Raw genomic sequence first — 574856 nt, forward strand, 5'->3', positions numbered from 1 at the left:
GCCCCAGAGAAGAGATGAACAAATTGTGCTTCCCTTGATGAGGTGGGGGACCATGAGTACAAAATGGCGCATTTTCTATCAGATGTGGTCACTGTGTGGTTTGGTTTTCCTTAACTTTTTCTCTGTTACAAGGGAAGGCTTTCTGGGTGGAGAGATGGTTTGCCTGTAAATTACATGTACAAAAGCAAAAAAATCAATAAAACTTTAATTAAAATGTTTAAAAAGAAAGAAAAAATGACCTAACCAAGATGAAATCGAGATCAGGACCAAAGGAGCTCAGTGCAGAGAAGCTGCTTCATTATAACTTAGAAAATGAATGAACCAAAATATTTCAGCCCAAGATCCACTTCTAGGACATCCAATTCCCTTCAGACCATCAGTCATTCCAGACCCACTTCTGACAGTGCCCTCTGCCTTCCCAGAGAGATGAGAGAGAGCTTGGGTGGAGTCCCAGCTACAGAACAACATTGGTTGGTGCAGAGTTTTGGGCACAGAGCCTCCTCACTCCTCCTTGTCAGCTTTTCCAATCCACTCCTGAACAGAGGCAGCAACAACATGGAGAGGGAGAGAGGGAGAAGGAGAGGGAGAGAAAAAGGGAGAGGGAGAGAGGGAGAAGGAGAGGGAGAAGAAAAAGGAGAGGGAGAGAGAGAGAGAGAGAGAGAGAGAGAGAGAGAGAGAGAGAGAGAGAGAGAGAGAGAGAGAGAGAGAGAGAGAGAAAGAATGTGTATTCTAGCCAGTATGGCCTCCTGCCATGTTTATAGGCCTCTGAAGTACAGAAGGAGGGTTGGAGGAAAGCGAAACTGGGGAGGGGATGGAGGGTTGGGAACCCCCTCCCACCCACATCTCCCCAGCTGGCCAGATTCCCTGGCCTCACTCCAGTCCACCTCTCTGAAAAGTTTCCACATGAGCCTCCACCCTTGCCCACTACCTCCTCCTCTGCATCATCCCCAGAGGCTGATCTCATTTAGGAAACTGAGGCCTGGGGCTTCCTTCACACGTACAATCCCATCACAGCCCTGGAGTCAAGAATGAAATCTAGCTTCCAGCAAAACTATGGGCTCTGACTCAAGTCCCCTGAGGAAATGGGTGGCCAGGCCTGAGTGTTAAAAGGAAAACAAAATTCAAATCTGCTTTTCTACCTGCTGCCCTCTCTAGTCACTCAGTGACCTCAATAATTTAATAATTACCCCCTCCAGCATTTCTTGGGGTAGCCCTTCTGTTCACACTTCCCATCTCACTTACTGTTTTTCCTACCTCTTTATAGAATATGGATGCCCTCTTTCTTAGTTACAGGTCAAAGCAAGAAATGCATTTTCACAGGACCTTGTAAGCAATTTAGGAAAGGGTAAAAATATGAAAAACCAACAGTTCTAGAAATACCAAGTTATAGAGTTTAGGAATGCCACCCTAGGAGCCTGTCATCTAGTCAGATATGCCTCACAGAACATAGTGGCTGAATCCAGGAATGCCAAGTCTAACATCTTCAGGAAGCCATCATCTTGGCGCCAGAGAATGGTGCAGCATCTGTCTAGGATGACCCATTGAATGTTGAGGGAGCATCTCCTACCACCAACATCTATCTGCCATAACTCTGCCACACTAGCTTAGCTCCACCCTTTCTCCAAAGTAATGACCCCTTCCTCAAGTCGAGATTTTCAGTATAACATGGAATATACAGGTATAATGGTAGTTAGTATGGTATATCTTGTCTCTAAGGTGGATTAGGCATCCCCTGAAAGTTTCTGAAGTGGGAGAACAGAATTGTGAGACACTGGAGAGTAACAAAATCTGTTTGTAGTCTTGGGGTTCTCTTTTTCCTTCCTTTCAACCATGAAAGACACTAATGTCACTGTGTTTGGTGGTAGCCACTGATTGCCATTGCTACTGTGAAAAGAGCTAGAAGCCACCTTGATCTTAAAAGATGCTTCCTTTGTCACCATGCTGGGTAGCTGTCAGACTAGACTTTGGGATTAGGACTGTGGATAATGGCAACAATCATGGTCCACTGCTGCTGAAACATGAGACCTAGGTCAGCTCCAGACAAAGAGGAGGCAGATACACATAAAACAGGAGGCATTCCCCAATTGAAAAATAGTCAAAGAATATGAACAGTCAGGTTTTGGAAGAAGAAATCAAAGTTATCAATAGTCACTGGAAAAAAATGCTCTAAATCACTACTGACTTGAGAAATGCAAATTAAAACAACTCTCACACCTATCAGATTGGCAAATAGGACAAAAAAGTACAAATGTTGGAGAGGGTGTAGAAAATTGGGATACTACTGCACCATTGGTGGAGTTGTATACTAGTCCAACCACTTTGAAGAATAATAATTTGGAACTGCACTCAAAGGGCTATAAAAGTTTGCATACCTTTTGACCCAGCAATACCAATACTAGGTCTGTATCCCAAAGAGAGCAAAGGAAAAGGAAAAGGACTCATATGTAGAAAAATATTTATGACAGCTATTTTTGCAGTGGCAAAGAATTAACCATGGAGAGGCTGCCCATCAATTAGGGAATGGCTGAAAAAGTTGTAGATAGAATTATAATGGAATACTATTGTGCTACAAGAGATTATAAGGGGGATAGTTTCAGAAAAAACTGGGAAGACTTATATGAACTGATGCAAAGTGAAGTGAGCAAAATCAGGAAAACACTATACACACTAACAGCAATATCGTAAGAATGATTAACTATGAAGGACTTAGCTACTTTAATCTAAACAAGGATCCAGGACAATTCCAAAGACCCTGGATGAAAAATGCTATCCACCTCCATAGAGAGAACTGATGAACTCCAAGTGCAGATTAAATTATAATTTTCAATTTTTCTTCATCTTTAGTGTTTTATTTTGTTTGAATTGTCTTTTGCAACATGGATAATATAGAAATATGTTTTGCATGACTCCACATGTACAATCCATATCAAACTGCTTGCCTTCTCAAGGAAGGTAACAGGGCAAAAGAAAGAGAAAGAATTTGAAACTCAAATTAAAAATTGTTTAATTGTTTAAACAAAAAAAATATTGTTTAATAAATTTTACATATAATTGAGAAATATTTAATGAAATAAAAATAATTTTGAAAAAAAATGGAAAGGCCCCATGGTCCTTAGAGTGCGACAGTAAAGCAAATGGTAATGCATCTTTAATGTTATTTCCACTGATAAAACTATAGCCATTTCTGATATTGAAAAAAAAATCCCACCAGCCAATGAGATTGAGGGGGATGATAACATTTCCATCATCACCTCCTATTTCCTCTGCTTGTCTTTAATAATCCCTGACCTTCTAGAGGGTTCTTAAGCATGCAACATTTTCCTTAATCTTTCCCACAGTTTTCCGACAGTGTGAGACTATTCCCCTAAGTCCCTACAGACTAGGAAGGTAAGTGAGAAGAGTTTCAGGAGAAGGTAGAAGGAGGAGAGCTGCATGTAGGGAATGCTTTCATTTTGTTTCACTAGGCTTAATAATCTATCTTGTTGAATAGCAACATCTTGCTAATATGGGGAGTTTTTGACAGTGAGAGGGAATTCCAGATACAGAGTGGGGAAGAGCTATAGATTTCTTATTTTTAACATTAATGAGAAGTATTTCATATCATCTCTCAGCTAAATCTGAATCCAGTTAGTTAGCAAGCAGTTAACCTGCTCAGTGCTGCTGCTCAGAATTGCACAATGCAACAGTGGGAGTGGTTTTCCTACATATGTGCCAGAGACACTCTGATGAGTCCACTTGGCTGGTGGAGCGCCAGCTAATTGACAAGTCAGATATTACATTCCCTCACTGGATAAGTGATTTAATGACAAACTGTCATTCTGTAGGCTTAAAAAAGCCAACACACAACTACCACCACTGCAGTGTCCCAAGTGTTTCATGGTGTACACATAAAGTGGCGAATAGAGTCATGAGAACTATGTACCATCTGTTCCTCAAATGACTCAGGAAGGGCAATTTCATGACAAGCCTGTCTTCTGCCCTTTCATCCACTTCTCTCCTCTGCTCGCCAGTTCATCTTGGACCAGACCAACTTGAGCCACCTCATTTCTGGCTTGACTCAGCTTGGCCTGGGTCTAAGAGATCAACCCCACCCTCCAATTTCCCCTAAATTGGTTCAACTGGACAGAGGGAAAAAGAGCTATCAATTTCCTATTTTTAATAGGAATTTTAATAGGCTTCTCTTATAAATGCCAGAAGCACAGTTGTCTCCAAGCTCTCCAGGTGATGATTGCAGTGAGTATTTTACTCCCTTGTGGAACCCAGGTCATAATGTCCTTTTTCAGTCCTGAAGCCCCCCAAATCAATTTGGTTTGGTTTGGTTTCACCTACCTAAGCATTTTATAAGCTCCAGCTTCCTTACAGTCAATCAGCAAGCTTCACAAGTGAATATCAGGCTTGGGTGCTAAATCCATTGCTCTGCATAAGGACTAAGGTAACTAGTTATCTCCCTCTGGACTCAAGAGTGAATGAACCTTGAAGAACCTCACTCCAGACCATTGACTAGGACAATACTTTTCATCATTGTCATCACTGTTTTTGTTGGTCAGTCTTTTCAGTCATGTCTGACTCTTCATGACCCCATTGGGGTTTTCTTGGCAGAGTTACTGGAGTGGTTTGCCATTTCCTTCTCCAGCTCATTTTACAGATGAGGAAACTGAGACAAATAGGGTTAAGTGACTTGCCCAGGGTCACAGCTAGTATGCCTCTGGGGTCAGATTTGAACTCAGGAAGATGAGTGTTCCTGACCCCAGGCCTGGAGCTCTATTCACTGTGCCACCTAGCTGTCCACCAGAGCAATACTTATCCAAGATCAAATATAGTGAACTCATTCCCTAAACCTGTAAGAGAGAGATGAAGAAAATACTTGTTGAATTGAACTGGATATGGGACGGATGGAAGAGCATGAGAAAGGAGAGATTCTGGTCTCCAGGGCAGACGAGAAGGTAAATGATCACATTCCCTCTAGCTGGAATATTCAGGCCTAACCTTTGTCCAATCTCCCAACTATTCCCAGAAGGCAATTATGATCCCAGGATCGAGGGAAGGGAAGGAAGACAGAGAGCTAAGAACCTTTTCCCTGATTCCATGGGGCAAGGAACCAAGAGTGAAGAGGAGGTGATGCTGAAACTTCTGATTCAAGGAATTAATAACCACTTACAACAGAAGCTGCACAACCTGACACTGAAACCCTAGCCATGGTCAGGAAGATCCTATCACAGTAGCCTGAAGGGGCTAAGAAATGGAAATGTGGGTTCCCAACCATGCCAGCAAAAGGCTTCTCTATGATCTGTTCATGCCATCCTCTCCACCAATCATTGCCTGCTACTGGCTTCAAGTGACTGTGCCAATTCAACTCCTCCAAGAAATTCTCCCTGACTAGCCCCATTGAATTCTAATAGATTCTCTACTTCACTGGATCATGGACTCATAGACCTACAACTAGAAAGGACCTTAGGCCACCAAGTTCAACTCCTTCATTTCACAGAGGAGGAAACAGGTCCAAGTGGAGCAAAGTGACTTATAGTGAGCAGAAGTCCTTTGGCCCTTTGTATACAGTTTGGACAACTGTATGCACTTACTTGTATTCTATCGTGTCTCCTGGGGTCTGCCCATTCCCTTCTCTTGTTTTTTGCCCTAGGATCTAAAATGACCAGGCCCTACAATAATCTCTCTACAGGAAACAGATATTATTCTATTAGGATCCTATCTTCCTTCAAACTATTCATTCATTCATTCATTCAACAAGCAAATATTGAATATCTGTTATGTGTATGATATGTATCAATAACCTCGTGTCCCCAGCTAGACTACAACAATACCAACAATAGTAGTAATTATAATCAGTCAACAAACTGTATGGGCCAGGCACTGTCCTAGGTACTGGGGATACAAAGACGAAAACAAGCAGTCCCTGCTTTCAAGGGACTTACTAATAAACTCATGTGTATCTAAGACTCAAGTTTACAAAAAATCATATTTATATAGCCCTAAAAGCCGACAAGGGGAAATCAGGAGGTGCCATAGTGCATAGAGCGCCAGACATGGGGTCAGGAAGACTCATCTTTCCAAGTTCCAATCCAGCTTCAGACATTTACTAGTTGTGTGACCCTGGGCAAGTCACTTAACCCTGTTTGCCTCAGTTTCCTCATCTGTAACGAACTGGAGAAGGAGATGGCGAACCACTCCAATAGCTCTGCCAAGAAAACCCCAAATGGGGTCAGAAAGAGTCAGACAGCACTGAGAAATAACTAAACAGCATTAACAAAGACTTACAAACACATGTCTCACAACAACCCTTTAAGGTGGGTAGCCTAAGGGTTACGCCCATTCTGCAGATGTGGAAACCAAGGTTGAGAGACAGTAAGTGACAGCTAAAATTCCACCTTCTGCAAGTAGCCTCACCAGACATCACTTAATATGAGTCGTACCTTCCCTTTGTGATTATTTCCCATTTATCCATATATATCTTGCTTGTTTGTATTGTCTCACCTGTTAGACTGTGCTGTCCTTGAGAGCACAGGCTAATTTTTTGCCTTTATTTGTATCCCCAACACTTAACACAGGGCCTGGCACATGGTGGGCATTTAATAAGTGTGTGGTGACTTATCTGGGGTCACAAATGGGTGGTATTGGAAGAAGGACTCCCACCCAAGCCTTCTGATCCCAAGACCCAGCTCCTCCAAGACAGACAGCGACCAGGTCATAGGAACATACTTTATATAGTCAATAATTTTTGCCTCATTTTTTATTAGTTAATTCATTTATTTTTAGTTTTCAACATTCACTTCCATAAGTTTTAAATATTCTCCCCCTCCCTCCTCAAGACAACAAAGCAATCATATAGTCCTTTAGCAAACATTACTAATTCATGACCCATTTTACGGATGAGGAAACTGAAGCCCAAAGAAGTGATGTGGCTTTGTCAAATCCTATTGCAAGTTAGTATTAGAGTCAGGACCAAGACTTAGCTAGGAGTCCTGACTCTCCCCACCCCCTGCCCTGGACGTTTTCCATGACTGATTTTTGCACTGGAACCTATCACTGTACCTAGCGCCATGCTAGTCACATAAGGCACGCACTGCATAAATACTTGTTGAATTTCATTTAATCCTGCTAATGGAAATATGTGACTTTCCTTCTCTGAGTCTTCATAGCTTCATTCATCCCTGGTAGGCTGCCAGGCGTAGTAGAGTAAGGGTTAACAGCATGAAATAATATTTAGAAATCCTCTCTTTCCCCCTCTTCACCCCATAAAAAAAAGAAAAAAAAACGAAAAAACACCTGGTGAGTACAGCCATATCTAACCATGTCATGGTGTCCTGAAGCCATGCTTACATACATCACACATATGCACACACATGAACACCAATTTCTTGCTCACTGCAGGGACAACAAAGAGCAGACGTTACAAGAGGACAGGCCCATAGGGTTTGTACTTCTGCCTCTGTTACTCCCAGCTTGAGAGGAACTTGGACCAACTCTCTGGCTGGGACTTCCATGCCTCCTCCCCCACCCCCCAACCTCATTGGCTTCTTCTCCCCAGCCTGGGCCCCCGGAGTGTAGCAAACAGAACCCGTTTGCTCCTGAATTGTGTAATTGTTGGGAATAAATAACCCTGTTGAAGCCTTAGTCCCCCATCATCACCCCCCTTCTCCAGACTGACTGAGTGAGGGATTTGTGTCAAATTTGGAGGGAGTCTCCTGTGGTAGTTTCCAGCTGAGAGTAAGTAGGGTGTGGGGAAACTGAATACAGAAGCCTTGCTGGCCTCCAGGGAGTCTCCTGGCCCTGCTTCAGAGAATTCCCAGCTAAAGGGGTCCAGGAAAAGGACTCAGATTCAAGCCATCCTGGACCCCTGTTCTTCATCTAGCCAGGCTTTCATACTCTATACTCCAACACTTCAGTCCCACCCAGCCTTTTAAAGCATCCAACTTCACTCTACCACAACTCCAACCTTAACCATCCCAGTCTCAGCCTTTCACATAGCTCCCAGGCCTTTCTGTACCCCATCTCCAGTCCTTTTACCCCTCACTCAAAGCCTTCCTCCTCTGCCAGCCCTTGACCACTAACCAGCTGTAACCCTTCCAAACCAAGCTCTTTCTACCTCTTTCCTCAGCTCTTCATGCATCCAGTCCCAGTCCTTTGCCCTGAATGTGAACAAAATGAACATTTGATGTGTGATGTTTCACCCTCTGGAAGAAGACACCAGTCATTTATTTGTTGGTTCAACAAATCTTTGCTGAGCCCTGAGCTAGGTACTGAAGGAGATGACAAGAGAAGAGTAAGATCCCATCTCTGCCCTCAAAGATTCCACAGTCTGGCTGGGAAACAGCATCAAAACACAACTCATGTCACCAGCCTGGGTGTCCTACAGGCCAGGAGTATTAATACTAAAGGAAAATGGAAAGGGGGGAGATCCATGAAGGCTGACACTGTACCCCTTCTGGAAGATAAAACAGAGGCAGAAGGGCAGGGCTTATAGCCTTTATCCAGTCCAATCCACACCCTACCATCAAAGCAATCTTCTGAAAGAGCTTCTGACCATATCACTGTGCTATTCAGTAAAGTCCAGTGGCTCCTTATTCTTTCTCTCTACTCTACCCCACACCCTACTCTCTCTTCCCTACTGTTTCTTAATCCTAGTGCCTTCCCTCTCTTAATTATTTCCTATTTATCCTGTATAGATTTGTTTGCCTGTCGACTCTCCTCATTACATTGTAAACTGCTTGAGGGCAGGGACTGTCTTTTGCCGACACATAGTAGGCTCTTAATGAATGTTTATTGAATTGTATTGTTGGCTTTTAAAGCCCTTCACAGATGGTCCCCCTCTACTTTTCCATTCTTATGCTTTACCATCCTCCATGACCCACCTTCATGGGCCTCATTATTCCTCAAACATAACACTCCGCCTCTCAGCTCCCCACATTTCTCCTGCCTAACCCCATGCCTGGAATGGTCTCCCTCCTCACTCCTCCTCCTGGTTTCTATAGCTTCTTTCAAGTTTCAGCTAAAATCCCAGCTTTGGCAGGAAAACTTTCCCAGTTCCTTTCAACACTGGTGCCTTCCCTGAGATTACCTCTGATGTATCTTTTTTATCAAGATAATAGTTGTTTGCATGTCATCTTCCCTATTAGATTGTGAGTTCCTGGAGGGCAGCAACAATTTTTGCCTTTCTTTGTATCCTTTAGTACTTGGCTCAAGGTTTAGCACATAGTAGGCACTTAATAAATGATGATTTGAGTCACCAGCTCCTAAACTCTATGATTCTAGATGAGGAAGCATTTATATGGTTCTTACTGTGTGCCAGGCATTGTGCTAAGTACTTTACAAATCTCTCATTCGATTCTCACAATAAATCTGCAAATTAGCACCCCCACTTTACAATTAAGGAAAATGAGGCAAACAGAGATTAAGTGACTCAATCAGGGTCACAAAGCCAGCACCTGAGGCCACTTTCCTGACTCTAGACCCAGTTCTCCACCCACTGCCGACGTCTCCGAGTAGCCAAAGGCTCCTCCTGATATGGCCCCCTCTTAGATCCTCAGTTCCGTTATTGTTCAAATTCATATCTCTGAGTAAATATAATCAATATATGTCTTTATATTAGACTATGGCAGAAGACACATGACTTCAAAGCAAAGAATTAGCACAGACCTGCAATGTAATGACAGGTATCCAACACTTCTGGCATCTATTTCCCTGCTACAACCTCCAGCCTGTCTTCTGGGTTTGTTAATCCACCCTTCCAATTCCACTGTTGCCCCCAACATGGTAAGAAAAGGAAACACCAGTTCACTGGGGGACAGGAGCCAGGGCCTTAGGCTGAACTAGCTTCTTCTCTTTCTAACTCTCCACAAACATCAGTCTTGGGTGGGACACTATTGGAAATTACCATAGAGAGAAGAGCCCTATTGATCTTTCTCAAATAGCATCTGAAGGTTAGGACTTTCCCAGCTCTCATGACACTGAAGTCTAAGCCTTGGGGCTCATAGATTTAGAGCCAGAGATAATCTAGTCCACCAGCCTCATTTGACAGAGTAGAATGCTAAGAGCAGAGATGGTAGAAGACTTATTAACCAAAGTCTTCCAGGAAGGAAGTGGCAGAGCTGTTCTCCTTCAAGAACTGGAGGTGAAGCCTACCACTCTGATGCTCCTCCTAGCACCTGCATTGACAGGCATAGTCCAGAGGCGACTCTTGTTTTCTTCACATTTCCCCTATACCAACCTGCTTGATAAGACTCCTAGACCATTTTTACATGGCACCCACTGGAAGCATTCCTATCTAATCACAGGATGTACTAAGTAATGTTACCACACTGGGGAGCTCATGCACAAGCTTCTGAGGCATGTAGTACAAAGAGAATTTCCTTTAATTAGTGAGATTTTCTTGGCCATAAGCCTTGTGGGAATATTGGGTCCATGAATGAACACACATGCCTACACAGCTATACAAGGCTAGTCAAATAATCTAGTATTGAAAAATAGAGAGTACAATTTACAGAGTATGTGGATTCAAGTTTCTGACTACTTGTATGACCTTGGGCAGGTCTATTAACCTCTTTCTTCATACTTGATTATTTCCCTCCCCTAATACTTTATTTCCTCTCTCCCATCATAATTTGTTTTCCTCAGTTAGTTGACACAGTGGAGAGAGTGCTAAGGCTGGAGTCAGGTAGATCTGAGTTCAAATCCAAACTTACTTGCTGTGTAACCCTGATCAAGTCACTTAACCTCTGCTTCAATTTCCTCAACTGTAAAATGGGAATTATGATAATAGTGCCTACCTCCCACGGTTGTTGTGAGGATTAAATGGCACAGTGCCAAGCACATAGTAGGAACTTAATAAATGTTTGTTTCTTTCTCTCCTTCCTTCCTTCTTTTTATTCTTCCTCTGTACCCTCTTGCTTGGTTTTCTCTCCTCCTGATGATAGACCTTGGGGCAGATATTCCAGGGTTCATATGTTCGTAGCAGCTGGTGATCTCCCTGACAGGCCTAAGCCACACTAACATGCTTTGGGTATGCTTTGGGTATGCTTTGGAAAGCACTCTGTGGAACCCAGAGAAATCACCAGAGTAATTTTTGCTATTTAGGGGCTGAATCTATGTGTTGAATGCATGTGTTTTGGGGCAGGGGTAATGAGATAGGGAGAAGTTTTCTCAAGTTTCCAGGAAGCAAAACCCTAAGTTTTCCACTTGTATTTTTTGTAATTCCTAAAAAGAAAGTTATTTTGGCTTCAGTGCCTCATCTCACTAGCCCCCGCCCCCAACTCTGCTCCCCTGAGCCGAAACTTGGCTGATAATTAGCCTTTAATAAGGACCATGTGCCTGCTGACATGGAAAGAGGGAAAAACAACTGGAGAATTGTGGAATTAATGAAGCTATTGATACACTGGCCTGCCATGTGCCGCTGGGCTGGGGGGAAGCTCCAGTTACACGTGTTATCCAGATGGGGATGCTGAGTGACCTGGGACCCCTCAGGGGATCCCCCAATTTGCTCCTAGCCTGTCTCCTCATGGCATTAGCCAGAGCCCTACTCAAAATGAATTACTGACATCTACGTAATGACAGGGAAGATACCAAGAAAGCATGGCGTGGGAGATGAAAAAGCAGACACAAGACACTGTTCTCCAGCTGCCATCCCAGCACAATCGGAAAGATACAGGCAGACAGAGAAACGGACACACCCAGGCTATAGAAATTTCCCAGAAAATCTTTGCAATGCAAGCACAGTTTTACTCTAGAGCCTACCTGGGTCTCCAGAGCAAGGCCCTGGCCAGCTTAATTACTCATCAACAACTAATGACACTCCTTCTTTCTCCTAAAATGCCCCCAGCTAATGCCACCTCTGCATTCCATGAATGACAACAGGGCAATGGCTTGCTGTTAATTTCATCTTTTCATCCCTATTGGGCTTCTTTAATTTCACCCCTAACTGACTTGACAAAAGCAGTTTCAGAATCATGGAATCTCAAAGGTGAAAGAGATGTCAGGAACCATCTAGTCTAAAGAGCCAGTGTGGGGTGGTGGAGATAGAATGCTGAATTTGGAGACAGAGAAAACTGGGTTCAGATCCCTCTTCTGATACGTAATGGCTATATGACCTTGGGCATCTCCAAGACCTCAGTTTCCTCTTCTGAAAAAGGAGGGAGTTATATTTGATGAACTCTAAGGTGCCTCTCAGTTCCAAATTGATGATGTACAGTAATTCATTCCCACATAAAAGTTTCTTCTATAGTGTAACCCAACAAGGGGCCATTTAACGTTTTCTTAAAAACTTCTATCCCCTAAAAGCCACCACAACCAAAATGGTCCATTCTATTTTGGGTTGGTTCTAATTATTAGGAATGTTCTTTCATCAAGTCTAAACTTATATCTCTGAAACTTCCACTCAATGTCCCTAGTTCCATTTACTACAGCTGAGGAAAACAATTGTAACACCTTTGCCATATGACCATCCCTTCAAATACTTGAAGACAACTATCGTGTACACCATAAGTGTCTTCTCCATGCTAAATATCCCTAGTTTCCCCCTCTGATCCTCTTATGGCACAGCAGTGAAAAGAGCATTGAATTCAGAGTTCAGAAAACTAGGTTCAAATCCTGACCCCACTATTTCCTATTTGTGGGACCATGGCTAGGTCACTTAATTTCTCTGGGCTTTAATTTCCTCATTTGAATAGTGGGGGTAATGAAGGGAGCCCCATCCCCCTCTCACCTTTTGATCTACTGGACTTGCACTTGCTGGGGACCATCCCATGGAGCATGTGTAGAATTGAGCTTGTTTGTGCCCTGGGCCACTTTTGGAGAAACATCTGCTCTGGCTCAGCGCTGAGGGAATTGTGCCTTGGGAAGACACATCAGACCCATTATTGTTCCCAATGAAATTGCATTTTGGGATGACTCAGAAATCCCTAAATGATACCTTGGCTACCATGACAGAGAAGGGAGGCTCTGCCAAAGAGAATTAGCCCCTGAGCCAAGAGAAGCTTCCCACTCAGGAAATTTTGAGAGGAGTGACTCCATCCTCTCTCATTCTCTTTCTCTGTTTCTCCATCCCTGTCTGTATCTCTCTGTCTATCTCTGACTATGTCTGTGTTTGTATCTTTCTCTGTCTTTGTCTGTATGTATCTCTCTTCGTCTCTGTCTGTATCTCTATCTCTGACTATCTGTGTCTGTCTGTATCTCTCTCTTTCTCTCTGTCAAGGCTGCTAGGACACTTCAAACTCTCTCTTTGACTTTCAGTGAGAGGGAGAGGAGAATCCCTCCTTTCCCCTTTTCCCCCTACAGCAGTTGTTCATACATGGGATCAAAATCATATGTCTGTCTAGGTGAGTCTAAGACTAGATCTCAAGGCTCTGGGTATCTCTTCAGACTGATGTTTCTTTCACTAAGCATGGGTGAATGAACAGCAGTCCCAAGATGGATGTACCTAGCCTTGAGAGCAGATAATCTGTTCAGCAATCTAACAAAGTATTTCATGCTTTAAGTGTTACACACCTAAGAGAGTACAACAAGAATTATAAGTTACTGTTTCATGTTTACATGTTTGTCAGTGAATACTCATGAGTCTTTTGTGTTCTGGAATTTATTTTGTAGTAGAGAAATTAAATGGCTGTCCTATAGCTTATCTACATTGTACATTGAGTACCTTTCTAGATGACCCTCTGTTGATCCACCTTACCCAATACTTCACCAAAGAAGAATATTCTCTATTATGTACCCAACAACTGGTCTCTAAGCCTTTGCCTCTCCCTTAGGGGATAATTCACCACCCACCAAAGCAACCCATGCAATTTTTTAATAGTTCTGATTGTTAGGAAGTTTTTTCCTTCCCATCAAGACAAAAATCTACCTATTTGCAACTTCTATCCCATAGTTCCTGGTTCTCATTTTCAGAAACTGAAGAGATTGATGCAAAGGAAACTGAATAAGGTAAAGAGAATAGAACTTGTTCAAGGTAAACAAACAAAGAAATGAAAATTATTCAGTGAGGAAGATGAGAACAAGTCTGTAAGGTTTCCTGACACCCAGTTCTAAGTTTCAAGTGGTAAAAGAATGTCCCCAAAGCATTTCCTCAGAAAAATGGCTGAGAAATAGATGGTGGTTATTATAATTCCTTTCAGCACTGACAATCAAAACATTCTATTATTGAAAAAATATTTCACCACTGCACTTTCTCCTGGGCAAATCACTTAACCCTCTTTGCCTCAGTTTCCTCATCTGTAAATGAGCTGGAGAAGGAAACAGCAAACCACTCCAGTGTCTTTGCCAAGAAAACTCCAAATGGAGTCACAAAGAGTTAGACACAACTGAAAACAACCAAACAACAAAAATTGTAATTTCTACAATTATAAAGATTCTATCAGATCTGAGAGCCTGCTTACCTACTTCAAAAGCAGGAATAATCACTAAATTAGGCTTAGAAAGATGGCTGCACACCATAAAAATGAAAGTAACAATCACTCCTCAAAGGGAACAAAAAACTGAGACCAATAACCAGGTTGGCCATACATAGACTATTTCTTAACCCTTCTAAATCTCCTTTATAATTTTATTATGTCATTTAAGATTCTCCACCATCTGTATGCAACCTACTTTTCTAGTCTTCTTTCATATCATTCCCATCCTTACACACTACATTCTAGGCTAACGAGACTACATATGAGGTGTTTCCCAAATTCAGTATTTCAGCTCTCACCTTCATACCTTACATAAGTGCCAACCTGTCAAGGATAAATAGACTCAGCATCTCTGTCTTTCAGAATTCCTCTTTTCCTTTAAGACTGACTTCTGGTGCCATTGACTCTACAGAGCTTTCCCTGATCCCTACCCTTTCCCTCCAAATTACCTTGTTTTTCCTTATCTGGTACAGATTGCATCCACTTCATAGAATGTAAACTCCTTAAGGGAAGTGTCTTTGTATTACTAAAACCTAACACAGTCCCTTGCTTAGAGTGGGCACTGCTTGCATTAAATTGAAATAAATCAAAATTGCTCATCAAGCTGGTAAAACTTGGACAACTCCTAACCTAAGCCACCTGTCTTCTAGAGCCTGCACTCTCAAAAGCTATGACAGCAGAGGGCAAGCTCTGGCAGATTGTGCCACACTGGAATGCCATCTGATACCATCTAGGACTGGCAATAGATGGAGCTCCCTTGCAAAGAACCAGCCTATCTGAGTAGAGTAAGGCTCATCATCAATGGACTGGCCATAGCAACCCTTGAAACAACAACAAAAACACAAAAGGGTTGTTGGTCCTGTGTGCCACCATTCTGATTCTGCCATGATGATGTTGGAATGATGGAGAAAGGAGGCAGAGAATGTGAAGGATTACAGTTTTTAGGGCATGTGAGTTTTTTGTCTAGTGACTGAGGAATTGAGGAACTGAGGAATTGTATTAGCCTTTACATTCTCACTGTCATTAAGCATTTATTTATTTTCCTTGTTCTCAAAAGACTTTATTATCTATTGAGGCATATTAATACATACAGAAATCTACACAGTCCACTTTACATGCAGCAGAATGATCTTCACTTTACAGTGAGTGTCAACTACTTTATATAATAGACACACTGAGACCTGGGAAAGACTTTAACTTAGAAATATCAAGGTCATCCACTGCATCCTGGGCCATAGCCAGTTATTTTGACTTGTGTCTTGCCATTGGACTCTGATAAATCTGGAGAGAGTGAGGCTGAAGACTTTTGCAGCTCTGCCTCACTCAAATCCAATTGACTGGAAAGTCAAGACATCACCCTCATGATGTCATGGTCCTTTTCAAACAAATGAAGAACGAACAACAACCTGTCTACTATTTCTAGCCACATATACATATGGATCAGATTAGATAAAATAAGAATGTAGCCCAGATAGAAAGAAGATAATAACCTTACCCTCAGCATTTTTCTTTGCTCAGGGTAAATGTGGATGATGAGATGTCAAGGATGAAGGAAAGGAGAGAAAGACAGTGGATCCACACAAGCAATTCTATAGGGTTTCCTTAGCAGCCCCTCAAAATGGATTTCAGGGCACAGGATCCTCACAATGAAATTATGCAGGAGTGACAAGAACTCTCTAACCCTAAGTAAGATAGAATCTTGAGATAGAGAAGTGGTTTCCCTTAGCAGGAGAAACTAAATATGGAAATCAGACATGAGAGCATTTGACTTAGGCAGGTCTCTCATCATGTTCTCTGTAAATTTGTTTTCTCTTCATTACTTCTTCCTATTTGTTTTTAAAGATAATACTACTCATAATCTTCCACCATTTTTCTCTGTACAATTTCTTTCAATGACTTTATGTTCTAATCTTGTCTGGCTCTTGTCTGTCATATCTCTTCATCTGGAAAAGAGATCCAACCATTTATTTATTAAGTGCCTAACGTGAAATCTGTGCTAGTGGCTGGGTACACAAAGGCAAAACCAAAACCCTTCTTGCCCTAAGGGAGCTTACATTCTAATAGACATCCATTATTTCCTGCAAGAGGTGATTTTGATCTCCCTGTTGTAGCAGCTGTTTCATAACAGTTCAACTTAATGGCCCAGGGAATTATGTTTTTGGTTGATTTTGGATGCACCATAAATCTAACTCCTTCATTTGCCTCTCCAAAGAGAATTTACCAGTCATCTTTTCATTTAGTTGTCCCTTCCTTTTGCTTTCTAATTTCACTTATAGCAAAAATGACAAGATAGATATGATCCAGGTCCTCCAGTTGTTGGGCAAAGAGCTCACATTCAAAGTACCAACAGTTGGTAGATCTGTGAATGGTTGTGACCCTTCTGGAAAATAACTTGGAATGACACTGTATTAATAGTCCTTCAGTCAGCCAACATTTATTAAGCCTTCTATGTGTGCAGCATTGTTAAGCACTGGGGATGCAAGGAAAGACAAAGGACAGTCCTTGCTCTCAAAGAGCTTTCAGTGACTAAAACGCCCATACCCTCTGAACTAGAGATCCTACATATACTCCAAGGCATAGATCCCAAGGAGGTCAAAGCTAGAAAGCAAGATCCCCTACACTCCAAAATATTTCTAGTATAATACATTGACTATATTGTGCTAAATATACTATACTATTAAAAATATTTCTGTGCTAACAAAGAGTTGAAAACAAAGTAGATGTCCATTGATTGGGGAATAACTAAATTATTTATAGTATGTGAATATAATAGAATATTACTGAATTAGAAGACATGATGAATGTAAAGAATATAAAGAATTAAGTGAAGACATGGACTGACCCAAAGCAAAGTAAGCTAAATGAGAAATATATATATATTATATATATAATCAGCACAACAATGTAAATCAAAAGAATTTTTATATAGAACTGAACACTATGTAATGATCATAATCAAGCTTGACTAAGAAGAAGGGAGGAGAAAATTTACCTCCCTCCCTTCTTTGCGAAGATGGTGGTTATGCACATGGAATATTGTATATGTTATCATTACCATGCATATATATTTACATACCTAGATATTTTTCTCATTGCCCTCCAAAATTTACCTTGAGTATATTTGGTAAATATTTATTAATGCATATTAATCCCCTGAAAGAATATAAGGTTCTTGAAGGCAAGATTTTCATTTTTGTCTTTGTTTTCCCAGCATCTAGCAGACTGCCTGGAACGTAATAGGTGTTTAATAAATGCTTACTGATTGATTGATTACCAGACTTAGTTGATGTGTTTGTTAGTTTTGCTGAACTGATTTTTTTTCTCTTTCTCCTTTTTGTCCTTTATGAGAAGAACAGGCTATCTGGGTGAGGGGGGTGGGGAGGAAGGAATATACTTGAAAATGAAGGCAATGTAAAAATAAAAGATATCAATAAAATGACTTAAAAAGGAAAAAGCAAAGCACCAAAGCTCATGAGGAACAGTGGAACACCACGGCAGAGGTAAACCTCATGCATGCACATGTAACATGAGTGGAATGATTGTGTGGTACATTAAACCAGGGATTCCTTTTGAGCAGGAGGTGGAATAGATGACTCATAAGGTCCTTTCCAACTCTCTAATTCCATGATTCCATACAATTAGTGGCACACCTAACAAAATGGGAAAATCCCTAAAGGAAGATTTTGGTGAAAGAATGACTGGGTACAGGAAGAAGGAGGAGGAGGAGAAGGAGAAGAAGGAGGAGGAGAAGGAGAAGGAGAAAGAGGAGGAGAAGAAGGAAAAGAAGGAGGAAAGGAGGAGGAGAAGGAGGAGAAGGGAAAGGAGAATGAGAAGGAGGTGAAGGAGGAGAAGAGGAGGAGAAGGAGGAAGAGAAGGGGAAGGAGAAGAAGGAGGAGGAGGAGAAGGAGGAGATGAAGGAAGAGAGTAGGAGGAGAAGGAGGAGGAGAAAGGGAAAGAGAAGGAGGAGGAGGAGGAGACGAGGAGGAGGAAGCATTTATATAGTGCCTTAAGGTTAGTTTGCCATTTTACAAGTTTTACCTCTTTTGATCCTCACAACAATCCTGGGAGTTAGGTGATATTATTTTTCCTGTTTTACAGATGGAGAAACTGTGGCTGGGAGAGGTTAAATGACTTACCCAGGATTGCACATATAGTAAGCATCTAAGGCAGAATGTGAACTTGGATCTTCTGAATCCACCCACTACCCCTTATTCCACATTGCCTCTAGCAACATAAGCTGGCAGATCTCTAACTGCTCCAACTTCCTACTCAGCTGCTTCATTCTGTACCATGGGGCACTTGAAAATACCCGCTGAATGTTAATCGAGCAGTCAGGTCATGTCCAGATACACTGAGCTGGGACTGTCAGCCTGACCTGCAGACCTGTAGTAAAAGACACCTGAAACTCTCACTCTCCTACATATCCCTGGTTTCTTTAAAGTCCTCATTTGCATGTTTCCCCTCATTTGCATGTTGGTTTACATCTTCATTCACTTGTCCTTCAGTGCCCAGAAGCCCTAACCTTGCCTCCTTAGGTCTAGTTAGACAAAGTGTCCCAGCCTGGAAAAATCACTGCTTGGGATTTGCTGAAGCATAAATTCCCCCCATTTGTATCTGGCCCCCAAAACCATGTCATGTGAGCGGCACTGGGGAGGTTCCCCTTCAGTCTAGATGCACCACCCCATTCATTGTCATACTTTCTAACATTCCACCATTAACACTCTATTGTGTCTCCAACCCAGAGAAGCATTACTGAGGAGCACTTTTCTCCCACGGCCTCTCCTGCAAGGATGGCTTTATGTGAATTCATTGGTTCCCTGCCACATCACTTAGAGTCCTAAGGGATCAATCAATCAAATCAGCAAGCACTTATTTTCTTAAACTTTTTTCAGTTCTCTTGCATTTATTTTTTTCATCCCACATCTTCTCCTTCTCAATGGAAAAAGAAAAGAAAGACTTCATAACAGTCGGACTAAACAAATTCTCATATTGGCCACATCCAAAAGTATATATATCCTTCTGCATCCAGAGTCCACCACCTCTTGGTTGAGAGGTGAGCACCATTCTTCCCTGGTCCACAACTAGGATTCATTCATTAAGTACTGACCAGATGCCAGGCACCAGGATAAGTGCCAGATAGACAGAGAATGGTTAAAAAAAAAAAAAAAAGTACCTCAAGGAGCTCACATTTTAACAAGACAAAAGGCAAACTGTGACAATAATTAAGAACATCCAAGCTATCTACAAAATAGACAGGAGGTAATCTTAGAGGGGAAGGCTCTAGAAGTTGGGGAGAACAGGAAGGGCCCCTTGGAGAAAGGAGGATTTGAGTAGAGTCTTGAAAGAAGCCAAGAATTTGAAGAGGCAGAAGTGAGGAAGCTAAGTGGTCTATCTATCTAATGAAAGAGCATGGAGCCTGGAGTCATGAAGGCCTGAGTTCAAACCTTGCCTCAGACATCAGCTATGTGACCCAAGACAAGTCACTTAACTGCTATTTGCCTCAGTTTCCTGTTCTGTAAAATGAGCTGGAAAAGGAAATGGCAGACCACTCCAGTATCTTTGCCAAGAAAACCCCAAATCAGGTCACAAAGAGTCGGACATAACTAAAATGATTGTGGTGGTGGTGTTCCAGGCAGAGAGACCAGTAAAAGGCACAAAGCATCATGTCCTAGGAACAGCAAGGAGTCCAGTAAGTTCATAAAGTACATAGAGGAGAAGAAATGTAATAAGAAGGCTGAAGGGTAGGAAGGGGATATGTTGTTAAAAACTGTAAATTCCAAACAGAGGATTTTTGATCTGACTTTGAAGGGAATAGGGAGCCAATGGAGTTTATTGAGTCTTTAGAGATGATACAGACAGATTTATACTTTAAATAAATCAATCTGACAACTGAGCCAAAGCAAAGAGTGAGGTGAGACTTGGGGCTTGAAGGGCCCCCAAAGGGGCACTAGCTGAGAACTGAAGTTCTCCATTGGCCTACCTCCACCCTCAATCATGCAGGTCCAGACCTTCATCTCCACGGATGGAGAGGCCCATAGGGCTTTGGGACAGGGTGCTGTAAGTATCCCTATGTATATACAAGATGGGTAGGAGACAGTTTAAGGGGAGAGATGAGCAGATGGGGGATCAGAAAAAGTTTTGTGTGAAAGAGGATTTTGAACCGAGTCCTGAAGGGAACTTTGGGGTCAAAGACCCAGAGAGATAAGGACAGAATGCATTCCAGGTATGGGGGACAGTCAGTGCCAAGGTGGAAGATGGAATGTGATTTATGAGGAATGGTAAGAAAGCCAGGTTGTGTGGATCACAGTGTCCATGAAGAGGGTCAGTGTATAATGAGAAGAAAGAAGGACGCACACGCGCACACACACATATCAACATGTCCATACACTGGCTGGCACACCCAGGGAGGAACACACGTACCCACTCAAGGCCAGGTTCATGAGCAGACACACAGACGTGTGGAGGCTTTAGCTCTTGGTGTATAACCACATTGTTGCAGAGAACATAGCTGTTCACACACGCTGCCCAGGTACAGGGAGGAGGGGCTGTTTGAGTTGAGGCACTGGGCAAGCCGATCTTTTTGGCTGGTCACAGGGACCCAGACCCTGGGCCTGAATTACAGATAGAGTCCTGGACCATCTTAGCCCTCTTTATCCCATTCCCTTCCCCATTCCAGATAAGAACTAGGAGAAGGAACCCCAAAGATCTTTAGATACCTCTTGAGTGGGTGAGTGGGTGAAGGTGAATCAGAGTATCCCTGAAGGAAAGGTTCCTAGCTCTAATTCACGGTTAAGGGGAACTCAACCCAGAATCCAGATCCCAAGCCCCAAATACTTTCAGGAACCAAGTGAATGGAATCAGTGATGATGTTAGAGGGGCGCCCCTAAGGGTCCTCTCACCATTAGTCCCGCACACACCCTTCCCAAATCTGGCCTCAGCCAGGAAAGAGGGAAAATCTTTCTCAGTTCCAACTGGCAAGCCCTCACCTCCCCGGGGAAAAGAAACCCAATTCGAGAGTCAAGCTCTACACTGGCCCTTTAAGAAGAGTTGGTGAGGGGGGGGAGACCTAGCTTGAAATCTGAGAGGTGCTTGTTTGAACCCAGTCTGCCTAGCGGACCACTGGCCCCTCCTCCTTGCTCTGAGTGCTATTAAATATAGTAGTAGTCGGGAGGGAGCCCACTCCACATCTTGTCTCTCTTGAGCTCTCACTGGGAAATGCTCCGGGCATTGATCTGAGGCACCCAGCAAAGATGCTTCTTGTCCCGAGACCACCCCAGCAGCGACCGCGGAGAGGGCCGCTGCTCCAGCTTCTCCTCTCTCTGCTCCTATGGGAGCTACTGCCCAGCTCTGTTTCTGGAGGTAAGTTTTCAGGGGCTGCTCCGCTCCTCTCGAGGTCCCTCTAAAAGTAGCGCCGTTATTGTGGGGAGAGAGGGGGTAAGTTGAGGCTACAGGGACCAGAGGGAGGTACTGGGCCAGAGACAGGGGGAAAGAAAGGAAACATCTCTGATTTACCCATACTTTGCTCCCTGGACCCCAGGTCCCAAGCCAAAGTGAGCAGATGGAACCCAGGTCTCCTCTCGTGATGGGCATGGGTCTCAGGTGGGTGATTACCCCCTCACTACAAAGCCCAATCATATAACAGAACATCTGGACTTGGAGAGTGCCCACCTTGAGGGGTGGGGCACGGAGAGAACTGTCTGGAGCTCATCAGGTGCTGGAATCCATGGAGGGTGGGCTGGGCAGGGTGCCCTTGAGACCAGCCTCAACCCCAGGGCTCAGGGCCAGGACCACCAGGAAGGAATCACAGTCTACACAGCTCTGCTCCTGTCAGGGCATCTACCGCCACCCCTACCCCCCACCTCTACCCCACCCAAGCCGAGCCCTCCCCCACCCCCAGCCATGTGGAGTTTAGAAACGAGACTGCCAAGCCCCGGAACCAAACAGATGTGCCTCATTGCTGTCTCATATTGACAAGCTGGGTTCCAGCCCGCACTGAGGTCAGCTGGTTTATGAATGATTCTACTTGGTGCCTAGGACAAGGGTCTGAATGGCGATCTTTCCTGGGACTGTTCTGCCTACTGCTGGAGATGAAATAAGTTAAGGCTCTGCTTGTTCCTAGGACAGTGGTACTTGGTGTTGGATTATCCAGGTTGTTCAGGGTGTGGTTTGTCCAGCTTGCGGCTTATCCAGGCTGAGGATTGTCCCGCCTGTGGGTTATTCAGGCTTAGAGTGAATCATAACATGGTAGGGATTAGAGCTGGAAGAGACCTTGGAGCACATCTGGTCTAGTGCCTTCATTTTACAGGAGAGAAAACTGAGGCACAGAGAGCTGAAGTGCCCCAGGTCTGTGTTCGGTCCATTCAGCTTGTGATTTAGCTAGGCTGTGGTTTATCCCAGATTTGGGACAGTTTCCAATTTTGCCGCCCCCAGCTTGTCCTCGGGTCTCTCCACTCTAATGTCTGGACGTTGGGGGACTAAGGAAGCAGATTCTAAACCCCAGATCCTTAACCTCTTCTGTGTCATGGGCCCTTTGGGCAGTCTGGTGAAGCCTATTTTAGGTTTTAGATGCATAAAATAAAATGCAGAGGATTATAAAGGCAATCAACTATGGGATTATTAAAATATTTTTTAAAAATAAGCTTACAGACCTCAGGTTAAGAACTTCTGCCATTCTAAGGGAATTGTGAATTTACTGGAAATATTTGGAGAAGGATGTTGAAGTGTTGACGATGAAGATCCTGATTATCCAGGTTCCCCCTCCCTCCCATGCCACAGATAATGGGAAATGGCTGTCCCTTCTCCCCAAGAGAGGTGGCACTGGTGAATGGGTCTGGAGTCCATTGGGCTCAATGTTCCCAGGTGGTACAGGGGCTTCAGGACACTTCAGAGAGGATGTTGGGTGGGTGCTTCCACCAGCTATCCTCTGATTTTACTGGCCTGGTAGATGTCTGATCCTGGAAAGTTGGCCTCAGCAGTTGCCTAGCCTGACAGCAGTTCCTGGGTCCCACCCCCACTCCTCCCCTCCCTCAGTCTCCCAAGCCTCACTGCTCACTCCATGTGTCTGTGTGTCTGTATCTGTCTCTCCATCTCCTATGGCTATCTGCCTTTCACTGTCTCTGTCTGTCCCCTTCTATCTCTTTTTGCTTCTGTCTTTGTCCCTCTGTCTGAATTCCACCTTCTCTGGCTCCTCCTCTGCCTCTTGCTTTTTGTATATCTGTCTGTATCTGTGTCTCCCACTGCCTTGCCCTATGCCTACCCCTGTGTGATTCTTAACTGACCGCCTGCCTCCTTCCCCCAACATGCTTTCCTTAGAAAAGCCTCTCCAAAGTAGAAAGACAGCCTTAGTGACCTAGGAGACCACCCATCCAGCAACACACTGGGGGGTTCTAGCTTCCTAGTGCCCTCAGGCAGGACCCTGGACTCCCCACACACCAACCCACATAGCAACAAGGACTCACCTTGGAGGGTGCTGGCCAGCAACCCCTACTTGGAGATCTACCCCACCCCCAACCTCCAACCTCTGGCAGTGCGTTTTGTAATTCTCCATCTGTAATAGGAGGACTGCTGTGTATAGATAGAGAGGGGACCACACTCACCTTGGACCACAACAGTACCCAGGGTACCAGTGACCCTGCCAGCCTGACCCTCAGAGCCCAGTTCTGGTGTGATACAGGAGGCTTTGGGAAGACTCTCCTGACCCTCCCAAATCTCTCCTCATTCCACTCTTCCAACTTCACTTCTTTTGAGTATGGCCTTGGTCCCCTCAGGTAAAACATCAGTCCACACCGCCACTACCACCACTCAAGTACAACAGTGATACCTGATTATCATTGAGGTTTCTATCCAGGCTAGCTCTGATGGGTGGAGCTGGGGGGCAGGCTTGGATGGAGGACCTTAGACAGACCAGAGGGTACCAGTCCTGGGCAGCGAAGGGGTGTGAAAACCATGCCCCTCCCACTAGCCCCAGGGTAGGAAGAACCACACCCTTATACCCACTAATCAGATGGGGAAGCCTCAGCCCCTGAGAGCATGTGGGGAAAGGGGAGAAGCATCATGAGTTTCCTCCAGGGGAAATGAGTCAGGGTAGGGTACCCCATGAGTCAGGGTAGGAGAGCCTTGGGCTTCTGTCCCAGGGTTTGGGTTCTATTAAGAACCCCATGCTTGTCTCAGAAAATCAAATAGGGCCAAGAGGAAAGAAAATACTGTTGCCTGAAATTAACAGCTATGAGTTGGAAGCAGTTTCAAAAGGTCATTTCACCCAGGCCCCTGCTTTTGGTTTGATAGAAAAGAATACTAGGTTAAACAAGGGAGGGACTGAAACTCTACAATCTCCCTCTTATCAGTTCTGGTATTTGATCCCTCCATCAGTCAGATAGAGGGATATGACCATAACACCTCCTGCTTTGATTTAGACTTATTTGCTTTTATCAAAATACAGTTTTAATTTTGTTGATTTATTTTGTTTTTATATGACCTATATCACCCTAGGTATCCCTCCGTCCACCCTATCCCAAGCTACAATGCATCATAACAAAAAGAAAGAATGAAAAAAAGGGAAGGAGGAAGGAAAGAAAGAAAGAAAAAGGAAGGAAGGAAAAAAGAAAGAAAAAGGAAGGAAGGAAAAAAGAAAGAAAAAGGAAGGAAGGAAAAAAGAAAGAAGGAAGGAAGGAAGGAAGGAAGGAAGGAAGGAAGGAAGGAAGGAAGGAAGGAAGGAAGGAAGGAAGGAAGGAAAGTCAGTTGAGCAAAATTAGTCAGCAGTTGGAAAAAGTCTGACATTATTTGTAGTTTTCCACACCCATAGTCCCTCATCTTCATACACGTGCTCGCGCACACACACACACACACACACACACACACACACACACGGTTTTTAGATTCATTTTCAATCGATATTTTATCGAGCATCAGTCTGGTGCTCCATCTCTACTTCTCTCTCCGTCTCTGCCTCTCCTCCACTGTCTCTGTCACTGTCTCTGTATTTATCTTTGTATCTCTGTCTGGATCCACCTTCTCTGTCTCTTCTGACGTATCCCAGCACCCCACCTGCTGGGATCCCAGAAGGATTTCATTCTGACTCTGCTCTATCTTTCTATGGCTCTCTCCTCCTTTCTATCTGTTCCATGGTGGAATTGGGAAAACTCTCTTGTCCTGCAGCATCCTATGAGCCTTGGTCCTCCACCTCATCCCTCCCTTCTGGCCCTCTGATTGGAGGGCAGAGCCTCCATGTAAGGAGGGAGCTCATTCTCACCTGGCTGTCCTGCTCTGAGATGCCTCCACTTCTCCACCTACCCCTTCCTCCATACCTTCCCTCACCCTCCTTTTCTCCTTCTTTTTCTTTGCTGTCTTTCCTCATTCAACTGTAAGTTCCTTGAGGGAAGAACTTTTTAAAAAATTTTTATCAACAGCACTTGGCACAGTACCTGGAACATCATAGGTCTTTAATGCACATTTATTGACTAATATTGTTGACTTGGCCTGGCTTCATGCATTCCCCCTTTCCTACAATTCACTTCCTCCTCCTCTTAGAGCTCAATATCCTCCTCCTTGTAGGCTTAGTTCAAGCCTTAGCCCCTTCACAAAGCTTTCCCAATTCCTCCCTCAACTGAGCTGTATTTTCTCCTCCTCCACTTTGTTTAGAGACTTTCTCTGGTTTTTTCCTGTATCTCTGGGGCCATACTGCTCTGCTAGCCTATAGAATACTTCTGTACATGTGCAGACTCATGCAAAGGTCCTGATAGGAGTCTCCAAGTTGTGCTTGTCTCCCCATCCTCTGGTCCAAAGTAGGTATTTAATAAACGTCTGCCTGCTTGTTCCATCGGCAAGGAATGATTGAGCCCTTATCCTGGGCCAGGCACTGTGGTGGACCGTTATTCTAAGACCCATTCTCTACCATAGAATTTATAGCATAGTGAGGAGACAAAACTTGGAACGTGGAAAACTCAAGGCTGTGCAGACCAAAAACTGAGAAGTCCGAACACTTCCAGCTGTAGGAATTAGGAGGAAGAAAAGATCACTGTAGGCTGAGGAAGTCAGGGACAGCTTGCTAAAAAAAGAGGACTTTATTTAGATACACACACACACACACACTCACTCACACACTCACACTCTGAACAAAATGTACCCGGCATCCACCAGATACGATCATTATATAAACTTCAAGTCAATCACAAAGTCAGTCCTCAGTCTCAGCACTGTAACTAAGGCCAGGTGGGCAGAGCTTTTGCCCAGGGTATTAGAATTTGAAGTGTTTGTACTTCAGCAGGTAGAAACAACTAAGAAGCTGCCACACGGTAACTACCTCTATTTGGTGGCTAAGACCTGAGATGAGCTCCTCTCTGCCCCTTTCCCTGCTCACTCCTTCAGAGATTGATCCCAGTAACAATCAATCAACGAGCATTCCTGAAGTACCCTCCATGTTCCAGTCACTGTCTAGATGCTAGGTACAAAGACGAAAACAAAAGAGTCCTTGCCTTCAAGGTGGCATGGTGGAAAAAGCAATGGATTTGGAGTCAGAGGAGGCAGGTTCAAATATCACCTCTGCCATTCACTACCTCTGTGGTGGTTGAGTAAAGCACACCACCTCCTTAAGCCTCAGTTTCCTTATATGTAAAATGAGGGCATTGGGCTGGATGATTCGAAAGTTCTCCTGGCTCTAAATCTGTGATCCTTTGACCATTCTGCTAACATCATCCAATGGGGTCTCTCCTTCCTCCTAAAGGGTGGTCACCCTCCAAGAGGGTCTCTTCCACACTGGCCTTTGTGTCCATTGATCTCAGGTCTCTCCCCACATCCTCCCCTTTTCCCAGCTGAATTTCTCTTTCAACATCGATTTGGGGTGTCTTTCATCTTCCTTGTCCTACGGCCTGGGGACCAGTTTGGCTAGTTTGAGTTTAACTCTCCTCAGCTTGGTAATGTCTAGGTCAGATGCCTCAGCTGAACCATCACTGCTCTCCCTTCTCCCTGGGACGAGGGTCTCCCAGGATAGGGAATGTGGACAGAGGTCTCGGGCATCTACTGAATTTGCCACAGGTTGAGAGGAAGGGAGCTGAGCAAGGTCCTAACATATTAGAATCACATCTCTGGAGCTGGGATCTCAGAAGCCATCTAGTCTACCCCCCCTCATTTAATTACAACAATAATAGCTAACATTGATATCCCACTTACTATGTTCCAGGCACTGTGCTAAGCGCTTTCCTTTATTACCACATTTAATCCCCACAATGACTCAGAGAGATTAGCTACTATTATTATCCCCATTTTATAGATGAGGAAACAGACCTAAAAGAGTGAATTGACTTGCCCAAAGTCACAGAGCTAATAAGTTTCTGAGGGGGAGTCAGAACATTTGGGGAGATCTAGAGAGGAAAAGTGAAAGGATAGTTGCAAAGAGAAAAATTTTGAAAACTGTTGTAGGGGGTGGGATGGAAGATTCTGATTCTCTTTGAGCATTGCCGACCAGAGGACCCTCTTAGTCCTATGAAGATCCAGTCCCTACCCTAAGAGGTTGACAATAAGGCTGAGGGGATCTAAGAGATACAAAGACCCACGACTTGCTGGGATAGAGTGAGCACCAGTGGAGAAGTCGGGAAAACGGAGTTCAGGGTCCACATCTGTCACCTATAGTCCCAAGCCTTTGAGCAAGTCATTTCACTGCCCTTAGGTTAAATTTCCTAATCTGTAAAACGATATAATGATATCCATCATGCTGATCTCACAAGGCTGTTGAGTTGTAAAGACCAAATGAAAGGAGGTACTTTGGAAACTGTAAGCTCTAAGAATGTGGAGGATTCTTACTATTTAAGAGACCATGGTACAGACAGTGAGGACTGCTGGAAGTTAGGGGAGGGAGAAATCCCAGAGGATTTAGCGGAGAGTAAAAAGAGAAATGGATTTAGAGGATCTTTGTTACTGTTTAGTTGTTTCAATCATGACCAACTATTTGTGACCGCATTGGGGTTTTCTTGGCAAAGATACTGGAGTGGTTTGCCATTTTCTTCTCCAGCTCATTTTACAGGTGAGGAACTGAGGCAAAGAGGGTTCAGTGACTTGCTCAGGGTCATACAGTTAATAAGTGTCTGAGACCAGATTTGAACTCATGAAGATGAATCCTCTTCAATCCAGGCCCCATACTCTCTCTACTGAGCCATCTAAGTTGAAATTTAAGCTTTGCTCCTTGCTAACCATTAAATTACTCAAGCTCTCTGGCCTCAGTTTCCTCACCTATAAAATGAGGAGTTTGGACTAGATGAACACAAGGTCTCTTCTAGCTCCATATCCACTGGCCTGCAATCATAGGGTTGAGATAATGAAGGTAAACTTCCTGGACCTCGAAGGGTAGCAAGGACCTGAAGCAACAGAAAAGAAAGCAGGAGATCACGTCAGGCAGCAAAGATGCCGAGGCAGGAATGAACATGGCTTGGGCGGGTGCTAATAAGGAGAATAGCCTGGCTGGAGCAGAGGGTGTGTGCAGGGGCATAGTTGGCTATGAGCCTGGAAAGGTAGGCTGGCATCAGATTGTGGAAGGCTTTGAATGCCAAGCTAGGAATGGGAATTCAGTTTTCTTGGACCATCTTCATGCACCCCCTAACCCTATGGGTAGCCCAGAGCAAATGAAGAATTTCAGGAAGACTAATCTGGCATCAGAATGCAAAATGTATTGTGAGAGAATTTGGAGACTAATGGTGGGGGGAGATGTCGGAAAAGATAGAATCTTAGGATCTGTAGCTGGGAGGGACTTTAGACACATTTTGGTCCAATTATTTCATCTCACAGAGGAGGACGTTAAATCCCAGAGAAGCTTAGGGCTTTGCCCAGGATCACACAGCTGTTATCAAAACTGAGTGAGTTGGCTTGGCTTCTTAAAGGACTTTAGGGTTATCCCTTTCTCCATGGACCTGTCAGCATGTGGTTCCACCTCCTGACCTTTTCCTCCTTATAACCAGCCTAGACTCTCTGCAGCTGTTATCCTTCCCCTCTCCTCCTTTCCCCACCCCACCCATACCCTGCAGGTCAGAACAGGGCCTCCTTCCCTGCTTCAAAAAAGCCAGACTTATAAGGAACTCTCCAACAGCACCAGGCTACAAGCTCCCCTCCTCCTAAAAAAGCCTACACACTGGAAATAATTATAATTATAACTAGAATTTGTATAGCACTTTATGGTTTGCAAAACCCTTTACAAATATTATCTTATATTATTTTATTCTCAGAACAATTCTGAGATAGATGCTATTATCACCTCCATTTTACAGAGGGGGAAACCGAGGTAGGCAGAAGTTAAGTGACTTTTCCTGAATTGAACAGCACTAGCTGTGTGTCTGAGGTTGGATTTGAATTTAGGTCTTCCTGACTCCAAGAATGGATCTCTATCCACTGCATCACCTAGCTGCCTCTAAATGACCTGAACATGTCATCATCAAGTCAAACCACCGCCTCTGAAACCCCATTGAATCCATTCCAGAGCCACCATTCCACCCTGGTTCTGCTCCCTCACTCCATTTTGCTTTCACAGAATCTTAGGGTTGGAAGAAACCTCAGAAAACCCATTGAAAGTTATCCTTCAATTCTCCTTAGTCTGATAGAACTAGCTCCTTGTTAACCCATTGAAGTTTCTCAGCTTCATGCCCTTGGTTGAGGAATATGGAAAATTTTAACAGGGATAGCCAAACTACTGGAGAGCATGGTGTACTAGAAAGAGCAATGAATTTTGAGTAAGAAAACCTAAGTTTGTGTCTCAGTTCAGCCACTTACTAGCCTCAGTTTATCCATCTGTGAAATGAGTGAGTTGAACTAGATGATCTCTAGAATACCTTCCAATTTTTTTTCCAAATTTTTTAATATTTTTATTTAAAGTTCTGCGTTCCAAATTCTATCCCTCCCTGAGACAGTAAGCAATCAGATAAAGGTCATACATGTGTAATTATGTAAAACATTTCCATATTACTCATTTTGTATAAGAAGACTCAAATTAAAGAAAAAATTAAAGAAAGAAAGTGATGCTTTCTGTCTGTATTCAATCAATATCAGTTCTTTCTCTGGGTGTGGATAGTATACTTCATCATTAGTCTTTTGGAATCGTCTTGGATCATTTTATTTCTAAAAATACCTACACAGTTCTTCATCAAACAATAGAGCTGTTACAGAGTACATTCTCCTGGCTATGTTCACTTCACTATGCATCAATTCATGTAAGTCTTTCCAGATTTTTCTGAAATCATCCTATTTATTATTTCTTATAGCACAATAATGTTCAATTACAATCACATACACAATTTATTTAGCCATTCCCCAATTGAAGGGCATCCCTTTGATTTCCAGTTCTTAGCCACCACAAAAAGAACTGTTATAAATATTTTTGTACAAATAGGTCCTTTTCTCTTTTTTTGGATATCTTTGGGATATAGACCTAGCAGTAGTATTAGTGGGTCAAAGGGCATGCACAGTTTTATACCCCTTTGGGCATAGCTCCAAATTGCTCTTCAGAATGGTTGGATCAGTTCATAACTCTACCAACAATGTATTGGTGTCCCAGTTTTCCCACATCCCCTCCAACATCCAACATTTTCCTTTATTGTCATATTAGCCCCTCTGATAGGTATAAGGTGGAACCTCAGAGTTGTTTTAATTTGCATTTCTCCGATCAATAGTGATTTAAAGGATTTTTTTCATATGGCTATAGATAACTTTGATTTGTCTAAAAACTGCCTGTTCATATCCTTTGACCAGTTATCAATTGGGGAATGAGTTGTATTTTTATGAATTTGACTCAGTTATCTATATATTTGAGAAATGAGGTCTTGATACTTGTTACAAAAAATTTCCCAGTTTTCTACTTTCCTTATAATTTTGGTTGCATTGGTTTTGTTTTTGCAAAAAACTTTTTAATTTTATGTAATCAAAATTATCTACTTTAAATTTTGCAGTGCTCTCTATGTTCTCTTTGGTCCTAAATTCTTCCCTTATCCATAAATCTGACAGATTAACTATTCCATGCTCTCTTAATTTGCTTATGGTATCACCCTTTAGGAGTAAATCATATACCCATTTTGACCTTATATTAGTAGAGAGTGTGAGATGATGGTCTAGACCTAGTTTCTGCCATACTGTTTTCCAGTTTTCCTGGCAGTTTTTTCCAATGGGGTTTATCATAGGTTACTACGATCATCTACTACATTATATAATTTATACTCAACTTATTTCACTGAACCACCACCCTATTTCTTAACCAATAACAGATTCTTTTCATAATTTCTGCTTTATAATACAGTTTGAGATTTGCTATGGCTAGACCATCTTCTTTTGCATTTTTTTCTTCAATTTCCTTGATGTCCTTGAGCTTTTGTTCTTCCAAATGAAATTTGGTATTATTTTTTCTAGCTCCATAAAAATTTTTTAAATAATTTGATTGGTATGACACTGAATAAATGGATTTATTTAGGTAGAATTGTCATGTTGATTGTATTGGTTTGGCCCACCCATGAGCAATTAATTTTTTTCTAATTGTTTATAGCTGCCTTTGTGTGAAAAGCGTTTAGTTGTGCCATATAGTTCCTGGGTTTGTCTTGGAGGTAGACTCCCAAGTATTTTATCTTATCTACAGTTATTTTAAATGGAATTTCTCTTTCTGTCTCTTGCTGCTGCACATTGTTGTTAATGTATAGAAATGTTGATGATTTATGTGAGTTTATTTTGTATCCTGCTACTTTGCTAAAGTTGTTCATAAGTTCAAGTAGCTTTTTAGTTGATTCTCTAGGACTTTCTATTATCTCATCTGCCAAGCGTGATTCTAATTCCTTTAACTTCTTTTTCTTCTCTGATTGCTATAGCTAACATTTATAGTACAATATTAAATAATAGACATGATAATGGGCATCCTTGCTTCACTCCTAATTTTATTGGGATAGTTTATCTCCACTATAGATAATGCTTACTGATGGTTTTAGATGAATATTACTTATCATTTTAAGGTAAGTGCCATTTATTCCTATGCTCTCTAATGTTTTTAATAGGAATGGGTACTGTATTTTGTCAAAGGCTTTTTCTGTATCTATTAAGATAATCATGTGATTTCTATTGGTTTTATTATTTATATGGTCAATTATGCTGATAGTTTTCCTAATATTGAACTAGCCCTGCATTCCTAATATAAATCCTATCTGGTATATGATCTTTGTGATATACTGCTGTGTTCTCTTTGCTAGTATTCTATTCAAATTTCTTGCATCAATCTTCATTGGACAAATTGATCTGTAATTTTCTTTGTTTTGACTTTTTCTACTTTGGGTATTAACATCATATTTGTGGCATAAAAGGAATTTGGTAGGATGCTTCTTCACCTATTTTTTCTAATAGTTTATATGGTATTGGGATTAATTATTTTTTAAATATTTGGTAGTGTTCATTTGTGAATCCATCTGGTCCTGGGGATTTTTTCTTAGGAAGTTCATTGATGGCTTGTCCAATTTCTACTCCTAATATTGGTTTACTTAAGTATTTTATTTCTTCTTCTGTTAATCTGGGTAATTTATATTTTTGTAGATACCCATTCATTTCATTTAGATTGTCAAATTTATTGGCATATAATTGGACAAAATAGCTCCTAACAATTGTCTGAATTTCCTCTGCATTGGTGGTGAATTCATCCCTTTCATTTTTGGTACTAGTAATTTGGTTTTCTTCTTTCCCTTTTTTAAACCAAATTAACCAATGGTTTATCTATTTTATTGTTTGTTTTTTTTCATGAAATGACTTCTAGCTTTATTTATTATTAGTTCAATGGTTTTCTTCCTTTCAGTTTTATTAATCTCTCCTTTGATTTTCAGAATTTCCAATTTGGTGTGTAATTGGGAACTTTTAATTTGTTCCTTTTCTAGTTTGTTTTTAGTTGCATGCCCAATTTATTGATCTGTTTTTTCTCCATTTTATTGATGTAAGCAATTAGGGATATAAATTTTCCCTTAAGTACCACTTTGGCTGCATCCCATAAATGTTGGTATATTGTTTCATTATTGTCCTTTTCTGTAATTAAATTATCAATTATTTCTATGATTTGTTCTTTGACCCACTTGTTTTTTTAGGATTAGATTACTTAATTTTCAATTAATTTTTAATCTCTTTCTATCATCCATTCTTGAATGTAATTTTTACTGCATTATGATCTGAAAAGGATGCATTTATTATTTCTGCTTTTCTGTACTTGGTTGTGAAGTTTTATTTCCTAATATATGGTCATTTTTTGTGCAGGTGCCATATACTGCTGAGAAAAGGTATATTCCTTTCAATTCCCATTCAGTTTTCTCCAGAAAAATATAATATCTAACTTTTCCAGAATTTTATTCACCTCCTTTACTTCTTTCTTGTTTATTTTTAGGTTGGATTTATCTAGTTCTGAAAAGGGAAAGATGAGGTCCCCCACTAGCACAGTTTTATTATCTATTTCCTCCTGTAACTCATTCAACTTCTTCAAAAATTTAGATGCCATAGCATTTGGTGTATATTTGTTTAGTATTGATATGATTTCATTGTCATGGTACCTTTCCACAAGCTACAGTTTCCTTCTTTCTTTTAATTAGATCTATTTTTGCTTTTGTTTTGTCTGAGATCATGATTGCTTCCCTTGCTTTCTTTGCTTCAGTTGAAGCATAATAGATTCTGCTCTGACCCTTACCTTTATCCTGTGTGTATCTCTCTGCTTCAGATGTGTTTCTTGTAAACAACATATTGTAGGATTCTGGTTTTAAATCCATACTCCTATCTGATTCTACTTTATGGGTGATTTCATCCCATTCACATTTATAGTTATGATAATTGTGTGTAATTGTGTACTTCCTTCCATGCTAATTTTCACTTGTTTATTCCTCCTCTATCTTACCCCAACCCTTTCCCTCCACACAAGTGTTTTACTTCTGATCATCACCTTCTCCAATTAGGTGAAAAAAGGCCAAGATCTCCCATTGCATACAGGACCATCTCCAGTCATCCTGATGAATATCTGGTCACTGGATCCAGATGGCTCAGGAGGAGAAAGTGAGGCTTGTGACCTTGCACAGCCCTCCTTCACTCAAACAAAGTAAAGTGCAAGTCATATCAACATTTCTCTGATGCCATAATCTTCTTTGAAAACCAAGGACAAACACAACACTCCCTTTTATCAATCACTCCTCCCCCTTCTATTATCTGCATCCTTTTTTACTTCCTCATAGGGTAAGATAGATTTTTATATCCAACTGAGTATTTATGTTATTCCCCCTTTGAGCCAATTTTGATGAGAGTAAGGTTTAAGCTTTGCCCACCCCCCCCATATCCCCATCTATTATAATAGCTCTTTCATGCCTCTCTTAAGTCAGATAATTTACCCCATTCAGTCTCCCCCCTCCTTCTTTGTTTTAATTAATTAATTTGTTTTCAGTTTTCTACAATCACTTTCATATATCTTAGACTTTTCCCTCTCCCTCCCCCTCTCTCCCTTCCCTCCCTGAGATGACATGCAATCTTATGTAGGTTCTATAAATACATTCTTATCAAATACATTTTCACCTTAGTCATGTTACATAGAAGAATTAAAATGCCTGGGAGAAACCATGAAAACAAAACAAAACACAAGAGAAAATGGTCTATTTCATTCTGTGATCCAATTCCATAGTTCTTTCTCTGGATATGGAAATCATTTTGCCTCAAGAGTACACTAGAAATTTTTTTAGGTCTTTTCATTGCAGCGAAGGGCTAAGTCTACCAGAAAAATTCCTTGCACACTGTGGTCCCCCCTTCTTCTGCCACTGTAATTTTCTTTCTCACCCCTTTATTTTGTTTTTGGAGATATCATCCCATCAAAGCCACCTTATATTCATGCTCTCTGTCTACATATACTCCTTCTAGTTGCTCTTCTAGTAAAAAAAGTTAAAAGACCTACAAATATTATCTTGCCATATGGAAATATAAACAATTTAATCTTATTAAATTTCTTATGTTTTCTCTGTCTTGTTTCTTTTTTATCTTTGTACATTTCCTTTGGGTCTTGTATTTGGAAGTCAAATTTTTTACTGAACTCTGGTCTTTTAACTAGAAATACTTGAGGTTCCTCTGTCTCATTAAGCATCCATTTTTTACCCTGGAAAATTATGTTCAATTTTGCTGGGTAAGTGATTCTATTGTACCAACCCCTTTGCCTCTGGTATATCATATTCCAAGCCCTCCAGTTCTGTAATGTGGGAGCTGCCAAATCCAATGTAATCCTGACTGTAGCTTCATGATATTTGAATTGTTTCTTTTTGACTGCTTGCAATTTTTTCTCCTTGATCTGTGAGCTCTGAAATTTGGCTTGATGATGTTCCTGGAAGTTTTCATTTTGAGACCTCTTTCAGGCAATGATTGGTGGATTCTTTCAATTTCTATTTTGCCCTCTGGTCCTAATATATCAGGGAAGTTGTCTTTGATAATTTCTTGAAAGATGCTATCCAGACTTTCTTTTTTATTGTCGCTTTTGGGTAGTCCAATAATTCTTATATTATCTCTCTTGGATCTATTTTCTAGGTCAATTATTTTTCTAGTGAGAAATTTCACATTTTCTTCTATTTTTTTTACTTTTTTTATTTTGTCTTATCATAATCTAATTCTCATAGAGTCCTTAGTTTTCATTTGTTCAATTCTAACTTTTAAGGAATTATTTTCTTCAGTGAGCTTTCGTACTTCCTTTTCCATTTGGCCAATTCTATTTTTTAGGGGGTTATTTTCCTTAGTAAATTTTTGTATATTTTTTCCTCTGTTGTTGATTCTTTTTTCATGATTCTCTTGCATTACTCTCATTTCTTTTTCCCAATTTTTCTTCTGCTTCTCTAATTTGCTTTTTAAAGCTCTTCCAGGAATTCTTTTTGGGCCTGAGACCAAATTATATTTTTCTTTGAAGCCATGTAGCCATTTTGACATGATCATCCTCTTCTAAGTTTATGCTTTCATCCTCCCTACTACTATAATAACCTTCTATAATCAAACTCTTTTTTTGTTGTTTTTTTCCTCAGTTTTCTGCTTTTTTTTGTGACATGGTATTTTTATGTGAGAGTTGGGCTCTGGTTCTGCACTGTCCCAGCCTTTTTGTGCTGGGGTTCTCAGTCTTATTGCTAGCTTTCCCTGGGTTTAAGGGCTTAGCTGCTTGCTTTCTCTGCAGAGTAGACTTCCATTCTGGTTTGTACTGGGGGGAGGGGGGGTAGGTCTCCTTGTTGACCTCCCCTGGGTAGGGAGTTTAGCTGCTGGCCTGCTCTAGGATTGGCTGCAATGGAAACAGGGCACCTCTGCCAGCAGGCTCTGGAGGAATAATTTTGTTCCTAATCTGTCCAAGGGGTGGGACCCTGCTGCTAGATTGCTGTGGAAATAGGGTCTCTCTGCAGGTATGCTCCAGCATTATGGTGTCCCTGTTGGCCAGCCCTAGGGTAGGGCTTCACTACTGGTCAGCAATGGGTCAAGCATTCCCTGGCAGTTTGTGCTAGGGGTGGGGTCTCTGGGATGGGGCTGATCACTTGCCTAGGGGGCTGCTCAAGGGCGGGGTCTCACTGGTGGATTGTCCCAGGCATGGAGCCTTATTGCAGGCCCCCTGCTGTGAGGCTGGCTACTAATGCTGCTCTTGGATCTCATCTCTCCTCCCACCCCAGTGAGACAGACCTTTCCTACTGGACTGGTGAGCTGTTTCCCTGCTCCTAGATCAATTCTGAGGTGGTTTTTTCTAATTGTTTGGAAGGGAATTTGGGAGTTTTTCAGAGGGTTTCTTCCTTACTCCGCCATCTTGACATTGGAAGTCCCCTTCCAGCTTTTTAAAGGTTAATTATTCTGACAGATGTAGAAACATAGAACTCTACAGCTGGGAGTAATCATAGGAATCAGCTTAAGTCAGTTCAGCCTCCTCATTTCATAGGTGATATAACTAAGACCCAGAGGGAGAAAGTTACTTCCCCAAGATCACACAGTTAGTTGGTATCAGAACTGGGATTAGATTCTTGGGCCCCTAACTCCCAGTCCAGTGCTTTCTCAACATCTCTTGTGCCCCCATCTACATAGTGCAGGAAGCAAGAAAAGAAAACACTATTCTTGTCTTCAGGCAACTCCCAGTCTTACCACTGCAGAATTTAATCACTTGGAATAGTTAGGCAACAGCCCACAATAGTATAGAAGCATGTAGTAGAGTGAGGTATTGATTACCTAGGGCACTAGGAGGTCAGAAATACTGTGGATCTCCATCTTCCAATATTTGGGCAGGGACTGGAGATAAGGGGACAAATGAGTTGGCCCTTATTAGCAAGGTGATCCAGTCACCCTATCCTATATGTAGGAGAGTGGTAAGTCTATGGTGAGATAGCTTAGAATTTAATGCTTACCCCAATTCTAAGCAGTTCAATAGCTAAACTAGCAGTACTCCCCACTGCTCACCCTCTACCCTGGCCCCTTGGCCCTTTAGCCTGCCAAAGGTTGACAAGGAGGGGCTTTTTCAGCTCCAGTGTGGGGGAGGGGAAGCATCAGGTGGGGCAGGCAGTCTGGCTCAATGGAGGAGTCGAGGACAGGCTGAGATCACAGAGGAAGTATATATGCTTGGAGAACTGGGCGTACTGCCACAGGGTCGGAGGAGAGGTGGGAGGAAAAGGGAGAAAGAGGGAGGGAAGGAAAAACTGGAAATAGACATGTATACACAGAGAGAGAAAGAGAGAGAGAGACTTAGAAACCTTGGCTCTAGAGGTAGGGGAGAAAGAGACTTTGAAAGATTCTTTACCCAGTATTGTGAATATAAGAGAGGGATCACTCTCTGTCACCCAGAGTCAAGGCTACCCTCTGTCTGTGATCTCTTGGATCTGAGCCTGGAAAGACTTCAGGAGACTAGGGATGGGGACAGTCAGGGATCAAAGAAGTCTTTTGCCACCTCATGGGGCCTTTATACACAGTAGGCATTTAGTAAATGTGTGTTAAAATGAATAAACCATATAAGAAGCAATGCAATGCAATACATGGGATAGAATTCTGGCCTTGGAGTTAGGAGGACATGGGATCGAATCCTGCCTCAGTAGTTTACTTACCAGTGGGGACCTTGAGCTCTCAGTCTCCTCATCTGTAAAATTAAGAGGCTGGACTCCATAACTTCTGAGCTCTAAATCTATGATCTTCTGACCTCAGGCAAGGAACTTTCACTCTCTGATCCTTTGTTCCTACTCCTAAAAATGAGGAAGCCATATTAGTCAACATATGAGACCCATACAACTTTGACCTTTTATAGTTCTATGATATGGTCCCCTAGAGATGCATTCTTTCTCTCCCACATGTTTCAGGAACCAACCCAAAGACCCTCTTCTTCCAGAAGGTCTTCCCTGACCAACCCAGCCTACATTCTGTCTCCTTTCTTGGTCTTCTTCCAGCCCTTTACTGTCTACATCACATAATGTCTATACTGCATACTCACCTACTTAATCATATACTGTCTTGTATTTTTCTCTAATGTGTCATGTGTGGGTTTCTGTTCCCCTCCTCCAGTTATGCTATATCTTCTTCTCTCATTTCCCTCTTTCATTGGCCACTCCCAATAGCCAATATTTCAAAGGGACCTTCCAGAAATGATGAATGTCTTCTTGCCTTTGATTCTGACATCTTCAAGGATTCTCAAGTTGGAAACTTCAGGCAGACTAGAATAGAGAGTATAGCAGCCAGATGAGGAAGGTATGTTGGGGTTGACTTAGCAGCACATTTCAGAGCCCGTTGGATCAAACTATGCAGGCATTCCCCTATTCCACCCATAAATGAGACCATATGATCATAGGTTTAGAGTTAAGAGGGACCTTAGGACCAACGGTGCTTTAGCACCCATGCAAGATCCAGTTTGGGGAAATGAAACCCCTATATTCCCCTTACCTATTTCCACTTCACCATTGTCCCTCCCGCTGGTCCCTCCCCAGAATATGCTCTTTTCATGCAGGTCTCTCTCAATCTCATCCATCTCTCAAGGCCTGGCTCTTGTCCCAAGACTACTCCAGCCACTTAAGGTCAACAAAGCAAAACAATGTTGCCTCAATTAAAAGGCTAGGTTCTGGGTACAGATGATGAGAGGAGGGGGATGGGTTGGGATGGGGGGCATAATCCTCACTATCAGAGCCTTCTACCGCATCACAGTCAGCTGTGCGATGGGATATTTGTGAATGGCTTCCATTCCCCTCTCCCCACCCCCACTCCCTTGGCAGATTCCCAGATGTGAGAGCAGCCTGGGCCTTGTTCTCACCGAGGTCTGTTCTTCATCAGATTTCCTGCCTTTATCCACGGTTTAACCATTTCAGTGTGTGGGGTGTTTCAAATTCTCTACCTCCTTCCATATGCATCTTCCTTTCTGTGGGGCAATATTCACCAAGGAGAAACCTCTACCATCCAGGGATCAAATCTCCTCCAAGAAGAAGGAGGCAAAGGAAAAGGGATATGATCAAGAAGAGGGAGCCCCAAATTCTAGTCCATTTAATTCAACCAGAATTCACTCATCACACATCTATTGGGCCTTTTAGTTTGCAAAGCACTTTAAATGTCTCCCTCTGGCATACTGGAAAAAGAACTGGCTTTTTGGTCAAAAGACCTGGTTCATACCCTACTTCTGACACAGCACTAGCTGTGTGACCTCAGTCAAGTCATTTAACCTTTCCATAAAATGAAGGGATTGGCCTAAGTGATCTCTAAAGGCCTTTCCAGTTTTGATATTCTAATATTCTCCCCTTCTTGGACTCTGCAACCTCCCCTGAGGCCTAGTGTTGAGAGCCTGGAGGTTCCCCTTGGCAGAGTTGGGCCAGATCTACAGACAGAGAATTCTTTCTTTTGGGCTACTTTGAAAAATCCTAAAGGATTTATCTGTTGGGTGGTTAGTGATTCTGTTCTTCCGCCTTCTCCCCCGCCCCTGCTTGGAAAATACACCCCATGTGTCCAGGCCCAAATTCTGAGCTACTTTAAGAGTTTCCAGCTGATGAGAAAGCAAGGGAAGAAAGCCTTGAGCCGTGGGAATCACACAAGGCCCAGGCTAGCCCAAGTCAGTATTTATAGCTCCCACCCCCTCTTCCTGGCTAAGGTTGGGCCTTGGGGTCCTGATGACATTCCTAAATAGGGGAACCATGGCAGGGCTCTCTTCCTCTGCCAGCATCTGGGACTTCATTCCACCAGGATCTGTTTTCTTAGGGTCTCCATGCCTGGTGGGAACGGAAATTGCTCTCCTTCACTGTAGTCCCTGCCTTACCTCCCTTCCACTCTGACCACCCTCCCGAAGGGACAGGCAAACCCCAGACAAATATCTTTGACCCCTTTTCTGTCAAACAGTTCCCCAGGGACCAGCCCGGAAGGAGCAGGGAGGTATGGTGTATTTGAGTCCCAGAGAAAAGGATTAATCATAGCTCTGCTACTAACTAGGATGTTAGGGGCAAATCACCACTCTCTGGGCCTCAGTTTCCTTCCTTCAAGTGAGAAGATTTCACTCAATGAGCTCTGAGAATCTTTCCAACTCTAGCATGCTGCTATTGGTTTAATGCAGCCCACCAGTTAACTGTTCTAGGCTGGGGTTGCTAGGTTTGGGGCCTGAGGGAAAGTGAGAGAGATTCTTTGGAATGGGTTTTGGCGGGTAGGTGGGTGGGGTCCAGACTAGAGTCTGAGATGAGATGCCCCCCCTCTTAGTGGGCTAGGCTTGACTCCAGGAAGGCAGACTTCTGACTGAGCTGATTGTATTGGGGTTTAGGCCCCTGCAGCTTCCTTGTGCCCTCCCCAACTCCCCAGGTCCAACAGGTGAGTAACCGCTCCCCACCCATTCCCATTACAAAGGCACTTTTCTTCTCCCTCTTGGGGAGGTCCGGATCCTAGACTGTTTCCCCATACAAGGTAGAAACAGCTCTAGCCCCTGAAGTCATGCCTTCCCCAGGACAGGGAGAGAGTTTGTCTTTTTCTTTCCACTGGCTATCCTTTGACTTGGGCAGGGTGAGCTCAAACTCAGAATCCACTTGTTTCGGGGATGCTGGTCTATTTTTAGGGCAGTCATGGTGACTTTTCTCCTGGATTTCTTTAACCCTAAAGAAAGACTCCCTGTCACCCAGGAGGGAGAGTTCTGGCTGGATGACTCCAAACATCTGCCCAGGGGATGTAAGCAAATGGGCCCAGGATGCCTGGTGGGAGTACAAAGGAAGTCGTCTTCTGGGCTGGGACCCAGAGTATTTATTTGACAGCCTCTGCCTCCAGCCTGCAGGAGGTCAGAATGGAGAGCAAGACTCCATCTGTTATCCCTTCTCCCATCCTTCACAGACTGGCAAAGTCATTTGGTCCAGTCCCCTGCCTTCAGGATGATGATTGGCCAAACTCTCCACAGCAGAATTTCATCTTCCTGCATGGATAGTCCAAAGCTCCCTCAGTCACCTATTCCAAATAATCAATCTACCCTGAGAGTCAAGAAGTTAGTTGTTCCTTATGTCTGACCTCAATGTCTCTAACTGAATTTCACCTCCTTTGATCATTATTAATTCCTTACTATGTGCCCACCTTTGTAGGTGATAAAAGAAGAAGAAGAGCTAACATTTATAGAATTTGAGAGGTCACATAACATGGTAGCTAGAGACCTAGCCTCAAAGCCAGGATGAAGATATGGGTTCAAGTGCTGCCTCTGAAAGATTTTGGCTTTCTGACCCTGGGCAAATTGCTTAATCTCTCAGTGGCCTAGGCCACTCTCTAAGGAAGAGTTTCTTAACCTTTGTCAGTTTGATGAAGCCCCTACCAACTCCTCAAAATTGGAATTTTTTAAAAATTCCCAATTGAAGAATAAGTTAGATAGTGGATATAAGAATGTAATGTTTTTTCTCATCTAAATTCACCAACCCTCTGAAATCTATCTGCAGTCCCCTTGAGGGGAATGGACTTCTGAACCCCAAAGCTATACATTGCAGAGAAGGTGCTGATCTGCACTAATGGGGACAATTCCTGATGCTGCTGAAATCCTGCGTTCAGACCCTAATTCTTTGAGGTTTGCAAAGCACTTTGTAACTCTGATCCTCCCAACAACCCCTTCACAGGCTCATGAATGAAGAACTAGAAGGAACTTAGAGGCCATTTGATTTAAAGGTGAGGAAACTGAGGTCCTGAGAGAGAAAAAAGGCAATAAATAGCAGAGTTGGGATTAGAATGTGGCTCCAATAATTTCAAGTATGGGGCTCTTTCCACTGCACCATTCAACTGTAGATCGAAATGGATGGCCCCAGAGGTCTTTGGGGGTAGATAACTGAAGATATTATCATCCCAAATTTCAGCATAAGGACAGTTACATCTCTATCACCATAACTTCCCCTGCAAGAAGGGGAAAAGTCTCATTTACAACTCTCCAATGGATGGAAGCATGTGTCTGGTCAGATTTGGGTGGGTCCCTGGCTGAGCGCCCTTTCTTTGCCAGAAGGAAAGGATTAGCAAGAGCAGAGATCTGAGCCTTGGACACTCAGACACAGGTCTGACCTCAGAGAGATGGGAGAAGGGTATCTGCTACGTGCCCGGACTCCAGAACAGACCGATAACGGTATCGAACAACTCCATCAAGCAGTAGCCACCAGCAGCAGAAGGGCTGGGCTATGGGTTTGTGGGGCAACCACAAGCCAGGGAGAGGCCCCACCAGGGTGGGGTGTGGGGGGAGTCAAGGAGGGAGAGAAGTGGCTCCATGACACATTCCCCAGAATCCCACAGCCACCACCAGTGAGTGACTCAGATGCTTAAAAAAGGGATCGTTTATGTTCCGTGAGTCATCTGGGGAGGGGGGGGGGGGAAGGAGTCTAGGGGCTGGGGCTGGGCCCTAAATGTAGCAGTTTGAACTTTATTTTTGGCGGTATGTGTAGCTAAGCCACGGGCACTCAGCCCTAGGATAGCTCCGCGTGCCAGGACTCAGCTCTGAGGGAATCTTTAATGGATCCACAGCAGGGCTCAGGATCACTCAACAGATGACCTCATGTCTATGGAAGCACCTTGTAATCCATCAGGTTCTGTGCAAAGAACATAGGATGACAAATGTAGAGTTGAAAGAGAGCTGTGAGAGCACCTAGACCAGGGCTTTCTTCTGAAAGGGAGGAAACTGAGGCTGAGGGAGGAAAGGGGACTTTCAGGTAGTGAGAGGACAGGTGGGAAGTAAGAAGGCAGAGACCACGAACTCAAGTTCACAGCAGTGCAGGACAGCTAGAGACAGTCACATGGCAGAGGAGATAGAGCACTGGAAGACCTGAGTTAGACCTGGGGCAAGTCACTTAACTTCTGTCTCCCTTGATTTTCTCATCTGTAAAATGGGGATAATAGCACCTACCTCCCAGGGGTGTTGTGAACTAATTTGTATAAAGCACTCTGCTCACATTTAAGAGCTGTATGACAGCTATAGCATAGTGGTGGTCATTCAAGAGAAGTTTGGGAACAAGGGACTATCACCCCAAGTTCTAGACCTAACTCTGTCTCCTTCCAAGTTGCTGGACATCTCTGAGGGGGTGGGGGGGAGACTAACCCCTGGACTACAGCACGAGCATCTAGAATATTTGCCCAGCTCATTCCTTCCCTGAAAGGTAGCATGGATAAAGTGCTGGACCTGGCATCAAGAAGACCCAAGTCCAAATCTTCCCTCTGGCTTTTATTAGCTATGTGACCATTGGCAAGTCTAGGCAGCTCTAAGTCACACCCTCTCCTCTCAGTTTCCTCACCTGTAAAATGAAAGGGTTGGATTCGGTGGCTTACTAAGGTCTCTCCCAGCTCTAAATCTGTGGCCTAAGTCACAACCTCTCTGACCCTCCATTTTCTGATCTGTAAAGTAGGACTTTAATGCCCTTAGTATCTATCTTCTCCCATCCATCCCACCCCCAAGTCAGGAAGATAGTGGTATCTTCCTCCACCTCATGCTATGTGACCTTGTACAAGTCACTTACTCTTATACCCTAGACACCTCTCTAAGACTACATCTCAAAACAGCAGACAACCTGCATTGATAAATGGTATTCCTTACCACTGAATATTGCAGATCCCCCTCCCAAGTAATAATTACAGCTAGTGTTTTGCACAAACACTTTAAGGCTGGCAAAGTGATTCACATATGTTCTTTCATTTGCTCCTCACCACAACTCTGGGAAGTAGGTGCTATTATTATATCCACTTTACAAATATCTGAAGCTCAGAAAGTGATTTGTCCAGAGTCACACAGCTAGCAAATGCATGAGGTCAAATTTTAGCAAAGGGCTTTCCCAACCCCAATACACTGCTCAATCCACTGGGTCATCTAGATGCCAAGGCCCACTACCTACTTCATAGGATTGTTGTAAGACTGAGATAAAATGTACACAAAATCCTTTGCAAACTTTAAATAAAATTAGATCTTATTATTGTCACTCCACCCCCCAACCGTGCCTTGAAATGAGTCTGGCAGGGAAAAGGAAAGTGAGAATGAGGCATTCTGTGCTCTGAGTCAGGATTACTGTGTTTAGGTGCCCTCCCTTTGCCATCTCACCCCCATCCTCCCATCTCTACCTCCTTATTCCACTACATTAAGACTTTTAGCTTCTTGGAACCAGGACCTAACCAGGGATAGGGACTTGCAGGCAAAGCCAGGGTACCAAAGCCAAGGCTATTGCTTTCACCCTCACTCCCACAGAACCCAGAGGATGAAGAGCAGCCTCTAATCCCCTAGTCATCAATCACTGGAGATAAAGGGCCCTACCTTTCCTTGCCTACAGGTATTAGCTGAGTGCCAGATGGATGGAGTTTCACCAGTACATGCTACTTTTTTCTTTTTTTTTTTTTTTACATATTTTAAATGCCATTTTTTCCAATTACATGTAAAAATAATTTTTAATATTCATTTTTTAAAATTTTGAGTTCCCAGTTCTCTCCTCCCTTCCCTCCCCTCCCCACTCCCTGAGATGGAAAACAATTTGATATAGGCTCCACACATCAAGAACATTCTACTGCAGGGACCTGGTTGGCTTGTCTAGGAGTGAGGTACCTGGGTTCTGTTTAGAATTCAACCCTGTGACTAACATGCTTCCTGTCTCCACCTTAGTCCAACCTCCCACCATCCGCCAAGGAACAGGGGTTTCCTCCTCTCCCCCGATGACCCAGGAAGGATCTGAAAACATCTAGGAATGAACTGATGGAAGAGGCAGGCAGGGTTCCTGCTAGATTAGGAACATCCCACTGGGCTCACCACATGTAAAGATGTCACTGGGTTTGAGGTTCCTTTGTTGGTGCTGTTTCTCCTATATGGGTTCCTTTCTTTACTGGATCTGCTCTCCAAGACTAAAGTGCAGCTTCTAGGAAGGCCCCTACTGCCTCCCAGAAATCTCCCCCTCTGATCTACCTCCTATGCCTGAAACTCACCCATCACACCTTTGTGTTTTGATATTGCCCTCTCCTAAAACTTCTTAAAATGGAACCCACACCTCCCATTGGAAAGGGAATATATTCAGTTTCCTCCATCTTAAAGGGAATGAGGAAAGTAGACCCTTGCTCCCTAAAAAAAAGGACCCCAAGGAAATCAGGACCCTGGGATTTGGAAGAGGGAGCAATGGGCATAGACACAGGAGGTAAATAAATTTTATCAGTGTTACTATTTGGACTCTGACTTTGGTGAAGTGCTTTGAGATCATCTTCAGCTCTGAAGTCAAAGAATTATGAAAATTGCCTCCCTTTTTCTCTAGTCTATCATTCCCTCCTCCTTCCCTTTTTTAAGTCTGAATCATTCCTCCTATATCTGGAGTGTAGCTAGTTCTAAGACGGAGTATTAGGGAGGGGGAAATAGTTACAAAATCAGCATCCTGCCCCCTGGGGCAAAAAGAGAGGCCATCTTCCTCATGTTTTGCACATTCATTCCACATTGATGTAGTTGTGGAAGGAATTCAGGGGTTCCTCAAAAAGATAGCCTTCCCCATTCCTTCTCCAGGTTATCAGCTAATGCCCAAGGTTCCTAAAATCATTGAATTCTCTGAGTTGGAAAGGACTTCCTATCTAATGTAAGACATCTTCCCTATGGCTTCTTGATAAGTGTCATCCAGCCTCTGCCAAAGCCTTCTAGGGACAGGGAACCCACTAACAAGACAACCCATCCCATCTTTGGACAGCTCACATAGGGAAGGTCTTCTTACTCTCCCGAGTCAAGCTTATGATGACTTATACTCATTCTTTGTAGCTCTCCCTCCTGGGACCAAGCAAAAGGCATCCAGCCCCAATTCTGCCTACAGTGCCTCTGCTGTTTGGACTCAGCTATCCTGAACCACCACTGCCAGGTCTTCCCTTCTATCCTTATATGACAATAGTTTCCTTCCTCTGCACCCAGTCCAGCTTGTCAACATCCTTTCAAAAATGTGGTGTCCAGAGGTGGACACAATAATGCCTCATATGTGGTTGGACCAGGACAAAACGCAAAGGGATTATCACTTCCTTCCTTCTAAACACTAGATTTTATTAGTTGTTGGGCTTTTTTAAGCAACCATATCACACTGTTGACTCATAAAGGAATTAAGAGCTTTGCATTGCCCCCCCCACCCCCCACCCCCAGTCAGAGGAGAGGGGTAAGCTACAACTCCTCTGGGAGGAGGCTGCCCTGACCTGAAATGAACACTGATATAATCAATATCAAGTCCTTTCTTGAGAGCAAGTTTTCATATAAATAATTCTCATTTAGTGTTTTAAAGTTTGCAAAGTACTTTCCTCACTCAGACCTCTCAGGGAAGGAGTGAAAGCATTATTATTCCCATTTTACAGACAACAATACTGAGGCTCAGTGATTTGCCTTAGGTCACACAGCTAGTGTCAGAGCCAGGATTCTAAATCAGGACTCTTGACTCCAGCACCTGGATTCTTTTCATTCCTCCACACAAAAAGGGAGAAAACAACAGGACCTTGAGAACATGCAGGAGGTAAGAAGAAAAAGGCAAAGAACAGGAGACAAAATTCCTGGATGGCACTGCACTGTTCTGTGCTTGGTGGCCTGCTGAGATATCTGGGAGTCACTCTTTCCCATTTCTCTGCTCTTAAAGTTCTGCGGCATTGTCATAGAAGGGGAAATATACTGGCTGGCTCACCAAGTCCCAGCGGGAAACAGAGTTGCCTAGAGCAGGTTCAGAGACAGGGGCCAGCCAGGTTACACTTAGGTAGCAATGGAATCTGCTCACTCCATGACTATAAGAACATAGGGTCCTAGATTAAAAGGGGGCTGAAAAGAACTTTAGAAATCCTCTACTTCAACCTCCTCATTTTATACAGAAAGAAACTGAGACCAAGCAGGGAAACGATTGGTCCAAAGTCTCAAGGACATTAAGCACCTGAGCTGAGGTCTAGCTATCACTTCCCCTTCTGCCACACTGCCTCTCATGTTCCTATTTGCTAACCTTAATCTTGTCACAAAAATCCAAACAATACCTGGTGACTGACTAAAGCTGTAGCTCTTTTGCATATCTCTTATCCTAGAGATCACCTTTCCTTTCCCTTCCCAACCCATCGCTGGATCCCTCCTTCCAGCCTCTCTCTCTGAACCCTAACCCTTTCTCTCCCTCTCCCCTATATACTAAAAATAATATAATCACTCACATTTCTATATCAATTTATGGAACTTCTGCTTCTCTTTCCATCTGTCTTGCCTTCTGTCTGTGTCTCATTTCCTTTTTCCCATTCTTTCTCCTTTGTCTCCTATTTTCTGTCTAATTCTTGCCTCCTTCTCTCTGTCTGCTTCCCTCTTTCTTCCTCTCCTTTTCTCTCCCCCCAAAGCCTTCATTCAGTCCTAGTCAGAGCTTCCCTAGGGAATAGGAAGGGGAAGATTCATAGTATGGACTCTACCCCAACCCTTACATAGTCAAACATTCTCCCAGGCCCGAGGGAGTAGGGTCGGGGTGGGGTAGGGATAGAAGAGGAGGGGGCAGATGATCACTCACAGCCCTGAGAGAAGTTTCCCATCCCCTCTTCCTCACTCCACAATTCCACCCCCATCTGCTCCCTAGAAAGCAAGCTACACATCCTGTCCCACGGCTCCCAGAGCAACTTTTGGTGGGGCAAGAGAAAGAAGGGAGGGGGAGGGGACCTGGAAAATGTGCTCCCCCCCTCCATGGATCCCTGTAGATGGAGCGGAGGTTTTTGTAGACCAAACAGAAATAAGAGGCCCCACGTTCCTTTCTTCTAGAAATAACCTAATGGATCCAGGCTAAAAAGGGGCACATCCTTCCCCCAGGACCTTCCCTGACCCAAGGATTATAAGTATCCATCCGTTAGCCTCCTCTAGAGCCTGGCTTTCATCTGCCTCCTAGAGAACTGTGACTATTCTGGGTCAGTAAGTGAAAGAACTGTGAACACTCAAGTCTCTAGACTGTTCTTGTCATTGCCTCTGACTGCCTCCAAACAATTTCCTGGATTTTTCCTTACTCTTGATTGGCCAGGAAGAGTGAGCAAGGCCCTGAAGAGAATGTTAAAGATAGGATTTAATCCTAGACTAGGTTCTCTGTGGGGATTAGTGACTTTCTGTGCTGAGGATGATGGAGTGAGATCTAGTCCTTTTGTGGGTTTCAAAATCCCAGAACAGGCCCTCCCCAACCTCAGCTAGGAAGCTAGGTGGTACAGTGGATAGAGCACCAACACCTGAGTTCAAATTTAGCCTCAGACACTTACTAGCTGTGTGATCCTGAACAAGTCATTTAGCCTCTGTTTGTCTCAGTTTTCTCAGCTGTAAAATGGGGATGATAAAAGCACCTCCCAAAGCTGTTGTAAGGGTCAAATGAGGTAATTATTGTACAATGCTTATTAGCATATAGTAGGTGCTATGTAAATACTTATTCCTTGCCATTTCCCTCCTTTCCTATAGAATAAGGGTAAAAGATAGCTCAAGAGTAAGTGAGTCCACCAAAAGATTCTGTGAATCCAAAGCTGGTTAGACCTGGGAAAGGCCTTGAAGATTAACTGGCCCATCCCCTGCATTTTGTAGAGGAGGGGCCTGGAAGCCCAGAAGTTTCATGGCACAGTCACAAGCCATAGTGGCAGACTTGGTCCTTCAACCCAGATCGTGGGTTCAAAAATAAGGCTTCTTCTCACACACCACGACAGAGGAGGTTAAAGAGGTTCAAAGTAACAGGGGCCTGGGAAGGAGAGAGAATTGGAGGATACAGGGGCCTGAAATGAGAGGGTGGGGAGCCAGAAAAGGAGACGGAGAAAGACATGGGAGGGAAGCCAACTCAGCCTGGCTATAGCTAGACATTAGGATTAAGAAAATGGTCTGTATACTCATCCATTTCTAGGCTTTTGTAAATGTTTTCTTTTTCCTTGGCTTCATAGTAAAAGCTCACCTTGGAAAAAAGCCCAATCTGATCTCCATGGAATTAAGAAGGGGAAGATCTATTAGAACCTAGGACAGAAGAAGAGCAAACAGTTCCTGATGATCTGGTTGCAAGGAGGGGGAGGGAAGACTGCAATTTCTGTTCTGAAGTCAGGAAGACCTGAGTTCACAGCCTGCCACAGATATCCACTAGCTGAGTGACCTTGGATCTCAGTTTCCTCATCTGTAAAAATGAGAAGGTTAGAATACATGATCTCCCAGGCTCCTTCCAGCTCTCAATCTGTCATCCTATGACCCTGGGAGTTTGGAAGGCAGAAGTTTTAGGTAAAAAAAAAAAAAGCAAGTAAAGAAGGGAAACTGGGAGGGTAAGATTTCTGCCCAGTTGAATACGCTGGTCCTTCCCTGCCTGGATCTTCTCCACAGGGGAATGAGTATATTTGGAAGAGGTGACTCTCTGAGAAAAGCATAACCTTCATTCCTTTCTACTCTCATGCCAACATCCAAGTTCAAACCCTCATCCCTTCTGGCCTTGAATATTCCAATAGCTTCCTAACTGATCCTCCTGCCTCCATTCGCTCCCCTTGCCAATCCATTCTTCACACCAGAGACTGATCTTCCTACCAGGAAAGGCTGATCATATCACTCCCTTTCACAAAGACCTGCAATGATTCCCTTTTACCTCTAGGATAAAGTAGTAGTTCTTTAGCCTAGTATGCAGGGCCCTCCACAACTTGGCTCCAACTTCATTTTTTCCAGATTTATTTCATGGTCCTGCAGCCAAACTGGGCTACTCACTGTTTCCTAATCTCCTCCTGGACTTACTGGCCTCCAGTTATACAGATCATCCCCTATGCCTGTGACAAATTCCCCAGCAATCCTAAAGGCAGGGGCCTCTGCTTACCTATCTCCTTTCTCTCCTTCAGGATTTCTTGCATTCCCCACTCCATCACACTCTAAACTGCATCATAGTTATTTGTGTGCAGTGTCTGTCCCTCTCTCTTATAGACTGTAACAAAGTCAAGCACTGTGCCTTGCTCTAAATTGGTGAGATGACAGGAGGAAGCTCAGTCACCTGACAGCTTTCTGTTTTAACTACTTATTCCTACTAAGCAGTGCTATCTACCCAGAAGATGCTGCTTCCCTCCAAGTTTCTAGAGTCCCCTGGAAGGACACCCTCCTAAAGCTAAGAATTCCCACCTGTGAGGTTTCCCTTAATAGTCAGCCAGTCGATGCAACTACCCCAAAGCAATAGCATTTATCAAGCCACAAAGTAACTTCTCTTGTTACTATGTGTGTGCATGTGTGTGTGCGTTTGTCCTTCGTTGCCAAAGAAGACCATGCCATCAGAGAAATAATGACATGACTTGCACTTGACTTGTTTTGTTTTTGAGTGAGGGAGGGCTGTGCAGGTCACCAGCCTCATTTCTCCTCCAGAGCCATCTGAATCCAGTGACCAGATATTCCTCAGGATGACTGGAGATGACCCAGGATGAGGCAATTGGGGTTAAGTGACTTGTCCAAGGTCACACAGCTGGTGAGTGTCAAGTGTCTAAGGTGAAATTTGAACTCAGGTCCTCCTGACTCCTGTACTGGTGCTCTATCCACCACACCACCTAGCTGCCCCTTCTTGTTACTATAGCACAGTAATAAACATGGGGCTTACTCTCCCGCAGATACACACAGATTCTATGAGAAGACGAACATGAATTTAGAGTATAATGATAGTAGAGCACACAGGTAGGCCTAGGCAATATAGAGCTTAATACTGCAGTGCCTCAGTGTCCTTTTTCTCCTCATGGAGTACTTTTTTAAGCTCAACTCTAGACTGCCAGAGCTAGTTCTCCTTTGAATCCATTGTCAGCTCTCTTCTCTGCTGCCAGGGGTCAAGCTCCTTAACTGCTTCCACCCTTAAGTGACTGCCTTAGTCTAGTTCAGTGGCCTACCTTGTTCTAGTTCCTACCCCCATGTGTTGGAAAAGAAAATTCCCCTCCTTCAAAAGAGGAGCTTCAAAGAGCTGTGGAATACAGGAACTGGAAGGTAACCTGAGAAGTAAGTTAATTGGATCCCCTCATTTTACTGAGGAGGAAATTGAAACCAAGAAAGTGTAAAGCACTTACCCAAAGTTATACCAGAAATTTCAGAATCTGGATGAGAGTCATAAGAGCTGAATTCTGGCACTGACATTTTCTAGTTGTGTTACCATGAGCAAGTCATGGGACTTCTCAAGTCTATGAAATAGGATATGCCAGTGTCTGTACTATCTACTACACAGAAATGTTATGAAACAAAGAAAGTGCTATAGAAATAATGAAAAGGTTAAAAAATGGTTTTATATGTAAATAAGAAAAATAAAATATTATTTAAATTTAAAAAAGAATTTAATGGAAAGCACTTACCTAGGAATTGTAGACAATTCTACCATTAGAGATTTGCTACTTTGGCATAAGGCTATGTATACTGAACATACTGTTAAAATGCACATCTCTAGAAGGATAATAGGATCACCCAGTGGTTTCCATTAGCTATCAGAAAACCAGTTCCTGAGGAACTAGAGTACAAGAAGGGTAAGGTTTGATGTGACAGAGAGGTAAGGGGGGCCTGCATGAAGAGGCCACAAAGGAGCACCCTGTTTCTTGGGGGTAGCAAATAAGAGAGTTGACAGGGAGGACTGGGGAAAGGAAGAGGAGGAAGGATAGGGAGGACAATTTTGCTTACTTTATCCTTTTCCAAAAATCTGATTTTCCAGAATTGTCCTGACCTTAAGTCAGCCTTGGTCAGCTGCCTCTCTCCCTTCAGTCCTCCCACTGAGATAATATTTCTAACATGCTTAGCACAATGCCAGTGCACAGTAGGAGCTTAATCAATACTTATTCCCTTCCTTCCCCTTCCCCATTTCATAGCATTCACCTTCCTGGAGCTTCTTACTCTTCAGAGCATCACCTCCACAGAAATCCCTCCAAGTTTAGTCCCTTTCCAAGCTAGAGAGAACAAGGCTGCCAGGGAGTCACAGATTAAAATAAATCCATTCACAGGAATTTGGGGACAGTTTGCAGCTCTTCACAGAGGTGAGCATAACACTCTATAGTAAGTTTCCCTCTCTGTGCCTAGAGCTCATCTAATGAAATCTCATTTTAAAGAGGAGAAAATTGTAAGCTATGAAGAAGGAGTAACCAGTCCAAGGTCACTTGATGAGGAAAACACACATCTGAGCCTTGGCCTTCCAGTCCAGAGCTCTTTCAGTTATGACATGTTGCCTGTCCTCCTTTTGACAGTCCACATCAGCCCCAGCAAAGCCACAAGGAAAGGCACATTACCCAAAAAAGAAAGCCATTCACCAAAATATCACCAATGTACTATTTTGAAAAACATGTCAAATTGCATTTAGAATGTTTAACTTAGGCAGGTGTTCCCACCCAGTTACTGGACAGAAACACCTTCCCCAAAGGAAAACAGCTGCATTAATAAAACATCTGCCAAGTGGACATGGGCTTGTGAAAGCCATTATTATACAGGGATTTTCTCATTCCAATATCATTTGTGGTATCCATGTCAACAAAGAAAGGCAGGGGGTGTGGTAGTGGTCAGAGTGTTACTGAACCTGGAGTCAAGAAGGCCGAGTTTAGATCTCCCTCCTGGCACTTACTAGCTGTGGGGCCCAGGAAAAGTCATTTAACCTCCATGAACCTGACATAACAGTCTAAGACATCTGCTTCATTATACAAGGGGTGAGATCTGTCTTTGGAGAAACTTACCACAATACCTATGTATCTGTAGACTTACCACAATATCTATATATCTATAGTCACACATCCTGGATCTCCAAAGTAAAATTAGTATAAGGTGACTGGTAGGTACAGAAATATCCCCAGGTTACAGATCTGGGCATTAGAGTAGGGCATTCACCTCCAGACCAAACTGGAGAGTAAAGGATTTAAAGTAATGAGAAAAGTAGTGTCTTACTAATACAGAAGTACCTTGGACTGAGAGTCAGAAGACCTGGGTTCGTTCATTCATCCATTCACTTAAATAATTACGTATTAAGAATACCAGCTAGGTGGCACAGTGGCTAGAGCACCAGCCCTGGAGTCAGGAAGACCTGAGTTCAAATTCAGCCTCAGACACTTGTTTAGCTATGTGACCCTGGGCAAGTCATTTAATCCCATTGCCTCAATAAATGAATAAATACGTAAATAAATAAATAAACACCATTATGTATCAGGTACTGCGCCAGGTGATCGGTGTACAAAAACAAAGAAAACCCAAATAGTCCCTGACCTCACGAAGTTTATTCTATTGGGGGTAAACATGAAGAAATAAATTCGCAAAGTAAATAATAATAGACAGTGTTTACATATAGGCTTTATGGGTGATCAAATGCTTAGGTTATCTCATTTAATCTTCACAACAACCCTGGAAGATTGGCACAGCCATTTTACAAATGAGAAAACAGGCAGCAGAGATTGTGACTTGCCCAGGGACACACAGCTTGTGAATATCAGTAGAATATCAAATTTGAACTTGAATCTTCCCGACTCTATCCACTGTACCACAGAGCTGCCTCTCATAGCAAACATACAAAGTCATTTGTAGAGGGAGGGAATGGCAACAGCCACTGGATGGAGCAGGATGGGCCTCAAGAAGGAAGTGGTACCTAAAGAAAGCATAGGAGGTTAGGAGGGAGAGCATTCCAAGCATAGGGAAAAGCCTTCAAAGGGAGATGGTCCTAGAAGATGTGAGGTCATGTGAGGGGAACAGCAAATAGCCCAATTTGACTGGAACACAGAGCTCACAAAGGAAAATAATATGCCGAAAGCCTGGAGAGATGTTGTGCATCCTTCATTCTTGGAGAGGACCAATGACATCATGATGTCTTGACTTGCATGTGAATTGGATTTAAGTGAGACAGAGCTGTGCAAAGGCATCAGTCTCACTTTCTCCTCCTGCCTGGAAAGGTGGGCTGGAGTCAGGCTGGGAAGGTCTTTAAATGTCAGAGAGAGAAGGCAGAGGGACAACTGGGAACCATGGGGGCTTTCTCAAACAGAGGACTGATGTTTCAAGGTCAGATCTGGACCAGCGGGATTGGATGGAAGACAGGTCAGAAGGACAGAGACTGGTCCTGCCATGACCTCAGTCTTCCTCCAAACCATTCTTCATAAAAATTCTTCTTAAGGATGTCTATGAGTACTCAGTGGCCAAGAGTACTCAATTTCTCCCCCTCCATCCAGGACCTCTCTAAGTCTCTTTAACTTGATCCTAATCATTGACTGACTCATCTCCATCAACATCCTGCCTCACACAGAGAATATGGAAACCCCATTCACTAGGCTCCTGAGTAGCTAACAAACACTACTAAAATGGCAGACGTATTGACATCCACCTTAAACCTCCCATGCCCTGAATACAAAATAGTAGAGTTTCACCTGCAGGCCATGAACATTTTTGGGAAAAAATTTCAATAACTACATTTTAATGCCATTGGTTTCCTCTGTAACCCTATGTATTTTATTTTATGCATTAAGAACATTATTCTGAAAAGAGTCTACAGGCTTTACTAGACTGCCAAAGAGAGAACTAAAACTGCCATGATACCAAAAAAAAGTTAAAACCCCTAACTTAGAGTACCCAGATTAACCTCCTCATTTTGCAAAGAAAAATACTAATATATAACCTGAAGTCTGACGCAGATAGGACTTGTCTACTCAGTTCCCTCAATCCCCCCCAAACCAGGGCTCTTTTCACATAAGACACTGAGTCTCTTCAATTAATTAATGAACATTTCTTAAACAGCTACTTGAGGGCCAGGCACTGTGTTCTCCACCCAGAGTTATATCTTTCTTTTCTTTCCCTATAAGCATCAAATATTACATTTACCCAGGGATCTTTCCCTCCCTTCACCTCACTCTACCTCCAGCCCTCACCTATCTTGAAAAAGATTTTATCTTCTCATTCTTACTTAGTTGTTAATGACTGATAAGTCCACAACTGGGGACTGTCTAGAGCCTGGAATGGGACAGGAACGGAGGGTTAGAACTCTGGAGGTGGGTGATCAGCACTCCCTCCCCGCCCTGAAAATTGTGCTGTTGATCAAATGTGTCTTCCCTCCCCCCTTTCAATGGTCCTTACCTCTCAGCCTGATCCTACCTAAACCTGTCCCTAGGAAAAAATGGGTAAACTCATATGCACGAAGTTTCTGATAAACTTATCCACACCAAGCCAAGAACAACTTCCTATTTTCTCCTTCCCAGGAAGGAGATAATGTCTGTGGTGCAGAAAGAACGTTAGACCAGAAGTGCAAAGACATGGATCTGAGGCCCCGTTTAACCTTTCTGTGTGCCTTAGTTTCCGTTTTCTGGCCCTTATTTTCCCTAGCTATAAAACGAGGAGGGCAGACAGATGCTTTCTGAAGTCTTTTCCAGCCCTGCTATTGTGTGGTTCTGCCCCACCTCCAGCTGGCTCTGGCTCCGGCTCCAAGCAGGTCTGGATAGGCCCCTAAGCAGAAGTTGAGAGGGAGACCCCTCCAAGGTTCCTCATCCACAGTGAAAACAAAGACTAGGCTTTTATAACGATTTCACTGGCTCCATGGCCACCTCAGCCAGGCTGGCACTAGGCACACGGAGGAGGAGTCTGGATCTGGAGATGAGAATAACTGTGCCCCACCCAACACCCCCCAGGCCTGGCAAAGACTTGGGAGCCCTTCCCCTCAGCTGCTTCTCATTGCCTTAGGCAGCAGACTACTGTATGAACAACAGGGTGGGTGCCCTGCTGATGGGGAGGAGGCGACAGAAGAACGGAGAAAATGACAAATTCCTTCCCTGACTCCTTTGGAGGTCCATGGAAAGACCCCAGCAGCCTCTCTGCCCCAATCCCCTAGCCCACACCCGGAATCCAGAGCCCTAGAGGTTGGGCCTCTCCCAGGGCCACAGCACCTGTCAAAGAGCAGAGGCTTTATGTCCACCCCCTCTCCTGTCTCTGCATCTATGAGGGAGAACTCAGCCCAGGTGAAGGCACTCACAGACCCATAGGTTATTTCTTAGAACTGGAAGACCCTTAGATATCATCTTGTCTGCAGCCCCTCCTTTGACAGAAGAACAAAACTGAAGGCCAGAGAGAATTGTCCAGCCCAAGATCTCACAGCCAATGAGTGGTCAAGTTAGGCCACAAGCCTCCAGTGCCCTCCTGAGGGGTCAGGGAAAGTGCCTAGGTAGCAAGAGCCTCCTCTCCCCCTCCTTCCCCAGGCTGACTCAGGCAGCATGAAGAGCTTCCAAGCTAGAGGGGAGGCAAGAGCTGCTCAATGAGCCCCCAGCAAAAACAGATGTGTCTCTTCCTTCCCTCAGACAACCCCTATTCCCAGAGTCCAGCCCTGGGGACCAGAAGGGGAAAACACTGATGTTGCTCTCTCCTTCTCCCAGGTCCCCTTCCAACTCTGACAGTCTCCTCTCCATACTTTCTCCTCTTCTTCTCTCCCAGAGTCAGCCTGAGCCACTGTCATTTCTTCCCATTCATACACTAGTCACGGAACTCCCTACTCATGTATAGACACAATATGTTCTCATCCACATACCAATGCCCCCCCCATACACACACACTTAAGCACATCTGTAGTCACTGGCACATGTGCTCACAGGGGAACAGAAATTAAGTTTAACTCAATTCAACAAGCACTTAAGTACCTACTACATGACAGGCACCAAGAGAGGTAAAAAAAGAAAGAAAGAAAGAAAGAAAGAAAGAAAGAAAGAAAGAAAGAAGGAAGGAAGGAAGGAAGGAAGGAAGGAAGGAAGGAAGGAAGGAAGGAAGGAAGGAAGGAAGGAAAGGAAAGGAAGGAAGGAAAGAAAGAAAAAGAAAGGAAGGAAAGAAGGAAGGAAAGGAAAGGAAGGAAGGAAAGAAAGAAAAAGAAAGGAAGGAAAGAAGGAAGGAGGGAAGAGGAGAAGAAAGGAAGGGAGAGAAAGAAAAGAAAAAACACTCGTGATGTTTATATTCTCCTGAGAGGCACAAGTAGACATCTAACATGTCTCTACTCTGGAGGGGCTTGTTGTGAGTAGAAACGTGAGTCCTGACACAGCATGCATCCATTTGCAGTAGGAATCCTCTCCTGGAAGCTGCCCCACCTGTTGCAGGTTGGTCTTCAACTTCTGGGATTTGTGTTCTTTCTTAGAGTTTCCTGGGAGTGGTAAGAGGTTAGATGTTTGCCCAGGGTCATCCAGGAAGTGCATGTCAGAGGCTGGATCTGAACCCAGGGCCACCTTGTCACCACCCCAGGCTGCCCCTGGTCTATTCAAAGGAATTTCAAGAGAGGGAGAGCACTCCTAGCTAGAGTGATCAGGGAGGGCTTCCTGGCAGAGGTGCTACCTCAGCTGTGACTGCAGCTAAGGACACCACTGCCAGATCTAGGCACAGATCTTCCAAAGGCTCCTCCAGACCCTTTTCCTTTAGAAAAGTTCACAGCTATCGGGACTCTGGTCCCTTTCAAGCATGCTTCTTCACTCTAGGCACCATGTCTGATGAGCTCTTCAGGATTTCTCCCATTTTATAGGTAGGGAGCCTGAGATATAGCTCAAACAGGGATGGGCAGACATTCTCTACTTGTCACCAAGATAAATTGATACTCACCAAAGGAAACCCTAAAGGAGAGGAAGAATCCATGAAATGCCCCAAGAACTGGTGTGTGTTTCCAGAGAGACTCTCCCTAGTTCCCTGGAGCTAGCAGCACATGTCCCCAGACTCTAGGACCCAAAAAGGTCCAGCCCCGCCAGCACAGGGGAAGGGGACACAGCCCAGATGCTATCACTTGGCAACACCTGGAAATAGATGTACCGATTTCCACCTCTCTATGCCTTACACCCTTTGGGGTCCACCCCGCTGCCTCTTGTCCCTCAGGGTTCCTGCCTATAAGGCCCCTTCCAACTGTGTTCTGTGATCCCGTGAACTGGCCCCACCACCATCCTCTCCCAGATCTTGGCCTCTGCCAGTTTGGGTGAGAGAACCTCCCTTTGTGCCTTCCTCCGCTCTGATGAGGAAAATAGGGGAAGAAAAGGGATAGAAACAGAGAGGGGACATGGAGCCCCAGGGCGGGCCCGGAAATCCGCCTGACTCCCAAGAGAGAGAGAAAAATTAGAAGGGAAGAAAGCACACACTGGCACCCTCCCCAGCCACAGCAGCAGGCCCAACCTCTTCCTGCCCTGGGGAAGCAGAGGGGATTTTACAAAGGCTCTATTTAGCTTCCTTCTGTCCCCCACAACACTCCCTCCCTCAAGCCTACTGCCTGCCTCCCGCCTCCTCAGCCTCTCCAACTGCAGGCCAGACTCCTCTTTTCCATCCCCTCTCTGCCCGACCCCAAACCCGAGGTGGTTGGACTGTGGGCTCCAGGATTTCCTCCCAAACCCTCTTATTTGCCCTTGCTCCTCTTCCTCTTCCAGGCCTCACACCCACCTAGAGGGCTGGGATCCCTACCCTAGTCTCATCATTCAATCACCCCCTTGTGTACGCTTCAGGACACCCAAGCCACATGCCCAGGTAAACATCCAGGCACCTATGTCTGGCTGTGGTTTCTCTGTTCCATGCATAGGGAGCGGAGACTCATCGTCCTTTCTGAAAGTAGGCAGTCCTCTCTTGGTTGCAGGGCCCCTCCCTTGGAAGCAGAAGATCCTTGCTTCTTTGCTCTTGGGTGAATTCCCAGCACAGTAGCTGGATGGGAAGACCGTGCCCTCGAGAGATAACACTGGGGGCAGTAAGCCAGACACACATAACCTCACCCAGTCCTCATCTGGAGACTAACATGGGGGATTTCCCTTCCTTTCCCCTGTCCAGAATACCAGGCCTCAAGGCTAAGAGTATACAGGCTCAGGTCTTGGCTGAACCTTAAAGAGATATCCCAGATCAGGAGGGAGACAGCAGTCACAACCAACAACCCCAAGACACTGGAGCACATCATTATGAATGGCAATAGCTGTGAAATAGAGCGGGGAGGGGTATGAATGTCTTACCGACTGGTCAGGGAATTCTGCAGTAAAGGAAGTCTGGACTGGGCTGTGCCTTCTGCCCTCCCCAACTCCCAGAAGGGCCATAGGACAAGGCTCCCCCAGACCTTTCCCCTGGCCACAGGAGACATTTAGGTCACCCAGGCTCACTGAGCCTGCCCTCAGTGAAGCTTCCTTAACCAGTGAGCTGGAGCATCTCAAAGAATAGCTGCTTTCTCACAAGCATCCTCTGAAATTACCACCAAAGTGACCCTATCTATATCTTATATATGCTCTGTTTGTTTGCATGCTGTCTCCCTTATACTATGAGCTTCTTAAGGATAAGGACTAGTTTTGCGTTTTTTGGGGGCACATAGTAGGTACTTAATAAAAGCTTGTTGACTGACTTTTTCTTTGGCACATACTAGGTACTTAGTAAAAGCTTGTTGACTGACTAACTGACAAATGTCCAGGACTGAAGACAGTTCTAGCAAATTCCAACCTCAGCCAAGATCAACCAAGACTCTCAACAGTTCAGGGAAATGTTGGGCAGTACTCTTTACCTTGGTCACTCTCACCACTGACAAGAGGCTAGCTCTGAAATGTCTCCATCCATGGGGATGAGATGCTCTAAACTATCCACACCCAGCCCCTCTTGTGAATAAAGACAAGCATAAATTAATTTGTGAAATGGTTGAGGGCTTAATCTGTACTTGGAATCAGTAGCTCAGTAGATAAACTGAATTCATATACTTGACTGACCAGGATTAGAGGTCACCCTTTAGGAATGTCTATGGCCAAGGATAGGTCTCAGTATGTGACAGTTCTATCTGGCATTGGGGAAACCATCCTCTCTGTAAAAGTAATCATCCCAGTGAGAAGTCTAACATCTTCTGGCCTCATTGTACTAGGCTCTGATCCTTTCATACCAGGCCATAGATGGCACCTAATGGTGTATCTCTGGGTCAGCAGGTAAGGGCATTGTGTCTCGAGGTTTCAGACCTATCGGCAGGACCATGTGTCTGTAGGGAACCATGATCAGAACCTCCTTTTCCAGTAGGGACAGAAAGGATCAGAGATCAGAGGGACCTCAAAGATCGCATAGTCCAGGAGTTATTAACGTGATGTCAAGGGGTCTGTGAATTTAGATGAAGGGAAAATTGACATCATTCTGTTCACTCACTTCCAACTGAAATTGAGTGTTATCTTCAATGACTTCAAACCCTGATTCCAAGGAGCAGCCCATCAGCTCCACCAGACTTCCCAAGAGGAGTATAGCACAAAGAAGCTGGAGAATCCCCCTCCTCTTGTCCAGCTCCATTTGCTAAATATGGAAACTGAAGCACAGACAGGCCACATGCTCCGTTAGTGGCAAAGTTGGGCCCTGAGTTCAGGTGCCCTAACTCTAAGCTCTGGACTCCTTCCATTCCACCAGGTTGCATATGGACCATGTGTGATGGAGAGGTCCCAGGTGTGATGGAGAGGTCCCAGGAGTATCCCCCTACTCCCAAATATTCCTCACATCCAACAGTCAGGAGATTTACTACTCCACTATCAGAACTCTATTTCTTTAGGGTAAGATTTTTCCCCCTGCTAAAACAAACACCCCTGGTAATAAGAGTACAAATAGGCCCTCACTATAAATGAGATTACCAAGCCTTTCTGGAGTGACAGCTACTAAGAACTTCAGGTTTGGCTAGGAGAAAAGAAGAAGAAAAACTACTGAAAGTAGGGAAACAGTAGGGAGGAGAAGCCATTAGAGAAGAGATTTGGAGGAACCAAGGCTAAGACAAAGGATAAGTGACTTTCTCAGTGTCTCAGAGCTAGTCATCTGTGCCAGAGGTAGTGAGGAGGTTGCAATGGCGAGAGAGTTAGATGTGGAGTCAGGAAGGCCTGGGTTCTGATACTTACAAGCTATGAGATACTAGGCAATTCACTTAACCTCTCTGGGCCTCAGTTTCCTCATCTGTAAGTTGGGGGTGATGACAGCATCTCCCTCTCTCCCAGGGTTGTTGTGATGATCAAAGGAGATAATAATTGTAAAAGTGCTTTGCAAACCCCATGAGGTAAATAGCCGCAGGTGTTACCATCACCATTTCAGAGGTGAGAAAACTGAGGTTCAAAGAGGTTAAGTGATCCGAGTCAGGGTCACACAGCTAGTAAGAGCAGTGAGATTCAAAACCAACTCTTTCCACCTCTAAACCCCAACTCTTTCCCCTGAATCAGGCATCCTTCTCTAAGCCCTCCTAACCCCCCACCCTGTTCCTAGGCAGCGACTGCCCAGTGACTAGGGTTGTCAGAAATGCAGGGGTAGTTAAGTCCAGCACGGAGTGAAGGAAATTGAGGAGTCCATGTTCACTTGGATCATGGAAACATAAACGGTTAGAAAGTCATTCATGAACTGGCTGGTTGATAAAACAGAGAATCAACTCACATAATCCCCATCTGGAAGTTAATATGGGGGATTAGCCTTTCCTCCCTAGTTTAAGATGCCAGGCCTAGATACAAGGGCAAGGACCTTAGAAACCACATGACCCAACCCCTCCTTATTTTATAGTCCGGAAATGTAAGGCCCAGAAGGTGGCAGGGGTTTGAGTACAGAATAGTGGCAGAATCTGGACCACAGCCAGGGCCCCCTGGCTCCAAGCTTGGACCTCAGCCGAGGGCCCCTGGATTCTTCATACTGTGATCTTTTCCTTACACCAGCTGCTGTCCATGCTCGCACACACATCACATAGTGTAGCCATGTATGGGCCTGTGTGGGGTAACTGTGTGTACTCACCCACCCACCCTGACTGTTTATCTATGCTAGCAACTACAGCTATTATTCACTGTTAGAAGGGGAAGGAAAAAAAAGCCAACTCCAGCTTCCTGCTGGAAGGCCAAGGACAGTTGGAGAAAAACAGTGTGAAGGCTCCGCAAATCCCAGATCCGGGGAGGGAAGGAAACTTGGAGGTCATCTCATGTAGCCCCCTCATTTTATAGATGAAGGGAGAAGAAAGTCCCCACCCACACTTGGGAACTGAACCCAGGCCTTCTGATTCCATTGCTTTTCAATAGGGGTTGAGGGACAGAGACAGGGGTGAAGGCCAGGAAGGATGAAAGAACTGAGAGCCGAGAGCAGGGGTTCTTAACCTTCTCTGTGATGTGGCTCGGATCCTTTGGAATTCTGGTGAAGCCTCAGGACCCCTTCTCAGAAGAATGTTTTTAAATTCACAAAATAAGATACAGAGGATAAGAAAAGAAACCAGAGGTTAGTGAATATAAAGATATGAGTCTTTTTTCCCATCCAAGTATACAGACCCCCTGAAATCTCTCCAAGAACCTTGGAGAGTCTGTGTTAAGAAATTAAGAACCCCTGGCCTAGAGAGATCAGAGGGAAGGAAGGGGAGGGGGAAACCAGACAGAAAATCCAGTCTTTTTCAAAAACAGTAAGAGAAGGCCTTGCTTGGCTCAGAAGGGGCTGGATTCTATGCTGGACAAAGGCCACCAAAGCTGAGGGGTCTCTGGAGACGCATCTTCTGAATTAGAGACAGTTGGTTGCTGGCAACCCCCTCTGACCCCATGAAGTCACCCTGAATAGAACTCAGTCCTTACTTACAGGTTTTATTCCTGGCCCAGCGGGAGGTGGAAGACCTTTCTGTCTCCTCTTGGGCAGTAGCCCTGTCCAGAGATAGGGGGCTAGAGCAGATGACCTCTTAAGAATAAGAGATTCCAGGCATTCAGGCTCCGAAGGTGGGCTGGTCCTCTATGTCCACCCAGGATGGAATTCTTCCCATCTGGGTACAGAGACAAAGAGTCCTTGGACTTCACACGAGTCTTCTATGTGTCCCACTTGTCCCCTATTTGAACTCCCTGAAAAACCATTCCCACACCCAACATATCCAATCAAACCTCAAGCCAGACTCCCTGTGTGTGCTGCAAGTGCCAAAAAGAACCATGGAATGTAAGAACCAGAAGGCATCTCCAAGATAATCTGGTCTAATTTACCCTCATTTTACAGAGGGGGAAATTGAGGTCCAGAAAGTAATGGTAACGTATTAATTCACATTTACGTTGTGCTTTAAGGTTTACAAAGTGCCTTTCTCACAGCCTTCCTATGAGTAGCCTTATCACATCTTAAAGACCAGGAAACCACAACCCACAGACACGGAAAGTCACGAAGCAAGTAGACCAGAATCTGAGCCCTCTGATACTTTCCCAGGGCAGGGCTCTCTCCAAGAGACCACTTGTCTGTTCTGCTGGGAATGATGTCTCTGTGTGGGACCCAGAGTAGAAGAATGGAGGAGAGATGAAAGCTCTTGGGGTGAAGGAAGTGGGGAAAGGGGAAGTGAAAGGTTCCTCAGGCACTCCAGAGATCCCATACCTCCCAGGGACAGGGATCATAACTTGCTCTATCTCAGCAGTTGTGATGGAGACTGCATAGACAGACCCTACCTACTGGTTTAAAATCCAATTCAGTCTTGATTTTGATAATAGTGGTGATAAAAATAAATACTCTCTAACATTTATATAGAGTTCTAAGGTCTACAAAATACCTGACATGTTAACTCATCTGATATTCACAACAACCCTCTAAACTAGGTGCTATTATTATCTATACACTTTGAGGAAACTGAGTCTGAATGGAGTTAAGGGATTTGTCTAGGGTCACACAACTAGTAATTGTCTGAGGAGAAAGATCTGAAATCAAGTCTCTCTAACTCAAGTCCAGTGATCTAGGCACCAAACCAAGCTGCCCTGGGAACCCATTCCAGCCAGAAGCCTATAGACAGGGCCTGACAAAACAATTCTAGCACCCAGGAATGGGGGAAGACAAAGTCCCTAGAACACCTCTTCCCATGGTCAAAGGCCCTGGGAATTAATATGAGATAAGATAGTGGAAAGATAGGATGAGATTAGACAGAACTTCAAGCTGAGGATATTGTATTTGATCTTGTGAGCCACTGGGACCCAGGGAAGCGTTTTGAAACACCATGGTCTAAGTGGTCCCTTAAGAAGATCACTCTAGAAGATGGTTGTGTCAAGAATGAATTGAAGAATGGTGCCCTAGTAGGCAGTTAATTATTATAGTAGTCCGGATGAGAGGCAAGACTTGAACTAGGGTGGAGGCAACAGGGACGAATGGATGAATGAGTGAGTGAATGAATGAATGGATGGATGGATGGATTGATAGATGAATAAGAAATGTATTTCTTAAGCACTTACTCTGTGCCCAAAACTGTGCTAAACAGTGGGGAGCTAAATACAAAAACAAAGACAATAACTGTCCTCAAGAAACTTTCATTATAGTGGGGAAACAAGGAAAGGGCAAGTGGAGAGTTTTTATAGACATAGCCTGACAACTGATTGGATATGGGAACAGAAGAGGGAAGAGCCAAAAGTAATTCAGATTTTGACTCAATAAGTGGGGGACGATGGTGGTGCTGTGAACAGAAATAGGGCCGTTCATCTGGGTGGATGCCAGGGAGGGCAGCTAGTCAAGAGACCTTGCAGGAAAGACATCTGGACTGGGCTATGCCTGCTCCCCCACCCCTGCCCCCCAAACTCAGCTCCCAGAGAGAGCCTCAGGACAGTGCTGGCCCAGGTCCCCATTGTCCAAACCCCAAGGCATCAGACGCAGCTCCTGTCACCCAGCTATCTTGGCTCCTGCTTCCCTTTCCAGATCTATTTAACACCATTTGCCTTTTATACGCTCTTATGTTTTAAGCCAAAATGGAATCCTAGATGACCCCTGATTCATGTCCTGGCCTCCTTAGTTCTGTGACTTTACTCTGGCCTGGATGCCTGGAATGCATTCCTTCCTCATCTCCTTCAGCCTGGGATTTTTGATTTCCTCCCAAGCCCTGGAAGATCTGCTCTCCCTCTCGGAATAGATCTCCTGTGCACCCAGTTATCCACACATCCCTCCCGGCCTGGTGTCTTTCTCTTCTTTGCCTCATTAAACGGGCCATGGCCTGATTGCTTCTTTTAAGTAGGCCTGTTCAATGAATGGGCGTTACCTCACCCTAAGTGAGTACCTGCATGGACCTTGGCCTAAAGGGGCCAAGGTCTCCCAGTGCACCCTGGGTCATCTCCAGTCATCCTGAGGAATATCTGGTCACTGGATTCAGATGGCTCTGGAGGAGAAGTGAGGCTGGTGACCTGCACAGCCCTCCCTCACTCCAAACAAACTCAAGTGCAAGTCATGTCATCATTTTTCTGATGGCATGGTCTTCGTCAATGAAGGATGAACACAACAACCTCCATTAGAACGTTGAGGCAGGAACTCCTTTTACCTTTGCTTAGCATGGTGCCTAGCTTGATGAATACTTGTGGACTGACTAACTCAATCCTCCAGTTACATGCTCCAGTTCCCAGGGGGTCAGGGCTGTGCCTATGGTCTCCCTACTTGTCTTGGGATATTTCTTTAAGGGACAATCGAGGCCTGGTATGTATCCCCTCAACCTTGAGGCCTGATAGCCTAGGCAGGGGGAGAAAAGAGGATATGGGAGGTTTTATCAACCAACCAATTAATAAACTACCATCCCTATTTCCAAGCCTATCCTTCCATGGTAGGCATGAGGAGGTGGGGAGTGGGGGGTATTTTTCTTCTCTCTCACTATTTACCTTTCATGTATGTCCCTCTCTTTTATCTTTTTAACCTCTTGCTGTGTCTCCATGATCTTTTCCTCTCTTTTTTCTTGTCTCTTCATTTGTCTTTCCCAGGCCCATTCAGCCTCTTGGCCTAAATTTCAACCCCCACATCCCCATGCCCTCCAGTGCCTTCTCCTTGATAGCACTGGGTCTCTGTCTGATGGTGTTTTTCTGGGTCTCTTTCTGTATCTCCCTGTATATCTCAGGGCTGGTGTTTTTCACTGTCTGGCTCTTCTGTTATCTAAATTTCATTCTCTTTCCCCTTTTTGTGCCTCTCAGCTTTTGGGTCTCTGCTGAAGTTTCTATTTGTCTCTATGTGTGGCTCTCTCTCGTCTCTCTACATACATGTAGTGAGTTTTCATCTCTTTTTGTGGATGGCTACCTACATGGGTCTCTTACTCTCCCTGACCCACATGCATGAACCTCCCAGTCTGCCAGAAAGCCTAGCTTCCACTCATGCCCAGCGCCACCCCAAGCCGCACCCGGCTCCAGCTCTCCAGAGCTTTCTCCCTTATAAAGTAACGAGGCCACCACTGCCCAGGAATGCTTCTGTTGGGCTGCCAGGGGCCAGCCTGGCTGCAGTGGTGCAAAGAATGTGGCAGGGAGCAGACTGGCCTGGACACAATAGGGCCTGGAAGGCTAAGGGAGAGGCCTGAGAAACAGCAAAAAGGTTCCTGGAACAGGGGGTCAAAGAAGTGTCATGGGTTAATGGATGGGTGACAAACTTGTGGATTTCAGAGTGTCTTTTGACAAGTAACTTCCCTTTAGGTATCTCAGTTTGTCCAACCAAAAAATGGGCACAGGTACCTCAGTTTGTTCAACCAAAATATGGGCATAGGTATCTCAGTTTGCTAGTCAAAAAATGGGCAGAAGCACCCATTCGTCTAATCAAAAATGGACACGGAGACTCCCTCCTGCCTAAATTGGTTAAGTGCTTCCAGATCTGTGATTGGAGGCAAAGCACAAATTCTAAACGTATCTTGGTTTCACCTCAGGCCTCTCCCTCCCTGCCCACCCCTTGACTTGGGCTCTGGGGAATGGAGACAAGGGGGAGATAGAAGGCAAAGAAAGATCCAAGAAAGAGACCAACGTAGAGACCCAGATGGAGGAAAGGGAAAAATGAAACTTAATAGAGAGGGACACGGAAAGAGAAGGAAAAAATGAGAAGTACAAGCAGACACAGACAGAAAAGGACAACAGGACACAGAAAAAAGGAAAAAGACAGAGAGACAGGTTGAGAGATTGAGTGACAGGGAATGACAGACATGCACATAGAAAAGACAAGGGACGTGGGCAGATTCCAGGTCCTTGGAAACAGGAGACGGGAAAAGTGAGTGCCAGATTGCCAGGGGCCAGAGAGATGAACAGGCTTACTGTACTTTGGCAGGTGGACGAAAGGGAGACGGAGACATTCAGGCTGCAGAGGCATCAAGTGTCTGTCTCACAAGAGGCAAGCCTGGATGGGAGGAGGGATGGAACAAGGGCAGGGCAGGCATGGGGGCCCTTCTCTGGGGGCAGGGAGCAGCTGGGGCCTATATCCCTGGACACAGGTCCCAGGCACAGGCACCTTGGGACCAACCTGACCAATTCTGGGGCTAGGGCCCTATTGTGAGAGCCAGAGGTGTCCCCTGGGATTTTTGGAGACAAGGCCTAGGTGTTCTCCACCCTCCAGAAGCAGGCCCAGGGAAAGCTGGGGGAGAGTTAGGCCAACCACAATAATTAGAGATAACGGAAGGAGAGGATTCTTCTCCTGTGCCAGCACGAACTTCTGTGGCCTTGTGGGAGTCACTGTCTTCCTTTGGGAATACTTTTCCTCATTTAATTTAATCCAGCAAAGATTTACCATGTGCCAGGCACTGTCTTCAAGGGGCTGGCGTTCTATCCATCCCCCCAGGTGACGGCATTGGCCAGTAGAGTACTGGTGTTCCTTCCCATCTGAGGAGGGGCTGAGTGAGAAAACACTGATGCTTATGACATCTTCCCCTTAAAATATTAAGTAAATAATGTATGTGAAAAAACATTCATTACATATAGCATTTCGTCAGTGTGAGAATGGGCTTAATTCTTTGCTATACTACTCCAAAATTTCCCCATCCTCCTTTCTCCTAGGGATATTTCATTCCTTACATTCCTTGAGATTCATTTATGAGTTTCTTCAATGTATGATGCAGTGAAAAGAACACTGGGTGACACTGGGAGAATCACACAGCCTCTCTAGGCTTCCATTTCCTTCTATGTAGAATGAACAGTTTGGACTAGATGATCTCTGAGGTCCCCCTAGCTCTAAATGTGGCATCATATAAGAGACGGTCCATGCCTTCTGGGGTCTGGAGCTGACACCTCTGTGGAAGTGGGGCTTGAGAGGGGGAAATATGGAAAGATGGGGTGACCAGAGCATTTTCTCTAACAGCAGTTCCAACATCTGGGATTCTCAGCAGTTGATAGTCTGTGCTGTAGTCCCAGTCCCCAAACCTCTGGGCTGGCTTCTCTGGTCTCATGGCCCCCAGGCCAGCCTCTGACCACTCTAGCTCTCTGTTCTTGGGAGAGGGGCCAGAACCCCAGCTCAGTGAACATAGACTCCCTCTGTGCAGCCAGGGTCCCTGTTGCTCAGGAAGGGGGCGTGGGGGACAGGAAGGACTCCACCTCCACCCCTCAGAGGTGGGCCGCCAGGCCCCAGACAAGCAGGTCTTGTGTGGAGCTGGAAGCTGAAGCCAGGGCTACCCCTCAGCCCACCAGGGCTTTTTTCCACCTTAAACAAACCCCAGCTGCGAAAGAGGTGGGGACCAGACAGGAACATACAGCCCCTTTCATGAAACCTAGCATGGAGAGGGAGTAGGGGCAGGGAGGAGAGACATCCCAGCATTGGGGCTGGGTTTTCCTGAATCCAGTTCAACTGTAATTAACTAGCCATCTTCCTAGTACCCAGACCTCTCCCTCACTCATCCTTATACACACCCTGGTAGACACCCCCACCCAGATGGATCCCCACAAACTTATACCCCCTTGCACAAACACACTGACCCCCACAAACACACCTGCACCTTGGCATATACCCACATGCTCACTAATACCCACAGACTCCCTTCTCACATATAAATACGGGAACCACAAACATACAGCCTCCCTCTGATACCCACTCACACCAACACATGCCTATCCCTATGTATATACTCTCACAATGACACCCCAAACACATATGTCCCCTTGTTCAAACGCACACTGGCATCCACAAACATACCCATCCTTGTGCGTGCTTATAGGCAGAGACTTGGGCAGATGTGTCAAACATACCCACATGTAGTCACACACATTCATGTCTATCTACGTACACTCATGTTAACACATGGACACACACTCCTCACTAACCCACAGGAGCACACAAGCTCGAGTTTGTACCTTCACACATACACTTATAGACACACACACACACACACACACACACACACACACACACACACACAGAGTCTTCTGCTAGTCCAGAATCTCCAGTAGCATACCCTACTCCTAAGCCTCCCTTTCCCTTAGCCTCCTCAAGCAATACTGCCCCCCAACTTCTTCCTAGCAAATTGACTCACCCACGGCTGTCTCCCAAAAAACCTTATGCCATTAACCCTCTGGTTGCCAGCATCAAGCAGTCAGTCAACAAACATTTGTCAAGCACTTACTGTGTGTCAGGCACCATACTAAGTACCAACCCAGTGCTCAAGGAGCTCATATTTAAATGAGAGAGGCAACCTATACATAGATCAGTATATACAAGATAAATACAGAGTAAATGGAAGAGGGGAACATATATAATATGAACCATCTTCCTGATTGTGGAGAATAAAGAAGGTGAGACTTCATTTCCTCACTAGTGCACTGCCTTGTGAGGTAGTGAGCTCTGCAACACTGGGAATGTTTAGGCACCTATCAGATATATTGTAATGAGGGGAAGGTGCATGGCTCTTATATTAGGTGCAAAGTTGTCCCAGATGAGGGATATTAGGTCCTTCCAATTCAGAGTTTGATGATCTTAGAACCAGAGAATTAAATCTGGAGAGAAACTAGAAGTTGGAAGGTTGAGCTAGAGACCATCTAGTCCAGGGGTGGGGGACCTTCGGCTTCGAAGCCACAGGTGGAGGTCCTTAAGTGTGGTCCTTTGACTGAATCCAAACTTCACAGAACAAATCCTTTTATTAAGGGAATCTGGGAAGTTTGCATTCAGTCACAGGGCCTCACTCAAGGACTTAGAGAGTCATGTGTGGTCTCAAGGTCACAGATTCCCTACTCCCAATCTAGTCCAACCTTATTTTATAAGAAAGAAAAGGAAACTGAGATTCTGAGAGAAGTTCCTCAAGTTTACACAGTGAATTGGTGTTGATTGGGTTGATATGGATTGATTAGTTAATGAAGGTTAATTGGAACTCCCATCTCTCGACGCAATCTAGAGGATAACATCCCCTGATTTCCTCTTCTTCCCCCAAAACCAACAAAGCTTCATGCCACTGGAGATAGAATATCAGCCCTGCATTCTGGGATCCTGCAGTGTGGACACTCACTAGCTGTATGCCCCCAGATAAATTCCTTAAGCTTTCCCAGCCTCCATTTCCACATCTGTAAGATGAGAAGAATAATACTTATCCTACCTTACCTCAGTTATTCTTGGCCCCATAGTGGCCAAAGCTATTGAGGGCCAAATAAGGTCACGTATAGAAGTTTCATGCAAAGTTTGAAGCACTATATAAATGGTGATCATTATCGTGACTTCCCAGACTCAGGAGAGCTTACACCTTACAGAGAAGAGACACTGGTACCATGAGTGTCCTTGGGAATTTCTCTGGAAGGGAGAGAAGTGAGGGATTCAGGACCATCAGCAGCTACCCAGAGCAATCAAACAGGTACAGAAAGAGACTTCAGGTAGAAGTCAGGCACAGAACTGAGCCCTAGGTCTAGAGTTTCTCTTCAGCACCTCCACCTCCACCTCCAGCCCCAAGGATCCTCCACCTCCGTCCGGGCAAACTCACAAACCAGGCCTTTCTAGATATGACTAGACAAGTTCAGATTGTCCAATAAGTGGTGTTCGAAGTTCAGCAAGGCTCTCAGTGAAAATGAGGATCTGGACATTGTTTCATTACCACAGATGAGGAGTCTCAGAGGATTGCCCAGAACCCAGAATTTAAGTAACTGACCCAGGGTCAGTGTGTAACAGAGACACAGCTCTCTTGCTTTGAGGTCAACTCCTTATCCTCAGCACCTTGCTATACTGTCTAGCACATAGTAGGTATTCAGTAAGCATCTGTTGATTGATTTACTGTCTAATGAGCAAATTTTTGTAAATAGAACCTTGTTTCGAATAGTGGCTCAGTGGGGCCTTGGAGTCAAGGAGACCTTGGTGCAAATCCTGCCTCAGATACTTCCTGTGTGACCCTAGGCAAGCCATTTAACCTCTCTGTGCCTCAGTATCCTAAAATGGGAATGATAATGGTACCTATTTCACAGGGTTGTTACAAGGACTAAATGAAATAACATGTAAAGTGCTTCCCAAACCTTAATGTATTATGTCAATATTAGCTATTATTAGTGAGTTTTTTTAACTAGAAAGTCAATTATAAGTATTTTAATGAAATGCATTCATATTTTTTAATAAATGAAAAGCCTATGCATTAATAGCCGTGAAAATCTTCAGCCATACTAAAATGACTGCCATCTATTGCTAAGGGGCAAATGGTGATGTCATTTGGGTCAAACAGTTGACCTGAACATTTTAGGGTACACCAAGTCCAATATGAGTCAGCAGTGTAATATGGCAGCCAAAAAGCTCATGAGATCTTACAGGATTGGGAGGGTTTGGAGAGGCCATATTAGAAGCAAAGTACCAACTCGGAGAAAGGATAGATCCTCTATACACTGCCCTACTCAGACCATCCATAGAATGTGCTGTCATTCAAGACTGTGTTCAGTTAGAAGGAAGACATGTACTAGTTGGAGAATGTGCAGGGGAGGGCAACCAGTTCAGGCCTTTTGGAGACCCTATTCATGGAACTAAAGACTTTTAATCTGGGGAAGAGAAAACTCAAGGGGATGTAAAGGCTACATTCAAATATCCAATGAGTTGTCTCATGGAAAAGAGTTTTGATTCATTCTATTTGGCCCAAGTAGAAGGGGATGGAAGTTTCAAGTCGAGAAGTATTAAGTACCTACTATGTGCCAGTCATTGTGCTAAGTGCCAAGAATACAAAAAAAAGATAAAAACCAATCTTCAGCTCTGAAAAAGCTAATAATTGAATTGGGGGCCGGGGAACAACACACAAACAATTATGTACCAATGAGATATAGATAGGATACATGGGAGATAATTAACAGATAGAAGGTGCTAAAATTAAAGGGGATTGAGAAAGGCTCCTTGGAAGGGATGGGATCTTAGCTGAAGCTGAAGGAAGAAGCCCAGAAGCAGAGAGGAGGTGGGAGAGCACTGCAGGCATGGGAGTCAGTCAAAGACAATTCCCAGAGATACTCGAGGTCAGTATCACTACATTACAGAGTAAACTATGTTTCGGGGATTCTAGTTTGTTCCAAGGAAAAATATCCTAGCAATGAAAGTCTATCTTCCAAAGTAGAACAGGCTGCCTTCAGCAGCCAAGTGGGACCCTGCCCCCAGGGGAGCTCTTCCATTTGTCAGGTTTGGAAGGGAGGGAATTTTTTTTTTCGGTCCAGAGGGCTTTAGGTGGCATCTATGCTCTCTTTCTACCCTAAGATTCTGTAACTCGTAGCCCCGGATTGAAACTGGAAGGTTGTTTCTATTTGCTCTGGGTTGTAACTACTGGGCAAAACAGTCAGAGGGCCCTTGACGTGAGCTCCAGCAGAGAGATCTAGAGAGAGATCCTTTCTGGAAGGAGAAGCAGAGGACCATTTGGCCACAAGACATGTGAGCAAGAGAGGGGCCAAGGAGAAAGGGATTGGAGGAAGCGGGAGAGAAGACACTTTCCAGAGCCTCCCAGAGCCTGAATCGGTCCATTGAGAGCTCCCAGCCCAGCCTCTTTCCTGTGGGTGGGGGCAGAAGGGTGCTTACAGAGGACCAGGTTGTGCTCTGTCCCCCAGGGTGGGGTTGGGAGACGGGAGAATTAGGGGGCACTGGGAACAGGAGAGCGGAACCAGGGTCTCCACCCACCCCACCCCTTTCACTGAAAAACAGCAGTTTAGGAGACCTGGAGTTTGGCCTGGAGTTTGGAAATTGTGACAGGCTAACAGCCTGCCCGCCTGGCCTGCGCTCACCTTCCGACTCTTCTTCTCTGCCAGGCCACTGTCTCCTGTATCTCACTGAGTCTCTCTCAGTCTCTCTCAGTCTCTCTCAGTCTCTCTCTCTCTCTCTCTCTCTCTCTCTCTCTCTCTCTCTCTCTCTCTCTCTCTGTCCATCTCCTCCACTTTCTCTTTCTTCCTCTTTCTCTCTCTTTCTGTCTTCCTATCTGTCTCTCCCCCACTTTCTTTCTCCCTCTTCCTTTTCCTTTTTTCCTCCTCTCTTTTTGCCTCTCTCCCTCCCCCTCTCATTTTCTTATTCCTTTTCTGTATATGTCTCTCTCTCTCTCTCTCTATCCCTTTGCATCTGTCTCTATGTGTTTAGTTCCCTCTCAGTCTCCCTCTTATTCTCTTTCCTTCTATGTCTCTCTCTTCAAGCCCTCTGTCTCTATCTTTCAGGATATCACTCTATGTCTTTATCTCTCTTTCATTCTTTCTCTTTCTCTATATGCTTCTCCTCTCCCTTTCAGTGTGTATAGCTCTACCTCTGATTTACTCAGTATATCTGTGTATGCCTATGTCTCAGCCACCATCTCTCATTGTCTGTGTCTCTATAGCACTCTCGCTGATTCCCTCTCTCTCTCTCTCTCTCTCTCTCTCTCTCTCTCTCTCTCTCTCTCTCTCTCTCTCTCTCCCTTTTTTCTGCCTGTGATAAACTACAGGGACCTAGTCCCCTGTGCCATGAGTGCCTGGGTGGGTAGCATGTGGAGCATGGGTAAGCTGGGCCAAACTAGGTCTATGGACAGTTTGTCCACCTGTAGGCACAGATTACTATTATCCATTTTGCTCCAGGGAAGACCATGGGCATCATTGCCTCTTCAGGGCATAGGGGAAAGTGACCCCCCACACCAGACCTACCCATTAGGGTCTGACTAGCCCTGGAGAAAACCCATTGCCATTTCTGCTACCCCAGTATCAGGACTTTCCAAATTCAGCCATGTGTCTTTCCCCTCATACCCCAAGATGAAGGATCCCTGAAGGACAGAAAAAGAAAAGGAGGCAAGAAGAAACCACTAACACCTAGAATAAGAGCCAATCCTCTTCCTCCCACACACCCACAACTTTTCCCCATCCTCAGAAGCAGAGAACAATCGCAGCCCACCAACCAGTGGGAGAACCTCATTCAGCATTTACTGAATCACCCACTCTAGGCAAGACACTGTCCTAGGTTCTAGACTTTGATGTGGGTCTGTGCATCATTCGGTAGAAAGAATGTTTGATTTGGAGTCAAATGACCTGGTTTCGAATCCCAGTTACACTAGTTGTAACTTCTCTGGGCAGTAGTTCTTCATCTGTACTGGACAATAAGGGGGTTGGGCTCAAAGACCTTCAAGGTCTCTTCTGGTCCAAATCTTTGCTCCTATCATCATCAGGGTGGTCTCTCCCTCTGCTATACAGATCGTAACCAGCCACACTTTCTTATTCTATTAAATGCTTATTCATGTCTTTCCAAAGACCACTGGTGGACAATCCTCTCAAGATGCCAGAGGTCTTCCTTCCTCTTGGTCTTCAATATTTCATAAAAACCAGTGTAATCCTTGATTGATCTATCTTCTTCTGGTTCCATGACCAGCCCACCCTACATGTCCTCAGCATGTTCCTGGACCTGTGACAGTCAAAGTTTTAAGGCGAGGATGATCAGTCTGTTATCTTTAACCTCTCGAAGCTGAGACCATTAAGTGAAAAAAGTCAAAATATCTGTAACCTGCCTTTGGCCATGCCCACAAGAGGACAGAATATGTGAGGATCTGTTGCTAGGGGGCCTATCAAAAGTGTAGATCAAAGACTTGAAGCTGGAAGGGACCTCAAAGAGCATCTAGTCCAACCCTTCTATTTTACAGATAAGGAAGCTGAGACACAGGGAGGTTGTACCTTTCACAGGGTAGCTCAGGTAATAAATATCAAAGGAAGTGCTGAACCCCTTGACTCCAAAACCAGTGGTTTTGTATAAGGAATCTTATCTCCCCAAACTGGAATGTGAGCTCCCTAAAAGCAAGAAGCCTCTCTTTTCCCATTCGCCACCTCAGTGACTTCCTCAGAATGGGCCATATAGTAAGCTATCACAAAATGCCTCATGATTCATTTGTAAGAAGCCGTCCAAGGAGATTTTTCCAGCTATGATGAGCCCAATGTAAGACTCTCACCTTAAATCCATGGGGAGCTAAGGCATCCCCCTAGTTAGGAGTTCTTAACTTGGGGGTTTATAGGTTTGGTTTTTAAATATTTTGATAACTGTATTTTAATAGAATAGGTTTGCCTTTGTATCTTATCTTATACATTTAAGACATCCATCTGAGAAGGGGTCTTTAGGATTCTCCAGGCTGCTGAAGGGGTCCCTAACAAAAAAGGCTTTGGCAATACTCTCACCATTGCCCCCAAACCCTTGGCACTCACAGATCCCAGGATGTAGTGTGATGGCCCAGACACCTAACTCTTCTTTATCTTTAAAACAAGTTGGGGGGTGGGATGATCTCCAAAGTCCCTTCCTGTTCTCAGATGATCCGTCCCAGTGGAAAAACTCCGCTGGTTTAGAAAACCAGTTTTGCATACTCAAGGAAGGGATAAGAGGGAAGGGGCTTGTGCCAGGACTAGGTTCATTTCCAGGGCTTTCAGAAGCCTGCCTCGGGCTGGGGCCAGTTGTCTCCCCGGCCCCCACCTCCCTGCCCAGGAACCTTTCTTTCCCTTGTATGGCTACTGGCAGAGTGCCGGTCAGGTGAGGTTGGTCATCCAAAAACAGGAGACAGATGCCAAGTTCCAAAAGAAATCATGTCAAGAAAGCAGAGGCCTTGAATCTTAAGGTACAGGGAAACCAATCTGTCAATGTCATAAACTGAGTACCCAGGAAGGAGAAAACCTTGGTCCAGGCACCATGCCCTCAGGAAGCCCCTGGCCTGGAGAGGCATGAAGTCTCATCCTGCAGGCGGCTCCCAGTGTAGAAAAGTAAGGTGGGGCTGTGGGAAGGTCATTGGCCTTTAAGCCAGGAGACTTGAAATCGGGTCCCGATTCTGACGCATACTGTCCAAGTGACCTCGAGCAAGTCAGCACAAGGTTCAGTTTTTCCATCTACAACATGTCATTTATAAGAGGAGTCTGAATCAGATGGTCTCAGCCACCTCATCCTTGACTTCTCCAAAGCATAGCTCAGATGCCTCCTCCTATAAGAAGTCTTTCCTGATCCCACCTCGTTATTCATACTTCTCTTCCTCTTCAAGTGACTTTGTATTTACTTACTTGTATACATGTTGTATCCAGATATGCGTGTGCATGTGTGCGCACACACACACACATACGCACATATACCCACACCTACTAGACTATAAGCCCTTTGAAGGCAGTAAATATTTAACAAATGTCTTTATTGCCGGTGCTGAGCACAGTGCCTAGCACATAGTAGGTACGAAATAATCATAAGATTTAGAGGTAGAAAGGAAATTGGAGGAAAATAGTCCAAACTCCTCCACTTACAGATAAGCAAATGGAGTCTCGGAGAGGTTCATACAACTAGGGTCATACAACTGGGGTCATACAACTAGAGTCAGGGCCAGGATTTGAACCCACCATCTACTATGCCATGTTGAGAAATGACAGGGTGTGGGTAACCTTGGGCTCTGCTCGAATGAGTCACTAAGGAAAGATGCCATTGGCTGACTCAGAATCAGCAGTCCAGAAGAGAATGACTTAAAGAGAGGCAGGCAGAGAGGTCAGTGGAGGACATAGACCTGCTGGGGTGTTTTATGAACCAGGAGCGCCAGGCTAGTAAAGGTTGTTTGTTGCAGCCTTTGAGCCAAGGCCCAAGGCAGGCAACAAGGAAGGGAACCAAGGCTTTAGTCTTCACGGCCTTCTCAGGGCCGGGGTCACACAGGCTTTCCCTGGAAACTTTCTTGATTTTTTAACCCAGGCCAGGTAGTGAGTAGAGCTAAAGAGAGGAAGGAACCTTCGAGAAGTTTGTTTATTCCTGATCCCTGAGTCCTGGCAACACTAACCATAGCACCAAGGCCTCCATATTGGCATGTTCCAATCCCCATCCTAACCTTACCCCAGAGGTGTCCCCTAAACTCAACCTCAGACTGGCCATCTAATTGTGGCCACAGACTGGCTTCTAGGCCCAGACACAGATTCAACGTAGCATGTTCTCCCAACAATAAACCATTCAGCATTGACCTCCTTCTGGAGGAGACACTCCATCCCCTGCTTAAAGTTCTGATAAGAATTAGTTTGGAGCCACCAGAGGTGCTTCACTCAGCTATCTCCTCCACGAGGGCATTTAAAGTCAAACTGGCACTCAGAGCAATGCTTTGAACAAAAAGCCAAACCTCTCATTCATTCTCCTTCCTTGGATGACTACTTGTTAGGTACCCACCTTTCTCAAAGCTCTGTGCTAGGCACTGGAGATACAAAGTTTAAAAAAAAGGAGAGAGAGGAAAAGAAAACTAGCCAACCATTGCAACTTACCTTCTACCATTGGGATACAACATTTGCAGGAAAGAGTAGGTGTGTAGATCATTTGAGAAGGGAGGGAGCCCTACCATCTCTGAGAGTAAGGAAGGCCTTCCTTCTGGAGAGGGCATCAGAGCTGATCCCTAGAGAAGGCTGAAGATTCTAAGACAGAGATAAAGAGAGAGGGCATGGAAAGTCACTGAAAAGAGAAATAGAATGTTGAGTTTGGAGAATATGAGGAGGCTGGTTTAGCCAGAATGAAGACTATATGAATGGAAGTCATGTGAATGAGTCTGGAAAATGGATTTCAAGCTGAAGAACTTGTACTTAATCGTGGGGGCAATAGGGAGCCACTTAAGATTTTTGACTAGGGGAATGACATGATCAGACATATTCTTTAGGAATAACACTTTCCAGCTGGGTGAAATATGGCCTGGAGGAGGGCAAAAGGAAAGGTGGAGGAACTAATTAGGAAGCTTTTGAGATTTCCAAAGGAGAGGTGATGAGAGATGGTTCTAGAGTGGGGGTTCTGTGAGTAGAGAGAAGGGGAAAAATGCAAAAGATGTTGTGGGAGCAAAACTGACAAGATAAGGCAACTGATCATTGCACAAGGGGCATGAGGAGAGAGGGAGGAATTGATGATAATGCCAAGATCCATCAACAAACATTTATTAAACTACAAGCCCGAGATTTTGTGCTAGGAACAGACATATACACACAAAAGAAAGAGGAAGGAAGGAAGGAAGGAAGGAAGGAAGGAAGGAAGGAAGGAAGGAAGGAAGGAAGGAAGAGTTCTTGCCCTCAAGGAGCTTATGATCTAACGGAGGATGTAGATAAGCTATCTACCAAAAATATTCAGATTAAATGGAAGGTGGGAAGGCACTTAGAGCTGGGGGGAATAGGAAAAGCCCCCTGAAGAAGGCTGAATTTGAGCTGAGTCTTGAAGGAAGACAGAGAAACTAAGGTCGAAATAAGAGAATAGAACATTCCAGGCATGGGGCACAGTCAGTGGACATGCATGGAGATAGGAGATTGTATCATGTTCACGGAACAGTAAGTAAGTCAATGTAGTTAGATTGTAGAATTAAGTAGTAGAAAGGGGCCAAGTGATGGGAAGTCTTAAATGCCACACAGAGGACTTTTAGATCCTAGAGGTAGTAGGGAAACATTGAAGTTTATTGAGAAGTATATTAACATAGACAGATTTCTGCTTTAGGAAAATCACTTTACCTGCTGAGTGGTAGATGGATTGGAATAAGGAGAGACTTTAGGCAGGTTAACCAGTTAGAGAAAAGTGATGAGGACCTGAGCAAAGGTGGTAGCTGTGTGAGGGGAGGGAAGGAAGATATGAAGGTAGAAATGACAAAATCGTGTGACAAACTGGAGATGTGGGGTAAGTGTGAGTAAGGGGTCAAATATATCATTGAGCTGTGAGCCTGGGTGTTTGTTTGGGATGATGGCAATGCTTCAGCCAGTAACAGGGAAATTAGGCAGAGGGGAAGATTTGTAGGGAAAGGTGATGAGCTTGGTTTTGGACATGCTGAATTTAAGATGTCTGTGGGACATCCAGTTTGAGAGTTCCAAAAGGCAGCTGATGATGAGGCAGGAGTTCAGAGAGAGATTAGGACTAGATATACGGACTGGTGAGTCATCTAAATAGAGATTATATTTAAACCCATGATAGCTATGGAGATTACAAAATAAGATAGCATTGTGTTAGCATAGGGAAGAGGGGGAGAAATGGGGAGCAATAAGAGGAGAGAGAGAAAGAGACAGAAAGAAAGACATAAGACAGAACCTTAGGGTTCTATACACAGTGAGTGAGTATGACAGGGATGAAAATCCAGCAACAGATACTGAGAAGGAGCAGTCAGATACGTAGGAGGAGAACAAGGAGAGAATTGTGTCATGAAAATCTCAACAGAGAAAAGTATCAAGAAGGGGGTGATTGACAGTGTCACATTCTGCAAAGGGGCCCAAGAGGACAAGGACTGAGAAAGGAAACAAGAAAAGAACCAAAGATTTAGCAATGAAGAGATCGTTGGTAATTTTGGAGAAAACAGGTGCCTCCACCATTGGGGTTAAAAGCCAATGACAGGGGGTTCAGAAGGGAGCTGAGGTAAGGAAGCAGGTGGTAAACATGGCTCTTTCTAAGAGATGGTCTGTGAAAAGGAGGAAGGATCTAGGATGATAGTTTGAGGGGGTGAAAAGTTCCAATGCAGTTTTTTCAAGGATGGACTGGACCTGAACATGTTTATAGCCAGCAGAGAAGAGGCAACTGACAAAGAGAGATGGGAGTAAGAGGGAGCTGTGGAAGGAAATAATCAAAGGAGGAAACTTCTGAAGAAAATAGGATGGGATGGAATCGGGGTGGGAGTAGAGAAGTTGATGGTGACAAGAGGGTTTCCATTCACTCTTCCTTTGCTGTCGTTTCCATGGAAGAAACTGAAACAAAGGAAGGGACACTGGGGGATGATGGTATCTTTGAGGTGCAGACTAGGGGGAGAAGAGTTTGCTCCAGCTATATAGTCTCTGTGTTCTCAGTAACATAGGGGGCCATGTCCTTTAGTAAGAGGGAAGGGAACTGTAGTTATGTAAGCAATACAAGGAAAGAAGAGATTCAGCAGAGCTGCTATAGGGGAATAGAAGGAACTATATGCAGCAGGGAGAGCCCAGCTGACATTAGGGAACATGAATTTCTAGTGGACACTCTCAGCATGGTTGTGCATCCCACCATCCATCTGCAGTGCCACCTGAGTAGGAGCTGAGAAGGTGGAGAGTGGGGTTAACCCAGGGCTTTGTTTGGCAAGGTGGGAACCATGGCAGAGCAAGGAGGCAAAGGGTTCCTAATGGGGAGCAGTCTGAGGTTGGACTGACTAACTAGAAGGTCAGGACTGAAAAGCGAAGCCAGAGTAGGGGCAAGGGACAGGAAAAGAGGGAAAAGTGGCATACCTGAGGAGGAAGAATGAATTTGGAAATGAGGCAGAGGAAGAGATGGAAAGAGAAGAGACCGGCATCCAAAATCACAACAGACCAGATACAAGGTCCTGAGGCCATATTGAGTAGGTCTGACCATGTCACCTTCCTACTCAATAAACTCCAGTGGAATCATAATTACTTATAGGATCAAATATAAATTCCTTCGTTAATTCCTCCATTTAAGTTTTAAAGCTCTTCACAACCTAGATCTTGCCTTACTAACTGGTATTTTAACACATTCCTCCCGTCAATAGACTCTGTAGTCCAGGCATATCAGCCTACTTCATATTCCTCAAACACACTGGTCCATCTCTCACCTCCATGCCTTTGTCCTACATGACTGGAATGCTCTCATTCTGAACCTCCATTTTATAGGAATCCCTGACTTCCTTTGAAATTCATTTCAAGAGCTACCTTCTCCAAGGGGACCTCTCCCGGTCCCCCACAGCTACTACTGCCTTCCCTTCCATGGTTGTTGCTCAGTCATTTCAGTTGTGTTCAGCTCTCTGTGACCCCATCTGGGCTTTTCTTAGCAAAGATACTAGAGTGATTTTCCATTTCCTTCTTCAACTCATTTTACAGATGAGGAAACTGAGGCAAACACTTGCCCAAGGTCACACAGCTAGTAACTCTCCAAGGTTAGAACTCAGATCTTCCTGTCTCCAGCTCCAGAAGGGGCCACCTTGATCCTTCTAGCCACATTCTAAGTAGCTCCACATGTCAAGCTCTTTTTGTGGACAGGGCCTGGAGGAAGCAAAGACAAAGGTGGAAAAGGTCTCTGCCCTCAAGGAGTTTATAAGCTAATAGCTGGGATACGCAACAGATGCATAAATAAATATAATACGAGGTGGAATAAATAAGAAAGATAAAGAGAAAATATAGACAAAGAATACTAAGAAGAGGAAGGAGACATGGCTTTCATCTGTGGGTAACAGGGAAAATTTCTTGAAAGAGAGACAGGATGTTGAAGGTCAAGGTCAGAGATGATCTGGTGGCTGACTTGGGTTGGAACACAGCCTGTGTAAAGGAGAGGAATAGGAAATATGGTTGGGCAAAAAAAAAGCTCAGACAAACAGGGTAATTTTATAAGTACCTTATTAAATTTAATGTATATTTTAAAAATAAACTGCATAAGAGAAGCTCACATATATAATCTCCTTCCTTTCCTATATAATCTTCTTTTTTGTTCTTTGTATATTTAAATGTGCGTGTCCGTTAATGATTGCTAAGTTCATAGTATAACATGGGTTTGCTCTGGCTCCACTCTCTGAGGCCAAGTATGTGAATACCCTACTCCTTCTTTGGGACTCTTAGATGGTGGAAGATTCTCTTCCCGACTGGCATTGGCTTAAACCCCCAACAATTCTGTTCCTCCCTGTTTTAGGGGTCAGTAACTGGCACCCTAGTTCCATTCACTACTTAACCTGCTTTAACTTTGACAAAGGACTAGTTGTTGCAAAGGCATAATAGGAACAAAATTCCATCTTGGGGGCATAATGCCTCCAGTAACACCTCAGTTTCTGGGAAGAAGAAGGGGATTAGACTCAAGGCTTAACTTGATTCCTGCACAGCATTGGTCTCATCAAGTTCCAGTCCAAAGCCCCACTGAACTAGCCTTTTCCTGCAGGGTTGGGTGCCACATTTGGCCTGGAATACTGGGATCCAATATCCCCATGACTCCACCTCCAGGGTCATTGACTGAGCTCCCTGCACATGGAAAGAAAAGGACAAATGAAAGAAGACTAAAACCCTAAGCCTCATATTCCAGAGCTACATGGCTTAAGGGTGGGAGTGGGACAAGTGGAAGAGGTCTGTATATGAATGAGTCCTTCCCACTAGACTAGAATGCAAGGAAAAAGAATGCTTTAAAAAGTAATTTTATAAAGAAATGAATAGTTACAGCTAAGCAACTAATGGAAAAAGACTGCTCCCAACCACAAGGTAGGCCAACCTGAAAGTGCACATGCACACCAGTTCTCCATATCTCCAAGGAGCAGGTCCTCAGTGTCTTCCACATGGGTGCCTCCATCTAAGGTGATCTAGGCATTTGTCAAACACTTATTACATTATTTTTTTAATGCTCTTAAAAAGAAAATGTTGGATTCAGATTGTGGAAAGTCTTAAATGTCAAGATAAAGAGATTTATTTGATCCTATAGACAATAGGTTGCTGTTGAAGATTTTTGAGCAAGGGAGTACCACTCAGACTTTTAAATGGGGAAGATTATTTTAGCAGTTGAGTAAAGGGTAGATTGGATGAGGTTACAGAGACTAATGGAACAAAAATCAATTAAGAGACAAGAAAAAAGGTGACAAGAAACAAGTATGCAGTATGAATAGGGGAAAAGGAGAAAGATATGAGAGATATTAGAAAGATAAAATCAAATAGGACTTAACAAATGATTGTATTTGGATTATTAGGGAGGGGGAAGATTCACAGATGACTCTAATATTCCCAGTCAAAGTGCCTAGGAGAATGTCAGTGTCAACAGAAAAAGAGAAATTAGGAAGAAAAGGATTGAGAGAGAGGATTATGAGTTTGTTTTGGGATATGTTGACTGAGATGTTGGCAGGATGTCATCAGGTGTAGATATCCAGCAAGGAGCTACAAATGTAGAGATGCTAGGCTGAATTTGGTCATCATCTACAAAGAGTTAATAGTTCATGGAAAGTGAGATTGCCAAGGGAGAGACTATAGAGAAAGAGAAGAGGACCAGGAACAGTCTTAGGTGGAAGGGAGGGGGGAATGTTGAAGGACACCCACACTTAGAGGCAGGCAAAAGAAAGTAAAACAGCAAAGGAAAATGAAAAAAGTGAGAACCATAGCTTTAGAATTGCAAGGGACCTCAGAAGTCATGTAGTTGAGCACCCTTATTTTATAGAAAAGAGGGACGGATGATCAGAAAGGTTGAATGACTTGCTTAAAGCCACAGGGCCTAAGCCAGGATCTAAATTCAGTGTCATCCAATCATAAGATCATGGAATCAAAGATTTAGAGCAGGAAGGGACCTCACTCAACACATATCCAGACCACACTCAGTATTTCCTTTTGCCCAAAGAATAGATTGGTCCCAGGACTAAGGCTGCAGGTAGGGATCATGTGGCCCCAGCTGGAAGAATGTCCAGGCAGGAAGGAAGCCAGCCTAGCTGTAAGAACATCTTATCCTCATCATTATCAGAAATGCTTACCACAGTTTACTTCCTCCTTCAAGTATGAAAATCTCTACTTTAACCCCATCATTACAGTCAGTCACTAAATGGGGACCCAGAGTGAAATTTAGACAGGATCCTCACCCAGTCTTAATAGAGAGAGAGAGAAGAAAGAGAAACATACACAGCAACACAAGACTCCATATTCAAATCCTGCCATTTCCATGGGGCAGGTCCTTCCTCCACAGATGCTGGTGTCTCCATAAACAGTTGAATCAGTGACTGTGGTCAAAAAAGCATTTATCCCATGAACAGCCAGCCAAGATTATCCAATTCATCCCCCTTGTTTTTATAGATGAGGAAACTGAGGCCTAGAGAGGGGAAATGCTTTGCCCAGGATCATGCAGGTAGTGAGTACCAGATGTTGGATTTGAACCCAGGTTCTCCAACTGCATATCCAGCCTTCTTTCCATGGCACCACAACTGCCTCCTAGAACAGGAAGACTGAGATGACTCAGAGGCAACAGATCAGATTTTTTTAAAACAAAACACTGAGTGTTTAAGACCAAGAAATACTGGAATTGTAGATCAAAGGGATGCCAGACCCTAGGCAGAGGGCAGAGAAGAGAGAGAAAAAGAGACAGTGACAGAGAGAAAGACAGAGACAGACAGAAAGAGACATGAGTCATTGGGGAGAATTTTCTAGATGCTGTGAGGCCACTGTATGGCTTGAGTGACAAATGAGCAGGTGTCCAGGAGGCTCAGTGGTTAGAACACTGGACTTGGAATAAAGAAAACTAGAGTTCAGATACTTAGTGACTGGGAGATCCTGGCCAAGTCACTTAGCTCTCTTAAATTCAGTTTCTTCATCCATAAAATAGGCATGACAATGATGATACCTACCACACGGGGGTGTTGGGGGGATTAGATGAGGTGAAGTTACATAAAGGGCAGCTAGATGGTGCAGTGGGGAGAAAGTGGGGCCAAGACTCAGGAAAACTTGAGTTCAGATCTGGACTTGGAATAAACAAGGCCAGAGTCCAGATACTTGCTCACTGTGTGACCCTGGGCAAGTCATTTAACCCTATTTGTCTCAGTTTCCTCACTTGTGAAATAAGCTGAGAAGGAAATGGCAAAACGACTGCAGTGTCTTTGCCCAAAAAACCCCAAATAGGGTCTCAGAGAGCTGAACGTGAATAAACCAACTGAACAACAACGAAACATATATAAAACACTTTGTAAATCATAAAACACCAGAGAAAGGCTGCCTACTACTATTGATCTGTACAGTCTGATTTAGAAAGAGACAAGAAGGAAAAGCATACAGATCAGCATCGTCAGGTGGGCACACCATCCGTAAAGCGGCCCAGCTGGAGAGCCCTTGTATGCTCACAGCACACAGGGTTCAAGAGAGGATGGAATCCATCAGGGCAGACTTCCTGAAAGAGGTATCAACTTAAACCAGGGGGAGAAGCACAGACTGCTTGGCGGGATGAGGGGAATATGAGGGGAATATTAGGGGAAGACTCTGACCCCCTGGACCCAATCCACAGCCAAATCCTGGCTTCTCTCCCCATTCCAGAAGGCAGTTGAGACCTAAGCATTCTCCTTGGCGCAATCAAGAGAATAAAAAATATGTATGGGTCTGCTGACTCATCAGGGGATCCTTAAATCACTCAATAACGGGAAATCGTTTCACACAATGGAGGAAATTCTCTCCAGAACAGGGCATTAACTGCCTTCTAATAGACTCTCTCTGGGGTCTATTGTTCAGCTAATTCAGGCCAACTTTCTAACCAAACCAATGGTAAAGGTTCTGGAGAAGCCAGCTGCTGGCAATGGGACCTCCAAGGCCTGAGAGGAAGGAGATGAGCATGCGCCCTGCAGTCCTGCCTAAGCTCATTCAGATTCAGTCTCAAAATGGCGAGAGAATCAGTTGACCAAGTCTCATCCCTGCATGAACAGGAGTGCCCTTAACGTCATCCCTGAATGGTAGTCTTCCAGACAGCTTGAAGACCACCAGTGATGGAGAACTCATTACCTGTTGCAACAAAACATTCTGCTTTTGGAGATCATTACTGGTTAGGAAGTTATTGGGGGTTTTGCCCCCTCAATTGAGCAGTTGCCCAGTAGGGATGGGTAGAGCAAATGTCATTCTCCTTCTACATGACAATTTTACTAGTGTTTTCTCTTTCCCAAGCTAACATTCCCCTGTCCTAGTTCAAAGATGGATTCTGAGGGAGGACTCTTCTAATGTTCTAGGAGCCTAGCATTCTGAACTCCCCAGGATCCCCATGAAGCATCCAGCCTGACCCATAGCTAACCTTTCACCCTCTGCAGCTTCCTTCTTCGGAGAGAACCACTTGGAGATGCCCCTGGATGAAGCCCTGAGTGAGATTCACGTTAAGCTCCAAATCTTCACGGCCCAGTCAGATGCTTTTCTCCTCTTGTTAGCTGGCCCGAGTGACCACCTCCTGGTGGAACTACGCTCTGGCAGGCTGAAGGTCAGTATTCCCATTCTGTATTCCAGACCCACCTGAGAAGCCTGCCTGAGATATGAGCCTATGAGGGGGTGAGGGGAGCCCCAAACTGCCAGATCCAAGGAGTCAAGGTTGCTCCCTGGTGCTAGGGAAAGCACCAGAATGGGAGTGAGAAGAGTCTCTCTCTGTCTCTCTGCCTCAGTTTTCTCACTTGTAAAATGGGGATAATAACATCACCTATCCCCCAGGGATGCTACAGGGCTTGAATGAGGTGTCAGTAAAGCACATGGCAAACCTTAAATTGCTGGAGATGCTCACTATGACTATCATTAGGAAGCAGAGTGGAGCTAGGGAGCCCTATTCAGAGACAAGAAGACCTGGGTTCCAGCCCTGTCTCTGACCCACATTGATTGTATGACCCTAAGCAAGTCACCTAACCTCTCACTGACAGATCCAGAGATAAGAAGGCCTGAGTTCCAGACCTGTATCTGACCTATAATGACTGTGTGACCCTAGGTAGGTCACCTAACCTCTCATTGACAGATTCAGAGATGAAGGCCTGGGTTCTAGTCCTATCTCTGACCCATACAACTGGCTATGTGACCCTAGGAAGATCACCTAAACTACTGCTGACAGATCCAGAGACAAGAAGGCCTGAGTTCCAGTCCTGTCTCTGACCTGTACTGGCTGTGAGACCTTAGGTAGGTCACCTAAACTCTCATTTTCCCAGGGAACTCTATTAAGACTTCTAAGTTGCTGAACAAGTGTTGACCTGCATTGGTGGAAGGATGTTCTCTCCACCAATTAAAATCCCAGGTCAAAACTTCAAAAGATTTTGCCATTACCAGTCTGTAGAGGTGTTGTGACCTGAATCAGAGGAGAGGCTGTCCCTGCCAATAAAACCACAGTCCCTTGAAGGTTTGTGGTGTAACTCTTGCCCAGGCTCCCATTTGGGTAGGAAGCAAGACCTTGGGGGTCACCTGTGGGTCCTGACCCTGTTTCTCACTCTACCTTCTCCCTACTGCAGATCCAACTAGTCCAGAGAAATGAAGAGATCATTCTGCAGTCCCCTGAAGAATTGCCTCTCAATGACTTGGGGACCCATGATGTGGAGGTGATGGTGGCAGATGGCCAGGTCTCCCTGACAGTCGATGACCTCTTCAATTCCTCTACTACTGCTACTGAGGCCCCCCTAGAGGCCTCCTATGGCATTTTTGTGGGAGGGCCTGGGAGCTTGCATCTGTCCTACCTGAATAGGGCCAGCCGCCCACTTCGCGGCTGCCTCCAGGAGGCGTCCCTCAATGGCATGAACCTTCTGGCCCGGCTGACCGAAGGCATAAGGGATGGCTGTGCCGCAGAGTTCTCAGCCAGTGAAGACGAGGCTCTGGGCTTCACAGGACCCCGTGCCCTGGCTGCCTTCCCCACCTGGAGCACTCGAGACGAGGGCACTCTGGAGTTCACACTAACCACACGGGTCAAGCAAGCGCCACTGGCCTACCAGGCAGGGGGCCCACAGGGTGACTTCATCTATCTGGAGATCTCCGATGGACACTTGCGGGCCATAGTGGAGAAGGGCCATGGGGCCGTCATGCTGCACAACAGCGTCTCAGTGGCTGATGGGCAGCCTCACGAGGTCAGAGTCCACGTGGATGTGCATATGCTAGAGATATCTGTGGACCAGTACCCCACCCGCACCTCCAACCGCGGTGTGCACAGCTCCCTGGAACCTCAAGGAAGCCTGTTCCTTGGGGGTCTGGATGAAGAGGCCTCGCGGCGTCTGCGGGAGCACAGGCTGGGCCTGGCATCCGCAGTCTCCAACGTGTCTCTCACAGGCTGCCTGGAGGACCTGATCATCAACGGGGAGAGGCAGGGACTACAGAAGGCACTGATCACCAGAGACATCACTGCAGGCTGTGGAGTCCCTGAGGAAGAGTATGAAGACGATGCCTATGAAGTATACGAGTTGCCATCCACCTTGGCACCTGACGCCTGGACAGAACTGGAGATGCCCGAGCCCTGTCAGCTGGAGCCAGGTCTCCCGCCTCTTTTTACTAACTTCACCAAGCTGCTGACCCTGAGCCCCCTGGTGGTGGCCGAGGGGGGCACGGCCTGGCTGGAATGGAGGCATGTGCAGCCCACCCTGGATCTGAGTGAGGCGGGCATCCGGCAGTCCCAGGTACTGTTCGCTGTGACTCGGGAGGCCCAACATGGGGAGCTGGATTTCAGCATTCCTGGTGCCCAGTCCCGAAAGAAGTTCACCCTCCTGGATGTGGTCAGTCGGAAGATCCGATTCATCCATGATGGCTCTGAGTACCCTGAGGACCAGGTGGTCCTGGAAGTCACAGTGATGACCCAAAGCATGGTTCCCCAGTGCCTCCGCCAGGGTCAGACCTACATACTACCCATACAGGTAAACCCCCTGAATGACCCACCCCGGGTGGTCTTCCCACACGGAAGCCTGATGGTGATCCTGGAGCACACACAAAAGGCCCTTGGGCCTGAAATTTTCCAGGCCTATGACCCAGACACATCCTGTGAAAGCCTTACCTTCCAGCTCATTGGGACCCAGCACCTGGAAGGTGGCACAGTGGAACGTAACTCCCGGCCTGGTGAGCGGGTGGCTGAGTTCTCTTGCCAGGAACTGGAAGCAGGCAGCTTATCCTATATCCACAGAGGTGGCCCTTCCCAGGACCTCTTATTCCGGGTCACTGACAGTGTGGACACCAGCCCCGTCGCTGTGCTGCGTGTGGTAGCCATCCAGCCCACTGTGCAGATCCAGAACAACACGGGGCTGCTCGTGCCACAGGGTTCCTCTGCACTCATCTCAACAGCCAACCTGTCAGCCGAGACGAATGCAGTGAACCAAGATGTGAGCATCTTGTACCAGCTCACTGGGGTCCTGCTATATGGGGAGTTACAGAAGCAAGGGGCCACTGGAGCTTCCGGGGGGGACTGGAGGTCTGTCAGCTCCTTCTACCAGAGGGATGTTGAGCAGGGGCAGGTGCGCTACCTGAGCACAGATCCCCAGCACCACACCCAAGACACCACAGAGAAGATGATGTTTGAGGTGCAGGTGGGACAGAAGACCCTGGCCAATAACACCTTCCTGATCACCATCAAGAAAGCTGATATCCACATGCTAAAGCTCGTGCCCCTGCTGACCCATAATACCCGGCAGGAGGTGCTCACCACAGAGCAGCTGGAGGCCACTCTGGATGAGGAAGTGGACCCCAGTCCCACTTCCTTCCACTATGAGATTGTCCAGGCCCCCAGGAAGGGGAATCTGCGGCTGCACAGCATGCGGCTGACAGATAATCAAGGTTTCACTCAGGAAGATCTTCAGAAGGGCCACGTGACCTACCGAGCAACAGCCCGGGCCTCCGAGGAAGCTGAAGACTCATTTCTCTTCCGTGTCACAGCCCCCCCATATTCCTCCCCACTCTACACTTACCCCATCCGCATTGGTGGTGATCCAGATGCCCCAGTCCTCACCAACGTCCTCCTCTCTGTGCCTGAGGGGGGAAAAGGCACCATCTCCCAAGACCACCTGTTTGTCAGGAGCCTCAATAGCGCCAACTACCTATATGAGGTCATTGAAAAGCCACGCCATGGCAGTCTGGTGTGGCAGGGCACAGGGCAGGGCTCTGGGTCAGAATCCACACCAGTGACAACATTCACTAATGATGATCTGCTCCTAGGCCGGCTGGTCTATCAGCATGATAACTCAGAGACCACAGAAGATGATATCCCATTTGTGGCCGTGCGCCAAGGGGAAGGCAGTGGGGGCATGGCCTGGGAGGAAGTGCGAGGGGTCTTCCGTGTGGCCATCCAGTCAATGAATGACCACGCCCCAGTACAGACAGTCAGCCGTGTCTTCCATGTGGCTCGAGGTGGGCAGCGGCTGCTCACCACAGATGATGTGGCGTTCACTGATGCTGACTCGGGCTTCACTGATGCCCAGCTGGTGCTCACCCGAAAGGATTTGCTCTTTGGCAGTATTGTGGCTGCTGATGACCCCAGCCGGCCTGTCTACCGTTTTACCCAAGAAGATTTGAGGAAAAAGAGGATCCTGTTTGTCCACTCGGGTGCTGACCGAGGTTGGATCCAGCTCCAGGTGTCAGATGGTCAACACCAGTCCACCGCCCTGCTTGAGGTCCAGGCTTCTGAACCTTACCTCCGGATCACAAACAACTCTGGTCTGGTTGTCCCCCAGGGAGGCCAAGGAACCATTGACACATCCGTGCTAGGCCTTGACACCAATGTGGACATCCGCAGTAGTGAGGAGGTCCACTACCACATTACCACAGCCCCCCGCTGGGGGCAGCTGCTCCGAGCAGGCCAGCCCACCACCACTTTCTCCCAGAGGGATCTCCTTGAAGGTACTGTTCTCTATCAACACAATGGCAGTCGCAATCCCCAAGATACCCTGGGCTTTTCTGTGGAGGCTGGACAGGTGACTGCAGAGGACACACTGAAGGTGACTATCTCCCTGGACAGACCCCTGGCCCCACTTCAGATTGTGCATCAGGAGAAGATCTACGTCTTCCAGGGGGAGGCAGCTGAAATTAAAAGGGATTTCCTAGAGGTGAGGATCTTGCCTGTGACCCAAAATTCCCATGGCTGGGGGAAGCGGGGCTTCTCTCCCAAAATGGACATCCCCCAGGGGACATGCAAGCACCAGGGGTGGGGGACACTGCTTGAGTCCTGAGGATTCCAGAAGAAGTTCATTGGTGAGTGGGCTCTGTGGAGTAGGAACAGGAGTCTCTCCCACTCCTGGACTTCCAAATCTCCCATCAATCCCACTGCCTCTTAGAATTGCACCTCTCTCTCTCTCTCTCTCTCTCTCTCTCTCTCTCTCTCTCTCTCTCTCTCTCTCACACACACACACACACACACACACACACACACTTTCTCTCTGTCTCTATATCTCTCACTTTCTCTGTCTCTCACACACATACTCTCTCTGCCTTTCTCTCTCTCCCTCTCCCTCTCTCTGTCTTTCTCTCTCAGTCTATCTCTCTCTGTCTTTCTCTCTCTCCCTCTCTCTCTGTCTCTCTCTGTCCATCTCTCTCTGTCTCTCTCTTTCTCTCTCCCTCTCTCTCTGCCTCTGTCTCTGTCTCTCTCTCTCTCTCTCTCTCTCACACACACACACACACACACACACACACACACACACACACACACAGCTACCTCACCTGTTCATGCCTGTGGTTTGTAAACCAAGGACCCCGAGGGCTGAACAGCAATGAGGAAGGCTCTGAGACGACCCTCAGTCTCTGAGCAGAATCTCCCCACATACAGGAAACATGGTTTCAAGTTCTGAATTTGGTCCCAGCTCTCTGTGTGACCTTGGGCGAGTAATTTCCGGGCTTCAGTTTCCTCATTTGTAAAATGGGCAAGCTTGAAATGATGGACACAGTGGAACAGCTCAATCCTAATCCTCTTCTCATCCAGAGCCTTAGAGGAGAGGAGCAAAGTGTGGGACGGGAGGGATGACGGTCAGAGAATGGACACCAGATAGTAAGGAGGCAGCTCCCTTTCTCTGTTGTGGCAAGCCCAAAATTTACAAGCAAATCTGTCCAATGCCCTCTCAGGAGTGCTGGTAGTGGGTGAATGGGCACCTGCACCGTGCCTCCAAGCCTCCTTATCCCAAGAAAGAGTCTTTGGTGTAGAAAAAAGGTATAAGTTCATTTCCAGACATAGTGTGAGAAGAGGAAGGGCACCCCCTTGTGTCTTAAGATGGAACCCCCAAATGTGTTCACTAGACGAAGGAAGGAAGGAAGGAAGGAAGGAAGGAAGGAAGGAAGGAAGGAAGGAAGGAAGGAAGGAAGGAAGGAAGGAAGGAAGGAAGGAAGGAAGGAAGGAAGGAAGGAAGGAAGGGAGGGAAGGAGGGAGGGAAGGGAGGGAGGGAGGAAGGGAGAGGAAGAAGAAGGAAAGAAGAGGAAGGAAGGGAGGAAGGAAAGAAGGAAGGAAGGAAGAGGGAGGGAGGAAGGGGAGAGGAAAGAATAACAGTAGCTCCTTTTCCCTGCTATCAAAAATACTCCATGTTTCCTGCATGCCTCTCATTCACCAACCCTTCCTCACCCTCACCCCCACAGGTGACCCAGGAAGATGTACCTGCCACAGAGATTGTCTACAAGGTGACTGACCCTCCAAGAGCTGGTTACCTAGTGAGGGTCTCTCAGGGATCCTCAGCTCAGGAGCCCCCCAGCCTGGATCCTGTCCACACCTTCACTCAGGAGAATGTGAATGAGGGTCAGGTCCTGTATGTCCACTCACAGGCAGAGGGCTGGACTGACCACTTTGGCCTGGATGTGGCTTCCAGCATGGGGACCACACTAGAAGGAGTCCAGGTGGAGCTGCAGGTGCTGCCTGTCACCATCCCTCTGGAGACCCAGAACTTCACTGTGCCTGAGGGTGGTGCCCATACCCTGGCTCCTCCGGTGCTTAGGGTCACTGGCCCCTACTTCCCCACACTGTCTGGCCTAGAGTTCCTAGTTCTGGAGCAACCCCAGCATGGGAGCATCAAGAGAGGAGAGACACCCCAAGATGGAAACCTCAGCACCTTCACCTGGAGAGAGGTACCAACATCCCCAGCAAGGAAGTGAGACTCCTTCCCCAGCAGGAAAAGGCAGGGGACAGAGCCTCTCTGGTATTCCTGCAATACCCAGATGGCCCCAGAGAGGGAATTAAAGGGATTCCTAAAGAATCAATTAGTAAAGTAGTACTGAGGACCTACTGTGCACAGAACAGAAATGAAAAATTTCTCAGGGAGCTTACATCATAGCAGAGAGATAAAACAGCAATATAGGCAGCTATAATACAGTGTTATGTGATAAATGCCTTGAAGAGAAGTGGAAACCAAGTTGGGGTGGGGGGAGGCTCACTACTGATGGGACAATCCGAGAGGACTTCCTGGAAGAAGTGGAATCTGAGCTGGAATGTAAAGGGGAAAGAGAGAGTCCAGTCAAAATCTAGACACACAAGCTAAAGTGTGGGAGTAGGACAGCCCTGGACATGTTTGGAGAGTTGAAAGTTGCCAAACTGGGCTGGACCTTAGAGTGAAGAGGGGAGTGATGTGAGAGATGTCTGGAAAGGCTGAGAGTTACCAGACCCCCTGGGGCCTTGAATATCAAGCAAGAAGGGTTTGAACGCTAATCATCTGGAGCTCAGTCCCAGGCCAAGCTACACTGGTGGTCAGATGAGAAGACACATAGACATGCTCTCTCTTGTTGGGGTGGTTCCAGTCTGGCTGAGGAGAAAGGAATCACACCTAGAAGCATTACTAATAGGACAGGAAAGGCTATTCTAAGTGGGCATAGGGAATGAGCAGTCAGAGGAGGTCAGAGGAGGGAAAAGTCAATGTAGGTTGAGGTGGTCAGGGGAGACTTCCAGGAAGAGGTGGAGCTGAGCCTTGAAGGATGAACCTGACAGAAGGGAGAAGAGAGGAGAGGGAGAGGAGGCAAGGCTCAGTGGCTGGAAGGAGCCTGGTATGCATAAAGGATAGAGCAGCCCAGCCTGGATGGAACAGAAGATTGATGATGGGGGGGGGAAGGAAAATGAGTCTGGAGAGGTAGAATGAGGCCAGGTTGTATGGGGCCTTGAATGACAAGGTAACAAAATCTCACACATTATGCTGGCAAGAACTCCCTCTGAGAAAAGGGAGGGAAAGAAATGGTCATGAAGGAGTAAAAAGCTAGCTTATGAGAAGGTGATGAAGGAGTAAAAAGCTAACTCATGAGGAGGTGATGAAGGAGTAAAAGGCTAGCTCATGAGGGGGTGATGAAGGAGTAAAAAGCTAGCTCATGAGGAGGTGATGAGCAGCCATTCCCGGCTGGACTTGGGGCTGGATATAACCAGAGACGATGACTAGATTTCAGAAGTGGGCCAAGGATTTCCAAAGGAGCTAAAGTCATCCCTGACCAAATGCAGGATGTGGGAAAGGACCCACAGAAAGGGCCCTCACCAGAGCAGGCAGGCGAGGCTGGGCTCTGACCTCTGTCTGTGTGTCCATCTCTCTCCCTTCTCAAGGTGGAGCAGCATCTGATTCATTATGTACATGATGGCACCGAGACCCTGGTGGACAGTTTCATCCTCATGGCCAATGTCTCTGAGATTGACCGGCAAAGCCAGCCCGTGGCCTTTGGCATCACTGTCCTGCCCCTCAATGACCAAGTCCCAGCCCTCACTGTCAACACCGGTGTACAGGTAAGGCTTCCTCGGGGATCCCAGAAGAGCTGAGAAAGCTATGGTAGCCAGTGCTCAATGCTCTCTCAGAATCCTTTCCAGCTACCCACCCATGTGCCTGGAGGACAAGATCAAGGGCAGAATGGCAGCTTTAAGGCAGGAAGAATTCCTACTTACACTATGAAGTCAGTGACAGCTCTGTGAAGGACCATCCTAAACCAAGTAGCTAACAGTCATTCACAGAGTCAGTGACAGAGTCAACAGTGTGTCACCAATCCGAAGAATTCTGATAGAGACCAGAGCTGAGACTCCCAGCAGGGGGATAAAAAACCCACCCTCCTACACATGATTGATTCCTCTAGGGCGCAGCTGGGGTAGGGTCAGTAGTAACAGGTTCCTCTCACCTTTCATTTATTCATTTATTAAGCACCTACTTTGAGCAGAGGTCCCAGGTAAGATACAAAGCTTAGATCAGTAATGATCCCTGCCCTCCTGGTGTTCCCAGTCTAGTAGTGATGAGACACAGACACAGAGAACTGTAAGGCACACTATTGTGTGATAAGTCATTTCCACACTGATCTCTCATGGCTGAGGATTATCTGCCCTGCTATTGCTCCCCCAATATCTGTAGGGTCTTGCCATCCACTCTGCAATTTTCCCTGCCAAAACCTGAATCCTACCTGTCCTTTCCATATTCCACAAGCTGAACATGAACTTGACTCTTCCTTTATGTATCGTCTCTCTCCCAATTACCTTGAGTACAAGGATTGGTTCCAGTTTCTGTTTGTATTCCCTAGTCTTGGTGCTCAACACATAGTAAATGCCTTTACATTCATTCCATTAGAATGGTGTAAAACAAAGTCTTCCATGAGATCTGAAGAGTTATTTCATTGGGGGGAGAGGCAGGGGTGGGGGAGGATGAGAAATGGTTTAATGGTTTCATGGAAGAGGTGCTGTTTGAGTTAGGTTAAGGTAGGACTTTGTTCTAGGTAGGGACAACAGAATAAGCAAAGATAGGCAAGTACAGGGGGTATTCTGGGGCTGTAGTGAATAGTCCAGCTTGCCCAAAGGGAAAATAAGTAGAGGCTAGTAATATGGGATAGAGGGGGAAAGGTAGGGTCCTGGAGGATTGTGGGAGATAAAATAATGGGACTAAAGCCATGTGGGAATAAGATGAAGTAGGGACACGTCATCCCTGTTGTCTTTGTTGCTGGAGTTCTTCTAGCTGGGAGCTAAGTGGTACAATGGATAGAGTAAAGAGCTTAGAGTCAGGAGTCCTGAGTGTGAATGCTGCCTCAGATACTGATTCGCTGTATGACCTTGGGCAAGTCATTAACTATTCTTAGCCTCAGTTTATTCAGCTATAAAATGAGGATGATAATAGCACCTCCTTTGTGGGATTGTTCCAAGGATCAAATGAGATCATCTTTGTAAAGGGTAGTTATTATCAGCCTAAAGATGTTTCCCATAAAACTACAGAAGATAACCTTTCATCCCAATGTACCTTGTCCAGTTACAAAAGGTAGTTATCTTATCCCTCTGTGCCAGAATGCACAGAACATTCAATTATATAGATTTTCATAAACAACAGAAGAGCAATTTGTCCTGAGACTGTTTCTATCTAAACTCCATTGGAAAGATGAGCGGAACGAAGTAATAATGTTAAGAAGGGCAGCATTCTGTCCCGATGTCCAGCTCTTAACTTCCCAGCCCATTTTCCCATCTCTCCCAAGGAACAATCCTGAGATACTCAGGGCAGCCATCATCCTGGTCATTTTGCAGCTGAGAAAACAGGTCTGCAGAGAGGATGAGACCTGCAAGGACAACACCAGGATGGGAATTCAGGTCTCTGGAGAACCTGCCCAGTGAACTTCCCTACTTGGCTCCAAGAAAAATGAGTCATTTTCTTCCAAAGTTCCTTAGGAGTAGACTCAGTCAGGAAGCCTAGGCCAGTTTGGCACCCCGAATTGTTTTTTCCATGCCTGAAGTGGGGAGTCTCTGAGGAGTAGGGAGGAAAAAATGTCTGGATGATCACCTACTGTGGGGAGGAAGCCAATAAGTCCATCCAAAAGCATTTATTGAACACCTATATGTGCCAGGCACTGGGCCGGGTGCTAAGAGGTACAAGTGCAGAGAGAAGATGAGAGCGTGCTCTTGAGTTTCTGCAGCAGAAACTTCCTTCCCCTTTACCTAAGCCCAGGAGAGGAAGGAGAAATCAGGTGTGCTAGCTGAGGGCCACAATCACCCAGCACCATCGCCTCGGAAGAGCAGAGGACAGGTAATACCGGATTGTGGCCACGAGATGGCAGGCGCAGTACACACGGCAGAGAAGCCCTTAGAGTGAGAATTCTGCCCCTCCCCTTCCCACTTCCACCAATGATGGAGAAGTGGGGGAAGGGTAGGCAGCACGCCCCCCACCCCCACCCAGGGTCGCGATCACACAATCCATGGAGCCCCTCACTCCTTCAGATCTGTCAGTCTGGCTTTGCTGGCTTTCCTGAAACCCCTGCCCCGGAATGACGTATTCCAGATATTCTCATTTTATAGAGAAACTGACACCCGAGAAATTGAACAAGGTCATAGGACCCCAGGATATCGGAGTCAATTGTAAGGGACCCCCGGAGCCATCCAGTCCACCTGCTCGTTTTACAGACGAGAATACGGGAGCCCAGAGAAGTTCTGGAGGCTGGGGCAGCGGGTGGAGAGTCAGGAAGACCTGAGTTTGAATTTTACCTCTAACAGTTACTCGCTATGTGACCCAGGGCAAGTCACTTAACCTTTCTGTGCCTCAATTTTCTCATCTGTAAAATGGAAATAATAATAGCCTCTATACCTCATGGAGTTATTGTGAGCGTCAAATGAGAATATAAAATGCTTTACAAACCTAAAAGTGCTATATGAATGTTACATCATCGTTATTTTTATTCTACTACCACCACCACCACTGCTACTACCACTACCACTACTACCACCACCACCACTGCTACTACCACTACCACTGCTACCACCACCACCACTGCTACTACCACTACCACTGCTACCACCACCACCACTGCTACTACCACTACTACTCTAACTACTACCACCACCACTACCACTGCTACTATACTACTACCACCACCACCACCAATACTACTACTACTACTACTACTACCTCCACCACCACTACTACTACTATTAGAGGTAGGGAAGTGGATAGAGGGCCAAGCTTCAGAATCAGAAAGACTTGAGTTGAAATGCTCCCTCTGACATTTTGCTAGCTGTGTAACAGTAGTCCAGTCACTTAGCCTTTCTCTGCCTCCATTTCCCACCTGTAAAATTAAGGTGCGGACTCATTGCCTCTTAGGTCCTTTCAGCTCTAAATCTCTGCTAAGTGACTGTCCAGTTTCACATGAACACTGAGTGAGCATCAGAGGCAGGACTCGATCCCAGGTCTTTTAGCTCCACAGCAGGCTCTCTTTTCGCTGTATTACACCGACTGCCTCTGAATACAAAGCTCACTGGCACTCCTATTATTCTGAAGATTTAAGATGTGGCTTCAAATGCTGCCTTTGCCACTCACTATTTCTGTGACTTTGGATAACTTATTTCACTTTGATGAGCTTCAGTTCCTTCATCTGTAAAATGAGGAGGTTAGATTTCATAGCCTCTAAGGTTCTTTTTCAGTTCTGGTTCTATAGTTTGCTATGAACCCTGGGAGGAAGATTGTAGAGGTATTATTGGCTTTCTTCAATCAGTAAGTGCTTATTATGTGCCAGAATACAACAAGCTGAAGCTAAGCAAGGGAGGGAGGGAGGGAGGAAGGAAGGAAGGAAGGAAGGAAGGGAGGAAGGAAGGAAGGAAGGAAGGAAGGAAGGAAGGAAGGAAGGAAAGGAGGGAGGGAGGGAGGAAGGGAGGAAGGAAGGGAAGAAGGAATGCAAAACTCCCAGGCCAGCAAACTAACTAGTTCACCAGGACTGGTTTTCTTCATACCTCAGGTACCAAGAAACAAAACTGGCCTTGAGTGCAGAGGACATTTGGTCTTGGAGTCAGAAAGACCTAGCTTCAAAGCTCAGCTCAGACACCGATTAACTGTGTCACCCTGGGCAAGTCATTTCATCTCTCTGCTCCATACTCCGCTGTCCTTATCTGTAAAATGAAAGTGTAGAACTTGCTAGCCTCTAAGTCCCCTTCCAACTCTAAATCTAGACCTTGGGGCACAGAGGGTAGAGCACCAGACCTGAAGTCAGGGAGACCTGAATTTGAATGCTGCCACAGACACTTGGCTGTGTGTGTTCGTCCTTTGTTGCCGAAGAAGACCATGCCATCAGAGAAATGATGACATGACTTGCACTTGACTTGTTTTGAGTGAGAGAGGGGTGTGCAGGTCACCAGCCTCCCTTCTCCTCCAAAGCCATCTGAATCCAGTGACCAGATATTCGTCAGGATGACTGGAGATGACCCAGGATGAGGTAATTGGGGTTAAGTGACTTGCCCAAGGTCACGCAGCTAGTGAGTGTCAAGTGTCTGAGGTAAGATTTGAACTCAGGTCCTCCTGCCTCCTGCACTACTGTATGATCCTCAGCAAATCACTCTATCTCAGTTTGCCTCAGTTTAATTGAGATAAATAGCACCTACCTTCCAGGGCTATTGTGAGGATCAAATGAGAACCTATTTCTAAAACACCATTTCCACTGTGCCTATCTGCAGGCACAGTGCCTGGAACTTTGTAAGTGCTGTATGAAGGTTAATTGCTGTTATTATCATTATCATCCTAGGGTTTTTTCCTACTGTGCTATAACAGAACTTAGAGTTGACTAGGATTTTAAAGATCACCTAGACTAGGCACTTGTGAACTTGGATGGGAAAGAAATGACACTCTTTCACTCACCTCTCACTGAAATCCAGCATTTCCTCCAATTATGTAAAAGCCTGACTCTGAGAAGAGGACGGTAACCTTCCCTAAACTCCTGCCAAGGGACGAGGACACAAGTGAGCCAGAACTCCTGGCCAGCCTCTGGTTCCATTGGTAATGGCAAAATTTAGGCCAGACCGGTGCCCTCACAGCCACATGGTCAGGGAGCCACTCTGAAGGCTGACTCTTTGGAGGGAAGGAATCACCACAGAGACATGGAGGTTCAGATAGATTCCTGGCTGAGGCACGCGCACGCGCGCGCGCGCACACACACACACACACACACACACACACACACACACACACACACACACACACACACACACACACACACACACTTTCAGAGCACTTTCCCTCCCTCCCTCCCTCCCTCCCACTAACTCCACCCCTAAACTATCCCTAGGCCTGTGCTCATTACCCTTCTTTAGAGCTCCTTTCTCTTCCTAGGGGCCTGGTCAGGCCCCCTACCTCCTCCCCACCCGTACCCTATGTGCCTCCATCCCTGGGTTCCCTAGCCAATAGTTGTGCACATTCTAAGTCTGAGCCTTCCTGGGGAGTGAAAGGCTTTGGCTCTGGGAAGGAGATCTCAGCTGTCCACCAACAGGGAGAGGAGGGATGGGGGAAGAGAAAAAGGGGGGAAGGGGGTGAGGAGAAAGGCAATGGGCCTTCCCAAGTCCCCTAGGATCATCTTCCTCAGGTGTGCTCTGCCTATGGGTAAGACCATGTCTGGGGTCTCCTCCCAGGCTGGGGACACAGTGGCTAGGAAGGGCAAGCAGGAGGGGGGCTGACACACAAACCCAGTTCCTGGAGGACAGGTGTCAGTAACAAGGAGGAACTAGAGCTGGCAGCCACACTGGTCCCCAGGGAAGCTCCAGTGACTGACAGGCCCCGGCTTGGCGCCTGGGAGGAGGCGGGGAAGGGCCCCGGGGCAGGGAGCTCTCTCCCTTTTAGCTTTCACCTAAGTGTGGAGGGTTGGAGTCCCAGCTCTGCTGGGGATTCTCTCTTCTCTCTCTCTCTCTCTCTCTCTCTCTCTCTCTCTCTCTCTCTCTCTCTCTCTCTCTCTCTCTCTCTCTCTCTCTCTCTCTCTCTCCCTCTCACCCTCTCTCTCTCTCTCTCTCCCCCCCTCTCTTCCCCCCCCTCTCTCTCTCCCCCCTCTCCCCCCCCCTCTATATACTCTCTCTATTTCCATAATGCTATATTTCTCTTAGTTACCTGCCTCAGACAGCTGTTCAAAAAAAACTTTTAAAGTCTAAGTCATAGAATTTCACACTTGGGATGTACACTTAACAGCTCCTTCCTCCAGCAGCCAGTCTCAAATACAAGTAACTTGGACATCTTGAGGACCTTATTCTACTAGCCACAGGACCTTAGCTTAGCTCCACAACCTCAACTTCTTAATTTATAAAATGAGAAAATCTGGTTTAACAATTTCTAGTGTCCTTAAGCTATGATCCTTTAATATCATCACACAGCTAGTCATTTCTTCAAAAATCAATCAACAGGCATTTATTAAGCACCTACTGTGTGCTTAGACACTGAAGAAGGTAATGGTTATACAAAGGCTCAATAGTCTGTATCCCTAAAGAGCTTACATCAGCATCTGTACATGTCAGAAGATAGATAATATATTCAAAAGACATACAAAGTTATTCTTGGGGGAAGAACCATGCTTGGGGGGGAGGGGCCAAGAAATGCTAAGGGAGGCAGCTAATTAACACAGTAGAGAGAGTGTTGGACCTGAAGTCAGGAATATCAGAATTCCAATGCCTGGGGTCACACAACTTGACCCAGTTCTTTTGACCCTAAATGGAGCACTCTTTCTTCTGTATCACACAGAATGTGTGGACAGGATGGTCTTTTGCCTCTTTGTGTATCCCAGTGCTTAGCACACAGTTCCTGGCACAAATGCTGATTGATTGACTGACTGAGAGGGGTGGTATTATAAGGTTTGAGAGGCCTTGAATGTCAGGCTGCGGGGATTCAATTTCACTATTGGACAGCAGGAGTCATGGAAGGGCTTTGAACAGAGGAGCAACCAGACCAACGTTTTGGAAAGATAGTCAGGCAGATCTATATGCAGAAAAGAATGATTCGAGGCAATGTGAGGTCAAGCCCTGAGTATTGTGGTCAATGGGAAGTATAACAAGATCTATCCGAGGAGGAAAAAGTCCAGCTGGGCTGGAGTATGCAGGGAATGCTTCCTTGAGAAGGTGGTGCTTGAATCTGAAGATGGATAGAGAGCAGATGGGAGAGGAAGGGATGGCATGCTAAACAGGAAGCAGCATTGGCTTAAGTGAGGAAACTGAGGCTCAGAGGGGATGACTGACTCATCCGGGACCGTATGGGAGTAAGGGGCAAAGGCAGGATTCAGACCCAAGTCCTATGAGGCCAAATCCATGATTCTTACCACCGTGTCATGGGCCAGATCATGAAAGTTTTTGAATGATGAGCTGAAGCATTATTTTTTATTTATTAAATTAAATTATATTTAAATTTATATATTAAAATGTCTATTAAATTAAATAATAATTTATTATTATTTTATCAGTGGGGAGTCACTGCAAGTTTAGGGAGGCAGCAGGGGGAGGGGAGGGACATCGACCTATATAAAAAAGGCAGTGCTGATCCCCACATAAATAGAAGGATGGTAAGCAGCAACGACAAGGCTACTGCTGCTCTTAGCTAGGGTCCTAGATCTGCTAACTGCTGTGATGTGCTTACAGATGTGGAAGGAGCCACCGCCCAGATCACCCCTGATATCCTGAAAGGAGAGGATGCTGACTCCACACCTGAAGATTTGGTCTTCTCCATCCAGCCGCCAAGCAATGGGAAGATGGTGCTGAGGCTGTCACCAAGGACAGAGATCTGGCAGTTCACTCAGGCCCAGATCAATAATGGGCTGGTTCAGTTTGTCCATGAAGGTTAGTGGACATATAGACCAACAGAAAAACGGAGAGACAGACAGACAGATAGATAGGCAGACAGATAGACAAACAGGTAGACAGACAGATAGATAGGCAGACAAAGAGATGGATATAGACACAGATAGATACAAAAGCACATACTATGTACCTTACACTATGTTTACATACTGGGGATACGGATCAAACCAAACAAGACACCACCTGTCCTCAAGGAGCTTAAATGCTTTTTCTTCTTTCATCCTTCTTTCCTATCTCTCTTTATTTTTTCCCTTCCTTCTTTTCTTCCTGTCTTTCTTCCTTCCTTTCTTCCTTCTTTCACACAGGGTCTCCCTATCTGGTTCTAGTTAGTTGAAAGTACAACAGCCATCCGTAAACCCAATCCCTTATTGTTAGAGAAGCTTTGACCTGTTCTGTTTCTGACCTGAGCAGGTTTGCCCTTCCTGAAGCAGCTTGGTGGCCCCCACACCTGAGGACTCACCATATTGGTGCCAGACTTTAGTGTATGTACCTGATCACCTTTAGCCCAACTGCAGCTCAGAAATCCTGAGTTCAGTTAATCGACCAGCCTCAGGCTCCCCATAGCAGGGATTCCAGGTGTCCACAATCATCCCTGGCAAGGAGCCTGTATTTGAATAAGGGAATTTAGCACATACTCTGGAGCTGAAGGGCTGGGGAGAGTTATACACCTGGTGGTATAATGATTAGCCCCTCCTAATCCTGTCTACTCTCCCTCCCACCCCCATCTTCATGGCATAGATAGAGAAGACAGTTATCTCTACTTAAGGAAATGAAGTCTCAGGAAAGTGAAGCAACATGTCCAACAACCCAGAGTCAGAACTAGAACACAGGCTCCCTGCCCAGTACTCCTTCCATGAACCTTCCAAACTCCCCTACCCCAGCCCCACTTCAGCTCCAACTTTCCATCCAACAGGATCCTACTTAGGCCAGAGAGCGCACTGAGTTACCATCCCATAGCATCCAACATCTCACCTCTACCCCTCACAACCACAGGGCTCCCCCAACCCCGTCGTGTTCCATCTCTGAGACATAGTGAGAAGTCAAGGCCATATTCATGACACAGCCTTCTGACATTCTCCAGGGCCCCTGGATGGTGGATTCCACTTCAACCTCTCCGATGGAGAAAATGTCTCCCCAGGACATTTCTTCTCTGTGAAAGCTCTGAAATTAAGACAAATCACCGTAGAAAGCAACCAGGCCTTAACCATCTGTCCAGGTGGGTGTGTTTATTTACTCTTTGACTATTAGCCAGTCAGAATGGTGCTGCTGAGCCTGGCAAAATGATGGATTAGGTTTATGCTTACCCCTCCTGCCAGCTGCGGAGAACAAAGAAACTGCTCAACCTCAGCCAGTCACATTCAGAGCAGCCACAGTAGTAGCAGAGTCTACCCAAGGGCCCTGGTTATCCTTTAGTTTCTAGCTACTAAGCAGTCCCTGGGCAAGTTGTCAGTGTGAAACATTGGAATTTCACTGCATTTAGAGTCAGGCAACCTTGATTCAAGGTCAAGGTTCAAGTTCAAGGTTCAGAAGATAGTTAAGTGGCACAGTGGATAGAGCATTGGAATCAGGAAGACTCATCTTCTGGCCTCAGACACTTATTAGCTATGAGACCCTGGGTAAGTCATTTAACCCTATTTGCCTCAGTTTCCTCATCTGTAAAATAAGCTGGAGAAGGTAATAGCCAACCACTCCAGTATCTCAGCGAAGAAAACCCTAGATGGGGTAATGAAGAGTCAGACATGACAGAAATTAGTGAACACATTAATTCAAAAATTCCCTACTCCATCATTTACCACTTGTATAACCTTGGGTAAAATACTTCTCTCTGTTCTGTCATCTGTAAAATGAGGGGGTTGAACTAGATGATTTCTAAATTCCCTTCCAGCCCTAAATCTATGGTCCTATAACTACCCAGAAGCTGATGAGCTCCCAAATTGCTTTCTCACAGGAACCTATCAGACCATTACCAGTCGAAACCTGAAAGTAACCACCAATGAAGATACAGCCCCCCAACACCTGTTTTACCTCGTGGAGCGAGGCCCTCGGCTGGGGCGGCTGGCCCACGCTCGGCTAGGAAGCAGTGGGGATGCCTTGAAGAACTTCACACAGGCAGAGGTAAGCACAGAATTGGCTACTGGGCTCATCCCCACCCCCCAAAGTCTCAGTGCCAGAGATTTTCTGTCTTTGTCCAGGCCCAGAAATCCAACAGAAAAGAGCCTTGAATCTGTCACATCCACACATAGCCCTGGCCATATCTGCAATTCTGCACATTCTACGGAACACCTACTCCTCTACCCAACAAACATTTATTAAACACCTACTATTTGCAAAATGGGGCAGCTAGGTGGAAAAATGGATAGAGTGTCTAGTCTAGAGTCAGAAAGACTCATCTTCATGAGTTCAAATCTGGTCTGAAACACTGTGTGACCCTGGGCAAATCACTTACCCTGTCTACCTCAGTTTCTTCATCTATAAAATGGGCTGGAAAAGGAAATGGCAAAACACTCCAGTATCTTTGCCAAGAAAATCCCATATGGGGTCCCTAAGTTGGATACAACCAAAATAACTGAACATGTGCAAAACCATCCAAATGGAGCTTTCCAAATATCTTGCTATAATAGCAGCTCTTTCACTTTTCTGTAGCATTGTTGCTGACCATTCCTCTGACTCTGGCAGCCTCTTTTCTCCCCCAAGAGGCTGGTGCTGACCAAAAACTCACTCTCACGGTCACTCTAGATTACTGAGTCAAAGAACTCCCACACTTGGGGTAGCTAACAAGGCAACTCTGAAACTGGCACTGACAGGGAAATACCCATCTTCCTACAGAAAGTTGCATTGTGGGATAGTGATGCCTCAGCATTGTTTCCCTGCAAACCACATGGCCCTCTATGCAAGGATTCTCAACACACCCATCCTCCCAGGCACTCTGACTCACAACCTCAGTATCATCCTTTATTCCTCACCCACATGCACCCCACAGAGGCAAACTCTTGTGGAGTCTTGTCACTGAACATTTCAAATTTACTCCCCCTTCTCTCTACTTACTCTCCATCCAGGTCCACCCCCTCATTACCTCACTCGGACTACAGTAATAACCTACTGGTTGGGCTTCCTGACTTGGGTCTCTTGTCACTCTGACTTGCCACTCAGTTGGCATAGTGATTTTTCTAAAGCACAATCTCTCTGTCTCTGTCCCTCCCTCCCTCACTCCCTTTTACTCTCTCTTTCCCTCTCTCTCCCTCTCTCCCTCATTCTCATTCTCTGTCCCTTTCCTTCTCTCTCTCTTTATCCTTTTCTCTCTCTTTCTCTCTCTCTCTCTGTCTCCCTTCCTCTACCTCCCTCCCTCTTTCTGTCTTTGTTTTTTCCTCTTCTCTCTCTCCCTCTTTCTCTTTCAATCTCTCTCCCTCCTTCTCTTCTCTCTCTCTCCCTCTCTCTCTTTTTTGTTCTTTCCTTTCTTGTCTGAGAACCATTCCCCTTATAGAGAAGACACAAGCAAAACTGGAATTTAACTGTTTTCTGTGCTTGCTCTCTCTCTCTCTCTCTCTCTCTCTTTCTCTCTCTCTCTCTCTCTCTCTCTCTCTCACACACACACACACACACACACACACACACACACACACACACACACAAACTCAATGAATTCCAGTAATTTTCTGTTACCTCCAGTATCAAATATAAAGTTCTCCTTTGGGCATCTAAGGCTTTTTCTCTGCCTAATTCCTTCCCACCTTTCTTACATTTACTCTCCAATCCAGTGGCTCTGGCCTTCCTGCTGACTCTCCCATACTCTGTCTCTAGATTCTGTACCTTTCTGCTGTGTCCCCCCTGCCTGAGATATTCTCCTACCTCACCTTCACCCCTTAGCTTCCTTCAAGACTTAGCTCAAATCCTCCCTTCTCCAAGAGGCCTGTCCTGGTACCCCTCTCCCCAAACTCACTCCCAGGGTTCTCCCTTCTAAAGTTCCCTTCCATTTCCCCTGTATGCATTTTGCACATACCTAGTAACTGGCATCCTTTCTTTGTACCTCCAGCACTTAGCACCATGCTTAGCATATAGTAAATGTTTGATAAATTTTATTGACTGACTGATTTCCCCAAAATCTTGGGATTCAGGAACTCATATTTTGAATTACATGGTTTCCCTGGACCACATACCTGAGGGCCTCAGCCAATCCCTTTCCACAGCTGGGTGCAGGCCCCCACAATCTAACTATTATTACATAGCAGTGATGTGGTCAGACTTATGCTTAGAGTAGGTATCATGAAGCAAATCTATGCTCAAGGAAGAAAGTCACAAGGTGATGTATAATCAAAGGTCTGGGGACTCTAGGCACTGCTCCCTGGATGCTGTCGCTGGGGCTCAGGTGGTTGGTGGCTTAATGGTTGGGAAAGCCAATCACTCCTCCCCAAAAGCCAAGACATAAAGAGAATTGATGAATTATTCCCATTCATGCCTCAGAAAACATCCCCAAATTCCCTCAAGGCTGAGTGGGCACATCCACTACTTTCTGTGGAAGATACAACCAAAGTCCCAAACAAACCCACTCCAGGACTATACTGTTCTTCCAAGTGTCCAGGAAACCCTCCTGACCAATCCCTTCCCCATGATTCTCTTCAAAAGCTGCTAACTCCTTTATTTACCTACAGTGGTAAGAGACCTATCAAAGGCTATTTCCATTTTTTGTAAACCATAATTATCTTGGGAATGAGAGTTAACGTAAGCCCAGTCTATTATTTTGCCAGGCTCACAACCACTCTTCAGGCTGAGCTAATGTGCCCCTAATTAATAGTAAGCACTTAATAAATGCTTACTGAATATAGGCTGGCTAGCAGTCATCCATTAATGAAATACACCATTGGTCTTTTAAATGGAGGATGGAACAAGCATTTAGATAGCACCAGGCACTGTGCTGAGTACTTTTTCCCTATAAATATTATCTTGTTTGATATTCACCACAACACTGGGAAGGTAGGTGCTATTATTATTCCCATTTTACAATTGGGGAAGCTGAGATAAACAGAAGTTAAGTGACTTGCCCAGGGTCACACAGTCTGTGTTAGAGGCTGGGTTTAAACTTAGGTCTTCCTGACTTCAAACCCAGTGTTCTAGCCTCTGTACCACTACTTGCTGAAAGTCATCAAAATTCCAATTTACTGACTCAATGATTTTTTGAAAAGTCTCAGCATTATGAGAAAGTCCTTCAAGTTCATTGTAGCTTGAATTTCAGAACTTTAAGACTGGCAAAGCAGTTTTCCTAGCAAACAATCCTGTGAGGTAAGTAATGAAGAAATTATTGTCCCTATTTTACAGATGTGAAAATAGAGTCACATCATTTCTGTGTGTTGCTAGAAGCAGCTAAAACCTGCTTACCACTTAGGAAGTAAGAGATCCTGAATGTTGCTCTCTGCAGGACTTCAGGAAAGGTTATTATTGTCTTTTAAAGTGAGGAAAAGTTATTAGTAAATTCATTCCTTAGGCTTCTGTCCTTGAGTTCTCAGATAGCAGATAATCAGGAGATGAGAGTTAGTCACACATATTTGTGACATTTAAATTCATTATCTCTTGTGGAGAGGTTGTACTGTTAAATGAAATCACCCACCAAAACAAAGAGATTATTACAGAGGAGGCAGCAGGTAGTGCACTGGATAGAGTTTTGGACCTGGAATCATAAAGACTTGAGTTCAAATCCATCCTCAGATCCCAAATGGCTTCAAGAAGTTGGTCTCATTACTAAGTCTCTCTTTGCCTCAGTTTCCTCATCTGTAAAATGGGCATAATAGTAGCACTTACCTTCCGGGTTGTTGTGAAGGTCAAATGAGATAATAATTGTGAAGTGCTTAATCAAGCACAGTGCCTGGCACATAGTAAGTGTGCTATAAATATTAGCTATTACTACTGCTGCTGCTGCTGTTGCTAGTTCTCCTCCTCCTCCTCCTCCTCCTCCTCCTCCTCCTCTTCCTCCTCCTTCTACTGCTGCTACTACCATTAACTCCCAAGGTTGTTTTGAGGACATAGTAAGATATAGTTATAAATTGCTTTTTAAACCTGAAAGTGCTACATAAATGCCCACTAATATAATTTTTCCAGGTGACCCTTCAATTTAATGTATTGACTAGTTCCACGCTTCCTAGTTAATCCAAGGTCAGTTGTGATGCATGAATTGGGGCAGACATATCTGTAGTGGAGTGGAAAATGTGTTGAAACTGGCTTCCAATCCAGCCTCTGACACTTACTAGAGCCTGAACACTGAATAGACTCAGACAAGTCACTTAACCATCTCTAAGTCTCTGTTTTCTTCATCTGTAAAATGGGGGTCATGCTTGTAGTACCTGCCTCACAGGGCTCTTGTGAAGAATCAGCAAGAACACAAAATGTAAAGTGCTTTGTAAATATTACCACCTAGGGATAGATCAGTTATTACTAGAGCAGAGATTTTCAAGTCCATCTGGTCCCAGCCATCCATGAAGGGGATCCACACTGTTATCCACCCAATATATGACTATCCGGCCTCCTCAACTCCAAGGAAGGAAAACCTACCAGCCAGCCAGTCAGTCAGCATTTACTAAGTACCTACGTGCCAGGCATTGGGCCAAATACTGGGAATACAAAGAAAGGCAAAAGACAGTTCCTGCCCTCAGGAGCTCACACTCTAAAGGCAAAGACAACTCTGTGCAATTAAACATGCTGTTGTTCAGTTGTGTCCTACTCTTCATGACCCCATTTGAGATTTTCTTGGCAGAGATACTGGAGTGGTTTGCCATTTCCTCCTCCAGCTCATTTTCCAGATGAAGAAACTGAGGCAAATAGGGTGAAGTGACTTGCCCAGGGTCACACAGTTAGTAAGTGTCTGAGGCCAAATTTGAACTCAGGAGGAGGAGTCTTGCTGACTCCAGGTTGGCACTCTATCGACTGCAGCGCCATCTAGCCACCCTTACAGACAGGACAAATTGGAGAGAAATCAACAGAAGGAAGGCACTGACTGTAAGAAGGATTGAGAAAGGCTTCTCTGCGGAGTTTTATCTGGGAAATGAAAGAAGCCAAGAGGTGAAGAGGAGGAGGGAAAGAATTTCAGGTGTGGGGGATTTGCATTTTATTGCAAATGCCCAGGGTTGCAAGATGAAGCACCACCTCCAAAGGCAATCCATTCAATCAACTGATCAATATTTATTAAGTACCTACTATGTGCCAGACACTGTGCAAAGTACTGAAGATACAAAAAGTGGCCAAAAAAAATCCAGTCTCTGCCTTCCAGGAGCTTATAATCTAATGGGGGATTCATTATGCAAATGAATATATACAAAGCAAGATGGATATAGGATAAATATAAATAACTGACACAGAGGAGATAGTTCCAATTGCTAGCAACTTCTCAATCAATCCTCTATTGGCTTCTTTGTCATTTCCACCTACCCATGGCTCCTGCTTCTGCCTCTGAAGTCTAAAGTCAAAAAGGATAAATCTAATCCCCCTTCCAAATGAGCTATTTGTTAAAAAAAAAAAATGCTTAGCACAGTGCCAAGCACACAGTAGGTACTCTATAAATGCTTATTCCCTCCCTCTCTCCCTCTTCTCCTTGCTGACCTTTATAATACTTGACAGCTATCCCTTCCCTCCCCATAATCTTCTCTTCTCCAGGCTAACCAAGCCGAGCTTCCTTGTTTATTTTTTTTATTAGATCCTTTCCAAGCCTCCAGGGTCATCAACCACATCTCTGGTTTCTCCTCCTTTTCACCCTCCTCTTTCCTCCTCATGAAATTTTCAGCAGAGCTGCCTAAGTAACCATTGTTATCAACTTTGTCACCTGAGAAATGGAAGATTTCCCCAGAGTTCCTAGGACAGCGAGAAGAGGGACAGGAAAAGGAATTTTAGTGGCATCATTCCCACCTTCCCCAGAGGTTACCCAAATAACTTTCCCTCCTACTACACCTGCTCCTCCGAGCCCAGGGATTTATTTACAAGGAAAGATACAACCTGGAACAGCAGACTCTCCAGAGTATGAACTTCTATGATGTCATCTACCCCTTCCTAAACAGGACTGCCTCCTATTACCAACAAGGGATTGGCCTAACCTTAGCGGAAAAGCCAGCCCTCTACTGATGGGGAATGTCCACAAGAGTGGACAGCTACAATAATTAGTCTTCCCCTCATGTTGAAACAAAATTCATATTTTGGCAATATACTACTCTCCAGGACCCAGGAGAACAAACCTATTCCCTCTTCCACATGATAATCTTTCAAATATTGAAGACATAAGTGTCAAAATTATCCATACTGTGTTCTGTATTCTGCCAGAAACAATTTTGGTAAATTTAATATTAATCCAATAGCCAAACCATTTCTGGCTTAGATCAATGTCCAAAATAGATTTCCTATGCCCTCCAATATGTCTGTTCCAAAAAACTTTTAGGTAACATAGGAATCATGAAGAAGAAAATCACAATGCCTAAAAACAATTTAGGTTAACAATTCCAGTTGAGTAATAAGTCACCATCCCATTCTTTTCTTGACTACTCCCCTTAAGAAATCAATTGGACTCCTCCTACAGGGAGGAATATTCTTTGGAATAGAAGAGGGTTCTTCCCTTCAAAAGGGAATAGAAGGTATTTCCTATGAGAGAGTTTTAAGAGAATTCCTTCTGAGAATAAATAACTAGAGATAGCCTTTGGTTGGGTCAATGGGCAGTCCTTTCAGGGGTGGGAAAGACAATATTAAGTCAAAGAGTTATTCTTTGTTCTAAATTTGGGTTACCCCCTTTAACCTACTTCCTTATGCAAGACCTTTTAGTCCTCAACTTATCACCTTCCTTCCCAAAGAGTTTTCTCCACCAAAACCCAAGTCTAGAAAGGACTTTTTAGACCAGAGAAAAAATATTTATAAACAAGGAGTGATGTGCTTGCACACCAGTCACCTCCCTATCACAACCTTGCCTCACTCTCCCCAGTTTGCCTCTTCCCTAGGACATTGGACTCCATGGTCTCTAGTCCTCTCCCCATTTTGGTTGAGTCGCCTTCTTCCCCAGGGGCTCCTCCTTGTCAGTGACCTTCCTAAAATGTAGCGTCCACAACACTCCAGATGTTATCTGACCAGGGAGCTATTCCTAGACCTGCTGTCTTTCTTAATGTGGTCAAAGATTGTGTAAGGTTTCTTTAGCCAAGAGTCCAGGAGCTGGAAAGTTACTAGATCAGTCAATAAGCATTTATTAAGCATTTACTCTGTGCTTGGCACTGGGATGGTGTAAGATTAGAATGCTAACACTGATGTTTGCCCAGTAGCACATAAGTTGGCCTCCCTAACCCCTCCCAGGCTCCTCAAAGCCTCCTCCCTGGCCCTGCCTTCTCTAGACAGTATCAAGGGTTCTGGGCTTCCCTTCTCTCCACCAAACCCTTCAAAGTAGGATCTGACAAATTCATCTGCATGGAAGAGTCAATAATGGCACTTGTCACAGATCTCTGTCCTGGGCATGGGAGAGCTAAATGGAGAAAGGAACTCTGGGACACTCTCATTCTAATTAAACAGACATAGCTCATTCCCTTAGTCCAGAATCTGAACTAGGGACACACCCCCTGTCCTTGACTAGCTTAGTGTCTGAGGAGAAAACCATCCCAACTTTGGAAGCCTCTGGTCTGATGAGGGAACACAGAAACCCTAACCTCTTCATTTGCCAGTTTGAGGGGGGTCCCCACTTCCCTCCAGTTTCCAAAACCTCAAGTTCCACCCCCCCTGCCAATCAGAGATGCAAAGGGATTCTCCTTCTCTAGGTGAATGCAGGGGAGATATTTTATGAACATGAGATGCCTTCGGAACCCTTCTGGCTGGCCCAGGACACCCTGGGCCTAAGGGTGTCCTCACCTCCTGCTCGAGATGTCGCCATCAGCCTTTCCATTGCAGTGACCTTTGAAGTCTCCTGTGCCCAGCGTCCCAGTCGTCTCTGGAAGAATGAAGGTGAAAGCTGTTTGTGGGTTTGGGGAAACTGATGCCAGGTTGGCTAAGGTGAGGAAGTCTCAGGGAAAATGGTGTATTGCTTGATGAGGAGGCCCAGTAGCTCTTCTCAAAACCTGGAAAGTCAAAGAAACTAGAAGATTCATGCAGTAGGGCTATTGAGCAGTCTGTTGTGGAACTAAGTGAGGACTGACCACCATCCCATGATGCTCTCTGCCCTGTAGGCAAAAGCAAGGGTAGACAGTCTGTGACTACTAGAAACTTCCCTCTCCCCTCTTCTCATTCAAATATACAGTTCCAAAACCTGGTAGGGAAAGTTCTGCTCCCAAACCAAGCAGAAGTGACCAACTTCTAGTCCATCAGAAAGGCTCATGGAACACCCTACCCACTGGGGAGGAGAAAAGGCAGTCCCTCTCCTCAGAAAGCTCCCAGGCTATTAGGAAAGACCCCCTCCCTCATCTCAGGGAGCTCCTGGTCTGATGGATCCTACCCCTGAGTCAGCTTAAAAGAAGAGAACTCACAAAGATGGGAATCCTCAGGGAACCCATGATGTTTGGTCCTGCCCTCCTGGAATCTTCGGTGCAGTGAGGAGATCCAATCGCTATTCCCACTCTTAGGTAGCGCCCCCATTCTAGTAGGGGAAACGGTCCCTACCCTCCAAGTCGTGACACTGGCAGGGACTACCCTTCAGACAAGAAGTTACTCAGTCAATAACAATTAGGCTGCTACTCATCATGTGCCAGGCATTGTGCTGATCTCTGGGGATTCCAAAGCAAAAAAACAGCAGCCCCAGTCCTTGGGGAGAAACAACTTGCCAATAGTCAATAAGTATCTGCAGGAAATATGAAAATAAATACTAGATAATGAGGCAATTGGGGGGAGGGGACACTATCAGCTGGGGGAATGAGGAAAGGCTAGAACTGGACTCAGAATCTTCAGTTTGCCCTCCCCTGCTTGAATGAATTCTTTCATTCATTCATCACATATCTGGGACACACTTCCTTCTCCTTTCAGTCCTGGTCTGCAGCCTCTTCTTGTGCTCCCCCTCCTCCAGGGACCCAAAAAGTACTGGCTTACTCTGGGTTTTTCCTTTTTTTTCCCTAGGTCTCTGGGTCCCAGAGGGTCAGAGGGCAGAGATCACTCGAGCATCCCTGGATGCCTCCAACCTCCTGGCCAGCATCCCAGCCTCGGATCGGCCCTCCCACAACGTAGTCTTCTTACTGACAGAGTTGCCAGCCCATGGGGAGCTGTGGGTGGGCAGCAAACACCTGGATGGTGCCCAACCTTACTTCTTGCAGTCTGACCTGGCCAGGGGACAGTTGGCCTACATCCATAGGGGCTCAGGGACCCAGAGAGATGGTTTCCATTTCCAAGCCTCCATCCAGAAAGGGCAGCAAGACTCTGCTCAGCCACCCACAGCAGAGCATGGGCCTGTGATCTCTGAGACTTTCCAAATCACTGTGCGGGATGTCAATGAGAAACCACCCCAGCCCCAGGCTTCCAGACCTCTACAGATTATTCGGGGTACACATGCCTCCCTCTCCCGGGCTCAACTAAGTGCTGTGGATCCAGACTCTTCCCCTGAAGAGATTGAGTACCAAGTCAAGAGGGCACCCCACAATGGCTACCTCCTGCTGATGGGCAGCCAACCTTCCCCTGTGACTCGGTTCACCCAGGCAGACGTAGATGCTGGGAGACTGATCTTCACAGCCAATGGCAGCAGCACCCTGGGTATCTTCCAGCTGAGCATTTCTGATGGGGCAAGTCCCCCTGTGGACACCTCCCTGTCTGTGGATGTCCTGCCATCCTCCATTGAGGTACGGACCCGGTCACCACTGGAGATACCCCAGGGCTTGAATTGGGCCCCACTGACCCAGCAGCACCTTTTTGTGATTTCTGACCAAGAAGAGCCTGATGCTACATACTCCATCACTCATATGCCCCAACATGGACATGTGTTGGTCAACAGGCAGCCCAAGACCAGCTTTAGCCAGAAGCAAGTAGAGCAAGGGGAAGTGGCCTTTTCATTTACCAACTTCACCTCAGCCTCTGATCAGTTTCACCTCCTCTCACTTGCCCGTGGTGCCAATGCATCAGCAACAGTGAATGTGACTGTGCGGGCATTGGTGCGGATACAGGCTGGTGAACCATGGCCCCAGGGTACCACGCTTCGTCTGGATATGGGCATCCTGGATGCTGGGGAGCTGGCCAACCAGACACAGAGTGTGCCCCAGTTCCGGATCCTCCAGGGACCACGGAGAGGCCAAATAGTGCGGATCCCCAGGGACTGGGATCAAGAGCCTCAAGCCCAGCCAGTGGAACTTTTTACCCAGGAAGACCTCAAGGAGGGGCTGATTGGGCTGGAGCTGAGCAAGCCAGAGGGCAGGGAGCCACCAATGCTGCATGATGGCATCACCTTTGAGCTCTCGGCCAGAGGCGTGCCCCCAGCTGTGGCTTCTCTTGACTACATGTCAGAGCCTTACAACCCATCCCGGCCCTATGGCGTGACTCTACTCATTTCTCCTGGCTCCTCTGAAACTAAAGGGGGATCCCATGGAAAGGACAGCTCCTCCCGGACAGTAACAGGGCCGAAGGGGCCTGAGAGACCCACCCCCAACATCAGGGAGGCAGAAACGGCCCCCACCAGTGGGCAGGGCCAGGCAACGCCAACCAGTGCTGCACCTGCAGAAGGGGGCACCTTCCTTGGCTTCATCGAAGCGAACATGTTTAGCATCATTATTCCCATTTGTCTTATCCTGCTTCTGCTTGCCCTCATACTGCCTCTGCTCTTCTACCTCCGAAAGCGCAACAAGACAGGAAAGCACAATGTCCAAGGGCTCTCTGCCAAGCCTCGAAATGGCATGGCCAGTGACGCTGAGACCTTCCGCAAGACCGACCCCAGCCAGACCATCCCGCTGACCTCAGTGACTGGCAAAGGGCCTGAGGCCAGGGGCCAGCAGGACCCAGAGCTGCTGCAGTTCTGCCGGACACCCAACCCTGCCCTAAAGAATGGCCAGTACTGGGTCTGAAGCCCTGTCCTGCCAGGAACAGCTCTGACAGACAATTCTCTTCCCTCGTCAGGGTCCGAGGGTCCTACTTCTACCTCCCACTTCCATTTTCCTTACTTCCTTTTATCCATTCTAGCTCCTCTCATTCCATCTTCTCAGTGGGTTTCTCAGGGTTGGCACCAAGGTGGCCAACTCCATAGTATCACATCTGATGAGAAAGAGAAACCCAGCAAATTGTGGGAGAAAGATGAAAGGTCTAGAAGTGGAACAAAGACCCAAAAGGGTCAAGAATGAGGATCAAGGATCTTCCCTTTCCCCACACCACCATTCCTGGAGAACTCAGAAGGTTTAGTAATAAGAGGAGGTGGGGGCAAGGGTAGAAAAATCGAAATATGGAAATGAAGCCGGCCCCTCTGCTGGGGCCCCCAATTGAACAGTTAGGAGGCAGGATGGCCCTATGGGGAGAGCAATGGGAAGAGGGACTCTTGAGTCTTGAGTCTCCAGTTCCTGGCATGACTTTGGGTAAGTCATGTTCCCCTGTCAGGGGAAGGGCAAAGAGAGAAGGCTCTCCCTTACTAGAGAGTCTAGGCTAGGGTGGAGATTGGATAGATGGGGTTATACTTCAGGATTCCTCACCTCAAGACTCCACTCTCCCCACACCCTCCAATAGAGGTCCTCCCTTACTCTGCAATGGAGGAAACACCTTCCCAGTGTGACCCACTTTCGGGTTTCTGAGAAGGCGCTTCCCCCCAGGGCCCAAGAATGGTGGCAGCCAAGAGCCAAGGTCTTCCCCCTCATAGTGGGGCTAGTGGGAACAGGGAGAGAGAGGACAGACTAGAGAGCTCCTCTCCAGTAATGGCCACACAGTCAGTAAGATAATATATTCAGGGTTTGTGGGAAGGAAGGAAGGGAGTTCTCTGGGGGAGGGTATCCACATTTATTTAAGGGATATTGCACAAAAATCTATTTAACACATTAAAGCGGACCAGGTTGGGAGCTTACAAAAAAAAGCAGTCTGGGGAAGCTGGCCTTTGGGGCCAGCAAAAGCACCAGGATCCCAGCTCTAGGATCCAGGTCTGGAAGCAACTCTCAGAACATGAGAGCAGGGGTTTGGCTTGCCAGCTCTCTGGGGTCACAGTGCGGCCGAGCCAGATACTAGACCAGGTGCCATCCCAAGCACTAAGGTCCTGGGAAGATGGCATCAGAAAGGCCTGATTCTGCAGTGGACCAAAGGCCAAGTTCATGGAGGAACCCAGGCCTGGAAGCCACTGGCCAGCCTTGGCAGGGCTTGGGCTACCTCGTGTTCCCTGGGAGTGTGTGGGGATTTTCCAGGGCCTCTATAAATGGTGCTTCGGTGGTTCTCAACCTCTTGGTGTCCAAGCTGCCTTTATTTCTGCGAAGGGAAGCGGACAGGGGAAGGTGACAGGGATGCCCTTTCAATGCTGAACTCCTTTAATGAAGGGTGATTGAGCCCACCACAGGCCTGAGAGAATCATGAATTTAGAGCTAGAAAGGTGAACTTCTTCACTTTTATAACGTCCAAAGGAGAGACACTTGTCCAGTCACACACATAACAGACCAGGATGGGAACCCAGGTCCTCTGGCTCAAAAGTCAGTATTCTTCCTACTGCATTAGAGCCTCGACCTAGAAAATTATTATAATTATTACATCATAAAGCCCTCTACACATCCGACCCTCCACAGAAATCCTGCAAGGGAAGTGCTATCATTATCCTCATTTTAAAGATGAGGAAACTGAGGCCCTGGGTCATATAATTAGCATGCGCCTGAGATAGGGTTTGAAATAAGGTTTTCTTTTTCTTTTTTTTTAATTAATTTATTTTTTTTTAGTTTTCAACATTCACTTCCACAAGACTTTGAGGTCCAAATTTTCTCCCTGTCCCCCCCACCCCAAGACACCATGCATTCTGATTACCCTCACCCCCAATCTGCCCTCCCTTCTATCACACCTCTCCCTTGCCTTATCCACATCTTCTCTCTTTTCTTATAGGGCAGGACAGATTTCTATACCCCATTACCTGTATTTCTTATTTCCCAGTTGCATGCAAAAACAATTCTCAACATTCTTCCTAAAACTTTGAATTCCAACTTCTCTCCCTTCTTCCCTCCCCACCTATCCCCACTGAGAAGGCAAACAATTCAATATAGGCTATATATGTGCAGCTTTGCAAAAGACTTCCATAATAGTCATGTTGTGTAGGACTAACTATATTTCCCTCCATCCTATTCTGTCCCCTATTTGTTCTATTCTCTTTTGAACCTGTCCCTCCCCTAAAGTGTTCACTTTTAATTACCCCTTCCTCCCATTTGCTTTCCCTTCTATCATCCCCCCCACACCCCACTTGTCCCCTTCTCCCCTACTTTCCTGTAATGTAAGATAGATTTTCATACCAAATGGAGTGTGCATGTTATTCCCTCCTTAAGCCAAATGTGATGAGAGTAAGCTTCACTTTTTCCCTCTTACCTCCCCCCTTTCTCCCTCCATTGAAAAAGCTTTTTCTTGTCTCTTTTATGACAGATAATTTACCTCATTCCACAGAAGGTGGGATTTTCTCTGGGACCTGAAGGAAGTCAGGGAACCTACCAGGAGGCAAAGAGGAGGAGGGAGGGCCTTTCAGGCCAGGGAAAATGCTCAGAGGTGAAAGATGTACTGCCTTGTAGGACAAGTAGCCAGGAGATCAAACAGGAGGGGGTGGAGGGATAGGAGGGTGGCATGAGGTATAAAAAGAAGCACGCAGTGGATGATTGAACTCAGGTCATCGGACTCCTAACCCAGGACACTTCCCACTTCACCCACAGACTTAAAGTAGTCCTTGCCTGCAGACAAACCTGTAAGAGCAAACATCCATCAGGTCCTAAGTCCAAGGTTTTAACATTTGAGATTCAAGATAACTCTGTGAGGCAGATGGCACAGACATTATCCCCATTTCACAGACAAGGACACTGAAACCCATTGAGGACAATGGACTTACCCCTGGTCACACGGTTGATCAGTGAGAGAGCCGAGGCCTGATCCTGCCCTCTAATCTAGTCATGACTCCAGAGGAGGAACAGAAGGAAACTTCAATCTTCTCTGCCCAAAAGGGATATTATATAAAAATGCTAATTGACCTTCCAGGAGCATTTTAATGTTTACCAAGTACTTTTTGTACATGATCTCATTGGAGCCCCACCGTAGCTCTGAGGGAGGCACTGGAGGTCTTATAAGCCCATTTCACAGATGAGGAAATAGAGGCTCACAAGGATGAAACGGCTTACCCCATCCTCATGGCACAGCTGGTCAGAGGGCATGTTCAAACCCTGATCCACCCATAACTAGAGGCAATGACAGCCATCTTGACAAGGAAGACAGTGGAAGACCAAAATAGGTTCTTGGGGAAACCTGTGGAATCATCTTGCCTGTATGGAGGTTTTCAGGAATGACCTCACCCCATCCACCTGGGTTAGGACAAAGGTGAACCCAAGCACTAGATCAGCCCTGGTTAGGGCTCCCTGTTTTATAGATGGAGGAGTTGAGGCCCTGAGAAGCCTTTCCCCATCACCCTCTCCAATATCCAACTCCCAGCATGGACTGGAGAGATGAGACAGAGGGAGAAAGAAGAAATTGACTGGCAGTTTTATATGTACACACTGCTCATAGGCTGCCCCTCAACAACCCACAATCCTTAGACTAGAATCATGGAAAGTTGGCACCTTTGAGTCCAGTTAAATTAAACTGCTCATTTGACAGAGGGAGAAACTGAGGCCCAGAGAGAAATAACCTACCCAAGGTTGCACTAGCAGTGAATGGCATAGGAGGTATTAGGATTCTGGTTGGCTGATACTCAGTGTCTATTCCATCAATCTCCCAGCCTCTGTGAGTTCAAAGAGTGTTCAATTGATTCCAATATGCTAGACCTGTAATGAGAGGGTTGTCGCTGCTCAGGCCCGGAGGACCAAGAGTCTGTTTAGCAGAGTTTGGTGTCTGTCCCTCCCCTAGAAGCCTCTACACTCTTAGCATATTGTAGGGGCTTAATAAAGACTTGTTGATTGGTTGCTCAAGGTCAATCAACCTTTACTAGACTAGATGGGACTAGATGGTCCCCTAGGTTGATTCCAAGGGTCACTGCTGATGGGCTAAAGTTCATGCATAGGATGTTGGGGGAATAAGCCTAGGAGTCAAGGAGAGAATGTGTGGACAGTAGAAACAATACTCACCCTAGAATCTGGGTGCCAATCTCCCCCCAATCTGAGTCTTACCGTGTGTCCTAAGGCAAGTCATTTAGTGGCAGCTAGGTGGTACACTGGATAGAAGGCTGGGCTTAGAATCAGGAAGATCTTAGTTCAGATCCAACCACTGATACTAGTTGTACAACCATGGGCAAGTCACTTAACCTGTTAGCCTCAGTCTCCTCATCTGTGAAATGGGGGAGTATAATCATAGCACCTACTCCCCAGGGTTGTTGTCAGGATCAAGAGATAATAACTGTAAAGTGCCTGGCACGTTCAGCACTAGACAATGTTAGCTATTGTGACTAGCTATTATGTCATCTCCTTGGGCCACAGTTTCTTCAAGTGTTATATAAAAAGTTGAATTAGGTGGCTTCCAAGGCATCTTTTAGCTCTAAAGCAATGATCCTATGAGACCTGGATTTCAGTTCCTGATGTCACTTACCCTGTGGGACCTTGCAGCACATTTGTCAAGTACCTACTGTGCCAAGTACTGTGCTGGGCTCTGTGTGCAATTACAAAAGTGAGGCAGGTCCCACTCATAAGGCATTTACATTCTATAGCCATTCACCAAATATACCTTGGCCTCAGTTTCCTCCTATATGAAATGGGTGAAGCAAGCAGTCTCTCAGGTGTATTGTAGGTCTGGGGTTCTATGATCCTAGTCTAAGAACTTCTGGAATTATTTGGAGTTATCAGCCAGAGGGAGGGGAGAGAACAATCAGGAGTACCTGAACATTCATGTTAAACTACCTAGGCCTAGTCTTCCTCATCCTCCTTCTCCTTTCCAGTTCTGGCAAATGGATCATGGGCAGCTCCAAGATCTGGATCCAATGGAAAATCATGGAAACAAGTCCTCCTTCCCAGAAGCTCCCTCAGCTTCAGAACCATTCCCATCCCCTGGCTTCCTGGTACTATTCATGCTTCTAAACTGGCACATCCTATGACTTTCTGTGCTAGGCAGATTAGGCAGCCAGACTGACCTGAGGGGCTCTGAATGGCCCCTGGACCCACCTGCCCACCTCACCCATCTCCCAGCCTGAAGGTCTACAGTTAGAGGGATTGGCTGGCTGCATTATGTCAGAGGATACAAATTAACAATTAGAGCTATCCACAAACGCAGCGGGCCATCTCTGAAGGTCATAGGTTGGCCTTTGAGAAGGAGCTCTGTGACCCTTTGGTGGAGATATTATTATGTTACGGGTTAGACTTTTTTCAGATTAGACCAGAGATGTCAGGCCTGCAACCCACGAAACTGCCAAGTGTGGCCCAAACCATATTAAAATGTAATTGGGAAATCATTAACAAAATAAATAAAAATACAACAAAACATATACATTATTACATTTCAAAACTAAATCAAAATGTGGCCCACCTGGATCCTTGTACATGGACTAGTGACGCCCATTTCTATTTGAGTTTGAAAACCATTGGACTAGATGATTGCTGGGGTGCCTTAAAATATGGTGAAGAGGGGTGGGAGGGAGCGAGACTTTATCTCCAGACCTGGATCAGTCACAATCTGACCTTGGGGACCACTGTCCTTCTCTACCTAACTCCCCTAGGTTCTCTGTCTTCAGGGTCCAGACATATCCCCTGACAGCAGAAAGTTCCTATTCTAGGAATCAGACAAGGAAGAACAGTTTGAAGAGACCTTGGTGAGGACAATCAGGGCAATCAGTATCCAGTCAGGCTTCTAGCTCAGATTTCTTTCCTTGGAATGAGGTCATCAATAGACTTAGGCCAGAGCCTACATTCTGGGACAATGTGGATCTCCCAAATCTAAAAGTAAAACATTCTCCCCTCTCCCTTGGTGTCCTTGCTATTTCTCTCTCTTTCTTGTTCCCTTCCTCTCATAGAAATGAGTTCTTCCTTCCTGCCCATCATTCCTTCCTTGGCTCCATCCTGCCCACAGCCCTAGTCCCCACCCCTTCTGGTTCCTGACCTCTAGCCTCTAGCTTCCTCTGAACAGACTCCCTCAGGCAATGGAATGCCCTGGTATGAGCTCAGCCCCCCAGGGAGCCCACTCCCTGGAAGAAGCATCAACCACCCTGTGCTTCCCCTGCCAGCCCCTGTTGTGTCCAGCCTCTCCCTTCCCCAGCAGCAACACTGCTCTCACAGTGGCCACCCAAACCAGCCAGGCCCAGAACTTGAGGAGCCAGGGATTTGGTAGGAAGGAGGCCCAATGCCTGCTGGCACAGAAATCACCGACCTTGGGTGAGAGCTGGGTCAGTCCCCGCCTCCTGGGGAGAACAGCCAGTTTCAAGGAAGACAGTAAATGGAACCGGCAGAGGGAGATAGACCCGCCAAACAGGATGTCGAGTCATCTCCCTTTTCTTGAAGGATGCTGTTTCCAGCTCTGGGGCCTCAAACCCTGCTGGCCTGGCCTGGCACAAGCCTGCATGGACCACTTCCCCATAACCAAGAGAACCTTGGCTCTTTAGGGTCTCTCCTGCTCCAGTCAGACTCTGCTCACCTTCTAGGTCAGAGCCAAGAACACCAAGCAGGCAGGTTTCAGTGTAAGCCAACCGAGCATGTGAAAATTGAAGGCACTGATGAGGGAGGGAAAGAGTTACGGTGTCCATTGTGTGAAAGGGTTAGACTACTAGTAGAATTCCTTCAAAATACGCTTCAAAAAGGATATCTTTTCAGAACAGATTTATTGTGATTGGTCAGTCAGTCAACTGGCACAAAATAAAGTAAGGGGTGTCCCAAATCTCTTAGGGCACAACAATGCCCTAAGATTTTGGGGACACTCTGCGTACCTGTGTATCAGCAGCCACTCTTGGCTCCTGTCAGGCCTAGAGGCCTGTATTGGGCTACCCGAGTCTTTCTTACCTGTCCCAGGTCTTCGGTTGGCCAAACCGGATAAACGTATGAGAGAAAGGACGTTCCAGAGTCGAACAGGGGTTGAGCTTTATTACAGGGGTCTAGTTACAAATGCAGGGGAATCTTCCTTAGGAGGAAGAGGGGGAGATTTCCTAAGGAGGCTAAGCTTAAGGGATTGGAAGTAGAAGTACAAGCGGGGAGAGAGGGGGAGGGGAGAGAGGAGAGAAGAGGAGCGGAGCCTACTGTCCTCTTGGCTCCACACGTGCTAAGAGAGCTTTCAGGCTTCCTCAATCCTACTTAACCTTCAGCCACACAGTTTGCATCTCAATACCGTGCTGTTAGGTAACTAGGTGTGCTCCAATCCGGGATGACCTCAAGGGCAGGGAGACTCCACCCATCACGTATCTCCCGGGGAGAGGCGGAAATACCCGAGCTAGCCAAGCTAGCTCAGTCTGACCTTCTCGAACCCCCGCTGTTCATGGAGGGCCTCGTAAGACTCTAAGATTTAGAAGTCCCACTTTTACCCACCCGAGACCGTCCACATGGAATTGAGCTTCCAATCCCAACAGTCTCCCTCTCTTATACCCAGCTTGCTTCCATATATGCACATACACACTTGGAAATATGTGTGGCACAGGAGCAAAAGCCCTGGATTTGGAAGCTTAGGTTCAAATGAAAGCTCCGATACTCATTACAAGGGTGCCAAGTCACTGGTACTGTGGGGTTCAGTTTTTGTGTTCATCCTTCTTTGCCAAAGAAGACCATGCCATCCAGAGAAATGATGACATGACTTGCAAGTGCCTTTGTTTTGAGTGAGGGAGGGCTGTGCAGGTCACCAGCCTCACTTCTCCTCCAGAGCCATCTGAATCCAGTGACCAGATATTCATCAGGATGACTGGAGATGGCCCAGGATGCACTGGGAGACCTTGTCCCCTTTCATTGAATAGGCCTGTTTAAGAAGTAGCCAGGACATGGCCCCTTTAATTAGCCAAGAAAAAGAAAGACATCAGGCTGGGAGGGAAACAGCCTCATCTACTCTGTCAAACACAAGGGGAGCATGAAATGAAGTCTAAATTCCCTTCCTTGCGCAACATTCTAAGATTGTAATACATAGACTAATATATAAAACACCCAGACACATACATGTACACATTTAAACAGACATGCATGTATAAATGCATATTCAAGGTTCAGAACTTGGCTTCAGGAAGACTTGGATTCGAATCTTGCCTTGGACTAAATGTGTGACTCTAAGTCACTTAGGCTCTCTGAAACGCAGTTTTCCCATCTGCAAAGTGAAGGCAGCACCTAAGTGCGGAGACCCAATCTTTGAGGAAAACCCACACTCAAGGCTTGCCTCTGACATATAATGGCTATTATAGGACTTGACTTTTCCAGGCCCCAGATAACATTCCAAGATTCCAACAACTATAATAATCACGGACATTGAGATAACGTTTTAAAGTTTACAAAGCACTTTGCAAATATTATCTCATTGGATCCAATCAACAACCCTGTGAAGAAAGGGTTATAATTATCCCCATTTTACAGATGTGAAAACTGATTTTGTGAAATACCTTTTCCCAGGGCACACAGTTAGAAGTTACAGAGAAGGTACAGGTCTACATTGGCAGGAGAAGTTTCTTCCCTGGAAATTTTCTATACAAATGATATCGCAGGTCAGGTCCAAAAATTTCAGAAGACATCCTCCTTGGATGCCTCATTGAGATGGGGAGATAATCCTGCTATCCCAGCAGACCACAAGCTTTAGACAATTCTACCAAGCTGGAAAGGCTGCAAGGGCAGGCCCTGGGATGGACTTCATACTTTTTGCCTATGGACTGACTTAGAAAGGCTCTAACAGTCTAACAGTTCTGAAAGTTTTGCCAGCTCAGTGCAGGCAGCTCCCAAAGACCATCTCTGTGCTCAACTTCAGGTGCACGTCCAAGCATCAGGAAAGGGAGGGATCACCCTAGGGAATCGCAGTTCATTAGAGTATCAACATACGCACGCGCACACACATACACACACACACACACACACACACACACACAGATATTACAACTCAATTCAGCAAGCATTCCCCAAATACCGGCCTCATTTATCATCCTCTGTATCATCTCATAAAGCTGGATACTTCATCATGGCATGCATTGACCCAGAGTACTTGGAGGCTATGCCCAGAGTGAGTAGTGAAGGCCCACCAAGCCAAAAGACTTTGGAGTATGGGCCCAGAAATGGACAATAAGCCCATCATCCAGGCATTGACCAAATTAAGGATTATTTATTATAGGATTAGTCTCCAGAATTTGGCAGGTGGGTGGTAAATTTTGTTAGCTGTCATCACAATCTCTGGCCTAAGAGTCATATTTGGTGGGACTTGTCTGGGATTATCTATTGAAGCTTAACTAAGTCTTCTGTATAGACTCCATTGGCCTTGAATCATTTAAAAATTTTTCATCTCTCTAGAGACCCTAGAGTCCAGAAAATGACCTCAAGATGGAGACAGTGTAGAAATTATGAGAAATTCCCACTAGAATTCACTGTCCCTGCTCTCACTAAGCACTTACTTCTACTCTGATCTTGCCCTTAGACAGAAAGTCTGATTCTGCATTGAAGAACCCTTCATATCATCTCCAATATTCTGTATCTTAAAACAAAAAGGAAGGGGAGGTGAGAGGTCACTAATATGCCAGAGGAGGGTGGAAGGGTCATCACCTTCTGCCAAGTGAATAGAAATTACTCTGCTGAGTGTCCTGTTCCATGAGTCATCTCTTTAGGGCTAAAGGGAAACAAATAAAAGACACAAGTTCACTAGAGGAAGAATACACCTACATATTTGCAATGACTGGATCCAGATGGCATCCCTTGTAAGTACTAACAGAGACCAACTTGGGTCTAATATGTATTGTAGTAGTAGTGGTAGTGGTAGTGATGGTAGTGATAGTGGTAGTGGTGGGAGTGGGAGTGGGAGTGGTGGTAGTAGTAGTAAATTAACAACTGGCATTTATATGAGCACTTTAAAAATCTACAAGGCATTCAGCATACATTACCTCATTTAAGCCTCATAATGACTCTAGAAAGTAAGAATAATAATTGCTAATATTCATTGTGTTAAGTGCTTTACAAGTATTATCTCATTTGATCCACATAACAACCCTGAGAAATAAGTTCTATTATTATCCCCATTTTACAGATAAGCAAATTGAGGCAAACAGAAGTTTAATTTCTTACTCAGGGTCATACAGCTAGTAAGTATCTGAAACTGGATTTGAACTCAGGTCTTCCTGATTTCATACTGGATGCTCTCTCCACTGTACCACCTAGCTAATTTTATGGATTGGGAAATGGAGGTTCAGGAAAGTTAAGGCTAAGATGATGTTGTTAAAGTGCTACACTCAATATGCCAGCAAATTTGGAAAACTCAACAGTGGCCTCTAGACTGGAAAAGATGAGTTTATGTCCCAATTCTAAAGAAAGGCAATGTCAAGGAATGTCCAAATTACTGAATAATTGAGCTCTTTTCACATATCAGCAAGGTTGTGCTTAAGATTCTGCACGCCAGGCCTCAGCAGTATGTGAACTGAGAATTGCCAGAAGAGCAGACTGGTTTCAAAGAGGCAGAGGAACTAGAAAACAAACTGTCAACATTGGGTGGATTATGCAGAAAGCTAAGGAGTTCTAGAAAAATACCTTCTTCTGCTTCATTGACTTTACTAAAGCCTTTGACTAAGTGGATCATAACAAAATGTGGAAAATCTTCAAAGAAATAGGGATACCAGATCATCTTACTTGTCTCATGGGGAACCTGTATGCAGGCCAAGGAGCAACCGTTAGAATATGGAATAAGTGATTGGTTTAAGACTGAAAAAGGAGTGTGGCAAGTGTCTCCTTATTTATTTAACTTACATATGGAGTAGATCCTTCAAAATGCCAGTCTAGGGGAATCAAAAGTTGCAATTAAAGTTGCCAGGAGAAATGTCAACAATCTCAGATCTGTAGATGATACCACTCTGATGGCAGAAAGTGAAAAGGAATTAAGAGAATGAAAGAGGGGAGGGTAAAAGCTGACTTGAAGCTGAATACAAAAAAAAACTAAGAAGGCAACTACTGGCCCATCACTTCCTGCAAATAAAGGGAGAAGAAATGGAAGCAGTGTCAGATTTTATATTCTTGGGCTCAAAGATTGCGGCGGATGCGAGTGCAACCATGAAATTAAAAGATGCTTGCACATTGGAAGGAAAGCTATGGCAAATCTGGACAGCAGACTAAAAAGCAGAGACATAACCTTGCTGACAAAAGTCCATATAGTCAAGGTTATGGTCTTCCTAGTAGCAATGCATGGCTGTGAGAGCTGGACTATAGGGAAAGCTGAGCACCACAGCATCAAAGCTTGAGAAGATTTCTGAGAGTCCCTTGGACAGCAAAGAGATCAAATCAATCAATACTTAAAGAAATTAATTCAGACTGTTCACTGGAGCATCAGACACTGAAGCTGAAGGTTAAATACTTTGGCCACATGAGAAGACAGGACTCACTAGAAAAGACCCTGTCGTTTGGAAAAATTGAAGGCAAAAAGTAAAGGGGATGATAGGATAAGATGAATAGATATTGTCATGGATGAGCTTGGACATACTAGGGAGATAGCTGAGGATGGAAGGGACTGGTGTGCCAGGGTCTATGGGACCAGGAAGAGATTGGAATCCTACGGTTAAAAGATGAGTGCCCTGGGGTGAATGCAGACCACATGGAGAGTATCATTGGTCTGGGAAATACCAGTAAATTGAGATGAGGCAGCACAGAATAGTGCTCAGAAAGACAAATCCAACCTCTGCCAACTACTACCTGCATGACTCAGTCACTTAACCACTGTTTGCCCCAATTTCCTCACCTGTAAAGTGAAGGGATAGGATAGATAACCTATAAGGTGTTTTTTGGCTCTAAATCTCTGATCCTCTGCAAGAGCTCTAGAGTGTCCAGTCAGATGGAGATCACCAAGTGAGATGTTTGGGATGGAGGACAATGCCAGGACTGCCCTGGGTGATTTTTCTAACAATTTTTTGGTACTTCCCAGAGAAGGTGCTTGGAGAGAGGGGGACATGGAAAGCTGGAGGCAGCAGGAAGGAAACCAGAATGAAGGAGGGAATAATCAGGGGAAAGTTCTCCACTGGAGGAAATCTAGCTACAGGGACGTCAAAACGGAGGCCTCGGAGAGAGGTCAAAGTCAGGCTCACACAGCCCAAAGCATGCAGGAAATCCCACCAGACATACCCCACCCAGTCTCTGGAATGGGGCCCCAGGGAAAGCTGATCTGCCCCCAAGCAGCCACAGCCTCTTGGGATCCCGCTTTGTCTATTCCTGGCCCCTCCCCATCTGCAGTGGGCCCAGAAAAGGGAAGAGGGGAGGTGGCAGGCCAAGGTCACACCACTGTGCGTCACTGTCTCCCCCCATCCCCAGCAAACAAGCAGCAGCCGAGGGAGGAAGAGGCCCTATGGGATGGATCCATAGCCAGGGCTGGGGAGACCCACGGGAGTGACTTTCCCCAGCTCAGAACCAGAAGAAACAAGACAGGGGACCTGGTGGGGTGAGAGGGCTAGATCTCGGCTGGCTGTCAGGCAAAACTTCCCAATCATCCTGGGGATTCATCCCTGAGATTCTGCATTGCTTTTTCCTGCCCTTCCTGAGCACCTCGGTCTTGCACAGGCTGGGAGACAAAAGACCCATACAGACAAAAAGTATCTACAGTATCTCTTTTCAGGAAAGCAAAAAACCTGACAACTAAGGAGATGCCCACCTGAAAAACGGGAATGTCTTGCAGGAGTTGGAGCGAGGAGGCCAGAGTCACAGGATGAAAGAGTACATGGGGTGGGGGTAAGGTAACTTGCCCTGGGTATATCACTGAAGCTTGCTTAACCTCTGTTTCCTCATCTGTAAAATGGGAATAATAACACCTTCCTCAAAGGGTTATGAGGATCAGATGAGGTATTCATAAAATGCTTTACAAACCTTAAAATCCTATTATTATCATTATTTGTAGCTCCCAGAAAGCTTGGATTCTCATCCCTCTCATCTCATTGATCATCCTCAGTTCAAGTCACCCATCAGTTTTGGCCTGTTTTCCTATCATCCGCTGGAAGGGGATGAGAAAGTTACCCTCCTAGATGGACCAGAAAGCACACTTTCCCTTCTCCCCACAAGATAGGGATTGTTCCTCTGGTTCCCACAATCCCCACGATCCCCACTCCCAGTACCAGGCAAAGTAAGCTCCTCTCTAGTCTTCAAGAACCAAGTTGAACCCAGTTGCCAGCTTCTACAGAGACAGTCCTGGAGGAATAGAATGTTGCAGCTGGAGTACAGGAAGACCAGCTTTCAAATCTTGAGTGAGAACCTTATTAAGTGACCTTGGACAAGTCACTTTACCTCTGGGACTCAGTTTCCTCATTTGTAAAAGAGAATAATAATAGCCCCTACTTTTCAGGCTTGTTAAGGATCAAGTGAGAAAACGTGTTTTTTATTTAAATTAGTCCCTTTATTTAAGGGGCTATATAAATTCTGGCTGTTTATGTTCTCCAAGTCATTCATTTTTCTCACATCTTTGCTTACTAATTCTTCACCACACCAGAGGTCCATTCTGTCTTTTCTCGTTTTATTGGAGCCTGTTAGAAACAGCTATTCCCTTTGCTTCATAATAGAAGTAGAAACAGCTAGATGTCAAGGTGGAGACTTTGAGATAGACCTGAGTTCAAATTCCACATAAGACAATTACTAGCTATGGGAACCTGGACAAGTCACTTAACCTCTCTCAACTTCAGTTTCCTCATCTATTAAAAGAAGGGGGGGCATAAAATAACTAATAGCACCTTCTCACAGAAATGTTGTGAGGATCAAATGTTCAAAGTACTTTGTAAAAATCCTAAAACTAGCTGTTGTTACTGTTATTATTAAGTGAACACAATCACTTTACTCATGGCTTAAGGTGCTCGCCTGCTCCCCCAGGGATGTTTTAATTTCATTAGAGAATTCAGACTCAGAAAAGTTAGTGATGGAGCTAAGAGTGGAAACTGGAAAACCGCCAAGTCCCCAAGAAGTGGGACATTAGACTATAAATCAGGAGATCTCAGGGTGAGAGGAAGAGAGGGTGCTTGGGAAACCCCTAACCAGGCCTCAGTTCCTTGGAAACTCAGGGACATTCTAGAGCAAGAGATTCCATGGGAGTCAGTCCAATATCAGCTCCTGTGCAAGAAGGAACCTAGACTGTAGAAGAATGTTGTTGGGTCTTGTTAGGGAAGGTGGAGCCAATGGTGGGGACAAAGTTCAGAGAGAGGAGGGAGAGAGGAGGACAGGAGAGAGGAGGGAGGGAGGGAGAGTCGGAAATGAGACAGACAGGGAGATGGAAAAGAAAAAGACAGGAAGAACTGGAAAGGAGAAAAAGAGGAGAGGAAGGGAGGGGAAAAAAGGAAGGGAAGAGGCAAGGGGAGGAGAAGAAAGGGAAAGAGGAAGAGGAGAGGGAAAAGGGGGAGGGATAAAGAAACAGGCAGAATGAGTGGGGAAGAAGAGGAGGAGAAAATTCCTAAGAGCAATAATCAGGTGGTTCTAGGAGGGGTGGGGGGCAGTGTGACTCAGGTCCAAGGGCTCCCCTCTTTCTGAGTCAACACTAAATCCAGACCCTCCACCCCCACCCCAGGGGCAAAACAAGGGTGGATGGGGGAAAGAGGCCGAGAACTGCCAGGATAGTCTCTTAGGTGTGGCTTCTGGGGTGGGGAGCAGGAATAAAAGATCCCTGGGGGGCATCTTTCAAAGGAAACACGCCTTTCTCAACTCTTAGAACCAAAGCCCTCTTCCCACCTCGGGCAATTTGGGGACTTGGAGGGAGCCATAGCTAGCAGACTACTGAGGCATTCGTTTTAGAAAACTGGAGGAGGAGTGTATCCCTGTTTCTGACAAACTTTTTAACGTTGATTTTTCTAAAGGCTGGCATAGAAAAGGGACTGTTTGGCATTTTTTAACCTGGTCCCTTATTATCCATTACGCTTCCCAATTTTCTAACATATCAGTTCCCTCCAGGAACACAGTGAACCAATGACGCCCACCTCCTGGACATTCCTCACACATGACATCCTGGCTTTCTCCTGTTCCTCCTCTCTGCCTCTCCTTCAAGACCCACCTTCTAGCTGACGGCTTTCCCAGTTCTCCTTAATTTTTTAGCGCCTTCCCTCGGAGGCACTCCCAGTTTATCTGGTCTATATCTGGTTCCCCGTGGTCAGGGAGTGATTTTGCGTTTCCTTGGATCTCCAGGGATACATTATATGCTCAGTGCCCGGCATGCAGTAAGTGATTGATAAATGTTAGACTGAGCACCACTGGTGAAGGAGAGGGAAGTAGATAATGACTGGTGGACAGCTAGGTTGGGTCAGAGACAACCAGGCGCTTTAAAAAGCGCAGCAAGGGAGCCAGAGTTGCCACATCCATCCACACTGAGCCCCAAACTACAGTGAGGGGAAATGGAAGGTGAGGGAAAAGGCTTTTGATCTACGATCAGAAGACAAGCGTTTGCACCCTTTCACTGAATCTGTTCTTGTGTCCTTGGGCGTGTCACTGAGCTCCTTCATCTACAAAATGGAGCAAATACTGCCTGCTATATCTTACCTCACAGAGCAGTCAAAAAGACTGCTGGATTTGGAGCCGGAGTAACTCAGTTTGAATATGTTATTTATTGAGCATCCGACCTAGGACTAGTCTCGGTTTCCTCTTTGGGCGAATGAGGAGGTTTGGCTAGATAATCTTTAAAGTACCTTCAAGCACTAAATTCTGGAATGCTCCAATTAAGCTCCCTGATGGTGACCTAATCCGGTCTGGGCACGGTCCCGCCCCCTCACCTGGCCTCAGGGTGCAGTCTCCACCCCCAGCCCTTCCGAAATCTGTGGAAGCTCAGGATGGAGAGTAGGGGAGGATGAAGGAGAGGAGCCAGCATGCTGCTGTACCTCTGCCCCATTTGATTTCTAAGCAGGTAAACCAGACTCACCAGTGCAGTCAGAGTAATGGGACTGCCATGACCCCCCATACGCACACCCAGCCCTTCCCTCACACATAGCCAGTTGGAGGTGGAACCATCCAAAACAATGGTGTTTACGTCTTTTCTTTCCTTAAGTTTCCCGTTTCCTATTAAGTTTCAGGTTGTAGAGTCCAGAGGTCAAAACATTCAGTGCCCATCTCTGGAAGGAAGGGGGAAATTCGTGGAATATCCTTGGGTGAAAGAGACTGAAGGGCTCGTTTTTGCCTTAATTGTCCAAATGTGTCTTGTATTCTAATTTGAGATAATGGGGAAAAGCTTTAATTGCACATTTTTAAAAACCTTTTCGGAGGAGATAGAGATGACTCCTCAGCTAATGATCCTCATTACACTGGAAGGTCAGTAAAATATAGTATAATATTCCCATTTTACTGATTAGGAAAACAGTCTCATGGTCACACAGGTAGTGAGGGTCAGACACATCTTGACTCTGAATCTTGTGCTTTTTCCACTAGAAAATTTCCACTTGGGATAAAAACAGGGGGAGGGGGAAGGTAGTTGCCCCGTGGACTGGGAGAGGGCATATCCTATCTCCCCTGTCCTCAACATCTTCCTCTTATGCTTTCCTAGGGCCCTCCTTTCTCCATCACCCCTGTGAGTCTTGGGGACCCCTTAGAGAGGAAATCTGCCTCCCTCCCTTGGCACATGGGGCTTTGGTACTACCTGCAACAAAGCATCAGCAACCCCACCCTAATTACAGCTACCTATACCACAGGGGCTGCCTTACTTAGGATGACTTACAAATCTTTTAACTACTACCTAGTTTTGTTCTAACTGTTCTATTCACCTTGTCCTGACAGATTACTTCTGAATTTTGATATTCTCTTTTCCTTTGTAGATAAATCTTTAAAAATACCGTATTGTGGTTTGGAGGGGAGCACAGACGTATAACAATGAGAAACATCAGGGGCAGAAAAACAGAGGCACTCATTCAGTCACGGTGACAGAAAGAGGAGAAAAAAAGTCCACATCTCTGCATCTTGGCATTGGCTGTTCCCCATACCTGAAATACCTTCCTTCCTCATCTCTACCTCTTGGAAATCCCTGGTTCCCTGGGTGATAACAATGACTGGAGTCAGGAAGACCAAGGTTTATGAATTCAAATGCAGCGTCAGACACTTACTAGCTGTGTGATCCTGGGCAAGTCACTTGATCCTCTTTGTCTCAGTTTCCTCAGCTGTAAAATGAGCTAGAGAAGGAAAGAATAAACTACTCCAGTATCTTTGCCAAGAAAATTCCAAATGGGATCACAGAGAGTCAAACATGACTGAAAAGAATCAATAATAAGTTTCCTTAAAGACTTGATTTAAACCGTATGTTCCACATGAAGTCTTTCCTAATTCCTCTACTGATAGTGCACTCTCTCCCAAAGCTCTCATGTATTCATTTTTAATATATTATGTGTGTATACATACATATAATATGTGCATGTATACACACATATATAATGTATATATGTATATACACATATATAATATATAAACATACATTTATATATCCCAATGGGAGACATGTGTATATATATATATATATATATATATATATATATATATATATATATAAAGCTGTACATGTGGGTATGTATACACACACACTCATTAGATTGTTATGTAAGTTTCCAGGGGGCAGGAATTATTTCACTATTCTCTTTGCATTTGCAGCAGTTAGCACTATGATTGAGTCTAGAGAAGAAAAAATATTAATATTGATCTCTGTGATTTTGGAACAAGTCTGTCATTTATTAATTGATTAAATTAATTTACTAGTCAAACTGCATTTATTTAAATCTATTAATTTGAGCTAACCAATTTAATTTTAATTAGTTAAAATTAAATTTATAGATATACCATTCATCTACTATTCACACCATTTCTTAGAGACAGAGAGAAGTATAAATTGACATAGCTCCCCTGTGCCCTCTAATTTGTCTCCCTCCTCAAGACCATTTGAGGTAACATTTCTGGGAATCTTGAACAAGGAAAAGATCATAATGTGCTCAAATGCACTTTAGTGTTTTCATTCCTGAACAGAATAGTCACTACTCATTTACTTTCTGCACTCCTGATCAAATATCTCCTAGAGAAAAGAAAAGGATCTCCTCCCTTTGGTAAAAACCTTAATCTTTTCTCAATGGAAACAATTTTTTTCAGGGAATAGACAAAAAAGAAACTACCCTCCGATGGGTCAGTAACCCAAATAAGAGGTTTCCTCTATTCTCTTCCATTTCTCTCTGACATTAGCTCCTAACTTGCATCTCTACCCAAACCCTGCAGCCTTCTCAACCAGAAAGATCCTTCTGCCCCTACAGCCCCTTCTTCTGATTGGCCAGTTCTTTCCCAAGCTTCTTTCCCACCCACCCACCCCCCCACTTAATAGTAATTTATTTTTTCTCAATTACATGTAAAGATAGTTCTCAGCATTCACTTTTATAAGATTTTCAGTTCCAAATTTTTTTTCTCCCTCCCTCCTTGCAACAAGCAAGCATCCTACCATAGCTAGGATGACCTACTAGTACAGGTTCTTGGATCTGCTTTTCTTAAAGGGAAACAACTTTAAAGGGGTCAGCCATCTTACTTTAATTAAACACCTATATCATACATTTAGTTCAGGGGAAAAAGTCAGCACTCTGAACTTCAGAGAAAATACAAATTACAAGCAGAAATTACAGAAAGGGAAAACAGCATAAAGATCAACAGACTGGATTCCTAACTGTCTGACTATGAGCGATACATACATCACAGATCAACAGACAGATCCAACTGTCTGACATTACATTCATACACAGTTACCAAAGAGAGAAACACCAACATCCAGGATTTCAAAGCTGGCTATCCAGGGACTCATCTAGCTAAATCACAGGAACACTCTTCCAATGAGTGAACCCCAAAGCAAAATGCTAACCTCAGAATATATAGAGAGTCAGAAGGTATTTCAACCCACATGCTTCAGTGCCTAATTACCAAAGATGTGAAAGCCTTCAAGCAAGCAAGCCTCCCCTAAGCAAGCTTCCCTTGATGGGCTCCACATTACACCCCTCCCCAAGACAACAAGCAATCTGATAGAGGATATACATGTAGAGTCATATTAAACATATTTCCACATTAGTCATGTCCATAAACCTCATTTTAAGGCAGTCATGTGCATTGCTCCATTAATCTCTGGGCTCCTGATTTCTTTCTCTACTGTGCTTCATCAGAGGTACCTTCTCCCCCTCCCACTGCTTTTTAGCTTTCTTCTATTTTTTATTTTCCTTTTCCCTTCTTTTCATCTTCCCCAATTAGAATGCAAGTTCCTTGAGGGCAGAGACTATCTTTCTTTTTGCCCTTCTTTGTATCCCCTTTGCTTAGCACAGTGCCTGGCACGGAATAACTTGACTTGTTTTGTTCTAAGTTATGGTTATGGCCTTGAATCCATTTCCCTAAGAAAAATCTTTCTTCCCCAGCCTAACTCACCTTCAAACACAAAAACCTTCAAACAGTCTGGGAAGGGGTTTTTGACCATAAAGATATTATGTTGATATTTCTAGAGAAACTAAAAAGGAAATTTTTTATGTGCTTCTATAATTCTCAACTCTTCTCTGGAGACAAACTTGGTCATTATAATTATATGACATCCAGTTTAGCACTTTTTTCCTTACATTTACATGGTTGTAGAGAAGGTGTAGATTGTTTTTCTGGTTCTGCTCATTTCACTCAGCATCAGTTCATATACATTTTCTGATGCTTCTCTGAATTCTCCACATTAGTTGTTTGAGGTTCATACTTTCTAAATCTGTCAGTCTTGATCCTGGTGGCAACTATTTATCAACCCCAAGGCATTCTCCCCTTCTTCAGAGAGTTCAGTGTGTGGCTCACAGCTGTTCTCTTCTTCTTAACTCCATTTTACAAAGGAGAAAACTAAGACATACAGAGGTTAAATGACTTGCCCAGGGTCACACAAATAATAAGTGTCTGAGGCAGGATTCAAACTCAATCTTCCCCACCCCAAATCCAACATTACCTTACTCTTCAAAGTCTATGCTAATGGAGAACAAGTTATGGCAGCTTTTAGTAAGTCCAGAGAGGCTCATCACTAGTATACCAGATAAGAGGTATTGAACTTTTTGGCCATAGCAACTCATGAAACAAAGAAAAGACTTCTCGGTCTCATTTTCCTCATCTGCAAAATGGGGATAAGGATAACATTGACCTCACAGGAAGGATCAAAGGATATACTGTAGGGATGGCACTTTGCAAATCTTGTGCTATATAACTGCTAGTTATTACTGTTTAAGAACTAAAGTCCACTTCCATGCTATGATGAAGCATGGCATTTGAGTTGAGGTTTACCTTCATAGTAGAAACCCCTCTTCTATTCTGATTCTGTATAGAACATCATCCATGATGCTGTCAAGCATGTCTCCCTGGTTTATGCCTTTCTTGATGTATCTAGTACAAAATTTTCTCTACATCTTTCCTGGAATTTCTTCAAGGGAAATACTTTTTTAAGGAGAGAGTTCCTAAGGCTGTCCTTTGCTCAAAGGACAAATATAAATAATAATAATTAGTTTATAAATATGTATTCCTTTATATTTTTAGAAATATTAATTAATTTATAAATAATAATAGATAAAATAAAAATGAACTCAAAAATAAACTTAGCAGAATCATGTTCTCTGTACCTCTTAGTCAAGTGTAGTACTGGGAAAATGTGGCCTCCTGTAGGAAATCATTTATGAAAGTCTACCTCTTTCCTTCTCATGTTTTCATCAAGGATGCCTTTGCTAGATCATCATTCTCTTAAAGAGTTCATAGAGTTGAGAGAGGAGTTCTGTGGGTTAGGTGGGTGGTGGCATGTGCCTTTTAGTCACTCTTGGGGTGAATGAGTAACAGTATCATCTGCATCTTTTTTTTTTTTTTAAGATGGAGAGGATTTCTTCTTTAAAATGTCTTGAAAATCCAACCCTGAGAGCCCTTACTTCCTCCATTGATTTTTTTCAAGATATATCTAGGTCTAGTTCAATTGCCCTTCCTTATTTCCCTCTTGCAGATGACTTCTTCACTCCATGGACTGGGGTGGTACAATCCACATGTGGTAAGTGTACCATCACTAATGATGAGAGTAGATCATTATAGGAAGGCTGGCAAATCTGTTCAAGCAATCAAATCAGCTTCATCTATAAATACACTTGGGATGATCTGGCTTAGCTGGTTCTCATGCCAAACTTTCTGAAGGCTTGTTTTCCCCTCCATTGCTTCTCACTGTTTTGAGAGGCAGTTTTGTCATCTTTACAATGTTTTTCAAATGAGCTTGTACTCCATAATGCTCTTGCTCAGGACAACATGTTTATTTGGAGAGAAAATGTTTGCCTACTAAGTCTGACTCTGGGCTTTCTCATCCTTCTCATTATGGTGACTATTTTTTCTTTTCTAAAAACATGGCAATTCTTTACATTCCTTCTTTGCAGAGTCTTGGAAGAGGGAAGGGAACAAGAATCTATTAAGAATTTCCTAGGGACTGGGCCCTGTGCTAAGCATGTTGCAAGATCCTTACAACAACTCTGGGAGGTAGTAATAACAATAATAATATAATTAATAATATAATATAATAACAGTTCTAATTTTACAGTTGAGGAAACTGAGGCAGACAGAAGTTAAGTGATTTGTCCAGCATCACACAGCTAATAAGTGTCTGAGGCAGCATTTGAATTCAAATCTTCTTGACTCCAGGCCCAATGTACCAATATGGATATAAAATTTTACATACACTGTCAAATTCAGCTGATGCATTGGTTAGTTTTGCTGAACTATTTTTTCTCTCTTTTTAAATTATTTATTACAAGGGATGGATCCTTGGATGGGAAAGAGAAGAAGGATACATTTAGAAATGAAAAGTGATATAAAAATCTTTTAAATAATAACAAAGAAATGATGATAATTATTACTGATCACCCATTTTCCAGATGCCATGGTTTGTTTAAAAAGTTTCAGTTGGAGAAAATCTCTCTCCTGACTTTCTTACTGGTGTGGAAAACTGCATATACTATCACATTAGGGTGTTGTATTTGCTGATTTTGTGGCAAGTGATGGCTTGTTGGATAGAAAATAGGGAAGGATGCAGTTGGAAATTAAGATGATATAAAAATAAAAGATACCAACACAAAATAAAAATTAAAACAATAGGTTGGGTTGGAACTTGACTAACTGCACTCTCTGATATCAATCCATCTTTGTCTTTTGTTCTGATTTCATATTGATACTGAACTTTACTCTAGTCAATGATCTGATTGCATACTGCTAGCTGATTCAGAAAAAAATTCTTCTCCCTCTAGTCCATTAGATCATTCATTCAGAGTGGTGTTTGGTGGCTAAAACACTGGATCTGAAGTCAAGGGGACCTGAGTTCAAATCCAGCTTCAGATACTTAGTAGCTGTGTGACCCTGGGCAAGTCACTTGACCCACCAGCCTCAGTTTCCTTAACTGTAAAATGGTGACCATAATAGCATCTTTCTCCCTCCCAGGATTGTTGTGAGCACTGAGATAGATAATATTCACAGAGTACGTAGCACTGATCAACTGGTCCAACACTCTCATTTATAAAGGAAGAAACTCAGGCTCAGAGAGTGGCAGGGACTTTGCCCATGGTCACTCAGGTAGCAAATAGCAGAACAGGATTTGAACCCAAGTTCTCTGACTCTACTACATCATTTTGATTTTCACAGTTGCTTCCTCTTATTTAAATATTTAAATTTTAAATAAAATATTTAATCTTATTTCTTTTGGCGTGATGTCATCCAATGCCCACGTAGTGTCTAGCACCTTCCTACCCTCTCATATATGCAGGAACTTTGGCATCTCTTTCATTTCTAATCCTCAACCATATTTTCCAAGCTATTTTTTGCTATTACTTCTGTGTACCCACCTCCCCCATAGTGATCATTCACTATCAAGGACTACATTGACTTTTACAGATAAGGAAACTGAGATGAAATGACTTGCCTAGTGTTACATGAGCACTATGAGCTACAAACGATACTTGCATCCAGGACTTCTGACCCTGGAGCTCACACTATTGCACGACTCTCTTAGAACCATATCCCCTGTAGAGATCCTAGGTTTCCTAGGAAATGATGTTTCTTATTACTTTGGGGCACAGGATGAAATCAATTTCCCAATCTTGTCTTTACCAATAAAAGGAAGAAAGTAATTACATCCTTTTAATTTCCTAGGGGTGATAGGATGAATTAAAGTGAAGAATGTACAGGAAAGTGCTTTAGAAAAAAGTTTATACTTCCTACCTTTCTTTGCTGAGGTAGTGGACTATGGGTATGAAATATTGTATATACTTTCAGAAACAATGGTGTGTCTGTTGGTTTAGCGGAACTGATTTTTTTCTTCTTTATACTTTGCTACTGGGTTTGGCTTGTCGAATTGAGGACAGGGACATATTTGGAAATGAAGATCATGTGAAAAGAAAATATTATATGTCCCCAAAAGACTCAATCTGGGTGAAACTATTAAAGCTTATGAAAACATTTTAGGCTAACAACAAGAAAGAAATGATGATGATCATTACCCATTTTTCAGGTTCTATAGTTTAAAGTGACATAGAAAGTTGAGAAAATGTACCTTTCCCTTTCCTTTCTGTGCAGAGGTGATCAACATTCCTCTGGAAATCCGTTAAGACTGTCACATTAAGGTGATGTATTGGTTAGTTGTCCTGAACCGCTCTAGGTCATTAGAGCTTAAAACTGAGAGTTGGGAGATTACAGGTCGATAAGGACAAGGGGGAGGGAGGTTATACAAGTTTATTATTATTTAAACAGAAGAGGAGCCCAGAAGCTCAGAGATGGAAAGGACCTCGGTGGTCCAAAAAGATTTCCTTCCACAGTCTGCCTCCTGACAAGGGGTCATCCAGTTGATACTTGAAGACCCCGCCGGGAGGCGAACCCTATCATTTTCCTGTTCAACCTATTCCAATTTTCCATTTCTCCTCCTAAAAAGCTTAAAGAGGCCTCTTTGCAACTTCTAACCATTGTTTCTAAAGCCCCTTTGTGGGGAGGGGGGGAAAGTTACCGCCTCTCCCAGGTAATGACCTTCACAATACCAGCACGCGGCTCTCGCGTGCCCTTTAACTCTTTCCCGTCTCCAGACTGAAGTCTCCAGTTTCTTCGACAGATAGAGCCTCAGGGCTCTGGTTGCCCAGTCTGGAGGATTTTTCCAATTTGTCAACCTATTTCCTTAAATAAAGTGTCCAACTTTATGACTGAGCATCACAAAAGGAGGTTTCATTTTAAATTATTTGGGACATCACAGACCTCTCCTTCCCCATGCAATTATTCTGTGTATCCAAGATTCCTTACTTTTCTAGATAGCTCTAAGGTTTTTTTTCTCCTTTTCCCATAATTGGTTTAAAGGGGGGAGGGGAAGTAGGGATTCCCTACTCCTTCATAGAGGATTGAGGTCTGGAATGCGTTGGCCTGGGAATGGGGCAACAGGTGAATGGGAGCAGGGGGCGTGGTCTGAGTGGCGAGGAGGGCACGCCTGGCGGTTTGGGGAGCACTGAGTCAGCAGAGGGAAAAGTGCGGGTCCGGGCAGGGCGGGCCCCAAGTCCTCACATGCTCCGAAGCTGCTCGGGGAATGTTAATCAGAACCACGTTGTCCCTGCCCCCACTCCCGGCCTTGTTTTGGGTGGTTTCTCGCCAGTGTTTTCTCTTCTTTTTGTGTCTCAGGGCAGGACCCGGGAGATTCCTGGAAGGTTGGGGTTTTTGGTTTGTTTTTGGTGGAGAGGGCGAAAATCATTCCAAAGGCACGCCCCTGGGGTGCCGGCTGGGCGGAGACAGGAACCTGGAACCGAGGAAGGAAGACTTCCTGAGAGTCACCCTGGCACTCCGGACAGGTTTAGGCACAGCCCGATCCACTAGTCCGACTCCTGCTGGGAAGAGCTAAGGGAAGGGAGATGGGATTGGAGCCTTCTTTCCTGAGGACGTCTTCTCCCCTCAGCGGCTCAGGTGTCCCGTTGGAGCAGGCTTGTGTCCTGGGGTGCTTGGGGTCAGGCTCCGGAGAGGGACCTCAGATGAGCCCTGCGGTGTCAGCCTCAGAATCCTCTCTCCATCCCATCCTGTGTGATCTAAAGCAAGTTATAACCTCTATGGGCCTCAGTTTCCTCATCTGTAAAACAGAGACCCCTTCCCACTCTAAATCTAAGATACAGAATGGAGGGAAGCGTCTGTGATGTCACACCTGCGCCTAATAGGTGCATGACAGTAACTGTGCGCAAGTCACTGAGAAGTGGCGGACTGTTGTCACTAGAGAGCGGGGTGCGGGTGGTGGGGAGATGGAGAGGGCACGTCACTCCCCGAAAAGTGAATGTGGTTGTGGTTGTGCGCAGTGTCATAGAGCATTCGAATGCCAAGATCGAAGATCGTCTCAGATCGAGTCTGCCTAAGAGTGTCCCTGGCTCTGTGGGAACGTGGTCTTTGTCGATGTGTCAGTGTTTGGAGTGGGGGAGGCACGACAGCCTGGCGATTGGTTGACCCCACGGGGGAGGGGCAGGCTGGCTCCAGGGGCTCCTCCCTTAAACCAGTGAAGTCCTCCTCTCTATCCATCCTTGGCGCAGCACCATCTCTGGGGGTTGGGGCGGAGGGGAATACCAGGCCAGGGACCGGGAGTCAGTCTGGCCTTTCCCCATCCCCCGGAGCCACGTGGTGGGATGGGAGGGGTGTTCTAAAGGCCCACACTCAGCACCCTCCTTCAATTACACTCCGTAGCCCTTTCCCTGGTCCCTGTCCTCCCTCCCCGCCCCCAGCCAGGGCCGGGACAGAGAGAGAGAGGCCCATCATTGTTTTCCACTGAGAGCCAGAGAAAGACCGATGGGGCCAGCGCCCGCAGTCCCCAGGGCTCGGCACATCTGTCTCTGCCACGTGACGGGGCTCCGGAGCGGGCCAGGAGGATGACCTCATTGCCACTGGCCCGCCCCGCCCCCACCCCTGCTTCGCGCACGAAGAAGTGTGGTCCAGAAGGGAAGGGGAGTGGGGGAGGATCCCAAGCATTTGTTAAACACTAACGATGTGCCAGGAACTGTGCTGAGCATGGAGAGTGGTGGGCGGGTTTCTTGGAAAATCCCAAATGGTTTAATTTCGAAGTGGGGCCGCCGGGAATCACTCCAGCAGTTTCCTGGCTCCCTTTGGGAACCACTCCATTCACCCTCTCCCACTCTGGGTCCCACATTCCTCCAGAAATCCATCCCCTTATTTCAGGGACACGAGGAAGTTAAATGACTTACCCATGGCGACACAGGAAACTAGCCGCTGCTGAGCTGATATGTGAAAGGAAGTCCAATGACCCCCAAATCCTGAGATCCTTTTCTACTACAAATCGAGGCTCAGCTCCTGTGCCTGCCCTACCCCCACCCCACTCCCCACTCTGGGAAGCCTTTCCTCATTCCCCCTCCTCCGTCTGTCCTCAGATTTGCTGCTATTACACCGTACACTGTATATTACGCCCATCTGAGGACAGGTCATATCCCCTTTTCCCTGGGACCAGGAACGGTTTGGGTTTTTTCTAAATGTTTGCAACCCCAGCATGGAGCAAAGGAAGCTCTTCATTTTTTATTGGCTTCATAGAAAAGAAGCTCCATCCTTCCTGTGAGGGGCTGACGGAGAGCACAATGCCAGTTCCGCTTTATAATCTCCCTCCTTGCCCAGCTGTTCCCCATCCTTTCATACCACATCCCTGGCTGGAGTCCCCTCCTCTGTGCCTAGGTAAACTGAATTCATTCTGGATGAGCCGCCTCAAGCCCTAGCCTATCCAAGAAGCCAATCCATACTGACCTTCCTCTTCTTGGACCACTACTAAAGGGTAACTGGCAAATCACAACCATCCTGGGTCTCACCTTTGTCATCTATAAGCTCTGGCACCAGGCATTCCCACTCTCCCCTCCTTGCAAATCCAGCCAGAACTCATTTTGTGCAGGTAGCTGGGGATGGGACTAGGCCACTCGCACAAAAGTCCAGGACCACAGGTTTCTCTGACACGCTAAGAGGATCCATCGGCTCCCCTCTCAATCTCCCTTCTCCCTACATAGCTGACCCATTCTGCTACTCACTCCCCTCAGAAACCAAGGAGTCAGCCCTAGTGCCAGAGGAGGGCACATTTGTGGCCCCATCTCTCCACCTCCCTTCTCTTTTCTCCAGCTCCTATGCTCATCTATCAGCAGAGGGACTGAGGAGTAGGATAACGCTTAAGCAAAAAGTTTAACTCTGCTGTTTTAATTGTAAAAGTTCTTTTGAGGAAAAAAAAGAACAAACAAAAGGGAGAGGGAGTTACCTAAGGCCTAAAGGGGCACCACCATGCCGGGGCCCACTTCTGCCTGTGTGGCCACTGTCAGGCGGCACCCCTCCCCCCTTTACCCCCCCAAACCTACAGGGTGCGTGGGCAGCTCCCATTGGGATGTAAACAATGACCGGGCCTTCTCTGCCAGACCTCAGGGAGGCCGGGCTGGCATCACAGTATGTGTGAGAAGAGGGGATGGGCACCGGGAGGGCTCTGAGGGGAGCTGAGCTCCCTTGCCCTTCCTTCTGTCACACAGATTCTCTGCCATTCACAAGCAGGCCCAGCTGGCAGCTTCTCTCCATGCTTGAGATCGAAAGGGAACAAAAGGCACTCAAGGGGTCTTTTAAGGCCTTGTGGAATCTACGCTCTCTGAGTTCTGATCCCGTGGGTTATATGCTGGTGGGCACAAATATCAGGAAAGTTCAGTTCCAGAGTAAGAGCCAGGGTTATCTGTAGGTCCGGGGTACAGAGGACCACCAAGCATGTCGATCAGGGCTAGTGCCCAGGCAGTTCCCACAGGAGGCCTCAGTTTTGGGGGGTGGGAGTGGAGAAGGAAAAGGATGGGGTCAAACCAGGGAAAGACCTCACCTGGACATTAGGGGCCCCTGGCAAAACTCCAGCAAGGGGCCTGGTGTTAGGAGGGCCAGTGCCCCAGTGGCCAGTGGGAACGGGCCTAGAAGAAGGAAGAGTTCAAGATTGTGGGCAGCTATCATGGCCCCCAGTTTTGAAGGGGAGCCAATGGCCAGAATTCATGCCATAGACAGACAGCAGCTGTGGTTCGGGAGGAAGACAGGTGAAGATGCCTTAAGGTTTTCAGCAGAAAGAAGGGGATGCTTGGATTTGCCCCGTAACCCTATCCAGGGATGTCAAGGAATGACCCTGCTTCACAGGGTCCTGTCATTTTGTTCAGGCAAGGATTTAGGGCTGGGGAGTAGGCTCTCCTGAGTTCTCTCTCTAGGCCACCATGGCCTTAGGTCTCCAAAGGCTCCCTCCCCTATCTGCCTCTGCTCCCACTTCCAATGAAGAGGAAGCCGGGTCACTCAAAACTAGAAGTCAGATCCCTCACACCCTATTTTCAGTCCCTTTTTCAAAGCAGGGAGAGACAAACCCTGTTCTAATTGGGGATGGCAGTTGCTGGGAGTGCCTCCCAGAAAGGGACTGATTTCTTCTAAGTCCATGCCATGAAGTCAGACCACCCTTGGGCAGACATACACCTACGAAGGAGATGGGGAGAGGGACTGGTTAACCATACAGGAGGAGCAGGAGAAGCTGGGACTTGGCCATCCCTATCAAGAAGCCCCTAGAGGCTCTCTCTCTACCTGAGCAGACATCTGTGCTGCAGAGGACTGCATTGGGGAAGGGAGAGACTGGAGCAAAGGCTCAGCAGGAAAGGCAAAGGGGACAGGCTTAGAGGTTATCATACATGCGCAGGGTCTGCTCCAGTTGCTGGCTGACCCGCTGGTAAAAGAGAATCTGCTGCCGAAGATAGGACTGCATCATGTGCTTGAAGTCCAGCACCCGACGCTCATGGAAATGGTTCATTTCGGCCTGCAGGGCGAAGCCCACCACGCGGCAGCGCTTGCGGATCCCATCGGCCTCGTCCTGGTCCATCTTGCCCTCATCGCTCATGCGCTGGCTCTCTTTGACCTTGGCAAAGGCACCTGGATGGTATGAGAGCAGAGAGGGGAGGAGAAACTTTGAATCTGGCCTGTGTGCGTAATCAACTCTTATGTTCCCAAACAGATGGGGAACTCAAGGAGGATAGGCAGCAGGCCTTCTCCTCTGGCTGTTCCGAGGCACAGCAGAACACCGGGAGCTAGCACTCAGCATGCCTGGCTGAGCTCAGCAAATACATCATGAGAACACTAGCAAATCATTCTAGTGCTTCATGGTCACAGAATCATAGACTTTGAGCTGGAAGGGGCCTTAAAGGTCATTTATCTCTCAGAGACCTTCTCATCTTACATACCTGCCATCTGCATAATACACGGAATTGAGAATTTCCTAACCCACTGCCCTATGTGGCTTACTATTGCTTCATGTATGCGTGACTGACCTCTTCAACAAGAACACAAACTCCTTGAGGGCAGGGAGGTGCCTTGGATTTGGTTCCTTCATATTCATAATATAGCAAGGGGTCTGTAATAAATTGTCAACAAATATTTGTTGATTTATCAAAGGCTCTTAGTTTTTTGGAAAGAGGAAGATGTGGTGGATGGGGCCCTGGGCCAGGAGTCAGGGCACCTGGGTTCTAGCCCCATTCCAGCTTTTCTGCTAACTCACCATGTGATGCTGGACAAATCCTCTGAAGCTCTGTTTCCTAATCTGGCTAATGGAAGAATAACCACAACCTACCACCATGAAAATGAAGTGGCATCGTATTAACTCAGATCTTGTGACTTCGTGTCATTTGAATAAGTTGTGGCCTTTCTCCATAGAAAGTACAAAGGGAAGAGTGTTGGCTTTGAGGTCAGGGGACCCGGGCTTAAAGTACACTTCTGTCTGTGTAACAATAGTCAAATTACTCAACCTATCTGGTCTCAATATTCCTCATTTATAAAATAAGAGAGTCAGAGTCAGTCCTTTCTAGTTCAAAATCTACAATATTACAAAGAGGATTCCTTAAGGGTGTGTGTGTGTGTGTGTGTGTGTGTGTGTGTGTGTGTGTGAGAGAGAGAGAGAGAGAGAGAGAGAGAGAGAGAGAGAGAGAGAGAGAGAGAGAGAGAGAGAGAGAGAGAGGCAATGTATTCTTATCAAAAGAAATAGGATGGGAGTAGTAGAAAAAGTCTTGGACCTACAGTCAGAACAGACCTGAGTTTGAATTCTGTCTTAGGACACCTACAAGTCATATGACCATAGGCATGTCACTTTGGGGTCTCAGTTTTCTTGTCTGTAAAATCATCAATAATACTTCTGTAACCTCCCTATCTCTTAGGACTATTCAATAGTGCTAGGCATTAGGGATACAAAAACAGCCTGCCCTAGGGTGGTAGGGTAAGGTGAACCAATTAAGGGAGCAGACTATTTTCACATACTGCAAAACTATGTACAAATCATTCTTATCTATTCACTAGGTGACAGGTGGTTGAGGTAGTTCTGGTTTTTCTGCGTTCTTGAAAGTGATCAAACTTCATTTCCTTGAGTCTATTGTCGAATTAGCCATTAGCACTAACTCAGGTGAGTTTGAATGACTGAAGCTTGGCTTATGAAAATACAAATAGGACCACAGTCACGCCAACGTAGCATTGCTTTTTCAGAAAGGACAAAGTGGAGAGATGGGCTGGGGGTGGCAGTGACCCACTCCATAGACTCGATGGGAAGTTCCTCTGCCCTCATCCCCTCAGATCCTGCTTCTAGTAGGGTTTGCCAGGCCCGTCTGTGCCCACAGAGGATCCAAACAGCATTTTCTGAGCCAAATTGTTCTTAGGAATGTTTTAGCTGTTGATTTATTTTCCTTCAGCTCAGACCTTGTATTTGGAAGCTTTTGAAAAGCCAAAGCATACATTGTGAAATAGTCCCAAAGTCTCAAGAGCTGGAAGGGAAACTTCAGAGACCTCGATCTAGTCCAAACCTGCAAGAGAATTCCCTTTGCAATATTCCCAGTGAGTGGCTCACTGTCCAGACTCTCTCTACCTCAAGACCTCCAGTCAAAGGGAACCCACTCACTTGTAAAGAGTTCTAAGGAAGTTTTTCTTCCAGACAGCCAAGTCTGCCCCGCCAGGGCCAAGCAAAGTGAGTCTAATCCTCTGCTCATGTGGCAGGCAGCCCTAAAAATATTCACAGGCAACCATGATGTTCCCATTGCCTAGCCAGGTGTGATGGATTTGGAGCTGGCCTCAGTCAGGGAGGAGCTAGATTCAAACCGGGCCCCTGATGCTACTAATGGTGTGACTCTGGATAGCTCATTTAACCTTTTAATGCCCAGGCAAGTCTCTAATGCTGAAAGACACAGAGAAGTCACCTATCTGCTTTGGCAGAGAACGAGGAAATCACAGGTCTGGTCTCTCCCCAATGAGGCACCACCTTTCTCTTGTCTATTTTCCTGTCTGCCCTCAGAAGAGGTATTTATATATACTTAGAATACTACACTGCTTTAGCAGAATTATAAATGGGGTCACAAAGAGTCAGACCCAACTGAAAACGACTGAAAATATATTATTATAATATGTTATTATATGATATTGATATATGTTATTGTTACATTAATATATAATATATTATCATATAATGTTAACATTATATTATGTTAACATATTATAAAAATAATATTAATACATTATTATTATATATAATGTTATTATTACATATTATTCCAAAAAAGGAAGGTGACGGAGAGGAATCATGGTGCATGGTTCATGGTGCATTGGAAAGAGCAATGGCACTTGGGAAGTTCTGGATTCCAGTACCAGCTCTCCTCCTTAGCAGTGGTGTAACCAAGGGCCAGTAACTTTCCCTTTCTAGGTCTCAGTTTCCTCAACCACAAAATGAGGTGCATGATAATAATAATGCTAATAAAATAAGATCCCCAAATTGCCTTAGTGTTTGCTAAGTACTTTCAGTACTTTATCTTATATTACCCTCTCAACAATCCTGTGAGGTGGGTAACACTAGTGGTTATCATCATTTTTCTTACTGGAAGCTACGGCTTGAGAAGTGTTAAATGACTTGGCCATGGTCACACAACTAGCCATGGAAATGAGGCCACACGAAGGAAGTACCAATGTTTAGTCACAGAAAAGATGGATGGGGTGGGGTGGGGTAGGGGCAAAGTATTTTCAAGTATTTGAGGGTCAGACATTTGGAAAAAAGGTTAGATTTGTTCTGCCTAGCCCCAGAGGGCCAACGGAGAGACGTTACAGCGAGAGAGATTTTGGTTCAATAAAAAGCCCAATTTCCTGAGAGAACTGTCCAAAAGTGCCATAGGTCGTCTCTGTAAGTACTGAGTTCCCTGGAGGTCTCTGGAGGTCTTCAAGCAGAGGCTAGGTGACTAAACTGACCAGGGCCTGGCAGAGATGATTCATGCATCATGAAGGAGCTAGACTAGACCAACTCTGTGTTCCCTTCCATCTCTGGAGTTCTACGATTCTACAAACATAAGGAAATACTTCCAAAAACGAAATGGGCTGCCGCCTGAGGAAGCCAGTTCCCCATTTCTGAAGGTCTTTACACGAAGGCTGAACAGCCCTTACTGCGAATGTAGAGATGGATGGTTTGGGAAGGGGCTGACCTAGACCCCTAGAGCTCCCCTTCTCTTCTGGTGTATGATGACTTGCTGAGTACCTATTACGTGTACAGCAGGAAGGAGAGGCAAAAATGTCTGCCTTTAGGAGGCTTATAGTCTACCTAGAGAGACAAAGCTCTATGATATGACAATGATAAATTGGGATTAGAGCCAGGATTTGGGGGAGGGTTAGAATACCACACTCTGGGCCCAAAGTGCCAATATATGGAGGGAGGGAGAGGGAGCTCAGTGAGGTTTGGCTGGAGTGGTCAAAGAAGGTTTCCTGGAGGTGGCAAGGCTTGAATTCAAAAAACAATTATTAAGCTCCTCCTATGTGCAAGGCATTGAAGGTACAAAGATGAACCAGGACCCTGTCCTTGCCTTTGTGATTGGGCTCTAACAGACTGTCTCCCATTGCTGAAAATCTCCTTCCTCATCTCTGATTCAGTTTAATGCTCAAGGGTTGCCCCCTTCTCTTTCTCCCCCAGTTGTCAAAGTAAACTCCTTGAAGGCAGGAATGGTCTCACTTTTGTATTTGTGTGTTGAGCACCTAGCAAGATGGCTGGCACATAGTAGGTGCTTAATAATTGTTGACTGAATGTATGTTTAGGGGACAGGGGGAGGCCTGACCTGACTGGGCTAGGGTCTACACATAAAGGAATCATGGGAAATGAAGCTGGAAAAGTAGATGGGGCCTATTGATGGAAGGTTTTGAATGGTGGGATGAGAAGTATAGGCTCAATATAGGAGCAATGAGTTGATGGCAAACTTAATAGCCCAGTGTAAACAAGGTAAATGAGAGGCAGTTTCTATGGCTAGCCTTGGTTCTTATACCCAAAGGGTCAAAATCCTGCTGACACCTTCTTATTTCTGCAACCACCTTGGACTTCCAAGTTTCACCTAATCTGGCCCCTGATTCCATTCAGTGAAGCCCTGGGCGGGGGGGGGGGGGGGGGGGGGGGGGGGGGGGGGGGGGGGGCGGGGCAGTGGGGTCCTGTAAGGAGAGCACTCAGTCCTTGGGAGTCAGGAGACACTGGCTGTGTGACCCTGAGCAGAGAAGTCAACATCTCTCAGTCTCAGTTTCCTCATCTATAATATAGAGATAACTATACTTGTACAACCTCCCTCACATGGTTCCTGTGACACTACTTTATGAACTGAAAAATGCCAGTTGTTCATGCCGCCATGTTGCTATACCCTACCCAACTTAACACTTCCCTCTTCTGCTGTTCTCACCACATGCAACTGGATTATTGTGTGGGGCAGTAGAATGAGCAAAGACCAAGGAAGTCAGAAGACCCAGGTTCAAATCCCAGCTTTGACTATAGACATGTCCTCTCACCTCCCTAGGTCTCAGTTTCCTCAACTGTAAAATGAAGAGATTGGACTAGGTGAACCTGAAGTCCCTGTCTGTCCTCACTTTCTGATCCTATGATTTGCCACCAGTGAGGGCCTTCCGAAGACGCTAACTTAAGGCCTACCACACAATTGGCCTCATCCCTTTCTCAGCTCTTACCTCCCACTGCCCTGCGTCTCCTCCTCACACTCCATCTCCTCCAGGCAGCCTGATCCCTTCTCTACACCCTGGAGGAGTCCTATTCATTTTTGACACTGAGCATTTTGGGTTGTATCCCTTGCTAGGAGTGTTCTTCCCTTTCTATCCAAATCCTTCAGGCCAAGCTTAAAGTTCTACTTCTCTAGGAAAAAAGACTACTCTAGCCAATAAACATTTCTCTCTGAATCACAGTTGTTGATTAGTGTTGAATTAGTGTTAAATTCTGTTCAATATATGCAAGGTCCACCTGCCTCACCTGCCTAGATTGGGAGCTCTCTGAGGGAAGAGTCCATTATCTTCTCCTCCTGTCCACCTCACAGCCTGGTGCAGGGTTAGGCACAAATTGGGCACAAGGAAGGCTTTTTTGGGGGAAGCAATCGGGCCTAAATGCCTGGAGTCACAGAGTTCATTAGTGTCTGAGGCCAGATTTGAATTCAGATCCTCCTGACTCTAAGGCCGGTACATCACCTGGCTGCCCCAGGACGACTTTTTAAAGTGTGGAATTTCAGATCTTTAGACAGGTAAGAGATATTTGGACAGAGATATTTGGGCCCCAGGAGCTGCCACCTCCAGATCACCCTAATACCCCTCAAAATGTACCACACAGATGACTGTTTCTACAGAGAGGGGAAGAAAGGACTTTCCCTGTTTCAGAAGGAATCAAGGGTAAAGCCAGTACTCGACCCCAGTCATCTTGCTGGTTGAGGCAGTCAAGGAGAGATGAACCCAAAAGTCAGCCTCTACTCGGCCCAAGACTTTTGCTGGCACTCTTGTATCTTGACTGCTTCAAAGGCACCCATTGATTGGGGGACAGCTGAATAAATTATGACATATATGTGTGCGTGTTTGTCCTTCATTGCCAAAGACCACCATGCCATCAGAGAAATAATGACATGACTTGCACTTGACTTTGTTTTGAGTGAGGGAGGGCTGTGCAAGTTACCAGCCTCACTTCTCCTCCACAGCCATCTGAATCCAGTGACCAGATATTCATCAGGATGACTGGAGAAGACCCGGGATGAGGCAATTGGGATTAAGTGGCTTGCCCAGGGTCACACAGCTAGTGAGTGTCAAGTGTCTGAGGTGAGATTTGAATTCAGGTCCTCCTGACTCCTGCACTGGTGCTCTATCCACTGTACCACCTAGCTGCTCCATGACATATATGAATGTAATAAAGAAGGACATGGCAAACCACTGCAGTATCTTTGCTAAGAAAATCCCAAATGGGGTTACCAACAATCAGACATATGGGAACAACTAAACAGAAATAATAACAAATGAGTGTAATGGAATATTATTGTACAGGAAGAAATGATGAAGAAGATACAGTCAGAGAAGAAATATGAATGGCTACAGAGTGAAATAGCAGAACTAAGGGAACAGTGATGACTTCTATAAAGTAACTGAAATGATCACTACCGGGAAGAATGTTTCACTATTTCCTCTACAAGACTCTCCATTAATTTTTCCACTGCTCATACTTCCTCCTTCTAGGCAGAGATGGAAGGCCCCAGGGGAAGACTAGTGTAAACACTGTCCAACAAGGCTTCCATAGCAGATGCTTCTGATTGTTTTTCTTTGACACAAAGAAAATGGTTGTGTTCAAAACACATCAATAAGACATTTTTTTTTAAATAAAGAGGATAGGGGCAGCTAGGTGGTACAGTGGATAGGAGGACTTGTGTTCAAATCTGGCCTCAGACACTTGACATTTACTAGCTGTGTGACCCTGGGTAAGTCACAAACCCAACAGCCTCACTAAAAAATAAAAATAAAATAATACAAATAGGATAGGCTCTGCTCTATCTAGACAAGTTTGGATGTAGCCCTACTCAGAAGCAGGGGGATGGACCCGAGCTTGAGGAGGGTGTGAGCAGCTTCCATCAGTAATGACACTACTTTTCCAGATAAGGAGCCAGAACCATAACAAGGAATTCTGGTGCCTGGGGCATATTCAATCTAAGGACTGGGCAGGGCTGGTTAAGAGGGAGGAGAGTATCTAAGGTATGGGCACTTGTATGGGGTAGAAGGAGCAGCTGGAACAAAGAGCTTCAGGAACTTGGAGGCCTGGGAGTTTGAAGGGGGTTGGGATGCAGAAGACTATAAGCCAGGACTGCACTAAGTAGGGAGGAAGGGGGAGTGACCCGAAGGTCCAGAGATGATCCCTAACAAGGAGTGGATGAGGTAGAGGGAACATTAAAGGAGCAGAGGTGAGGGACCATGGCAAAGGGAAGTTCAGCAATTGTTGATGGGGATCACCTCATCCTCCTCACCCTGAGTTACAGACCAGCCAGTTTTGGAGATGGTGCCAAGAGATGGGATGTATTCAGGGGAAAGTCAAGTTTCAGTGGGCATAAAAAGGTTGAAGGAAAATGAGAAGAAGAGATCTGGGATCTTGGGTTCATGGGAGCAAGGATTTAGACCTTGGAAGTCACTGGACCAATTCCTGAAAGGTAAAGTGGAAGAGTCAGAATTCAGTCAGGTCCTCCAACTATCTGTAGAGATCCATAGATGACCTCTAAGGCTCTTCTAATTCTAAAGCTATGAACTTATAGCCTTTCCACCATCCCATAATGGATGAAGATTTCCAGGGGTGCAGTGGGAACAGAGGGCAGGGGAGAGCAAGGATTGGGAAGATCTAAGACTGAGTTTATTATGGGCTAGATAGGGGAAGAGAAAAAATGGGCAGTAAGAGTTAGTGAGAACAGCCTCTGTAGCCTGCCCCAACCATGATCTCTCATCGTCGCCAGATGGCAGGATAGGGTCCTGACCCTGAAGAGGGGTGTAACTACTCTTGAGACTGAGATTAGATGACCTCTTTAGTCCCTTCTAGATGCAATAATCTTAAGACTCCAGGATCTCATAAGGACCATGAAACTTAAAAGCTGAAACCTTAGGATCTAGTCCCAAACCTTCATTTTGCACATGAAGAAAGTAAAGACCAGAGAAATGAAGTGGGTTGGCTAACGTCAGTAAGTATCCTGGGCAGGATTTGGATCCAGACCAGATTCAACGTTCTTGCCCTTAGACCAGTACTGCCTCTAAAAACATCTCCAAAGGCTCAGACCCAGGACAGGCTGCCCAGAGACCAATCCCTGCTGAGGAGACCTGGGGAAAAAATAGCCAGGAGGGCAGGCCACAAGTGTGAGAATCAAAGTATGACTCAGGCCCTGACTGTCCCGTCTTCTCTAAGAAAGAAACCCCCAAAAGTAAGGAGTTCTCAGGTTCAGGACCCTATCTTCCCTTTCCTCATCCTCCCACTTATCCTCTTTGGGTCTTTGGAAGAAGTCACCCAGGTCTGAGAAGGACACAATCCCAAAGGCTAAGGTTAGAAAGAGGAATCGGGTCCCTCCAAAAGTCAGATAATTTGGTTTAAGGTAAAGACAAAGGAGAGAGAGGGAAACTGCAAGTAGGGCCTAGGAGTTGGGTTTCTCCTCAATGCAGATTTGCCATTTGGCTCTCAGTGTGTCCAGTGACAAGGAAGGAATAAAGGAAATTAATTCACTTATTAAAAACCTACTGTGTACCAGTACTTTACAAATATCTCACTGGATCTGCACAGCCCTGGCTATAATGAATCTTCATTTTACAGCAGAGGAAACAAAGGTAAACAAAGGGTAAGTGATTGGACCAGGGTCAAACAGCTCATAAGTGACAGAGGCAGGATCTGAATTCCAGTTTTCCCAACTTTAGACCTGGCATTCTATCCACTGCATCAATAGTGATCTCTAGTAGGGAGATCCGAGTTACTACAAGGTCTCAGATCAAAGTCCCAGTCCTGCTGCTAACCAGTTGTATGATCTTCATTTAAAATGGGCTAGATAATATGTCGATTTTCCTTTCCAGCACTAACATTCTTTAGGCCCATCTTTGGTTATGGTGCAGGTCCCCTACACTGGGTCTGACATTGGTGCAGAAGGCAAAGATAGTGAAGTGAATTCTCCTGCTTCCCAGAAAGAAGGTCCAGATCCTAGCCTGCTGAATCACTGGTATAGTTCCACAAAGGCTCCCACCCTCCCTAAGCCTGGTTTCCTTCCTCTGGCAAAGGAAGGGGTGGACTTGGGCCAACAAAGCCCTCGCTAGCTGCTTCCCTAGCCCCTCTCCTTCCTTGGATACGGCTGCAGAGTCAGGTCTACAGGGCTGGGTCACGATATTCCTGAGGCCTCCCCTTCCCTTTCCTGCTGGGATCTTCTCCAGTAACTGGCCCTGATCTACTGACCTTCTGGATACCATGAGAACCCATCACACCTGACCCTCTTTGGAGGTCACAGGAGTAATCCTTCCTAGGGCTACTGTTTTAGCAGGCACAGAATTATAGAATGTCCGACATGGAAGGCGATCAAAGCCTTCATCTACTCCAAAAACCTCATTTTACAGAGAAGGAAACTGAGGTTGGGCAAGGACTAGAAAGAGGGCTTCCTCACACTTCCTTACTGCTGCCTTTCACATGCTCACTCCAGTCATATAAGAGGCAGGACAGGATGGCTCTAGGGTCAAGTGTTCAGGGACTCAGGACCCTGATACTTCCTTTCTCTGGGCAAACAGGACTAATAGCGCAGGGTGCCCTCCCGAACACAACACTCCCCTCACCCCAAACCTCTCAAGACTTCCCTTCTGGACAAAAACAAACCAAGGTGGATTCCCCACCTGTTTATCCTTGCCTGTGATGTCAGAAAAAACCCCTGGGGAGAAGGGGCCTCCAAAGACAGAATCTAGATAGGTATAAGCTAGAAAAGTTTCAATGTATATTCTGGCTCACACTTGCACTCTCTCTCTTCTCTCTCTCTCCTTCCCCTCCTCTCTCTCTCCTTCACTTCTCCCTTCGTCTTTCTCTCTATCTCCCTCTTCTTCCTTCTGTCTCTCTCCTCCCCTTCCTGTCTGTCCCCCTTTTTGTCTCTCTCATGCCCCCAATGTTTTTCTCAGCTTGGAGAATAGGTCATCAGAAATGAGAAGCTCCTTCCCCCAACGCTTATTACAAGTGGAGGTGGTCCCCCAAGTCAGGGTAGTGGCTACAGGTCCAATGTTCTAGACCTAAGCGATCTCAAGGAGAAAGATGAACAGACAAAAAGTCCAATATAACCCTACCACCCTAAGCAACAGCAGAGGGAGGGAGCCCAGAGCTGGAAGTGAGATGTCTGGGTTGTCCTGGAGAGCTCTTCCCTGGGTCCTGGGCCTAAATATCTCTAGTTCTTCACAGATGATCCTCTGTGAGGCCCCTCCTCTGGAAGATGTGAAGTAAAGCAACACACATAAAACTAAAATCAGGGTGTCATTTGGTGTGTGCCCTGCTCCCAGGTAGCCTAACCCTCTCCAACTGGCTCTGCCCAACAGCTCCTTTGGACACGCAGGGAAGGGTTTGGGGTGTCATTTTGAAAGACACTACGCCCACAGGCAGGAAATTTGGTTTTACCTGATTTCTTTCCACTGCAACTTGAACCCAGTTACTGTGGATTATTAAATCACCTGCTTGACTTCACAGGACTGAGAGGGGATCAGCCTCGGAAACTAATAATAATAGCTCCAATTTCTGTAATACTTGACGGTTTACAAAACACTTTCCTTAAAACAACTATTATCACTGTTGTTGCCACTTTCCAGATGAGGAAACTGAGGCTCCAAGAAGTCTGCCTTCTGGTTTAACCAAGGTCACATAGCTAGTAAGTGTCAGAGCTGAGACTCAAACTTGGGTCCCTTCTCACCCCAAGCTGACTCCAGATTGTCTCCTCAACTCAGAGGCCCCAAAGATTTCCCCAAGACATGCCTGCTTTCCCAAGTGGATCCAGGACTAGGAAGAGAGTGACCAACAGACTTCTAAGAAAGGCTTCTGATCTCACCTGGAGAGAGAACGTGCGAACAGGAGCTCTCAGCCAGCCCCCACCCAGCCCCAACTTCCCCCACAAAGGAGCATACCAAGCTACAGAGATCTGGTCTAACCAGCTCTTGCCAGGTCAGGCACAGGTTCTCTGTGACCTTGGAAGGCTCAGTTCTGCCCAATCTCATCTCTGGCTGCCCATCCCGCTAAGGATCCACCATCCCCTCCTCAGTTACTGATCTGGCCAGATGATTTAATCTGAACAAAAAGAGACCAACAACTCAGGGGGAAGGGGGTGAGTGCCTCTGCTTTGAGGTTAGGGAGGAAGACTTTCTTCTTCCTCCCCACTCCCTAGGAAGAGATAGCTGGGCTGTTCCTAGAAAGGAGCAGGCCTGGAGCTGAGTCCCCAGGGGTGGAGAGGGTAGGGGCCATGCCCAGTACCACCCTAGCCACAAGACCCACAGCTCCTTCCTCCGGGCTCCCCCATTCTCACCCTATTTTCTTTCAACACCTTCCCAGCAGTTGGCATCCCTCAAATCTCAATGCCCTATAACCTCAGAGGTCACCTAGGTCCATCCTCATCTTACAGATGTGTAAGGCTCACCCAAGATCCCCGCAGCAAGTGGTAGCCAATCTGGAAGTAGTTCCCAGGTCTTTTGTCTTCTTAACTCAATAGAAGCCTTGACCCCTGAGACCACTGAGCTTTAAGTGGGGAAGGGAGAGAGGATGAAGGAAACCCAGTCCCCTCTCCCATCCCATTCTCTTCTGGCTCCCTTCGATCATGAATGGATTCTCTGAGGGGGACAGAGATGAGAGTGGAGGAAGGGGAGAAGTAGGATGGGAAGAGAAAGAAGACAAGAGAAAGGGAAGGAGAAAGAGAAAGGGGATAAAAAAGCAAAAGGGAAGGGAAGGAGGCCTGGGGAAGAGGGAGCAAATGAAGGAGGGGAAACTGAGGAACGAAAGAAGACTGTAGAGGAAGAGAGTGTAGAGAGGAAGGAAGAAGGCAGGAAAGAAGAAACAGATGGGAAAGAAAAGGACAAAGGAAAAGAAGGGGGAAGAGAGAGAGGGTAGAAAAGGAGAAAATCCCAGGATCCTAGATTTCAAGATGGAAAAGAGCTTTCTAGGTTATCTAGTCCCTCTCCTTTATTTTATATTCGAGGAAACAGGCCTAGAGAGGATGTGACTTGACCAAAGTCACCAGGGGAGCCAGAGCCAGGATTGGAACCCAGGTCTTTTGACTACACATCCAGGACTCTTTCCACAGCATCCCATTGGGAGCACTCAAAAGGAAAGACAAGAAAAACACAGTAGGGAAGAGAGGGAAAGCAGGAAGGAGGAGGGGAAGATGAAGGAGGATGATAGAAGATGGACAAGAGCAGAGGGAACAGAGAGAGATCAAGGACAGAGGGATGAGGAGAAAGAAGGGAGGAAAGAAGAAAAGGGAAGGGGAAGGGCCAGGGAAAGGAAGAAGGATGAGAGGAATGGGAATAAAGAGGAAGCTAAAGCAGTGTGAAGCTGGTCCAGATAATACTCCTGGTGTGGGGAGAGGGCAGATCCCTTCACCTCACCCCCAGCTTCCAGGACACAGAGGCTGGGCCTCCATCCTAATCTCTAGCTTCTAGGATACAGAGACTGGTTCTCGATCCCAACCCCCAACTTCTAGGACACAGAGGTTGGGGCCTCCATCCTGCCCTGCCCTGGCCCACTCAGTTTCCCCTCAATTTAACTCAATAAACATTTGTTCCCCCTTCACAGGACTCAGACCTACCCCACATCTCTGGAGGCCTCAGTCCCCATTCCAACCTGCTCTTTGTTCAAGCCTCCTGGGAGAAGGAAGGTTTGAAAGGAAATGAAAGGAGGTAATTTAACCAGAAGAGTGAGGGGAAGAGTAAGGAAGGGAGGAGAGGCAGGGATCTTGGGGTAAGGAAGGGGAAAACCAGACCCAGAGAGCCCCTATCCCTTCCTGCGGAACCAGCCCAGCCCCTCCAGGCAGCCTTTGTGAGTTCCAGAGCTGATCTAGGGCCAGCTCCAGCCTGTGGGCACAGCCAGACCTCCCTGAGCCCTGTGCCTTCCTTCCTTTATTCCCTTAGTGACCCCTCTCAGTCCCAGGAAGAAGCAGCAGTCTCTCATCCTCTTGTGCTCAATGAAGTTCTTCCAATGGGGTCCTATCACCCCAAGATCATGGACTGGGAGGCACTGGGCAGAGATGGACCCATGCCAGAGATCCTGACAGTATGGCTGCCTGCTCAGGCAACAGTCAGTGACTCAGCCAGGGGGAGGAGGAAAAGGACAAGGTAGAGGTAAAGGGTCAAGAGAAGAAAGACAAGAGGAAAGGAGGAGGCTGGATGATCACAGGATACAAAGAGCTCCCAGGTGAGAGCCGGGACTCCTAGTCTCCTTCCCTGACTCACCCTGGGCTCCACAATGTAACCTGGAGTGAATCACTTCCTGTCTGTTCCTTGTCTACACCTTCACTTATTTCCTGGGAACAGACCCTGGTAAAAAGAATGGTTTGTTGTTGGTTGTTTATTTTTTTAAAGCATTTTGATGTAGCAGAATATCTGGGTTCAAATCCTACTCTGTTATTTAGTAGTTAGAGCAAGTCACTTAATGCTCTCTAGGCCTCAGTTTCCCTCATCCATAAAATGAGGATCAAATGATCTTTAAGTTTCCCTTTTAGTTCCAAAAATAGGCAGCCAGTGTTTCTAACCCCAGGGGTTCATTATGGACTGGCATCCCCATAGAAAATACAAAAGGGGCAGAAGGAGGGTAATGGAAAGAAGCCTGGGGGCGAGTTAGGAGCCTTGGGTCCTAGTCTTGGCTCTGCTCCTGACTAGTTGTATAACTTTTGTCATTTATCTCTCTAGACCTCAGTTTCCTTTTTTGTCAAATGGGGATAATGATCCTTTATCCCACAGGGGTGCTGCAAGAATGATATGAAGCTATCAAACAGAAGTCTTGAAAAGAAAAGAGTTTTGGCCAGCTGGAAGATGTGGGGCATTGTTATTAAAAAGGCAAAGGGGCTCCCCTGCCCTCCGTCCTTCCCTGAGCCCCTTGGGGCTAGCCCCAGCCTAGGTCTTACCTTTCTGCAGGTGGATGATGTCAGGAAAGTTGGAGAGCAAGCCCTGGTACAGGGAAAGGCGGTCTAGCATCTGGAAGAGGTCATTCCTGGGCTGCTCAGCAAACATCTCGCCCACAGTCTCGTAGGTCTTGCCCGTGTGGGAGATGGCATTGTTGAGGGCATCCGAGCTGTAGGGGGGGTCCAGCTGGAAGGAGTAGCTGATGGCCTGGAAGGCATTGCCCAGCTTCTGGAACTCCTTGCGGAAGCCACCGATGTGCTTGCGCACAAGCTCCGAGGCCACGTTGGTGAGCTGCAGCACACTGTCGTCCATCTTCTTGCTGAAGGCCTTGAAGGCATCCACTCGATCCTCCACATCCTGGAGGTCCTGGTGCTCAGTGGGGATCTGGAAAGTCAGGAGGAAGCTGGCCCCCACCATCTCATCCTTCTCCGCCCGCCGCTTGCCCATCTTCCACTGCTTGTCATCCAGGCAGCTCAGGAAGTGCTGGAAGCCCTCATACTGGGATAGCACAGGATGGCTAGTCATGTGATCCATCCAGAGGATCAGCCTGCGCTTGCGCTTCTCAATAAAGTCCTCTTCAAAACGGCCTGTGGCCTGCTTCTCAGGCAGGTGAGGCACCGAGATCACCGTGAACTTGTGTAGCAGCCGGTTGTAGAGCCAGTCAAAGTGCTTGTAGCGCCTATAGACGGGCGAGCCCACGTGGCTGGGTGTGAGTTTATAGGAGATGTAGCTTTTGATGCCCTTGAACTTGGTCTGTTTGGTGGGGTCTTCCACGGAACAAGCAAAGGGGTGGGGGCTGGCCTTCCACTGAGGACCTTTGGGACCCATTTCAATGTAGTAGGCCTCAGCAATCTTGGCCATCATGGGAACGTCACCCAGGATGAAGGCCTCCACGCCTGAGCGGACAAAGCAGGAGAAGCGGTTCAGATTGCGCCCAACCACACTACCCCGCTTGCCAGAGGCAGTGCTGTCCTGGCGCTCTAGGGGTGGCTTGGGCCGGAAACTAATATGTTGGTTGGGGTAGGCACCAGGATAGGACAAGTTGAGAGGGGGGTGCCCATTGGTACCCAGCCCAACACCCCGTGGTTCCTCCACCACGGTGCCCCCATCATCCCAATCATCCCAGTCTTCATCATCATCTTCAAAGCTGCCCTGGTGAGACATGACGCCCGTGTTGACCACAGGGGCAACGTAGAAAGAAGTCTCATTGCTGGGAGAGCTAGCTGGACTGTTTGAATAATCTGTATAGTTGGAGTCAGAACGACATCGGACGATCTCCACATAGGAGGCAGGGAAGAGTCCAGTCTCCCCCCGGCTGTTCTTCCCCTGCAGCCATCCATCCAAGGAGGTCTCACTGAAGACCACCAGCTCTTCATCTTGCTGGATGCTGATCTCCTCTTTGTTTTCACTCTGGAAGTCATAAAGTGCTCGGCCTTTCAATGCCATGGCTGGGGTTGGGTTTTTTGATAGGGAAGGAAAGTCTAAGGGAAAGGCAAAAGGGAAGAGGGTGCAGCTCAGACCCCAAGTAAACTTAAGTAGGGACAGGGCCTTCTGACATGCACATCCAGAAACACACACACACAGTCACCAAGGATCCACAAGCTTGTGCCTTTACTCTCAACACAGGCCAGAAGTTCGAGTGTGGCCCTTGCATTCCACACAGTTCTCACTCCCTTGGTGGAAAGTGACATAGCCCAGAGAGGGGATCAAACAGTCTGCTCCCATACGACTCTGGTTTGGTCCTAGGTGACAACACAGGCCAGAGAAGGAGGTCCTGCCAGGATACCATCACCTCTTAGGTACTCATCTCACAGTCTCCATCTGGCCTCCTGTTTTCCCACAGCCTGTTCTGGGCTGCAATTTTACATCTCTTTCCACCCTAAGCCTCCCAAAAGGGAAAAAAAAAATCACACCTAGATACCAGCACTGTAAAACAAGGGCCAAGAAGGCAAAGAATGTACTTTAAGTGAGAACAGTGCCCCAAGAAAAAAAATAGTTTAAAATGAAAAGTAACTAACAGTTAACTCCCTCCAAAAGCTACTCAATGGTTGGTTTTCTAGTGGGGAGTATCTTAAGCATTTTTTGCTTTCTTTCTTCCTTTCCTCGTCTTAGGAATTGGGCTTAAAAAAATTCCAAAAAGCCCAAGAGGGGTAAAAGGAAAACCTAACAAGGCTGAAATAAATCCAAGAGTGGACGCCTCCCTCCGGCTTCCCAACAAGATCCGGAGGAAAAAAAAACACAACAACAATCCAAGGCTTACACAAGACCTCGGGAAAATTCACGTGAACTTTCAGATCAAAACAGACCATGCAGCAAACCTGGATCCAGAGAAAAAGGAGGGTCTTGGGGAAGTTCCTTTGGGTCCCTGAACCCTTGGCTTGAACACTTGTCCTCCCTCTCCACACACCACTACCCCCACCAAAAAAAAAAACACCTCCTCCCTGCCTTCGGAGGGAGGCTGGGAGGAATCAAAAAGGTACTGGAGGAACCCCTCAGCTGGATTCTTTTGGAATCTTTTGTTTGCTTAATTCTTGGTCAGTTTCCACCCGCCTGAAACTGACTCGACGCAAAGAGCCAGGAACTTGGGAGCCAGACCAAAGTACTCAGAGGAAAGTCCCGGATAAAATCAATCATTAAAACACCAACCAACTCACCCACCACCAACAACAGTGGGCACAAGGACTCTCCGCCAAATCCGCTCGGAGGGGAACAAAACGCAAATTCCACACTCACAAACACGCAGACACACACAGAGTGGTATTTCTCAAAAAAAGGCAGAAGAGTTGGGAACGAGGTGTGATTCTGTCGGCTCCTCTCCGAGTCCCTGCTGGGCAGTGATCGGCAAACCTTTTCCCAGGAATGAGAGGCACCCCAACAATCCACTTTGCAACGACTACAAGAAGCTAGCTTTAAAAAAATGCAATTCCGGGTTCTTGTGTCCAGAGGGGGAGGGATGATTGGAGAGGAAGGGAGGGAGAGAAGGATGGATGAAGGGAGGGAGACTCGCAGGGAGGGCAGAGGAGAGAAAGCCGCCAGAGGAGTTCAGCAAAAACAGAGGCACTTCCGTTTGGACTGAGGGATGGCAAGGAGAGGGAGGGAGGCAGTCCCCGGCGCAGCGCCGGGGGAGCAGGGTGGCCCCAACTCAGCTGCCCACCTGCGCTCGCAACCCTCTGGGCGCGCGGCCGGCACTGGGGCTCCCTTCACTCCATCTTGTAGCCGCCCACCCGCAAACACCCCCAAGCACGCCCGCACTCTCTCCCTCGCCGAGGCCGAGGACTCGGGGACCCGCTCCGGGAAGGATACTAAGTGGTGGAGGGAGAAACAGGAGCTGGGGTTCGACGGTCTGGGAGTGGCGAAAAAGGGGCCGGAGCCCTGGCCCCGGTTGCCCCGCGGGAAGCCGATCCCTTCCTCGGCGCAACTTAGAGCAGCTGCAAACGCCTCGGGAGGGCAGCAGGCAGCTCGAGCCCCGGCGGGTCGGCGCTGCCGGCGTGGAGGAGGTGTCCGTCTGCCTGGGCTCCCTAGGCCGATATGCCCAGTCCGGTCTTCCCAGGCTCTCGCAGAGTAGTAGCCCACACACCCACACCGGTCCTGGGTCTGGGCCGGTAGGTCAGGGGAGTTCGCACGGCTTCTCGCCTCCTACTCTCCCGATCACCCTCCAACCTTTTCCATGACGCAAGAGGAGGAGAAACTCGGAAAGTTTGCTAAGCTCGGGAGCGAAGCGTCGGGAGCAGGCAAACCGAGGGCAGCCAAATCGGCCTCCCGGGCGCCCTCTAGAGGCAGCCTCAGAGGAGAGGGCCGTGGGGGTGGGAGTCGGGGTAGCCACTGCCTCCTGGCTTTCCAGAGGAGGGGATGGAGGACAGGGGAATGATGGCAGAGAGGAAAGAAACTGCATTATAGGTGTCTGTAATGGAATCAAAGTAAGCTGAAAAGGTCCCCAGTACCCAGCGAGTCCAACTTCTGTATTTTACAAATAAGGAAACCGAGACCCAAAGAGGTGAACAAAAAGCGGCAACAAGCATTTAAGTACTTGCTGAGTGCCTAGCACTATGTTATTCGCTGGCAAAGTGACTTGCCCAGAGTCCCACGGGTGGGATTTCGATGGCCTCTGAACCACGCTGCCAGCGTTTAGATCTGTCAGGCTATCTACTCCAACCCTTTCATTTTACAGTTGGAGGAATTAAGAAGCTTGATGACTTCATCACAACCACACAGGGAATGGTTAGGATTTCTATCCATGGCTTCTCAGTCCAAATCCAGTACTCCTTTTATGTCATATAAAGGCACAGACTTAGACCTGGAAGATGACCTCTAGGCCATCTCCCTCCCTTTAAATGAGTTGTCCAAGATAATAATCGTTAGTCAGGATTTGAACCCAAAAACTCCAACTCCAAGACTGGGGTCTCTGGCCACTGAACTATACTATACCACAAGGCCATAGATTTAAGAAGTCACCCACTCCAATCCTCCCTTTACAGATAAGAAAAATGTCTTAGTTACTTGACTAAGATTGCTCAGTTGGCAAGTATATAACTCCTCTCAGCCCAAATCCGGGCTTCTCTGTATCTATTTATGTCAGTCAACAAACGTTATTGCTCACCTACTATGTGCCAGGCCCTGTGCTAAGTCCTGGGGATACAAAGAAAGGCAAAAGACTGTCCCTGTTCTCAGGGATCTCACATGCAAACAACTATGTGCCAAAACAATAGTCAGGATAAATAAGAAATAATCAACAGAGGGAAGGCAAGGCGAAGGCCAGCCAGGCAAGGCTCTGTGCAGAAAGTGGGACTTGGGATGAGACCTCAAGGAAGCCAGGGACCCTGGAGAGCAGAGAGGAGGAGGGCTAGACTTCCAGACATTGGGAAGAGCCAGTGAGAATGCCTAGAGCCCAGAGAGGAAATGTAATGGCTGAGGAAATACCCAGAGGCCAGTGTCACAAAATATATGGAGTGGGGTAAGTATAAGAAGATTGGAGAGGTGGAGGAAGGACCAGGCTAGGAAAGGCTTTAAATGCCAGAGGATTTTCTATTTGATCTTGGAGATGTTTGGGAGCCACTGGAGTTTACTGAGTAAGGGTGGAGAGGAGGTGCCATGCTTGGAGCAGCCCTTCAGAATCGTAAACTTAGACCTGGAAGAGACCTTAGAAGCAATCTGGTCCAAACCCCTCATTTTATAGTTAAGGAAACTGAGACCCCATTGAGGTTGTGACATAATTGTGACAAGGTCACAATGTAGCAAGTGACAGGGGCACAATCTGAACTCAGGTCCTCTGACTTCAAATCCTGTGAACTTTCCATGTATTATTACATTAAATAAAAATAGTGACAACTCCTTCTTCCTCCAGAAATTGCTTTGTTCTTAGTAGACACTTAATAAAGATTTGCTTACAGATTGATTATCTGTGTACCTGTTATTTTCTTTCTGTGCAAAGTAAACTCCAGAATGTCTTGAATCCTCTACATGTTAAGCTGAATTATTTTTTGCCTTTCTATCCCCAGCCACCTAGCACAGCCAATTTCTTGGATGTAGCAGATGTTGAATGTTTGCTGAATTGATTTGTTAGGGTTATGGAAAAAACTTGGTATTTCAATCATGGTTCTGCAAGTTATTCAGTTTGGACTGGTGATGACCTATTAACCAATCAATCAACAAGCCTTTATTGACTATCATCTGTGTGTAGAGCTAGGTGAGAAACCCAGGAGGAGCAAATATCTCCCTTGCCTCAGGGAACCCTCAATCTGGTTTGGCAAAGGAGCTGCACAAAGGTAGTTCAAGTCTCCATTAGTTAGGACTATACTTGGATTTCAGAAAAGGTCAGGACAGTGGGAGGAAACTCCATAGGATGGTGGACCTGCTCGGGGCTTTGGAGCAAGGCCCAGGGCCAGATCTTGGCTCTGCTGCTTCTTAAAACTGGGTCGAGGACAAGTCATCTATCTAATCTTTCAGATGTTCAGTCTTCTGTAACATGAAGGATTAGGCTAGATCTGAGGACCAAAATGTTCCCTAAGGGCCCTTCCATCTGAAACACTTTGTGGGATGGGGAGGACACAATGTTCTTGGTCAACACAGCATGAAAGAAGACTGGAGGGAGTACCCTCAGGAGGCCCAGCCTCCAGCTCCTCAATGTTAGCTATAGATAGAAGGGTAGTCAGATAGAACGATGAAAAGATAAGGTGGGCACAGATTGGAGAAAGCCTTGGAGAACCTCTGCCACAAGAGTTTCAGTTTGGTGAGATAACACACACGGGGAGTCCCGGACAGCTACAGTTTTCATAGTTTGGAGCAAGTACATCATCAGTAAAATTCAACAGACATCTCTTGCTTCAGCCCAAAGGGGCATCAGTGTAGTGTTATGGAATCTTCCAAATCTGTCCCTTACTTAACATTCCCATAGCAACTTCACAGTAGATACCACCTGATAGTATCACCACCTGCCTGGACTGCATCCTCACAGGTCTCTCCCTCCCTCTCCACTCACCCAATTTGAATGCTTTTTTTTTTTTTGGAGGTAATCAGGGTTAAGTGACTCACACAGTAAGCCAAATTTGAACTCAGATCCTCCTGACTCCAGGGCCAGTGCTGTACCCACTGCACCACATAGCTACCCCGAATCCATTCTTTGTACATTTAGCAGATCAAACTGCCTTTGGTGTAGATCAGCTCACATCCTTCCCCACCCTAGGGACCTGCAGGAGCTCCTTGTTGCCAGACTCCATAGAAAGGCCTCCACAATTTGTCCCTTCCCCTTACTTTTCCTGCTTACTTCTTCCTGCTTCAGGAAGTAGTGTGGCCTGGTGGAGAATGCAGGATTTGAAAGGAAAGGGCCTAGGTTAAATTGCCATTCTGCCACTCACTACCAGTAAGACCTTGGAAAAATCATTTAAACCCTCGGGGCCTCAGTTTCCCCATCTATCAAATAAGAGCACCTTCCCAGCTCTACATCTGTGACCCTATTTGTGAGACCCTGGACATAGAATTTAAATTCTCAAGTTGTTTTTTGTTGTTGTTCAGTCATTTTTCAGTCATATCTGACTCTTCATGACCCCTTTTTGGTGTTTTCTTGGCAAAGATACTGGAGTGGTTTGCCATTTTACAGATGAGGAAACAGAGGCAAACAGGGTTAAGTGACGTGCCCAGGGTGACACAGCTAGTAAGTGTCTGAAGCCAAGTTTGAACTCACAAGGATAAGTCTTCCTGGCATGCTACCCATTGTGCCATGCTAGACATTGTGTCCCCTCAAGTTTTAGTTTCTTCATGCATAAAATGAGAGTTGGACTAGATACCCTACAAGATTACTACCAACTCCAAGTTATATGTAATCTTACATTACTTCTGACTGCCTATGGTACTGCCATCTTATCTGGAGCAGGTCTGGTCCCTATCAATGAAATAGTGACCATTTTCCCTCTATCTCCCATCTCCATGTGTTAAAATCCTACCTTTCCTTTAAGACTGCCTCAAATATCACTTGGTTCATGAAGATTTCCTCAATCCTTTCAGTCAATAATGACTTCAACCATAGCTTAACCTTTGAAAAGCAGTCAGTTCACATCTTTCTTACACAGTTGATGTTTTGTATTCTTGCTATCTTCCCTTGAGACCCAAAGCTCTGAGGGCAGGTTCTGTCTTCTCTAAACCTCGGATCTCCCCCACTAGCTGGTACCATGCTCTACACACATTATTTAATAAATATTTGAGTTGAAGTTGTAGGAGTCTGCATCGGCAGGTGAGACAATCAGTAACCCTTCCTCCACCAACATGGGCTTCCTCTGACTGCTTGTAGTTACTCACCTATACAAGAAGTACTTGAAAAATCAAGATGGTGTCCACCATGAATGCTAACAAGAAAGGGGAGGCCACCAGTTGATGTCATACTCAGGAATGGACATAAAATCATTTGCCCCTGTATGAGTTAGGTGTTTTTTTTTTATTGTTCAGTCGTTTCAGTTGTGTCTGACTTTGTGACACCATTATGGGGTTTTTTTGTAGGGCAAGGAATGGGTTGAATGAGCTCTACCTCCTCTCAAAATCTATCACCCACCAGCAGTTATCTTTTTAATTAAATTTTATTTTTTTCAATTAACAAGGATTTCTTGAATCTCTCCTGCCACCTTCACCTACTGAAATAAAAAAAGAAGGAAAAGAAAACCCCCCATATAACAAACATGAACAGTCATGTAAGACAAATTCCCATATTGGCTGTGTCCAAAAATGTGTGTCTTGTTCTGCATCTTGAGTCGATCACCATTCTGGCAGGAAGTGGGTAGCATTCTTCTTCATCATCCATCCTCAGGAATCATGATTATGTTGGTCAGAGTTCTCAAGTCTTTCAAAATTTTTCGGTTTTTTTACATTTCATTATTACATTTTTCTCCTGGTTCTCCATTATAAGAGTTAGAAAGTATGTGTTCAGTGTTGTACAAAGGGTTGTGGATTGGATGCCAGGAGACTTAGCTTCTCATGCTAACTCTGCATTCACTAGCAGTGGGATCTTTACTAACCTGAATTCCAATCAAATCCAAGAAGTATTTATTGTCTATAATGTGAAGGTACTGTGTTGGGCCTAGGGATACAGACACAAAGAAAAGTAGCCTCTGCCTGAGGGACATTCTACTCTATGGAGATACAACATATAAAGAGAGACATAGATACATGATTATCTGAGGAGAGGAGAACAAAGTGGCAAAGTGAAAGACCAGGAGAGGCTAGTAGGAGGTGTCCCATAAGCTAAGGCCTTCAGGGAAGCCAGAAATTCCTCTCTCTCTCTCTCTCCCTCCCCCTCCTCTTTCTCTTACTTTAAAAATAATATTTTTCTTTTAAAATTAATTCTTTCAATTAATTCTTTTAAATTAATTTTTAATTAAAAATGTAAACTCTTATTTTTAAGTTTTATTGATGCCTATGATTCCAGGGAGCCTTCTCTAGTACCAAAGAAAAAGTCAGGCTGACACAGTGGCCACATCTGGCAGCAGCTGCTACAGCCACACCCACCTCTACCACCTCTCCAGGTAAACGGGATAGATACATTGCCTCATCTCTATTCCTCAGCCAAGGCTGATCAGGGTTACACAGTGTTCAAGTTCATTCATATACTTTTCATTTCCATCCTGGTCATCATTGGGTGTATACTCTTTGCCTGGTTTTGCTTACTGAATCCAGTCTGGAATACCTTCCTACAACTCTTCCCATGACTCTCTGAATTCAGAAATATTCTATTATTTTCATAGACCATGGTTTGTTTAGAATGTTTTCCACCTTTTTGTAGTTTTTTGCCAACACAAAAAAAAGTGACATAATAAATACTTGGTATATATGGGAACTATCTTTCTATCTCTGACAAAAAGGGTTACATCCTTCCGTGGGATCTCTGGATTCTCAGAAATAGCCTCCTTTATCTAAATAACCCCAGGTCTCCAGCCCAGACCAGGATTTCTATCACATCCCACTGTCCAACAAAGTCATCTTGTCATCTACCTGCCATCTTATCACCTCTCCACACTGCATCTAGACAGGATCTACCAAAACAAAACTAACTACCCAAGGTCCTGAGGGACTTAATTCACTCAGCTCTGGAACTCCAGCCACTGAGCAAGCTGTCTGGATTGTCGAGTGAGCTCCCACTCACCCATCTAGCCCACTGTCACCAGCTGGGCCCAGACCAGCAGACCAGACAATGTTTCGTATCACATTCTGTAGGTGCTCCAGGCTTGTGGCTGTCCACCAGCCTACTGCTACCTTATGACCCCCACCCCCTTTTCATTTCTTCCCAGATTGCCATTATTCCTAGAAAAGACATGTCAACTGACTGCCCTCTGGATACGCTCAGCTTCCTGGGTGGCCCACAGGTACTTCTTTCCCTACCAGTCCCATATTTCTATTGTTTTCCCACCCATTAGAATCTAAACTCTCTGAGGGCAGAGACTATTTTACTTTGTATTTGTTTCTCTAGAGCTTAGCATAATACCTGGCACTTTGTAAGCATTTAATAAATGCTTTTTCATTCACTCAGTCAGATAATGAGAGAGTACATTCCAGGTATGGGAAACAGCCTGTGCAAAGACATGGAGGCAGGAGATGAAATACCAAATTCAAGTAACAGCAAATAAGTCAGTTTGGTTAGAATGCAGAATATGCAAAGGGGAGCAATGTACAACACACCTGGGAAGGCAGCTGAAGCCAGATTGTGAAGGGCATTAAATGCCAGGCTGAGGAATTTGTAGTTTATTCTTGAGGCAATAAGGAGCCACAGAAGGTTTCTGAGCAGGGGAGTGGCACGGTCAAATTTGTGCTTTAGAAAGATTTAGAAAGAAATATGGGATGGGTGGATTAGAAAGGGGAGAGACTAGAACCTGGAGGTCTATTTAAGAGATTGTTGTAGTAGACCAGGTATATGAGGACCTAAATTCAATTCAGTTCAATTCAACAAGGATTTATTAAGGCTTACTGAGGGGCAGCTAGGGGGCACAGTGGATAGAGTGCCAGCCCTGGAATTAAGAAGATTCATCTTCATAAATTCAAACTGGTCTCAGATATACTCCAGCTGTGTGACCCTGGACAAGTCACTTAACCCTATTTGCCTCGGTTTCCTCATCTGTAAAATGAGTTGAAGAAGGAAATGGTCAATCACTCCAGTATCTCTGCCAAGAAAACTCCAAATGGGATCACAGAGTCAGACAGAACTGAAAAAACGACTGAAAAATGTGCTGAACCAAGGTGGTGGCTCATGTAAGTGGAGAGAAGGGAATGAACAGAAAAGGTGTTGAGGTACAACCATCTTCCCATTTCAGACCCCAATTTCTTACTTTGTAAAATGAGAAAGTTTATCTGAATCATCTTCAAGGTCTCTTCCAGTTCTGTCCTTCTTTAGGTCTTCCCAGTGGTTAGAACACTGCACCTGGAATCAGTCAGGAAGACCTGAACGCAAATCTGTGTGCCCCTGGCTAAGTCAATGAAAGGCTCTGTGCCTCAGTTTCTCCATCTATAAAATGGGGATAAAAGTTGTTGTGAGGATAAAATGAGACAATACTTACAAAGAGCTCTGCAAACCTTAAACTGCTATACAAATGCCAGCTGTTATTATTAATATATTTATTACTGAAGATTCTACATATCTCCCAGAAATATATTTTCCTATTATGATCAGGCACATGGGGGAAGTGGGTATAATGGTGAAGGAGGGAACATTTGTCTTCAGTACTGGCTTCCCTTGCTCCCCCTCCCTCTACAGGTGCCCAAATCCCTCAGATACAAACACCGGCTCCTTCCAGGTTGCACCAGAACGATCCCCCACTAAGAAGCCAATGCTGGCCTTGTCCTGAGGGGTTCTACAACGCTACGGGGCACTTTCACCAAAGACCGGAGCTCTTTTCTGCCCCTCAGCTTCTTCATGTGATTCCCTCCCCCTTCTTGCCATGAGAAGCTCCAGCCATAGACAGTCACACAGATAACTTTCCTCTTCTTTGCTCAACTCCAGTTATCCCCAATACCTGGAATATTCACATCCTCCCCTCCCCCAGCTCCCACACCCCTGGTGAATTTCAGCTCATCCTTTCAAGACCAACATCCCACTTCCTACAGGAAACCTCCCCAATGACCATTACTAATAATGACCTTCCCCCTCACCAGACTTCACAAAATACTTTGCACCCTTTTTTATGTTCTTATCATGTATTATTTTGGGCTCTCCTTATACCTATTTGTACACAACATTTACCTTAATAATAATGCTGGATCTTCGTATGTAATGCTTTAAATTTTAGACATAGTAACTCATTTGGTTCTTACAACAATCCTGTAAGTGCTTACTTGGTAGAAGTATTATTAGTACCTTTTTCCTGATAAGGAAGCTGAGACTCAGATTTCTCTAGGGTCACCTGATTGAACAGTTGAACCCAGGTCTCTCCATGCTCCATGTCCTTCCATCACACCATATACTGCTTCTGACTCCCTAATTACTAAACTACTGATCAAAAAGTGAATCCTTTCTAATTAATTCAACTAACTTTGTTATTACTAGATCCTACACTATGTAATGTGTTTACTAAGCTTAGGTTATCTTTTCCCTTCTCTCCCTCCCCACCCAGCACTGCTACCAATGCCAAGCCTTCAATAAGTATTTGTTGACTTAAATAGAACTTTCCCTACTCTGCTAACTTTTGGTCATTTTTCTCCTTTTTGTTTTTATGGATTGCATCATTGGGTGGAGAGAGAAACTGCTGGGGAATGTGCTCCGGGAGGAGAAGCGAAGTGGGAGGCAGGATAGTGAGACAAGAGATAAGGGGGTGTGTGTGTGTGTGTGTGTGTGTGTGTGTGTGTGTGTGTGTGTGTGTGTGTGTGTGTGTGTGTGTGTGTGTATGTGTGTGTGTGTGTGTGTGTGTGTGTGTATATGTGTGTGTGTGTGTGTGTGTGTGTGTGTGTGCTGGACAACATGATGCGTTTTAGAAATACCTTTAGAAACACTGTATTCCTTATTGGATTTGTGGTCTCATCAGTGTAGGTACTCCTTCCAAGGAGGCAGATTGTGTGCCTCAGTTTCTTCATCTAAAAAATGAAGAGGAGGGAGAAGAACAGAGATAAGACATCATGAAATTTATAATCTAGTAGTAAGGGGTTCGAGGCAGCTGGGTGGCTCAGTGCGTTGCATCTAGAGTCAGAAAGACCCGAGTTCAATTGTAACCTTAGACAACTTACTAGCTGTGTGACGCTGGGCAAGACACTTAACCTCTGTCTGCCTTAATCCACTGGAGAAGGAAAGGGACAACCATTCCAATAACCTTGCCAAGAATCAGCTTGCTATGGTCCCCAAGACCATAAACCACAGTAAACCACAGTTACAAGGTTAGTTCTACTAATTAGAAATGATTCACTCTCTGATTGGTAGCTGAGTTTCCTCTAGGTCAGTGGCTTTCAGTGTCCTCCGTGGTACCTTGAGGGTCCCAGAGACCGTTCCAGGGGGTCCTCAAGGTCAAAATAATTTTCATAATAAAACTTACACGTTTTCATTTCTAATACAGTAAATATCAATAGGGATAGCCCACATAAACAAATATCCTCAATATTTTTTAAGATTATAAAAGGATCTTGAGACCAAAAGTCTGACAAGTGGGCTTTTACCATTTCATAGACGGCAGCGCTCTACTTTCCCGGCACCACCAGCCTAGCCCTCTTCTGACCCCCTCCCACCCAGTATGGGCAACGTGAGCTCCTGGCTAGAGGAAAGGAAGCCAGGGGTTCACACCCTGCCCCTTGATATTCACTAGCCACGTGACCAGGAGGACTTCATTTGGTAGAGGGAAGATTGTAATGCTTGCCTCAGCAGGAGTACAGTGAGATTCGGAGATCATCTAAATCAAGTCCTCTGCAAACATTAAAGTGCCGCATACACACCGCAGTCCATCAGGGAGCACTGATAAAGCGCTTGCCACCGCGCTGGACCCTGGAGGTGCAGGAACAAAATCTGCCAGAGGAGACAAGGACATGGGCGCAGGATAGGGGCAAAATGACTAGTGTTGCGTACAGACACACCCAAACGTTACGGTTATTTCTATACTGTATATGTGTGTTGATTCAGTTGCTTTAGAGTCTGACCCTCGTTGGGGTTTTCGCGGCCAAGATACCCGAGAGGTTTTGTCCTTTCCTTCTCCAGCTCATGGTACAGATGAGGAAATTGGGGCAATCAGGGGGAAGTGATTTGGCCAGGGTCACACAGCTAGTATGTGTTTGCAGCAGGATTTGAACTCAGGACCTCCTGACGCCCCGCCTCCCCTCCCCCCCATCCTCGGAGCCACCTAGCCGCCCGGTATATACGCACATATGTACATTAGGCACGGTATTAAAAACATACACTAAACGGGAGCTGTCTTTGGTCTCTTTGTACCCCCAGGGCTCGGCACGATGCCTGCACACAGTAGGCGTTCAATCAGTGCTCTTTTGACTTGGTTGCTTAAAGTTAAAAAAAAAAAAAACCGAAGGGGACGAAGGGAACCAAAGCCAAGGCCGGGAGATAGCCCCTGGGCCGAGCCAAGCATCTTAAACCTCTCCAAAGGAGCCCAAGTCGCAGGCGCGTTAAGGGACCAGGAAGCAGGCTGTTTGGGTGGAAGCCAAAGGCCTGCCGAGCCTGACTTTCTCTGGCCCAATCAGAGCCGGGGGCGTGTCCCACGCTGCCCGTCGGCCAACGGCCAGGAGGGAGCCAGCCGCGGCCCCGCCTCCTGGCCTGACTCGGAAGTGCTTTAGCTTCTGCCCAGAGCCGGCGGGTGTGCAGTTCTGCGTCTCTGCAGCTCTCGCTCGGTCGCTCTCTCTCTCTCTCTCTCTCGCTCCTACGCAGCACCACCAGCCGCCGCAGCAGCACCAGCCGCCGCCATCATGGTGCGCAAGCTCAAGTTCCACGAGCAGAAGCTCCTGAAGAAGGTGGACTTCCTGAACTGGGAGGCCACCGACCACAACCTGCACGAGCTGCGCGTGCTGCGGCGCTACCGCGTGCAGCGGCGCGAGGATTACGCGCGCTACAACCGGCTGAGCCGCGCCGTGCGCGACATGGCGCGCCGCCTGCGCGACCTGCCCGAGCGAGACCCCTTCCGCGAGCGCGCCACGGCCGCGCTGCTGGGCAAGCTGTACGCCATGGGGCTCGTGCCCACGCAGTCGTCGCTGGAGCTCTGCGATAACGTCACGGCGTCGAGCTTCTGCCGCCGCCGCCTGCCCGTCGTGCTGGTCAAGCTGCGCATGGCGCAGCACCTGCGCGCCGCCGTCGCCTTCGTGGAGCAGGGCCACGTGCGCGTGGGCCCGCACGTGGTCACCGACCCCGCCTGCCTGGTCACGCGCGCCATGGAGGACTTCATCACCTGGGTGGACTCGTCCAAGATCAAGCGGCACGTGCTCAACTACAGCAACGAGCGCGACGACTTCGACCTGGACGCGTAGGCGCGGGTCCGGTCCGGTCCGATCCGAGACGTTGTGCGAGGCCCCTGCGTTTTCAGAAGCGGCGCCTCCCGAAGAGCAGCAGCAGTAGCAGCAGCAGCACTTTTTTCCCCACTTATTTAATAAACGGGCTAAGTTTGCCCTTGTTCTTGAGTGACCCCAGTGCATTCTGTTATTGAGTCCTTTCAATCCAATCGCGTCTCCTCCCCAACCCCACCGGGGTTTCCCTTAGCCAAGATATGGTAGTGGTTTGCCATTCCCTTCTCCTGCTCAGTTTTACAGAGGAGAAAACTGAGGCAAACAAGGTTCAATGACTTGCCCAGGGTCACATGGCTAGCAAGTATCAGGGCCTGAATTGGAACTCAGGTCCTCCTGACTCCAGTCCTGGCACTGACGTGAGTGGGTACCAAGTCTGTTCCCTCAGCGCCAAGTGTGCCTTACTTTTGAACAGCTATGTGAGGGGGAGAGGTTTTAAGGAAGGAGAATAGCTAGCTTTGATAATATTTTAAACGTGTAATTATGTTACTATTTAATTTGGTAGTAGGCTTCATTTAAGTCAGCTCATTGAAACCTTCTGCTTGATCTCTAATGAGAAGAAAGGCCAGATTTCTTGGGGGGAGGTGGTTTTCCCACCTTGGAATCCCAATTTTAAAAAATGGGTCTCAACTGTGGTTTTATTTACACTGGGGAGAGATGGGTTGGACTGAGTAAACAGCTGTGGGAAATTTTGTCAGGATCACACAATGAGCCTGTTTGCTTTGGCCTCAACGCCAACCCACCCTTCCTTGATCCATCCATTTACAAATCTCTTCTGCAGGACAACAAATTTTATCAATGGGGTTCTCTGCAGGACTTCCTGTGGACAGGAAGGGAACAAGAAATACTTGATTTCCTTGAATCACATGCCATCCTACAATAAATAATTAGAGGCAGGCTCGGACTTTGTCAGTTTCTACATACTCATATTGACTTCAGGTTCTTACCCACATTGGTGATTTGCACCTAAAATTTAAAATATTTTAACTTGAGATATTCATCAGTAAAATAAAATGCTAGTCAAAAGCATAGTAAGTGGAGGAAAGAACTCTGAGGAACTTTGGTTCAGAGAACACCTGGGTTTGATTCTTGACTGTAGCATTTAGGAACTGTGATCTTAGAGCTTCTGAACTAATTTAAACTTCTTTTCCTAGGTAGAAAAATGGGATTTGTTCTTTTGAGACGGCTGAGGGCTAGATATTTGTAAGGAGTTCCCAGTGTGGAAACTACTCCTGTGAGTGCTCTCCAGCATCTGCTTTGCCTTTAGTGGTCTTAGTGCTGGCACGCTAAGGTTAAGTGACTTATTCAGGACCACACAGAACTACCCCATCAGAAGAAAGAATCTGGTTTTACCCCCTCCTCCCCCACATGCATTCTTGATAATCTCGTGAGGTTCTAACATTCTATGATTCTGTGAAAACATGAATCTGTTTTAGGTTTGCCTTTTCGGTGAGAAATTCTCCCAACACCAGCCTTTGCTGATCAGCAAAGCCCCACAGTAGGGAAGACTGGGGGATGTTTGTTTCACTGGGAAGCAAGGTTACAGTCCAGAGAGTAATGTTAATGACTAGACTACAGTAATAAGTGTCTTTTTTTTTTTTGAGGCAACTGGGGTGCAGTAACTTACCCAGGGTCATACAACCAGTATGTGTCTGAGGTCCTTCTGACTCTGGGACCAGTGCTCTAACCCTAAATACTGCACCACCTACCTGCCGAATAATTGCCCTTTATCTGCCTGGCTCAATTCCTTCCCCTTTCCTATCCAGAAAACACAAGCAAAGAGATTTTTCCAAAGTACGTATCACCTCTCCCCACCCCCTTGACTTCTGTAATCCTAAGGGGCTTCCTATGACCTCTAGGATCAAATATCAACTCTGGCATCTAAAGTTTTATACAACCTGTATTACCTTTGTTTATTCCAGTCTTACACTTAGCCACTTAGTCCACACCCCATCTCCTGTCCCCATCTTTTCTTCATCCTTGAAATGTACTCTCCCCTCCATCTTTGGGAATCCCTGGTTTCCTCCAGACTCCCCCACAGCTGCTAGTGCCTTTCTTCCATGCTGCCTTGTGTTCATTTTGTAGATGCTTTGTCTGTCCTTAGATGTTATTCTGCACGTACTTACATAAGGATGAGTTTTCTTCTCTGGCAAAATGTAAACTTCTTGAAGGCAGACACTCTCACTTTTGTCTCTAACTCCTGGGTTTGGCAAAAGGAATGATTGTTGATGGATCAGCATGGACAATTCACCTTTCCAGCCTTCCAGGAAGGACCTGCCAAAGTTTGCAGCTTAGTGTACTCTTTTTATTACAAGGCAGAAGCAATAGGAGGACTCTCCTAATAGTTAAACCCTGTCGCCAGTGTGGAATGGGCTGCTTCAGAGACACTGAGGTCCTTAGGACTGAAGGGCTGGAGACAGAGATCTGGTTAGCATTTGTGAAAGATTTAACAAATCTACACATACTGCCCAGAATTCTCTGATGAACCTACGGTCCTGTATGGCTACCATTGCTTGGATGCCAGATGGGTGTCCCAAAATCAGCATGACCAAAAGCAACTTATCTGCCCCTCCCCCAATCTTTTCCTAACTTCCCTTTTTCTATTGAGGGCACTACAACTAACTCTTCAGCCATCTAAGTTCAAAACCCATCGTCATTCTCAGCTCTTTCCTCATTATCATCATAGACAATCAGTGTGAATTCACCCCTGTAGGGAGTACTGTAGCCATAAGAGCAATATTCAAACACTTGTACCTTCTAACATTTAATATCGAGGGGTGATTGTCCTAATTTTGTCATATTGAATGCTTTGCTCTGATTTTTATGGGCAAAATAAGCAGATTTTTCTACAAATCCTTCAGGTTTCAGAAGGAGAGAATAGAACTGTCACCAACAATTGGACTTTCATCCAAGAAAACTCTTTTATTTATCAAAAGCCATGTAACTCTAGAAGGAAAAACATCTCACTGCCTTTCCTATCTTTGGCATTTTATGAGCTAAATATTTAACTGGTACTCATACCCAGAATACTGCTTTTGGCAGGCTTTGTTTTACTTTGTTTTTTAAGGAGGGGAAGCCGAGGGATTCCACAGGACAGCTATTTCTCCAGGAGGCCTGGATTGTAGCCCTGCCTTTGCCACTGACTAACTTCAGTGTGTGACCCTGGGCGATGGCTTCATCTCTCTGGCATGCAATGCAGGATAGAGAGGGCTAGATTAGGTCACCTCCCAAAAGTCTTCTGGCTTTAAGATTCTCTCATTTCTCTCTTCCTCATGCCAGTTCAACAATAAATATTTTTCAGTGCCTGCTCTCTGCAAGGCATTGTGCAGGGTACTGGGAATTCAAAGACAAATGCAGTCCCTGTTTTTTAAGGAACTTATATTTTCCTTTGGGAATTCAGAAAGTATACAGAAGAACCAATGTAAGATAATTAAGGAGGGAGATGGCTCTAACTGGGAGCACGGGGGAGATTTCTTGGAGGAGCTGGCAACTTCAGTGAGCCTTGACAGAAGATAAGAAAAGGCAACAAGATGTGATGAAAAAGAACATCGAGTGCTCTGGAGTCAGATGGTCTGGTTCGAATCTTGGCTTCGATACTCCCTGGGTCACCTTGGGCAAGGGAGTCAGTTTCCTCATCTGTAAAATAGACTGTATGGGTTGAACTAGATGAGCTCTGAGGTTCTTCTATTTCTAAGTCATGAGCCTATGAAAGTTACCAAAAAGGGCAAGACATAATAGGCAGGAGAGGGCTCTGACAAGTTTAAAAATCTATAATGAGACAGTATATAAAACACGAGAGCATATGCCTGCAAAAGACAGACGCAGGACTTATGAACATAAATATAAAACACTTTTTATACAAATGAGGTCAGATCTAAATAACTGGAGTAATATTTATTTTTCATTGGTAGGTAAGGCTAATATAATTTTTAAATGATAATTTTATCTATTAACTAATGTATTTATTCAATGTCATCTCAATTAAATTACTAAAAACAATCTTACTGAGAAAAAAATAATTACAAAGTTCATTTGGAAGAACAAAAGGTCCAGGATTTCACAGAAACCAGGGAAAAAAGTTGCCAAGGAAGGAGATTCAACAGTATCAGACTTTAAACTACATTATAAGGCAAGAGCATTGTTGAAGTGTAAAGTGGATAATTTTGTTATCTTAAATGAAAATTTTCTTGTATAAATAAAACCAGTGTAGCAAAGAATAGAAGGAATGCACAAAATTGGCAAAAACTTTCATAGACAATCTCCCAGATTGCATGAGATTGTGATGGCACATTTCGATGATGTAGAAAATGATGAGCTAGTTGATTTAGAAAAACATGGAAAGACTTGGACCTATGAAGGAAGATGATAACCACCTTCAGAGAGAGAGAAGACAAAGTGGAAATATACTTAGTGTGGTCTTACATATATATGTATGATTATATATGTGTATGTTTATAGATGTTTGTATGTGTATATATATATATAAACATATACACATACTTATGTGTGTGTTTAATTGTAGCTTTCTTTGGAGGGAGGTGGGGAAAAATAAAGTAAAAAAGGCACAGCAGAAAACAAAAGAAAACCAACAAGGAAGAAAAGAAAAGTTGGGCAGCTTTGAAAACAATGTGGAGTATTTATCATATAGGTTTCTTGAAACAGAAATTTATTGTTTCATGTTAATCCTCTCTTCTATTCTGCTGGGTACATGGCAGTGGTTTTTTTTCTTTTCTCATTTTGTATTTAAGTTTAAAATGAATAAAAAATAATAAAATAATAAAAATCTATCATGAATGAGACCAGAGTCTGGCATGTGCCATTCAGTGGAAAGCTTGCTGGCTGGCAGAAGGGAAGATGGGTTTAAATCACTATTCTCCTGCCTAAATACCTACTGGACTATAGGTCAACCACTTCCATTTTCTGGGCCTCAGTCTTCTTATCTGTAAAATAACTAAGCAACCTCTGACATTGCTTCAAGCTCCATATCATTAGATTTGGAATCAAGAGGAATTGGTAAATCACCACCTTTCTCAGTCTTAGTTTCTTCTTCTGTAAAATATGTATAATAATACTATTAATACTAATTATAATCTGCATTACTTCTGTTACAGGGTTGATGTGAGAAAATTGCTTTGTAAATTTTTAAGTTGCTATAGAAATGTGACCCCATTTGAGGTCATTATTCTTCAAAAATCTCTTTAAATTTTAGCTTCTAATAGTTTCAGGTTGAAGAAAACACTATTTCATGTATGTTCCTTGTTTCCCATATGTCCTAGTTCTGAATCTCACTCTTTAGCTAAATGTGGAAGGAAATGTAAATGAATTTCATTGAATTTTTGTGATCAACTGAGTATCATTCACTTTGATCTGTGAACTTCTTTAAGTTGGTGGGGGTAGGTGGGGTAGGGGGATAGAGGAAGAATTTTCTCAAAGGTGAAGAATCAGTCTAAACATTGATTTAAAAAAAAAAAGTAAAAATCTAGACTTAAAAACACTCAAGGCATCATACAAAATTGTGTGATCTCAATTCATCTGCTGTAGGTGGCAGAATCAAGGGCCAAGTTAGGAAAAGGTTAATTTGTCTGGAAAAAGCAAAATGTCAGTAAATAGAAAGGCAAAAGAAAGAGCCATTTAAATGCTCTCATTAATGAAGATACAGTTATAGCTAAAATGGTTCTCTCTCCCTCTTTTCTCCCTTCCCCCTTTGCTTCTCTCTCTCTCTCTCCCGTCTCTTTCTCTTCCCCCTCCCCCACCCTCTTTCTCTCTCCTCTCTCTCCCTTCCTCCCTCACACACACACTCTCCCTCCCCCTTTTTTTTATGGAACCCTGAGAGAGAGGTCTGGAACAAAAGGTCCAGTGAGCTGAAACTCATTTCTATTTGGTCTTATTTCAATGTGTGCAGTACAAGTGGCTGGTTTTATCGGTCTTCACTGTGCAGAGTGAACCAGTTCCTATCGGAACGTGAAGGCTCCAGTATTTTTTCCCCAAAGAGGAACAAACAGGCAGTGAAGTCAGGATCTCTCCCAGATCATGCAATGAGAAGCATCGGACTTTAAAGAGACCCTGGGGAATGTGACAGTGCTTAAGATTCAGGCAGAAAGACTCAATTTTAAATGATCCACAGGGAAAAGAATGGTCACTGGTCCGATTCTCCTGCCTCAGGACCTGGGGGGCAGAACACCTCCGAGGACTTCTGAAGTTTGCATTGTTATTTATTTATTTGTTCGGTTTGTTTTGTTTGGTTTTTGCTGGAAGGAACAAGATTGGGGTTTGGGGGACGATGAATGGTCTAGTCTCATGAAAACATAATGCATAAAAAGGGGAGTGCTGTAAAACTAGAAAGACTGATAGAGACTTTGAATGCCAGAATTAAGAGGGTTTTTTAAATATTATTTTATTCTGAGGAATCACTGAAGGTTTTGAGCTTAGGAGTGGTGCAGATTGGATTTGTTAGTGTGGCAGCTATGTGACAGATTGAAGAAGCAGGTAGAGAAATTAGAAGAAGCTAGACCAGTTGGGAAGACATTATGGTATTCCACTTACCAAGAGGCAATACAAATCTCAGCATGGAATGGCAGCAATGTGAATGGAGATGAGGGGATAGATTCTAGAGAGATTGCCCAGAAAGACTCAACATGAATTAGCTGTCATTTATGCCTTTATTGAAGCTTAATAAGTGGGGTAGCTAGGTGGTGCAGTGGGTAGAGCATCAGTTCTGGAAGCAAGAGGATCTGAGTTCAAATTCTGCCTCAGATATCTACTAACTGTATGACCCTGGGCAACTCACTTAACTCTGATTGCCTGAAAAAAAGAATAAGTCATTTACTGCTCTAGGTGCCTTGCAATATAAAACTAAGGTCATTATTATGTAGTGGCTGGCCTCCAGGCCTTCATAGTCAGCTTAGTGAAGTAGATGAGGTATGTACACATTCAGCCCCTCATTTTCACTGACCCCACATAGTTTCCACCCTAGTTCATCACCTTTTATCTGGATTATTAGATGATCCCCTTTGGTGTTCCTGCTCCAGTCCACACAGATACCTCAAACACAGATCTCATCATATTACCCTCCTTACTACAGGCAGACCTCATTGTACTGAACTTTGCTTTATTGCAAAGTTCAGTAAATTTATTTACAAATTGAAGGTTTGTAGCAATCCTGCATCAAGCAAGTCTATTGGTGCCATTTTTCTAATAGTTTGTGCTCACATCGTGTCTCTGTGTCACATTTTGGTGATTCTTGCAATATGTCAAATTGTATTATTATTACTATTACTGTTAAGGCGACCTATGACCTATGGTGATCTTTGATTTTACTATTGTAATTGTTTTGGAACATCACAAGCCATGCCCATATAAGAAGGCAAACTTAATCAATAAATGTGTGTGTGTGTGTGTGTGTGTGTGGTGTGTGTGTGTGTGTGTGTGTGTGTCTGTGTGTGTGTCTGTGTGTGTGTGTGTCTGTGTGTGTGTCTGTGTGTGTGTGTTCTGTCTGCTTCCCCAACTGGGGCCTTTCCCCATCTCTCTTCCTGAACTCAGGCCCCCATTCTCTGAGATGCAACAGTATTGAAATTAGGCTACTTAATAACCCTACAATGGCCTTTAAGTAAGTGTTAAAGTGAAAGAAGGGGCCAACTGAAGAAACCTTCAGCCACCCCCACATGATCAGTCAGCAGCCATCAACACTGAGGCAAGACCCTCCACCAGCAAAAAGATTACAACTCACTGAAGGTTCAGGTGACAGTTAGCACTTTTTAGCAATAAAGTATTTCTAATTAAGGCACGTCTATGTTTTTAGACATAATGCGATTGCACATTTAATAGACTACAGCATAATGTAAACATAGCTTTTATATGCACTGAGAAACCAAACAATTCGTGTGACTCACTTTATTGCAGTGGTCTGGAACTGAACCTGCAATATCTCCAAGCTGTACTTGTAATCAGTAAACTCCAGTGGCTTCCTATTCCTGCTAGGATCAAATTAACAAACTCCTCTGTTAGGCATTTAAATTCTTCCAGAACCCTCTTCCTTTCTACCTCTCCAGTCTTCTGAATACTCTGAATACTCTGTGGTTGAACTCTACTGGTCTCCTTGTTTCTCATGCATGATGCTCCATTTTGTGGTCTCCATGTCTTTGTACCTGTTATCCCCCATGATTGGGATGCTCTCCCTCCACACCTCTGTCTCCTGGCAGCTTTGATTCGGAATGAGCTGAACTGTCACCTTGTGTAGGAGGTCTTTCCTGGTCTCCCCCATTGCTATGGTCTTCCCACCCAAGATTACCTTCTATCTGCCCTGAATGTCTCTTTTTTTTCAGTATGTATGGCATCTCCCTGAGAAAACTGTAGCTCCTTGAGGGTAGGAGCTGTTTTGCCTATGTCTTTGCAAACAGGAGTTTAGGATAATACATGGAATATAAGTGTTTAAGAAATTCTTGTTGATTGATGGATAAATATTGTGATAAATATGAGACTGAAAGAAGAATAAAAACTACCCTAGGAGTGAGGAAGACAAAACTTTTCTCTTGGCTATGTTAATAAAGGAAGATTCCAAGGACCAGGTGGGATTGTAGGGTGAGTATAATATAGGTGAGTATAATAGAAAATTCTTCTTATTCAGTTAAAACCTGTTTTTCCTGTAAATTCTATTCTTTGCTCCCTGTGATGCTCCCTGGGGCCAGGTTGAACAAGTTCAGTGCCCTCCCACAATAGCCCTTCATGTGTGTGAATTCCGTCCGTTATGTCCAGCCTTTTCTAGGCTGAACCTCTTTCCAGTGATGCTCATAAAACCCTCACCGTTGTGGTCCCCTCCCTCTGAACATGCTCCCGCTTCAGTGTCCTTGCCAGGAGCTGACTGCAGACCTTCACGTGGGCTCTGACCAGGATTTTGGACTGTGTTTCTATGAATGCAGCACCCAGCCCACTGGTTTTGCATGGGTGCATTGTGTTCTGCACCACTGGAGGGATTGTTCAGATCACAGATACTTGGAAGTCCTGAAGAGCACATTAGCATTTTTTGGCCATCACATCACACAGTTGACTTATCTTGAGCTCACAGTTCACAAACCTCCCCCACAGATCTTTTTCACACCAACTATTTTCTAGCCATTCCTTGCCCTTCCCGCCATCTTGTACTAGTAGCCGGTTATTTTTTAAAACTTTAATATTATATATTACATTTGCCCTTGTTCTATTTCATTGTTCCAACCTCTTGCCTCCCCTAGTTGTCCCCCTTCTGCTGGATCCTTGGCTGTCACAAAACCCCTAGTGGGGACGCACACTTTCATCTTGCCTTCCCTAAAGTCCCCCTTCCACCTGTCTGCTAGACTACTCACATGGCTTAGATGAGATGGTATGAATGACCACCTCCCCACACCAGGCCTGCTTATCTGCCCCTCATTTACACTCTGTAGTCCCCAGCAATGCTCTCTTACCTATTTATGTAAGCTAGCAACTCTAGGGCCTTGCCATCCAACCCACATCTGCACCCTTAGGATTTTGGGGGCGTTCCAGCTGCCTCGATGCTGAACCTTCTTTTAAGTGTTATCTCTCCCCATTACAGAGTGAGCTCATTAAGAGCAGAGCCTGGCTTACTTTTTTCTGCTTGTGCTTAGTACATAGCAACAGGAGAATAACTGTTTTTTCATTCATTCATTCACTCATTCATTTTGAATCTTGTGTATTATATTAGCTATCCCTCCCAGACTTGCATCCTGTCAGAATGTGTGCTATCTATGCCTCAGTTCAAGCAACTGCTGAAAATGTTGAAGAAAACATCTGAGACCAGAATCAGGAGGGCTTCCCCACAAGACTACCCCTTGCAGGTCAGCATCAATGCCCCCAGTTCTGATTATCCCCAAAGCAATGTGAGGGCCCTTAGGGCTCTTTTTTGTTCCAGAGATAATGGGAACTGCTTCTTCCTTGGATGATTTAGTTCCACTTGCTACACCAACCAGCTCTCATCAATCAGGTTTTCTTTTCTTATGTTAGGGGCCAGGGTGGGATCTGGCACCAGAGTGTCACAGAAACAGAATTGAACTTGGCATTCACTTAACCCCATTTTACAAACAGGAAAGCGGAGGCCCATTGAGGGGCCATCACCTGCCTCAAGTCACACAGAAGGTTGAGAAACAGACACAAGACATGAATCTTCTGACTTCAAATGCAGGGCTCTTTCCTCTGCACAGCACTACATTCAGTGGGTGGGATGTCTGGGTGCATAATTTAATTCACAGCCAACATCTTTTTCTGTTCTGTTTTTGGTTTTTGGAAGTGATGGGGTTTAGTGACTTGCCCAGGGTCACACAGCTAGTAAGTGTCTGAATTTGAACTCAGGTCCTCCTGACTCCAGGGCCAGTTTTCTATCCACTCAGCACCTAGCTGCCCTCCAGGTCTGTTTCTAAAGGAGATCAGTGTGGTGGAGGTCCTCAGGGCCAAGGAGCAAGGTGCCTCCAAGAAAGTAGTCTAAGAATGATCAACAAATCAATTAAGTTGGATCCTGAAAACACTGGAAAAGAAGTCCCTGGTGACTTCAGTCGTAGTCTCAGCAGAGTCTGCAGACTATGGACCTTGTAGTCTGTTTTTTGTGGGGGGAGGAAGTGGGAGAGAATCATTTTTCTATCCCACTAATTTCTGGATACATCCTACACCCACCCACCCAACCAGTTAAACTTCCCCGTGACAAAGGAAAACCACTAGAACCAGGATCCAAACCCTCTGACACCCATGTCACAGAGGAAAGGAAGAAAGTGTGTTTTGTATCATTTCTTCCATCAAGTTTGGTAATTCTGGATCCTCTGGTAAAGTCATAGGACTGAAAGTAGCAAGGGACCAGTCCCTAGTACAATACTCCTCATTTAAAAAAGCAAAACAAGTCACGAGGGAAGGAAGGGCCAAACAGGCTGAGTGAGTTCCCTATGGTCACTAGGTAGTTAAGAGGCAGCTGCAGTCCCCAGAGCTCCTTCCACTGGGCTGGGCTGCCTCCTACAGTGCAACCCTTTCATTTACTCTCTCCTGATGTAAATTGGAAAAAACAGTTTGCATTTGTAGATTCATTCATCGACACTCAGAAAATGTCAGAGCTTAAAGTATCCTTAGACATCCTCCAGTCTTATCCCCTCATTTTACAGAGTGGGGGGCACATGAACCACCTAGCTAGGAAGTAGCAGAGCCAGGACTGAAAGTCTGTCCACTTAATAAGCACACAGAAAAGAAGACAGGAAAGCCTGAGGATTTTTAGTTCAGGGGCAGGTGAGTAGTAGGAGTGAAAACTGGAAAAGTAGTTTGGTGTCAGAATATGATAGGCCTTTAAATGTAAGTCAAAAGTTTGAATTTTCTCTGGCAAAGGGATGATTTCCTCCATTCTCTATGTTACCCCCAAAATTAGAATACTAGAGAGAACTTCCCCTATAAAGGCATTCAAATAATGAAAGATGGCTGTGTATAAGAAGGTTGAGATATTAGACCTTACTCGAAGCAAAATGAGAGGGTATATTTTTGTCAACCTGTCAATAAAAATTTCTTCTGTACTTATTATGTGCCAGGTAGTGTTCTAAGCACTGTTTATACAAAAAAAGAAAAGAAAAGGGAAAAATAAGGTTCCTACCCTCAAGAAGCTCATATTCTAATGAAGGAGACAAAATGCAAAAAACTATGCATGTGCAAGATACATCCAGTATAAAATGGAGGGTAATCTCAGAGGGAAGGTGTGTGTGTGTGTGAGAGAGAGAGAGACAGACAGACAGACAGACAGACAGACAGAAACAGAGAGACTTAGAGACAGAGACAGAGAGAGTATAGAAGACAGGGAAACTAATAATTTAAAATGTGAAGGAAAAGTTTTCCAGGCATGGGGGAGAACTAATGAAAATCCATGGAGTCAAGGGATGGAGCTTCATATGTGAGGAACAGGAAGTAAGCCAGTATAAGTCATATGGTTTGTGTTGAGGAGTAACATTTAAAAAGAGTAGAAAGATAGGCTGTAAAAGGCTTTCAAATGCATAACAGAAAATTCTATATTTGAACCTGGAGGTAATAAGGAATCCCCAGGATTTGTTGAATTTGTGTTAGGGAGATATTGGGGTTGGAGGCAGAAATTGCATGGTCAGATGTAATCTTATGTAAATACTTTGGCAGCTAAGTGGAGGATAAATTGGAGTGGGGAGAGACTTAAAGCAGAGAGACCAATTAGGAGGCCATTCTAGTAGTTCTGTTAAGAAGTGACAAGGGTACTAAGATAGCTGTGTCTCTGTGAGTGGAGAAAAAGAGTCAGGTATAAGAGATGTTGTGAAGAGAGAACTGACCACAGATTGGATATGTATGGTGAGTGCAAGTAAGGAGTGGAGGATGATGCTGGGTGACTATAAGAATGGTGGAAGGTTGGGAGGAAGGGAGGATTTGGGGAAAAGATAAGGAATTCCGTTTTGGACACTGAGTCTGAGATGTCTATGAGCATCCAGATCTAGATGTGCAAAAGGTGATGAAGGACTAGGGGGAGAGGAGGGAGAAGGAAATAAGCATTTATAATGCCTATTATGGACCAGGCACTGTGCTCAGGCACTTTTACAATTATTATTTCATCTGATCCTCACAACAACCCTATGAGGTAAGTGTATTATTATTCCTATTTTACAGTTGAGGAAACTAAGCCAAGCAGAGGTTACATGAATTGTTCAGGGTCACACAGCTGCTAAGTTCTCTGAGGCCATATTCGACTTCAGGTCTCCTGACAGTGCTGTATCCATTGTGACATCAAGTGCCTGGAGCTCAGGAGAAAGGTGGCATAGATAGATAAACAGATGGATAGATAAATAGATAGATAGATAAAGAATAGATTATGCATATAAACATACATGTACCTATTATACACATTCATACACATATATACCTAGACATTATCTGCATGGAAATGATAGTGGAACCCATCAGAGCTTTTGATGGTAAGGTCACTGAATGAGATAGAATAGAGGGGAAAGAAAAAGGGGTCCAGGACAAAGTTTTGGGGAATACCCATGGTTAGTTACCTGGATGAAGATCCAGCAAAGGAGATTGGAAAGGAGCATTCAGATAGAAGCAGAATCAGGAAACCTAGAGAGAAAAAAGTCTCAAATAGAAGGTGATAGAAAGGGTCAAAGGCTACAGTGAATGAAAGGCCACATTATTTCATTTTCCCTGTACTGAAGAGTCCATTGAACTCTGATATGAATCAATAATTCTTTTGGGTCATGGGAAATTAGGGAGAAGACTAGAATCTCAATGGCACAAGGGTAAACACAAGCCCAGTAAATATTGTTAGGAAAATTCATGCTTTAGAAGGGTCTAGAACCCTCTAGGTCTTCAAATGTAGCCTTTTCACTGAATCCAGAGTCAAAGCCCTGTACCTGAGGACCTAGGGTATGTATATATATATGTAGCCTCGAGGCTACAGGCTCCCCAACCCTGGTCTAGAATGAATCCAGGCTAGAACACTAACAGAAAAACTTGGAAAGCTTTGCCTACCCTTTAAACAACTGCTTTTCCACATCAATACCTATGTCAAGAAAGTGCTTCTGCAGATAGAAGTTTCCTCATCAACACTTTATGTGTAAAATAAAGGATGTAGATACTATGATTCAGTGAATATGACCATAAGGAAAGGTGAGTCAGGTCTTAATACAACTCTCAAGAACAAAAGGGAATGCAAGAATACAGCAAAGATTCCACTGGTATCCCTAAGATAGGAAACGAACCAGAGAAAAGACTTAAGAGCATGAAGGCCACAGGGTAGATCTTCCAGTGAGAATTTACTTAGAGTTGGGTAAGGATTGCACAAAGTGAGAAAGGGTTTGGATCTGCAGTAATGGGGGTAATCTCCACTCTGATGAGATCGCAGAGCTACGGAGATAGAGAAGAATTTTTGGGAAATAGTTTACAGAAACAATCAGGCAGCTGGTTTTGGTCCTCTGAGAGTTATGATTAGGATTCCATCTTGAAAATCTCCATGGTGAAGTGATATCATAGAACCTCCCATGAAGTCACACATCCCATCCGAATTCTCACATAACCAACTACTATCCACTGCAAGGATACGCAGTTTTAGTCAGCCTTGGTATTTTAGAGCTAGAGGATCAAATGCCTTTCTTTCAAAATAGACAAAAGTAATTGAAGACCAGCAGCAGCAAAGGTAAAAGCTGTTCAGATTACCCCAAGGTAAAAGCTGTTCAGATTAACCTCTATACATTTTTTCTTATTAAAAATATTTTCACATTAGTCATGTTGTATAGAAGAATTAGAACAAATGGGAGGAATGAATCCCTATTAATCTTAAATCTTAATCTTAAAAAATTGAAAAGACATCCCTGTTAGAAGAAAAAAAAGGAAATAAAATAGGCCTTTTTTGGGCATGAAGGAACAAACTATGGTAAATTAATGTAATAGAATATTATGGTGCTATAGTTCAAAATGGTGCTAATGTGCCAAGGAATTCAGAAAAGCATGGGAAGACTTACATGAACAGATGCACAGTGATGAAGACAGAACTAAGAGAATATATACATTGACTACAATAAGGTAGACATTAAAAGATAGTTGAATTCAAATGAGATTCCATCCTGGATCACAGGACTAAGGATTTAGAAATGAGAGGGAATTTAGAGACCTCTAATTTAACACCTTCATTTTATAGATGAAAAAACTGAGGCCAAATATGTTGAATGACTCCAAGCTCACTCAAGAAGTAGCAGAGATAGAACCCAAGTCCTCTGGTTCCAAATCCAGCACTCCTCCTCGTTCTTCATGCTTTATTCATATGAGAAATGTTACAAATGTTGCTATTATAGTAGTATAGGATAATATTAGTATTATAGATCTGTTAGAAATATTTTTGAACATATAAGTTCTTTTTCTTTATCCCCGATCACTTTGGGAAACAGACCTAAGAGCAGTATGGCTAAGTCAAAGGATATACACATTTTTATAACACTTCGGGCATGATTCTAGATTGTTATCCAGTTTAAAATTCTACTAACAGTGTATTCATGTCCCAATTTTTTCATATCCCCTCCAACATTTATCATTTTCCTCTTCTATCATTTTAGTCAATCTGATAGGTATGAGATGAAATCTCAAAGTTCTTTTAATTTGCACTTCTCTAATGAATAATGTGATTTGGAGCATTTTTTCATATGACTACATATAATTTGATTTCTTTATTGAAGAACTGCCTGGGGGGTGGTGCCAAGATGGCAGAGTAGAAAGATGGATCTGTAGAAGCTCCCCACCCATCATCCATAAAATACCTGTAAAAACTGACTCTAAACAAATTCTAAGTAGCAGAGCCACAAAACGACAGAGTGAAAGAGATTTCCAGGCCAAGACAGTCTGGAAGGTTGATAGGAAAGGTCTATTGCACTCGACTTAGAGCAGAGAGCATCCCACAGCCCAGCCTTGGTCTCAGGGCACCAGCAGGAACAGGACTAGAACAGGCCTCAGGGGGAAGAATCCCTGGCAGCAGCTGTGGTTCCCAGATTGCTCAACCCACAAACGCCAAAGACAGCTTCAAAGGTTAGTGAGAAAGCTCTCATGCCTGGGTGAGAAGGGAACATGGTCTGGCCCCACCAGCAGCAGCAACTGCAGAGTCAGCATCCATTTTTGGAGCCCTTGACCTAAAGACCCTTGGGGAATTGAGCAGCTGATCTGGATCTCAACCCTGAGTGGATCTCCTGGGATGAGGAAGAGTACTGGCTGTGGAGCTGGTGGAGACTCTGGAGAGGGAACCCTACTGGCAGATCCTGGGCAGAACAGAGTGCTTGTGGTTGCTCACAGACAAGAGCGCAGAGAGGAGAGGAGAGAGGAGAAAATTCCTCTCCCTTCATTGTGCCACCTTGGAGAAACTGAGAACTTACAGGTCCCCAGAGTATGCTCTCCTCTTGACAAAGGATCCAAAAGTCAAGTAACTGGCTGGGAAAATGCCCAAAAAGGGGGAAAAAAATAAGACTGTAGAAGGTTATTTTCTTGGTGAACAGGTATTTTCTTCCATCCTTTCGGATGAGGAAGACCAATGCACACCATCAGAGGAAGACCTAAAAGTCAAGGTTTCTGCATCCCAAGCCTCCAAAGTAGATATGCAATGGTCTCAGGCCTTGGAAGAGCTCAAAAAGGATTTTCAAAATCAAATAAGAGAGGTAGAGGAAAAATTGGGAAGAGAAATGAGAGTGATGCAAGAAAATCATGAAAAGTGAGTCAATAGTTTGCTAAAGGAGAACCAAAAAACTGCTGAAGAAAATACCAACTTTAAAAATAGACTAACCCAAATGGTAAAAGAGGTCCAAAAAGCCAATGAGGAGAATACCCCAAAAAGTAGAATTAGACAAATGGAAAAGGAGGTTCAAAAGCTCACTAAAGAAAATAGTTCTCTAAAAATAAGAATGGAGCAGATGGAAGCTTTATAAAAAACCAAGAAATTACAAAACAAAAAGAATAAAAAATAATGTGAAATATCTCATTGGAAAGACAACTGACCTGGAAAATAGATCCAGGAGAGACAATTTTAAAAATATGGGACTACTTGAAAGCCATGATCAAAAAAAGAGCCTAGACATCACCTTTCATGACATTATCAAGGAAAACTGCCCTGATGTTCTAGAACCAGAGGGCAAAATAAATATTGAAAGAATCCACTGATCACCTCCTGAAAGAGATCTGAAAAGAAAAACTCCTAGGAATATTGTACCCAAACTCCAGAGTTCCCAGGTCAAGGAGAAAATACTGCAAGCAGCTAGAAAGAAACAATTCAAATATTGTGAAAACACAATCAGGATAACACAAAATCTAGCAGCTTCTACATTAAGGGATCAAAGGGCTTGGAATATGATATTCCAGAAGTCAAAGGAACTAGGATTAAAACCAAAAACAAAGGAACTAGGATTAAAACTAGATTAAAACCTAGGATTAAAACCACCTATCCAGCAAAACTGAGCATAATACTTCAGGTGGAAAATGATCATTCAATGAAATAGAGGGCTTTCAAACATTCTTGATGAAAAGATCAGAATTGAATAGAAAATTTTACTTTCAAACACAAGAATCAAGAGAAGCATGAAAAGGTAAATAGGAAAGAGAAATCATAAGAGACTTACTAAAGTTGAACTGTTTACATTCCTACATGGAAAGATAATATTTGTAGCTCGAAGTTTTCTCAGTATTTGGGTAGTTGGAGGGATTATACACACACACACACACACACACACACACACACACACAGAGCACAGGGTCAGTTAAATAGGAAGGGATGATATCTAAAAAAATAAAATTAAGAGGTGAGAGAGGAATATATTGGGAGGAGAAAGGGAGAAATGAAATGGGACAAATTATCTCTTACAAAAGAGTCAAGAAAAAGCTTTTTCAATGAAGGGGAAAAGGGGGAGGTGAGATGGAAAAAGTGAAGCTTACTCTCATCACATGTGGTTTAAGGAGGAAATAATATGCACACTCAATTTGGTATGAAAATCTATCACACTACAGGAAAGTGGGGAGAAGAGAATAAGTGGGGTGGGAGGATGAGAGGAGGGAGGGCAAATGGGAGGAGGGAGTAATTAGAAGTAAACATTTTTGGGGAGGGACAAGGTCAAAAGAGAAAATAGAATAAATGGGGGGCAGGATAGGATGGAGGGAAATATAGTTAGTCTTACACAACATGACTACTATGGAAGTCTTTTGCAAAACTACACATATAAAGCCTATATTGAATTGATTGCCTTCCCAGTGGGGATGGGTGGGGAGGGAGGAAGAGAGAGAAGTTGGAACTCAAAGTTTTAGGAAGAATGTTGAGAATTGTTTTTGCATACAACTGGGAAATAAGAAATACAGCTAATGGGGTATAGAAATCTATCTTGCCCTACAAGAAAAGAGAGAAGATGGAGATAAGGGAAGGGAGGGGTGTGATAGAAGAGAGGGCAGTTTGGGGGAAGGAGTAATTGGAATGCACCATGTTTTGGAGTGGAGGAAGGGGAGAGATGGGGAGAAAATTTGGAATTCAAAATTTTTTGGAAATGAATCTTGAAAACTAAAAATAAATTTAAAAAAAAACCCTGCCTGTTCATATCCTTTGACCATTTATCAACTGGTGAATGACTCTAGTCTTATAAATTTGGCAAAGTTCTATATATAGTTGCAATATGAGACCTTTATCTGAGAAACTGTTTATAAAAAAATTTCTCTCAATTTTCTGCTTTCCTTCTAATCTTGGCTATGTTGATTTTATTTGTAAAGGAAAACTTTTAAATTTAATGTAATCAAAGTTAACCATTTTACATCTCACAATGTTCTCTATCTCTTGTTTATTCATAAATTCTTCTCCTATCCATAAGTCTGAGAGGGTAATATATTCCATATTCTTCTAATTTTCTCATATCTCCCTTTATATCTAGGTCATGCATTCATTTTGACCTTACTTTCTTAAATGGTATAAGATACTGGTCTGTACCCAATTTCTGCCAGACTGCTTTCCAGTTTTCCCAATCATTTTTACCAAATAGTGAATCTTTATCCTCAAAGCTTGAATTTTTACATTTGTCAAACACAATGTTACTATAATCATTTACTGCTGTGTATTGCATGTCTATTCTGTTCCACTAACCCACCTTTCTGTTTCTCAGCCAGTCCCAGATAATTTTCACAATTATTGCCTTATAATATAGTTTCAGATCTGATACTGCTGAACCTCTTCATATTTTTTTCATTAATTCCTTTGATATTCTTAACCTTTTAGTTTTCCAAATGAATTGTGTTATTATTTTTTCTAACTCAATAAAATTTGAGGGGTGGTAATTTAAGTGAAATAGTATTGAATAAGTAATTTGTTTAGGTAGAACTGTCATTTTCATTGTATTGGCTCTCCCTACCCATGAACAATTTATATTTCTCCAATTATTTAAATCTGACTTTATTTGTACAAAAAGTGTTTTATAATTATGTTCACGTAGTTCCTACGTTTGTTTTGGCAGGTATTTTATACTGTCTACAATTATTTTAAGTGGGATATTTCTTCATTCAGGATTTTCTTGGTGATATATAGAAATGCTGATGATGTATATGGATTTATTTTATATTCTACTACTTCGCTAAAATTATTGTTTCTACTAACTTTTTTACAATTTTATTTTTTTAATAAATGTATTTGTTTTCAGTTTTCTACAATCACTTCCACAAGTCTTAGATTTTCTCCCCCTGCTTCCCCACTTCCTCCCCAAGACAACATCCAAGCCTATAGTGTTTCTGTACATACATTCTTATTAAGCACATTTTCCCATTGGTCTGTGGCACAGAAGAATTAGAACGAATGGGAGAAACCAAAGACAAGAGACCATGTCCTGCTGACGCTGCCATCCAATTCCAAGGGTCTTTCTCTGGATGGGGAAGGAGGGCATTGTGCCTCCAGAGTCCAAGGTCAAGGTGCCCTTGGTAACTCAGCTTTTCGCGTGCTCTGCTGGGCTGATCCTCAGATAGTTCTTTGGAATGGGGTTTCCCTTTCTTTTATCGTACGCTGGATCTTATTTTCATAAAGAAACGCTCTGGTTTCTGAAGGGGTGTTTGGAAGCCTGACCATCCCAGTCTTCCCTGGAGTGACTTCGGCGCTCCCCGTCCAGAGGGGGCGCTCTCCTGGGCATCCCCAGGGCCAGCCTCTTCCTGCTGTCGTCATTGGGGGTGGGGGGGAGGTGGGTTGAGATGACCAGCCGCTGGCCCATAGGTGGCGCTTAATAGAAGCTTACGACTGAATGGAAAGACTCCCAAGAGTCGTTCCGTTACCCTCTCTGGGGGAAGCTGCGCCCGACCGGGCCGGGAATAGAGGAAAAGGCCTGGAGTCAGGCCTGGCTCGAGCTAATGCCCGTGCTAGGCGCTTGACAGACGGTATCTCATTGGACCCTCATCACAAGCCCTCGGGCTAGGTGCTGTTATTGTGCCCGTCTTACCGAGGCGCAAAGGTCAGGAGATCGGCCCACGGTCACACCGCCAGGAAGTGTCTGAGGCCACATAGGAACTGGGGTCTTTCGGAGTCCAGGCCACCTAAGAGGCCTAAGAGCCCACGGCCTCTAGGGGGCAGCGCCGCGCCGGCCTCCGGACGTGAGCCCCGCCCCCTCAGGCTCCACCCACAAGAGCACTTCCGGCCCTCAGCGCAAGGCCCTGGGATTCGGGCCTAGGCCTGGGAAGCCTAGAAGTGGGAGGGCTAGACCCGAGGCGCCGCTGGACTGGAGGGAGCCACGCCTGCCATTCGGGGCGCATGCGCAGGTGAGGGCAGACCCGGGGTGAGGGGGAGGAGGGGAGGAGGGGAGGAGGAGAGGAGAAGATGCGCCTGTTTGGCGGACCGCGCGCTGCGACGACAGCGAAGCGGGCACGCGGCTGGGCGGCCCCTCCCCCCACGGGGGCTGGTCCGCGCGAAAGAAGCTGCTGCGCCAGAGCCTCGTCCTGGGCGTCCTGGTCTGCGGGCCCCTGCCCCGGAGCGCGCCCCGGCCCTGCCACCACGTACGTGTGCACGCCGGGACCCCACCCCCACCCCCAGCCTTAGTGCCAGACCCCTTTCCATAACCCCTCCCCCCAGAGTCCCCTCCCCATCGTCTTCCCTCTGGTCCCACCTTGAAATCTTCCGGCCCCCCCCCCCCCCCCCGTGATCCCCGGCCCTCTTCCATCTGGTGACCCCAAGATCGCCTTGCGGCCCCAGCCCTCAAAGTCTCCAGTCTGCGACCCCCCTCACTCCCCTCCCTGTGATCCCGAGTCCTCCTCCCACCCCACCCCCAGCCCTTTCCTCCGATCCTCTCCTCCATAGTGCCCGACATACAGTAGGCACTTAATAAGTGCTCGCATTGACTCAGACTCCCCCGAGTGGCCTCCTGACCCCACCGCCCCACCCCCACCCCCGTTCCCCTCTACGGTTGTAAGTCGGAGCTCCCGGGTTCTCCGCCCCCCAAAGTTCCCTCCCCAAGCCTCTGTTGTCATTCTAAGACTTTAGGCCATTGGGGTGGCGGACCTCTGGACTTCGGGGTGGGGCGGGAGACCCTGGGATTGGAGCTTTGGAGACCATGATGCCTGTACCGGTAACGCCGTCACAAGCTGGCCTGGGATGCCCCGGGCCTCTGCCACCCAGAACGGGTGAGAATACAAAGGGAAGAGGACAAGCATCCTCCAGAGGCCGGGGGCACACTGCTCGGAAAGCCGACCGGCCACCTGGGATCTTCCCCTTCCCCTTGTTGTATTCAGGCCTTTTCAGTTGTGTCTGACTCTTCAGTCCCATGTGGGGCTTTCTTGGCAAAGATCCTGGAAGGGCTGGCTATGTCCTTCTCCAGGTCATTTTACAGATGAGGAAACCGAGGCAAGCAGGGTTAAGTGACTTGGCCAGGGTCACACAACTGGTAAGTGTCTGGAGCTGGATTTGAACTGAGGTCTTCCTGTCTCCAGGTCTAGCACTATCCACTGGGCCACCTCGATGCCCCCTTCACCTTAGAACAAAAATAAAAGTCCACAGTGTATTAGAGAAAAAGATTAAAAAAATGAGAGAGAATTCCCAACTATTGACTATTAGCAGTGAGTTGCTAATTTTGACAAATGAATTTCCCTTCCAAATTCTCCCCTCCTTCGGGGTTCCAGCTTCACATTCTCGGCATCATCTGGATTCGTTGTCACTTTCCCTCACCTGCCATGTCTGGGCAGTGTCTGCCCACAGAGCATGGCTCACATCAGACCCCTTTGTTCAGGCCTTTATTAGCCTCCTAATGGATCTTCCCTCCTTGAGTCTGTGACCCTTATGGGCCATTCTTCACTTTACTGTCAAAGTCTTTTTCCTTAAGAGCAGATCTGACCATGGAACTTTCTTACCCAGCAGCCCTGCCCAGCCTCATGGGATGTTACCTCCCCTCCCATACTCTCTGATCCTGTTGAATAGGCCTCCTTTCAGTTATTCCTCACTCGTGAAACTCTCTTTGCCCGCTCTTTGCCTTTGCACTGGCTGGCCTCCAGGCCTGGAACGGACTCTCTTCTTAGCCTTAACTCCTAGATAGAGTCCCTCTCTTCCTTTAAGATGCCTCTGGAGCACCATCTTCTTCATGAAGACTCTCCTGAGTCCCCCAACGGGTGGTATCTTCTCCCCAAACACTTTGAATTAATTACTCTCTTTTGTGTTAACTTGACGTTTGTATGGTACATAGTTTTCTAGGTAGAGCATCAGTGTAAGAGACAGCTTGATGGCACCATAGACAGAGCGCTTAGCAGTGCCTGGCACAGCAGGCACTTTATTAAATGTTAGCTGCTACCCTTTGTACACCTCCATTAGAACATAAGTTCAGTGCAAGGGAGGATCATCTCAGTCATGTTACCTGTGTCCCCCTTGCTCTTAACACAGTGTCTTGCACATGATAATTGCTTAATAAATAGTTATTGATTGATTTGAATCTGATATACAGTTGGAAGGAAAACCTATAGAGAAGAACAGGCTAGTTTGCTCTTGGGAATTACGCAACGCTGTCAGTGACCCCCAAGCTTCTCCTTGAAGTTAAGGCCCACCTTTTCAATGCCAGTGGTCGTCCATTGACAATATATAGCTATTTTAAAACTTTTTTTCTGTACTAGATCTGTTTTTTTCAATTAATAAGCATTTTTCTCTTCCCCCAATAGAAGGAAAACAAAACAAAACCCTTGTTTCAAATAAAGGCTAACATTTATATAGTGCCTTTAATGTTTGCAAAATGCCTTACTGTTGGATCCTTACAACAACCCTGGGAAGTAGGTGCTATAATCACCCCCATTTTACAGATGAGGAAGCTGAAACAGACAGGTTAAATGATAGAGTCGCAGCCAGTAAAAGCATCAGAGCCAGATTCCAACTTGGGTCTTCCTGACTCCAGAATCACCTTGCTGCCTCTGACAAATAGATGTAATAAAGCAAAACATTGCCATGTTGGCCATGTCCAAAAATGTGTGCCCGCTTCTGATGCGAAATAGCTTTGGAGGCCTGTCTGTAGCCATCCAATCAAATCATAGGTCTCTCAAAAGAGTATGAAGAGGTATGGGAATATGTATGAGATGGAGATAGTTGGAGTAATGGGTAGTAGAGTTAGGATGGCCTGGTTTAGAATCCTACCCCGATGCTGTGACCACAGAACCTTGTTAATCTTGCTAACCCTCAGTGACCTCATCTGTAAAATGGAGATGATAATGCCTGCCTCACAGAGTTCTGAGGCAAGCTCAAATCAGATAGTGTATTTACCACCCTTTGTGACTATATGAATATTAGCGCTTGTGGGTATGAGCAGCCTGTGATCTACCTCCAATGACAACCTATTGAGAAACTGCAAAACAGGTCATGTCCAAGAGATGGTCCTGGAGTTCAGGAGGTGATTGAGCTAGGAGATGTGGCACATGTGCTCTGTGGTGGTTGGATGGCCCCCCACGAGGGGATGGGGAGAGGAGCCATGGTGGCATCTCAGCCATGGTCCAGGTGCGCAGTGGGACTCTCACCACCTGAGGGGAGAAGTCATGGGGAGGAGCTGCACTTTGCCACATGGTTCCTCCCCACTTGAGCCCTTCTGCTTTCTGCCCCCCAGATAAACTATCTCAGTTTTCCCCATCCCACCTGTGGGGTGATCTCTTCTTAGCCAAACTCTGCCTCTCTTCTGGCAGCTTTTGGACCCACCCACTCAGGAGTTCTCTCTGTTCTCCTGGGTCTGCCTTTGTTCATACTCATCCTTTGTTTCTTGCAGCAAACATGGAGGAGCTGAGTCAAGCCCTGGCGAGCAGTTTTTCAGTCTCCCAAGACCTGAACAGTCCCTCGGCACCTCACCCTCGCCTGTCACAGTACAAGTCTAAGTACAGCTCCTTGGAACAGGGTGAAAGGCGCCGGAAACTCCTTGAGCTTCAGAAGTCGTATGTGAACCTCTCGTTCATCTCTTTGGCACTTTCAGCTCCATGAACACACTGACCCTTTCAGTATTAGCCATGTTCACTAGTCTGAGGATCCTTTTTCTTCCTCTCTGCTAGTGGTGGGAGGCTTTTCAGGCCAGGGCTTAGGAAAAGATGAGGGATGTGGTAACCCAGGTCTCCTAGAAACCAGAGCCATCTGTTTGAAAAGTCCCAGCTTAATTATTTGTTTAGATTCTGCTTTATCTTGGAGGAAGAGGTACAGAGCTTGATTAGATCATTGAAGCTTCATTACTCTGTTCCCTCTGGGTTTCTACCCCCTCAGTGTGGCTGACATGTGGATTCTGTTGCCCTGGGAAGTTTGACTTTGGTGCATATTTCCTATTCTCTTTCCACTTGAATGTTTCCACTAAGCACAGGGGAGTCAAAGAAAAATAATTCCACAGTGAGTCTGAGGAAATGTCTTCCATACACTTTATCCAGAATGCTATGATGAGCAAAGCAAGCCAGTGGATCAGATACAGGATGGAATTGTGTGACAAGGAGTTGCCCCTAGGGCAGGGTCTGTATTTTATGCTAAAGGCATTCTGGGCATCGCCATGTGATAAATAGCACTGACTCTGATCTTAGGAGAAGAAGGAACAACTTGGGTGTCAAGACCTGGGCATAGGTATTTTAAAATCGTGTTGTTTACTAGTTAAGTGTGAGCCCTGCCAGCACTCTGAGGATCTCCCCCACAATGCATTAAAAGCTCCTCAAAGGTGGCTCTTTGTATTTTTCAGTGCTTGGCGCAGCACATTGTATGTAACAGGTGTTTAATATATGTTTGCATAAATAAATAAATGAATGAATAATGTTCAGAAAACAAAAATGGTACGGACACATGGATTCCAGCTCTTTAAAGTTTGAGAGGGATTTTGGAGGAATCTAGTTAATCTTTAATTGCTTGTAGTTTATTTCTATAAAGTTTTTAAAGACCATTTTTAAAAATCCATCTTTAAAAAGTTACCTGAAAATTTTGAAAGCCCCAAAGGGATTGGTAAAAGGCTTGTCTTCTCCCCAGAAGGCCTGAGGGAAACACCAACTTCAAATGTACCTGCCTTGTGTCACTCTCTCTTCCTTTTCCCCAAGGTTTTTGTTCCTCCTGGTTAATCTGAAATGGAGCTTCTGCAGATTCACAGCTGCAGCTCCAGATTGAAAGGCCCAGCCTTTCAACTTGACAGACAAGCCAAGCAAAGGGCAATCCTGAATCCTGCTTGGAAAATTCATTTTTAAATGTCTGTATGTATTTAGAAAACTCATCCCTTGTTAAGAGTTATTGAGAAAGTGATAATTAACCTTCCATTCTGGCTGAAGACCCTTGTCACCTCCTTTTCTGCTGTCCCTGCCTTTGGAGTCTCGTCCTTAGTAGCATGAGGTTACATACTTTGAGAAAGCATCTCAAGCCTCTTTTTTTTTTCTTTCTTTAAAGCAAGCGCCTAGACTATGTGAATCATGCCAGGAGATTGGCTGAGGATGACTGGACGGGGATGGATAATGAAGATGATAAGGAAGAGGAAGGAATGGATATTGATACTGGCAAGAAGCTGCCAAGGCGCTACGCTAACCAGGTGAGCCATCTGGGATCTCTTGAGCCCCTCTGAGGCTAGGGACACAGTTCCAAGAAATATAGACCAGTGATGGTGTCCCTTAGGAGTTGGCATTGGGCAGGGGGTAGCCAAGGAATGGGGACAGACTAAAGGAGCTGACCCATTTTTCATGCATTTTGTAGGATAGGGTAGAATTTCAGAGTTGTAAGGTCACTGATGAGGTCATCCTAGTCAACTTTCTTATTTTACAAGATTGAAAACTGAGGTCCAGAGGCAGTGAAGAACTTGCCTAAAATCCTGGAGGTTCTTAGTGGTGACTAGAATCTTGATTTTTCAGCCCGTTTCTTTCTGCCATACCACACTGCCTTCTGTCTTTTTTACATGCCATGTACAGACCTTCTTGAACATGTAGAAGAATTACTGAAGGCTTTTTCAAGTAATATCTTATTCATATAGCGTTATCATGAGTCGAGGGTCTGTGGATGAACTTCCCAGTGATTGCAATATTTACTAAAAAACTCATTTTAAACCTCTCATATGTCTTACATCTTTCCCTTCTTTCTTAACCATCTCACCTCATGTAGTCTAACTTTTCTTTGGCGATCCACTCATCCTTGTAAGTATCCATTCCAGTCTGTGCTGAAGTACAGTAATTCCTCTAGGAAGGGAGTGGGCAATGAGCAGCCCAAGGCCAACCCCTGCTCCCGGGGGTGTGAATGTCTTTTACCTCTTCCTTAGCAGTCACATCTGGGTGCCTAGCATGTCTGCTGCTTTGTTTTACATAACATTTCTCAGGTGACAACATAGAAATGACCTTGGCTTTTCATAGGAAGAATGCATGGGCTTTGTGACAATTGTTTTTGCTCCTCAGAGGCCTTTTGGGCCCAGGTGCAGTAAATGTATTATTTGGATAAGTGGAGAATCATTGTACTCTACTAATCATATTTGGAAATGAAATCAAGATTTCTTATATAGAGTGCTAAGTACTTGCAGGTGTAGCATGAGGGTTTAGCCTTGGTGCCATATTCCTTAGAGGTCCAGAAATGCAGATTGGTCTATGTTCCTGTACTTCTGGTAACTGAGCCAGGAATAACTTTGTCAGTGTTTTCAAGGGGTGTTTTTTCCAGAAGAGCAGCAGCATTTTGTGGCCCTGAAAGTACAATTATACTGCCAGCTCAATGCAGAAACTGCACCCCCACCCAAAAAAGGTTTTTATAATACTCAGAAGACCTCAGATACTGCTATCCTTAGACAGAATGACCTTCCTGTAAATGAAAAGATCACATCCTTCAAGAGCAAAGTGCCTTATCCCAAGGTGCCAAGTTTTGTGATGGCACCCAAAGAAAGAATGTTCACAGATTTAGAAATCATTTGTGAGCATTTACAGAGGGCTGGACATTTTGACAATCCATTATAGTTATGTAATGGTTATTCCCCACGTCTTTGAAAAGATCCATTTACAAGGCAGTGTGAATTCGTGTCTAGATCCCAGGCTTGTAATCAAACATCTATCTGAGTTTGTCCTGGCTGTGTCAAAGGCAGAGTATAATCAATTAAGTGAATCCTTACATTACCTCTAATCCTGACTCCTCACCTTTAAAAGGGAAGATTCCTGACTTTTCAGAAAAGCAGTCTAGAAAATGGTCGTAGAGAAAGCCTGGACCAACAGATGCCATGTCTAGAATGATGGAGGTGATAATCTTGTGTTCTCCCCTATCAGCATAGCTGGAATGTTGAGTTCTCTTTGGATATTTTAGGAAGGGAATTCACAAGCCTGAACAAGTCTAGAGAAGGATGGTTAGGGGGCCTTGTAAGAACTTGTAAGAACTAGTTGAAAAAACTAAGAGTGTTTAGTTTAAAAAGAAAATTTAGAAGGGACATGATTGCTGTTTTAAACTATTTGATGGGCTGTCATCTGGAAGAAAGATTGTTTTATTTGTCCTATACAGTAAAAGCTAAGACCTATGGGTTTAGAAAGATCTGTGCAAAAATCCTTTTTTAAAAAAGAAATTTTTATTGATATCTTTTGGTTTTTTTATATCCCTAAAATTTCTTCCAGTGTCACTTATGCTTCAGCCTTTCAGAAAGCCATCACATATAAAATGGAATGTTGAAAAAAATAGAAAAGAAATGATAGGGAAAGTCTGAAAAGTACCACTTCCCACCTCTAAGGAGCAAGGTGTGGTGGGGGGTTGGTGTCTTCTCACTTCTCCTTTTTGGAGCCATGATTAATCTTTGTAATTTTGCAACAATCACTTAAAATTTTTTCGGTTCTAAATTCTCTGTCTTCCTCCACTCCCTCACCATTGAGAAAGCGAGAAATATGATACTCTATATACATGAAGTCATGCAAACCATATTTCTACCTTAGCCATGTTGCAGGAAAGAAAAGCAAGAAAAATAAAGTGAAAAACAATATGCTTCAGTCTGCACTAAGAGTTCATCAGTTCTCTTTCTGGAAGTGGATAGCATTTTTTTTTTATCGTGAATCCTTTGGAACTGTCACAGATTATTGTCTTGATCAGAGTAGTTAAGTCTTTTTCACAGTTAATCATGGTTACAGTATTGTTACACTGTACATGCAACATTCACTTTGGATTGTTTTGTCTTTTTGGTAAATTGGTATATTGGTAAATTTAGTATATTGTTTTCTAAGCTTTGATATTTCGCCCTGTATCAGTTCATGTAAATCTTTTTATATTTCTCAATATTCATGTACATCATTTCTGATAGCATGGCACTATTCCATTACATTCATGTACTATAATTTCTTTAGCCATTGCCTAATAGACAGGCATCTACTTTGTTTCCAGTTCTTTGCTATACCCAAAATGCTATCGTCAAAATTTTAAAGGATAGTTAGAAACAGTACTACACAAATTATTCTCAAAAATTGAGAAAGAAAGCACTCTTGTCATATTTCTTTCATGAGACAAATGTTGTTTTTATACATAAGCCAGGAAGGAACGTAGGAGGAGAAATGTAGACTAATATCATTAGTGAATGTGAAATACTTTAAATAGGTCACAGCAATTCGAATCGTTCATTTTGACCAAGTTTTGGAAAACAGTTAACATTATTAATCATATTAAAAACAAAAACAAAAAAACCACATGTTTATGTCAGTGGACACCAGAAGACTCTTTAATAAAGTATAGTACTCACATATACTAAAAATTCTACAAAGCATAGATACAGAGGAACCTTTTTCAAAATCTCAAAAAATATCTACCTCAAACCAAAAGCAAGTGTCAGATGCAAAGGAAATACACTAGAAGCTTTCATAATAAACATAGGAGTAAATCAAGGATGGCCACTCTCCATACTATTATTTAATAGAGTTCTAGGAATGCTGTCAGTACCAATAAGATGAGAAAGAAAGATGTAAAGGTAGGTTAAAAAAATATAAAACTCTTTCTATTTGTCAATGAAATAATGGTTTACTTAGAGAAAAATTTAGAGAATTAATAGTTTCAGCAAAATTGTTAAGCTACAGACTAGACCCTCAAAATCAGCAGTTTTCTGTATAATAAACAGCATAATAGGAAGGGAAATGGCATTCAAAATAAATACAAAATGGGTACGCAAAAGATTTCTGTAGCTTCACTTACAAAGTACTTCTTACAGAGACAAAGAAGAGTCAGAGGGATATGCAGGGCTCACAGCTGGGGCAAGCCCAACTGGCATGCCCAATTTCCCACAACACCTCCCACAATGGCTATTTACATCTTTGGTCATCTTTGACAGTTTGCACAATGTGAGGTTAAACCTCAAGGTTGTTTTGATTTACATCTTTGTTATTATGCCTAATTCCAATTTTCATAGCACTTTTTATCAAATGGGGGTTCTTTCCTAAAAAATTTGTTTTCTGACTTACTGAACACTAGGTTATTGCATTCTACTGATTCCCCCTTACCTAGTTTGTTCAGTTGAGCTGCTTCTCCATTTCTTAACCAAAACCAGATGGCTTTGATGCCAGCTTTACAACAGAATCTGAGGTATGGAAGTACTGTTCATCCTTCATCTTTTTTTCATTATTTCTCTTGATGTCCTAGATCTTTTGTTCCTCCAAATGAATTTTGGTATTATGTTATCAAGTTCTGTAAATTATCCCTTTTATAGTTTGATTGGTGTAGCATTAAAGCTGTAAATTAACTTCAGCAGGATTGTTATTTTTATGATATTGGTCTACTGCAGCTGTGAAACCTAAATATTCTTCCAGCTACTCTTTGTCTCTGTAAGGAGTGCTTTGTAAGTGGAGCTATAGAAATCTTTTGTGTATCCATTTTGTGTTTGAATGCTATATTCTTTCATCTATTCCTTGTAAGCAAAATTTTTCAAAAGAAGGAAGAAAAACAGTTACTTAAAATTAATCACCACTTCAACAAAATGTTGACAGTATATGCAAGTGAACAGATCATTTTTAAAGAGAAAAACACTTTTAAGAACAACTTGAAAAGTTTGTTAGATTCTCTAGTAATCACTATCAATTAACATTTATCAAGGGCCTACTATGTATCAGGCATTGTACTAAGTACTGGGAATACAAAAAGACTGGAGAATCCTTGCTTTCAAGGGTAGTCTATTGAGGGAAGTGCGAATTAAAACAACTTTATGCACTACATTATACCCATCAAATTGGCAAAAATAAGAACGATACTGTTCAGCGTTGGTGGGGCTGTATATTGTTATGGAAAAAGCTGGGCAGATAGTTATAGAATTCTTTTAAAGAAAGAACTAGAATCTCAAGGAAAATGATGGAGGGGACAAGAAGGAAAGAAACATGTGTTAGGCACCTGCTGTGTGCTGGGCTCTGTGCCAAGCGCTTTACTAATATTATCTCATTTGATCCTCCCAAAACCCCTGGGAGGATGAGGAAACTGAGGCAAAACTGGTTCAGTGACTTACTCAGGGTCACACTGCTGCTAAGGATCTCTGACTGAATTTGAACTCAGATTTTCCTGATATCAGGCCCAGCACTCTGTGTACTGTGGTGCCATCAATTCCTTTTGAGAATGGGGGTTGGGGAATGAGGTCAGAATGAAGGGATAATAGTTCTTCCATGTTTCAGAATATCTTATAAAGCAGTAATCATCAAAGCTCTTTGGTATTGATTAAAAAAGAGAAAAGTAAGTCAGTGGAACAGGCTGGATTCTTTCAGTCCATAACATTGAAAACTTTCATACAAACAAAATCAATGCAGCTAGCACCAGAAGGAGGCCTTCAGGTGGGATGGGGTGGAATTTTTTTGTGGAATTTCTGATAATGGTCTAATAGCTAAGATATAAAGGAAATTAATGTAATTTTATAAAACCAAGAGACATTCCCCAGTGGATACAGTGAATGGTCAGAGGATATGAAGAAATGATTCTCAAAAGAGGAATCAAACTATAAACAAGCATCATAAATGACTCTAGGTCATTAATAATAAAAGAAATTCAAATCAAAACAACTCAGAGGCTTCACTTCTGATAAATGGGCAAAAATGACAAAAGATAGAATCTGGTGTCAGAGATATTATGGAAAGATAGTAACACTAATACATTGTAAATGTGAGTTGGCCAGCCATTCTGAAAAGAAGTTTGGAATTATGCTTTCAAAAGCTAAAATGGTCATTCCACTCCTAGCCATATCTTTTTTAAAAAAATTTAAACATAGAAGGAGAGGTCCCATATACACCAGAATAATCATAGCGGGACTTCTTGTGGTAGCAAAGAACTAGAAACAAAATAGATGCCTATTGATTGGGAAATAGTCAAACAGATGGTAGTAGATGTAATGGAATATTAAAAGTCAAGGTTTCTGAAGTTCTAGGGAAAAGTTCTATGAACTAATTCAGAATACTGCAGTAAGTAGAATCAAGGAAGCAATTCACAACAGTAACTGCAACCGTTTCAGTGGAAAGAACAATTGAAAAAAAAACAAACAAACCCACAGTGCTCTGTAATTTGAATGTCCCAGGTTCTCCTGGGAGGAGAAGAGATGAGAAAATGCACTTCCTTCCCTTCTTTGCAGAGAGAGGCAAGTTGGCTGTGGTGTAGAACATCGCATATATTGCTAGACTCAGTTGAGGTGTTGATTCATTATATTGGCTGCTTTTTTATCCTCCTTAAAAAAAATTTGTTATAAGAAGTGATTTATTACTTGGGGGTGAGTGAAGGATATATTTAAAAATGGAGGTGATATGAAAACATAATATATGAACACTTCTTTTGGAGTAAAGTTAAAGAGGCAGCTTTAAGCTTAATTTAAGAAAAACCTTCCTGAAAATTACAGCTATCCCACAGTGAGATGGGGTGTCTCAGGAGGAGGGTGTGAATTCTCCATTGTTGGACCACAAGTGGAAATTGGGTAGTTCAAACGTGCTGTAGGCAGGATTCTTTCTTGGGGTGTGGTTGGAGTAGATGGTCTTATGGTCATGTCCTTGTTCTTATTAATTCATTGTATTGGGGTTTCCTGTAACCAAGTAGGGCCTGCCGTTATTGAAGGAAGAGAGTCTGGCTCAGTAGAAAGAAGGCAGGGCATGAAATGAGACATGGCTTTGGTGATGTTGAGCAGCCCCAGATTCTGGGCACCTGGAGTGAGATGAGTTTGTGCTTTTGGTTTCTCGGGCGCCAGTGTCAGATGTGGTCACTTGCTGTCTTTATCTCCTAGTTGATGCTGTCTGAGTGGCTGATTGACGTCCCTGCAGATCTGGGGCAGGAGTGGATTGTGGTGGTGTGTCCCGTGGGGAAAAGAGCCCTTGTTGTGGCCTCCAAGGTGCGTGACTGGGAAGGGGTTCCCCTTGAGGAGAGGGGGGGGCTTTGGTCTCTCTGGCTTGTGGTACTCCTTTTGGGAGCCCCTGGTTAGCCAACATGACTATAAAGGGAGGGTGGGAGGACAAGGAGAAAAAAGCAAGCTCATCCAATGAGGATTTTAACTTCCTTTCCCAGGGTTCCACTACAGCTTACACTAAGAGCGGATACTGTGTCAACAGGTTTCCTTCCCTTCTTCCCGGAGGCAATAAGCGCACCTCATCCATGGGGAAAGGTAGCCTGTGAAATCTTGCATTTGCTTTGAAACACTTTGAAAATAGCACTCTTTTCTCCTCACATGGAGCCTTCTCCTGAGTCATTCTAATCCAACAAACATTTATTAAACGCCTGTTGTGTGCAAGCCTGCAGTCTGTTCTAGGACCCCAAGACAAAAATGACAAATGTCCTGTTCCTCAGGGCGCTTATCAAACACAGGACCTGGAATGTAGTGGACACTTAATAAATGTTTATTGACTGTCTGCTAACTTAAATTGTCAAAATAAGGTTGACCTGGTAAGCTGCTCCTTCCTTTTTTCCATCTTTTTTTCTTGTCAGTTACTTTAGGGACCATAGACACATTGGATTTCTCTAGAGACCATATCACAAAATCCATTAAAGATACTAAGTGAGGAATGGTTGTATTCTAGTGTATCTAGCTACCTCACTTCCTCTCCACTCACCACTTTATTAAGTCAGTAAGCATTCACTGTTCTACAATCTGGATTCCTCCTTCTACCACTCTCCTGACTGTTCTCTCAAAGGTTCCCAGATATTTCCTTTTCCTCCTACCTCCTCCCCCAGACTTGGGAAAAAGAAAAACATCACCCAACAAACAGAAAACTGCCCATCGTCAAGGAATATCAGTTCTCACATTGGCCATGTCCAAAAATGCATGTCCGTTGCATACTGAGTCCATTGTATCTCATCCTCAGTGCTCTGGAATGATGGTTGGTCATTCTGTCATTCAGCTTTGTGTACAATTACTTTCTTACTGCCAGATGCAGGGCCAGAGTTTTCCCTCTTTATTCTTCATGACGTCTTACTGTCTTTGCTTCTGTTGACCACTCCTTTCTTCCTGAAGAACTCCCCCTTTCATGGCTTCCCAAACACCAGTTTCATGATTCTTTTTGGCCATTCCTTCTCTGTCTTATTTCCTGGCTCCCTTTTTCTCCAGCTCTTTCACTATGAATATTCTCTAGCTTCTCTCCTCGACCCTTAATATACTCACATTGTAAATAAAAAGCGTTGCTGGAGTGGGTGCCTGAAATTCCTGTGTTTGAGTCATGATTCTGCCCCTCGTTTCCTGCATAGTCACATAACCTTTCTGTGCCTCAGTGGTCTCCCTGTAAGATGAGGAGTTGGACCAGAATCCCTCTAATCTCCCTTTCAACTCTAAATCCATGTTCCTCTAATTTAGTCCTCAGGCATGATCCCCTCAGAATGATTCCCAAGTTGTTGTCTTTAGCCCTGGCTTTCTCAGCTTATTTAAGTTTCCCGTGTCTGACTGCCTGCTAGACATTTCCACTTGGCTATCTGAAACAAGCTCAGCATGTCAGTAACAAACTCCTTATCTTCTCCTCCAAAGTAGTGCCATCATCATTTTACTAGACTTCCAGGCTGGAAATTTTGTTATCTTTGATTCATTCTTTTTAAGACTCTTCTATATTCAGTGTATCAACAGGTTTCCTTTAAACCTCATTGTTTCTCCCTTCAGAGTGTCAAAAAACATTATATACTCATATTCTGCATTTTAGGCACAAGCCTACCAGAAACAATTTTATTAATTATAAATTGATTCTAATTCTGAACATTTCTTTTTAGATTTAAAGATGGGCAAGGGTCACTCATGACCTCTGAAACTCTAACAAAAGCCATTTCAGAGTTGAAATCTGTAGCTCTCCTAGACAGTGGTCAAAATTTCACAATCAAGATTGAGCAAAGGTTCAGGGTTTAGCTAACAGTACATTAACAGTTGGCTTCATCAAAGAGACCAAGAGTCACTTGGGCACAGTCTTGGGAGAATCATTTTCTAAAATTCATTCGGTCCCTCCTCAGTCACTCCCTTCAAGGATTCCCCTTTCCACCTGTCCAAAAATGAACTCTAGAGATACTTCCATTGACTAAAGTCATCAAAGACTTCTTTCTCCAAGTCTGGTCATTGCCCTATTCAGGTCAAGGGATGAGAAAAGAGGATACTGCTCTCTTAAGCAGTGCAGTACTGGTGCCCTTGTGCCCAGTCCTGGCGTGGCCCCAAATCTATCCTCCAAGAGAGCAGAATTCTTCTCTGAACTTTCACCCACTTTCCTCAAAGAAGTGATCAAGCTTTTTGTAAAAGGGGAAAAGGACTTAGTGCTGGGCTTTGATTCAGAATTGATAGTAACAGAAAGTTTTCTCTTTCAGATTAATCCAAAGACTTCAGAGTAGAATATTGAGAAAAATGCTTTCTCAAGATTTCTAAGAGAGGAAAAGTTGGTGTATGGGGGGAGTCTTTGTTAGCTTCTGCAAAAGAATGTTAGAATCATTGTCTTCTTCGTCTCTTTGATTCTCAATCTGATCTGTCTTTCTTAGAAAACTGAAACGGCCTTCTTAAAAAATATTTTTCTTTTCAAAAAATATGGATACATATTGTTTTAACTCAAAAGGCATATATTCACAAACATTCCCCTCCTTTTTAACCAATGTTGTTGATTGGATTTGTCTTGCTTTGTTTCCATAAAACACCATTTCCATCATGTTACTCCCCTCCTCAAGAACCTGAGTCATTCCCATTGCCTGCTTAAATCATTTCCGGAGTTTTCTCTTTCCAAAAGCACATGGGGTTTTATCTTCCCTACCCAGACTGATCCATACATCCCAGTGTGCACCCTCTGCTTCTTTGTCCCCATAGTCCATAAGGGAGGCTTATTCCTACCTTTATGTCTTTGCTCATGCTGTTCCTTCTTCTTGAAATGCTCTTTTTCCCTTCTGCCTGTCAATCATACTACTGTAGCTTATAGTGATCTCTCCTTGGATCCATACTGTAGAGTTAGTTTACATCATAAATGATAGTTTACATTAAGGTAGCACTTTAAATTTTATCAAGTACTTCTTGTGCATGATCTCACAACAATCCTATGAGCTAGATATAGATACTACCGGTATCATTCCCATTTTACAGATGAAAAAATTGAAACAAAGTTAGATGGTTTGCCTAGTAAGTGTCAGAAGAGATGGGATCAAGCCCAATGCCCTTTTCAGTACTCCATATTGCCTCTCAGTATCAAGTAATACTTAATTATTCCTTCATGTGACTTAATTCTATCTCTTCAGCTATAGAATATAAGCTCACTGAGGACAGGATCTTCATTTGATGCTTTTTAAATCCCCTACTAGGGCTTATTGATTGATTGATAAAGATTTAATATTTTAATTTGGAGTTTTAGTAGTATATAATAAGTTGGTTCTCTATGTTTAGGTTGGGCTGTTGAATAGGTTGCTTAAAGATAAATTAGAAAACTAACTTGTATATCAGTTTATATGTTAAAAATTATTTCCATCACATTTACTTAGAATTAAGGATACCTGAACTAATCTTGTCCTAGTCTCCTTGAAGATGGGCCATCTCTTTCTGATCTTGCCCCAAGGAAAGACACATTCCTTGCTATTCCTGTTCCCCCTCCCCTGTCTCTCCTCTTCCCCTTTAAAGGAGAGCCAGCCAGAGGGGCTTCCCATGAGCATGGGTTGGAGTGCTGGATACACACTCCCCCACTTCCCACCGATGCTGCACAGGGGCAGTGGCACCCATTGCCATAGCTTAGAACCTCAGGGATTTGAGGCGACCTTTCTGACTTGCTGTGTTTGGTCCCCAGACTACACGATCCTAGATTGCATCTATAGCGAACTGAACCAGACCTACTATGTTCTAGATGTGATGTGCTGGAGGGGACACCCTGTCTATGACTGCCAGGTACGTGTCTAGTCTTCTGCTCCCAGCCTCTGATTATCTCATCCATTATGTGATATTAGTGCTTTTGGCCCTTAGTGTATCAGGGCTCTGTTGTATCTGGTGTATTTTCAACTTTCTTGAAGTAGTGTTTTTAATGGTGCTACATGGACAGACAGTAAAGTTTAAGGAGACTTCAGGGGAGATGAGAAAAGGAGCAGATGAATAGGCTGGCACTTGAAGTCCCAGTTTCACAAATACTCCCTCTCCCACCTGAGCATTAGTCTGACTTAGAGGAGAAAAATGTAGTTGGGGAAGGCTTGGTCGACATCTTCATATCCTGAAAGTGGGGCCCAAGCAAGGCCAAGAAAGCGCAGCTCTTTATCCTCCCGTCCCTCCGCTTGCTGCTCCTTCCCCAACACACCTGCCAGTGTGGTCTTGCTAGAGCCCAGCTCTGCCCATGGTAGCCCCCTGCTCCGAAGATGCCCGTGGTTCCCTCTGTCTTTATTGAGGGCCTGGGTCTTCACCTGCATTGTGGCACAGACCTTACTGGTGATCTGGTGAAGCCTAATCCTGCTCTACTATGTTGCCTACGTTCATCATGGAAGAAAATGTTCAATTTCATTTAGAAGTTAGTGAAATTGAAAATTTTTTTCCCATCTAAGTTCACAGAACTGCTGAAATCTATCCATGGATGCCTTTGGAATTCATCGTGCCAGATTAAGAGCCCCTGACCTGTAGGATCAAAGCCAGACTGCTCAGTGTGCCATTGAAAGCTACTTTTCTATGGCTTATACGTTACCCCTGTTTATTCAGGCTGGTCTGACCCCAAATGACTTTCTTGCTGTTGTGCCAGACATAGGTCATTTTATACATTAGCATGCAGTCTGCTGCCTCCCCCCAATCTGATGTGTATGTATCCCCTCCTCCTATCTGCCTCTAGAATCCCCAGCTTTCTTTAGAAAGCTCAACTTTGGTGCAGCTCCTTCCCCGTCCACACACACACATATTGAGGTCTTTCCTAAACCCTCCCCTCAAGTGCTAGATCCTCCCTCTGAAAGTGACCTCCTGTTTACTTGGTGTGTGTGCATGTGCGGTGTGTGCGTGCGTGCACACATGTTGTTTCCTTAATAGAATGTAAGCTTCTTGAAATTAGGGACAGTTTCATTTTTGCCCCTGTGATTCTTGTGCTTGGCAGAGTGCTTAATAAATGTTTGCTTCCTTGACTTTGACCCCATAGGAATGTTGGGAGGAAAGTGGAAGCATTCAAATAAAGGATCTTTGAGTCTGACCCTACCGGGATGCTTGTTTTCCATATTAGAGTTTTGGCTGATGAGGATTTTCATCTCTCCCTCTTTCTCATCTTCCCTTCTTCCACTACCTCCCTCCCTTTTCTAGACTGATTTTAGATTCTACTGGATGCATTCAAAGTTACCAGAAGAGCAAGGACTTGGAGAGAAAACCAGGCTTAATCCAGTAAGTCTTTTATATTGAGATTTAAAAGATTTCTTACTTGGGAGTTAGTTGGTTTATGTATCCATTTGATATAACAACATATTACATTATAAACTTATTGAGGTCAGACACTGGAGGATTTTTCATCGTTCCCTCCCCAATGCCTAATTAATATAATTCCTTGCATGTTGGTGCTTAAATATTAAAAAAAATCAAATCATCTTGATTTGAGTGTAATTAGTACATTAGCTTTATCTTGCTTTCATGGTGCTAATACTCCTTTTTAGAATCATAGACATTTTGGACTGGCAAGAACCTTTGAGGTCATCTGCTCCAGTCCCCCACCTCACTTTACAGATTGAGGACTTAGGGTCCAGATGAACCAAAGCAAACCCAAGAGTAGTACCTCAAACTGGTGGCAGAGTCTACACAAGAACCCAAAGCCTCACTTCCTCCCCAAGGGCTTTGATCTAAGATGTCTATAACCCTTGGTTGTTTTTGGGGCGTTCTAACAGTTAATTAATTGTTAATCTTTGCAAAATTATCAGGGTTTGAAGATGACCAGACAGAAGTAGGTAAGTGAGTGGATTAGTGCTGTCAGTCCTCTTGTTGCTGGGATTGGGCAAGACCCTGGCCATGAAGGCTGGGGAAGCTGGAGTTGTCCTCCCACCATGGAATTCTTAGGCATGGATGTTATTACTGGTGTGAAGAGAGGTCCTTTTATACCTTTATTACAAACTCTGGTAGAGCTGCGCCAAATTGCTTCTTGACAGGATTTTCAAAACTGGAAAAGAAAGAGCTGGAATGGGACACAGTTACTCAGAGGTAGGTTTGGGGAGAATAAAATTAGACTTGACCAAGAACGCCTGACCTTATGCTTAGATTACTGGCTTTAGGGTTATTTTCCAAATGGCAGAAATAAAGAGGAAATGCTACAGATCTCACTGTTGTGACTTTCTGTGTTTTTATTTCCTTCTAGTTTAAATTTGTGGGTCTAAAGAATTTCCCATGTACCCCAGAGAGCCTCTGCAAGGTCTTATCCACCGACTTCCCTTTTGAGGTAAGAAATTCCACTGTTTCCCATCCAGGGACAGGAAATGTTTACTTATATTAGAGCCCCCAGGACCATTTTTTACTTTTCTTTGAAAAGTCATTAAAAGAGCTTTGAGTCAAAGGTAATCTTACCTGAGAAGCTACATCCCTAGATTGGTGGATTGGCACTCCATGTGTCTGGAAAAGAACAGGCTGCTTTTCCTTGGGTGACTTACGCTTTTGGATTGGGAGCAAGACAGGGACAGATGAGCTTTTGAGGTGCGCTAACGCCTTCAGACCACTAGGGTATGATGTTCTTCAAGGATCCAGTTTTGAAGGCCCAATAGGAAGATGGGATAGATCTCAAGCCGGGAATAGACTTTTGAGGATATGATGTCCAACCTCCTATTTTATATAATAGCAAGTGAGGTGGGGAGGCTGAGGAGGAGGCAGAAAGAAGCCTGACGTTGGCTGCGGCCCAGGGCTCTGGTCTCCTGGGTTTGGACCCAGCAGTTTCTTGGGAGGGTATCTTGCCCCAAGTATCCCATGCCAGCTGGTCCAAAAATAGGGATGGTACTGACAGGTTAGAAACCCCTAGTTCCCTGTCATTACATTATCCTTAGTGATGTATTGGAAAGAACCCTGGATTTGAGTCAGGAGAACTGACTTCTGATCTGTGCTCTGCCACTTGTTTGATGTGAGACATCTCTTTGAGTCTGTTTCCCTTTCTGTAAAATGAGGACATAGACTAGGTGACCTTTATGGTGCTTCTAGTCTAATGTTATTGTCCTCAGCAACCTGTAGGTGATGTCATTGTAGGCTCATAAAACAAGCCTTACTTTACCCATCCTCCCACCATTTTAAATTATGCCCAGTCATTGACCAATATCAGTTTGAATGGAAGATGATTTTATTAAAAGGATCATAGCCTGCAGAATGAGGAAATGCCAAGTGTTTGCTCACCCCAGGAAGTCAATTAAGAGAGATGGTAAGAACACCACCCTTATTTATGGAGCTTGTGTCCTACATGACAATGAATGAATTTCAAAGATGAGTCACTAAAGTATGAAAAACAGAATGTAGGTTTATAGGAAATCCTTTAGGTGAGGCAGATTTAGATGTAGCTGAAATGCCACCCCTCAGCAGTGGCTCAGTCAGTAATCTGAGTTTACATTCCCATAATACATTACTCTGAAAGTGTTGGGAGGCCAACCAGCCCAAGATGACTTGTGGATCCTGGTTTCTCTAACAGCTTTTCTACCTGGGCATAGATTTATACTTTTCATCTTGCAAACTGGCATCTCTGTAGTATCTGTTACATTTCCTTATTTCTTTTTCACAAGGCTGGCATGTAGTTTAAAATTTTCCTTTTTCTAGTCTACCTTACAGAAATTCCATTTGTTGGAATTCAGGACTCTAAATCTTTTCTCAGATGTAGGCTTTGAGAATCAGGCTCTGTCTAGGTACTCATTGTCTCCACATTAACAAACTATTTCTGAAGCTGCCTCGTTTCAGAACTCTACTTGTTGTGGAGTCTAAAATTGACCTCTCACTGATTTCCCACTTTGTAGGTAGATGGGCTTCTTTTCTATCATAAACAGACCCACTATAGCCCCGGCAGCACTCCGTTGGTTGGCTGGCTGCGCCCGTACATGGTGTCCGATGTCCTCGGCATGACAGTGCCAGCTGGCCCTCTGACCACCAAACCCGATTATGCTGTGCATCAGCTCCAGCAGATCATCGAACACAAGAGGAGTAAAAAGGAAGCCAACGAAATGAGTCTTGATGAGACTTCTGAGAATGGACGCTATGAACTGGAGTACCTGTCTACCCCAAAGCTGGCTGACGCTCCCAGCAGCCAGACTGAAGCCACAACCCTCATGGAAAACTGAAAAGCTCCTTTGTCCAAGGGACCAAGAAGAGCCACATGCCTGTGTCCCTCTGTGAACTCCCCACATTGCTTGTTGCTCACTTGAAGGAACAAGCCTGAGGCCTTGAAACAAGACTTGAGCCAGACACACCTAAGCACCAAGAGCCCAAGCTGAGACCCCCCCTTCCCTGGCAAGAAGATAGATGTTCCCAGGATGGAGAGTGCTGGACCTCACAGCAGTGTCCCCAGGTGGATGGTGTTCAGATTGAGTCAAGCAATTCTAACCACTGAAAGTGTATCTCAGATATGCTGTGTAAATGTATGGAATTTCTAAGAACTGAGTTGTTTGTGATTTTTATGCCTCTGTATAACTGTAGACCTCCCTACCCTAATCAGGGATGTTTGGGTCAGTCATTAGCCCTGAGGGCTGTGCCTTGTTTCCTCACGGAAACACCACACTAGGTCTTAAGGAGCTGCATTCAGGAACTTATGTTTCTGAAACTAGGAGATGTAGAAGAGTTTGAGGAGGCCTGGGTTCTTGGTCTCTTCATTAGCTCTACCTTCTGAGAAGGCAAGAATGATTTTCTTCGCTTTGGACTTTGCCGTAGGATAAAGTTTCCTTGTAAGTGACAGAAGCTTATGAAGCTGACCAAATAACTGCTTATTTGTGTTGGTGACAATGCGCCCTATTTTGGGCCTTCTGGTTCTTGTCTCCCTAACTCTTCCTTACTATGGTACAGTGAGTCTTGTGCCTTGTCTCTCCAGGAGGGTGCACACTTTCCTTTCCCTTCATACTGTTGAGAACAGCTCTAGTGATTCAAGGGGTACAGGTCAGATCTGGTCTCTTTTAAGACGTGGAGCTGCCACCAAGTTTATTGTCTACACTAGGAATGGGAGTGGGGCAGAAGTGGGAACTGAGTGGAGCGCAGTTACACCTATTCAGCATATCGGCTGAAAGGAGTCGAGGTGACTGATACGTAGAGGTCCCCTGGAGCTGACTCTATAAAACCTGACAAGGAAACTTTCAACTGGGCTGTTGATTGCAGAGTCAAGTTTTAGTTTGATTTTCTTTGAAATTATAAAATCATTCTATGACAATAGTTTTTGTTGTTGGTTTTTAAGTTGCTTAAGCTTTCAGTTCCTCTCTGTGAATCTATCTATAATTTCAAGTCTGAAAGTATTCTTTTTTATTGTTGTTATTAATTAATTTATTTTTAGTTTTCAACATTCAGTTCCATAAGATTTTGAGTTCCAAATTTTCTCCCCATCTCTCCCCTTCCCCCACCTCAATACTGCATGTAAATTAATAAAAGTTCAACAGGTACATTCATATTAAACCTATTTTCACATTAGTCATGTTGTACAGGAGAATTAGAACCAATGGGAGAAACCAATGGGAGAAAGAAGGAACAACCAAAAAAAGGGTAAATAATATGCTTCGATTTGCCTTCAGATTTTGTAGTTCTTTTTCTGGATGTGGACAGCATTTTCCATCATGTGTCTTTTGGAGATGTCTTAGATCCTTGCATGGCTAAGAAGAGCTAAGTCTATCAAAGTAAGTCACCATATAATGTGGCTGTTACTGTATGCAATGTTCTCCTCTGCTCATTTCACTCAGCATCAGTTCAGCTAAGTCTTTCCAGGTTTTTCTGAAGTCCAGGCAGCATTTTTAAAAATATATTTTATCACTTTGTTTTTATTTTGTTTTTAATTTTTTTCCTCAATTACAAAAAATTTTAACATTTGATTTTTAAAATTTTGAGTTCCAAATTCCCTCCATCTCCTTGCCCCTTGTTGAAAAGGCAAACAATTTGATACAGATTTTACATGTACAGTCATGGGAAACATTTCAATATTAGCCATGTTTCAAAAGAAAACATAAACCAAAAAAATCAGTAATAAAGAAAATAAAAATATGCTCCAATCTGCATTCAGACTCCCATCAGTTTTTTCCCTGGGGGTGGGTAGGACCTTTCATCATAAGTTCTTCAGAATTATTAAATCATTGTATTTTGGAAAATAGGCAAGTCATTCGAAGTTGATCATTGTACAATATTGCTGTGTACAATGTTCTCCTGGTTCTGCTCACTTCACTTTGCATTGGTTCATATAAATCCTCCCAAATTTTTCTGAAATCATCCTGCTTGCTATTTCTTACAGCACAGTAGTATTCCATCAGAATCTTATACTACAGCTTGTTTAGCCATGCCCCAGTTGATGAGCACCCTCTCAATTTCTAATTCTTTGCCATCACAAAGAGAGCTACTTTAATATTTTTGCATATATAGGTCTTTTTTTTTAATCTCTTGGATACAGATCTGGTAATGGTATTGATGGGTCAATTCACAGTTTTATAGCTCTTTGGGCATAATTCCAATTTGTTCTCCAGAATAGTTGGATTAGTTCACAGCTCCACCAACAGTGTATGAGTGTCTCAGTTTTCTCATATTCCCTTATTTCCTCCAACATTTGACATTTTCCTTTTCTGTCAATTTGACGAAGATGTGAGGTGGTACCTCAGAGTTGTTTTAATTTGCATTTCTCTAATTAGGAGTGATTTAGACCACTTTTTCATATGACTACAGAAAGTTCTTATTTCTTTTGAAAACTGCCAGGCAGCATTTTTAAAAGTACAAAAAGAAGCCTGTTTACTTTGGGCACGGGTTCAAAACGTCACCTCGATGTGATACTGGGCAGATCACTTCTCCTTGAGCCTCAGTTTCTTCATCTGTAAAATGAAGACACTTGAGATGATTTCTTAGGTGTCTTCCGGCTCTGAAATCCGTAATCTAATGTGGGGGACAGACTAGCTATCATCAACTGGACTGGAAACACTGCTTGTGGGGTCCTGCTCATCCTTCGTGGTCAGGGAAGATGTGTCTGGCTGTCGATGTTGGCTTGTGTTTGCTGCTGCCTTCTAGGAACTGCTGTTATTTTTAGCACTGTGAAAGCTATTAAGAGGAATATCCTAAAAATACTTTTCTCTGTATATCAAACATTGGAGGGAGGGGAAGAAAGAACCCTCCTCAGGTGTATGAGAACAAAGAGACACTAAAAAAAGAGAAGTCCTAAAACAAATGATTAAAGCCTTACAATTTCTTTTAAAGCAAATATGTGCTTTTGTTTCACTTTCTTTTATATACAAGAGAGGAAAAAATTGACAAAATAGATAAAAATATTGAGATTTTCATCCCAGTCAAGCAAGAATAACAGTTATTCTTAGGTATTCTTTTTCCTTATGTCAGTGAAGACCAAGGTTTTGTTAATCATTTCATTTCCATACAATTCTAACAACAAATGAGGGTATTGGATTGCTTTTAGACTCATTTGTCCAGTGGTCCTGCTATCAAATAACTGAGAAAACGCTTAGGGGAATCACTTGTTACAATCTAGTTTTGGGGTAGGGAGTGAGCAGCAGAGTCTGGGCATTACACTGTGGAATACCCAGTTATTTGAAAAGGAGGAGGCTGGCTTCCACTTTTGACTTAGACCTTTAATGGTGACTCAGGAATAGTCTTGTTCCCTCTGATACATGAAAACAGAACTTGGGTTAACAGTAGGAACCATGCTGACAAAGTGTCCTGCCCAAAAGGAGTTCTCACATGGCCCAATGACTGGTGCTTTAGACTGTTCTGCCACACATGGTCTCTGATTAAAGTATAAATTGGAAGCAAAGCAATTTTTACTACTTTTGCGTGAACTCTAGCGTTTCAATCTTTTTTGAGTGTCAGCTCATTTAGGTTTGTCTTTTGAAGAAGAAGAGGGGAAAGATGGAGGGTAACCTTGGGTAGAAACTCCATTTAAGCCCTGGAAAGCTCAGGGGTTGTCAGCACAGGAGCCCTGAGTGAGGGGGAAAGGTGGCAGAGCAGCAAGGATGATTGAGAGGGGCAAAGCACTTCATTTTTGCCATGTGACAGCTCTTATATATAGGCTTTCTTCCTTTTGAGAGAAGCAACAGAGCAGGAATTGTGGTGTAATGGGAAGGGGCATTGGATCTGAAGTCAAAAGACCGAGGTTTAAATCCCAACTCTGTTTCTTCCCTCTGCTCACTATGTGGCCCTAGATCAGTCACCTCAACCTCATTTTCCTCATCTGTAAACCTAGAGGATTGGATTGAGTGGATGAGCACTAAATCCTATGATCCCTTAGTTTTTTAAAGCCTGGAGAGGCACATTGGAAACAGATGGGGAAACCAGGGCTTACTTAACATAATGTTTTGCATTTAGTAAATCCAAGACCTCTAAGGCTGCTCAGGCCACTTCCTTCTTCCTTTACGTAATTTCTCTTATCACCTAAATATTACCACTGGCTATCATCAAGTTGGCTAAGGAAATTTTTTAGCAACTTTGATAAAAGATTTTTTAATTTAGTATTTTATCTCCTCCCCCCCGCCCAGTTATTCCCCTCATTCATTTTTTAAGTAATAAAAGATTTCTTAAAAGGGAAAATTGAAACTCTGGTCAATGTAAGGATGTGTCATGTCTGTGTACTTCATGCATTCATCCTACTCTTGTCCCCCATTAATTCAGATAAGTGAAAGTTGGCTGTGTTTGTATAACATCTCATATCTTAAATATAGTGACCATTCTTACTAACAAGAAAAAAAGAGCATTTAGATCAACCAAACATCCCAGAATAGGCCTGGTCTGACAACGGACAGGTTAAAATTATTAACAACCACTGGCATTTTTAGGGGACCTTAATGTTGGCAAGCACAGACTGTATAGTATCTTCTTGGAGCTTCAAAACAGTCCTGTGAGGTTCAGGTACTAAAGGTATGAGTAATTCTGCAGATGATGAAATAGGATCAGAGATGGCCAATGACTTGTCCAAGGTTCCATGGTAAGTTGTCAGCTGGGATGGGAACCTAGGTCTTGTGCCTTCACGTCCAGTATTCTATATTTCTGTCCTTACAAAATGTCCCCTCCCAGAGAGCCATCCCTTATAATGGAATTTTTTTAAAAGAATAAAAAATCAAAACCAATCAACATGTGTGTGCGTGTATAAATCTGACAAATGCAATATTCCTCACCAGTGCCATGGTTTCATTTTTAACTTCACCTGGTTAAAAATGATGGTGAGTTCCTGGGAACAGTATGATTCGAGAATAATCCCAAACCTCCAATCCCATAAATGCTGGTGGTGAGTCCCACGAAATGGGATAGTTGGCTAGGGTTGCTATTTCCATTAGACAGGAAGGAGCTCATCAAAAATGAAATTTTATCTCTGGAAACATCCTGTATTCTTGATTTCACATAAATTTGGCCTAAAATAAGAGAGAAACATCAGCATTCTTCCCCTGCCTTTGTCTGTCAACAATCTTATACATGACATGGGGTAGAGCCTTAGTGCCTCTAAGACATGAGAACAAGTGTATACTTAGAATTGTCTTAATGATCTCACTGGTTTTTATATCACCTTCATTTCTGAATAGAGTCCTCTTCCATCCCCTAATAAACCATCCTTTGTGACAAAGAGTAAAGAGGGGGGACAGGAATTCAGCAAAAGCAGCTAACACATCAACCAAGCCTGACAGTGTATAAGAAGGGAGAGAGGTGCATTTTGCTCAACTTTTCAAACTTTTTGAGCATTATGCTTATAGTAGTTTTGGCTCTTTACATTCTTTTAGTGTTTACTTCACCATATCAGATCATATGTTTCCCTCCCCTGCCCCCCCAATACTTCTCTGAACTCTTCAACACTTGTGACACATTAATTTTTTGACATTAATATTCTGTAAAATTTATGTACTACAATTTATTTACCTGTTTCCTAGATCAGTGAACATCTACTTGGTTTTTAGTATTTTTCTCCCATGGAAAGTGTTGTTATGAATATTTTAGTATAGATGATGGGGTATGTATTTCCATCTTTAGTCTCCTTTTGGGGCAGGGGTGGGGAAGGGTCAAGGCCTAGCACTGGGGTCTCTGGGTCAAAATATATGGGCAGTTTTGTCCATTTCTACCCTTATTCCTCTCCCTGCTCCCCACTTTTTAGCATAATTTCAAATTGCTTTCTGGAATGGTTGAACTAATTTACAGTGATGTATTTAAAAAGGGCCTGTCTCCCCACAGCCCTTCCAACGTTGGCTAGTTCCATCTTTTAAAAAAATCTTTGTCAATTTGTTTGTTGTAAGGTAAAGTCTAAGAGTTGTTTTGTTATTAATTTTATTACTGATGATTGGGAGACTTATGAAAATAGTTTGCAATTCTCTTGAGAACATCTTTTAACCACTTAATGGCTCATTTATATATTCATGTTAGTTCCTGATATCAGGCCCTTCCCAGATTTTTGATGCAAGTTTTCCCCCTAGATTTATAGCTTCCTTTGCATTGATTTTATTCATGCAAAAAACTTTCAATTTCACATAATCAAAATTTTCCATTCTATTTGTTATTGCCTCTATGCCTTGTTTGGTTAAGAATTCTGGAGGCAAATATATTTTTATTCCAAAATATGTATAGCCATATATCATTTTAAATATATATTTTAATATATAATTTTAATATATACATGCCTTTTTTCACTGTCTTCTACTAAATATGGGAGTGAGTGACCCTGCATTCTCAAAGGCTTTGCAAGCTTTGGTGGATCCAATTGAGCTTGAAAGACACAAACTTTGGCCTCTTTTTGGGGGATCAGCCAGAATCAGTTCTTAGATGCAGTTCTTGGAGAGTATCACCAAGGTATAGAAGTGCATGAGCTATATCCATTCAAGTTATGTCCCTGACACTGAAGCTCCATTAACTGTGAAGGTCAGAAGGACTCTTTATTTAGAGCAGAGATTTATTATGCTGTATGTAAAACTACAAAAGCATTTGTTGTATAAGTAGATTCAATATGTAATAAAAATAGATTTAAAAATCTAGAGTATAGAAAGAGTACTTTGCAGTTTGATGACTATCTGATCATGTAAAAACTCAGTGTTAGTTCAGATGCTTAAAAAGGGTTCTGGATTTCAGGAGTGAGGGTGTGTTTGAGGAGAAGGTACTGAGCCAAAATACACTGAAAATGTCATTTTTCATACCCTTGACTTATTTATGTAGATTATATAAAATATAGATTATATATTATTATATGTTACATATTATAAAAGATTATTATATTTAGATATAGATTAATTTTAAAAGATAATATAAGATAGAGGTTTAAAGTCCAAAAGGATGTGCAGGACTGAATTTCTAGAGAAAAGCTTTAGGGAAGAGGTCAAAGGTGTGCATATAATGACTTATCAAGTCAGAAATGGCAACTCTCAGGAAAGTACAATCTGCAGTCCTTTTCCACTTATGAGCTGTGAGAGCCTTATGGCGAGGAAGAAGCAGGTTAAGTATGGAGTTGCCCAAGGGGAAGAAGGGGTAACCCAGCTTGGTTCCATTAAGCATAACCAGAGACTCACTAGGTTTCCGACATGACCTACGTGTTGATCAACATGTTCCAGCTAGAACCCATGGTGGGTCTGTTAATTTGCCATAGTGGTTTGGCCACCATCCACCTTTAATCTTAAATCAGGTCATTGATTCTCCAAGATTTCATTTCCAATGCTACATGTAACTACAGTATTTAAGGGATAATAGAGCCTTGTGGGGGCAGTTTGACCTGGTCAGGAAGACTCATCTTCCTGAGTTCAAATTGGCCTCAGATGCTTACTAGCTGTGTGACTTCACCCTATGTGCCTCCGTTTCCTCATCTGTAAAATGAGCTGGAGAAGGAAATGACAAGTATCTCTGCCAAGAAAAGCACAAATGGGGTCATGAAGAGTTGGAAATGACTCAACAACAACAATGACAAAAGAACATTCTGGGTGAATTAAGCCTTGGAGTGTCAATGACTGAGGTTTGCTGTGGCTTTGACCTTGCACTCCAGATAGCTTTTTCCATTGAGCTAGTTTGGTGATTGTGACTTAATTAAATACAACCCATCCTTACTAGCTTCCTCCATCAGGGGCCACCGGCATACTCTCCAGCTCAAAAGATGGGAGCTGGTAATACTTTGGTCATTATTAGAAAGAGGAAGTAAGGTCTTCCCTTCAACCCCTTTCCCATCCATCCTCCTTGTTCCTTCTTACCTGTTGCTACCCCATTTCCCCAAACATCCGAAGGTCACACACCTACACCAGCCCTGGAAACCACAGCTGGATCCAAATCTCAGCTCCCAATGCCTGCTGCCGTAGGCAGGTCACCCCACCTTTAGGGGTTTCTGCTCATCCATCTATAAAATGTGGTGGGAGGGGCCTTGTTCATTTTGGTCTTGTTCACACAGTAGGTGCTTAGTAAGTACTTGGCTTGAAATACAGATAGTCCCTGATTTAGAAATGCGTGATTCTAAAAAAATAGGATGAGACTGGGCAACCTTTAAGGTTTCTTCCAACTCATAGTCTATGATGCTTCCAGACTGAGGTTTGTAGATAGTTCCCACTGCTGTGATAATGTCAGGACAGGGTAAGCTCTCAAACTAGATCTCATAGACTGACTACAATTCTGGGTTGTTTCAGGAAGCTGTTGGGACTGCTGACTCCTATTAATTCCCCAGGATCTAACTATGTGCTCTGCTTACCACATGGTATTAATCTGGTCATGCTTAAATCAGTTCTGTGTATATGGCTTTCCCCTCCACTTAATAGTATTTTATTTTTTTCCAGTTACATATAAAGATAGTTTTCAACATTTACATTATTTTTAATTCCAAATTTTTTCTCCCTCACTACCTTCCACCCAAATCTGAAGTAGATTATACATGTACAATCATATTAAACAATATATGTATGAAAGGGTGGGACTAGATGACACTGATGCTCTAGGGTCCTATGACGAGGCTGTGTTGTCTCCTTCCCTCTTATCCTCTCAGATTCATCCACTTTCTGGTTATGTTTTTCCCCCCTCCTTCTTTCATCAGGTTGTCTTTCATTTTTTTATAACCACTTTAGCTTATCAACACATTTAGTGCTTTGTCATACTACCTTTCTGGGTCCCCTCTGATCCTCTGAGCTCTTTGAAAGAAAGAGTATTCATGTAATTATTAATTATTACTGTGCTCTGCCTGAGACTTCCTATGCCCGTTTATCCCCTTTTTCCTCTTGGCTCCAGGCCTTCGACTCATCCTGCCCTCATCCCCCAAACAGCCTTCCCCTCGTCTCCCTAGCCAGCTCCCAGTGCGTCCTCAGCCTCCTCCAAATCCCTCTAGAACATTGGCTGCTTCTATGAAGCCTGAGTTCCAAGTGCTTCAGAAAAGAAAGTCCCACCAAGAGAGGTTTAACCATCTACCCCTACTTCAGGCTTCATGTGAATTGTGTTGTTTGGATTTGTGTTTGAACTGTGTTTGATTGCTCCAAGAACTCACAAATGAGTTAAATAACAGAGCCTGCCCTCAGGAAGAGTTAATCTCATATTGATCTTGCAACTGTATTAGTTTTGTAATGCTAAAGGGAATAAAATACATATCCTACAAAATGGCAATGGTCTAACCTTTCATTACCAAGCACCAGATGTCCACCCATCCATTTATTCAGCAACCATTTATTAAATGCTTAATGATGTGCAAAGCACTGTCCTAGGCACTAAGAAACATGTACAAATCTTCAATACTCTATATGACGTAAAGTTCAAAAACAGAATGTAATGAGAGCATAAAGGAGGGACCAAATGTTATCCTAGAAAGGAGGGATTTGAGCCAAACCTTCAAGTCTGGGGTGGAGATGAAGAAAGTCTGAGACAGCTAGAGAAGTACAGGAAGCATCAGCAAAGGTGCAAAAGGAAAATGCCGGACCATAGCCAATGTGGTCCAGTTTGACTGCCTCAATGAAGAAGCAGAAACATTGTCATTGTAAAGGGCCTTGAAACCCAGATTACTCAATAGGCCATAGGGAGCTCTGGGAGAGTGCTGAACAGAGGAGTGACATTTGTCAGATCTGTATAAGTGTAATTATCATGGGATTTGACTAGGAAGAGAATGGAGGTAGGAAAACAAATTAGGAAGTATGGCAGTAGGGTAGCCTGGTGGTAATGAAATCTTGTAGCAGGGTTATAGCAGTGGCAGTAGAAAAGAGGTGATCAATTCAAGAAGATATTAGAGGGGGAGAGTTGCCAGAACTTGGTAGTCAATTAGATGGAAATTCGAGATGGAGAAGAGGGATGGTCAAATAAAATACTGAAGTTGCCAGCATGGAGGTTAGACAGTATAGCCCAAATCCAGATGAGGAAACTGAGGAAAGGCCAGGTAACTTTCTCAAAATAGTTACCTAAATGGGATTAAAATGAAGACTGAGCTTTTCCATAATTGCTAAGCCCTGTCTTTGTCTCTCAGTCAAAAGTCTAACTGCTCTGTGACCCAGAGGGTTTCCAGTGTCTGAAAGTAACAGGGTGGCTAGATTCAGACCTGAGTTGCCAGTGGTCTGGGTGACTGGCTTAGCTGCTTAAGCATTGACTTAATCATGGATCCCTATCGGAAGATTTCTAAAATCTGATGCAAAAAAAAGCTAATTGAAGTCCTAGCTCTAGTCCCTTTCCTGAACTCCAGAGGCTGGACATATGGGCTTTCTTACTGTTCTTCCTCAGAGATGACACTCCATGTCCCTCCTGAGTGCCTTTGTTAACTGTCCCCTTTGCCTATGATGGCTTCCCTCCTTACCTCCATCTCTCAGAATCCTCTAGATTCTTCAAGACCCAGCTCAAGCACCACCTTCCTCTTGACATCCTCCAAATGCCAGTGCCTTTGCTTGAAAAAATGACCTTGTATTTATTTTGTACATACTTATACATGCATGTTGTCCTCCCCCTCTCCAACTTCCTACTTAAAGGGCTGGAACTTTTCACTTCTGTCTTTGTATGCCTGGCACACACTAGGTATTTTTTTAAATGCTTGATTGCAGAGGTTGTGGCATGATCCACAACCATGGGGGTGGGAGTACAGCATTAACCTCCTCTGTTATCCTAAACTGGCAACCCAGTAACATAGCCCTTTTGGCTATGTGAATCTGAATGACATTCAAAGGCTTTTGAAAGCAAAGAGATTCCAGAATGAGGCAAAGGTTTGGAGAAGGATGTTTTCTTTTGGGAGAACTAAAAATAGTCAAGTCGATGATGGATTACAGGATACAGCCAACAACAAAATAGAGAGATGGTACAGTGATCAAACAGGCTGGTTGCTTGGACCCAATAGCGCTTGCCCTGTTTGGCAACCTTTTTAAGGGTCCCATTCAGCCTGAAATTGGCATCGGCAGTGAAAGAGGCTTGTGGGTTTCGAACATTTGGGTGGTAGCTGAAAGTGAATCCAAGTTAAAATTCATCTCAGTAGAGACTTCTCCGACTTGTAATATATTCCCTTCCTCCACTATGGAGCATCAAGTCTCTTGTGAAAACACATACTCCCTTCTCCCTTTATCTTTCTTCCACAGACACTCTCTTTTTCCGCTTTGCTCCTTCAACCCCCAGGGAGATTTCTCCCTCCCCCAAAGCCCTTTTCTGCCATCACCCTCCCCCACCCAGTTCCTCTCTTCCTCTCTCCCTCCCTTCCCGGATTCCTCTCTGTCTCCCTCTCTTGGAGAGACCCTCTTTCTCTGCCTGCTTCCTCCTCTCCCGCTGTTTGTGAATGAGGCAGTTTCTGAATGGAGCTGCTGGAGGTTCAGGCTGATCAGGGGCAGCAGCACTGGCCGTGAGAAGGGGAGGGGGATGTCTTCTCCTTCCTTCCTCTTTTCTCTCTTTCTCCGTGGCTGCTTTTGAGGAATAAGGACTTGAGGAGGCAGAGACGGAGGTGGCGGGGTAGGGTTTGGATCCTCTCAGGACAGTTCAGATACGGAGGGGATTTGTGGGCTCAGAGTAGGAGTATTCTGGAAGGTCAGGAGGGTATTTCAGTCTGTGTCAGGGGGATTTCAAGCGCTAGGACACAGCCCGAAAAAGTTTTTATTTTTCATTGAACGTTTTTTCTTATAGAATACTTGCTTCCTCTGTTTTTTGGGGGGGGGTGGGGGGGTGTAGAGGGATGAGGCAAGAGGAGAGTTAGAGGATTCCTCATCACCCCCTCTAGTGAGCCCGGGAGAAAGGCAGGACCATGCGTGGCTGCCCAGCTCAGGCCGGGGGTGTGGGGGGAGTCGAGGGGCCGAGCAGCAGTAGGAAATAGCGAGGAAGGGGAAGGAGGGCGAGGGGGGTTCGAGGTTTAGGAAAAGGCGGGGGGAAGGAGGGAGATCTTTCCCGCCCCCCTTTACCTTTTCAAATCCGATTGTTTTTCCCCTTTGGCTCTGATTTTTGTTTTGTTTGATTTGGTTTTGCTTTTAGTTGCCCAGCCGGTGGTGCCCTTGGGGGGCGCCGGCCCAGGCACACCTGGGGCCGGGGGCGCGCAGCCACATCTGGCCGCGCCGGGGGGCGGGGGCGGGGAGGGCGCAGGAGGCGGAGGACGACCAGGGCCGGGCAGCGCCGGGCCGGGCCAGGCCAGGCCAGGCCGGGCGGGGGTTGGGCTGGCGGCCCGAGCCGCCGCCGCCGCCGCCGCCGCCGCCGCCACCGCTCTCCGCGATGGAGCCGGGGCCCGAGGCGGGGCCGGGGCCGGGGCCGGGGCCCTGGCTCGACATGGCGCCGGAGCTGACCCACGACGAGGAGCTGGTAAGAGGCCGGGCCTGCTGGGAGGTGGGTGTGTCCGCCCCGACGGGCGCGGGGGAGGGGGGAAGGGAGGGGGGGCAGCGGAGCCGGCCTCCGGTCCGCCAGTCAGCCCGTCCGAGGCCTAGGCCCGCAGCGCCCAGCGGCGCGAGAACGGGGACCGCGCCCAGCCCGGGTTGGCCCTGTGCCCCCCCGCACATCACAGAGCCCCTGCGAGCCCCCCCATCAGAACCTCCTGCGTGAACCCCATCTGGAACTCCTGTCCTTGGACCGTCACAGCGCCCCTGCTCGCTCCCCACCCCGATAAGGAGCTCCTGCGTGCCCCCCATCTGAAACTCCTGTCTTTGGACCATCACAACGCCCCTGCTCGCCCCCACTTCAGGAGCCCCTGTTTCTGGACCCCTCCCTTCTCACAGCACTCCCTGTCTCTTCCTACCCCCATCACAGAGCCCCTGCCCCTTCTCATAGGAGCTTCTGCTCTTCCAACCTCCTACAGAACTCCTGTCTCCCATTACAGAATCCCTGCCCTTAAACCCCTCCTCCCTGAGGGCAGCCCCTGTGCTCCCCTCACACCGTCACAGAGACCCTGCCCTTGGACCATCACAGCACCCCTGGACCCCTCCCTCATCACAAAAGACCCTATGCCTCCCCACCCCACCCCCAGCCTCTAGACCCCACCCCCTTTACCTCTGGCCCTGTACCCCTCCCTTATCACAACAGCCTCTGTATCTGGAACTCTCTGCTATCACAGTGACCCTGCCCTACCTTTGCGCCTTATCCCCTTTCTATTTACATCGTCCCTGCCCCAGGACCCATCCTTATAAAAAAAACACAAACCTTCCCTTATAGCGCCCCTGCTCTTGGACTTCTATCAGTGCTCCCTTGCCCCTGGAACCCATCCACATCATAGCTCCCCTGCTCCCCCATCCCAGTGACACCTGCCCTTCTCTCCTTCCTTCGAATTCACAGCTCCCATGTCTCTCAGCTCCTTCCCTTTTCCCCCTCAATGCTCCACACCTTCCCCCAAACCCCCGCCCCCTCAATTTCTTTACAGCTCCTATTACCATCCCCCCTCCCCCACTTCCAATTACTTCAGCTCCGGCTTTCATCCCCTACCTGCTTCCCACAGCATCTGTGGCTCAGCACAACACTTTGGGCTCACACCTGCTGCTTCCAGAGTTACCCTTCTATTTAGAGTGACCCTGGCCTGTCATACCTTCTAGTTACAGCCACCACCACCCCTTCACACACACACACACACACACACACACACACACACACACACACACACACACACACACACACACACACACACACACACTAAAGTGCTTGAAGTTATTAGCAGCCCTGACCTGAAGGAGGACTTGGAAGAGACAGGGACAGGCCTGCCCTGTTAAGGTCACCATCTTGGTTTGAATAGTATCATGAATGTGTGTATGCCTGACAACCAAATCTCACCATAAGCAGGTAAACCCATCGTCCTCTGAGGAAAGTCTATAACTGTGCCCTTCACTGGACATCATGATTTCACTAACTAGTTAATGGCTTAGGTACGGATTAGGCTTGTGTCCTCAAATCTAGGCCCTCCCATTATACTGTCCTAGGACATGTCCTCCCTGTTCCCTGTTCATCTGCCCCACTGATGTTTCCTCCCAACCCCCTACCAGGCTTGTCCTCTCTTACTGCCCCTCCCATTCTCATCTGACTATCCTCATCTTTCTGCCCACACTGAACTCCATTGTCCCTTAAAAGCTTGTGACCTTCAATCCAGAGAAGGAAGTGATTCTCTGTACCGTTTTGGGGGCATCAAAATGTTGTGAACTCTGCCTGCCTTTAGGGCCCTCCCTACCCCTTGTTCCCATTTCAGGGAACTTTTTGCCCCTTCCCACTGGCTCTGAGGAGGATATGAAACCAGGGCTCAACCCTGTGCCTGGCACATAGTAAGAATTTGATCAATGCTTGGTGACTGGCTACTTCCTAGAAGCTTAGAGAACATTTGGCCCTAAGCCCTGAGTACTTCTAGTCACAGCCCTGCCCAGATATAGTCCTACATCTGATTGTCTGTTAAAAATCCAAATGGAAAGAGATGAACCACGACTGAAACTCATTTCAGCACTTTAGGCCCTTCAAGGTAGGTAAGAGACTTGGAGAAAGTCTCCCAAACTAATCATTGGTGTGTAGCCTTGTTTGTGTCCTGATAAAAAAGCATCTCCATTTCCTTCCATTTATTGAGAGGACTGGTTTCATATCTGGCCTTTAGAATGTAGCTATTTCAATACTTTGAAAAAAGAGAATTCTGCCCTGTAAAATCTGTGTTAGCCTCCTCTGTAGTACTGTTCTGTTTCAGCATAAGGATAGCCAGGGCCTAGTAGAGGCCAGGCCTCCAGGGATGCCAGGATCATCAGAGGAAGTCTTCTGTAGTTTGTGGATGTTAACTTTATTAACATCAGTTAATAAATAACTGGTTTTTTCCCCTTACCTTTCCTGGATTTGAAATGTGTGTTTACTCTAAGACTTAAAAGCCAGGGAATAGAAACATTCTTGGGAAGTAGTATCAGCATTTGTTCTGGTTTTGTGTATGAGATGGATGTTAAGGTTTTATAATAACATTGGTTTGCCATTCCTGCTTATCTGAAATGTGTGACTGCAAAGTAATATGCCTGGTTTCTTAGCAACCAGCCATATGAGCCGTACTTACCTGTCTCTCTCTTTCAAAGTAAGCACCTTGGGAGGACTTAATGCTAGGAGCTGTTAAGTTGCTCAAATCATATTTGGAATTGCCTTGAAAAATCGATGTACAGTTTGTTTTTTTAGCATCCTTGACAAGGGCAGTGTAAACCATTAGACTTAGTGGGTGGGTTTGATTTTCCCAACAGCCATGACCAATGGCAGTCCAGATCAGGGAGCCCAAGCAATAGGACTAAGTCTTGGAGTTTGTTAGTTGATACCTAAAGGCAAAATTCCAAAAGAAGAAAATGGATTTTTAGCACTGGCAGCTACAATCATTTAGATGTATCTGTTTTCATATGGTTATTTTAAAACATTAAAAAAAGAGTGCAACATAGTCTCAGTTTGTAACAGGCTTTTCATTTTGGTATTGAGCACATTGTTTGCAAGTTATAATCATGTATAATGTTCATGTTTTGGGGTCTTTATCAGTTCAGTTTAACAATGTTTTGAGGATTTATAATGGTGAATACAAAAGTATGTGTTAGGAACCAATAATCTTATAGAAATAAGAAATTGGCTTATTTGGTTTTTTTCTTTTTAAATGACAAATTTGAGAAATAACTCCAAATGTGAACATTTCCACAGACACGGAACTGAAAAAGAGACTTGTATACGAAATAGCGAATTTCTATTATTTACAGATTTGAAAAGACCACAATGTAGGACATTTAACAGAATAATATCAACATTACCTAGCTTATATCTAATGTATCTTGGACTTTCTTCTCTTCTCCTCTTGTGTATTTTTAAATGTTTAATTGAAGATCTTTTCTTTCTTTTCTCCTTTTTTTGGTGTTATGAATACTATCCCTCAGCATCCCCAACTCTTCCCAAAATATAGTTTGTTCCAGAAATCTTAACTAGTAAAGCTTAAGATGTAAAGAACAACCCATAAAAGTCATCCCCGCACCCAATAATATGAGAATAATCAAACAAAATGCATTTGTACATTAGTTGCATCTGAAAATGTTTGTCTCATTTTGCACTTAACACTCCTGTCAAGAGGTGGAAAGTATGCTGCATTGATTTTCCAGGGTAGTAATTGGTCATTGAATGGATCAGTGTTCTTACATCTTTCAAGTTGCCTTCCTTTCCATTATCCAGTTCTGCCCACTTCTGTCAGCATCAGTCCACAGAAGTCTTCCCAAATTTCTCTGAATCTTTCCCCTTTGTCATTTCTGGGTGGGGTAATAATATTCCATTACATTGAGATACTGTCACTCATGCAGCTATTTCCCAGTGGATGGACAAAAATAAGAGATATTTGCAAAATAGTAAACAATATAAGACAGTTTATAATCATATTCTCAAAAAGGGATAGGGTATGTAACTTTGCAGCTTTGGTATGGAATTATCAAGAGTGGGTTTGCTGTGTGGTTTTATTCTAATTTTTTTAATACTGAAAACAAGAATTTGAAAAACTCCATAGTAATCACTCACTTAACAAGCTTTTATTATTAAGCACATTCAGTATATATATATCAGGCCCCAGAGATACAAAACCAAAAATAAATTAGCCCTTGGCCTCCAGGAGTTTACATATATTAATTTACAAAATAAATACCAACTGTTGTGAGGAGATGCCAGCAACTGGGAGAGATCAGAAAAGGCTTCATGTAGGTGGTTGTTGGATGAAGTTTGGAAGGAAACTAGGGAGTCTGAGAGGTAAAAGTGGAAGAGAGTGTATTATAGGCCTGGGAGAACTGATGGAACTTTTAGAAATCCTAGCAGAAATGCTATGTGTAGTCTATAGATGAAGTAACAATGAAATTGTTCTTAGAAAGGGGTTTTCTTCAAGATCCTATCCTCATTAACTGTCCTTATCATGTTCTTACCACAAGTACTTTTGCTTTATATTTTTTTTTTGAAATGTTGATTCAAGTCAATTCATTTTGACAACATTTAATGAGCCAAAGATACTGCTGGACCCTGGGATAAAAAAAGTGAAAAAAAAGTGACAATCAGTTTAATCACTAAAGACCAAAGAGTTACCATGAAGATGAATAAATGTTGAAAGAAATGACTGATCTGAAACCAAATATGAAAAATACAATGAATGAAGAAAAAGACCAAGGTAGCTAGTTCCAATACAGCCCCATTCTGCGCGCACGCACGCGCGCACACACACACACACACACACACACACACACACACACCACACACACACACACACACACACACACACACGGGGTGGGGTGGGGATGCCTGGTGAGGGGAGAGGGAGAGAGAGGGAGAGACAATTGGGGTAAAGGGACTTGCCCAGAATCACACATCTAGTAAGTTTCTGAGGCTGGAAGTCAAGTCCTCCTGGCTCCAGGGCTGGCTGTGTGCACTGTGTCACCTAGATGACCCTGTTGAATTTATATATAAATACAGGCAGGCAGAGTTGCAAATTTAAACAACACAGGCAAATCTAGAAGTTTGCATACCAACACTAACCTCCATTCTCATGAGAACATTTAAGTCTTAAATTTTACTTTTCTGCAGAGTGAACTGAAATCCATAACCTTATTATGGGATATTTACCAAAAATTTAGAACTATGAAATTGACAAGAATTAAATGTTAACTGGACCACCCAAGTTTGACCTTCTTTTCTCTGTTTAATACCCAAGGAGCCCAAATCAGTGCTATGTGGGCCTCTTTCCCTAGGTTCTGTCACTGGCCCTTTGAACATGGGCTGTGACAAACCTTAGAACCCAGTGATTGTTAGAATTGGAAGGTGTCTTAGAGGGGCCTTCTAGGATGAGGAAAATGGTGCAAGAACAAATTAATCAAATTGCCCAAGGTCATAAATAGCTGAGCCTGGATTAGAACTGAGATCCTTTTATTCCAAACTATCACCCTCTTTTCACTTTAAGAGAATTACCTTAATGAAATAAACCATTAAATCAGTGAAATTTAACTAGTATTCTGAAGAGATTTGAATGTCTAGGGAGCTCTGATAGTTATAGCTGCCTCAAACCTTGTAAATATGCTAAGATCCTGCTATGATTAATAGAATACCAGTACATAACTACATTCTCATTACTATTCATATGTGAAACTAATATTTGAAACCAAAGATTTCAGCTACTTTTTATAACTAATACATATTTTATGGCTTGGGGGGAAAAACTATAAAAAAAATTTAATGTTTTAATTGTTTTTAATTTTCAAGTTGTCTCTGACAAAATCACTTTTAATTTATGTTTAAAGGCTCCAAAGAAAATTTTTACTTGAAATCTCAGTTTTCTTTTCTTGTATAGTGTAAAATTCCTGAGCCAAGTTAGCTCAAATCTCCCTCAACTCCCCTTAAAAAATTACCTTTGGATAGATGCTCAGTGTGAAATGTTATGACTGAGTGAAAATGGAGTTATGAAGAAGTTTGTTTTGAAACTTTATAGGGTTCCCTTCCGGGATGCTATTATCATTCCATATTGTGGTTTATGTTCTTCCAGTTGAAAATTCTAAAGGCTTAACTTGCCCTGTGTGGACATGAACTCTTTGGCACTTTTCCCAAGGGCAGGGGTTTTGTTCTGGCTCTTTTAGCCAGAAACATCCCTTTTCCCACAGCCTCACATGTCTTGTGCTGACTGTCACCCCATCACTCCAGAAGTGGTTATGTTGCAGACACAAAACAATTTGTACCGAGATCATCCAGAGAGGGAAGAGGAAGAAATGTTAAGAATTCTTATTAATGTCACTATTAGTAGTTAAAACTGCAGATAAAATCCCTTTTGGAAGCTAGAATCCTGTTGTTTACAAATATTGTACACACTAGGACACTGGTATGTATAATAGATATAGCGACATTAATATATGAGATTGAATCCTAGAAAGGCACTGATCACTTTGAAAGTGGGGAAGGTAAAAGATTTCATTTGTTGTTGTTCAATTGTGTCTGACTCCTTCTGACTCCATGTCGAGTTTATTTGGCAAAGATCCTGGAGTGGTTTACCATTTCCTTCTCCAGTTCATTTTACAGATGAGGAAACTGAGGCAAACAGGGTTAAGTGACTTACTCAGGCTCACTCAGCTAGTAAATGTCTGAGGGCAGATTTGAACTCAGGGAGATGAGCCTTCCTGACTCCAGACCTGGTACTCCATCTACTGTGCCACCTAGCCCATAGAGTTGAATTCTTCTTTCTAAAAAGAAAATGGAAAATGTGGCTACATTGTTTTAGAATGGGCATAGTAATATTGGACCCTTCCGATTTTTAAAGCTCCTGGAACTTTGTGATAGACCTCTTTTTACAGAGGAAATGGAAGTCAGTCTGCTGTTCAGATTTGAATTCAGAAAATTGGATTTTGGCTATGGATTCCTTCAGTGTGCCTTTCCTTCTAGGCACTTTCCTTGGTTCTCCTAGCTAGAAGGGAGGCTGCCCTAAATCTCTCATTCGTCTCATGTGCCTACTCTTCTCTGCCTTAGTCACGTTTTAAAGTGTTTTTAATTATTTGTGTACCTGATTTACCTTTCTTTCTTCTCCCATGATTTTAATTTTAAACTCCTTTGTGGTGGGTGCGTCATTACTTTTCTCACGTTGATCCTCAGTGCCGAACACAGTGCCCTGTGTTTAGTAGGCACTTTATAAGTGAGTGGCACCCTCTCTCCCATGCTCTTCTGCATTTCTATGGAAAATTCCCTCTGTTGTTGAACAACAGGAGAATTCCCCCTGTTCATTGGAGAATCCACCAGCTTTCTGTCCTTCCTAATCAGTAAGTAATCAGGGATAAACTGAGCTGTTCATTCATAGGTTAGTGTGGTCTCTAAGCTCTGTGTTATTTGACTCAGCTTCCAAGGCCCATACTCATCATCTTAAATGGGAATCGGCCTGAGATGGCAGCATTTTCACATTTCAATTAGAAAAAGACTCCCAGTAGATCTTGGGAGATGTCCAGGGGTCCTGGGGATTAGGGAAGCTTTGTTCATGGGAAAGATTCTTTTATTCATTAGGCTTTGGAGATTTCTTAGGTCCAAGGCTCAAGATAAGTGAGCCTGAATGAATGAGTTACATACAGGTGAGTTCTTAAAATGACTCATTTACCTCCTTTCAAGAAAAGTCCTTGTTGTCAGTACTGATGACGATATATTCTTATTAAAGTCACAGAAAGACACTTTTTAAAAAAACTTTTTCTCCAGTGATATTGTCATAGACTGAACCTATCTAATAGTAGCACTGTGTTTGTATTTAGCTGAGAATATAGATGTTTCTTGAATTATTACGCTAATACAGGTCTTAGCAGGTTTTAACCTTTTTCAGTGTCATGGACCTCTTTGGCAGTTCGATGAAGCTGTTCTCAAAATGATTTTTGATTAATGGTAGATTGACCCTTATTAATGGTAATGACGGACTCTTTTTCAAAATAATGTTTTTAAATGCATAAAATACATAGGGTTACAGAGGATAATTATACTGAAATATAGTTATCAAAATGTTTTAAAAAAAACAAGTTCATGGAACCCAGGTTAAGAACCCTTGATGTAGTTGAACATAATTCTTATACTACTGAGTTTACTGGGTTGTGAGGAAAGTACTATATAAGTGTGAGGTATTATGATGAGGTAGATTGAAAAGAATGCTTCAGACTACATATTATAATGTTAAATAGAAATAGATCACTTTGTGCCAAGATCTCTGTTAAGGCGCCAAAGCCAGTAGAAATCTTGTGTGTTTACTCTTTAAAGGACCATTTCCAAGGGAAGCGCAGGGTCTTGTGGGAAATGGTAGTGATGAGTCAGTGGGTACATCATAGGAATTGCTGACTTCCCCTAGGGCTGTGGGCATTTTGTCTCGACTTCTCTAAGCCTCTGGGCTCATTTGTTTCCTAATAGGCTGTTAGAAGGAATAATTTAAGCCAAATCACTAAAACCCCTTGTAATTACAATACTTAATTCAGGACTTCTCATGGATCAGTGATTTCACCAGTTGGAGATTTTTGCCAGTGTACATTGTAATACCTTCCCATGCTGTGTGAGTCTGGTCCCTGTCTTGTGATAAATTAGCCAAAAAACAACCCAGCCATCCAACACTTTGGAAGCCTTCCTCTGTTTGTATTTGTTACAGTAAATAATAAGAATCATGATATAGAATTCTATGCTGCCAGAATATATTTCAGAAAAGAAAAAAAAAGGAAGGATTTCACTATGCGTGTGTCATGGTTTAAAATTTCACTTGGTCTAGAAGTTTTGTTTTCAGACCCTCTTCTACATTCTATGTGACAATAATAGCATGAATTATAGTTTTTATTATCTTATCTTTCTGATTCCAATGGATTAATATACGAAATTAAATTAAGCATACCTATCACCTGTGGGGGAAGCACGTCATGATAATAATAGCTACATTTATATGCCTAGTGGCCTTTACAGATCTCTCTCTCATTTAATCTTCACGAAAACCCTGTGAGGGAGATACTATTATCCTCATTTTACAGATAAGGAAACTGAGGCAAGCAGAAGTTAAGTGACCTGCCTAGGGTCACATAGTGTGTCTGAAGCAGGATTTGAATTCATGGCTTTCTGACTCCAAGTCCAGCACTCTATCCACTCTGCCACCTAGTTGTAAGGTAATAGTTGCATACCCCTTGCTTAGCTCCTTCGAATACCATCTGATAGAAAGTTCTTCAGGCATGTAAATACCCAAGTAATTTCTCAGCTTCAGGGCTGCCCTCCAAAGGAGAGAGCCCATTCTTTCCTGGAGAGATGTTTAATCTGTAGTGACCAAAGGGGAAAGAAGACCTTTTTCAAAGTTTTACTTGAGTTTCCATACAGAACTGAAAAATGCAATTTATATACAGACTCTTTAAAATTCCACAGGCATGCAAGCAAAAGAAGTTGCCTCATAGCATTCCTTTCTAGCCTAAAATTCAGTCACTATCTATCTGTGCCTGGAAAAAAAGGGAGGGAGGGAGGGAGGGAGAGAGAGAGAGAGAGAGAGAGAGAGAGAGAGAGAGAGAGAAACAACTCGTGTAAAATAAAGTATTCTCTATCTTAGGAAAATCCTGGAGCTAAAAGATACTTCAATAATCCTTTAGTACAGCTCCTTCCCAGCAGTCACTCTTTAATCTTAATATTGTAGATTCCTGGCAAAAAGTGGGGACTGGTTGGATGATGAACCTGTCTCCTAGTGACTTGGGTGAGATCACCGTTTTCCTATAGTTCAATCTCTCTAGGACCCACTTCACTTGAAGCACATTTTGTCTGAGCTTGGAAGCCCTTTCTAACCTCTGCCAAGTCTTGAAACTTGAGCCAGAGGGGAAATTGTTAAAGGAAAATGGTGTTGAACAGACTTCACTCAGAGAAAGGCTTAGGGTCTCATAAATGTTATATGATCTTTCAGAAATCTCTCTGGTAACTTCGATTCACCTTCCTCAGAAAGCTCTGAGTTCACAACAAACCAAACACACAGGATCTTGTGCCCACTGAGGAAGTAGAACTTTGGAGTTTGCTTAGGTGGTCACAGAAATGAATATACATTACTGAAATGCATGGGAATTTCCAAAAGCCTTCACGCTGTTTTTAAACCAAATGTCTTCTGGCTGCATTCCAAGTCTGAAAGTTTTTGAGGAGCCATTTTTGTTGCCATCGATGTCTATCTAGGTAGCAAAGAACAACATTTCTGTAGGATTGTGTGTATTCCACAAACACTTAGGAAAATAAAAAAACCTCATTTTTTTCTTTAGTTTTTCCAAAATAACAGCTCTTTCTTTAGCTGAGTTTCTGTCTTTGGCCTTCAGTCGATTAACAAGCATTTTAAAGTGCCTACTATGTATTAAGTCAAATAATTAAGCAGTTTCTACTCTTGAGGAACTTACATTTTAATGAAGAAGTCAACAAGTTACATATGTAAGTACATACAAATCAATATGAAGAGAATAAATATCAATAAATATAAGATAGGAAGGGAAGGAGGGTAATTAGGGGTGGGGAAGTCGTCAGGGAAGACTTCATGTAGAAGGTGCTACTTGGGCTGCCCTGGAAGGAAGCACAGGTGTGAGGCACAGGTGAGAAGGAAGTGATTTCCATGAATGAGGAGTGAACAGCCAGGGTAAAGGCATGAGGGTGGAGATAGTGTCAGGGAAGGCCATTTTGACTGGATTGCTGTGTAGGAAGGGGAAGTCATATACAGTGAGGCTGGAAAGATAACTTAGAGCCTGGTTTCTAAGGGTTTTAAAAACAAAGAGGAGTTTATATTTGATTCCAGAAGCAATGGGAACCATAAGAGTTTATTGAGTTTGGTAGTGACAGGGACAGATCTACTATTAAGGAAAATCATTTTGGCTGCTCTGATAAGGACAAAGTGGAACAGAGAGAGACCTGAAACAAGGCAGCCAGTTTGGAGGCTGATGCAATAATGTAGGTAAGATGTGAGGAGGGCCTGAACTAGGGTGGGTTCGTGAGTGGAGAGAAGGGGTCAGAAGTGAGAGATGTTGTAAAGGTAGAAAGGGCAAGATGAACACTGACTGGGTTATGGGAAGTGGTGAGGGAGAGGGAGGATTCAAGGATAATGCCCAGGACGTCAATTGTAGAAACTGGAAAAATAGTGGTGCCTTCAGTCACTATCTCTATGAGAGAGAGAGAGAGAGAGAGAGAGAGAGAGAGAGAGAGAGAGAGAGAGAGAGAGAGGAGAGAGAGAGAGCAGAACTCATAATAAAGAAAGTAGGAAAGTTTGGATGAGAGGTGAGTTTGGGGATGGGGATCATGAGTTCTATTTTGTACATGTTGGGTTTGAAATGTTTCCAGGACATCTAATTTAAAATATTCAATAGATGGTTAGTTGGGAATGCAAGGTCTAAAGTCAGAGAGAATAGGGTTGGAATTGTGAGTAATTTTCGCAGTGATGATGATTATATTGTTGAGAGCTAATGCAGCTACAAAGAGAGAAAGTGTAGGAAGAGAAGAAGGCCCAGGACATGATCATGGGTATATCCAGTTAGAGGGTGTGATACAGATGCTGAGCCAGCAAAGGAGACAGAAAGTGGTGTCACCAAAAACCCAGAGAAAAATATCCAGGAAGATAAAGGAGTTCCATGGTGGCCAAAGCAGAGAGGACAAGAAGGATGATTATAAAAAGACCATTAGATTTAGCCTTTAAGAGAGAGTGCACATTTTTCAAAATGTCCCCTGTGGACAGCATTCCCTGAGAGACTGCCTATTGTCCAAGGGAATATTGAGCTGAATGTAATACAGGCTGTGCTTATTCCGACAGGAAGATGTCCTCCTATCGACAAGGCATGTCTCCTGGGAAGTTCCCATATCCGCAGTGTTAGTTGACAAAGCTCTGATTAAAGAATACTTATGCTGCCCCAGGGTGGGCCTAGGAGCTGCTAGAATTTATTGTCTTGCTCCTGCAAGGAAGCACTTGGTGCTGCTTAACTGGAACTGAGAAATGGGGCACTGCAATGAATGAAGAAGGGTTACAGTGAAGCTTTAAAGGAGCCAAGATTCTAACTCTTCATAGGTTTGCAAATGGTCTTTTGTGGATTTTAAAGAGTTGAAGAACTTGTTAACAAGTAATGTACATGGTTAGATGCAGGCCTTTCCATTCCTGTGTGTGTGTGTGTGTATGTGTGTGTGTGTGTGTGTGTGTGTGTGATGTGTTTTGTGTGGTTTATAAGAAGATCTGTATTCCTGAAAAGAGATGCTTATCCTTTTGGTCTGGAGCAGACAAAAGCTGGAGAATGCCTTTTATACTTTCCAGTTGTGGAATCTACAGGCAAGTTGCTGATCTGAGAGAGAGACAGACAGACACAGAGACAGACTAGAGACAGAGACAGACAGACAAAGGCACAGAGACAGACAGACAAAGGCGCAGAGACAGAGACAGAGAGAGACTCTGGAGGGTCAAGGATTAAGGAGGAGCTTTTTACGGTTTTGCTAAGCATTTAAAAATACATTGTATAATTTCTAGGACATTGGTCGAAAACCTCCCCCTGCTTCTGTTACAAAAGCATCGAAGTGGGAAACATTTGTATCTTCAGTGTGCTTTGAGGTCCTGAGGGCCGGAAGGGCTCCACATTCCTTCCAGGTGCAGCCATCCTGGCAATGCTGTACTTGGGCCGTGTGGGGCTGGCCCTGGCGAAGGGAGTGTCTGCTGGGTTTGCCAGGAAGAGAACAGTTTGTGCCCTCATCTTCCCCTCGTTAGCAGTGGTCACTCACCAGGGATGACGTCAGGCGGCGCAGACGTGCTCTTCCCTGGCTGGGCCAGTCACACATGGCTGCTAGAGGGCTGATAAACCCCAGTCCTTCACTTCCTCCTGTAGGAAGTCATTAACACCGAGGCCTTTCCCGGCTGAATGGCTCAATTAACGCTTGGCCTCTAACTCGCCAGGCTTTTGGACTCTGCTGAGCCGGCCCACTTGGGAAGTCTTTGCTTTGTGCTCCCAATTCTCCTGGTTCCCAGTGGGATTTTAATCCCTTCCTAGAGGTTAGCTTTTTTTTCCTCGCCTTTAATGCTTTTCCAATGCTTAATATAATAGATGGAAAATTCCTTAACTTCAAAATTGTTGCTGTTTGATTTATAGGGTATTCATTCACTTTTTCTTAGTGGTTATCTGGCCAGGAGGTTTCTGATGGAGATTTGGAAGGGCTTCACATTTGAAGTTTCCTTGTCTTCTGATGGGGTTTTATGAGGACTGGGCTGTGAGCTCAGAGTTTGCTGGGTGGAGGGTGTTTTCCTCTGACTGTCCTTCCTCATTCCCTCCTTGGTTGCTAAAATATGGAAGCGTGGTAGTTAGTATTATGTCCTGCCATTATTGTTTTTCAAATCAAATCAATTATTTATAGAGTTGTGGTATCATAAAGGATCTATGCTGGGTGAGTTTTCAGCTGTTAGTAGTACATTCCTATATTTTTAAGGCTAATATGGGGCATTATGCTAATTATCACTTGGGAAACAAATTTCAGTTGGTTTATTATCAAGAAAAGGGCTGACCTAGACATTTAGCATATAGGGGGAGGAAAGGTCTGGAATGTCTGGGTCATTAGATAGCTTATGTTTGCCTATTTGGCCATGTGGATTTATGAGTTGAATAAATATTGTGTGGATATTTGTCACAGCTACAGAGGTCCCCAAAATAAACCGAGGAGGAATCAAAATATTTTCGTTGCCTCTGTTTGTTTTTTGTTTTTTTTGTGAAACAATCAGAAAGTAAAAGAGAATAGAATTCTGATATAAGTCAAGTGAAACTGACTTGTCTTTTGTTAGTAAGTAAAACAAATAAATCATATGAACAGAGACAATCCCTAACAGGAAAAGTTGATTGGAATCAGCTGAATCCAAATGAAATAAACGCAATAGGACTGTGTAATACTTATTGTTATCTATGATGATGAGGTCAAGATCAGACATCATTCACAGCCTTTCTAAATTTGTGTTTCAGAGTTCGAGGATTTGGTTATGGTTGATCCATGGACCATGGTGAAAAATGAACTAGGAATCTAGACAACAAGCAATCACTGAGATTTAACAGTTATTGGTTAGTTAAATAATCAAGGTTATTGTATGTGGTTCAGGTGAGCTATGGAGTTATTATAGTTATATGGAAAGTGTAGCAAATCTTTCTCTAACTTTTCTTGGAGTTATCCCCATTCCAAAAGTAAATCTGAGCTTTTTTTTTTTTTGGTGGGGTATGGGACAGAAAGGTTCAGGATCTATGATTACTTTTCCAATCTGTCTGAGCTTCTGAATTGGCCAGATAGATTTAGTCAAAATTTTCCAGAAATTGGCCTTTTAATATAAAAATGTCCATGCTTTGTCTCAGTATTCTCTTTTTAAAAAACCTCTTAGAAAGTCTACAATAGCTGGAAATGGTAGTTATAATAATAGTTTCTATAAATGCAAAGTTTAGCTGGAACTAAAAATTTCATATTTAATTTAGAATGCATGTGTATATCTCCTTTAGTGAATTCTGTGCAATGTATACTCAGATGGTAACTCATTTGATTCAACAATTCCCTGAGGTAGGTGTTATTATTTTCATCCCCATTTTACAGTTGAGGAAATTGTGGCATAGAGCAGTTAAGTGACTTGCCCAAGGTCACACAGCTATTAAGTGTCCAAGGCTGGATTCAAAGTCATGTCTTCTCTATCAGACCATTGGTACAAAACTCAGAAACAGGTACACTAAACAATATGTAAGGACCCCTGTAGATCACACATTGATTTAGAAAACAACACACATTTCTGTATTTCTTTTCTTATTAACACATTGACACATTAAAATCAGGTAGGAACTGCATTTGGGAGCATCTCTGTTGCTGAGGCCATCCTTGGGAGTGTTGTGGGTGCATGTGGTGTTTGATTCCTTGTAGTCTACAACATACATATTTCTTTTTCTCTCCTTCCAGTTTTGAAAAAGAACATTCATGTTTTTCTTCCATAATTTCTCCCCTACTGGCTTATAGATGTCAGCAGTAGTGGTCTTGAACCCTTTTCACGCTGAAGGCTTGTAAGAGCACTTGAAGAGGTAGAGCTATTTAATTAAATCCTGTATGTTGGAAGTAAGTGGAGGAGTTAAGCACTGTTCACACATCTCTTTAGTTGCTTTGAAAGGGATTTATGCTGCTAATAACTATGGCAAATTGCCAGAGAACAAATTATTTCCAGAGCATAACTCAGTATTTTTTTTCTATTTCTTTTCCCTTCTTCCATTGTGTGTGTGTGTGTGTGTGTGTGTGTGTGTGTGTGTGTGTGTGTGTGTGTGTGTAAGCAACTTAGCTCCTAGGCATAATGGAAGCACATACAAACCCAGCAAATTTTTGAAATAAAAAAATCACACATAACTGAAAAAAGAAACTCAATTTCAAAATAAACTCTTACTAAAAATAAATGACAAAATATGAATGCAAAGTTACTAAAGTTATTTTTATCTTTTCCATAATGGTGCAAAGGTCAAGTAGAAAAATGTGACATCTTAATATAGCAAAATGAAAAGTCTATTAAACCTCTTCCCAGTTTATCTTTTTCATTTTTTTATTCTGAACTTACACACCAAAAAAGAAAGCATTCCCAGAATATAAAAAGATTCTATATGAAACTGAATCTCCATTTCAAGCTTTTTAAAAGACTATAAAATTCTACACTTTACTTTCTTTTTTATTGTAAATAGTATTTTTTTCCAATTACATGTAAAGATAGTTTTCAACATTCACTTTTTATAAGATTTTGAGTTCCAGATTTTTTCTCTCCCCTCTCCCACACCCAAACAGCAAGATATCTGATCTATACTTTCAAAACTACTACTTGTCCTTGTTTTCTCTTGAAGAGTTCTATGCATTTTAAAAATGGTCCTCTTTTGGGGGAGCACCACTATTGCTAACCTCTACCCTTGCCCAATTAACTGCAAGAAAGAAAGAAAAAACCCTTGTAAGAGATGAGCATAGTCAAAGCAAAACCAGTCACAGAGCGGCCAAGTCAAAGAAAAGGTGTTTCTTTTTGCCTGTTCTGTCCATCCCTTGTCTCTCAGAAGGTGGGTGTTATTTTTTACCAAAGGGCCTTCAGAGAGGGAGGGACGGTTGGGTTGATGATTGCTTTTATCAGAGTTCTTAAGCCCTTTTTATCTTTACAGCATTGTTGTCATTGTATAAATTATTCTCATGGTTCTGCCCTCCTTCTGCATCTACCACCTAGGAGCCCCTGAAATATTTTCTTTCATTGGGTTCATCACATTGATACATCAGTTTGTTTAGCCTGTTTTCTAAGATTATAGTTTTCATCTTCCTTCTCCCTCCCCTTTCTATCTCCCCGCTTCATGATCAGGAGCTCTCCTTGGTGTTACCATTCTTCTCAGCGCAATAACCCCCTTGTTTAGTTAGACCTTCACATTTTTATATCAAACTCTGTGTTCTTATGTGTGTTCTACCCTTCATTGTTTGTTTCAGAGGAGAGGGAGGGTTCATCCAATGACCGCTCCTCCTACCCCTTCCTCTTTGTTTCTGTATTCTCCTCATGCATGCATATCACTTATGAGAAAATAAGCTTGACTGTTAGTGGACTTGTGAGCTGATCCAGCCATTCTGGAGAGCAATTTGGAATTATCCCCAAAGGGGCTATAAAATTGTGCATACCCTTTGACCTAGCAATACCCCTACTAGTTCTGTATCCCAAAAAGATCAAAGAAAAAGTAAAAGGACCTATGTATCTAAAAATATTTATAGCAGCTCTTTTTGTGGAGGCAAAGAATTGGAAACTGTGTGAATGTCCATCAATTGGGAAATGACTAGACAAGTTGTGGTATATGATTATGATGGAATACTATTGTGCTATAAGAAATGACCAGCAGGATGGTTTCGGAAAGACTTATTTGACCTGAGGCAAACTGAAGTGAGCAGAACCAGAAGAACGTTGTACCCGGCAACAGCAATATTGTACCCGGCAATAGCAATATTGTACGATGATCAACTGTAAATGACTCAGCAGTGCTATGATCCAAGACAATTCTGAAGGACCTACAATGGTGAAAAATGCTGTCCAATTCCCCAGAATAAATGGGTGGAGTCTGAATGCAAATCAATCCATACTTTAAAAAAACAAAACTTTTTTTTGGTCTGTATTTTTCTTTTGCAACATGGGGATTATGGAAATGTTTTACCCATGTGTATAATCTGTATCAAATTGCTTGCCTTCTCAGGGAGGGAAGAAGGAAGGGAGGGTTGGAAGAAAAATTTGGAACTGAAAATTTTTTTTTAAGTGAATGCTGGAAATTTTTTTTACATGTAATTGGAAAAAATATAATTTTTTGGGGGGGAAGAGAAAGTAGGTTTAATCTCCTTCATCTTTTCTTATGCTTGTATAGTCTTTCTCTTCCTCCTCTCCCTAGTTTTTATAGTTGGCTCATTTGCTTCTCTTTGCTCAGGTCCGCTTTCCTGGCATTTATAGACCCTTTGATCTGGACCAAAGGGAAGAAGAAACAAAAGAAAAGCCACATTGAAACTTAAGAACCAAATGGGCAGACACACAAAATAAATGTGTAGGGAAGTATATATTTGCTGAAATATAGAGTCAGCCTAGGCCACCTGGCAGTTCTGCCAACAATCACTTTAGCTGGGATGTATCAGATCACTTCCTTGATTTTGTAAATTGTGAATTTTAGGATATTGAGTTTTACCTGAGGTTGTTTACTATTGTATTGCCATGTGGTCTCTGGTTAGTTTCATGCTACTGGGGGAAATACCTGATATCAGGAAGAGAGTGTTTCTTTTCTGCAACTGCTCCTCTGTCCCCAAAGTAATAGCAGAAAAGGATATGTGTTGTTTTATTTTGCAAATAAGCACACATAGATGGGGACCTAGAAGGACAGAACTTAAGTCTATGTTGTTCAATAGGCTCCAGTGTCTGATGGAGGTAAAACAAGGCCAGATTATAGCAGCGACTGTGAGATGGTTGAAAAATGCCTAGGTTAGAGAGAAGACTTGAGTGTGTAATTGATTGCAAATGAAAATTTGGGTGATTGACAGGCTAGAAGATGGAATTATCTTATTAGCTGAAGAGTAGGTTCCCTGTGGAAAGACCCATCACCTCTATTTTGGGGAACTCAGGAGACCCAAATTAGTGGGACACCCTCCCACCCCAAGCCTGAGAATTGGCCCAAATTCCCCTGGCCTGCTGGCAAATCACCATATGCCTACACACGTGGAACTGAACTGTCATGAAATCTCTCTGGTACTTCCAGTAATGAAATCCCTTTCCATAGGGTCTATTTATCTTTACTGAATTCTCTATGGTGGCTAGATGTCTTACAGTAGGACCCCAGTGACTTTCCATTGGTCAAGCAGCCAGGCAGCTTGGACATGTCATTTTGTTTTGTTCAGATGGTGGAGCAGCATTGTGTGGTACCCAACCAAGAGTCCAATGGTGAAGTTCCAATTTTGGAAGAGACTTGACTTTTGGGGCCTCAGTTTCCTTATTTATAAAGTCAGAAGTTGGACTGTCTGACTTGAGCCTTCCCTTTCAGCTCTGAGTCCATCCTTATATTCAGTAAGTGTTTTAGGCCTGATAGTTCCTGTATTAATAAGAGTGACTGTCCAGGATTGTATCCTAGTTAGCATCTGGTGATGAATTACTGAGAAGCCTGTACTAGATAGATGTATAAGCCTCTGCCCTGGTGAGGTAGGGGGGAGGGCGGGGGAAGGGAGTCTTTTCCTAGGAAACACTGTAGCCATTAGCTTCAGGAATCCCCTTGACCCCTTCCAGACAACTGGCCAGTCCTCAGAGGTCAGAGGCCAAGTGCTAGGACTGAGTCTTTCTGGTGGCCCAATGAGACTGTAGGTCTGGGAATCAGCAAACCAGTGAGAGGACACAAGGAATGATGATGGTGTGCATTTGGGTACTGCTTTAAGGCTTAGAAAGTTCTTTAGGTATCTTATCTGATCCTCATAATAACCAGCTATTCTGCTAGGTAGTGTAGTGGGGATAGAGTGTTAGATTGTCAGTCAGGAATACCCAAGTTCAAAGTCCACCTCAGACACTTACTAGCTATGTGACCCTGGACAGATTATTGCATCAGTTTGCCTCAGTTTCCTCATCTGTAAAATGAGGACAATAATAATACCTATTCCACTGGGTTGTTAACAGCCCTTTAAGGTGTTTTGGGGTTTTTGTCATTATTTCTGTTTTACAGATGGGGAAACTGAGACTGAGGGAAGTGATTTGCCCAGGATCTCACAGCTAATTTGAACTCATGCATTTTCCTGGCTCTGGGTCCAACACTTACTACCATGCCATAATAGCCTGTTGATAATGATGTAATTGACCACTGGTTCCTTCCCAGAGCCCAGACTTTTCCCTGGGTGCCCCCCAGGGGAAAGAAAATATGGAAGGGGGAACAGGAGGAAGAACCTGAGGTTCTTTCGGTCAGGGCTGGGTTGGAGCAGGTGGTGTCTGTGTACTTGTAAACATCTCACTGCTGTTTAGAGTACAGAACAGACTCTTGGAGCTTGGTTGGGCAGGCCAAACCAGAAGGAATTGTTCCCGTGCTCCAAGCCAAGAATAACATCCTGGCCAGCAGGGGGGCAGAGGTCAGCTTGAGGCCCTTGCACTGTAGAGCCGAAGGATGTGCTGACCCCAGTAGGAATGGACTTGGGAAAGATGGCAGTCACAGCTCACTTTGGAGGAGGACTGAGGGGTGGGACCCTCTCCTGCATATGCATCAGCCTATTTATTTATTATTTTTGTTGGGATTTGCCTAGTCCTAGCCCCACAGAGCTGAAAGGGCTTGCCGTGACCCTCGTAGCACCCTGCGATCCTGCTGTGGTCTTTCTTACTCCTCCCGTAGCTCCCAAGAACCCTAGAAAAGATGCCACCTAGAATGAGCATTTTGCTAGAGAAGTCAAGAACATGGGGGAGAGGTCTTCTGGCTCAGCGAGGCTTTTATTTCCTCCTGCTGCTCCAAGGCTTGTCCCCCCTTCCCACATCCCTCACTTTGATGCTGGTCTCATGGTGGGCAGTTTTCTCTAGGAGTGTCCTAGGTTTAGCCCTGCTGTCTTTTCTTATGGCCTTTCTCTTTTGATTCTTCTCTGTTTTTTGGCCCAATTCATTGTTCCAGTCTCTTGGATTTTGTAGTCTTCTGGGTTCCAAGCTGCTTCCCACTAGAAGCTAGGTTCTCCTCTCCCATTGCCTCTCACCTGACTCTTGCTTAGCAGTGATCCTCAGGGTGGCAGGACAGAGTAGTTGGAAATACTTAGTGTTTTATATTCAGCTCTCCCATGAAACTAGTTGTCTTTGAGTGCGTATTTGAGGCAGAGTGTAGTAGAAAAGTCGTGGCCCTTTGGTATGGAAGCCTGGCTCCCAGGCAGCTGGGTCACCTGAGCCTCAGTGTCCTCATCTGTCAAATGGGGACAAGAGTCCTTACTCTACCTCCCTTGCAGAGCTGTAAAGAGAAAACTGCCGTTGATGTCAACAGAAGTTCATTACTCTTGTTTATTATATCACCAAACCCCTTCAGGTGCCTGGTGGTGAAGCTTGCCAGCACTCAAGGTCATTGCCATCCATCACATGCCTCTTTCCCCTCCCTTTCAACAGCAATTGGAGAGACAGTCAGACACTTGGCAACTCCATGGCTCTGACTCTCAGCTTATCCACTTGTCAGATGGAAATAGTCATGATAACAACTCAGGACTTCCTTGTGAAACCTTCCTCATCACCACCTTCTCCACCAGGGTGCCAACAATCAGAAAGGAATAAAGCCTCCTTCCTGCACAGGGACTCAGAGCCTGGGGACCAGACTCAGTGCCATTGCCCACATGCCTGGCCAGCTGACTGGTGGGAAATGGGCTGTCTTCTGAGAGAAGGGACAAAATGTAAATGTGGTTTAAGAAATGTGCAATGAGGTCCTCCTCTGAGTGAGTCCTGTGCTAGGAGCTGGATGTGCAAAGACAGAAGATGGCACAGAACCCGCCCTTGCAGACCTCACATTTTACTAGAGGAGGCAGGGCATCACAGAAAGGGAGGGGCCGCTGATGGGTGCATGGAAAATCAGAAAAAGTACTTTAAAATACTAACTATCCCAGAATGGAAAGACCCTAGTAGTCCAATTCATCCCTAAAAAAAATCCACTTAATCACACATCTTACAGCTAGTGGGCACCACAATGCTCAGAGTCCTGGGTCTGGAGTTAGGAAGACCTGAGTTCGAATCTAACCTCAGACACTTAATAAAGCAAGTCATTTAATCTTTCTGCCTCAGTTTTCTCAATTATAAAATGGGGATAATGATAGCATCTGTCTCCAAGGGTTGTTGTGGAATCAAATGAGACAATATGTGTAAAACATTTAGCACAATGCCTGACACATAGTACGTGCTTATTAAATGCTTGTTCCCTGACAAGCTTGCTGAGCCTTTTCTTAAAGACTTCCAGTGAGAGGGAACCCATGGCTTCTCCAATTCAGCTCTTAGAGGACACTAATTATAGTCAGTAAGGAGGCACAGTGCTGGCCTTGGAGTCAGTAAGACCTGAGTCTAGAAACTGCCTTGAACACCTACTGTCTGTGTGGCCCTGGGAGATTCCTTTAACCTTTGCCTGCCTCAGTTTCCTCCTCTGTCTAAAGAGTAGGCTCCTTCTAGCTCTAAATCTGTGATCCTAAAGGGAAAATACTGTTTTGTCCTCAAGATCCCCTTCCCCCCATATTTTCCAAATGAGAAACTGCCTCATTCCTACTCATTCACCCTACCCCAAAGGTGGGGTGTGTGTGTGTGTGTGTGTGTGTGTGTGTGTGTGTGTGTGTGTGTGTGTGTGTGTGTGTGTGTGTGTGAGAGAGAGAGAGAAAGAGAGACTGAGAGAGAGAGAGAGAGAGAGATATACTTGTATTTTCTGCCTCCTCTGGATACTGTGAGAAAAGCACTTTGTGAGTGAGTCATAGGAAAAGTTCTAAACTTATATAAACTGATTACCTTGTATACATAGTACACTTCAGAAGTTGAATTGGAATCAAGCCCTAAGAATGGAACCTTATAACCCTCCCCCAAGATGAACTCACCCCTACCCCCAATCAAACCATGGCACAGATGGTGGTTGGCTCCCCACCCTCCTGGCATTAGGGTATGTGTGTGGGGGGGGGAGGGGTTGTGTGAGTGTGCGTGAGTGTGAGTGATACTGCCGGTGGATTTCCCAACAGCAAGGTCTCATTGGGTCAGTAAGAAAGGGAAAGGAAGGAACTGGCCTTCCCAATGTCCTTATTCTCAATGACTCTCAGAGCAAGGGCTCGTTTCTCCTTGGCTACTGGGGCCAAAGGAGAAGTTGAGACTGTTGGATGATGCCCATATCCTGGCTCCTCAGCATCCAACAGCCTTCATTTTTTCCCCCTCTTCTGGTTTTGTTTGAGCCAGTAATTTGCATCTCATTTGGGAGCCTGGGTCACCAGCATTCTTCTTTCCCCATCCACTGTTGGCCACACCTTGATCTATGACTGGCTTCTGGCCTCCTGAACAGCCCTGAGTTTTACCTCTCTGTGGGCAGGAGACAGTTGCAATCCGTGTGATTTCTCCATCTCCTAACAGAGGCCTTGGGGCTTGAATTCCTCACTTCCTTATCTGATTGGGACAGAGGAGGACTACAGCATGTTTTTTTTTTCTTTTTTTACTGTACATGCTCCCTTTTTTCCCCACTTGTCTTTTGTTCTTTTTCTATGTCAAACAGGCCACCAAGCAGTTTCTGGAGGAGATTAACAAGTGGACCCTTCAGTACAATGTATCTCCGCTCTCTTGGAATCTGGCTGTCAGGTTCCTCATGGCCAGAAAGTTTGATGTCCTCCGGGCTATTGAGTTGTTCCATGCCTACAGGGTATGTGTTTGTGGATTTAACTTGAACACAGTGTGCTGGGCTGTTCCAGAACTGGATGTCGGGTGAATACAGCTAAGCCATGCACTGGTCCTCCTGGGGAGTGCTGAGGATCTTTTATGGGGAGGGGATTGTGCTATTTGGTTTTATTGCTTAAATTATTGACTGGCTTGGAAAATGAGGGTGTAGGAAGATGGACCAAGGATGTGGAACTGTACCATCTCTAAGTCTCCACTCCTGAGAGTGGTGGATGGCTACTCCTCTGAGTTTGGGTTCTGACATTCCCTGCTGACTTTGTGGGTAGGTTCACCTACCTTCTGCCTTCATGACTTATTAGGAGCTCTTCTAGCAGTGGGGCCTTTCAGAAATTTGCCATCCATCAGGTTAATGCCGATCTTAATGGTAAATCAGAAGGAGGCACTTTTTCCCCAGGAGAGAACAGCTGCTCTAGGCCAGTTTGTTGACCCAGAGCTGCCCAAACTTGACCTTGAAATGACTATCACTCCATCAGCATCTTAGTTAACTGCTATCTGTTTTTAGAAGATGCTGACCTTGCCTCTAGGGTGCTGATAGATCCATTCCATTTACCAAAAAAAGAAAAAAAAAGAATTTTATTTCATTCTTGCAAAGTCTCCCTTTCCTAGATCTGGTTTCTCAACTCACAAAAAATTTTTTTTCCAAAGGAAATCCCCTTCAGGGAAACATAAAGACTGTCTGTCACTCTGGGGTTAGAAAAGTATTCTGGCAAGGTGCCCAAAATGTTTGCTGAATTCAAGGGGATTTTTTCCATAGACAAAATTGGTGTGAGGTTTGGGAGCATGTATACTGACTCATTGGTCAGCCTATTGCTTTAGTGGTAGAGACGGAGGATTTCTGGGCATGGTGGTTAGGGTGAGAAAGGTCCAGAGTGCCTCAGATTGCTCATCAGAGAGCTCAATGCACAAAAGGTTTGGTCAGCCTTCCAGTGGTCTTTGACATACACAGTATTAGGGTTCTCGCTTGCTTGGCCAAGACCTCTTCATCTCAGGGCATTGGGCAGCTCATCCATCTTGCCTATCAGGGAGGTAATTTAACAGGCAGCTTGCTAGGGAAATAATTCTGAATCCATTTAACTACTGAATGTGCTCAGTGGATTGTGCTTCTTCTTTAGGAAATGCGACGGAAGGAAGGAATTGTCAAGCTGAGGCCTCATGAGGACCCTCTCCGTTCAGAAATCCTCAGTGGGAAGTTCACTATCCTAGTGAGTGCTGGGGTCTGACACATTCACTGCCTCTGTCCTCTTGGTTTGGAGCCTTGGGTTTTTGTCCTGAGTCTAGAGTGAGCAGCGGAGGTAGAAGCTGCCAATGAGGCTGCCATGCTGTCAGACATGGGCTTCTTTTGATAACAAATGGGAGTGTGATTCATTGGGGTTGCCCTGACCTGGAGACATGAGAGAGAACAATGGAGCTGTTCACCCTGGGGCGGGGGGTGGGTTGGCCAAAGTGAGCTGGTTCTCTTCTCATGAATCGAACTGGCTACTTGTTAGGGCCACTGGTTTCCCATGAAGCCACATGGTGATATTTCTAAGGCAGCTTATGCTAGCCATGTCCTGCCCTTCTGGGATGAGCTGTCTTCCAGCACAGGGAGAGGAGGAATCAAAGTTGATACAGATCTGTGGACTTCTGCTCTGAGATTCTATCATATTGCCCATTTCCTTCCTGTTCTATTTTGGGCAGGGAGGAGACTTAGTGAGAGCAGGTCTATGACCACTGTCAAGGGCAGAAAAAAACATGGTGTCATAGCCCTGGCATCAGGTGAGCAGCACAGGACAGACAGACCTGCTCCATATTGAAGGGATATCACCCAAAATAGTTTTCCTTCTTTCTGAAGAAGATGACACAGGCTAAGTCAGGGCATTTGGCCTGAATCTCTCTAGAATGAGCCCTCATAATGACTTTGGTGATGCACTGATTAGATTCTAAAGCATGTCTTCTTCTTTCCTTCTAGAACACACGAGATCCCTCTGGGGCCTCCATCGCCCTCTTCACTGCTAAGTTACATCATCCTCACAAGTCCTCCCAACATGTGGTGCTCCAGGCTCTGTTTTACCTGTTGGACAGAGCAATGGATAGGTGAGCCCTTGGGGAAATCTGTCCCTGTCTATTGACTGCTGCTAATTGCTGACAAGCCCTTAATTTAATTCCCTTCACAGTCTTTACTAGCAACTCTAATGTACCTGGAATGGAAGAGTGGGCTGAATCTAAGGTGTTATTAATGAGGGTAAATTTAAAATCCTATAATTGGGTTAAAAAATATCGCCTGTAGAGGTACAAAATGGGAGAGATGTAACTAAGCAATAGTTTGTGTGAAAGAGATCATAATGGGCGAGGGAGACTTCTCTGAGAACTGAAGACCAAGCATGGGTCGATAATGGGTTGGGTCAGCTATGAAAGCCAATGTAGCCGGAGATGCCATGTTAGAAGAGTCATGTCCAGAACCAAGGAGATTCTAGACACTTCATACTCTGTTCTTGTCTCAGTACTTCTGGATTGTTGAATTCTATTATGGAGAAAAGCCTAGGAGGCTGGCCAGTACGAATGGCTAAGGGGACTCACCACCATGGCATCTGAGGATCTCTCAGAGGAGCCAAGGAAAGACTTGAAGTCCACACTAGCTGTTGTCAAACATCCGAAAGACTCGACTTGATTTGTTGGACGGCAGAAGTTAGAACTCTCAGCAATGAATGGAGGATGCAGAGAGGCAGATTTTAGCTCAACTTAAAGGAAAATTTCCTAATGCTTAGAGCTGTCTAGAAGTCAACAGGCCTGTTTGTGGAAGCAGTGAATTCCCAGCACGAGTCTGTGGAGTTCTTGTAGAGGGGCTACCTGCTCATGTGTGGGTTGGACTAGTTGGTCTCTGAGGTTCCTACCAACTCTTGAGATAATTTCATTCTACCTGCCCAGTCTTGTATTAGGAGACACAGGATAAGACACAGTGTGTCTCATTCTGTGAGACATGGTGCAGTCTGCCTTCAGAATTCCTCAGAGTCTTAACTTAAGCCCCACGGATATGGGTGGATTCCATATCTTTATTCTCTAGGTTCTGTTAAAGGTTCTAATTATCAGCTGGTCCTGTAACAACATTCTTTGGTAGGGAAGGTGCTAGACAGAGATTGAAGAAATCTTGGTTTTACTTCTAGCTCAGCTTTTAACCTGCAGTGTCACCTTAGACAGGTTGCTCCTGGGCCTCAGTTCCTTTATTGGAGAGTCGTCCTATTTCAGGCACTCTTAAAACCTTTCTTGTGTCACGAGACACTTTGGTGGCAGCCTGGGGAAGGAAACGTATGGGCCCCTTCTCAGAATTATGTTCTTTAAACCACAGAGTAAAATACATAGGAATCCTGAGAACACTAAGTACGTTGAAATAATTAACAGAATGAGAAAAAACAAACCCCAAAAACCAAGTTCACAAATCTTAGGTTAAGAACCCCTCCCCTAGATAGTTTCCTGGTCCCCTTAGGCTCTAAATATAGGGGAAGGAGACACACATAGGTGTTGGTTTCTCATCCTCCTGCCTCTATTTATTCAGAGGTGTTTATACAGAGAGAGAGGATTCTGCTCATCATGTACCTTGGGCAGCCCTCCATACATCCTGCCCTTTCCCTAACGGGGACAGGCATCACCTTGGCATTGTTAACCATGGGTAAACACTTTGCTTTTGGAGAACTAGCCAAAAGGTCAGATATCCTCATTGATTGAATGACATTGATACTACCTTGCATTTGTACAGTATTAACATTTTTTTTCCAAAGTGCTTTCTCATCTCTTTGACTTTCATAATACATTTTGCGGTTCAGAGATGCATGAGGTAACTTAGTGGAGCATTCAGTGATTGAATTATTGTGAGGATACAGGTCATGTTTTCTGTCTTCCTTGTTAGCCAGTTCAACACCCTGTTCATTAAATTACGATGATGCAAATTCCAGGTCTTCTCATTTCCAATGCTTGTCTTTCAGGACTGTTTCTAAAAATTCCATTCAGTTAAGTGGTAGAACCCCATACTGGGCCAGGCACTGTGCTTGGCACTGGGGAGAAAATGAAAACGCCACCAAGAAGCTGAATGGGCTGAGACACAGTCAAATTTCGAGATGCTGAGGACTGTGTAGGCTTGGGTCATGGTCTAGTCTCTGCTCCTCCCTTTACCACTCTATATGAGAGGCCCTCTTGGGAGTACACAGGTGAACATGACATGGGCCCTGCCTTCAAGGACCTTCAAGTATATAGTCAAGAAGACAAGCATGGCCTTTCTCAACTACAGCATAGAATGAAATTAGTTCTGTTAGAGAGGTACAAATAAAATTCTTCAGGCATTCAGAAGAGGGAAAAATCAGACCACTTCTTGCTGGAGTAGGGGTAGAGAGACAAAAGGGAAGGGTTGATGGGAGAGTTGTTATTTGAATAGGACCTTAAAGGATGGCTTGGATTTTGATCGTTATAAGAATGTTACATTTTCAGGTGGGAGAACAGTGTGAGCAAAGGGATGGAGGTGGTGAAGTAGAGGATGATGTATTTGGGTCCTCTTTGGTTGGAGGATAAGGTTCATGAAGGGAAGTGTTGGGAATGAAGCCACAAGTCCATCAAGCTCAGATCATGGAGGGTCTTGAATGGCAACCTAAGGAGCTAGGAATTTAGTTAGCAGATGGTGAGCACCATTAAAAGTTGGGGGGATGTTGTGATCAGAAATGTTTGTTAGGAAAGTTTTCTGGTAGCAGTGGGAAGTATAGATTGACACATATTAGAACAAGAAATGAAAGGACTATTTAAGAGGCTGTTATATTGCTCCAGATGAGAACTAATGAGACCCTGAACTAGGGTGATGGCAGTGGGATTGAGTGCCAAAGACAAGGTACATGCTCAGAATTAATGGGCATTAGTGACACTGGATATAGGGAGTAGGGGGAGGGAGGGAGGAAGTGAGAGAGAGAGAAAGAGAGAGAGAGAGAGAGAGAGAGAGAGAGAGAGAGAGAGAGGGGAAGAGGAAGAGGAAGAGAATCACAGGATCCTGAGAGCTAGGGTCTGGCCGGATTACTTGGGAAATGGATTGTCAGGGACAGAAATGGGGAAGTCAGAGGAAGGATAGGTTTGGGGGATCATCAGATGGTTACTTTGGTTTGGAGTATGTTAAGTTTGAAGTATAGTTAGGGATGAGGATCTGAGAGGATGAAGACAAGATGAAGGAGAGAGGAGAGGATGAAGGCTTAGACACAGAGATCCACTTGCTGGTTAAAGTCATGGGGGTAGATAAAATTAATTTGGGGGGGGAATCAGGTAGAAAACATTGAAAGGGTGGGAAGAAAGGACTGAGAAGTAACCACAGGGAATCAGAAAAGAGTAGCTTTACTGAGGGAGGAAGGTGTCCGAAATACTGCCAAAATGGAGAAGAAGAACTGGATGTGATCCCATTGTCTTTGTCCATTAGTGACCATTGGTGACCTTGGAGAGGTTGGTTTCACTAAAGGGGTGGGGGTGATTTACTAGGGACATGAGGGAGATAGTCGGGTTCCTTCTGTGCCAATAAGATCCTATTTGTAAAGTGTTTAGCATAGTGCCTGGCAGTACACAGTAGGTGCTTAGTAAGTGCTTGTTTCCTTCCTGCTGGTGATACTCTTGACTTTTTTGGATGGTAATGCTTCTCTCTGCTTGGTAGAGGTTTGGTCTGCAAGTACAGTATTCTTCCCTGAAAAGTTGCTAATGGGTTGGCATTGTACTTCCAGACTCTCTTTCTCAAAGCAGGGGTTTGGAATTTCCCAGCTCTTCCTCCATGAATGATTTCTAGGCAGGCTCTCAAAATGTGTTTGTTTCTTTTGAAAGGTTTCAGCTCCACAGTTTTCTCCCAGAAGTGGCATATTTTCCTTCTTCCCATAGGCACTCTGGAGAGTTTTATGACAGCTGTCATAGGGGGTTGGGGTCTTTTGTGTAATGACTCAGAGCTTCATTTTCCTGATGAATATTAATGATCTCATTGATTTAATAGAATCATGGAAATTACAAGTCAGCTAGGTAACTAAGACGCAGCGAAATTAGATGAGAACTAAGTTATCCAAAGTCACTCAGCTAATTAGGGCCCCTCCTGTGCCCCCATTCTCAAGTGTTATGCTTTTTCACCTCTACCCTGTTTATCTTTCTAAATTGCTATTTTCATTATGTCACTTCTGTGCTTTAAAAACCTCCAATGATTGCCCATTACCTATAGGATAAAGTTAATATTCCTTTGCCTGGAATTCAGGAACTTCTTTCATTTGGCTTTGGTTTGCCCAACTTAACTTTAACACCTCATGAGCCCTTCCCTTCCAACCTGAGGGGCTTGTATGCTGCCACCCCCAAATATGCCATATACATTTTTACTTGCATGCCTTTATTTAAGGTTCCTCTTTTTCTTTTACATTCAAATTCCATCCCCTCTTCAAGGTCTAGTTCAAATTTATTGACATCTATGAAGCCTATAATACCTGTAGCCATTTGATGGACCATACATTTCTTTGTGATGTCTCTTATCTCTGCCTGGTTTCCCCAAGTAAATCATAAGCTCCCTTGGCCTCTATGCCCCAGGGCTACAAGGATAGAAAGGGCTCAATGTGTTAGATGGATAAGTGAATGAATGAGTGAATGATGAGTGAGAAGAGTCATCTTTATACTGCTAATTCTATGCCTTCTAACTAAGAGACCATAAGTCAAATCGTTGTTTATTCTATTGGGAATGGAAAGCATCTCCATGGGAAGGGTCAGATTCTATTGGATTTGTACTTATTTAATATTTCTACACAAAGTGCAGCTGTGGTGTTTGGCTTGAGCAGTACAGATCCCTGCCTAGATTTTACTCTTTCTGCTTTCTCCCAGTCCTGTGTGTGTTTCCATCCTCCCTGTTGTATTTCAGAATGTTCTACTGAAAGGGAGACTCCTGTTACTTTGAATCTGGGACTATATGAGCTTATAGACAAATGGATAGTACTCAGGCTCATTTAGACTTCCCAAGAACTCTGCTAAAGATCCCCCAAATCAATTTAGCCTCTATGACTTTACTGTGTGTGTGTGTGTGTGTGTGTGTGTGTGTGTGTGTGTGTGTGTGTGTGTGTATTTTAGAAGGAGTAAAGACCTAGAAGGTGTTTGAAATCAAACCATTTAGAGAAGATTGTATTGTAGCTACTTGGGGAATTGGAGATTTTTCAAGTGTCATTTCTGCTGTGTGTGTTTCTCCCTAGGATTATATTAAAGCAGTTAAGGGAACATAAATTTCATGAAGCAAAATGGCCCTGAGGTCTCTGACATGAGGCATTTGGGGTTTTTTAAAAATGTAAGTGGATACAAACTCTTGATGTGACTTTGGAGAACACCTATAAAATAAAATATATTCCTAGAATCTGAAATATATGGCAACTCAAAAAGACAAATTTAGGGGACCCTTTAACAGTCCTTAACAAATCAGAGAATGTCAAAGCAGGAAAGGACTTTTGCCTCTGCCCCTCATTTTGTAGATAGGAAACAGGTTCTAAAGGATAAGTGACTTGCTTAAGGTCACATGGCTAGTATGCATGATGGAACTTGAGCCCTCATGTCAAAATGCTCTTTCTGCCTTCCTTTTGAGATTAGAATTCTGGATTTGACTTGGGTGTGCAGAAGGGATCAGCCTAATAGTCAACCTGTTTGGGTTGGATAGTCAATGCTACATGTGCAGGAGGGACTGAAGGACCATACAAGTTAGCATTGTTCCAGAGCTAAAAGTGGCAGATGTATGTGTCCCTTTCACAAGTCCCTTCCATTTCTTCATAGACTTTAGATTGCTGTATTTACCCACTTTCCATTTGGATATCAGAAGATGAAAATGCATGTGATCAGCAGGAAGCCCTAGTCTTCTGTTTCAAAGTTAATAACTAGAATTAGGATCTTCCTTTGCACTGTACAAATGAAAAGTCCCTCAGGGTGAATCTCCCAACTGCCAACATGATGGGCTCTTTATTTGTGGCACTACCTGGATGCCTTGTGATGGATATACAGCAAGGCAAGGGCATTGGCTCTGAACAAGAGCACCTTCTCTGATACTTCCTGCTTGTGTTAGCCTTAGCAAAGCACTTTAGCTCTCTAGGCTTCCCTATCCTCATTCACAGAGTAAGGACTGAGAGCCCTCTGAGGTTACTTCCCATTTTAGATCTATGATTCGGTGATCTCCAGAGGCAGCTCAGCAGATTTGAACTCACAATTACAGTACATTCCAAAGGTAATTGTCCTCTATAAGAAAGAGATCATTTTGGTTCAAGATATGCCCATGCTCTGGTCTGATCCCAGCTGAACCTGAACCTGAGCAAGACTCCCTTCTACATCACCCCTAACAGGTGGTCAGCCAATCCTCCTGGAAAGACTTGGAGGGAAGAGGAGCTTTCTGAGTGAGGCAGCCCCTTGTAGTTCCTTGGTCTTCCGTCTTTGGACACACATTTCTGTGTGTCTTTGCTTCACTCTATCCATCTTCTCACTTATAAACGGTGTTTTGTTTGTTTGTTTGTTGGCTTACAGTTTTGAAACCCAAAGGAATGGACTAGTGTTTATCTACGACATGGGGGGTTCCAATTATAACAACTTCGAGCTAGACCTTGGCAAGAAAGTCCTAAACCTCTTGAAGGTAAGGAACTCTTAAGAATGCAGGTGGGCTCTTGTCTCCTCCATTGTGTTATGAACTACCAAAGAGTGGGGTGGATATCCCTTCCCTAGATAGCTTTTGGGACAAAGTAGATGGACAAAAGTGAGGAGGTAAACAAGGAACTCTCCCCTTGACCCTCCCAAAAGATGGCCTTACAATGTCATCTGGGTCAAAATTTCCAAGATTTCATAGGAGAGTTGAGGATTTGGGCTAGATTTGCTTGAAATACATGAATTTGAGGCCATACATTTTGAAATATGGTTTTCCCACCTTCTGGAAACTAGCGTTTCCCCATTTTGGGGAAAGAAAAAAAATTACATACACAGGCTATTCACACACTTCTAGCTCCAGATTTCTGTTTGGTTTTTAACTATTGTGATTCCTAATACATAATGTGATAAAGGGATGGAGTTTCTGTCTTTAGGATAAGGACCTAAAAACTTTGCATTTCTACACAAACAAAGATAGATTTTTGAAGTTTTGTAGTGAATCTCTCAGATTTCTAGTTTTTTATCTAAAATAAAACACAGCTTTCATGATTACAGTTGCCACTACACAGAAGCAAGATTTAAATATTATTAAGAGTGAGCCATTAAAACTGACTCAGTGGACCAGAACTTTCCTTCCACGAATAGATTTTAAAAGAGCCAAGCATAGTTTCGCAACCCTTTGCTTTAAAGGAACAGGCAAAATTGACTTTCCTATCCCTTGTGGTAGGACCTTCCACCTAGCAGACTTATAAGAGAATTGAATTTATCCTGAGTGAGGAAGTAATTGTATTTTCTGAGGTAAGACTTTTTGTTATGGTAGCCATAAAGAAATGCAGTATAGGGATCAGGGAGCTAAGAGACTCCTCTGAAGGGCTTTCCTGAAGAGGTCCTGAGAATGGATAGTTCTTTGGGCATCTTTATACCTATAGCAGAAGCTGATTCAAGGGAGTTTAAGATAATTCAAAGTAATAATGCCAAGAGAAGTTGCTTTTTGAGGGAAAAGTAGAACTAAATAACAACTAGGAAAACATTTGATAAACTATCTACAAATCTTTGGAAAGTGCAAAAAGAAACTTGTTAGGTTATGATGGAAGGAAAGAAGGAAAAGGAGGAAACAAGCATTTATTTAATACCTACTTTATGTTACTAGGCACTGTGCTAAGCTATTTTCTCTGGAAAAAAAAAGATTCTTTTTCCGCATATTGTCTTGTCATTTCCAAATATGATGCATCTCTAGCCCTCCACATTAAATCTCTTTTGTAACTAAGAAAAGTTGATCAGAACCATTCATGTGGTGAATACAATGAACCACTAGTGTATGCAAGGTTCTGCACTTGTAATCTCTCTTCCCCTTTTCTGCCAAGAGGGGGGTGACATATTTCTCTCTTTCTCATCCAGGACAAAGACTGGTCATTAAGATTACTCAGAGTTCTTAATGTTATGTACACATATTATTGTAATCATTTGTGTCTAAGTTTCTCCTGGTTCTGCTCACTTTATAGTGATCAATTTCTACGAGTCTTCCCATGTTTCTCTGAATTTTTCATGTTTGTCATTTTTTATTGGACAACAATATTCTGCTATACTCAGTGGCTCACTTTTTCAGCCATTCCCGAATGGATAGTTTCCCCTTTGTATTCTGGTTCTTTACTACCACAGAAAGGGTTCCTATGAATATTTTAGTCTACATGAGGACTTTCTTTCAATCTCTGACCTTTCAAGGTGTGTTGCCAATTTGGGGATTACTGACTGAAAGGGTATGAACAATTTAGTAATTTTTCTCACCTAATTCCAAATATTTTCCACAACAATTACTCCAAGCTACAGCTCCGCCAATATTGAATTAGTGTACCAGTTCTCCACAGCCCCTCCAATATTGACATTCTATTATTTTATCATCTTTGCCAATTTGTTGGGTGACTGATAAAACCTTAAAATTTAAAGAAAATTGCATTGTTCTTGTTAGTGCCGTGGGGTTGCTCGTTGTTTTTAATTATCCTTCTGAAAACTGTTCATCTCTTGTGACCACTTGTGTTTTTGGGATATGACTCTTGGTCTTACATTTTTATGTTCATATCAGGCACTTTTGATGCAAAGTTTTTTTTCTTCTCCCCAGCAACAGCTCCTTCTATTCTATTCTAGCTCTTGTGACTTTGTTAACACATAAGCTTTTTAAATTTATTCATCCAAAATTATCTCATCTTTTGTGATTATTTCTGCCCCTTGTTGGATGCAGAAGTTTTCTCTAGCCATGGTTGTGAAAAGTTTTTCCTTCTGTTCTCTAATGTTTCCGTGATATGACTTTTATATTTAGGCCATATAGTCTTTTGCAATTCAGACTGCTTTCTTATTTTCTTATTGATTTCTGTTGATTAGAGAGTCCTTTTCCCAGTAGTTTGCATTCTTGGCTTTATTGAACACAGGGCTATCATGTTTGATTGTTTTGGGGGGTTTTGGTTTAGTCTGTTTCACTAATCTGCTTTTCTGTTTCTTCACTGATACCAAATTGTGCTGATGGTTAGTGTTTTATTGTGTCATTCGAAATTTGATAATTCTCACTTTTCCTTCATTCTTGCTTTTTCCACTTCCTTTGAGATTCTTTTGTTTCTCCAAATGAATTTTGTGACTTTGTCTAGTTCTATAAAGCATCTCTTTGTGAGTTTGAGTGATACAGCATTGAGTCTGTATATTCATTTAAGTACTACTGTAATTTTTGTTGTACTGGCACTATCAAATCAAGAGCAATTACTTATGGCTTCTTGTGTTTATGTAAAAAAAAGTATTTATGGGGCTGACTATGTATATCTTGATAGTTTAATTCCTAGTTGTTTTATGTTAGATATACTTTTTTTTTTAAATTTTTTATTCATTTTATACTTAAATACAAAACTAGGAAAAAAGAACATTTCTATCTATACAGCAGAACATAAAGAGAAGATTCAACATAAAACCATAAATTTCCATTTCAGACTCTTTCTTTTGAAAAAACTGCAATAAATACTACAGATTATTTTCAAATCTACCCTGCTTTTCTGCTTCCTTCTAAGTTTTCTTTTGTTCTCTGCCATGCACTTTTTAATTTTTTTCCTTCCCTCTACACTCTGCCCTAAAGAAGGCTACAATTAATCTCAAATATATATACTAGATATCTGTATTAACATACATTCATGTACACACACACACACACACACACACACATATATATATACATGAGACCATACTATACATATTTCTATTTGTCAGTTCATTCTCTGGAAGTCAATAGCATCTTTCTTCAAAGGTCTATGTTTTTCTAAAATCAAGCAGCATATTTTTCATATCACCATAGTATTCCATCATAATCATCTACCACAGTTAGTTTAGCCATTCCCCAATTGAAGGGGGAATTTTAGCCAATTTTAGCCAATCTGATAAGTGTAAGATGATATTTCAAAGTTGTTTCAATTTGCATTTCTCTAAGCAATAATGATTTAGAGAGTTTTTTATATGACTACATATAGTCTTGATTTCTTCATCAAAAAACTGCCAGGTGAAATCTGAGGACAGAGGGTTGTTCATGGCGCTCAAATGACGCGATAAAGCACTAACTAAATGGTACATGAGTTGGGTTTAGAGGTTGGGGAGGGATTCGAGAAGGAAAGGAGAGGTATGAACCAAGACCTGCAAGTGTTCTTTAGCTTCACTCTGTGGCCTTATTTCAGTCTGTTTTCTAAAGGCGGTCCTTTATTCTGTGCTCCATATTCCAGCCAGGTTGGACCACTCCCTTTCCCCACTCCATCCTGTATCTTTGCACACACCCTTCTTCCACATCATCTCTTATGGAAAACGTTTCCATCTCATCCATGACCTTCCTCCCTCTCGCTCCCTGCCAGCTGACAGGGGTGATGCTTTCTTCCAACTCTTGTTGCACTCTTCCTGGACCTCTCCTTTGTCTCATCACATTCACACTTCTATTATACATATCTGTGTATATTTAATAACACCTCCCACCACCTTCCACCCTCCAACTACATTGTAAAGGGAGCATGTGGTTTTTCATTTTTGTGTCCCCAGAAGCTAGCACATGTGTTTTGAATTGTTGAAGTGGATGCTCATTGTTAGGTTCATTATATGAAAAGTCTAACATTATGAAGATTTATTTTCTTTCAGTTTTTAAAGGGAAAAAATGTTTTGGAATTCAGTGTTAAGTATCAGCCTCACTGGCTCTAAATCCAATTTTAATCCTACTATAATAGGAATAAAGAAAACAGTTGATGAACAGAGAAATCTTCGAAGGCACAAACTTGTTCAGTTTGTAGGTTGGCAGACTGCTGATGGAAAAACGTCAGAATAAGTTTTGATCAATAAATTACCGAGAAGCATTAAGAATCCTTGAATTCTTTTTTCCTATTCCTAGAAACTAAAAAACTATGCACTAGGAATGTACAATGATTTCTTTAAAATAAGCCAGTTTATAATTTATAATTCCTTTCCAGGTACTTTCTCTCTAGTTCTAGTGGAACGTAAGCTATAAACTTCTCCCACCCATCGACTGTGGGACCCCGCCCCCAAAGCTCTGTTCTGAGTCCTTACCTCTTCTCTCACTGCACCCCCTCCCTGGCTTCAGTCACTCAGTTGTTTTATCTCTACAGGTGACTCCTGTTTACATCTCAGACTCCGTAATATCCAAGTCAGAACTCATTCTCTTTCCTCCACAAACCTACCTTCCTTCTGATCATCCCTGTTACTGTGGAGGGCATCCTAGTCCTTTCAGTCCCCCAAGTCTGATACTTCCTTGTCTTCCTCAGCTCATCCCTTTCACAAATATCACATGTCCAGTCTATGCCAAATGCTTTCTTTGCTTCCTCTGCAGCATTCCTCCCATCTTAAAGCACCACAACCTAGATCATGACCTCACTTTATCTTACCTGGTCTAGTGTCATAGCCTGTCCACTGGTGTTCCTGCCTCTCTCCACGTTCCAATCCATCCTGCACAAAACTGCTGATGTCATTTTTTCTAAGTCACAAATCAACAAGTGGCTCCCTGTTGCCTTTAGGACCAAATAAAAAATGCTGTGTTTGGCTCCTCTTCACAACCTGGCCACCTCCTGCCTTTCCAACTTCCTAACACTAGCATTTCCTCCCATCTGGGGTCCACCTTTGCACTGGATGCTCTCCATGCTGCCTCACCTCAGCCTTTTGGGATCCCCCCAGCTGGTAGTGCCTTATTCTCCAAAGTCACTTTGCATCTGCCTCACATGTACTTTAAATGTACCTACATGTCTGTGCCTCTATATGTACATGTTGTCTGCCCTTTGAGAAAGTGAGCCCTTTGGGCACTGCACCTGTTTCACTTTATCTTTGCATCCCCAGTGCCTAGGACAGTGTCTAGAAGCCAAACAGTCAATGCTTAGTAAATGCTTGTTTGTTTGCTTTCTTGATTTACTACCAGTAAGAACCCTGAGTGGAGCTAGAAACCAGAACCCCAGCCTTAGATTGGTCAGAGCAATTCATTTCTTATTTTACCTTTCTACTGGAGTGATTTGCATTTCCACATGCTTCACATGTGTGCCCCCACAGGGAGCCTTCCCAGCTCGACTGAAGAAGGTGTTGATCGTAGGGGCGCCTGTGTGGTTCCGAGTGCCCTATTCCATCATCAGTATCCTGCTGAAGGATAAAGTTCGTGAAAGGGTAAGGAAGGCTGACTGTGCTTCTGCAGGAAGGTGGAGCCCCTTTATCCAAAGACTAAGGAAAGGGAAGTCTGGGGGGATGAGAGGGTGACTTAGGGAAAGTCACTTGCCCCAACTTTTCACTCACTGCTGTGCCTTCCTGGAATGTTGAGCCAAATCTAATGAAATTATTTAAATGAAGAGAAATGATCATGGAAACAGGAAATTCTGTCTCTGGTAGCCATTTAATACGTTTCTCTCTGGGTTCAATAGTCACACTTTTAAGCTTCAGGTCTGCACAAAGGTGGGCTGTTGCCTTATCACATGATCAAGTGTACCAGGATTAGTGAGAGGAGGTTTTCCTCACACTGCTTTGAGACCTGGTGACTCAGAGGAATTCAGGAGACTTTTGAGACCTGGCCTCCTTTGCTTTGGAGATGGTGTACTAGACACGAGACAAGCAGGGACAGCATTCATTTCCATTTTATAGCCCATCCTACTGAGATTCAGGGGGAAAGAATGGGACAAGACCAAAGTTGTATAGGAGGGCTGTGGCCAAGATCAGAAATGAACCGAAGCCTTCTCCTCCTAGGGCCAGTGTTCTTTCTGCATCGTCTTGCCCCTCAAAGGCTAATCTTGCTTTTTAAAGGATACAGAAATGCCCCCACCACTTCCTGACTGCATATAACCCTGGGCAGCCAACCTGCCTCTAAAGTGAAGATAATAGTGCCTCTAACACTTACCTGGAGAGAGCTGACGGATGGATCAAAATGCTTCTTAACTTTAAAATACTAAATATATCAAAGCACATGGTGTGCAGCTGCTACATAGGTCCTGTTGAGAGCAACCCAGGCAAGCTGGGGAGATGGGACCCTTCTCAGAACTGTCCTTAAGAAATGAAATGCTGCCCTCCTGGCATAACATTGATGAATATGCCAGCTCTCATGGCTGGGAGCATCCCAGGGCTTTGGCTCAGGACAGATGAAAGCTACCTCATTTCCTTTTCTAGTGGTCCCTGTATTTCAATCCCATTTTGTTTCCCAGCTCCCTTGTCAGTCAAATTCTTCCTTTATTCATTATTTGCCTGGTCATCTCACTTATTCATGCTTGTGTTCATCTAGATTCAGATAATGAGGACAAGTGAGCTGACCCAGCACTTGCCCCGGGAATGCCTTCCAGAAAGCCTGGGAGGATATATAAAGTTGGACCTCACCAACTGGAACTTCCAGTTCCTGCCTCAAGTGAATGGTCACCTGGACCCTCTGGATGAAATTATCTTATTGTCCCTCAGTCCCTCTGGGGACAGCGACTCAGTGCACATCCCTGGGCCCCATGCCATGACCATCTCGGAGCTGCTGGAACACTTCAGCCACCGGCAGAAGAGGGGAATTTATGAAGAGTACGAGGACATTCGTCGAGAGAACCCTGTTGGCACCTTCCACTGTTCCATGTGAGTGGGAGATGTTCAGGCCCCCAGAGCATTACTACCAAGGTGCTATTCCTTGGCTGCAGAGACTGCCCCCTGTGCTGCCAAATATACTCCTGCTCCTGGTTCTTTGTCAGGGGCTCTCCCATGACTTAGAGCATCACGCTTGCTTTGGGGAAGGAATTGTCTCTGCTGATAAAGAAGGATGCTAGCTCAGTGGGTACATAGCCTTTCCTGATACAGAGAATTCTGTATATGTAGGGTGACTTTGCAATTGTCTTCTGTTAAAAGCTTCTCTGCCTTGTCTTTTTCCTTTGTAAGAGAAAAGACAGGAGGTGGTATCGCTTGGTATTAGCTGAATCCAAAACCAGACAACTCATCCAATATTTTATTGACATTCCTCTCTGCCTCCTTTATTAGTGAAGCACTTACATGGCCCTCACTTGAACTACATGAACACAGACTCTTTACAGCCTTCAATCTGTCCCACATGAAGGGATCCAGGGGTTTCCTTGCAAGGTGAACCTTTCAATCATTGAAGCTTATGGGACAGACAGAAGGGCTTTACTCTTGCCTGGGGCTTGTGTATAGTTGTAAGAGGCACCTGGTAACATCTTTTTATTTGGTCCTTTCAACTGGTTTTCTTTTTTTGCCTTTAATTATCTCATTTCATATGTGTTTAATTTTGTAAGCTCCCTAAAATTTCTTCTGGAAATAAGGGAATAAATTCTAAAACCTGAGTTCTCTTCGAGATCATGTTAGTAAGAAATGTTTGTTGACAGCTGGCCTTTTATAGTCTTTGAGTCCCCTTATGTTGGATTTTTGTTTGTGTACCCTCTCTTCCAGGTCACCAGGTAACTTGGAGAAAAACCGATATGGCGACGTACCATGCCTGGACCAAACCCGCGTGAAGTTGACCAAAGGGAGTGGTGTCACCCAGGTAAACAATACATAAAGGCGTAGCTTTTAGAAACAATGGGGGAAAGACTAGGTTAGGCTTGGCTGGTCTCTTAAACGTTTGACTGTTAGCAGGTCTTTTCTTCTCTGGACATCAGCTGCTTCATCTATCAGATAATCAAAAAAAGTGTGTGAGGGTGTTCAGGAAGACTAGCACCTCAGGTGTGAGGGCTTACCATGCCCTTCTTGAAGCTTTTCATTCACCTTTGGTGTCAACTTTCACCCAGCTCTCACCTGTGGCTCCAAGAAGCTGTAGTGTGAGCAGTAGCCATACCCTGGTAAAACTGTCTCAGCAGGTTGAGGGTAACTGATGGGTTTAGGGGATGTCCACCCCAAGCATGTGAAGATTTCTCTTGGCAGAATGGGCAGATGAAAATAATTTGTTCCAACGGCTATGAAGGCAGGTGAAACAGGTGCTGTGGAGTGCTTAGGGCTTGGATGGACATCAAAGACCTCAAGGTCCTCCACTGAATCCCAGTCCTTCACTGATCATCCTGATTTCTGTTCTGCCACTATATTTTAAGGACCCTGGAGAGAGAATGATGCTCATGACTTTGTGCAACGGCCTCACTTAAATCCAGTTCACTCAAAAGTCAAGACATCTCCCCATGATATCTTTAGTTGTCTTCGAAATGAAGGACAAAGAACAAATGAACTGAATCATAAATCCTAAATAATCTTTTCATCTTGGACAGCAGTGAGGGGATACTGTGGAGAGAGTGCTGGGTCTGGAATCAGGAAGACTGTGTTCCAGGCTGATCTCAGACACTTATTAGCTGTGTGACCCTGAGCACACCATTTAACCTCTGCCTGCCTCATTTTCCACATCTATAAAATGGAAGTCATAACAGCACCTGCCTCCGAGGGTTGTTGTGAGGATCAAATGAGAGGATATTTGTTGACATTTATCATAGTGCTTGGCATACAGTAGGTGCTGTATAAATGCTCTCATTACTAATTGACAGCTCATGGTTCTTCGAATTCCCCTTTTACTCTGCAATAGTAATATTTTGACCTATTGGTTTGGCACAGAGTTTATATTCTTTGGGCCAGGGCTACACTTGATGTCAGAGATACAATGACAGAAATAAAATGTCCTGCCTTCAAGGAGCTTATATTCTGCTGAGGTGAAACAAATACAGATAGTCTGAAAACAAAAGATTAGTGCTCCCCTGAATTGCTCATTCTTCTGATTATAACTTCCAATTGTATGAGTTTGAACATCATTTCAGGGGATTCATGGTTCCCCCTAAGCAGGATCTAGAGGTGTCCAGTCAGAAGGGGTAAAGCACAGTGAGCCCTGACAGTCAGTAGGGGTTTGGAAAAGCCTCACTCATCACAGTTAATAATAGTGATAACTAGCAATTTTATAGCATTATCATTTTCTGGTCCCCAAGTCCAGCGCTGTTTTCCCCTCTTACACTTTCCTTCTTTGAAGGAAGCTGGAGATTCCCAGAAAGGAAGAAGAAAACACTGCAGGCTTAGAAGACAGCCTGGACGCAGTGGTAATTACATGAGATCATAGCTGTGGATTGATGAGCTCTGTGCCACAGCTACCAACATTTCCATCAACTCTGTCCGTTTGACTTGTAAATGGGTGCCCTCATTCACCAGAGGGGCTGGATAAGAACACAGCTCTCCTAGTCCAAATGCATCACTTTTCTCAGAAAAGTAATAGGCCAATAACATCACCTTCATCTCCAAAGGATAGCATTAAGCTAATTTCGCATCTGTGATTCAGAGCTCTGATTTGAAATGAGCAGCTCCTCCAGTGTTAGGTGACTCAGAACAGCCCCAGCATGGGAAGCTCTGCTGAGCTAACTACCGCCTGCTGTCCAGTCACGTCAGCGGGGAGCTCTGGAACCCATCTCTGGATTAATTCAGTGCTGCCTCCTGCCTCTTCACCCTTCTCTTATCCTCTGACTGTTAACCTGTGTCCTGAATTTGGTCCCTCTCATTGCTGGGAAAATGAGTAGAGAATGTAGTTTGTGTCTCAAGAAGTCATTTGTAAACAAATTGTCCTCTCACCCCCAAGTTTTGTTTCTGGAATCTCAATCTCTTAGTCAGAGTTTCTGTTGGATCTAGCCAGCATCGGGTGGAGAATTTGGTCCTTTTCTGTGTCCCATCTTACACTAATTCTAAAATCTTCCCCAATTAATATTTCTAATTTCCAGGGACTCTCAGCTATCAAAGAGCACAAGGGCACCAAGTTCCACACGTGGCCTACTTAGATCAGAGGTGTAATATAAAAGTCCGGGCTGGAAAGCAGTCTCATCTTACAACATGAAAACTTCCAGATTATTTCTTAAATCTTGGGTACAAAGTAGAGCTGGCAGCTGTGTCCCTGCATGGCTCCCCTCTTTCCTGGCTGACCTGACCATCATTCTGACTATTCACTTGTGCCTGAAGAGATGAAGTATATACTTCAAGAATGCCAGGCTGGTGCTGGCATAATGGATCTGCTCTCCATGAGAGGAGAATGGTTTTGTGTGTGTCAGGGAGGGTAGCTGAGGCAGAGGTGACATATATATCTGCCTTCTTTTTCATTGTCCTAGCTGTAGGATGATAGGTTTGTGGTCTCCCTTCTCCAAGTGGTAGGTCAGAGGCTAGGCAGAATTTGGCCAGCTTGTGACTTCCTTGGGTTGAGGGAGGGTGTGTCCTGAGGAGAGTGGGATGAGTAGGAACGATTTGGCTAGATTAGCAGGTTGTTGTGACAAGGTGCTGACTAACTGCCTAGTCTCTGAGTAATCATTAGCTTGATGAGGAGGGTACCGATGATTATAGCTGGTCATTTTGCTGTCCCCAAAGGGTGGTGACACCTGAATGTATTTCAGGGACAGGGGAGGGAGTGTAGCCTAAATTCCACACTGCAGCAGAAGCCAGGCTTTCTTCTGGGGTGGAATTACTGAAACAGTACTTGTGTGGTAATGCCATTCATCTCCATCCTCTTCCTCTTTCTGCCCTACGTGACTGGTAGATACAAAGTTCTAAGCACTGTGGTCTTAGGGACCCTCCCCTTTTGGAGTCAAAGTATGAGAGGACATAATCAGGAATTGTGTAGAAGTGAGAATGATAATGTTGGGATAATTGGACTTCATCAGAAACACGTGTGGTAGGAAGAGCTTGGGTAGCACTCCTAGGTTTTTGCCCGAGTGTTAGAATCAGTTTAGGATTTTGCCTGATGATGGGCAGAAATGAGATTCTTAGACTCTTCCCTTTGCTCACTGCTCTTTCTTTTTTGATAGCTGAATACACTTGAAGTCCCTGGTTCTTCTTTCCCTTCCTTTTCCTGGTTTTGATATTTTGGATGTTTGACATGGTTGGATGTGTCTCTTGGTGGACGGTCATTCTCTGTCATGTACCCATTCTGTATTTATGAATATTAAGATGGAGAATTGTGCTAACCACCCCCTTGAATTGGTGGTCTACTATTCGCCTTGCCTCAGACTCAATAGAACCTAAATGCCTGGAAGAGATGATGTGGAGCCAGGAAGTCACTGGCTGCCCTTTTCTTTCTTTCTCTTTGTTCACTGAATGGAGAGGATTCAGGGGAGTGACAAGGTACATGGAGGGGATGACTTCATTCCGTGCAAGCTCAGACCAGATGACTGGAGGTCCGGCTCTGAGCTTCGACCATTTATGAATCAGGCCTGCACTGTTTGCTCAGTATGTTTGATCCTGTTTCCACCCTCGTATATTTCCACACACAGCCAGAATGAGTGAGTTTTCTTTCTTTTTCTTCTTTTTTTTCCCCAGACAGACTACATCAATGCCAGTTTCATGGATGGATATAAGCAGAAGAATGCTTATATTGGCACGCAAGGTAAGCTGGGATCTGTAATGTATGGCTGGCTCCTGCTCAGTTTTGGGAGCTCTCTGTGATTGCTGGGATAGTGACTTGCTTTCTACTGTCTATTGCTACAGCTCCAAGGAGGCAGGCAGTTGTGCAGAAGACATGGTGGGAGATCAGAGGTGCGGCTTCTTGGTGGGGTTAGGAATATTGAAAGGGGAAGACAGTAAGGACAGGGAGTGGTGATTTCTGTGCTTTGTCACACTTGGAAGCTGGTACTTGGGAATGCTGACTTAGCCTGGAAGTCAGAATTCTTCAGGGCAGGTGCAGTGCCCTTAGTCATGAAGGCAGGGATGGCAGTAGGAGAACAGAAATGAAGCCTGGAGCCTTACCGATTTCTCTGCCCAGCTGTCAGGACGGCATTCAGTTCAGCTCTGCTCCTGCATCCAAGCCAGAAAGGAGAGGAGCACAGTGATTCTGGGGAATGTGGACACCCTCTCAATCTCCATCCAAGAATAGGACCGGCATGTCTCTGACAGTGACCACTGATAGCACTCATGTCTTAATATGAAATCCCATTTCCCTCTAGAGCAGGGTTCTTAACTCGAGGTCTGTGAGCTTGTTCTAAAAATATTCTTGATAATCATATTCGTCAGCCAGTGAACATTTATTAAGCTCCTACTGTGTGCCAAGCACTGGGCTAGACAGTGCCTGCTCTTGAGAAGCTTAAACTCTAATGAGGGAAGATCACAGACAAAATAGAACTGGTTACTTTTGTAATTCTATGGGTTTTAATTGATGCATTTGAAAACATTCTGAAAGAAATCCTCAGGGTTAGCAGAAATTAAGTGACCAGATTTACTGGTATGATTCTTTTAAAAATCCCTAAAAAGCAAATTAAATCAACATTCATCTATAGTTTTCTTATGAATGATTTTGGCATTTGATTTCTCTAACGGACTAATGACAGAGACAAAGTAAGTGGCAAACGTTGTCATCAAGTGTTCCCTCTAGGGAGTGATCCGTAAAGTACTGGCACACTGAGTCTGGGCCAGACCCTTAGAAGAAGCTCTATGTACAAAAGCACATAGCATCTAATGTTCACTCTTAATACAGATACCTAATCTTCATTTCTTTCTGATCCACCAGATTGTAAATTTCTCCAGTGCAGAAACCCAGTTACGTTCTTGTGTGTGCACACATACACAGTATATGTATATGCATAAGGGTGTGTGCACGCATGCGTGCACAAACATGCACACCCAGACATGTGTCACATGTACATGTATGTGTACACATGTGTGTATAATGTGCATGCACTCTTCTGTTTCCCTTACTGTCTAAACATTTAATGGGTGTTTGTTGATGATGTTGACTTCACAAGACTGCCGGGGGGAGGGGGGTCCATGTCATTATTGAGGTCAAGAACCCCTGTCCAGATGCTCAATGTTATCTGTGTGACCCACTACATGGAGGCCCAACTCTGCTCTGTGGACATTCTTCCCTCAAGAGAGGATTTAACAGTCAAGAGTTGGGTCTCTGTTGAGAATTCTCTGCGACTTGCCATGGAAGGGCAGGTCTTACTTCCCTGCTACCTCGGACCTCAGACATCTGAGGAATCCCTCGGCTTGACATGGTGGATGGAGGGCTGCCTTTGGAGATGGGAGGGTGGCCGTTCCAGCACTGGCCCTCCTACTATACTGGCTTTGTGTGGCTTCTCGAGGCCCCTGGCTCTGAACTCTCTCCACTTCTGAATCCTGGACTAAAGAGCTCCTGATCCACCGCAGGAAAGGAAGTTTCTGTCCCAGAAGTCCCCCCATGCTGGGGAAATGGGGGCATAGTACCTGATTTAACAGGAACTTAATAAATGCTTACTGAATTGAATTGAATTAAATGGAATTGAAATTCTGAACCCCAGGGTATGGAGCACTGGGCTTGGAGTCAAGAAGACTTGGGTTTGAATCCTGCTTCTGACCCTTGCTAGCTTTGTGATGCTGAACAAGCCACTTTATTCTCTCTTGGCCTCAGTTTCCTCATTTGTAAATGAGGGTTTAGACTCAGTGGCCTCTAAGCCCCTTCTAGCTCCAAATCTGTGATTCTAAGTTGCAGCAGTGTAACGGAGTTATTTGTTCTTGTTGTTTGTCCTTCATTCTCCAAGAGGACTGTGACCTCAGGGAGGTGATGTTATGACATGCAAGTGAATTGGATTTAAGTGAGGGAGGACTGGGCAAAGTCACCAGCCTTACTTTCTCCTTTGGAGCCATCTGGGTCCAATGGAAAGATAATAGATCAGGGTGATTGGAGATGGCCCTACCAGGGAGTTGGTTAGAAATGAGTGGAAGAATTGCTGTGTATGTCCTTGAGGACCCATGGATTTGTGGTGGATCCAGTGAACAAGCTCATGGTTTTATTCCAGCCATGTTCAATAACACAAAGAAGGCAGACGGTAGGAGTTATCCATTGTTGGCAGTCATTAGTAAGGCATGAAAAATTCATTCAAAAGATTCAAGAGTGAACTGTATATGGAAAAAGCTAATGACTGACTTGAGATGCTGAGGGGAGAATCCACAGCATGGATTCTAGAAAAGAGAGGAAGGATGGTGGGACCAGAGATTATAATGAGGATGTAGGAGGACTGGATATTTATGGTCAGGGGAATCCCAGAGTTTGAGATTGTAGATGGAACAGTTTTGAGAGATGGTTAAGTCCAAAGTAGAATTATCCTGATGGGTGGTTTAGGTGGATGTGAGATTGAAGTCCTGGGAGCTGAATTTGAGGAACCAAGAGGGCAGGATTTTCATGGTCATCATCCATGACAGAATCAGAGATTGTGTGAAGACTGCTATGAGACAGAGGCCATAATCACGAAGGTGGGAAAATCTACCCACGTGAATGTCTGCTGTCTCCTCTGCTCCCCAGTTCCTTCCCTCTTCCCTCCTTTCTCACCAGAACACTCTACCTTTCAAATTTTAACTTATTCCTGTGTACCTGAGAGGATGGAGGTCTCTCCTCTCCTCTGAATCTGAGCAAGAAAGAACCTCAGAGTCCAGCCAATCCAGCCCTGTTCTGATCAAGAACATCCCCAAAGACACTTAAGCAGCCTTTATTTGAAGGCTTCATGCAAGGGGAGCTTACTGTCTTCTCCCATGCCACTGCGGCCACTTTTGGATGACTCTTGACTGTTAGGAAGTTTTTCCTGGTCTCAAACCCACCAAGTCCAGTCACCTTGGCAATTCTGGAGGACAGGAACATCCTCAGGTGAATGGCATGAACTTGAGACCCTCCCTACCTTGGGTGTCTCTTTCTTATGGGGGTCTTTCCTGAAGGGTGGCTTCCTGTCCTAAGCCCAGTCTTCCTCCCCCCCACCTGACTACACTGCTCCCTTGATGTGGTCCATGGCTGTGTAAGCTTTGGGAGCTGCAGGGTCATCCTCATGATGGATTCCAGTGTAATCTGCATTTTATGAAAGACCTTTTCTTGACAAGCTGCCTCCTGACCGTATTGCCTCCATCTTATACTTTTGAAATAAATTTTTACAACCTGAGTGTGGAACTCCACATTCTTAACCATTACATTTTTTAGCTTCAATCTCCTTAGAAGCACTATAGCCTCGGAGCTCTTGACTTAGAATTAGGAGGGCTTGGGTTCAAATCCTGACACCTGTTACTTCATTTTAACCTTTTGGAGCCTCAGCTTCTCCCTCTCTAAAATGGGCTTGATAGTGCCTGCCTCCCAGGGTTGTGAGGAACAGGTGAGGGAAAAAACAGTATGAACAGATCGTGCTTTGCACACCATCAAGCATACATATAACTAAGCATATAAATGTAGATGAGAGCTATGATTATCTTAGTCAATTTACCATATTTGTCCAATTTCACCAAGATCTTTTTGGATCCTAACTTCATTTAGGATGTTAATTATTCCTCCCAACTTTGTGTCAAAGCAAATACATTGATTCATGACTCCAAGATCCCGAGGGCTGAGGGGGGCCTTCTTCCAAGTCAGGCCCACACCTTAACGACTATCCTTCAGGGTGAGCCCTCCAGCCTGACGTCACCATCTCTTTCACAAGAGTGGTCCAGGAGACTCCATCACCTGAAGCAAAATCTCGCTAGTCACCCTATCGAAGAGGAAAACGAGGTCTGGCGTCACATGATTTTGGTTTTGTGAAGTTTTTTGTTTTTAATTCCACTGTCATTTTGCACCATCTGACTTCCTCTGGGCTCTGAATCCTCCCTTGTCACAAAGAAAACCAACAAAGCAGAGCTGCCTTTGGTCTGTCAAGTCACAGGATGGGCTTGTAGTACCCTGCCTCTATGGAGGAGGGGTCTGGGGGTCAGGGGAGAGATCAGGGAATTGGCTTCATCTTCTCTTCTGGGGGCCAAGATTGGTCTTCTGTCCTGTCAGCATTCAGCCACCTTTTTTGTATTTTTGTTATGGGATGTGAGTCATCATGCAGACAGTTCTGTATGAGCTGTCATTCAGGAAGGCACTTCCTTTTTGAGGTGGTGTTTGCTAACCTCCTCTTTCATCATTGGCTTCTAGAATTTTGTCAGGAATTGCAAGCAGGCTCACTGACCTAAAGTTTGTTGCCTACATTGTCTTCCTTAAAAAAAAAAAAAAATCAAACTATTTGCCCTTTCTAATCTTCTGGTTATCCTTGACCTTATAAAGATTATTGACTTAGCAATCAATCATTCAGATTTTATTAAGTGCCCACATATGTGAGCAGCCAGGCACTGTGCTGGGTACAGGGAGATATGGATACAAATAATCAAACAGTTCCAGCTTTTATTTCAGTGTCTGAGGATATAATTCCCCCGGTCTGATGATTTGAATTGCTCCAGGGTAGCAGGTGCTCTCATTATCACCTTATTCACATAGTGTATCAACTCCCAGTCGCCATTTTTGTTCTGTCTTTTCCAGTCCAAAGATTGTTTTCTTTAGCAGAGAAAAGGACAGCCTAAGAGCTGAGCATCTCTACTTTCTCTCCTTCAGTTATTATACAATCTACCCCATACTTTAGACCCTTCTTTGGTCCTCCTCTCTTCTCTAGTAGAGCTTAAGACATAAAAGCAAAAACTAATGACAACCATTTCTTTTTAAAATCTTTAACTTTCTTTGCCTCCCTCAGTTTATTTGGAGTTTTAGCACTGACTCAAGTCTTACAAGATTGTACCATTCTTCTCTTCTTTGTCCTTGGCTCTATCTTTCATACTGGTCATTTTTAAGACCTTAGCTGCTAAGTTCCCTGTACCATCACATGGGTCCCTTTAGACCAGTGTGTCTAACACTATCCCTCACTATCCCAGGTCTAGCAGCTGAGTCACATTAAAATGTAATTGGGAAATATTTTTTAAAAAATAAAAAATGCAATAAGATACAGATAATGTTAATTTGTGGTTTTTTGAAAGTCATCATGTGGCCCAAGGTATCCTTAGGTCTGGTTGAGTGGCCTCATTTATGTTTGAGTTTGATGCCACTGCTTTGACTCATTGCATTTCTTTCTCTTCAAGCATTCATGGTTCTTATTTGTAAGAGCTTTTTGCCTCTTCTAAGTTGACTTTGCCTCTAGATTTTTATTCCGTGGGATCCAATCTGTCCTTTCTCTGCAACTTTTGAAACCTGCCCTCCATAATTTAGAGTTTATGTCAGATCATTCTGGACTTTCCCTCTCCTCCATCACAAATTCTAAGATGGCATGGTCACTTTCCTCCCAAGGTTCCTAATATCTTCACTGAAGTCCCAACTGTGGTCTTCACTGTAAATGAGAATCAGGCTCAGAACAGAATTTTCCTTTGTTGAATCTTCTCCCTTTTGAAGGATAAAACTGGCATGGAAGCATGTCATTAAAGTATTAGCTGCCCTTTTTTTTTTTTTTTTTTGGCAGAGTTTCAGCAGATATCCTGATAATTGAAGGCCTTCATCATGGCTATTTTAATGCTATACCAGACTTACCATTCATTTCTGAGTTCCTCATCTCTTTCCTCTTTCTATGTAGGTGGTCTGTAGTATATTCTATTAATAAGATCAGTGACTTCTTCCTCAATTACTTTCAAACTTTTTACCTAGTCTCTCTTCTCTTCTCCCCTATTCTCCACCTTTCCAAGACAAATCTCCTCACCTCAATCCCACGCTTGAGATTTATTGTGTGGTGGGGCTATGTTAATCATCCCTCCTTTGTTTTGTCTTGAATTTCTCTCATCCTCTTGGCTCTTTCCCCTCTGTTTATAAATCTGCTCAGGTTCAGATATTCAAAATAACTCCAAACTATACCTTTCCCTTATCCTCTTATCACTTCAAGCCATTGACCCATTTTCTTCCTCTTATTCACTACTAAACTTATTAAAAAAACAAAAAGCCAAAAACCAAACCCAAGTAGTCTCCATTTATTCCCTCCACTTTTTCACGCACACATATATCCGCTTAAAATCTGTTTTCTGCCCCTACTGAAACTAACTGACTCAGTATAGAGTCAAGTCAACAAGCATTTACTAAGCACCTCCTGTGTGTCAGACACTGAACAAAGAAAGGCAACAATGAGTTCTTGCTCCCAAAGAATCCATGGTCTAATGGAGGAGACAACATACGAACACTGTGTACAAATAAGGCATAGACAGAGTCAATTGGATATTGTGATTGGACTCAGAAAATCCTGGCTTTACTGTTCCTTACCTGCATGTCTCTCTTGTATCTCCTCCAGTCTCCAGCTCTAGCTCCAGCCTCAGCTCCATCATTTCAGAGCCTTCTAATTACTAAAGCCACCATCTTGTTTTTAAGCTTGCTTCTTCTTGAATTTTTTGCTCACATTGGATACCATTGACCACCCCATGTTTCTTGAGGTTCTCTTCTCCTCTGCTTTCTGTGACCGGGTCTTACTCCTGTTTGTCTTAACGCTCCTTCCTGGTTTCTTGGTGACTCATGCTCTTTCCCCTCCACTTTCAGTGTGGGTATTCCCAGAGCTCCAGCTTTGTTTTTTATTTAATCTTTGGCAATAACCTACTGCTATGACTTCTATCACTTCTGTTTTTAGATGATTTTTGAATCTTTACGCTAACTCCCCTCACCTGAGATTTAGTTCTGTGCTGGTGTATGCTCTGCGCTGGTGTATGCTCTGTGCTAGTGTAAGCTCTTCAAACTTAGTATGTCCAAAACAGAACTCATCTCTAGATTCCCCCCAACTCCACCTTTTTCTTTCCCTATTGATGGCATCACACTGTTGTCACCCTGCTTTGAAATGTTGAAGTCACAGCACTCACAGAATTTCAGCCTTGGTGGAGACCTCTGACTTCTACCCAGAAAGAATTCTCTCCTAATTTAACCCCATCCCAAAGTGGTCATTTAGCTTTCACTTAACGATCTTCAGTGAGGGCAGTCCACTACCTCCTGAGGTGATTTATCTCATGTTTGGGTCTTATTGTTAGGAAGTTTTTCCTAATGGCAAAGCTAAACTGACCTCTTTCACCTTCTGTCCATTACTCCTAGTTATGCCCCTGTAGCCAAACAAAGCAAGTTGAGTCAATTTTTCTTCTCCATAAGTGCCATTCAGATACTGGAAAAGAGCCATCATGGCCTATGTTCCCCCAGCCACAAAGCCCCCTCTCTGAGCACATTTGATGTCATTGATAAAAATATTAAATGCCATAGGACCAAACACAAGGACCTGGGACACTTCCCTGGTAAGCTCCTTTTGAGTAAACATGGAATCAGTATCTGATTTCTGTATGGCCATTCCTGTTTCATATTTACCTAATTGTACCTTGTCTAGGTTAATATCTCTGTCTTATCGTGTTTAACTCTTTTAGCCCCTTTCCTTTATTTCCCCCACCTCCAATTTTTAATTGGTTGCCATGTTCCATTGATTTTTGCCTCTCTAGTATCTGTTGCATTCCTTTCCTTCTTTCTACTCTCAGTGACACCATCCTGATTTAAGTGCTCATTGCTTCTATTATAATTGTGTTCTAACTCGTTTTCTTGACTCTATTTCCTTTTCTTCTTCAACTCATCTTTCACTCAGTTTTCTAGGAAATCTTCCTGATGCTTTTGGCTGATCAACTTACTTCTCTGCTTGGCTCCATCCCATGGCTCTTTGTGGACTATGATGGAAAGGGAAAAGCTCCATATACTAAGATTCAAGGCCCTCCAGGATCTGGCTCTAATGTAGCTTAAGTCTTCTATTGTAGAGAGACTGTCTAGCTCTTCAATTAAAGTGAGACCAGGATACTGTCATAATATTATTTCTTAATGTCTTATAAGCTATGTAATTCTAGTTCTGAAGTAGAATTAAGAAAACCTGGTGTTTCTGATACCAGAGGTCAATAAAATATATGGTTAGAGAGGGTGCTCATCAGTAACAGGAGCTACAGAATGGTCAGGTGGGCAAAAAAGTCTTTATTGATTAGGAGGTCATTGGATGGCCCAAGTAAGGGATATTGCAGTAGTTCAGTTGGGTGGTCATGGAAGCCTGGACTAAAATGGTGCCAATATGTGACGAATGAATGCATATTACAAAGGTGGAATCAACAGGACTTGGTACCTGCATAGGAGAGGTGAGAGGGAGGGAGGAGGGAAAGCTAATGCTAAGGCTTTCAACATGGGAGACAGATTGAGGGGAGTTGTCACAGACAGACATACCCAAGAGAATCAGAAGAGAAGCTAGTATAAGGGTAATAAACTCAATTTTGTATATATTGCTGGAGGATGTATGCTGGAGATAATTAGAAATGTCAGGACTAAACATATTGATTTGAAAGTCATTTGCATAATGTTGATAGTTGAATTTGAAAGGTAACATGAAGAATTTATTATATATGTAAAGAAAGTTGTATGGAATAGAAGGAGATTCATGATTTTTTTTTTTTGGTGTGTTAAGTTCAGAATTCTTTAAAAAGTAAATTAATTTTCAAAAAGTAATAGTTGAAGCCATGGAAGTGGATGAGATTGCCAAGGGAGAAATTATGGAGAAATATGACAAGATGGCTAATGGCAGACCCTTGGGGACTTCTGTGACCTTAAGGGCTCGGGGAAAGAGAGAGGGAAAAAAAGGCACACAAGTTAGAGTATGTAGAAGAAAACAATTCTTATGCTCTTTGTTTTAGTTAGAATCCATTAGGGACTATGTACAAATTAATGCATAAGTTACATAGCAAAGTAAAACAAAGACAAGTCCAAGTTTAGGTTGTTTTTATTTGCCAAAAAGAAAAATAGCCATTTTAATGCTGGTGCACTCTGGATGAAAGTATCCATTCAAAACCAACTCCTGTCTATTAAAAGCCTCTAACTATTCCTCTTTCAATTAGGTCAGCAGTTTAGATTTAGGACAGTTGCTGTGAGAAGTGAGATCGAGAGGTTGGTAAGGGTAGAAGAGAAGGATTGGCCGTGAGGGGTCAGCCATGAGGTTAAGTAACTATAAGTTTGTGGCAGGCAGAATGAGTGAGGTCGCTTTACAGTCTTGTGATGCTTAGCAGGTATCAAAATTGTATGGCAAGGTTCACCTGGGACTGAAGACAAGACGTCCCAGTTTGGGAATAGTGAATGAACAGTTCAGGAGTCACGGGTGGGAGGGTAAAGAGTTACAGGGTAGTGTTTGGTGAAACATTAATAAAGTGGCAGACCTTGGAGTCCATTGTGGGTGTGGAAGCAAGTGATAAGAGTATGAGAAATGGATTGAGATTGTGAGAAGTCTAGGTCATATATTATTACATAGAGGGTGAAAATGTGAATGGTGGGGAAGAGAAGAGGAAGGACAGGTGGTTTGATCAGAGAATAGAATGTTCAAGACATTGGACATCTTACCATTTTGACAGAGAATTCAGTTTAATTCACTAAACATTTATTAAATGCCTACTCTGTGCCATCCACTATACTAAACAATGTATTAATAAGAAAGAGAAAGATAGTCCTTGCTCTCAGGAGTTTACAATCTAAGAGGGAAAGACAACACACAGAAGGAAGATGGAAAGGAGGATGGGAGACACCAGAGGGCATCTGGTTCCGTGAAGTTGAAGATGGAAAGAGGAAGGTTAGCTGGAGAGTCCAGCCCTCTACAAAGGAAAGCTTGAGTGCTCTACCCTGCAGTCAGAGGGAGAGGAGGCTGGGGGAGGTGGGAAGGTGTTGAGTATTCAAGGCTGAGTCAGCAGCATGGTGATGGGATTTACAGGGATCATCTTATCCCTAAGAGGAGCATCTTATTCCTGGAACTGCAGATAGAAAGCAGAGATTGCGATCTGAGTTATGGCCATTCTGGTGTGTTGTGACTAAAGTGAAGAGAGAGAAGATAGCCAGTGGAGTTGAACATGGAAGAAATTATTATGGGATCAGGTTGTCAGAGGGCCATCAACATGAGTGTTAAAGGGCCCTAAGAATGATGAGAAGGCATGGAGAAAGAACCATGAGGACCAAGAATCAGGCACTAAAGTCACAGAGTTGAGTTGGCAATCTTCGGGTCATTAGGTGACGACTGTTGTGAACAGATGGTATGGCCCTCAAAAACACATCTCACACCATTTTCTTGGATGCAAAGATTCAGCCGATATGGACTGGCTTCTTGAATAAGCTGATAAACAAGAAGAAAATGTGGTCTGAAGATGCACAGGTAGAGGGAAGAAGACTTTCAATGTGGGGGAAAGGACCTAAGCAAAGATGAGGGGGAGATTGAGTCCGAGGATGGCATACTTGTGAGACATCAAGTAATCAAATCAGCCCAACTTAAGCAAGCATGCATCTCAAGGAGTGCTGAGAAATAAGATTGGTGGGCTCAGTTTCCTTGATGGAGGGCCTTTAAAGCCAGGCAGAAGAGAGCAGATTTGATATGGAACAGAGAGCCATTCATGATTTTTAGCAAGGAAGTAGCAAGATAGATACATTGTCTTAGGTACATTATGAACATTTATCCTGGAAACATATATTTAGAGCTAGAAGGGACCTTAGAGGTCATCTAGTCTGCCACCACCACCACCACCCCCACCTTGTTTTATAGATGTAGAAACTGAGGCCCAGAAAGGTGTTCACACAAGTAGTATTTGGCTGAAGTTGGATTTGAACTCAGGTTCTATAACACTAAATCCATTTCTCTTTCTACTACTAGTAGTACTACTACTACCACTACTACTACTACTACTATCACTACTACTACTACTACTACTACTACTACTACTACTACTACTACTACTACTACTACTACTGTGTGGTTGTGGGATAGTTTGTAATCAGTGGTCAGCTAGAAGGCAGATGAGAAGGAAACCTGAATTAGACTGGTAGTAGAGGAAATGGAAAGGAAGGAGAGAAAGTCATCTTTTCTTTTCTTTCTTTATTATATAATTTATTTATTTTTAGTTGTTACCATTCACTTCTACAAGATTTTGAATTCCAAATTTCCTCCCCTCCTCCCACCCCAGAACAGCATGCACACCAACCACTCCTTTCCCCACTCTGCCCTCCCTTCTATCACACCCCTTTTTCCTATCTCTCCCTCTATTTTCCTGTAGGGCAAGATAGATTTCTATACCCCATTGCCTGTACATCTTACTTCCCAGTTGTATGCAAAAACAATTTTTAACATTCATTTCTAAAGCTTTGGAAACTTGTTTTTTCAGAGAAGAACTTGACAGAATTTGTTAACTACCTGACTTGGAAGGAAGGAAAGATGAAAGGGAGGAGGAGGAATTACCATTTCTGCCAGGGGTAGGGGGGGTAGGGGGTGGGGGGGGTCAGGAGATTGCCAGTATATCTGACAAAAACCACAAAGTTCTGGAGAGAGATCTCTGGGAGGGAAAGAGAAGGAAGAGAGGCAGGGAAAAGAATTAGTTCTGTTTTTGAGTTTGAGATGATACTAAGTCATCCAGGATAGTTATTTAGGACCGGGGCTTAGCTGAGAGGAAAGGATCAGCCAAATAGACAGACAGATCATTCTAGAAGTGATCACTGGAACTATAACCATGGATTAATTCTTCAGGAGAAAGAACCTAATGACAGAAGAGCAGAAGGCTAACATGGATCCCTTAGTTAGGATGTGGAAGAAGAAAGAGAGAGAAGGAAAGAAATGTTTTCTTGTTTCAAATGCCATCTCATGTTCTATCATTTTAGGTCCCTTGGAGAATACCTACCATGACTTTTGGCTCATGGTCTGGGAGCAGAAAGTTCTAGTGATTGTCATGACCACACGGTGAGTACCTGCTACTCTACCACCACTACAGCCCCTTCCCACCCTCATCATGAGTGGAGGCAAGAGCTGCCAGAGTAGGGGAGAGGGGTTGAAGTTGGAATAATATGTTTGGTTTATTTATTATTAAATATCAGGTGAAAACATGAAGGTGGAGAAGTGAAAGGTGGAGAAGTGAAAGACAGGTGGATATGATCAGAGAATAGAATTTCAAAGATCATGATGTTGGATGTCAAGATATTGGAACAAGGTCTGAAGGAGGGAGGTGGGAGATTGGTTTTGATTTTCTGATAATGAAGGTCAGAAAAATTCTGGCAGGAAAAACCTGCAAAGACTTACATGAACTGATGCAAAATGAAATGAGCAGAACTAGAATGATGTACACAGTAACGGCAATATTGGAAAATGATCAACTGAATGACTCAACTATTCTCAGCAATGCAGTGATTTAAGATTATTCTGAAGGACTTAGGATGAAAAATGCTATCCACCTCCAGAGAAAGAATTGATGGAGTCTGAGTACAGATTAGAGCATATTTTTTTACCTTCTTGTGTGTGTGTATGTGTTTTCTTTTACAACATGGCTAACATGAAATATGTTTTGCATGATTGTACATGTATAACCTATATAAAATTCCTTATCTTCTCAGAGGGAGAGAGAAAGGAAGGGAAAGAATTTAGAACTCAAAAATTTTTTTAAAAAGAATGTTAAAAATTGTTTTTACATATAATTGGAAAAAATAAAATATAAAAATTCTCACTTAAAAAAAAGAAAAATCCTGATAGAAAGGAACATAAGCTGTGTCACTCTCTGCTTAGGTACTGAGGAATTGGTGTAACCAAATTGTAATGGAAATGAATGTTGTGGATTCATCATAGCTATATAACTTGTACCTCATCTTTGCTTTGATAACTGTACCCAAGGACTAAAGTGACTTCACCATCATATCCTAGTAAGACCTTAACTAAATTCAGTTCAGCAGCTTTTTTTTTAATTTAATTTTTTTTAATGTTCTACAATCACTACCATAAAATTTAGATTTTAACCCTCCCACACCTACCCCCTACCACCCCCCTCCCTCTCCAAGATGGCATACAATTCTATATAGGATCTACCTATACTTTCCTATTGAATACGTTTTCACTATAGTCATGCTATGTAGACAAACTAAAATAAATGGAAGAAATCATATAACAAATCAAAACATAATACACAAACACACACACACACACACACAGACATGATCTGCTACATTCTGCGAATGAATTCCATAGTTTTTTCTCTGAGTGTGGAAGGTGTTTTGCCTTAGAAAACCACTGGGATTTTTTTTTTAAGTTCTTGCGTTATTACGAAGTTCCAAGTCTACCAGAAAAAACTCTCGCACACTGTGGTCGTTGCTGTGCACAAAGTTCTCCTGGTTCTGCTCCCTTCGCTCAGCATCAGATCATATAAGTCCTTCCAGGCCTCTCTGAAGTCTTCTTGTTCATCATTTCTTATGGCACAATAGTACTCCATTACATTCATATACCATAATTTATTCAGCCATTCCCCAATTGATGGACATCCCCTTGACTTCCAGTTTTTGGCAACTACATAGAGTGCTGCTATAAATATTTTTGTACATGTGAGACCCTTTCCCATTTTTATGATCTCTTGGGGATACAGTCCTAGTAGCGATATTGCTGGGTCAAAGGGTATGCACATTTTTGTAGCCCTTTGGGCATAATTCCAAACCGCTCTCCAGAATGGTTGGATGCGCTCGCAGCTCCACCAGCAATGAATTAGTGTTCCAACTCTCCCACATCCTCTCCAACATTTATCATTTTCCTGTTCTGTCATGTTTGCCAATCTTATAGGTGTGATGTGGTACCTCAGAGTTGTTTTGATTTGCATCTCTCTAATCAAAAATGATTTAGAGCATTTTTTCATATGACTATAGATAGCTTTAATTTCTTCCTCTGAAAATTGCCTATTCATATCCTTTGACCATTTATCAATTGGGGAATGACTTGTATAGTTATACATTTGAGTCAGTTCTCTATATATTCTAGAAATGAGGCCTTTATCCCCAAGATTAGCTGTAAAAATTCTTTCCCAATTTACTACATCCCTCCAAATTTTGGTTGCACTGGGTTTGGTTGTGCAAAATCTTTTCAGTTTAATGTAATCAAAATTATCCATCTTGCATTTCATAATGCTTTCTATCTCTTCTTTAGTAAAAAATTCTTCCCTTCTCCATAAATCTGATAAATACACTTTTCCTTGCTCCTCCAGTTTGTCCATGGTATCAATCTTTATACCTAGATCGTGTACCTATTTGGACTTTATTCTTGTGTATGGTGTCAGGTATGGGTCTATGCCTAGTTTCTGCCATACTGTTATCCAGTTTTCCCAGCAATTTTTGTCGAACAATGAGTTCTTATCCCAGAAGCTGGGGTCCTTGGGTTTATCAAACAGGAGGTTGCTGTATTCCTTGCCTACTGTGTCTTGAGTGCCAAGTCTATTTCACTTGTCTACCCTTCTGTCTCTCTTAGCCAATACCAAGTGGTTTTGATAATTGCTACTTCATAGTACAATTTGAAGTCTGGTAGAGCTAGGCCACCTTCCCTAGCATTTCTTTTCATTAGTCCCTTTGATATTCTGGACCTTTTGTTCTTCCAGATGAATTTTGATATTATTTTATCCAGCTCTAGAAAATAATTATCTGATAGTTTAATTGGTATGGCACTAAATAAGTAAATTAATTTAGATAGAATTGTCATTTTTATTATATTAGCTCGGCTTACCCATGAGCAACTGATGTTTTTCCACTTACTTAAATCTGACTTTATTTGTGCAAAAAGTGTCTTGTAATTGTGTTCATATAGTCCCTGGGTTTGTTTTGGCAGGTAAACTCCCAAGTATTTTATTGTGAGTACCCTAGCTTTAAATGGGATTTCTCTTTCTATCTCTTGCTGTTGGACTTTGTTGCTAATATATAGGAATGCAGAAGATTTGTGTGGGTTTATTTTGTAACCTGCAACTTTGCCAAAGTTGTTTATTATTTCAAGTAGTTTTTCACTTGAGTCTCTGGGATTCTCTAAGTATATCATCATATCATCTGCAAAGAGTGATAACTTAGTTTCTTCTTTGCCTGTTCTTATTCCTTCAATTTCTTTATCTTGTCTAATTGCTACAGCTAACATTTCTAGTACTATATTGAATAATAGTGGTGAGCTTTTTTTTTTTACCTTCAGAGGTGGCTTTCCCCTGAGGAGTTTTTGACCTTGTTAAGCCCATCAGATGTGGCTGTAAGTTTGTGTCTTTACCTGTGATCTCTGCTGGAAGAGCAGTCAGAGCTCAGAATTTTAGCTAGGAACCATCATCTTGTGATCATTTAGCGATATATGTATTAGAAAAGGCAATTGGACAAGACTCAGGATCCCTGGATTCTCAGGCTCTCTGTGTCAGCTTGAGCAGGTTACCTAAATTTTCATGACCTCAGTTTCCTCATCTGTAAAATGGCCCATATCACAAAACTTAAAGTTGGACAGGCTCTCAGCAGCTATCTGGTCCAACCCATCTGTCACAAAGAATCACCTTTATAACATAGCCCCCAAATGACCATCCAGCCTCTGCCTGAAGCCCTCAAATAAAGGAGCCCATGTCACTTTTGGATGGATATATTTTTTAAGAAATTTTTCCAGACATCAGGCCTAAGTCTAAGGCTAAGTCTGGCAGCTAGGTGGCAGTGTGGATAGAGCGCTGGGCTTGGGATCATGAAGACCTGAGACACTGACTTGCAGTATGACCTTGGGCAAGTCACTTAACCCTTTTTGCCTCAGTTTCCTCATCTGTAAAATGAGCTGGAGGAGAAAATGACAAACCGCTCCAGGATCTCTGCCAAGAAAATCCTAAATGGAGTCAGGAAGAGTTGGACATGACTGAACAACAACAAAGGTCTAAGTCTGACTCTTGGCAGTTTCCTCACTTTGCTTTGCCCTCTGGGGCAATATTAAACAAGGCTAAATCCCTCTTACTCTTGACAGAACTTCATGTGTTTGGATACAGTTACTATGAGCCCCTGAGTCTTCCCTAAGCTAAACCCCCTTTCCTTCATCTTAAATGCCATGGACCTCAAGCCCCTTCAGGGTCCCAGCTGCCCTCTTCTGGATGTCTTTGACTTATCAGTGTGTTTTCTAGGGCTCCAGAGATGGTTTCTACTGAATTTGTAGTTTACTGGACCTTCAGATCCTTTTCAAATGAATTGTTGCCTATCTCCTCCCTCCATCTTGTATTTGTGAAGTCCATCTTTTGAACCAAAGTGTAAGAATTTAATTTATCCCTATTAACATTCATTTTATTAGATTAATCTACTAGATTAACCAGTGTTCTATCATGTCAAGATCTCTTTTGAAGCCTGACTATCATTGAGTATGTTAACTATCCCTCAGGCTTTGTATCTTCTACAAGTTCGATGAGCATATTATCTGTGCTCATTGACAAAAATGTTAAACAGCCTAGGGCCTGTATAGATCCCTAGGGCTCTCTGCTGAAAGCTTCTTTCCAAGTTGATGTCAGACTTTTAATATAACTCTTCTTCATAGCCGGCCATCCAACCAGTTCTGACTGTCTAATTGTATCATCATCTAGCCCACATTTCCCTGTCTTTTTCATAAGAACAGCATGAGGTGCTTTCATCTATTGTTTTAATAAAACCTAATAAACTAGCCATAGAATATTCCCCTGGCCCACCAGGTTAGTAACCCTGTGAAGAAAGGGAAGGTGGTTAGTCTGGCATGGCCTGTTCTTGATGAAACCATTCTGATTCTGGGATTGTTGCTTCCCTTCCTAATAGTTGCCCTTTCATTAATAATCTACTCTGTATTTTTGCCAAGCTCAGTGTCCTGGAGTTTGCAGACATGTCCTCTTCTCTTTTTTGGTATGTGCCCCTCTCCTTTCCTCCATAATCCTTCCTATGTCATTGGCTGACCAAGCTGCTGGGATGATGCTTGCCTGAGCCTGAGGGTCTTGAACTCATTCAAGACAGCTAAGCTGTCTTTTCTTGTCTCCTTATTCATCTCTGCTAACTATTCCCTATGACCGATTTCTCTTCTCTTCATTCCCATCCTCGGGTCCTTCTCCTTGGCAGAACTTACAAAAGCAAAATAAAAAACTGATTAGTCCTCCCTTAGTTACAGTCTGTCTTGCTCACTGCAAACATTAATCCTGCTACCCCTTTCTGGATTTCTTTCTCCTGAATGTAACTAAAACAAAACAATTCCCCCAAACCACCCAAAACACCACCAGAAAGCTCTATTTCCTTTAGCTTTTTTGGTCAATTTCTGCCCATGCTGAGTCTTGCTAGACCTGACACCACTCTGAGCACTAAGTTATTTGGTGTTCATCCTAGTTTAACTACTTCTCCTTCTACCTTCTGAACACATTCTTCTATTAAAAATCTAAGCTGGTTAGGGAGTTCTGGGTGTACCTAACACTGCTCTTTTTTGACAGAGGTCCCATTTTCCCTTCTTGTTGGAATTATTTCCCATTATCTTCAGAATTTTATCATTGAGAGTTTCCCATCCCTCTGATTTCCCCTGTAAAGTTTTGGTGGTATTTCATCTATTTTTCCTCTGAACCCTTTGAAATCCACTTTCTTAAAATCTAGAATGTATATCAGACCATGCTTAGCTTTTCCCTTTCTTTCTGGCTATAATTCAGAGACTAAATAATCAGTAATAAAATTCTCTGTGCCTGTTAGGATTTCTTCCTCCCCTTCCCTCCCCTCCTCAAAGAAAAAAAAAAAGACAAAAAACATTTAGAAGTTTCTTAATATTCAGAAAATGCCATTATGCTACTTGTTAGCAGCATTAATGAATGCAAGGGTTTGAAATGGTATGTGAAACCACTCATTTGGATTTTTTTTAAAAAAATCTCATTGCTTCAAACTTTCCCAATTTTCTTTTTCTTTTTTAACTTTTAAAATCTTTTATTTATTTTTAGTTTAGAACATTGAATTCCACAAGCTTTTGAGTTTTAAATTTTCTCCCTCTCCCCAAGATGGTGTGCAATCTGATGTAGGCTCTACAGATACATTCATATTAAACATATTTTCACCTTATTTTCATGTTATAGAGAAGAGTTATAACCAATGGAATGAACTGTGAGAAAAAAGAAACAAAGCATAAAAGAGAGAGAGCAAATAGTCTGCTTTGATCTGCATTCAGACTCCATAGTTCTTTCTCTGAATATGGGTAGCATTTTCCATCATGAGTCTTTCAGAGTTTGTCTTAGAACTTTGCATTGCCGAGAAGAGCTAAGTCTTAATAAAGTTAGTCATCGTACATTATAGTTGGAACTGTGTACAATGTTCTCCTGGTTCTGCTCCCCTCACTTGGCATCGGTTCACATAAGTCTTTCCAGGTTTTTCTGAAGACTTTTCCTATTTGCCAGCATCACAAAAAGGCATGTGGTCTTTCTGTCCCCCACTATGCTACAACCTGGGGGTACTTAACAAGTAATTTTAACTCTGACTTCAGTTTCTTTGTGGTAATATATTTATGTCATGCTTTAAGGTTTACAAACCACTTTTCCTAGAATAGGTAATTCTCAGGTGCCGCTGAATGCTATTTTCTAAGATTCTCAGACTCTGGGCACTTCATAAAAAAGGAAAGAGTTATGAGAATGGTTAGCTGTCTTTTTTCTTTAGTTGTACCTACACTGACCCCTCTCCTAAGTGCTGCTCCTTTCCTCCCCCATGCTATGTAATACTCCACCCCTTTGACCCCCAGCAACTGTGTAGAATGGAAAAGACATAGTGAGCGTAGTGTCAAATGGGAATACCGTGAGGTCAAGGAAGGTGTGGTTTCCTCTATCTGTCTATATCTGTCTATCTGATTCCCAGTCTGTCTTTCCTCCTTTCTCAGGGAGTCCAACCCCTGACTCATGCTCCCAATTTGGCCCAAACCCTGCTAGGTTTGGGGGAAGGGGAGGATTTCGATATACATGTCACTATCCCATCCCCATTCACTATCTTCCTCAGTTCCCAAGACCTGCATCTTCACTCTATATTATTATGATATTATATATTAGCTCTACTCAGAGAGATGGTCATTCCCTGAGCTCACCCATGATTCTTCAGTCTCCATGTCCAGAACTCCAAAATTCTTCTTAGACCCCAACCTTCCGTGTTTCCCACCATCTGTCTGCTTATTGTGATCTCTAGTCATTCCATCCTTCTTTGCTTTCCCACTTCCATCACGTCCTTTTTCTTTTATTTTAAAGGTTTTGTTGATGCTTTTGACACCTGATGATTCCCTACTCTTGGGGATGCCCTCTGCTGCCTGGGTTTTTGTGACAACTGTGCTTTTCTGGTTCTCCTATCTCTGTGAAGGCTCCAGCTTGCTGTCCTTTGCTGGCTCATGACCTGGGCCCTCTCTAGGCCTGGGTATCCTCCAGGGGGCTGTCCTGCCTCCTGTTTTCTTCTCTGTCAATATGCCTTTTCTTGATCTCACAGCTTCTCTGGATTAAGTTATCATCCCTTTAATCTATATATCCAGTCCACGTCACTTTCCTGAGCTCCAGTCCCACATGGCCAAATATAGCCCATTCCTGAATGGTCATTTATCTCCAATTCACTGTGTCCCCAGAGGAACTCATTATTTTCCTTTTCAATCTGTCCTTCCTCCTAAGTTCCTTGTTTCTGTCGTCCTCCCAGGTACCCAGATTCACAGCCATTCTTGGCTCTTCCCTTCCCTCACCCACAGGCCATTCAATTGCCAGGTCTTGTTAAATAGAGCTCCACCACATGCCCCACCTCACAGGACCCTCATCCTCATCTTCCTAATTGGTTTCTTCCCTCCCAGCATCTCAATCATCTACCCTCCAAACAGCTGCCAAAAGAGCACACCTGAAATGCAGGTCTGATTCGCTCACTTTCCTCACAGCAGAAATTGACTGTTTCTATTTTCTATACAACAAAAGTAACTTGGCTCCAGGCTGGATCATTCTCTGCTCGAGTCAGACTGACCATTGGCTGTTTCCTACACCTGACCTTGTTTCCTGCTTCCAAGTCTTTGCCCACAGCATTACCCTTACCTAGAATGCTTTTTACCTTTTTTTGCCTTTTTACCCTTTTCCTTGCCCTTTGCCTTTTGGAGTCCCTCCCTCCTTCTTCTACCTGAGACCCTTCTTCTTCATCTCACCTGATAATCCCAAATTACTTTTTCATCCTGTCTGTGTTCATGCCTTCAAGCCTGAAGTCTCCTTGAGGGCGGGGTCTCCCATGCTCAGAACTGAGAAGAGGTCTCATACCTAGTGGATGTTTAATAAATGCTGATTGGACTTTACCTTATGTTCCCCTCCTTCCACCTAGCTTAGGCTGAGGTATGTCTGGAGCCCACTCACCAGTTGTGGGACAATCAGGGCTCACAGTTTCCCTTCCCTCTGATCTGAGCACACCAGCATCTTCTGGAAGGCCCTTTTTCTGTAGTTTGTCTTCTGTACGGTGGGCATGGTATGTGTGTGACTGTGTGTGAATAGAGACACCTGAGGTACCAGGGGGCCTTTCCCTAGAGGACAGTGGCAATGCCAAGATTCCCTCTCCTCTAGAAGGGATCTGGTCTTCTATTTTTGTGTGGGGAAGCAAGGGCAGAGACATTGTAAAGCAGGCTGAAGGGTGGCCCAGGGCTTGGCCACTGCAAGACTTGGGAGACATGCTCTGGTGAGGGTGAATGGCTAACTAGTGAGCTCCTTTTGACTCTGGGCCGTTGTGTGTCTCCTTCCAGATTCGAAGAAGGCGGCAGGAGAAAGTGTGGCCAGTACTGGCCCTTGGAAAAAGACTGTCAGATTCGATTTGGCTTTCTCACGGTGACCAATCAAGGAGTGGAAAACATGAACCATTATAAGAAAACAACATTGGAAATTCATAACACAGAAGTAATCCTCTTATGTTTGTTCTCTGTGACACCTCCCTGTGTCCTCAAATCTCCAGCTAGCATTGATTTCCATGTAAGGCAAAAGAAGAATTGGGAGGCACTCCATGCTGGTGGCAGGGAATTAATTGGGGGAGTTCACATAGCAGGCCCCATCACTTCCTTGCCATCCCAGCATTGCTGCCCTAATGTTATAGCATCACATATGGGCCCTACGATATGGGTTGTCCTAGGACTGTGCTCTGGCCTGTCTCCTTGGGAATGGAGCACCAAGACTTGCTAAAGAGGTGGTTTGGGGGGTTTATTCCAGTGGCTGGAACTGGAGCTTGCATCCTAGGGAGGTTTTGATAGGGGGATTTCAGGAGAAAGGAAAAGAGCCAGGAGGAAAGGCACTGGGGAAGGGGCTCAGCGTAACTAGGAAGAAAAAGCTGGTGAAGATGGATGCCCAAATGGAAGGGGACTGAGAGGGCTAAACAGGGTAAGGATGAGGGGCCATGAGTTAGAAATATTGTCTTAACCAGTCTTGGGAAGAGTAAACATTATGGAAGAGAGGGAAGGAAGGGATGTCTAGTACTGATCTGTGGTAACTTTTGGCCCTCAGGAACGACAAAAAAGACAAGTGATCCACTTCCAGTTCCTGAGCTGGCCTGATTATGGGGTCCCTTCCTCAGCTGACAGCCTGATTGACTTCCTCAGAGTGGTCAGAAACCAACAGAAGATGGCAGTCAGGAACTTGGGACCACGCTTCAAAGGTCATCCCCGAGGGCCACCCATTGTGGTCCACTGCAGCGCAGGCATTGGCAGGACAGGTAATAACTTCCAGACCGGATCCTGTCTTTCAGGGGACAAAAGTCATAAAGTGCCAGGGGCCACAGTAGTCAATTTTCAAGAAAAGAGTTCCTTAGATTTGTGGCAGGCAGATTTCTCTAGGATGCCTTGTCCAATGTGAATCTGGTGGCAACTCTAGTGTTAGCTACCGACTGTGATAAATTTACAAAACAGACACTGAAGAACATTCCAATGGAGTTGCCCTGTGGCCAGGAAAGCCTGAGGGCATGCTAAGCCAAGTTGGTTTTTCCCAGTCCTTGATTTCCTCCCTTTCTTCTTACTTAGCTCCTTCTCCCTTTCTTTTCCCTTTTCCCCTCTCCTAGTCATTTCTGTTCTCCCCCATCCCACCCCTTCTTCCTGTGATGGGTAGTAGCGCCTTTTTATCCATAACTGATCAAACAAGTTTTTTCCCAGGAGAATTATGACTTCAGTAATATCTGCTCTAGACCAGCCATCCCAACTTCTGTTCTGAGTAGTGCATGGTGGAATGAAGGGGCCAGTGTACTTGTCTTATGCCTCACCCCACTCAGCCATTGAGGCAACTCCAAAGGAATTGGGTCCTGTCTCTTATTCCAATTGCTTCATTTTTCCCCTCACTATTCTTATACCTCCCTTACCTTATAAGACGAGTGGCCTGTCTTATCTTGATATCTTGTTTTAAATTGTCTTCATTTACAAATGCAGCCTTCCTCCCTTCCCTCCAAAGTGAGCATCCATTGTAACAATAAAAAAGCAGACATGTCACTCCCAACACATCAATTAAGTCTGACCGATGTGCAGTGTGCTGCCCAGAATTGCCTTCCCCTCCACCAGGAAAGAAGGAGGAGCTCCCCATCTCCTCATAGACATGATTTTGTGCCAGCTTGTCCCAGGCATCCTGGCTTCCATGGTGGGCATCTTCCGTTGGGGTTCTATGTTCTTTTCCATTTCAAACTACTTTGGACAGAACTTCAGTTCCTTTTGGGCAGGGGGCACTGGCAGTAAGACAAGCTCGACCGTCTGCTTCCTTCCACAGGCACCTTTTGTTCGCTGGACATCTGCCTGGCGCAGTTGGAAGAGCTGGGCACACTGAATGTGTTTCAGACAGTGTCCCGCATGAGGACCCAGAGGGCATTCAGCATCCAGACCCCGGAGCAGTACTTCTTCTGCTACAAGGCCATCATTGAATATGCCCTGAAGGAGGGCATGGTGCCTCCTGGCTACCATCTGCTGGGCCTCGAGAGGCAATAGCTGGCACCTGGGGCCTCTCACCTGGTGGCAGGGACTGGCTGCCCATCAGTAACCTTCCGCCAGCCTTCCTCCCTTTCCCTGGGACACTGCCACACCCCTAGGTGGCCATCAGTAATGTTGAAACAGATCCACCTCTTTTTATGTCTCCTGGTACATGGCTGCCTTTTCCTTTGGCTAGCTAGCTCTGATGAAATCTCTATGAGTAGCCAGTGACTAGCAGCTCGTGTTCTTCATTCTAGCCCCTGCTATTGAACTGTGCCTTATAAAAACCAAATTGTGGCTACTGTTTTTTGACAGGGGTCCCCAGAGGTAAGTGGGAAGGGATCTCCTATTCCCCTCTCACCTCTCACCTCCTCACCTTGACTTTGCCACAGTTGAATGGGGAAGGAGGTGAGCAACCACCTCCAGTCATCCCAGGAGAGTTTGACCAACCTCCATATCCTAGAGATTATCCCCAGTGCCAAGAAAGGTGTAAGAAGCAAGGCTTGTCCTCCAGTCTTAGCTACCATTCTGTGTGCCTGTGCGTGTGTGTTACGTGTGCATGGGTCTGGATCTGTGTGTGTGTGTGTGTGTGTGTATGTAATATATACTGTATGTGTTAATATGTACGTATTATATAAATCCATATGCACACACCTCTTTGTAGCAGTTCATGGGGCTCCATTCTGGAGGTCAGGCTGCCATGTTCCTTAGAGGTTGCTTCAGAAACGACACTGTCTGTTGACCATGGGATGCTCCCACCTGAGGGAGTGTGGGAGGAGGGGAGGGGAGTCAATTATGCATAATACTGTTAGACAGCCAGGATGTTGTGACAATGGCCTTCACCCTACTCCTTGCCATCTACATCCCTTCCCTGAATTTGGACCACCTCCCTCTCTTGGTCATGGCCTGTCTTTGGTCCTGGGAATGCTGTATGTGGTGACCCTGGCACGTTATTCTCCCAAGTTAACATTTTTTTTTCTCTGTTTACCTTATCAATTGGGGGAAACCCTTTACCTTGAATAAGGAGCTGCAGATCTCCACTGTGACATTCGAACCCTCTATTTCTCCCTGCTCCTCCTCAGGGGATGATAGGGATGAACTCACTGAGGAGCCAAGGCCAAAGGCAATCGGTACGAAGTCTTCAAAGGGCTCAGGGACCCTGGGCACAATACGGGAGGGGGACCTTGACCTGAGAGAATCACTTGACAGGAAGAGCTTTTCTTTCTCATTTGCTTTTCTGAATCATTCCCTTCTCTACTTCGTCTTACCCCTGCCTTCCCCTACATCCCCCTGCCTTGTCACCCGGATGCCCTTTCTCTGCCAGCCACATCTTGGTTCTGTGCCAAGAAAGAGCTGAAAGTGGTTCCTTACTGGGGGTCCCTCACAAAGATACCCCCTAATTCTGGAATTGCTGTTTGTAGCGCCCCTGCCCTGCCATGCCCTATCCTGCTCCCGTTCAACATCACCAACAATTTCCCCCTGTGCTGAAGGGGAGACCATCAGTAATGCAGAAGCTCCTGTCTCCCAGAAGATGAGGTCGGTGGCCAAGTGGCCCTCAGTCATTTTATACTGTAACAAGTTCTTTGAATGTGTATATTCTTATTTTTACAATCTTTTCATTTTGTATTTAACGTTTAAGGATTGAGTCAGATTTGGAGAATAATTGTAAATGTTCATATTCAATACCTTATGGCGATACAATTTTGTATTTACATATAAATATACCTACAAATGATCTGACCCTTTTTTAGCTTCTTTGATGTAGCATTATGGGTTTGGGGGAGATGGGAGAATGTGCAGCAAATGTCCTTCTCTCAGATGGCAAGGGGAAGGGAGAGAATCTTCATGTCCTCTGTCCCAAAGGCTGCAGTGTCCAAAGGGTCCAAGGCTCCCCTCTGGAAAAGGGCTGGGAGAAGGTGACTGTCAGGGACCAGACTCCCTCCCCAACGACAACTCTTTCCAGCAGGATATCCTTAAGTAGGCCAATCAATAAGTATTGTGGTGTTCTGTGCTTGGCACTCTTAGACCTACAAGAGAAGACACAGTCTTTACTCACTAGCAGCTCAAGATTTTTTGGAGAAACAGACCTAACTCATGAAATGCTAACCAATAATAAAAGCGAGTTGTGATAGATTCATGGGTGGCCTGGATCAGAGGAGATCGCTGTGGGCTGGTGGGAGGTGGATTCAGAGAAGAGGAGGTCTGGTGTTGCCCACAAAGATCTCAGGGATTCACAGCAAGGACATGGGCAGAAGAATGCAGGAGCCTTGGGAATCTGGCTTAAGCTTCTCTTTGATGGATTGTGAACTGCAGCAAAGGAACCAGTGAGATCCTCACTGCCCTTTAAAGCCTCTCTTTCCATAGTAAACTGGTCCCCAGTGTCATCAAGACATTATAGTGGGCAGTTGTATCTCTATAGCTAGATCTATATATTTCTCTGTATAGCTCCCTTATATGGACTAGCAGTCTACAAAGAATTAGAATGCAATAATTCACACTGTAGAGGCTTGGTGGATGGAATGCAGGCCTTGAAGCTGGGGATGCCTGGATTCAAGGCTGGCCATGAATACAGGCAAGTCACTGAGTCTCTCAAGCATGGTTTAGGATCTTTCTGGCCTTGTTTCTTGACCAAAACATAGATGACCATCTTCCACGTAAAAGACAGCCAGGGTGCTGAGTGTGCTACCAGTGTCCACTAACCAGTCTCTTAACTTAAGGGCCTTGTAGTTCTCTCCCCATGTGATATGGGGAAATTCTCACGATGGAGTTTCCACAATGGGAATGTCCCAAGCCAGTGCCATTACAGGGTCCAACACCAAGTAAGTAAGTATGCTAACTACACCAAAAATCATGCCATTTTCTTGGAAAATTCCTGAGGACAATAGCATCTTTTTGCCCCTCAGAGTTGTCCTTTTGAATCAGATTTCTCATGATACCTTGGCTGTACAGGGAGCCTTGTTCCTCAGGCCTTTAGGTGTAGCAGCCTTGGGCCCCATTAGTTGGCCATCAGGCTTTCCCAACTGGCCATGGCCCTACCAACTTAGGTCTACAGAGGAGTGGCATCCCAAAAGCATTTTTTCAGGCTCACTCCCCAAATTCTCCCCTACCCATGGACTGCTCCATGTGCCTGCCTTGCCCTGAACACCTCTCAGATGTTCTGGAATGCTGTTGCCTTGTGTTCTCAGCACTGGGGGTCAAGAGGTAGAGATTAAGTGGTCCTGACTTTTGCCAGGATGGGAGTTCTAACCCCAAGGCTAACCCAGTTGCCATTCCAATACTCCAAAAGCATTTCTTCACTGCCATGAGGGGCAAATGAGTAAATGTCCGCTGTGTTCATGGAATTGACGGTCTGATGGGAGCAATGTCCTGGTTAAACACTTTAGTCATAGAATCTGTTGCATGAATACATGAGGCCTGTAACAGTTTGGTGAAATGGGCAGACAGGTTTTGCTGCTAGGTTAGAGAACAAGGGGACTTGGGACCAATCAGAAATAGCTACCTGGATGAGTTGGTCTCCATCTTCTAGATGTTTGAAGAAGCCATTCTTTTTCTGTCCTATATTTTTCTATTTTCACACTCCTTGTGGTCAAGGGGTGATCTAGGGGTCCTTGGTAAGTTCCCAAGTCCAGGCCACAATTCTGACTTCAGGACAAAGCTGCACTCACATCCTCCCCACTGGTCTACTTTTAAACAGCCACAAATGAAAGAGGTTGGACCATTTCTGTCATTCCCTTCTCTTATAAAGCCCATAGTTGTGACTTGTGAGTCAATGAGCTTCTAGTGGATACCTGCTATGGAGGAGAGGTGATAAGGCTCAAATGCACAGCGCTATCCTTGAAGAGCTTACAGTTTTAGTAGAGAAGGGGCCCTAAGCCCTGAAACTTCAGGAAGAAATCATAGAAAAATGTGATCCCAGGGATCTCTCCTTTTACAGATAAGGAAACTGAGGCAGGGAGAGGGGGAGTAGCTTATGGTCCTATAGGTAGAAAGTAATAGATCCCATTCCAATTTCACCTGTCTACTATAGTCTCTATCTTCTCTTTCTAGAAGACTTGGTCCTAATCCCTCCTGTGGAATACTTCAGCGATTTGAGAGGCATTCAGATATTTGTTCACTTAATTATTGTATGTGAATTTTGGTTTTAAAGCACATATACCAAAATCCCTCTTATACCCAAATTCAAATATGCCAGAATAAAGTGAAAAAAATCCCTTTGAAAATGCTTGTGGACTTTCATTTCTGAGCCAAGCTAAAGAGTTTTGTTTTGGGTTGGTTTGGAGTTTTTATTTTTGGTCTAATTATCCCTGGTCGTAAATTCTTGTGACATCAAGTATGAAGTCCACTAAAGGTGGCCACCAGCTATTGGTCCTGCACCATTTCCAGCCCAATTTGTACTAAGAGCTGGGGCACCCCTTCCCTAAACCCCAGCACAGGCACATAATCCAGATGAGATTTAAATTTGCTAAACTTTTCACATAGTGACTTGAAGTTAAAAATTAGCCTGTCAAGTCAAGGATATTCGCTAAAGCACATTATGTAATTCAGTTTTAAAAAATTATCAAATACCTACTATGTGCAAAGCACCATCCCAGGCCCTGGGGATCAGAGATCAAAAAGAAATCCTGCAGTGGAGTTAGAGGGTTTGAAATGCAAAGGAAGGAGATGGTCTCCTACTGTGAGGGAATTTCAGTATTTTGTAATAGAAATAATAATAGCGAGCACTTATATAACATTTAAAGGTTTGCAAAGCACTTTAAATATATCTCATTTGATCCTTACCACAACCTGGGAGGTAGGTGCCATTATTACTCTTATTTTACAGATGAGGAAACTGAGGTAGACATAGCTGAAGTAATTTGCTCAGAGTACACAGCTATTAAGAGTCTGAGGCAAGTTTTTCTGACTCCAAGTCTGGCACTCTATCCATTGTGGCTAGGAAATCAGGGAGACGAGTTCAAATTGAGCCTCAGATACTAGTTTCCCCTGGCAAGTCACTTAAGCTCTCACTGCCTAGGTTTTCTCATCTAAAATAGGGATAATAAGTGCACCTATTTCCCAAGGTGAAAGTTGTGGTAAGGATCAAATGAGATATATGGAAAATTCTTTGCAAATGTGTATCAATGTTAGCTATCAATATTAAAATGGAAAGAGCTTTGATTTTGCAGTCAAAAGATCTGGATTCAAATCTTTGCTCTGCCACTGGCATAGCTGTGACTTTGGATGAATCATTTTCTTCTCTGATCCTCTGTCTATAAAATGGACGGCATTAGGCTAGATGATTTCTATGATCCTTTCCAACACCAAAATCTCTGATGGGGTGATCTGAGCCTTGTTTTTAGAGGATAGCACAGAATCTGATGGAAGAACCAGCCTATGCTTCCAAAGAGTATCTGATTTGATGGGTGACATAAGCTACATACCCAAGTACCAACAAAACTCAAAAAAGCAACCATCCCAAAGTTCTTAAGAGGATTTGAAACAAATGGCACAATCTGTTTGTTGGGATCGGTCAAGAAACCCTTCCTGAAGGAGGAAGGAGGTAAGTTTTGGAGAGTAGAGACACGACTGGGCAGAAGAGATGGTCTTAACACTCCTCATTTAGTCTTGGTGCCAACCTTCCTGGGTTGGATAAATGCAGTGTGTGAAGCCCACAGGGGAACCTGTGACCAATTCCTAAAGCTGACTTGTCTTTTGTTCCCTTCTGTCTTCCTTTCTTCCCTGCTGCCTTCCTTAAAGGACAGACCCACCCCCAGCCTGGCAGCTTCTGGTACTTTATGAGTTCATCCAGCTCCTACACAGAATAATACAGGAGTCTGGAGGAGACCACCCAAAGGAATGAAGCTCTCCTGGCTGAGTTTTTGGCAGCCCCATGAGGAAGATAATGAGGGTGGGTGAGGCTTCTAGAACCCCTCCCATGATACCATGGAGGTGGCTGTCTGGTCTAATGACAGAGCAGGACTTTCTGGTTGACGCATTGTGCTGTTGATGGGTACAGTGGTCTAGGATCAGAGAACTGCTGTTCAGCATCTTCAGCCTTGAAGGATGCTGCACCCTGCAGTCACTCAGGAGCACTGATGTCTTCTGCTTTTAAAAAAGTGTCTGGAGGAGACTTCATGGGCCTCACACACATGTTTTAGCTCTTCAATGTTTCATTCATGATTTTAGGGTTGGAAAACTCCACCTACTTAAACAGTTGATGGTCAGTTTATTCACCCAGCCATATTGGGGGAGACAAGCCACTAATAATGAGACAGAATCCATTCATTCAACAGGTACTTACTGATTACCTATGTATGTTGTTGTTGTTCACTTGTTTCAGTCATGTCCAACTCTTCACCACCGCATATGGGGTTTTCTTGGCAAAAATACTGGAGATGTTTCCCATTTGCTTCTCCAGCTCATTTTACAGATGAGGAAACTGAGGTGAACAGAATTAAGTGACTTGCCCAAGGTCACACAGTTATTCAATGTTTGAGGTTGGATTTGAACACAGGAAGAGTCATCTTCCTGACTCTAGGATCGGTAGTCGATACACTATGCCACCTTGCTGCCCATTAGTATTACTAATTACTCATTACTGTGTGTAATGATACATATGTATGCTGGGCTCCCTCAAAAGTGAGCTAAATTTAGATTCAAGACATACATTAAGTCAACATCTATTCAAAACAACAACACGTACTCTTTTTCATTTTAAACTAGACCAAACCAGAGAATACACAAACACAGGCATCTAAACAACAAGGTAAATAAAAAAGAAAATGTTCTTGTTTACATTGTACACATACCCACAGATTCCCATACCATTGGAGGCATAGTGAACCCACACATAGGAGAGGGAACACTCCAGCTTGAATAACTCTGGTACTAGGGCTGATCTTATCCTCACAGCCTTGGGAGGTAGGTGCTATTCTTATCCCCATTTTTATTGATGAGAGAAAATGAGGCAAACCGGTTAAGTGACTTGCCCAGAGTCTCACAGTCAGTAAGTGTGTGAGGCAGGATTTGAACTCCTGGCTCCAGGCCCAGAGCTCTATCCACTGTGCCACCTAGTTGCCACTCTGCTTCTTATATCTTCTGCTGAGCCACTTTTTCTGCTGAGATGCCTGCCATCTGCTTGTGCTCTGCTAAAATGCTGTGCCTACTCAGGTTCTCTCCAACGGAGTGTTGACTGCTTCTTTTATGTCTAGCCAGTAGCTTCAAAGATATTTTAGCTAGTTCAAAGGTTATACATTTTAAAGCTGGAGGATCCTTTGGAGACCATCTAATCTAAACCTCTGATTTTACAAATGAAGAAAGGAAGTCCCATAATACCTAAGTGATTTGTCTGATATTACACAGATAATAAATAGCAGAGCTGAGATTTAAACTCATGTTCCATAACACCACACTACTTCACTCTTGTGATTCAGTCCATAGTCATACCTAGCCAGCACAAAGGCCTTTGGGTCAAATCTCTTTTCTGAATACTTTTCCTTCTCTCTCTTTTCCAACTCCTCTCAAGTTTGACTGATGTCTGTGTTGCAGTAGATAAATTCAATTCTCTCATGACTCAGTAATTTAGACTAGGGCCATGGAAATTACTTCACAAAGTAGGACTTGATGGGGTGGGATGAAGCTGGCAACATTTGTCCTGTATTCCTGCAGTTTAAATTCCTGCTTTCCATACACATATTTATAGAATGTGTGTTCTGTAGGCTGTCTTCTTGTACTGTACTCTGTTCCACATATGTGAGTCTTGTCTAAATAAGATGCGTTACAATCTGCTTTGCTGCTGCATCCTAAGCACCATGGGGTTTCTTCATCTGATTTATGACTGAAACTTCCTATATCTTTTCTCTTCCCATATTAAAGGTCATGCCCCTTGAGAACAGGGGTTATCTTGTTTCTCTGTTTGTATCCTTAGCCCCTAGCATAGGGCTTTGCTCTTAGTAGGTGCTTAATAAGCCCTTTCCCCCCTCATTTTCTTCTGAACCAGACTGGTAGCTCGCTAAGGGCAGGTACCGTGTCTTTTCGTCTTCCCTTCAGAAAAGCCTAGCGTAGGACTAGATGCATAACAGGAGCTCAGTAAATATGAATTGGATTAAAATATGGCTGAACTATCTTGTTCATTTCCCTGCTTGCCATGACTCTGCGAAATTAGTATGGAAATAGTCATCAGCTATCACCCAAGCTATGGAGGTCCAGGAAAGGTTGTGGACAGGAATTAGAAGTGAAGAAACCTGCTATTCACTGATTAGTAAATATTTATTGAGTACCTGTGAGGTACTGGGATTCGATGTTCTTGACAATGAATTCTAGTGGGCTAGATCTGGCTAATTCTAGCTGAGCTGGTAGCTTACATTGGAGAAGGAACAAAATGAATCATTCCTAGTCCTTCTAACAGTTAACCAAAGGAAGTCTCCTTTACCATGAGCAGGGAAGACACTCATAGGAGGGGAAAGAGAGCCATCAAGGCTGGAGCCTTGATTCAGCCTGGCACAGATTTTCTGCTGTTGTTGTTCATGGTCTTCATTGCCAGTCAGTTGTTGTTTGTCCTTTATTCTTGAAGAGGACCATGACATCATGGAGGAAAAGCCGTGACATGCAAGTGAAATGGATTTAAGTGAGGGAGGGCTGTGCAAAGTCATCAGCCTCACTTTCTCCTTCTGAGCCATCTGAGTCAGGTATAGATCAGGATGACTGGAGATGGCCCAAGGGGCAGTGGGAGACCTTGGCCTTTTAAAACTGTGGCCTTTAGCAGATCTCACTTTGACTGAGGCAGAGCTCATTCAGTGATTAAGACTGGGTAAAAACGTGAGGCAAAGAGTGGCCTCTTTTGCCTACACCAGAAAAAAAAAAGTCAGACTGGGAAGGGAAGACCCTTGGGGTTTCTGGCCAAAAGAAAAACTTCCTATTTACATTTGCTCTGAATGTAATCAATCAAGTCAATTAGGGCCCAAATAATGACCAAGTGGGCTTGGCCTGAGACTTAGTATTGGCCAATCAGGGAGAGCCAGAGTGATTTGGGTTTAAGGCATGGTTCTTAAGAAAGAGATCCAGCCAGTAAACCCTAAGATATCTTCAGCAGGTTGCTGGAGGGAGGAGCTCCAGCTCTCGGTGTTCTGATTGTTTCTGTACTCAGGTGACTAAGTCACCTATTCTTCCTGTACCAGAATGACTCTTTTAAACTACAGTGCCTAAATCCACATTTGGAGGCACTCACTGCACTCACTGTGGGCTTTGTGGGAGATATAAGAATATGGAGAGACATGGTGGACATCAGGAAACCTAGTCTTAAGGGAGGAGACACAGTCTCTGTTCTTGGAGAGCTCCTCATCTACTAGGGGGAAGGGAACCCCCTCTAGCCCCTTTCCTCTGGTGTCTGTGGATCTCTTAATAATGTTCTTGACCCTTTTTTTCCTCTCTGGAAGAACTTTTCAATGGTCCTCTCTAGGGAAGACTGACAATTTGCCTCCTCCTGGATTCATGGAACTAAATTTCAATCTACTATGTGTCTATGTCCCACCTTATGTCTCACTGCTACTTTAAACTCCATGGGTGCCAAACTGAAGAGATTTCTACCCTCCACCTCCCTGGTTTTCTCCTCCTGCCCTCACAGTATCTGTCAAGTACATCACTCAGTTGGGTCATGGAGGTTGAAAATCTTCCATGTTTGATTCAATTTTCTCTTTTGTTCCCTTTATCTAATATGACACCCAGTACTCGGATTCAGTTTTCTTTCACAATATCTTTCATATCAATCCATTCCTTTTCATTCTCACTATCAGTCCTTTCATTCATACTCATAGAATCAGAGAACTGGAAAAGACCTTAGAAGTCACCCAGTCCCAGTTCTTTATTTTACAGATAAAGGAATGAAGGGCTATAGAGAGATGAGCCAAGTTGTACAAGGTCATCTAGGAAGAAACAAAGCCAGGATTAGAACCCAGCTTGTATGACTAACATCTTGCTTCTTATACTTCTCACTTCTGGCCTAGATTATTAGAATACACTGACTTCCTTCTTCTAATCTCTGCCTCTAATCCATCATGCATAACTCTACCAGAATAATTTTCGTAAAATACCACTTTAATTATATTACTTTCCTGTTCAGAAAACCATAATCACTTCTTGTTATTTATAGTCAAGTTAACAAGCATTTATTAAAACTTACCATGTGCCAGAGCAGCTAGGTGGTACAGTGGATAAAGCACTGGGCCTGAAATCAGGAAGACTCGTCTTCCTGAGTTTAAATCCAGTCTCAGACACTTACTAGCTGTATGACCCTGGGTAAATCACTTAACTCTGCCTTAGTTTCCTCATCTGTAAAATGAGCTGGAGAAGAAAATGGCAAACCATTCCAGCATCTTTGCCAAGAAAATCTCAAATGGGGTCACAAAGAATCAGGTATGACTGAAATGATTCAAAAACAATTATGTGCCAGGCACTATGTTAAGCTCTAGGGATATAAGTATAAGCAGAAGAAAAGCGAGTTCTTGACCTCAAGAAACTTATATTCTAATGGAGGAAGACATCATAAAATGGAGCTGAAAAGGAGAGAATGAAGAAGATGAGGGCACGTTAGAAGGCATACTATAGAGGAAGTTCACTGTAGAGAATGTCCAATCTAGAGAAGAATAAGAAACATGGGTATCCTCCCTAACAGGAAGGTTCTGAAAGGAACCAGCCAATGAGAGGGATAGACCGCAGAATAGAGGATGATTCGAGTGTGTGAAGTCCAGGGGTAGTGAGGGCTTCCAGGGTGAAGAGGTGTCTGGTAGCACTGTAAAAAAAAAGACTGGGAGAGGGTATAAGCTAAACTCTACACCCCTTTCTCTGACATTCCACACAGTCTGCTTTTTCTCCATCCTTATTTGTCATAGTAGAACTTCCTGATAGGTCCCTTTTTAATTCAGTTAGGACAGTATCATTCAATCTTCAAACAATTAGTGATTGTTTTCCTGTGCCCAGCCCTGTGTTAGCCGTTAGTGAAGGAAAGAAAGAGATAGGTAGACACAGTCCTTTTCCTCAGAGAGCTGATGATTCAAACATGGAGGCAATAAGAAAGTATGTGAAATATTTCAATATTCCAAGGACCTGTGATTGGTATGGCTGTCCCCTCCAATAAAAAGGTTGTGGTCCCTCTCTATCCTGGTAGCCATTCTTCAAGAATTGCTCAGATATGTCCTCAAAAGAATGGATTTGTAAAGTCACTGATCTGAATGTGTGTTCCTTCTACCCCATTTCTGTGTACTCATACTGGAGGGCTCCTGTTCCTGTCTGCACAGAAGTTTGTCAACCATACAGCTATAGACTCTCTTTCCTTTTTTCTGATAATCCTGAGGATGCCAGTGGAAGACTCACATGCTTCTCCTTCTCTTATCCCTTACCTTGGCCCCATAACGAGCCCATCTTTTTCTTTTGTCCATTTCTCTGATGACATCTTTTACTACTTTTTTCCTCCAAAATTCTCCATTTGTTAGATGTTGCAGCTTGTTTCTTCCCACCACATTCCTCTCCACTGACCTCTGTGGCAGGATATTTTTTTTATTTCTTCTGAGATTGTTGGGTTCCATGTCTTTAAGCCACACAATAACACCAACAGACTACAGGTACTGAAAAGATTAAATGGATTTATGTATTATTTCTAAGAGAGTTTGGAGCTTTGCAGTTTCTGGAAGGCAGTTCAACCTACTCTCCAGTCATTTAAAGTTCAACTCTTTGTCCATTTGTACCATCTGTCCATATACATACTGACAGACAAGAGCTAGGTTTCCAAACAAATACAAATCATAACCTGAGTGACTATTCCAGATAGTCTTTCATGAGTAAACACACAAACCAAACTCACTTTAGTGATGATGGAGCTCTTCTAGGAGGCTCAGCAGTGTTTTGGGGTTTGATGCAACCAGCTTATAATGTAATGTGAAAATAATATGAAGAGCTGGGATAGCTAAGAAATTCATCACCCATGGGCCAACTTGGTGATGTCTCTCTGAACTTGCTTAAGCTGGTCCACAGACAGCAGACCATCACTGGCAAGCCATTCTGCCTTAGTGGATCTGCTGGCATAGTGAGTCATCATTGACACACCCTGGTGAGGAATTGCAGGAGGACTTGAATGGAGGAGAGTGAATGAAATAATGGGCAAACTCAAGATGGGATCATTAAATGATGAATAGTTCAGAATATGCCACAGACAGCAGAGAAGTTCAGAAAGAGGGATATCAGTGAGGGCTGGAGTGATCAAAGATGATTCCAGGGAGCTATTGTATAAAGTTGTATGGCATGTTAATTTTGTCTCTTCAACCAGTTTGTGGGCTTTTTGAGAGCATATCTTACATGTCTCTGTACCTGTGTGCTCAGTAAATATTTGTTTACTAATTGAATCAGATTGGGGATGTTGAAGCCCTGCCAATATGAACTCTATGAATTAAGACACTGATTTGCTAAGCCTGTCTGTCTATTTGCTATCCCCCTCCTTTACCCTCACTCCCATGAACTCCAAGCTGCTGATTTTCTTTAAGGAAAAGAAAGCACCTGAAAGTCAAAGCAAGTGGTGATTAGATAGCTGTATTAGATGGGACAAGCCTGGGTCTGGAGGACAGCAAATCACTCCTCCCTCTTTTTTTTAGCTGGAGGACAGAGGACAAGCTCAGGCCACATTGGTCTTTTTCCTGTGATCTGGGCCCAGAGGAGCCCAGACTGGGACAAGTCTTGCTGTCTTCTACAGCTTGGCTTTAAGAGATTAAAGCCAGAAGTCCTTCCTCTTCATTCCACTTTTCCAACTGCCCCTTTGGCAAAAAGCATCCTCCACTGGAATCTCAAAGTGCTTTGGGCAGGTTGTTTAGCCCTTTTCTCAGGGTTCCGAGAAATTTTTCCTGTTGGCAGTTATATGTATACACTATCCTCAGGCCACAGGAAGGACTAGACAGCTCTTCCAGGGCCTCCAGCAGCCAGGGTGACCTTAAAAGTTCTCCTAGGATTGAAGCCCTTGCTGTTCGCTATCTGACCTCACCTCACCTAAAGGTCCACAGGGAAAGGTCCTCTCTCTCTTTTTCCCCCTCACCTAAAGCCACTACCATTCCTGCTTTAGCATTCACTTGCTCCAATTTGCCTAAATTTAAGGCAGTTTGGGGATTTCCCTTCTGGTCTCTTGGAATTTCTAATTTCCTTCACGGTTTTGCTCAGGGATCACCATCAGTAGGTAGCCTTTCATGATTCCCAAACTGGAAAAACTCTGCTCCCTCCCCCCAACTTTTGTATTTCTTCAGTATATATTTTGCATTTACTCATCTGTGTATTGTCCTGGGTTCTAAGTAGAAGATAAGCTCCCTGAGGGCTGGAACTATTTGTCTGTGTCCTCCATACCTAGCATAATGCCTGACAAATAGGGACAGGAAGAGGAGGTGGCCTTAGATTTCTTTGGGATGGGGGATCCTGAGTGAGGACATCCCTCTAGAATGCAGGTTGGCACCTTAGCTTCAATTTTCTGTCTTAGAGCAGCAGTTCTTAGCTGCAATCTGATAAGGCCTGTGGACCCCTTCTCAGAATTATGTTCTTAGTACTTGAAGGAAATTAAAATTTCAGTTAGAGGTTGGTGAAAATAAAGATGTAATTTTTCTTTCCATCCAAGTTCATGGCTCCTGTCTCCGAAATCTCCAAGTAGCTTGTGGACCCAAGACCCTGACACAGAAAGTTGCCTGTAGCACTGAAAGATTAGGTGATTTGCTCAGTCAGGGCCTTCCTGGCTTCAAGGTCAGGTCTCTACCCACCATCTCCCTCTCATTTCTTGGGACAAAGTAGGTGCTTAATAAGAACTTACTGTATTATAAAGTAGCTAGTAAACACAAGGAGGGGAGGAAAACTACCAGTGATAAAGAAAGCTTGGAATAGGACTAGAGTCCATGCACCAGGAAAGACAGACCCTTGGCTGGCCTGGCCACGCCACTGAAACCCTGGTCTTGGCCCAGTACCTGGTACACAGTAGGCACTTAATAAATGTTTATTGACTGCCTGAGGCAGGCTTGATTCTTTCTGCTTCCATTTGGTTTAAAGGTTAGGCAGAGCTCTTCATGTGAAGGGTGGTCAAGACCCTACTTTGCCTTGGGAGAGGGATGGAAAGGAGGAAAAAGAGGATAAAAGAGGATGTCTTCCTTGCTTTGTACTGGTGGCTGAGATGAAGGGTGCTGTTCTGCACTAGGCAGTACGGGAATAAAGACGAAAGTGGGCAGGGGGGCTTTGTGCTCAAGTATCTTACAGTCTAATAGGGATAAAAGAAAAGATTACAGATTTAGAGTTGGAAAGGACCCTGAACATTACCTAGTGCACGACCATCAGTTTATAGATACAGAAACTGAGGTATAGCTCTATTCACAAGTAACTCTCATATTAGTCTGTGAACTATTAGGAATCAAGGAGCCATCTTTGTATGTCTCCAGTAAACGCAATGGATGCCACTCTTGGTAGCTTCAACAACCATTAAATACCAACTGCATGCACTGGGCCACACTAGAAGGTCTAAAGTTGAAAGCAGACAGAGCCCCTGCTATTAACAGGAAGGACCAAACGAGGATCACAGATCTAGAGCTGGAGGAGCCTTTGAAGGTGGTCTCACGCTGGCCCATCACTTCACAGCCTAGGAAGGTGAGCCCCCAGATCTCTGGTAACTGGGGCACACAAGGCACAGCGTGGGTCTGACCAGTCTGAGCTTTCCGGACAGCCCGGAATGAGGATGGGCAAAGTCCTGATTGGCTCGCGGACCCCGGGACCACGGAACTGCTTGGCTCGGCAGTCCCCTGCCCAGATCGCACCGGGGCGGGGCTGCCCCCACACCGCTCCTCGCGCCCCCTCCTCTAGGAGCGCCCGGGCCCGCGTGAAGCACAGGCGGAGCGCGAAGGCGGGCGGGCCGGCGACGGCCCCCGAGAGCGAATCTGAATTTTGGAAGCGGGGGAGTGGTGCAGCGCGGGAAGGGGAGGGGAAAAGGGGAGGGAGGCGGGCTCTGGTGACGTCAACCCTGCGTGTGGCCAATCCTGTTTGGGGGGCGTTCCCACCCATTCAGGACTCCTCGCCTGGGCTTTGAGGGTATGTGAACAGCTGCTTTCCATTCAGTACCCCCCCCAATATCGGGCATTTCGGGGGTGTGGTGTCTAGGTCTAAGGGGCGCAGGGCGAGAGGAGGCTCGGCGCTGGGGGGCGGGAGGGCCGGGCCTCCCCGCCTGGACTGGCGAGGCGGGGGTGGGGGGTCGCTGGCCCCCTCAGGGGTCTCCGTCCGCCCGCCGGAGGAGGTCTGGGGGCGTCCGCCGTCCTGGGTTTGAAGGGAGCCGGCTAGGGCCGGGCGTGGTTCTCTTAGAGGATCACCGCCCCTCCGGCTGCCCGTGAACTTGACCGCGGGCTGGGGGGAGGGGGCTGCAGTGGGCGCTCGGAGAGCCCCAGACTGCTCCGGGCCGCGGACGTTCGTGGGCCCGACAGCCCGCGGGCAGGACTCCCAGCCCCTCAGCCTGCGCAGACGGACGTCCCAAGACCCGAGTCCCGGGGCCAGCCCCGGCGAGCGGGCATCCTGCTCCACGTCCGAACCCGCCGGGCCCGCGTTCGGCCCTCGAGCTCGGGGAGCGTCCCACGGGGACGGCCCGGAGAGCGGGGAGCAGCGGGGGACGGGCGCGGGGCAGCGGAGGCAGGAAAGGGGGCGGTGAAGGTCGGGAGCGAGCGAGCGGGCAGACCCGACTCCACACGCTGGGACTCGGGAAGAGGAAATGCATCAGTGCGCGGGGGGCGGAGCCTGTGAGGGAGGGGGAGGGGCGCTGTCAGCTGTGCGCCGCCGCGTCCGGCCCGCGGTGGGCGGGGCTGCCGGCCCGGCAGGCTCGGGGAGAGGGGAGGCTTCGCTTCCTCCACTCCGGGACCCGGCCTGTTTACAACCTGTTCTGGCGTTGGCTTGGGCAACCGGGGGCGCGCAGGGGGCGGGGCCGCTCATTCTCTCCTCCCTCGCCTTCCCTCCCCATTCCGGCTGCAAGACTGAACCCGCCCCCTCTTGTTTCCTATTGACTGAGAACGACTCCATTTTCCCCCCCCCCTCCTAGTTCTCTATTGGTTCTTGCTCTCCCTCCGCCAACTCCTCCTATCGCAAAGCCTGGCTCTGGTTCAAGTTGCTAGGTTTCTCCCCCTCCCCCAGCCCCGGAAGCTGGATGAGTTAAGGCTAGAGGGACTCAGCGTCGAAGTGGATTGGCTGATGGGGTGGCCCGCCTACCTGCGGGGGGAGGAGAGCGTGAGGAACAGTAGGGTGCGCCCCCTCCCCTGCCCCACACGTGGGAGGCCCGCCCCAGGCCGCCCTCCCGGAAGTCGAGGGCTGTGCACCCTCCTGGGTTTGAGCTAGGGCTAGGCCTGCTTGAGCCGGCTTGCCTGCAGATGCTCTGCAGTGCGGAGCCTCCGGCGGGGCCAAAGCGAATAGCGTCAATCCGAGCCGCGCCCTGTGGGTGTGGGAAGATGAGGGGCTTCCTCCTGGCCCCGAGCTCGGCAGTGCTGCGGGGGCTCTTTTTTCTCTGGCCCGAGAGTCCCAAGGCTGCCGCCTCCAGCCTCCGAGCGTCGGCAGGAAAGCTTGGAACCCCCGCTCGGTCTGGGCTTGATCTCGCTTCGGGCCAGCTCCCGCCTCGGCGGCCCGGATCCTCCAGGTCACCTGTTGGGAGCTCCCGGAGAGAGTTTGCGTTCCTCCCGACGCGCTCCGTGCCTTAGCAGTTGGGAACGGGCCGGGGAGGCGGGCACACCTGTTGCCATCCCACGTTTGAGAACATTCAGGCTGAAGGAGGGAGGGAGCTAGCAGAACCAGAAACCGCGGCAAGCGAGCCCAGCTCCTGGGTGTCAGGCCACACGCCACGGAAAACCACATCGTGCGAACAAAGCGCGCTGTAGTTTCCCACCGAGAATCGGTTGTTGCGGGCTTAGTGCCCATCACAAACTCGCTTACCTGCGGCACGCCCGTAGCCGAGGAGGCCACTCTGGGTGTCCCTCGCCTCCTCACCCCCGATAGAAATAAATAGGCTACGTGCAGCTCTCTGAACCCGACCTCATCCTCATGGGATTCTAATTTTGGGCAACTAAAAGGTTGTTGTATTTGGAAATAGCGGTAGTCGTGAAGAGAAAAGATCTTTGTGAACCCATTTCACTTTTATTTGCAGTGGGTTGTAGATAAGTGGATGAGGACTATAAGCGACCTTCTGCATTAGACTCCCAAATGTGAGGTTTTTCTCATTTCCCCTTTCTCTGTACCCCGAACTGGCAGCTTCAATGGACATTCCTCCGCTTGATTTTTATTTTTGGCACGAGGGCCAGGTTGTTTGCTTAGCTTGTGAGGATCAGTGCTTTCTCCCACAGTTGTTAGGGTGACAGGGGTCTGTTTAGGGTTCAGGATATTTCGCCTTTTTAATTACGTCCTTCCTGAACAGTACAATATTGGGGGTTTGGTGGGTGAAACAGAAGTCATGGGGGAGACTAAATCTTCCGTGATGCGTGCCCCTAGTCTAGATGCAACCAGTTAGCTGAGTGCAGCACTACTGGATGGTTGCATTTGTGACACTGTGGTCTTTGCTGTAGGTTGCAAGCATTTGCAAAGGAGGTGGGTGGGGTGGTGGTTAAGAGAGTAGGGGCCGTCTTAATTTTTTTTCTTACTCCTCTGTGTGCACGGATGGGGACGGAGTCCAGAAGCTGCCGCCTCTCCTCTTTAAGCAGGGATCCCCATTGCTGGCGCCACCCCTCAACTCGGGAACCCGGAATTCTCTAGGGTTCAGTCTCTAGTGTAAACATTCCACAAAAGGTCTTAGGAGGCACAGCCTCCTAGTTCAGGGGCGGAGCTAGCTGCTTCCTGGACAGGTCTTCAGCCCAATAGCCGTGCTATCCTATGACAATTCATCCAATCCCGAGGGAGGTGGGCGGGGTCTCAGGGGCGGTGGGGGTGGGCGGGGTCCGTTTCATTTACGGACATTTTACACCGCACCAGTTACCTTCCTAGGGTGGTAGAAGATCTGAGGGGGGAGGGAAGAAGAATTTCTTCCAATGAGGTAGCTAGGGGGGTGGGAGCTGAGGTAATCTTCCAATGGGGTAGTAGGAGTGGGGCGGGCTCCGTGCCTTCCTCCAATAAGTTGCAAAGAATCTCCTAGTTTTCTCCAATGACCTAGCGGTGGGTGGGCGGGAGTCAACTGGCAGCCTCCAATAGGTGGGTCTGAGTTGGGGGAGCTCCCCGCCAATAGGGGTGTGGGGAAGGTAAGTGGCTCCCCCGGCGGTGTGTGTGGGGGGGGCGTGGGGGCGGGCCTTAGGCTGGACGGGAGTAGTGATTGGTGAAGGACCTGATGAACAGTCTACGCAGCCTGTCGCTCGGTAGGACTGGGTCTCCCCTCAGCGGGGCGGGCAAGGGGAGTGGGCGGGATTTCCCGGGTAACAGAGAAGCGGCCGCGGCGGTAGCGGCAGCGGAGACGGTTTCTTCGTCTTTCCCCCCCTTCCCCTCCCCCCTCGGAGTTTCCCTCCCCGGGTCTGGCTGCGGCTGGGGAGCGGGGCCCGTGAGCGCCCCAGTCCCCGCCGGGGGACTGCCAGTCCGCTCCGGCCCCGCGCCGAGAGCCCTGCTCCGGCCTCCCCTCCCCGCCCCCTCGCTACTGCCACCGCCACCACCGCCGCCGCGCAACCCGGGAGCTCTCGCCGCCCGAGACGGGACAGACTTGTGAACGGCCGAGGCAGCTTTGAGGTGAGAGCGAGGGGCCGGCCGTCAGGCGGGCGAAAGCGCGGAGCCCGCCCTCCTTCCCTCCCTTCTCCCCGGCCCGCCTCCCTCTTTACACCCCGCTGGGCCCGGGAGAAGGAGCGGGCAGGGCTCCACTCGCTGTGCGGCTCGGGGTGAAATGTGGGGGTGGGGAAGGGACTCAAGGGGTGTGTGTACGGAGGGGGGGGCGGGTGATTGTCCCCCTGCGCTTCCCGTAGAGCAGGCGACCGGGGTGTGTATGTGTGTATGAGAGGGTGTCTCGCGCGCGCGCGCGGAGGGGGGGGGGGACGGAGGAGGTGAGGGGCGGAGCGGGGAGCTCCCTGTGCGGGAGGAGGGAGGGAGGAGGGAGCTAGCGTCGCGCCGGTGCGCGCCGAGCGGGGCGGGCCCTCGTGCCGCCGCTTCGCCGGCGGGGAGGAGCCGGGCGCGCCCGGGTGCTGTCCCGGCCGGGCCGGCCTCGCGCCAGGTGCTGTCGGCGGGGGCTCGGCCGCCCCGGGCTCGAGCTTGGGGCCCGGGGGGCGGAGCCTTGGCGGCCACGGCCCTCGGCGCGGGAGGCCCTCCCTGGGCGCGATGGGGGCTGGGTAGGCCAGTCCCGGGCGCGGTCTCGGAAGGCGGCTGGACGTAAGCCCGGGCCCTCCGCCGGGGGCCGCGCGCTGCCGCCCCTTCCAGCCTCGGCGCCCGGGGGGCGGGGCTGGCCCGAGGACGTGGCTCGGGGGACTCCTGCGGCCTGCAGAGGGGGAGCCCCGGGAGTCCCGGCAGCGCTCGCTGGTCAGGGCGTAAAAAGGACGTTCTGGGGAGAGGGGCAGCCCAGTGCGAGGCCCTGCGGGGACGGAGCTGCCCTTGATAAGGGCTACCAGCCGGAGCCCGTCCCTGCCTCTCTGGGCCCGGTTGCAGAAAGCTCCAGCTGAGTTGTGCGAAGGCCTCCCCGAGGCGGGGGCGGGGGCTGGATGGTGTGTTCCAGACCCTCATTTTGCCGCCGGAAGCCGGCGCCCGGGCCCCGACACCGTCCAGGTATCTGGACTCCAACTGCCCCATCTGTCCTCCAGTGGGGCCTCTCCAGCCGAGACCTCTGAGTCCTCTCCCTGTGGAGATGGAGCAGCTTGTTCACCTCTTTGTTTTTACACACGCTGGGGGACCCAAAATCCGCAGGGAGACCCTGTGTATTAGTCACTTCCCATCGAATTGCACTGGTGTTCTTTTTAGGCCCCACCCTACTCTACTTCCATTCGGTCTGCAGTGATCTGTTAAAACTGAGAACTACACTGGCAAGGTTTAGTATTCTAGAACTAAGTTTCATTTAGCTTACTGAAGTCCCTGCTATTTACCTAGGCTCATGTTTGGGGAAAAATAAAGCTTGACATTTAATTTCCAATCTATAAATGGAGCATCCTTTTAAAAGGTAGCTTTTTGTGGCCATTTTAGCTGATTTGGACTTCTGATTGAATCTTCTGATTGAATGTGTTATAATAAGTTAGGTCAAGTACAGTAAGTGGGTATTTAGTTGGTAGATATAGTTAGCTAGCTTGTTCTTGAGAACTTAACTGGTTTTTATCTGATTCTCTTGACTCTGGTGGTGGAGTCTGTAGGAGGTAAAAAGCGGGACATGGTACCCTCCTATCTCAGAAACTAAGGTTTAGACCATTTCCTGTCTATTTAAAAGCAGCACAACTTAAAAGTATTTTGCATTAAAATAGGATTCTTCTGATTTGTTGAATTTTCTTTTCCTACTACTTAAGCGGTTGATTTCACTTTTCTACGTTAAAGGAAACTACTTAACTTCTTTGTCTACCATTTTCTGAAACCAGTACTTTCATTGTGTCAAGTAGAAATAAATATTTGGCATATACCTTCCCCTTCTTGCCCTTACTGCCTTCTCCCTGGTAAAAACAAATGAACTACAATTCACTGTGGAAAGACTTAAATTAAAATTTAGATGTCTTTTTTGGCCAGCAGGGGCTGAGAGCGTTCTGCAGTCTTTAATAAAAGTCTCTGCTAGAAAGAGAGAGGGAATGCCTTGTGAAATAAAGTCAGTCGCCTGAGCTGAGTAGATGACATTAATGCAAGAGGTATCTGATAAGGAAAAGTGAAGGAGTGTTCCTTAATAACAAAAAGCTTCAGAGAAGGTAGAAGACGGTTTTGTATTTAATAATAAAAGCTGACTTGTTAGAAATTTGAGATTTAGGAAGTAATTTTCTCACAACAGTTTTGTGAGATAAGTAGTACAGTTATTATTTTTCAAAGGGAATGGAGACTCTAAGAAAGTTGGACACACTGGAACTTAGGTCTCCTTCAAGTTCGGAACTCTGTCCACAAAACTACAGCTCTCTCATTTAAGGCAATTTTGGCCACAAACGAAAATTATGAGAAGACATCTCTCTCTCACCCTCTTTGCTGAAACAGGGTATGGGAACACTGCTTATATTAAATTTTTGGTGCGTTCTCTGTTTTGCTGAACTAATTTTTCCTCTTTTTTATTCTTTGTTATAAGGATAGCTCCTTATAACTGGGAGGCAAAGTAGGGGGCAGGAGACACAATGGGAAACACAGGTGATGGCAAAGATTTCTTTCAAAAATACCTGTCATCATCCCCCTTCCACTACTAAAATTTGAAATTGCTCACATAAATCATTATGGGATAGGACAAGGATTTAGTTATTTCCATAGTTTTGTGACCTCCTTTGGATGGGGGTCATGTTATCAATTTTTAAAAACTCTTCAACATTGATCATGGCACCCTGTACATTATGGAGACAAATCAACCCACTTTCTCTAAAAAATAAAAAATTTCCCCAAAGTCTTAAAGAACTTTTTCTTTACCTGGTTAACTCCAACTACTACCATTCACCCTGCTTGTGAAGCCCTTAGTCTTTTGTCTCCCTATCACAGTGAAAAGGATTTTAAGATCACTTCTCCAGGCTGCCATAAGGTATTTATAATGCACACAGAGATTAGTATAGATAATCACTAAAAGCCCTCCCAATCACTTCTACACATAAAAAAAAAATATGCCACAAAACTTAACATTTGGCATATATCTCCAAAATCTACTGTTTTGTTAAAGGCTTCCTCTTGGCCAATATAGCATAACCTGATTAATTAATGTCATTTTCTATCTGAATTAAATATATAATTTCACCAACAGTAAGTTCTCCTTAGGAAAAAACTATTTCTTATACTTTGTTCTATGCTCCCTCAATTATAACCTGCATCTTGCAGATCAAAGTATTCAATTTTGGTTGTTTCTTTATTTGTTGATCTGTTCATTATTTATCGTGTTTTCTTGGTTATGCTTATTTCAGTGTGTATCAGTTTATGTGAGTCTTTTCATGTTTATCCTTTTTATTCTACACTCAGTAATCCATTACATTTATGTACCATCACTTGTCTATACATTCCCCAGTTGATGGACATCTTTGTTACCAGTTTTTCCTATTACAAAAACAAGTGCTATAAATAATTAGAGAAAGCTTTTTTTATCATTGATTAACTAGGGAGATGACTTTAGATTAATCAGGAAAGACTTGATGACAGGTAAAGCTGATCAATTCATTCCAGTTTTTGGTTAAAGTGAAAGATTGTCAGATTTATTTTACTTAGTAAGTTGAAGTAATGTAGTTGGATAATTTGATCAAGAAATCCCTTCCATTCAGTACTTGTGGAATTTTTAAGACTTGGAATGATGAACAGTATGTTGAAATTGGCATACATGGTTGAGTCTGATTTCCAAGACTCATGAATCCCATTTTGTTTAATTTGCAGACCTAGTTCCTTCTCTTGCTTTGGAAGGCATTTAAAACTCTCACAAATGAAAGTAGGAATTTGGCTTGTGTTTTAATGTGTCTCTTACCAAACATTCATTATTGGTCAGCACCCTTGGGAAATGTATCTGTTTTCCCATATGACTGCATGGTTTTGGTATAAGGAAATAGGTGATGGAAGAAAAATATCTCTCATAATTCAGTCTTGCTTATAACATCAATCAACCAGCAAGCATTTAGTAAGTGCTTACTATGTGCCTAACGGTCAGCCAGGCTCCCTGGATCCAGTGACAGCAAGGGAAACAGCTTCCATTCACCTGGGGGAGGCCACTTCCATATGGAAATACCTGCAGTGTAATTGAAGGGAGAAGGGACGGACAGGAAAGCTGCATGTAGGAGGAGTCTCTTGAGCTGAAGTTTAAAGAAAAGTAGGAGTTAAGGAAAGTCAAGGAAGTTTATTCCAGGTATAGAGGGGATAGCTAATGATACTAGCAAAGACTTGGACTCATGGAACTTCCATTTTAACTTTAGGGAGTTTGTTATATTATACATCTCAATTCAGGTGTTGTGTAATTGTACCTGAACTGAAAGGATACTGGAGGCACTGAATAGTAATGTCTATCTAGTTTGCATATTGCCAAGTATTTGTAAAACTATAATTTATTTTCTGGTACAATTCCTCTCCCTTCCCCCCGTTAAGTGTTATTGCTGTTTTTTTTATCATTGAAATTTATAATTTTATCTGGACTCTAATTAAATGAAAAACTTTTTCTTCACTTTTCTCATTTTTTCTTCAGTGAGTAAAGTATTCTGTTTGCTAGATTTGTCTAGTAAAACACTTTTCCTTCGTACTTTTGCTTTCCTGATATTGGCCTTGAAGATCTATCTGCAAGTCTAAAAGTCTTTTCATCACTGCCTTTTAGGTTTATGACATAGAGGCTACAGATGTTCTGGAAATAGCTCCTGGTATCCAAAACACTTTCTCTGTACTTTCTTTTCTCTCTCTCATTTCTTCCTTTGCTTTTGTTCTCACTTCCTTTTTTCCTTCACCTATTTGTTTTAAGACTAATGTTACAGGCATCATTTGACATAATTAACTTTATTCATAATATTCATGACTAAAGAATTTAGGACAACTACCTGACGCTGTGGATAGAATACTAGACCTGGAGTCAGTAAGACTGGAGTTCAAATATAGCTGTGTGACTCTGGACAAGTCACTCTCTGTTCTTAATCTGGGGTCTGTGAACTTGTTTATTAAAAAAGTATTGTTATTAATGTATTCCACTATAATTGTTTTCTTTTGTTAATCCTATGAATTTTTATAGAATACATTAAAAAACAAGATTCTGAGAGTCTATAGGTTTTACCATACTGCCAAAAAAAGGTCCATGATGCAAAAAAGGTTAAAAACCCCTGATCTAGAGCATTAGACTGACTCTAATAAGATGAAATTCAGTAGGGATACATATGAAGTCTTATACTTGGGTGCCAAAAAATCAGTTGCACAAGTATAAGATGAGGGGAGGCCTGGTTACACAACAGTTATTTTGAAAAAGATCTGAGTTTTTATGAATGACTAGTCAGTGTAATGTGACAGTCAAAAAAGCTAATGTTATCTTGGGCTTTTGAGAGGAGAAGAGTTTGGAGGGTAAAGGGCCTTGGGTGCATGTCTGGTAAGGATCAGTTGGAGGATTCTGACCTGGAGGTTAAACCTAGAGAAGAGAAATTTGGGAGCCTAGGGGTGGATAACTGGCTTAAGTTAGAACTGTTTTTTTTGGGTCCTAGAAGACAGAACTGGGAACAATGAATGGGAGGTGTAAAGAGGCAGATTTAGATTTTATTTCAAGAAAAACTTTGTAAAAAGTAGAGCTGTCCAAAAGTAGACTAGCCTACTTCAGGAGGTGATCTTTCCCCTTACCTTGAAAGTTTTCACAAAGAGGCTGGACACTTTGTCACATAAATTAAATAGTGGAGATTCCTTTTGTGAATGGGTTAGACTGGATGGTTGTTGAGGCCTTTGAATTCTCTAATTACTTCTTCCATTTGATCTTTTTGAGCATAAATGTGTGGTTGTGATGCAGCAACATAATAATGATAGCATTTATATAACTTGGTAAGATTTGTAAAGCGCTTTTCTGGTTTATTGTAATAACCTGCTAGTTGGCTCTGCCTGCTTTAGGTATTTCTCCACTCAAGTCCTTTCTCCATTCAGCCACTCTGGCATGCCCTCCCTGTTTCATTCCACTACTGATCTCCCTGACATCCTTTTAAGTCCAACTAAAATTCTGCCTTCCACAGGAAATCTTCCCTAACCCCTCTTAATTCCAGTGCCTTCCCACTTCTAATATTTATATTGGATATAGCTTGCTTTGTATACATTTGTTTGCATATTGTCTCTCCCATTATATAGTGTAAGGTTCTTGAGGGCAGGGACAGTGTTTTACCTCTTGTGTCTCTGGTGCTTGGTACAGTGCCTGGAACCATAATAGGTGCTTAATAAATGTTTATTAAATTGAATTTTCATTGTTATCGCCTTTGATTCTCATGACAGCATTGTGAGATAAATTCAATTATCCCCATTTTATTGGATGAGGAAACTGAGGCTGTCCCAGGAAAATGAGACTGTCTAAGAGTCACACTGCTAGTGTTTGAGGGGGATTTGAATTCAGACGTTAATTATTCGGTAACAATGCTGTACTTACTCTGCCAATTAGCTGCGACATATAGACATATATACAGTTTATGGTGAGTGAGTGGAAAGAATAGACAAATCATAAATGTTCCCTTAAGCCAAAATTACCTCCATGCCTTTGAAACTATCATATTACTCTTCCTTTTAACTTGTAACTGATTTTAGGTTCTGGAAATACCCAAGTTGTAGGTTTTAGTTTTAGGAAACAGTGTTAAGTGTCTTTCCCACAAGTCTTGGTGGCTCCTAAGTTTAAGAAATTGTTTTATAATTCTTTTAAAGTAATCATAGTCACTATATTTGTTTATTTGTGTTGATTCCCCTGAGGACTGGGATGTGAATGAAAAGTATTAGCTTTTCATTAAAGTATTTCCTCATAGAAACTTTAAAGATTTGTAGGTGCATCCATTAAAAAAGCATTAATGCCTTTTTTTTAAACAGCAACTATTTCTGTGTATAACCTGTCCCCTATAAACCTTCTCTTCTAACTAAGAAAAAGTTAAGCAAAAGCTACTGCATCAGACAGCAGAATGCAGCATTCCTCTCCTATTGTTTTCTTCCTGTGACAGCTTTCTTTAATTTATTTCTTGATCTCCTCAGGTCAAGATTGGTTATTGTAATTAACCCAGTATTAACCTTCATTATATTATTTGCATTTACATTACTGTAGTCATTATGTATCTTGTCCTTCCAGGTTCTCCTTAATTCACTGTGCATGTTTTCATGTAAATCTTACATGCTTCTCTGAGTACTTCATCTTCACTGTGTCTTACAGGACAGTAATGTTGCATTAAATTTGTATACCACAACTTTTTTTTAGTTGTTTTATTTCTGAATTGATGGACATCTACTTTGTTTCCAGTTCTTTGCTCAAAAAAAAAAAAAATTTGCTGCTATGCAGTTAGGTGGCATTCTGGATAGACTACTAATCTCCAGTTAGGAAGAACTCAGATCCAGGCGGGCAAGTCACTTACCATCTGTCCTCTTTAGTTCTTCTGTAAAGTATGGATTATAATATCTATATATTATATCCACTTACTTCCCACAATTGTTGTGAGGATCAAATGAAATAATGTTTGTAAAATACTTTACAAACCTTAAAGCAGTATATAAATGCTTTAAGTTAGCAGTGAATATTTGGGCATCCGGGGTAAATACACTTGAGCTTCCTTGGAGCATATTCCCAACAGTGGGATTTCTGGGTCAAATACTGTGAATGGTCAGTTTTTATTTACTAATTTAATTTTTGGGTATGATGTCAAATGATTTTTCAGAATGATTGATTTATTCACAACTCTTTCTATAGTTTACTGGTGTGTTTATCTTTCTGTAGATGTTCCAGTATTGCCCATTTCAGTCCTTTTGTTACCTTAGCCATTTTGCTGAGAGAGAGGTGAAAGCTTAAAATTAATTTAATTTTGTATTTTTCATTAGTGATTTGGGAGTAGTCTTTTATATGGTTGTTTACAGTTCTTTTGATAAATGTTCATTACCTTTGACCAGTTTCTTGGGGAATAATATGTCTGAAATACTTGTTTTAATTTTCTGTGCTAAAGTTTTTCATTTTTGCATAGTCAAAGGTTATTTATCTTTTATGATCACTTATTCCTTATTTTATTAAGATTCTCCTCTATCCCCATCTTCATAGTAATGAAAGGTACCTTTTTCTATTTCTTTTTCCTTTCTTTTTTTAAGTGATGTGATCTCGTATATTTGCCATCTAGCTGTCTGGAACTTACTTGGGATGTGATATAAGATGCTGGCCTAAACCAAATTTTTTTTTTTTAATACCAAATTGCTCTCTAGTTTTCCAAGCAGTTATTATTGAATAGGGAGACCCTTCCCAAGCAGTTTTCTCAATAAGCCCAATAAAAAACCACAAGGCTACTGAATTTATTTCTGATTCTTGTTTACTTAGTCTTATTTTTTTTAATTGGTACCAAACAGTATTGGTTATTGCTTTGTAGTATACTTTGAAGTTTGGAAATTAATGGTATCACATATTTTGATACTCTTACCCTTTGATATTATTACACATCCTTCCTATATCATGTAAACAATATGCATTTTTGATTGGAATTATAGAACATTTAATTAAGTCCTGCATTTATTTCATCATATAAGTAAAAAAGGGCACCACGAAGTACTATAGCAGATAACACTACTTTTTGTATGAAAATTGTTCTTTTCAAAGAGTTGACTTGATCAAAGAGTTGACAAGATTGGATAGGTACATGCTGTAGATGAAACTGAGGAACTACATTATAATTTTAGTCTACAAGAATAGTGTAAATGAGACTCAATCCAACAACGATCAGTGGTTTAGTAACTGTAATAGATACTGGTTATTTAAACAGCTCAAAGGAAAGAATTGCTCTTGAAAGTTTTTAATCCTAACCCCTAGAATTCCCATCTGCAGCATTTCTCAGTTGAGCATTAAGTGCTTAGTTACTCTGTGCCAGGCACTGTACCTCTGTCCTAGGTATTCAAAGATAAAGACTAAATAGTCTTTTCCCTCGAGCTGCTTACTATTCACACTTGAATTAAGCAATCTGTAATAAATTATTGAACAAAAGCTAAGATAATTCTGTTAAATAAAAAGATTGGTGAAGATGGCGTATAGAATAATCCTAAGAGATTTTTTTGTCCCCTGTGTCTTATTCTAAAGGCATTCCAAGATTGAAGGGCAGTGGGACCTTTGAACAGTAGTTCAAAAAAATAGTATGTTAAGTTTAGTCAGAAACATCTTTATTTCCTCATGTTTTGCAGAAAATCCATTTCAAAGGTGCTTTCACGCTTTATTTAAAGTTCTTTTCATCTTGGCTCTAATCTGGTTCATTTTACATGCTATTCCCCTTCTCATTGTCTTATGTGCAGCCCTTCCTCACCTTCTTGCTGTACCTTACATTCAGCATTCCATTTCTTGTCTCCCCTTCTGCTTGGAATGTCCTCCCTTCTCTGCTCTGCTGCTTACCTCTTTTCAGGTACTTCCACTACTGGTAGCCTTTTGGATCTCCTCCACCAGCTGTTTGTTCCTCCTTTTCTCCCTCTTACGCTAACCTTTGTTTACTCTGTGTGTGTGTGTGTGTGTGTGTGTGTGTGTGTCTGTCTGTGTACTTGTCTCTTGTAGAGAACATGTTTCCTTGGGACAGGTCCTATTTCAGTTTTGTTTTTGTATCCTCGATACATGGGATATAGTATGTATTTAATAGGTGCTCTTCAATTGATTGATTGGAATGACTCAATTGTGGGGAATATTCCAGACTCAGAACCCTGATTGACTGTTAGTGAATCAGCTTTGTACCTCCTACCTATGTGTTTGGGAAATTTGTTGGTGATTTGAAGGTATACTGAAAATGGAGTTTTCATGTTCTTTTCACTATCTTCTCAAAGATCCTTCCCTCTTGTGTTTCTTTGCATTTCTCTTGAACAAAGTCTTTGTATTCACTTTTCTCTGTCATTCACTATATGTGCATAAAGTCACACAACAGTGGTTAAGACACATACTCTCTCCCTTTCTAAAGGAATTTACAGTCAAGAAAGGCATTAAATAATTATTGAGTGGTACAAAGAAGGAGCTATGCAGTTTTGGAGAGAACTCCTTTTTGGTTTGTACAGTTGAGAAAGGTTTCATGGGCAAAAAAGCCTTGAAGATTTTGTAAATGGGGTTACAATTAAATAGGTAGAAATAGCATAAGTAAAGATGTGGGGAAAGCACAAGTAGTTTTTTTTGGGAGGGGAGGGAGTGTTCGTTTGTCCTTCATTACTGAAGAAGACCATGCCATCAGAGAAATAATGACATGACTTGCACTTGACTTTGTTTTGAGTGAGGGAGGGCTGTGCAGGTCACCAGCCTCACTTCTCCAGAGCCATCTGAATCCAGTGACCAGATATTCCTCAGGATGACTGGAGATGACCCAGGATGAGGCAGTTGGGGTTAAGTGACTTGCCCAAGGTCACCCAGCTAGTGAGTATCAAGTGTCTGAGGTGAGATTTGAACTCAGGTCCTCCTGACTCCTACACTGGTACTCTATCCACTGCACCACCTAGCTGCCCTTGAGCCCGGGAGGGAGAGATAGAAGATGATCTCTAATTTTTCTTCCAGGTCTAAATCTATAAGTTTATTAATTTGGATTGCTTAGAATTTGAAATAGGTAGGTGCTAGATTGTGAAGGTTTTTAATAAAGGCTAAGAAGTTTGGAATTTAGGGTTTTGAGCAGGAATGTGATATTAGAACTATAGGAAGATTAACCTGGCAAATCAGGTAGTGGAGACTAGACACACTCATCTATGCGTAGCTCCTGCCTCCAAGTCATTTCCTTTGGACAATATCTCAGTAGCCTAGGTCCTAACTAGTCTCTCTTCCTCCAGGTTTCATCCTCTCTAATCTGTCCTTCTCCCAGCTTCCAAAGTGATTTTCCTAAAGCACAACACCAACCACAGCATTTCCCTACCCAACAAACTCCAGTGGCTCCCTATTGCCTCAAGGATGAAGCAGTCAGACAGTGCAGCAGATACAGTATCAGATTTGGAAGCAGGAGGTTCTGAGTTAGAATCCTATTAGCTATGTGGACTGGCAAGTCCCTTAACCTCCCTCAGTCTTAGTTTCTCCAGCTGCAAAATGGTGATAACTATAGTAGCTACCTCAGAGTTGTGGGGAATCAAGTGAAATGACGTGTATGAAGTGCTTTGCAAACCCTATAAATGTTGGCTTGTTGTTGAGTTCTTCTCTTTAGCTTTCCCAACTCTTCATAGCCTGGCCCCAACCTTCTTCTGTTTTCATTCTTCCCCTTCTAAACTGAAGGAGCTAGCCAAACTGGCCTTCCATCTCCACATTAGCTGTCTCCTCATTTCTCAGCCCCTCAGAGTCCCTTGTTTCCTTCAAGAATGCTTAAGCATCACTTTCTTCTTGAAGCCTTTCCTGGACGCCTTTCCTTTCCCCTCCTTCAGAGGTCGTTGAAGTAATTCCAGCTGGATGCAGTTGGGATTTGCACAGTATGGCAGTTGAAATGGAGAGGAAGAGACAGATGCTGCTCCTTCATGTGTATATATTCTCTTACTGTGTTCTATAGTTTTGCAGAGTTTTGGAATGTGGTGATGAATACTTGATAGCAATTCTTTTGTATTTATCATTAACCATATTTTAGCTGGTATGAGTATAGCATATACTTGGTTTTCTTTTCTCTAAAAGATTCTTTAATTTCTGTTTTCCTTCTCCACATGTAGAATTGATGAACCTAGAATGTTCTCTGTGCTCCTTGGCCAGTGGAAGGACCTTTCTTGTTATTTATCTTTCCTGTTCTCTCCTGCCATATTGGAAGCCTTTTTGTGGCTCCTAGCAAGTATGTTTTAGTCATCCCTCAGCCTAGCACAGGGCTTTTGTATATGGTAGGTACTAAATAAGTCTTCATGAGCCTCCTATTTTAAGTAGATAGAGTAGAGCAAAGCAAAAAAAATGCTAACAAATACTACAGAAATTAGTCCTTTTGTAAAAATGCTTAATAGATTTTACATTTGAGCAAGGTAGAATATACTAATAAAAGGAAAAAACTATTTGGGGTTTCTGATGAACATACATTATTTTCTCAACTGATTCTCAAAATAACTCTGCCTTGAATACCGCAGTTTTTATTATTCCAGTTTTGTAGATGGAAGATCTGACTCAAGTGATAAGTTAGCATTCAAGTGACATAAAATGACATTTGAAGTTTGTTAAATTAGTCTGTTTTGGCCACTAATTTCTGTTAAGCCAAAATAACATCAGATTTCAGCCTCAGCCATTGTTACTTAGTCTTTTGCTATACCCATTGTGTGACATGATCCACCCGGGCTCCCAAACTGTATGTCAGCTGTAGCACTTGGATAGATGATGGAATAAGGCATGTCTACTTGCAAGTGTGGTGTTAGATGCAAAATGCTTTCCATGGACTCCCATAGATGGAGAGGGTCTGTTCATAGAAAGGATAACTGGCATCTGATGTGTTTTTGAGGTTCTTGCTTTAAGGTCAGTCTTTCCTGTGATAAACCAGTTAAGTCATAGATATTAAAAATTATCTTTTTCCTTAAAATTGCTCCATGTTTTCAATTGGATCCAGTCTCCCTATGTTTTAAATTCTATTTCATTGACTATTTTTAGCATGTTTTTCACATGAAGAATTGGCAGGTTTGGGGCAGGTGAAGAGGCTTGGTTATTGTTACAGAGGGCTTTGAGTTAAAATGAAAGAAATGACAAGCCAAATTCCTTGAATACATTGGTTTTGGATTTTTCAAAAACATATTCTTAGAAATTGTGTTTCTAAGTAATTGATTAAAACTCCTATTTTATTTGACACATCTTAGCTGTTGACAAGAAACTCCTAGTGATTGGAAAAATTAATTGTAAAAGTGGTTTAAAGCTTTTTTCTGGAATAATTGAATACTTGACCCTATTTGCCTCAGTTTCCTCACCTGTAAAATGATCTGGAGAAAGATGGCAAACAACTCCAGTATCTTTGCTAAGAAAACCCCAAATGGGGTCATGAAGAGTCAGACGCAGCTGAAATGACTAAACAACAAATCTAAATTAAAAAGGTTATTTATAATTATAGGGAGAAATGTGTCTAACTTATCTTTATTAAATTAAATTTATTTTTTATTTTTGACACTTATTTTTAAAATTTATTTTTATTGTCAGTTCCAAATTCTCTCCAGCTCCTCCACCATCCATTGAGAAGGCAAGAAATACAAAACTCATTATACATATGAATTTCTGCAAAACATATTCCTTTATTAATATTCCCCTCTACTCCCTTCCATTAAAAAAATCAAGAAAAATAAATTGAAAAAACAGTATGCTTCAGTCTGCACTCTGAGTCCATCAGGTTCTCTATCTGGAGATGGAAAGAATTTTACATCATGATTCCTTTGGAGTTATTGTTGGATTGTTGTATTGCTTAGAGTTGCTAAGTTTTTATCAGTTCTTGTTCTCCTGATTCTGCTCACTTCACTTTGTATCAGTTCATAAGACTTCCCAGGTTTTTCTGAAACTTTCCTTCTCATCAGTTCTTATAGCACAATAGTATTCCATCACAATTATGTATCATAGCTTGTCCAGCCATTCCCCAATTGCTAGGGTTCTTTTCAGTCTTCAGTTTTTAGTCACCACAAAAAGCTGCTGTTGATATTGTTGGGGGACTGCTAGGTGGTATAGTGAATAGAGTGATGGGATTTGAAATCAAATACAGCTTCAATAAAAGTTAAAAGCTTTCTGACTCTGGGCAAGATACTTAATCCTATTTGCCTCAGTTCCACATCTGTAAAATGAGCTGGAGAAGGAAATTGGCAGTGTCATTGCCAAGAAAACTCCAAATGGGATAACCATAGTCAGAAAGGATTGACGAGCAACAGCAGTAAATATTGTTGTACATACAGATTCTTTTCCTTTGTCGTTTGGTCTCCCCAATAGAGGTATTGTTGGGTCAAAGTATATGCACAGTTTTATAACCTTTTGGGCATAATTCCAAATTATTTTCCACCAATGATGTATTACAGTACCTTTTTCTCATACCTCCTCCAGCATTTGTCATTTCCTTTTCTGTCATATTAGCCAATCTGAGGGGTGTGAGATGATATCTCAAGTTGTTTTAATTTGCATTTCCCTAATTATTACTGATTTTGAGCATTTTTTCATGACTATTGATAGCTTTGATTTCTTCCTCTGAAAACTGCTCATATCTTGTCTTTTGACCATTTATCAATTGGATAGCAACTTCTCTTTTTATAAATTTGGTTCAGTGATCTATATAAATGAGAGCTTTATCTGAGAAACTTGCTACCAAATTTTCTGCCTGATTTCCTGCTTTTCTCATTTTGGCTGTATTGTTTTGTTTATGTGAAAATTTTTTAATTTTATGTAATTAAAATGATCCACTTTACCTCCTGTGAATCTGTCTTGTTTGTTCTTGAACTCTTCCCCCTGTTTATACAGGTAATTTCTTCTATACTCCCCTCAATTGACCTTTTTATGCTTGAATCATGTACCTTTTTTGACCTTACCTTGGTATATAGTGTAAGATGTTGATTTATGCTTGATTTCTACTAGATTGCTTTCCAGTTTTTCAAGTAGTTTTTGTCTCAGTTCTTGCCAATAGCTGGGATCTTTGGGTTTATCAAACACAAGGTTACTGTGTTTATTCACTTCTATATATTGTATATCTAATTTGTTCTGCTGATCCACCACTCTGTTTCTTTTCCATTAGCAAATTATTTTGATGTTTACTGCTTTGTAATATAGTTTGAGACCTGGTACTTGTAGGCTGCCTTCCTTCACATTTTTTTTCATTAGTTTCCTTGATAGTGTTGACTTTTTGATAGGTTGACTTTTTCCCTAGCTCCATAAAGTAATTATTTGATAGTTTGATTGGCTCTGAATAAGCAAATTAATTTATATTGATCTGGCCTACTTGTGAGTAGTTAATATTTCTCCAGTTATTTAGATCTGTCTTTATTTGTGCAGAGAGTATTTTTTAATTGTTCATATAGTTCCTCTGTGTGTCTTGACAAACAGACTCCCAAGTAACTGTCTGCAGTTAATTTAAATGCAATTTTTCTTTCTGTCTCTTCTTGCTGGGTTTTGTTGGCAACATATGGAAATGCTGAAGACTTATGTGGGTTTGTTTTATGTCCTGCAACTTTCCTAAAGTTGTTAATTGTCGGCAAGTTTTTATTCAACTTTCAAGGAGTTTTATAAATATTCTGTCATAACATCTACGGAAAGTAAGTTTTGTTTCTTCGTTGCCCTATGCTTATTACTTTTATTTTTTTTCTTGTCTTCATTTCTGATATAATATTGAATGATAATGTCGATAATGGACATCCTTGCTTCACAAACCCGATCTTATTGGAAAAGCCTCTATTTTATCCCCATTACAGATAATGCTTGTTCTTGATTTTTGATAAGCATTATTTAAAATTTTAAGAAAAGTTCCATTTTCTCCTATGTTTTCTAGTGTTTTTGTAAAGGTAAATGTTGTATTTTGTCAAAAGTCTTCTCTGTATTGGTATAATCACATGATTTTTGTTGTTTTCTTTTTTGTTGATATGTTCAGTTATGCGTATACAGGCATACCTTGGAGAAATTGCAGATTTGGTGCCAGACCACCAGTATAAAGTGAGTCACGTTTGTTTTTGTTTTCTCAATGTATATAGAAATTACGTTTATGCTATAATGCTGTCTATTTAGTATATCTGTAGTATTATTGTGTCTTATAAAAGTACATACTTTAACTAAACAATACTTTAATGACAGTGTTTTATTGAAACATCGAATGTTATTCTTCTTAGAAATAAGTCATTTTTGGGTAAGATTTATGCTTTATGCCTGGATGTATTCTTCACTCCTTTGCCCCTCTCATACCAGATAAAGAAGTGATAACCAGTCATAGTAATATAGATTTAAACCTAGAAGGGACTTGAGAGATCATTTAGTCCACTCCTCTTGTCTTACAGATGAAGAAACTGAGGGCTAGAGAGTGATGGTGACTTGTTTAAGGTCTCACAAGTAGTAAAAGACTTTGGCCTAACTGACCCAAGATTTCCCAGTGCATCCTGGGTCATCTCCAGTTATCCTGAGAAATATCAGGTCACTGGATTTAGACAGCTCTAGAGGAGAAATGAGGCTGGTAACCTGCACAGCCCTCCCTCACTCAAAACAAAGTCAAGTGCAAGTCATGTCATCATTTCTCTGATGACATGATCTTCTTTGGCAACGAAGGACGAACACAAAAACTTGTTTGAAAAAATGCTAGCCATCCCTTCAATGAGTCGTAATCTTTTCATCCCTTTAGTGAGTCATGCTCTTTTTGCTGTTGGAGGGTATTGCCTTGATGTTGATGGCTGTTGACTGATCAGGGATGGCTGTGACAACTTATTAAAATAAGACAGCAATGAAGTTTGCCACATTGATTGACTCTTCCTTTCACTTGATCACTTAGAAGACATTGTAGGGTTATTAATTGGCCTAATTTCATTATTGTTGAGTCTCAGGGAATAGGGAGAACTGAGGAGAGGGGGAGGAGGGAAGGATTACTCCAGGAGTGGGGAACCTGTTTTCTAGAGGCCATATGTGGCCTTCTAGGTCTTCAAGTGAGGCCCTTTGACAGAATCCAAATTAAACAAAAGGGGATAATAAATGCCATTAAGTCAGTGGAGCAGTCAGAACATAGAACATTTATTAAGTTTGCCTAATGTGGATGTGGCTTGTGGTGCCTCAAAGCAACGAAGATAATATCAAAGTTCACTGATGACAGATCACCGTAACAGATAAATTAATAATGAAAAAGTTTGAAATATTGCAACAGTTGCCAAAATGTGACAGAGACATGATATGAGCACATGCTGTTGGAAAAATGGACTTGCTCTATGCAAGGTTGTCACAAACATTTAATTTGTAAAAAAACTGTAATATCTGGGAAATGCAATAAGATGAGGTATGCTTATAGTTTTTCTTTTTTTAAGTAAAAAATCACTTTATAGTTTTTCTGGAATTGGAGTATCCCTTTACTCCTGGTTAAAATCCAGCCTGGTCATAGCGTATGATCTTTGTGAAATATTGCAGTAATCTTCTTGCTAGTATTTATTTAACATTTTTGCATCAATATTAATTTAAGGAAGTTAGTCTGCAGTTCTCTTTCTGTTTTTACTCTCCCTGGTTTATAAAAATCACATTTGTGTAATTGGTAAAATTTGGTAGAATTCTTTTGTTTAATTTTTCAAATAGTTTATATTATATTGGAATTAATTATTCTTTAAAGGTTTGGTAGAATTCACTTGTAAATCCAACTTTTTTTTTCTTAAAGGAGCTCATTTATAACTTGTTCAATTTAGTTTTTTAAGATTGGGCTGTTTAAGAATTTCATTTCCTCTTTTGCTAATCTGAGAAATTTGTATTTTTGTAAATATTCATCCATTTCATTTAGATTATCAGTTTTATTGGCATTTAGTTGGACAGATATCTCTTAAATAATTCCTTTAATTTCATCTTCATTGCTTTTCACCCTTTTTGTTTTTTGATACTGGTAATTTGGTTTTCTTTTGTAAAACAAAACCTGTAGTTTATTTTATTTATTTTCATAAAACCAGCTCCTAGTTTTATTTATTAGTCCAGTGATTATTTTTTAACTTTCAATTTTATTAGTCTTCTTGATGCTTATAATTTCTATTTTGGTATTTAATTGAGGATTTAAATTTGTTTTTTTCTAGTTTTTTTAGTTGCATCCCCAGTTTGATCTGGTCTTTCATTTGTTGATGTGTTTATAGATATATAAATTTTCCCTTAAATACTGCTTTGACTGCATCCCACAAATTTTGGTGTGTTGTCTCATTGTTATTATCTTTAATAAAATTATTTATTGCTTCTGTGGCATGTTCTTTTACCCCACTCATTCTCTAGGATTAAATTATTTAACTTCTAATTTTAATATATGCTTCAAAGTCTCTATAGAGAGAATATAATTTTTATCATGCAATGGTCCCAGAAAGGTTGCATTTAATATTTCTGCTTTTCTACATTTGTTTGTCAGGTTTTATGCACATGGTCAGTTTTTGTGAAAGTGCCATGTATAGCTGAGAAGAAAGGTTTATTCTAGTTTCTATTCAGTTTTCTCTAGAGGTCTTTCATATCTAACTTTCCTAAAAAAAAAATTCCATCTCCTCGCCTTCCTGTATATTTTATTAGATATATCCATGACTGAGAGGGGTAAGTTGAGTTCCTCCTAATATTTTGACTCTGTCTTCTTATACCACATTTTACTTTGCTTCAAGAATATAGATGCTATGTCATTTGATGCATCATATATTTGGTATTAATATTCATTGTTTATGGTACCTTTTAGTAAAATGTAGTTTCCCTGATTTTCTCTTTTTATTAGCTCTATTTTTGCTTTTGCTTTGTCTGAGATCATGAATGTTAACCCTGCCTTTTTTACTTCAGATGAAGCATAATATATTCTGCTCCATCCCCTTATTTAACCCGTAAAGGACATATTGTTGGATTCTATTTTTGAATCCATTTTGCTATCCTCTTCTGTTTTATGAAAACTTGTCCCATTCACAGTTGTTGCTAATTGTGTATTTCCCTCCATCTTATCTCTTCTATTTATCCTTCTCCATTTTTAAAAATTCTGTTCTCTTTTCCAAAGTCTGCTTTGCTTCTGACCCTGTCTTGTTTAATCTATCCCCTCCCACTTGTCCTCTTCCTCGACTCCCTTTCTCTTAGCCCCTTTCTTTCCTATTTCTCTGTTGGGTAAGATGAATTTCTATACCTAGCTATGTATGTGTATATATATTCTTCCCTTTTTGAACCAGTTCATATTAAAGTGAGACTCAGATGTTACCTGCTTCTCTCACCTTCTGTTTTCCCCTCTTTTATGTGAGAAACTTCCCCCCTCTTTTTTTCCCTCTCCCACCTTTTCCCAGTGAATCCCTCTTTCTTACCCTTCTGTGGTTTTTTTTTTTTTTTTTTTAGATCTAACGTTTTAGACTCACGTTAGTGGCCTCTAAGTAGACTCCTAACTGCCCTAATGATGATGAAGTTCTTAGGAGTTACATGTATCATCTTTTCATTAAGGAATAGAAGTGGTTTAACTTTATTATATGACACTTATGATTTCTCACTTGTTTACTTTTTTATTTTGTCTTTCATTTTGTGTTTTGATGTCAGATTTTTATTCAGCTCTGGTTTTTTCATCAGGAATGCTTGAAAATTCTCTGTTTTCATTAAATATCCATTTTTCCCCTGGAGGAATTTTACTCAGTTTTTACAGGATATAGATAATTCTTAGTTGTAATCCTAGCTAGCTCCTTTGCTTTCTGGAACGTTACTTTCTAAGCCCTCTGCTTCTTTATGATGGTAGCAGCTAAATCTTGTGTGATCCCAACTGTGGTTCCACAGTATTTGGATTCTTTATTTCTGATTGCTTATAGTATTTTCTCTCCCTGGGAGTTCTGGAGAAATCCTGGGAGTTTTCATTTGGGGATCTCAGAAGGTAATTAGTGGATTCTTTCAGTTTCTACTTTGCCCGTTGGTTTTGAGATATCTGGGTGTTTTCTTTCATGATTTACTGAAAGAAGATATCTAAGCTCTTTTTGATTTCGGCCTTCAGGTAGTCTGATATTTAAATTACTTCTCTTTGATCGATTTCCCAGTTTTTCTTTCTTTTCCATTCTTTTGACTTTGCTTTATTGTGGGTTTTTTTTGATACCTCATGGAGTCTTTGGCTTCCATTTGACCAATTCTAGTTTTAAGGAGTTATTTTCATTTTCTTCAGTGAGATTTTGTATTTCTGTTTCTGCCTGTTCAATTCTTATTTGTAAGGGGTTATTTTCTTCAGTAGTTTTCATGGCTCCTTTACTAAGCTATTAATTCTCTTTTTATGTTCTTTCATTGCTCTCATTTCTTTTCCCATTTTTTCTTCTACTTTTAAAAACTTTTAAAAATAATTATTTTGCTCTTAAGCAAATCTCTTTAGTTCTTATAGGAATTCTTGTTAGGCTTGTATCCAATCTGCATTTTTTACATTGTCTTCTGATTTTGTGTCTTGAGCTTCCCTGTCACCAGAGTTGCTTTTTTATGGTCAGGCTCTTTTTTTTGTTGTTTGCTTGTTTTTATATATTATTTCTTGACTTTGGTCTTTATGTTAGAGTTGGGCTCTGCTCATCTCTGGGGGTTGGGAGGATGTCTGTCCTGGAGTTCTATATTTTATGCCTTTCTGCTCCTTTGACAGCTTAGTCTGTAAGTTTTCTGTGTTTCTAGGGTTGTTTGATTTGGGGAGAGTTCTGATCATTGCCCTCCTCATCTGATCCTTTCTCAGATAGTGCGCCTTTTCAACTGCAACCATTCTTCTCCATCTGGGAACTGAATATTGGTTAATCGTTCTGCCAATTGACTTCTGATCTTGTGCCCAGTACTTTCTAACCAGGTGTTTTCTTCCTTTAATATTCCTTGGGTACTGTGTGCTTGTGGTGCTACCATTGCTATTACCACCACATCTACAACCCACAGCTGTTGGTGCTTCTTGCAGGCCATACCTTCTGGCTAGGCCCAATCCCACGGTCCCACCCCAGGGTCAGTACTTCTTGTTATATCTTCTAAACTGCTCTGGGCTGGAAAAATGACTCACTGTGACATTTTGTTGTTTATCCTGCTCCAAATTTGGTTTCATTTGCTTTTTAAAGTTGTTTAATGGTGGGCAATGTGTAATGGGAGGGCTTGGCAAAAATACTTGTCTCACTTCACCAACAGGCTCGGCCTCTAAATTTCTTATTTCTGCATAGAGCACTACCATTTTAGTTACCCAGGTTTGCAACCTGGGAGCCCTCCTAGATTCATTCACTCTTGATCATCCACCCCCATCCATTGAGTTACTAAATATTATCCGTTCTATTTCTGTCTGTCCCCTTCTCTGAACTTGAATTAGGGCTACTTCAGTAGTTGGAATGACTTCTTGAGTTTAAGGAATTTTAAAATGAGGAAGAGATTTTGCCTTCTTTCCTATTTCAGCTCCTTTATTTGGATGGCAAATGCCTCTCTACAAGAGTGATTATGTGATAACCCAACTGTTCATAGTAGGAAGGACAAAAGGAAACCCATGCACAAGACTTACTGTCCAAAGGAAATTTGTTAAAAGACATTCTTTATAGCTGGCTGGAGATAGGATACTTGTTGGCTTCCAAATCTCTTTGCTGAATGGGCAGTGGTGTGACAATTCCCCAGATTCCTGTGTTGTGGTAGCTTAAAAAGATAGCTTTCTAACTTTACTTTTTTGGATTAGAAAAGTCTTATCCCTGATGAGTATGAAAGATGAACCCTCTATTGCAAGGGGAGGGGGTGTTCAGGATGATGTTGGGTAGTAATAAGGTGTTATTTGATACCTTCACTTCTAGATCTTCACTGAGATCTTTCATTGAAGTAATGGGTTGAGAAGAATGAGAGTATAGGAGTGGCGTTTCCCCTAATTTATTCAGTATTGGCTAACAAAGGACATGTACACAGTCTTATGGTGCCATCTGAGACTAGCTGGATACTTTATCTGTGCAATTTTTATTGAGTAAAGAAGGGTAGATCTTAGAGTCTTAGAGGTGAAAGCAAAAAGCATGGGACAGTTGATACTATGGGGATGCTTTATAATTTTCTGTCAAGTGTCAGAAGAGGTGACCTTGAGTTATCTTTTCAAGTGAGAACTCCAAGCCTTATAGAAGTCTTATGATTTTTTTCCTTGAAAATGTAGAATATTAGGTAAGATTCTACGGGAAGGGAGAATGAACATCCATATGCAAAGGTTCAAGAGGAGAAAGACTTACTATGTATATGTGTGTGTGTATATATATATATATATATATATATATATATATATATATACATACACACACACACATACATCTATAATTGTGTACTACATACATAGATTCTATAGCAGGCAGTCAATTCACATTCCACAGAATGAGGAAAGCTATCTCTTAACAGTTACACAATTCTAAAAAGCAAAACCATATCCTTTATATGTATAAGAAAGGGGTACAGAACTACAGAAACCAGAAATTATTAACAGCATAGTATTGCCCTCTCACAAAACCCATCCTTTTCTTCATTTGTTTTTCAGATATGTCACGCTTTTCTTGACCCCATTTGGGTTGGTTTTTTTTTTTTTGACAAAGATACTGAAGTGGTTTGCCATTTTTCCTCTAGCTAATTTTACAGATGAGGGAATTGAGGCACGCGGATGAAGTGACTTGCCCCAGCTAGTAAGTGTCTGAGGCCAGATTTGAACCCAGAAAGATGAGTCTTCCTAACTCCAGGCCCAGCCCTCTGTCCCACCTTTCTAATTCAGTAGTACTCCCTTCAAAGTACTTACTCTATCTGTCTCTGCCAGAATTTTCTCCACTTCACCCTATCCCCTTTTAGGGCACCTTGGCCTTTCTCAGACTTTATTCATTTTGTAACTGGATAATGTCCTTTCAACTTCCTGAAACCCCTCCCTCCTTCACATAATCCTGTTCTTATCTTCATTATCTCATTTCTCCCCCTCCCCAACACCCCATCCTTGCTTTCTCTAAATAATGTTCCCAAATTAATCTTTAATCCCCTTCTCAAAAATTTAAAAGTGGCTTCTGATTGCTTACAAGTTTAAGTGAATGGCTATAGGAAAAGGCATTGATTAAATGCTCACTACATGCCAAGCACTTTGCCAAATGCTTGGGTTATAATTAGAAAAGCAAGGTAGTCCCTGATCTCTAGGAGCTCATTCTCATTGGGGGATATCACATATGAAAGAGTTCAGTTGCAAGTCAGGTGAACAGGCCCAGGAGTCTTTAGATTGTTGGTGTGGGAGGGCTTCACTCAATGGATGCAGGAGGCAGACCTGGGGAGTTCTTTATTTGGAACTTTTGATGGTATCTCATCAATTTGGGAATGAATTGACTTGATGGGAAAGAGCCACCATTTTGGTTTTTGCTTTTTAAAATTTTTTATTTTTTAAATTAATAATCATTTATTTTCTCTTCTACCGTCCCATTTCAAGTGGGAAAACAAAATCTAGCAAAGAAATTTCCTCATTGGCCATGTCCAAAAATAAATGTCTCATTCTACCACTTGATCACCTTTCTGTCAGGAGGTGGGTAGCATACTTTACTATCTATTGTCTCATTGGTTATTATGTTGATAGAGTTAAGTCTTTCAAAGTTATTTGTCTTTACAGTGCTGTTTTTTGTCTTTACAATTTGTACAGTTTACCTTTACAGTTACTGTTGTGTGTGTTTTTCTCCTGGTTCTACTGACTGCACTGAATCAGTTCATGCAAGTCTTCCTAGGTTTCTCTGAAATAGTTTTTCATGATTTTTTTTTACAACAGAATAGTTTTCCATTATATTCATATACTATAAACTATTCAACCATTATTTAATTGATGGACAGCCCCCTCCTCAAGTTTCTAGTTCTGTATCACCCCAAAAGGGGAAGCTATAAATATTTTTGTACATAGAAGTCTTTTTTCTTTCCTTGATCTCCTTGGGGGTATGTAGGTGTTATTGCAGGGTTAAAAAGGTATGCAGTTTTAGTACTTGGGTGATCATTTAAATTGCTTTCTAAAATGGCTAGCACAGTTCATAGTTCCAGCAATGTATTAATGTCCCAGTTTTCACATAGCTCTTCCAGCATTTGTCATTTTCCTTTTTGTCAACTTTGCCTATCTTAAGAGTACGAGGTGTAATCTCAGGGTTGCTTTAATTTTCTACTCTAATTATTAGTCATTTGTAGCCTTTTTCCATGTGGCAATTGATAGCTCACACTTGTGCCTTAGAAAACTTCTGGTTCATTCCTTTGAATTGGAAGATGCCTCTTATTCTTATAAATTTGAATCAGTTTCTTTTATATTTTGGAAATGATACCCTTATCCAAGAAAACTGCTCCAATGTTTCACCCTCTCATGCCTTCCCTTATCTGTTTCCTTTTTGTTTTAACTGCATTAATTTTATATAATAAAAACTGACCATTTTATTATTTGGTAATGAACTGTTCCTCTATCCAGGATCTGAAAGGTAATTTTTTTCCTTGCTGCTCTAATTAATTTCACTTTATATATTTAAATCATGTATCCATTTGGAGTTTATCTTAGCATATGGTGTGACATTGTCTGTACTTAGTTCTGACCAGTTTTCCCAGCAGTATTTGTCAAATAGTTGGTTCTTAGGCATGTAGGTAGTTGTCAGTTGAACTATCTTTCCTTTTCTTCTTCTCCCTCCTCCCCTGCACTTCACCCCCCTCTTTGGAATAAGTCATTCTTTGTTTCTTTTTTTTTCCACCCAGTTCTTATTGTCTTAATTTCTGTTTGGTTCCTGAGCAAAAATCATGACAGCTGGTGATGTAGCAGATGAAGTGCTTAACTTAGAATTAAGGAGATGTGAGTTTGAATCCTGCCCCAGCCATTTAAAATTGCTGTATGTTCCTGGGCAAGTCACTTAATCTGTTAGATGAGGATTATGATGACATCTAAGACATCTATATGGAAATATTGACATGAGACGCAAAAGAGATAACATGTTTGCCATACTTTCAAGGCTTTTCAAACCTTCAAATGCCATATAAATGTTGGCTATTAGTGTTATCATTATCCTTTTGCTTTTTTCAGCTGTTACTGACCTTTTTAAAAAATTGTGTATTTTTTTTAGTCAGGAAAGATCTTTTTTTCCCTCTCTCATTTTAACCCACTTCCGCAATTGAGAACAAAACAAAAGCAAACCTGTTACAGACATGTATAGTCAATCAAAACATGCCCACTTTGACAATGTTAAAAAAAAGATGAGTTTCATTCTGAATTCTGAGTCCTTTGCCTCAGTATCAGGAAATGAGTAGCATGCTTCACCATTAGTCCTAGAATTGTGGTTAGTCATTACACTGATCAAAGTTCCTAATTCTTTCAAAGTTATTTGTCTTTACTGTGTTGTATTTGTACGGATTGTTCTCTTATTTTTGTTTGCTTTACTTTGCATCAGTTCACACAAATCTTCCCAGGTTTCTTTGAAACCATCTCCTTCATCATTTCTAACAACACAATAGTATTCCATCATATTCATTTACCATACCCTTATACCTTGTTCAGCCATTTACCAGTTAATGGGCCTCTCCTTAGATTTCCCTCAGAAGAGCTCTGGTTTTTACATCTTTAGTTTCTCTTGATTAGGATTAATCCATCCTTTTAACCTACCCTCCCTTCTCCCCTTTGTTTCCTATTTCCCTGTTTATTGAGATGGTTTTTTTGTGCCCACCTCTGTGTGTGTGTGTGTGTGTTCATCCTTCGTTGCTGAAGAAGACCATGCCATCAGAGAACTAATGATATGACTTGCACTTGACTTTGTTTTGAGTGAGGGAGGGCTGTGCAGGTCACCAGCCTCACTTCTCCTCCAGAGCCATCTGAATCCAGTGACCAGATATTCCTCAGGATGACTGCAGATGACCCAGGATGAGGCAGTTGGGGTTAAGTGACTTGCTCAAGGCCACCCAGCTAGTGAGTATCAAGTGTCTGAAGTGACATTTGAACTCAGGTCCTCCTTACTCCTGCACTGGTGCTCTATCCACTGCACCACCTTGCTGCCCCTGATGATGATAGGGTTCAGTGGGGATACATGTGTCATCTCCCCAGATTAGAATGTAAGTAGTTTATCCTTGGTTAGTACTTAATCATTTTTCATTCATACCTGTATTTTTATATTTCTTTTCTTTTTTCCCCCCTCCAACTTCAAAGTTTCTATACAACTCAGGTCTTTTCATTAGGAATGCTTCAAAGTCCTTTATTTCATTAAAGGTCAATTCTCTCCCTCACCTATTCCCCCCATATAGGATTATACTCACTTTTGCTGGGGAAGTTATTCTTGTCTGTAATATGTGATTGCTTTCTGGAATATGTAATCTTTTTTCTATGAAATGTCTTATATTTTCAGTTTTTACAGTCATTTGACTTTGTTTTAATATTTCTTTTTGTCTTGTGGAAACTGGGTTCTTTTTGGTCCAATCTAATTTTCCAGGAGATTGTCTCATGGACAAGGTTTTATATTTCTTCTGCTAAGCTGTTAATCCCTTTTCCAGTTTTTTCTTCTATAGTTCTCATTTGTTTTCCAGGTTTTACCACTTGTGTCTCATTTCATTGACTGAAGCGTTTTTTTGACTCCTGCTTTAAGCTCTTATAGGAATTCTAGTTGCATTTATGTCTAAGCAAAAAAAGAGTTTTTCTTTGATAATTTTCTTGTAGATGTTTTGGAGCCATTCTCTTTTTTGGGGAAGAGGAGGGATTATGTCTTGAGTGTCCTGTTACCATAATAACTTTTTATGATGGGATTCTTTTTTTTTTTAATTTGCTCATTCTTCTAGCCTTCTTCTTAACTTTGGACTTGAAGTTAGGGCTGGACTCAGCAGAACTTAAGGAGGGAAGGTCTGTTCTGGGCCTGTTGCTTCTTTCTTATATTGTTGAATGTTGTAATGTTGTAGGATCTCAGGAAGCTCAGAGTGAGGACCTGCAGCCTTTCAATGCTCTCAAAGATCTGTTCCAAGCAAGTCTGATTGCTGCCCCGCCCCCTGCAAATTCCCAGCTTAGGTTCGAATCTAAGCAACAGTGACCTGCTGTTGCTGGATTGCTGTTAGCTGAACTTCCTATCTGCAACAGGGGTTCTGAACTTCTTTTGTGTCATGGACCCCTTCGTACAAGAGCTTAGTGTGTCAGGCATTGTGTTTGTGGTAGGAGTTCCTTGATCAAGATAGCTGTGATGTGACTTTGTGTGATGTGAACTTTGATGTGACCAGAATGTATGTATTTCCTTTTGTATACTCTTTTCCTCCCTAAATCCTATCCATTTTTAAAGGCTTACCTCCTTCATCCATACAGGATTTAAACTAAGCATCACTTCAGTTCAGCCATCAAATCTTTAATATTATGTTGGGCAAGGATAGAAAGAGAGCTCTTAGCTTTTTCACTAATATAACCCTAAGAATGAACTGCTGCTTCATATTATTACCCTTTTGTGTTTGTAAGCCTCATCTTCCCAATTAGATTTTAAAATTCGGAGGGGTGGGATTTGCACTTTAAAAAAAATAATTTTAGTAAATATTTTCTGGCTAAATGAATTTTGAAAGGGCACTTGTACATTGTATATTTTAAAAATATAGTGTAAAGAGTTAGTAGGGACAAAATAGGAAAGGCATGGAACAAGTTTTCCATATAGCTCTATGTACTATGATTTTTACCAAAGGCAAAATAAATAAATAAAAACTAGAATGAAGTCAGTAGGGGAGTGGAGGGGATTGAACAGGTCTAAAGTTTCCCTGGTGATTAGTCCCTAAAGAAACAAGCTTTCTCAAGGCTCTACCTTGGAGGTGTCACTTTGAGAAATTTTAAACAGTAGAAGCAGCTGGCATCTGAATTGTCCTCCTGAAGTCCCAGGTTGGTAAATCAAAATTGTTGGTTATACCCTCAGCAGTCTTCTCTCTCTAAGAAGGCTGTGGCCTCATAGGAAATTAGGTATGGATCCAAAATAGTTTGGGGGGAGGTGGGGGGCGCAGGGTGACCTCAAAACTGCTGTACCTTACAACCCAGATACTTCCCCTGTCTTGGTTTCTTCATGGTCTATCAGTTTCTGCTCCTTAAGTGTACTTCATTTTTGAAAGCATTCCCCCTTGCTGTCATATTTAAAAGTAGTTTTTTCATATAGGAATATATTGGAACAAGTAAAACCGTTATAAAGTAAGGAAATTTGGTGAAAGTACCAGACTACAAAAGTAGGCAAGATGACCCTGACTATCTAACTTGAAACAAAAGCAAGAAAAGTGGCTTCTTCAAATATAGGAAATAAGAACTCATGTCCTTAAGAATGATTTAGCATTTTATATTGATTGACATTTGGCCTGTGGTCAGTGAGGACATACTCTCCTGATTAGTGGTAATCTTAGGACCAAGATATTAAAATGAGCTTAGAGGGAATCCCTCATATTTCCCAGTAGCCGACCTTGTGACAAAGAAATTGACTTAATCAGAATACCTACAAAGGACAGCTTGGAGCACTGGAAAAGGGGAAAACTGTGTAAAGAGTTTGAGAGGTGCAGACTAGCAGCTGAGAGCACCCAGGCCTTGCTCTGATAGATTTACTCCTAGAGTATCCTAATCTTAATTTAGTTTCCCACCTGCCATGAGAACTATTCCACTACAAAAGGTTAAAATTAGCTCACTTAAGACAGAGTTGTGTCAGAAGAGCAAGCCCCAAGTTTTCTGACCAACAGAACTGAAAAACCAGATTTTGGAGTTCATTGAAGTAGTAGCTACTTTGAGGCCAGTCAGTCACTCAGCAGGCATTTATTAAGCATTTGCTAAGCACTGGAGATACAAAGAAAGTCAAAAACAGTTCCTGCTGTCCTCAAGTAACTCACAGTCTAAGGGGGGAGTGAGATAACATACAAACACTAAGCGAATCCAGGATAATTTGGAGATAATCTCAGTAGAAGGGTTAAGGGGACCTGGAAAGTCTTTCAGAAAGTAGGATTTTAGCCACAACTTGAAGGAAGCCAGGAAATGTAGAGGAGGAGAGAATTCCAGATATGGGGTACAGCCAGTTAACATGCCTGGAGTCAGGAGATGGAGTATTTTGTTTGGGGAAAAGCATGAGCCCCAGGAGTTGGGAATAAGGTGTAATAGGAGAAGCCAGCTTATGAAGGACTACTTTAAAAGCCAAACAAAGGATTATTCATAAGAATTATTGAGAATAGAAAGAGCACTAGGTGCAAACCCTGGTTCTCCAACTTCCTAGTTTTGTGACCTTCAGTTAAATCACTTTAGTCACTGAGCCTGTTTACTCATCTCTAAAATGGGACTGTCAATCCTTATCTCATAAGGTGGTTTGTAAGGAAAGCTTTGTAAAATGTATATAAATCATAAGCTGTTGTTAATTGAACTTTGAAACTGGGCTACAGAAGGTGTCAGTTCAGATAAAGAAACATGGTCCTTATGGTTCAAGTCTCTGTTCTAATGTTGTACACATACTCACATACTCACTTGTGATAAATATGCACGAAATAACGTTAAGGTTATATATTCTGCTAAACTGTTATCTTGATGGTCTTCTCTTGACTTAGATTTGTGAAACCTGACGGTTGACTGAGATAGGGCAAGAGTGATAGGGTATATGTAGCTTTGGGAAACAAGGGGATAAGGAGCCAAAAAGATGGCTGAAGTGTGCTTGAGGCAGTCGTTGTGAGAGCCAGGAGCAGTTTGTCCCTAAGGAAGAAGCTCGCTCGAGGTTGTAGCAAAGCCTCATGTGTTTTCATTTTCTGCCAAGTGTTGTTGTTGCCTGCCACTGACTACTGTTACTACTGCATTTACCAGGGAGAGTGATGGCATTTTAAGAAATTTTTGTGAAATGACAGAAAGTAAAACATAGCCCCATCGTGTCAGTTGGAGAATGGAACGTGCTTATGCCTGTTCTTCTTCTGGCAGTGAATTATATTTGTTGTAGTGATAATTGATTTTGAAAAGAGTTCTGGAAAGTTCCTAGGCCCCAGTGGTTAGTCTTCCTACCTTTCTTTGGTGTTCTGTTCAAGAAAAATATTCCTCAAGTGGAAGTATTCTTAAGTTAACTTAAGGATAGATTTGAGAGTTGAAAAGGTTTTCACAGTTGGTTAAATATTGGACAACTTTGGACTAATATTGAACCAGATTTACTGTTAGAATCCTAGAATTACAGGGCTAGAAAGGACCTTAAGAATAATTTAGTTAAAGGTCGTATAGACTATTAGTGGTAGTGCAGGGGTCTAGAAAACCTATGTCTTTAGATTCACTCTACAGTACAACTCTAGGAAGATTTGTAAATAATATCATCTGGGAAGTAGGAGTTGAGTGTTTCTTTTGGAAAGAAATAGAGAGCTGAACTAAATTGACCAGAGAAACTAACTAGAACTTTAAGAATTTATGGTGTTATGTTGGCTGTACCTGTAGGTTTACTTTTAGATGGAATTGAACTTTAAAAAAACTGGTGCTTGATGTGATTTTAGAAACTAAAGGATGTTTTCTCTTAAATTTTCTGCAGGTCCAAATCAATTTACAAGAAATACTTCAGTTTTGAACACTTGGTTATTTTGATGGTAGGGAAGAGATCTCTAGCCTTGGAGTGTAGAAGGCCTCTTTTCAAATCTTAACCTTAAACACTTATTAGCTGTGGGACCTTGAGCAAGTCACCTAACATCTCTTGGTCTTAATTCTCATCTGTATGATGAAGGTGGGGTATGTCTCAGTGGCACTAAGATCCCTTAAAACTCTAAATCTCTGGGTTCTATGATCATTTTTACAGGTGCTGAAATTGTACCCAGACAGGATCTCTTGCTAGCATAGTAGTCTCCCAAACAGTTTAAATTGAATTTAAAACTGTTGGGTATACATCACATTATTGTTGATGCTTTTGAGCACAGCTGATGGTGTATCTTTTTGGGCTAGAGAATATGATTAAATCATTTTTGCTTCTCCTAGATTTTGTAGAGCATCCCCGAGTATGACTGCAGAATGAAGCGGCGCTTGGATGACCAGGAGTCACCTGTGTATGCGTCCCAGCAGCGACGTATTGCCAGCAGCACCGAAGCATTTCCACACCAGCACCGTGTGCTTGCCCCTGCACCTCCTGTGTATGAGACAGTCTCTGAGACCATGCAGTCAGCTACAGGAATCCAGTACTCTGTTACTCCCAGCTATCAGGTAGGAATGAGCCACACTCCCAAAACAGCCAGCTGGCACAGCGGGCCTGCAGTTAGGGAGACCTGCATTCAGATATGACCTCAGACACTTGCTGGCCACACTTATCTTCTCTCATCCTCTCTTTTGTTATCTGTAAAATGGCAGTAAGGATACCTACCTTCCAGGGTTGCTATGGGGATACATTGAGATATATTCGTAAAGCACTTTATAAACCTTATCATCATCATTATGATCATGATCATCATCAAATATCCCTTTCACACTGTTCTCATATGAGCATGAACTCAGTGTCCTTTCCAAAATGTGTCAGAACCGATTATAATGGTCCACAGCTAGACTGACCAGGAGAGAGTGCAGTAGAACTCCCAATGTCCCTAGCTAAGGAGGCTATTCTTTTCTTAACATAGCCTAAGATTATATTTGCTTTCTTGGTTATCACATACCCGACTAGAACTTTCCACTAGAAATCCTTCATTCTCTTTCATTTGAATTACTAATTCTCTGTATGCCTCCTCCTGTCCCTGTATGCCTCCCCCTGTCTTATACTTGAGAATTCAGTCCCATAAAGCCATGCTGTAAGACTTGGCATTTATTTTGTCCTGATCTTATTTTATCCATATGGAGAACTTTTAGTGTGGAGACTCCCCCTACTGGTACAGACCTGCAGCTCCTTTTCCCTCCTTATGGTTCCAGAGCTTTGGTTACAGTACTGAGGAGTTTAGCCTTGCCAGGAGAGGCACAGCTCCTATGGGTTAGGCAGGAGCTGATCTTCATCCTTATTGAATTTCCCTTGTCTGGGTAGTTGGAGATGAGGAGGTATGTGGAAGGGTCTGGGGGGAAAGACAGGAATTAGTTTTGGATACACAGATTTAAGATGTCTATGAGATGTTTAGATTTTTTAAAATTCAGGTTTTTTCCAATCTTACTTTCTCTTCCAAAAGAAAAAGGAAAAAAGCCAATTCTCATGATGGATTCGGAGATAAATCAAGCAATTCCCTTATTGGCCATGTCCAAAAAATTAACTGAGTCTGTATCTTGAGTCCCTCATACTTGTCAGGAGGTGGGTACTTCATTTTTGGCCCTCTGGAGTCATGGATGGTCATTGTGTTGGTTAGATCTCTTAAGTCTTTCAAAATTGTTTATTTTTACAATGTTCTTATTGTATAAACTGTTCTGGTTCTGCTCACTTTATTTTGCATCAATTTATACAGTTCTTCTCAAATTTCTCTGACATCGTTGGACATTCACTTTTTAATATCCAATAGGAATAGGCACTGGGGTGGATATCTAGATCTGAGTCATCTCTTCCTAGATAAGATAATTAAAGCTAAGGGAAGTATTACAGTGTAGAAAGAGGATAGGCCCTGGAAGAGCCCCAGGGCCTTGGGCACCTTGGAACACAGCCACTGTTAGGACCATGTGAAAAATCATAAGAGAATGTCACAAGAACCCAGGGAAGAGGGAGCATCCAGGAGGGAGAGTATACAGCAGCAGTGTAGCAGAGGTAAAGAAGCACAAGGGCTGATCTGATTTGGCAGCCATCATTGATAAATTTGGAGAGAGTAGTTGCAGTGTGTTGGGGTGGGAAGCTGAATTGTGAAAAGATTGAGGCGTGAGTACGTGGGGCAGTGGAGTGTAGGTGGCTTCTTTTAGGGAGTTTGACTGAGAAAGGGAAGAGAGGCCGATACCTTGAAGGGTTGATAGGCTCTAGTGAAGTTTTTTTTTCTTTTTTTAAAGAATTCAAGACACTTAAACATGTTTGAAGGTAACAAGGGAAAAACAACCCAAATATGTTGGAAGGGCTTGGAAATTAGAACGGTGGGGGATGATTGAGGGAACAATCTGTTGGAGAGTAGGATTAAAGGCACCTAGAGAGGGGGTGGCCTTGGCTAACCTCCTTTCTTAGAGACTGGGTTAGAGCACTGACAGTGGGGAGAGGGAAAGTTTTCAGGACAGAATAGGTTTTGTGCAGCCTCTGGGTGGAGTGCGATAGGGAATCATTTAGATAGAGAGGAGGGAAAGGATTGCTTGCTACAGTGAGGACCTGGATGAGGAGTCTTGGTTCAGCATATGAGTAGAGTATAGAAGAAGGAATGTAAAAGTAATCTAAGTCTTCGATTTGTCAAGGCTCAGGTGGTGAGAAGACATATTGGACAACTAGAAAACTGTGTAGTGTTGTATACTTATAGGTTAAGATTGGGATCTTAAAAGAGGAAAGTGAGGTCAGAACCAAGCTGAGCAAGTACTGAGGGATAGAGATGAGAGGTCATGATCAGGACAAACAACAAATAGGAGGGTTTGGAGAGGTAAGGCATGGAATGAAAGGAAGTTAGGAAGAGATAGAGGAATGTTAGTTTTTGATAATAGGAATGGAACACTTGTGGATGACAATGAAATAAGGTATGACCATCCCTATGGGTGACTGAAATTTGTGGTACTGGGAAGTTAAGTAAGGTGTTTGAGGGAGTTTATGAATGTTCTTATCCCTTAGTATGAAGGCAGGAGTTGGAGAAAGATGGTGAGCCAGAGAGCTAAACTGCTTGAGAAAGGAGGGGGAATGCCCTACTTGGTGTTCCGTACTTTAAAAATGTTATTCTTGTTGGTGAGTTCCCCTCAATCATTTCTCTTCATGTATTCAGAATTTAATTCTTTAGAGTTTCTGTCTCTTCTGATCTGATATAGAAGTTTGATTCATTGGACCCTAGCTTGCCTTTCTCCAGACCCGTTAAAATCTACTATTGAAAATCCAGAAGGCATTTCAAGTTATTCCCAGCTTACTTTTCCTTTTGTGTCACACAGATTATTAAATAGAATGGTTACTTTCCCTCACAATTTTCATCATTTCCACCTCAACAATCAGTCCTTCCTTTTGACTTGAATCAGAATTTCTTCTTGTTAATTCATCCACCTTTTAAAGGAAATCAATGGAAGTTAAAAAAAAGTAAATAAAAAGTAGCTTTAAAAAAACCCCCCTTTTATTTGCTTTTAAGGAGACTGAAGAAAAGATGTTTGTGTTTGGATTTTCTTTCCAAATTGTGTTCAGCTCTATTGTAGAATTTTTTTTATAGAGCAAATAGAACAAGACTATTTTAAATGACCAGACTCTTACTTAAAACACTTCCCCCCTCTTTTTACTCCCCTATCAAACATTCTCAGGTATTGACTTGTCTTTTCTCTATTCGAATCACTGTTTTGTTGCTAATTGTTTTCAGGGAATGTGCATTGGTGATGGGGAGGAGGGATTCATTTGGAAATGCCCTAGAAATTTGTGTGGTATGTTGAAATATTATCAACACAATTTTGAAAAGTGTGTATCATTTATGTTAGAAAGGAAGGTCCCACATATTGATTTCTTTATTGTGTTTAAGCTGAGGAGGAATTTGTTCATCAAAGACTCAGCTCTGGAGTTATTTTTTTTCAGGTTTCAGCTGTGCCACAGAGCTCAGGCAGCCATGGCCCCACGCTAGCAACTGTTCATAGTGGCCACCATCACACAACATCTGTTCAGCCTCATGGAGGACAGGTGGTTCAGAGCCATGCTCATCCAACTCCACCAGCGGCACCAGTGCAGGGACAGCAGCAGTTTCAGAGGCTCAAGGTAGGATTAAACTTTCTCCAGGATGTCATAAGATCTAGGGAAAAAATTCTCCTTAGACATGTTTTTTTGCCTGCAATTTTGGAACATGGTGGAATAGCAGGTAAACTAATTTAGCATGTATCTTGATTTCTGATTGAATTTTATGAAATCTTGTTTGATGTTTGATCTGTTTTCTGAGTTGCTGATAAAATAATCATCATTGCATTATCTCTGGTTATGACAGCATAGCACCTCATGTCTTCTTCGATTTGTGGAATTGCCATTCTGTACTAGATTACAGTGTATAAATAAACTAAGAGACAAACGGTTGGTGCAAATTCTGGTGCTCAAAAGTAAGGGACTCCAGACTAATGTTTGGATTATTTTCTTGCAAATAAAATTCCTCATATTGTAATTCTAGTCAAGTCAGCTTTAGTTAATCTCTCAGTATACAAATTCCTGTTTCTTGAACTCTGTTTTCACTTAGGAAAAGTATAATTATAGCATTTGCAGTAGCAACATTATACATAATTTACAATAGCTTGTTAAAACATTATTATACACTTGCTGAAAACTTAAGGTGAAGCCTTAGCTCTGAATTCGCAACAGAACTTATTTGATCAGTTTTTATAATAATGATTCTGTGATAATGCAGGGTAATATTGTAAATCCTACTTCTCTCTTGCAGTCTTGAGAGCCAACTGGTTGGCTTCACAGAGTTCATTCTTGATAAATAAATCACATTTCTTTTTTTTGAGGAATGCTTGTTAAGTTTTAGAGTTAATATTCCTGTGTCTGTTCTCCTGAGGGTACCATAGATTTTCTTGCAGCAGAAGTGCGTTACATTTACAAGGCCAAAGTGACACCTGAGCTCTGGGGTCACCTGACTTGAGTATCACATCTCTGAATGTGTTATCACATCTTCATTTCAGATTTGGGGATCTCTGCCTTTTCTCTCTGCATAAAGGAATGTGAATTTAATCGAAGTATAAAATGTTAGTTTGTCATTTGAAAATTGCATTTTGCCATAAACAACATCTCTGCCTGAGTGGTTTTTTTTCACATTTTATATTTAATTTCATTTGAGGGGGAAATTGATTATATAATAGCTTGTTATAATATGCAACAAATATACTGATTATAATATAAATAATTAAAATTATTAATTTTTAATTTAATCATGATGATTTTGATGTGGATTGCTCCCTTTCAACGGAATCAACTCTGGCAAATGTTTAAGCCCTTGGTATTTCTTATCAGTTGGCATATTTCTAATCCCTTCCTTGAAAGGAGTGTGTGTGCTCAGGGAATACAAACTTATTTTTATATCGTCTAAGTAAACTTCTTAGGTAGGGAGAGATTGTAGATGGTTCTGAAGTTCAAGAATTCTGAATCAGTTCATTTGTCTCAATTCAGATAATTGAATTGACTGTGCTTAATGTGAAGCACATTATTTGAAGAGTACTTGCTCCTTGCCTTGTTCATTTCAAAATTTTGATGACTGACATAGTTTCTAAAATTCTGTCCAAAAAAAGATGGAACAGTGGTCCTCTTAGGTGAATGAAGTTTCAGACCATTACTATCCATCTCATTCGTATCTCATGTGATTTAGATCATTTTATATTTTGGCGAGGTTTGTCAAATCTCTAATGCTATGAAGAAACAGTGTTGGTAAGGCTAACATTATGATGCCTATATTTGATTGTGCCTTTGTGATTGGTGGTGACTGTTTCTACGTTAATGTTGTGTAATATAATTCATTGTTACTGATGCTATCCCAGGATGTCAGGTTGTGTTATATGTTTATATAATTTATAACAAAGTAATATTCCACAAGAATACTGAAATATAAGATTCTTGGATTCTCAGGGAGTTCTTATCCATTCTGTTCAATAGCATCTGGCCTTTATGATTTTCTGTGGCTAATCTTCTGGAAATGAGGCTTTTTATGTTTGTTAGGCTTGTTCTCACGTGACACATAGCTATTCCTTTTACTCTTAATAGTTAAACTCTGAGATTTTCAAGTTCCTGGTCTCCTGCTGGATTCTTCTCAAAATATCAAATTCATTATCACTCCCAGATTACCAGGTTTATATTGTTCCTCTTTCCAGTTGGGGATTCCAGACATGTATGCAGTACTTATATGGAATTTTGATCAGTACTTTCATGAGATGGGGAAGGATTTTCCTGTTTATCCATGTTAAATTTTAATGAAATCCATTTCATTTTTGCTTTTTAAAGAAAAGTACTGTATTTCCTCTCCTGCCAAGCTTACACATAACATTTTCCATCATGTATTTTCTGTATGGGGATTTCCACTTTAATTGTAGTTTTTTACAATTTACATCATATATTGTACTCATTGGCATCATCTTTGTATATTATAGATTATTCCTTTCTTGTCATATCACTTTTGTTTTTATTCCTTTCTCTCAAGTAATTTCCACTTTCATTTGGTTGCCTTTCACAAACTGAATGAGCTTCTCCCTATTCCATCATTCAGGTTACCAATGATAGTTTTCAATAGCAATGATGCTGTATCAAAATTAGCAGTTGATTTGAACTTCATAAAAAATGATTGAATTATCTATAAGCTATTGAATAAGGAAATCAATGAAAGATGTGTGAGAATATATACATTCTTTACCAACACTTTAATGTTGGCATTTCAGATGTTTATATGCTGTGGATTATAAATTTCAACCTGGGAGGAGCCTTATAGAATATGTAGTACCACTCTGTTCAGAACTTTTTTTAAATACCTTGTTTCAGGGCACATAGATATTTAGCATTAGAGTCACATTTTGAACCTGAGTCTTCAGATTCCATACTCATTGTTCTTTTCAAATTCCAAACTCATTGCTCTTTTCACACCATAGTTGCTTTATAACAATCAGTGAAATGTGTGGACACTAATAAGAGAAACTTAAGGAAATTGGGAAATAAGGATGATTGACTAGGTAACCGCCTTTCTTTTTAAACCTCTGTTTAGGCAATATCTTAGCATTAGACCTGCAGATTTTAAAAGGAACTGCTTGCTACATGTTATATTGCTGATTTTTAAAATAAATTTTTATTAATATTTTTTTTTGCTTTTTTTTTGTGTTGCCTAAATTTCCACTTATCCCTCTTCCTTTCTCCTCCTGGAAAGCGTCCAAGGAATAATTTTTTTAAAGAAAGAAAAGGAGGAAGAGAAAAATAATTGGCAAAACCAATTAGAACATTGAAAAAATTCCGAAAATATATGCAATGTTTCACACCTGTGGACCTTCCACTTCTACAATAAACACATATGTGTTTTTGGTTGCCATACTTATTCTTTACAGTTTTGCAGACATTCACTTTTGATTATCATGTGGTTGTTTATGTAGCCAGTTACTTTTTGAAGTCACTATGTATGTTTCTTGGTTTGGCTTAATTCATTCTGTGTCAAATTATGTAAGTCTTTCCAAGCTTCAGTATTCATCATATTCATAGTTTTATCATTAACCTCCTTAGGGTACATAGGCGAGTAGTCAAATCTTTAGGTCAAAGGATAGTTTAATCACTTTATTTTCGTAATTTCAAATTGCTTTCCAAAATGATTAAGATTCCCCAATAATGTTTCAATGTGCCCATCTTCCCACAGACCCTCCAACATTGACTATTCCCATTTTTTGTCACCTTTTCCAACTTAGTGGGTGTGAAGTGAAATCTCAGGCTAGTTTGGATTTGTATTTCTCCTATTAATAGGATTTGGTCGTTAATATTTTATTGTGTTCATATTTGAACACTCTTCTATGAGGGAGTAGTGTAAGTCCTCTATAAATGATAGTTGTCCTGTGTATCTTAGATAACAAACATTTATCTGAGAAATTTGATACAAAGATTTTTTTTTTCCATTCAGCTGTTTTTCCTGTTACCCTAGATGTATTAACTTTATTTGTGTAGAAAGTTTTCAATTTCAGGTAATCCAGATTACCTTATTTTTTTATATTTGCCTATATTCCTTGTTTGGATAAGAATATGACTCAGATAAGAATATATCTTTCAGTTATTGTTCTTTAATTCAGCTCACCAAATACTTGTTGAGTGTTTACTTTGTAACAGACTTTTTAATTGCACATGATCAACATGTGTCCTTTCAGGGAGGGGTTGAGGAAAGAATGATTGCCTTTTTAGTAAGTATAGTCATTGAGTGGTAGTGGGTAGCAGAGAAGGGAAAGAGGTTGCCCTACCCTGTTTTCCAACCCTGGGCCAAAGTGGAGGGGGCCCTCCCCCTTGATTTTTTACTGTCACCTCCAAACTAATCTGATTCCAGCCAGAGTGAGCACCATCACCCTCAGTCCTAGGCCAGGCCACCTTTCATCAATGTGGAGAGTTCTATCTCTAACTCTGTTCTTCCACTTACTAGAGGATGAAGAGAGAGGCTTACTATGTACATAGCTATCTGTATAACTTCCTGTCTACTAGGGCTAGGGTCAGTTCAAGGCTGTGGGTTTTCTGTCTTCTGAACAGTGTTGCTGAAGGCCCCTGGGAACATTTTTGGCCAGGAAACACCTCACTTATTCCTTGGGAAAGGTTGAAAGGGAAGCCTGGATGGCTCCATCCCAACCTGATTCACCAGGTCTCAGCTCTGGGGATTGAGTTGGAGGCAGCTAAGGGAGGGAGGAAGGAGGAGGAGTGGATGGGGGAGAGTGAATCAGGACCCTCAGTAGTAGGAGAAGGAGAGAGCACTTCCTCCATTTGTTTTAAAGGCATTTTAAAAAATATGAACAAATAAACAGTGGAATTTACTTTCCACAGCCTGTCAAGTTGTGATCTTCTAAAGAGCATTATTTGTAGAAGCCTACTCATTCTCCTCAAATCTTCAATCCATGGAGAGACGATGGATTCAGTTATCGCCCTTCTCTTCTGGGACTTTTACCAAGACTTTGTTATCCTGTTTTTCAGATGGTTCTGAGAATGAATCCCTCTTCTCAAAACTGTCACCATCAGCATAAACCTTCTAATTGGCCTTATCCCTTTAGGAGCTAATACTGCTCATAGTCTTCTGCCATTTTTCTCTGTAAGAGTTTACAAATGAGTTTATATGCTAATCTGGTTTTTCGTTGGCTGCTGTCTTTCTGCTTGACAAGGAAATCAGGTATTTGCTGGGGTGAAGTCATTTAAAGACTCTCTTAGTCCCCTGAGTTCATTATGTGATTTATCTGTTGTTGTTTTTTAAAGTCTTTCTCATAGACGTACTTGTGTTTGCTGAGTTGAATTAAAAGACAATAATTAGCAGCAGAGGCACATGGTGGATATGAGTAGGTTGCAACATATTTTACCAATGAAGAAATCATGAGGATAATCAGAATATCAGAAATGTATGTTTGGATAATCAGTGAACTAGATATGAAATGAAAACGAGGAAGAATAAATGAGCAGCTTGTGTGCTCTACTAGTATCCACAGATTGCCAAAACATCTTGAGGATGACTTCTAGTACACTGTGAAGGATATTCTGGGAATACAAATAGGCTTAGAGAATGAGTTACAATGTGCATCCTCAGAAGGGCTATGCACAGTTTTGAGATCTCAGGTATCCAACTTCTGAAGAATGTGGAAGTCATTGGACCACAGGCTGGGGAATCTAGGTTCTTGGATTTCAAATTCAACATTCTTTGAATTATGCTATGCTTCCTTAAAATGTTCTGTTGAATGTTTTACCTATGTGAGGAAATTAGTTTGTCTTTTGACTCATATTTTCAGAAATGGGACTTGCCCTCATGATTCCTTAATTATTTTAAGATCTTGAAATACGTAATTGATATCTTTAATATTTTCTATGTTTTTATCCTGAATTTTCTATTTATTTTCTAGGTTTTTTATATTCTGTTTTATTTTTGACTAAAGAAATCACTATATAGCTTGTGGATTAATTTTTTGATGGATAATCTTGGGATTTGTATTTGTAGGTGGAAGATGCTCTATCCTATCTTGACCAGGTAAAGCTGCAGTTTGGTAGTCAGCCTCAGGTCTACAATGATTTCCTGGACATCATGAAGGAATTTAAATCTCAAAGGTAAAAAGGCATTTTACAGATACCCAGATGTCCTATGTTTAGATGTGAGTGTTTGAAGATGAAGTCTAATGTCATTTTTTGAGCAGCTTCTTTAGGTTTGGATCTCCATTAGTGCAAGGTTCTTCCATGGAATAGTGGAGCAGGTAGAGTGCTGAGCACTTTCTATATCTCCTTCAGAGCCAAATTTCAAACTCTGGGAGCCAAGTTTTCATTAAATTTTCCTCTCTCCTGAGAAATCCACATTGAGATGGATTTAAATCATTCCACAAAATAATTCAAGACTCTTTGGTATTCTGCTAACCCAAAATATTAATATATGTGAACTAGAAGTTAACTAAATTTTGCAGTGTATATAGTATAGTATATACATTATATTATACACTTAACACACATATGTTTATAGGATAGCCCAAGGAGTAACTTGTGCTTTTAAAAAATGAGTTGCTGACCTAGACTCTTCCCTTACTTTGAAGAATGAAGCATTGGATTTGACCTCTTCACCAGGTTCTTTATTGAAAAAAACATATTACTTTTATAGTGAATTTTAGAGAAATTATGGTCATCTTGGTGTGTTTGACATGTGTGGTTTCTGGGTGGGTCTTAGGTAATTTGTAACATTTCTTTCTTCTTTTCAGTATCGATACTCCAGGAGTGATTAGTCGGGTGTCACAGCTATTCAAAGGCCACCCTGACTTGATTATGGGCTTTAACACCTTTTTACCTCCTGGCTATAAAATTGAGGTACAGACCAACGATATGGTGAATGTAACAACTCCTGGCCAAGTTCACCAAATTCCCGCTCATGGCATCCAGCCTCAGCCTCAAGCGCAGCCCCAGCATCCTTCCCAGCCATCAGCCCAGTCCACCCCAACTCCTGCCCAGCCAGCCCCTCAGCCGCCACCTGCCAAAATCAGCAAGGTGAGGACTTGGGAACATTCCATCCATGTCAGAGAAATACCTTTGAAACATCTTCTCTCAGTTCTCATGATACTCTGACAAAGAGATCACTGAAAAATGTCTGAAATTGTAGATGTAAGTAATTTATTTATAGTTCAGTATACCATTCCCTGAGGTACTTTCTTGTGGAATGGTTTGATTTTGTACACCAAAACCTATCAAAAGGGTTTTTTTCTGTTTCAAAAATATAGAATCTATAGAGAACCCAGAGGTAATGTGGCAGAATAGAGATAGTGCTAGGCTTCAGATCTAGTTTCAGATACTCCCTTCTTGTGCTACTGTGACCATGACATTTAACCCCTGTGAGCCTTAGGCATCTTCCTGGGGCTTTGTTGAGAAAACAGAAGGGATTATTCTGTCCTGAAGAAATCATAAATCCTTTGACTTAGATAAATGAAGAACAGTCTACTTGGAGAGTTTTTTTCCCCCTTGTTAACCCACAAGGGTTTCTCCCAAATTTTGATTGACTAGATCCTGTAAGTTTTAAGAGGTAGCATGGTGGCAGAGTAACAGAGAGCTGACCTTCTGAAAGGCCCGAGTTTAAGTCCTTCCTTTGACACAGACTAGCTGTGTGTGTGACTCTGGTCAAGTTATTTAACCAACTTAGTGCCCCTAGACAACCTTATAAGACTACATTATGAACGAGTAGCATATCTGTATTGGTCTATGAAATTTGTTCTGGAATTTTCTGATATGAATGAAATCATAATTTCTGTCTTCCACCTCCTCTCTTTTGCAAAAAAACAAAACAAAAAATCGAACCCTTTTGTATTAGGATATGTATATAGCATACCAAGAGTGAATAAATTACACGTTTCTCTGGAAGCATATTCCTTCTGCACTGGTGTAGTCGGCCTGTTTGAATTGCATTACTCCTTGTTCCTAAAGGAGGAAATACTTTCTTTTCAGCCGTCCCAGCTCCAGGCACATGCTCCAGCCAGTCAGCAGACACCTCCCCTCCCACCATATGCTTCCCCACGTTCTCCTCCAGTGCAGCCTCACACACCTGTGACAATCTCTCTGGGAACTGCCCCGTCCTTGCAGAACAATCAGCCTGTGGAGTTTAATCATGCCATCAACTATGTTAACAAGATTAAGAATAGATTCCAGGGCCAGCCGGATATCTATAAAGCATTTTTGGAGATTTTGCACACATATCAGGTAAGAAGAGCTGTCTTATTAATATGCTTTAACCAGAATGTCCTCTAAGAATGTTCTACTCCCATAAACTGTGTTAATATCACTTGACTCTTTATGAAAATCATCAGTCAATAACTCTTCTTGCCATATTTAAGCCAGATTCTTTCTGTGATATAATTATCTTGAAGCAATTGAATAAAAGATTTTTAAAGACTGTGCATGAAATGAGGATTTATATACCTAGGAGGTCTAGAGTATTACTTGTATAGTTAATAGTGGAATAAGGAAAAAAAATCCATATGTAGTTTTTTGTCAGTTGATTGTGAACTCATGGGCAGTGGGAATGCCTGCCCTAATTTTGAAGGGGCTGCCATTCACCATTTTTCTCATCTTGATGACCTAGGAAGCCTCAGGGAGAGCCAGAGCCAAGAAAGTCAGCTTCCTCCCTCCTCTGTGAAAGCAGTTCAGGTGATAAGGTCAGAGGCCTAGCAGTGTATGTGATAGGAGTGTCAGACATGGAGCTCAGGCTTCCCTCCTTCTCTTGTGACAGAAGGAGCAACGGAATGCCAAGGAAGCTGGAGGGAATTACACGCCAGCCCTGACGGAGCAGGAGGTGTATGCACAGGTGGCCCGTCTGTTTAAGAATCAGGAAGACCTCCTGTCAGAGTTTGGGCAGTTCCTTCCTGATGCCAATAGCTCTGTGGTGAGTGCTTTGCATTAGGACTGATACAGTGGGTATGGGTGCGTTTGGGAGCGACAGACAGATTTGTGTTCTGGGCAATTTCTCCATCCAGTAAAGTGGGTTTGGAGAACATTTAGCTTCAGTGATGGGCTTTAAAACTAAACTCTCTTGGTAGAGAAATCCCTGTAGATTAAATGCTACTCTGCCATTTTTCTGTAAACCAGAGGTCAACTGGAATTAGCAACAACCAACTCCCTTTCCCCCCCACAAAAAAACAAAAAAATGGAGTTCTCTGATAATCTGTGTCTTAATCAGCTATTAAGTAAGACGACTGCAGAGAAGGTTGAGTCTGTGAGGAATGATCATGGAGGCACTGTGAAGAAACCACAGCTGAACAACAAGCAGCAAAGACCCAGTCAGAATGGCTGTCAGATCCGCCGCCATTCTGGGACTGGCACTGCTCCACCTGTGAAGGTGAGCTTGGGCGCCCCTCTGGCTCTGTATCAGGGCCTGCTTCTAGATGGCAAGCATTTAGAGAAATGGGTCATCAGATGTTCCCTGGACTGAGACCTAGTGAAGAATATGATTTATATTGGGGACAGACCTGTGATTGATTTCATCAGCATGGGAGACTCCTTCAACCAGCATAGATGAACAACTGTCATTGATAGTCGAAATGAGCTGCTTGCATTTTGACAGGTCAGATGCCATATCTGTGATCACATAGCTGACATGTGACAGGGGCAGGGCTTGCAACCAGGTCTTCCTGACTCCAGGGCTAGTTATAGTTATCAACTATGCTGTGCCACTTTTCCTGTGTCTGTATTTTCTTTAATGTACTTTAATATAATTTCCATGACATCAGTCAAGTTGAACATCATTTGTATGTAGTCTTTGTTTTGGCTATCTGCCTTTCTACATTAATTTCCAGTGTGGCAGTAATTATGTCAGCAAAGTCTCCTCTCATTCTCTGTCACATCTTCACATGAGATCTTTGACCTGTCTTGGGGGTTTATAATTCCATTCCTCTTTTCCTGGTGCAGTTTAGGGTTTTTCCATACTTAGGAATAAGGTAGTTTATTCTTCACTAAGAATTAGACACTGGAAATTCTTCTGTTGACTTTTTTTTTGTAATTAAATTCATTTTTTGGTTGAGATATGGATTGTCTTTTTAAAACTGGTTTATAGGCTGTGGTTCTTCTTGTATGTTGTGCTCTGGTTCTGTGTGTATGACTCTTATTCCATCAGTTGGGTATGTTATAACACAAAGTTGGGGAACAGTTTTTTTTAAGGTTGAATTTGTTGTATGTAGGGTTACATGTATCATCATGACATTATTATAGCTTTGGGCTGGATTAGCATTCTCAATTGTGAATCCAAAGTGCCATTTGTATCCTCTAAAAAAAAAATTGCAGAAGCAGCTTTTATTTTCTGTCCCCTTTTGTAAATAATCTATCTGTTTGTGGAAAAACTAAAGAAATCTTTAAAAGAAGAAAAGCAATATTTTAAACATTATAGTAGGATCACAACAGTTTGCAGAAATGAAAAATAGAGAATTGAAATATTTGGGAACATTTTATTAAAGAAAACTGATGGACTGAAATGAAATCAAGAAAAGCTTTAGAGTATTGAGGCAGACGGTGGGTTCCTTACTTGTTTTCTTCATGCTCAATAAAGATAGACCCCGAATAGAGATGGACCCCGAATGTGCAAGTAGCATGAGCTCTTACTTCTTTAGTTTCTTAATCATATGATTGTAATTTATCTTTTTTTTTTGCAGAAGAAACCCAAACTACTAAGCTTAAAGGATCAGCCCTTGGCAGAAGCCAGCAAACATGGTGTAGGAACTGAATCCTTATTCTTTGAGAAGGTGGGGAATGTATAGATGCATTGAGGTTTGTGTCATGTCCAGTTTGTTTAATGGTAGCACATTTTTTTTTCTAGTTTCATTGATGATTACTCTGTAATTAAAGATTTCTGAATCAACTCTCATAAATCATTGAACCACCACCTGGATGTAATAAAACTACTGTATAAAAAAGTGCCCAACAGCATATGTAACCTTCCAGTCCTCTACCTCACTTCACTTCACATCTTGTTCTCTGGAACCAAGTTTGATCATTGATAGCAGTGCCTGGAGACCATTCTCACTCAAACACAGGAAGACTGCAGTGGGTTTTTTGTTTCTTTTTGGGGGGGAGGGGCCCATTCACCTGGTCTTTTTATTTGGTCACCTTTTTTATAACGTTACCTGCAAATGTGTTAGAACTAGCTAGATGTACTACCATGACCTTTCAGTTGCTGGGACTGGGGGAGGGGGTCATTTGCACCTACATAGAACTTTTCTGTTATTCACTGAGAATAGAAACTGTTCAGAATCTTGCAGTAACATTAACAATTCTCCATTATGAAAATCTCAAACAGGTTGTGATGTTTGTTAATCCCCATCTGTTGGAGATTGGTGAAACATTGTAATCCTCTAATTGCTGGGATATTTGACCTTGAGAAAGTTGACCTTTTCATGGCTTCTGGTGTACTTCTGAAAAGTTTAAGTGATATGCCTAAAATTGGGATATATTAGCTCTGACTTTGAAGGGTCCTAAGAAAAGCTATGCAGTGGTATAGAGTACTCCTCAGTTTGGATTTCTTCTTTTCTCTGACTTCTTTCCCCCTTGTAGCTTCCTCTTGTCATCAGAAGTATAGCTGTCATGAGAATTGTTGGCAGGTGTTATAGGCCTTGCTGGCACTCTTCTTGGAGGGTAGCTAGGTGGTGCAGTGGATAGAGTACCAGTGCAGGAGTCAGGAGGACCTGACTTCAAGTCTCACCTCAGATACTTGACTCTCACTAGCTGTGTGACCTTGGGCAAGTCACTTAATCCCAATTGCCTCATCCTGGGTCGTTTGCAGTCATCATGATGAATATCTGGTCACTGGATTCAGATGGCTGTGGAGGAGAAGTGAGGCTGGTGACCTGCACAGCCCTCCCTCACTCAAAACAAAGTCAAGTGCAAGTCATGTCATTATGGCATAATCTTCTTCGGCAGCGAAGGACAAACGCACACACGCTCTTCTTGGATCCTACCTGCGCCATCTCTTGAGCAGCCTACAGCCAGCAGCTGTTTTTATCAGAGCTGTGTGAGGCCAATTTCAGGTCAGGGGGCTGAAACAGCCTGGTTCAAAATGTCATTATTCCTGAGATTCCTGCTGTGGGCCTCTGGATAAGCAGAGTGAGATTTTGTGTCACACACCGAAAATGGCTTCCAGCAGCATTGTGGGGGCCCCTGCAGCATGTGTTTTCACTGTTACCCTCCCTTATTTCTTTAAGGTCCGGAAGGCCCTGCGGAGTACAGAAGCCTATGAGAATTTCCTACGCTGTTTGGTTATCTTTAACCAAGAGGTCATCTCTAGGCCAGAGCTTGTGCAGCTTGTCTCTCCTTTCCTGGGGTGAGTGAAGGGGATTGGGGTCCAGGAGCTAACTCTCACTGCAGTGGGTGGTGGCACCACAGAGGGCTAAAGCTAGAGAGAATTGTATAGGTCATCTTGTTCAACCTCTTCATTCTCTAGATAAGAAAAGTATCCCTGACAGGTTTAGCATTTCACTCAGGGTCAGGTTCTAGGATCAAGACCTCAGCCTCTTGACCCCCAACCCAGTGCTGGGTGTTTGTGGAGACCTGGTCAGTCATTTCGTTCTTGGGTCTTGAGAATTACATGAACATTGTCAGCACCTGAGCAGATGTTGCCTGAACACAAGAGGATGGGAGTTTTTTTAAAATTAAATTTCACGTCCAACAAAGGAAAACAGGATACTTGTCAGGAGGCTTTTTCCTCCTTTTCACTTGTGATCCAGTCATGGCCCATTTTCAGCCCAATCTTTTTCTCTGGTCACCTTTCTCTGTTAGCCCAGAATGACAGCAATGAACAAGGAAGGGGTTTTTGGGAGGCTTGTACATTGAGAAGTGTCCATAAGCAGGACTGGAAAAGAATTCTGATAAGTTGTGGTTCTTCCTTTTGGAAACAAAGTCTTGATAACAGCCGTTATTGACCTTTTTTGGTGGTGGGGGCTTTGTTTCTTTAGGAAATTTCCAGAATTGTTCACATGGTTTAAGAATTTTCTGGGGTATAAGGAATCTGTTCACTTGGAGACCTTTCCAAAAGAACGTGCCACAGAGGGCATTGCTATGGAGATAGATTATGCCTCCTGTAAAAGATTGGGGTCGAGCTACCGAGCCTTGCCTAAGAGCTACCAGCAACCCAAATGCACAGGACGGACACCACTGTGTAAGGAGGTGAGAGGCGACAATCTGATTCACCCTGCATCCTCATACTTCTAGAGTGCCAACTGTCTAGAAATTGTATGTTTGGACCAAGGAAGCCAGAATCTCCAAAAGAGAGAAACTGTCTTGATGAAAAATTATTTATCTTGTTATTTAATGCTTCTCTTAGCTAATATTCTTTTATAAACACAATTCTGGTTGGAAGTTATTAACACATAATTGTTGAAGATGAAAGCCATAGAGAAGTCTTAGGGGAAAAAAACAAGAAAATGATGACTCTCCCACATGGTATTTGTATCAGTCACTTAGAAATTATTGGGTTATTTTATCTTGGGTAGAAGTGAGATCATGTTTTAAAAAAGGAAAAATATTTATAAGGGTAGGAGGAAGTTTAAAATCTTGCTTCATTTAATTAACGTAACATATTTTGGAGTCCAAAGAATTGGCTATAATGAAAGCTCTTTAAAAAAAAATTATCGACACTTTTCCCCAAAAGGTTTTAAACGATACCTGGGTGTCCTTCCCATCATGGTCAGAGGACTCCACTTTTGTCAGCTCGAAGAAGACACAGTATGAAGAACACATCTACAGATGTGAGGATGAACGCTTTGAGGTATGGTTTCACACAGCTTGAAATTCTGAATTTGTGGGGAGAAGGGGCACTGAATGTTGGATTTGGAAGCAGCATGTTTTGGTTGTAAATGGCAAAATTTGGTCTACCACCTGAGATCTTGCCTTCCTTGCCTCTTCCCTCTATCTTCTGCCCCCTTTCTTTGAGCTTCTTAAAACCGGGCATCTTGGTGAGGTTGGTAAGCTGAGAGTCCAGAACTTCTTTTTTCGTATTTCTGAAGTTTAAATTTGAAACACTTATTCAAAGAAGAATGTGAAGGGGTTTTTATTAAAGTTGGTGAGAAAGTGGAAATTTAGGGTGAAAATAAAGGAAGGGAGGTAGAAATTGTCATCATTCTGTGGGGTTTAGTCTTCTCTCTTTAGGTTTTTTAAAAGTATCTAGTATAGGAATAGTTTACAAGAGTTTGCCAGTGTCAGTAGTAGTTTACCAAGGTGAACAAAGCTGCAACAGTTTTTGCCCCTAAATATTAGAATGCATGTAATTATCAAAGCTGATATATTTCTGTTTAAATTTATATGAAAATTATTTTATATTTCTGTTTTGCATATTAGAGGTAATATGGTGGTAAAGTATAAAGAAATCTGATTTTGAATTCAGTAATTAACATTTATATTGCAATTTTCATGTATTGTCTCACTTGATCTTTGTACCAGCCATGGAAGGGTGATTCCCCACTTGATAGAAGAAGAAATTAAAGGCAAAGGAAGTCAAATGATATGGCTAGGATCACACAGCTAGCTTGTGTCTGAGGCAAAAGGTGGACTTGAGTTTTTTGACCCAGAGGTCCAGGCTCTACTCACTGTGCAACTCTGTTTCCTGTGGTATTTGTGTTAGAAGTACAAATGTTAGAGCATGCCAGTGCTGTGGAAAGTCTGGGTTCAAATTGTGCCTGTGATCCATCCTGGGATATGACTCTTGATTAAGCCCCCTCAGTGACTTCTGAGCTCCACACAACTCAAAGACTTTAAATAGCAAGGGAAATATGTATGTTGGCATTGCTAGGTGGAAGTCCTTGAACAACAGCTTTGGTTTTTAAAAACAGCCATTATGAAATGCAGGTGTAATTCCTGTTCTGTGTGAAATGCTATTTTTCCTTAAGGAGGTATATTTTCCGTCCCCCTGCTTGCTTCAGGGGTTGTCCTCAAACCTCGGAGACCCTGCCTGCTGTGTAATTGGGGGCAAGAGAGAGAATCACCTGCCCAGTTTACAAAGACCTGTAAATGCTCTTGTGTGTAGGGCAGGCAGTGGGAGTTTGCTTGTCTGCATGGACCTGTGGGGAGGTGCTCTAGTCAGGGTCACTGCAGGTGCTGTCATTTGAACTCAAGCATTCTCTACTATATCACTGCTATTCACACAGGGTGTCCTGGCTTAGTAAAGCTCTGGACTGCCCTTTGACTTTTGGGACACCCATTGTATCCAGCACTAGGAAGGTAACTGTTAGAAGGAGGCCTTGATTTTAAGAAGCATTCAGAGTGTCCCAATCATTCAGAATGTACAAAATTAGAAAGGGGGCTTTGCAGTTCTTTAAAACTCTTAAAAACTCAAATTCTTTAAATAAAATTGTTTTCCTCTTTTATCCGTAATGTCTGTTGCAGTGTCCTCCTTGCAACCATTAGGCAGTTAATATTTGTTGGATTCAGTTGCTGGGGAACCTGATTTGTTTTTGCTACTGAACACAAGTGTGTGTAGCTATCATATTAGGAGTCCAAAGAACATATAGATGGCTAGATGGCTACTTGCCTAGGTGGGAGTATGGCACAGGTTTCTTACATATTTAAGGAATCTGTAGGGACAGCTTTGGTGTAATGCACTTGTGGGACCTTCCTGACTCCAGTGTTTTTTGTTCTACAGTCAGATGAAGGTAGAGCGATGATGGTCAGGTCCTTGGCCTGCCATGAATTCATAGCTTCATTGTACAGTGCATGCAAGAAAATCAGTCTGGTCCTATAATATGTGCTGAAATAGAGTAAAAATTAGACTTGAGAATGTTGACTGTTGTTGCTTTCACTTTGTATTGCATGAATTCACTTTATGTAGGACAAGGCTAAATGTGAATGAGCCAATGGATTTTTAAAAAATTATATGTAAGATTTGATTTTAGTGTCCTGAAGTTTATTTTCATGTGTTTTAATGAAAGACACATTTAACATTCAGGAAAAGGCGACACCTCTAGTGGGTGTCCACCACTGGAGGCATGTAGAAACTTGTTAGTAAGTGTACATTTGCTGATTTTTTTTCCCCCTGTTCTTCCTTAGCTTGATGTGGTCTTAGAAACCAATCTGGCAACAATCCGGGTCCTAGAGACAATTCAGAAGAAACTTTCACGCTTATCTGCTGAGGAGCAGGCCAAATTTCGCTTAGACAACACTCTGGGTGGCTCCTCTGAGGTGATTCACCGAAAAGCGCTCCAAAGGATCTATGCTGATAAAGCAGCTGACATCATTGATGGCCTGAGAAAGAACCCATCCATTGCTGTTCCTATAGTTCTGAAGAGGTATGGGCCTGGCAGTGGAGAAGATTACTTGTGGCAGTGTGCTTGTGTCTGAAGGAAAGGCTGGAGAGCATGCTCAGCTCTAGCCTGGGCAGTTATTGATGGAACCTTTTCCTTCTTACAAACTCCTATCGACATCTCCAGTCCCTGGTGTTGAGTATTGTGTTTGTGAATGCTAGAATATAGAGTAGAGGAAGATCCTTCAGGGGTTTCTCTATAATGGGCTTTCTCTGTATTCTCTAGCTTCTTAGATCGTCCACTTTGTGACCTGTAACAGTCTGAGCATCTGACACTACTGAGAATGTTCTTAGTAGAAATTCACTGTTGTTTCTGAATGGTTCCAGGAACATTCATTTCTTTTCTCTTTAAGTTGTTAGACATCTGTTTGTTCTAGTCGCAGAGAGTGAGCACCACTCTAAAATGGGCTTTCTTTTCTTGTGAAAAGGGGTTCCAGTGGAGTTTAATCCTTTTAAGGTACAAGATGAATTTCTTTGCAAAAGTGCAGAGTTAATATAACCATTTTTAATTCCCATTTTCATTTCTGTCATGCCCCAGTGGGTTGTCTTAGGTAATTTGTTCAAATTTTTATTTTGGTTGTTCAGAAATGCTCCTAAGTATAACTATGTCCTTAGTGAATAACTTTTCCCTTGTAAACCTGTCTTCCAAGATTTGTTTTACAGACTCTTGCCTCTTTTATCTTCCTTTATTCAATATCCAGATTTTATATCTATTGTAACTTGAATGCCCTTTTCACCATTTAATCCATTTTTTCCCCTTTTATTTGTCTGAGATGCCTATTATTTTCCTCTGCTACTTACCCTTTTTTGTTGAACTAATAAAGAACTGGGTTTTCAGCCACCTCTTTTTTATTCAAGTCACCTGTTTACTTATATTCTCATTAGTGGTTTTAACTTTTTATTTGCTCCTTGAGTAATTTTCACACAGCTCCCTACCTTCTTCTCTTTAGAGCTGGTATTTTCAGTCCAAGTTTCTGAAATCTATGAGATTGGTTCACAGAGTCTTTAGTAAAGTCTCTTCCTTGTTAGGTAATTTTAAAAATAAATTATAGACATAGATGTGTACTCCAAAGATTTACAAGGCAAGAGATGAATAGATTTCCAGTCCTACTAAAGTGCTTCTTAGGTGCTGAGTAGATGACAGCATGAGGCAGGACTGTCTCTAATGGTGCCTTGATCAGGCCTGCTTCTCAATGCTTATACTCCCTCGGTTCCTTTTTATTTTTGTTTTTGTCCATCAAAGGTTGAAGATGAAAGAGGAGGAATGGAGAGAAGCTCAGAGAGGGTTCAACAAGGTCTGGAGGGAGCAAAATGAGAAGTATTACCTGAAGTCCCTGGACCACCAGGGTATCAACTTCAAACAGAACGACACCAAGGTCCTGAGGTCAAAGAGCTTACTCAATGAAATAGAGAGCATCTATGATGAAGTAAGCTGGGAATCATCTTCTGTGGGCGCCATTAACACTGTGCTCCTTTTCTATCTCTGATGTTATCCTGTGTGCAACAATATAGTTAATCTGTGATTACAATGTGCAAATTAAGAGTGTCTGAGTTGGAAGTGACTTTGTTCATTTACTCTGCGGCATACCTGAAGCAGAATTCCATCCATAGAAGGCCACTACTTTCTTGGTTTGTATAAAATGCCCTTATGTTGTACAGAAGAAAACGAGAATGGCTTTCCCAAATTTTTGATATATTTCTTAACATCAAGTTGTATGGGTGCTTCATTCGTAGCCTGGCCATTCCTATTTGTGGCTGTTTCCATCCTGGGTCTTAGAATTCCTTCTTCCAGCCTCTCCCTTTTTAATTCATCCTACATGCCAGTACCAGACTGATCATCTTGAAGCCCCACTTTTGGGCAGCTGTCAGAGCCCTGCTCAGAAACCTTGCTACTTTCTTGCCCCCTCACCCCCAGTCACCTGATCAAGTCCAAGCTTCCCATAGTACCTTTGAGGTTCTTGATAAATGTTCTTAATTCTGGTGGAATGCCATTAGTATTGATCCTGTTGATCTTGTGTCCTTTTTGGGTGATGTATAGTACTAGGGTACCTGTCTTATCTCTTTATGTTGTCATGCTATAGCCATTAGGGAGTTGCCCAATGGCAAGCATCAGGTTTGTGTCTCATGTGTACTCTGTTTGTATCTTTCCTACCTCAGAGGCAAGAGCAGGCTACAGAAGATAATTCAGGAGTCCCTGTTGGCCCGCACCTTTCCCTTGCCTATGAAGACAAGCAGATACTGGAAGATGCTGCTGCTTTGATTATTCACCATGTAAAAAGGCAAACAGGAATCCAGAAGGAAGACAAGTATAAAATCAAGCAGATTATGCACCATTTCATTCCAGACCTGCTCTTTGCCCAGAGAGGTGACCTCTCAGATGTGGAAGAGGAAGAGGAGGAAGAGATGGATGTGGATGAAGCCACAGGGGCTGCCAAAAAGCACAACGGGGTGGGCGGCAGTCCCCCCAAATCCAAGCTGCTGTTCAGCAATACAGCAGCTCAGAAGTTCCGTGGGATGGAGGATGTCTATAACCTCTTCTATGTCAACAACAACTGGTATATCTTTCTGCGGCTGCACCAGATTCTGTGCTTGAGGCTGCTGAGAATTTGTTCCCAAGCTGAGCGACAGATTGAAGAAGAAAACCGAGAGAGAGAATGGGAACGGGAAGTGCTGGGTATAAAGCGGGATAAGAGTGACAGCCCTGCCATCCAGCTCAGACTCAAAGAACCCAGTGAGTGACTGCAGTGGGCTATGGGGCAGGGGTGGGGGAATCTTCAGGTGGTTGCAGTTGAACTGCTTTTATTTGGATTAGCTACTCGTCTTTTTTTCCCAATTTTATTTTCCAGCTAACAAACAGCTTTTTTCCCCCTTTCCCATTCCTGTTTAAAAGGGGAAAAAAATTTAAGTATACATAATAAAGTAAAACAAATTCCCACTGTATTTATGTCCCAAAATGTATATCGTAGTCTGTGTTTCAGAACCATTGCTACTCTGTTCAGAAGAGGGTTGGGTAGTTATTTTTGAATTCCCTTCTCAGTCTTACTGCTGACTGCTCTCTTATTGACTTTGAGTTTCACCAATTTTTCAGGGATAAGGAGGCAATCTAAAACACTCCATACATTCATTGTCTCTGCCTCGAAGTCAATAAATCCCTGTCCAGAGCTTGAACTTCCTGGGGTTTCTGCCCCATATCAGTGAGTTATTTTCTTTCTTCCTAGTGAACAGGCCTTTTTCATTTGACCATTGCCATTGCTGGTCATGCCAATTTCTCAAAGATGAATTGTAAACAAACAAGACTTGAGTAGGAAGATTCTTATTTTACAAGTGAAGAAGAACATAAAGCAGTTAATATGAAAGGAAATGGGGTAATCAGAAAACAAAAAGAGTCAAGAAAACTATGGACTGGAAACTCAGAGGGGCTGCATGTTCAGTATCACCTGGCTACATCCCAAACCATAAATTGTACATTTAGTCTACGAACAAAGATCCTTTCCTAGATTCTTTCCTCTTGAGTAAGTCAGGAATCCCCTGACAGAATCACTCACTTTTGCCTGGGGAGTGGACATAGGAGATTCTCGGAAAGGCCTGGGTGTTATTTCTTAAGCACAGTCTGTACACACATTAAATAACTGATAATAGGGGATTAAAGCTAAGGCACTTATAGGGAGGATGTGAATTAGTTTTTAGATTAGGGAACCTCTAGAATTAAATGGAATTCTAAGACACGGAGTTAGTGATTCTAATTTTTATCTCATTTTCTACTGAGAAAGGTAATAATCCTTCTCTGACTACTAATGGTATATGGTTAGTGGCAACTTAGAATATTTCAATTTTGAAAGGGAATACTTATTCCACAGAGACTAAGTTTTATTATGGTGCCATGTTTTGAAATAAAAGTACCACTAACTTCAGGTTAGTTGTGTTATTTATTAATGTTTTTCTCTTTTGTGTAGCAGTCATTGCTGCTAACCAGATAATCTTTTAAATCTTCTGTGGACATTAGCAGTTCCTAACTCTACTTGATTTTACCTTTAAAAAATTAAAGTGCTAAAATTTAGATTAAAATGTAAGCAGAAGAGTTAGGCAAATTATATTGATCAGCACTAGTTTTCTTACCTTCACCTTCTTTTCTGTCTGGTTGTTGCTAATCAGCTATTGGACAGCCACTGGATTCTATTTCAGCCAGTGGGTGAAAGGTTTCATATGCAGCTTGTATCAGTTAATTCACTTTTTAAAGTACATAGTTGAAGATCCATCCTTAAAACAAAAGGATCCTGACAAACATATATGGAGACCATCATTAAATGCAAATCACTTCTTACTGATCCTAGAGGATTTGTCCTATTTTCTTTTCTTTCTGTCTGGAGATGTCCCAGCCTTTGAGTATTGTCCTGTCTTTCTTCTCCTTCCATATCCTGTTTGGAACAAAACACTTCTCCCTGCATTAAAATATCTTTTGAGCAAGTGATACATATGGTAAATGCTATATTAATACAAGCCCAGAAAATAGCATTTCCCTCTTGGATAGGTCCAGAAACTTGTTGCAGGCACTCAATGCTGAGATATTTTTGTGTTCCCAAAATCACTGAAGACAGCCAAGTAGCCCTGTCAGTAGCCAGCTTTATAAAGTGGTCAGTCATTTAATTTTAGAAGCTGGAATTTGTTGTAGAATCATTCCCCTCTTTTCAGCCAGGCTGGTCATTTATTCACCTGTTTAAGCACATCAGCTGTCTCCAACCTCAGGGATTGGGTGGCTTTGTTAAATTCCTGTGGGAAGTGCCCTGTCTTGGTATTTTGGGCATTAGACAAAACTTCAATCATCTGTTACTTCTTTCCTGCAGTGGATGTCGATGTAGAAGACTATTACCCAGCCTTCCTGGATATGGTACGGAGCCTGTTGGACGGCAACATAGACTCCTCACAGTATGAGGACTCCCTGAGAGAAATGTTCACTATCCATGCCTATATTGCCTTTACCATGGACAAATTGATCCAGAGTATTGTCAGACAGGTGAGGAAAGGATGATTGTTTCTTGATGAAGTTTGGAGACGAGGGAGAGTTTTTCACAAAGAGAACTCTTGAACAGATAGAGCAGAAAAAGTTATACTTAGTAATCATGGAAAGAAGTTTGCTTTTTCTAAAAAGCCTCTAAAGATTTTTCGGGAATCTGGGGTAGGGACTATTAATTTTTTTGTCTGGTTTCTCATTATCAGTACTGTGTTTTGTTTTTTTAGAACCATATGATTTGCATTTTGATCTTTTCTTTTGACCAAGGCTCTGGGGTTTTCTGCTTCATTGTTTTGTAGTCCACGTTGAGAGAAATAGGATTGGCCTTGGTCATTCAAATGTCCCTATAACATTTGCTAGCAGGCCCAGAGAGTGAGCTGGTCTGGTGGAGCTGACCCCCTGGGTGTAAAGCTCCCTTTTCTCTCAAGGTCGATTTAGTTTCATGTTTTTGCATTTTAGAACTTGGCATTTATTTAACAAGGGAAAAGTATCCTAAAAAGTGTTTGCTTTTCATGCTTTTCCTCCATATCTCTTCTCACAGTGGTTCCCTTTGTTTAGGTATGTCATGGTGGGTGATTATGTTTTACTTCCACTGCTTTAATTGTTATTTACCCAGAGCCCTGTGGGTTTTAACTGGGTGTTTTATAAATTAGTTATTTACAACATCAATAATAAGGATATAATGAAGAGCTTATCCCAGAAAACTGACCCTGGTGCTTTGCCTGGACATCTGAATTCTCTAGAAGGATGTGATCCGTTGAGACTCTGTTTCTTGAATAATTGCCTTTAATACTGCAGAAAACTGTAATCGTGTTTGTAGCTAGATGAGGTGAAAATGTTGCTGTTGTGCTTGTTTCATTGGCTAATCCAAGTTACTTCCACTATGCTAAAGGCCTTGTGTATATCTTGGAGCTGTTAGTGCATAAATACATCTCTCATTGTGTCCAGTATAGATAAAGAATGCATGGTTTTTCAAAATCACTGTTGATTGTAACATCTGGGAAACAATAATTGTTGGCACAACTAATTTTACTTTTTGTACTTAAAAAATGATTAGACTTTTTGATCATGACTGTGAAGTAGCACAGGTACAACCAGTAGTAGTCATGATTTATAATAGATTGCTGCCTGTGTTGCCAGACAATAGTGGAAGGAGCAGGGATTTGAAGCCTGGCCCTCTTCCACTTGTTATCTCTGTGATCTTAGGCAAGTTGTTTTCCCTCTTGGAGCATCAGTTTCTTTATCTCTAAAATGAAAGATCTGAACAAGGGTTCTAGAATACCTTCCAGCACATTTGGTTGTCATTGGGAAATGCACATGGTCTGGAAAGAATGCTAGATGGGGCTTCAGAGGGACCTGCCTAGGTTTTAATTCTATCTCTGTCCCCAGGCGACCTTGTATAATTTCCTCATCAATAAAATAAGGGAATTGGTTGGATTTGACTTAGTATAAGGTTGCTTCTGTTCTAAAATTCTATTCTGTAATTTATTGGAACTAATGTTTCCAGATCATTTACAGAGTAACTTTAAAGTAATTCAATTTTTTTGATATGTTGTTTGATTTGGCTGATTTGTTTTCTTTTCCACTTATAAAAAATGTTAGAAGGTGTGATGTAAAAACAGAGGATATGTGATACAAGCAGTTGTTTAAGCTGTTTAGGCTTCTTGTGGATTTTTAAAATATGTAGATACTCCATCCATTAAGTGAAATCCGTAAGCTAAAATCTTAAATCATTAGGAAAATTTGCAGCGTACATTTATTTAATCCTCTCAGCATTCCTATGAGGTAGGTACAGCAGAGTTATTATTTCATATTACATATGGGGAACCTGTGCCTTGGGGTGATTTGATTACACAGCTGATGCCTACAAAGATTTGATGCAGGGCCCTCCCCTCGTTCACAGTTTGGCTTTTTACCTCTTTGTCAATTTTGCAACCTTTTACTTATTTTCTTGATCATTTCTAAGAAAACGAGAGTGCAGTTCACCCAGCAGACTCATACCACTGAATTTTTTTAAAAAATTGATAGTATTTTATTTTTTCCCCCAATTACATGTAAAGATAGTTTTCAATTTTAATTTTTATAAAATTTTGAGTTCTAAATTTTTTCTCCCTCTCTCCTCTCCCCCTCCCCAAGACAGCAAGCAATCTGATACAGGTTATACATGTGCAGTCATGTTAAACACATTTCTACATTAGTCTTGTTGTTGTGGAAAAAGAATCAGAACAAAAGGGATAGACCATGAGAAAGAAAAAAAGTGAAAATAGTATGCTTAGGTCTGCATTCAGACTTCATAGTTCTTTCTCTGGATGCGGTTAGCATTTTTCATCATGAGTGTTTTGGATTTGTCTTGAATCATTGTATTGCTGAGAAGAGCTAAGTCTGTCATGGTTAATGATCACACAATATTGCTATTATTGTGTACAATGTTCTCCTGGTTCTGTTCACTTCACTTAGCATCAGTTCATGTAAGTCTTTCCAAGTTTTTCTGAAAGCTGCTGTAGCTCTGAATTTTAAATAGATATAATATTTTCTCTTTTTCTCTAAATCCTTTTCATTCTCCAGTGGAGGATGTTCCTTCTGCTCCCTCCAACTACTGAAGAATTCATCTTTTCTTTCATTCTGTAGTGCCACTTCCAGTCTATCCTCTGCTACCTAGTTTGATGTTGCATCCTCTCTTTTCAAAGTAAATACATAGCATCATCTTCCTTGTCATTGACTTACATCCAGAATAGTTACCAAGCCAGAGCTTGAGAGTTGCAGAGTGTTGAATCATGACAAGATCCAAAGTCTTATACATGGAGCTCTTGCCTTTGATCATATTCTCCTTACCTTTCTAATTACCTTAAGTCTCCCCCATCTACTTGTTGCCATTGTCATCATCTTCTTCTGGCTTCACTTGCCTCCCTCCCTGGCATAGATATGAGCATCAGCTGTGTTCAGCACTGCCTTCGGATTCCTAGAGAAGGCTGTTCCCCTGACCCTCTGGTGCCTTGCCATACCCATTACTGCTTGTGGTTGTTTTAAATGCCTGCTTCTGGGATGGTAAAATCTACTACAGAAAATAATGAAACTGTTTGAATCTATGGTATATTCATTCATTCTGTCACTGTTGTTCTGGATTTATTTATTTCAATAAGACTTTTTCCCCACAGTGGTGGTTGCATTAGACACACTTACTAAGCTACAAATTCTAGCCCTTCACTTGTAGCAGACAGTCCCATCTCCTACTTTACGTGAATCAGCTGAAGGCCTTCTGTTCCATGCTTCCTTTCATTTTCTCTGAAAATGTTTTGTCACCACACCATTCTTTTCAAAAAATTCCTGTTTTTATTTCTTTTCTCATGCCTACTTATATCCTTTTCCTTTCCCAAGGTTCCACCTGAATGCTTGATTGAACCTTCATTTTTTCTTGGAAATTTATCAGTTACGTCCTTTTCCTTTCTGTCTTTTATCTCTTTCTCTACTGAATTTTTTCTACTTTCATTTTTGAGAATCCCTGACCCTGAAAACATTCCCCTGAACCTTGCTTTCTTTTTTCTTCCTTCCTTTTGCTCCTTATACTTCTATTTCACTACCCATTCATCAATGCCTTTTGCATGCTGGTTCCTCTTCCACGTGCTCAACGGATTTCAGCTTTCATCACTAAACAAAAACTTTGACTAAGAAGGAGAATGTACTCTTACCTCGGTGAGCTTTCATGCTACTGTTTTGCATTTAATTTTCAAAGAATTATACCAATAAATACCAGTTCAATAAATATCAGTAGCTTGTAGGAGCTCTTTATGTTGACCCTTATAAAAAGTGATGATGTTTCAAAAAAAAAAAAAAAGACTGGATTCATACAATGGATATGCATCTTGTAGCAGGAAAGATTTAGAAGGAAAGAACTGAAGATGGCTGTTTCTGTACAGGGTTTGGTCTCTTGTTTTGGACAGTTTACACCTTGAGTGTTTGACTTGGGATCCTGTACTTTTGAAATCATTTAGTCTTAACAGTGTTAATTTGAAGATGGCGAAATGGGAAAACGGGGAAACAGGCCCAGGAGGTGACAGGTAATAAGTCACACACTCAAAGTGATAGGATTTCTGAGCCTTAGAACTAGTGCTGGAGAGGGTTTCAGAGGCCATCTAGTCCAGTCCAGACATTTTACAGATGAGGAAACAGACCCAGGATTAAAGAGGAACAAGCAGCAGAGGCAGAATTTGAATCTCTGAGATCTGGCTCACTACAGAGTCCAATTCAAATCTTTTAACTCTAAATCCAGTGCTCCTACTATTGTATACTGCTGCTTATGTATTCTAGAGAAACACTCATGATATACCAGCATCCACCAGACTGATTTGTGTATGTTGGCATCAGATTGAAGAAGGCATTGAGCTGGAACAGGTGTTTCTGTTGGGTATTTGGGGACCCTTGGCTTGCACTCAGTCCTGAGTTCTCCAAATTTCTCTTCAAACTCCACTTTTTAGTATTCCCAGTGACTTTTTTTTTGGTACTGAGAACACAAATGGTGATATCAAAAGTCCTTGGTTATTTCAGGGAAACAGTCTCTTAAATCCTTAACTGCCTTTTAGTACTTGCTGGGTAGGTCCAAAATAGAAGAATGTATCTTCCTCTACCACCCATGTTAGTTGGAAATGACTGATAGTTTCTGATTGTCTCCTAGAATTCAGGGTTCATTTTGTTGTGAATTATAAGTATTCTTTAAAATAATTTTCGTATTCCTGTTTTTCTGTGTTTTAAAAGTTTGAGTTGTCATAATTATTGCCACCACAAGAAAAAGTGTTTTCTACCAATAGGAAAGCTTCCTAAGTATCAGACTGTTGTAAAGGAATAAAAGGATCACAGATGAATGTTTCATTGTGCTTTCAGCTCATTCTCTGCTTTCACTTTCCCCCATTGTCTGAATTTTTCATTCAGAGGGAGTTTTAATTTCAAAATAAAAATATTTAAGGAGGTGGGGAGATAGAATATAGCTAATAATATTCCATAAGATTCTAATTACCAGAATCTACAAAGGCAGAATTTATTTAATGAGATGGTCGTGAAATTCCAGCTGTTAATCATTGTCTCAATGTCTGCTGTGGTTGTCCTTAAGTGAATGCAAAGTTAATTGATACTCAATGACGATGTAAGTGTTCTATTCCATTGAGTTTATCAGTTAGCCTTTCTTTTCTAAGCATGAACAGTAATGCCAAAACACTTCAAGATTTTCCTGGCTTGATCTTTTTTACTTTTACAATAACATTGTAGTTCTTGTAGGATTATGTTTTTTTTCTTGCTTTTGCGTTTTCCATACCGATGCAAACTTCCGAGTTCCTCAGATAGAATGAGCTAGAAGAGGTCAAATAATGTGAGAGAAGTAGAGCTGTTGACTTAGTATGTATATGATCCACATTCTGAGATTCTCTTTTCTTATATCTTTTCCCTTTGCACCTTCCTAGCTCCAGCACATTGTGAGTGATGAGATTTGTGTACAAGTGACTGACCTCTACTTGGCAGAAAACAGCAACAGTGCCACAGGTGGCACCCTGAATACACAGACCTCTCGGACCCTCATGGAATCCACATATCAGCGTAAAGCAGAGCAGCTCATGTCTGATGAGAACTGCTTTAAGGTGAGAGCTCTTCATAGGCTTAGCATTCCTAGAACTGGGAGCAAGAGAAACCCAATTAGAGGACTCAAGTTTGATTCACTTGAATGATTTGGGAAATTGACAGTTTGGGGAAACTGTCAGTATAATAATACTAACCTTTTCATTTGTATAGTGCAGAACAGCTTTAGAGTTTTTACACAGATCTTACTTAATTCTCGCTTTTGCCAGTCTTGATCACCCATCACTGTTACTATTTCCCTAATTTCATATCCTAGCACTGGGAAAGATCTTATAAAGATCATCTCTGGTTCAGTCCCAGACTTAACATGGGACTGTATCAGATAAACCTCAGGCTAAAAGAATTTTTCCCTAATGATTTATTGAAAGAGTAGGATAGATTTTGTTTGGATCTAGATATATCCTTAGGCATAGGATCAAAATCTTCTGCAGCTGTCCTTTTGAGCGAGTCCATTCTCACTAGTAGGGTTGTAAAAGAACATGTCTACATGTCATTAATCACTGTATTTGATTTTTAGCATGCAAAGCGCTTGGACTTGTTCTTACCTATATGTTGACCATTTGGTTTGAGAAACTTTGAGGGGGCAGTCTCTTTCTGACTCACTGGGTGATGAGCTTCTTTCAACATCTTCATGCAAGTCAGCACATGATTTTGCTGCCCATTGGGTTCATCTTGTTCCTTCAGTAAAAGTTTTGCTGTTACATTCTTAGAGATAAGAAAAATTGCAGGTAGTAAAGTTGGATCTGAACTATTGAACTTGACCAGTGAGATGTTATTCCATATTTTAAACATTCTTCCTTATATCTTGCCATTAACTGCCAAATTTTTTCAGTACTTTCTTTGTTATCTTTTTTTGAGTGTGTGCACACACGTGTGTGCACGTGTGTTAGCGTGCCATCACCTGGCTTGTAAGTAATCTTTGAACTCCAGCACTCTTCCTTTATCACAGATCGCTTCACCTTTTGAGATAGTCCATTGCTTAATTTTCTGTTCTTCTCCCTTGTAGCTCATGTTCATTCAGAGCCGAGGGCAAGTTCAGCTGACAATCGAGCTGCTTGACACAGAGGAAGAGAATTCGGATGACCCTGTAGAGGCAGAGGTAGGACCCCCTCACTGAGAGGTCCCAGGCAAGACCTCATGTGTTCCTATAGAAGTCAGTGTGCGTTGTGTTCTTTCACTGAGACTACCATGCTCTTATTCAGGATTGCCACATGTCACCCTAGGTTGTACCCTGAGGGCCTGTTCTGGTCCTGTGGCATGACCCTTGTCCTCCTTTCAGCCACCAGAGCTATCACACTTTGTGAGAGCCCAGCACGGTGAGGTCATTCCACTGGGCAGTCATAAGGTATAGGTTTCTCCCATCAGACTTTCACTAAAGGGCAGGCTCCTCAAAAGATCCTTTGGGCTCCATTGTTTGGCAGGAACCATGTTCCAGCTCCGGGACCTCTTCTGAGCTTTTCTTTTTACTTAGTTAATATCAACCCAGGATCCTGCCCTACTCAGAGGGTACACTGAGGAAAAGGTTCTGTAACCAAGTACTCAGTGCTAATTGGTTAACTCAACATCCTTTATTGTCTTTGAATTTGCCTTTCCAGACCGAATGGCCAGCCAGACAACCTTTATGAAGCACCTACTCTGTGTCAGACCTTGCTGGGCCTGGGGATTCAAACAAAAGGAGATTGTCCTACTCTCAAGTGGCCTGTATTCTATAAGGGCAGATACTGTGCACCGAGTTACAGACACCCAAAAATAATACTAAGGGGTCCTGGAAAGGTTTCTAGAAGAAAGTGATCCTTAAGCATTCTTGAAGGAAACAAGGGATTCTGAGGGGCTGAGAAGTGAGGAGACAGCTAATGTGGAGATGGAAGTCCAGTTTGGCTAGCTCCTTCAGTTTAGAAGGGGAAGAATGAAAACAGAAGAAGGTTGGGGCCAGGCTATGAAGAGTTGGGAAAGCTAAAGAGAAGAATTCAACAACAAGCCAGCATTTATAGCCCTTTAGGGTTTGCAAAGCACTTCATACATGTCATTTCACTTGATTCCCCACAACTCTGAGGTAGCTACTATAGTTATCACCATTTAGCAGCTGGAGAAACTAAGACTGAGGGAGGTTAAGGGACTTGCCAGTCCACATAGCTAATAGGATTCTAACTCAGAACCTCCTGCTTCCAAATCTGATACTGTATCTGCTGCACTGTCTGACTGCCTCATCCTCGAGGCAATAGGGAGCCACTGGAGTTTGTTGGGTAGGGAAATGCTGTGGTTGGTGTTGTGCTTTAGGAAAATCACTTTGGAAGCTGGGAGAAGGACAGATTAGAGAGGATGAAACCTGGAGGAAGAGAGACTAGTTAGGACCTAGGCTACTGAGATATTGTCCAAAGGAAATGACTTGGAGGCAGGAGCTACGCAGTAGATGAGTGCGTAGAAACAAAGCATTCCTTCTCCTGAACAAACTTAATTCTCCTGGGGGAAATACCGCAGTGAAAAAGACCAGTTTGTACTTGGGAAGGAAGCAGCCATTCATCAGGAAGAGCAAGACCAGCTTCCTGGGTGGGAACTCTGCCTCTCCTCTCTGAAACCTTCTCCAGAACTTTGACTTGAATGAGGCACACACTAGGTTTGCCATGTGGATTTCCACACTTCATCGTGTTATTTGTTTTCATGGATATGGGTACTGGATTTGGAGTCAGAGACCTGCACTTGAATCCAAGTTCCCTTTTATTTACTGTCTCTGTGAGCCTTTTTGAATTTATTTATCTGTAAAATAAAGCTTATTTACAAAATCCTGTGCAGTATGACCTTACTGACTAATGGTCAAGCTGCTTGAGGGCATGGACACATCATGCACATCATTAATATCCCCTAAGGAATAAACATGCTTAAATGAAGTGATTCTTCTAGTAGTTATTCTCATGTCATGTTCTACCTTCATGGGAGGGGCTCCTCATTTAATTTTCATAATGTGAGAAGAGGAAAGTTGCTAACGGCAATATTTTCTGTCACAACTAATTATGAACATTTTTGGTTGTGTGTAGGCATTCAATTAAAATTTTGAGATGTACAGAGTTTGGACTTTCTAGAATGTTTATGAAGTTAATAGCAGTTACATTTGAATGGTGATAACCTTTTAAAAATTTTTTCTTTTGTATGCCACTTACAGCGATGGTCAGACTATGTTGAGCGCTATGTAAACTCAGATACTACCTCCCCAGAACTCAGAGAGCATCTGGCCCAGAAGCCAGTATTTCTGCCAAGGTGAGTGAAGCTTGTTGTGTCTGGTAAAGAACAAACTTAGACTGATAAGAACAGATGTAATTCAGGTTGTTGTTGTTGTTGTTTGTCCTTTGTTCTCGAAGAGAACCATGACCTCAGGAAGGTGATGCCAGGACTTGCAAGTGAATTGGTTCTAAGAGAGGGAGGGCTGTGCACAGTCACCAACCTTACTTTCTCCTCCAGAGCCATCTGTGTCCAGTGGCCAGATATAGATTAGGACAACTGGGATGGCCCAGGATGCAGTGGGAGACTTTGGCCTTTTAAGCTAAGCTCTTTTGGAGTTGTCACTTTGGCTGTTTAAGAAGTGAGCCAAGGGATGGCCTCTTTAATAAAAAATTTTTAAAAAATCAACCTAGGAGAGGAAGATGCTCAGGGTTGTTTTTGACCTAAAGGGAAACAATTAGTATCTATATTCATAGGGCAGGGTCAAAAAATAACCGTTAAGTGGTGCTTGGGCAGGGAGCTATTTTTGACCAGAGAGCCAGAGTGAATTTTAAGGTATGATCTTTAAGAAAGAAATCTAACCAGTAAACCACAAGGTTTCAGCCATTAAAATTTACTTTCCTTTGGGCACAGCACCAGTACTCAAGTATAAGAGATAGTTGATAAGAGAGGAGAGATGTCATTCAGGAATGTTGTGAAATTGAAGCCCTGAGACATCTCCATCCTTATTATTGAGCATAGAGCCTCAAAGTATAAATTTCATCTGAGTTTGGGCTTCCTGGCTTTTCCGTCATTAGTGACCTTTGGTGTTTGGCATTAGACAGCCTGTCTTCAGGCTGAAGCAAACCTGGGCCCAGTGCCCAGGTAGCCTGTCCAAATCTGTTAGCAGGACAAGAGCTAATCCTAGCAGGGCTTCTTTGCTTTACAGGAATCTAAGGCGTATCCGTAAATGTCAGCGTGGACGGGAACAGCAAGAGAAAGAAGGAAAAGATGGAAACAGCAAGAAAAGCATGGAAAATGTGGAGAGCTTGGATAAGTTGGAGTGTCGATTCAAACTGAATTCTTATAAGATGGTCTATGTGATCAAATCAGAAGACTACATGTACCGGAGGACGGCTCTGCTGCGTGCTCAGCAGGTGAGAGCAAAAGACCCAACAGCTCAGGTGGCTTCCTCCCCTCTTCTCCTTCCCTGTGCAGGGTGACTGGTCAGCAGAATCCTGAAGGTGGTTTCCCAGCTTCCTGGTCTCAGGAGAGCTACTGACGTTATTCCCCTAAGCCCTGCCATTCCTAATTCTCTTCCTCCTCCAAGTCAGGGGAGTGGGGTGATGGATGGGGAGAAGGTTCAGAGACAAGCGAGTGGAATGCCTTTGGTGACCCTCTCACATAAATCACTTGGTCTTCTTAGTCTTCACTTCCCTTATTTGTATGGTTAAGAGGTTGAATCAGATGAGTTCAAATTTCTTTCAGCTCTAATAGTTTGAATCTGAGTCTGAATTGGGATACTATTTATCGATTAACATTTATTTTATCATTGTAGCCAATACCCTATTGAGCAGTAATGACAATATGGAGACATTACAAGGCACCTTGGAAAGTTTCCCTTTGAGGGCTTTGGCTGACATTTCTTTTCTTTTTATAGCATTGGCTAGATTTGACCTAGCCTTCCTTCCTTTCCCCAGCCCCCCCAAATTTATGAATTTATTTGTTTTCAGTTTTCTACAATCACTTCCTTAAGTTCCAAATTTTCTCCCCCCTCCCTTCCCAATACTGCATGCAATCTTATATGGGCTGTACACATACATTTCTATTAAACTCTTTTTTCACATTAGTTATGTTGCATAGAAGAACCAAAACAAATGGGAGAAAGCATGAGATAAACAAAACACAACAAAAGAGAAAATATTCTGCTTCATTTTGTGTTCCAACTCCATAGTTCTTTCTCTGGACGTGGATGGCATTTTGCATCGAGTCCTTTAGAAATGTTTTAGGTCCTGTGAAAGACTAAGTCTTAGATGAAATGAGCAGAATCAGGAGAACGTTAGGTTTGTGCACTGTGGCTGTCACTGTGTATAATGTTCTCCTGGTTCTGCTCATTTCATTTAAGCACCAGTTCATCTAAGTCCAGATTTTTCTGAAGTCTGCCTATTGGCACAATAGTATTCCATTACATTCATATACCATAACTTGTTTAGCTGTTTCCCAATTGATGGGCATCCCCTCTATTTCCAGGTCTTGGCCACCACAAAAAGAACTGCTTTAAGTATTTATGTACATGTGGGTCTTGGCTGACATTTCTAAGGCGGGGAACAATTGTTTATCCAGTACCCCCATTCACAGAGCACTTTGGGAATTCTTGCACAGAAATGGCATTAAGGGCAAGCAAAACAAGTGGGTGGAATGCTTTGTTGAATAGTTAGTGAGGGTCTTTACCCCAACTGACCTGAGCTATCATGGAGCAGATATTGCTGTCGAGAACTCTGGTCAGCACTTTCTGTTCTGATCTGGGGTGTGAGGTTTCTTAGAAGTGAAGGTTCAACTTAATATTTACGAATGTTTATGCACTAAACTCATCTTTTGCCTTCTTGTCAGTCCCATGAACGAGTAAGCAAACGGCTGCACCAGCGGTTCCAGGCCTGGGTGGACAAATGGACCAAGGAACATGTAACCCGTGAAATGGCAGCTGAGACCAACAAGTGGCTGATGGGTGAGGGGCTGGAGGGCTTGGTGCCCTGCACCACCACCTGTGACACAGAGACCTTGCACTTTGTGAGCATTAACAAGTACCGAGTGAAATACGGCACAATATTCAAGACGCCGTAACTTCCCCAAAATGGATGTGTGGCGTGTGTGTCCCCGCGCATCAAGGATTCAAGCACGATGCCTTTCAGACCTCACTGTGTCTCTGCAACATGGCCACCTGACTAGTGTGCAGCTGGTGCAGTCTCTCCCCAGAGGGCTAACGTTTGGGAACATGGATCCTTTTTAAACCTAAGCTGGGACTTCTATTTCCCAGGGGTCTGGAACTCCAGGGTGTGCCCTAGAAAGGGAGGGAGGGTCCCTGCTAAGGATCATGCAGGCATGGACATATGGTTTTGCTCGCCCACCCCAGCGGTGCTGAGCCCTCATTCCCTATGACCTGGGCATTGAATGAGCAAACCGGACACTGTATGTGCTCAACTGAATGGGGTGCATTTGGGAAGATTGGTAGGAAAGAACTTTAAAGTTCAGAGACATTCTAAATCATGAAGCCCCCTAAAAGCAGATGTCATTTTCTTTGGGTCATTCACATCCATCCAGATCACCCACAGGGTCATTGGGCCCTGTAGTTTGGCTTTGGGAGCATCTGTGGATTTGTTTCTTGATGATTGCCCTGCCTCTCATGCCTTCCTCTCTTGTCTTCTGGTCCCTGAGCTCCTGACTCACCAAGGTCAAATCAGTTGGTCCTTTTTAGCTCCAGTGGAACTGTTTTGTACCTGCTTATTTACTAGTCTAGCCTAGTGCCATCCACCAGCTTTTCTCACACACACTCTTGCACACAGAGAAAGTTTTAACGTGATTTCCCCCCCTTCTTTTTTTGTAAATAATGTACATACTGTCAATTTTTTTTTATTAAAGGAAATATGCTTTGATGTGCTAGCATAACTGTTCTAGCTTCTTGTGTACCACAGTACCGGGTGGCTTCAGATTTAGTCTTTACAAACAGATGTACAAGACATTTATTACACTTTTTACCAAAGGGAGTTACCGTTGTAGTGCTTTTGTGTGAAACTTTTCTTCCCTCCCCCTCCCCCTGCTTTTTTTGTAATAAATAAAGCTTGCTTCTTACTTGAGGAAAACATTTTCAACCCCTGGTCCTCCTAGAAAGATACTGTTTAACACACAGTTTTGTCAAACATTGCCAGTTCGTTGGCTTCAAATCCCAAAGAGGGAAATGTGATTTTTGCTTTAAATGGTCAAAACTGGGACATACAACGAAGCAGTTCAAGCAGCCTGTCCCCAAGGTAAAGTTTCTATCTTAACTTTTTAAAAGAATGAAACTTTATTCTTTTGGTTAACCGTTGGATCTGCTTTGTCTTCCAGTTCAAAACACCTTCACTTGGAGGAAGTTGTCAAGCTATGCCATTTGATTGTGTTCATTTATTTTTTCCTTCACAGTATTGGGGAGTGGGGAAGAGAGGGTGAACATCTTAAGTACCAAACCAGTATTTGAAAGAACTTTCTTGAGTACATGTGTTTGTGCCCACAAGTATATTACTCTGTGTGTGTGTGTGTGTGCACACGTGTGTGTGCGCGCATTCTGTGTGTGTATGTGTAGAAGTGAGGAGTGCTTGTATAAAAAGGGGGCCAGGGAGTTAGAGAAATTTTGTGATATAATTCACTAGCAAAAATTACAAATGGGATATATATATATTTTTTTAATAATAGAAGTTTAAACCTGTAGTACTGGCAGGTGAGTGATTGAGGTTTTTGAAGTGGTCAGCCTGGACTTCTGAGCCAAGATCCACACAAACACTAGAGTACCTGGCCAGGGTGCTTTAGTATTTGTGTAACTTTTAGCATCTTGGCCTTGGAGCTTAACAATCCTCCAAGAAGTAGGACTGGTTGGGGGTTCAGAATAAGGGACAGGCCTCTCTGTGCACATGAGATTTTTCTGTTTTTATTTTATTTAAAATATCTTTTGTCTTAAAAATGTGGGCAAAGGGGTGCAGGTGGAAAGAAGATGAAGTGGATCCACAGCGTGGAAGAAACAACCCCTCCCAAATGCGTCATCTGATAGAAAAGTTTGAGAAAGGGATCTGGACTTTGGGGTGGACTGGAGAGCCTCCTGCAGTGAGAAGAGAAGGATGGTCCAGGGAGGGAAAGGGGAGGTTGGTGGCACAGATCATCAGGAGTGGCTTGGAATAAGGCCCTATATCTACTCAGGAAGGGGCTTTGGGGGTGTGGCATACCCCACACCTGATTTTTTTTTATAAGAACATTTTATTTTTAAATATGTAGATAACATGAGGAGGGCTTGTGCAAGCACGGGTGGGTAATACATTTGACTTCTTCATTCCTCCTGATGTCTGACATTGGAGCACCAAACTTTGTTCCCAGCCTGTAAGATGAGAAAAATTTTCCTTTTATTTTAAATCACTTTTTGTATTCTGTATTATGACTTTGACCACCTTTTCATGTGATTTCTATAAAAAAAAATGTTGTAAGCTTGACTGTAGTGCAGTATTTCCATTAAAATATCAGGGCTAAGTGTGGTGTATATATATAAATTTGTTTTCTGATTTCCTAATAGGGAGAAAAAACTGCTTGTGGTGGTTACCTTCATTTAAATTCAAGTGAAGTTGAAGTTGGAGGTTTCTATGGAAAAACTTGCCCTTGAGTGGCCATTTCCATCCCCAGACATCCTCATTTTTTCAGGTTAGGGAAACATTCATGTAATGTATATCTAATGTTATATTTGGATTATTCCTTAGAATTTCAAACTCTTGCTTTCTGGTCTTGGATAGGAGTTGGACACACGCAAAATACACTTCATAGAAATCAGAAGAATGAGTCCAGTTTGTTGAAGAAAAAAGCATCCTCCTGCTCCCCATTCACACATGGAGAATGTGGGAACCAGTAGATCAGCTTTGTTTAGAATAGCTTTGTTTCAGCAAATCAAGGGAGAAGAGCTACATTTTTCTGGTGAAAAACCTGCGTTTCTTAAAAACGTATCATTTTCATGATGCCTACTTCTGTTGAAGAAAAGAGTCTTTTTGAGTTTTGATGGTTAAAAAAAACCCAGTCCTCTAGTGGCCAGCCTTCCTGAATTGGTGCCATCTGGTCCTTCAGCAGCCTAGCCTATATTCAGTCTATTTTGGAAGGAATTGTCAGAGGTTGCACTCTGTTAGCAACAACAACAACAAAAAAAAATGGTCAATTCTCCATGCCATGGTTGAGGGTGTTAACAATACACTTTCCTAAAATAAAGAAAAGATTTGTTGGGCAAAGAATGAAAATTAGATACATCAGGTACAGTATGTTTGCTTGAAATAGCATGGGAAATAGTGAGGTGCTCCAACTTAGGTGGAGTAGTATTCAAACCCATCTGCAGATCATATGTTTAGCATTACTTCATCTGTTTTGAGCTGTGTTTATTTCATAACACCATCCATACATAGATACTGGAAAGATTTCGTTCCGGAGCTAGAGACCTCCTATCAGATACCAGACACTTGTTACAGGTACTGTTGTGCAATTAACCTTGGTGGAGAGGAATTCTCATCCTCAAGTGTATCCACTTGACCTACTTTGACCTGGGACTTGACTGACTGAACCTGTGGAAGCCAGGGTGGAAGGCCTAAGTACCAAGGGGCCAGGCTAGTTTTGAGGTTTGTGTTCAGTAAACATGGGAGAAAAGGTGAAAAAAAGAAAAGGTCTGAGGACAAGACTGTCATTACTTTCATAGCATAGGAACTTAGATTTGAGATTTAGAATTAAAAGTGTGGGGAGCTGGAAATGACCTTAAATATCTCCTATCCCTTTTACAAAGAATGAAACAGGATTAAGTAACTAATTAATAGGTCATATACATCTATATAGTGATAAAATAGGGGCTAATCCAGGCTCGGCATATAGTAGGATATAGATAAAAGGGATATGTTGGCCACTTGCGTTAAACACCAAGTATGTGCACATAGATTGTAATGGGCCTTTAACGATATGCTATTGTAGAAGCAGAGATGAAAAGAATAAAAAAGGCTTGTTTTCTCATCAGTCATCTTCAACCTCCAATACCAGCCTTTTGCTTAACTGCTTAGGTGACATTTAATCATCTGGCACTGCCCAATTCCCAGGTGACTAATATGTAGAAAAGGCTGCCCAAGAACAGATTTTCATTTTAGGCCCCTTCTTAGATTTCCAACCTTTGTTAAAACTGACAGACATCCAGAGAGAAGCCAGGACAGTTTAGGCATACTTTAATGGAAAGAGTATGAGATGTGGGTTAATAAACCTTCCTAAGGCATTTAAATACTTGCTGAATTTAGACCATTTTACTACTACTTTCAAGTCCCTCATCTATAGAATAAGAATGATTTTAATCCCTGCCTGTCCGTGGGGATGTTGTGAGGGACAGATGAGATCATGGGTTAGAAGGTGTGCTGCAAATAGCAGATATTGCTACAGTATATTATCTCCTTAGAGGTTTAAGTGCTATGTTCAATGAAGCCTTGGAATGCCAGAGGAAGGGAGGGAAGGTTGAGCTTTCCACTTTTGACTTTATTCAATCTTGGGATTTTTAGGAATCTTCCAGGTCATCTAGGCCAGCTTTCCATTCTTACCCAATAGAACAAGAATCTTCTCTATATCACAACAGATGGAGAGTTCTGTCACAACATACAGACACACATTAGCTACCTCACATCATTCTTGTGTTGAAGAGTTCTGATTATTCAAAAGGTCATTTTTACATTGGTTATCAGAAAACAAGCTATTCTGCCCCTCTAATCCTTGTTTTCACCCTCTCGGGTTCCAAGACTCTAAACTCTCTAAATACATTTGAAGACAACTATTCTGTATAATCCAGGCCCTTCCCTCCCTCTTAGCCACCAGCACTTAACCTCAGACTAACATCTTCATCCAGTGTTGTGCAGTGGAAAGAATGCAAGACTTGGAGTTGGAAAAATCTGAATCTAGATTCCTAGCTTTGTGTGAGAAATTCACTTCTCTGGTTCCTTCAAGTTCTAAGCCTAGAATTCCAAGAAATGAGGAAGATCATTCCTGCCTTTTCCATATCACAGAGGAGCTGTAAAAATATATGCTATAAGCCTCTATCCATTCTTCTGGCGAAAGCTGGCCCTTCAGCTTGTCCTCTTGCAGCATGGAGTGGAAGGTACTATGTCTACAATAAGGGATTCCTTTCTCCCAGCCCCCATTAGGTACTTTTGGGTTATTGACATCTTGTACTTTGATTCCAAAACCCCTAGTCTCTCCTGCCCTGAAGATGCCATGTTAACGATAAAAGGGTCCTTCCTTCCCAACCCCAACATCTCATACTTTGCATTCTTACTCTGAAACTGCCTGAATAAGTCATTTTGACACCAGCCAGGGCTTTGACTGAACCTGAGGAGAGAAAGGGAATATTCCAGTTTTTAATCCAAGGAGCCGGTGGTACACCTGAGCAGTTGACAGGTAGGTTCCAGTAATGTCACAATCTGTGCAATGGCTCCTACTCGTACATGCTAACAGTTGGGTAGCACCTTGGGGATCTGATGCCTTCATCCCATGGATGAGAAAATCCAAGCCTGAAGGTGACGATGAACCCTAGCCCTTGAGCTCTGGGTGGAGACCGGAGGAAATGCACATTTCTTGGAAGAAGAAATTCACCACATGAGAGGTCTGCAGGGAGAGGGGGCGTGTAGGTGCTGGAGAGAGAGCCCGTGGGTAGCTCAAATGAGGCAAGCGGACCGCTCTGAGTTCTGGCGTTTAAGACAGACCCTGCTGTAAGGACTGGCCGCCAGCCCTCCCGGGGCCCGGAAAAACGAGGGATTTCCAGAACCACAGAACGCTTAGTACCTTAGGAAGCCTTTCAGCGCGGCCTCCTGAACAATGAGTTGGATCCCAACTCATTGGGAGTCATATGCAACGTGGCCAAGTCGCTCCACTCCATCTGTGTTCAAACGTGTGCCCGGCACCAGGATACAGGGGAAGCCAAGGGCCCTGTCCTCAACAAACACACACACACGAAGTGGGAGATAATTAGAGCGGCCGGAGGAACGGTGACGTGGGCAATAGGAAGCCTTCCTGCAGAGGGGGAGGGCCCCATGCCCTTCGAGAGCCGCCCACGTGTAACTGTCCGCTAGGGGCTGACGTCCATCTGGAACCCGCAGCCTGGGGTCCGAGTTGGGGTCCCACCTGCCCAGCTACCCGGCTGCGAGGTGAACTGCACACCACGCACGACCGCGGGGGGAAACAGGTTCGTGCTTCGAGAAAAGCACCTCCGCTTACGAATCCACGGGCCATGATTCCACGTGTGCACCAAAGGCCCCTGGCCGGGCGGCCTCCCCTCATCCCCGGGTTCCAGCACCAAGCAGCAACCCAGAATGCGCTCCGACTCCTCGGGGGTGGAGCCCAGGTAGGGGCGGGGAGGGGCGGGGCGGGGGCGCTCGGAACCTTGTGGACGGCACCGCCCCCTCCAGCCCGCGCATGCGCGCGCGGGCCTGCGGTGGGCCCCCTCACCCTACCCCACCACCAAGCGGAAGGAGCCGGCTGACGGCAGCCATTGCGGCTGCGGCGATGGCGGCGGCCCCGGCCTTGGTGCTGAAGAACCGGCGCACCACCTTGGAGCGGGTGGAGAAGTTCCTGTCGCCCCTTTACTTCACCGACTGCAACCTGTGGGGCAGGTGAGGGCCCGAGCGGGCCTGAGGGCGGGCGACCCGAGGTTGGGGAGGCCAGAGCGGACTCCGGCCTCCCCTTCCGGGGCGGGGGAAGGCTCCTGCCGCCCCACCCCCACCCCCTCCCCGGAGCGCCCAAGAAATGCGCGTTGTCCCGGAGCAATTTCCTCTCTAGGACCCCGGCTACTGGTGACGTCAGGGCAGTCCCGCCCCGACCCCGCCGGTAGGGGCGGGGCAAGGCCCGGAGAGAGGGGGAGGGGCAGAGCTGGGGCTGGGGCCCCGTCCGCGAGTTGTAGGGGGCAGCGTCTTTGCCGCCGGCCTCCGTTTCTCCATCTGTAAAGCCTCCCGCCCCTTGGCGGTCGTAACCCCGGGCCTCCAGACCTGGAGGGGGCTCCCGTCACACCGCCGAGCTTAAGTGGCCGGCCTTGTGGTCCATTTCAAGTCCGGGGCCCCCGAGGTCACGGTGGACCCAGGGTGCTGGAGCCCGGCGGGGGCCGCGAAGTCGTCTGGACCAGTGGTCTGCAACAATTTGTGTTCAGCAGTTTTCAGCCAGAGAGGTGTTGTTAACCCCGTGGGTAATTTAATGTCCTCCCAAAATTAAAATTTACATATGTAATTATAAAATGTAAAATTATATTTCACCTATAGTGATGTAAACTCTAAATATAAAATTATACATGATTGTTTCCTACCTAAAGTGCCATTAAGGAATTTTTAGCTTGAATACCTCTTACCAACTTTGCAAACATGTAGTGAACCACTAAGTGGATGGTTCCAACTGTCTTGGCTCCCCTCCCAAGGATTTGGCATTAAGTGGAACAGTAATAAGAACTTATAATTCTATAGTATTGTAGCGTTGACAGTGCTTTATGAATATTTCATTTCATTGAACATTGTGACAACTCTGAGGAAGGCATCACAATTATTTTCCCCTGTTGACCAGATCTGTTATGTGCCCACCAAAGACAACACTACTGGCCCATGCTCTCTCGTTCTGTGACTTGCCTGCATATTTTTCCAGAGATTTTTCCATAGACATTGTATCCAATATGCGCAAGGCCTTCCTCTAGGTGTTTCCACGGTCTATGAACATCAGTTCATCACTCCAGCTGTCCATTTGTCGTCCCTTGCCCTGGATCCATGATGAACAAACAGCCTGTTTCCTTTGTTGGTCACACATCTTCTGGGCAATAGCTTTACCTAGCTTTTGACACAAACTTGTTTATTGTTATTACCCCGCAGCCTACTTATGCCCGTCACTCATGTCTCCATGGTATTTTGGACCACACATGGTGTTGATTGTTCAGAGATTGTTCTATTCCATGAGGAGGCAGCATGTGTGGTAGAGAAAGTGACAAGCTTGGAGTGGGGCAAGATCTGACTTCAGAGCACAGGCCTGTTGGAAAGTCCTTTACAAACTCTAAAACACAGTATCAGTTATTCTCATTTCCTGATTTGCATAAGTTCTAAAACATTAGTGGAAGAATCTTGGAATTAAAATTATATAGGTTTGGGATTATTGGGGAGGTCTTATGGTACAGTGGAAAGACTGCTGAATTCAGAATGAAAGGACCTGGCTCTGCCACCATCTGCTTTATGAATTGGAGCATTTGGAGTAATTTCTCCTGGACGTGTTTTCCTCATCCACAAAATAAATATGGGGTGGAGTGGGTGGGAGGAATAAACTAAATGGCCTTGAAGATCCCTACCACCTTCAAATTTATCATTTTTATGAGGGCACTGTGCAATTTCCCAAAAACAATGTTCTGTCTCTCTCTCTCTCTGTCTCTCTCTGTCTCTGTCTCTCTCTGTCTCTGTCTCTGTCTCTCTCTCTCTCTGTCTCTGTCTCTCTCTCTGTCTCTCTCCATTCAGTTGCATGCTATGAGTCAGGCAATGAGTGATCTTCCTCAAGTTGATTTTTCCTGTATACCCTGTTAAGGTCAACTCCTTTGAGGAACTGGGGATCTCATTTAGGGATCTTTGTAGCTTCCACTGCCTTGATATCACCCACATATAGGAACATCTGTGACAGCTCACCACTCATACAAATGTCCTTTTCTATTTGGACTCTTTCTTCAATGTTCTCCATGACCACGATTTGGTCTAAATACTTCTTTCCAATTTTCTGTCTTGTTGACACTGATAATCAGAAGATCCTTAAGCAAAGTTATTTTTGTGACTGATTCTTCAAGGAATCTTGTATAACCTTAACCTACAAATAAATGACATCTTGGGTAGGAAGAACATTTCAGGCTATATTTTGCTCTACTGAAACATACTTTTTCATTGACAAACACAAGGGCATCTTAAATTCTAGTATCTTTGTATAATAATACAAAGACTGTGACTGATGATATCTGCTGTAGAATATTGTTTATAAAAGCCTCCTTATTCTCATATTTGAATCAAGGATACCCTTGATATATATGTAGATAGTGCTCACAAAGATTTTATCTAGATGAGAAAGTAGGCATGTATAGGTCAGTAGTTATTGATGACAGTAACAAACTTGCTTTTTGTCCTCACTCATTCAGTATCTTCCCCTTGTTCAGAGCCCTCAAAAATTGATCCTTCAGCACTCTCAAAATTGTGTTGCTTCCAGAATGGATTTCCTCTCTGGTTACCTGGTCTGGTCCAGCTGTTCTTCATATTTTTGTCATAGGATTATAAGATCCTAAACTTAGAACAAAAGGTAATTTATTGACTAGGATGAGTTGGGAGCCAGTTTATATTAGCTTACAAGAGCTGATTGTTAAATTTCAATTCAGTAAACATTATGCCTCTGCTATGTGCTAAAGACTATGCTAAGTGCTGTAGATAAGAAAAAGACAGTCCCTGCCCTCAAGGAGTTTACAGTCTGAAAGAGGAAGACTTACACAAAAGGAGGCAGAAAGTGGGGTACCATTGAGGTACCATGAAGTACCTGATGCTGGAGGCATGATGTTCTGTGGAATTGAAACCCAGCCAAGCTGCTTGTTCCCTGGGAAGTTCTGAAAGTTCAGAGCCCTCTATAAAGGAAGGCTTTGGGAGGAGTTTGTTGCTCTATCCTTCAGTCTTCCAGGAAGAGAAGAGAGGCAACTGAGGGAGTTGAAAAGGTATTGAGTACAAAAACTGAGTCAGTCTGCATAGGAATGAGATTTCAGGTGATCACCTTATCCTGGGGGAGGCAGTTCCCTAGAGGGAAAACTAAGCAGAGACACTTGATAGATAATGGAGAATTACCTGGGAAAAGGTAGATTTTTCAGTGTGGGTATTTACATCTTGGAAATCAGCAAATGCTACAAATCTGGGCATGGGTTACTCTTTTGTTGATTATCTAGGCTTCAGAAAGTGATGGAAACATTAATAATGAGGATTAAACTTAACAGTATGTCAGGTATGCATTTTTTCCCCCTAAAACAACTGGTCACTAAACACTTACCGTCACTTCCCCACTTCTAGGTCATCTTATCCATCCCTTCATTTGACAAATGATCTCATAGAGGTTTGGTCACTTGTCCAGATCACACAGGGTCATAAGTGGCAGGATTCAATGACAGCTTATCTAACTTGAACTCCCAAGTTCTTTACAACTCTTTACGTTCTACCTGACTGCCTTCTTTGGTACCATTTCCCCTTCCTCAGTCCCAATGTGGTATCAGTACTGTCATTAATAAAGATAAAAGTTTGTCACCAAAATGGTTGCATTTTCATCGTTGCTTTCATCTTTCAGTGCTCTTGTGCTGATGTATCTTAATTTGGTCTTATGCCAACCTTTCATAAAACTTTTTTTTCCCCAAGGATCAAAATGAGTACGTGGCACAGAGTGCATGAATCCATGCCTATTCCCTTTCCCTTACCTCTATAACTTCTCACTTTTCTGAGCTGATTATGTTCATAATTTGTACCATTTTCCTTTGTGTAGTTTCAAAAATGAATTTATATTCTAAATGAGTGTTGTCCTTGGCTTTCATGTTCTCTTCTTGGCAAGGAGATCAGTAACGACACAAAGGAAAATAGAGGAAACTGAAGAGGTTAAGAGACTTGCCCAGGGTTCCACAGCTAGTCAGTGTCTGAGGTAGGATTTGAACTCAGCTCTTCCTGACTCCAAATCCAGTACTCCATCAACTGATTTGAATTAGATGGTCTTGTCCATACTTACCTGGGGGACAGCAAGCATGTTGTGTTGTCTAGTCTATATTCTTAATCTTACTAATATGTTAGAACTTGGCAGAGGTGAGTACCCAGGGTAACTGTTGTGTCAGAATGAGGCATCAGAGTAAGTCTTTTATCCTAACTTTATAGGTGAGGAAACAGTCTTAGAGAGGTGAAACACAGGCATAGAGGGACTTTTTATCCACATGCTTCCATTCCCCTGCACTCTTGTCATAGCTGTAAAGAGCTCTGAAGTTTTATACAGACCCATAAATGTTTGATTACATACATACATGCGCATGTTTGTCTTTCTTTTTCCAGGCTCTATGGAGAGAGTTTTCCTGTGACTTCACTGTCTTGCTTCATGACGCCCGAACGAATACCATATGAACAGGCTATTCAGCAAAACTTCCACAAGGTCAAAGTTGGTGATACCTTTGGACCCACGTAAGTAATGTGGGGTTTGGAGACAAGGCAAGGTGGGAAAACATTTTAAAAAATCAAAACCAACCAATGGAGCATACAGTATGTCCCCATTTATCTAGTGAGGATGAAGAATGATTGAGAAAAAAATGGAGGAATTTGAGAAGGTCCGTTTTATGCCTTTAATTATCTGTTGGTTAGAACACAGATCGTAGAATCATAGATTTAGGGCCAAGATAGACTTAGAGATCATCTAGTTCATTTTTGTTTTTCATACTTGGAGCCTACAATAGTGCCTTGCACATAACAGGTGTTTGTTTATTAAGTGTTTGTTTAACTGAAGTGAATTTTACTGATGAGGAAACAAAGCCAGAGAAGGAGAAGTGATTTGTACTAGGTCACTTGGGTAGCTGAACTGGTATCCAGATTCTCCTTAGAGAATTAGATTAAAACCTGGGACTGTAAAGGATCTATTTAATTCATCAAGTTAAGCACCTTACCTGATGCATGAATCCTGTCTAAAGTTTCCCTGACATGGTTTTGAATTTTCTCCCTTCCTTGACTCATGATAGCTTGTTAATGTCCCTCCTAAATTGGGGTACTCAGAACTGGGCAGGTAGGCTTAGCAGCTGAATATTGGGAAATTATCACTTTCCTTGTTCTGCTTGCTCTGTGTGTCCTGCTCATATGTTCATTGGGTTGCCCACGTTCTACATAAGTGCAGTTTATTTTTTTAGCCTCAATACAGAACTTTATATTAGTTATTTTTAAAAAATAGGTTTTCATTGCTGTATTTTATGTTGCTTATATATAATATATAAATGTATTATATATATTATATAAAAATATATGAAATATATAAAATACATATTTATAAATATATATAAAATATATTTTAAAATAAATTATATAAAAAATATATATTAGATAAAGCTGCTTTTATACATTTTATACATTTTCCCTTTATCTTTCCTATAAGCCATTTCTTATTACAGATTTTTTTTTACATGAGGAAGAAGAGAAAAAAAAATTCAGTGAGATCATTCTACACATTGAAAAAAATCTGATGCTATATGCAATTTTCCATACCCATGGACCCCAACTTGTAAGAGTTGGGTGGGGGGAGAATTATAGCTTTTCATTGAGGCAAAACTTGTTCTTTATAATTTCATGGTATCTATTTTCAGTTGTTTTGTAGTTGTTCTTTGTAGTTACATAATCATTGTACATACTGCTTATATTTATTCTGGTTAAGTTTCATTTTGTTGTTCTCACATTTTTATTCTAATCTGTCAAAAATCACTTTCAATTTGGCTTCTCCTTTCCAGTATGTTACTGTGTCACTTGGGTGAGCTAATGCAGCAGAAATATTTTCTTGGTCTATCACCAGGGCCTGGTTTCTTCTCTGAGAGCAGCCTCAGTCATTTGTCAGAAAGTCTTCCTGAATTCTTACTGTATACACATGCCTGCACTGTCAGACACCATGACAGTAAGAGCTCGCATTTTCTAAGTGTTTGAGATATGCCTACTTGTGAAATGGCTAGGACAAGGATTCTGTTTTACATGTAAAGAGAACTGAGGGCTTTGTGCAAGGTCACGGGGCAGAATGGGATATTAATACTGAAGACCTGTGTCTCTGTATCTTGCTGAGCAGATCAGACTAACAGACACAAAACAGAGTGGAGACTGTCCCTGTCAGTTCAGTCTCCTCGTGCACTGCTCTGATCATATCATTTCATCACTTAGTTAACCTTTAAGGGCTTCCCATTGGCTTTTGTGTAAACTTCTCCACATGTCTGGGACCCCTACAACCTGGCTGCAGCTTACTTTATCCCACACTTTTCTTTCCCATTCTGGACTGTTCAGTTTGATGAACATACTGCAGACATTTCTGCCATTGCTTTTGGAAACACTGCTCTCTGTGTCCACAGTGATCTCCTATCTTTCCTCTCTCTCTGCTGAAATCAACCTCACCTTCCCCATGAAACTGTGTCCCCATCTGGAGGGGACTGTCCTCCACTTTATTCTTGAGCATTTTGTTCCACCTCTTAGAAAACAAAGATATTGTTTTCTACGTATGTTAGCCACCTCCATTAGGAGACTGTGAGCTCCCTGTGGGCAAGGACTTTGTTTCTTTTACTGTCCTTTACCAGTCTTATTTACCAATGCTTATTAGACATTGATTGAATTCAAGAGAATAGTACAAGATTTCTTGTGCTTTAAGTACTAGACCTTTTTTTCTCAAACTGTTGTTTGAAGTAGTCAGGAAAGGGCCCAGGAGAGAGGGAGTGTGTGCTTTTTTTAAAAAAAAAAAAATTAAAATACAGTTCAAACTGATTGGAGAGTTTTTGAGATATCCATAAGATCACAGTAGAGATCCAGAATCATTACCTCCCTAGAGATGGGAATCCTTAGTTCAGGGACTTATTCTCTAAGACAACTGAAAATGCAACTGAAATGCAAATTCAGAAGTCAAAGACAGGCCCACCGCTGAATGGAAATCATTTGAGATTCAAAACTAATGCAGATCACTAGATTCCAGGACCTGGTGGTAGATCAGGAAGATGTTTCTACTGCATTGCTCCATCTCATCAGTGTGCTGGTTACCTGAGAGCACTTGAAGGGCAGGAGATATTGTCCTCTACTGTACTCAACTCTGACTGGCGCCTTTTGGATTAGGGTGGACCTTCCAAGGTCTCGGCTCCCCTTTCACAGATGGGAAAACTCCAAATTTGAAATGATCTTTGACAGACTAGAACAATTGTGAGAAACCAACAAAATGAAATTTACAAAGAAGAAATACAAGCAGCATGCACAATGACAGTGTAACTATAAAGAACAATTTTAAAATGATCAAAGCTAAGTAATCTACATGTACACATCACGGTCCATAGAAAGGGTGAAGGCCTTTTTAGGGGTATGGGAATGAGAAACAAGACTGGCTGCTGAACTTCATTATTTAACTTTGTGAGCCATTTCACTAGTCCAGACCCGCTCCTTTCTGTACCCTGCTACCAGACTATCCCCTTGGATACCTGGCCAGTTCCTTACTCATAAACTTTCAGGGATTCCTTATTACCTTCACTGCACTCCTGAATCCGGTATTCAGGACATCCCATCGTCTAGGCCTCCTGCTTTCCTTTCCAGTCTTGCCTCTTACGCAAGAAGCTTCTTTCCCAGTGGAGTCATATTCCTAACAACATTTAGCACAGTGCCTTGACATAGAAGGTAACTACTAAATGCTGGCTGATTATTCCTCTCCTTCTTTGAGTATGATACCTTCTCCTTTTCTTTCTGCTTAGGTTTTAGAATTGGAATGGGCTTTAGAGATTATGCAACCCCTTCCATTTTGGATGAAGAAATTGAGTTCCATAGCCAAATGACTTAGCCAAAGTCATAGAGACAGTAAGGAACAGCCTTACCCCTCTGATTCTGCTGTGCTCAGGTGCCAGATTACTCCATTAGAAGGCAGAGCTAACTTCAATCCCTTTTGTTCTTTCTAGGGGTGGGGGGATGCCTCTTATGATTTGGGTGGAAGAGCTGGACCATCTGGGGCAGGCAGCACTTCTCAGTCTGGGCTATTTTAGATCTGCATGATCAATGTTATTATTGTCAGGGAGTTAGACCTGCCTAAGAGGCAGAGGATTCCTTGTCGCTTATCTTTCTCCCTTTAGCACAGATTTTAGTTTTACAGACTCAGTGATCCTACACTTCTCATGCCTCTGGGACCACTGCAGCTACATCTATAGCACATTTTTAAAGTCACTTCCAGAAAAGCCCCACAGCAATCACATTGGAAGCTCCAAAAATGAGCCCAGACTTACTAAGTGAACTCACTTTATAGTTAATGCTTTGTCAGTCCAGTAATGACCCCTAACAGTTTGCTTGTCCAAATCCTACCAGTGATTCAAGAATCAGGAACTGTCTCTTGAGTATATTCTTTATCCTTCATAGCATCCAACACAATCCCAGATACCACACTTATTCCCACATCAGCCACTTCCCTCAAATTCAGATTTTCTTTTCTTTTGTGTGCCATGGACTTCTTTTTCAGTCTGATGAGGCTTGTGGAATCTTCTCTGAATCTTGTTTTTAAATGCAGGTGTGCGCGTGCGTGTGTGTGTATGTGATTACAAAGGAAATCAAAGGTTAGTGAAAATAAAGATATCACTTTTTCTCTTCCACAGACACCCTGGACTCTCATTATGCCTTCATTTCCTCACTGCTGCCTCTCCCTATCTTCAGCCTTCAAGATCCACCTCAAGTTAGTTCTTCCAAGAAGCTTTCTAGGGCTACTTTAGCCAAACTCATCGGACAGGATCTGTTTCTTATCTTCCTAGTCATGCACTCCACACATTAGCATTTGACTGTTTTCTAGTTGTTTTGTGTGTGAATCTTCTCTACTTATTGACTCTAAAAAGGGAATTATCTCTGACTTTTTTATTTGTCCTTCACAGTACCCAACACAGCCCTAGAACACACTCAGTAAATCCTTAGTGATTGTGCTGACCTGATATGGTAAACTGCTTGAGAGTGAAGTTTAACGGCTTTTCCTCCATGCTGTGCAGTCTTGGTTTCATTGTGCATGGAAGAGAGGCAGGCTTCTATTGACAATTTAATTAAAATTGCCTTTCTGTTTCCCAAGCCAAGTCCCTTGGCCCTGTGCTCTCTCACCCTGGTCTCCCCTTTGTCTCTTATAGATGGTGGACATGCTGGTTCCAAGTGGAGCTCACTATCCCCAAAAGTTGGATGAATCATGAAATTCACTTTCTCTGGGAGAGTGATGGAGAAGGCCTGTTGTGGAGGAATGGAGAACCAGTCCAGGTGAGAAAGCAAATGTGAATCCTTCCTAGGCTTATTTCCACAACTGAGTACTGCCAAAGGACAGTTTAAAGCTCCTATCTCCAAAGAACATGGGAACTGGGAGGCCCAAAATTCCCCTCCCTGGTGGGGAATAGTCAGGATTTCTTTTGCCCAGTGGTTCTTAAGAGTCTGGAGTGCAATCCCTTTTTAAACATTGCTCAAACTGGCACTCTCCAGACTGGAAAGTGAGAGAACCTTACTGAGCTCAAGGTTGGGTAATGAGTTGGCTCAGAGCTGTTGGTTCTGTTCCCAGACCTGCCTCTGACTGTCTGAAAGTCATACACTGACTTTCCTTCTCAAGTCTCCAGGTTTCCGCTCTGTAGGGGAATAATGACTACAATTGTGTTGTCTCAACCAGTTAACATGGTCATTGGTCTTTGACTTTTCAAAGGTTTCAAAATTGCTCCCAAACAGTTATCCCATTCTCATAACCTTCCTGTGAGATACATAGACCTGGGAGTAATTTTCCCATTTTATGGGTAGAAAAACTAGGACCCCAAACCAGTTAAGTAACTTGCCAGGTCTCACAGATCTCACAAATCAATAGCAGATTTGGGACTAGCACTAAATTCTCAAAATTCCTGGGACAGGGTCTTCCTATCATACTACCCTTTAGAAAGGCCAGTGGGTTTCCTTCTAATAAACTCTGACTTTTAAAGAAATGGAATTTTGCTGCTCAAGGGGAAGGTTAAGTAGCTCAGGAGACTGTGTGCATAGGTTTCTTGTTAGCCACAGTCTGTGATCACTATTGATCTAGAACTGGAGAAAAGATGGATGGAGACACTGCATGGGGAATAGGTGATAAAAGGACTCCCAATCACATCTGGGCCCCTGTCCAGTCATCTGCCTAAGTTGGTAGCTGAGGCGACTCAGGACCAGATCTCTCCTCCCCACTCAGGGTTTGACCAAATTGGGTGAGAAGACCAGCTACATCCTGACTGACAAGATGAAGGAAGGAGATCCCTTGAGGCGAGTGTGAATCCCTTGGAGGGAGGGAGGGAGTGCCTGAGGGATCAGCCCACAAAAGCAGCAAAAACTGATGGGATTTGGGGTTTGCCATTGCCAGGTAGGAATGGAATACCAGGTAGTCGAAGTTATAATGAAACTATGTGGGCACAAATGAACATACACACATCCATTTGCATGCACAACAACACCAACTTATTTAAAATTTCTTCTGAAATCTTCAGGTTCTCTAATTTTTGCTCGTTACCTACAAAATAAAATTCAGATTGCTTCACTGGGCTTGCAAGGCTCTCTGTGGTCTTGCTCCAGCCAGTGTTTCCAGGCTTATTTCATACCTGCATTGCCAGCCAGACAACTAGCTATTCAACAAATTCATGCCGCCATTTCCAATTTCTTTACATGTAAACACCTCACCCCTTCAGCCTGAAATAAACACTTTCTACATTTATCTGACTCTCCAAATAATTTCCTTCCTTGAAGGCTGCCTCAGGTACCATCTCTTCAGCAAGGCCTTCCTGATTTCCTCAGCTACAAATGCTTGCTACAATTTCTCATGCCTCTCTGGCCTCCTCTGTGTTTCTCTTATTCTCACTTTTAGTATTCCTGGTAGGTTTTTCAGCTCGATGACAAATTCACTGGGGCGGAGACTTGGAGCATAGAAGGCTCTTAATGAATATCTGTTGAATTACATTTGAAATACGTTGTGGAAGCCACACATAGCCATCCCTTCAATCACTTAGACAACGAATAGGCATCTGTTAAGTACCTGTTATCTCCAGACATCTGGATGATCTTTAATTTGAATAATTGAGAAATGGACTAGATTTTTAGGCAAACATATAGAATAGATTACTCCCTGTGCTGATGTTCACGTGAGGAAGAACAACTAGAAAACTCACTAATTATGCCTCTGTGCACAATTCTGTTCTCAAGGCCACTTGTTTAATCGGTGCCATCGGTTTTGGTCACATGAAAATGTTTGAACCTTGATTCCTAGTCTAAAACATGAAACTTGTGAAACGCAAACATACATGGGAAATACTGACTAACTTACTAGACTTTAAGTTCCTTGTGGGGGGAAAGACCAAGTCTTATTTAAATGATCTGTTTATCTCAGCATTTAGCACAGTGTATTTTACACAGTAGGTGTCTGCCTCCGACTTGAATTGAATTAAATTAAAATACAAAGGTCTTATCTTTTTTTGGAAGGAGGATGAGTAGTGATTTAAGCAGCTACTTAGGCAGGTACTTCAGACTTCAGTGGAACTGTGACCTTCTCCATCTGCACTCTTTCTACAGGTAGATGGTTCACAATTCATCCAGGCCAGCTCATTTGTTTGACTGTTGTCCGTGTCCTCCCATAAATCTTCCATAAAGCATCTCCCCAACTTGTAGACCTTTGCTTTCTTTCTTTTAACATTCTGTACCTTCTAGTGCCAAACTTGTACTTTCTTTTTATCAACCCTCCCTCTCATTATGTGACTGACTCACTTCCTTTTCTGGTCATGTATTTCTGGGATGATATCTTTTATGCCAGTTTCTGTGCCTATCATTTTTGGTACTATGCTGCTTCTACCCGCCATTTCCTTTTAGTTCCCAGTAGTGTTAACTCTTCAGAAATTATTCTGTTCTATGATTTGCTGCTGTCTAATGTCATCAGGAAAATATTGGTGTTCAAAAAGATGAGATTGGGTGGCAAATGAATAGTTTGGTATAATTGACAGTACTGTGCAATTTCTTAAGTGCAATTTTAACCCTCTCTCTTTGATTTTGGGCTCCCCAGTATTCTGCCCATCCATAGGGTCTGACCAAGAGAGATGCATGGATGTACTTTCAGCAGGGCACAGTGCAAAAGTTTGCTCATTTTTCTCCCTTACTGGAGGTTCATTAGCTAATGGTCAGTTTTTAGCTGTAAAATCTCTTAATTAGGTCTACATCTGTGATTCCATTGGTGTAGGAACTCCTGATGAGGAAACTTCTCTAACAGTAAAGATCAGCCACTCCTTTTTTAATTTGTAGTCAGAGAATTGCCCAAGGGTCACACAAATTTTCCTGACTTTGAAGCTGACCCTATCCATTTTGCCACATTGCCTCATTAATTTAAAGAAAACATTTGTAATAGCAAGATAATACTTGTATATAACAGTAGTGATTTAATGTTGGAGCTGTTTTATTTCCCTTTGCTCTGACTTACAAGGATCCCTGGGGATGAGAGAAAGCAGTTGGATGATTTCCCTTTTATTTTCAGGGTCCTAAGTCGAATCCTTTGCTTTTCCCCCTGAATTACTTTTTACAGTCCTGACAATTTCTCCTCCTGCAGCCTGACACTGTATGTAGAAACTGCGTGCAATGGGGTCTTTGGGGCTGGAAAAGGCAGCATGATTGCACCACCTGACAATGAGAAGAAATTCAGTGTGACCCGGGCTGAGATGGCAGTGTACCACCGGAATGTTCACGAACTGATGATGGATATGGAAATCCTCCTGGGCATGGCCAAGGTAGCTAAAAGCCCCTGTGTCACTTCTTTTTCCATCATTGAACAAAGAGATCCTGAGCACCTATTGTGTACCTACCCTTATGACAGGAGAAAAGGAGGCTGAGAGAATAACACTGTGCTAAACTCTAGTTTAGGCTACATATTTGTAGAGTTAAGAGAAGGGAGAGCTAAGTGTGGGCCAGAGTAGTCAGTGAAGACTTCACAGAAGAGCTGACTTTGAAGGATGGTAGAGTTTGAATAGTCAGAGAAGAGTGAAGGGAAGGGAGAAGAGGAGCGAGGAGGAGGAAGAGGAGAGTGGATTGGGAGCAAGTCAGGCCAGGGGAACATCCTGAGCAAAGGCAGAGAGACGAATGAGCACAGTGTGCATTTGGTGAATGGAATCGAGCTGGCTAGAAACAAAAGGCATGTTTGAGGGAGCAGTGGGCACTGGAGCTAGAGCTACACTGAAAAGGCTTTGAATGCCAGAGTGAGGAGCAGACAGTTTCAGTTTTGAATAGGGGAATGACAGCAGTGAAAACTGGTTTTTTTTTTAAGGTGTTTCTATTGGAGAAAAAGGAAGATGAGGAAGAAAATGTTTTGTCTGTAGACAGATCTTCTAAAAGGTGATAGGATGAGTTCAGACCTTCCTGAACACTTTTTTTGCTGCCTTGTATAAGCCTTATGTGTCCCTCTTCTGCCCTCCTGCCCCAACTAGTGCCTTGGGGAGGGCAGCCAGCGGAGCTTCCAGGCCCTCTACACAGCCAACCAGATGGTGAATGTGTGTAACCCAACTGAACCTGATACCTTTTCGACAGCCCGTTCTCTGGCATCGGGTATCTTCCGCCAGCGCAATGGGGACAGCCAGCACACTATCCATGCCATAGGGCACTGCCACATTGACTCAGGTATGAATGGTTCTGGGCTTCTTCAGGGAGCTAGTGGAGCTGGGTGGGAATGGGAAGGGAGGGACAAGGCCTGGAAAGAGGCTGGACTGGGAGTCAGGAAACCTGGTTCTAAGGCCAGCTCTGCCACATAGTCCTTATGTGACCTAGTCAGATATTTCACTTGCCTGAAATGTTCCTTCATCTTCCAAATGAGGGGGTTGAACTAGATGATTCCTAGGGTCCTTTCCAGCCCTAACATCCTCTGTTCTATTTTCTTTCCAGCTCTAAAATTCTATGATTTTTGAGGTCTCTTCCACATTTACATTTATATTTTGTGTTGTGCAGGGCTCTTCCAAATCTAATATTCTGTGATACTTTGAACTCTACTTAATTGTGCATTAAGGGGTGTGGTGGAACCACCTCTAAGGGTCTTCAGTGAGATTGTTAAATTTTCAGTGTGAGCATTTATGCCTCAGAAATCAGAAATTGTTACATATCAGGGCTTGATTTATTGTTTTGTTGATTGTCTAGGCTTAAGAAAGGTTTAACAATGCAAATTAAACTTAATAGTGTATGTGCACCTGTTTATCTCCCCTCCTCCCAGCCTCCCAAACAAGTTGTTAACCATTTATCAGCACACTTCTGTATTGCTATGTAAACTTGCACTTTATGTGCTTGAGCTCAGCAGGAATGCAGGAGAAAGCTCAGGCAGCAGTCATCACCTTCCTAGGGGCTTGGTAATGGGAGACCACCACCACTGATAACAGCAGTCAGAATAACAATGTGAGTTTTGTAGTGCTTTAAAGTTTGCAGCCTTCCTGTGTCCCTGCCTGCACCAAAAGAAGTCTTTAGTGGGAGAGATTGCTATTGGGCCATGTTCATTTTGGGTGTTGCCTTCTTTCTTTAAAGACGCTAATGTGTCAGCATTTTGGCAAAGTCTTATCAGCTAGTATATATTGAATACCTCCAATGGATCAGTACAGGTGGGTTAAAAGAAGTAGAAGTGATGGTTCCTGACCTTGGGAAACAGTACAGAGGAGTACTTTGATTCATCCATCCATCCATCCATCCATCCATCCATTCATCCATTCAATGTGTACTGTAAGGCTTCTTGGTGATTCAAAGATGATTAAAAAATGATCACATTTTTCCCAGAAACTGTGTTCCCCAAAGACAGGACTGCATCTTTGACTTCCATCCACATGGAGCTTCGTCTAACAGCTCAGCATAAGGGCAGCAGAGGAGGTCAAAGCAGATAACAGGTTCTGGAAGGCTAAGTTTGTGAACCCTTAGAGGAGATAGGACCTGAGCTAAGGAGCTAAAGAAGACAGACAGAGGGCAAGACAGCTTAGGTTTGGGAAGAAGCAAGTGTGAAGACTTTGAGGTCCAAGTGAGTGAGCGTGATGTGGCAGGAGAGAGTCTGAGAGCTGCGTGACTGCTGGGGAGAAAGTGCTGCAAGACAGAGAAGGGAAGGGATGTCACACCATGGAGGGCATTAGAAACAGACTGGTTTAAAAACGAACCCCAGCGCCTTGAAGGAATGATTCTGTTTGTGCTACAAATCTGTGATCTCATTGCTGTGAGTCAGTCTTTCCTTGGAAGCAAACTCATCAATACCTTCTCATTCTGTGGGACTTGTCCATGTCCTCGAGTTCATCTTCCATCAAGTGTGCTGTCATTGAGATTGTCATCATGCAGGTGCCAGCAGGTGGTACCTCCTCTGGTGTTTTGCCATTTCTCCATGGCAGTTTTTTTTGGTTGTAGCCTATTCATGGTTACCACCTATCTCTATTTATATGTGCACACATCATCTTCTTGGACAGAATCTCGGTAGCTTAGGGAGAGTGTACGCCAGCATTCGGGGGAGATTAAGAAAGGTTTCATGTAGAAAGTCATGTTTGTGTCAAAGGAAACAAACTAAGCTGTCAACAACATATGAAAAAATGCTTCAAGTCACTGATAACTAGAGAAATACAAATTAAAATTTCTCTGAGTTCTACTTCAGACCCATCTGATTGTCAAAAATGACAAAAAAGGAAAATGACAGTTGTTTGAGGGGCTGTGGGAAAACAGGTACAGGCACACTCATGGACAATTAGTAGAGCTTTGAATTTTTCTATCCAATGTGAAAAGTGGTGTGAAACTATACGCAAAAAGTCATTAAACTGGGCATACCCTTTGACCCAGTTATACCTCCATTAGCTTTTACCTCAAAAAGATCAAACAAGAAAAAAGGACCCATATATACAAAAAATATTTATAGCATCTCTCTTTTTTTAAATGTTTTTATTTTCAGTTCCAAATTCTTTCTCTCCCTTGACCCTTCCCTCACTCATTGAGAAAGCAAGGAAAAAAAATACATATATGAAGTCACACAAAACATATTTCTTCATTAGCCATGTTCCCCCAACCCCCCCCAAAATCCAAGAAATAAAGAGAAAAAAATGCTTCAATCTGCACTCTGAGTCCATCAGTTCTGTCTCTGGAGGTGGATAGCATTTCATATCTTGAATCTTTCATTGTGTTGATTAGGATTATTGAATCTTTTACAGTTGATCATCTTTACAATATTGCTGTTACTGTGTAGATTGTTTTCCTGGTTCTACACACTTCACTTTGTGTCAGTTCATATTAGTCTTCCCATAAAAGCTTTTCTGAAACCATGCCCTTCATCATTTCTTATAGCACAATAGTATTTCATCACAATCATATACCACAGCTAGTTTAACTATCCCCTAGTTAATGGGCATCGCTGTCTGCAATTCTTTGCCACCACAAAAAGAACTGCTATAAATATTTTTTTTATATGGGTCCTTTTTGTTTGATCTCCTTAGGGTATAGATCTAGTAGTGGTATTGCTAGGTCAAAGTGTGTGCACAGTTTTATAGTTCTTTGGCTATAGTTCCAAATTGTTCTCCAGAATGGTAGGACAAGTTTACAGCTCCACCAGCTGCATTGATTTCATCCTCTGAAAACATCCTGTTCATATCCTTTGAACATTTGTTGATTGGGAAACAGCCCCTATTTTTATAAATTTGACTCAATTTTCTATATATTTGAGAAATGAGGTCTTTATTGGAGAAACTTATTACAAAAGCTCCCCTCCCCACCCCCACCCCAGTTTTCTACTCTTCTAGTTTGGCTGCATGGTTTTTATTTGTGCAGAAACTTTTTATGTAATCAAAATTATCCATTTTGCCTCTTGTGAACCTCTCCATCTCTAATTTGGTCATTAACTTTTCTCCTATCCAGACCTGACAGGTAGCTTTTTCTATGATCCCCTAATTTGCTGATGATATCACCCTTTATATCTAAGCCATGTGTCCATTTTGAGCTTATCTTGGTATACGGTTGAGATGTTGGTCTGTGTCTAATTTCTGCCACACTGCTTTCTAGTTTTCCCTTCTATTTTTGTCAAATGGTAAGTTCTTACCCCAAAAGCTGGGATCTTTGGGTTTATCAAATACTAGGCTACTGTGTTCATTTACTTCTGTAAGCATCTCTTTTTGTAGTAGTGAAGAACTGAAAGCTGAGAGTGGGGCCCATCCACTGGGGAATGGCTGAATAAATTATGATATATAAATGTAATGTAAAAGGAATATTACTGCACTATAAAAAATGACAAAGGAATGGTTTCAGATCTCTGGGAGGACTTGTATGAATTGATGCAGAATGAACTGAGCAAAACAATTTCTATAATAATAACAACACTACATATAGACAGTTTGTACAGTAACAAGCAGCTTTATGGTGCAGTGGACAGAGTGCTTGGCCTGGAGTCAGGAAGACCTAAGTTCAAATCTTGCCTGAGACACTAGCTTTATGACTTTGGGCAAGTCACTTCTGTTTGCCTCAGATTCCTCAACTGTAAAATGGGGATAATAATAGCATTTACCTCCCAGAGCTGTTGTGAGGATCAAATGAGATAATAATTGCAAAGTGCTTAGCATAGTGTCTGGCACATAGTAGGTACTTAATAAATGCTAGTGATGATGATGATGATGATGATGATTCCAGAGGACTGATGTTGATGTAGGCTTCCTATCTTGACAGATAGGTTGTAGACACTAGGTATAGACACAGACAGGAGATGGAATGCTGTGTGTGAAAAGAGAGGTTAGTTTTGCTGTACCAATGAAAGTCAGGGAGGGAGCAAGATATAATGAGACTTGAAACATAGATTGGGGCCAGGTCCTAAAGAACTTTAAAAGAGAAGCAGAAAAACTTAGATCTTGTCTGAATGGCAAGTTTATTGAGTAGAATGGAGTTTATTGAGTAGTTGAATGATGTGGTCAGATCTGAGGTTAGGGCCTAGGGTAGTCTGAGGCAGTGGCAGCACTGTAGAATCTCAGGCATAGCAACCCAGGACTGGAGTCCAGTGTAACCCAGCAAGTGACAGCCAAGGAGCCCCAGGTATCTGCAGTGGCTGCTCCTGAGACTATCAGCCTGCAGATTAAATGTCTATAAGTCACCTACTTGAATTTCCAGGAGCCAGAATGGCAGAGTGATCAGTAAATGCTTTCTACCCCTCCTCTTGTTGACCTGGAAAGAACCATAAAATATTTCCCCAGAAAAATCCTGGATTAGTGGGATCAGCGGAAGGGGCAAACAGGAAAGACTAGGAAACTCGCTAGGAAAATCTCTAAGGTGGATTCTTCTTGCTGTGGTAGAAGGGGAACAGTGCAGGACTGGAGCTGTCCCAGACAGTCCCACCTCAACAAACTGGGAGGAGATCTGGAATCCTAGGAGGGGTGCAGCCTCGCAACCACCAACACCAGGCATGCCTCAGCACCCCAGGGGAAACAAGAAGACACTAGAGCAGCTGGGATCACCAACCACTGAAATTGCCTTTCTTCTAGCTCAGCTGAGGAGACCTCCCGTGACCAGCCCACCCCTTCCCCACACTTAACAAACTAGTTTCAGGGAAAATCTGGGGAAACACAAAAAGACTTCGCTTGGCCTCTGCTTTCTCACACCAACCACCTCAGCACCAGGTTCTTTAGCTTCTAGCTGAAAGAACCAGAGGCCACAACACACAAACCCTCATCATCATGAATAAGAAGCAAAGCAGGAAAGAAAAGACCATAGAATCTTTCTATGGGGACAAGGACCAAAACACGAATACCAAAGAGGTCAGCATTGAGACTGTACTCCCATCTGAAACTTTAGAAAGGACTATGAACTGATCACAAGCACAAAGAAGCACTCTTGGAAGAGCTGAAGAAGGACTTTAAAAGCCAAATTGGAGAAATAGAAGAAACACTGGCCAATGATTTTAAAAGTATGAAAAAAAAACTCACTGAAGAGAACAGCTCCTTAAAAAGGAAAACTGGACAAATGGAAAAGGAAGCACAAAACCTAACTGGGAAAATTAGACAAATGAAAAAGGAAGTACAAAAACTAATTGGAGAAAATAATTCCTTAAAAGGAATAATTGGACAGATGGAAAAGGAGATACAAAAGTTAACTGAAGAAAACTATTTGATAAAAATTAGAATTGGGCAAGTAGAAGCTAATGACTCTGTGAGACAACAAGAATCAGTCAAACAAAATATAAAGAATGAAAAGCTAGAAGAAAATGTAAAATATCTAATTGGAAAAACACCTGACCTGGAAAATAGATCCAGGAGATAAAAATCTAAGAATTATTAACCTACCAGAAAGCCATGATGAAAAAAAGAGCCTGTACAATATCTTCCAAGAAATCATCAAGGAAAACTGCCCAGAAGTCCTAGATCCAGAGGGTGAAATAGTCATCGAAAGAATCCACCGTTCACCCCCCAGAAGGGATCCCAAACTAAAAACACCAAGGAACGTCATTGCCAAATTCCAGAACTATCAAGTGAAGGAGATCTGAGTTTAGGGAAATCCTTTTGGAAACCATGTGGTAGACAGATTGGAGTGAGAAGAGACTCATGGCAGAGGAGCCAGTAGGAAGCTATTGCAGTAGTCCAGGTGAGAGTTGTGTAGATAATGAGAAAGAAACCATGCTAGAAATGTTGTAGAGACTTAAACAGTGAGATAACCTGGAGAAGGTGAGGGAGACTGAGGAACTGAGGACAGTGCTGAATGGGGTAGCTCCTTGTGGAGACAGCTCTTGTTCTAAAAGATCTGAGTAGCTCTCATTTATGATTTCTCAACTGTAGTGTCCACACTTTTTAAAAATTATGGTTTTTAAGGAATCTAATGATTTGTTTTGGAATTTTTTTTGGAAAATTTTAAAATTTCTTTTAATTTTTAATTAAAAAATTTCTTTTAAACTTTAATAAAAAATGAGAAAAGAAAAGAATTGCCATGTAGACAGCAAAAAAATGAGAGGATTCAATATAAAACAATTTATTTTAAGAAAACCTATATAATAAATACTACACATTGTTTTCAAAGCTGCCCAACTTTTCCTTGCTTCCTTGGAATTTTCTTTTGTTCCCTTCTGTGCACTTTTTACTTTATTTTTCTCCCTCTCTTCTCCCACCCTGCCTGAAAGAAGACTACAAATAAGCCTGGTGATAGATTGATAGATAGATAGATATAGATATACGTAGATATCTACAAACATACACATTTATACACAGATATACTCATACACATATATGTAAGACCATACTATACTTGTTTCCATTTGACATCTATTTCTCTGTAGGTGGATAGTGTCTTCCTTCATAAGTCCAGGTCTTTCCATGTTTTTCTAAATTAACTCACTCATCATTTCCTACACCAGAGGAGTATTCCAACCCAATCACATCTTATCTGAGAGGTTGTCTATGAAAGGTTTTCCCCCCAATTTTCTACATTCTTTCTATTCTTGGCTGCATAGGTTTTATTGATACAAGAAAATTTTAATTTAATCAAAATTATTCATTTTACACTTAAACAGTATTTTTACATTATAATATAGTTTAAGGTCTGATACTGCTGATATACTCCTTTTTTATACATCTTTTTCCCCTGGTTTTTCTGAAGTTCCTGATCTTTTGTTCTTCCAAATGACCTATGTTATTATTTTTTCTAACTCAGTAATTTTTAAGTAACTTAATTGGAATGGCTTCAAATAAATAGTTTAGTTAGGTAAAATTGTAGTTTTTTTATTATATTGGCTTTACCTACCCATGAACAATAAATATTATTTCAGTTATTTAGATCTGACTTGATTTGTATAAAAAGTGTTGTAGGTTTATGCTGTGTCTGTTTTGGCAGGTATGCTCTCAGGTATTTTATTCTGTCTAGTTATTTTAAATGGTCTCTAAAACAATAGTGAATAATGTCATTGACTGTGCAGTTTCTCTATTTTTCTATTTTGATTAAATCTATTTTAACTTTATCTGAGATCATGATTTCTATTCTTGCTTTTTTTTACATAATAAGCTCTAATCCTTTGTTTTGTCTTTGTGTGTATTTCTCATTTTTATTGTGTTTCCTGAAAGCGACATATTGTTGAATTCAAATAGTTAATCTGCTATCCATTTCTGTTTTATGGGTAAATTCATCCCATTCACATTCTAAGTTAAAATTACTTGTGTATTTCCCTCCTTCCTGTTTCTTCTCACTATCCTTCTCCACCTATTTACCCTATCTCTCCTCACTCTTCTAGTTTACTTCTATCTACTACCTTACCTTCCTGTTCTTTAACCTACTCATTCATCTAAGAATCCCTCCCTTATTCTCTTTGCTCCCTATCCCCTTGCCCTCTTATTACTTTCTGAATTTGGAAGATTATTTATACCCTTATGGATATATATGTTGTTCCCTCTTTAACCCATTCTCGATGAGAATAAGATTCCAGCAACACCTGCCCTCCTTCCTACTAGCTTCTTCTGTATCAGTTTTTCCTTTTATGCCCCATTTGTATGAGTTCTCTCCCTGAACAGTTTTATTTATTTAGAATCACCCTATTATACTCAGCTTAGCCCAAGCTTTTCTTTCAAACTACCCAAATAATGATGACTGTTATAAAAGTACTGATAATGTTTTCACATATAAGAAGTAAAAAATTTGATGTTATTGAGTCCCTTATAATTGGTTTTTAATGCCTACCTTTTATTTCTCCTGGATATTATATGTCAAATTTTCCCTTAAGTTCTGCTGTTTTTGTCACAAATATCTGAAAGTCTTGTCTTTCAGTTCATTGTGTACATTTTTTTCATTCAAGGTTGCACTCAACTTTTCTGGGTAAGTCCCCTTGGTTGTAACTTTAACTCTTTTGCTCTATGAAGTATAGTATTCCAAGACTTATGGTCCTTCGATGTAGTAGCTGCTAGGTTTTATATAATCCTTATTGTAGCTCCGTGATATTTAAAATGTTTTTTTCTTGTTGCTTCCCTTAACCTGGGAGCTTTAAAACTTGGCTCTGATATTCCTGGGTTCTCTTTCAGGTGGTGACTGGTATATTTTTTCTATTTCTGCTTTGCCTTTTTTTTTTTGAGAACTTCAGAGCAGTTTTCCTTGATAATTCTTTTGTAATATTGTATCAAGATTCTTTTTTTATTGGAATTTTCAGGTAGTCTGACTCTTCTGTTACTTCTCCTTTATCTTTTCTTCAGATCATTTGTTTTTCTGATGAGATATATTTTATATTCTCTTTTATTTTTTTCATTCTTTTGATTGTGTTTTATTTTTTCTTGGTGTCTTAGAATGTCATTAGCTTCCCTTTGTCCAATTATAGTTTTCAAGGCATTGTTTTCCTCCTTAAGTTTTTGATTCTGTATTTCAAGTCGGTTGACTTTTCTTTCATAATTTTCTTGATTTTCTTGGAGTGTTCTTTTTTTTCGAATTTTTCCTCAATGTCTCTGATTTTTAAAGTCCTTTTTAAGTTCTTCCAAGAACTCCAGTGATTCTTAAATGATCTCTTCTTGATCTCTTTTCCAAGTCAGTGTTTTTTTATATCAGCTACCTTACATTTTCTTCTAATTTTTCAGTATTATGGTTTTGTTTTAATATTTCTTGATGTCTTATGAAATTACTGGTTTCTGTTTAGTCTACTCCAGTTTTCAATGGACCCATTATCTACCTTCAGAAGTTTACCACTTTCTATTCTAAACTTACTCACCTTTCAGTTCTTTTCAATTAATGCTTTTATATCTTTTTTAAAAAATGTTTCATTTCTTCTAGGTATTCATGTAATTCTTGTAGAAAACCCATTTTCCCTTTTGAATCTTTGCTTTGTAGTTGTTATAGTTATTCTTTCCTTGGGGGGAGGGGGTTGGAACCTCTGGCTCTATAATAGTTTTTATACTGCTCTATACCTTCTTGTGTTTACTCATCTCTCTAGCTTTAGTTCCTGTACTGAGTCTTTGTAGCAGGGCCAGGCTCTCCCCTCTGCTTTGCTTTGCTGTGGGGTCGTCACACCCTGGGTTTCTGGTTGCACTGAACCTTTGGGGTTCAGAAAGCTGCATCTTCAGGGCTCTGCATGACATCTCCAGATTGAGTGGTCAGGACCTTCTGGAGTCTGACTGGCTGGAGCACTGCCCAACCATTGGTTTCTGCCATTGCCAGACCTTACCCAGTCTCCCTTTGGAGTCCTCCATGCTGGCTGTTTCTAGGCACAGAATCGTACAGCCTTCGAATCTCTAGCCCATCTTCTCTGCAGCTTGTTCCCTTAGACTAGAGCTCCTTGGGCTGCTGGCTCCCTTTCCAATGGCCTGAGGGATTGTGGCTTGCTTTTTAGTTAGTTTAGTTCTAGAATGAACAAGTCATTGACTGTAGTTTCTCATGGGATTTTTTTTTTCTTATGATCTGGTACAAATGCCACGTTTTTGTTGGGGTTAGATATATGGGAGCTGGACACTGCCTTCAGGCAGGACTAGGCAGTCTAGAAGTTGCCTCTTGGACACTTTCTAGCTGGGTGACCCTGGGTAAGTTACTAGCCTGTCTCAGCCTTAGTTTCTTTGCTATAAAATAAACTTCATAATAACACCTACCTCACAGGTTTGTTTTGAAAATCAAATAATGAATGACCAGATGTAAACATATAAACATGTTTGTTTACAATTTTTATCATTATTATTATTTTTGCTCTAACAAGTCAGAAGTCTGAGTGTACACAGATCACTGATTTGGAAATGATTTTCACGTCTGTAACTAGTCATTTTCTGTTCAATTATAATCAGGATTTTTTATTTTGTAATGTCACGTCTCTCTACATAGAGTTGTATAGATAGCATAAGCCTTCTTTGTAATCTACAAGTCTATTGTCTCTTTTGTTATTCATAAATCATGTTTCTTAACATGCTTTTCCATCATTCTTCTTTGTGCCTGCCTTTATATTAAATCAGTGAGTATCACAGTATACAGTGATTTAATTTAGAGGGTCTCATTGAGTTTCTCATAAAGTTTCTCTGCCTCATCCTCTACTATAGATGTCATATAAAGTGTCGTCAGTTTCATGGTGATCTTTTTACAGATGCTTAACATAAGCTGTCATGATACAAGATGGTGCTGCCCATTAAGTAATGCTTCTTGTTGCATTTTGTTGCACCATAAAACCGACTCTCCTAGCTCCAAAAAGAGCCTGTGAACTTTCTTTCCATTTAGCTGCAATTTCTTTTTCTTTGAGTTTCATGTCAAGATCAATATGGGTTAATTCCAACATCAAAGTTAATGTTTATTGTCAATCTGAGAGCTCTGTGATTCTTAGTAGCCTCTGCCCCTTTTGTTGGCTTTTTTGCCATGATCACTGCAGGGGGCCATTTTGTGTCATGGATAACCATTACCAAAGAATTTAGTTCAAAGTGACTAAAGTACTGGGGATGAACTTCCTGGTACATAACAAAGCCTGACCTTAGATAGCAAGGCATCATCTTTTGCCAGGATCATATGGCATAGATTTTCAAGAAACCAGTTTCACTTTCACACCAAGATAAGGAATCAAAGTAGGACTTTGTGAAGAATGTTTTAACACCAGAGTAGAATTTTGTAAAGTGATTTCTTGAATGGAACACCTAAAGCAATAGAATGTCATATTTAAAATTTATCCATAGATTATACACTCATAATCATAGAACTTAGGGCTGAACATGACCTTAGGAAATCATCTAGTCTAGTACCATGCCTTTAATACAGGCTTGCACAACCTGTGACCCATAGGCCACTTAGGGTCCGTGGACATGCCAAAGGATTTCAGATGGCCTGTGAAAAATGTAGAGGATGTTTTCGTGAACTTTTTCATGGTCTACCCAAAATTCTTTGGCAGGCCCCAGGTTAATAAGATAGGCTTGTGTATTTTGTTGCTGAAGCAGCTGAGGCTAGATAACTTAAGTACTTACACAATCCATTGAATTAGTGGGAGAGGGGGAAGACCAGAACTCAGTCTGTTGACTCTTAATGCAATGTTCTATATGATACCATGAAATATAAAAATATTGTCTTTAGAAAAATATACATAAAGTTTATAGTTCCTTAGCTATTAGAGCTTAAAATATATTGGCATCTAGGATATTACCGGTTTTGATTCTGTTTTCCTATAGAAGGAAAACTCCTTTATTATCTTTTTTTTGGGAAGGGAGGCAATCAGAGTTAAGTGACTTGCCCAGGGTCACACAGTTAGTAAGTGTCTGGGATTGGATTTGAACTCACTCCTCCTGACTCCAGGGCCAGTACTCTATCCACTGTATCACCCAGCTGCCCCAAAAGTCCTTTATTATTTAGAAAATTCAGCCCATAATTCTCTTCCAAGTTCTTTCTGAACCCTATGAATGATTTTTGTCAAAAGCATGTGGAGAGAGAGAGAGAGAGAGAGAGAGAGCGCATTCCTACTTATGGGTGCTGACTTTTGGTGAGAGAGATCTACAAGACATAGACTCGCAGACTGCAGAATTTGAGAGCTGGAAAGGCCACCAACAGCTTTCTAGTCCAATTTTTACCCAAAAGGAACCCCCATACAACATACCTAACAAGTAGTTCTCTAGCCTCTGTATCAGAGCTAATAACTCAGCATTCTTTCCTGAGCATCCTTTAAGAACATGACTCCTATCTGCTTGGGGTAACTTTTCTGGGCTCTACCTCAAGACAGAGACTGCATGCAGTGGCTTTTCTAGGAGGCTGTATGATGTAATAGAGAAAGTGCTGGGCTAGGAGGCAGGAGACCTGCATGTCACCTTTTTTACTGACTCACTGTAGGATCGGAGGCAAGTCATTCAACCTCTCTGGGCTTCAGTTTTCTCGTCTATAGCTAAATTAATACCGTTCGCTTCTGGGGGGATTGTAGAATGGATGGATTTGAGATTTAAATAAAATAAGTGAGATGATGGTATGGTGAGGGAAAAGAAGTCTCTATATACATGGAGGATTGCTAAGGTCCCCAAAGAAGTCCAAGTTAAGGGAAAATAACTGACTGATGTGTCTCTGTTATAGGTGAGGTAAAGTCACAGTATCTGGGGAAGAAGGTGGGGTTTTAATGCATTCACAGTTTTCTGAGTCCTTGGTGGACACTCTGTTTTGAGATTGGGAGAAGAAGGGGATATGAGTTGCTAGGACAATACGCATTCTCTTCCTTCTTAGCTTGGCTCTGGCCCTACAAGGAGACAATCCGGAAATGTGCTCGTAGTTGGTCATCAGCCATCCGACTCATGGAGAAGAACCCACAGTTCACATTTGCCTGCTCTCAGGTAAGAGTAGGAAGATACCTGTAATTCCTGCTGTCATGGCCCTTTAGTGCTCTCTCTGGGAGTGAGCTTCAGTGTAGAAAAAGGTATTTGGGCTTTTGTTTCTGAGGACCTCCATGATGCAAACAGTGGGAGCTTCTAATCATAGTCTGAGTCATTGGTTGGAGGTATCATCGGCAGAATTCTGAGGCCTAAATCTTTTTTCAAAAGTTTTCAACCTTTACTCTTGAACCAAGACTAAAATGAACCCAAGAGTATAATTTATTGGGAATTTAGAAGGGAAGAATAAGAAGCAGCCTGTCCTAACTTAGGTAGGGCTTTTAGGTCCAAATTTGAGCCATGTTGAATCAGGATGGAGAGCTGGAGGAATGATGGATTCATTCTTCCTCTTGCTGAAGCTGACATTTCTGCCCTGTCCAGAGCTGAGGGGCAAAAAGCCTTTACAAGAGAGCTGTTAATATAGTTTGTTAATTCTCCATTCCCAGGCACAACAGTACGAGTGGGTGAAGAGGTACTACCCAAGCTTGTATGCCCAAGTCAAGGAGTACGTCCGGGTAGGACAGTTTATTCCAGTAGGTGGCACTTGGGTAGAGATGGTAAGAACTAGGCACTCTCCTGACTGGCACATACAGTTCTTTGCATCCTTCCTTCCTGATAGTACCCTTTCTTCCCACCTCCAGCATTTCTGAAGACACTTCTTGTGACAAGGACCCCTGAGGGCTGTCTGCTGGTTTCTGTCTGTCAGTCAGCTAGTCATTGCTTTCACCCTTGATGATAGTCAGAGGAATCACACTGTCTTCCTCAGCCAATTAAATTCTCCATTGGGATCTTTGGCCTTTCTTTCACCTTAACTAAATACTTTGTTGATTGGAATTGGATCATTAGGTTTAAGCTCTTACTGAGCATTTCCTGTTTGTTCCTCCCCATTACAGGTTAAACTATTGGGGACAGAGAGGAGAAGTAGATAAGTCTTTTTATTTGGGAAGCTTCCAGACTGATTAAGGAGATAAGACTCACACAGTCAGTCAACAAGCATTTATTGTACAACTCTTCAGTGCCAGGCACTGTTGTAGGCTGTGGAGGATACAAAGATAGAGACCTTGTCCCTGCTTTCAAGGAACTTACTTCCTGTTAGGAGGGATACCATGAACCTTGTGAAAGAATGACCCAAATTCAAAACTGGAAAGCCGCTGAAATTTGTTTCTGTTGCCTCTTACCTCCCCCTTTCTTCCCTGCCTTTTCAGTCCTTCATTTGTTCTCTTCCCTTTCCTTTCCAGTTCACCTTCCCAATTCTCTCAGGCTGTTTAGGCCGAGGTCATGAATTATTGAAGGATTCTTTTTTTCCAGTAGGGACTTGTAGAGAATAATGCCCTATTCTGAAGACAGGGAAGAGAGGCCTTTCTTAGTGCTTCACATATCATACCTTGAAGGCACTCACCTACTCTGACTATACACAAATCTGGCCTTGATCCCTGCTCTCAGGTTGCTTAGACTGTAGAGATATGTACAGTCCAGAACAAACACATTAAAAACAGGTTTAAAAACAGTCCTTGCCATCCACTCATCAATGTCTCATAGATTCCATCAGTCCCTTAGGCGAAGAGTAAATGAAACTCAGAATTGTCTTTGCTGAGTAGTGATATTCCATTTAGCAAACATTAAGTTCCTGCTGTGTACAGAGTACTGTGCTAGCTGTTAGGAAAGGTGTAAAGTTTAGATAATACATGGTACCTACATTCTTGGAACATCTAGCCTTGTAGGTAGATACAGATAGTTGTGATACATAACATTATATGATTAAGTGCATTTTGTTAAGTTGTTTCAGTTGTATTCAACTCTTTGTGACTTCATTTGGGGTTTTCTTGGCAAACATGCTGGAGTGGTTTGCCATTTCCTTCTGCAGCATATTTTACAGATGAGGAAAATGAGGCTGACAGGGTTAAGTGACTTACCTAGGGTCTTGCATCTGGGAAGTATACAAAGGTAGAATCAAACTCAGGTCTTCCTGACTCCAAGCCCAGCATTCTATCTGCTACACCACCTAGCTGCCCCTATAAGTGCATTAGAAAATTGCAAAACAAAATGCTGTGTAAGAATATAAAGGTACAGTCGAAGAGATCAGAGATAGCTACCTAGGGGAGGTAACATTTGAGCTCTAAAGCAATGGTGGAGATTTAATAAATGGGAAGGGAGGGCATTCCAGGCACTGAAAGATGCATAGACTGTTCAGAGTCTACTTATTAGTTCATTTGAGCTCAAGGATAGTAATCTTGACATTGGAGAGTCATCATACTACCAGATTATGAAGGGCTTTGAATACTAGGCAAGACAGCAGAACATATTCAGGAGAAAATAGGGAGTTACTGCAGGTTTTTGAGTAGAAGAACACCATGACTAGGCCTTATTGTATAAGAAAGGTTATTCTCTAATGACCTGAAGGGCCAGTTGGAGTTGGACAAAGACCTGTTAGAAGGCCAATGTAGCGGCAGCCCATGTAAGTGGTAATGGAGGCCTGTGCTAGGGCGGAGCTATGAGGACAGTCAGGAAGATGCCAATAAAAGATGTGGAGGTGAAGTTGGTAGGATTTGGTATTGCTGGGTAGTGATGTATCTCAGACAGAGGGCATGAAATACAAAGGAGGAATGGGTTTGGAAAGGAGATAATGAACATAGATTAGTTTTGTTGTAGAGTTTAAAATAGGACACCCACCCAGAGACATGGGTCTGCAGATTAGGAGACACATTAGGGAGTTGTCTGTGTAGAGGTGGAAATTGAAGTCACAGGAGTAGACGTAAAGAAAGCCAGAGACTGTGGGGTGACTCTTGCCTACTCAGGATGGGAACCTTCCCAGTGGAGAGTCCATGGTGAGACAGTTCCTTCAAGGACAGAACTTCTTTCTTCAGGAATTTGGGAAAGTGTGCTCTGAGGTAAGTCCTACCCCATCCATTCTCCCTCTGCACCTGGGCTCCATCCCCATTCCCTTTCTTGGTGACACTGGGCACAGGGCTGCCCAAACAAGCCTGCATCTCATCGGCAAGCCAGGGATGTGCTAAGTGTGGGAGAGCAACGACCCTGCTTGGTAGAGAGACAGAAACTAACAAACTCTCGTTCTTCACAGTTCTGGCTTCCAGACACATTTGGATATTCGGCCCAACTCCCCCAGATCATGCGTGGCTGTGGTATCCAGCGCTTCCTGACGCAGAAGCTGAGCTGGAACTTGGTGAACTCCTTCCCTGTTAGTGAGAAGGACTTTTGGGGGGAAGTGTGCACAGTGGCTCCCAGAGAACTTGGCTAGCTGTTTTTTCTGGGGAATAGAAGGGCCAGCTCAGTCATCACAGAACCTTTACCCAGAGTTGAAAGAAATCTCCTTGAAGAAATCCCCACCCCTCCCTCCAGGCAGGTAAGGTGTCAGGATCAGCATTTGCAGATGTGGAAGCAGAGTCAGAGGCGAAGCCCAGACTCCAGCTTGTAGTTCTCATAGTGCACTACCTCTGGGAATAGCCCCCTTCTCTTTCCTCCAAGGCTGATTACCCCCAGTGGGCTCAGTTGAGGATGGCTGTGACTCAGTAGGATATCCTTGCTTACTCCCTAGGCCATGACCTTTCTCCTTGCCTTGCCAAATGTTCTTACCCACCCACTCTGAAGCCAGAACCCATGGGGCCTATCTTTCATCCACCCTCTATATTCTCTGCACTGATTTTCCCCTCCCTGTTTGTCTCCCTACTCTGTCCTGACAGCATCATACCTTCTTCTGGAAAGGAATTGATGGTTCCCGGGTATTGGCCCACTTTCCTCCTGGTGATTCTTATGGGATGGAAGGCCGTGTTGAAGAGGTGAGCCTGGGAATGTGGATGTAGGGAATGAGGAGGTCAGTACAAACTAGTGTTTGGGTGGGAAAAGGGGATAGTGGATTGGCTTTTTAGGGTATCTCTGTCCCTGGGTTAGGCTTGGGTGTGATATATTTGGGGTGTAATGACTTCCTCCAGGTGCTGAAAACCATGAACAACAACAAAGACAAGGGGAGGGTGAACCACAGTGCCTTCCTCTATGGGTTTGGAGATGGGGGTGGTGGCCCCACCCAGACCATGCTAGACCGGCTGGAACGAATGAAAGATACAGATGGACTGCCCAGGTCAGAGACCCTGTTCCCTGTCCTTTTCTCCCCTTTCCTCTCAGCACTCTCATGCCAGGCTTTTCTCATCTTGGCTTTGAAGAGAAAGACTGAGAACCCAACCAAAGGAAAAAACTGTTGTTCCAAAAGCATTATTACTAGAATCCCACTTTGATGAAGAGGAGATTCTGGACCTTTGCTTGGCTAGGATAGGTAGAGTGAGAATCACTCTGAAATGTGACACATGCTTACTGGTCAACTTGTTCTTGCCTAGTGGGAGGGAGCTGGACAAGATGAACCCCTTCATATCCTTTCCAGTTTGAGGCTTCATGAATCTACTGAAGCCTAGGCACTTGCTTTTCTCCCAGCTCTCCTTTTTGTCATCTTTCCATAGGGTGTATTTCTCTACACCAGACCGATTTTTCTCATTACTGGAGAGGGACACGGGACAGCTTTGCACTTGGGTAGGGGAATTGTTCCTGGAACTTCACAACGGCACCTATACCACCAATGCCCAAGTAAGCCATTTCTAGTAAGGGAATTTGGAAAGGAATCCTTCCTTCCCCTTGTTCCTCTCGCCTTACATAGGGAGCTCACAATCTAGTTGGGGAGAAAAGAGGGACAGTGTTACAAGACAGTGTAGAATCAAGCATTAGACTTTGTTGTCAGGCTTCAAATATGTAGAAACTGAGAGGAGATGAAATCAGTGTGCCTCAAAAGTGCCTCAAAGGGACAGTCATGTGAGAATTCCTGGAGGAAGGGAGACTTGGTTTGGACACTGAAAAGGGAGTAGGATTTGGATAGGAGAGGAGCAAGAAAGGGCCTTCCAGGTGGGCGAGGGGCATTAGGAAAGGTGGAGGGGCAGAGACCATCAGATGGTAGCAAGCGTTCATTAAGATACTTGTGTGCCAGGTGCTGGACTAAGCAATGAGGATACAAAGAGAAGGTAAAAACCAACTCCTGCCCTCAAGGAGCTTCTGTTGTAATGAGGGGACAGCATGTTTGAACCCTCATATGAAGTGACTGCAGAGTAGATGGAAGGGGATCTGAGAGGACCAGAAGAGGCCCCCTGTGGAAGGCAGGATTGAGGGGAGTCTGAGAGGTGGAGGCTGAGAGAGACATCACTCTAGTCTTGGGGAACAGCCAGCACAGCGGTGGTGAGAGGCAAGCCGGCTTCACACATGGACAGCTGGCCTCAGGTCCTGCCTCTGAAACCCACCTGCTGTCTGCCTCTGGGCAGGTGGCTGAACCTCTTTAGGTCCCCCTTTGCTCATATGGGTTCCCAGGTCCCTTCCAGCTGCAACTCTGTGATCCTTGGAGGGCAAGGCTTGTGTTCAAGAAACAGCTGAATCCTAGAGTGCATGTAGAGGACTAGACTGTCAGAAGATTGGAAACATAGGAAGGGGTCAACTTGTCAAACAAATATGGTGTATTCCAGGTTCTGTGAGAGAGGGCCATATGTCAAGTTTTATAAGTCTTGTTCTTCTACTACTCCAAAAGGTTTGTGATGTAATTACTGTATGTATTCCTTCCATTTCTTAGTAAATAGTAAACCATTCATTTTCTGAGATTTAAACCTTGTGATGGTGAACCTTTCCAAACTTAAAATTGTCACATTTTATCCAGGTCACAATGAGACATCAGAGTAACACTTAAGGGTGAAGGATGGATGTATATCATAGAATTATAGAGTTGAAGTCTGCAAAATATAGTCATGAGGGAAATAAGACTGGAAAGGTCTGTATAGCTAGGTCATAGATGTTGAGGAGTTCAGATCTGATCCCATGTGAGTGATGAAACTTTGAAGGTTTTTGAGCATTGGAATATACCTTAGGAAGATGAGTGTGAAGTTGGGATGCAGAATTGTTGGAAGTGAGGAAAGACTCAAGACAGAGAGAGCCCAGCCAGGGTTCAGATGAGGGACTGGGGAGATGTGAGGGTCGTGGAGCACAGACTACAGTCTAGGGCTAGTCCATAAACTCCAGAGGTTTCCTTGGTCTTCTGACTCACTTTCCCCTACCTCACTTCATTCCTGCATTCAGATCAAGAAGGAAAACCGAGACTGTGAACAGATCCTGCATGATGTGGAACTCTTGAGCAGCCTAGCCTTGGCACGCAGTGAAACTTTCCAGTATCCTTCAGCTGAATTGCAGCATCTCTGGAGGTAAAAGGGTTTCCTGTCTGGGCCTTTCCCTAGGTGAGGCCAGAGCATCTGTGGCCAGGGTCTGAATGCGCTCTGCCTGTGGGCCATCTTGCTCTCCTATCATAGCATATTCCCCTTTCTTTTAACTGTCCATAAGAGATCATTTGAGAACCACCATGTTCCCATACAATGTTTTTTCAACCTCATCAGACTGGTATGGCTTCCACTATCCTGCTCTCAGATGGACTGTCCTCCTTTCTCCTCTAATGTCTACAGGCTTTTGCTCCTGAACCAGTTCCATGATGTGCTTCCTGGAAGCTGTATCCAGCAAGTGGTGGATGATGCTCTGAAGTACTATGGAGGTGAGAGAGGGCATGTCTATCTCCCTCCCTGAGAGCCTGCTGGCTCTTCCATTTCTAGTTCCAATTTTTCTCAGCTGTTATGTAGAGGTAATAATGCATTAGGAAGATGAGTATGGAATTGGGATGCAGAATGGATTGGAGTGAGGAGAGACTGGAGGCAGGGGAAGCAGTGTCCAGCTCTGGCCACCTCTCAGAGCTGGAGTGAGGCCTTCCAAGTGAGAAGCACCTCTGACATCACAATTGACTCTTCCTCTTATTTGATCTGGGAATTTAGACAAGGGCGTCCCTCACTCTGGGACTTTGTTTCTTCACTTATAAAATGAGACAGCTGGGCCAGATGGTAAATAGCAAAGGTCACTTCCAGATCCAGCAATCTGGAAACTCTTCATGGGCTGGCCTGTTATTTGAGGGCAAGGAGAAACTCAGAGGTCAGCATAATTTGTCTTATTTCACCTGTAAAATTGTCAGAGTACCAAGTGTGGAAAAAGAAAACAGATTAGGAAAGGAAGAGCTTGTGAAGGGGAGGGTGGGATGACTTAGGTTCTAGCCTGCCTGGAGCTGGGGCTGGACCAGCTGTCCATAACACAGCACATATCAAGTGCCCACCTTTAGGGTGGGAAGGGAGCAAGAGAAGCTTCAGATCGGTCTGGGATCAAGTAGCCAAGAGGAGGTGAGGCCTTGTTCAGCCTTTGAAAACGGGTAGGATTTGCATAAAGGGAGAGGGGAAGGAAGATGAGTCCAGGTGCAGTTTTTGGTATCTTGGGCCTGGGGAAGCCTGTGGATACCTTCTCAGAATCATTTTTGAATGTAAAAAAAGACATAGTATTACAAAGAAAATTGATTTAGCAAAATGTTTAAAAACCAGGTTCCCAGACCCAAGGTAAAGAGCCCCTGATTCAGAGGGGGTGTGAGCAAAGGCTGAGAGAAAGGAAGAGCAAAGTGCTTTTAGAAGGTCCGAGAGTCTCCTCTCGCCCAAGCAAAGCATTCCAGCCAAGAAGCCCGGGAGTTGTCTAAAATTTATGAAAGGAGGCTGAGACCTCTGGGTTCTGTGGTCACAAAAGGTTAAGTGATAGCAACTTTTATATATTTAAATGGTAGGGGTGGTAGCAGACAAGAAAGAGGAAAGACCAGTGGGAGCCAGCCTTCCTTAAAGGGGTGCTGTGGAACTGAACCCCCAGGCTCCATCACAGTCCTTCTTGGCCCTTGTGAGATGTGATGTAGATGTCGTTCTGTGCCTCCTTTCTCCAGAGATTCGAAAAAGTGGCTCCCGCCTTCTGAAAGCTGCAGTTTGGTCTCTGTGTGGCGGAGAGCCAGGCCCTCGAGATCTGAACCCACCACGCAACTTCCTCATCTTCAACACACTGTCCTGGGAGCGCACGGAGGTGGTGGCCCTGCCAGCAGCCAATGGCGCTGAAAACCTGGGTACATAGATGCTGTCCCTGACTTCTCCCTGTCCTCGTGTCCTCAAGTCAGGGCTAAAAGGGACCACTGAGAACACTTGGGTTTAGATGGCAAAAACATTCCTGCCTGGAAGCTTAAAGGTGAATGGGGGCTAGTGAGCAAAGAAGAAGAGAGTTGGCTCCTTCTGAACTTCAGCATGGAAAGCAGCCAACTAGAACTGCAGTGGAGCTTTCCTGTCGACAAACTCAGGGCTGGGCATGTGGGCTCCACCCTCTGGAGCCTCCATTTGGATGGAGGGAGTTCCCAAGGGGAACACTGGGAATAGACAGGAGTAACCTGCACGTGGGTCAGGAGAGAAGTCCTGCCCTCTTCCCAGCAGTCATCCTCTGTCCTCCCTGGTCCCTGAATTCAGCTTCAGCTTGGGGGTCCTGGCCCTAAATTAGGGGTGAGGACAGTGACGAACAAAGAAAGGTCTCTAGAAGTACTAACTATTTTCCCTTCCTTTCCCGAGTCCAGTCCTGGTGACGGTGCCTAGTATGGGTTACACCCAAGCCCCATCTCCTGCCCTGCCTCCTCATGCTGTCCGAGTGGTGCAGGAGGTGAGTCATTCCCTGGAACTGGAGGTGAGAATGGGGGAGGGGGGAGTCAGGAGTATAGGCGGTTATCCTGTCTGAGACCCAGTATCGAGGGGTCTTTCCAGATCTGGAGAGTGCAGTCTCTCCTCTATCCCTGATTCAAGTCAGTGATAAAGTGATGAACAACACAGGACCATGGAACATCCTAGGACACTCCACTAGAGATTTTCCTCTGAGTTAACTTTGGCAGATATTTATTATGTGCAAAAACAATAAGTCCCTGTCCTCAGGGAGCTTATGTTCCAGTGAGGAGGCTACATTGTGTACACAGATACAGGCTAGTTCGAAAAGGGACAGGAGTGAGCATAGGAGGGAGGGGCTTCTGGGCAGAGCCAAGAAGGTGCCCCCAGTGGTGGGGGACAGGGGAGTAGGCTGTCAGGCCAGAAAGTAGACAGGGCCAGACTACAGAGAGCCTGGAATGCCAAGCCAAGGGGTGTAATGGGGAAACTGAAAAGAAAGGGCTTCATCAGGGGAGTCACAGATTCAGCTCAACTGAACAGGTTTTCTTGCCTACTGTGCTCAGGGCTCCGTGCTAAGCACACAGGATACCAGGAAACAAAACTTGCCCCCAAGAAGCTTATATTCTACTCAGTTGGCCTGGAGCTGTCCTGATTAACTGTTGTTTGGATCTGATCATTCAGTCAGCTCCATATCCACCCAGCTATATTGTCATCTAGCCTATATCTACACATTTGATACAAAAGCATAGCTTGAGAAACTTTATCAGTCTCTTTGCTACATGGCACAGTGGAAAGAATACTGACTCTAACTGGTTTGAGGACCTGGGTTCAAATCTTCTCTGATGCTTACTATTTGTGTAACCTTGGACAGGTCACCACCTAACTCTGCCTCAGTTTCCTCATCTGTAAAGTGAGGGGTTCCCTGCAGCACTGGATCTATGACCCTATAAATCATGTAAAAGGAAGTGAACTTAGTGAAGCCTTAGATTTTGTGAGGATTAGAAATCAGGTTCACTACAGTTTTTCACCTCCCTTTTCCTTTTTTTTTTTGAACTTTTCAGTGACAGTTGCCCTTCTCCAGTCCTGTAGCATCAGTCTTATTCTTCACAGACTTTCAGAGATCACTGCCAGTGGTTCAGTAATCACTTTTGTCAGTTTTTTCTTTACCCTAGGATGTCGTTCATCTGAGGCCAGTGACCTAAACTCATTGAGGGAAGCTAGTAGCTATCTGATCCCCTTTTTGCTTGGAACGGACTTCCTTTCTCCACTAACCACTTTTGTTCTCATCTTTCTAATCTAAAGATCATTTTCCATGAAAGAGAAAAAATAACCCAAAAGTAACATAAGAGTCAACTAGTCCTTGTCTATCATGCCATCCATCACCACGATGCCAACCCCTGCAGACTTGGGTCTCATCCTTCTCTCTTGCTCCTTTCCCTCCTAAACATAAATCTAAAATGCCCTTCTTATCACTCTTGGCTTTTGTCACCAGCGTCAGCTTCTTCTGACCTTTTGCCCTCCTGAGACAATGCCACGATACACCTACCTGCAAGAACTTTACATGCCTTTTGGGTCAACTTACCGTACAAAATATCAGGCCTATTCTTTTGCTGAATTCTTTGAAACTTAACCTCATTTGTCCTATTGCAGTGTGTGTCACACTATTGACTGCCTTCTCCTTTTCTATCATGAACTCTGTGATGGAACAGTCATGTCACAGGATTGCAGGATTATGAATTTAGAGTCTTTGGTCAGAACCAAGGTGGAAAAGAGCAGTTTCCCTTGTTGCCTCTTCACTGATATAGGTCACAATTTGATCCATTGCTTTTGGCACAGAGAGCCTTCTTGTTATAGTATCATTCTTCTGTGCTAGGTTCCCCTGTATGTGGGTTCTCCCCAGATTTCTCCCTGCATTCCTTCTTCAGTTCCTGTGATTTTTATGCCCCTAAAACATCCTCACTTCTCTCTTCTCCCTCGCCCTTCCCATCTGCACAGGCTGACGGCTCCGTGACGCTGGAGAATGGCATTATCCGAGCACATCTGGACTCCATGGGCCATTTAAACTCCTTGGTTTTGGTTTCCTCCGACAGGTACCTTTGGCTCTCCATTTCCCTTCCTCTGGGTTGGCTGACTATGCCTATTGGATCCCAGCCTGGAGTTGGGCAGAGGCAGGAAAGCTCCACCCCCACTTTCATCATTACAAGAGAACTTCCTACTGATTGGATCCCCACGCCCCTTATCCCCATGAGAAGGAGGAGCTAATCAGAGTTTTATTAATTTTATTAATCCCAATAGGAAATTAAAATAGTATTGGAGAGAAGAGAGGAGAAGAGAGAGCCAGAATTTGCCTAGAGAAATCAGGGCTTCAGAGGCCTCTCCCTCCACCATTGCTAGCTTTGTCCAACAGGGTGTAGTGGCCCTTGGGGCAGCCCCCTCCTTCTTGAATCATGTCATGAAAAGACATTAGATTTTTGGGTATTGTGGAAAGAACATAGGCCTTGGAGTTAGAAAACCTGTGTGCAAGTCCTGGCTTTGCCACATAATAATACTCTGTTACCATGGATGGGTCATCATGAGGGATGTGCTTGGTAAAACTTTAGAGTCTGTAGAAATGAATTTTTCTTTCTTTTTTTCTTCCTCTCCTTCTCTGCATCCACCCTCCCACCCCTTATAGCTCTCGAGGTACAGTGACTTAGCCCTTCTTTCCATTCTATTCAGGGAAACCATCCCCCGAGGTGTCTTTGGCAATCAGTTTGTGATGTTTGATGATGTTCCTTTGTACTGGGATGCCTGGGATGTGATGGATTATCATCTGGAGTCCCGGTAAGATATATTGTAGGACAGGGCCTGTCCTACACCTCAGTCCTTGCACTTAGTCTGTGGTCACAGCCTTGCTGCACCCCTCCCCACTACAGAATTCTGAATTTGGGGATTTTACTGGTTCTTGACTCCCTGTGACCCCTTCTTCCTTGCAGGAAGCCAGTTACAAAGCTTGACCAAGCCCTTGAGGTGGGAATGCCCGGAGGCCTTCGAGGCAGTGTCCATTTCTCTTTGCAACTCAGTAACCGAAGCATCCTGACACAAGAGATTGTGCTGGATGCTGCCTGTCCATATCTCCAGTTTCACACTGAGGTACTGATGGGGGTCCTTGGACTGGGGGCAGGACACCAAGTCTGAGGCCCTGTCAAGAGCTCTTCATGGTGGGGAGGAGGGCAAGCATTTCCCAGAGGGAGTCACAGGACTAAGGAGGGTCAGTTGTCTTCACTCCCGCCATCATATATTGTTCCACAGGTGGACTGGTATGAGTCTCACAAGTTCTTAAAGGTGGAATTCCCTGTCTGGGCCCAGACCACCAATGCCTCCTACGAGATCCAGTTTGGGCATATACAGAGACCTACACATTATAATACCTCTTGGGACTGGGCTCGATATGAGGTGGGTTGGGGAAGTGAAGGACTGGAGGAATAATTAATTCAGGGTCTGGGGTGGAAAACAGGGCATAGAGACCTGGAAGAGGAGGGTGCTAGTAGCAGGAAGGGGACCTGGAAAAGGCTGGTGCAGATTTGTCTTCCCCAACTCCCAAGGTCTGGGCCCATCGGTGGATGGATGTGTCAGAGCATGGCTTTGGGATGGCGCTTCTCAACAACAGCAAGTATGGGGCCTCTGTGCGGAGCAACATCCTCAGCCTGTCCCTGTAAGTCAGAGAGGGAGGAGCCGGAAGAATGGGGAGGGATGGGGGAAGGGTGGAGGGAGCTGCAGGGGGAAGGGTCGGGGAGGGCCCTGTCCAGACTCCTCCTCTAGTTTGGAGCCTCACTTTCTCTCTAGACAAAATTGGCCTTTGCAGGAAAGGCTCCATGAGTTGAGGAGTTGGGATTCTTTTCCTTCTCCCCTCTCTGGTAGGAGGTGGGGAGTGGGTGGGAGGGCTCGTCACTCCCAGGGAGTGACACTCTAGTTGCAGTCTCCCCTTCTCCACAGCTTACGGGCACCTAAGTCCCCTGATGCCACTGCAGACATGGGTCACCATCAGTTCACCTATGCGATAATGCCACACATGGGTGAGTGCGTAGGTACTAAATGCGCTCCCTCTTTTCTCCCCAAATCCCTCCCATTTCACATGTCCTTGGGACAGGGACCTACATCTAGATCTGACCCTGCCATATCATCTGGAACATTCAAGTCTCTTTTCTTCTTAAGGAGCCAGGTTCTTCATCTCTAAAGTAAGGGTAGCCACACTTGCCCTGCCTGATCTCATAATAAAAAAGGAGAGGATGGGTAGGAAAGCTCTTGAAAAATGCTAAGTATTCTATAGACATGAATGATTTAAGTGAATTGAGGAGGAAAGGGTCAGACAGTGGTGTTGATGTACCTCTGAGCAGGGCCGAGCTGAGAGGGACAGGGGATTCCTAGATTTTCCTCCCCACATCAGACTTCTGTAACTGCCATTCTTGGGGGCATGTATTATTCCGTAGGAACATTCCAGGATTCTGGAGTCATCCAGGCTGCCTACAACCTCAACTTCCCCCTACATGTTATACCCACTGGACCAGCCCTCTACCGGTCTTGGAGTGGTTTCTCAGTCTCATCATCTGCTGTGGTGCTAGAGACTGTTAAACAGGCAAGTAGATGTTGCTCAAGCTCACTGTTTCCCCCATCTCCAGGGGAAAAGGGCCAAGGGGTCCGAGGTAAGGGGGTGGCCAGGAAGAATTCAATCCAGAGAAGAAAACTTTGGCTCCCCCATCCCCCAGCCTTTCATCTCATACCAGGCTGCTGAGTTTGGAGTCAGGCTTATAGCCTTGGTTATGTCACCATCCTGTTCAGTCTCCGCTTCCCAGTCTGTATGTGAGGTTTAAGGGATTGCTTCTTTGCTTGAGATCCCTGAGGACTGGAATAGGCCTGGCCATCCTTCTTCTCTCTCTTCCCCCAGGCAGAGGCTGGAGCCCACCCTTATACCCTAGTACTGAGATTGTATGAGGCATACGGCAGCCATGTAGACTTGTGGCTCCAGACACCACTCCCTGTACAGGAAGCTGTCATGTAAGTGTGTTGATCTGGGGGACAGGACACACCAAGACCAAATCCCCCAAGTGGTCTCATTTCCCTCCCTTCTCCTTCTAGTTGTGATCTTCTGGAACGCCCTGACCCTCGGCAGCGCTTGACTGTAGAGAGCTCCCGCCTAAAGCTTTCCTTCTCCCCCTTCCAAGTGGTTACTGTACTCCTTGTGCTGCAGTCCCCACACCCCTGATCAAGAGAAAGGACCAGCACCTTAGGCCTCATCACCCTGACATTCCTGGTCCCAAGACCTCCCACCAGTGGGAGCCCCCACCATGATCCCAAACACTTCCATCTTGGTCCCATCTAAGCATCACGCTCCCAAATCCCTCTGCCCTGATACATTTGCCAAGGGGGGCAGTACTGCCCCTTTGGGATTCAGGGGGAAGCCAGATGGGCCTCCTGTCTAGCTCCTGGGGCAGTGCCACATCTCAGGAGCACAAACATCTGTGGAAGGCTGGAGGATATGGGATGGACTGAAGCCCTGAAGAGTAAATCTACCCAGGAGATCTAGTGCCCCTGACTCGGCTCTCCCACTCTCAGCCTCCAGCTCTTCCTGAGGAATGCCAAGGAGCCATGGGGTGAGAGCTCACCTCAGCCTTACTACACCTCAAAGACTACTACTGTTGTCTCCTTTGTCCTTTTCTTCCTTTCATTGACCTTGGCCCTAGTAGCTGGTTTCTGATATACTGGATAGTGGACACATTTCAATCAACCCAATAAATATTTTCATTAGCCAGCACCATTTCCATTTCTCTTGGCTCTCTCTCTAGCTTGGTAATCTCCCTTAAGCCTCGTGACCCATCCTCAGGAGTCTAGGCCACTCTGTTGGGAAAGACTGTGTTCCCCAGGATGGCTGTGAGCATGTACTTTCTTGCCCCCTTTATGTCAAAGTAAATGGAGACTTCTCTTCAGGTTTGGCTGCTGCCTATAGGCCTGTAGATTGAAGTGGCTTGTAACCCGCAGATCTAGACAGGAGCATTAAGAGAGCAGTGGACAGAACTAGAAAATGACATTTAGTAGGGAGTCTTAGGACCCTAGAATGTTAGAATCAGAAGAGGGCCATTGTAGGAGAGCTCCTGGCTGCCTGCACTTGAGGAGTCTGAGGCCCCTGGCCCAGATGAACAGCACTGGAGGGGCCTCAAGGGACCTGGAGATGTGACTGCAGAGTCATAGCATTAAGAGGCAGTGGAGAACAGTGAAGGTGACCTAGGTATGGGGTAAGGCAAATTACACAGTTTTCTTTTTTTTTTTTTACCTTTAATTTTTTTTAAATTAATTTATTTAACTTTTAACATTCATTTTCACAAAATTTTGGGCTCCAAATTTTCTCCCCATTTGTCCCTTCCCCCCACCCCAAAACACCAAGCATTCTAATTGCCCCTATCACCAATCTGCCCTCTCTTCTATCATCCCTCCTTTCCCTTGTCCCCATCTTCTCTTTTGTCCTATAGGGCCAGATAACTTTCTATACCCCTTTACCTGCATTTCTTATTTCCTAGTAGCAAGAACACTACTCGACAGTTGATCCTAAAACTTTGAGTTCCAACTTCTCTTCATCCCTCCCTCCCCACCCATTCCTTTTGGAAGGCAAGCAATTCAATATAGGCCATATCTGTGTAGTTTTGCAAATGACTTCCATAATAGTCATGTTGTGTAAGACTAACTATATTTCCCTCCATCCTATCCTGCCCCCCATTGCTTCTATTCTCTCTTTTGATCCTGTCCCTCCCCAAGAGTGTTGACTTCTAATTGCTCCCTCCTCCCATTGCCCTCCCTTCCATCATTCCCCCCACCCTGCTTATCTCCTTCTCCCCCACTTTCCTGTATTGTAAGATAGGGTTTCACACCAAAATGAGTGTGCATTTTATTCCTTCCTTTAGTCGAATGTGATGAGAGTAAACTTCATGTTTTTCTCTCACCTCCCATCTTTTTCCCTCCACTAAAAAGTCTTTTGCTTGCCTCTTTTATGAGAGATAATTTGCCCCATTCCATTTCTCCCTTTCTCCTCCTGATGTATTTCTCTCTCACCGCTTAATTTCATTTTTTTAAGATATGATCCCATCCTATTCAATTCAATCTGTGCTCTCTGTCTCTGTGTGTATGTGCGTGTGTGCATGTAATCCCACCAACTACCCAGATACTGAAAAGTTTCAAGAGTTACAAATATTTTGTTTCCATGTAGGAATGTAAACAGTTCAACTTTAGTAAGTCCCTTGTGACTTCTCTTTGCTGTTTACCTTTTCATACTTCTCTTCATTCTTGTATTTGAAAGTCAAATTTTCTTTTCAGCTCTGGTCTTTTCATCAAGAATGCTTGAAAGTCCCCAGTTTCATTGAAAGACCATTTTTTCCCCTGAAGTATTATACTCAGTTTTGCTGGGTAGGTGATTCTTGGTTTTAGTCCTAGTTCCTTTGACTTCTGGAATATGATATTCCACGCCCTTCGATCCCTTAATGTAGAAGCTGCTAGATCTTGTGTTATCCTGATTGTATTTCTACAATACTTGAATTGTTTCTTTCTAGCTGCTTGCAATATTTTCTCCTTGACCTGGGAACTCTGGAATTTGGCCACAATGTTCCTAGGAGTTTCTCTTTTTGGATCTCTTTCAAGTGGTGATCTGTGGATTCCTTGAATACTTATTTTGCCCTCTGGTTCTAGAATATCAGGGCAGTTTTCCTTGATAATTTCATGAAAGATGATGTCTAGGGTCTTTTTCTGATCATGGCTTTCAGGTAGTCCCATAATTTTTAAATTGTTTCTCCTGGATCTATTTTCCAGGTCAGTTGTTTTTCCAATGAGATATTTCACATTATCTTCCATTTTTTTCATTCTTTTGGTTTTGTTTTGTGATTTCTTGGTGTCTCACAAAGTCATTAGCCTCCATCTGTTCCATTCTAATTTTGAAAGAACTATTTTCTTCAGTGAGCTTTTGAACCTCCTTTTCCATTTGGCTAATTTTGCTTTTTAAAGCATTCTTCTCCTCATTGGCTTTTTGAACCTCTTTTGCCAATTGAGTTAGCCTATTTTTCAAGGTGTTACTCTCTTCAGCATTTTTTTGGGGTGTCCTTTAGCAAGGTGTTGACCTCCTTTTCATACTTTACTTGCATCTCTCTCATTTCTCTTCCCAGTTTTTCCTCCACCTCTCTAACTTGATTTTCAAAATCCTTTTTGAGCTCTTCCATGGCCTGAGCCTTTGGTATATTTATTTTGGATGTGTGGGATACAGAAGCCTTGACTTCTGTGTCTTTCCCTGATGGTAAGCATTGTTCTTCCTCATCAGAAAGGAAGGGAGGAATTATCTGTTCACCAAGAAAATAACCTTCTATAGTCTTATTTTTTTTCCCTCTTCTGGGCATTTTCCCAGCCAGTGACTTGACTTCTGAGTGTCCTCTCCACACCCACCTGGCCTCCAGATCCGCCCAGCCAGTGCTTGGAGTCTGAGATTCAAATGCTGCTTCCCAGCCTCAGGGCTTTGGGTGGGGATGGGGCTGCTAGTCAGCGTGAGATTAAGTTGAGATGCTCAGGTGGGGGCAGGACAACACCCATGGAAGAGTTGAGCTGTGGGTCAGGTGGAGAGGTTCCCTCCCCCTTGGGGTACAGTGGCAAAGAAGACAGTGTTGCTCCTTTATTGTCACTTCCATGGATAAAATGCTGTCGGCTCATATCATGCTGAACCATTTGTCAGAGCCAAAGATGTGTCAAACTGAGGCTGGCTGAGGGTTAATGACTTGCATGGGGTCACATTGCATATCTGATGCAGGATTGACACTCGGGTCTTCCTGACATGAAGTGCAGCTCTGTCTCCTGTGTCACTTAGATGAACCCAAGGGTTCCATCTAGCTCTGATATTTTAGAGTTAAGTTCTGAAGGGAAGATTGCTCTGTCTTTTTCTTCTTTCTGGTCCTTTTCCCCTAAACTATGAAAATATTTTGCCAACTTTCCAAGGAGATGTGAGTCACAGAGTGGTAATAACAGAGCTTAGGGTTTCTAGTCAGATTTTATTGTCAATATAAAACATATAGCATCTCCCAAACTGGTTCAAGAGTTCTAAAATGACCCTGCATTCCCATCTCTGCTGGGGAAGGAGCAGTCAGTGAGATTGGGGTGGGAGAGAAAGGAGAGGGGTGAAAGGCACCTGGGCTTCATTCCCACCTTGAGATGGGGTGGGACAGAGGGCCTTTTATGAAAGAGAGGAATTGACTGTCCAGAGTCTCTAGGTGCTGAGCTCTCCCTGCCTCAACTGACACCAACCCATTGCTCTCAGCTCTGGAAATCAATCATTTTCAGACATCAATTACTGAACCTTTGGGGCAGGATTGGGCATCACATGAAAAGCACTGAATGTTCTAAAATCTGAAGCACACGGCTTGTGCCAGGGTCTCCCAGCTGCCCTGATCCTGCCATGGCCACATTCCCATCCCCAACGGTGGGTGGGAGTAAGAACTGGGGCAGGGAGCGGGGAGCTTTCCCCAGGTTTTCCCTGGGGCTGAAAGAAGAGTTTAAGGAGGAGATACCCCAAGGGCACCAGCTCCCTCATGCAAAGGAGGCAGGGAGGAAGGTGGAGAGGGCTTGGCCTTGGAATTTGCTTTCCCTTTCCTGGCTCTGCCTGTTGGAAGAGAGGAAATAGAACTGAGATCAGTAGGACTTCTGACCCAGAAGGATGATGGAAACCCAAGGATCCCTCACTGTCATTCCCTGCCTCAACATGGCTCCTCCTTGATCATACTCTTGCTCATGACTCTTCCCCACCTGGAACTCCTTCTCCATCTTCTCTTTGCCTGTCCCCAATTCTTCCTTGTCCTTCGAGGCCCAATCAGATCCCATTTCCTTTAGGAATCCTCCCCCAACCACTCCAGAACATGCATGCCCTTCTCTCTAAAAGGGAGCCCCCCCCCAAGTCTGAACCATTTCTCAAACCAGCTCCAGTCCCAGTAATTCTTCCCTGGGCCATCCATCCAAGGACTAGACTGCACTCACAGCCCTCTCCCCCTTCCAAACAAATCTATTCCCTCTATTCCCCCAAAAGGGAAGCTGGGGTCCCACATAGAGTTCCTACCTTTTCGTAGTCGGGTCACCAACTGCTGCTTTCCTTCCAGAACTCCTGGATCATTCTCCAGGGATACTGGAGCAGAACTCTTCAGTTGGCGCTGGGATCTGGGGCCTCTGGCTGATTCCACATTTCCCTTGGCTCCTGGGTCAAGAGACCCCTTCTGTGACTTCTTGCCTGGTTTCCTTGCTCTAGTGGGGATCTTCTTCTTTGGCATAGACATAGGGTCCTGGACAGAAGAATATCAGGCCCTTATCTGGGTCCTGTATGGGCTCAAGGAGAGGAAAGTAGAACATGGCTAAGTAGAAGGGGGGCTGGGCTGCCTAATGCCTGTAGAGCATAGATTTGGGGATCTTAAAACTGCCATTGAACTGAGGCGACTTGGGAGGCAATGGCATAGGTTGGGAGGCCCAGACATTGCTTGAAAGAAGGGAATGTACTCACTCTCCCCTCAAGGGAGCCAGGCTTGTTCCTAGGAAATGTTTGGGCTCTCAGATACACAATACTCCATTTTTCTGAATACTTTTCTGACTACTCTGTTTTCTTGACTCTAGAGTCAAGGACAGAAGAAGGATTCCTCTTGTGTGGGGAGTACTGTTGGGGGATGAAGGGAGGCCATACCTCTAAATCAGTAACATCAGGGATGGCTTTTTCCTTCACACGCTTCTTACGGGATTTCCCTCCTGTGAGAAACCAAGGATGACATGGAGCCCTTCAGGAGTTGGTTTGAAGGGATACAGCATCAAGGGCTGACCTCGTCCACAAAGTCCTGACCCCTGCCTAAAACAAGCCACTCAGGCAGCTGCTGTGAAATCTTGGGGTATCAGCAGAGGAATCAGAACTTGGGGTCTCTGAAGACCTCAGCTCCTAGTGCAAGGACCTCTCAGGGAGGTGGAGAGAGCTTAGTGGTAGGAGTGGGAGGCTAAGAAAAGGAAGAAGGGTAAAAGCAAGGTCCTGCCCACAGGAACTTCGTGTGCCTAAAGACATCAAATATCCCATCCCACTTAGACAGCTGTCATTTCTTACTGTACAAGGAGGCATGACCTACCTTTGGGGGCCAGAGGTCCAGGATCTCCCTGAAATGAAACAGGAAATAATTCAGATCAAAATCTTCCACTCCACTCTCTGAAGCTTGCTCGCTTCCTTCCTCACTAGAGGGATCTATAGCAGGAAAGCTCCTGCCCCAATCTGGGCTCCCCTTCCACCCCCACCCCATTCCCTAAGTGGGGCCAGAAAGGAAGAGCAACTTCCTCAGAAGACAATCTCATTGTTTCCCCAACATACACAACTGTTTCTAAGTCTTCACTGACACTGTTGTCTCAGCCTGGAATGCCTTATCTCAGCTCCCTCAGTCCAAATTCTACCTATCCTTCAGGGTTCAACTCAAGCTCTATCTGGGCAAGTCTTTCACTACTACCCTCAGGTTCCAGATTTAATTCAATGAGACTATTAATTAAGTACTTATTATGTGTCATGCATTGTGTTGGGGGGTCGGGATACCAGGAAAGAAAACAAAAACAAAAACATTCCCTGTCTTCAAGAATCTTACATTTTTCTGGGGGCAGGGAGGGCAGAGAATCCTTACACAGATAACTGATAACAAAATATATACAACATAATTATGGGATGTACAAATAATAAATTTATATATATACATACATATATGTATATATATGTATATATACATATAAATAATTTGTGTTGATGGGAGAGAATCAGGAAAGGTCTCTTGTAGAAGCTGGCACTTGAGCTGAGCCTAAAGGGAACAGGACCCCTGAGAGGCAAAGGTGAAGAAGAAGGTCACTCCTGGCATGGGGGTGGCCCTACCCAAAGGCACAGACCTTGGAGGTGGGATGCTATGTTCTGGGCCTCCTCAAAGCTCTTTACCAGGGGGTGAGTCAAATAACAGAAGCATGAAAGACAGAAGTAAGATCTCAGAGACCTGAATCAATCAACAAAAAGTACTCTATATACCTACTATATGCCAGGACTATGTTAGGATACAAAGACAGAAATCAAACAGTCCCTGGCCACATAGAGCTTATATTCTATCCAGTATATATATGTGTGTGTGTGTGTGTGTGTGTGTGTGTGTGTGTGTGTGTGTGTGTGTGTGTGTGTGTACAAAATAAACACAAGGCAATTTGGGAGAAGGCACTAGCTGCTGAAGAGATGAAAGGTTTCATGGAGAAGTGGTATTTGCATTAAACCCAGAGAGAAACAAGGAATTCTAAAAGACAGAGATTAGGAAGGAGTACATTATATGGAGATGGAAAAGGAGAAAGAGATGGAGATGGAGATGGAGAAGGTGATGGAGGAAATGGAGGAGATGGAGATGGAGGAGATGGAGAAGGAGATGGAGATGGAGAAGGAAATGGAGATGGAGGAGACAGAGATGGAGGAAATGGAGGAGATGGAAGAGGTGGAGATGGAGAAGGAGATGGAGATGGAGAAGTAGAAGGAGGATATGTAGATGGAGGAGATGGAGGAGGAGATACAGATGGAGGAAATGGAGGAGATGGAGATGGAGGAAATAGAGGAGATGAAGATGGAGGAGACAGAGATGGAGAAAGAGATGGAGGAGATAGAGATGGAGGAGGTGGAGATGAAGGAGATAGAGATGGAGAAGGAGATGGAGATGGACAGTAAGAATGATGGTTTGATTGACCTGCAGAGTTAATTTGCCCTGGAATCCAGAGATCCCTTCAGCTAAGGGAATGGGAAATGATATGGAGTGGAATCTGGGTTATTTAAGGCTGGGGCAGAGATCTCCCAAATCACAGGCAAGCCCAACCACCAAGTGCCAGCTGCCCCATGAAAGATGCTTCCCAGATGGTCTTTGTTGGCACAGCTTGCCTTCTTCACTGAGGTTCTGCCTTTACTCATCTGCTCATCTGATCACTGCCTGGCTGGCATGTGCATAGATAGGAAAGGAAGAAGTGGTCCCCAATTTTTCCTCCCTGACTCCGCCTCTCATTCAATACATGACTTTGGGCAAGTCTCTTTGGGCCTCATTTTCCCAATGTATTGAATAGTGAGATCTTTCAACCTCACTGGACTATTGTGAAGACTCAGGTGAGATAATGGATGAACAGAAAAGTACCTGGGAAAGCAGAAAGTACTGTAGAGATATGTTATTTATTATTACCTGGAACCAAATGGTCCTTCCATGCCTGTCCTGGAGGGAACTCATGCCAGGCACAGAGTAGCAGCGCAGCCATGCCCGGAAAGCTGAAAAGTCGTCCTCCCTGTCGGACCCATAACCCTTACCCCCTTGATGACAAGGGTGGAAAGAGGGAAGATTTGAGATCAGGCTTTCCCAGTCAAGTCCATTCAGCCCCACCTCTGCCCAGGGGCCTAAGGGATGGAGTGACAGGAGTGTGTTTTACTATTAGCTCTGTGGCTAACTTGCTGTAAGAACACAGACAAACCACTTTCTTTTCCTGAGACTCAGTTTTCCCATCTGTGAAGAAGGGATAATGTCAGAAAGGACCGTGGACTTGAAATTGAGACCTGAGTTCAAATACTGCCTTGGTTACTTACAGTCTGAACAAACTTGGACTACTCATTTTCCTTCTCTGGGTCTCAGTTTCCTCCTTTGTAAAATGGAGCTAGGCTCAGAGGATCAATAAGGTTAGTTCCAGTTCTGAATGCTATGACTCCTACCTTATCTAACCCAAAGGGCTACAGAGAAGATGGGAAATGACTATAAAGAAAACCATTGCTGCTTTCCCCTTGGGACCCCATAGCTAGCTAGACTGAGGGGGAAGAATGCCAGGGTGTGCCAGGGTCCATGCCACCAGGCCTCACCTAGTTGGATCACCTCCTTGGGAACCAAGTGGCACAATTCCAGCAAATCTGGGTTCTCCAGTTTTGCCTTGACCTTCTTGCTCAAGGTCAGTTCTGGGTTCTGGCCAGGGGAGAATGGACACATCATTAGTAACCCCAGGTTTCCTACCCCTCCTCATCCCCCCAGCAGTTTACCCCAGGATTCCATCATGGTCCAGAATTATTGTGCAAAGGGGGACCATACATGCAATTTGTGGAAACGGCTTCATATTCCCCAACAACACCCTCAAGCTTGTCCTGCTTCTGAAATGTCATCATTGACTCTTTATTTTTTTGATCAGGCTCAAAACTTTGCTGCTTATAGAAAGCTGGGATGGACCTTGGGGATCTAGTTATGGGCAGGTACTTAATACTAATTAGCTAGTTTTGTACTGAGCACAGTATCAGCTCTCAGTAGGTACTTAATAAATGCTTGTTGATTTGACTTGGAGGCCATATAGTACAAAAAATACAGGATGGATTTGGGGTCAGGAGAGGCCTGGGTGCTAATCCCTGTTTCTGAAACTGACTAGTATGCCCATGGACAAGTCACTTAAGTGCTATTTGTCAGTTTCCTCATCTATAAAATGAGGATAATAACAGCACTTACCTCACAGGGCTGTCATTGAATCACATGAGGATCAAATGATTACATGAGATAATGGTTATGGCGCACTCTGCAAAACTTAAATTGTGGTATAAATGTTGATCTTTACTGTGGCCCAGCCTTTCATTTTACAAGAGAAGAAAACAGACTCCAAAAGGAGAAATGTCTTCCCTGGGAGCATATGGTGTGTCAGTGGCAAAGTTAGGATGAGCCATCAGGTCCCCTACCTCTCAGTCTAAAGCTCTTTTCTCTGTGTCACAGTGTCAGTGCCTCAGCCTACCCCATCCTGTCTTACCGGCTTCCAATGCTTCAGGGCCTCCAGGACAGTTCTGGCCTTCTCAAAAGGAGGGATCTTCAGTCTGGAGAAGGGGGAACCATATGAAGTCAGGCAGGGATAGGGGCCAGTAGAGAGAGACTCATAGCTCCAAGGCAGCCAGGGACCTCCACACACTTAGGGAGATGGGAACCCAATCTAACCCAGTTTCTCCAAACATTAGCTCTTTCCTCCTCCTTTGCTTATGAGGTAGTTGATCCCTGGAGCACAAAGCCTAGATGTCTGCTCCTGTCTCATCCCCTCTTTACCACTGACCGGTGAAGAATCTCTGCTCGAAGATAGTTGCCAATGCCGTTGAAGAATTTCTGGTCTAGGAGAGCTTCACAAATGGGCTTGTCAAAAGTCTTGTCGTCCAAGTTCTGGAGCACATTCTCCCTGGAGAATAGGGGAGATATAAGGGGACTAAGTGATCCCCTCCATGCAAATGACCTCTTTCAACACCTGGTTTCACTTCTCCCAAGATCTGAACATGTGACCAGCCATGTGGAAAGAAAGGCAAGGGAGGAGTCAGGATAGGGGTATATTCCCTGACCAAGAGGTTAGAGGTATTTTTGTCCTCAGTTTAAAAATCACTCCACTCATGTCCTTTCTTCTGAGGCCTCATTGGGTTGTAGTGGTGGCCCTGGGTTCTAGAAGACTACACCAGCACCTTGAGAACCTCTGGCAGGTCTTGCCAATCTAGAAGAGCTTGAAGTGAGGCTCCAAAATTTTACCTGGACAGTATGCCTATTGATTCAGGACTAACATAGCTTGAGGCAAGGAGGCTTGCCTCTATAGAGGGCTGCTCCCCAGGTCATGGTACTTTTGGCCACCACTCCTCATGGAACATACTATTTGATGTGGAGGGCCTGAGACTGAGAGAAGGAGGACTCACCCCAAGGAAAGCAAGGCCTTACTAAAATATGGCAGTCCTTCAGCACAAAACCTGGCATTTTGTACATAGTAAGTGCTTGATAAATTCTCCATCATTTACCCATTCCTTTCTATTTCCATTCCTGAGCCTTAGCCAGGCACAGGGCACTGGTGGCAGGACAGAAATCACTGGGGTCTGTAGAGCACACACAAACTGTACTCCACCCCTTATGCTGTTACATGTTCATAATCCAAGGGACATGGAAAATGAAGGAGAATGGGGGTCAATAATGAAGGGGAGGAATGTGTGGGAATGACTTGTCTAGAACATCTAGAAGTCAGAGCCTCTAAGAAGCAAACCAATTATGCATAAATTTAAGCTTAGACCTGGCTTTAAAACTACCTGTGATTGGGAAAAATAGTGTTTCCACAGACAAGTGTCATCAGAAGATCACAGAGTTGTGCGCAGGGCCTGAATTCATTGATAGAAGCTATATGGTATTTTTGGGCAGCTAGGCAGTGCAGTGGATAAAGTGCCAGGTCTGGAGTAAGGAAGACTCATCTTTGTGAGTTCAAATATGGCCTCAGACTCTTATAGGCTGTATGACCTTGGGCAAGTTACTTAACCTATTTGCCTCAGGTTCTTCATCTGTAAAAAGAGCTGGAAAAGGAAATGCCAAATCACTCCACTATCTTTGCCAAGAAAACCCCAAATGGGGTCAGGAAAATTCAGAAATGACTGAACAACAACAAGCAACGATATGGCATCTTATGATCTCACTTATTTTGAGTTTCAATTCTTTCTTTGGTATTTTGGTTCTTTACATTCGTATCTTAAGGTCATTGTCCTTGGTAGAAAACAGAAGCAGAAGCAGCTGGTGCTGCCTTCTTTTCTTTGCCCATGGTCCTGGGAAGAGGGTTTGAAGACCCTGTGTGATGTGATGTTGGCATTGTGATGTTCACATAAGCAGCTGGAGAGAGAAACATGTTGTAGATGAGAATATTCAGAAGAAAGCAACTGAGAGGGAGGAGAACTTTGAGCTTATGCCATAAGAAGATGGGTTGGAGGAAAGGAGGATGTTTAGCCCAGAGAGGACATGGAAGCTGTTCTCAGGTATCTGTCCCAGGGAAGAGGGATTAGGCCTGTTCTGCTTGGCTTCAGCGGAAAGAATCAGAAAGAATGATCAGAGCTTCAGAGTCTTGAGGTAACAAGCCTAACCAAGAGACATTTTCCAAAAGTGAAATAGGCTCATGAAGTGGTGGGTTCCTCCCCTATTGTAGGTCCTCTAGTACAAAGTGGATAACCGTATACCAGCTATCAATTCATCAATCAACAAGCATATATAAAGCCCCTGTTACGTGCCAAGCATTATGATACAGATGAGATTCTTATGTGGGTATAGGTAAGATGCTGATGACCACCAAGGTCTTTATCAACTCAAAAATTCTATGTTTCTATGTTCATGGGTGTTAAGGATCTCTTCCTCAACTGGATGGTTCCTACTGGCTCAAAGCCTCCCACATGGATCCAATATGGCAGACATGGCCAGGTATCCTGGTGGTGGCATCCAGGACAGCAAAGACCCTAGGAAACGGGGTGGCAGGATCAGCACTTTTCAGTCAATTTGGGGGCTAAAAGGGCTTGGGGAACACTCCTGAACTAGATAATTTGCTATTAGGGATGGCTGCTGCCGGGGCCCATACATAGACTGAGTCCTTGGGCTCTGGCTGACAAATGTAGCTTGGAGGGTCTCCATAGCTGGTATTACCAGAGAACAGCACTGGCAACAATCCCTGCTGCTTGCACACTGCTTAGAAGCTTCTCCAAAGTGCTTCCTGTATTGAGCCTCATATAGACCCTGTATGGGGTAAAAACTGTGGGAGTCATCATTCCCATTTTATAGACGGAGAACCCGAGGCTCTGGGCAGAAGGTTCACCGCACCATTCCCAGAGAGAGGAGAGTTTCTTTTCAGTCCTTCTGTGGAATGTTTTTTTCTTCAACCATAGGGAAAATAACACTGGACTAGGAGTCAGGAGACTTGGTTTCTAATCCCAGTTCTATCACTTACTAGCTAAGGGACTTTGAGCAACCATTTAACCACTGAGTCTGTTTTCTCATCTGTAAAATAGAATTAACAAATTCCCTGCCCTGAGGGCCCAAATGTATGGTGGAACAAATGGGGGAAATGTATGTGAATTGTAAAGCACTACATGAATCTTAGGGTCCATTTTCCTTTTTTCTCTCTTCTGAGCCAAGATGGGAAAAGGAAAAGGAAGCGGAAAAGTCAGGAACTTGGAAATGTAAATCTGACAAGAATAGCTGCAAGCTGCCTTCCCTTGCTGGAGAGAGACAGGGACAGAGGAAAGGCTTGGGACTGGGGCTTCGCTCCCCACCTTGGTCAGAGACCCTACCTGAACTTCTCATACTCCAGTAGAACGCAGGGTCCTCGCCCAGGCTGCCACGTGCCCTGGACTTCCCAGTGGCCAAAGCGCCGGATGTCCACAAAACAGAGGGCTCGGCTGGGTGGAGGAGAGATTGTGTAGAAGCGCAGGTGGGCATGCTTGGGCAGGGAGTCTGCTGGGACCAGCTGAAAGGAGCCGGACATGCCAAAGCGGAACACAAGGTCCAGGGGTGACTGTGGGGGGTGGGCCTCCGGCAGTGGGCTCAGTGTCAGCCGCACCTCTTTGCCCCGAGAGGTGGCCGTGATACTGTAGGCACTGCTCTCAAAGGGCACCTCGGGGTTTTTGCTCATCTCGGACTTCTCCACCCGCCCCGAAAACACCAGGTCTTTGCAACGAGTGTTCACATAGCAGCTGGCCAGGTGGAGCTCTGGGCCCTCAGGCATCCTGGAAGCAGAGAAGAGAGCTTGGCCTCGTTGCCCTCCCCCATTTCCCAACTTCTCCTTACTCTGGTGAGGATAGAGATAATAAGGATCTAGGTGACGATTCCCCTAACACCTTATCATGACCCAGGAGACCTAGCTCTGCCACTGACTCACTGTGTGCCCTTGGACAGGTGACATCCCCCTCTGGGCCTCAATTTCCCTATCTGTAAAATGATGAGTACCTGACTATAAGATGTCCAAGAGTCTTTCCCATTCTGACATTCATTCATTTATACTGTGTATTTAGTTTTCTAAAGCACTCTCCTATCCATGAGAATTCTAGTCCGAGCTGAGAGAAGTTTCTGTTATTATTTTTGTTATTATTATGACGCCCTCTGCAGGTTTTGTAAATAGCTCTAAATTTAAATATATACTCAAAACAACTTCTGGACTTTGTGGCCAGATGGGGGTGGGGGAAGATAAATAACAAGGAGTCGAGAAGTGGGTCTTGTAAGCCATCTGTAAAAGGAGGAAGTTGGACCAGTCAGCTAGTCAAGAAGCATTTATTAAGCGTTTACTGTATGTGAGGCTCTATGCTAAGAAGGGCAGAAAAGCCCAGTCCTGTCCCAGCCCGTCAGCAAACATGCATTAAGCACGAGGACAAGGTCCACTCAGAGGACACACATGGTACAACGTTACCTCCTGGACAGCTCCCAGCAGCTTCGATTCCTCCCCAGGTAAATAAAGGCGCGGGTCTGGACCAGCTCCAAGGTCCCTTCCCATTCTGTCTCTACCACCCCTGCCCTCGAGGGACTCCAAGTCGGGGTGTGTGTGTGTGTGTGTGTGTGTGTGTGTGTGTGTCTGTCTGTCTGTGTGTCTGTGTGTATCTGTGTGTGTGTCTATGTGTGTCTGTGTGATCTGGGCCAAACATCCCTAAGACGGGAGAGGAGACGAGTTAATGGTACGCAGACCACCCTCCCTGGGTCTCAGTTTACCTATCTGTAGCTGGAGGAGGCGCCCTCCCAAAGTCTCTCCCAGATTCAACATCCATCGCTAATTGAACCTCCAGCCCCCCAACCCCGACGCCCCCCGAGTCCCGGGAGGAGCCAGGGAGGAGGAGTGGCAGTGTCTGCCCCTTCCCCATCCTCCCTGCACCTCCCCCTCTCCTTGCCCCCCCATGCTGAGCCTCTCCGCGGCAGTCTCCGCTCCCCCGCCCATCCCACCAGCTACCTGTTCTCATCTGGGCTCCGTACAAACTGCAGCCACCCAGGGTTAAAGCAGAGGCTGGTGCTAGGCCCAAAGGCATCTTGGGAGATGTAATCGTCATGCCCCACAGCCTCATGGGAATTGTAGTTTTAGTTAGCTTCCAGGCTTGGAAAGAGCAAAGCAGAGGGACAGCAAGGAAGAGGGTGGTAGGATGTAGGCGGGAGACTGGGACAGAGAGAAGGAATGACTGAGGCCGGGTGGGGAGATCGAGGCTGGGGGTGGTTGAAATGGTGGTACCCCCGGCGGAGTGCTGGCCCGCCGTCGGGGGGAGGGAAACTTCGAGGATTTGGGGAGACAGAGAAGGGAGTGAAGTCCTGGGTCTCCGGGCGGATCTCCCCAGTGCTTCCCGGGCCCCAGAAAGAAGCCCGGACTTTCCTGGGGGGTGAGGGGGCGGGGCGTCCGTCCGCAGGGTTACACAAGGAGGGTCTCCTACCTCCCAGCCAGGCAGCGCAGGCATAAGGGGTCAGAGACCCCCGTGATTCAGGGCAGGGGCGGCTGGCTACACAGGAGCCCGGGTATACCCACACGTGAACGTGAAGTAGGACCGTTAAATACACGGCGTCTGTGCCCTCGTGGGCTTCTTCGTGCACACCCTCGCAGGACCTGGCTTAGGTCCGCCAGTCTTTGGGGGAGATCTGTGGAAGCGTGCGACATATACCCGTAACGTAGGACCTCTCGGACTCTTTCTGGGAAACCCTGGCCACCTCCGGGTTTCACTGTGAAGTGTTTTAGCTAAGAGAGTAGTGAGAAACAGCCGATGTATGCAGCCCGACAGACCTGGGTGCAAATCCTGCCTCCGATTCATACTGTGGTGACCCGGCCCAAGTCACACTCAATGCGCCGGGTATTCAAGGCTCTAAGTTGCAGAGGAGGAGGCAGACCTGCATCAGTAGATGGAGTTCCCTCACTCAATGTTCAATATATCAATAAAATGGCAGATCTAGTCTTTTTAAAAATTACTTTAAAATTTAAAAAATTTTATTTAAAAAAATTGATAACTTGTTTTTCTCTTTTTTCATCTACTTTTCTCAATGTATCCCTTCCTCTGCCCTCTCACACAGCCATCCCATATATCAAAGAATTTAAAAAGCAGTGGTGTGTGTAGAGACAGCCCAGTAAAACCAATGAACACACTAAGAAAGTCTAACATTAGCTATCTATTTCTCCAAACTTGTTACTCCTCCCAAACACACACAGCCCACACACATCCACTCGTCATAGCTGGATTTCAGTATTGGCATGGAAAACCTGAGGCCCTCCCCTGTGGAGTTTGACCTCCTGGCTTCCTGAATAGAGGCTGGAAGTCCAATATCTCTCAGCCAGCAGACCATGTCTTCCAACATCTCCCACTCTGGCTCTTTGCCTGCCCTAGACTGTTCAGACACCAGGCTCAACTGCCTTCCCGAAAAGGTTACTTCCTGGTCATTTCCAAATCTGCCCCTCATGACACAAAGATGCAATACTTGCACCCAGGCCCAAATTTCATGGGATTCTGGTACTGTGGGGTTTGGCTTCTTGAGAGCATGGGCACAGTTTCACCTTTCCCCGGGCACAGTGTAGGCATTGAATCAATGTTTGTTAATTGGCTGCCTGGTTCCCAGAACTGTTGTAAAGAAAGCATTTCATAAATTTAAAAAGCTCTAGAGAAAATTGTTATTCAAGGAGAAAGTGAGTCCTAGGCAAGCAATTTCCCTTGTCTGGGCCTCAGTTTCCTCACCTGTCAAACAGAATATAATTGTGGTCCTGCCTTCTCTGTGCTGTCTTGAGGCTAATATGAGAACAGGAATAGGAGATGGCTCAGAAAAGAATAAATGACCAGCTTCTGACTATGAAAGTTGGTTTTGGAAAAGAGGGGACCCTCCCTGCCCTTCCCTCCAGCCCTTGACCTCATACCCCAGCTTCCTAACCCGGGCTTTTTGCTCTGGCTAGGCTGCTCGCCTCTCTGCCTCCAACATGTCAAGTCTACTACTGGTTCCAAAGCTATCTCCCTCATCTGGAATGATGCCCTTGCCCTTTATTTCACCCATCCATAATATGTCCATCTTTCAAGGACTGAACTCCAGGTCTACCTCTTCTGAGGAGCATTCCTTGACCACTCCAACCAACAGTGAGGTCTCTCTCTCTCTCCCCTGACTTCCTGAGGGCACCGAACCTCAGTACCACTCTCAAGCTTCAATTCTCTTCTCTTTTGCATGGAAGACCTCTTCTCAGATGCAGTCTTCTCTTGTCTCCTTTGGAGGGATGGCGGCATCTCACAAAGACATACACAGCCTCAGCAACAACATTTATTCCTTCAACCCTTCGGTAAAATGGTACAAAACTGAGGCAAGGAAGTGGTGGGGATGGACATCAGGAAGGTACCTTAGGGGTCCCTAACCCAACCAGGTCCTTTTGCTGAACTCCCTAGGGCTGAGCTGTCCTGAAGATGGGGGCCAATCATACTCAGGCCTGGTGGAGAGGTCGAATGGGTGGTATAGAGAGAAGGGGCAGCAGCCCAAACACTGAGGTTCAGGTCTGAGCTAAGCCAGCCCACTCTGTGGCTTCCTTTACTTGTCCAACAGCTCTCAGCCCAGGGAAGACATCAAGGCTTGTGCTTGTTTGAGTTCTGAAAGACACAGAGGAGGGTGTTGGGAGAAAGGGAAGGAGCCAAGAAGAGGGGCAGGGACAGAGGACAGAACAGTGTGTGTGTGTGTGTGTGTGTGTGTGTGTGTGTGTGTGTGTGTGTGTGTGTGTGTGTGTGTGTGTGTGTGTGTGTGTGTGTGTGTGTGTGTGTGTGTGTGTGTGTGTGTGTGTGTGTGTGTGTGTGTGTGTGTGTGTGTGTGTGTGTGTGTGCGCGCGCATGCGTGCGTGTGTAGACAAATTGTATGCCTGATATAAACTGTATCAATTAGAGTTACTCCAAAGGAGGACAGCCTAGCTCAGGAGGCAATAAGTTACCCTTCCATAAAGTTCTACAAGTCAAGGCTGCAGGGTTACTTGATGGGTATAAATAACATAGAAGGAATTACCATACCACAGTGCAAAATGCACTGGCTCTAAAGCCACAGGATCTGTGTTCAAATCTCATCTCTGATACTTACTACCTCTGTGACCTGGAACAAATTATTCAGCCTCCCTAGGCCTCAGTTTTCTCACCTATAAAATGAGGAACTTGGACTAGACTCATGAGGACTCTTCCCACTCTAAAACTGTGATCCTATGAATTCCTGTTCAGGTATGAATTGGACTAGACAATCTTTGGAATTCTATGATTTCTCAAGCATCTCCAATCTCTATCCCCCTTACCTGTCAACAGAACTTGGAACTTCTTTGCTGACAGTGTCATGGTGACAGGCTCTGCTGGACCAACTGGGTCATGCCGAACATCTAGCCTCAGGTGCACTTCTGGTTCATGAACTTGGCAGAGCTGACTGGAGCTAACTGTGTAGTCCACACGCCAGCCAACACTATCCAGTCTGCTCACTGTAGGGAAGGAGGCAGAGCTTTAAAGACCCCACCTGTCACCAAGAACCACCAGGGTCCCAGTTCTGCCAGTAATTAACTATGACATATTATTATGATTTATCTGGACCCCAACTATTAAATATCTATTAAATGGGGTCAAAAATTCACTAACCAAGCCATGATTAAGCATCTATCATATGCAAAGGACTATGCTAGGCCCTGGAAATACAAAGATAAAAATGGAAATACAAAGATAAAAATGAAACAATCTCTGCCTTCAGGGAACACACATTCCATTGGCTAATGATTCCTGTCTGCTAGCTTTGCAGGGCAGCTATGAGGAGCAAATGGACTTCTGGGTCTGAAAGAGCTTTGAAATACAGTGTTGGCCACATGTCAGGGTGATCATTCCCATCCTTTCTGACCTGGCTCAAGGCTTGCCTTCTCCAGGAAGGCCCCTTGAACACTTCAGCCCATGTACTTTCTTTTACTGCCCTTAAAGTCCATACAGTTATCTGACCCCTAGTACATGTTATTTGGTATTTCTGTGTTTTCATGTGTGAGTCTTGGCTCCTTAACTAAACTTAGGGTGGGGTGGACAAAGCTCTCCCAGGTCAGGACTCCCCACGTCATAGCTGTGTATGGGGCTGAGTATTACGGATATCCAAAACTGCTCCATTATTACTTGCGTAGATATGCGTTGGTCCACAGCCTCTCCCAGGCTCTGTTCCCTCTGCCACAGCCTGGACTAGTGGCTCTCCCTCCCTCTTTAGTCACAGCATCATGATCCAGAGCTGGAAGGAACCTTAGAAGTCACTAAATCCAACATACTTAAGTCCAGTATTCAGGACCCTAAACCCCTGGCTCCTCATGAACACCTTGAGCAGGTGCAGGGTCAAGCCCAAGGCATTGACCTGGTCCCTCAAGTCAACTTACACCTTAGGCTGCTGCTCCTCAAGCTCTCCTGGAGGGGCCCCTGTTTCTCCTCATAAGAACGGCATAATCCTGAGGCATGTTCTAGAGGGGAGAAAAGAGAGTGGGGGGGTTAGTGACCCCGGAAGGCGAGGACCAAGAGTCTGAAGTGAGACACCAAGAGGGAGAGCTGCTGACTGCCCCTCATCTGCTGCCCCCATACCCATCTTACAGCTGGTGAAGGCTCAGAGAGGGCAGCTCATGCAGCCAGGGGTGGAATCAGTCAGGGGTAAAAGCCTGCAGCCTCCCCTCAACCCATACCTTTGGGTAGCCCCAGCTGCTGCAGTTCACTGGAGAGGGACTCACTGTCCACGTTGTGCTTGGCTGCACTGGAGAGGATGAAGCTGAGTACTGCCACCGTGGCCTTGACATCGCCAGATTCTGGGAGGAGCAGAGGGACACTGACAAGATGCCCAGGACTTCCCCTACCCTATCTTGGGCTGGCCTGAGCCTTGGGACAGGAGACGGGACATCCCCATCAAGGAGCTCTCCTTGGTACATTGGGATGGGGGCTGCCTCTTGCTGCCTTGGGGTGGGGAAGGAATAAGGTCACAGGGAGCAGAGTGGCCAAGCTGGGAAAGCCAGGTCAGTTCTTTTTCCACATCATGAATGCTCGAGGATTTTTTCATGCACTTGAGTTCTGTCTCTTCAGCCAGACTAGAAGCTCTCTGAAGGCAGGGACAGTTTTCCCCTCCTTGGGTCTCCACTCCTTCCTCTCTTCTTAACCCAGTCAATCAACAAATTAGTATTTCACGCCATTTAATAATTTAATATTAATAATATTTAATGCTACTTAATATAAGGTTATTTTAGATAAAAGAAAAATTACAACTATATATCTTCTATATATGTAATCATTTCCATTAGAAGGGAAGGGCAAGAGGAAGTGTTTTCGTCTTTGCATTTCCAGTGCTTAGCACAGGACTTGGTACACAGTATAGATTAATTAATGCTTGTCAACTGACAAATAATTTTAATATCAATTTCACCTAGCCAGCAAAGGTACTGTACTGTGGCAAGTACAGTATTTGCAAAATAAGTTAAAGCTGCCTATTATACACATGGATGCTAACAGGCTTAGTGTATGGGCTGAGGTGGTCAGGGAAGGCTTCTGAGAGGAGGTGACCAGAGTGCAGGAGCATGAAGAAGATATGAGCCTGGGGGGTGGCATCCAGACTCACCAAACTTGGCATCAGCTGTAAGTTTCAGGATTTTCTCAAACTGCAAAAGAAGATACCTTGGTCACTGCTGAGTCCCACTCTGTCCCCCATCCTACTGGTAAATGTTTAACAACCAGCTTTCCCCAAAACAATATACACAACCCACTATTAAGTTTAATCTGCATTATTAACATTTTGTCCATCACTTTCTTAAGCCTAGACAATCAACAAAACAACAAATCAAGCCGTGGTGGGTGGCCAATTTTTCTGAGAGTTTAACACTGAAAATTTAACATTTGGTTTCCCCAGTTAGAGATGGATTCAGCCTTCCCCTGATCCCACTTCTACCAATCCAGCTTCTGGACTCTTTCCCAAGGAGTCCATTCTATTCCTTGGCTTCCTGGTTCCACAGGGATGGCCTAAATCTGGGTGAGAGGGTCTGAAGCAGATAGAACCAAGTGGCAATGAGTGATGCCACTGTCCCAGAAAGGCTTCAGAAATCCCCCCAGTCCAGGAGATGGGACCTTAGTGCCCAAGATGGCGGCTGACTTACATCAATCCCTTGTCCCAGGAGGTCTTTCAGAACCTGACTGCAGATCAGCTTCAGCTTGACGGAAGACTGTAGGGAAAACATAGCCATGACCATCACCTTGTCATCCACCATTTACCCAATAAATAAATTTTCTTCCTGCCCTTTTTGGTTTATAAAACACTTTGCATGCTCTGTCTCCTCAGAACATGACAACTGTCTGGGAAGTAGACACGAGGACTGTCTCTATTTTACAGATAAAGAATCCGAGATTTGGGGGTTGTTAATGGGCTTGCTTGTGTTTACATAATGCTCTAATTAATTAGCATTAATCAATTAATTAGCATTTATGAAGCATCCATCACAAGTGCCAGGCACTGTACTGGGGATACAGATGTAAAGAATGAAAGAATGAAACCCTGCTCTCCAGGTGTTTCTATTCTAATGGGCAGAGGACATGGATACATCTAAACATATACAAAATAAAAATCAAGAGAATGAATGCAAATAAGTGGCAGGTAGTTCAATACAAGGTGTTTTGAGAGAGAGGGCACTAGTAATTGGGGGGATCAGGAAAGATTCCTGTAGATGGCACAGCTGAGCTGCAAAGAGAAGGAAGAGGGGTTCTATGTTGAAGTCAGGAAGAGCATGGGCAGTACAAAGGTGAAGAGGTGGGAAATGAGAGATGGAGAGAAAGTGTAAGTGTAAGTATGTGTGTGTGTGTGTGTGTGTGTGTGTGTGTGTGTGTGTGTGTGCATGTGTGTGTCTCTTCAGTAGAGAGAAGAACACAGGGTTGGTATCACAGAGTACAGGAGGGAGAGTCCAATAAGGCTGGAAGGATATCAGACTATTGCTAAGTGTCAGAGGCCAGATTCTAACTCAGGTCCTTCCTGTCTTCATGTCCACCACTCTCTGCTTCACCACACTCTAGACAACTCCTGCCCACCCACCTCCAATCACAGGCAGGGAGACAGGGGTACAGGAGAAATAGCAACTTGTACCCAGAGTTTCAGGGAGGGGCGAGCCTGAGGACCCCAGAATCCTGCTACCCTGTCCTGGGAGAGACTATGCGATAGCCACATCCTGCCTTCCCACCCCCTCAAGCATCCCTCTTTCTTCCCAAATACAGGAGGTGAAATACTCAACAATCTTGGCCAACGTGCTGATCTCTGCCAGGACCCAATCTGGACAGTCCAGGTCACCACAGAACCGGAACCTCTAGAAAGAGCACCACATGTCTCTGAAGGGGGCAGAAGAGAAGGCTGAAGGGAAGTCAGTGATTTACAACCTATAAAAGGATACAGCACAGAGGAGAGGGACAGGCCTCTCTCCTGACTTTAGGGAGCAGAAAGGCCAGGCACTGGATGAATGTAGTTAAGTGGAGATGGTGACCAAGGAGGGATGTGGGAATTCCTCTTGGTCTCAGTTGCTTTAAATAATGGGAGGTCAGTGGCCCCAGCCTGAGAGGGGCGATGGGATCACAGGATCACAGATTAAGAGCTGGAAAGAACTTCAGTGCTAATGATTATGACAACAACTAACATTTATACAGCACTTTAAGTTTTGCAAAGCAGTTAGCATACATTATTTCATTTGCTTACTTAGTCCAGTCTTCTAACAATGGGGAAAATGAGGTCCAAAAGGTGAAAGGGCCACATCTCTGCAGATGCATAAGGAGGCCACCTTCAGGGAGGGAGCAGACTCCCTTCTCCCTCCCTAGGCTGGACCACACTGGGGCCTCATCTGACCTCCTTCCCTCAGCCCAGGCATGGTGGGAGCTATCCCTGAAGCCCCCCACGATCCTCAGAGCTGAGGACTCATGAGGTTGGCCTAGCCTCTACCCTCTCTTGAAGAATAGTAGCATCTTCCTGAGTTCAAATTAGGCCCTGGGCACTTATTAACAATGTGACCCTGGACAAGTCAAAATTAACCCTGTTTGCCTTAGTTTCCTCATCTGTAAAATGAGCTGAAGAAGAAAACAGCAAAACACTCCAGCATTTTAGCCAAAAAACCCCGAATGACCGAAAATGATTGAATAGCACGATCCCCTAACTGTAATAATAATAACAATATTAAAGCATGCACTTGACCTATGGCATCCCCCCCCCCCCCAAGTAGGGCAGGTAACTAGCAGAAGCAATTACTCAGCAAGTCCATTATGGAAATCTAAAACCTAGAATCCACCAGGCAGAAGTCTGAAAGCCTGCAAGGCTGACACAGAGAAGGAAAGTGAGGCAGAGTGTTTAAGTGACTTTCCCAGAAAAGGACAGGCATAGCTAGTTTTGAGCCTCCCCCACGGTGGACACTTCTCCTTCACGCCTAACCCATGCCACGGAGTGAATGAATGGACGAGATTCCAGGGCCTGGGCCAAGCCCAGTGTGCCCTGGCCCCCTCCTGCCCTTCCCACAGCCCTCACCATGTTGCAGGTTGGGCCCTGGACCGATGCCCCACAGAAGCCCCCAGGCCAACCTCCTTCTCCTCCTCTTCCTCTAAGAGCTGGGTCAGCTGACGCTGGAGCGCCTCACGTGATGGGACCATGAGCAAGCCAGCCTCCAACCAGTCAGCTGACTCAGGACCGCCCCGGAGGCCGGGCCAGCCCAGTCCGGCTCACCCTGGCTCCTCCCGGGATGCTGGACCCAGAGGGAGGGATCCTGCTCCGCTCTGCTCCCCTCCCCCATCGACTTCCTCTTGAAACTGACGCGGTTCATTTCAGCGTCTGCCACCTCTGTTGTGCTCCTCCGGGAGATACAAAGTAACAATAGTTAGCCCACAGGGCTGGTGGTGCCGGGGAGGTGGAGAATGGAGTGACGGGGAGGGGGGAGGGGGAAGAGCAGAGATTTCCCAGTTTGGCCTGACCATCGAGTGCAAGAAGAGGACTAATGTATCTTGAGGTTGGAAAGTGAGTTTGGGATTGGGTTGTGAAGGTCTCTGAAAGCTAAACACGGGAGATTGTGTTTGATCCTAGAGGCAATAGGGAGTCTCGAGTTTATCGAGCAGGACCGGATTAGATCTAGTGGCTGCGCTCCTAAACTGCTCCTGCTGATGTAAGATAGTAGATTTAGATATACAAGAAACCTTAGGGAACATTTAGAGTCCAATCCCCTTCTCGTACCTCCAGTTTTCTTAAGTTTTCAAAGAAAAAATAAGTGACCATTTTCTCCCCCTCCCCACAATATAAAAGAAAGAAAAACCCTCATAATAAACACACAGTCATACAAAACAAATTCACACATTGTCCATGTCCAAAAACATGTCTGATTCAGCATTAAGACCATCACCTCCCACGTTGGAGGTGGATTGCAGTTTATTCATCTTCAGTCAACTATTTGAGTGTCAAACTCAAATAGAAAAAATGCCTGGGGGCCACATATTGACTTGGAAAACTACAAATCAGTATCATTCACATGACGTTGAATTTTTATTTATTTATTTATTTTTGTTAAACATTTCCCAATTACATTTTAATCTGGTTTGGGGCCACTGGCTGGGAGTTTGACACCTTTGCTCTGGACCACCCTCACCCCATTTTGCAGAAGAGGAAACAATCCCAGAGTGGGAAAAGTAACTTAGCAAAAAATGAACTTAACTAATATTGAACTTAAGAAACTTCATCTTAGTTTGAAATAATTACAAGATGGTTATAGTTTGGTGAGCAAGCCCAATGTATGTTAACACTTAGCTGAAGAAATACCCTGTACCTTTTACCTCCTCCAACAGATCTTTTTGAGGCAGTTAATTGTCTGCACCATATATCATCACCACTATCCTGTTTGTACAAAAGACAGATTAGCTGCAATTAATTGTGGATAGATCATTTATATCTTTTTAAAGCTGATGTTTCTTAGAATAACTTTGCTTTCCTGTATTCCCATGTATTCTTTAATCTTGTTGACATAGTCAATCAGAATAGAGAAATCCTTTCCTTTGATTTTGTTGTTTTTCTGTACATAAAAGAAATCCCACAGTAAAAACTAAGCTAGGTTAAGTACTCTCTGTGTGGATCACTCTTGCTGACAAGTTGGAAATCTTTTGACTTGACTGTGTCCAGGAGTTTTTTCTTTTGATTTCCACGACATGCCCAAAGTCCCACAGAAAGTGATGTGGATAGAAACCTAGGTCTTCTGACTGCAAATCCAGCCCTCTTCGCACTGGATGAAGCTCTAGACCAGGTTTCTATTTGTGTAGACAGATAGCTTCTGCCTGCATGCACACAGAGAATGTCTGGATAGACCCTGTACACTTCCCCAATATGGAAGGAAGAGGGGATGGGGAAATAGAAGGGGGACATTTTATAAAACTTTTATAAAATAATGAAGAGTGAAATGAACAGAAGCAGAAGAACAGTTCATACCAAACTGTGAAAACAAAACTTAGAGAGCTGTAAGAACTATGATGGACAAGAAACCTGAAAAAATATAGGACTTTATCTATTCTTTACCCATTTCATATATACATACATATATATGTATTTCATGAATTTTTTTTGCTTTTACACTCCCCCAAAGCTCTGTCCTGGGCTCTTTTTTTTTTTTTTTGGATGTACCAGAGATTTATCATCAACAGGCAGATTTATTATTATTATATCTACTTATCCAACCTCTGGGCTCCAGTTTTGATGTCCAGGCTTGCATTGTCTCCCACCTATTGGACATTTTGTCCTGTAGACATCAGCAGGCACAAACTGAATTCATTATCTTCCCCCCCCCAAATCCTTCCCTCTTCCTAACTTCCCCATTAACCATCAAAGGCAATCACTCTCCTCCCAGCCACAATCTAGGTGTCATCCTCTACTTTTCACTCTCTCATTCTCCTCCCAGCTCCAGTCAGTTACCAATTCCTGTCAGTTCTCTTGTCATGACACCTCTTGTTTATGCCCCCTTGTCCTCTGACATTGCCATAACACTGGTGAAGGCTCTCATCACCTCACCACCAGTCTATCTCACTGGCCTGCTGGTTAGTCTCCCTGTCTCCTCTTTTTCCACTTCAGCCTAAACTCCATTTAGCTATCAAATGATCTTTCAGAAGCAAAGATCTGACCATGTCACTCCCCAATCAATGAGCACCAGTGATTCCCTGTGACCTCCAGTATCAAATTTGTCCAACTTTTCCTGTTAACATTTTGCTTGTACATAGTTACTTGCATGTTCTCTCTCCTATTAGATTAGGAGCTCCTCTGCCTTTCTTTCTATCCATAGTGCTTAGCACAGTGCCTGTCAAATAGTAGACTTGTAGATGAGGATGAACTGGAGAAGAGAGATTTAAGGAAGGGAGATCAATTAGGAGGCCATTGTGATAATCTGAGCAATAGTCTCCTTTAGGGCTGCTGTGATTGGGATTTCTCTAGAGAGAAATTGCCCAGCTTCACAGGCAATTTGTTTTTCCGGTAGAAGCTCTGTATTACCAGTGTGATAGCTTGTACATCTGAGAATTCATATAAAAAGATATCAACCATGAAATATATGCTCAGAAGAGCTGGCAGTCAGCCAGATTGCAACACAAGGAATAAAATGCCTGAGCATAGCGCTGATACCCAGGGAATGTAAAAGATACAGAGGAAGGTCTCTAGCACAGTGGATAATTTACCTCCCCACCCCGGTTAATTTTTTATTTTATTTTAATTTTTATGTATTTTCTATTAGCTTTTTAAATTGTTTTTTCATATTTAATATTTTATTTCCCCCAATTACATGTAAAAACAATTTTTAACATTTGTTTTTAAATTTTTTGAGTTCCAAATTCTTTCTCCTTCCCCCCCCCCATTGAAAAGGCAAGTATATTGCAAAACATATTTCCATGTCAGCCATGTTGTGAAGAAAACAGACCCAAAAAACCCCAAGAAAAATAAAGCTTTGATCAGCATTCAGATTCCATCAGTTCTTTCTCTAGAGATGGACAGCATTTTTCATAGTAAGTCCTTAGGAATTAGTTATCTTGGATCATTGTATTGCTGAGAATGGCTAAGCCATTCACAGTTGATCATCATTACAATGTTGCTGCTACAAGTGCACAATATTCTCCTGGTTGTGCTCATTTCACTTTGCATCATTCATGTAAGTCTTGTCAGGCTTTTCTGAGAGTCTCCTGCTCATCATTTCTTATAGAACAATAGTATTCCATCCCAATCATACACAGCTTGTTCAGCCACAATGGATAGTTCTTGATGGAGAAATATGGACTATGAGAGAGGAAGTATGACTTATTGGGTTGAGAACTGGCCTTGGGGTCAGAAAATTCTCAGCTGAAGTCTTGCCTCTGACACAGAGAGGTGGGTAACAAATCATTCAACCTTTTAACTCTCTAGGATTATAAATTACCAGTGAAAATACAGGTAGGTGGTGCACCACATAGAGTGCCCCAGGATAGACCTGCAGTCAGGAAACCATGAGATCAAACCAAACCTCAAACACTTACCAGCTGTGTTAACTCATTTCTGTCTGCCTCATCTGTAAATTGGAAATAATAACACCTCCCTCCTAGTGTTGTTGTGAGGATAAAATGAGACAATATTTGTAAAGCACTACGTAAGTGCTAGCAATTGTGAGTATTATAATCTCTACAGAGTTTCCATACTGATAAAATCTCCACCCTGGCCCAAAATACAAAACAAAACAAAACAAAAAACACAAAACAGGATGAGAAGGTGGGAATGGCTTTCAGTCTTCACTGTCTAACCCATGTTGAAGAGTTCACAGACTCAATGAAGTATTCAAATATGCAGGCTTATTAGCAGTTTATATTTCTTCCTTCAAGAATCATTCAAGTACTTTGACTATTTCTTCAGTGAGCAACACTGTTCTTTTAGAGATATAAAAATTCCTTGGCTCTTATCAGATATGTTCATGGGACCTAGAGCTGGAAGGAAACTTACAGGTCATCTGGTCAAACTCCCACATTTTACAGATGAGTAAACTGAGGCTCTTGGAGGTTGGGACTTGTCCAAGGACATTCAAGTGGTAACCAGAGACAGGATTTGAACCCTGGTCTTCCGACTCCAAGGTCCATATTCTTTCTGTTGCACCACACGGTGTTATGACATTTACTTGAGTAAATCTGTGTTTTCATGATTCCACTGAGATGAGTATTCCTTCTAACCATATGTTTATATTACTATTTTTACCCAAACTGTTATTTTTTCCATTTTTGATATGTAACCTGTAGCTCAAACCCTTTTGCATAGGATCTCTCCCTGGGTTGTAGAGATATTGCTTTTTGTTGTAAAAATAAATCCTTTTGTCTTCATTCAGCAGGAATGAATTAGCTTATGCCAGCTAATCTTTGAAGTATACACAGAGATTTTCTATCTGCTTCTAGTCCAAACCCATGGAAACTTTGGTGAGCCTACTTCTGATTGTTAATGCCTGAGGAGTTCACACTGGGTGATGATGGAAATTCTAATTGACTGGAAGAAATAATGACTCAGGAGGTGTTGAGCTGGGACTGAGGAGAGGGCATTTGGTTGCATTTTCCTACCTAGCTACCATGTGTCTTTGAACTGTTTCTTTTTTCCATCTTCTTTCTCGATCTGAGAAGGGAATATCCAGATGACCTGGTAAATTAAGGAGATCCACAGGTCCCATTCGGGGTATCACCAGTGACTGGAAGTTATAGCAGTGCCCACCAGAATGGTGGGCTAACAACAACAGGGCTAACAACAGAAAGCACCTGCAAGTGGGTATGGAAAGACCCGTCCAGGGGATTATAACTGCTTCAGGAAGTGAGACTTCTAGGTTCAGAGACAAGTGTCTGCTGCTGACTGAACGGAGGCACTGACCCACAGTGGCCCAGCAGGGCTACCTATCCAGCAGGTAAGGAGAAATTCCCAAGGACTCAGCAAAGGGAGAAATGGAATTCTAGGGCCAGGAATTACCCCTTTGCCACATTTTTTCTCAACTACTTCATAGACCTTATTGCCATTGTACTTTAAGGTTTTTTTTTTAAAACTTAATTGTTAATTTTTAGTTTTCAGCATTCACTTTTATAAGATTTTGAGTTCTAAATTTTTCCCTCTCCTCAAGATGGCATGCAAAGTGATATAGATTATACATATATAATCATATTAAACATGTTTACACATTAATCATGTTGTGAAAGAAGAATCAGAACAAAAGGGAAAAACCATGAGAAAGAAAAACAAACAAAAAAAGGGAGAAAAGAGGATGCTTTGATCTACATCCAGACTCCATAGATCTTTCTGTGGATGTAGATAGCATTTTCCATGATGAGTTTTTTGAAATTGTCTTAGATCATTACATGGCTGAGAAAAGCCAAGTCTATCAAAGTTTGTCATCATATAATATTACTGTGACTGTGCATTGTTCATTAAATTGGAGCTTGCTCTCTTGAATAAACCCCCATTATTGGGGAAATATTTTATACCAACTTTTTTTGCTGTATCTTATTAATAAAAATCTTTTCTAAAAGCTAATGGAATTTGGCTGATTGTTTGATAATAATGAACATACCACACTGATGGGGGCTCAGGAGCTATGGTGTTAAAAGCCACATTCCTTAAAAATCATCCTAGAATCCTGAGGGGAAGAGCAAGTTGGGGCATCCTCTGGGGACCTCAGCCTGGGAGTTCAAATAACCAATTGGGCAAGAAGTGCTGCAGGGGATGTTAATTTGTATAATCAGTCATTCCATCTGTGAAGAATCAATATTGTATTTAATCCACTTGGCAACCGAAAGACACCATGGATAAGAAGGCAGTGGTAAATTTACCAGCAATAACTTGGGTACCAAGGAGTGGTGTACAAAAGCGTTAAGGACAAATACAACCTGAAAGAATTGGGCTTGGGGACCAGGAAGGGAGAAATTGCCTAAGTGTTACACAGGTGTCCTTGAAATATTTATTTATTTATTTATTTTTACTTTTTTTTACTTTTTTTTTATTTTTTAATGTTTAACAATCACTGCCATACAATTGCGATTTTATCCCCCCCTACCTACCCCCCATTACCCCCCTCCCTCCCCACGACTGCATACAATTCTGTATAGGTTCTACATATACTTTCCTATTGAGTATATTTTCACTATAGTCATGCTATGTAGTCAGACTAAAATAAATGAAAGAAATCATATAACAAATCAAAACATGATACACAAACACATACACATACACAAACATGATCTGCTACATTTTGTGAGTGACTTCCATATTTCTTTCTCTGAGTGTGGAAGGCATTTTGCCTTGAGAACCACCTTTGGGATTTTTTTTTTTATAAGAAGTTTTTGCGTTATTACAAAAATCCAAGTCTACCAGAAAAAACTCTCACACACTGTGGTCGTTGCTGTGCACAAAGTTCTCCTGGTTCTGCTCCTTTCACTCAGCATCAGGTCATATAAGTCCTTCCAGGCCTCTCTGAAGTCTTCTTGTTCATCATTTCTTATGGCACAATAGTACTCCATTACATTCATATACCATAATTTATTCAGCCATTCCCCAATTGATGGACATCCCCTTGACTTCCAGTTTTTGGCAACTACATAGAGTGCTGCTATAAATATTTTTGTACATGTGGAACCCTTTCCCATTTTTATGATCTCTTGGGGATATAGTCCTAGTAGCGATATTGCTGGGTCAAAGGGTATGCACATTTTTGTAGCCCTTTGGGCATAGTTCCAAATTGCTCTCCAGAATGGTTGGATGCGCTCACAGCTCCACCAACAATGAATTAGTGTTCCAACTCTCCCACATCCTCTCCAGCATTTATCATTTTCTTGTTCTGTCATGTTTGCCAATCTTATAGGTGTGATGTGGTACCTCAGAGTTGTTTTGATTTGCATCTCTCTAATCAATAGTGATTTAGAGCATTTTTTCATATGATTATAGATAGCTTTAATTTCTTCCTCTGAAAATTGCCTGTTCATATCCTTTGACCAGTCCTTGAAATATTTAAAGTCAACCACCAGGAGGCATATGGCACAGTGGAAAGAGCACTGGAGTTTGGAGTGCTGGGATATGAATTCTGATCCTGGGCTCTGCCACTTGCTACCTGAATGACCATAGACAAGACATTTCACCTTTGTGGATTTCTGTTTACTCATTTATAAAATAAGGGGTTTGGAGTAGATGACCCTGAAGGTCCCTTCTAGATCTGTGATCCTATGAGCAACTGTTTATTAATCTCTTCCATAAATGTAGATTAAGTCATCCCATTCATTGGGAAAAGTCTTGATGCAGAATTTATGGATAGACAGGCAAGGAAAGTGTGAGAAGGTGAAAAAGTGTGGCTGGAGGGTAACATGCAGCAGTGGAGGGCTCCCACAAGAGACAGCACAGACCCACGGATATAGTGAACAGAAGTAAAAATGCACTTTTTCTCAAAGGGATTCTCTAGCTAGAGATGGAATCACAGTCGGCTGTCACAGTTTCAGAATCTCTCTGGTCCAGCTTTCATCTTGCCTGAAAAGTAGTCACTCAAGGTTTCCTTCAAATTAAATGCCTACTGTGTATCAGGGCCTGTGCTAAGCATGAAGACCCTCTGGTTAGAGAATTACATTAATGAGAGTGTTAAATAGCCTTGAGATTGGTGATTGTCAACCTGAAAGTTTGGTTAAAAAAGGTGAACAGGCTAAATGCATATTGTTTATTCCTTTAAAGCTAGTGATTACATGATCATGGAGCCAGAAGAAACTTCTAACTGCCTGATAGAAGAATGACCAGGCTTAAATACACTTTACCATGAGAAAGGAATTTTCTTAGTTGTATAAGTTGTAGATTCAGTGAGATAAGACTATTAACAAAGTAGTGTCAGTTGGAATTTATGATTCCAGGATGTCTGAATTTCCTCTATATAGCACGTCTCTGTGATACAAGATAAGGAAAAAATCCCACCACTCTGGTTGCAGGCATCCTGTCATAAACAGGTCTTTGAAGTTGCTGACACAGAAAAGGACATTTTTAGAGCAAAGCAAAACAGTCCGATTGATTAGTTCAGGCTTGAGCCCTTATTAAAGTCCAAAATTTAAATTAAATGATTATCAGGATCAATGCAGGGACTATAACTTAATCTCTTGGCAGAAATAATAGATGACAAGTGCAGAATGACATAGTTCACTTATCTCAGAAATAGTGATCTCAACCAGATCTGGTGGCTCAGGCCTATAATCCAATCAACCAGGGAGGCTGAGGCTGGTGGAACTCTTGAACTCAGAGCTTCTGAGCTGTAGCAGGGCTAAGATTGATGGAATGTCTGCACTAAGTTCAGTAAGAAGGTGGTGAGCCCTTGGCACCAGGTTGGTAAACCTGCCTAGGCTGAAAGTGAACCATATCAAAGCTACCCCAGAATGAGTGGGAACAGAACAGTGAGTTGTCTCTCTGCTTCCAGCCTGGGCCAGATATGGAGAAGTAATCTTTAAAAAAAAGAGAAAAGAAAAGAAAGGAAAAGAAAAAAGAAAGGAAGGAAGAAAAAGAAAGAAAGAAATATTGATCTATTTCTGTTGCCCACCCCCCTACCCCAGGGGGAAAGGAAGGAAATAAGAATAATGTTCTTCTTGCCTTAACAACTAGAATTCCAATCACCTCTAGATCAAGGGTTCTTAATTTTTTTTCATCTGGTGAAGCCTATGGTCTCCTTAGCATAATGTTTTTAATTATCTGAAAGAAATGCTACGTTTCACATAAGGGTTAATAAAAATAAAGATGTCTTTTTTTTTTCTTATGCAAGCTGATGAACCTTCTGAAATCTATCCACAGATCTTAGGTTATGAACACTTATCCTAAAATCACAAGAATCTTTCCTTTATGTTAGCACAGCTGCTTTAGGATTCTCATTTTCTTTAGGTCCCCAGCTCTTGGTATGTAGCCCAGATACAGCTAGTGTAGTCAACACCTCTGATCCCTTTTCTCCTACAAATGGGGAGCCTGACTTCTGACCCTAGCCAGTCTCAAGTTGTCAGCCTCATGAGGACTTTGAAGAAAAACTCCATCTTGGGCTTCTTTTCCCAGCTCAGGGCATCAGCATCATGTTGATAGAGGTCATAGGCTTGGCCCATATGATCGAAAATTGAACACAATCCCTTAGCCCAAGTGACCCCCTCCCCAACACTACTGGAACAACAAAAAAAAGGTGATGGAGGAGTGAGAGAAGAGAAGGTGAAACAAAGGGGGAAATAAATTAGTAAAGAATATAGTGCAGCTCATTGAGGAGATAGCTCAGGCAGCCTTTATAGGTGATTTTTCCTAAAGAAGACCCTTAAGATTCCATGGTCTCAAGTCCTAATACTGTTACTTCCTATTATCTTGGCACTCTACAGGATGGCTAGTTTGTGTTTTTAGTTAAAGAGCCGACTGATTTCTAGCTGGTAAAGCCCGAGGGTGGGGAAAGGTAAAGCTAAAACTCTAGTTGGGAGGAGAAACATTTCTGGGAAGTGCTTCTCCCAACTGGGTATGTTGGGAAAGAGCACCAAGCTTTTTTCCAGACACGGTTCAAAACTACTGCCATATAGCGAGGTAATTGTAGTCAGTCTCTCTCCTCAGAGAAGGGGACAGGTACTAATGGGAATGGGAGAGAAAAAAAAGGAAGCATCATTTTTCATCATTCCTAACAGCTAGGCTTTGAAGACCACTTGGGTCACTGGCTACATTTACATCTTCTTGAACTGATGAGGATAGAGGGACTGTGGTTCTTAATTACCCTCCCTGCCTCCTCACATTCCTCACCTATAGGACAGTTCTGGGAACTTTTTTTTTTCATATTTTGATACTTATTTCATTCTAATTAGTTTACTTTGTAAATTATGTATTTTGTGCATTAAAAAAAAAATTTTCAAGTAAGTTTCCATGGCAGAAAAAAGGTAAGCTCCTGCTCGAGAGCTGCAGATTTAAATCCAGACTGCAAGTTGTGTATTAATCTCTTTGTATTAAGTCTTTATAAAAGACTCTGTATGAAAACTGATCTTATACAAGCAGACTTTTGTAAAGACATTCAAATATGATAACTTTGCAGAAGCTTCTTTGTTAGTTTGGAGTTCACAGTGGGGGCATGAGAGATAAGTCCTCAGCTCCACTTTTTCCATCATTTAGTAGTAAATGCTTTCTAAATGGGTGGTTGTAGTAAGTCTCCAGTAAAGACTTACAAGATGCAGCCAAACTTATTGGTGGACACTGATGTCAGCCTCACCAAGTGGCCTGATTGTAAGATCACAGTGCTTGGGTCTCTGCTTTTTTAGGGGAAAAATCTCCATTTCTAGCTATGGGGTTCCTTCTAAATCTTATACTGGCCAGGGTTTTCATGAATCCCTAAACACATCCAAGTTCACATTTGTGGTCCTGGTTTTAAAGCAAAGGACATTCAGGCAGAACTCATCTCCTTCTCCCTGCCATGTTTTGAAGCACTTGTTTTAACTCTCAAATGACACCTCACACCTGTCAGATTGACTAATGACAAAAGAAAAATGACAAATGCTGGAAGGGATGTGGAAAAAAATGGGACACTAATGCATTGTTGGTGGAGCTGTGAACTAGTCCAACCATTCTAGGGAGAAATTTGGAGTTATGCTCAAAGATCTATAAAACTGCCTTTTCTTTTACCCAGTAATACCACTACCAGGTCTGTATCCCAAAGAGATCAAAGAAAAGGAAAAAGAATCTATTCATACAAAAATATTTACAAAAGGGGAAAAAAACCCTATTTGTACAAAAATCTTTTTATGGTGGTGAAGAATTAGAAATTGAGGGGATGCCCATCAATTGGGGAATGGTTGAACAAATTGTGGTATATAGTTGTGATGGAGTACTATTGTGTTATAAGAAATAATGAGCAGAATGGTTTCAGAAAAATTTGGGAAAACTTATAAACTCATGCAAAGTGAGCAGAACCAGATGTTATACACACTTACAGCAATATTGTAAGGATAATCAACTGTGAAAGACTTAGCTTTCTGATTCAGATGATAGCCCAGTTCCAAAGGACTCTTGATGAAAAATGCTCTCCACTTCTAGAGAGAGAACTGATGAACTTGAATGCAGATTGAAGCATATTTTTAAAAAACTATTTTGTGTTTTTTTGCAACATAGCTAATAGAAATGTTTTGCGTGACTTCACATATATAATATCAAATTGTTTGCCTTTTCTTTTAAAAATGCTTCTTTTATTGATTTGTTTTCAGTTTTCTACAATCACTTCCATAAATCTTAGATTTTCTTCCCTTCCTTCTCTGCTCCCTCCCCAAGACGGCATGAAATCTTATATGGGTTCTACACATACATTCTTATTAAACGCATTTTCACATTACTCATGTGGCATAGCAGAGTTAAAGTGAACGGGAGAAACCATGAGAAAAACCAAAACAAAACATAACACAGGAGAAAATATTCTGCTGCATTCTGCAATCCAATTCCATAGTTCTTTCTCTGGATGTGGAAGGCATTTTGCCTCAAGAGTCCATTGGGAGCGTTTTAGGTACTTGCATTGCTGTGAAGGGCTAAGTCTACCAGAAAAATTCCTCCCACAAGGTGGTTGTTCCTGTGTACAGTATTCTCCTGGTTCTGCTCATTTCACTAGGCATCAGTTCATATAAGTCCTTTTAGGCCTCTCTGATGTCTTCCTCTTCATCATTTCTTATAGCACAATAGTATTCCATTGCATTCATATACCACAACTTGTTCAGCCATTCCCCCATTGATGGGCATCCCCTTGATTTCCAGTTTTTGGCCACCACAAAGAGTGTTGCTATAAATATTTTTGTACATGTGGGACCTTTTCCCATTGTTATGATCTCTTTGAGATACAGTTCTAGAAGCGATATTGCTGGGTCATAGGATATGCACATTTTTGTAGCCCTTTGGGCATAGTTCCAAATTGCCCTTCAGAATGGTTGGATCAGCTCACAGCTCCACCAACAATGAATTAGTGTTCCAACTCTCCCACATCTTCTCCAACATTTATCATCTTCCTGTTTTGTCATGTTAGCCAATCAGATAGGTGTGATGTGATAGCTCAGTTGTTTTAATTTGCATCTAATCAATATTTAGAGCATTTTCATATGACTATAGATAGCTTTAATTTCTTCCTCTGAAAACTGCCTGTTCATATCCTTTGACCATTTATCAAATTGTTTGTCTTTTCAAGGAGAGGGGAGGGCCAAGAGAATTTGGAACTCAATTTTCAAAAACTGTGAATTTTTTTACATGTAATTGGGAAATATTTAATGAAATAAATATAATTTTTAAAAAGCCCTTAACTGTCTTCTAAGCTTGCCCCCCACAAATTGATGACAGACACAGGTGTGTTTTCCTTCACTTTATTTCAGTGGTAGAATCCCTAGACATTCCTGGAGCAAGGAAATCTGTATTTGTGGCTGCCTACGATTAGGCACAGCACCAGGCAGACTGTAGCCGCTACCCCTACCATCAACAACAGCAGCAGTTCTGGCCATTCTGGGATGTCTGAAAGAAAGTAGAAGAGCCCGTAGTTAAAAATGTCATGAACCAAGCCAGATCCTATGTTGAGCCAGGGCCTGTACTTACCTCCTACATTGTTCTCTTCCCCCAGTTTTGGTCCATTCTCAGCCTCAGATAGGACCAGAGGCCCCAACATCAGATCAGCCTCTAATTCTGAAGGGTTACCTAGGAGATGAGAGCCGAAGGAGACAGTTTATTGTCAACCCAAATTCCTGTGTTGAAAGTCCTTCAGAGCCTCAGTCCTACCTAATTTATGATCTGTTCTTCTGATATCTTCAGTCCCTATCCAACTAGTCTTTTCATTAACACCCTGCTAATTAATGCTCCTAATTAGCAGTCTCTGAAGTCCATTTCAGTTGAAATTACCTAATCTGAACTGACTCCTGTCTAACATTCACTTACCTTTTACTGGAAGGTCTCCAGTGACGGCAGGTACTTGTCACCTCCTTAGAGATCCCATTCTATTTTTTGGGGGGGGATCCACCATTTTGGTTATTAGACTATTTCTAGTCATTTTCTTTCCTTCCTTCATGATTGGGGTTCATTTCTTATCCTTTTAATAAGTTGCTATATATGCAGTACCTACTAAGTGCCAGACCTTGTGCTCAACGTCTTTCGTATGTTCTCATTTGATCCCGGAACTAGGAGGCAGAGGTGGCAGACTATAAAGGCAGAATGTTCTGTTAAAGGCATCTGCTCCACTAAGTTTTTAAAAATTTTTTTTTTTATATAAGGGGGTGTTATATTTCTGAAATCTGAGGTTGAAAAAAATAAAATAAAATTTGAGATTGACAAAGGCTATCAATGAAATGATTTAAAAAAAATCAAAACCAGATGTAAACCCCTGGCACTCCAGCCCCTACCTGTGCTTTTGCTGTTACGCAATCTTGTCTGTATCAGTTACAAACCCCTGACCACCCAGCTTCTTGAGACAATCGCTTCCTTTCCTTATACATTCCTTATAGAACTTATAAATAGTTCTTTAAGCATCTTTTTATATTTCAAGACAGTTGAGATCTATCCACCCCTCAGATCTTACCAGACTGGGTAGACAAGTCTCTGCTAATGCTCACCTGGTTCCTGATTTGCTAGGCTCCGTTTCCTGGAGGATGAGAGGTGTGTGCAGGTTCTTGTCTTGCAGCAGGTACAGATGTCACTAGGGCCTTCTACAGGGACCCACCTGAGATAGAAAAAGGACAAGTCACTCTGGGAATAAGCCATTTTACCCATGAGCCTCAGTCCTGTCCTCCATAAAATGGGGGACATGTTTTAAGTCACAGAGTGCTCTATAAAATAGAAAACTGCTCGCCCTTATCCCCCCCCCCATTCCCCTCACCCTGAATTCTCAAGACACTCACATGTCAGTTGTTAAGTTATAGGAACAGGCTTTGTTCAAGGGGCTGGGGACCTGGTCAGTGGTTGTGACTTTTAGGTGGCAGGTGATATAGATCTAGGAAAAGGAGGGGAATGGGGTTAGGAAGGCCCAGTAATCCAGAACCTGTAGCTTTCAAGGGAGGGTATTTACCTCATTCCTAGAGTCTTGGGCAAACCTGAAGGAGTCTACCATGAAACGCAGTACATTCTGCCTGGGCCGAGGAGAGATGAAGATTGAGGAAGAGTCAAGTGACTGTCCATCTACCAGGCACCTGGGCATAACAGGCCTGTATCAGATGCATCTGAGGTCTATTCATTCCCCCTTCCCCCAAGTCTTGGCCTTTCTCTACCCTCTTACCCATTGAAGTCAATGATAACATGGTAGGGGACAGAGACTGGGTCTGGGGTCAAGGTGGCTGTGCAGCGATCAACAAAGAGCCTCAGGGGCACATGGTAACCACTGTAGACCTCAGCCTGAATGTGGATCAAGTCCCCTAGCTGGAAGGCTGAAGAGATCCTCTCTGTACTCCAGTCATCTAAAAGTTAAGGAGAGGGAGAACAGGTTCATCTTTTCATTTCCCTCCCAACCCCCTCACCCATGAGAACCCCACCCCTAAATCACTGTCTCTCTTTCTCCCACCTGCTCCCTACCCCCTACCCCTGACTTTGGAATTTCTGGTGCCTTTTCATCCTGGAACCTCCCTTGGAACCCGGGGTGAGTGTAGTGGAACTCCTTGTCCTGAAACATTCACATCCCTGTGGCCTTCTCAAACTGAAATATTTGTCTATAAGGCCTGCCTTCTTCTCCCACTGGAGAGTGCCTCCATTTTGTAGTTTCTTAGGCTAGCCTTCATTTCCATGCCAGTCACATTCCTGGTTTCTGGACTTCAAAACCATGCTCCCATGCAGGGTGCTTTCATCTCTCCCCTTTATCCTCCATCAGAATACAAATTCCTTGAAATCAAGGACTTGGTTTTGCAGGCTCAGTGCCCATAGTAAGAACCCAATTCATGCATGTTTCTTGGTGTCCCATACCTGCCATGAGGCGTAGGGAAAACTTGAGCCGCTGCTCCCTGGACAGGGTGGAATGGAAAGGGACCCAGGTAGGAAGGATGGCTCTGCTGCTCACATTGTCTCTCCTAGAAGGGAAGGAGTGAGGTCTGAGACACTATGGGGTGGTGAAGAGGCTCCCCGGAAGGGAGGGCCCTACGCCCCAGAGTCCTGAGGAAGAGCAGCTGTAGACCCTCTGGGGAAGGCCTGAGCCCTTGAGGTTACCCTACCCCATCCCTTACCTGGGGTATTGACACCGGATGGGGACTGAGACAGGACTGCTTCTAAGGACCACTGGGCTCTGCGAGAGGTTTGGTGTATAATGGAGCACAGTACTGTAGATGAATGAGTCTGGAGTCATCTGGGGGAGAAGAGATAGTTCCCAATGTGACCTTGTATCTATAGGACCCTGTAGCTCAATGACTAGGGGAAATGACCTGAATTCATACTCACAGGGCAGGCCTGCTACCCTAACTGGGGTAGCAGGGCACCCTGAGGAAGAGACAGGAGGTGCTTATGTGTCAGGCAGGGCAGACCACCTTGGCTACCATCATACCCTCAGACTCTAATGGAACATTCCGGACTCTCAACCCAGGAGCTTTTGCACCAGCAATGTTCCCAGTCCAGCATCCACAGCCATTATCCTGGGAAAAAACCCCTGTCAAGATACAGTGCAATAGTTAATCCTGCAGGAGCTATATCCATACCTATTGAAGACCCAGAAAAGAAAGTTCCTGCCACCAGAATTCTTAGTATTGTCAGATCACATCAGATATGATTTTATAAGTGCAAATGACATTAAGGAAAAGGCATCAATGTTTGCTTTGTTGCTGTCCTTTAAGGATCTGGAGACCTTTCCATCTGCCTTGAAACTAAAGCCTTCCATGTGCCTTGATTCCCCTATTAGAAAGTGAGCTTCTTGAGGTCAGGGAGCCTGATTGATCTCTTTGTATCTCCAGCTTTAGCTTAGTACTTTTCTTAATCATTCATTCATTTATACTAATCCAGGAATACAGAAATCAAATAATCCCTGCTCTAAGGATTGGGAGGACAGGAGTTGGGGGTGATGTGGGGCATCTTGATGAGTCAGGGATGGTGCTAGGACCTGGGGATAGATCCTCCAACTCAGCCCAGAGATTGTGTTCACCTTTGACCAAGAAGAAACTGAGGCAATCAGGGTTAAATGACTTGGCCAGGGTTACATAGCTAGGAAGTGTCTGAGGCTGAATTTGAACTCAGAACTTCCTGACACCAGGACCAGAGCTACCTAGCTACCCTTATGGTGGTCTTTTTGTTGAGTCATTTCAGTCACACTGGACTCCTTGTCACCTCATTTGGGGCTTTCTTGGCAAAGATACTCTTTGGGGCTTTTACAGATGATGAAACTGAGGCAAATAGGGTTAAGCGACCTGTCCATGGTCACACAGCTAGTAAGCGTCTGAGGCCAGAATTGGATTAGGTCTCCCTAACTTCAGAACCAGAGGTCTATCCACTGCACTCCCTAGCGGCCTTTCCTGTGGTCTTAACGTCTAACAAATCCTTTGGGCTGCAGGAACCCCTCTAGGGTGGGTTCTTACCTGGAGTTCACTTCCACACTCATGGAGTCCCACCTCAAAGATGACTCTCTTATTCAGGGGGTCTGCGGGCATTGGGGAACAGGCCGAAGGACCCAGGGTCAGCTCTGCAGCCTGGACCAGCCGCCCAGTTCCAAAGAAATCCCTGTTTACACTCACTACCAGCCGGTCATCCTCACATTGCACGTCTACCACAGGGGGTGGGGAGAATGGAGATCCCAGAGCAGGGTGCTGGGTAACCCAGGAGAGGACCTTGGTTCCAGCCCAGTCCCCACCCTGGAGAGCCCAGAGTAGGAGAACAGACGCTAGCCTAGCTCCCAGTGCCATCTCACCCACCTTAGGGGAGGTGAGCTACTGCCCAGGGCATTTATACCTTTCCCATCCTCATCTCATCCCAAACTCAAACCCAGGACACCTGACTCCATCCCCCAGCTGCTCCAGGCTTCATACTCAACTAGGGTCTCAACTGAAAATGAGGAAGAATATGGAGGGGAATCTGCTTTCACCTGTTGGGTGTTTGGAGGTGCTCTCTGGAAAGTGGGCTGGGATTGGAGTCAGAAAACCTGGGTTCAAATCTCTCCCTTCCTTGGGCCTCAGTCTTCTCATCTGTAAAATGAGAGGGTTGAACAACAAAGCTCTTGCACTTTATTCCTCTCCCTGAACTCTGCAGTCTGGCTACACTGGTCTATTTGTTGTTTATTGACACGATGTTCCATCTCTTGACTGAATTTGTGCTGGCTATGCCTAGTGCCTGGAATGCTCTCTCTCCTCACCTCTGACTTCTGGCTTCCTTTAATTCTGTAAAATCCCGCTTTCTGCCAAGGCTTTTCCCCCCTCCCCCCTCCATCCCCCTGTGGCTGAGGTCATCTTCCATTTATGCTGTGTCTGTCTCAAAAGGACAGTTATTCATAGGTTTTTTCCTCAAACAGAGGAGAGATCCCGCTTTGCCTTTCTTTGTGCCCCCAGTGCTGAGTATCATTTCTAGTCCATAGTGTTTAATAGATGCTTTTGGCTGATGGTTCACTGTACCACCCACCTCATTGGACTGTTCTGAGGAAAGGACTTTATAAATCAGAAAGTGTTATATAAGTGTGGCTTGTTACTTACTGGGCTAGTCAGTCATGTTAACACAAGTGGAAGTCATTGGCTTAAAAAAGTGTTCATATAATCAGTTAAGGGAATTGTACTGGGTTGTTAAAAAATGAAGAATTTGAAGGATTCGGAGAAGCCTGGGAAGACTCATATGAACTGATGCAGAGTGAAGTAAAGTAGAACCAAAAAAAAATAGATACAATGACCCCATTGGAAAGAACTAAATGCCCCAACCAAACAGAGATGAATGCTGTGTAATTAAAATGATCAAGCTTCTCCTCAAAGAAGAGATTTGAAAATGTGCTCCCTTCTTTCTTTGCAGAGATGGGGAACTATGAGTGTAGAACATTGCATATACTCTCTGACTCAGTTGATGAACTGGTTGGTTTTACTGAACTAGATCCCCTCCCCTCTCCTTTCTCTTTGTTACAAAGGATATCTCAGTGTGGAATGGGGAGAGATATATTTGGGAATTGTGGCAGGTGACCACAGGAAAAAAGTGATATAAAAACAAAATATATCAATAATAACTAAAAAAAAGAAATGCTCATGTTAGAGTGCTAGGGAGCTTTGGAGGAGTCTTATCCCTTTTTCTCTTTTGCCCCCTCCTCCACGTACTGAAGACTCTAATATTAAGTTTCCTAGAGTTTATTTCTAGAGGGAAAAAATACATATACATGCATATGTGTATATATATGTATGTATGTGTGTATATGTATCTATGTATATATACATACATATGTGTATATATGTACATATACATGTGTGTGTTCAGAAACAAGATACCAGAATAAGGGAACTGGAATTGTGATGAAAAGGAAACCTCCTAGTTTCAGACTGAATGATGCCTAGTATTTTCATATTATTCTCTCTGGGTATTTTTCTTGATCCCAAACCCTCAGAGTTCTTTTCCTTCTGTCTCCCTAGTACCTAACCCTCCCATTCCACCCTTCCCCTAATACCCAACAACAACTCCAGAACAATAACAAACCAGTTTACGATTTATCCACCTGGGTGCTTTCACTCTAGTATGTTGGTTCACCCTGTAATCCCAGGTTTATTCTCATCCAATCAGAAAGCTTCTTGATTGCATGAAGAAGTTTTTGAATGTTCTCACGTTTTTGTCTGATTATCATTCTCGGTAGAATATTCTGACAGCCACCAACTCCAATAGTCACCTAAGATGAGCCTGAGGGTCCTGATTTTTCCTTGGAGCTCTGCTCTCAGGTAGCATTCCATCCGGATGGAGGGTCACTTCTAGGGGTGGCTAGAGGTGAAGGAAGGGTGTTGAATTTGTTCTGGGGGTAGGAAACAGGATGACTAATGCCTACCCCCACCATCCTCCTGATGATGGGAGAGATACCAACATGTATAATATGGTGGAGGAAACATGGAAAGACCAGGGTTGAGTGTCAAGGCTCAGGGAAGGCAATACCTCTGGAGACTCAGAATGCTTGCTGGGCCTAAAGCCAGGGCTTCTATGTCACTGGGATGTAATCTCTTATCACGGGAGGGCTAGGAAGGGAGACAAAGGCAGGCATGACCTTTTTCATCCCATAATGGGAATGATGTCTATCTGGCTTGCAGATAGAACTTGGTGTTTGGGGAGTATTGGGTTCCGTTCTGGGTATTGCCTTCTAGTAAGGACACCGATAAGCTGGACAGTGTTCAGGGGAAGGTGACCAGGAGGTTGAAGGGCCCCAAGTTGATGCCATGGGACAATCAATTAAAAGAAAGGGAGGTATTTAGTCTGGAAGACAGAAAACCCAGGGTAACATGGCTCTTACTTTCAAGTATATAAAAGGCCGTCTGGTACAAGAGGGGTTAGCCCTATTCTGCTTGGTCCTTGAGAATAGAACTAGAGATGAGGGGCTTGATTTTAGGAAAAAACTTCTGAACAATTATCATTGTTCAAGAGTGGAATAGGCTGCTTCGGTGGAGGTGGGTTTATTTTCATTGAGTGGATGACCACCTGTGATATTTCAGGGAAGGGTTGGTTTAGATGGCCTCTGACATCTCACTCTGAAATTCTGGGTTCCTGTGTTATATTTCAAGCCCTTTGGTCATCCTCTGTCCTGTGCTGGGGGCAGGACAACACCTGAGTGCTGAGACATCCAAGAGAACATGGGTGGAACTGGTACACAGGAGCTGGACCATGCCAATTGCCTCTGGTCTGCCCATGCATCTAGGGGCAGAGGAGTCCCTCTGGAAGGAAACAGGCATGGAATGTATTATCCAGGGATGGAGGTACAAAGGATGAGTACTGACTGGGAAGCAGAGACAAAGACTGACGGCAGAGGTCAGGCTTCAGGGAAGCAGCTCCCATCATCCAAACCAAATGGCTGCTGGGGAGATGTTCTTAAAGTTACAGGTGAAAAATCTCACCCAAAGGTAGGATCAACTCTAACAACCAACTGGCAGATGAGTTTCATGTGCCAGGAGTCAAGAAGACCTGGTTTCCAATTCTCCTTCTGTGGACCCTGGGAAAGTCATTTGCTTCTCTGTGACATTCTCATTACCCAAGAATCCAGATACTTAGTTACAGATACTTAGTTGGGATCTCCATTCCTGTATCCCCCTAATTAGACCACACTCTCCCTGAGGGCAGAATCTATTTCTTCATCTCCTCACAAATTACTTTGTATGAATTACGTAAACATTTATTTCATATATACTTATACATCTTCATGGAAGGGAAACACAGTGTATTTTATCTTTGGATCCTTAATGCCTAGCACTCAGCCTAGGACAAGCTTAATAAGTGGGTGTCGATGAACTGATTGCTTTCTCTGTCTTCCTCAGCACCTAGAAGATGCTATTAAGCATCTTCTTACATGTTTATAGAATTAAACAGAACTGAACAGAGAGAAATGGGCCAATGGCTTAGCCAGAGGCTACATAGGTAAACAGTCTTCGGTCCTAATAGTGACTGAAAGCCCCCAAAGCCAAGGTCCTAGCCTGATTGCAGTGGCCTCCCACTCCTGGTGTTCTGAATGGCAAACAGAGAGCCTTTCTTAAGGATGAAGGGGAGAAAAAGGAGAACAGGGAGATATCTGAATACCTGCACACAGATCATGAGATCTGTTTCTTGCTATTGCAGCTTTCCCAGGCTCAGGGGAAGTGGAGATAATGTACTCCTGGTGATGGGGGAGGGAGCAGAGGGAAATAGAGTCATCAGTAGCTGTTACCGCTTAATGTTTTTGGATTATCTACAACATTATCCTGAGCCCAGGAGAAAGTAATAATAATTCTAGTAAATAAGAGGGTTTTTTTGGTTGATTAGTTGTGACATCATTTGGAATTTTCTTGGCAATCTGCTTGGCAGTTTGTCATTTTCTTCTCCAGCTCATTTTACAGATGGGGAAACTGAGGCAAACGGGGTTAAGTGACACACAGCTAGTAAGTCCCTGAAGCCTGACTTGATCTCATGTCTTCCTGACTACAGGGCTGATGCTCTATCCATTGTGCCACCTGTCCCAAATAAGAGGATACAATATCCTTTGATCCAGCAATACTACAGACACTTGACACTCACTAGCTGTGTGACCTTGGGCAAGTCACTTAACCCCAATTGCCTCATGCTGGGTCATCTCCAGTCATCCTAATGAATATCTGGTCACTGGATTCAGATGGCTCTGGAGGAGAAGTGAGGCTGGTGACCTGCACAGCCCTCCCTCACTCAAAACAAAGTCAAGTGCAAGTCATATCATCATTTCTCTGATGGCATGGTCTTCTTTGGCAATGAAGGACAAACACATACACTACTAACAGACTTATACCTCCAAAGTGATCAGAGAAAGAAAAAAAGCCCCTTCTCCCATGTACAGAAATATATACACAATTATATATCTACATGTACAAAAATGGGAGTTTTTTTGGTTGTAGCAAAGAAACTAAGGGGTGCCCATTGTCTGGGAAATGACTGAAAAAGTTATGGTAAATGAATGTCATAGAATTCTATGGTGCTCTAAGAAATGATGAGAGGGATGGTTTCAGAGAAATTTGAGAAGAATTGTAAGAGTTGACAAAGAGTGAAGTGAACAGAACCAGAAGAACAACTTTGTAGACAATAACAAGGATATTGTAAAGGCAACTTTTGAAAGATTTAGGAATTCTGATGGATGTGGCAATGACCAGCCACGATTCCAGATGACTGGTGAAGCAGTTACTCATCTCCTGACAGAGAGGTCAGGACTCAGGGTTCAGAGAAACACATTTATGCACCTGACAGGATAGGATTTTATTTTTCTTAACTACGTATATTTGTTACAAAGGTTTGGTTTTCTTTCCTTTTTTTTAAATTCCAGTGAGGGGTAGGGGTGGGTGGGATGAAATAGGTTGAAGGGAGAGAAAATAATTTTTGTTATTTGAAAAAAAATTAATTTAAAATCATAAGCAGGCCCTAGATATGCACAAGTTCAGCATATGTACAGACTAGTCATGGAAATCAGACACCTCTTAGACTGATCCTAAGTGTTACATTCTTTATCCTTTGAGAATCCATTATTTTTGTGAGTATCTAGGTGCAGCTAGGTGGCTCAGTGAGTAGAGCACCAGGCCTAGATTTCACTTCTAGTTTCAGGCACTTACTATCTATGTGATTCTGGGCAAGTCACTTAACCCTGTTTGTCTCAGTTTCCTCATCTGTAAAATGAGCTGGAGAAGGAAAGGGCAAAACATTCCAGTGTCTCTGCCAAGAAAACCCCAAATGGGGTCGCAGAGAGTTGGACGTGATTTAAATGACTTTACAATAAGACCAACATTCCCTTCACTAATACTTACCCCCCCTAGGACTTAGTGATAATGATAACTAGCATTTCTATAGTACTTTGAGGCGTGCAAAGTGCTTTATTTCTATCTTATTTGATAATTACTTGAAATATTTTATAATTATTGTTATTTGATATATTTTAAATTCTTTGGAAATATTGATAATTACTTAGCATTTTAGTTGATAATTATTTGAAAAAAATCTTTTTACCTGATTTGGGCATTTTAACAACCTGTGTGGTAGGTGCCATTATTAGCTTCATTTTACAGATGAAGAAACTGAGCTCCCTAGAGATTAAGTGACTTGCTCAGGGCTGTTCAGCTAGTTAGTGTTAAAGACAGTTAGCTTCTCATGACTCAAGACCAGAATGCTCTCCACTCTACCAAGCTATCTTGTGATTTGTAGTGACCAAAAAAATCACCTGGAGACTATTCAGGTGATATATTCTCTGGCCCTTAGAAGCCAGGTATACAGTTCAGCCACCAAGCCCACACAGATCAGTAGTCAAAGGTTTTCCATCTTGATACAACCTGCTGGAACTCATGGTCCCTTGGCCCAGGCTTTAAGAACATCCTTAGTGGAGGACTCTAGACCTTGGCCAACACTGCCAGCATAAAGATGAAGAAATTCATTCCCTGGAGAGAAAGACTCTGAGATGGGATTACCTGAGGGTATGTCAACAGAGCCAGAATAGACGGAGAATTTATTGCCCATAAAAATGAAAAAGGAGGAGGGCTGGGCTCCCTGATTCTGCCAACCTGTGGCTAGACTTTAGTTACATTGGGATGACCATCTGATCTATGAGCTTGTCTGTTTCCAGACTTGTGCAAATGCTTTTGTTCTGCTGCCTTGGTTTTCACATAAAGTTTTTTCTTGAAAACATTCTAAGCTTATTTCTGTGGGAGGCAGTCTCATGTCAAGTGGAAAGAGAATCTAACAAGGAGATTCCAGGTCTAGTTGACCATTGAGGAAGGCTAACTTCTGACCCTAACATAGCCCTTTGAGGTGGTCAAAGTGCTTTCCTCATACCTGGGAGATTGGGAGTTTAGGTATTATTTTCCCTACTTTATTGATGAGGAAATGGAGGCTCCTTGAGATTATGTGACTTGCCCGGGGTCGCACAGCTAGTAAGTCATGTTCATCTATAACTCAAACTCTCTCCTGTTGGTGTTCAGTGTTTGCAGTCGTGTCCAAGTCTTTGTGACCCCATTTGGGGTTTTCTTGGCAAAGATATTGTAGTGGTTTGCCATTTCCTTCTCCAGTTCATTTTACAGATGAGTAAACTGAGGCAAACAGGGTTCCGTGATTTGGCCAAGGTTACACAGTCAGTAAGTGTTTGAGGCTGGATTGGAACTCTAAGCCTTCCTAGCTGCCCCTAAGTCTTAGGTGTTCGTTACATTTTGTTTTTTTAATTTTTTTTTCTCATTCACCAAATATTTATTGAGAATTATGTTCTGAATACTATCAGAAAACAAAGGAAGCATATGATAAGGTCATTGCTACTGTTGAGGTGTTTACAATTTGCTGAGAAGAGACCCAGAGAAACAGGAAACAATGCATGCAGAGTGCTTTCCTTTCTGTGTACATCTGTGACCTCAGTGATTTGGCTGCTCTCTCCAGCTGTACATCCTGTCTGGGCCAGTGCTCTTTCCATAATACCTTAGGCAAATATTTTAATCTCTCTGAACCTTAGTTTATTTACCAATAAAATAGGAGTAGAAACTCATGCATGGTTGTTGTGAGTCTGACATGGATGTCAGCTGTGTGTGTATGTGTGTGTCTGCGCCCTTGGTGGGTATCCTTGAGAGGTGGTAGAATGTGGTGGATAGCACACTGGCCCTCGAGTCAGACTCCAGGCACTTAGTTGTGTGACCCTGGGCTAATCACACAACCTCTCTGTGCCTCATTTTCCTCATCTGTAAAATGTATGGGTCAGACTTGGCAGCTTCTAAGGTCTGTCCTGGCTCTAAGTCTATGGTCCCATGATCCATGCGGCACTTGAGACAGTCGAGTGCCCCAAACAATTCACACTGGGACCTGCCTACAGGAAAGACAGGATATAATTTTATCACTCAATGAGGGAGTGTAAAGCAGCAAGGTAGCCCAACGGATAGTGTGCAGGGTCTGGAGCCAGGAAGACTCACTTCCTGAGTTTAAATTTTGCCTTAGGCACTTATGAGCTATGTGAACCTGGGCAAGTCACTGAACCCTGTTTGCCTCGGTTTACTCATCTGTAAAATGAGCTGAAAAAGGAAATGGCAAACCACTACAGTATCTTTGCCAAGAAAACCCCAGATGGGGTCATGAAGAATCAGACATGACTGAACAACTGAACAATATCTAATTTATCCACCAGGTGTCACTATACTCAAGATACCAGGATGAAGGTCTCACCAAGGTCTCTGATGCGTGCACAGGACATCCCGTTTCCCTCACCTCCGTTTGGGAAAACAAAGAAACCTTGCTTACCAGATTGAAAACTAAACTAGGGAACTTGGGTCTGATATATATATATATGTATGTATATATGTGTGTATATATCTATACATACATACACACACATATACATACATACATATATAAATATATAAAAATAAATACACATATACATATATGTATATATATATATATATACACATACCTATATATCATAGATATATGATACATACATATATAGTCCAGGACTAAAAGGACTAAAGGTAATCTCTAGCTCATTATATCCCTACCCTGCATAGGAATTTTTTTTTACACAGTCTCAACTCTCCAATATCCTGTATTCATTCATTTTACTGTACACAGGAAAAAAATGGAAAAGAAATAAATCATATACTCCTCTCTGGGGTATCTGTCCAATTATCTTTAACTCTCTTAACACAACTCTGCCCAGCTACCCTTAGGTTGTGGGAAAGGAATAAGGGAAGATTGTGTGTGTGTGTGTGTGTGTGTGTGTGTGTGTGTGTGTGTGTGTGTGTGTGTGGGTGTGGGTGTGGGTGGGTGTGGGTGTGGGTGTGGGTGTGTGTTCTGAACTGTTTAGTTTAAATGGGAAGATGAGGGCAGCCAAGGGAAGAAAAGGTCATCTCGTCTCCACACTTTGCAGTTGTCTCCTGCACTGTGGAATTCCCATTGACAGCAAGGTTTCCACCCTTGTAGGTAACACATTTCTATCTATACAGGGGGTCTCCTTTTTTCAGCACCTTACTCTAATATTCTAGTTAGGGAATTTTTAAACCTTGATGCAGACCTGCTTTGATGGTGGGAAGTTTTGTTTTTGGCTGGGATGGTATAAAAAAAAAAGTAATTGTCTTTGGTCATCTTTGAGAGTGATCTATGTATGGGGCTTAAGAGTAAGCTCTATTATAGGAATAATTTTTAAATTTTGTTTTTTGAGGCAACATAATGTCATAACTGGGCATCTAGGTGGCACAGTAAGCCTGTTTGTCTCATTTTCCTCATCTGTAAAATGGGCTGGAGGAAGAAATGGCAAACTACTCCAGCATCTTAGCCAAGGAAACCCCAAACGGGATCACCAAGAGTTGGACATGGTTGAAAATGACTGAATAACAACAAAAAGTCCTAAGTAGGTCATTACCTTAGGGCACAGAAATTTAGAGGATGCAAATATTTAACCTGTGTTGTTCATTCCTTTGTTCTTATCCTCCTTAGCATTTATTTAGTATTTTTCATATGTTATATTATTTACCTTCCATCACAGAAACCACTAACTCCCTGTTACTTAAGTGAATTTTTCTTAATTACTGCTTGTATTATTTCACATCATGAATGACAAAATTAACTCGAGGGGAGTTTTGTGATGTGTAGGGTGCTGTCTCCTGCCAGTTCTTCCCTCCCCCCTCCCTAACTAAGCTCTGCTTCAGGGGTGGGATGTATGTTCCATGTTACTAGCCCAAACACTAAATTCTTTATACACGTGACCTACATTGGATTATTACTTATTTCTTCTGTGCATATAAGAGAGGTCTAGGCTGGAAGGAAAGTGTGATTTTTCTCTCTTTCTTTTTTTCCCCTATTTCTAATACCCATCCCTTCCTTTCTGTTCCCATACTGGGTCTCCAGTTTTGATCTTTCAGATCATTGCCTTTCAGACATCTTGAATTGGATGTGCAGCAGACGTCTTAGACTCAACTTGTCCAAGACTGAACTCATTCTCTTTCTCCCTAAACCCTACCCCTGCCCCCTCCTTCTTTCCCTGTTATCACCCTCCCACTCTCTCAGCCAAGGAATCATCCTGGATTCCTCACTCTCTCTCACTCCTCATATCCAAGCTCTCAAATATCCCTTCTTTAACACTACCCCTGGTATAGATGCTTATCATCACCTGCTTAGATTATTGCAACAGCTTCTGGAGGGTTGGCTTTCCTCAGTTCTCTCCCCACTCTGATCCATCCTCTGTTAAGCCACTAAAGTGATTTTCCTAAAATGCAGCTCTGATCATGTCACCAAGCCCTATTCAATGATCCCCTCCAAGATCAAATATAAAATGCTCTGCTAAGTGTTGAAAGCCCCCTCCTACCTCTCTTGTCTTCTTTCACCTTACACCCCACCACGTACTCTTCAATCCAGTGACATTAGCTTCCTGACTGTTACCAGAACAAAACACTCCATCTCGGTTCTGGGCATTTTCTCTGACTATCTCTGATGCCTGGAATGCTTTCTGTCCTCTCTGCCTACTGAACTTCCTGGCTTTCTTTAAATCTTAATGAAAATCCCACCTTCTACAGGTAGCTTTCCCCAAATCTCTTAATTCTAGTGCCTTCCCTTTGTTAATTATTTTCTATTTATCTTGCTTAGAGATATTTGTTTTCTTGTTTTCTTTCCCATTCCAGCATAAGCTCCTTGAGGGCAGGGGCTGTATTTTTTACCTTTCTTTATATCCCCAGGGCTGGCACATAGTAGGTGTTTAACAAATGTCTATTGACTTTTACTGACTGCCACTACACAATGGAATTATCGGATAAAATCCAATCCTCAGTCCAAGGCTTTCCACAATCTGACCCCAAGGGCTCCTCCAGCCTTAACTTTTACTTCTCAGTAACACAAACCATGAACCTCTTACTTAGAGGCAGTATGGTATTGGAAGGAGCAGTGACTGAAAACTCAGAGGACCTGGGTTCAAATTCTACCCCTGAGACTTATCCACTGTATGACCTTGGGAGAGTCACTTAGCTTCCCTGGCTTCACCTTCCCCATCTGTAAACCGAGGGTCTTGAATTGGATGCTCACTAGGTCCCTTCCAGTCCTTGGTGCATGATTTTCCTCTATCCAGCCAGCCAAATCCCCTCAGCACCCTCCAATCCTTGGCCGTTGTCAATGCTCATCTTCCTGACTCCTGCCCTGAATGCCTTCATGTCCATCCAAATTTGTCTTCTCGTTCAGGCCCATTTGACACATCATGACCCCATAAGGGGTTTTCTTGGCAAAGACACTGGAGTGGTTTGCATTTTCCTTCTCATTTTACAGATGAGGAAACTGAGGCAAACAAGGCTAAGTGACATGCCCAAGGTCACACAGCTAGTGAGTATCTGAGGCCAGATCTGAACTCAGATCTTTCTCACTCCAGGTCCAGCACTCTATCCACTGAGCCATCTAGCTGCTTTCCTAATCTGGGGGAAGGTCAAGTCCCCCATCTTCCGTGAAGCTGCCAAACCATTAGCACACATTGGCTTACATTAGACACAGTTAAGCTGCTCTTTCCCCCACCAGTCCCTTCCCATCAGTTCCATCTTTGGTACCTAGAATGTATTTAAGCAAACCTAAGTCTCCTGGTCCCTCCAGCTCTATGTCTATAGGCAAATATCTGCTTTCCCTAGCACAAAGTGGACCCTGTTTATATCCTGCCTCAGGAAGGTATTCCTGCACCTTTCCCCTGCTCCTACTCCCCTTCCCCCTTTTATTGTCATTTCCTTATTTTTCTCCTTTGTCCCCATCTGCCTGGGAGAGATGGGTCCTTGATCATTTCTGAAACCTGGCTGTGCTCTCTCTCTGTTCACAGAGAACCAGCATCGCAGTCTCTGGTTCATTTGTGGTTTTGAGGGGGACTCTGGGGAATGCTCAGAGCATTCTGTTTGTGGTCACCCAGCCCCTCTCTCTGAGAGGGTAGTAAGAGTAGGGGGAGCCCCTGGAGTAGATCCCCCAATAAGGCAGGGGACCCAAGTACTGCCCCTGGGGGAATGATTTCTCCCCTCATATTTCCTTGCCTCAAGACTGATGTATTTTAGGATTAGTTTAATTTCTTTCATGCTTTGGGTATATGTACGTTAGTCTAGAAAAATGAGTCTGTGCTGTCTTTGGGCATATGTGTCTCTTTACAAAGACTCTGAAGGTCTGTCTCTTTATGGGTCTGTTCAAATGAAGTCAGAATTTACTGTCTGGAGTCTGGAGCCCTTGCACAGAGACAGCCTGACCCTTATGCTAGGCCATGAAGTAATCTGGAACTCCTGTCACAGGCTGACCCTTGACCTGGGTCATAGATGAACCTCATCCCAGTGAGGATTGGGTGAGAAAGTGAGGATGAGTCAGGTTATCCCCTCACCACTGCTGGAGGCAAACCTAGGGGCTTCCCCTCCCAGGCCTGTGTGATGGGGCTTCAGAAAAAGAATCATTGGGTCTACCCACTGTTATTCCCTGGTATATCATCATGGAACAGCTCTGGGCTGAGTGCTATCCCCAGCTATCTAAAGGATGCCAGCCCCTGTAGACCCTCATCGAGCATGACCTCAGGCAGACCCTCTTAGTACCCAGATACACTCACTATTTAGCTCATGCAGGTAACAACTCATAGTTATCCGGGATTCTGTTCCTCTTTTGTCAAATGAGGAGCTGGCCTAGATGATCCCTCCTTGGGACCCTCCAGCTCCACATCCCTTTAGCCTGTAATCTAGTGCTTTAAGGCTGATATCACAGCTCTGTGAAGGCTGAAAAACACCCCTCCCACCCCTTCATTTTGTAGATGAGCTCCAGAGAGGTCAAGTGATTTGCTCCAGGTTACAGTGTTAAAGCGATGATTTGAACCCAGTTCTCCTGACTCCAAAACAACCCTCTCCCTGCCCTACCTTGAGGAGGAGGATCCCAGGATGAGACCTCCTTCTCCCTGTCCAGGTTCCCCCAAGCCAGGCAGCCAGGGGAGTGTCCAAGAATATCCAGGAGCTGCAGTTCCTTCCCTTACCAAGCCAAGAAGGGAACCACAAAAGGAACATACCCTTTCCCTCTGGCCTGGGCTCTGCTGAGGCCCTGGGGGGAAGGAGGGGAGGTGGGTGGCTTTCATATGATCTGGAACTGAAAGATACCATAGAGACCATCTCGTCTCCTCCTCCAATCCCCATCTCCCATTTGATACATGAAGAGTGAGTCCAAGCCTTAGTGACGGGGTGATGCCTCTGAGGGTTAGAAGCAGAATTTCTCATCAAGCCTAGTCACAGAATCTGAGTTGGAAGGAAGCCTGGAGGCCAATCTGAACCTGTACCAGACTGCCCTAGGCACTATCTTTGTGTTGGGCACTGGGTCTGGAATCAGGAAGACCTGAGTTCAAATCCAGCCTCAGATACTTACTAGCTGGGGAAGTCACTGAACCTCTGCTTTGCCTCAGTTACCCCACCTGTAAAATGGGTCTAATAACAGTACCTACTTCACAGAGTTATTGCAAGGATCAAATGAGATAATATTTATAAAAGTGCTTACATAGTGCCTAGAGTATTGCAGGTGCTATGTAAATTTTTATTTATTCTCCTCCCCCAGGATCAGGACTCAATCACAGAGTCCATCCCCCTCATTTGATAGATAGGGAAACTGAGGCCCAGAGAAGTAACTTGCCCAAGGTTATGCAGGTAGTAAGCAGCAGAGACAGTATTTGAAACCAGGATCTCTGACTTCTCATCTGGCATTCATCCCTTTTTTACAGCATCCCTCTGTTCCTGCTTTCCCTTCTAATATTTAGATTGGAAACAGAGCTGGAGATGAAACCTGACCCATTCCTCCAGAATCAGACAGGTGTATCACACCTGCTCCCCCTTTTGGGAGGGAGCCCAAAGAAGAGAGAGTCTTAGATCCATGGGGGTGGGAGGCAGGAGCCAAGGGGGTGAAGGGGGAGAGGAGAGAAAAGGGGTGGGAAGTCTGAAAGGAGACAGAGTGTCCCCAGATAGGAGATGGGATCCGATTTAGCCTCATACCTCCCTTACTCGATTGCCACACCTCCTCCTCATTTAAGGGAGGGCTAGGCTGGGGTGGAGCTGAGTTGGCTCTCCAGGTGGTGGAGTGGGGAGACACTTCTGAGAGGAGGACAATCATTGTTCACCCAGGCTACCCCAGGTGAGGGAAGGGGAGGCCTGGGCCAGGGAAGATCCAGGCCAGGGAGACCCAGGCCAAGGAGAACTGGGCCAGAAAAGACTCTGAGCAGGGAACACCTAGGCCAGGGGAAACCTGGCGATGGGGAGATGTGCTAGGAATTGGCCCTTGACCCTCAGCTTTTTTCCCTTCCTTTTAGAAGTGTGTGTTGAGTGAATATGGGAATCATGGTAGCATTCGATAGTAATCCAGGATAGGGTCCTGAGGCAGGGATGATCTTATCCTGAGGCACAGCAGATGATCCTCAATGCGGTATGATTTTTTTTTTTTTGTAGGGGGAGAGTGCCAAGAGGATCTTTCTGGCCATAAATGTCTTGCCTACTTGCCTGGGTGGGTGACCCTGAAATTTCCCCATTGGAAATTCACTGCTCAGGCAAAATGCTTATATTTCCACCTCCCACCCTCTTCTACTAAGCTATTCTTAGTTACTTATACTTCCCTCTGAATGAATTCAGAGAATTCTTCTGTGAGAGCAGGCTTTGGTAGGTGAGAGGAGCAGGGCTCTATGGTGGCATTCCTGGAGAGGGAGAATCACTGAAGGAGGAAAGGGCCATCAAATAGGAAGGCAGTGTGTGGGGACAGGAAACAAATATCTCCCATTTTTTAATACAGACATCCTACTCCAGAGTCCCAGAATTACTTCTTTCCTCTTAGACCTTGAATATACCAGGGATTTGTTTAGATGGTTTTTCTGCTTAGGAGGAGACAGGACCAGAGTGGAGGTCTCTGAATCCACAAGACAAAGAAATAGCAGCAAGAGTACTTTGGGTGAGATGGCAGAATGAACTGTTAGATGGGGAGGGTGGTGGATGCCCATGGAGCCCACTGCCAAAGGGTAAAGTGGGAAGGGAGGGTAATTTTTAAGGCTTTAAATTAATAAATGGGTAGGGGAGGCAATGTTTCTTTAAAATTTTCTTACCCATTTGGACTCTGCAGTGGGGTGGGCTAGAGCTGAGGAGACTGGAGAAACTATGGGTACAGGCTGAAAGATCATCAGCCAAAGAGTCAAAGAACCTGGATTTTCATCTCACCTCTTAGGCTTACTACCTGTATGATCTTAGCCAAGTCATAACTGGGCCTCAGTTTCCTCATTTGGAAAATGTATAGATGGTCACTGAGGTCCCCTCTGGCTCTGCATCTATGATTCGTGCATTAACTCTCCTCTACTCTCTCACTTAGGGTTAGGGTTAGGAAATTTAGGAGGAACAGATGGAAGGCTAAGTTTCAACTAATAGAATAATGAGATGTTAAGATGCACAAAGGCTCTGGAGGGGGTGGGTATCCCTGCTGTCTTTTAAAACCTGGTTTCCTTTTGGAAGTTCCCCAGAGATTTCCTTCTTCTCCAAAGGAGACCTGGACCCTTGTCAGGACCTTTGCTAATTGATATGCTGTGCATCCTTGGGCAAGGTGTTCTCTCTGTCTGTCTGTCTGTTTGTCTCTGTCTCTCTGTCTCTGTCTTTCTCTGTCTCTCTCTTTGTCTCTCTGTCTCTGTCTCTCTCCCCCCACCCTCAGAGGTAAGGGTAGAATGAAAGCACATGGCCCTTCAGAGTGGTCACTTCTTTGGGACTAAGGCTTAATAAGGACCTTTGTCATAAGGACCCATGCCAAGGGCATGGAAGGAAGGCTAGAGACATCATTTTTGACTCAGCTCCCACTAAAAATCTGAAGACCCCTGGCCAGGCCTCCTCCTTGTCCTCAGCATCCCTTTTCTCTTCCCTCCTCCTCTCCCTCCCTCCTCCTCAGCCAAGAGCTCTAAGCCTCTTACCTTCTGGTCCCTGTTACTTAATCTCCTGTATCTGCAGCAGAAAGAAAGAAGCCATGGGAGGGAGGGGACAGAGGGGAGGGAGGAGGTGAGAGGGGGAAGAAAAGATGGCCAGAAGGGGGAGGAGGGAGAACAGGGAGGGGACAGAATAAAAAAAGGGGGAGGGACTGGGGATGAGATGGGGGAGAGGAATGATAAAGGGGGAGGGGAATGGGGAAGGGCAGGGAAAACATGACAAGGAAGCAGAAGAGGAAGAGAAGAAAAGGAGAGGAGAGGGGAAAAGTGGATGAGGAGACAGGAGGGAGACTAGGAAAGGCTAAGGAAGGTGGAGAGAGGGAATCACCAGAGTAGGCAGGAGGAGAAAGCAAGAGGGTTGAGAATCGTGGGGTATGAGGAAAGAAAAGAAAAGGAGAACTGAGGAAGAAGAAGGTCCAAGAAGGGAGTGGGAGTGCAGGTGGGGTGGGAGCTGGGCACTGGGGGAGACGATGTTGAGCATAGAATACCAGCTTCTCAGGTGGCCAGTCTTAGTCACTGGGCCAACTTCCTCCTCCTACCTGGATGGGGCTAATCCAGGCAGGAATGCGCGTTCTTGCCACTACTGGAGGTGGGGATCTGATGCCAGCTTGCTGGGCTTGGCTTGGGGGAGAGACTTGGCAGCCAGAGTGACTGCTCCCTTATCTCCTGCCATTCATCTCCCCCCCACCCCAGCAGATCTCCCCCATCTCCACAATACATTCAATAGAGCTTTTAACTCTCCCTAGATTGGAGAAGTATAACCAGTTAGAGGCAAATCTTTAGTTAGAAGTGGGAGGGAGAGGATTGAGGATCTGGGTTGTGGATAAGAAAAGGAAAACCCCTGGGAAGAAGCTAGGAGTCCCTTCCAGGGGTGTGTTGGAGTCAGCTCAACTGGGCTCCAAGAAGATAATTGTTAAAATTTTAGTGAGAACATTTATACCTCAGAAACATTATAAATCAGGGCTTGAGCTGACTTCAAAAAGTCTAGACTTTAAAAAGTAATGGAGAAAATGTCAATAAAACAAATTGAACTTTTGTAAAGGTATTTATTAGCACAGCCCTGTTTTATGTCCAATCCTGAGGCAGGGTCAAGACCATCAGGGATCCCCTTCAAGTACAAGGTTTTAAAGAGCCTCAAGAGATTGTTCCACGTCCTTCCCAAGAGCCTGGCTTCTAAAGCAAGATGGACTGGAAATACTCAGGGTCCCTGAATATAGGCTTGGCTCTCTGAGCCTGGAAGTGGGTGAAGCCCAGGAAAGGGAAGATAGCCTGATGAGGGCTGGTTTACAAAGTGCCTTATAAACCTGATCTCACTCCATGTGCACAACAACCATGGGAAGCCGGGATTGCGGGGTTCCTTTCTACAGGAAGATACTGAATCTCAGAGACTGTAGGTGTCAGAGAAAGAATCTGAACCCGGACTTCACCAGATTCCCTCTACCTCTGGTCTTTCCATCATGCCCTGCTACTTCTCAGGCACAGTCTGTGCTGGGAGCATTAGGGAGGACTCCCTCCCAGATGTCAGAGGCATCTGGGGTTGCATTTAGGGACCAATGGTAGTCTATTGTGAAAGGTTCTAGGAAGACCCCTGATTTGTGTCCCTTTTCACACACACTGGCTTTCCATAGTACTTGAAATTTCCCCATTAGCTCTTCACCCTTTTGGGTTCAGCACGGTCTTCTCCGGGTTCTCCTTCTACTGCAGATGCTTCTGAGAGGGGAGCTCAGATCATTGCTGGGGAAGGGGCAGTAATTTTGCCAACAGGTTTCAGGCCTACCTCTCAATCCTCTGGTTAGCATGGAAGAGGATCTCAGGGACTTACTCCAGGCATGTGCTTTTGTTCCTTAGAGGGAAGGAGGAGGTGTGTGAATCAGCAGTTGCTCAAGGAAAAGGCCATTTGGCACTTCAAAATGGACTGGAACTCTACTCTGATGGCCTGGCTTCTGCTGTTAGGTAAGTGAGGGTACTGGAGGTAGAGCCAGGGGGCCCCAGGAGGAGGAGCCCACGAGGGTAAGCCTTGCTCTATACACCTCCAACTTCTACCACCCTTTCCCATCCCAGCCTCTTTCCCACCCAGGATCTCATCGATAAATCACTCTACCCATCAGTCACTCAGGAGTATTGATTACATGCTGATCTCTCCTTCCTGTGAACACCAACACTGGTAGCTGCTCTTTTTCTTTTTCCATTCAGAGTTCCCAGGGGCTGCAAGGAATCTTTGAGATCTTGAGAGAGAATACAGCCCAACTGCATCCCCTTTCTCCGCTTACTTTACACGTAAGGCCCCAACTTAGTCACCAACGTGGGGCCTTTCCTGAACCCTGCTCCTCCCACTGTTAGTGCCGCCTCTTTCAATTACTTTGCTCTCATGTATACACACACACACACACACACACACACACACACACATATACATACACAGTATATTATATTTAATAACATTATATTGTTATGTTATATGTAGTATAATATACTACACTATACCTCTCTTTATATGTGCTATAACATGGGGGATGGGGCTGGGCATGTCCTTGGGCCACTTTTAGTGACACAACTACTCTGAGCTCTTGGTAAAAGGGACACACATCTGGAGATGGAGGCATATGTGCCATTGGGAGTGGTCTAAGCAAAAGTTTAGCCCTATCCCCCCTGTTGCATCTGTGTTTTGTCCATACTTATAAATATACTCATTGTCTCCTCCAATCGAAGGTAAAATCCTTGAGAGCAGGCATCATTTCATTTTTGTCTGTGTCTTCTCGTTACCTAGTATGATGATATTGGTTGATTGAGAAGGGATATGGGTGTTTTTTGGTGTAAGGAAAAAACCTTCCTAGTAATCAGAGATAATTAAAATAAGAACAGCAAGCATTTATCAAGCCTTTGCTATAGGCCAGGTACTATGCTAAGCACTGGGGATACAGATGCAAGAAAAATGGAAGATATTCCCTGCCCTCAAGGATCCTATATTCTAATAGGAGAAGAAAACAAGCTATCAAAGGCAGCTGAATGGAGTGGGTGGGGAAGCAGATGTGCCTCCTCCAGAAGTAGTGGGCATGCCCACACTGGAGATTTTCAACCAAGGCTTTTTTATGTTATGGTGGGAATAGTCTTGGAAGTCAGTTCCAACAAGCAAGTTAGTGGTAGCCCTGGAACTCTCACCTCTGGACCTCCTGCTTCCCACTGGCATCCTCACCACACACCCCACACCATTAAGCTATCTCCCGTTTCCCTGATGGGTGACTGACAAGGGCTGGGGCACAAAGGGAGAAAGTAGCGCCATAGACTTAGGGCAGGATGGAATGTTAGAGGCCATCTAGTTTAGTCCCTTTATTTTTCAGCTGAGGAGATTTATCTATTAAGGGGCCCAGACAGGTGAAGCATTTTGCCCAAAGTTATAGATCAAAAACTAGAAGGGACCTCCGAGATCAAGTTCAACCCCCATTCACTATACAGATGAGAAAACTGAGACCCAGAAGGGTTAAGTGACTTGCTAAAGCCACTAAATGCTTATTTGTTGATTGGTATAGAATGCCTATTTCATATCTAGCACTGAGCTAGGGGATACTGTAGGTGTGGGGGGTAAAAATAAAGACATAGTCATTGCCTGAGGGGACTTACTATGTAGCTAGAGACACACACAAAAGACTAACAGCAGTAAGGAAAGAAAGTTCTATTTGTGGTATTTCATGATGAAAGTTTAGAGAAGGGGATGGTCTGGTCATGGAAGACTTCCTGGAGGAAGAGGAACTTGAGTTGGTCCCTAAAGATTCAGGAAAGGAGGAAGGCGGGCACTTCGGGTGGAGAGTTGGCATGAAAGGGATTGGAAAGCAAAGGAAGTGAACCTTTATTCTCATCCTAGCCTTTTAAAATAGGTAAAGGAAGTAGGATAGAGACTTTTCTCTCTATTTTGTGAAATAATATGTAGGCATCTGAAGCCAGAAGCATCTTTCCTGCCCTCTTTTGTGATGATTTTCCTCTACAAGTTACCAGAATTTTCCACTGCTATGGCACCAGATATCTTTTCTGACTAACTGACTTAGCCATATCTGGGCGGTTTTCTTCCTCCTCTTTCACTGTGCACTTAGAACTCTCTGAATAAATAAAATAAATACAAAATCCTTCCTATTAACAAGTCTTCAGAACCTTCTTCCTGGCCCTCATTAGATACACCCAATCTCTGGTCAAAGAGCTCCTCCTTCCTGCATCTTATATCATGACCCAGTGAGCTAAGTTCCATTCTCCAGCACCATCTTTTTAGCCATGTCTTTACTCCCCATATCCTCCTGTCTTTTCTAAAGCCTTAAATGTTACTAGAACACCATGATAAAAGCACCAACTTTGCCCACCCTCCCCCCAAATCTTCAGTTTCTCTCAAGCATTTGAGAGCCATTTCCCAGGTTCCCTCTGGTGGTTTTTATTCATCTGAACATCAGTCACCAGCAGGCTAGTTGGTAGGTTGGACAGATCTCGAGAGGCTCTTGGTCAGATCCTGAAAGACAGCAAACAGGTCAGGTGTTCACATACGGCCACTTCCATAGTCCCCTCAAAGAAGTCTCCAACCATCAGGAACAACATTTCTTGCTATGTCCAGTGGTGGATGTCCTCAATACTGGTCACATCTCTGGATGGATCCTCTGGAGAGCACAGGATGGTTTTTTTCTTCTTAGAAGGTTCAGCTCACCCCATAACCAGAAGAGCCTCATACTCATGCTTCAGGTGATTTCCCCCCTTACCTCCTTGCTGGCATATACCACCCTCCAACCCTTCCCTACTACATTGGATTCCTCTCTGTCTCTTGAGTCTCTTGCTTCTTTACTTTCATCCTAACATATTTCTTTCCTCCTCTCTGATAAGCCAGAGAGCATGAAAGCATCCATATCCTTTGATTTACACTCCAAAGGCCAATTTGATTCATACACAAAGTTGTACCTTCTCTCAGGAAGAAACACAAATAGACCATAATCCCATCAGACCACTGGTACTGCTCTCCTGCTGAGCAATCTGAAATCTGGATCTTCATGACTTGCTTGAGCAAACAGCCTGGCTACTGCATCTGATTGCTGATGACAGGGTGGACTCAGTCACCAGGGACTCCTTAGGGACCCTTGAGAGGGTACTTCTCTTTGTCTAACCCTGCATGGAAATAGCCTGTAATTCAGCTCAGTAAACACTGATTAAACATCTGCTATGTGTAAGTAATCATTCCATGGTTGAATCATGTCACAGCAGGTAAGGACCCTCTTCATTTTAAAAATGAGGAAGCTTAGGGGCACAGAGGGTTCAATTTACCCAAAGCCCCACAGCTAGTGAGAAACAGGCAAGACTCAAACTCGGGTCTGTACTTGATACAGGGTGCTTTTTGTGACACAAGACAACCTTCTTCTAGGTCAGAAGGCATAAAGTGAGTTATTTTCTTCTAGGTCCTAGTCCTCTGAGTTGTGATGAACTTTAGAGGCTAAGCTTGAATGCTTAGGAGAAAACATCAGCCACTTTTCAGAGTCCCTGTTCCCAAGATCTCTAGAGTAAACAGTAGGAAGGAGATAGCAAGGATGGACATCTGGCAGCTTCTCTACGGCCCTAGGAAATTGCTCCAGAGACTCCTTCCTGACCAACACTTATCAGAATCAAGGGCTTGTCGACCTCCAAGGACAATTTAGAGCCTCGTCTTTTGTGTTCATGGATACCCCATCACATGGACAATCCCCACTGGGTCCACATGTCAGACCTTCACATATTCAAAGGTTACCTTCATTCTCTTGTTAAGTCTTCCCTTCTTCTGGCCAAGTTCCTTCTCCAGTTACTTTGGCCAATTCTCCTATGGCATGGATTTAAGGTTCTTCACTGACCTAGTTGGTTGCTGTTTTTTGGAGAGAGTCATCCTAAACTGTGGCACCCAGATTTGGACACAACACTATAGGTGTGGTCTGACTAGGGCAGAGTACAGTGGGACGTTCAACTTCATCAGGATAGCTTTATTTCTACTTGTATAGCACTTGGAGAGCTTCAAAGCACCTATATATCTTATCTCATTTGATCCTCACAATCTTTTGAGGGAGGTACTGTTACTGACCCCATTCTACAGATGAGAAAAATAAGGCTCAGAGAAATGAAGTGACTTGTCTGAGCATCGCACAAACTAGTAAGAATCTGAGACAGGAACCCAGGCCTTCCTTATTCCAAACCTGACATTCCATTCACTGGGTTGTTGCTAGGCCACCTTATTTCTCAAAGCTATGCAACCTAAGATTGGATTCTTTTTTGAGGGGGGGAGAGGTGGCTTCCCTTTCACATTGCTGAGGCAGCTGAGGGTGTATAGTGCATAGACTGCTGGGTCTGGAGTCAGGAAGACTCATCTTCATGAGTTTAAATCTGAACTTAGACACTTACTAGCTGTGTGACCCTAGGCAAGTCACTTAACTCTGTTTACCTCAGTTTCCTCATCTGTAAAATGAGCTGCAGAAGGAAATGCCAGACCACTCCAGTATCTTTGCCAAGAAAATTTCAAGTTGAGGGGGGTGTCACAAAAAGCCAGACACAATTAAAAAATAACTCCCTACAACTCACATTTCCGACTCATTGAGCTTGAAGTCAACTAAAACCCCCAAATCTTTTTCAGTCAAATTACTTTCTAACCAGGTCTCCCATATTCTGTATTTGTACAGTCTCATTTTTTGAACTTATACTATGCCAGGCCTAGAGGCCTGTGGGCTACCCGAGTCTTCCTTTACCTCTATCGGAGGTCTTCGGTTGGCCAACCCGGATGCTCGTATGAGAGAAAGAACGTTCCAGAGTCGAACAAGGGTTGAGCTTTATTTCAGGGTCTAGTTACAAGTGCAGGGGAATTCTTCCTTAGGAGGGAGCAAAGAATCTCCCAAGGAGGCCAAGATCTTACAATAAGAGATTGGAAGTAGAAGTATAAGTGGGGAGAGAGGGGGAGGGGAGAGAGGAGAGAGGAAAAGCAGAGCCTTGTTGTCCTCACACGTGGCCCCTCCGCCCAAGAGAACTTTCAGGCTTTCCTGATCCTACTTAAGCTCTCCAGCCGCATAGTTTGCATCTGAATACCGTGCTGTTAGATAACAATAGTGTGCCCAGATCCGGGACAATCTCGAGGGCGGGGAGAGCTCTCTCCCATCACGTTTCTCACGGGAAGAGGCGGAAATACACGAGATAGCTTGGTTCACCTCGATTCCCAGTCGTTTCCTGGGGGGGGCCTCGTGAGAACTCTAAGATTTAGAAGTTCCCACCTTTACCCGCCCGAGACTGTCCACATGGAATTGAGCTTCCATCCCCAGCAATACTAGACTTTACTTTTATTCTTATAATTTGATCTTGTTGGTTTCAGCCCAGTTCTCCAGCCTGTAAATATCTCTGTAGATCTTGATTCTAACATCCGATGTTTTCTATTTTCCAAACTTTTGTCCTCTGAAAATTTGCTAAATATGCCATCCTTGCTATCTAAGTCATTGATAAAAATGTTAACTAGTACAGTTCTGAGCACTGATCCTTGGGGCACTTCACTGGAGACCACCTTCCAAGTCATAATGGAACTAATAATGACAGCTCTTTGAGTCCAGCCATTCATCCAGTTCTAAATGCATTTAATTATACAATCATGCAAAGCACATTCTCCATATTTTACACAATGATAGCCCAATATATTTTATTAAATGTTGGACCATAATTAAATTAAACTATTTTGCTACCTCCTTATTCCATCAGTTTAGTAATCTTGTCAAAAAGAAAGGAAATAGGGATAGTCTGACATCACCCATTTTGGTCAGTCTCACTAGTTCTTTGTGATCACTGCTTCCTATGGCTGATCATGAACCTTTTTTCAATAGTCCATTCTTTTGTACTGGCATTGTTAGCTACAGCAATAAGAGAAGAATAAGAAATTGAAGGGATTAGAATAGGAAATAAATTTTAAAAAGCTATCATTCTTTGCAGATGGTATGATGGTTTACTTAGAGAATCCTAGAGAATCAGCTAAAAAACTAGCTGAAATAATTAGTAACTTTAGCAAAGTTGCAGAATCTAAAATAAACTCACATAAATCATCAGCATTTCTATATATAACCAACAAGGGCAGCTAGGTGGTGCAGTGGATAGAGCACCAGTGCAGGAGTCAGGAGGACCTGAGTTCAAATCTCACCTCAGACACTTGACACTCACTAGCTGTGTGACCTTGAGCAAGTCACTTAACCCAATTGCCTCATCCTGGGTCATCTCCAGTCATCCTGAGGAATATCTGGTCACTGGATTCAGATGGCTCTGGAGGAGAAGTGAGGCTGGTGACCTGCACAGCCCTCTCTCACTCAAAACAAAGTCAAGTGCAAGTCATGTCATTATTTCTCTGATGGCATGGTCTTCTTCAGCAACGAAGGACGAACATACACACACAATATAACCAACAAAGCCTAGCAGCAAGAGATAGAGAAATTCCATTTAAATTATCTGTAGAGAATATAAAATACTTGGGAATCTACCTGCCAAGATATAACAACAAGCACCCTGACATATGCAGGAGGGCTTCTTAGATCTGTTTTTCTAAAAGGAAAGCAACTTTTGAGGGGTCAACAATCTACTTTAATTACATTCACCAACAGAGAAAATACAAACAGAGAAATAAAGACCAACAGACAGAGCTTCTAAATGTCTGACCATAAACAATCCATATATCACAGATCCAACTGTCTGACCATTATATACATACATATTTACCAGAGAGAGAAGCACCCACATCTGGGCTTTCAAAGGGAAGGGGGGGCCTCCTTAATGGCTACCCAGAGTCTCATCTGGCACATGAACCTTTTTCTAAGTCCCCAAAGCAAAATCTCACCTCAGAATATAGATACACTTTTCAGAGCCAGAGGGCATCACAACCCTCCTGACCCAGTGCCTCAATGAAATTAACCAAAAGCTTCCCTTAATGGGCTTCAGGTGAGGCCTATTGATGGGTGGGTGAGATCTTTAACTCTAACTAACATTACACAGGACAAACCCAGGAACTATATGATCGCAATTGCAAAACACTTCATGTGAATAAAGTCAGATCTAAAAAATTGCAAAAATATTAATTGTTCATGGGTAGGTTGAGCCAATACAACAAGAATGACAATTCTGTCTAAGTCAATATATTATTTGGTTCCATGCCAATCAAACTACCCAAAAATTGTTTTAAAAGAGCTACAAAAGAGTAATAACAAAATTCATTAGAAGAACAAAAGGTGAAGAACATCGAGAAAATCAATGAAAAATAATAAAGGAAGGCGGTCCAGTTATACCAGATCTAAAACTGTATTATAAAACAATCTGGTGCTGCCTGAGAAATAGCATAGTGGATCAATGGAACATAATAAGTACACAATACATTTTAGCAAGTAATAGTAATAATCTGGTGTATGATAAACCCAAAGATCCAAACTTTTGGGACAAAAACTCATTATTTGACAAAAACAGAGAAAATTGGAAAACAGTATGGTAGAAAGTAGGTATAGATCAACATCTCACACAATGTACTAAGATAAGGCCAAAATGGGTACATGATTTACACATAAAGGGTGATACCATAAGCAAATTAGGAGAGCAAGGAATAGTATACCTGTCAGATGTATGAATATCTGTGGATAATTTAGCATCAAACAAGATATAGAGAATATTATGAAATGTAAAATAGATAATTTTGATAATATAAAATTAAAAAGTTTTTGCACAAACAAAACCAAAATTAGAAAGAAAGCATGAAATTTGGAAAAAATTTACAGCAAGTATCTCTGATAAAGGCCTCATTTCTCTAAAATATAGAGAACTGAGTCAAATTTATAATAATCCAAGTCATTCCCCAATTGATAAATGGTCAAAGGATATGAACAGGCAGTCTTCAGAAAAAGAAATCAAAGCAATCTATGGTCATATGGAGAAATGCTCTTAATCACATTGATTAGAGGAATGCAGATGAAAACAATTCTGAGGTACCATCTCAAACCTATCAGATTGCTTAATATGACAAAAAAGGAAAATGATAAATGTTGGAGAGGATGTGGCAAAACTGGGACACTAATGCAGTGTTGGTGGAGTTGTGAACTGATCCAACCATTCTGGAGAGCAATTTGGAGCTATGCCCAAAGGGCTATCAAGCTGTGCATATCCTTTCATCCCCAATAATACCACTACTAGGTCTCTATCTTAAAGAAATTTTTTTAAAAATTGAAAAGGACCTACTTGTAAAAAACAAAACAAAAACAACTTATAACAGCTCTTTTTGTGATGGCTAAGAATTAGAAATTGAGGGGATGCCTATCAATCAGGGAATACCTGAGCAAGTTGTGATATGTGATTTTGATGGAATATTATTGTGCTATAAGAAATGACAAATGAGATGATTTCATACAAACCTAGAAAGACTTACATGAACTGATGCAAAGTGAAGTGAGCAGAACCAGGAGACCAACATACACAGTAACAGCAATAGTATGATGAAGAGTTGTGAGTGTTTTAGCCATTTTCAGAAATACAATGATCCAAGACAATCCCAAAGGACTCATGATGATGCTATCCATCTTCAGAGGAAGACATAATATTGTTTGACTACAGACTGAAGCATGCTATTTTTCACTTTCTTTCATTCTTTTCTTATTCATGTCCTTTTTCTACAAAATGACTAATACAGAAATGTTTTGAATGATTACACATATATAACCTATATCAGATTGCTTACCATCTCATGGAGAGGGAAGGAGAGGGAAGAAAAGGGGGAAGAGATAGAATTTGGAACTTAAAACTTTTAAGAAAATGTTAAAAATTGCTTTACCTGTAATTGGGAAAAATGAAATATTATTTAAAAATGAACCATTCTTGAATCTTACCACAAGTTGGTCTCACTGTCTTAGAGTTTGCAGACTCTTGTCTCTTCCCTCTTTAGAAAATCTGGGGTGATAATTTCCCCATCTGCAGAATGGGTAAAAAGATACATGTACTGTTCTACCTCATGGGGTTATTATAAAATGCAATAGAAGTGTGAGTTATTATTATTAGTACAATTATCATCATCCTTTATAGAGCAGTCCAGTCTCTTCCCAGGTATTAGGCTGATGAAAACTGCTCATTTTTCTCAGGTTTCTTGGCAGTTTTGGTTTCATCCCGACATGATCCACATGAATCCAGGCACCTCATCCATCCCCTCTCACCCCTCTGGGCTATCTTGGCTTCATCTTCCTCAAAGGATAACGTGAAGGGACTCTTCCCCAGGATAAAAGTTGGAGAGGATGTAGGTAGAGAGAGAGCCACTCCATCACAATCAATACAGAGGATCCACAAACCAGCTGCTGGGACGGTTTTATTTAGTACGAGGTCTGAATCTGGTCAGTTTTCTCCAACTGTGCCTCTGCGCCGGCCCTCTAGTTCAGACTATCTTGCCCCCTTTGCATCCCCTGGATCCTCCAGTTCAGCTACCTCTGAATTGGTCTCATCTGGGCCAGTGGAGCTTGCTGTTACCAAAACAACAGCCAAGCCTGCAACCACATCCATTGCTGTTACCTCTGTCTCTGGGCCAATGGAACAGATGTTGATACCTGAATCTCCTAGAATCATTTCTTCACCCTCATCTCTTGATCCAAGTCCATCAGTTGATGGGTTGATGTCCGATGAGACCCCCAGGACTGAAAGATATGAGAATCCTTCATCATTCTTGCATGACTTTGATTATAGGCCTAGGGCTAACATGTCTATAGCCCCAGGGGAACCCACCACCTCTGAATTGAACACATCTGGATTGACAAGGCAGTCAGCTGGAATCTCATCTGCCCTTACTGTTATACTTGCCTCTTCTGCTGAGACCAAAGGTCCCACACCAACTCAGTTATCCATATCTTTTCCCCCTCTGATGGAAGGACCAGGGATAGTAGGGCACCTTCCTGCTCTGAACTCTGGCACAAAGGAAGCAAGTACCTCCTTGTATCTGAAACTGGCTCCAAATGACTCAGGGAATGCCATTTCTATAGACACATTGAAGTCAAATGCTTCCACACCTGCTTCCATCATGTTAGCATCTGCAGAGTTTTCATCACCAGTGGTATCTGAGCTTCCTGTCCTAGTTACCTTTCATCCAAAAGAGACTGAAGCTCCTACTCTTGAACCTTCAGAGCAGCCAGAATCTGAAACTTCTCCTACTGGAGGAGCTTTACCACCCCTGACACAGGATGAAAATCCACTGAGTAATGCTTCTGTTTCCAGTGTGAGCTCTGACTCAAGGGGTCCTTCCATCCTTTCATCACTATCAACATTGCCACTACCATCTCCAACACTATATTCACCATCACCATCACCACCACTACCATCATCATCGTTGTCATCATCATCATCATCATCATCATCATCATCATCACTATTACTATCACCATCAATGCTGGTTTTAAGTACAACCCAGTATACTACATCTGGAGTTCCTAGGGATCCCTCTGTGCCTACATCTACATCAACATTCATTGAGTCTTCAACCAACAACTCTAGCCTACAATTCTCCCATCAGACTACCCATCAAGAAGGACTAGAGCTGACCATATCTGAGCCCACCAGATTCCCGCCATCTGGATCTACTCCTACCACAGCTTCATTAACCTCAGGGGCAAACACTTTTGGATTGGCAGTCATTTCTGATGCAACCAGTATGATGGATTCATCTTCCAACTCTCTGGTCTCCCTGGAAAATTTCACAAGCACTTCATCTGCCTCATCATCCTCAACTACTCTAAATATTCATTTGACAGCCACTTCCACCATCACACCTTACCTGACTTGGTCTTATCCTTCAGTGACTGAGTCTATGGACTCAGCATGGAGCCCCACCTCTGTTGGAACTGAACTTTCCATGCCTTCTGCTCAATACCCTTCACTACTAGACTCAGTATACACCTCCTCAGGTTATAAACATGTAACTCGACCCTTGACTTTCAAAATAACCAATGAAATCTTCATAGCTGCTTTGTATGATCCCACGTCCCTGGAATACAGGCTCCTGAGTGAGAATGTGCAAAATCAGGTGGGTTTAGTGGACTACTTTCATCCATTCTCATTCCATTCATTTATTTGTTCATTTGTTCATTTCAAAAAGTCATTACTGAGAGCTTTGGATGAAGATCTGGCAGACAAGAATGAGAAGGGATGGTCAGATGAGTAGAAGGAGAACCAGGAGAGATCAGCATCACAAAGCCTTAGAGAAAAGAAAATATCAGGGAGAAGCATGTGATCGACAGTGTTGAAGAATGCAGAGAGGTCAAGAAGGGTGAGGACTGAGAAAAGGCTATTTGATTTGGCAGTTATGAGGTCACTGGGAACCTTGGAGAAAGTAGTTTCATTTGAATGATAAGATCAGAAGTCAGACTTCAGAGAATTAAGAGAGTGAGAGGAAAGGAAGTGGAAACATCCATTGTAGACAGCCTTCTCCAGGCTTTTAGCACGAAAGGGAGGAGAAATATAGGCTGATAATTAGTGGGGATGAATGGATCAAATCAGGGTTTTTTGAAAGTGGAGGAGACATAAATGTATTTGTAGACAATGGGGAAGCAACCAATAGAAAGGGAGAGATTAAAGATTAGTGAGAGTGGAAATGACAGAGGGAATAATTTGCTGGAGAGGACAGGAAGGAAAGGAATTATTTGTTTTTTCTTGGTGGCTTTTCTTGGTGAGAAGGGTCAGCTCTTAATGTGAGACAGGCTTGGAAGAGGAGATAATGGTGGAAGCCATCTGAGTGATGTGAAATGAGGAGGAGGGGAAAAGAGAGCGCTTTTAGTGAATGGTCTCAATCCCCCCACCCCCAGTGAAATACAAGGCAAAATTCTTAGCTGAGAAGGGGGAGGGAGCCATGGAAGTTTAAAGAGGAATGAAAAGATTTGGAAAAGCCTTTGCAGTGAATGGCAGTGTGAAGTGATCCATTAGAGAGGTGTAAAAGGATTACTTTGCTGCAGTGAATCCACATAGCAGAATTCTGTGATTATCTCTATGCATATGGAGAGGAGTAAAGCAGTGGGTGAATGGGGAGTAAGCCTAGCCTGAGATCTGGTAGGGTAAGGTCATTGACAGGATAAAGGGCCAAGATATCTGAGACAAGAGGGAAGGGTAAAGCTGAACTAGTTTCCCAGGGGGTCAAGTTCTTGAAATTCCATGATTTTTTCCTATGTCTTTAAGTAGCACATGAGTAGGAGTGAAGACAGTAGTTGGTGGGAATTATCCAAGGCTGAAGCTTAATAGGGTGAGATCCTTGCTAGGATAAGGGGTTAAGATACTCAAGAGAATAGAACAGTATAGACCAAGGAGTCAAGATGAGGAAGAGAGGAGAGTGTAACCAGTGCAGAGGATGGAGGAGTAGGTCATAAGAAATGAATAGGTTGAGAAACTGGGAGGTTAGGGTATTTGAAGGAGTACTGATAAATATATTGAAGTCATCTAGCATGACTATGGAGTTGGGGAGGAGAAAAAACAAACAAACTGTGAGCCAGATACTGAACTAGTTAAAGAAGGAAGAAGAATGTCACAGAGTTCTATAAAGAACAGTTACCAGAACACTGTTGGGGTGATAAAGAAGGACTGAGTGGATTTCAAAGGAAGAGTGGTTGCTTGGTGATGGTGGTAGAGGCAGATTCTGGAATTGGTGATGGAGAACAAGAAGTGTTGCAACTCCCCCACCTTGACCAGTGAATCAAGGGATATGAGTGAAAATTTATTCAGTACTGGAAAGGGTGACCAGGGAAGTTGCATCACTGGGAGGGAGCCAGGTCTCAATAAGTACAAGAAGACAGAAGAAGTCAGAGAGGAAAATGTTTAAGATGAAAACAGGTGTGTTGTCTATGGAACAGTCATTCCAGAGGGCACAGCAGAAGGGATAGGTAACTTTAGAATGATAGGTTGGGGGTTGATAGGTTGAGGCGGATAGGAATAAGGAAATGATTAGTGGGGGACAGAGAATTATGTTCAAACAACAACAGTTGGGGGTTCAGAATCATAGTAATGGGATGGGTATGATATGATGGCAATTTGTTAGTCATTGAGGAATGAGTTCAGTAAGCCATCATCATCCCAAGGGCTTTGGAGTCAAAGAGCATGGGTTCTAATCTTTGTTTTTCCTTTCACTTCCTATGTGACCTTGGGCAGATCACAACCTCTCTGGAACCCAGTTTTCTCACCTATAAAATGAGGGGGCTGGACAGGTGACCTCTAAGACCTCTTCTAGCTCCAAGTTTTTAATCAATGATTTTTTTTTTAGCAGCTGGTAGTTGCCTGTGCCCTACAGCTTCAGGTGGGCATCCCTCCCCATTTAAATTCATAGCATCCTCACCATCTGACATCCAACATTGTGGAAGGGGACCAGTGAAGTGGAGGATGTGGCTCCTACCCTTGATGATCTTCATAAAGGTGAAAGAGTGTCTAGGCAGACACTCTTCTGGAACTTCATCAATTAAGAGAAAATTCCTCCCTGCACATTGATGAGATCTTCCAATGAAGTACTATTAAAAATAATGGGAAATTATATCTTTATCTTTAAGCTTTCCATGGTGATAGTGTCGTCATATCTATTAACTTCTTTTGTCATTGAATGATACCTGAGAGTTAGACAGGTAGGCGTCACTATTCTCTCATTTGACAAATGAGAAAACTGAGACAAAACTACAGCTCTTTCCAAGTATCAAAGTAATTGTTAGGAACTATCCAATCCTAGACAACTGTCTAAAGTTAGCTTTTTATAACGTACTGATAAAAAAGCTCAAATAGTCTTAGTAAAGAGCCTTAAAGTCTTCCGGTACAGTGGAATCAAACTCAGATAGAAAAGGGGACCACTAACCTGTATGTGAGAGTCCCTACAGGCCTCACATTGACTTAGAAAATGGCATATTAATATTATCTGTGTTATTGTATTTTATTTGTTTTGTTAATATTTCTCCTTTGCAATTGAATCTGATGCAGTCCATACTTGGGAGTGTTCTGAGCCACATGTGGCCCATGGACTCTACCTAAATACCGAAGAGGGGAAAGCAAACTCATTTTAGGTTTCCTTTGTTCACTGTAGTACTGGGATTTTTCCTGCTCTAGACCTCGTTTGTTGTTTACACATGCCACCCAAATGGAGAGAGGATTCATCTGCATCTGTATGTATACCTAAGTCAAGGAAATGAATTCACTCCAACAATATAGACCCAGTTTGCAATCTACCTAAAATCTTAGGGATTTGTCTAAGGATGAATTATGGAAACTCCCCTTAACTGTCAGCACCTCCTCTGTGACTCAGGGTTGGAGAATTGTCTGTCCATGCCACAGAGCTATAATAAGATGTGTCCAACAAAGGCCTTGATTCCAGTACAACTCTGCGTAGACTACACTGTGAGAGATGTTGGGACAGAGGCAGAAAAAATAGTGGATAGAGTGGATAGGGACAGGCCTTAGAGTCAGGATGATGAGTTAAAATCCTATCTCATACACGCTGTGTGACCATGGGCGGCAAGTCACTTGTTCTCACAATGCTCCCAAGGAAATCTCTAATGAGTTACCAAGAAGTTGCTGATCTACTTTGGTGGAGGACAGCTCCATGCCAGGAGTTACCTACATTTATGAATTTGTAAATCCAGGCAAATATAAATAATGACAAATGTACTCACATACACAAACATGTGCTCACACATATGCACATGTGTATGCGTGCACACACATGTGTGCACGCACACACACATACATACAACCCCCCCAGTCAGGAGGCTTTAAAAATCTGTCTATTTTAGGTGAGAGGGTAATTTGGTGTTGGGGTGTGTGTGTGTGTGTGTGTGTGTGTGTGTGTGTGTGTGTGTGTGTGTAACTAGGTTGTTGTTTTAAACCCAGATTTTATGGGAGAATGATAAGGTCATTGAATGAAGATAAGTCTTGGAGTCAGGACACCTGGATTCCAGTCCCACTTCTACCACAAACTCACTGTGGGACCTTGGGCAAGCCACTTCCTCTGAGCCTCAGTTTCTTTATCTATAAAATGGAGTTGATAATAATACATGTATGACTGCACCCTTATGAGGATCAAATGAGATAATTAGCTGGCTAACACTACATAAATGCCAGTGATTATTTTTCTCATTTGGCAGGCACAGTGACTGCTCTTGGGAGCCCTGAACTGGTGGGAGGCAGGTCACATCAGGTTGTTTTTGTTTGTCCTTTCCAGCTGACTCCCATCTACCAAAGAGTTTTCTCCAGCTTTGATCGAGTGGAGGTCAATGGTTTTGGGTAAGTGATGATTCCCTCTCTCTTCTCCCTGCCTCCAACTCCACTTTCAGATCATTAAAAAATGATTAAGTATCTACTGTAAATTGATTTCCCTCTGATTGTATTTACCATCTCTATGGATTTCATGGACCAAAACACCTCTATGCCTACTATTCCCCTATATGTGCTGTTTCCTCCATTAGAATGTAAGGTCCTTGAGGACAGGGGCTATTTTTGTTTTTGAATGTCTATCCTCAGTATCTAGCACAGTGTAGGGAATATGGTAAGTGGTTTAATAAATGCTCTTTCATTCATTCATTTATACTATGTAGAGAGAGAAAATTCTGTCCAGTGGGAAAGATACAAAGATAATTAAAATGAGATTCTTGCCCTCAAACAGTTTAATTTAGTGAGAAAAATAAGACAATAACATATACAACTACATAGGATATTCCAAAAGTCAGTGTAGTTTTAAGCTTTAATATTTTCTGACTTCAGAGTACCTAGTATTCCTTTTATGCACTGATCATTCTAACTTATGATGCAGGGAGCTCTAAAAATCTGGGTGCAAAGCTTAAAACTTCACAAACACTTCTGGAACACCCTGTATTATAAGTTAGAATGATCAGTGCATAAAAGCAATAAAAGGTCCTATGATGTCAGAAGAGATCTGGGAATATTAAAGAAGTCTTCATGGAACAGGACTATACTTTTAACCCTCTTCCCTCTTCATGTAGTTGTCATCAGGTATGGTTTTGGAATAGGGATTAGCTTTTTCCTTAGCCACAGATGGGAGAGTAGAATTATTTTACAAAATATTTTCAAGGCCAGAATTATTCCTCTGCCTCTGTGCCCCTTCTTTCTCTCCTCACCAACCTTCCTTTGCCATACCCAGTAGAAGCAGCTTGAGACATAGTTTTGAGTCCTGGTTCTTCCAGAGACCAACTGTGTGATCTTGGGCAAGTCACTGTCTTCCTTTGAATTTCATTTCTTTCCAATGTAAAATGAAGGGGCTGAACTAGACTAGGGGTTCTTAACATGTGTGTGTATGTGTATGTGTGTGTTTGTGTGTGTGTGTAATGATCTCCTTTGGCAATCTGGTGAAGTCTATGAAACCCTGCCCAGAATAATGTTTTTAAATACATAAAATAAAATATATAGAGTTGTAAAAGAAACCAGTAATATTGGAATAAAGATGAAATTTCTCCATCCAAATTCATAGACTTTTTGAAATCTAGCTGTGGACCTTCCAGACTAGAAGATCTCTAAGATCTTGTGTAGCTCTAACCGTATATAATTCTGTGTGTGTGTGTGTGTGTGTGTGTGTGTGTGTGTGTGTGAGAGAGAGAGAGAGAGAGAGAGAGAGAGAGTAAGAGAGAGAGAGTAAGAGAGAGAGAGAGAGAGAGAGAGAGAATAAGAATCACTAGGATTCTTTGCTCCAACCAATTTAAGACCCCTTGCAGTAAGAGATAAGAAGGAACTGGGAAAAGAATATATTCATTTAAACCAGATTTGTAAATCTCCAGAAGGTAGGCACTGTGTCTATAGTCACTCAGCTCAGCACCTGGGACAGCACCAAAGCTACCCAAGCTCTGAGTCAAGAAATCTTTACTGAATCCCACTTGTCTCCAACCTGACCATGTGCCTGATCTAAACCTTGGAGAAAAGACAAGAGAAGAAGGAGACCAGCTAGTCTGAACGGTATAAATCATATACACAAAACAGTGAGAAACCAGTGAAGTTAAGAGCTGGCCTGTGGATCATACTCTAGGTGCTGACAGAGACAGCATGGGCTGGAGCGCTCAGTGAGGAGTGTTACAGTAGATAGACTGCTGGGCCTGGAGTCAAGAAGACATCATCTTCCTGACTTCAAATCTGGCCTCTGACACTTACCAGCTGTGTGTTGCCTGGGTAAATCACTTAACTCTGCTTGCCTCAGTTTCCTCATCTGTAAAATGACCTGCAGAAGGAAACGGCAAACCATTCAAGTATCTTTGCTGAGAAAACCTGAAATGGGGTCACGAAAAGTCAGATACAACAACCACAAAACCATATCTCTTCTGGTATGTCCCGTAAATCAGCCCCTATTGGAGAAGAGAGATGGTCGGTGTTTCCTTGGGAGGGTCAAGACTGTGAGTTATGATCCTAGAATCACAAAACCATAAAATCTCAGAGTGGAAGCGACCTCAGAGGTCATCTAATGTAACACCAGAGCTCAGTCAGCTTCCGCTTAATCCCCTCCAGTGATGGGAAGCTCATTACCATCCACAGCAAACTGTCCCACTGTTGAACAGCTAGAATTGTTTGAAGTTTCTTTTTTATGTTAATCTGAAATCTGCCTCTAATTTCTAGTCATTGGTCGCACTTCTGCCTTCTAGAACCACATAGAGTATGTTCAGTCCCTCACTGAAAACAGCCCAAATCTCCCCACCTCCCACCTCTACCTTTAGTTCACTTCATCATCTTGAACATTCCCACTTTCCTCAATTATTCCTTATATGGTTTCTAGACTCCTCACCACCTAGTTCTCTGGATATGCTCCAACTTGTCAGGGTTCTTAAAATGTAGTGCCTGGGGTTGGAGCAGTTATAGTCTGACCAGAGGGGATTAAAGCAGAACTCTGACCTCCCAATATGGGATCACCAGGTTGGTGACCTGGGATCTAATAAATCATTAAAAAAAACCAATTATATCACTCTCTCGGCTCATAAGGAGCTTATGGCCCACAAAATACTCAGATCTTTTCACTGAGCTGGGATTAGGCCATACTTCCCCCATTTTTTACTTGTATAGCTGGTTTTCTGAATATAAAGGTGAAACTTTACATTTACTGGATTTACTTAATATGCAGAATGAGACACATTTTGGATATAGCTTGTTTTGCTTGACTCTGCATGTTTGTTCGAGGGGATTTTTCCATTGTAGGGGGAGTTAGGAGGGAAAGAAAACAAATACTAGTTCATAAACAAACAAAAAATCCCTATTTGATGTCATCTCATTGCTTTCCATTCAGTACTCTAGCCTGTACTGTTAATTTTGGTTTCTGATTCCTTCATCCATTGTGTTAACTCTCCCTCCTAGCTTTGTGCCATCTTTTTGTTGTTGTTCAGTTCTTTCATTTGTGTCTGACTCTCTGTGACCCCATTTGAGGTTTTCTTGGCAAAAATACTGGAGTGGTTGGCCATTTCCTTCTCTAGCTCATCTTACAGATGAGGAAACTGAGTCAAACAGAGTTAAGATGCTTGTCCAGTGGCACAAAGCTAGCAAGTGTCTGAGGTCAGATTTGAACTCAGGAAAATGAGTCTTTCTGGATCTGGGTCTGGTGCTCTATCTGTTGTGTCACCTGTGGCATTGGTAGGTTTGATAAATTTGTTGGTTATACCTTTATCCAAGTAATTGATAAATATGTTGAATCCTTGTCCTCAGGCTGGACTCAGTGGTAGTGAACACAACCCTTGTATTTGGAAATAATACTCAAGCCCCTTCTCCCATGGATATTGTCTGGGTCTTGTATCGGGAAGCAAAGGGACTGGGGATGATGCTGGGTAACCTCTCTCTAGCTGAGAACAGCATCCAATGTGAAGGTAAGTTCCAAGACTTCTGGGGGCAGAGGCACACTGATTTTCATAAGAGCAGCAGCAATGGTGCTCCCTCACTTGTACCAGCTTTGTGTTCCTTCAAACTCCCATCCCATTCTAATGAGGGCATTAAGGGAAGCCCTGGCCATTCTCCCAGATGCTATCCTCACTGAACCATTCCAGTTCTGACATACTCTTAGCTCTTTTCAGTTGCACCATTAGGGAACAATTTTCTAAGGAGTTTTCCAAAATCTTTTGGATTCTAGTAATTCCCCTGATTTGGAGAATGAGTCCCATATGCTGACTCCAATTGGGAAAAACTGGACAATTTGAAATTGGTCTTCAAATTACTTCCTTCCAGTTCCAAAAGGCCCCTCTGGGATTGGGGTAATGAGTTTGGATCCCCCTTCCTGGTCTCCTCCAGGAGTTTGTAGACTGACCTTGCCACCTTTCAGCCTTCCTAGACCCCCATGAATAGGTAAGACTGTACCCAATTTTATGGCATGTATACCTATACATATATGTATACCTATACTACATATAATAGACCATGTACATTATATAAAGACTGGAAAGCAACTAATGACTGTGGGGACTGCTAGGGCTATATCCCAGTGATTCCCAGTACTGAGAAATGGGAAGACCTCCAGAATAAGGAATAGTGAGAACTGGTCAAATAATATAACTGCAAACAAGACAGGAAAAACTTGGATTTATCTGATATAGGTCATTGCAGAATTCTAAAAAGTGCTGTTGAAAGGAGGGCCCAGAGATAGTATTGGCAGATTAGGTAGTGGTGTGGATCAATATGGTGAGGATTCTTGGAAGAGAATGTATGAGGAGCAAGAAATACAGGACCAAGATAATATGGATCTACTCAAGAAGGTACAAGCTGAAGGCAATTGAGACAGAGGAAGCTTCTATTCACTTTCCCTGTGGCCCTGATTTATCTCAGGGATCGTGAGGTCATGCTTGTGGTTGGTTAGGAGCCTTGGAATACTTACTGTCTCTCTCCCTACCCTTTTCCAATCTGTCTCTAGCTTCCACACTAACTACCCTGACCTCTCTAATTGTCCATGTCTCCCTCACCATCATGGAACCCTTTGTGCCCTCACTCCTGAGACCTGGGTCTGATATCTACACTACCCTGAAAGGATGGACTACAGGACTGGTGAGTCTGTTTTCCTTCAAGCCTCTGCATTGTCCACAGAAGTAAACTCACTAAAGTTGCAGAGTTAGTATTGTACTTGGTCAGTGCTAGAGCCCTGGGCTTGGGATGGTGGGGGGTGAGGGAGAGTGTCACAGAAAGGAAGAATCATAGGAGACCCTGTCCTGGGGAGGGAGACATAAGCCCCATTGTCCCATTAAGGAGGTGATGCGTGGGGATAGCTCTTTGTTTCTTATGTCACAACTGCTCTATCACATTGCCCCCCCCATTCCCATTCTGCATCAGTCTTTATTTGACTGCCCCTCTTTGCCTAAGCTTTCTGTAGCCCTCTCAGATGATAATTCCTCACATTTGTCTTCAAAGCGTTTAAAATAGTCAATGTGGATCAATACATATTTATTGACCCTCTCCTGTGTGTGTGTGTGTGTGTGTGTGTGTGTGTATGTGGTCCTCCTGCAAAGTATTGGAAGGAGGAGAAAGAGGAAAAGAGATGGGGACAGAATGCTTGCCCCTAAGGAGCATTCAGTTTAGCTGGGAAGACAAGACATGTACTCATCCATCCATCCATTCATCCATCCATCCATCCAATAACCATTTATGAAGTGACTACTAGGTACCAATACCAACCTGGAAATGCCAAGTGCTAGAAAAGCTCTGAGGTGGGAAATATCGTTATTACATTTGGTCCTCACTGCATGCCTGTGAGGTAATCAGAGCAGTTGGGGAAACTTCTCAGAAAGGTTAAGTGGATTGTCCAAGAGCAGCATGGTATAGGGAAAAGAACATGAGTTTTGGAGTCAACGAATCTGAGTTCAACTCCTGATTCTTCCTTATTGTTGTGTGTCCTTAGATAAGCTACTTCCTCTTTCTTTACTTGTACAATGAGAGAGTTGGACCAGGTGATCTCTGAGATCCCTTCTGTCTCTAAAATCTTTTGACTATAAGACATCCAACTAGGGAACTCAGGTTTACTCCCCCTAATCCAGTTGATAATCTTGTATGTTGTTGGGTGGGAACCTATTCAAAAACAGGCACATCATCATCATTGCAACAGTCAGCATGTGCATAGATAGTGTTTTAAGGTTTGCAAAGTGCTTTACAAAAATTATCTTATTTGATCCTCACAACAACCCTGGGATACAGATGCTATTAATAACTCCATTTTACAGATTAAAAAACCAAGGCAGACAGATGTTAAATGACTTGCCCAGGGTCACGCATCTAGTAAGGGTCTGAGGCTGCATTTGAACTCAGGTCCTGAGGTAGTAGCAGATATATGTTAGACTAAGGAAGGAAGACCTGCAATACTCCTTGAGCTTTAGGGCAGAGCTAGAGATCTACCCTGGGAGGGCTTTAGATTGTGAGCTCCTTGAGGATAGGAACTGTCCTTTGCCTCTTTCTGTGTCCCTAGCACTTAACACAGTGCCTGGCACATAGTAGGCACTTATTAAATGTTGATTGACTAAATGGAGAAAGGCTATTGACTGGATTTGACCCATCCATGGTAACCCTTCTTGTGATTTTCTGCAGGTGACCCCAGTGGTGTTGGGATTTTATGGGATGCATCCCCAGGAGCCCGAGCAGCCTCTAATCCTTTTCAGGTAGGTACAACCCTCCATTTCCCTTCAAGCTGAGAGTTCCTCCTATTTACTGAATGCTTTCAAGACCTAGGGTCTGTGAACTTGTTTTAAAATATTTTTGATAACTGTATTTCAATTTTATTGGTTTTCGTTATAATCCTATTTTATTTTGTGCATTTAAAAATATTATTCTGAAAAAAAGTTCATAGGTCTTCATCAGACTGCCAAAGGAGTTCATGATACAAAGTAGTTAAGAGCTATCTCATCCAAACCCCTCACTTTCCAGAGCAGGAAACTGAGGCCCAAGAGAAGAAATGGCTTATTGATGGTTACAATGAGTTAGTGACAGAGCTGAAATAAACCAAAGCCTGGGTATCCTGACTTTCCTAGTTCAAAGTTCTTTCCACTGCCCTGATCACCCCACTCAAAGGGATCAGGGCAATAGAGCTGATTAAAATCAAAGAAAACAGGGGGTTAGGCTCGTTGCAGCTTTGGGCCTCCTTACTGTATGATCTTGGGTGTGCTCCATCATGTAATGGTGGAATCCTGGTTGGTCATTGCAGAGATCAGCATTCTTTAGTCTTCCAAAGTTGTCTTTACAATGCTAATGTTATTGTAGAAATTGACAGGTGCGTCATATTGTTCTGGAAAATTGGGTCTGGTCTTGGATGGCAGTGGGATTGGAAATAAAGGGGGACCAAGCCACTAGAAACTCTGTCCCATCTTCTGGGAATGAGTCCAGTCACCTTTGAAACCCCCAAAGTTTGGACCCTGGTCACATCTGCCCAGTTCTTGAGTATTCTCCTTCTGCTCTCCCAGCAATGAAGACCAGTGGGTGGGTGTCACCATTGTGTACAAGTTCAATGTCCCTGTCCCTGCTGATCTTCGAGGCCTGGCTGACCGTCTTGCCCGTGAGGTGACAGATACCCAAATCCAGAAATCTAGCATCTCAGTCAATGGTGAGTCCATTCTTGATCTATCAGTTACCTTTCTGCGTAAGAAGGGGGAGTACCCTCATTGGATAGCACTGTTGTGATATGGGCTAGGGGTCTAGATGTTTGAAAAATTGAGGTCCCTTTTTCACTCTGCCCTTGACTGGGGCCAGTCACTTTAGCTTTCTAATCCTCAATTTTCCTCTTCTGTAGACATAAGTATGATAACCCTTGTCTCGCTTCAGAAGAGAAGATGTTACATTGTCAACTGAATTGAGCTCCTTTGAGGGAGAAACTCTTGCTATACACATATGGTGTCTGTCTAAATTAAGGTTGTAGAAATTTGTAAAAATAACAATAACCCTTTATATTTGTATAGCATTATCCTTTTCACAAAGCTTTTATGTCCCCATCCTAACACTGCAACTAGGGAGGAAAGGCAAGGGTTATTTATTCAGCAGAGCCAGGTTTAGAACTCCTTGTTCCAGAAAGTATGATGGGCCCAAAACATACCGGGGTTATCTTGTCCCAAGCTAAGGTCCATTACAATCTTTGGATAAGAGGAGCCAGGGAAGGACACCCTTTCCTGAGCCAGGTGGCTTGGTCACAAGGGTCATGCATTCAGAACTCAGCCCACTGCTGCTCCCTCCAGGAGCTATCTCTCCCCTACAGCTTATAGTTTGGATCCCCCAAAGGAATGACTACCATCCAAAGGCAAAGTTACTCTGTATCATCCCACTCTTAAAACAATAGCTCCTGAGCTTCCATCGGTGCTTTTCTCTTCAACAGTCAGCCAATAGACATACTTATCTCAAAACAAAGACGTTTACTGATGTAACGTGGTAAGAAAATAGCTATGAATCCTTTCCTTTATAAATCTGGGGAATTCATGTAGAGTAGTGGAAAGACTGGGTACAAACTTAGATATGTTGATAGTGAAGCAAGCACATAGGGGACATGTATGGAGTTCAAAGGTCCTTTCCCTTTCTCATCCCTGGGTGTAGAGTCTACAGAGCAGGTTGCTCAGCTAAACTCCCTGGGCCTCTTCTCTGCACTTTGACTCCTGGCTGCCAGGATTAGTTTTTTCTTTTATCTATAGTTGGTTCTCCTCTCTGCTACCAGGGGTGACATTCCTTGGAGCTACCTTCAAGGAGTCTCTGTTTTCTCTCTCTGGATCCAGTTCCTGGTGGCAGTGTTATTTCCTACTGAAAGAGTATGAAGGAGCAAGAAGCTATGTCTCTTCCTTTCCCCACCCCCAATGCCCTTTGGTAAAGGCATAAGTGGAAAAAGTAGAGAGTGATCTTTTTGAAGGTTTTTGCTTTGTAGGAGGCTATCCACCATGGCCAGGGTTCATACTTCACAAAGCTTTCTTGCCTTGAATGTGTCCAAGGTAGGCAAGCTGGGTTTCTGAAGGTTACAGAGGTGAAGCCCATCTTCAGCTAGCCAGTGGAGAACTGCCCTCCAATTCCATCAAGGAAAACTTCTTGCAGTGTAAAGGGGTTAGAGGAATGGACAGATCTTGGCACTTTATTTATTTTTAATTTTTATCGCTGATTTTATTTTGAGTTCCAAATTCTCTCCTTCCCTCCCTTCCCTCCTCCTCTTTGAGAAGACAAACACTTTGATATAGATTGAACATGTGCAGTCATGCAAAACGTATTTCCATACTAGTCATATTTTGTATTTCATTTAACAAATTAACCCTTCTGTTACCTGCCCACTACTTTTTTTTTTTTTTTTTTACAAATAAATCAATTGGCCTGGGGGAGGAGGATTAATTGATGAGGGACCAACTCCCCCTCCCAAATCTTCATAATTCTCATTTTGTAGCTCTTTAAGGAGTGCACTTTCTTCACAACTATACAGTGTAGGTGATGTAAATATTATTATCCCCATGTTATAAATGAGGAAACTGAAGCCTAGAAAGATTAATGACTTGCCCATGATCGCACAGCTAGTAAGTGTCTGAGGCAGGATCTGAAAGCAGGGCACTTGATCCCAAGTACCACAGTGCTCTATCCACTGTGCCTGTTTGCCCAAAGGAAGTTTTTGGATGGGATGGGAAATCCTCTCCATCACTTCCTAGGGTTGACTTTCCATCCCTTCTTCACTGTTCAGAGGAGAAGGCAGAGCTGACTGTATACAACTTGTGGCTTCGGATCCCCAACCAGCCATTCACTGAGGCATTGAAGGACAAGGCGAGTAGGGAGTCTCAGGAACTACGGGGGAAGCTGACCCGTGGGGTGAGTCTATGTTATTAAGAAATAGGAGAGGGGTGGGGGGAAAGGGAGAGGCAAGGTGAAGGCTGTGACCCACAATCCCTCCTCCTGTGTCCCAGCTTACTGTCATCCTCAAGCCCACCCAGAACTTTGTGGAAGTCATTGTGGAAGAATTCCTGTGAGTATCTGAACTGCTCCCCCCATTCCTTTCTCCACTTCTTTTTACTTACCAAGGACCATCCCCAGGGAGACTCAGGGGTCTAGAAACTTGATTCTGAAGGGTCAGGCAACTAGAGGGTTACCCCCTTAGGCTACCTCTGACCCTGAACCTTCAGGCACAAGCCTTTGAATCTCAGATTTCTCTAAGAATAGAGATGGGGGATATAAGGGGCTGGACACATTGACACATTGGGAGCAGGGGATGCTTCCTAAGCTAGAGGATTCAGACAGTCTGAGCCAAGCTGGCCTGCTTTGCCCTCTGCATCCCACCCCTTCCACCATTCTGGATTCTCTTCTTTCCACAGGCTCAGCCCAGTGATGGCCAGAGTGAGGCCCACCTACTTCAGTCCTGGACCTTCAGAGGCTGATGTCCAAGAGTGGGTGTCCCACAGGCTGAGAACCCTCAAGGATGCTGAAGGCCTCCATGTGGAGGTGGCTGGCCCCAGCCTTGGTCAGTGCTCCCTCACATGGCCCAGACTTATTTCCCTCTACTTCTTCCCAGTCTGTTTCCTGGATCCGTTTGCCCAGCTCTCTGTGTCTCTGTCTCTGTGTCTCTGTGTCTCTGTCTCTCTCTCCCTCTTCTCTATCCTTACATCAGATGACTTTTGTCTCTTCCATCCATCTCTTTGGTTCTCCATCAACTTGGAGCATTGGCAGAAGTCACTGAGTTCAACCTTTACCTAAGTAGAAATCCCCTCATAGCCTCCTTCCATAGTTACTTCTCAAATTGTTCACTACTTCAGAGTAGGGTAACAATAGGTAACCCTGTGCATATCCTCTCAGGATTGAGTCATTGTTCAGTCCCCCATCGTACCCCTGGGAATATCCTCATTAAGTGGTCCCCAAATCTTCTCTTCAAGACTTCTAGAGATGGAGAACTCCATACCTCTGGGATAACTGATATGACTTTTGGCACCTTGGTCAGTCTCCTCTGTATGGGTCCCTCTGTATGTCTGACTCCCTCTTTTTTAGCCTCTTCAATCTGCCTGTCCATCCTTATAACAATCCTGCCTTTCCCCAACATAGCCTATCTTCTGACTCCTCAAGAGAGAAATCCCAGATCTATAGCCTCACAAGGGTGTACAATAGTTCTGAGGCCCCTTTTCAGCATCGATATCCAATCTTATAATCAATCACAAATCTGTCCACTCAGTGGACTGAGAATCTAGATTAATCAATCAGCAGGTATGTATTAAGCACCCGCTATATGCTGGGGAATGGAAAGGGAACGAGAATAAGCATTTATACAGTACCCACAATATGCCAGGTGCTGGGCTAAGAGCTTAGCATTAAAAAAAATGAAGCTGTCCTTGCCTTCAAGGAGCTTATATTTGAGTAGGGAGATCACATGTACTTAAATATATGTAAAATACATGCAAATTAGATGTAAATTAGGGGAGGGTGGTGCTAGCAGCTGGGGAATCAGGAAAATAAGGTGGCAGTGGAGCAGAATTTTGAAGGACTCCTGAGATCCCAAGGGGCACAGGTGAGGAGGGATGGCCAGTCACTACTCACTCCTTAAAACCCTCAAAGATCTCCCCAGGTGCTCATCAGTTTCATTCTAAGTCTCCATGATGGCACTGAAGACCATTCTGAGGTCTTTTCTATCCCAGACCTTCCACCCTCTTCTCTTCTTACTTATCCACAAGCCAGACCTTCTGACCTTCACTTCCATTATTATCCAGGTTGAAATTCAATTAAGAAAAAAATTACTAAGCTCCTACTATGTTAAAGGCACTTTGCTAAGCCCTGGGAACATGAAGATAAAATTGAAGTAGTCCCTGCCCTCAGGGTACTTCTGTTTCACTGGTATGATACATCATATATACTGAAAAGTGAATTCAGGAGTCATTTTAGGAGGAAATGGTGGTGGAGTCAGAAAAGGCTTCCTGTAGGAGGTGACATCTAAACTGGGTCTTAAAGGAAGCTAAAGGTTCCAAGAACTGGAGGTAAGAAAGTAGAGACAGAATTAAATCCCTGATTTAGGGGATAGTTAGTAAGGCATCTTACTGGGCTAAAATATAGAGTACAGTACATGAAGGGGAAATGAACTTGAGCTGGTAGACTGGAACCAGATTGCAAAAGGCATTACTTGGCAAACTGGTGAGACTGTATTTCTTTTCCTCAGAGGTAATAGGGAGCCACTACAGATTCTCAGGTGAGTGGCACTGTCAACCTGTATTATAAGAATATTAATTTGCCAGATGTGCAGAAGGTGAAATGGAGGGAGGAAATGCTGGTACGGGAAGAATGCTGAGAGGCTATGAAAAGAGAGGGAATGTTCCAATCTCTTCCAAACCTCATCCATCCTTCAAAGTCCAGCTCAGATCCTACATCCTTCAGCAAACAGAATGTCCCCAGCTCTCAGTGATGGTTCCCTCTTCTGATAACTCCTATTGCTTGTACACTTTATAAGGAGCATGGATTCTTCTGAAGCCTCATGTCTTAGCTTTGCATATGCCTTCTCTCCTGGGCCAGAATGGGAGGGGAAGGTCTGTATTTGCTCTTTGTACCAGTCAATCAATACACCTTTATCAGGTGCTTAATATGTGTGTGTTGCTGTGCCAGGCACTGAGGGATTCCCTGCCTAGCCATGGTCTTTTCTCTTTCTGTTCTAGACTTGCCAAGTTCTAGGCCCTTAGAGCTGCCTGAGGTCTCCTTCCCTCCTTACACTGTGGCCATGATTGTCCTGGGTCTCCTGTTCCTCCTGCTTGTTCCCCTGTTTCTTGTCCTGGTGAGTGGGCTTGCTTCCTGGGATGGTGTGACCCTGGAGTCCACTATGCCCATGAACACCATAGCCTGAACTAAGGGTGTTGTATGGTTGTCTGAACCCATGACCATGACCCAGACTTTTGAGATGCTAGAGGAGGGATGATATCCTGGTGTAGAGAGAAAAGCTCTGAACAGAGAGACTTGGCTTTAAATCCCAACTCATCCACTTATTATCTGTGTGACCTTAGACAATTAACCTCTCAGAGTCTCAGTTACTTCATCTGTAAAATGAGAGGATTTGGTGTGAAGGCTTCCCATGCTCCTCCCAGCTTTAAATTCATGATCCTGTGGGCAGCAGGGCTGGGGAATATTGAGAAGACTGCGAGCCAGGTCTGGTTGGATCCTTAGTGGGGACAGAGGCCAGATTCAGTCACTTACAGACACACACATGCCTCTCCTCCTGCTCCAGGCATTTAAGACAAGCATCTGCAGTGAAATGACTGGCCTGTGTGTCCGGAAGCCTGGGTATAGCCGCCAGGTCACTTCGTCCGAATATACGGTAGGCCTGGAATGCCCCCTCCTCCCTTTCTGCTGTAGACAGAGGGCCTGGGACTGGGATGAGTCTGGGGGATAGGGAGGCCAGCAAAGAAAAGCCCACAGCCAAATCGAGTGGTCTTGAAATCTGGCTCAGGGTCCCCATCTTGGCCCATCTAGTGTCTACCCTGTGAGGCTGGGAGCTCCTCAAGAGCAGGAACTGTCTTTTGCTTTTCTTTGTATCCCTAGCACTTAACATAGTGCTTGACACATAGTGGGCCCTTACTAAATGTTATGGACCAGCTGCAGGCTCATCTGCCAGGTCTTGGTATTAGACCCCATGCTAGGGCCCTTTTATGCAGACCTCTGCTCTCTGTGAGCCTCCCTGTTAATACTAGTTAATTATGACATCTTTGGCACTTTAAGTTTTCTCTGTAAGGAGGAGATACAAGTATAATTAGTCCTCTTTTACAGGCGGAAGGGAAAGGAGTAGCCCAAAGTCATAGAGCAGGGCTCCCATCCAGATAGCCTAACTTCCCTCATAGCCTCTGGAGGGCTATTTTGAAAGGCTCTGATGAACCAATTCATACTGAAATGTTAGTAACTGATTGCTTAGGATACAGGCTTGGAGGGCATCATCCTTAAAAGGGAGGTTCTGGAAAGAACCAGTCAATCAGAAGGAGAGGCTACAGAGGATGGCAGGTACTTCCAGGGAGAAGTCCATGAACTTCTAGGGGGAGAGCATTTTTGTGGGACAGTAAAGAAAGACTGTAAAGTTAGGAGTGTGGCCTCTAAGCAGAAACACTGGGGGCCCTGACCCTCTCCCCAGAAGCTTATCTAACCCAGGCTTCTCCTTCCACCCTCACAGATGCACTCCTATGGCCTCAAACACTGATGTACTGCCAGGAGGAGAGATCCCCTCCAGACAGCCTGAGGAAGATGTGCCTCCTTCCAGCCATCTGGAGTCACAGCTATCCTCCCAAAATGAAAAAGGAATTGGGGTGGGAGCACTTGAGGCTGAAGTGTGATGGGAGGTTTGAGTCTTGCCCCCTTCTCTGATCAGGGTCAGTCCCTTCCAGTACTGGTCCCATAAAACCTTGGCTGAACTTGACTGGACAGAATTGGAGATATGATGAGTGGCCAAGCTTCTTCTGGGCCACTAAGGCCACTTTCCAGGCAGCATTCGGGGGTTCAGACTGATTCGTCTCCACCCCAGATCCAACCCCCCTCTCTTCATATCTCTGCTCATGCTTCAGGGAACTCTTTTCATAAACCAAGGGGAGATATCTCAAAGTTTAAGTATCACCCTTTTCAGGTGGTGGTTCTACTTTTCACAAGGGCCTTCTGGTGTAGTGTAACCCAGAGGAAAGACTCTAATGAGGGGATAAGGCTCCATACATGGTTCTTTTTTTGGGGGAGGGGGCTTGAAATCCCCTTCCTATTATTCCAAGTGGTTGAGTAGCCTGAAGTTCCTTCTACAATCATAGAACTTCTCCCTGGGATCAGAGCCCCTATCTCTTACCCAGGACCATTTCAACTTTGCCCTGCTCCCTACCATCCCTCTGCCCTTTGAGAGCCTGTGGTCTTCAGTGATCACCCATCACCCCTGGATTCGTGTCAGCCCTCACCTACCCCAGAAAAACTAGAGGCAAAGGGACACTGGGATCAATTTCTTATCAGCAGGTGTTCAGGGTTTGAAGCTACCCTCCCCATACAGGAGGGCCCGGAAAACCCTCTGAGCAAGGGGAAACAGAAAACCAACTTGGCTAGAGAAGAGGATTGCCTCTGGGGATAACAGGTGGGGGAAAGGGAGATGCAGGTGACCTTGTGAAAGCTGTCAAAGGCCAGGCTTAGGCATTTGGACTCCCTAGGCCCAGTTCCCTACAACACCCACGTTCCTGTTGTTCTCTGTACGGATGGGGCAGGTTGCTGACCTGAATCTTGGGAGACAGGAGGTGTCTGCCAAAGGCTACTCCCCACCAAGTCCCACCCCTCTCCCTCTCTCAGAGTTTCCCTCTCCCAGATCCTTTGATAAAATGATTCCTTGCTCACAGGACCATAGCTAGCTTTCTGATGAGGATCTCCCTTAGCATATCATTGCCAAAGGCCAGCCCTATCTACATTCTAGGACAAAGAAAGAAAGCATTGATTGTTTTACCACAGGTCAGGCACTGTGCTAAACACTGGGGCAAACACAGCCTTCCTCTCCTAGGGCCTTACCTTGTAATAGGGAAAGACAACACATCTAGAGGAGTTGGTGATGGGGGTGGGGAGGGAAAGGGTGCTCATGTGGATCCAAGGAGGCAGGTAAAGAGAATCCAAATGAGAGTGAGGTGAAGCATGGTCTTCTTAAAATGGTGGTCTTGAGGGAAGGCCTTAGAGAAGGGTGGCGAGGGTCAGGAATGGAAAATGAGGAGGAGGAGGAGGAGGAGAGGTCTTCAGATCAAGTCCCCAAGAGTCCTAGTGTAACCCCTTTTTTCACAAAGGAGGGAACACTAGCTCTGTATAGTACAATGGCCAGGATGCTGACTGGTTTCTGGAAGCTGAATTGGAATCCCAGCAGTCACTCACTAGCTGTGAGACCTTAAGTGAGCCAGCTTTACCTCTGAACCTCAGTTTCCTCTTTTGTTAACATGAGGGGGTTTCTCTAGCTGGCCTCTGAGGTTCTTTCCAGCTTTAAATCTATGATATTCAGCTGAAGTCTGAGGATAGTTCTGGTCGTCAGGGGACCCGGTCTGAATTCCAGGCTCATGCTTGTCACCTACTTAATGGATGAATGGAACATGAGAGGGACAATGACAGTTGTAACAAGGTGAGATTCCCCCTTCCTCTGGAGTACAGTAGCTTCAGAACTCCTATTGGGGTTAGTTGGCCATGAGCTGAGGGTCAGGCTCAGGCAAAGAGATTGGAGAAGACTGAGCAGGGGTCAGTAATGGAGTCCCAAGTCTTTGGGTAGCAGTGAGGACACCCCGAATCCTGTGTCAAATGATGGAGGAAAGGAGAACATAAACCAAAGAGGAAATTTAGACATTAGCTCAGATGTTTAAAAAATTGCTTTTAATTTAAGCATCCAGACAAACGGGATATGATTCACAATAATTTCCTTTTTGAAAAAAAATCCCCAAGTATGAAACAATCTTTAAAACAAAAACAAACTACACACACACACACAAAACAAAGCCAAGATGGCATGCTCCAGTGTTCTGATGGGGACAGCAGCTGGCCCAAGGAGAAATCAGGTCCACACCTAACTCTAAGGGCTGAGTAGAGACACGTGGTTGATGGGGGAAACATGGTGGGAGGGGGAGAATAAATAAGGGATTGCATCCTGGCCTAAAACAATAGGACTCCCAACCCTTCTCCTTGGTCAAGGCAGGACAAGATCTGGCCTAGGCTGCTCATTACTTCAGCAGTCCTGGTATAAGAAAGGGGATCTCTTAGCTGCTGCTTCCAGAGTCCTGAGGAGATAGGAGGGAAATGAGATCAGAAGGGAAAGTTCCAAGACTGAAGGATTAGATGAGAGTTTTCAACCAGGTAGACACAAGGGGGAAGAAAGAAAAAGACTGATGGCAGCAGGGTTGAGAGGTGGGGGTGGAAAAGATTCTTTCTTTTTGGTGCCCCAGAAATTTGCCTAATGCATGTTTATTTTTACAATGACCATAAAATCTGCAGAAGAGGGGTGCCCCTCCCTGTAGGTTATGGGCAAGGCTGGACAGCTGCCTTATTCCCTCTTCTCCACTTCTTCATTTCAGAAGACATGAGCTAGGAGAGGCTTTAGGACTTATCTAGTCTGATGCCCTATTTTTACACACAGGGAAAGTGAGGGCCTAGAGAACAGATATGAATTGCCCAAAGATCACAACCCATGAGTGGCAAAGTTGGGCCTAGATCCCAAGGTCTAGCTCCCAATTTTTTTCATCATCCGACACATCTTCTCCCTCCACCTCCATGCACAATGGCTGCCCAAACCAGTTTCTGCCAAGCATATTTGAGATGGCTGAAACACTGGGCACATCTGGAGCCTTCTATGGGAAGCAATTACCATATGGCTCCCCCAAGCTAAGACTCACCTTTTCCAATGCACCTTGGAAGTCTTGGTTGTCCATCCTTAAAGTTGGGCTTCCTTCCTGTTGACCAGAGTACTCATACAGGTTCTCCAACTCAAACATCTCCCTATCTGTCCAGTGGGTTTGAGGAAGTGAGAACATGTCATGGTGCCAATAACGAAGCAGCCTGCACCTTATACACTACAGAAAGGGAGAAAGGTTAGAGATGGGTTGAGGGTGATCCGACCAACCACAGGCAGACAGTGTGATTCCTAGAGAAAGATGGACTTCTGGTCCAGAAATTTCGAGAATTCCAAGTTCTAGTCTCCTCTTCATCTATCTATTTGCTGCCCCATCTCCACAGGATCTTCCTCTCAGTTTGACCAGCTATTGGAACCATGGACACTGGAGGAGGAGGATTGTAAGGGGACATATTTCTGGTGTCCTTTGTGCAGCTAGGCAGCTGACCCTCCTTTGAGCTAATCTAGAATCAGGAGGCCCATTGGAGGCCCTCTGGTCCAACACATTCCCAAAGAAGAATCCATTTTCTAGTCTGGCTACTCAGTCTCCACTGAAATGTCTCTGATGAGAAGAGAGCTATTACATCTCCTGAAGGCAGGCCATCCCTCCTTTTAAAGACTTCTCATTTTATAGGATGAGATAACTCCCAGCCAAAAAGGAGAAGGGACTCTCCCTAGGGCACAGGGAATGGACTTTATTCCTGAGTTTGAGGGGATTTCTCCCCACCCCCTTACCTGGAATGTCAAGAAGAAAGCTATGAAGACACTCAGGAGGGATATTATGATGATCGTCACAGAAACGCTGGATGCAGTCTTGGTTTCAGGGGAAAACTCCAGGTTTTCTTCTGGAACACACAGCCCATACCCCATGTTGTAAGCTAGCCACTCTTTGGCCCCTTTAATCCCTGCTTGGGGGAGGGGGATGATGATGATGATGATTATAATGATAACAACATTTCTTAGAAATTGAAATTTTGTAAAATGCTTTACCTCCATCGTCTCATTTGTTTCTCACAACAATCCATGAAGTAGGTGCTATAATCATACCATTTACAGAAGAGGAAACTGAGGTTGAGAGGTTAAGGAACTTTCCTAGGATTGCATAGCTAGTAAATGTCTAGGGAAGGATTTGAACTCAGGTCTTCCTGACTCCAAGTCCAATACTATCTACTGTGCCACCTAACTGGTAAATTCTGGGGAAAAGACTTGTCCCGAAGGCCAGATACCCGCCGATCCTTGGGAGCCTTTAAGAACCTGAACATCCCACAGCAGCTCCCCTATATCTCCTCCCTTTACACACAGGCTGCTGTGTATGACATGATGGGAAAGTTGCTGAAAAATCCTCTTCCCCATATTAATGTGCTATGGTGCCTAAAAACCTCCACTGAGGCCTTTTGCGGCTAAGCCAAGCCTTCTTTCAGGCTCCTGCAATGGAAGGAGGGATGGGAGAAGGTTACAGTCTGAAGTTCAGGGAGAAGGAAGTTGTCCCGAATATTTGTGGAAATGTCGAGATGGTGTGAGGGCATTTTGGAATTATGGGATCTGCAGAACTGGAGGGCAGAAGACTGACTCGTCCTAGGGTCTTTCTCTGATTTACTAATCCTGGCTCTGTCCTTGGGCAAACCATTCTAGCATTTTGGATGAGTTCAGTTAGTCACTCTCAGGCGAGAAGTACTTCTTGCATCTCAGGCTCTATGCTAAGTCCTGGGCATACAGAGGAGAGAGGAGACAGCTTCTGACCTCAAGGAGCTTGGTCTACTGCAGCTGAACTGAGCAGGGGAGGAGGGGCTCCAGAACTTCTGTCCTAATGAGTGACTGAGGCCTGCTGGAGGCCAGCCTGTTTAGAGAGGTTTTGGCATTGAGGTAGAGAAGACTGAGGTAGAGAAATAAGGACCAGGAATTTGTCAAGTGACCTGGACAGGATTATGTGGACTTGAAAGGAGCAGAGGTGGTTGCTGATTGATGGCAGCAGAAGCTCTGATATTTGACAGCAGGGTATCTGGATAATGTGAAATCTTACTCTTGTCCCTGTGTTTCAGGTAATATGAAAGTGTGTGAAAGAGAGAGTGCAAGAGAGAGAGAAAGTGTGAGAGAGAGTCAGCAAGAGTGAGTATGTGCAAGAGTGTTTGATGGATAGCTCAACCTTAGAGAGGGTGGCAGAAGACATAACATCTTCAGGAGAAAGCTAGGTTTCAGGGAGCACCAGAAGATGGGGGAAATGTGAGAGGGAGAGAGCTAGGTTGAGGAAGCTAGAGGAAGATTATAGAGGGGCTAGTGGAAAGGGAGAGCAGAGGAACATGGAGACTGGGAGGACCAGGGCTGAGCTTGTTAAGAACTAGAATATGGGGGAAAGAAGCAGGAGAAAGGGATTTTAAAGAAGGGAGGGGAGCATAGAGAAAAGGTAGACCCTAGGAAGGGCAACCCCATTTCTGCTCCTTCTCCCAAGGCCACTTTTGCCCTGCTCTCCCAATCCTGAAGAAGGATGGGCCAACAGAACACAGAGGGGACATGGGTGGTCACTGGATACCCGCAGAGAAGAAACATTATTTCTTCCACACAAACATTGCATTTGGGGCAAAATCTATTTAAGGCTCTGACCTTGGAATTCATACTGCCTGTGAAGAGGCCAGGAAGGTGACATCCCTATTTTATAGAAGGAAAAATCAAGGCTGAAACAGCCAAGGTCTCAGATTGTGTCATTGACAGAGCCAAATCTAGCACCTAGATCTTTTCCTTGTCTAGTGCCCTTACCATCATGCCAACTTGTTGGGTCTGAATCTCAGCTTGTATTCTCTAGCCTGTTTTCTCCTTTAAAATGGATCCCTTTACACAAGAGGGACTTAGAGATTTGAGGGAATGAATTCCTAAGGTCTACCTTGGAGGTGCTGTGGGACCTAATGAGATGAAGGATGGGGAAGTTGAATAAGCCAATTTATGAGGTTTTATTGTGAGAGATAGTTATTAAGAATGGACGGAGAACCAGAAATGTACAAGTTGGAAAAGGAACAAGGAGAATAGAGCAGGAAAGCTGCTGAAGTGAAAGGATGGCTAGCCAGCTGGGTGAGTGGACAATAAGGCCCAAGTCTTAAAAAAAAAATGTCTTAGCCAAGACATTCAACTCATAGCAGCAAAGCAGAAGCAGATGCCCAAGAGAAAAAGGAGGGGCTAATCCCTAAGAGTGGAAGATAGAGGAGTTGATAGGAAGAGAATCAGCCCAAATGTGGGGGCTGGGGCCTGAGAAGCAATTTGTAAGACTTTATATCAAAGGACCCCGGGGATAGCGGTTCAAGCCTGCCCCAGTCCGAGACCACTTTGGGGCTTAGATTCCACTCCTCTCCCTGTCTGAGCCAGCCACACCCAGAAAAGGTACCTGCAATGAAGAAGGATCTGGGGTCCACTTGGAATTGGGAACCAGCTAGGTGGCCATTTGAGTCCACTGCTTTCATCAGGGTCTGCAAGAGACTTTGGGGCTTGGGCCCTGGGGCCTGGAACAGGAACACTCCCAGACAGATAGAGGAATCATTCCTAGGAAGGGATTGGAGGTGAGGCGGGTTAGAATAGCTTGTCATCTCTACTTACTGCCTTCCATCTAGAATACCCATCAAAATCTCACGGAGTCTCTTGATCTCAGTCTGAGGCCTTACCTTTTCTATGAGTTTTCATTCTTCCATGCCCCCACCCCCTCCCTAGACTAAATACACAAAAGAGTTCTGGATTTTAATAACTAAATGTCTGATAGGAAAGACAGTCTCAATTTCCTAATAAGACTGGAAGGGGAGACCACATCTTCCCTCTTCTGCTGCATCCTTACCTTTTTTCTTTTTTTAAATCAAATTAACCAAGAATTATCTGTTTTATTTTTTCATGAAACCAGTTCTGAGTTTTATTTATTAGTTCAATAGTTTTCTTAATTTCCATTTCATTAATCTTTCCTTGATTTTTCAGAATTTCTAATTTGATATTTAATTGGGATTTTTAATTACATGCTTTTCTAGCTTTTTTTTCTTTTAGTTCTATGCCCAATTCATTCATCTCCTCTTTCTGTATTTTATTCATGTAAGCATTTAGAGATATAAAGTTTCCCCTAAGAACTGTTTTGACTGCATCCCATAAGTTTTGGTATGTTGTCTTGTTATTGTCATTCTCTTGGATGAAGTGAATGATTGTTTCTGTGATTGGTTGTTTGACCCATTTATTGTTTAGGACAGATCATTTGGTTTCCAATTAAATTTTGTTTTGTCTTTCCATGGCCAGCTATTACGTGTAATTTTTGTTATATCATATTCTGAAAAATATTTCTGCCTTGCTACATTGGATTCTGGGGACCCCAGTATGTGGTCAGTGTTTGCATAGTGCCATGTACCACTGAGAAAAAGGTTTATTCCTTTCTACCCCGATTTAATTTTCTATAGAGGTCTATCATATCTAACTTTTCTAAGGTTTAATTCACCTGCTTAACTCTTTCTTTTTTATTTTGCAACTAGATTTATCCAGTTCAGAGAGGAAGCAGTTGAGGTTTCCCACTAGTACAGTTTTGCTTTCTGTTTCTTCCAGTAACTCCCCTAACTTCATCTCTAAGAATCTGAATGCTCTCCCACTTGGTCCTGCCCCTCCCAGTGTGTTTTGTCTATTTTTTTTCTTTTCTATTAAAGGGGCCATACCCATGACTACTTTTAAAGAGGTCTATTCACCGAATGGGCATTACCTCACTTTAAGTGAGTACCTGAAAAGGCCTTATCCTAAAAGGTCAAGGTCTCCCATTGCATCCTGGGCCATCTCCAGTCATCCTGATGAATATCTGGTCACTGCATCCAGATGGCTCAGGAGGAGAAAGTGTGGCTGGTGACCTTGCACAGTCTTCCCTCCCTCAAAACAAAGTCAAGTGCGAGTCATGTCATCATTTCTCTGATGTCATGGTCCTCTTTGAAAACAAAGGATGAACACAACAAGTACCCTTACCAGCAGAGATGGAGCTCAGGCATGCAAGAAGCCATGTGTGGGTGGGGGAGAGTGAGTGGGGGAGAGTGAGTGCCTGAACGTGGACCCCAAGAGCTTCCCTCTACCATATACTCACAGGCAGTCCTGTATTGTCACCTGCAGTAGGTTTCTGTAACTACTCAGAGCACATTTCACCTTGGGAGGGCAGGGGAAAGTGATATGAAGAGAACAGGTAGGCTAGAGAAAGAATACTTCCCCTCCCCAGGGGCTTGCTAGCATGGAGCCTCAAAACCTCCCATAATGCTACCAGTGAGTGGCTCTGGGGGAAGGGCAAGAAGATATCTCTTTCCCCAGGATGTAATAAATGGGGTATTACTATTCTCAGTGAGAGAGAGGTCTTCTTTAAGGAAGGGGGGAGGAATTTGTGAAACAAAAAAATATGTTCAAACAACCAGGAATCTAAGACTCTGGGATTCTCCCTGGGACCTGGTCTGTTTGGGGTAGAGATCACTAGACTGACTCCTACTAAGAATCTTAAGGTTTGGACCCAGTCTCCTCCCTACTCTGATTCCTGCAAAGCCATTTCATTAGGCTCTGGCTTCTAAGGGTCCACTATATTGAATGCCTGGAGAGAATGCGTGAATACTCCACCTCTGGAGTAAACACAAGCTACAGCCAGGTTTGAGAGTAAAAACTTCTCTGACTTTATCCAGGTTGGGTAGAGAGAGAGGAGACCCTTCAGGAGGGGTCACTTCGTAGGAGGGTACTAGGTCCATGTGAGGTTAGAGTCCTTTCCCACCAACTGCCCATCCCCTTCTAAAGCCAGGTAATCCTCAGCCACCACACTAGCCAGTTCTTTGAAGAGAGCCTGATGCTCAAGGGACAGGGGCTTGGGCCAAGATTTCTCAAAATTCCCGTTGGTGACAAAGAAGGAAATGGGCAATAGCTGCAGATCCAAGTGGGACCCTGGAGGGAAGAGGACAAAGGCACACATTAGCAGCTGAACCTGGGGACTGCCCAGATCTGTAGGGCCAGGCCTCAAAGAGGAGGTAGAAAAGGAAGGGAAAGAAAGACACCAACCTGCCACAGTGAGTGAACTCAGATCCACTGACTGGTTGGCCAGACCAGTCAGGGCTTGTAAGACGTAGGGGACAACTGTCCAAGTCTGGCTGTGGATGTAGGCCTCTCCCCCTACCAACAACTTGCCTTGGCTCTCCCTGAAGGAAGAAAAGATGAGGTCACTTTTGGGGGCATATCTTTCCCTCACTACACCCCTGCTGGGAGTTTTACTATAGACTCTCCTGTAAGGTTAGGTCTTGGTTAAAAGCAAACAAAAGGCCAACATATACAAGGTTTTTTGGCTATACAGAGGAACTGGAACCTCTATCTTGAGAGCAAAACTGGAACAAGGCTGATTTTCAGTAAACAAAGGGAGTATAAGCCAACCAGAAGTTCTCTTTAGCCCCTGATGTTAAAACGTCTTCAGTGGAAGAATCGCTGGTGGGGCTGAGGGAAAGGGTTTGTGGGGTAATCCCTACATTAGAGAGAAACCTGAATAAAGCCAGCTTGCTCATTTGTGCTCGCTCTTGTTCTCTCTCTCCTCTCTCTTCCCTCCCTGCCCCCCACCCCTGGGGTTGTCTAATGGGGAGAGCATCTTCCACATTCCAGTCTTAGTCTGCTCTGCCCTCCCTCTCTTTAGCAGCCATCCTGCTGCCCCCATTATACACTCAATTTCTGAACCTTCAAAGGTGATGCTGGGAGAGCTTGAAACCTACTTCACGGTGATAGGAAAGGCCTAGAGACTTTTTAATCAGGATTTTTCTTCCCCTAGTGAAGATTTAGGCAGTTTGACAGAGCATGTCTGGAGAAGAGGACTTTGCTATAGGTCCAACTCAAACTGGTCATGGGAAAGCTTAGGGACAGATAGGCCCTCTGCTTCCGCAAGCCTGGACAAGAACCACATTCTGTGCTCCAGAAAAGTTTTCCTGGACGGGAGTGGTTGTCCATGAAGCTCTGACTTTGGTCCTTGGCTCTTGGGTGACATCTAGCGATAGCTGGGAGCTCTTAGCATCCTTAGCCTGATCTAATTCCTAAGTCCTAGGCATCTTGGGGCCCAGGTAGCATCAAAAACATCCTTTAATCTTTTCTCCTGCCTTTTCAAGGCAGCACAATCTCAAGCCTTCACATCTTCCCTCTAGAGGGACCCTAAATTCAGAGTTTGAAGGGACCTGAGACATCGAGTCCAACATTCTCATTATACAGATGAGGAAACTGAGGCTGAGAGTTTTGAAATGACTTCTCTGAAGTGACATAGTGGAAACAGTGCTGGGATTCAAACCCAGAGTTTCCAATGCCGAGTTCAGTGTTCTTTCTATTCTACCTGATGGTCTGATGGTAGGAGCACTGGACCCAGAATCTTAGGACATCTGAACTATAGTCAGCTCTGAACTTTGGAGCTTTAACCTTTCACCTTTCAACAGGCAAAGAGACCTCCTTTGCCTATTTAGAGGTCAGTGTGAAAAGCCAAGACAGGATTCTATAGAAAACTTAGGTTCCTACAGGAGATTTACTCTGACCTCTGTCCTGAATGTTGAGGATGGGGAAGGGAGAAGAAGAAAGTTGTTTCTTTTTTAAGGATGAGTTGACATACAGTTATATCACATCATCGCTCAATGAGCCCCTCCTCTGTCCTTTGAACTCTGGCTCAGCCTTGCCCTCACAATCTTCTTGGCTGCCAGCCAATGCTCAGGGCTGGGAGCATCTCACTGCCCTACTAGGGCTTTCTGCCCTCATATACAAATTTCTACGTAGTTGGCCATTTACAGGGAAAAAATTTAAAATTCAAAAATAAAGGCAAACAAGGCACCTTGGAACATAGTATCACAGATCTATAGCTGGGACTGTGAAGGTCATTGATTGTCCTCCCCCTCATTTTTACAAATGGAGACTCTAAGGTACAGGTAATAAGCAACAAAGCTGAGATTCAAATCCAGCTCCCCCAGCTCCAAGCTCCATCCTCACCATTCTGACCTCTGAGACTTTGGGCTATGGTTCTTTTTATGCTGTAATATGCTTGTCTTTGTGGGCACATTTCTCCATTCTCCTTCCAGCCCTCCCCCTTCCCCAAATACTAGGTCTCCCATCCATCAGCCTTCCTCAACCATGGGAAAGGGCAGAAGGAAAAAATTGTTCAGTCTTGGAGGAGATACCAGAATGGTTTACCATTTCCTTCTCCAGTTCATTTTACGGATGAGCAAACTGAGGCAAACAGGGTTAGGTGACTTGCCCAGAGTCACACAGCTACTGAGTGTCTGAGGTTGAATTTGAACTCAGGAAGAAGAATCTTCCAGACCCCAGGCTTGTTGCTCTATCCACTGCACCAGCCTAGCTGCCCATAGGCAGCTAGGCTTTTTCACACTGACCTCTAAGTAGGCAAAGGAAGTCTCTGCCCATTGAAAGCTGATAGAAGCTATCTAAGTGAGAATAACTTGTACAAGGAAAAAGTAGACAGAATATTAGAGGTGGGAGACTCCAGGTGTTTGCCCAATTCTCTTTAGCTTATTATCCCAAGAGAAGGCAGTAATGTGTTCAAAAAAGGATGTGACAGAGGTGTCAAAAGTCACAGAGAAGAGAGGAAGCAGTACTTTGGAAAGTACTTGAGCCAGGGTATGTAGCTTGGTCCTGGCTAGACAAAGGGTGGACATGGTTATTTAGGAACTGGGTATCTTCTTCCAGGCTCAGCATAGGGTTGGGCTGTATGCAGCATGCCTTTTCTAAAAACTCTTGAACATTTGTCTAGTTCTGGGTTCTTGTGTGGTTTCCTTATTGGGGTGATCAAGCTTTGTTGGGCTCAGGGGTTCCCCAAACCATGGTAACTCTCTATTTCTACCTAACATTCCTTTGTGTTCTTCTCCTTTCCCCATCCTCAATATTCAGGACAGAGGTTAGAGTAAATGAATGGGGCAATGAATACCTCAGTCTACTTATTTTGACTGGATGTGTGATTTCATTGGAATGGGGACCTCCCAACAAAGAAACTCTTGGTACCAGTGCAGAGCAGGCCTTACTGTATTCCTTAGTCTTTTTTGCAAAGGGAAGGAGAGGCGGGGGCCCTGAGAAGTTAAGTGAGTTGGCCAATTTATACAGCCCCTATGTATCAAAGGCAGCATTCACAACCTGGCCTTTTTGATTCCAGGTCCACACGTCTATTTGCCATGCCATGTTCTTTTTCATCCTAATTTAGTTCAAGTCCCTCATTTAACAGATAGGCCAAAGGCCACTAACTCTACCCTTTTCAAGTCTTTCCTTCAGGGATCAGAAAAGGAAAGATCCAAGCTTTGCTGTGGGATTTTCATTACTGGATCCTGTCTGTGATGGGCCTGAGAAGGCTCAGGGTCCCGGTAGGAGATAGAAGCTGGATTGGGGAAATCAGAATGAGAAGGTTTGCTCCTGTCTCTGGGCATGTCACAACTTCAGCACTTCAGTTTATTCATCTGTCAAATGGAGATTTTTTTTTTTAAAGCTACTTTAGAGTTGTTAGAAAGACGTGACTTTGTATAGTCCAGTGCTATGGAAGTAGTTAACCCTCACCTGACATTAAGGAAAGAGAACTTTGACACAGGATACACCTTCCCCAAATCCTGGATCACCTGCCAGAGAGAACAAAGGCCATAGGTATGGGAGGAAGGTGGGGAGGACAGTGGAAAGAACCTTGATCTGGAGCCAGAGGATCCAGTCCTATCATACCAGTCCCTTAAGTTCAGTTAAATTAGCCTCTAGACTTCAATTTCTTTATCTGTGAGAGGTAGGAGTTGATCTTGATCAGCTTCAAGGTCCATTCCAGATCAAAGACTATATTCTAATGCCCCCTACAGCCATTGGCAAGCTAAGTTGGATTACCTCTGCCTACTTACTGGATGGGGAGACAGAAGCAGCAAACACTGAGCGCTTGACACACATCCTTACTTGAGTCCAAGACACTGAGGTGGGTCCTTATTCTCCTCATTTTATAGAGGGGGAAACAGGTTCCATGAGTTAAAGGATATGTTTGTGGCAGAAACAGGATTTGAACCCAGGTCTCTCCCAACTTCAAGCCTAGAAGTTTCCTCACTACTTTTTGCTCCCTGTCACATTGACTTTGCTCCTGACTCTGCCTCTGGTGTTTGACCTTATCAGTGTCACTTGTTAGGAGAGAGGCCACTGGTTGTAGAAGATGGAATGTAAGGACATTTTTTAAAGCTCAGCATTATGTCAATTGAGTGCCTACTATGTGTTGGGTTCTGGGGATACAAAAAGATGCAGAAGACTGTCTCCGCCCTCCTTCAAGGAGCTCACAATCCATTGGAGGGGGGGGGAAACACCATGCAAACAAATCTATACAAAGCAAACTTGATCCAGGAAAAATAGGAAATAATAAACAGAGGGAAAGCACTGGGGTTCAGAGGGGGATGGAGAAGGCTTTCTGTAGAAGGCAAGATTTTAGTTGGGCTTTAAAGGCTGCAAGGATGGTATCATGCACTGGTTGCCTAGAAACGTCCTCAGGCTCACATATCCCCTCATTCTTGGCCTTCTTCCATAGGCTGACTTCCTAGGCAACAGTGCTTGACTTCTGCCCCCAGCCCTGAAATTGTAAGTCAGAAGAAGGCAGATCACCTGTTCCTTCAGGTTTTCTAGAAGGTACTGTAGATCCTCCTTGTTGGCCAGGGAACCAAGACTTGGGGCCATAAAGGAAATGGACAGTTTCTGTGGTTCTAAGTTTTCTATTCCATGACCTTTGGAGACATCGAGGCAAAGAGAGAGCTTGTAAATATATGGTAAGAGGAGAGGGGCAGGGGCATCAAGAAGCAATGGTGCACCAGCAGATAGGAGGGATTGGAGGATGCTGGGCCACTTATTCTAGTGGAGAAAATACTGGAGGTTTAGGTTATAATTTCCTTCCTTGACACCCCTTCTGGCAAAAATGGCTCTTCCTCTAGGAGGTGGGGAAACCTCCCTCCCACCCCCAGTGTTTTCAGAGTAATCAGAAGGTGAAATGACAGCTGATGAGGAAATACTTTGGAAACTATGTGCCAGAGGGTACTTTTTCAGACGGCTCAGAGTACCAGCCTAATTAGAGAGAAAGGGGAAGTAGGTTAAGGGCCAACCCTGCTTACCATTGGAGTACAGAGACTGGAGGTCCACCCTCCATGAGAAGTACATATCCATTTTTTCATGCATCATGGTGACAATGCAATGGATGAGATCTGAGCTGGTGGGGGGTGGGTCTCCTCCACTTCCACCTCTCTCTGGACAAACACAGACCCATTGCTGGGGGTCAGAAGGAGAAATTCAACTTCACAGTCTTATCAGCCCCAGAAGAATCAATAATACTGAAGGAGACTTTGTATAGCTCTCCCCCCAGATAGTCCCTCACGTGTTAAAGGGATCCTGGTTTCCGTCCTGCAGATTTCCTTGGTCATCATTCAAATGCTTCTTCCAGGAAACCTTCCTTGATTTGCTCCTGCAGAACATTGGCATGGCTGCTCCATCCTTCATCATCCCACTTTGGCGTCACTGATGTACTAGCCTAACAATTACCTGTCAGTCCCAGGGATCAGTCAGTGAACAAGTTAACTTCCCTATTACTGTTGAGGGTACCACCGTGTTCCCAGTTACTCAAGACTCACAACCTCTGTAGAATCCTCAGTTTATCCTCTGATTTTCCCCTTCACCTGCCATATCCAATTTTTTGCTAAATTCTATAAATTTTACTTTCAGATCATCTATATGTGTATATGTGGGCATATGCATGCATACATGCGCACGCACGCGCACACACGCACGCACACACACACACCCTTCTCTCCTTTGACATTGCAGACCCCATTACTGCACACCTGGATTACCCCAATGTTCCAATAGGGTTGGTCTCCCTGTTCTCCAGAAGTGTCCCACTCCATCCCATGGTCCACTCAGCTGCCAAATAGATCTTCCTAAAGTACGTGTCTGACCAGGTCACCCCACTCCCCCACCCCTTCAATAAACTCCCTATCACCTCTAGGGTTAAATATAAAATTCTGTTTGGTTTGTAAAAGCCTTTGCAATTTGGCCCATTTCCTACCTTTCCAGTCTTCTTAAACTTTATTTCCCCTCCCCCATATATTCTTTAGTCTGGTTGACTTTGGCCTCCTGGCTACTCCTCCAACAAGACTCTCCCATCTTCTGACTCTGTCTTCTCATTGACTGTCCATCATGCCTAGAGTTCTCTCCCTCCCCGTCTCTCACCTCCTGGTGAGGCTCTTACCTCCTTGAAGGCTCAGATAAAATCCCATCTTCTGCAAGAAGCCTTTCTCAGTTCCCCTTACTGCTACACCCTTCCTTCCGAGACTCTCTCCAGTTTTTCCTATATGTACTTTGTATGTACAGAGTTGTTTGCATGTTATGGTCCCCATTGGACTGTGAGCTCCTGGTAAGTAAGGGCTGTTTTTGCTTTTCTTTGGATCCCCAGGGCTGGACACCCACTAAGTGCTTAGTCAATGCTTGCTCACTTATTGACTCTCCAGGCAATGTGTGAAATGCTGGTGATACAAAGAGGCAAAAACAGTTTCTGCTCTCAATGAGATTTCAAATGTGTAAATAACAAGGAATGGAAAAAATAAATGGAAGCTAATTTCCGAGGGAACGGCCTCCTACAGAGAGGCGGTTTTAAGCCTTCTTCAAGGAAGTCAGGAAGGAGGGCATTTGGGGGGGGGGGGCGCTTCAGGTAAAAGGTATGTATTAGAGAGGCCGTGGTGGCTGGATGGTAGAATGAAAGGAGACTTTGGGGATATACCCTGTATTTGACACCAGAGATAATAGGGAGTCACTGGTATTTACTGAGTTATGTGACCTGGTCAGATCTAGCCTTTAGAGAAATCCCTCTTGCAGATGAATAAAAGGTGGAATGGAGAAGGGAGACCCATGGGAAGGCCACTATCATAGTCCAGGCAAAAGGAGGGGCAGTCCTGAGCCAGGGTGATGGCCATGGGAGTGGAGATAAAGGAAACCATAGAAAAATGTCATATATGGAATATGTTAAGGTTTGGTAGTAGATGGGAGATGTGGAGCCAGTTGCTGAGCAGGACATCTAGAATGGAAATCTAGGAGGATGGTGGTAGTGTTGACAAGTCATAGCCAAGTGGGGAAGAGGGAAGGAGTAGGTAAGGCAAGGGGAGAAAAGGAACTCTGTTTTAGATGTGTTAAATTTGAGAGGCTACAGGACCATCCAGTCTGAGATGTCTATACGACATTTGGTGATGTGAGGCTAGATAGAGAGATGTGAAAATTCATCTGCATAGATATATGACAGTTGAATCCATGGGAATGGATGACACCACCAAGTGAGACAGTATGGAAGGGGAAGAGAGGAAAGAGTCTTGGAGGACACTTAGGGTTAATGGGTATGACCTTGATGAAGAACCAACAAAGGGGGCTCAGAAAGAGGGACCAAACTGATATAAGAACCTAGGGAAAGCAGCGCCATGAAAACCTTGATAGGAGAGAATATTCAGGAAGAGGAAGGAATGATTTATCGCATCAATTGCTCCAGAGATGTGTTTGTATAGTAGGCACCCAAGCACCTAGAGTAGCATTTGACACCATTTGTGGGGCAGGGCATGGGTGAGGGGGCCCCGTCATTTAAGAGCTTTACAAGTACTGAGTCTCCTTTCTGAGGGGAGGTTTGGGAATCCTTGGCTAATCATAGCAGCTCCTTCCCTAACATGGGAGGGAGGGGAAACTTCAGAGATACTTACAAGAAGTGGAGAATGTAGAATTCCTGGAACCCATTCATGTGGGACAGCATCTGCCTAAACTAGAAAGAGTCAAGAAGAGGACAGAACCTAAGTCACAGACTCTCTGGGAACCCCAAGGACATTGGGCAGATAGCGCTAAGCTTGACCATGACTCCAAAGACCCAAGCCCTGGCCTAGTTGAGGCCCAGAGCAGAGAGGCAGGATTAGAACTCAGTGGAGTGACCACAGCTGTAATGGTTTCGGGCTCATTAAGGAGAGTAGCCTATAGGGCAATATGTAGAAAGACCTCTGACCTGGTTCCCCTGAGAGTCCTGGCTCTGCAACCAACTTTTTTTTTAAAGTGCTAATTTTATTAAAAAATTAATATTGATGACCAGTACTATCAATTAAGTTTGTTTTGTGCTTCTAACTTTGTAGGACCCTGGGCAAGTCATTTTATCGCTGGGCCTTAGTTTCATCTGTCAAATGCTGGCTCATGCCATGAAATCATCATTCAAAAATTGTAAAGTACCATAGAAGGAAGGATAGGGGGAAAATGCTCCCAAGAAAGGTCAGGCTACCACATTATATTTCAACAGTATTGTGTAAAAGATGATGACCTTTCTGCTTTGTTGCTGTGGGCCTTTCCGTTCACCCTGCTGTGGCTCCCTTCTGGGCATGTGTTCTCCACTAATTAGAACGGGAGCTCCTTGAGAACAGGCGTGATCTCTGTTTTCTATTTCTGTTTTCTTAGAGCTTAGCTCACAGCTTGGCATACAGTAATAAGTGCCTTTTTCTTCCGTTCATTCCTACTTTCTGCTTTGGTCCTCACAGTCATAGTCACAGGGATAGGTCATCTGCACTTGATGAGGAAACAAAGACTCACAAAAAACTTATCAATTTCTTGGGGAATCTAGATTTCTTCCTACAATAGGCAGGAATAAATAGGGAGGAACGCTCAGCCTTCATGTTCTGGCCACCCCAAAGGGAAAGGGTTCTATCAAGAGACATTGGGTAGTAGCATTCTACTTATGGTTAATGTGACTTCCCACTTGAGTCTCCTGAAGTGGACTGAGTACTTACTTATTTGCCAGGGCTGAGATATAGGAGACCTGACTCAGACGGAACTGCAGAGGAATAGTGAGATCTAGAAACCCAGATCCCTGCTGTGAATCCCCTCCCTCCCAGACAGGGACCACCTGCAGCTTCGGTGTGGATATAGTTGGTACTGTTTCAGAACCACCTAGTCCAGATGTAGGGAAGTCAGTCAGTCTGTCTTTTCCAGAAGTAGACTGTGGGCTAATTGGAAGGACTGAGCCTCTCTTTGTAGGTCCTGGGAGAGAAGGAATTGTCGTGGGAGAGGTAAATCCTTTTAGGGGCTTTGTCATCGGGCTCGATAGGGAGGAGCTGTTGCCTAGCCATCCAATAACATGAGCTGCAGCCCCTGGGTCAGGGTGGGATGCCATGCTGGGGGGCCAGGTTACTTTCTCTTGTCTTTTAGTAGGCAGGGTCTGGGACTTTTCTTGTTCAGGTGGCAGAGAGTATTGGCCCATGTGGTTGGTAGGCCCAAGGTAGAACCCTTGGCCAGAGGCTCAGGCAAGAATGTGGCTAAGTCGGTGGGAACCACTTGGTCTTGGCTTCCTGCCCCTGCTGACTGCAGAGACATTCTCCAGCCATTCCTCTGGCATTTCTGAGGACCCTGGGATCACAGGCTGAGAGAAAGCTGAGGGCTTTGGTGTGACTGAAGCCTTTGTGACCCTTGTCTTAAGTTGGGCAGGAGTTCGGATGGAGGAAAGGGATGGTGATGGCTTTGTTCTACCTCCCCCAGCCTGAGATCCGGGACTCTGAGCATGGGCTGGGAATAGCTGCATTGTCCAGAGCTGTGTTCCTTCCCTGGGGGTCCTGGTCCCCAGTGGGCCCAGATTGCTACTTCTGACTGAGGCAGAATTCTCACAGTGATGGGACAGTTCAGTTGTTGCTACTGGGCTGCCCTGGTGCTGGAGGGCAGATACTACAGAGATAGTCTGATTCAAAGTGCTTCTGGAAGCTTCTACAGCTGCATTAGGAAACTGACTGGTTTGTGGTTTGGCTGAAGCAGCTGGAACAGTCTCTAGAGGGGTCTCTGTGAAGGGCGCAAGAGATGGACTGAACACAGAGGTCTTTGGTTGTTCTGTCCAGCCAGAGTCCTGTGCTATGCCACTGGGGAAAGAGGCATCTGTAAAAATATGAAGCAAGGGATAGCTGGAAGCAGACTCACGTGGAGGGTCAAGGCCAGGAGCAGGCTGAAGAGTTATAACTCCTGGAGGAATCATATGTCTTGTGGGTTGAAACAGGTTCATGTTTGTTGGAAACAATGCCTTAGAAGGCTCCCAGGCATCTGTCGTACCAGGCATTTCACCAGCCAAGGTCGATAAAGGCTGAGGAAGCTCCGAGGTGGCCCTATGGGCCTCAGGTGGGAATGTTGAATAGTTTGTCTCCTGCAGAAAGGAAACAAATGTCCTGAGAATTGGAAGATGTAGTTACCAAGGGCTCTGAGGAGGGTCCTTCTGAGCTTGGGGTAATTTGAATGGCCATGCATGTGCTGAGGTCTTTGGTCACCATGTCTAAGTGTTCTACTGAGTCTCTACTAGACAGCCCAGGTACAAGGGAAGGGGCATCCTGACTCTAGGTTGCAGGGTAGCCTCACCTTGGGGTGAGTGTGAGTGTGTGTAAGATAACTCAGTCCTAGGAACACATGGAAAGAGGGAGCTAAGAGCATCAGGTTGACTTACCTCATTTCCTAGGGCTAAGAGGCTCAGACCCTTTGGGGTAGGGACAGGAGAGGGGCCTTGCTTAGGCTGAACTCCTCCAAGAGCTCTTGGTGGAAGAGAAAATAGAAACCCCAAGTCTGAGGAAACATTCATGACAGGGCTGGTCTGTGGTCCAGACAACAGCCTGGACCTCCCTGTGGACATGTCACGCTGAAGGATATGGTCACTAGGAGAGCCTGCCCATCTCCCAAGTCCAGTCACTTGGGAATACCCTCCATGCTCTTTGGTAGTTGCCAAGAACTCCTGATCAGACCCAATCGCACTAGGAGAGTGTTCCAGGGGCCTAGTTGATAGGGGCATGGCAGAGATCCAGATGTAAGCCAGATGATTGGTTGGAGAAGAATCTTTAGAAGTAGAGGCTACTTTCTTAGGTCTCCTGGAATGAAATCCAGATCTGATAGGCCAAGAGCTAGTAGTTGGGATGGCAGTTGTGGAAATAGTTTGCTCTCTAGGGTTCTCTGAGTTGTGTGAGAAAAGAAAGGATCTCTAAAGCTTGGGAACATGAGACTTTGTCTATGTACCCCATGACACCCCCAAGCTTGGAAAAGAGGTGACATTCAATGCCCTTGTGGCCTCTTTTAGAAGGCTCAGAGACCTGGATGCTTCTGAGGGACCAGGGCTTGGATGTATTCTCATGGACACCAAGGCTTCCTTGGAAGAGGAAAGGGCAAGACTGACCTCATCTTTGGGAGGGGGAAAGGCCCTAGAGTTGGATGTCATCCTCAGCTGGACTTTGGAGGCAGATGCTGGTGGAGCAGACTCCATGGATAGACTGTGATGCCTGAGGTCAATTTTGTCATCATCTATAGATACCACTGATTTTGTTGATCTCATTATCCCAAGAGTCAATGGCTGGAGTCTGAGAGGAAGGAAGCAGTCTAGTGATTAGGGAGCCATCTCTTCGGTTGACTTGGGCAAAGAACTTCTCAGGGTGGTCTTTTTGGGGACTCATAGCCTGGGTCATGAGATTTAGGGCTATATTGGCATGCAAGGCCTTGATTTGAGGGGGAAGCCTTGACCTGAAATCTGGAGAAAAGCCCTGTGAGAAGAGTAAGGGGAATGGGATCTGACTGTCAGTTTCTTCCCCACCAGGAAGCCCTTTTGTCATCTGAAACTTCAGGGACCACATGGGAGAAGGAAGACGTCCCAAAGGCTGATCTCTTTCCACCAGGACCTGCTGGGACCTCAGGATGGAGAGGGACAACCCCTCCTGCTAGCCCACCAGGCTCCTGGGATTGGTCCATGTTGTTTTGCATGGGGATGAAACTGAAGAAGTCTCTTGGGGGACGTCTAGCAGGCGTCTGAGTAGAGGGGGCTGGAAAAAGCCCCTGCTGCTCTGAAGAGGTGTTAGCCAGGGTCAAGGAGGCAGAAGCCCAGAGAGAACAGACCACTATGACTCCTAGTCCAGGCCACTGACCCCTTGGTTCTGGGCCAGTCCCTGCAGGCATCATGTGGGGACATTCTGGTACATTGCCTGTGTTCTGTCTTGAGGTGTCCATAGTGAAAGCTTGCTCAGGAGGGGTAGAAAGCCACACAGGTGGGCCCGCCCCTTGGTGGCCAGGGTCCCCCCTCTCATATCGGGGCAGCTTTGCTGTGCAGGAGGGGTAACCAGAGAAGAAAAATGTTGCCATCAGCACGCTGTAAGCAGAGAAAGTGAGAGCTTCAGACGCTGGAACCTATCATGGGAAAGAACCTCAAAGCAGCTAGTCCAGCCCATTCCATTTTTAGAGGAAGAAATGAAGATCTCTGGAGAGAGCACAAGGTCACCCATCAAGTGAACAGAAAGGCTCAAGGGGTATCCAAGTCTCAATTCGTCTCCAGCAGTCTGTAGCCCTGAGCTAGAGTTAGAAATGGAGGACATCCTACTCCTCAAATCAGGGCTGGCAAGAGTCCGAGGACAATTGAGTGGGCTCTGGGAGGTGGGGAAGAGGAGGGTAAGGGTAGGATTGGGCTGGAGACCTCTGTGGGGAATGCCTGGGATGCAGTCCTCACAGGAAAAGCTCTAGGGAACCCCCTTTCTTGTCTTGAGAAAGAAGCTTCTCTCAGGCCCCTTGAAGAGAGTGGAGGAGTCCATGCCCCGCCCCCCCTGCCCAGGCCATGCACAAATACTGTTGTTTACACCCATAGTGCTCCAGGTCTGCAGGGCTCTACCACTTTCTGTTATTTCTGAACCTCTAAAAGTTACCACTTATGAAGCATCATTGTTTCCTTCCCCATCACTGAGGGGAGGGAGGTAGACGATTGGGTTACCGAGGGGTGAGGGGCAGGGAGGGAAGGAATGAGACTATATATTATCAAATGTTTTTCTGGGGGGATGTATTTATCAGTTATGCTGATTAAACAAACGTTTTGTGATCTTCAACAATACTGTTATATGGGGTGGCTCTCTAGGAAGAGAAGGGGAGGGATATTGGTGAAAAATATGGCAATATTTTAAAAGATATCAATAAAAACTTATTTAGAAGAAATTATCCAGAGAGGGAGGAAGCAGCAATAGTCACAATCCCTCCTCAAGGACCCGATGTAGCTTCTCAGTGGACATATCATTGGCAAGTTCCTTTAGCCTGCCATTCAAGGCTCTCTGTAATCTCTGACCCATGGACTGACCATGCCAAAAGATAACATTCCCATAGAAGAGTATGCTTCCTTTGTGATAGGAAATAGTGCTTTAAGACCAGTGGTGGGGTGGTATAATGGACAATACTGAATATAGAGTCAGAGAACCTCAGTTCCTGACCGGTGGTACTCTGGGCCTTAGTTTCCCTGGGGTTGGGGTTGGGGTGGGGAGGAGAAATAACTAGATGGCCTCTAAAGCCCCATTGACCTCTAGATTTACAAAATACTTTCCTTGAAAATCTGAGGTATATGTATCATCCCCATTCTACAGATTAGAAAAGAAAAATTTAGGCTAAAAAAAAAATCTGAGGTATGTGTATCATCTCCACTCTACAGATGAGAAAATTGAGGCTGAGAAATCATGTGTCATTTCTGTTCTAAAGACGAAAAAACAGAAACTCAGAGGCAGAATTTAAACACAGGTCTTCTAAGACCAGTGCTTTTTCCACCAGTTGGGAACGTTAGCTATTGATAGCAGGGTAGATGGAGCGCTGGATTTAGAAATCTGGGTTTGAAGCCCATGTTTGACAGATACTTAACTTTGTGACCACAGAGCAAACCACCCACCTTCTGAGTCTGTTTCTTCATCTGTAGAAATGGGGACAAGACTCAGGTTACCTCCTGAAGACTGTAAGGATGAAAGGACATGTGTATCAAAGCAACCCCCAAACTTTAAAAGCCAACCCCCGCTTCCCAGATACACACATGCAGCCTCTTAGGGTAAATGCTCAGTAAAAACTTTCTCAAGGTAGCGATCATTGGCTGAGGAGTCTTGAGACCTATTACTTACATGCCATAAAAATGACTAACAACTAACATTTATATAGCTCTTTAGAGTTTTTCAAAGTATGTTGTAGGCATTCTCATTCAAGCTTCATAACTATGGGAGGTAAGTGCAGTTGTCTCTATCTAATGGGAAGAGAAATGGAAAATGGAACTTTCACTAGTAAATGTGGGAGGAGGAGCCAGGTTTTCCTGACTCCAAGCACTCTATCCACTGTGGCCCTCTCCAGATCTGCTACCAAATTACTTGGGAGTTCCCCTACTCTACCCAATTCTCACCCTCTAGTTCTCAGTTTCATCTGTCATGTGTTGCAGTGGATACAGCTCTGGACTTGGAGTCAGAAAGACCCAAGTTCAAATACAGCTGCAAATATTTATTTACTAGCTGGGCAAGTCTCTTAACCTCTATCTCAGTTTCCTCAACTATAAAAATAGAGGTATTATTAGCACTTATCTCACAGGGTTGTTGTGATGAACCAGTGATTCATTTGTAAAACCTGAAGTATAGTAGGTACTTAAATGCTTGTTCCCATCCTGTCAAAAATGGCACCAATCACACCCCATTCACCTTCTAGGCTGATGGCAGTAAGGGTCCATGGATGAGAAAGGACTTTGGAAGGGGTAAGACATCAGCTCAAGAGGATCCACTTCTAGCTATTACCCTTATGCCTCCATATAAATGTGTGGTAACATTTGCTCCTACCCTGGAGTACTATGCTGGGGTGGTAAAGAGAGAACAAGGACTCCTTCCCCATTTCTCCAGGAGAGAGTTCAGGTATTAGGAAGTAACACAGTGTAATAGAATGAGACCTAGAATCGGAAGATCTGGGTTCAAATGCTACCTATAAGACCATGGTTTCCTCTTCTGTAAGAGGATGGGTTGGACTAGACGCAGATTCCTCAGGTACTTGCCATGTGTCAAAAGAATTATACTTTGAGCAAGCACCAACCCTCTTTCCAGTTCTATGATTCTCTGGTTGTACATTCAGACCCTACTCTCTACTCCTCTTCAAACCAGAGATGCTTTCATCTATTCTTCACTCTCCCCCTCCTCCATTCCAGGTCTGACCCCCACCACAAAGATCCCCTGTCCTTAGACTTTATTCAATCTCAGCCCACTGGAACATTACCTCCTTCTGGGACCAAGGGACTCTTGCCTTTGACCCAAGTATCTCCATTCAGTCTATTTCTGAAGTCTACTAGTCTTTATCTCCTGAATCAGTGGTCCATAGCTTTCCAACCTCACCTTCCTGGGTTGAAGATGGGTCCGACCAATTTAGGATTTTTCTTAGAACCAAACACCAGAATATAATGGTAACAACATTCACTTGCTCTTTTATCTTCCCAGTCCCACCATACATTCTAGATCTTATTCATAAGGGAGACAGACCAACAAGGACTCACTTTGGAATTGGGAAGGTCTGGGTTTATATCCTGGACACATACTAGTTGTATCTTCATGGGCAGCTAACTTAACCTTTCAAGTGCCTCAACTCTGAGAGAATTACAAGAATACCAGTCAATGGAAGGAATTTTCACACTAGAAGTTCCCTAACATTGATGAGGTTACAGCTGTAGAACAAATTAAAATTAAATGAGATAATATTTGTAAAGCACTTGGCACAGTATCTGGCACTCAGCAGATGGTATATAAATGCTTCTTTTCTTCCTCCTTCAAAACAAAACTCACAAGACAGGAGTGGTCTATGTAGAAATAGAAATTAGAGTCACAAGGAATTGAAAGTATATAAGACATCTATATAGTTTATAGCAAGTATCGTGCAGCTTAAGTCTTCTGTCTTCATAAAGTTCTCCAGTTTGCAGTATTCCCTTCCTGGAGCTTATGTAATGCCATCATTCAACCTTCTCCCCAAAGGGATGAACCTTTTGGATAACATGGAAACATTGAGTACTTTACTAGAGTCCCCCCCTTCTTCCACGTTGAGAAGAGTGATCAAGCTCATGCAGGTAGTAACTAACACACACACACACACACACACACACACACACACACACACACACACACACACACACACACCACGTCACCACTGAGTTCTCCCCAAGTTGACAGAAGCCAATCTCTGTCATTCGTCACAGATCCCAATAATGCTGCCTCACAACATGATATTTTATGATTGGTATCTTACACAAATTGTATCATTTGATTCTTTTAAGGTTGTTTAGAATTCCCATTTTATTTCGGAGGTGCGAAATGAAGCGAGTCGCTTGCCTGAAGTCACAACTGCACAGTGGCAAAGCCAAGATCAGAGTCTAGATCGCTGGACTCCTAAACCCAGAGCTGATTCTATGACAGTATCCTGATATCAGAGACCCCAAAGCATCACAGCATGCTGCTGAATGGCTCTAGCTCTTTTAGAAGTTCTATAGTCAGAATTGATACCTTAATCCCCTGAGGGCAGCATGATAGAGCGGAAAGTACCCTGGACTTAGAGTTAGGACATTTGGGGTTAGATCCCCTCTCCAGCATTTAGTTCTTAGCAGAGCCCTGGGGCTATCTTATTGATCTGGCTGCCTGCTGAGCGCTGAACCCAGGCACGAAGAACTCGGACCCTCAGCAGAAAAGACCCAATGAGAAAGCAGCTGCCTCCATAGATCCAAGAGGGACACTGGAAAGAACTCTTCTTATAACTTCTTAAATGCTTAAGTTCTTCCATCATCTTCGAAGATTACACATGAATCCTCTCAATTTGCTGGTCAGGGTGACGGACTGGAAAGATTGGTTTGAGCCTCATTTCTACCACTTATTCCTTGTCTGACTCTGGGCAGGACACTACATTAAAAGCTCCTTCTGATCTGCAAGAGGAAGGCAGGTGAGGGGCTAGAGCTAATCTATTCTAGCTGATATCCATCATTTTATGAGCCCCCATGCACTAGGGATATTATTCCTGAAAATTCCAACTTATTTCTTCGTATCTTTAGAGAGGGTGATTTTAGCAAGGACAAAGGTCTTTGAGAGGTACCTGGAATAGAGAAAAACTGAAGGAATTTTGATGGAGTTGGGGCCAGGTAGTAGGAGAAAGGAAGAAGAATTAGAGTGGAAATGGGGAGAAGGGTAGGGAAAGGACCCCAAGGAAGGGGCAGAGGAAGTAGTTGGAGAATACCAATCACATTTTGCCCTCAACATCTGTGACAGACTAATGCTGCCTCAAGGAGCTCAATGTCTCTGTTTCTAGGATGGGCACCTTGTCACTAGAGAGAAAGGGTCTCCTTTTAACCCCTTCCCCATTCCCTTCCTTCCTTACCTCAGCACCAGCCATTCAGCTTCTCATTCCCCTCCCACAAAGGATCAATTGTATACAGGTCCCTCCTAAGCACTTTTATACCTTGCCAACTAAGAGTCTTGCCTCGATGGGCCTCACCTGAGTCTTTGCCTCATTACCTTAATTGGGACCAGGCCAATGTCAGGTACTCATCATCCCCATCCCAATGATTCAGGCCTAACTGTGAGATCTCTCCCACTGAAGAAATAGAGGGCAAGTTCTCAGATCTAGGGGTTAAGGACATCTTCTGCTGGGCTTCTCTTGAGGGAAGGCAGAAGCCCTGCTTTCTTTGGCTAGGATCTCAGCTTCCAGCCCTGTGTCCCCAACAGGTAAGGAGGGAGATGTCTTATTTGGAACTTAAAGGCAGATTAACAGGCAGCATCGAGGCTCCAAAATTTCACCCTCAACAGCCCTCCCCCGCCCCTTCACTGCCATATTTCTCACTGTACCCCATAAAAAAGGAAACTATGCCCCCCACCACCATTAATAGGACAATGGAAAGATAAGTTGGGGGTGGTGGAAAAAGTTTGGTGAAACATATGGGGACTGTCTCCCACTCCAACTGAGGCTTCCCAGTCAAGGAGTTTGTGCTCTGAGAAGGTTAAGTTTTCTCCAAGAGGATCATGGAATTACAGACTTTAAAGCGGGAAGGAAGCACAGAAGTGAGAGATGTGTTTAAGACTGTTCCTTCTCAGTGTGAATCTTCCAAGTTACTCAGCTTCTCTATACCTTAAACGAGTCAATAAGACTGGGTCTAAGATAGGCACTCTGGGAGCTCTTGGTCTGCTATATATTCTTTGTAGGATGAAGACATGGCTAGAAAATAGTCCATGTGGAAAAAAACTGTTTCAGTGGACCCTGGGCTTGATTATCACCTAAATGTGGTGAGGTTGACATGGTATTTGTAATTTTATTTTTTCTTCTTGTATCCCCAGCACCTAATACAATGCTTGGTACCCAGCGGACACTCTTCTGGATTCCAGAATTTAGATGATTCACGTTTTTATGATGATTTGAAGGTTTGCCAAGCTCTTCAGGAGCACCCCATTCCTTATTTGATCCTCACAACAAAGTGTGAGGAGGGAGGCAGCGTAGATTTTGGCTCCTCATTTTATAGAGGAGGAAACAGGATCTCAGAGGTTAAGTGACTTGCTGAGGGTCACACAGTAATTAAGTGTCTGAGGCCTCATTCAAACCCAGGGCTTCCTGACTACTTTAGCCTTCTGGTCACTAAGCTTCCAAAATGACTGATGCAGGAAGAACATTTGCTAAGGTAAAATGTGTTCAATGGAGGCTGACCAGGATCGTGGGCAAGTTCCAACGCATTACATTTCTACTCAGCAAAAAACCAAAACATTTTCTTGAAAGCAGATCTGTAAAGCAATGTAATTGACTCCTTGTTAGATGGTGAGCTCCCTGTCGCTCTAAGTATTTAAGCAAAGGCTACAGGAACAGCTTTGGAGGATGAACCCCTCCAATAGGTTAGGCAGGAGGTTATTATGTTACCTTTAAGGCCTTGTCTAATTCAGAGATTGTCTGTTTTCTACACCTGCCCCTGCTGACTCCACCCCCACAGTGCCCCAGCAGCATCTCCTATGGAACCGCTGAGAGCCCAAATGGCCGCACTGAACATCTCCTTGCCCTCCCCAGTCAGAGATCTTCCTACATCACAAGACGCCTCCCAGCTAAGGAACCCCCTTCCCTTTCCCAAATCATGACTACCACTTCCAAAACAATCCAATAACTTTTATTGGCGTGTTGCCACCGGGGCTGGCCGCCTCCTTACAAAACATTAAATAGTGAAGGGAGTGACTTGGGCCAAGAACTGTACAAACTCTACACACACAAGGAAAGAGGCCTCCTCTGCGGCCATGGGCTGCAGGGAGGGCAAGTGTGACTTCTCTGGGGCAGAGAGCCAGGCCAGGTCGACCGTGGGGTCCATGAGGTGGGTGTGTGTGCGGGGGTTTCTGTCTCCTTAAATGCTGCTAATTCTAAAGGGCCAACTTGCAGAGACAGAGGGATGGTGAGGGCTGTGCCCAACTCACCCCTTCTGGTTCCTTCTGTGGCCAGGGTACTGAAAGGGGATATTTGTAACCAAGCTTGAGGAACAGGCCTCTGGAGCCATGTCCAGCCATCATGGATGGACAGCTGGTCCTCCCTTTGGAGGCAGGAATGTGTCTTGGACACAGCTGATGGGAAGTGTGCTGCCCTCCCCTGGGCCGAATGCTCAAAGGAGACTGCATTTCTCAGGAGTTCTGTAGCAAACAGATTTAGTAATGTTTCAGCTTCTCCTCCCCTCTCTTGGGCAGTGCCAGAGGCAGACCTGGGGGCCAATACAAGATACCCTTATGGGTGTGGCACCTGTCCAGGAGGTGCTTAATGTTGTCTTTGTATTTGCCAGCGCCTAGGACGGTACCTGGAATAATACACAGAACTGAATTGAGACTAGCACTGGGGAAGCTGATTGGCCATCGGGTGACCTTGTCCTCTGTTCAGGGTCTGGATGAGGGGCCAAGATGCCCACCTAAGGTAGTCAGCTCTCCTTAGTGTTGGAGTATGTCTCATTTTCTGATGTATCCCTTCCTTTAATAGGTCACTAAGCAGACTCCTACCCAGACCCATGACTTAATGGCCAGAATCAGAATCTGATCCGATAGACCACGATGGAAAACATTTATACCCTAATATCTGGCAATGTTTTTCTCTAGATCAACCAGATATTCCATGGCAGGATCTATAGAAGGGAAGGGTGGGGAGGGGAAAGAGGTCATGACTTTCCTGGGGAATTTTGTGCTTTAGGAGGGTCCCTGGAAACTCTCCCCTCACCACATGCTACCTGAAGTTTGGGCAAGCCTGGGGCAGAAGCAGCAGAGGGGTTTGTACCTGGGTCTGTCTCCACCCCAGGGCCAAGGAAGAGCAAGAACTGGGATACCCGGAGGAAAGACTTGGCCTGGGGCTAGTGAGAGGAGGTAGCAAGCCAAAGAGAAGGGGGAGAGGAAAAGGAAACGAGATAAAAGGACCAGCCTATGGTTCAAGTCCTGAGGGACAGAAAGGATGGAGAATGGAGTCTCCAGTTCTCAGCCAAGTCCTTGTTCTGGAGAGAAAAATTGGATGAAGGGCGAGAGAGAGGCAAGCGCAGACTGGAACAGAGAGGAAAGGGCAGGGAATCCTTGGCTGGAAGGCCAGCAGGGCATGGAGCCCTAGGTCATCCTTGGAGCCAGAGCCACTCTCCTGCTCATCCTTCTGGATATCCGGGGGCACTAGACCTAAGGCTCAAGTCTTAGCTGAGCCATATCAAGCATAGTCTTAAAACATAAAACCTTCGACTCTCAGCCTTGGAAGGGAGATCCTGCTCTTGCATGGACCTCATCGTGGTGACCGGATCCACTACCCTACCAGCTCTGGGTAGGCTGGGGGCTGGGTCTGCGCCAGGCCTCTTCGCCTGCCCGTGGGCAGTGGCAGGCCATCTTGCCAAGCAGCTTGAAGCAGGCGATGGAAGCGGGCACGGATCAGGGAGCCAGGTAGAGTAAGTGGGGCCTGGCCTTCTGCCTCTGCCCTGGGCTTGGCTGCTGAGGCTCCATCTGGTGTAGACTCCATCTCAAGGGTGGCCCCTGGCTGTTCAGGCTCCTCAGAACATGGCCCAGGAGTCCCCCTCTTCTTCTTTTTGGTCTTGGAGCCCCGAGGCTCCAAGTTGGCTGAGATTGGGCTGACTTCTTCTCGGAACTTGGAGCCTTCTGAAGGAGCAGCTTCTGCCTTGGCTTGGGGGCTCTGCCTGTTATGTTCTCCTGGAGGGTTGGGGGGAGGAAGAGAAGACACTGAGGTTAGGGAGGCAGGCAGAATGACTGATGGCTGCCCTGACTCCTAGCTCCTGCTGTATGGTTTTGGAGAATGACTGCTCTCCCCCACCCCCACTCTCCTTGACCCCTCTTAGGATCCTAGCTAAAAAAGGCAGCTCTTTTCTAGAGCCCCCATCTCCTCCCCTGAGGACAGGTGATGCAGACAGAAATGAAGGCATGAACACACACACTGGGCCACCCAGACTGCACACAGCATGGCAGGGTCATGGAAAGGGAGGTACTGCTCACTTGGATACAGGGGTGTGGACCTCTCCAACCACCACACCATGCCCTTTCCTCCTCCCCATTTCTCCCTAAAACCCAAGATCTCCAGAGAGTAGGAAGGAAGCCAAGCAGGGAAAGCAGAGTATGAAGAGAAAGGCAGCATGGATTGTTTTATTAAGCTTTCTCCACAAAATGGTACCTACTTGGAGGCATGGCCACCAGGCTGTGAACAGGAACCTGTAAGAAATAAAGGTGGGGGTAATTTTCTGGAGAGAGGGAGGGAATGAGTATGAGGAAGGGAGGGGGAGCCCCTGAGTACAGAGGGGAGGCCAAGGGAGTCTGGTCCTCTCTGCTTGGGAAGAAGAGAGCTGAGAAAGATGCCCCTTTAATTGAGCTGAGAGTAGGGCAGTGGCGTATCGTGGAAGGAGCCCTGGACTACATGTATGGATAGTCACTCACTCCCAGATAAGCCTCTATCACTCTCCCTCCCTGGGCCTCATTTTCCCCTTCTAGAAAAGGAATTAGGCAGAATGCTTTAAAGGGTCCCTCCCAGTGATGATTCCAAGGCTTCTCAGGGCTGGGTATTAATAGGAAGAAGAGGCCCTCCTTCATAATTTCCATAATTTAAAAGCCCTGCAGTCATCTTAGTCCCTTCTCTGCTCATTTCCAATCTAGAAGCATGGCCAGCTCCTAGTGGTCCTGCTCACTGTTTCTAAGGATTCTTGTTTAAAGGGGACCTCCCCATAGGCATCAGCCTATCATCCCTAGATGATAAGGTACAATTGCTTCTCCACCATCTTGTCACACAGGCCTGAAATGCCACCATTAAGGTTGCTCCTTAAGTTTAGGGTACTGTCTATAGAAAGCTGGGAAAATGCACTAAAGGTGCTAGATAGTGAGAAAGAGGGGAACAGCTTATACCCCAAGCCCATTTACTTAAAGAGCTGTGATTTGGATAGTATGGGTCATCCCTCCACCAATATGGGTCCCAACATCTCTATGCACTAGTAGATTGTTTCTGAACACTTCTGTAGCTAAAGTGTATATCACCTGATAGCTACCTTGGGGACTAGCCTCTGAGAACTTAGCCAGGCTGGTCCTTAAGACAACAGAAATATGATAAAGTGGCACTGGGGAGGAAGTGATGGTCTCTAGGAAGTCAGGGAGACCCAAGTTCAAATCCTGCCTCAGATTATTAGCTCTGTGACCCTGGGCAAGTCACTCCACTTCTAATCATCCTTTCCTTATTGTGTCTTGTGTGAAGATCGAAGGAGACAACATATAAATGCACGGTAAAGGCTAACAGCTGCTAAGTCCAAGTCACTATTCTGCATCTGGTACAATGGCTCACTCAGAGGTAAGAGTTGAAACCAACAATCCTTTCACTAAATACATATTCCAATACCCTCCTTTAGGTAGAAGTCATTCTCAAGATAATTAAGTACTAGTTCAGACAGATAAAAATAAAGAAAAAGCTACCAGAAATCAAGTTCCCTGAAGTCTCAAACTCCCCACCAAAACCTGGAAGAAATGCTTTTAAACTCCTCCTGTTGCCCAATGGGTCAACAACTGAGTCCTGGATCAGTGCTCATGGGAGAAAAGTTAACCCCAAATGTCCCACGTCTGGGACATAATTCCCTTGCAAAAGTCCTGGCTGGTAGTGTGTGTGAGATGTCTAGAGTGGGGTCTCAAGTGTACAGGGGTGTGTGTGTGTGTATGTGTGTGTGTGTGTGTGTGTGTGATGTCTACAGTGGGGTCTCAAGTGTATAGGTGTGTGTGTGTGTGTGTGTGTGTGTGTGTGTGTGTGACATCTGGATATCGAGGCAGATCAAATCTGATTGACTTTTTCGAATCACTGACACATAAAATTCCAAAGCTGGAAGAGACCTTAGAGCCAACCTAGACTTTCTGATGCTACTGCACATACATTCAGATTTTAAAAAAAATGCATTGTTTGGCCCTGTTGATTTTTTTTCTCCTTCCCTTTTTTTAATTCCTTTTTCAAAAAAAATTCTTTGTTAAGGCATGGCTTTCTGGGATGGGGGAGGGATACGGGGGAAGATTTAGATGATGTAAATACAAAAGAGAAAAAAGAATGGTTCTGTTTAAAGTCTGAATGGGGCAGGAACTTAATTAGTTAAACCTTGCTAATTGTAACCCAATAAATTAGGAATGTGATAATTCAGAAAAAGGGGTTGTTAAAAGTTTACTAGCCTCGGACATTTATGAGCCACGTGACCCTGGGCAAGTCACTGTATACCTTGGTTTCCTCTTCTGTAAAATAAACTGGAGAAGGAAATGGCAAACTTCCCTAGTATCTTTGCTAAGAAAACTTCAAAAGGGATCCAAAAGAATCAGATAGAACTAAAAAACAGTAACAAAAAACTCTACCTCAGCAACACTTATAAAGAAAGAGTTTGCAGAACGTGTGAAGACTACAAACCATATGCTAAGGAGATAGGGTTTAGTCAATTGAAGAGAACAGTCTTTGGAAGCGCCCACACAGTGGGTTACAAAGCATTCTTGTTTCAGTACTTCCAGGAATATGGTGCACTGTTGGAATAAAGCTGGTTCTTCCTCCAACACTGAGGCCAGTACTTCTTAAAAGCTTGTCCAGCCTGGCAGCTTGCACCTCATTGCTATAGTGTTCAATATAAAGTCCCACAAAAAAAGGTAAATGTAACAAAATTATAAAGATCAAGTGGGACTCTAATGAAAAATTATGATTAGACACTCCTAATTGATCCCTTCTGTGGAGGTGGGAGGTCCATAAGTGTTACACGTTGCACATAGTTTTGGACTTTGTCAATATATCGATCAGTTATGCTGATCTTTCTTCCACTCCGAAAACCAAACCACAACAACCAAAACCACATCCCACCATTTGTCATGTGGATGGCTTTCAGGGATATGGATGGACATACAGGATACCACAGAGAAAACATCAATCAAAAATTACTTTTTAGAAAGAGTGCTGCTAAAAATATTTTGGCATATGTGGGGGATTTTCCCCCCACTTACTGATAGCTTCCTGGGGGTATAAGGTCAGTAAGGGAGCCTCTAGTTCAAAGGGTATAGATATGTTAGTCATTTTATTTGCACAATTTCAAATTGTTTGTCAAAACAGTAATACCATTTCACAACTCCACCAACAAAGTGTTAGTGTGCCTATCTTTCCACAACCCTTCCAACATTGACTGTTGCTATTTTCTGTCATCTTTGCCAATCTGAAGTGAAATCTCAGTGCAGTTTTCAGTCATTTCTCTTATCATTAGTAACTTGCAATTTTTATGGGATTGTGAATACTTGGCAGTTCTTTTAAGAACTGTTTGTTTATATCTTTGGATACTTATCTATTTGGGAGATGGATATTAGTAATATATAGTTTTAACTGTTGCTAGATCTTTGATACCAAACCCTTATAAGAGAAAGCTGATACAAAGATATTCAGTCACTTCTCTTATCCTATGTGTATTGACGTCCAAGCAAAGGATTTTTAGTTTTAAGTAATTAAAGTTATCTTTTTTGTCTTTTGTAATTGCCTCTGTCTCCTGTTTGGTTAAGAATACATCTCTTACCCATAGATTTGAGAAGTATAGGATCTTTTTCTCTTATAATTTTTTAAAAAGAGACATCTTTAAGATTAAGATCACAGATCTATTTAGAATGTATCGTGGAGTGTGGCTGACACCCCACATGTTGGTCTAGGCCTAATTTCTGCCAGATTGCTTTCTAGTTTTACTAGCAGCTTTAAAAAAAAAAATGATCAAATAGGGAATTATTTCCTCACTAATTTATTTTCTCACTTTATTAAAACATTGGATTATTGAGTTCTGTTGTTTCAGAATCTCTCGTCTAGTCTGTTTCATTGATCTCTCTATTCATGGTTTTGATAACTGATGCTTTATGATAGTTTGAGGTCTAGAAGTACAATTTTCACCCCATCCTCCTTTATTCTCACTCCAAGTCATCATTTCTTTTTATATTCTATATTTTTTATTATTCCAGATGGACTGTTATTATTTTATCAAGTTCTGTAAAATAATCCTTTGGCAATTTGATTGGTTTAGGATTTGAAACATCAGTAAATTTTGGTAATATTCTTATTTTTATTATATTGGCAAGGTCTAGCCATGAGCTCTGTATATTCCTCCAACTCTTTAGGTTGCTTTTTATTTCTCAGTACTTTGTAATTCAACCTATATAAGTCTTTTGTGTACTTTTGGAAACTGGTCCACAGATATTTGTTCATGTTAAAGTTATCTGGAATGGAATTTTCCTTTCTATTATTGCTTCTTGCATTTTTGTAATTATATAGTTATTATATAGAAATGCTATTGATTTTTGAGGATTTATTTTGTAGCCTGCAATTTTGCTGAAGTTTTTAATTTTCTCAGTATCTTGGCTGATTCCCTGGGATTTTCTAAGTAAATCATCATATCATTAGCAAACAGCGATAGTTTTTTCTCCCCTTTACCTATCTTTATCCCCTTAATTTCTGAATCTTGTCTTATTACTAGCATTTCCAGAACTACATCAAATAATAGGGGGAGAGTGGGCATCCTTGTTTCACTCCTGTATTTATCAGAAAAGGTTCTAGTGCATCCCCAATGCATATGTTTGCTTTTGGTTTTAGATAGATGCTTTTTATGATATTTTCTAAAAGGTCCCTCTATCCCTATACTTTGTAGGATTTTTAGCATAAAAAAGTGTTGTACTTTCTCAAAGGCTTTTTCTTGATCTACTGAGATAAGCATACACTTTTAAATATTTTAACTTTTAAAATGATTATGTTGATTTCCCCCCAATATCAAATCATCTTTGTATCCCTAGTATATCTCTTCTTGATCACCATGATTTTTTTTTTGTATAAATCACTAGTCTTTTTAAAAACTGTGGTTTTTTTTTAAAACACATACATACTATGCTCAGATAATTATGTTTCTTTTTCCTGATTTTGCTGTGATTTTACCTTATTTATTTACTATTTTATTAATTTGATTTTCTGCTCTCTTCTTTTTAATTAGATTAGCTAAGGGGTTAGGGTTCTTTCTTTGATTTCCTCAGCACAGCAGGTCTTAAAATTTTTAGTGTCAAGGTCCCTTTATACTCCTAAAAATTGCTGAAGACTCCACCCAAAGACATTTTATTGGTTAAAGGTTGCCTGTAATAACCAACAGCACAGCATTCCTACAGAACACCTCAAACTTCTGCGCCACATACCCATTATTTAGCTTGACCCTCAGAAGTGCTGTAGGAGATAAGCAAGGCAGAGGAGGGATTTTCAGCCCCATTCCCTAGATGAGGAAACTGAAGCCCAATGACTTGCCTTGGGTCATGAAGTGAGCTAGTATTAGTGGGTTATATCTAGAAATATTTACTGTGTTACAGACATTAAAATGTCTTAGTATGAAAATAGTTTGGACTTCATGGATGCTGGGAAGCTCCTGGATCACACTTGGAGAACCACTACCTTAGCAATGACAGTCATTACTGGGCAGTCTAGTATCTGATCAGTGAACTGGATGAATCATAATTGTGATTGATTCTTCTCTTGGGGACTTCACAGCATCTGCAGGCTTCATGTAAACTAAGATTAGATAAACAAGTTTAACAAAATAAACTTGACAAACATTAATTAAGCACCTGTTGTGTGTGTGTGGAGGGTCACTGTGCTAGGCACTAGGGTAAAAGCGAGAGATACAATGATTATAAAAGACACTGGCCCCCTGTCCTCATGGAGCTTATGGACTAATAGGAGAATAAGACACCAATATGATACATACTATTCCTTAACTACAATACACAGTATTGTGACACTATGGTGTACAGTATTATATAAGCTCAACAGAGACACAAAACAGGAGTGTGTGTGTGTGTGTGTGTGTGTGTGTGTGTGTGTGTGTGTGTTATTACTTACTGACCACTGATCCAAGAAGGTTTCATAAAGGTAGCTGGCAGGTGAATCAAGCTTTAAAGGCTAGGCATAGGTTTTAACAGGTAGGGTTGCAGGGAAAACATGCTAGGTATAAGGGAGAACACGATCAAATATGTGGTGGCAGTAGAGGAGTGTGATGGTGTGTTTGAGAAATGTTTGTCAGGAACAGGGAGCATGTGAAATGTGATCATTAAGACTGAGGCTCGAAAGGTAATAGGCTGGTGCCAGACTGCCAAGGTCCTCTGGATGCCTGGCCAAGAAATAGCAACTTTAACTTGGGAAGTGACAACAAGGAAACAACTAAGACTCAGGTTTATTGTTTTGATAATCATGGATTTACCAAATTTATATGCCAATATTATGGAGGAGACCCAACATAGAATCCAAGTTAAAAGAGGGATTTCCTACAGATTATTTCAAGTCAGTCTAGCTTATGTACTCCAACCCCAACCCCCTTCCCCACCCCCAGCTTCAGTAACAGAACAAAAGGTTTTTTAGGACATTGGGAGGTAGGGGAGTAGGTACATTGTTCAGCCACTCTCTCATCAAACCCCTTCCTGGGGCCAAAGATTCTCATCCACAACCCTCTCTCCCTACTATGAATGCCTTCTTGGGCAGCCTGCTATAGAACATCTGTTTTCAAGCCCCCCACTTTCCACGCCAATTATTTACCTTGATCATCAGAAGTGCTCTAGGAGGTAAGCAAGGCTAGGGGAGGGATTATTATCCCCATTTAGCAGATGAGAAAAAGCCTAAGAGGTCACAGAGTCTCTCCTGTCTCCCAATTTCATTTTTCATTTAAAGAGTCAAGAGTAGGCCTTACCTGCTAAGGCCTCAGACTGAAATGCTCAGTTCTATAAACATTTATTAAATATTTGCTACAATGTAGGGCATCTTCTATTGCCTCATTGTGAAATGGAAGGGCCCACTACCATGACTGGTCCAGAGGAGCTTAATCAGCATTTAGCAGGCAGCTAGGTGCTTCTCAAAGACTATTCCAGGAAAATGCATACTTAGCAGTTCCTACTGGGCTAGAAAAACTTGGACAATGGGGCCTGGATGACATGTCGATCATGCGCTCACTGAGTAGCAGCACACCACCAAAGAGTTGGCACCAGGTGAACTTTTCTGGCCATAGCAACTCAAGAAACCATCAACTAACCCATGGAACATTGATGATTTGCATAATAAATTAATCAAAAGACTTGCAGTTTACAAAGTGCTTTCTTACTAGCCTTGTTTTAAAGGTAAGAAAACCTAGTCTCAGAAAGGTGAAAGGGAAATCCACATAACCAGGGATTGCTAAAGCTGGACATCCTGACACAGATATTCCCTTTTAGCAATGCCTCCTGGCCTCTAGGCTCACTGTGATGAGGAGTCACCCTTCAGGTATGGGTCCATGCCAAGTTCTAGGACTACGGTTCTGAGAGTAGAAGTCAACCTGAAAGCCATGGCTCATTCTTTCCTTCAGGGTCACAAGTGAAGCGGATAGAGCCAGCATCTGATTGAACTGTTCACTGGATCTTGTCAACATCCATCTTTCCAGCTATTCTAATGAACAGGGAGCTTGAGTGGGTCAGTTCGGTGAGAGTGGGCATGAACAACCCCTGAAACTGGCAAGATAGAGTGATGATTTTCCCCCCTGACTTCTTACCTGTTGAATCTATGATGCTCTAATGTGCTTAAGTGTAATATTGGGTTATTGTAGCTACTTGCGTTGGCGTCTTATCCCAACAAACTATAAGCTTCATGAAGGGAGGGGCCAGAACTTATCCAAATATTAGGATGTTAGTTGGTTCTCCAAGCACACCTATGCCATATCTATGCCTGCCAGTCAGGCAGATTTCTCAGGATTGTAGCCAGAGTTGACAGGGACCTTAGATGCCATCTATATCCAACTTTCTCACTTTACCATTGAAACTGAACACCATAGGCAACTTGCCCTGAGTTACACAGCTGGTAAATGAGGTGGAAATAGAGTCTAGCCTTGCACATCAAGTGTCTTTTCCAGTGTACTACCTTATGACCTCCTAAACAATAAATACTGGTAAGTTCCCTGGACCAGGCACACAGGGGGCGATACAAAGACAGACATCTAACAGTCCCTGCTTTAAAGGATTTTCTAGTTTCTATCTACCTACATATTAACTTGGTTTGATTTCACTTCTTTTTAAAAGCTTTTTTTTATCCCCAGATACAGCAGCTTAGGCAGGATGGATGGAGTTAGGGCTGGGGTGAGGTGTGAGCAATAGAGTGTGTAGTTAGAATTCTCCAACAGGATGTAAGCAGGGATTGCGGCCAGAAGGGGGTGGACTGAGAAGTCTTCAAGGGCTGAAGATCTCTGGGAGAAACCTGGCCACTGAGCTGATAGAGACAGCTGGATTCTGTCTCTCTGGTCACATGAGGCCAACTTAAGCGGAGTTTGGCATACTCATCTTTCTCACACCAGAAGCTTCTATGACTCTTAAGAAGTTGAGTATCCGATGATTCAGTCAAAGGAAGGCGATGGGGCTCAGAAAGGTGGCAGTGATTTGCTCAAGGCCACCCAGTCTGGCAGTGTTGGAGCTGGAGAAGAGGGGAGAAAACCAGGGTGTGGAGAGGTGAGGACAGGGGGGTCCTTACCGAGCTGTCTCCGGATACAGTCCCGCCACTGCAGGCCCAGCAGGTCTGGGTAGATGTCTGGGAGCTGCCGGAGGGCCAGAAGCTTAAGCATGCGGGAAGTGCAGCCATCGAGGGCACACTCTCGTAGCGCCCGCTCCTCTGACAGTGTGGTGGGCCGTAGCTCAACTCGGTGCTCCTGGAGTACGTGGTCCACTGAGGACCCCGGTAATCGGGGGAACAACTTTTCTTTGACCAGGTAGATGGGCACAAAGATAGCTCCAGCACGCACCACGTGGGGAAAGGGACACTTGTGGGTGAAGAGGAATGTCTCTAACCGGGCCAGCAGCTCTGCCAAGAGCCCCTTCACACCCACATGACTCAACCACGTGTCCCGGGCCCGCCCCTCTGCCCCTTGGGGCCTGCTCTGGCCCTTGGCTGGGGAGGATGATGGTGGCAGTGGGAAAGATGAGCTCTCTCCAGCCTCCTCTAGCCACTCCCGGAGCCTTTCTGGGGAGGTGTGCGCCACGAAGTCAGAGATGGCATCACACAGGGACATATGGAGACCTGTGAATTGTTGCTCAGTGCTGCCCACCTGGGTTGGAGCAGCCTCTGGGCCCCTGCTGGCCTTGCCTGCAGTGGGGGCTGGCTCAGATGCAGCAGGAGGTGCAGGAGGTGTAGGCTCTGGAAAAGTCACAGGCTCTGGAAGAGCCACATTGAAGCAGGTTACCTGCAAGGGCTGGGTGAGGAACTGGAGGCTGGCAGACTGGGCAGGAGCAGAGACAGGGACAGCAACAGTGACTGGGACAGGGAGAGGAGCAGGAGCAGGGGGAGGAGCAGGAGTAGGGGCAGGGGCAGGGGCAAGGGTAGGGGCAGGAGCAGGGGCAGGAGCAGGGGCAGGGGCAGGGGCAGGAGCAGGGGCAGGGGCAGGGGCAGGGGCAATGGTGGGCGGGGGCGCTGGCCGGAGGATCTTGAACTTGTGGAACATGAAGGCCACAGAACTGTGGAAGCTAGTTCTTGGGGTAGTCTCAACCATGGCAGGTACCAGGGGAGGGGGAGCAGGCAACCTGGACTGCACCTCCTGAGCAACCTGGTTAGTTTCTGCCACATCTGTGGGTGGTATGGGCTCAGCAGGCAACCCCTGGCTTAGAGCTCCCTTGGAGAGCTCAGCCAATTGTTTCTTGAGGCTCAAATCCAGTGCCACCTCCTCCTTGGGAGGGTACTGGCTGCTAGTATCAGTTCCAGGATCCACTCGGAGCTCCCCACATGGAGGAAGTAGCTCTACTTCGCTCTCCTGGCCATGCCCATCCTTGCATGCTGCTTCCTTGGGTACTTCACCAAATGCCTCAGAGTCTGCAGCTGGGCAAGGCACCAGGGAGCATGTGGTGCTGAGGGATTGGGCTTTGGGCAGGGAGAGGTCAGGCACCTTCTCACATCGATTGTCCAGGTAGTCCCTGTAGGGAGCTAAGCTGAAGACGTTGTTGATGATGGGCATGGGTGGGGAGCAGGGAGGCGCAGTGTCCTCGGGCTGCCTGAGGCCTTGTGGATGCTCCCTGGGGGAAGGTAGCGAATTTCGGGGACCAGTGCCAGGTGGAGTCCTTGGGGCAGGGCTGTCTGGAATGACAATAGGTGTAGGGGGAGACTCTTCCAAGCTGGGCCTGAGTCTGGCTTCTTCCTTACCAAAGCTATACAACCACTTCTTGTTCTCGGGTTCTTGCCTGGGCTTCTCAGCCTTCCCAGGGCGGGAGACAGGACAAGAGGCCTCCCTTTGTGAACCAGCATTCAGGTTTGGCCCTCCACCTCCTGTGGGCTGACATACAAGTTGGAATGCACTGTGCTGATTAGCTCCTAGTTTGCCCCGGGGAGCATCCTGGGCAGGTGACATCCCTCCAGTCCCGAGGGCTGGACCATAAAGGGACAGGTTGTCCCGAGGAGCAAAGGCATAACCTGGCGTCTGAGAGATGAAATCTAGCTGGCACTTGGGGGTAGGTGGTGGCTCAGGTTCGTGGGAGGTAGCTGTCCCAGCCTTCAGACCAGGTGAGTTCACCTGAATGGGGCCTGTGGGATAGGCACAGCCTTCCATTTTGGAGGAGGGGACACAGGGCCCACGGGCTGTCTGTTGCTGGGGGTAGGTCCCTGGTAGCCCACTTCCCCTATAGTTGAAAGTCTTGTAGGGGCTGGGAGATTGCAGGGAAAGCACAGAGTTGTTAGGTTTCTCTGGGGGTGGATATCCTGGTGGATACAGCAGAGGTTGCTCATGCAGTGCTAGTGGGTAGTGGGAGGGTGTCCGCTCCTGGTAGGTGGGTACTGGGGGTTGTGGCAGCTTTGTCCAGGAGCCTGAGAGCCCTTCAGCTGCCTTCTTGTGTCCTCCATATGGTGGGGGGTATTTGGAGTCCAGGAAGAGGGCACTCCGGATGGCACGGTACTTGTCCAAGGCTACCTGGTAGGAAGAAAGGTTGGCCACTGACTCCTTGCCTGGTGCCCCGGTTTGTGGCAAAGGGAGGAAAGTACCCTCCAGATGTTGACTCTTGTTGGGTGCTGAGGCCAATGAGCAGTGGGGGTTGCCCTGAGGCAACAAAGGTGCAGCAGCTGTCCAGTCCACATCCAATGGCCTCTTGGTCCCACTCTCGGCCCCTGGGGGCCCCAGGGCCAAACATGATGGTGGCCCATAGCCTGGATCCACGTAACACATGGGGTTCCGATAGATGGGCTTGGGTGCTGCCAGAGGGGCACAAGACGGTGGCCCTGGCCCCTTCATGCCCAGGTATGGAGAACCCCGGGTGGCCTGCAGTAGCGGGTCACGATGGTCTAGATGTCCTGCCCACTTCTCTTGGGCCAGGAGCAGATTCCTCATTGCATGGTCCCGGCCTTTCTCCACGGGCTGAATGCTCTCTGCTTCCCGCTGGTACAACAGACAGTTCATAAGCATGCTGTCTGCCCTCAGGGACTGCCCAGTCACGACACCCCCATAGGACATATGGGGGTTCCATCCAGCCAAGGTGTCATGGCCCACCTCAGGGCTCCCCACAGGGTAGGTGAAATATGTTCCCTTGTAGCCCAGGTGGCCCTCACTGCCTGGGCCAGGCAGTGGTCCTGGCTTGCAGATCCCAGCAGGTGGTCTGTGCCCGGCATCTGCCTCGAGGAGGGCCAACTTATTGTATATCACGGGGTCCAGAGGCCCAGGTGGTCGCTTCCCTGTCATCACTGCGTAGGGCCTAAGCCTACTGAGGACCAGCCACTCTGAAAGAGAAAGGAAGGAGACAACTGTCAGGAGCTACCACCAGTCATTCTAAAAATGGGGGAAAGTCCAAGGACAAGACTGCTTCCCCAAGGGTGTGGTGGGCAGTGCTCTGGGCTTGGACTAAAGTCGGAAATACTGGGTTTGAACCCTGGCTGTGGGGCCCTCTTTCACTCAATTTTTTCATCTCTAAAATGGGGATGACAGACTCAAGGCGATAATGTTAAGCATTCTGCAAGTGTGAGCTGTCATTATTTTATCATCATCACTGTCATCAGTTAGGACTTCCTGAGTGCCTGTGCTGAGTTCAACAGGTCAGTCCTGGGGTGGGCAGGTGGGTGGTGGAGATGGGAGGGGAACTGTAGAATGTCAAAGTTAGAACAGGCCTTGGGGACCCTTTGGGGGCTCATGGAACCTTCTGGCCCTCTGCTGAAGCCACAGATTCCTTCTCAGAACCAGGGGCAGTAAAATACTTAGGATTAACAAGATAATCGTATAGTTACCAAAATATTTTGATGTCTAACTATTTATAAAATACTGTGTCCTAGTTATGAAATCTATATATAGTTACCAAAATTTAAAAAAAAATTCTTGGAACCCCGCTTAGTACTCCCCCCTCCCTTTTACATCACTGTGATCATTAGGTCAATTACCCTGGTTCCAATTAATCTGCTCTGCATAAGTGCATAAAATTAATTCTATCCAAGGCTCCACGAATCTCTCGGTCACTATTTCTTCTGGCCCAGCGGAATGCCATTTCACTCTCACACCACAACACGCTTGTCTCTTCCCAGATCGACTGGTGGCTACTTTCCTTCCAGTTCTTGGCTAATATCTCAAGAGCTGCTCCAAAGGCAGGTGTGGGGAAGAGGTAGTTAAGCCCCGACACCTCTTTCAACTTCATTTCCCATCAGGTACTTGGCTTGGTTCAACTCCACCAACATTCCTCCCTTATCCTTGAGTACCCTAGGTGCCCCACACTCTTTCAACTTCCCTTTCTGTTTCACCTCCCATTAGATTTACAGCTCATTGAGGTTAGGGACTGTGCTTGTTCTCATTTGTATCTCCAGCACTTAAGACAGAACCTGATACCTAGTAGGTACTTAATATTTACTGACTACAGGTACTAAGCCCTTGACAAATAACTCATTTGATCTACAAACACTTGTCTTTCTTTTAAAAGAAGGCAGCGAGGGCTGTAAGTCACACAAGGATTGGGGGTCAGAACCAGATACTCTGCAGCCCAGTCTTGGCCTCTCTGCATGTGCCAGTTCCCTAGGAAGATTCTCTGCCTTGGGCACAGAAGCATCAGGGTTCTGATGCTCAGAAGTCACCTAATCCAATTCAAACCAAAGTAGGAATCCCCTAAGGGCCATCATGACATTGCTTAAAAAACAGCCTCCAAACTCTTTTTGATCCCATGTCCTAGCAGTAAAACTTTTCTGCACACTCCCCTCTAAGATACAGATGTACTTAAGTTATATGCATACATACACACACACACACACACACACACACACACACACCTGTACTAACACATACATTAGAAAACACAAAAATAGAAATAAAAAAGGGTGATCTAAAAATGAAATAAGTTTTGATCCTAGAGTAACTGAAGTTTTGGGATAGGGATGTGATAGTGAGAGCTGAGGCTATGAAAACCATTTTGGCAGCTTTGGGGAAGATGGGATGGGGAGATTGGAGGCAGGCAAAGAGGTCAATCTGGAGGTGGGAGATGAGGAGGCACTGAACTAAGGTTAAAGCTGTATGATCAGAGAGAAGGCAATGGATACGAGAGACGAGGTGTGGAGCTGTTCAGTCTCTCTAACTCTTAGTGATTTCATTTGGAGTTTTCTTGGCAAAGATACCATTTCCTTCTCCAGCTCATTTTACAGATGAGGAAACTGAAGCAAACTGAGTAAAGTGACTTGCCCAGAGTCACACAGCTAGTTAAGTGTCTGAGGCTGGATTTGAACTCAGGAAGATAGATCTTCTTGATTCCCAGTTGTGTGTGTGCTCTATCCTCTAAGCCAAAGTAGAAATGAAAAAACTGGACAAATGGCTGGATTTGGGGGGAGAGTAAGAATGACGAATGTCAATCGTGAAGAGTCTGGTGTAAGACAACCAAATTAGGTTGTATGTGCATGTTTATTTCTCAAATTTCAAAATTCTCTTTCCAAATTTCATTTGAGGCCAGGTTGCACAGACTGTATGTCCATAGAACAAGGAAGTGTTCCGTGTCTCCCCGCCCCAGCTCGCCTCCCCACCATGCCTGTGTCTTTTGTCAGCCAAAATTATAGTTTCCATAGAACAAGAGAGGGAACCTAGCATGGCTGGTTTCTGTTGGCCATAAACAAGGGAATTTCATAACAAAAAGAGGGTCATAACATGATAGTGTTTATAAAAACAAGATAAGAGAAATGCCATTAATCGAGATTTAAACCTGCATTAAGGTGTCTGGTCTTTATCAGTCACAAACAGGAGGATGTTCCCAATCAGCTAAATTTTGGAGTTCACTCTGAGACGATTTCACAGGGGCTCAAGCAGGTCCCTCAGGAATCATAAGCCTTGTCCCAGTTCTAGAGCTGAGGGGAGACACGGTGGCTCAGAAACCTGTCTGTGTGGCTACTGTAAGTTACCTATGGTGGGGAGTGTGACCCATGTTCCCCCTTTTTGATCAGCTGACTGCCCACTTTGGAGACCATTGGCTATAGAACTGTAGGGATAGGGAATCTTTTTTCTAAAGGCAACTCCCAGATCCTTACTAGTTGTGTGCCTTCTCAAGTCTCGTAACCACTATCTGCCTCAGTTTTCTCAACTGTAAAATGGGGATCATAACAGTATCTACCTCCTAGGATTATTGAAGGGATAAAAATGGGATAATATTTGTGAAGTACCACAAAAATGCTAACTATTAATACTGAGGAAGTCTACTTCAGGACATTTCTAATCACTAGAAAGTATTTTTTCTTATTTTATCCAGTCTGATATTGCCTCTCTGCCATTTCCATATGATGTTTCTACTTCTGCCTTTTGGGATCTGGCAAGAAATTCTCACTAAACTATATGATTAAACCTGTAGCTCCCTTAATCAGAGAGCATCTGTCCAAAAAAGGTATTTAATAATTACTTAGCTAAGTTGCAAGATGAATCAAGCATTTCCTACATGCCTGTGGATCCCTTCCTGGTTATCAACCTTTAAAACTACAGTGTGGTGGTGCAATCAAGAAGACTGGGGGGGTTCAAATTCTTCCTCAGAGACTTATTAGATTTCCTGGGCAAGTCACTTAACTTCTCATTCCTTTTCACCTAAGTAAGGTATCAAAGCCAAAATAGGGTGATTTCAACCCCAACCATATTTATAAAATGATGAGATGGGGCTCGGTGGCCTCCTAGGTATCTTCCAACTCTAAAATGATACTCTTTCAGGGCATAAAAGACAAAAGCTTTTTTCATTTTACACTAAAAAGGTCCAGCCTCCATCATTAAGAAAAATCTTTTTTTAAGCATCAGGATTTTCATTTTGTTGAGAGACCACTAATGGAGAAGTAAATATGGTGATAGAGGAAGATCCTATGATTGATCAATTGAATTAATCAATGGATTTCACTTATTACTAAATCATCAAGCATCTAACATGCTTGGCTCTGGGCTGAATGCAGGGGATAAAGACAAAAAAAAATGCCTTAGCCATCCCCTTCGCAGTGGTGGGTTGGGTCGATTGCCTGTCTGGGGCTTCTAATCTCATCAAGTTCAGAGAAGACCCCTTTCCTGCCTCCAGGATGGACCATTCCTTGGTGCCCCAAATGACAGTTTCTGGGAATACTGCAGTAACATACGATGCTCCAATGCCAGCTGTTCTGATCATCAGAGGTACTTGGGGCATGAGTGCTCAAACCAGAGTGAGACAACAAAGGTGAACAAGAGCTCTGAGGAATAAAGATTACAAACTAGGACGAGGTGATGATGAGACTTTGTCCCAGGACACTGACACTGAGAGCACTTGTAGAGACGGCTGGGCTCAGACCAGAGAATCATGAGTTGATATAAGAAGGTAGTACCCCAAGGACAGCTGCCTTAGGTAGGTAATACCCTGACTTCTGCCCCCCTCCCGAAGATTTGGGGTGCTATTGGTCTTTAAAAAGCTAATGTAAGGGCTCATTCTGTGGTGGGAGCCAAAAGCATTAGGCACACTCTGAGGAAGGAGAGATCAGTATAGACCCTGGAGAGGCCACCTGAGATTTTGGAGTCCCAGTGAGTAGTAGTCTGGGCTGGTCTGGCTGGAGCAAAGAGAAGAAAGGCGCAGTTGGAAGTGGGGGGTGCCACAGGGAAGAGTTAGAGTTTGGGGAAGAGCCATGAATCCCAAGGGCCCAGAGCAGAGAGGGAAGTGTGTTTCAACAAACAGGTCAAGTCAGTTGGAGATTCAGTTTCCCAATAATCCTCTCTGATCTCCTGTGAATATAGAAGTGCTCCCATTAATTGAAGTTTGTTAAGCACAGAATTTTTTTTAAAGTGAGTCAAAGAAAAGCCACAATTGAGTTGAATCTTGTGGGAAGTTGGGGATTCCTTGAGGCTGAGAAGAGGACAGAAAGCATTCCAGGACAGGGGGATGGCCAGTGCTGAGGCTCAGAGACAGATGAAAAGCTGTGCCAAGTAAACAAATATGCATTAAATGCCTACTGTGTACTAAGTGACAGGATACAAAGAAAGACCAAAAAAAAGTCCCTGTTCTCAAGGAGCATAGTGTCTAGTGGGAGAGACAACATGCAAACAACAATGTACAAATACAATACATAGAAGTGGAAACAATCTTAGAGGGGAAGGGAGGAGTGAGAAAGGAAGGAAACAAGCATTTAGTAAATGCCTACTGTATACAGGGCACTGTGTGCCTTTAAGCACTTTACAAATATTATCTCACAACAACTCTCTGAGGTAAGCGCTATTATGATCCCTTTTAAAATTATTTCCATATTTTAATCATTTTCTATGATACTTTTTATTTCATTTTTAAATTTAGTATTTAATATTTCCCCAGTTACATGTAAAAACAATTTTTAACATTTGTTTTTAAAACTTCTCTCTTCCTCTCTCCCCATCCTCCCTCATTAAGAAGGCAAACAATTTCATATAGCTTATATATGCGTAGTCATGTAAAACATATCCATAATAGTCATCTTATGAAAGAAAACAAGACAAAAAAAAACTCAAGAAAAATAAAGTGAAAAAAATAGTTGCTTCAATCTGTTTTTAGATGCCATCAGTTCTTCTCTGGGGATGGACAGCATTTTTCATCCTAAGTCCTTCAGAGCTGTCATGGATCATTGGATTGCTGAGAGTAGCTAAGTCATTCACAGCTGATCATCCTACAATATTGCTGTTACTTTGTATCCAGTAAATGTCACTTTGTGATCAACCCATGTAAGTCTCCCTAAGTTTCTCTGAGACCACTCTGCTCAACATTTCTTATAGTACAACAGTGTTGCACCATAATTACATACCACAACTTACTCAGGCATTCCCCAATTGATACGAATCCCCTCAATTTCTAATTCTTTACCCTCAGAAAAGAGCTGCTATAAATATTTTTATATATATAGGACCTTTTCCTTTTGGTTTTTATCTCCTTTGGGATAAAAGGCTAGCAATGCTATTGCTATGTCAAAGAGCATGCATTGTTTTACAGCCCTCTGGGCACAGTTCCAAACTGCTTTATAGAATAGTTTAATCAATTAGCAACTCTGACAATAGTACATTTATATCTCATTTTTCCCCGTCCCTTCCAACATTTGTCATTTACCTTTTCTGTCCTATTATCTAATCTAATAAGTAGGAGTTAGTACCTCAGAATTGTTTTAACTTGCATTTCTCCAATCAATAGTGGGTTAGAATATTTTTTCATATAGCTATGGATAGCTTTAATTACTTCTTCTGAAAACTGATTATATCTTTTGATCATTTGTGAGTTGTGGAATGGCTCTTATTTTTATAAATTACAGTTTTCTCTGTGTTAGAGATATTAGGCCTTTATCAGAGAAGCTTGCTTCAAAATTTTTTTTCCAGTTACTATTGCTAACTCTCTTTCTTCTTTCACCCTGTCCCTCCTCAAAAGTGTTTTGCTTCTGATGACCCCTTTCCCCATTCTGCCCTCCCTTCTGTCACACCCCGCCCTCCTTCTCATCTTCCCCTTCTAACTTCCCATAGGGTAAAATAGATTTCTATACCTGTTTATCTTATTTCCCAGTTACATGTAAAAACAATGGTTAACATTCGTTTTTACAACTTTGAGTTCCTATGCCCAAAGAGCTACAAAAATGTGCATACCCTTTGACCTAACAATGCCACTTCTAGGGTTGTATACTAAAGAGATCACACAAATGGGAAAAGGATTCACATGCACAAAAATATTTATAGCAGCTCTCTTTGTGGTGGCCAAGAACTGGAAATCAAGGGGATGTCCATCAATTGGGGGATGGCTGAACAAGCTGAATGTAATGTAATGATGAAATCCAACAGCCATGTAGCTTAGGGAGAAATAGGGATAAGGCTGGACTGAGCCTCCTCTGTAAATAGAGGACCTGAAGCCTCTATTACATTACAGGATGAATGTAATGGAATACTATTGTGCTATGAGAAATGATGAACAGGAATACTTCAGAGGCCTGGAAGGACTTATATGAAGTGATGCTGAGTGAAAGGAGCAGAACCAGGAGAACATTGTACACAGTAACAACCACGGTGTGTGATGACTGATTTTGACAGACTTGGCCCTTCTCAGCAATGCAAGGACCTAAAACAATTCCAAAGGACTCATGATGGTATATGCCATCCACATCCAGAGAAAGAACTATGGAGTTGGAATGCACAGCAAAGCAGAGTATTTTCTTTTTTTGTTGTTGTTTTTTTCTTTTTCATGGTTTCTTCTATATAAGATTGCCAGTTGTCTTGAGGAGGAAGGGGGAGAAAATTTACAGCTTGTGGAAATGAATGTTGAAGACTAAAAATAAATGTAAAAAAATACAAGTTAAAAAAAACAACTTTGAGTTCCAAATGCTCCCCCTTCCTTCCTCTTCACTGAACCTCACTGAGAAGGCAAGCAGTTTGATATAGGTTATACATGGATAGTATGCAAAACACTTTCAAAATAATCATATTATGAAAGACTGACTATAATTCCCTTCCTTCATCCTATCATGATCCCCTTTTACAGTTGAGGAAACTGAGTCAGGCCGAAGTTAAGTGATTTGCCCAGGGTCACAGAGCTAATAAGTATTTGAGGCTGGATTTGAACTCACTCTTCCTAACTCTAGACCCAGTAATCTCTCCACTGGGACATCTAGTTGCACTGACCTCCCAGTCCCCCAGGCTTACAGCCTCGGTGTTATCCTCAGCTCCTCACTCTTACCCACACCCTTGTATCCATACCTAATACCTACTATTCTACCTTCTTCTCATCTCTCCTGTACCTCCCCATTCCCCATCTGGATGGAAGCAAGACAATGGGCTTCAGGTCCTCTATTTACAGAGGAGGCTCAGCCCAGCCTTATCCCTATTTCTCCCTAAGCTACATGGCTATTGGATTTCATCACGCTTCCATGCCAGGACCTTCCTTCCCCTCTTTAGCAACTTATGTGTTGTGTTTACTCATTACATGGGGAGCTTCTGGAGGGCAGAGACGGTCTTGGATTTTATTTGCATTTCTATTTCCAGTGCTTAGCACAGTACCTGGCACATGTACTTCATGTTTATTGACTGGCTTGATTGATACCTCTAGGCCTTCCCACACTACCCCCAGGTTCTCATCACCTCATACCTGGACTGTTGCTTAGTGTCTGGCCTCCACCGTACCACAAGTCTCTCCCCACTTCAGTCCATCCTCCACTAAAAGGTAAGTCTGACCACATCACCCCCTATTCAGTAAACTACAGAAACTCCTGATTGCCTCCAGGATCAAACAGAAAAGTTTCTGTCTGATGTTTAAAGCTCTTTCCAGCCTTTCCAGTTTCCTTAAACCTTCTAGTCTCCACAGGCTCTGCTCTCAGTGGCCTCCTGGCTGGTTCTCTGGCAAAATCCTCTAGCTCTTGGCTCCAGGCACTTTGTCCCAGGCCTGGAATTCTCTCCCTCTTCATCTCCATCTGCTGGCTTCCCTGACATCCTTCAAGTCTCAGCTTAAGAAGAAGTCCCTTTTTCCTGGTCCTCCTTAATCTTAGTGCCTTCTCTCTGAGACAGCCTCCAACTGATCCTCTAGTTAGACTGTCTGCATACAACCCCTTGCAAGTTGTCTGCCTGTCGTTCTATGAGCTTCCTCAAAAGCAAGGACTGGGTTTTTTTGCCTTTCTTTCATGCTCGGCACATAAAGGCACTCAATGAATGCTAACTGATTGATTTGATTGATTGAAGGGGGATTGGAAAAGGCTTCTGTTAGAAAGTGGGCTTTTAGCTGGGACTTGAAGCAAGAAGGCTGAGGTGAAGCATTCCAGGGATAGGGAATAGCCAGTGAAAATGCCACCAGGATATGGGAATATCTGTCCAAGTCACTAGACTATAGAGTATGTGGGACTAGGGAAGGGGGGAAGGTAGTACAAAGTATAAGAAAACTGGAAAGATGAGAGAAGGCAAGTTATGAAGAGTCTTGAACCAAAGAGGATTGTATATTTGATTCTAGAGGTGATAGGGAACCACTGAAGTTTATCGAGTAGGGGGAATGACATGATCAGACTTAGGCTTTAGGAAAACATTTTGGCAGCTTAGTGAATAACGGACTGGAGTGGGGTGAGACTTGTGGCCAAACAGTAAGACTATGAGCTGGGCATGAGGCGATGATGGCCCGCATCGGGCTGATGGCAGTCAGAAAAGGGGGCACATAGGAGAGATGTTAAGAAAGAAGAATAGATCTTGGCAGCTGATTGAACACGGGGGTGATGAGAGAGAAGAAAGAGTTGAGGACACTTAGGTTGTGAACCCTGGTATTGGAGGATGGTGGTGGCCATAGGGCAAGTCAGGAAGAGAGTAGGGTCTGAGGGGAAAGATGATGAGTTCATAGCCAAAACTGAACCCATTTATTATGTTAGAGGTGGTGTGCCTTAGTGAATAGAGCTGACTTCCAAGCCAGAAGGGAGGAGCTCAAATCCTAACTCTTGACATATACATGCTGAGTTACCCTGGGCAAAGTCATGTAACCTCTTAGCACTCTAGGCAACTAGGATTAAATTGGGGCCCACCTGTACTGGTAGATGGCACTTCTCACCTGGGACTTCCTTATACCAAGGAAATCACAGATCCAGTCCCAATTTCTATGCCAGATACTGTGCCCAAATTACAAAGACATGATTCAAGAGTTAAGATTTATCTGGGTGAATCAAACGTGGAGAGGCTCTGGGACAATGGCCCAAGAGAGGTAAAGAGGCCCTAAGCCAGCTGGGTAGGGTATTGCTAGGGCCGTCCCCTCAGGAGTTGTTAGAGATCTAGAATAGGCTAGGGACAGTGGAAATAGAGAAGAAAGAATGGGTTCTTGCTTTGTTAGGAAGGGACACTAGACAGGGCTTTGCAGCTGACTGAATAGAGGGGATGAGCACCCTTTATCTTACAGATGGTGAAACCAAGCTCAGGCTTGGGGAGGGGAGGCAAGTTAGCCTGTGCCACACCAAAAATTAGTAAGTAACAGGGATGAGACTGGAGGCCAGGCCTCCTGATTCTCAAGCCAGGGAAGAGGGAAGGCTCCTTGTCATTAGTGACTCGCTCTGCTCCATGGGGTGGCGTCCCAGCACAGTGCCACCTCTGCCTAGGGTTCTATCTTCTGATTCTTACCTAAGCACAAGGCAGGGAACTCATGCATCTTGTTTCCTTTCCAGGAGATATGAGTCATCTCTACACTCCAGTTCATGTCACAAAGGCCCCATGAGCGTGACTGGCACCTGAAGGGGAAGCCCCTCTTAACCACCAATGACATGCAGCCACATCAGGCCTTTGCTGAAGTGGTTTTGGCCAGGAAGTGATGAAGGCAGGACAGGGATGCTTGGGGCCAATTGTCAGAGTCCCTTGAAGCAATTTATCTCCCTCTTCCTACCTATCCTCCATTCCTAGGACTCTCCTGGGGGCACCGTAAGGTGGAGTAAGGGATTCTGGGTCCAGGAGCTCTGAAGGTGTGTGCTTTACCTACTTCTTCGAGAGAAGAGAGTGACTCTATGAAGTCCGATGGCTCTAACCTTTCAGCAGTGAAGGAGCTGGGACTCCTGGAGCAGTTCAGCTCCTCATCTTAGCCCTCACAGGGAGACAGTGTGGACCATACAAGCACTGACCCAAGAGAAGTGAGTGGAACCTAAAGGAGGACTGAGACTGTAACCTCCATATTGTAAAAAATGAACAACTTTGAAAGATCCTGCTGGGGTCTATGACAGATGAATGAAGAAGAAAGCTCACCACCTGCTGACAGAGAGGTGATAGCCTGACTAACAATGTCCAGTGAGCCATGTTTGAAGCCATGGCCAACGTGGGAATGAATTTTTGCTTGACTATGCTAATTTATCACCAGGATTTTATTTTTTTCTGGGAGGGGGGAGAAAATAATTCATAATTTAAAAAAATTAGCTGATAGAAAAAGAAAAGGAAAGAAAAAAAGAAAGAAACTAGCTCTGAAATCAGAGAATTCAAGACCTATTTCTAATACTCAACTACTTGTATGACCCAGAGCAATTTACTCAGTCTTTCTAACTTCAGTTTCCTGAGCTGCAAAATGAGGGAGCTGCACTGAGGTCTCTTCCAGGTCTAGAGGGAGATCTTGCTGAGGGATGCTGAGTCTCCTACTCACTTAAATTCTCTCTACAACTCCTTGGGGAGAGGGTCTCCTCTAATCTTCAGCTCCCCAAGCCCACCCTCAACCTGGAAGCTCAGATGACCTCCCCCACTCTCTAAAGAGAGGCCAGATTTTTCCAGGGCAAATGTTGACCAGGCCTAGAGTGAAAGAAACCCAGGAGGACTGAATCCTCCAGTGCTTTGGGTTTTTAGTGGGGTGGGAAACAGTGGGTGAGTTTGCTCTGAAGAGGTAAGAAAGGCCCAGGGACAGATCCTGGAGGGATGGTCGGGAGAAGTACCCCCTCCCTCCCTGCATGTTCAGGCCCTATACCCACGCACTACAGAAAAGGAACCAAGTAGACCCCACCAGGAAGCTCTGAAGAGTTTCAACTCTGTAGCACCTAATTAACCCGGTCTCTCTGGGAATCCCCCTCCCTACTAAAAAGCTTGAAAAGTTAGTTTCCCTCAGGGGAGGGGGAGCTCAGGGAACAGAGGCAGTCAGTCCAACCCCTTAAATAACTACCCACAATAGCAAACAATTTGGCATGTCCCTGGATTGGGCAAAGGGCTGAGGGTTTGTGATATCACTTTTCCCTTCTAGTAGGCCACAAGGGGTATTTACCTGCCCAGGTGCATCCTCCCTTCCAGTCTGTGTCACGCGTCACCTCCAAGCTCTGAACCAGGCCTGACCTGGCTCCCCTGAGCTACCTTGGTTCTTTGGGGACTATCAGGTTAAGTTGGGGAAGGGGAGCAGGGGGTGATGAGGTACCATTTTCCCTAAAGGGAAAGAGGCTGCTTCAGATTATGAGCACCTCTCCCCTTGGGAAGGTGGGCAAGAGAAGTCAGCATTGCTAAGTGAATCTCAGAGAATTCCCCTATAACTTCAAAGGATCTTTCCTGGCCCCCAAACTGAGGAAAGGAAAGAACACACCAAGAATTCTCCCATTCAACCCCAAAGAACACCTGGCCCCACCTCTGAAGAGGCGAGAGCACCAGATTTGTTCAAGCAGGTGACTTCCGAAGCTTACTGGACGTTCCTCCCCTTTAAATTCTCGACCAACTGGTGTCTATTTGGTATTCCCCTGAATGTTCAGCACTCTGTGACAGTGTTTATGCTGCCCCTCCCCCATCCCAGAATGCACTCCCCCTCCTCTTTATGTCCCTGGCTTTGTTTATAGTTCAGCCTGTGCCATAGGCCGCCTCCTCCGTCCTGGCTCTCTACTCAAAGTAGCATATCTATACTTCTCTATTTACATGTCATTAACCCCTTCACCCCCCAGGATACAAGTTCAGTGAGGATTGGGGCCTGTCCCCCCTCCTTCATTTTGTCTTATTATGCCCAGTGCCTTATACATAGCAGGCACTTTAAACAGTAGCTATCGTTTACATAGCCTTTTGCAAATTATCTCATTTTTATTCCTATACCATAGGAGGTAGGTGGTACTCTTAGCTCCATTTTACAGATGAGGAAAAGAGACTTGAAAGTTGTTATGTGAATGCTCATCACCCCACAGCTACCAAATGTCCAAAGTAGAATCTGAACTCAGCTTTTCCTGCCTCCAAGTTCACCTCTCTATCATCTGAGTTATCTAGCTGCCTGCTAATAAAAAATGCCTATTGAATTGGATTGGACTGACTGTCCAAAGGCTAGAGACTAGACACTTTGGGTCTCCTTCCTGGTTTCAGCTGGTAAATCTGGGGTAGGGAAAAAGATAGGATAAATGTGATGGCCTTATTCTGTCAGTGAAAAGTTAACTGGTAACTTTCTTTGCTGGCATCTCACTTTGAAGATGGAAAGGCCAATGAAGGATCTCTTCAGCCTCCTCCATCCAAGTAATAAGAGGCAGTTTGAGGGTCTTAGCAATAGGAAACTCTGCCTGGGACACATATTATCTACATGTTCATGGACAAGTGTCTTAAACTCTCAGTGTCCTTTGGGCACCTCTCCAAGGCTAGAATTATGCCAGATGTTGATTGAGTTTCCACACTGGGAGTTCTCTGCAGATGAAATCATAGTTCCCAGGTCCTGTCCTCTCCCTGTCCCTCTCCCCCCCCCCCCCCCAAACACAGAAACAAACCCAGAGAAAAAACAAAACTCCAGCAGATGCTCTTTTCATTCTAAGGCAGAAGGGTGTGAGGAGACACCCACTCATTCCTAGAGCCTAGGAATCCCACAGTTATTCAAAGGGTCAAGTCTACTCTTTGTCCATGCTCCCAGGAAAGGACCTCAAGGACAGGTCCACACAATTCCTGCAGGGGGAGCTCTAAGCACAGTTTTGTAGCAGGGACTGATGTTTCCCCAAAGCTGGACCCCAGCCTCAGTCTAGGGAAAGGTAACAGGACTCTTCTAGTTCTCCTTTAATTTGGAGACATTCCAGCCCTTTCTCTTCTGATGCCTTCTGGGACCCCAGGTGCAAAGAGTCCTGGTGAGGAAGGGATGAGGGAGAGAAATGGCCAGGTACCTCTGGATTTGGGGAGGATGATGGTGAAGGCCAGTCAGCGAAGATCTGAAGGCAAGATTCCTCTTACCTCACTCTCCCAATACTGAGCCAAAAGATCAGCCCATAAAGCAGAGGTTCCCAAACTGAGATACACAACTCCCAATATTTGGCAAATAAGGATCTCATAGCAGTCAATTAGTATTTGATTTACCTGTATAGCTATGACAAACTCTTACTTATTTCCTTCATAGTGAATTAGGTGGCTAGCTAAAGGTTTACTGAAGGCCAAGAGTACTGGATTGAAATAGACTGGGAAGGAAAAGATCCTGTCTGGATAAAGTCTTGAAATGAAAGACCTGGGTCTAATCCAAAGTCTACTACTCATTCCAGGGGTGGTCTTGAACATGTTAGCTCTTCTCTCTGGGCTCAATTTCCTTCTTGGTAAAATGAGGGGGTGAGACTAGATTGGGGGTAACCTTAGTTTGATCTGGGGTTCCCTTGGCAGTCTGGGGAGGACTACAGAACTTATCACAGAATGTTTTTAAATTCATTTAATAAAATATATAGGAAAACAAAGGTTAACATCAAGGCAGTAAGTCAACAAGCAATTGTTAAAGGCCTACTATGTGTCAGGCACTGTGCTAAAGGCCTCAGTGTATATAAAGATGTATTTTTTTTTCTCTATCCAAGTTCATGATGGAGGTGTTGTGTCTGTTGCACCCTGGGGTTGAAACCCCCTGGACTATATATATTTTCTTTCTGGTCCCTTCCATTTCAACACTTTAAGAAAAGTTATTGCCAATTGTGGCCAAGGTGAAGTCTCCCATTTAGTTGTGGAAAGATGGCAGCAGGAAGGGCCAAAACCATAGCCTTTCTCCTGATTCTTTTCCTTCCCTCAAAGCAGTACCAATGGTGCCCACCACTAGCTTCCTCCTTCCAGTGCCAGCCTGGCACCCTCTGAAGCATCCCACTTCATCACCTCAAGCTGGCTATTCCCCAGTTCTGAATTGAAGGGGGCCTAAAATGGCCTCAGGCCTGCTCCACCCCAATCACTCGTGACTTTGGTGTCTCCTTCCAGGGCACCGGGGCCTCACACACAGACAGCACAAAGACAGCCTTTCATTTCATCTCAACCGAGGCAGGAACACTGTGCTCCCCTCCCCCCCATCCAAGGCTCTTTTATCTGGAGCAGCAGGTTCCTGGGTCAAAGGGGTCCGGGAACTTATGATCCCTGCCACCACCACCCACATGCGGGTCCCTACGGGGGGCGGGGAGGCGGGGCGCACAAGCACCACATCCATCCACGCTGAGGCGTGGGTCCCGTGCACAAGAAATGCTCTGGCACACGGCTCGGCTGCCACACGGCTGACTGAGGGGCCGCTGAGGGCCGCAGGATTCAGGAAGACCCGCCGTCGGAAAAGCAAAGCCACAGGCGCACGTGTGGGCTTACTCATGGATCCAAAGCAGTAAACACACACTCACAAGTGCACCCCCCACCCCCCCCCCCACACAAGATGCACGCTTGGACAGGCTCACGCGGGCACTGGGCCCAGGTTTGTGTCCCTGGCCTAGAAATAAACCCATCCGGCGTCACTCTCTGGGCCCAACGGGTCACCAGGCGCCCTAGGCCCACGGGCGGCCCGGCCCGCCGGCTCCCGCCCCTCGGACTCTGGGTCGTTTCGCTTGCTCCGCCGCCGACCGGTTCCCTGCTCCCCTAAGTCCCGGGAAGCCCAATCGCCGGCTACAGCCGTGGGGGAGGAGATGGAGGGGGGGGGGGTGTGCCGGGGAGAGGGGCAGTCTATGTGACCTGACTGGCCCATAGACACAAGGCCTCAGGAGAGGGGACCCCCGAAATCAGATCCTTCCTAAGGCCACATGGTCAGAGCCTTCTTGGTCCCCCACCGGCAGTTGCCAGGTCGGCCATCCCAAGAGAGAAGCGGGAAGGGGGGCAGGGGCTACATCCCTCCTTCCCGCTGCCCCTCTGCCCCCTCCCCCGGGCTCCCGAACTTCTCGGCCAGTCCCTGGGAGCGCGGTGCTGGCTCTGGGCTGGCCCTGTTCGCCACTGCCCACCAACGCCCCGAAACCCCGCCTGCTCAGGTTGGGGGGGGGGCACCACTACAGCCAGTCGCGGGTCCCCTGGGCAGCCGACCTGATGCAATGATTGCAGTGACACCCCCGGCCGCCCCTCTGCCGGAGGGGGCTCCCTATTCCCCCGCCATGCCCGAGACAGCCAGCCCAGCCCTTCCGAGGTCGGGATGGTGGGCTGGAGAGGGAGCTGCAGGGCAGGGGGGCTTCGGAGCTCCTCAGAGCGCTGCGCACGGCTCGCCAGGGGGGAGAAAAAGGGGGAGATTCTCGGGCTCCCCAGCCCAGTAGAATGGGGAAGTCAAGTCAGCCTAACTTTTCTGCCAGGGCCCCACACTGAGTCCGGAAGGAAGCTCGAGGGCCGGGGCCGGGGGCTAGACTGGGCCAGGCGGCCGGGCCGGGCCGGGGCCGGGGAAGCGGCAGAAGAAGGAAGCCCGCTTACCTGTTGCTTTTTGGCTCGTCCGCCGCTGCTCCCTCCGGCTGGAGTGCGTGCCCGCTGGGGCATCTTCCAGGAGCCGCGGGCGGGGGGGTGGTCGGGGCTGGAGGGAGGGGGGGATTCCGGGGAGGCGGGGGCTTGCCGGCGGCGGGGAGCCGGAGCGCCCCGAGGGGTGGCCGCAGCCGCGAGCAGACCTCCGCGGCGAGCCCGGCCGTTGGAGCTACCTCCCAGCCTGCCGTTCCCCGCGGCGGCTGGGCGCAGTCTGCAGTCCCCAGGCGGGCAGAGGGGGCGGGGGAGGGTGGAAGGAGGAGGGCAGGGCCGGCAGGCAGGAGAGCCGAGGGCCGGGGGTGGGGGTTGGGGGCACACCCGGGGCCCCAGGACAATTGGCGGATTCGTCAACAAGGAGGCGCGGGGTGAACGCCGACAGGCAGAGGGAGAGACTGGGGCGCAGGGGCCCAAGCACCCTCCGCTCCCCTGCCAGGGATGGCCGGGGGTGGGAGGGCGGGAGAGAGAAGGAGGGGTGCTGCGGGGGCGGGGGCGGGGGCGGGAGCGGGCGGAGCTCTGGGCTGTAGCCCGCCGCCGTTAGCTCCTCTACTCGGGACTGGGGCGCTGCATCCCGTTTCTGAGGGAGGCGCCCAGGACAGCCCCGAGTGCCAAACCATAGTTGGAGCTGATTTGCATGTGGTTTTGCATTTCATTTGCATGATGTTAGTTTCCTGCAGAGATGCCCAGGAATCACTGTCGGCCAGCCTCTTCTCCATACCCTTACTTCTCCCATTCCCGGTTGCCTACATCTCTTCATCCCTGTCTTTCTCTCAGAGTCCTCCAGAACCCCGATCCTACCCTCGCTTCGGGTCCCCACCCTTGATACTTCTCCCTGACCTTCCCTGCACCCTGCTGCCACACCTATTATAGAAAGGATGGATATTATCTTGGCCCTTCTTTCTCCTCAGCCATACCTCTAATTTAGATATTATCTAGACCATTTCCCCCATTTTTCAGAGGAGGAAACTGAGGCACAGAGAGGGAAAGGATTTGACCCAAATCACGCAACAGTAGTGTCAGGGCAGGGACTAGAATCCAGGTGTCCTGATTTCTGGTGCCGGACTTTTTCTACTCCACCACAAAGCAACCAGCTCCTTGTAGAAATTGGGCTAGATTAGGCCCCAGAGTTGGCATTCACTGTCTCTGTTTTTTTCTTTTCTCTCTGTCTCTGTCTCTCTGACTTTCTGTCTGTCTGTCTGTCTGTCTGTCTGTCTGTCTCTCTCTCTCTCACACACACACACACACACACAAATACACACACACACACAGTCTTGGGCAATTTCTTGAGAGATCAGTTCTAGCCTTTCCTTGCCCCAAGGACATCTTTTATATAGCAGCCAAATTAATTTCTTTATAAATAAAATAATATTTTATTACTGTCCTCTGTCTTTACATGCATATCTTTCCTTGTAAAGGGCAGCTAGGTGGTGCAGTGGATAGAGCACCAGTGCAGGAATCAGGAGGACCTGAGTTCAAATCTCACCTCAGACACTTGACACTCACTAGCTGTGTGACCTTCAGCAAGTGACTTAACTCCAACTGCTTCATCCTGGGTCATCTCCAGTCATCCTGATCAATATCTGGTCACTGGCTTCAGGTGGCTCTGGGGGAGAAGTGAGGCTGGTAATCTGCACAGTCCTCCCTCATTCAAAACAAAGTCAAGTGCAAGTCAAGTCATTATTTCTCTGATGGCATGGTCTTCTTCGGCAGTGAAGGACAAACACGCACACACACAATCTTTCCTTGTAACAAAGAAAAACAGGAAAGCCAAACCAATGTATTGTAATTGTTATGGTGTAAGCAACATTCTGACACGAGCCTCTTTATTGACTACCATTGTTGCCTCTATTTCTCACTCCCCACTCACTTTTTCCTCCCAAGTACAAGATTACTTTTAGTTCATCTGCAAAAAAAAAAAAAAAAAATGGCTGCAACAGAAGTGACTCACAGTAGCCCATAAACGGTCACTAGATTTCTCTTGCTTTTCCTACTAAGTCTTAGCGTCATCTCCAGCTTCCATCCTCATATTATTGCCCTAAAGACTCAGACTCCCCTAGGACAGAAACACACTTAGGATTGCTAAAGGCTCACAATATCAGAATCTCTTATAGTGATGGCTGAGAGAAAAGATTAATAGAAGAAAACTCTAAAGTAAAACATAAGCATAGTTATGTTCAGTGTACTCTTATTCTGGGTGGCAGGTTCCCCAAATCCTACATAGATACTCTATATTTAGTTACTGGGTTTGGGATGGTCTTTATTTCATCCCATGAAAGATGTGAGACTAAGGCCTCAAAGAACCCCTAAGAAGAAATACAGAAGCATGGAGCTTACTCACATCCTCCCCCCTCCCGCAAAGGTTCTGAACTAGAGGCAACATGCCATTCTGGTGAGTCCTTCTTTCCCACGGAGTTCTTACATTCCACCACCACCACCACCCCCCCTCCCCCCCCCCCCCCCCCCCCCCCCCCCCCCCCCCGCCTCCCATTCATACTTCCACTTATAGTTGTGGCTCCCATTGAAAGGCATGCATGCTTTAGAGTTTGCTGAACCAATCAAACTTTTCCCTTCCTTCTTTTCCCCCTACTTCTAGAGGAATGGTCAAGGCAAAAACTAGGCCTCCTTTACTTTTTTAAATCAAGAGTGTGTGTGTGGGGGGAACTGAGCTTTCATCACCTAAACATCTGGAGTCCCCTGTGTCCTATCTATGGCCCAGCTTACAATCACCTCTGTTTGACTGGGGGAGTTCTTCCATTTGAATAAAAAATTAACAGTGGTTGACTCCTTGCAATCTCTTTAGGTTGTCTGGGGAACTACTTGATCTTATCAGGGCTTTCCTGATTGCTTCCTCTTGAAGAGACAATGTACATCACATTGAAATGTTGGATATCAGGAATATTGTTAAATCCAGAGGGTTTTTCAGAGTCCTCATCCTTCTTGACCTTTCTGTGGCCTGTGACACTGTGGACCACTCTGTCTTTTTACCTTTGCCTTCCTTTGGTTTTCAGGACATTGCTCTTGCCTGGTTGATGTTCTGCTTTCTAGTTTCTTAGTCTTCTTTGCTGGATCATCATCCACGTCCTGTGCACCCAGGAGCATGTGCCATTCCAATTGACCATTATGTATATGGATTCCTGTAATGGAAATGCTAAAGCAGACCTACATTCATCAATGCATGCAATCAATCTTTATTCATCTGCAGTGTAGAATGACCTATTCAACAGCACAAACACAAACACCTCTAGTAATAAATCACTGACTTGATTCCTAAAGGTCTTGCCAAGTGTCATCTCATCCTGGTGTCTCACATTGGTGCCCACAAGGTTTTCTCTCTGCCCACCCAGGGCTGGGTGTCTCCCTCCAAGGCAGCATTTTGACAAATCGCCAGCTATCAGCACTGCTCTCAAGCAAATGCAGCCTGCTCAACTCTCAGGTCTCAAGTGCAAGGAATGCAGGAGTCTATCCTAATAATGACTCAGGAACAGGCTCATGAGCAGAGCCTGGATTGGGGTTTATTATAGTTCTAGCAAGGGGCATTCCTGGTTACACCCAACTTCTGATTTGTGGTTTATTACCTAATTTGTTTGCCATGTAATTTGATTGAAAGTTTATTACGTTAACTAATGATAAAGTTATTTACAATAGTATCTCTCTGGTGGGCTGTCCTATCCGAGGGTCCACATATGTTTGATCAGTTGTTTAGGAACACACATATGTTGTTTACCAAATTGTACCACACAAATGCTTATCTTGTTACTGAAAAATAAC

General features: G+C 43.8%; 12 protein-coding genes and 2 long non-coding RNA genes across 30 annotated transcripts; 7 read left to right on the forward strand and 7 right to left on the reverse strand.

Annotated features, from left to right (window-relative positions):
* The first annotated feature begins 21557 nt into the window (after window positions 1-21557).
* Window positions 21558-116933, forward strand: CSPG4 (chondroitin sulfate proteoglycan 4). The gene is made up of 11 exons (XM_072628291.1): window positions 21558-21755; window positions 86459-86622; window positions 87626-91183; window positions 92697-93179; window positions 94630-94806; window positions 101686-101695; window positions 102412-102600; window positions 103703-103837; window positions 104570-104736; window positions 112380-112563; window positions 113665-116933. The coding sequence occupies exons 1-11, from the start codon at window positions 21647-21649 to the stop codon at window positions 115587-115589; spliced, it is 7101 nt and encodes a 2366-aa protein (XP_072484392.1). The 5' UTR covers window positions 21558-21646; the 3' UTR covers window positions 115590-116933.
* A 25997-nt stretch (window positions 116934-142930) lies between these two features.
* SNX33 (sorting nexin 33) lies at window positions 142931-162375 on the reverse strand. The gene is made up of 2 exons (XM_072628292.1): window positions 158681-162375; window positions 142931-144671 (listed from the first exon to the last, which is right to left on the reverse strand). Exons 1-2 carry the CDS (start codon window positions 160122-160124, stop codon window positions 144418-144420), a joined length of 1698 nt encoding a protein of 565 aa, XP_072484393.1. The 5' UTR covers window positions 160125-162375; the 3' UTR covers window positions 142931-144417.
* Window positions 162376-166722: 4347 nt separating this feature from the next.
* On the reverse strand, window positions 166723-172497 carry LOC140517225 (uncharacterized). Its single transcript, XR_011971514.1, has 4 exons — window positions 171986-172497; window positions 171123-171215; window positions 169478-169653; window positions 166723-169266 (listed from the first exon to the last, which is right to left on the reverse strand). It is a non-coding gene; the product is annotated as an uncharacterized lncRNA (long non-coding RNA).
* Window positions 172498-172873: 376 nt separating this feature from the next.
* IMP3 (IMP U3 small nucleolar ribonucleoprotein 3) lies at window positions 172874-173745 on the forward strand. Its single transcript, XM_072628293.1, has one exon. It carries the CDS (start codon window positions 173037-173039, stop codon window positions 173589-173591), a length of 555 nt encoding a protein of 184 aa, XP_072484394.1. The 5' UTR covers window positions 172874-173036; the 3' UTR covers window positions 173592-173745.
* A 19564-nt stretch (window positions 173746-193309) lies between these two features.
* SNUPN (snurportin 1) lies at window positions 193310-215510 on the forward strand. Of its 2 annotated transcripts, none has more exons than XM_072628294.1 (9): window positions 193310-193889; window positions 197351-197513; window positions 198979-199117; window positions 205751-205855; window positions 206029-206125; window positions 209739-209836; window positions 211211-211288; window positions 212247-212327; window positions 213871-215510. In XM_072628294.1, exons 2-9 carry the CDS (start codon window positions 197356-197358, stop codon window positions 214189-214191), a joined length of 1077 nt encoding a protein of 358 aa, XP_072484395.1. In that variant the 5' UTR covers window positions 193310-193889; window positions 197351-197355; the 3' UTR covers window positions 214192-215510. The 2 variants fall into 2 exon arrangements, with proteins under 2 accessions (XP_072484395.1, XP_072484396.1); XM_072628295.1 differs by lacking the exon at window positions 193310-193889 and adding an exon at window positions 193920-194123.
* Window positions 215511-226612: 11102 nt separating this feature from the next.
* Window positions 226613-295069, forward strand: PTPN9 (protein tyrosine phosphatase non-receptor type 9). 3 transcript variants are annotated; one of them, XM_072628296.1, is made up of 13 exons: window positions 226613-226756; window positions 249595-249738; window positions 250886-250975; window positions 251722-251846; window positions 258279-258384; window positions 263952-264062; window positions 265162-265490; window positions 266313-266406; window positions 270180-270246; window positions 282298-282376; window positions 291143-291293; window positions 291891-292098; window positions 293133-295069. In XM_072628296.1, exons 1-13 carry the CDS (start codon window positions 226670-226672, stop codon window positions 293345-293347), a joined length of 1806 nt encoding a protein of 601 aa, XP_072484397.1. In that variant the 5' UTR covers window positions 226613-226669; the 3' UTR covers window positions 293348-295069. The 3 variants fall into 3 exon arrangements, with proteins under 3 accessions (XP_072484397.1, XP_072484398.1, XP_072484399.1); XM_072628297.1 differs by lacking the exon at window positions 226613-226756 and adding an exon at window positions 228093-228217; XM_072628298.1 differs by lacking the exon at window positions 226613-226756 and adding an exon at window positions 228498-228881.
* Window positions 295070-308345: 13276 nt separating this feature from the next.
* Window positions 308346-380236, forward strand: SIN3A (SIN3 transcription regulator family member A). 3 transcript variants are annotated; one of them, XM_072628300.1, is made up of 22 exons: window positions 308346-308395; window positions 327580-327641; window positions 342523-342744; window positions 346166-346342; window positions 352260-352366; window positions 353002-353284; window positions 354233-354484; window positions 355014-355166; window positions 355461-355619; window positions 356926-357015; window positions 358471-358589; window positions 359221-359431; window positions 359916-360032; window positions 362306-362544; window positions 363802-363985; window positions 364716-365289; window positions 367400-367569; window positions 373014-373187; window positions 374192-374284; window positions 376343-376437; window positions 377327-377534; window positions 378988-380236. In XM_072628300.1, exons 3-22 carry the CDS (start codon window positions 342556-342558, stop codon window positions 379216-379218), a joined length of 3825 nt encoding a protein of 1274 aa, XP_072484401.1. In that variant the 5' UTR covers window positions 308346-308395; window positions 327580-327641; window positions 342523-342555; the 3' UTR covers window positions 379219-380236. The 3 variants fall into 3 exon arrangements, with proteins under 3 accessions (XP_072484401.1, XP_072484400.1, XP_072484402.1); XM_072628299.1 differs by lacking the exon at window positions 308346-308395 and adding an exon at window positions 311723-312034; XM_072628301.1 differs by lacking the exons at window positions 308346-308395; window positions 327580-327641 and adding an exon at window positions 311729-312034.
* Window positions 380237-385575: 5339 nt separating this feature from the next.
* On the forward strand, window positions 385576-426517 carry MAN2C1 (mannosidase alpha class 2C member 1). 5 transcript variants are annotated; one of them, XM_072628302.1, is made up of 26 exons: window positions 385576-385778; window positions 390225-390350; window positions 395027-395150; window positions 396088-396158; window positions 398476-398653; window positions 399347-399536; window positions 412008-412114; window positions 412597-412707; window positions 414946-415038; window positions 415230-415346; window positions 415849-415944; window positions 416098-416243; window positions 416617-416740; window positions 418265-418386; window positions 418642-418727; window positions 419976-420149; window positions 420645-420727; window positions 422719-422813; window positions 423442-423546; window positions 423699-423855; window positions 424015-424158; window positions 424308-424417; window positions 424699-424778; window positions 425193-425342; window positions 425652-425757; window positions 425839-426517. In XM_072628302.1, exons 1-26 carry the CDS (start codon window positions 385582-385584, stop codon window positions 425963-425965), a joined length of 3219 nt encoding a protein of 1072 aa, XP_072484403.1. In that variant the 5' UTR covers window positions 385576-385581; the 3' UTR covers window positions 425966-426517. The 5 variants fall into 5 exon arrangements, with proteins under 5 accessions (XP_072484403.1, XP_072484404.1, XP_072484405.1 ...); XM_072628303.1 differs by having other exon boundaries at window positions 412597-412665; XM_072628304.1 differs by lacking the exon at window positions 412597-412707 and having other exon boundaries at window positions 385577-385778.
* A 3236-nt stretch (window positions 426518-429753) lies between these two features.
* Window positions 429754-441101, reverse strand: NEIL1 (nei like DNA glycosylase 1). Of its 5 annotated transcripts, XM_072628308.1 has the most exons (12): window positions 440969-441081; window positions 440500-440640; window positions 439969-440202; window positions 438857-439291; window positions 435847-435966; window positions 435553-435616; window positions 434633-434732; window positions 433971-434179; window positions 431871-431898; window positions 431444-431505; window positions 430832-431051; window positions 429754-430381 (listed from the first exon to the last, which is right to left on the reverse strand). In XM_072628308.1, the coding sequence occupies exons 4-12, from the start codon at window positions 439288-439290 to the stop codon at window positions 430275-430277; spliced, it is 1344 nt and encodes a 447-aa protein (XP_072484409.1). In that variant the 5' UTR covers window position 439291; window positions 439969-440202; window positions 440500-440640; window positions 440969-441081; the 3' UTR covers window positions 429754-430274. The 5 variants fall into 5 exon arrangements, 4 of the variants coding, with proteins under 4 accessions (XP_072484409.1, XP_072484408.1, XP_072484410.1 ...); XM_072628307.1 differs by lacking the exon at window positions 439969-440202 and having other exon boundaries at window positions 440969-441101; XM_072628309.1 differs by lacking the exon at window positions 439969-440202 and having other exon boundaries at window positions 433971-434095; window positions 440500-441087.
* On the reverse strand, window positions 441092-442731 carry LOC140517233 (uncharacterized). Its single transcript, XR_011971517.1, has 3 exons — window positions 442605-442731; window positions 442253-442303; window positions 441092-441170 (listed from the first exon to the last, which is right to left on the reverse strand). It is a non-coding gene; the product is annotated as an uncharacterized lncRNA (long non-coding RNA).
* A 75-nt stretch (window positions 442732-442806) lies between these two features.
* On the reverse strand, window positions 442807-449223 carry COMMD4 (COMM domain containing 4). Of its 2 annotated transcripts, XM_072628311.1 has the most exons (8): window positions 449058-449223; window positions 447787-447858; window positions 446665-446730; window positions 446133-446172; window positions 445213-445332; window positions 444916-444996; window positions 443821-443997; window positions 442807-443140 (listed from the first exon to the last, which is right to left on the reverse strand). In XM_072628311.1, the coding sequence occupies exons 1-8, from the start codon at window positions 449058-449060 to the stop codon at window positions 443100-443102; spliced, it is 600 nt and encodes a 199-aa protein (XP_072484412.1). In that variant the 5' UTR covers window positions 449061-449223; the 3' UTR covers window positions 442807-443099. The 2 variants fall into 2 exon arrangements, with proteins under 2 accessions (XP_072484412.1, XP_072484413.1); XM_072628312.1 differs by lacking the exon at window positions 447787-447858 and having other exon boundaries at window positions 449058-449183.
* Window positions 449224-461871: 12648 nt separating this feature from the next.
* On the reverse strand, window positions 461872-466447 carry LOC140524717 (zona pellucida sperm-binding protein 3-like). 2 transcript variants are annotated; one of them, XM_072639454.1, is made up of 9 exons: window positions 466049-466447; window positions 464714-464832; window positions 464457-464560; window positions 463780-463957; window positions 463573-463693; window positions 463406-463497; window positions 463121-463227; window positions 462114-462212; window positions 461872-462032 (listed from the first exon to the last, which is right to left on the reverse strand). In XM_072639454.1, exons 1-9 carry the CDS (start codon window positions 466370-466372, stop codon window positions 461908-461910), a joined length of 1269 nt encoding a protein of 422 aa, XP_072495555.1. In that variant the 5' UTR covers window positions 466373-466447; the 3' UTR covers window positions 461872-461907. The 2 variants fall into 2 exon arrangements, with proteins under 2 accessions (XP_072495555.1, XP_072495564.1); XM_072639463.1 differs by having other exon boundaries at window positions 463573-463633; window positions 466049-466405.
* A 32783-nt stretch (window positions 466448-499230) lies between these two features.
* On the forward strand, window positions 499231-513328 carry LOC140524728 (taste receptor cell protein 1-like). The gene is made up of 11 exons (XM_072639472.1): window positions 499231-499296; window positions 502702-502859; window positions 503894-504024; window positions 505552-505622; window positions 506421-506560; window positions 508652-508776; window positions 508872-508930; window positions 509277-509422; window positions 511590-511705; window positions 512153-512242; window positions 513086-513328. Exons 2-11 carry the CDS (start codon window positions 502766-502768, stop codon window positions 513110-513112), a joined length of 999 nt encoding a protein of 332 aa, XP_072495573.1. The 5' UTR covers window positions 499231-499296; window positions 502702-502765; the 3' UTR covers window positions 513113-513328.
* A 27858-nt stretch (window positions 513329-541186) lies between these two features.
* Window positions 541187-571263, reverse strand: C1H15orf39 (chromosome 1 C15orf39 homolog). Of its 2 annotated transcripts, XM_072628314.1 has the most exons (4): window positions 571050-571148; window positions 552083-555298; window positions 543726-543759; window positions 541187-543246 (listed from the first exon to the last, which is right to left on the reverse strand). In XM_072628314.1, exons 2-4 carry the CDS (start codon window positions 555258-555260, stop codon window positions 543237-543239), a joined length of 3222 nt encoding a protein of 1073 aa, XP_072484415.1. In that variant the 5' UTR covers window positions 555261-555298; window positions 571050-571148; the 3' UTR covers window positions 541187-543236. The 2 variants fall into 2 exon arrangements, with proteins under 2 accessions (XP_072484415.1, XP_072484414.1); XM_072628313.1 differs by lacking the exon at window positions 543726-543759 and having other exon boundaries at window positions 571050-571263.
* Between the last annotated feature and the right edge of the window lie 3593 nt (window positions 571264-574856).

This window comes from Notamacropus eugenii, chromosome 1 (genome assembly GCF_028372415.1).
Source record: "Notamacropus eugenii isolate mMacEug1 chromosome 1, mMacEug1.pri_v2, whole genome shotgun sequence".
Classification (NCBI taxonomy): Eukaryota; Metazoa; Chordata; class Mammalia; order Diprotodontia; family Macropodidae; genus Notamacropus; species Notamacropus eugenii.

Coding starts and splice junctions, on each gene's coding strand:
- PTPN9 (XM_072628296.1), top strand. CDS start 226,670: ATGGAGCCGGGGCCCGAGGCGGGGCCGGGGCCGGGGCCGGGGCCCTGG. Junction 250,976..251,721: donor GTGGGAAGTTCACTATCCTA/GTGAGTGCTGGG, acceptor CTTTCCTTCTAG/AACACACGAGATCCCTCTGG. Junction 291,294..291,890: donor TGGAAATTCATAACACAGAA/GTAATCCTCTTA, acceptor TTTGGCCCTCAG/GAACGACAAAAAAGACAAGT.
- IMP3 (XM_072628293.1), top strand. CDS start 173,037: ATGGTGCGCAAGCTCAAGTTCCACGAGCAGAAGCTCCTGAAGAAGGTG.
- NEIL1 (XM_072628307.1), bottom strand. CDS start 439,290: ATGCCTGAGGGCCCAGAGCTCCACCTGGCCAGCTGCTATGTGAACACT. Junction 435,617..435,846: donor CGAGCAGAGATTCTTCACCG/GTCAGTGGTAAA, acceptor CCCCTTCTCCAG/ACTGAAGATCCCTCCTTTTG. Junction 431,052..431,443: donor CTGATGTTACTGATTTAGAG/GTATGGCCTCCC, acceptor TCTTCTGTCCAG/GACCCTATGTCTATGCCAAA.
- LOC140524728 (XM_072639472.1), top strand. CDS start 502,766: ATGGATATTGTCTGGGTCTTGTATCGGGAAGCAAAGGGACTGGGGATG. Junction 508,777..508,871: donor GGGGGAAGCTGACCCGTGGG/GTGAGTCTATGT, acceptor CCTGTGTCCCAG/CTTACTGTCATCCTCAAGCC. Junction 511,706..512,152: donor TTCCCCTGTTTCTTGTCCTG/GTGAGTGGGCTT, acceptor CTCCTGCTCCAG/GCATTTAAGACAAGCATCTG.
- MAN2C1 (XM_072628302.1), top strand. CDS start 385,582: ATGCGCGCGCGGGCCTGCGGTGGGCCCCCTCACCCTACCCCACCACCA. Junction 420,728..422,718: donor CTGTCCGAGTGGTGCAGGAG/GTGAGTCATTCC, acceptor CCATCTGCACAG/GCTGACGGCTCCGTGACGCT. Junction 424,159..424,307: donor GGGACTGGGCTCGATATGAG/GTGGGTTGGGGA, acceptor CCAACTCCCAAG/GTCTGGGCCCATCGGTGGAT.
- SNX33 (XM_072628292.1), bottom strand. CDS start 160,124: ATGGCATTGAAAGGCCGAGCACTTTATGACTTCCAGAGTGAAAACAAA. Junction 144,672..158,680: donor CATCATCCACCTGCAGAAAG/GTAAGACCTAGG, acceptor CATACCATCCAG/GTGCCTTTGCCAAGGTCAAA.
- CSPG4 (XM_072628291.1), top strand. CDS start 21,647: ATGCTTCTTGTCCCGAGACCACCCCAGCAGCGACCGCGGAGAGGGCCG. Junction 21,756..86,458: donor GCCCAGCTCTGTTTCTGGAG/GTAAGTTTTCAG, acceptor CACCCTCTGCAG/CTTCCTTCTTCGGAGAGAAC. Junction 102,601..103,702: donor GGTTCAGTTTGTCCATGAAG/GTTAGTGGACAT, acceptor GACATTCTCCAG/GGCCCCTGGATGGTGGATTC.
- COMMD4 (XM_072628311.1), bottom strand. Junction 445,333..446,132: donor TACAGCTGATGCCAAGTTTG/GTGAGTCTGGAT, acceptor TGCTCCTCCCAG/AATCTGGCGATGTCAAGGCC. Junction 444,997..445,212: donor GCAGCTGGGGCTACCCAAAG/GTATGGGTTGAG, acceptor TCTCCCCTCTAG/AACATGCCTCAGGATTATGC.
- SIN3A (XM_072628300.1), top strand. CDS start 342,556: ATGAAGCGGCGCTTGGATGACCAGGAGTCACCTGTGTATGCGTCCCAG. Junction 354,485..355,013: donor AGATTTTGCACACATATCAG/GTAAGAAGAGCT, acceptor CTCTTGTGACAG/AAGGAGCAACGGAATGCCAA. Junction 365,290..367,399: donor GCTCAGACTCAAAGAACCCA/GTGAGTGACTGC, acceptor TCTTTCCTGCAG/TGGATGTCGATGTAGAAGAC.
- C1H15orf39 (XM_072628313.1), bottom strand. CDS start 555,260: ATGACAGGGAAGCGACCACCTGGGCCTCTGGACCCCGTGATATACAAT. Junction 543,247..552,082: donor CTGTATCCGGAGACAGCTCG/GTAAGGACCCCC, acceptor CCAACCCTCCAG/GAGAACATAACAGGCAGAGC.
- LOC140524717 (XM_072639454.1), bottom strand. CDS start 466,372: ATGGCACTGGGAGCTAGGCTAGCGTCTGTTCTCCTACTCTGGGCTCTC. Junction 463,694..463,779: donor GTTATCATTGACTTCAATGG/GTAAGAGGGTAG, acceptor TGTTATGCCCAG/GTGCCTGGTAGATGGACAGT. Junction 462,213..463,120: donor CCTAGCAAATCAGGAACCAG/GTGAGCATTAGC, acceptor CTCATCTCCTAG/GTAACCCTTCAGAATTAGAG.
- SNUPN (XM_072628294.1), top strand. CDS start 197,356: ATGGAGGAGCTGAGTCAAGCCCTGGCGAGCAGTTTTTCAGTCTCCCAA. Junction 205,856..206,028: donor CCCTTGTTGTGGCCTCCAAG/GTGCGTGACTGG, acceptor TTCCTTTCCCAG/GGTTCCACTACAGCTTACAC. Junction 212,328..213,870: donor CCACCGACTTCCCTTTTGAG/GTAAGAAATTCC, acceptor CCCACTTTGTAG/GTAGATGGGCTTCTTTTCTA.